Raw genomic sequence first — 568946 nt, forward strand, 5'->3', positions numbered from 1 at the left:
TTTTGCAATTAACATTAATTTTTAAAAGTATTGCATTAGGGGCTTCCCTGGTGGCGCAGTGGTTGGGAGTCTGCCTGCTAATGCAGGGGACACGGGTTAGAGCCCTGGTCTGGGAGGATCCCACATGCCGCGGAGCAACTGGGCCCGTGAGCCACAACTACTGAGCCTGCACGTCTGGAGCCCATGCTCTGCAACGGGAGAGGCCGCGATAGTGAGAGGTCCGCGCAACGCGATGAAGAGTGGCCCCCGCTTGCCATAACTAGAGAAAGTCCTCGCACAGAAACTAAGTCCCAACATAGCAAAGATAAATAAATTAATTAATAAACTCCTACCCCCAACATCTTCTTTAAAAAAAAAAAAAGTATTGCATCAAATGTTATTTTCCTTGATTACTGAAATTTGAGTACCCTCTTAATTTTGCATCCAAGCATCCTAGTCTCAGCCTTTTTGCCATTGTTTACTGTGTTCTCTGGGAAAGCCAACTGCCAGCACCTAGATGAGGGAGCCCGGTTTCCGGTTCCACCGGCAAGGAGTTCAGTTGTAGCCCCGCCCACTAGGAGAAGTAGAGTGGAGGTCAGCTCCAAGTGTGACTGGCTCACTGCCCAGACTACCCAGAAGAAGTGCCTTTGGACAATCCTTGCAGCACAAAGATGTTCACTGAAGCAGTAATCAAATAGAAAAGGGTTGAAAATAAATGACCATCAATAGCAACTAATTAATTTTTAAAAAGGAATTCTATGCATCTGTGAAAAAGAATAAGTAAGATATAAAAGGTGAACAAAAGCAAGATATAGAACAATTCATATAACATGTCTCCATTTGAATTTTTAAGAATGATATATGATATTAATGATTAATAATTATCATAATTGATAACAGATAATTCAGTGCCTTCTATGTGCCAGACTCATTTAACCCCCATTAACACTCTATAAGGCTGATAATATTATTCCCATTTTACAGTTAAGGAAACTAAGATCCAAAGAAACTTAATGCTGGTTATCTCTGCCCAGTGAGATTGAGAATCTAAGTTTTGTTTTGTGTTGCTTTGCTGTGTTTTGTTTTGGCTGTGCTGCGCTGCTTGCAGGATCTTAGTTTTCAGATTGTTTGAACTTTCTTTTTACTGTTAGGGTTGCCAGATAAAATACAGGACACCCACTTAGCACTTGAATTTTAGAAAAAAAATTGATTTTCAGTGTGAGTACATCCTATGCAACATTTGGGAGATACTTGCACACACACACACAAAATCATTTTTGTTTCTCTGAAATTCAAATGTAACTGGGTGTACCATAGTTTTATTTGCTAAATCTGACAACCTACTTATAATGACCCTTCCTTTGGCAAGGGCAGCAATTCCCTCGGTCCTGCCACAGTGAAATATTAGTTCTCCAGGAGCCACATCTGATAAAGCAGAATTTCAACAGGTGGCCTAGTTAAGATATGAAGTTACTTGATTAACTTACGACATATTAATTAGGGATGATTCAGAAACAACTGTGCCTGAAGCTCTGTCTTCCCTTGTTTTTTTGACTGAAAAGGGATGCATTATCCACCAGGAGAAAATGCAGGGGCCCTTAAAGATACAGCTTGGCTCTATCTCTGGAGCGTAGAGGCATTCACCCGGGACCAGACAGAGGCTTTTGTTCTTCAAGCACCTTGCCACTAAAAAGCAGCCATAGATTTTAATGGTCATGTTGGACCCTGGAGACAGACGCCCCACATTTCAGTGTTGTATCAGAATTTGTATGGGGTCTGAACCACACACTGCCTCGGAAGCCTTATAGACAGCTGTACCTGCTGCTCTTCCTCTGGGTCCATATCATCCGTCAGTATAGGAAGTGTGCCTCCTTGGCTAATGGAGGCTAGAGCCTCTTTGGGATTCCTGAGGGAGAGGAAGGAATTGGCCTCAGGCTTCCGGTCCTGAGGATGCCGGACCCCTTTCTCCCTTTGAATGTCAGTTACCAGCTGCTTATTGAATCTAAAACAACAAATGGACATCAAGTATTTCTGCGTCCCAAGCTGTGCAGTGGGAATAGGTCACGTTCAAATAAACGCAAGCTCCATTGTTAAAGAAGAGGAACCCCAGGGATAGGAAAGCCCAGCCCCACCAACGTTCGTCGCTCTTCCCGGTGCTGCAGAGGCCAGCCCTGGGCAAGAGCGCCCCCTGCAGACACCGGCATCATTGCCGAGGAAGCGCTGTCTTCTTAGACCTGCTGCCGGATGTACGGGTGGCTCTGCCACCTCACTTTAAAATCTACACCCAGCCTGGGGGGGGGGGGAGGGGGCCGTTTCGAGAGGAGAATGAGGGGGTCTCATCCCACTGCAAGATTAAAGGCAGTCCCATGACATAAAACTGGGCTCTAGAGACAAAAACAGGAAATTCTCTCAGGTATTCAAGTTCCTGGGCAGTGATTAATGTTTAGACCATTGGCTTGGCTGCTTGATTCAACTGACTGGCAATCCCGACAAAATTAAGCTCCTGGTTCTTCTTGTGGATGCCACCAAATCCTTGGTAAGGAATCCTGTTGGAACAAAGCCGGAGACATTCTGACAAGAGGAGGGAGGCAGGCAAGTGGACACAAGCGTGATCACACAGAGATCACAGGGAAACGGATGCTGCCTTGGCAAGGGCAAGGGTCTGAAGTATTTAACAACCAATGTGCTACATTCAACAGCGCTGTGAGGTTGGCCTTCCCCTACCTACTTCTGAGCCTGGAGGTGACGTCCTGCACATTGCTGAAAGGTAGATCATTTTCCCTGCTGCCCAGCCTATCAAGGCCAAAAGTATGTCCTCAGAAAAATTTATGCTTAACTAGGTAAAAACAGTCATTATGGAATCAACTCTTAGGGAGCTTACTTAGAAAGTTGTGCAGAAATATGACATTCCTGATACCTTATATCTGATGATGCCACCTGTGAAGGAGCCTGATAAATACAAATAAGGAGTTTTAAACTTAGCTTTGATAAAGCACAAGTGAAGGGTTGAGGCACAGTGGGAAAATAATTATGAATTGGGAAAAATAACAACTAAACATAGGAGTCTAAAATGAAAGTTCCCTCTCCCTTTTGGGTTTTACACAATATGGGCGACCAGTCTGACGATAATTCACTGAGTAATCTGGGACAGGAACTTATGATTTCACAATTCACCAGAAATATTAAAGTAAAATTAAAACTCCTTATAACCAAATGGTAGGTAAATTATAAACTTACTATCCGGGAATCAAATCAGGAAGGTGAGAAGTACGGAGGCCCAGGAAACACTGAATATGATCATAATCACAAATTTAGTATCCCCCAAATCATCTGAAAAGTCTTTGATTGAATTTTCCTTTTCTAGTATAGCTCCTCTGATCTTGTATCTTTTCATGATGGCTCCTGCTGGTCAAAGACCAATCCTTGGTATGTGGCATTATTCCCTCCATTGGGAAGAAGCATAACCTTACAGCATGAGGTCGCTTCTTATGCATCAGCTGTGGACAAACTGAACACATAAGAATCTCCCAAACCAGGGTGGGATGTATAATAGAGAACAGCCACTTACTCTAATTAATAATATTCAATTTTACAGTCTTTGCAGACAGAAAGTTATACGGGTGTAAGCTCAGCTATGGAAGAATTCAACTATTGTAACCATTGGCAACAATAAGTAATGGACTGAAACAAATGCCTATAGTAACTGATGTTTACAGACCATAGATGACTGGGTGTGATTTTTAAAAATATATATACACTAGTGCCCTTTTAGCAATAAAAAGTGAACACACCCATCCCTTCTAGTCTACAATGAGTTTAACTGACTCAACTTGGGAGGCTGGGAATTCTGTTCCTGCAAGTTCTGATATTGGATGCCATATTGAACTACTCCCTTGACAGTGGGAAAAGATAGCGCCATTTACCACCCAGGCAAGAGAATAAGTGTCTCCTATGAGAAATCTGGCAAGACTAAGACAAAAGACCTAAAGATATTGACAGCAGAGGTTTCCCAGCAAAACGTCCCAGGCAGATCATCCTACAGCAAGTTTCATGATTGACACACCCTACTCATGCTTTCAGAGCATCTCATCAGATTTTTAGTCTCCCACTCTTAAAAATGAGCCAACAACCACAGATTACAGCCTCTACTATGAGAAATAGAGACCAAAAGTAACAGAAAAGAAGAAACCTGGATAAAACCGAAGCTATACAGGAGGGAAGAAAGCTCCAACAACAAAACAAAACCAAGCCCAAACCATACCTATAATTGATACCCTCAGAGACACACTATTGAAACCATAAAATAAGAACAAGATGTTCTTGTAGAGATGTGGATGGACCTAGAGACTGTCATACAGAGTGAAGTAAGTCAGAAAAACAAATATCGTATATTAATGCATACATGTGGAATCTACAAAAATAGTACAAATAGTACAAAAAAATAGTAAAAATAGACGAACTGGTTTGCAAGGCAGAAATAGAGACACAGACGTAGAGAACAAACATATGGACACCAAGGGAGGGAAGGGGGGGGCGCAGGGGTGGAGGGCCAGTGGTGGGATGAAATGGGAGACTGGGATTGACATATATACACTAATATGTATAAAATAGATAACTAATAAGAACCTGCTGTATAAAAAAATAAAATAAAATTCAAAAAACAAAAAAGAACAGGATGTTCTTTAAAGGAGTCAATGAATAAAACTGAATTCCTGGAAGTGAAAAATTCACTAAAAAGACTGAAGATGGGGCTTCCCTGGTGGCGCAGTGGTTGAGAGTCCGCCTGCCGATGCAGGGGACACTGGTTCGTGTCCCGGTCCAGGAAGATCCCACATGCCGCGGAGCGGCTGGGCCCATGAGCCATGGTCGCTGAGCCTGCGCATCCGGAGACTGCACATCCGGAGCCTGTGCTCCGCAACGGGAGAGCCCACAACAGTGAGAGGCCCGCGTACGGCAAAAAAAAAAAAAAAAAAAAGACTGAAGAGGAAATCTCCCAGAAGGAAAAGCAAAGAGGCAAAGAGATGGAAATAAGAGACAAACGATAAGAGAAATAGAAGACTAGCCCAGGAATTACAGGAGGAAAGAAAAACAGGAGAGAACACTATTTTTAAAAATGAATTCTTTAAAATTTCCCAGATGGTAAGGACATGAGTTTTCATACTGAAAGGGCCCTCTTAGTGCTCAGCATTAAAGAATGGAAATTGACCCACAGTGAGTCACATCGTTGTGAAATTTCAGAACTCTAGGAATAAAAAGAAGCTCCTTTGTACTTCCAGAGATAGAAAAACTCATCATAAATAAAGAATCAGAAATCAGAATGGGGACTTCCCCAGTGGCACAATGGTTAAGAATCCGCCTGCCAATGCAGGCGACACAGGTTCGATCCTGGCCCAGGAAGATCCCACATGCCACGGAGCAACTAAGCCCGTGCGCCACAACTACTAAGCCTGCACTCTAGAGCCCGCGAGCCACAACTACTGAGCCCACGTGCCACAACTACTGAAGCCTGCTCACTGCAACGAAGAGTGCAGCCCCAGCTTGCTGCAACTAGAGAAAGCCCGTGCGCAGCAACGAAGACCCAATGCAGCCAAAAAAAAAAAAGAAATCAGAATACTTTAGATTGCTCAGTAAACATATTGAAAGATAGAGACAACTGGAAACTGCCTTCAAAATTCTGGAGGAAAATTATTTCCAACCTAGAATTCAATACTCAGACAAACTATCAGTCAAGTTGGAGAATAAAATAAAGATAATTTCATAATTGCAAGGTCCCCAAAATGAATTTCTCATGCAACCTTTCTTTGGAAACTACTGGAATACATGGTCCAAAACGGGGGTGGATTCAAGAATGAAGAAAATAAGAAGACATAGGATCCAGTAAACAGGAGCTTCAACACAGGAAGGATGAAGGGAACCTTAAGGATAATGGAGACGAGATTCCAAAGAGAATGTGAAAAGAGATTTCAGAATGTTGGCTGTGTACCAGACGGGGTGGATCCAGGCTTTGTGGAGCTTGAAGCTTATACAATTTGGGGATCCTCTTTAAGAAAATAAAATACAAAGTTAGGTTTGAAAATGAATATGTAGAATGAGAAAATAAATCATAACAAACTATAAATTTTAAAGAGCTGACAAATACCACAAACATCACACAAATCCAGAAAAATAGAATATTATTTTCATGAGTTACCTACTTGATTCATGTCCCTAATACTTTTTACTCTATATTTTTCAGCTGCATAATTTTTCTCCCAATAATTTATTATGAAAAATTTTAAACCTATGGAAAAACTTACAAGAGGGCTTCCCTGGTGGTGCAGTGGTTGAGAGTCCACCTGCCGATGCAGGGGACATGGGTTCGTGCCCCAGTCCGGGAAGATCCCACATGCCGCAGAGCGGCTAGGCCCGTGAGCCATGGCCGCTGAGCCTGCGCGTCCAGAGCCTGTGCTCCGCAGTGGGAGAGGCCACAACAGTGAGAGGCCCACGTACTGCAAAAAAAACAAAAAACAAAAAACTTACAAGAACTTTACAATACCATATACCTACCACTTAAGTTCTACATTTAACATTTTACTATACTTTATCACAAATCTGTCCATCTATCCAGTTCTCTGTCCATCAATTCATCTTATTTTTTTGATGCATATCAGACCGAACAATTTGCAGATGTCAGTACATTTCCCACCAACTACCTCAGGATGCCTATCCTTAATAGGAGATCAATATTTTTTTTTTACAATCCTTGCCTTTTTTCCATTTGAGGTAAAATTTGCATACAATGAAATGTAAAAATCTTAAGTGTACGCTGTATACTTTTTGGTCATCTCTACATATGACAATGATTTTGTGATATTTTTCTCTAGAGAGAATATGGAGATAAGTCAGTCTTTTCTCCACTGTGGTTAATCAAAGTTTGTTTTTATTATCAATAGTAGAGATGTATGAAATAAGCAACTTTTACATATACATAGTACTGTTTGTAATAGTGATACAGGCTTAAGCAGAATTCTGATAAATTCTATTTATGTGTTTCCCACCAAAGAAGAAAAACTGTACAGTGCAATTATAATTGTATGTGTTGCACTAATCAGTATCTTCCTGATAGGAGAAAACTAAATTGCTGGAAACTGAATCCGTCACTTATAATCTCCTACATCTGGTGAATGGAAAAAACTGTTCTACTGACTAGTTTCTGGCTCCTTACATTCAGATCTTGTTTCTCTGCCCCTACACACCTATTTCTGCTGTCCGGCACCATAGGACATGTTCATATCTTGCTATAACCTCTGACCCTGCATTTTCATGTTACAACCCAGGGTGAGTTAGCACAGTAGAAGGTAGGAATATTCCTATAGCAATTCCTACTGGGATGACTGACAATAACTTAACTTTATACAGATGTGACTTCAAACTACATAAATAAATCCAACTCAATCCAAGTTAAATGGATTTCCAACTTACTTCCCCTTGGTTGGATTCCAAAACTGCAATGTGAGGGAAATTGTGACAGAGGGAAAGCTGGATAGGAAACAGACAATGTATTTAACCAAAGTTAAAATATCTTGCTTTGCAAATTATACAGAACTCATCATGTGGACACATTGCTAAGGCAAATGAAAGATCCTGAAGCTTAAGCTTCATAGTGTCATGGGAAATCCACTGCTGGCTCTAGGCTGACAGGGCAGCCAGTCCATTTAGGAGGAGGTCAGAAAACTCCAGCAGAGATTTCTACAAGATAAAATTTATAGACAACTGGATGTGACTCAGTATAATGAGAGACTTAGACAATTGGTGGAGAATTAGGGTTTGAACATTCTGGTGTGCTCAGAGAAAATGATGAAAATGAAAAATAAGGTAATTATTAACTCAGTGGAAAATAAACAGTTGTTCAGGAAAAGAAAAGTCATCAAACTTTACTGGATGGCTCAGCTATAAATAATTTTTATCAGCATAATAATGTAAGCTCTGAAAGTTTGCCTATCTAAATTACAATATAACTGCATTAGGAGGGTGGAGGAATATGAAGGGTATAGGTACATGGTGCAGGCAGGGGATGAAAGAAAGTGAAATCCTCATCTTTCCTAACAGGAAGTGCATAAATGATGCCTAAAATGGAAAAAAAAAATCAAGAAGCAGTACAAGGGGGACTTCCCTGGCGGTCCAGTGGTTAAGACTTTGCCTTCCAATGCAGGGGGTGTGCGTTTGATACCTGGCCGGGGAGCTAAGATCCCACATGCCTCGTGGCCAAAAAACCGAAACATAAAATAGAAGCAATATTGCAACAAATAAAGACTTTAAAAATGGTTCACATTAAAAAAAAAATCTTTAAAACAAACAAAACAACAGAAAAGAAGCAATACAAGGAAGCTATTTTGAGATGTGGAAGCAGTTAAAATAATTCAGTGTTTGCCTCTGAGAAGGCAGAAGTTGGGGGAAAGGGACTAGGGACTGCTCTGCTTTCTTTTCCTTTATCTTTTCTTTTGTTCTTTTTTTTTTTTTTAACAAACTTTGTAGAACTATATAACTGTTGAAATTTGCACATAAATAATTTTGACAAAAATTAAAATACACTCATATCCTGTAATCTAGGGATTCTAGCTCTAAAATTTTATCTAACCCACAGACATACACATGCGCATAATTACATTTTTACCAGGTCATTCATTGCCTATGGTCTATGAGAACAAAAGATGGGAAATGATTTAAACATCATCAATAAGGGATTGTTAAATAAATGAAACATCTCCATTGGAATACTAGGTAGCCTATTTAATAATGAGGCAACTCTATGTATCCTGATATGGAGGAATCTCCTAAATGAAAAGGCGAATGCAGAAAATTTGCATACATGCTACCACTGGTATAAAGACAAAAATAAACACACTTGTGATGTACAGAAACTCTCTAGAAGGACACACAAGGAATGGAAACAGTAGTTGTCTCCAGGAGAGGGAACTTAATGGCTAATGGAAAGGATAGGAAAGTGCCTTACTTTTCCTAACTATACCCTTCTGTACTTTGAAAACTGCAGACCATGTGACATTATCTACTAAAAAAGTAAAATTTAAATTAAAAAACTTTAATACAAAATGGAAAAACACAGAATTAATTAAATGAACCCAAAGACAAGGCAAATGGATATTTGCTAATTAGTAACTGTATCAGTCAGGGTTCTCCTGAGAAACAGAACCAATAGGTACATATCTCCACCACCAAGCTTGATGTCAGTAACAGCCACAGGAAGAGATAGCCTCCAATTCACTTCCAACTTCTAGAGCTCACCAGAGCACATATAATTGATGAAATTTAATTTGTTTCCTGGACTCTAGTTGCAAAGGAGGGTGGGCAGTATTTTTAGCTTACCACACTCTATAGTGAATGAGATGACAATATCAGGAGATGACATTGTCTGGGGAAGCCAATCCACAGCATTTGCTGCAGTAACTAAACTTGTGAAGGTGGTTTCTGAGACTCTGATATAATAGTACCATACCTGGCAGCCTTCAGTCCTTGTCCCTTTTGGGCTCAGTGTCATTAGTTTTCTAATGCCTTTGCAAAGCCAGAAAGGCATCAGAACTTTTCTTTCATTTTGCCTCCCATAATGACCAAGTACAATAATTTACATGCCTTAAAGAATATATTGCACCTGTCAACGAAAAAATAATTATTCCTGACACTTGTTAAAGATGGTAAGGAAGACTTTATTCAAAAGGGGCTACTACAATGGGGTTTTGCAGTTGAGGATAGAAAACGAGCTCAATTCTGAAAACAACAAGGACAAACAGATATTTATAGCCAAGGAGCAGAGTGGGGTCAATGAGTGGAAAATTACTAAGAGGACATCAGGGCTAGGGAGATTCTTGCTAGACCAGCTCAACAGGATTCTTGCTGAAGGCAGGCCAGGGCGATAAGACAGCAAGGATAGGGGATGAGGAATTTGATCGAATATCAACGTGATCAGACCAAGGGCAGGAGTTTCTTGCTAAACTGACTCAGCAGGATTCTTGCTAAAACTGGAAGAAGCAGGCTAAGGACAGAGCCCAATTCGGAGCCAAAAAGAGGACTCAGAGGAACCTGACGAGAGATTGGTCAGGGAGAGAGTCTTTGTCACACTGCTCAGTACCCAATGGACAGAAATAATTGGGGAGGGGATAGAATGTGCTAGTTGGACACCTCTGCCTCAGAACATGCCATGTGACAATCCTTCCCACGTCTAGAAGAAAGATGGCCTTGACAAGCTGACTTTAAGAAGCAGAAAACCACACTTGGAGGAGATCATTTATATCAGTGACAACAGATACAGAAAATATGAAATATTCTTCAAAATCTTTGCCTATATAATGTATTCATTTGTTTACTTTTTTTCATTGCCTGAGGACTTTTTAGAGACCAGTTGCTTTATAACTTTCCTATTAAAGATTAGAGGAAATCTACTCTTAACCCCCAAAGAGAAAAAGAAAGTTGCAATTTACTGTCATCACGGTCAATTATCTCAGTATGAAAGAGGGAAGTGGATAACCTTGTCCCCAAGAAAAGCAGAGCAGGTATCCACAGACTTAACCGTAGATGGACCTACCATGGTGTGACTCTCCTGAGATGGGAAGATCTCAGCTCAGTGTTTTGAAACAATTCAAGAACAAAAGTTCTCAACCTTTTACCCATGGCCTTTAAGAAGGGTCAATTAATTATTTTAGGATCTGTCAAGGAAAAGGGAGACTGGATTTTGACATACTATACTTGAGCTTGGTTAAATATTAAAAATAATAATAAATTAATTTCCCTAGAAGTAGGTCCATGGGGGAGCAAAATGGCATGGAAAAAATATGAGCCTTGGAGACCTTGGAACTCAGGAGAGACGTGAGTTCAAACGCCAGCTCTGCTACTAATCGAACTATGTATCCTGAAATGATTAGATATTTCTGTGTATAAAACCACCTCAAAATTCAGTGGCTTAAAACCACAATCATTTAGTTCACAATTCTGCGGGTCAGTTAATTTAGGCCAGTTCTACTGGTCTCCCGGGAGTCCGTCAGGTGCCTGCAGGTACCCACAGGTCAGCTAGGTGGCTCTGCTTCCAGGAGTTGGCTGGCTGTTAACCTGTGTACTGCTGCTTTCCTTCCTGTGCTCTTATTCTCCAGCAGGTCAGTCCAAATATGTTCTCACAGAGAAAGCAGTGGTCCAAGAGAGAGGGTGGAAGTGTGCAAGACCACATCTAGGGACCTAGGCTTGGAATTGGTATACTGTCACTTTCACCACATTCTGTTCTCTAAAGCAAGTCACAAAGCCAGCCCAGGTTCAAAGGTTGGGAAAATATGCCACTCAAAGACTGGCAGAGTCACACAGCCAAGGCAGTAAGTACAGAAAGGCCATTAATTAGGGCCGTAAAACTGAATCAATACCACAGTGACTTTGGGCAAGTTATCTTATCTTCATGAGCCTCAGTTTCATCACATCTTAACTGAAAATAATAACATGTATCTGAAAGGTTGTTTTTTTAATTTTATGTTATTTTTGGCTGCACTGGGTCTTCGTTGCAGTGAGCAGGGGCTATTCTTCATTGCAGTGCATGGGCTTCTCATTTTGGTGGTTTCTCTTGTTGCGGAGCACAGGCTCTAGGAGCCTGGGTTTCAGTAGTTGTAGCACAGGGGTTCAGTAGTTGCAGTGCATGGGCCCAGTAGTTGCGGCACACGGGCTCTAGGGCATGTGGGCTTCAGTAGTTGTGGTGCGCGGGCTTGGTATTTGTGGCTCGTGGGCTCTAGAGCGCAGGCTCAGTAGTTGTGGTACACGGGCTTAGTTGCTCAGCGGCATTGGGGACCTTCCCAGACCAGGGATCGAACCCATGTCCCTTGAATTGGCAGGCGGATCCTTAACCACCGCGCCACCAGGGAAGTGTCTGAAACGGTTTTAGTAAAGAATAGGAATAGGGCTTCCCTGGTGGCGCAGTGGTTGAGAATCCGCCTGCCAGTGCAGGGGACACGGGTTCGAGCCCTGGTCTGGGAAAATCCCACATGCCACGGAGCAACTAAGCCCGTGCACCACAACTGCTGAGCCTGTGCTCTAGAGCCCACGAGCCACAACTACTGAGGCCTGTGCACCTAGAGCCTGTGCTCTGCAACAAGAGAAGCCACCGTAATGAGAAGCCTGCGCACCGCAACAAAGAGTAGCCCCTGCTCACTGCAACTAGAGAAAAGCCCGTGCGCAGCAACTAAGACCCAACGCAGCCAAAAATAAATAAATTTATTAAAAAAAAAAGAATAGAAATAATATAACAGTTACTATTACTAGTGAGCATAGCATTTATCAGTTTATCCGAAAACTTTTTGCCGTAAAGCCATAGCTTTCTTATTGTTCTTGATTTATTCCAAGTCTGTTTCAGCTTCAGGGCCTTTGCACTTGCTCTTTCCTTTGTTTTCAATACTCTTGTCCCAGATTTTCACATGACTACCTCTTTCTTCTCACTCAGGGCTCAGCACAATTTTCCCTTCCTCAGATATGCCTCCCTGACCAACCTATCTAATAAAATAAATAAAAAATAAATAAAAATGTTTTAAAGTTCTATTTATTGATTGATTTTTGGCTGCATTGGGTCTTTTTTGCTGTGCGTGGGCTTTCTCTAGTTAAGGTGAGTGGGGGCTACTCCTCGTTGCGGTGTGAGGGCTTCTCATTGCAGTGGCTTCTCTTGTTGCAGAGCGCGGGCTCTAGGCTCGCGGACTCAGTAGCTGTGGCACGTGGGCTCAGTAGTTGTGGCTTGCGGGCTCTAGAGTGCAGGCTCAGTAGTTGTAGCGCACCGGCTTAGTTGCTCTGCAGCATGTGGGATCGTCCCAGACCATGGATCAAAACCGTGTCCCCTGCATTGGCAGGCAGATCCTTAAACACTGAGCCACCAGGGAAGTCCCTAACTTCTTGTATACAGACTTTCAAACAATATTCTTCTTCTTAGCATCATCCTCACCCACTTTTGGAGTAACATGGTGCTTCATTTTTCTAAGTTTTTCAGAGTTCTGGATATGAATTAGCTTGAGTCTGTGTTGCTCTACTGCTGTCTTAGGTTTCAGCATTCACTGATTGCTAAGTCAGTTACTTCTAATCCATGGGCTTTCTATCTTCCAAAAGTTTGGTGCTGTCATCTCCATACCTAGTCTACCTTTCTTTTTTTTCACCTTTTACTGTCATGAGGTATTCAATGTGCCATGTCTAACTGAAAGCTCGAGATTAGGGTTTAATGCCCACATGGGAATAGAAGATAAGACTTTGGACCCAAGAAACATGAATTGAAACTGAGATCCCCACATAAAGCCAGAGTTTTCAAAGGAATGGAATATCAGTGAAAGGATAGACTAGGAAAAAACTCATTGACTGGCAGAGGAAAATGACAAAGAAGCTTTTAAACTGGACTCTGAGTAGGAAAAATAACTCTCCCTTAGGAATTTATAAACAGGAACAATGCCACACAATTGAATTAATACTATTAGGGAATCATCAAGCCAAGAAACTGACGTAAAAATTGGTCCTGGGTATATGATACTCCTAGTGTGCCTGGTCCTGAGTATAGGATATTCCTAGAATACCTGGCCTTGTAGAAGCAAAGGGAAAACTTTTTTGAAGATACATGCTCTTAACACAGGCCTCTTAAGATTCCCACAGCTAATGTTAAGTGAAAAGGATCTCAAATTTGAAAAGCACAAAGGAACAATCAATTAAATGAGGATCCACACAGACACAGAAAGTAAGATTCAATTCGCAAGGTCTTTATAAATACAACAATCTACTGAACACTACTGAATAAGCATTTTCTTAAGTATTAAAGATATAAAAGAAAGATTCAGAGCCATAAATAAATAATAAGATATTATGAAAGAACAGGAATCTTTGAAAATGAATTAAATATAATTTCTAGAAATGAGAAATGAAGTCACTGAAAATAAAAATTCAGTAGATAGTTAATATCAGATTAGACACAGTTGAAGAGAGAATTTGTATGCTAGAAGATAAAACTAGAATGCAAAACAGTTAAAAGTATGGGAAAATAAAAAAGAGATTGAAAGTCATGGAAAATATAAAAGGAAGTCAAACAGAATTCCACAAAGAGGGCTTCCCTGGTGGCTCAGTGGTTAAGAATCTGCCTGCCAATGCAAGGGACACAGGTTCAAGCCCTGGCCTGGGAAGACCCCACATGCCACAGAGCAACTAAGCCCGTGCGCCACAACTACTGAGCCTGAGCTCTACAGCCCGCGAGCCACAACTACTGAGCCCACATGCCACAACTACTGAAGCCTGTGTGCCTAGAGCCTGTGCTCCACAACAAGAGAAGCCACTGCAATGAGAAGCCCACGCACTGCAACGAAGAGTAGCCCTCGCTCACAAGTAGAGAAACCTGCGCACAGCAATGAAGGCCCAATAGAGCAAAACATAAAAAATAAAATAAAATAAATAAATTTAAAAAAAGAAAAGAATTCCACAAAGAGGAAATAGAGAGAATGCAAGGAAGGTAATATTTTAAGAAATAATGGCTTTGGAGAGTTACTTGACCATATACCTTAGTCCACAAAGTTAATGTCATCAAATACCAAAGATCTATATCATATAGACCGTGTTCTCTGCCCACAGTACAATACAATGAGAAATCAATAACAAAAGATAACAATGCCAGAGGTGGCCAAGATTGCAAAGAAGGAAAACCCTAAGCTTACCTCCCACACCGAAATTACAAACTCCAGAACTATGATAAAATTAAGCAAATATTGATGAAAAAGTTTGGAAGACTAACAGAAAAGATCTTCTTCAACTAAAGATATAAAGAAGGAACCACAACAGGACAGGTAGGAGGGGTGGAGACGTGATATAGTCAACACCCATACCCCTGGGTGGGTGACCTACAAACAGGAAGATAACTACACTTGCAGAGGTTCTCCTCAAGGAGCAAGAGGTCGAAGCCCCACATCGCTCCCCAGCTCAGGGGTCCTGCATCAGCAAGACGAGCTCCTAGAATGTTTGGCTTTGAAGGCTAGCAGCACTTACTTTTGGGAGAACCAGAGGTCTGTGGGAAATAGAGACTCCAATCCTAAAGGGTGTGCACAAAATCTCACATGCTCTGGGACCCAGGGAAAAAGCAATAATTTGAAAGAAGCCTGGGTCAGACCCACCTGCTGATCTTGGAGAGTCTCCTGGAGAGGCAGGAGGCAACTGGAGCTCACCCTGGAGACACAGACACTGGTGGTAGCCATTTTGGGGAGCTCATTCTACGAGGACACTGGTGCTGGCAAGGGCCATTGTGGAATCCTCCCTCTAGCTTATTAGAACTGGGACCTGGCCCCTCCCACCAGCCTGCTGGGACCAGTACTGGGACACCTCAGGGTGAGAAACTAGCTGGGGGATGGGGAACACAGCCCCACCAACTAGCAGGCTGAGACTAGACCCAGAACCCTCTTCCCTGCAACCAACCAGCCTGGAACCCAGCTCCACCCATCAGTGTGCCAGCACTAACCCTGGGACCCACGGGGTTCCACAGTCAGCTGCCTCATGACCCAGCCCCACCCACCAGCAGCTGGCAGCCTCCACACAATGCAGGACCTCGCAAACAACCAGACAGGGGGACAGCCACACCTATCAGACCACCCACAGTAATCAGCCTGCCACAACAGGAGGACCCATGCAGCCCACATAGGGGGCACATAGCTCTAGTGACCAAAGGGGAGTGCACTGCTGGGACACGTAGGATGCCTCCTAAAAAAGGCCACCTGTCCAAGGTCAGGAAACACAAGCACTTACCAAATATACTGAAATCAAAACAGCAAATTAGGCAAAAATGAGACAACAGAGGAATATGTCTCAAACAAAGTACAAGATAAAACCCCAGAAGAAGAACTAAGTAAAGTGGAAATAGGCAATCTACTCAATAAAGAATTCAATGTAATCATAAAGATGTTCAAAGAACTCAGGAGAAAACTGGATGAAGAGAATGAGAAGTTGGAAGTTTTTCACAAAGAATTAGAAAATATAAAGAAGAACCAGAGATGAAGAATATCGTAACTGAAATGAAAAATACACTAGAAGGAATCAACAGTAGATTAGATGATACAGAGGAACAGATTAGTGAGCTGGACAGCAGAGTAGTGGAAATCACTGAAGATGAACAACAACAATAAAAAGAATAAAAAGAAATGAGGACAGTTTAAGAGACCTCTGGGACAACATCAAGCATACTAACATTTGCATTATAGTGGTCCCAGAATGAAAAGAAAGAGAGAAAGGGGCAGAGAACATATCTGAAGACATAATAGCTGAAAACTTCCCTAACCTGGGAATGGAAACAGATATCCAGGTTCAGGATTCACAGACAGTCTCAAAGGCTATTATCAGCTGATGTTTCAGCAGAAACTCTGCAGGCCAAAAGGGAGTGACATGATATACTTTAAATGATTAAAGAGGAAAACCTAAAACCAATAACATTCTACCCAATAAGACTTTCATTCAGATTTGATGGAGAGATCAAAAGTTTTACAGACAAGCAAAAGCTACGAGTTCACCACCACCAAACTGTTTTTCTGAGAAATGTTAAACAGACTTCTTAAAGTGAAAAATAAAAGGCTACAACCAGAAATATGAAAATTAAAAAAGGAAAAATCTCATTAGTAAAGGCAAATATACAGTAAAGATATTAAATCAACTATGTATAAAGCTAGTAGGAACGTTAAAAGACAAAAGTAGTAAAATCAGCCATATCCATACTAAATAGTTAAGGGATACACAAAACAAAAAGATGTAGAATATGATGTCAAAAACAGTAAACGTGGGTGGGGGACAGTAAAAATGCAGGGTTCTTAAAATGCATTTGAACTTTAGAGATCAACAACTTAAAATAATCACATATATATAGATTTCTGTATGTAAAACTCATGGTAACTGCCAACCAAACATAACACTAAAGATAGTCATCAAATCACAAGGGAAGAGAGCAAAAGAAGAGGAAAGGAACAACAACAAAAAAGAACTACAAAACAACCCCAAAACAAGTACATACCTATAAGTAATTAAATGTAAATGGACTATGTTCCAACCAAAAGACACAAAGTGGCTGAATGGATACGAAAACAAGACCCATCTATACGCTGCTGACAAGACACTACTTCAGATCTAAAGATGCACAGATTGAAAGTGTGAAAATAGAAAAAATTATTCCATGCAAATGGAAATCAAAAGAAAGCTGGGGTAGCAATGCTTATATCAGACAAAATAGACTTTAAAACAAAGATTGTTACAAGAGACCAAGAAGGACATTATTGGGGCTTCCCTGGTGGTGCAGTGGTTGAGAGTCCGCCTGCCGATGCAGGGGACACGGGTTCGTGCCCCAGTCAGGAGGATCCCACATGCCGCAGAGCGGCTGGGCCTGTGACCCATGGCCACTGAGCCTGTGCATCCGGAGCCTGTGCTCCACAATGGGAGAGGCCACAACAGTGAGAGGCCCGCATACCGCAAAAAAAAAAAAGAAAAAAAAAAAGGACATTATTATACATACATAATGATCAAGGGATCAATCCAAGAAAAAGATATAACAATTATAAATATATATGCACCCAACATAGGAGCACATAAAGCAAATATTAATAGACATAAAGGAAATTGATAATAACACAATAATACTAGGGGACTTTAACACCGCACTTACATCAATGGACAGATCATCCAGAAAGAAAATCCATAAGGAAACACTGACCTTAAATGACACATTAAACCAAACAGACTTCACTGATATATATATATAGAGCACTCCATCTGAAAGCAGCAGAATACACATTCTTTTCAAGAGCACATGGAATATTCTCCAGAATAGATCACGTGGTAGTCCACAAAACGAGCCTCTGTAGATTTAAGAAAACTGAAATCATATCAAGCATCTTTTCTCACCACAACGTTATGAGACTAGAAATCAACTGCCAGAAAAAAACTGCAAAAAACACAAACACATGAAGGCTAAAAATTATGTTACTAAACAACTAATGGATCACTGAAGAAATCAAAGAGGAAATTTAAAAATACTTAGAGACAAATAAAAATGAAAACATAACAATCAAAAACCTATGTGACACAGCACAAGCAGTTCTAAGAAGGAAGTGTATAGCGATACAAGCTTACCTCAGGAAACAAAACAAATCTCAAATAAGCAACCTAACCTTACACCTAAAGGAACGATAGAAAGAAGAACAAACAAAACCCAAAGTTAGCAGAAGGAAGGAAATCATAAAGATCAGAGCAGAAATAAATGAAATAGAGACTAAAAAAGCCCAACAGAAAAGATCAACGAAACTAAATGCTGGTTCTTTGAAAAGGTAACCAAAATTGATAAATCTTTAGCCAGACTCATCAAAAGAAAAAGCAAGAGGGACCAAATCAATAAAATCTGAAATGAAAAAGGAGAAATTAAATGACCACCACAAAGAGATATGGGAACATATGTATATGTATAACTGATTCACCTTGTTATAAAGCAGAAACTAACACACCATTGTAAAGCAATTATACTCCAATAAGGATGTAAAATATATTAAAAAAAATGAACACCACAGAAATATAAAGTATCATGAGAGACTACCATGAAAAACTATATGCCAATAAGATGGACAACCTAGAAGAAATGGACAAATTCCTAGAAATGTACAATCTCCCAAGACTGAACCAGGAAGAAATAGAAAATATGAACAGTAATGAAACTGAATGTAATAAAAAAAAACTCCCAACAAAAAGAATTTGAAAAAGACTAGATACACATATATGTGTAAATGAATCACTCTGTTGTACACCTGAAACTAAAACAACATTGTTAATCAACTATACTCCAATATAAAATAAAAATTAAAAAAAAATCTCCCAACAAACAAAGGTCCAGGACTAGACGGCTTTACAGGTGAATTATGCCAAACATTCAGAGAAGAGTTAGCACCTATCTTTCTCAAACTATTCCACAAAACTGCAGAGGAAGGAGGGCTTCCAAACTCATTCTATGAAGCCAGCATCACCCTGATACCAAAACCAGACAAAGATAACACAACAAAAAGAAAATTACATGGGCTTCCCTGGTGGCATAGTGGTTAGGAACCCACCTGCCAATGCAGGGGACATGGGTTCAATCCTTGGTCCAGGAAGATCCCATATATCACGGAGCAACTAAGGCCATGCGCCACAGCTACTAAGCCTGCACTCTGAAGCCCACACACCTAGAGCCCATGCTCCACAACAAGGGAAGTCACTGCAATGAGAAGCCCACGCACTGCAGCGAGGAGTAGCCCCTACTCGCCGCAACTAGAGCCTCAACGAAGACCCAATGCAGCCAAAAATAAATAAATTAAAAAAAATACTCAACAAAATTTTAGCAAACCAAATTCAACAATACATTAAAAGGACCATGATCAAGTGGGATTTATCCCAGGGATGCAAGGGTGGTTCAATACCTGCAAATCAGTGTGATATATCACATTAACAAATTGAAGACTAAAAACCATATGATCATGTCAATAGATGCAGAGGAACCTTTGTCAAAATCCAACATCCATTTATGATTAAAATTATCCAGAAAATGGGTGTATAGGGAACATACTTCAACGTAACAAAGGCCATATATGATAAGCCCATAACTAACATCATACTCAATGGTGAAAAGCTGAAGGAATTTCCTCTAAAATCAGGAACAAGACAAGGATGTCAACTATCGCCACTTTTATTCAACATAGTATTGGAAGTCCTAGCCACAGCAATCAGACAAGAAAAAGAAACAAAAGGAATCCAAACTGGAAAGGAAGAAGTAAAACTGTCACTGTTTGCAGATGACATGATACTATATGTAGAAAATCCCAAAGATACCACAAAAAACTACCAGAACTTATCAATGAATTCAGTAAAGTTGCAGGATACAAAATTAATATACAGAAATCTGTTGCATATCTATACACTAGCAGTGAACTATCAGAAAGAGAAATTAAGAAAACAATCCCAGTTATAATCCTGTCAAAAAGAATAAAATATCTAGGAATAAATCTAACTAAGGAGGTAAAAGACCTGTCCTTGGGAAACTATAAGACACTGACGAGAGAAACTGAAGATGACACAGACGGAAAGATACACTGTGTTCATGGATTGAAAGAATTAATTTTGTTAAAATGACCATACTACCCAAGGCAATCAACAGATTCAATACAATCCCTATCAAAATACCAATGACATTGTTCACAGAACTAGAATACATAATTCTAAAATTTGTATGTAAACACAGAAGATTCCACATAGACAAAACAATCTTGAGAAAGAAGAACAAAGCTGGAGTTATCATGCTCCCTGATTTCAAACTAAACTATCAAACCATTGTGGTACTGGCACAAAAACAGACACACAGATCAATGGAACAGAAAAAATAGCCCAGAAATGAACCCACATTATATGGGCAATTAATCTATGACAAGGAAGGCAAGAATATACAATAGGGAAAAGACAACCTCTTCAGTAAATGGTGTTGGGAAAACTGGACAGCTACATGCAAAAGAACCAAACTGGACTACCCTCTCACATCTTGCATAAAAATAAACTGAGAATGGATTAAAGACTTAAATGTAAGACCTGAAACCATAAAACTTCTAGAAGAAAGCATAGGCAGTAAGTTCCTTGACATTGATCTTAGTAATATTTTTTTGGATATGTCTCCTCAGGCAAGAGAAACAAAAGCAAAAATAAACAAATCGGACTACCTCAAACTAAAAATCTTTTGCTCAGCAGAGGAAACTATCAACGAAGTGAAAAGGCCACTTACTGAATGGGAGAAGACATTTGCAAACAGTATATATGATAAGGGGTTAAAATCTAAAATATAATATACAAAGAATTTATGCAGCTCAACATCTGAAAAACAAACAACTTGATTAAAAAATGGGCAGAGAATCTCAACAGACATTTTTCCAAAGACGACAAATAGATGGCCAACAGGGACATGAAAAGATGTTCAGCATCACTAACCATCAGGGAAATGCAAATCAAAACCACAATGAGTGGGGCTTCCCTGGTGGCGCAGTGGTTGAGAATCCACCTGCCAGTGCGGGGACATGGGTTTGAGCCCTGGTCCGGGAAGATTCCACATGTCGTGGAGCAACTAAGCTCGTGCACCACAACTACTGAGCCTCTAGAACCCGTGAGCCACAACTACTGAAGCCCGCACGCCACAACTACTGAAGCCTGTGCACCTAGAGCCCATGCTCTGCAACAAGAGAAGCCACCACAATGAGAAGCCTGCTCACCATGACGAAGAGGAGCCCTTGCTTGCCGCAACTAGAGGAAGCCCGTGTGCAGCAAAGAAGACCCAGTGCAGCCAAAAATAAAATTAAAAACAAAAACACAATGAGATAACACCTCTCACCTGTCAGAATGTCTATTATCAAAAAGACAATAAATAACAGGAGGTGGAGAAAAGGAAACTCTCATGCACTGTTGGTGGGAAGGTAAATTGGTGCAGTCACTATGGAAAACAGTATGGAGATTCCTCAAAAAATTAAAAATAGAACTACCATATGATCCAGAAATTCCACTCCTCTGTATTTATCTGAAGAAAATGAAAACACTAATTAGAAAATATATATGCCCTCCTATGTTCATTGCAGCATTATTTACAATAGCCAAGATATGGAAGCAACCTAAGCACCTATCGATAACGGATCAAGAAGATGTGGTACACATATACAATGGAATATTACTCAGCCACAAAAAAGAATGGAATCTTGCCATTTGTGACAACATGGGTGGTCCTAGAGGGTTTTATGCTATGAAAAATATGTCAGACAGAATAAAATAAATATTGCATGATTTCACTTATATGTGCATCTAAAAAGCAAAACAAATGAACAAATATAACAAAACAGAAACAATGCTATAGGTACAGAGAAAAAACAGGTGGTTGCCATAGGGGAGCGGGTGGGAGGAGGAAAGAAAAAAGTGAGGGAGATTAAGAGGTATAACCTTCCAGTTGCAAAATAAATGAGTCATGTATATGAAAAAGAAAAGAAAAGAAAAGATCACAATGCCATACACATATGAAAATTTAAGAACATACTAAAGAATGATAATGAAAACACTATATACCCAAATTTGTGTAATGTAATTAAAGCATTATATAATGGAAATGTACTGCGTTAATAAATCTGTGATTCTTGAAGTTGGTCCCCAGGCCCACAGAATGACCAGGAACTTGACAGAAATGCAATTTCCAGTCTCCACTCAAAATCTATTGAATCAGAAATTCTGAGAGTGGGGTCCAGAAACCTGTATTTTATCAAGACCTCGAGGTAATTCTGATACATGCTCAAGTTTGAAAACCACTGCCTTAGATGTACATACTGAAAAAAAAGAGAATGGTTAATAGCAAACATTCAACTCAAGAATTTCGAAAAAAGGACACTAAAATCAATCCAAAAAGAATAAAAAATAATAAAAATTTCTTTACAATGTATTTTAATGGCTTTAATTCTATATTAGGACTCTTAAAGAGGCATTATCTTTGCTTCTGGGTTGTAACAACCCCAGTTTTCCTCCAGGTTGACTCTGACTAGGGAGTGCATCAGTGCAAGGAAGTTGGGCAAAGAAGAAAGTAACATATAGTAGAACATTTCAAGATCTCTCATTCTAGATATCTATGCAGATAGATGCATACTTTTTTTTCTGGATAGAATCATAAGAAAGTATTAAAAAGGCTTTTCTTTGGGGAGAGGGACTTGGGGTAAGAGGCATAGTTTTAATTTTTTTCCTTTAAAAATATTGAATATTTCCATTGAGCTTGAAGTTCTAATCTTATACATATATTAGTTTTTTTTTTTTAAGTGATGACAAGGCTTATTTGGACTGTGGGATGATGGGTAATTTTTATTTCCTTAAAATAAAAACTTGGTTAATATTATAATTTTGTTAACAATAACAACAAAAACATGTCCCAAACCTGGATTGGTTCAGAATTTTTTTTGCCTAATGTAATTCACAATTTCTTTGTGGGAATAAATCAGCATGCCTAATAAAATGTTAAGCAATTTTCTGATAACTCTAAAGGAATTGGAGACTTGTTCTAAGAAATCCACTCACCCAACTATCAGTCAAGAGCCTAATTACCTCTACCCAAACGTAATTTTCTTTTGTATCTAATCTAACAATGATTATTTATTTCTATAAAATGTCCCTATCAAGAGTGAACCTTTGAATTGGCTTGGTAGACTCCTTCTCCTCTGCAGCAAGATTTGTTATAAATTTTAATAAACGGTCATATCTAAATCACTTGGAAACGTTTCCTTTAACACCATTTTAACATGTTTTAAAACCTTTAAAAACCTGAGAAATGTACACCTCGGTTACCAGTCTAAAGAATGAGGGGTTGATGGATGACAGGGCCTTAGAACAATAGGGATAGAACGTAATTCGTTCATTCGACAAGTATTTGAGTTCGTACATATGCCAGGCTTTGAAAAGTACTCGAGTTCTGCCACGTGCCAGGCACTGTTCTAAGCTCTGGGGATACAAAAATGAACAAAGGGTGTTAAGGGAATAAAACTCAGTACCACACATGATCTCGCGCTTCTCGCCTCTTCCCTGGTGGGCGCCTCTCGCCGCTATGATTCTATGATTCTTGCTGGGCACGAAAGCCCCGCCCGCCCGCTTATCTGCCGTTTGCCCAAGGCTCTTAGGAGGAGATGGACTACAACTCCCACAATGCCATCCTGGGGCCTCCTTGTAAGGGCTCCACCTTTTCCCTGGCCGTGCGGAGGACGACTACAGTTCCCAGAGTGCTCTGCTTCGCCTTTTGGGTGTTGTTGCCCCTTTCCCGGAGCGGGACGCGGTAGAAGCGGGCAAGAGTGCCAGGCCCGGGTTCTCTGTGTCCTTCCACGGGGCAGGGACGAGGCAGTGACTTGACTCTGGGCGCAGAGCCCGCGAGGAAGCGCAGGACGCGCCGTCCCTTCTGCCCGGCTCACCTCACGCTACTCTCCGTCTTTTCCACCCGCGGCCGCCTGGGCGGCTCGGGACCGACCGCCCGGGGCAGCGGTGGCGGTCTCGGCCGCCGGGGCTGTGGCGAGGCCGCGGCCCTCGGGGCGGCGGTAGCGGCGCCAGCGCTGGGGAGGCGAAGGAGGGAAGATGGCGTCGGAGCTGGAGCCCGAGGTGCAGGGCCTAGACCGGAGTTTGCTGGAATGTTCGGCTGAGGAGACCGCGGGGGTGAGTGCCGGGACCCAGGCGGGGACGTCCGGCCGTCGCAGGCCGCGCCCCGGGGGAGGAACAGATTACTGGAAATCCCGGAGCGGCCGGGCCCTGACTTGGGGTGACGACCGCGCTGGCCCCGCCGGCCTCGCCTTGTGGGTAACGGCCTGGGGAGGCCCCAGATCTTGCTCCTCTCCTTCCTTCTTTATCCACGAGTAGCCCGCAGCCCTGCTGGGTGCACCAGCCACCCTCACGTACCCTTTCGCTCTTCCATTATTTCTGCTTTCCCCCACACTCCCAGTAAGTCCCCAGCACAGGGCCTTTGCCCTTTATGTCAACTCTTAGAAGAGGGGAGGGAAAGACGCTTCCTGGTTTTTTGGGTACTTTGTCTTCCTGATTCATTTGCCTCCTCCTCTGAAACCTGCTACCTTATTTTGTTTCTGGGACCGCCCTAGGCACCAAAGGATGCCAGCGACACTGTTCACCCTCTTTACCTCTTCAGTGCGTTTTCGCACCGGTTTGGTCAGTCTACAACGTTGATGAATGTACGGAAAGTAGTGTCTTGACACGTTAACTGAGTGTGAGAAAGTGGTAGTGGAGACGGGGAGATTAAAACAATAATTTGTCTAGGAGTTGGGGGTAGTTGGATGGAGAACAAACGTTATATAACTTTGAGAGAGCACCTCTCAGTAAATGGAAGCTAATAATGTGAGGTTTGGTCACAGCATAGTGGGAGCAGTTACGCCCCAAACTTAAAGCATGCAGACCTAGTCTTGTACTTAAACTGTAATACGAATATGCTGTATAAGGAGCAGAGTTGTAAAATAATTAATAAAACTCGATGGTATCTTTCCTCAAGGACAGGGAACACCCCCTAGAACAAATTGTCCATAATGATTCTGAATGGGCCAAAACAGCTGAGGCCCCACCTCTAGGGCCTCCAATTTAAAAAGCTGATAGGAAGGGAGTGACCTTTGAGCACAAGTCAACAATCTGAATGTTAGGAGCAAAATTGTAGTGGGGCGCTGTGGGGCTGTTGGTTAGTGAGGAGTTATTTTGGGTGAATTGATGAAGACACTAAACTCATAGTGGAAATAAATGTCAGGAGTAGAGGTGAAAAGTTTAAAGAAATACATTGTTGAATGATGCATCTTTGTTTGTTTGTTTGTTTTTAAACCAACTTGTTTAGTCTAGTTCTGTTTTCATTTACTTTCCGCTTAGTATTGCAACCCAAGGATTTTCCCCATCTGCCTTTTCATTTATCAAGAGGTTGAAAAAGAAAACGAAAGCAGTGTTCAAAGTAAATAGTAAAATGGTAATGACAGCCATTCCCTATCCATGTGATCTTATCAATATCTAGATTGATAGCTAATCTGTTATTTACCTCAAAAATTTTTCTTTACTCCCACCAAATTTTGTCTGTTGACCCAGTGATACAGGCTATGTACTCTGTTTTTCCAATTCTAAAAGTGCAAGCTGCCGTACACCTGAAACTAACACAACATTGTTAATGGACTATACTCCAATATAGAATAAAAATTAAAATAAACAAATAAAAGTGCAAGCTATCAAGTGATTAGAGCTTCTCCAGTTTGTTGAGGTTCCTGAGGAAACTAGTTATAAAACTGGTGCTAGAGAGCAATGCTCCTAGTCCTTGTGTAGTGAAATTCTCAGATGTAGTGGGGGAAATTAAGGAAAATGCAGTCAAAACTTATAAATTTGGACTTAATTCGAGTTTGTGAAGTTCACAGTCTGAGCTACATTTTAGTTTTGCTCTGTTTACTCTTCTTTTTAAAATTATTTATTTATTTATTAGGCTGCGCTAGGTCTTTAGTTGCGGCATGCTTGATCTAATTCCCTGACCAAGGATCAAACCCAGGCCCCCTGCATTGGGAGCACGGAGTCTTAAAGCGCTGGACCACCAGGGAAGTCCCTTTGCTCTGTTTACTTTTAAATGACTTTCTGAAAAATATGATTAAAAAAAAATTTAGCCTGAAGGCCAACAAAATTTCTTAAAGAAGCGTTCATCTAATATTAAAATACAAGATTCTTGTAGCAATATAATTTGCCCTTACTTTGTGAGGAGTTTATTGTTTGTATTTGATTAAAACAGCATAACACTTTACTGTTCTTTCAGCTTAGGCCCCAGCCCAGCCATTTACCACAAATTAAAATTAATTGGGGGACTTCCCTGGTGGTCCAGTGATTAAGACTCAGCGTTCCCAATGCAGGTGGCCCAGTTTCAATCCCTAGTCAGGGAAGTAGATCCCACATGCTGCAACTAAGAGTTCTCATGCTGCAACTAAATATCCTGCATGCTGCAACAAAGATCCCGTCTACCGCAACAAAGATCCCGTCTACCGCAACTAAGACCCAAAACAGCCAAAAAAATAAATAAATATATATTTTTTAATTAAAATGAATTAATAAAGTTTTCTCCAGTAAAAATAAATTTTAGAGAGGGTAAACAAGCAAAGCAGTTATTAACAGCCTTTAGACCTCTGTTGCTGATAATTTGTTGGGATCACATCCATCTAAAGTTACTTAATAATGACTAGTGGCATTTTTTGCACAATTTATTTACACACTTGCTTTTCTTATTTGTATTATGAGGAGGAAGGACTTTTTGTGATCCCATCTATTCTTACTAGAATGCCTCACAAATAAAAGTATTTAAGTACTCACTTCAATAATTTTAAGTTTAGGATATTAAAGCGGCCCTCTGTTGTAGTTTTTTCTTTTCCTTGATAGAGTTGATTCTACAAGTATGACTTCCCCAACACTTCTTGACTCTATCTACATTTCATGCTCCACAGATTTGATTATATGTTCCAGTGGATGATTATGATTTAAGAGGTACATATATTGTTTTTCCCCAAATCTGAAAGAAATACATATTCATTATAGAAGTCTTATGTAGAGTATTATACCTATATTGGTTACTTTTTGCCTTAAAATTTTCAACAGTTTTATATAAAATTCACGTATCTCACAATTCAAGTCAGTGGTTTTTAGTATATGCAGAGTTGTGCAGCCCTCACCACAATCAATTTTAGTACATTTTCATCACTGCAAAAAAGAAATCCTATATCCATTAGCTATACACTCCCCATTTTCTCCTAACCTCCCAAACTCTAGGCCCACTGCTGACCTATTTCTTTGTCTCCACAGATTTGTCTATTCTGGAAATTTCATGTAAACAGAATCATGTAATATGTTGTCTTTTGTGACTGGCTTCTTTCACTTAGCATAAGTTTTTAAGGTTCATCCATGTTGCAGCATGTATCATCAATACTTCATTCCTTTTTACTGCCAAATGATAGTCCATTACGTGGATATACCATATTTTATTTATCCATTCATCCGTTGATGGATGTTTGGGTTATTTCTACTTTGTGGATATTATGAATTGTGCTATGGTGAACATTTCTGTACAATTTTTTATGGGGACATATGTTTTCATTTCTCTTGGGCATATACCCAGGAGTAGAATTACTGGGTCAGGAATTGCTAGACTAAAATGGCTGCATCATTTTACCTTCCCACTAGCAGATGTGAAGTTTTCAGTGGCTTTTTTCACATCCTTGCCAGCACTAGTTAATTGTCTGTCTTTTTGATTATAGCCATTCTGTTAGGTGTAAAGTGGCATCTCCTTGTAGTTTTGATTTGTATCAGTATTTCCCTCGTGACTCATGATGTTGAACATCTTTTCATAAGCTTATTGGCTATTTGTATATCTTCTTTGGAAGTGTCAATTCAGATCTTTTGCCTATTTTTTCATTTTGTCTTCTGTTTTTTGCCTATTTTTAAATTAGATTCTCTTGTTTTTTATTACTGAGTTTCTGTATTATTTTGATTTGTGAATGTTTTTACTTCATTTCTAGAACTCTTAATATGATTTGTTTTAAATTTTTCTTAGTTCTAATTTTTTCTTAGTATAGTCCCGAAAGCTCCATTTTGGCCCTAGCAATTGTTGTTTTAGATTGTTGTTTTGTAGTTAACTTACATGTTGGTTATCCTTGTTCGAAAGCAAAATCAAATGTGCTTAAATAGAGTACAATTTTAATTTGGCATAGAATTATTAGATACTGTGATAAAAGGCTAACCCCTAGGGATTCTTTGATTTTTGTGTTTATTGTACTTGCTCTCTATCCCAAGGCTGAAATTAGCTTTCAAAAAAAGGCGAGCTCCTGCAAACATTGTCATAACATGTTTACTTTAGTGGAATGAGTTGACAGTTTCTCTACTTCCGTTATTGAGGACTTCTAATAAGATAGTGCTTATTACTCTGGTGTGCACATTAGTGTGACAGCCACAAGTGTCTGAAATAAGGACAGATTAACATGCAACCAAATTAGAAATATCAATAATTCTTCATGTTGAAGAAACAGTTACAGTTAGCTTATATTACTGAGATCTGATATGAAAAGCTATAGGTTTTCTTTCTTTTGAGAAATATGTGAACCATTATTCTTAAAGGCAGCCAGAAATTTTCTGGCAGCCAGAAATTTTCTCTTCACAACTTTTTTTTTTTAATCTATAGTGTCGCTAACCACTAATTCTATATTTCTGGTATAGATTTTTTCATGTAAAGGTGTCTTGCTTTATATATTAAGTGTTTAAATTTAATAAAGTTAAAATCCCAAATCAGGTGGTTTTTTGTTTGATTTTGTTTGTTTTGTTTTGCGAGTGGGCTTTCTCTAGTTGGTGGTGAGCGGGGTCTACTCTTCGTTGTGGTGTGTGGGCTTCTCATTGCGGTGGCTTCTCTTTTTGCAGAGCATGGGCTCTAGACGTGTGGGCTTCAGTAGTTGTGGCACACGGGCTCAGTAGTTGTGGTTCACGGGCTCTAGAGCGCAGGCTCGTTAGCTGTGGTGCACTCTATGTGCTCTGTGGCACGTGGGATCTTCCCAGACCAGGGCTTGAGCCCGTGTCCCCTGCATTGGCAGGCGGATTCTTAACCACTGTACCACCAGGGAAGTCCTGTGAGGTGGTTTTAAATGGAGCATATGCCTGCCTTTCTTGAAACAGACTTTTGTGTCTTGTTAATAATTTATAATAATATATAATAAAAGATATTCAGAGTAAAATGCTTGTTTTACTAATGATATATTTTGTATAAGGCAGCTGATTTTTTTTTCTTAACCAGAAGCTGATATTAGTTTCTGAATTTTTTGTTTAAGAAATCTATGAATAGATTTGACCCATCAGTGTTGTTAGAGCCACAAGACAACATAATTTCTTTTAGAAAGCATCACCCTTTATCCTCCCTGGATTAAAATTCTGCAAAAGTGAAATTTTAAGAGAAATGGGAACATAAAATATAAAACAAAAAATTGCTGTTAAAATAAAACCTTTAAATGTGTTGTAAATTAAAATTGAAGCATAGTTTTCTAGGATTGTGGAGGTGAATTCTTGAATCTGAATGCTTAATTTTTCATCCATAAACAATAAATTGCTTAGGATAATTTGACTGCATTCATATTTTGAATTAGGGTTTGCTGACAGTGGATGAAAACCCCTTTGATGTGGCCAAAAACATGTTTTTTAGCTCAAAGAATTAGATTTTTGTTTGCTTTTTGGTTGACTCTGTCTTTTACTATTGACTATCTTTTTTTTTTTTTCTCGTTTGTTTTATAATTACTGAACTTAATGTGTGTGTGTGTGTATAATTTTGATTTGGAGCCACTTCTCCATTTCTCCTTGTAAGACCTTATACTCTTGTCTTACAGTGTTAGACATCTCTTGAACAATCTTTAAACCTATGGGATTGTCTCACCAGAAGTACTGTTTTAAGAGTAATTTAGTCTCTTTCCTACTTGCATAAAGCAAACACAGCAAAATTAGTAACATTTAGAAAGGATTGTTTCACTTTCGGGGTGAAAAGTTTTTCACTGTTACAAGTTTCCATCCAGCCCCTTAACTTATGAAGAGATTTTTACATTTTTAGGAAAAGTTCTCTAAAATGTGAAATTGACTAGAAAGGTAGTATATATCACCTCATGAATATGTAAAATCTCTCTATATATGTTATTTTTTCAGAGGAAGGAAGTGAGCTGAAGATTGTGCAAGTAACAGTTAAAAAGAAGACCTTATACTCTTGTCTTAACAGTGTTAGACATCACATAAACGTAAACTTTTTTTTTTAATTAATTTTTTTTGGAGTATAGCTGCTTTACAATGTTGTGTTAGTTTCTCCTGTACAGCAAAATGAATCAGCTATATATATACATATATCCCCTCTTTTTTGGATTTCCTTCCCATTTAGGTCAACACAGTGCATTAAGTAGAGTTCCCTGTGCTATACAGTATGTTCTCATTAGTTGTCTGTTTTATACATACTATCAATAGTGTATATGTGTCAATCCCAATCTTAATAAACTCTTTTTTAACAAGGATGTAATTTGAAATTTAGGTTGTAATCTATAGGTAAACATTGGACTAATGAGTTAACAGTTAACTGCATTTTTGTAGAAGTGAGTTGTTTCTTATTTTCTGATTTCAAATTTTCACTTGGTTTAGAGCCAAAATGAGCAGGTCTTAATGACATAATTTGTAACTAAATAAATTATGTTTATTTGGAGGACAAATAAACACAGATGGAATTGGCATGGGAAGCAGGAAGCCTTAGGACTTAAGGAAATAGAAAGGGAAAAGAAAGGAGGTGATTTGAAGGATGCCTATATAGGGCTTATTTGGTTTGGTTTTTAAGAACCTGCAGGCCTGGATCTGCTTTATTTCTGTGTCCATTGAAGCCACGTTCCATTAAAGCCAAACATCTTTCTGTAATGTCAATGTTAAGTGACAGTGAGTAGTATATACATATTTATAGTCATTCAGTTAACGGATTTTACTAACTGCCCACTGGGGCTTGGTTCTGTTTTAGACATGGGGGGTAGGGGAACAGGAGATGGGGGTGAGGAAGAGGCTAAGAAGACGTCTTAGAGAAAGTGAAACATAAACTGAGATCTGAAGAATGAGTAGATAACAGCCCTGTAAAGCAGAGAGAGAGGAGCAATACTGATCAGGAGGAGGAAACTGGAAAGTATGATACAAGGCAAAGGACCTTGTAAACCAGGGGTCCTCAACCCCCCGGGCTGAGGACCGGTAGTGGTCCATAGCTTGTCAGGAGCTGGGCTGCACAGCAGGAGGTGAGCAGCAGGCGAGCCAGCGAAGCTTCATCTGCCGCTCCCCATCGCTAGCATTACCGTCTGAACCACCCCCCCACCCGCCGTCTGTGGAAAAATTGTCTTCCATTAAACCAGTCCATGGTGCCAAAACGTTTGGGGACCGCTGTTGTAAACCATGTCAGTGGACTTGATTTGATCCTAAATAGAAGGGGAAGCTGAATGACATGATCAGACTGGCATTTTGCAAGAAACACTCTGGTAGTGAGGTTGGAAAAATGAACTGTAGAGGGACCAGACTAGTGGGGATTACTAGTTAGGACACAGTTGCATTAATCCTTGCAAAAGACAGGAGTGGGGAGTTTGGACTAGGGTAGTGGAAGTAGTGCCACCGGAGATGGAGAGAAAGAAATGGATGGATTCAACAGATACTTAGGAGGCCTAATAGACAAGACATGATGACTAATTGGATGTTGGGGTGAGGAAAAAAGATTTCTGAGTTTTTCTGATTTGGATACCTGGGTAGATGCTGGTGTCTGAAATAGAGAAATGGAGAAAATAGCAGGGTGTTTTTTGTGGTGTGGGAGATCATGAGTTCAATTTTGGACATATTGAGTTGGTGTCTGAAAGGAAAAACTGTTTCTTCCTTTTCTTTTTATTCTCACATCAATACTTCCGGCCGCCAAACGTGTGTGTGTGGGGGGGGGTGGTGGTGGTTTCCCACACCAGGCAATTCTCTCGTTCTCAGCAGACACCAGTTGGGTGTCCTACAACTCAGTCAGTTCTGACACTGTACACCTGCAGTTAGCATCAGATCCCACAGATTAAGGGCTCAGTCCCACAAGGCTGCCCCGCTTCACTACTGCAGATGCCAATCACAAGCAGTGGGTCCTCAGGTTACCCACAACTTATGTTGCAAATTAGGGGATTCCCATGACCCCCTCTTTGGGTTCGATAATTTTCTAGAATGGCTCACAAAACTCAGGGAAACAGTTTATTTACTAGATTACTTGTTTATTATAAAATGATACAACTCAGGAACAGCCAGATGGAATAGAGCAAGGTATGTGGGAAGGGGTGTGGAGCTTCCATGCCCTCTCTGGGCATGCCAGCACCTCTGTTTGTTCATCAACCAAGGAGATCTCTGAACCCCGACATTTTTGGATTTTTATGGAGGCTTTGTGCCTCCATAGGCATGATGATCAAATGATTGGTCATTAGTGCTTAACTCCACCTCCAGCACCTCTCCCTTCCCTGAAGTTGGTTGGGGTGGAGACTGTAAGTTCCACCCTACTAATCATGTGGCTAGTTCCCCTGGCAACTAGCTTCCCATCTTTAGGGGCTTTCCAAAACTCACCTTAGTAATATCAACTCAGGCCTGATTGAAGGGGGCTTGTTATGAATAGCAAAAGACATTCCTTTCACTTTTATCTCACTTCACTTAGGAAATTGGAAGATTTTTAAGAGCTCTGTGCTAGGAATGAGAAGACCAAATATGTTTTTCTTATCATAATATCACAGTATCTATTAGATATCTAAGTATAATTATCACAGGTAGTAGGACATGAAAGTTTGGGGACAGGGGAAAGTGACTTTTTAAAATGTTTTTAACAGGGAGGGCAAAACAGAAAGGGCTTATAGAGAGGTTGATCAGGGAATAAAGATATAATCGATAGAACAAACTCTCTTATGGACTGACATTCATAAGAGACTGGCGTGTCCTTTATAATCATTGAGAAATAGAATTAGTGTATTGGCTGTTCATGTTCACTGTATGCTCTTCCTGTCAGCAAACCGACAGGAGAATCCAGATCACAATCAGAATATCATTTGAGCAAAGCATTAGAAATTAGAAAGGAAGTCAGATGGGCTCAATGGCTAGTGTCTTATAAGATGATATGTTGTGGTCATTTTCCTGTATTGCCTACAGAAGGTTGCTTCAAGAGTCATTTTGAGGAGATGGGCTCGTTCCACTTTACTTTCACTTTAAGTTGAATTTTAAAATATTGGGCATTTTAGTAAAATTCTAAATTGAGTTTTATCCTTTTTTGGAAAGAAGACATGCAGTGATGAATGTCAATAAAATAATTTATAAAACTCATTATTTTTGCACCTAAAAGAAAATAGAGTATGTTTATTCAAATTAGCAGTTTATTGACCTTGTTTAAAACTATTTTTTCTTTTTTCTTTTTTAAAGAAATGGCTGCAAGCAACTGACCTCACTAGAGAAGTGAACCAGCATTTGGCTCACTATGTACCCAAAATCTACTGCAGGGGTCCCAACCCTTTTCCACAGAAAGAAGACATGTTGGCACACCAAGTTTTGTTGGGACCAATGGAATGGTACCTTTGTGGTGAAGATCCTGAGTTGGGATTTTCAAAACTTGAACAAACAAACAAACCTTCTCATCTTTGTGGTCGTGTTTTTAAAGTGGGAGAACCTACATACTCTTGCAGGTAAGATATTGTCATTTTCTTTCTTTCCTTGTTTTTACTTGACTTTTTTATTCCTGAAACCTTACATTTTTGTTTTCAAATTATGAAATATCAGTATTATATATGTATATATGTGTGTTAGTTTCCACAACAAATATATGTGTCTTAATAAATTATTATAAACAAACATTATATAATTATTTTCCAGGTCAAGATATAGAACATCACCAGCATTCCAGAAACCCATTGTGTACTTTATTCCTCCCCCATAATTAGCTCCTACCTTGACTCTTGTAATAATCACTTCCTTGCTTTTTTTTTTTCCACACGGGCCTCTCACTGTTGTGGTCTCTCCCGTTGCGGAGCACAGGCTCTGGACGCACAGGCTCAGCGGCCATGGCTCACAGGCCCAGCCGCTCCGCGGCATGTGGGATCCTCCCGGACCGGGAAACGAACCCGCGTCCCCTGCATCGACAGGTGGACTCTCAACCACTGCGCCACCAGGGAAGCCCACTTCCTTGCTTTTCTTGATGGTTACAGTGATTCTTTTTGATGTTCGAATTATCCTACATTTGACCTTTGAGAGCCCCGTTACACTAGCTTCTTTGCCCTTTTCACATGCCTTTATTAGTTTTTGAGTGCCTCTGCTTTCTGGCATAAGATGTCCACACCTCACTTTGTACTTACTCTGACCCGTATGTAGAATCAGCCATTTATGCAGGGAATTTCCTTTTAGTTGGGAATGTTAGTTAGAAATCATGATGTGGGTGCTATATGTACTTACTGCTACTAGGCTGAGGTTTTTTTTTTTTTTTTTTTTTTTTTTTGATTTCTTGTTGAGAATTAAGTATACAAGGGTAGAAGATGGAGAGGAAAGTACTCTGTCTCCCTTTATGACTATCTATTCCTGTTTCTCAGAACTAATCATTGTTAACATACTTTTATATGTCCTTCCAGAAATTTTCTATGCATGTACATGCCCACATATGGGGCTATCTTAAACATACACATACGCAGACATACATAGAAAAGGGAATATGTTAGCTATACTGGGCTAAATTTTCCTTTCTCTATTTAACAAAATCTTGACATTGACATCTGTCCATATCAGCTGATATAGCTAGGTAATATTCCATTGTTTGGATATACTATTGATAGAGTCATTTTTTTTCTTAAGACTTTTTCCCTTACAACTTAAATTTAATAAGCTTAATTTTGGTTAAGACCTCCGGGTGTCTATGGTAATCTTTCTTTATCAGCATGGTTAGAATACCGATAGAGATCTTTTTATATACTGAAAGGCTGTTAGATCTAGTTTTTTGTCTATACAGAAACCTCTTTGAGTCCTTTATTGGTGTTTGGAGCAGTAGATCTAGTTCAGCCCCATGATCTACAGATGAGAAAACTGAGATCCAATTGTTGTAGTACCATCCTTTGTAGCAAAAAGATCCAGTTCCAAAGAAGGCATTTGTATGTCATGTCTTTTAATCTTCAATCTGGAATGTTGCCTCGGTTTTTCTTTGACTTTCATGATCTTGACATTTTGAAGATTACAGGCCATTTATTTTGTAAATGTACATCAATTTGGGTTTGTCTGATACTCTTCATGATTAGAGTCAGGTTGCCTCTTTCACAGAAATATTGCAGAAATCACGTGTTCTCATTGTATCCTATCTAGTAGCATATGATTTTGATTTGGTTCAATAACTCTTTAAGTTTGATCGCTTGATTAAGGGGATTTCTGCAAGGCTTCTCCACTGTAAAGTTACTCTTTTTCCCTCTTTAATCAGTAAGTATTTGGTGGGGAGATACTTTGAGACTATTAAATATCCTGTTTCTTATCAATGTTCAGTTTTTTAATTTATTTATATCAGTATATGTTCATGGAGCTCCATTATTCTTGTGGTCAAAATTGTTCTAGATTTGACCAGTGGGAGACCCTTCAAGATGTCTTTGTTGTTTTTCATGTCCCCATCATTCTTTGAGCACTTCCTTTTTCTTTCTGACACAAGATATTTTGGACACATCTTGGGCTTTTCCCTACCGCAGCCCTGAAATGAACCATTTCTCTAAGGAGCCTAGTTCTTTTTTAGTAGAGATTAATGTTCAGAAATAAGATACTAAGTGTGCCTGTTGCCATTGGTATGTCACTAATCCCAGGCCCTGTCAGTGGATCTATGTATCTGTAGGTCTCTCTAGTTCCAGTCCAACACCACAGGATTCTTTCTTGTTTTCTTCCTTTGCATATTTTAACTCCCTTCTCTGCTGATGTCATATGTGTCTATGTGTGGGGTCCATCCCAGGGGAGAACAGGTTGGGTGCAGATTTGAATGCTTTGTAGGAAGGCCTTGATTAAATTGACAGAGTTCTGAGAGCTTCCATTACTAGAAGAAGTAGGAAGAATTGTGTTTTCAACAGTGTTCATGGAATAGGCTTTTGGGAGTTTGGAGGAGTGGAGGTGGGATGACGGGAGGAGGAGTATATCTATTCCCTCAGTGAAAGTGGTGCACTGAAAAGCTGTTTGCCTGTACTTGAAGATTAAGTGTGCCTAAAGGATTTGTGGATGAAACCAAGTCAGGGATGATCTCAGCAGAGTTTTCCTGTATGTGCATGGTGGAGTTTGGACTTGGATGTGTCAGTCTGGAGTTTCTTTGAGATATAAAATCATTTCACTAGAGCATGGAGGTATAGGTTAATCCATTCATACCTGTCCTGGGACTCTAACTGTATATTTAGAGGATGTAAAGAATTAATGAAAAGGAAGGCACCTTGGGTAAGGGGATTGCCTCATGGTTTGAGAAGAGAATTTTCATTTTCATGACATCATCTAAAGGGTCACAAGGATATATTTTTTAAGGATAGACAACACCAAGAACAGCATTGGCCACTGCTTTTTAAAAATTGACTTGAAAAACTAATATAATAGGCAAAACATGTATTTTGTTATGTCTCTCAAGAGGTACAAAAGTATATGCCATGAAAGGTACCCTCTCCCACTCATCCCTTAATTTCCCTGTTCCCTTATCCAGAGGTGACCACTGTTACTACTTTCTTGGGTATTCATCTAGATATCATATGAATATCTAGATCCAAACATTTATACTTTTTTCAATAAATGCTAGCATACCACATAAACTGTTTTCATCTTGCTTATTTCATTTAAAATTTGTCCGTCACATTGTTAAATAACATATATAGAGAGAGCTGACTTTGTCTTATCTTTTTAATGTTTATTATTCTCTTGTATGGATGTTCTGTTCTTTACCTACTTGTCTTCTATTAGTAGACATTTAGGTTGTTTCTGGGACTATAAATAATACTGCATTATTATACTTTGTGTCTTTGTGCACGTGTAGAAGTATATACACAGGATACATTCCTAGAAGTAGAATTTTGGGGTGGAAGGATGCATGCATTTATTTCCTTTTAACAGCCAGTAGCAAAAACTTACAGATGAAAAGGAGATATAATACGCTAGTTGGAGGAGGAAAGGCAGAGTGGAAAACAAACAACAGAAACTGCTATAGTTATGATGGAAGAGATTGGAGAATGTCTTTCAGCCAGCCTTGTGAGGGGAAGAAACCAGGGAGCAGAGGATAGGCTGTGGCAGCCAGAAAGAAGAGGCAGATTGGCCAATTCCCTGAACTACTGAAGAAAGAAAGCAGTATCTGGGGACCTGCACTTGGACAGACAAGTAGCCTGGAATGGGGGAGAGGGATATAATATATGATGGCCCTACTAGGACTCAAGTTTGAACCAGACTCTTAGAGGATATTTCTAAACTTTATTGTGGCTTGAAGTTGGCCGACTCCAGGTTAAGGGCCCAGACTTCCACAAGACTGTCTAAAATACAGCTGCAAGTTTGGGGAACCCCAGAGCCATCCTCAGTTCTCATCAGATGGCTACAAATTTCAGGCATCTCCATAGACTACTTGAGGTTGCATAATTCACTAGAACAACTCACAACTCAGGAAAATGCTGCACTTATGATTAAAGTTTTATCATAGCAAAAAGACACAAATCAGAACCAGCCAAAGGGCAAGATTTGCAAGTGCTAAGTTTTTGTTGTTCTCAGTGACATGTTATTATCCTCCTGGCACATTAATTCTTGACAACACACAGAGTATTGCCAACCAGGGAAGCTCACCCAAGCTTAGGTGTCCAGAGTTTTTATTGGGTTTCATTATATAGGCATGATTAATTGAATCATTGCCCACATGACTCAATATCCAGCTCCACTTCCCTTCCCAGAGGTGGGGCTAATATTATGTGCCTGAAAACCCCAGCCCTTTAATTACGTGGTTGATTTTTCTGATGTGGCCAACCTCCACTCTAAGTTATCTCATTAGTATAAACTTTCAGATATGTGGGGGATGGGTGGGAGCATGACTAGCAAAGACACTGCTATCACATGGGAAATTTCGAGGATTTACAGGTTACCTCCTAGGAACCCTAGACAAAGGTCAGCCAAATTCTTTATCACACAGTTGTTGAGAAGGTAAATGAGGTCCTTTGTGTAGTGCTTTCCACAGTACTTGGTACATAGTAAACTCTTAGTAAATGGCCATGCTGGGGTCCTGAGGATGAATGTCTTATGTTAAAAGTAGGTGTTCCCGTGAAACCCAGGACCCTGATAAAATGACAATGGAGTCTATTACTTGGAAAGATGAAATATGGTTGTTGGAATTCTGGGAGAGTTTGTAAACTAGACCCTTCAGGATAAAGGTGACTTACGTCTATAGGGTGGAGGTCTTCTTTAGCCAGAAAAAATGATATTCAGGAGTCTTTTATGTTTAGTACTTAGAAAAGGAGTCTGTGAAGGGAATTAGGTTAATTTTTCTGTTATTTGTTCATTGTTTCTAAAATTGTGTAGGTCCCAAATTATCTCTCTGAAGCCTCTGTGATGTCAGAAAAAGCTGTGTTTTCAGGCAGTGGGCTAATGTTTATATTTGTCTGTACTTAGTTCTCTATTAGGAAAAATGTAATCAAACCTGTCACTTGTTATTTCTTTGTAAATAGAGGTGGGGTTTTTTTGTGTTTTTTTTAACATCTTTATTGGAGTATAATTGCTTTACAATGGTGTTAGTTTCTGCTTTATAAAAAAAGTGAATCAGCTATACATATACATATATCCCCATATCTCCTCCGTCTTGCCTCTCCCTCCCACCCTCCCTATCCCACCCCTCTAGGTGGTCACAAAGCACTGAGCTGATCTCCCTGTGCTATGCAGCTGCTTCCCACTAGCTATCTGTTTTACATTTGGTAGTGTATATATGTCCATGCCACTCTCTCACTTCGTCCCAGCTTACCCTTGCCTCTCCCCACGTCCTCAAGTCCATTCTCTATGTCTGCGTCTTTATCACCCTGTGAGGTGATTGTTATTAGGGGCAATCATCTTAGTGTTGATGTTGATCATAGCTATGTATATTTTGACATCTCATAACCATTAAGAAAAATAAAATACTAGTAAAATATGAAATCATACTTTGGTGTATGGTTTACATTTTAACTTAAATTAAGCTAGATTTAGTTCCATTGTTTTTGTTGTATAGTTAAATTAAAAACATTCTTTTTTAACATTTAAAAACTTACTGCATGAATGTTATAGATTACCAGATAGATTTGGGGTTGGGAGTTATGCTGCCACCAGTTAGGAATATTCTTAGCATATGTTTCCAGATAGTATTTTATGATGCTTTATTATAAACTTTATTAAACAGTTTTGCTTGTTTAACTTTTTTTAACTCCAATTCTGTCAATAATGATGGATAAGGTTATGCTAAAAATAACAAACAACCCTACAATCTCAGAGACTTTAAATATCCAAAATACATTTATTATTCAGACTGTGTGACCAATTCAGATCAGTGGGGGTGATGAGTGGAGGGTTCTACTCTAGGTAGTTACTTCATACCATGTAACATCTCCATAAACTTAATGTTTTTAGGGTTCACCACAGCAAGGGAAGAGGAGGGTCTTGCACAGCAGATAAATTGCTCTGGCTCAGAAATGATGACCATGCCTACATCCCTTTAGCTAGAACTAGTTAGAAGGCCTCTGTCCAACTGCAAAACAGGGCAGGGAAGTGTAATTCTCCTATGTCTGGAAGAGATGCAAACTTGGAAGTGGATGAACATTAGAAGTGTTTTCAGTGATCTTCAGGGTTTGGGGGTTATTTTTCCTCCCTCACAGAGTTGTTAGGATAAAATGAGATAATGTGTATAAAAGCACTTGGGGAACTATAAGGATTTTTCTTTTTCTTTTTTTTTTTTTTTTTTTTTCCCAGTACGCGGGCCTCTCACTGTTGTGGCCTCTCCCATTGCGGAGCACAGGCTCCGGACGCCCATGGCTCACGGGCCCAGCCGCTCCACGGCATGTGGGATCGTCCCGGACCGGGACACGAACCTGTGTCCCCTGCATCGGCAGGCGAACTCTCAACCACTGCGCCACCAGGGAAGCCCTATAAGGAATTTTTGTATGTAAGATTTTTTAAGCGCAATACTCAGTCTTAAAATACATTACTGAGCCATGAGTAATAAATATCTTAAGCAGAGGGATAGAGATGGTTTCATTCCTTTTCTGTTTGGAAATATAAAGCTCTAATATGGAAGAACCACTTATTTCTAGTAAGAAGAGTTGTTTGTTAGTTTCTTGCTTTTTAGAAAGCTTGAACACTTGATCTCTTTTTAGGAGAATTCTATTTTAAGACTGGTTTTTTTTTTTTTGGCTGCATTGGGTCTTCATTGCTGCATGCGGGCTTTCTCTAGTTGCGGCGAGCAGGGGCTACTCTTCGTTGTGGTGCACGGGCTTCTCATTGAGGTGGCTTCTCGTTGCAGAGCACAGGCTCTAGGTGCGCGGGCTTCAGTAGTTGCAGCATGCGGGCTCAGTAGTTGTGGCTCGCGGCTCTAGAGCGCAGGCTCAGTTGTGGCACACAGGCTTAGCTGCTCTGTGGCATGTGGGATCTTCCCGGACCAGGGCTCGAACCCATGTCCCCTGCATTGGCGGGTGGATTCTTAACCACTGCGCCACCAGGGAAGTTCCTAAGACTGTTTCTTTTTAACATGAATGGTCCAGAGATTGAAATGAATGCTGTGTTAGTTTAAAAAATATTGGTTACCTCTAATTATGGATGTGACACATGAATGAAATTATACTGTATGTATTGTAAATGTGTCTTTTTTTCATGAAACAATTTGTCTTAGAGATCTTTCCCAGTCAGTATATATAAATCTACATCATTCTTTTAACTGCTGTGTTTCCATAGTAAGGACAGGCCATGATTTATTTGATTGCCCTGTTTATTAATGAAATTAGAAATCGGTATATTTTAGGATTTTTTTTTTTCTGTAGCAAACTGCACCACAGAGGACATTGTGTACCTATTTGTATACTTCTCTTTTTATACCCATTTCAGTATTTTCCAAGGGAGATACCTAGAAATAAAATTTCAATGCTGTATATTATCACTGTGGCCTTCAATATATTGGAATTTCCCTTGTCTACCTTGCTGTCTCCAACCTAGGAAAATAACAGGGAGTGGGAAGTTGGTATCTCCTAGATAGGTTGGATTCCTGTGGTTGTCTAAAATGAATCTTGTATTCTTGGTTTGGATATTTCTGATCATTTTTATTTATTTATTTTTTATGCACCAGTTTCGTGCAAGATCGAACATAGGAGTATGTGGGGTATATCAACTTTACACATATGCCTTTGTCCAGATGTTAGGAAATAATAGAGGTATGAATAGATTACTGGTAATCCTTTTGGGTAAGGAGACTTGGATTTATATCAACAAAATTTTCCTATTGATACCCTATTTGAGTTCTTTATTTTTTAGGGGAAAATTTATATATTTCAAAAGGCACAAATCTTAATTGTACATTTTTGACAATAGTTAACCTCATGTAACTCACATCCTCCCAAGATAGAGAACATTTTCATCTAACTAGAGATTTCCTTGTTAACAGCTCCAGCCCTTAGGTAACCACTATTCTGATATTTTCACCTTAGATTAGTTTTGTCCATTCTAGAACTTCATCAAAATGAAATCATACTGTTTGGTGCCTGGCTTCTTTTACTCAGCATAATATATATCTGATTCATTCATGATCCTATGATTATTAGAGATTGTTTCCATTTTTATTGCTGAGTAGTTGTCCATTGTATGAGTGTATTGTAATTGCCCATAATCCATTGTACTACTGATGAGCATTTGAGTTGTTTCAGTTTGAGGGTATCATAAATAAGGCTTCTATGACTTCTTTTTTATCAGCTCATTCTACTTTTTGGTAGATACTTTAAATATTTAGAGCTAAGGAAAATGGTTTATTTCATGAATCATATCAGCTTATGCCAACATTATATTAAATGCAACATATTAAAGTATTAGGCATTATTATTTTGTACTCGGCTATAAATCTGTGTGTTTAAAATACCAAATAAGGGAATTCCCTGGCGGTCCAGTGGTTGGGACTCCTCACTTCCACCTCAGGGGTCATAGGTTTGGTCCCTGGTTGGGGAACTAGATCCCACATGTTCCACGGCGCAGCCAAACAAAAATAAGATAAGATAAAATAAAATACCAGATAATAAATCTTGCACTATTAAAAATCTTCAGCTTTTTATGAAACATTTTAGGAATATTAAGACACCATTAAAATAGGCTTTTCTAAACTGTTATCTAAGAGAAGGCACCCTTAGCTGGCTACAACCATTTGCAAAACAAGTCTTTTTGTGGACATATACTTAAATATTCATGGATAAATCTCCAGGAGTAGAATTGCTGTGTCAAGGGGCAGGTATATTTGAACTTGACAAGAAACTGCCAAAACTTTTTCTAAAATTTTTTTTTGTTCCCACCAGTAATGTTCCACTTGCTCCATATTCTCACCAACATTTGATGTTGTCAGTCTTTTAAATTTTAGCTGTTCTATATAGTGATATCTCAATTTAATTTATCTTATCTTAATTTAAAATATCTCAATTTAATTTTCTCTAATGACTAATGATGTTGGTGCAATTTTGCATGTGTTCATTGCCCATTTAACTAATGAAGTTTTTGTTCAAGTCTTTTGTCTGTTTTTTATTGGCTTCTGTATATTTTTTATTACTGAGTTTTGGAGTTCTTTATATGTTCTGTTTCTTTGTGTTTGTGGTGTTTTTTTTCGGCCGTGCTGTGCAGCTTATGGGATTTAGTTCCCCAACCAGGGATTGAATCCGGGGCTTCGGCAGTGAGAGAGCAGAGCCCTCACCACTGGACTGCCGGGAATTCTCTGGAGTTCTTTATGTGTTCTGGATACGAGTCCTTTGTCAGACATGTTTTGTGAATATTTTCTCCCAGTCTGTGACTTGCCTATATGGTGTCTTTTTTTTGGCTGCACTGTGTCTTCGTTGCTGTTCGCAGGCTTTCTCTAGTTGCGGCAAGTGGGGGTACTCTTTGTTGTGGTGCGGTGGCTTCTCTTGTTGCAGAGCACGGGCTCTAGGCGTGCGGGCTTCAGTAGTTGTGGCACGCGGGCTCAGTAGTTGTGGTGCACGGGCTTAGTTGTTCCATGATATGTGGGAATCTTCCCGAACCAGGGATCGAACCCATGTTCCCTGCATTGGCAGGCGGATTCTTAACTACTGGGCCACCAGGGAAGTCCCTGTACGGTGTCTTCTGATGGCAGGGGTTTTAAATTTTGATGGAGTTTAACTTACCAACTTAAATTTTATGATGATTGTTTCCTGTGTTAAAGAAATGTCTGCCTTCTCCCAGGTGGCAAGGACATTCTCTCGGTTTTCTTCTATAAACTTTGAAATTTTAGATTTTATTTGTGGGTCTGTGATCTGTCTCAAAACTAATTTTTTTTTGTATGGCTTGAGGTGTAGGGGTTGAGTTTCATTTACTTACTACATGTGGGGATCCAGTTGTTCTAGCACTGTTTATTCTTTTGCCCATTGAATTGCTTTGGTACCTTATCAAAAACCATTTGCCCATATGAGTGTGGGTGTATTTCAGAACACTCTAATCAATTCCATTCATTGATATGGCTATTCGTATGCCAATAACCACATTAACTTGATTACTGTAACTTTGTAGTAAACTTTGAGTTGATTCCATTTTTGTTCCTTTAAAGTTTCATTTGTCTGTTTCAGATCCTTTGCATTTTATAAATTTTAGAATTAGCTTGTCAATGTTTATTTTTAAGAAAGACTGCTGAGATTATGATCAGGATTGCATTGAATCTATAGATCAATTTGGGAAGAATTGACGTTTTAACAATATTGAGTTTTCCAATCCATTAACATCTTATGTCTCTCCATTTATTGAGGTCTTCTTTAATCTCTTTTAACCGTGTTTTTTGTTTTTATGTAGAATTTATACATACCTGTAAGTATTTTATAATGGTATTCTTTTTTCTTAGTTTTAGTTTCTTAGTTTTTTTTTTTTTTTTTGGTGGTACGCGGGCCTCTCACTGCTGTGGCCTCTCCCATTGTGGAGCACAGGCTCCAGACGCGCAGGCCCAGCCGCTCCGCGGCATGTGGGATCTTCCCGGACCGGGGCACGAACCCGTGTCCCCTGCATCGGCAGGCGGACTCTCAACCACTGCGCCACCAGGGAAGCCCCTAGTTTCTTAGTTTTAATTTCAGTTTTCTTCTGTGAATATAAAGAAATACAGTTGGGTTCTAATATTGATCTTGTGTCCTGTGACGTTGCTAAATTCGCTTAGTAGTTCTAGTAGTTTTTGTTATCTTCTGGGTTTTGTTCCTTAGGATTTTTGCATAATTGTGTCCTCTCTGAATGGACAGTTTTATTTGTTCCTTTACAGTCTTTCTGCCTTTTATTTTTTTGTGCCTTATTGCACTGGTGAAAATAGGACATCCTTGCCTTGGATGGGAGGTATTCAGTCTTTTACTGTTAAATATGATGTTAGGTATAGTTCTCTGATATACACCCTTTATCTCATTGAGGACTTTCCCTTCTATTTCTAGTTTGCTGAGTGGTGTTTTTGTTTGGTTGTTTTTTGTTTTTTTATAAATGACTGATGTTGTCAGGTGCTTTTATTACATCTATTGAGATTGTCATAATTTTCCTTTTTTATTCCATTAATGATTGCCTTGACTGATATTTTTCCAAATGGTTTTCATTACTGAGATAAACTCTACTTGATTATCATGTATTGTAACTTTTATATATTGCTGGATTCACTTTGCTAGTGTTATATTAAGGTGTTTTTGTGTCTGTACATTTCATGGATTACAGACATAAAAAAACCTTAATATAACACTGTCACTTATAGCATAAACCTGTCAGAACAGCAAGTGCAGAGATGGGGCAAGCTTTCAGGTTGCTTGCTTCAGTGGCTCAATCATATCATTCAGGGCTCAGCTTCCTTCTCCCTGTCCTCTGCCATTCTTTTTTTAAAAAAAATATTTTAGGGGCTTCCCTGGTGGCGCAGTGGTTGAGAGTCCGCCTGCCGATGCAGGGGACACTGGTTCATGCCTCGGTCCGGGAGGATCCCACATGCCGCGGAGCGGCTGGGCCCGTGAGCCATGGCCACTGAGCCTGCGCGTCCAGAGCTTGTGCTCCGCAACGGGAGAGGCCACAGCAGTGAGAGGCCCACGTACCACAAAAAAATATATATATATTTTAATTTCATTGGAGTATAGTTGATTTACAATGATGTGTTAGTTTCAGGTGTACAGCAAAGTGATTCAGTTATACATACACATACATTTTTTAGATTCTTTTTTCATATAGGTTATCACAGAATATTGAGTAGAGTTCCCTGTGCTATATAGTAGGTCCTTGTTGGTTATCTGTCTTTTATATAGTAGTGTGTGTATGTTCATTCCAAGCTCCTGATTTATCACCACCACCCCCACACACGTTTCCCCTTTGGTAACTGTAAGTTTGTTTTGGGTATCTGTAAGTCTGTTTCTGTATTGTAAGTAAGTTCATTTGTATGTTTTTTAAAAATTAAAAAAGAAAATAATAATATAAACCTGCACTTTCTTGTAATGTCTTCATCTGGTTTTGGTAGAGCAGAGTTATGCTGGCCTTATAAAATGAATTGAGAAGTATTCCTTTTTCCTATATTTTTGAAGAATTTGTATAAAATTGGTATGAGTTCTTCCTTCAGCATTTGAAGAATTTTCCAGTAAAACAAACCACTAAGGCCTGGTATTTTCTTCAGAGGAAGTTTTTGATAAATTTCTTTGATGCTTACTAGAGTTATTTAGAGCTTCATTTCATCTTGTGCAATTTTGGGACACTGTACTTTTCAGGAAATATGTTTCATTGTATAATGTCAAATTTATTGACATAGAGCTCTGCATATTTCCTTATGCTGTTGATATCTGTGGTATCTGTAGTGAGGTCCCCTCTTCCATTCTGATATTAGTAATTTGTTTTTTCTGTCTTTGAAAAGAGTAATAAAACTGATTAAAGAATCAGTTTTTGGCTTTGTTAGTTTTCTTTTTTATCTGTTTTGTTTTTTGATTTCTACTTTTATTCTTCTTTCTACTTAACTTTTGATTTAATGTGCTCATATTTTATTCTTTAATCCGTGGGTTATTTAGAAGCGCATTGTTTAATTTTCATATATTTGAGACTTTCCTAGATATATTGTAACTGGTTTCTAACACAATTAAAGTTTTGTAAGTTTGCAATCTTTAAATTTATTGAGACTTGTTTTATGACTTAGCAACATGGTCAGTCTTGTACATTCCATATGCACTTGAAAAGAAGGTGTATTTTGCAGTTGCGGGATGAGTAATCTATAAATGTCAATTAGGACAAGGTGGTTGATTGTGCCATTCAGGTCTTCTATACTTACTGATTTTTATGACTAGTTCTTTCAGTTACTGAGAAAGGGGTATGAAAATCTCCAAATGTGATTGTGGATTTGTTTACTTCTTTTAGTTCTATCAGTTTATGTTTCATGTATCTAAAAGCTCTTTTATTAACCACATACATAGATATTTATAATTGCTATATACTGATATATTTTATCATTATGAAATATCAGTGACCTTTATTAATTCTTGTACTTAGTCCTTGTCTTAAGGTCTATTTTATCAGATGTTGATATAGCCACTCCTTTCATAACATATCAGTGTTATATATACTTTTTACCTTTTTCAGTGGTTGCCCTAGAATTTGTGATATATTACAACTAACCCAAGTCCACTTTGCCTGAGAAAGTTTTCTTTTCACCTTCACTTTTGAAGAATAATTTTGTAGGTACAGAATTCTAGGTTGGTAGGCATTTTTTCTTTCAACACTTGAAATATTTCACTCTGCTTTCCTGTTGCTTGCATGGTTTCTGAGGAAAAGTCAGATGTAATTCTTATCTTTGCTCTTCTGTAGGTAAGTTGTTTTTCTCTTCCGGCTTCTTTCAGGATTTTTTCTTTATCTTTGATTTTCTGTAGTTTGAAAATGATATGCCTAGGTACAAGGTTTTTTGGTGTTTATCCCACTTGATGTTCTTTGAACTTCCTGGATTTATGGTTTGGTGCCTGCTATTCATTTAGGGAAATTCTCAATAAATATTGTTTTCAATATTCTGTTCCTTTCTCTCGTTCCTCTCTTTTTTGTATTCCTATTACACATATGTTAAACCTTCTGTAGGTGTCCCATAGTTCGTGGCCATTCTGTTGTGTTTTCCTTCCAGTCTTTTTTCTCTTTGCTTTTCAGCCTTAGAGCTTTCTTTTTTTCCCCCAAGACGTATATTTAAAGGTTTGGTTTTTTTTAACTTTTTATTTTATACTTGAGTATAGCAGATTAACAATGTTGTGATTGTTTCAGGTGCACAGCAAAGGGAATCAGCCATACATGTACATGTATCCATTCTCCCCCAAACTCCCCTCCCATACATGATGAGCCTTAGAGCTTTCTGTTGAGACATCCTTAAGCTCAGAGATTCTTTCCTCGGCTATATCCAATCTACCAATAAGTCCATCAAAGTCTGTCCTCATTTCTGTTTCAGTGTTTTTTGATCTCTGGCATTTCTTTTTGGTTCTTTCTTAGGATTTCAGTCTCTCTTTATATTGCCCATCTGTTCTTGCAGGCTGTCTACTGTATCCATTAGAGCCGTTAGCATATTAATCATAATTGTTTTTAATTCCAGGTCTGGTAATTCCAATATCTGAGTCTGATTTTGATGCTTGCTCTGCCTCTTCAAACTGTATTTTTTCATCTTTTAGTGTGTCTTAGAATTTTTTCTTGATCGCTAGACATGTGATATACTGGGTAAAAGGGATCTTGTAAATAGTCCTTTAATAATGTGGTGGTACAAACATAGAGAACAGACTTGTGGTTGCCAAGGGAGAGGGGGGTGTGAGGGGGGAAGTGTTGGGAGTTTGGGCTTAGCAGATGCAATCCTATTGTATATAGGATGGATAAACAACAGGGTACTACATTATAGCACAGGGAACTATATTCAATATCCTGTGATAAACCATAATGAAAAAGAATATATATATATGTATAACTGAGTCACTTTGCTGTACAGCAGAAATTAACACAACACTATAAATCAACTATACTTCAATAAAATTTAAAAAAAACAAAAAGCATCTGCTAGAAAATGTGTTACAGGAAAAAAAATAACGTGGTGGTAATGGGTCAGGGAGTAGAAGCATTCCGTAGTCGTGTGATTAAGTCTCAGTCTTTTAGTGTGCCTGTACCTCTGAGCTGTGAACTTCACATGTGTTTCTCAATGCCCCTGCATTCCCCCTTTAGTTGGGATAGGATGGCTAGAGTGGGCTGGAATTGGGTATTTCCCTTCTTTCAGGTCAGTTTGACTGATAATACCCCAGCAGGTTAGGCTCTGATTAAATAGTTTCTTCTGCAGGCAGACTTTGTTAAGAATAGAATGCTCTGGAATATTTCAAAGTGGTTCCTTTTACCCATCTTCTGCTGGAAGCACGAGAGAATTTTTCTCTGATATTCACTGTGAGAACCTAGTAGAACTCCAGGAAATTAAAGTCACTAAAGTATGGGACCCCCAATGACCAGGTCGCTGGAAATTTTTTTTTTTTTTTATGGCTGTGTTGAGTCTTCATTGTGGTGCACAGGCTTCTCATCGCGGTGGCTTCTCTTGTTGCGGAGCGTGGGCTCTAGGCATGCGGGCTTCAGTAGTTGTGGCACGCGGACTTCAGTAGTTGTGGCTCACGGGCTTCAGTAGTTGTGGCTCACGGGCTCTAGAGCTCAGGCTCAGTAGTTGTGGTGCACGGGCTTAGTTGCTCCACGACATGTGGGATCTTCCCCAACCAGGATCGTACCCGTGTCCCCTGCATTGGCAGGCGGATTCTTAACCACTGAGCCACCAGGGAAGTCCCCCTGGAATTTTTAATTTTTCAAACTTGATCACACTGAGCCTTCAACAGTTGGTTAATTACAGTTCATGTTTCCCTACCTCAGCACTGGTTCCTGTGGAGGTTTGTGCTAGTGGCTTTCTGCTCTCATAAGTTGTTATTCTCTGTGTTCACCTGTTGGTCTCTCCAATTTTGGGGTTAGCAATTTGCCCTATGACTTCACTTGTCTTACTTGTCTAAGAAGAGTTGTTGATATTTCAGTTTGTTCAGCTTTTTACTGTTGTTAGGACAGAGTGGCGACCTCCAAACTTCTTACATGCTGGGCTGGAAACTGCAAGTCTGTGCTCATTTTTTTAAAGCATATTTTCCTGAATATAGAATTTTGGGTTGATACTTTCTTTTCCTTTTCAGTGTTTTAAAGATCCTGATCCACTCCTGACCTCTATGGTTTCTGATGATAAGTCAGCTTTTATTAGCATATCTATATTCCCTTATGTGAAATGTGTTGGCTTTCTCTAGCTGCCTTCAAGTGTTTTACTTTATCTTTGAATTTTAACAGTTTGATAATGATACGCCTAGCTATATGTTCTTTGTATTTATCTTCTTGGGGCTCCTTGAGTTTCTTGGATCTGTAAGTTGATGTCTTTAACCAAATTTGGGAAATTTAGGTTACTATATCTTCAGATATATTTTCTGCCTTGTTTTTGCCACTCTTGGGACTCCAGTTACAGTATAATTGAGGGACTGTAATTAGTACAATGTATAACCTATCAATATAAATTTATTAATATAAATATATATGTAATATGAGTATATTTACATATAGATAGATGGTGCGTGCTCTAAACATTCTAATAAAAGGGATCCATGATCAAGAGAGTTTGGAGATGGGTGGTTTCACCAACCCCCAACTTACCTTTTATATAATGGCATTTAACAACTGGTACAGTAACTATGCACATTTGTCTTTTCTGTTAAATGATGGGCTCCTAGAGGACAAGCCACTGGCTTTACTTTTCTTAATAATTATATAAAAATATAAAGACAATGGTTCTCAGATTTTTAAAAATCCAAAAATGTTATCTGTGAGAGGCAAAGTAAAACAGAAAGTCGCTAAAAATAGGAATAGAAACAGTGGAGAAAAATATACCAGGCAAAAAGTATGATACAAAAGAAAGCTAAAGGGCTTCCCTAGTGGCACAGTGGTTGAGGGTCCGCCTGCCAATGCAGGGGGCGCGGGTTCGTGCCCCGGTCCGGGAGGATCCCACGTGCCACGCAGCGGCTGGGCCCGTGAGCCATGGCCGCTGGGCCTGCGCGTCCGGAGCCTGTGCTCCGCAACGGGAGAGGCCACAACAGTGAGAGGCCCGCATACCACAAAAAAAAAAAAAAAGAAAGCTAAAGTAGCAGTTTCCATATTTGACAAATTTAATATTTATGGTAGAAAACATAAGGGACACAGAAAGACAGCCCAATTAAAAAATGGGCAAAGGATTTGAATAGACATTTCTCTAAATGCTCCGGTTGGTTATAGTTGCACAACCTTGTAAATATATTAAGAACCACTAAGTTGTATACTTTAAGAAGGCGAATTTTATAATACGTGAATTATATCTCAATTGTAAATAAGTGATCTGGGGCTTCCCTGGTGGCGCAGTGGTTGAGAGTCCGCCTGCCGACGCAGAGGACATGGGTTTGTGCCCCAGTCCGGGAAGATCCCACATGCCGCGGAGCGGCTGGGCCCGTGAGCCATGGCCGCTGAGCCTGCGTGTCCGGAGCCTGTGCTCCACAACAGGAGAGGCCACAACAGTGAGAGGCCCGCATACCGCAAAAATAAATAAAAAAATAAAATAAAATAAAATAAAATAAAAAAGTGACCTGTATATTTTGTCTTAAAGACCAAACCTCACTTAATTCTCAAGGCTTAGAGCCATGCAGATTGTTCTCCCACTATATTTATTGCAAAAAGAATTAGAAACAAATAACAAAAGAGTAGGTTAAACAAAGTTTGAGAACTAACATTGCTAACATTAAGTAAAAGAAAATCACTGAAATTACTGAGGAAATTTAGAAACAGAACTGAATATAAGATTACATGTTGAAATTTGGGGGGCATAGCTAAAGTAGTATTTAGAAGGAAATGTATAACTTTAAAATGTTTGCCCAAAAAAAGAAAGGTTAAAAATAAACTATACAAACATACATTTCCTGGCTGTGTCTGCTGAAAGGGCCTAGAAACAATGAAACTACCATAGCAGTGAGCATACCTGGTACCCAAATACTGGTTTCTAAATACCATTGTCCAATAAAAAGAATCAGAGTTCCATGGAGGAATGATTGATTCCAGGGCTGGGACAAGGAAGATAAAAAATAAGCCTGGAACATGTTATGTTGCCAGAGGTAAGAAAGTCCTCAAAAAGGAACAGGGCCTGTTGAAAGGGCATGGGGACCAAACTGAAAGAGTTCCCAATGGCCATAGCTAAAACAATTTGGGTAATGAAATAAGTAATGATAGTATTAAATTATAACCCATAGAATAAAATAAATATCCATGAGTCCATACTCTTTGAGTAAATAAGCGGGAGAGAAGGGATGTTTTCAGTAGTTTTCCTGTATTGAAGAGTTACAGTTAATAAATAAAACAGAAAATCATCATTAGGCAAGTAACACAGTAATAATTGTAGTCTAGATCCATTGATAGATGCTAAAGCTAGTGGATGAAATTTTGAGGAGAAATAGGAGGATGTTTGCATAGTCACAGAGTATCTCCCCAAATATATTTAATTACAAAAGGAACAATAACAACTTTACAGTGAAGAAATCTGGCAGACACCATCTTAATGAAGTGAGCAAAGGTAACATCACCAGTAATAAAGCATATCAAATCAACACGTGCCCCATGTTATGATGCACTGAGAAAGACACAGCATCATTCCTCTGGTGTTTTTGCCAAAAATGCATAACTCAGTCTAATCATGAAAACATCACAAACGCAAATTGTGGAACATCTGCAAAATAACTAACCAGTACTCTTCAAAAGGGTTATGGTCTCAAAGTCAAGAAAAGACTGGGGAACTGTCAATCTTTTGGAGATTAGAGGAGATTAAGGAGAAATTACATTTAATGTAATGTGGGAGCCTATGTTGGATCCAGAAAAGAAAAAAAGGACCTTAGTGGGAAAACCAATGATATTTGAATAAGGTCTGTAGTTAATAATATTGTACCAATGTTTTTGGTACAATTTCCTTGTCCAATTTCCTCGTACTATGGTTAACATTAAGGAAAGCTTGGTAAGGGTGTAAAGGAACTCTACTATTTTTGCAATTTTTCTATAAATAAAATTATTTCAAAGATAAAAAAGAAAAATAAGGTAAACATTGAGTTCAGGAAGTTTGTAGAAATAGAACAATTGAGCACACTCAAAGGAAAAAGAAGAAAGGAAATAAAAAGATCAGAAAATGAAGCAAAAGTAAAAAGTTGAGATACTTACTCTCTGGAATTATTAAGGTAGTCTTCTGAGAAGACTGAGTAAGAAAAGAGAAGATACACATATATAAAATTCAGAATGAAGATTGAGACGTACACTCACTGCATTACTTTTAGTGATGTCATTTCTTGCCGAAGCTGGGCCCTCTCCGTTGTTGTGATTAAAAAGCAAATACCTGTGGAATAAGAAATGAGGGTGGCAGTATCCAGTCTGATTCTAAGATTTGAGAAATTGTGCAGTGCCTAACAGGTACTAAGTTCTTTGAGTCTAATTGTTTGATAAATAGAATGATTAGGTGTTTCATTTGGTCTAGTGATACCCTGAAAGAAACTGTTGAGACACTAGAGATGCCATGAACTAAGAAAGTTTGACAACCTCTGAAATATGAGAATTATGAATAAGTAAATGCTAAAAAGAAATTGAAAATGTAGATGAAATGGATAGATTTGTAGGAAAATGATAGGCAACTTGAATATAGTATGAAAACATTGGAATGGTAATCAAAGATCTTCCCTCCCAAAAATCGCATACCTGGATGTCTGTGTATGGGTAAGTTCTATCAAATTTTGAAGGAACAGTTAATTCCTTTCTTAAACAAGTTACTGCAGAAACGAGGGAAAGAGTGAAAACTGCCTAACTCTTTATGCAGCTACTTAATAAGCTTGATTTGAAACCCTGATAAATTCAAGAGGAGATATTATAAAGCCATTTCCCTTATTAATGTAGATGAAAGGGATCCTAAATAAAATATTAGCTATCTGAATCCAAGAATATACTAAAAGAGTCATGCATCATGATCAAATGGAATTTAGTTTAACAATCCAAAGGTAGTTCATCTTTAAAACAATTATTGATGTAATTCACCATTTTAATAGTTGAGAAAAGAAAAATGTTTTTCTGATTTGATTCAGAAAAGCATTTCATGTATTTCAATTATTGTTTGTGATTTAATTCTTAGCAAACAAAGAATATATAAGGGAACTTTATTGAGTATTTGTATATTAGATTTTTAAAGTTTTTTATTATAGACAGTTTCAAACATAATAAAGGTAGGGTGAGTGGTACAATAGACGTGACAGGTAATCATTGCTCAGCTTCAGCAATTATCAATATATGGCAACTCTTTTTAATCTATATACACACATACACTCTCATACACTTTTTTCCTGCCCTGCTAGATTATTTTGAAGCATATTCCAGACAACATGCTCTTTTTAATCAATACTGAGTATGTACCTTTTTTCTCTATAACCATTAATATCCTAAAATAATTAACACTAATTCCTTAATATTATCTGCTGTCTAGCAGAGTTGAAATTGTCCTGATTGACTCATAACTGTGAATTTAGAGTTCACACATTGCATTTGGCTGTTATTCTTCGTTTTTTCTTTTAAACTATAATAGCTCTTTTACCTCTTTCCTTCCTTCTTTTTTCCATTATGTTACTAAGAAACCAGGTCATTTGTTCTATGGAATTTTCCACATTCTAGATTTGGCTGATTGTGGCCCCATGGTGTTGCTTAAATGTTTCTTTTTTCCCTGTCTTTCCTCGAAACAGGTAGTTAGGCTTGATTAACTTCCATTATTGGGGGGGGTGGATAATAATTTCATAATTATTGATGCATAACTTTTTTTTAACGAACTTTATTATTATTTTTATTTTTTTTTGCGGTACGCGGGCCTCTCACTGTTGTGACCTCTCCCGTTGCGGAGCACAGGCTCCAGATGCGCAGGCTCAGCGGCCATGGCTCACGGGCCTAGCCGCTCCGCGGCATGTGGGATCTTCCCAGACCGGGGCACGAACCCGTGTCCCCTGCATCAGCAGGCGGACTCTCAACCACTGCGCCACCAGGGAAGCCCGACTTTATTATTTTTATTTATTTTTGGCTGCATTGGGTCTTCGTTGCTGCGCGGGCTTTTTCTAGTTGCAGGGAACAGGGGCCACTCTTCGTTGTGGTGCACGGGCTTCTCATTACGGTGGCTTCTCTTGTTGTGGAGCACAGGCTCTAGGCACGCGGGCTTCAGTAGTTGTGGCATGTGGGCTCAGTAGTTGTGGCTCAAGGTCTCTAGAGCACAGGCTCAGTAGTTGTGGCGCACGGGCTTAGTTGCTCCACAGCATGTGGGATCTTCCCGGACCAGGGCTCGAACCTGTGTCCCCTGCATTGGCAGGTAGATTCTTAACCACTACGCCACCAAGGAAGCCTGATGCATAACTTCTTAATATCAGGAAGTATATGATGCTTGGCTGCTTTTGTTAAAATTGATCAGTGGGTTTAGGCACCTGGCACAAGTAACCATCGTGAAGGTCTCCAGCAGCCTCTTATTTATTGATGTTTTTTGCCACGCCCTGTGGCATGTGGGATCTTAGTTCCCCAACCAGGGATTTAACCTGTGCCCCCTGCGTTGGAAGCACGGAGTCTTAACCACTGCCAGGGAAGTCCCTCCATCAGCCTTTTTGCCTAATGTTTTAGCAGTCACTGATGCTTGCTGCCTGGATCGTTATTCATTAGGGGGTAGCAAAATGTTGCTACTCTAATTTATCATCTCTTCTTTGTTTATGAGCTAGTCTTTTATGAAAGAAACAGTCCTCATCGATCCTTCGATAACCCTGAGGCACAGTTTATATAGGAAAGACAAGATAAATGCTTGATTCTTTCTAGAAGAGCACTTTCTTAGTAAACCTACAGTGAACATAACACTTAGATGTGTTTACTTTAATACCTAAAGTAAGAAAAGGATGCCTACTATTACTGCTTTTGTTTAACATATTACTAGAAGTCCTTGTCAACAGTATAAGGGAAGAAGAATAACTATTGTAAGGAAAAAGATAAAATTGTCATTATGTACAGACTATACACATTTACTTCAGGGGAATAAAACAGAATCAGCAAACTATTAAAACTGCCTTGAGTTCATCAAGGGTCTTAAAAATCAATACTATTTCTTTTCATCATCCTTAACCAGCTAGAAAATGAAATTTTTAAAAAATGTGTATCATTAAAACAACAAAACCTAGAAAGTACCTAGATATTAGTCTAATCAAGAATACACAGGACTCATTAAGAAAAATTTTAAACTTCAATAAAAGATATAGGAAATAATCATGGACATGATAATTTACTCTTATCAATAAATTCCAAATAATCTCTGTCAAAATTTTAGCTGGGTATTTTCGAGGAACTCTGTAAACTTATTGTGTAGAAGAATAAATAATAATTCATGAATAGTTAAATCAACCTTTAAAAAAGGAGAATAATGGGGAATTTACCCTATCAGATATTAAGATATATCAATACTACAAAAAGCCATAGTAATACCATGTGGAATAGTATAAGAACAAACAAATAGATCACTCTTAGAGAGCTTAGATAATAGACCCAAGGATATATGGGAAACTTAATATGTTATATAGGTGACAGCACAATCAATAGGTAAAAGTTACGTTGTTTAGTAAATGGTTTTAGAAAAAGCAGCTCATTATATATGGAGAAGTAAAACAGTATCTCTATCCTGTGTCATATGCAAAGGTAGATTCCAGATGGATTAAACACCTAAATGGGGAAGATAAAACCAAAAGGTTTAATAGAAGAAAATTATTTTCTTTAAAAACATATATATTTTTGTGACCTAGGGTTGGGGAAGGAACTTCTAAAACCTCAAAGCACAAATGAATTTTTGTGTAAATTTAATTGCATCAAAATAGGGAGCTCTATTTAACAAAGGACCCCATGGGCAAAACTAATATACATGTGACAAATGGGAGACAATATTTGCAATGTTTAAATTGCCAAGTGATTAATGTCCTCTATACTAGATTATATAGGAAACTCCTGCAAATAAACAAGATAAAGAAAGCAATCCCAGCAGAAAAATGGGCAAAGGATATAAACAGGCAGTTTATAGAAAAGGAAATCCTCAAAGCAGTAAGCATATGAAGAGTTGCTCAAATGTATTAGCAGTCAGAGAAATACAAATTAAAACAGTAAGATAGGGGCTTCCCTGGTGGCTCAGTGGTTAAGAATCCTCCTGCCAATGCAGGGGACACGGGTTTGAGCCCTGGCCCAGGAAGATCCCACATGCTACGGAGCAACTAAACCCATGTGCCACAACTGCTGAGCCTGTGCTCTAGAGCCCGCAAGCCACAACTACTGAGCCTGTGTGCCACAACTACTGAAGCCCGCGCACCTAGAGCCTGTGCTCTGCAACAAGAGAAGCCACTGCAATGAGAAGCACATGCACTGCAATGAAGAGTAGCCCCCGCTCGCTGCAACTAGAGAAAGCCCACGTGCAGCAATGAGGACCCAATGCAGCCAAAAAAAAAAACAAAAAAAGACAGTAAGATATTTCATATATGTTAAGCTGGCACATATTAGCAAACGAGATAAAAACCAAATGCTGATGAAGATGCAGGTTATAAAAACTCTTACAAAAAAAAAAAAAAAACTCTTACACACTGCTGGGGCACATGTAGCCACTCTGGACAGTAGCGTGGCACTCAGAATTAAAACTCTATATGTATATGACCCAGCAATTCTGCTCTTGCGTTTATATGCCGAAGAAAATCTCAGTCAGATCCATAAGAAAACATTTACAGGGATATTCATTGCAGCATTATTTGTGGTAGAAAGGCATTAGAGGTAATCCAGGTGTCCGGTGCAGGGATAGTAGAGAGAAAAAATGTTTTGGATACATGCCATGGCATATTATATACCAATCAGAAACAGCAAATCAAATGTACACATACAAAATGAATGAATTATGTTACAGAATTGAAAAAGAACAGAATGAGATATAACACAGTAAGATTTGCACACATCAAAAATACATGCACTCGGGGCTTCCCTGGGGCACAGTGGTTGATAGTCCACCTGCCGATGCAGGGGACACGGGTTCATGCTCCGGTCCGGGAAGATCCCACATGCCGCGGAGCGGCTGGGCCCGTGAGACATGGCCGCTGAGCCTGCGCGTCCAGAGCCTGTGCTCTGCAGTGGGAGAGGCCACAGCGGTGGGAGGCCCGCGTACCACAAAAAAAAAATACATGCACTCAGTAAACAATAAGGATTTACTGTATAGCCCAGGAAACTATATTCAGCATCTTGTAATAACCTATAATGGAAAAGAATCTGAAATATATATATATACACACACACATATATATATCCAAATCACTCTGCTGTACACGTGAAACTAATAAAATATTGTAAATCAACTACAATTTTAAAAATAAATTTTTTTTAAATACATGCATTCAAAACATTTTGCAAGAACACATACAAATTAAAGGGCATACAACAGGCATAGTAGGGTGGTTGCCTATGAGGATACAGAAACAAGGATAAGGGGAAATTTAAAGATTTTCATGACACCCCATCTCATTTCATAGAATCATAGAAATTATTTAAGATATGATCTGTAAATGTATCTAAATGGCAGTATGATAAAAGCAAATGAAATGATCGAAGGCACCACTGTCAACCCATTCACTTTGTGGAACTCCTACTCCCCCATCAGGATGTCTTATGAACCATAGGTTTGTGTGACCATCAGATATACAGACGGAGTGTGGAGACCCATGTCAGCTTGTATATTGAACACTTAATACGTTATTACCATTTAAATTAGTTAAAATATCTTAAGAATTTATAATATTTAAAATCTATTCCATATACATCTGTATGTTTTAATATAAAATAGGATTTCCCCAAATCTTTAGGGAAAATTGCCATTCTAGTAGTATGTGCCTTCTAAGACCCCCTAGTGCACATCCAGTATGAGAAGCAGGTTCTTAAGCTGACTGCATTGATCAAAGATCTGATAGATCTTTGGGAAAAATAATTTCTTTTCTTCTAACACTAAGGCATTTCACTATTCTGGCTCTTCCAAGATGGATTCCAGTTTGAAATATTATGTGGTAAAATATACAGTTATTTTATGACACTCTGATTTTTTTTTTTCTTTAACTTTACAGAGACTGTGCAGTTGATCCAACTTGTGTTTTATGCATGGAGTGCTTTTTGGGAAGTATTCACAGAGACCATCGATATAGGGTTAGTAATATCCAGATAATAACCACACCTAGTATTGAATTTTATACTCAATACCTTTTCTTCTCAAAATTCCAAGATTTAACACTGAAACAGGGGAGAGTGGTTTCAGAAATGTGTTACTCAAATACCATTAAACATACGATGGCAGTGTAGAGATGAATTATGAATCCAGATTTCATGGAACACATGGTTTAAGATTAAAAGACTATAGATAACAGCTCTTTCAGTATTGATTTTCAACTAGTTTGTTTTGTTATTTTTTTAATGTTTATTATCTTTATAATTCTAGGTTTAGAAAGCAAGTTGTCAAAAATTAGAGGATAAAGGTGAGAGTTAAAATGCAAGAGGGAGGTTCTGAAGGGAGATGAGTGAGCAATGAAGTAAAAGTGACAGGATTATACCATTAAGAAATGGTTCTGTCTATTGGTCAGCTTCTACAGAATTGTCATTTCTTAATATTAAAGAGGCATCTACTACAATGTAGAAAAGGGCCAACTTCAGAACATAAGACTAATCAATTTTTTTTTAACTGCTGTAACACAATCAGTACTTTTCCAAAAATCAAGTATGTTTGCTTTTAAGTCAGGGATACAAAATACATAGGCAGATTATTGCTAAGCCTGTCCTGGTTCCTCTGCTGGAAGCTGAAGACAGAGCTATGAACATTCAAAAATTTAGGGAACTGTTAGTAGCTGGAACTTTTCACCCTAATCTCAAATAAAAATAGAGAAGAAATACTACAGTCTTACTAATTCAAGACTTTTGATTCAGGACTTTTCCTCCTGTTTGTTTTTATTTACTCTACCCGAGTATTGTTAACAGTGAACTAAAACAGCTGCAAAATTGAATTCATATTTTTATATGTTCTTTTTTTTTTTGCGGTACACGGGCCTTGCACTGTTGTGGCCTCTCCCACTGCGGAGCACAGGCTCTGGACGCGCAGGCTCAGCGGCCATGGCTCATGGGCCCAGCCGCTCCATGACATGTGGGATCTTCCTGGACCGGGGCACGAACCCGTGTCCCCTGCCGATCGGCAGGCGGACTCAACCACTGCGCCACCAGGGAAGCCCTATATGTTCTTTTTATTTTCATAAATCAGTAAGAGAATCCTAGTTTCCTTTAAACTGTTCTACCTATCTTTGGTTACCAGAACACGCATAAAAGCTATGGGGTGATGTTATCATTTTCCATATGGCTGCCTGCCCATGTTTCTTGGCATATATCTTTGCAGCCCCTAAGAATAACTGTCATTTGTGAGTTTACATTAATTACCTTGTGATATGTAACACACAAATACTTTGGGCAAAATATGAAAGGCTCTTTCTAAAATTTCCTTCTCATACCCATCCATAAACTCTCACAGTATTTTTTAAAAAAGCAAAATTTCCAGTCTACTAATTATTAAATAATAGGTTTTATCTTGCTAGATTCCTTGAATCATTGCTACATCTTAAGGAAGCATGAATAATTTTGAAGCCCACAGGTGGTAAAAGGTTTTACGACTAGGCACTCCATGTTTCCTTTTCAAAGAATGCTATTTAGAGAGTGTTAGAAAAGAAAAATAAACTATTTCTGTAGTTTTTTTGGTCACTTTCTCTAATGCAGATGCACTCTTATTAGACTTTTGTAGAAGACAGCAGCTATAGGAATCTTTGTCACTCTTGAATCTGTTACGTTTATAACCTGGTAGCATAGATACCAACAGTATACCAATTTAGCCAAAACCTAGCAAGAAAGCCCTTGTTATTTTCCTAATTAGGAAGTCATGCAAGTGGACATATTTTACCTCTTTAAAATAGCTGTAGCTTGCTAGACACTACAGAATAGCTTATTTTATTTTGAAATCACTTAAATTAGCCTATAGGCTTATTTAAAATCAGCTTTAAAACATTGAGAGGTTTGGCATTTTATTTAATTTTATCCCTCCAAAGAAATTAACACTTCAGCAACGTTATTTCCTTAGCACTTGATATTCCTATTTATAATCCAGTAGACCTCAGTAAATACTTATTGACAAGATACTTTACAATTTTTTTTCAAGATGACAACATCAGGAGGTGGAGGTTTCTGTGACTGTGGTGATACTGAAGCTTGGAAAGAGGGTCCTTACTGTCAGAAACATGAACTTAACACCTCTGAAATTGAGGAAGAAGAGGTAAAAACATTTTCACAAAATTGTTCCTAAGGAAATACTGTCTTAACCATGTGTTTGAAATATTTTCAGACATAAGAATTAGGTTATAATATAGCAATGGATAAGTAAAATATCAATAGTCCTCTCACTATTAACAGTGACCAAGTATATACTTAGAAAGTTTTTTGCATTTTATGGATGGCATACCAGTACTAGTAGAACACACTTGAAATTCTAGAAATTTAATTTAATTTGGACTTTTGCATTTGTTTGTTTTATTTTAAGCATATATGAGTTTTTTTAAGTCCTCATTTATTATTAAAGGGATTATTTTTCCTATATATGTAGATCAGTTAACTTAGTTGGTTTTTGTTTGTGTTGTGACTAAGACTTTGTAGATCAGATACCTTTCTTTTCTGTAGTCCTATATGGCAGCCAATCCTACTCATCATCTCCTGGTAAATCAATGTCATTGGATATATGATGAGACCAAACACTGGGATGATAGCTCAGTACAAGTTACACTCATTCCAGCTGTAAATATGTGCTTTCTAAAATTGTTGTTGATCCTTTATTATTTTTCTCTAAATGATATTTGTAATGATATAATGGGCTCTCACTAAACAAATACTTGAAACTCTGCTGTTTGTGACAATCTGATGTTTGATTTAAGATCCTTATTTCAGATTTTAATTTTAAATGGCAGAGAGGTGGGTACATTAAAAGAACTTATGCATTGTTAGTAAGTAGGTCTGATACCGATTTGGGGCAAGTGGACATTAATAGTCCTTCCTAGTGCACATGTCTTCCTGGTCTCAGATATTTTAACAGAACGACCAGAGAACTTATGGTGTAGGACAGTATCTTTTAGACTGTGTTTCACTGTGTTTTAGACAGATGAAAATTTGTGCAGAATGATTCAGTGCTATAGAAAACATATATTTGTGTTTCATTTGCTTTGTGCATGTGCTCTAGGATTTGCTACAGAGAGATGCCAAGTGATCAGGGTTTCAGATTTCTCCACTGCAATTGGAGCAGCTCTGTTTTTATCTCTTACATACTGGGTTAGCATTCTGTATATAAAAATATAAGCAAGGCAAACAAAGACATATTTGGAAAAAATGGTTTTGCTTTTGAAAAAAAATTGAAAGCTAGTGTAAAACTTCAGGACTCTGGGAGAAAATATTTGCAAGTCATATCTGATAAGTGTCTGGTATCCAGAATATATATCTTACAACTCAACAACAAAAAACACAATTAAAAGTGGCCAGAGGTACCATTTTTTTTTTTTTTTTAGATTCCATATATATGCATTAGTGTGCGGCATTTGTTTTTCTCTTTCTGACTTACTTCACTCTGTATGACAGTCTCTAGGTCCATGAAGTAAGTCAGAAAGAGAAAAACAAATGCCGCACACTAATGCATATATATGGAATCTAAAAAAAAAAAAAAATGGTACTGATGAACCTAGTGGCAAGGCAGGAATATAGACATAGAGAATAGATCTGAAGACACGGGTGGGGGAAGGGGAAGCTGGGGCAAAGTGAGAGAGTGGCATAGACATATATACACTACCAAATGTAAAATGGATGGCTAGTGGGAAGCAGCTGCATAGCACAGGGAGATTAGCTCGGGGCTTTGCAACGACCTAGAGGGGTGGGATAGGAAAGGTGGGAGGGAGACGCAAGAGGGAGGAGATATGGGGATATATGTATGCATATGGCTGATTCACGTTGTTGTACAACAGAAAATAACACAGTATTGTGAAGCAGTTATACTCCAATAAAGATTTATTTAAAAAAAAAAAAAAAAGTGGCCAGAGGACCTGAATAGACATTTCTCCAAAGAAGATATAATACAAGTGACCAACAAACACATGAAAACATGCTCAAGAGTATTAGTCATTAGGGAAATGTAAATCAAAACCACAGTGAGATACCACTTCACACCCACTAGGATGGCTGTAATCAAAAAAGTGGCAAATAGGTGTTGGCGAGGCTATAGAGAAACTGGAACTCTGTACAGTGCTAGTGGGAATGCAAAATGATTTAGCACTGTGGAAAACAGTTTGGCTATTCCTCAAATGTTAAACATTGCCATGTAAGCCTGTAATTTCACTTCTAGGTATATACCCAAAAGAATTAAAAACAAGTATTCAGATAAGTACATGCACACACATTAGTAACAGCATTATTCATAATAGCCAAAAGGTGGAAACAGTCAAAATGTCTATCACTATGCGAATGGATAAACATACAGTGTAATATTACTTAGCTGTAAAAAGGAATGAAGTACTGATACATGTTGCAACATGGATGAACTTTCAAAACATCAGGATAAGTGAAAGAAGCCAGACACAAAGGGTCACATACTGTATTATTCCATTTATGTGAAATATCCAGAATAAATAAATCTGTAGAGAACACAGACTGGTGGTTGCCAGGGAATAGGGAAGGGAAAAATGGAGAAAAACTGCCTAATGGGTAAGGGGTTTTACTTTGTTGAAGTGATAGAAATGTTTTAGAACTAGATAGAGGTGATATGTGGCTCAACATTATGAATGTACTAGATACCACCAGATTGTTCGCTTTAAATTTTCTAAGAAAACTTATGAATCTGCCTGCAGTTACTCTCTTGGCTTTATCCTCATATATTAGCGGGGTAGCTATCAAATAATGAAGACTTTGGTTAGTTTCCTGAATTTTTAGAAGATACCAGCAAAATAACCTGCCTGGCTGAAATTGTATGGTCCTGCCTGGAGAATATATATTCCAGCAACTTGACAGAAAATCGAACCTCCAGACTTTGCCATTTAATTCCTATTTAAGAATTCAGTTAAGAGAAATGAAGTCTTCGAGAAGACTATAAGATATTAAAAAGATAACAGATAACATTATATTTAGCATACCTGGTCCCCACTCACTAAATCCATACATTATCTAGGGTTTTTCTATTTTATGCTTGAAATGGAAGAAAGCTATATAATATTTGAAATGAACCTCTTTAGCCTGTCATAGGATTGTTTTTATTGAATGTAATTTTTTTTGTTATACATTCAGCCTACATCTTAAGAAAAAGTTGTAAAAAATTTTATTGTATACTTCTGTTGGGGTAGTGTTTAGAAGTTCCACAGGTCTTCTCAACTTGTGGCATTTGGGGTGGGACATTCTTCATTGTACAGGCCAGGGATCAGCAAACCCTGGCCCCACAGGCCGGATCTTGTCTGCAACCTGTTACTGGCACCACCATAATCCAAGAATGGTTTTTATATTTTTAAATAGTTGAAGAAAAATCAATAAGGGTAGTATTTTGTGGCATGTGAAATTCAAATTTCATTATCCATAAATAAAATTTTATTGCAACATAGCCACGCTTAATTGTTCATGTATTGTCTATAGCTGCTTTTCCACTACAACAGCAAAACTGAGTAGCTATGACAGAGACCCTGTAGCCTGCAAAAACTGAAATACTTAGTGACTTTTTATAGAAAAACTTTACTGACCCCAGGTATACACTGTCAGAAGCACTGTGTTTATTATACCTAATTCCCACTCATTAAATGGTAATAGCATCTTCCATCACCGTGACAATAAATGCCCAACTAGTTTTCCAAATGGGCCCTTGAGCATGGGGGGTGAGTACAGAGGCTGGTGGGATGGTACCTTTCCTAGTGTCTCCTTTGTTGATCTTTATAAAAACCGTAAGAAATTTGTCTTAGGTCTCTGCATTAGGAAATGTTACGTTTCTCTTGGTGCGAGTCTCGTAACTGACTGTGTTTCCTTTTGTTGGGGCATCTTGAAAACAGCTTGTCTGTAGTAGCTGTATGGAAATTTATATGATTGGCATTTATAAATAGATGTTATCTTGACTTCAGTTTATTTTCCTTCCTTTATTTTCATTTTACCTGCTTTGTATATCTATTTTTTAATACTGTTTTATTACACTGGATGTATTCTAGTTGCTGAAGGGGAATTCCCTGGAGGTCCAGTGGTTAGGACTCCATGTTTTCACTGCCAATAGTGCAGGTTCAATCCCTGGTCGGGCAACTACGATCCCGCAAGCTGCACTTGGCCAAAAAAAGTTGCTGTAAATCCTTTTTGGAATGAAATTTAATTCAATAACATATATTAACTGAATGAACAACCTCAGTGAAAAATTTTTTATCTGAAATTTTCACGTATCAATGCTGCTTTTATCCCATTTGAATACAGATCAGTGGTAACTAGTAGCTGAATATCATACTAAATACGATTCTTGGTTTATATCATTTAATTCTCAGAATAACCCTGTAAGATAAATACTACTGTTACCCATATTTTATAGCTGCGGAAGCTTGAGTCTTAGATTAAGAAACTTGCCTACAGTGTCCCACACAGTAAGTGCTAGAGCTGGGCTTTAAACCTAGGTAGTATAGACAACTCTGACAGTACAGTATACTGGTTTTTGAAAACATTTTTTGGCAGTGGAATTTTTTTAATTAAGAAATCCCAATAATAAACAGATAAAAGCAGTATTACTAATGAATTTATTTTTTATAAGTTGGAATGTATATTATTTCTTGTTAGAAAGTCGATTCATAACTTTGGTTTCTAGTTTATTTCTAGTTTTAGTTGGGCAGTGTGGAGAAAACCCTCATTCATACCTTATTTGCATATGACAACAGTTAAACTCTATTATAATATGTGCTTACTTTTTTTTCTTTTTTTTAAAGATTGATAGATTTTTTTGGCTGCATTGGGTCTAGTTGCTGCACACGGGACCTTTCGTTGCAGCGCGCAGGCTCTTCATTGTAGTGTGTGGGCTTCTCTCTAGTTGTGATGGCAGGTTTTCTCTTCTCTAGTTGTGGCATGCAGGCTCCAGGGCGCGTGGGCTCTGTAATCATGGCGCGCAGGTTCCGGAGCGCACGGACTCTGTAGTTTGCGGCACGCGGGCTCAGTATTGTGGCGCATGGGCTTAGTTGCCCTGCAGCATGTAGATCTTAGTTCCCTGACCAGGTATCGAACCCGCATCCCCTGCATCATAAGGCGGATTCTTTACCACTGGACCACCAGGGAAGTCCCAACCACAGGTAACCTTTTTAACAGCATGCTATTCTTCTAGTTTGGAAGAAGAATAAATCAAAGTTGACTCACGAAGGCTTGCATTCTCTAACATAAATGTCACGAAAAACAATTATTAGTCTTAGATAATACAACATAGGATAAGATGGTTATTTATTTTCTCATTCCAACTGACTTATGCTGTGATACGAGCACTTGGAACAGAAGTCTATTCAAATAACGTTTAATTTACCGTTGTACATGAGTAGGCTTGCACAGCCTAGCATCTCTTCACTTCAGAAATAATGTTTTTTAATCAGTAACCCATTTTCAAGAAGTTAACCTGTGCATACAAAGATGGCAGAAGAATCTATATCCATAGGCCATTTAAAAATTTGGATAATCATGGGCTTCCCTGGTGGCGCCAGTGGTTGAGAGTCCGCCTGCCGATGCAGGGGACACGGGTTCGTGCCCTGGTCCGGGAAGATCCCACATGCCGCGGAGCTGCTGGGCCCGTGAGCCATGGCCGCTGAGCCTACGCGTCTGGAGCCTGTGCTCTGCAACCAGAGAGGCCACAACAGTGAGAGGCCCGCGTACCGCAAAAAAATAAAAAAATAATTAAAATATGGATAATCATATGTTTTTAAACTGGTGTGTATTTCAAATAGGAAACATCTCTACCAGGCCCTGGGATTTTTAGAACAGAGTTTGGACACTGCTGGCTTGGATTCTCAAGAATTGGCGGTTGTTTCTGTCCCAACACCATTTAATTCTTATATATCCTGTTTATCATAATTCTTCAATCCTCTAAATGTCTTGTATTATGGGATGTAATTGTAAGAAATGGAATGACTGTATAGTGAGATAGTATCACGAAGAAAACTGAGTTTTGGTTCTACTTCCTATTTTAGTACAGTGTGAGGTTCGTATTATGATTAATAGCCACTCTTTTATGAATCGCCAGAAGGTACCAGTTCCAGTACCTTCTTTGTAGCAGGTGGTTTTGCCATGTTAACTTCTAAAGTCTCCATAAGAAATAGTAGCAAACCTTGGTAGCAGTATAAAAAAAATTTTTTTTTGATGGGACATATAAAGCAGTTTATTGAGAAGAGTTGTAGGTAAAAAGTGCTATAAGACTTTGGAAAATCTTTTTCTTACTTCTTACATTCTTTAAGCCCTAGACCCATCTCCTTTAGGAATCTTTGTCTTTTTTCCTTCATCCTTGACATTATTCTCCTTCTCCATTTGTTTTATATCAGTTCCACTAAGCTGATCCTTGGTGAAGATGCACAGAAATGTTCTGTATCCTTATGTATATTTTCAAGAATGTGCTGGTTCCCATTCAATGATGTTGGAATATATTGATTTTCTTATTGAGAGATGAATATAACACTATTTAGCCATTAAGCTAAATAACATGTTTAGATTTGATAAAGCATTAAGATTAGATTGTGTAAAACATTTTGCCAACCTTGACTGAAAGATAACCTTAGAGTATGTTTATAGTAATACTTTTTTACATTAACCTTGAAATTTAGTGACTTACTGTTAAGTCTAATATACAAAGTTCTCTGTTAAATACATACACAACTTGACTCGCTGAGAGAAAGTGAGTAATTCTTAACAACATCGAGGAGCAGTTTTCTGACCTTGTTGACTTCTCCCCTTTAGAATCCTCAAAATCAGGTTCTCCTTTATACCTATAAAACTAAATATTACTTGTCCATCCTTAGATAACATTCCTTTGTTTATTCTGGAAATTGGGGATTAGAGGGATGTGAAGCTGTAACCATGGTTTGATGTTAGGTTTAAAGATCCTAGAATGCCATTCTAAAATTTTTAGATTTATTTATTAGGCATTGGAGTGCCGTGGAATATTGTGGTTCATATGATTCAGTAATGTGGATTATTATGAAGAGAATGTTTTAGGAAGTTTGATTTGCTGAGATGTAACGTATAGGATCAAATTGAAGAGAAGCTGAAGCTGGAAGATGTCAGCTTTTTACAGTAGTGTTTTGAGGAGGGAGGCAGAATGGGAAAAAGGAGAATTAATGTACATTTAACATGGTTGCATTTTTTTTTTTTTCTGTTCTTTCAGGATCCTCTTGTGCATTTATCAGAAGATGTGATTGCAAGAACTTATAACATTTTTGCTATTATGTTTCGGTATGCAGTAGAGATATTAACCTGGGAAAAGGAAAGTGAATTGCCACCAGATTTAGAGATGGTGTAAGTACAGCCCGTTTATTCCTTGTATTTGTATTTGCTCACACTCAATTTTAAGCATTTTGATTCTAATTCCTCAAATTAACTTTAATACAGCTAGGATAGAACATAATCGTTTTTAATAATTAGTTTTCAGCATAATAATAACCTTGGTTTTATAGTTTTTAAATATGTGTGAGCCATTTAATTGGTAGAGGTTTTTCCCTGTTGTTGATTTCGCCGATTTATAGCCATATTTTAGCCACATCAAGGCTCTACTACGGTTTCAAGCACAGACATTTTTCTCTTCTTTGTGTGATAAAGCTGTTAAGTTAACTCTACAGTTCTTTTTGTTTGTGTATGAGATTTGATTAGGGAATGAGCACTTTGATCTAAGTGAGTTTTCTGGTTTGACTAAATACACAAATTCAATTTTAACCATTTTTGATTCTAAATTTGTATAAAATTTATTCTACACTTTGTGCTTCTTTTAGAGTACATCTAACATTTTTACCATTTGTTCTTAGATTATTGAGGAGATTGCAAATTTGTGACCAGAGAGCTGGATTCTGCTATAGCTGTATTTAAGGTTAAGGGCTTACTTTTCTGCATGAATGTGCTTGCCTCAAGCAGCCTTCTCTTCTACTTTTAATTCTAGCCAAGCTTGTTGGAATTGTATTCACAGTTAAGGTTGAATACAAGTGAGAGTCTAAAGGACATTGGTGGTGTTTCTTTTTTGCTTTCTCAACAGTGTTCCAAATAATTAGGTTGTAGGTTGTTTTTTAGTAAAATGAGGAGCTAGTATTCCTTTTTTGGAAATGTTGAAAATGGCTTAGTTACGTCATGACTTTATCTTCATGTATTTTGAGTTGGGGACCAACTAAGATCTAAATCTGAGATCCAAATTTAGACCGTAGAGAATAGAAGAGTTGTGTTTTTATTTTTCTGTTCCATTGTAAGTTTGGGACCACCAGCATAGAAGGGAAAATAATCTAACTTGCGCCTCTTGTAATGTTTTCCCATCTTAGTAAATGGCATTTCATCTACCCAAAAACCTGAGTCACGCATATCCATTTAGATTTCAGGTCCAGCTGATTCTCCCTCTCTCAAGTTGTTTACTTCTGTTCATCTCCATTACTACTATCCTAGTCCAAATTGCGTTAATTTCATCCTTGGACAACATGACATCCCTAACTAGACTGCCATATCCACTCGTGTCTCTCATGATCCATTCTCCACATATAGCCAAAGTGAACTTTAAGACAAATCTGACCATAGCTCCTATTTCACTCTTTCAAATCTTTGATTGCCCTTAGGATGGCAAAATCGAAATCCATTACAAGGTCTTTAAGATTTCTGCCTATCTCCAGACTAATCTCCTCCTTCCTCCCTGTGCTCCAGCTCCCAGTATTTACTTTTGCCACCTCAGGTCCTTAGCTTTCACTTTCTTCTAGCCTATGGTTTCTCAACTTTCGTACTGTTGGCTTTGGGGGCCAGATATTATGGGCTCTAACTGGTGGACTGTAGAATTTTTAGCAGCATCCTTGGCCTTTACCCACTGGATGCCAGTGGCACTCCCACCCCAGTCAGGACAACCAAAAGTTTCCAGACATTGTCCAGTGGTCATCTATGGAGGGTAGAGGAGAATTGCCCCCAATTGAGCACCACTGATAGCCAATTCTGACTTCAGCTCTCAAATTACTTCTTTGGCAGCTCTCTGAACTCCCATACTGGTTTTATCCCACTCTAGCATCCTTTCTTCTTGATAAAAGCCAATTCACATAGATTATATGTATAGTATCTATCTTTCCCACCATCCAGTAGTGTCATAGAGTGTGGGGACCACAGATGGCTTCATTACAGGTATGTGCCTAGTACCTAGCACGTTCCGTAGAACAAACTGTGCTCTTAATAAATCATCCTGGAGCAAGGTGATAATGCAGATAGATAATATATAATTAATGTTTTATCCCACAGAGAGAAGAGTGACACCTACTATTGCATGCTGTTTAATGATGAGGTTCATACCTATGAACAAGTTATTTATACTCTTCAGAAAGCTGTTAACTGTACACAAAAAGAAGCCATTGGCTTTGCAACTACAGTAGATCGAGATGTAAGTAATTTCATTATATTGATGTCACATAATAAACTTTTAATATAGATAAGTTATCCTAGAAAATTGAGTTAGAGGTATATATATCTAGGCTATTTTTCTTTAATTTCATATGAATATTGACCCAAATATATATTGGGTATAACTGTAAGCTGTTGTCAGAAAGTTTAGGAGGAAACATAGATACAGTTGCTCTCATCCTACACAGTGGTTAGAAATATTCAGTTATGAAAATAGAAATGATAGCAGCCTAGAAGAATAAATGTTGTGTTGTTCAAGGATAACAACTTGAACTTATTAATGGCTTGAAAAATGTTAGGATAGCTTTGAAGGAAAATATTTTAATTTACTTTTTAATTAATGAATAGAATAAACATTGTAGATATTAAAAATTGACCAGGGCTTCCCTGGTGGTGCAGTGGTTGAGAGTCCGCCTGCCGATGCGGGGGACACGGGTCCGTGCCCCGGTCCGGGAAGATCCCACATGCCACGGAGCATCTAGGCCCGTGAGACATGGCCGCTGAGCCTACGTGTCCGGAGCCTGTGCTCTGCAACCAGAGAGGCCACAACAGTGAGAGGCCCGTGTACCGCAAAAAAAAAAAAAAAAAAAAAAATTGACCAGAGTTGTTATGTGCTCAGATGACACTGTGTTTGTTTACTGTTTCAAAAGTTATTAATACTGAATATAAATATTTTTACAAGTTAATTTCAAATATCTTTATTTACAGGGACGTAGGTCTGTTCGATATGGAGACTTCCAGTATTGTGAACAAGCAAAATCAGTAATTGTGGTAAGTAATTTAAAAATATGTCTACACTCTTATTTTTTATTAGTATAAAACTAATCCCACATTTTGGTGTGTATGAACACATTTTTCTGCCTTCCTGAATGTAAAGCCACATCAATCAAAAATCATGTTTAGGGGCTTCCCTGGTGGCGCAGTGGTTGAGAGTCCGCCTGCCGATGTAGGGAACACGGGTTTGTGCCCCGGTCCAGGAAGATCCCACATGCCGCAGAGCGGCTAGGCCCGTGAGCCATGGCCGCTGAGCCTGCGCGTCCGGAGCCTGTGCTCCGCAACGGGAGAGGCCACAACAGTGAGAGGCCCGCGTACCGCAAAAAAAAAAAAAAATCATGTTTAAATATATGTTACCTGAGCATTGCTTATTGCTTTATCTAGTTTTTTTTTAAGCTACGTAAGATTGATACAGAAAATGAATGTTTAGATGAGATATATATGTATATATTTCTGTCGTCTTATTTTTTTATCAGAGATGTCTTAGAAAGTTTTTTGCTTTCTGTTTTGTTTTTGATAGGGTTTCACATTACTTTTTAGGAATTAAACTGGCCTTTAGCACCAAGATTAGAATTCAAGGGAAGTTGTTTCTTGGTACCTAATAGCAAGGTATGCTGCATATCCTGATAGCATTTAGTATATAATTTATCTGAAAGAAAACTATTCCCCACATTTAGATTTATTTTTTAAAGTTATAATTTATTGTTTTTAACTATTCCATGTAACTGCATTTTATGTAAATGTCCTTTTAAAATATAATTTTATATATTGTGAAATATTTTAAATATACAGATGAAAATAGATATAACAGTAAATGCCTGTGTGCTACATTATACCTTATTTTCTTCATACGTATTTTAAATAAATAAAATAGTATAGAGGCCCTTGTATTATCCCTTCTAAATCCCATTCCCCTTCCTCCTTCCCTAGAGATAACTACTTTCATTAATTTATCTTTCGTTTTCATACATGCCTTTATATTTCATCTGTTAAATATCTATCCATATTATATGTATTGATTTGGAAGTCTTTAAACATTATATAACAAGATTCATACTGAATATATTATATTGCAATTTGCCTTTTCATTTCAGTGTTGTTTATAGATTTATCTGTGTTGATACATGTATCTGTAAGTATTCCATTGATGACTGTACCATAATATTTCCATTCTCCAGTTGATGGACAATTAGGATATTTCCAATTTTTTCCTATAACTATCAGTCCTGCTGTGGTCATTTTTTTGTCCTCTTGTTGCATAGAAGCAAAAGTTTCTCTAGGGTATATGCCAAGAAATGGAATTTCTGAGTTGTTAGCTTTTGAGCATTTTCAGCTATACTAGATTTTGCCAAGTTAATCTCCAAAATGGTGGTACCAATATACATTCCAGCCAGCATCGAAGTAGAGTTCCCATATCTCTACCGCCTTGTCAAAACTATATATTGTCAGATTTTTAAAATTTTGCCAACCTGATGTGTATGAATGGCATCTCATCAGTTAAATTTGCACTGCCTTGATTACTGAGTATCTTATTTCATATTTATTGTATTGGTCATTTAAGTTTTCTGTGAATTTCTTGTTCATACCCTTTACCCATTTTTTTGTTGTTAGGTTACTTGTCTTTTTCTTACTCATTTGTAGGGGCTCTTTACATAATCTGAATCCTGATCTTTTGTTGCAGTATCTTTTCCTAATATGTGACTTATTTTAAGCTTATTTGTGATGCTTCTCCTTGAGCAAAAGCTTTAATTTTAATGTAGCAAAATATATTTTTCTCTTCATGAGTTTGTGTCTTATTCAAGAAATTCTTTATTGATAACTGGACATACCCAATTTAATAATACATCAGAAACTATACTGTGGTTGTATAAAAAGAACATTCCCATTCTTAGGAAATGTATACTGAAGTTTTTAGGGGTAAAGGGGCATTATGCATATAACTTAACCTTCAGTGGTTTTTTTTTTTTTTTTAATGCTTATGTGTGTGTGGAGAAAGAAAGATAATGTGCAAATGATAAAGCAGTTGGAATAGAATGTTTACAGTAGATGAATCCAGGTAAAGGAGGTGTTTTTTTTCCCTTTACATTTGTTGCTTCACAGTGTTATTACAGGTTTTCCCTAAAAAATCAGTACTTGTAATCTCTGGTAGTGTCTGCATAGATATACTATATGCATAATATAGAATAGAAAGTCCAGAAATAGATACTAGTATGAGGAAAATCTAGGAAACAAGTACATTATAAGGGAGGAGGAGAGCTTCTTAACCAAGACTAGAACCCCAGGAGTTAGAAAAGAACTTATTTTTGGCTACATAAAAAATTTGCATAGCAAAATATTATAAAAAAGGTCAGTTAAAAAAAAATGTCAGTAGACAGTAGATTTGGAAAAATTATTTCTAACACAAAGGATAGACATTTAATGTTTATGATAAACAGAGCACTCATAGATTATCAGGTAAGGAGCAAACAACAAAATAGAAAAATGGACATAGGGTATGAAAAGACAATCACAACAGAGAAGATCTAGGTGGTAAATATATGTAAAAAGAGACTCAAACTACCTAGTTTAGTAAAGTGACAGAGATTTCATACCCAACAAGATGGAGAAATTAGAGTGATAAAGTACCTTGCTGGCAGAGATGCAGAGAACAGAAATACTTGTGTAAAAATAAATTGCTACCACATAATTGGAAAACAATCTAGTAGCATCTATAATCTCTCTTAGGAATTTATCCTGTAAAAATATAAACACCAGTTAGTGTGTGTACAGAGATGTTCAGTACTTCGTTTTTTTATAGTCATAGAAGACTGTAAACAAAGAGACTATGAATGCCCTTCTCTAAAGAATGTCTAAATAAATCCACACCACAGAATATTATTGAGTCATTAACAACAACGACAAAAAAACTGTTAACACAAAGATGCGACAGAATATGTGTAGTATCCCATTTTTTGTAAATCAAATAAAAACCTTTATAAATGAGTACATATATAATACATATAGATGGATAAAGTATGCAAAGGTGTACTGTGTTAATGTGGGTTATGGAGATGGGATGAACTGGTGGGTAGAAAGATGATCCAAGCAAAAAAGGAAAAGGGGAAAACATGTTAAATTAAAAGCTTTGATAGACTTTAATAGACATTTATCCAAAGATGATATGCAGATTGCCAAAGCACAGGAAAACATGCTCAGTATTACTAATCACTAGGGGAATGCAAGTAAAAACCACAGTAAGATACCACCTCATATCCATTTGGATGGCTATTAAAAACAAACAACAACAAAACAATAACAGAAAATCACAGGTATCAGCAAGGATATGGAAAAATTGGAACCCTCGTTCACTATTGGTAGGAATATAAAATGGTGCGACCACTACGGAAAACAGTATGGTGGTTCCTCTAAAAATTAAAAATAGAATTGCCATATGATCCAGCAGTCTTGCTTCTGGGTATATACACAAAAGAATTGAAAGCAGGGTCTCATGTTCATAACAACATTATTCACAGTAGACAAAAGGTAGAAGAAACTTTAGTGTCTATCAATGGATGAATGGATAAACGAAGTCTATATACATACAATAGAATATTATTTAGCCTTAAAAAGGAAGAAAATTCTGATACATGCTACAGTGTGGATGAACCTTGAGGACATTATGCTAAGTGAAATAAGCTAGTCACAAAAAGATATTATAAATAATGTATGATTCTGCTTGTATGAGGTACCTGGAGTGTTTGATGGGTACAGAGTTTTAGTTTTGCAAGACAGAGTTCTGGAGACTGGTTATACAACAATGTGTGCTTTACAGAACTGCACACTTAAAAATGGTTAAGTTGGAAAGTTTTGTGTGTATTTACTACAATCTTTTTAAAGTATTGATAACATCACATTTGTGCAGTGAAGTAACTTATTTAAATTAGTGTGTAATTACATTAAAAATTAGTTTAAAGACATAAAGCCAATTTAAGCATTTAAATAATTTATAATTGGTGGGGCAGATTTTCAAATATAAGACCAAAAATTCAGGTTACTTAAAGCTGTAACTTCTTACTTTTTTGTAAGAATCCTAAGATTCCTTCTAGAAAATTAGAATCTGAGTAAAGCAAGCCACATGGTATTTTTCTTACATACATACATGAAAAACTCCCCTATAATGATGAGAGTGTAGCTATATTAAATAAAAATATTAACTTCTTTCTCTAAAATAGCCTTTTTAAGTTTGTTTTTTCATCCTGCCATTTCTTTTTAAGAGAAATACCAGTAGACAGACAAAGCCACTCAAAGTTCAAGTTATGCATTCGTCTATTGTCGCACATCAGAATTTTGGTTTGAAACTTTTGTCTTGGCTGGGAAGTATTATTGGATATTCAGGTAGGTTCATACTTGTGCTAATTGACTTAAAAATGAGCTCATATGCCTTTGCAAAACTGTTTTGGAAAAAATAGCAAGTGGAATCATTTTTTTGCTTTAGTTTCATGTTTTAAAATACCATCTCATAATATCTTTATATATAGAAAAAAATCTGTTTCCCAATTTTGATCCACGGGATCTTTTTATATGCATACAGAGGAGTCTGTGTTCAAATAAATGTAGGAAACAGTGGGTTAAACAATTGTAAATGACTATAATACGCTAATGAAACCTAAATCTTACTAACTTGATAAAAGAACCTATTTCTTAATGGCGTATCCTGTGGAATTCTCTTCCACAAAGCAAGCTGCATAATGCTGCTGTATATAAAACCTAAATGATTAACTGTTTAAAGGCTGTCTTTGTTTTGACTTCTACGACTTGTGGTTACTAATAATTTGCAACTCTGAAAATTTGCAAATTTGAAGTTACTGTGTGTTTGAGTTTTTGTTTTTCCACAGTCTACAAATTAGATAATCTTTTAAAAGTAGTGATAAACAGAATTAAGAACCTTCACGTCCAATGCCAAAAATACAAGTTTGTTGTAACACTGAAGAGTAAACTAGGAATAGATTTAAGCTGTCATACTGTTCTTCAGGCAAGAGAGGTGGTTTGAATAATGACATTCCAATGTTTGCTATAAAGAAAATTTTAAAACGTTTGTATTAAAAGGCTACTAGAAAGAGTATTGCCACACTGTGAATTGACAGGTGAAAATATGGGGGTGTGGAAATTTAGGAGAATGTGTTTGTTTAATCTAAATGTCTTTCCAATTATTTCACTCATCCTCTTTTTTTTTTTTTTTTTGGCTTTGGTGTTTTCCATTGGATATCTGTATGCCAAGTACTGTGCTACAGCATTAATGAATAGTATCATGGAATCAGTTTTCTGCTGAAAATTTTCTTTGAGAAAATTTATTTACCATCAACAATTTAAAGACCTTATCTATTATTTAATTCATATATAAAGTTTTCTCTTTAGCCTTGTACACAATTTCTAGTTGGTGACTCTTAAATTTTAAAGTTACTCTGTTTTGGGGGGTTTTTTTCGGATTATTTTGCGTGCTTGTAGAAGACTTAAAAACAGTGATTTTAAATATAAAATATGAAACTAGAAGGTATTAAAGTTCTGGTTTTGTTAATGCTTATATATAGTTTTTAAGTTTAGCATTTAGAATATAAAGGAATTTGCATTCCAAAACCCCTCATATAGTAGGTATACATAAGTACATAGTGTATTTTTGTTTAATGAAGAACATTTTGCATAACGTTAATAAAATGGACTGGTATATATTAAAGTACAGAGGTAATGTATTCTTTCTTTTAAATGGTAGTACAATTTTATATTATACGTATCTTCAGTTATCATGGGATATGTAACAATTTTACTGTAACCTGGTTTAATTAGCATAGATGCTTAAAGAACCATATTTATTTCAGTGGCTTTTGGGTTCTTTGTTGTTTATTTAAATTCTTTACAGCATAAGAGGTCATTGCCATTCCGATACACATGTATTTTGGTATTCTGGAATAAGAGTTGGTGTATAATGCAAGATTTGGAATTTTTCTCCATTTTGTGAACATGTTAATAAAATAGTTAATATGTTTACTTTTTCTGAATAAATTTGACCTTTAGTTAGAAAAAAAAGTAAGACTCTATAGTAGATCCATTTGAAAATTTCTACTAATATGTCATTTTATTTTAATATTTGAAGTTACTGTTTCTTGACTACTTTTCTTCTTGTTTTAAGATGGTCTTCGCCGAATTTTATGTCAAGTTGGTTTACAAGAAGGGCCAAATGGTGAAAACTCTTCTCTAGTGGATAGGTTGATGCTTAGTGATTCCAAATTGTGGAAAGGTACGTATCTTAACTACTTTTAAGGTATAGGGGAACTTACACAAGTAATTGGGATGTTAGTTTCTTTTTCATTTGGGAGGTATTTAATAAATATATTTATGGTTTTTAGAATTAACACATGCAGTCTTATTCTTTGGGGAAAAAACAGATTTGGGGATCCATGATCCAAATTAAATCACCTTTATGTTTTGTTTGAAAAATATATTTAGAAAAACTGATTAAGGAACACATGTAGAGTGTTGCTCTTGACACTTAAAATACAGTTGATCATATGAAAACTTTGGAAATGTAATTTTTGGCTTGTTTGATATATCCTTATCTTAACGTCTGCTCTTTTTGTGAAAGGTGCTAGGAGTGTGTATCATCAATTGTTCATGAGCAGTCTACTTATGGATTTGAAATACAAGAAACTGTTTGCTGTTCGATTTGCAAAGGTAAGTAGTTTCTCACTTTTAAAGATTAACAAAATAGGTTATATACAGAGTAACTGTAGTCCATGATTACATCCAGTGTTTGTAAAATTAACAGCTGATAGTAATATGTCAATGTGTTGATTTTAAATTCTAAGAAACTTCATAAATGAACATTTTATCTTTCATCAATAGAATAAAATTCTAGCAGTGAGGTTTTTCTTGTTTATCATCTGCCATGATAATGTGAATATCCATCTCTGCAGTGTGTATGATGTGAAATGATAAATGAAGACTTTAAACCTATGTCATTGAATTATGTTATTCCTGTTAAATTTTGTGTAAGAAAAGATAATTTTAGTTGAAATTACCTGTATATTTGGATGTGATTTAAGAATCATAACTCTAGGTTGTTGATATTATTGAATTATGTTCTTCTCCCTTACAGCAGCATGCGATTAAACTACCTGCTTGGTTTTTTATTCACCTGAATTAGGGGTTATTAACAAAGGAAACATACAAGAATCATTTGGGCAGCTCTTTCAAAATGCATGTGTTTGCGTTCCATTCTCAAACCTACTGAAGCAGATTCACCAAGAATGGGGCCCAAGCATGTATACTTTGAAAGAGCCATCAGGTGACTCTGATAGGCATCCAGAAGTAATGAAAGTGTGGTTTCATCAGAGACAGTGTAAAGCTACTGTGATTTGGCTCCACCCATGTACAGTGACGTCCCAGGATTTTAGTAGCTGTTACTCCTATTTGAGCTCACAAACTGCCATTGTGCTAAAGAAGATTGTATAGTGAATTGATATTTACACAGAGTTTAGTTGGTACATTCCAGTTATCATTCTCATAGAATATCTTATTGACTCCTCCAGCACTGATATTTCATTATAATCCTTAAACATTGGTCATTGTGGATTAGAGGTGAATCTCCCCCTTGTTGTTTAGAATTACCAGCAGTTGCAGAGAGATTTTATGGAGGATGATCACGAGCGAGCAGTGTCCGTGACTGCTCTGTCTGTCCAGTTCTTCACCGCACCTACTCTGGTGAGTAGTGCTTGCCTTTTCTTTGTAACTGATAGTTGGCACTCCTTGCCTTTTTTTGCCTTCTTAATAGAACTATGAGCGTTTGCAGAGTGATTATGTGACAGATGACCACGACAGAGAGTTTTCAATCGCAGACCTCTCGGTTCAGATTTTCACAGTCCCTTCACTTGTAAGTACTAAAAGACTAAGAAGAATTTTCTTGTTTTCCATTAGAAGAAGTAAAGCCTTAAAATAATAGAGAACTGAGATCTGTATATTCCTGAATAGAAAAATATTTTATTAATGGGTGATCAGACTTCAGATGCCTTCAGTCATACTAGAACATGTATCTTTGAATGTGTAATCTGGAGGGGGAAAGTCATTTGAACTTAATCTGTACTTTCTCATAGTACTTCCCCAAGGTTTTGAACTGATGAGTTAAAATTAAATTCATTAGTTTAACAAATTTATCCATTAGAAACAGCATATTGTGGGAATTCCCTGGCCATCCAATGGTTAGGACTCAGTGCTTTCACTGCCTGTAAGTTCAGTCCCTGGTCGGGGAACTAAAATCCTGCAAGCTGCATCGCACGGCCAAAAAAAGAAGAAACAGCGTATTGTGTATAATCTCACATTCTAAGAAGCCTCCTTTTCCCTGCTAAGGGAAGGGGTAACTAAGGCAGTTGAATCATGATGATTGGGTGATCTTGTACTAAGTTTCACTAGTTGTTCCAGGAGGCATCACTATGTTTTAGTTCTATTGAATAATTTATTAATATTTAATTCATTAAAAAATTACTGAGCACCTATTATTTATTGGGCACAATTCTAGGTTTTGGGAATGAACGGTGAACAGATATGGGCCTTGCCATCATGGAACTTACAGTAGGGAGGGAAAGACTCACATAAATGGTAATTAAAATTATAATAAAAACTGAAGAATTCTGTTGTTTTGATAGAGTAGGAGAGATCTGACCTTTTCCCACAGTTCAGAAGAGGATTCTGTAGGGAAGGTAACTTTATGTAGGAGTGTGACGAGAAATCATGCGTAGGAATCAACACTTGAGAAAATCCTGAAGTAGAGAAGGGAAGAAGTACGGTCGAAGATCATTGAACACGGAGTTAAATGAGACCAGAAACATAGGCAAGGGCCTAATTGTATGGAGTTAAGAGTATTCTACAGTTATTTTATTAACAAGGTATTATGTTCCAGCTTCTTTTTTTTAATGACTGTTTTTTCCCCAGATTATCTTTATGTTCAAGGATATATTCTAGGACAGTTGAAGCTGTCTGAAGTCTATTTAGCCACTAATGAGATATTTGGGGCCAAATTAAGGATTTTGGTTTTTCTCTTAAGAACATTGGAAGGCACTGAAGAGTTTTAGGTGACACTTATATCATCACATTTGTGATTTTTAAAAGATGATGCTGCTTGTAATTTGGAGAACAAATTTGCAGGAGCAGTAGTGGATGTGGGAAACCTGTGGGGATTGTGGCAGCGGGTATAGAAGTTGTGAGAGATATGTAAGTAGTGAAATCTACTGATGGGCCACACGTTGGGTTTGAGGAATATTAGGTTTGGTGAGTGATTGGTTGTTGGGTTTGAGGGGAAAATATAAAGGTGATTTCTGGGTTTCTGACTTTTGTAACCAAGTGGAGAATGAGAACTTATAAAAAGGGAAAGTGTTGCTTTCAGTTGAGTCAGGGATGAGTTTGAGAAGCCTCTGAGACAATCCCATGTGTATTCAAATCTGTTTCTCTCCTCCATTGATCCTTTTGTCCATTTCCATGCCAGTACCGAGTTTTAATAATATTAGCTTACTATTCCATTTTGATATTTTATAGAGCTAAATCTTCTTTCATTATTCTTTTCAAAAAAATTCTTAATTATTTTAGGCTTTTTTTCAGAGAAGAACTAAAATCAGTTTGTCAATTTCAGAAACCACATTAGGGTTTTTGACTGAAAAGATGTATTTATAGATAATATGGGAAGAACTGATATCTTTGCAATATTGAGTATCCCCATCCAGGAACATAACTTGTCCTAAAAGTGTTTATGTTTTATATTTTTGACACTATTGTAAATTATTCACATTTTTAATCTCACTATGGCTAATAAGCAAGAAAACTACTGATTTTTGGGCTTCCCTGGTGGCATGGTGGTTGAGAGTCCGCCTGCCGATGCAGGGGACACGGGTTTGTGCCCCAGTCCAGGAAGATCCCACATGCCGCGGAGTGGCTGGGCCCGTGAGCCATGGCCGTTGAGCCTGCGCGTCCGGAGCCTGTGCTCCGCAACGGGAGAGGCCACAACAGTGAGAGGCCCGCGTACCGCAAAAAAAAGAGAAAACTACTGATTTTTATATATCCATCTTGTATGCAGCTGGTTTTCTTATTAACATTTTCTCCAATATTTTGTGTTGATTCCTTGGAATTTCTGGTAATCTACAAATAATAATTTTTGTTTTTTTCTGATATTTCAACCTTTTATGTTTCTTGTCTGACTCCTTTAGTTAGAAGCACTAGAAAAATAACATATGTATTCATTTATTCAGAGCATATTTATTTAGTACCTTTATTAACTAGGCACTGTTTGGGGCTCTGGAGATAAATATAGCAGTAAACAAAAAAGACAAAAGACCCTGTTCCCATGGGATTTATAGTGCAACTGGGGAGAGACAGATGTATATAATATTTACATATTTATAATAAATCAAGTGTTGAGAAGTGCTGTAAAGTAGGAAAGCGGGTTAAGGGGTTAGAGAGTGACAATGGAAGGGTCATACTTTATACAAGGTTATCAAAAAAGGCCTCTCAGAGAAGTAGTGTTTGGACAGAGACGTGAGGGACTAAGTGATGTGACTAACCGGTGAAAGAGCTTCCTAGGCAGAGGGAACAGCAAGTGCAAAGTTCTGAGATGAATGTGCACTTGGCATTTTGGAAGAAAGAACCCAGAACAGGCCCGTGTTGCTAGAGTGAGTGAGGAGGAGAATGATCCATGAGGTCATTGAGTCTGGGGATAAGGGGAACATGGGAGTGGATTAGTGCCAGACCTTGAAGGCCATTGTAATACAAGTACTTATATTTTTTGTCTAAAGAAAGTAGAAAAAGGGAAATAGTAAAGAACAGAAATTAATAAAACAATGTAAATGTACAAAAAACATTTTTCTTTGAAAAAAAAGGGATGGGGGTAGATCTCTAGAAAGTCTAATAAGAAAAACAGAAAAAATTTTATTTAAAAAGGACTACAAAAAACTACAAATCTTACAGATTTTAAATAGAAAATAAGCAATATTAGGATCAAATTAATCAATATAATTGGAAATTTGGATGAAATGAACAAATCCCTAAGAAAAAAACACAGGTCGTTAGAAGAGAAACAAGAAATAGAAAATTTTAATTAATATAAAAATCTTCTCACAAAGAAGTCCCCAGGCCCAAAGGCTATACTGGAGAATTCTTCCAAATATTTAAGAAAAAAATAATACCTGTCTTATATAACTTTTTCTAGAAAATAGAGAAAGAGAATATACTTTCCAATTAAGTCCTCTGTAACCTTGATACCAGAACCCAACAATTACAAGAAAAGAAAATTACCATTTAATTTCTCTCACAAACGAGGTTGCACAGATTGAATCAAGCAATATAGAAAAAGGATAATACATCACAACCAAGTTTGGTTTTATTTCCTTAACGCGAGTAGTATACCATTTGAAAAAAGAATCAACTGGCGTAATTCAACTTATTAACAGACAAAAGGGAGAGAAAAGATCATATTAGATGCTTTTCCTGAATTCATGATTTAAAATGAACGAAAAATACCTCATAGTAAATGAAATAGGAATGAAAGAATTTATTTAATCTGATAAAATACCTGAAGACAAAGCAAAAAGTAAAAACCCAAAGCGAACATTATGCTTGATGGCGAAATAGTAAAAGCTTTTCCCCGAGACCAGAGTTTTTTCTTAGGTCAGTGAAATCACATATAGTCATTTAATTGTCTCAAAATTGACTAATATAGCAAACAAGAAGGAAAATCCTTTTACTTGTCAACACCTCCCCTCCTTCGAACTTGAACTTAGTCTTCACTGTCTAGGAAAATTAACAGAAATTAATCCTATTGACTTTTGAGCTTTTTGGGGCCTAAGTCCTGGCAATGGGATGATGATTTCAGAGTTTTTCAAAGGTATGTTTAACTATATCGATTTTCTCTTTATCTGATGACTTTACAACTTAACCTCTACATTAGAATACAGTTTTACTATATTCTTAGACATCTAACTTGTGCATTCTTTTGTCTTCTTTGAGGGGTTTGGTGATATCAGTCAAAATTTATAATGTATATACACCTTAACCCAGTAATTCCACTTCTAGGAAATTATCCTATAAATATCCTTGCAATTGTACATAGTAGATATTTGTTGAAGTATCTTTTGTGATAAATAGCATAAGACTGGGAAAAACCCAAATATCTCACCAGTAAGGGCCTGGCTAATAAAGTATGATAGAAAAGAGTACTGGGGATAATTACAAAGAATGAGGGAATTTATGTGAACTGGTATGGGACAATCTCCAAAATATATCAAGTGAAAAAACCAAGTGCAGAACCGTATTTATAATATGCTGTCCTTTGGGCAGGGGGGGAGATCATTATACATACCCATACTTACATCTACTTAATAACAGTTATCCATGTATTATAAATGTATATATGTGTGTATATATGCATACACGTATAATATACACACCATCTCTGGAAGTACATGCAAGAAAACTGCTAACAGAAATTGCCTTTGCAAGGGGGACTTTGGGAGCTAGGAGACTTAACTTTTTACCTGTTTTTTGCATCATTTAAGTGTATTTGCTTATTCAAAAATATATTAATATGTATATCTATATATAGAAAGAAAAACAAAAAAAATAAATCTCAACTAAGATTAAGAGGAAATATAGTTTCATACTGAGTTCTACAGAATCTGTGATATAAACCTGTGGCTCCTAGAATAATTATACCATACCATTATAGGTGTCTAAATGTCTCAGTTAAGGAAAATTTGCAGCCTGGTTCAGATCCCCCACCCTGAATTGTCTTTGAATAATGAGCCTTGGATCTGTCTCCTTACATTCTGGCATCTTTCTCCGTGATATAATTGTTGCTTCATACACGTGGCAATTGGAGTAAGTAATTGTTATTTAGAAATACACAAAAATGCATTTATGATATTACATAGCTGTGTTGAAAAAGGTCTAAACTGAAAGAGCTAACCAACGTTGGTGACTTTTTTTTTTAGCTTTATGGTAAATAGTTTTTTATTACCATGTACTCTGATATACTTTGTCCTAGGCTCGGATGCTCATCACAGAAGAAAACCTAATGACCATTATCATTAAGACTTTCATGGATCATTTGAGACATCGAGATGCGCAGGGCAGGTTTCAGTTTGAACGATATACTGCTTTACAAGCCTTCAAGTTTAGGAGAGTTCAGAGCCTTATTTTAGATCTTAAGTAAGTTTTCGCTTAATTATTGAACGAGTTGCAACTTATAAAAGGTCATTGTTTGTCCATATATTCATTGCTGTTTTTGTGTTGTTCAGGTATGTGTTAATTAGCAAACCAACTGAATGGTCAGATGATCTGAGGCAGAAGTTCCTAGAAGGATTTGATGCCTTTTTGGAATTACTCAAATGTATGCAGGTATGTATAAGCTGACACATTTCAAAAGTGAAACATTTACTTTCTCCCTTTTTCAGTTCACTGAACTAAATACCTTTCTGTCTGTGCATTTTTTTCATACTGGGCACATTTTTTTTTTTTGTGGTACGCGGGCCTCTCACTGTGTGGCCTCTCCCATTGTGGCCACTGTGTGGCCTCTCCCATTGCGGAGCACAGGCTCTGGACACGCAGGCTCAGCGGTCATGGCCCACAGGCCCAGCTGCTCCGCGGCATGTGGGATCCTCCCGGACCGGGGCACAAACCTGCGCCCCCTGCATCGGCAGGCGGACTCCCAACCACTGTGCCACCAGGGAAGCCCGATACTGGGCACATTTTTAAAAGAATAATTTGGATAGCTACAATTTGGATCAAGAAGCTCCTCTTAAAAAAAAAAAAAAAAGAAGCTCCTCTTAATTGGAAACTCTTAGAAAGGTGTAGAATGCATGAGATCCCAGCAGAGGTTCTGACATCTGCTGTACTTTTGTATTTGGTTATTTTTTTGGTTACCATTAATGTTCTTTCCTTGGGGGTTTCAGATGGTTTTGTTTTGAATATGCTTACATGGAAGTATTGTCAAATTAGTTATTTAGGAAACTATGTCTTCTTAATGTTTCCATATTTTTCTTTCATTGATACCATATTTATATGATATAGTATAGAACTCCCCCCCCACCCATTTAATTTTCTTTTTGGAAACACTTCTGTATACAAAATAGAATCTAGAAGCAGAAACTGGTATAGTTAACCAGTTTTTTGTTGTTTTGGTTTTGTTTGTTTGTTTGTTTGGGGCCATGCCTCGAGGCTTGTGGGATTTTAGTTCCCCAGCCAGGAATTAAATCTGGCAGTGAGAGCACAGAGTCCTAACCACTGGACTGCCGGGGAATTCTCCTAACTGTAAAATGATAGATGACATTTCAGAAAATCTGAGGAATATCATTATGATTCCTTTAGTAGCTGTCTGGCTTTCTTAAGAAAGGAATAAGCAAAGTTAACCTATCATTTTTAGGATATATTCTAGTTCCCATGTTGGTGGTGGTTTTTGGGTGTTTTATTATAGTACTTCTATTTTTTTCCTTGTACCTATAGAAAGAGTATCTACCTTGGTCATTTTGAATACTTGAAGTGTCCTGTATTTTCTATTATTTTTAATCAGTTCCAGTGCACCAGGGTAGTTAGGCTAGTTTCTAAAAAAGTTATATTCTTTTGTGTTAAAAGCTGTTTATCTTTTTCTTGTTTTGCTTTCTTTCGGTCTCTATGAAAACTTTATTTATTTATTTATTTATTTATTTATTTATTTATTTATGGCTGCATTGGGTCTTCGTTGCTGCGCCCGGGCTTTCTCTAGTTGTGACGAGCAGGGGCTACTCTTTGTTGCGGTGCGCGGGCTTCTCATTGTGGTGGCTTCTCTTGTTGCAGAGCACGGACTCTAGTCACGCAGGCTTCAGTAGTTGTGGCTCGCAGGCTCTAGAGCTCGGGCTCTGGAAGACAGGCTCAGTAGTTGTGGTGCACGGGCTTTGTTGCTCCACAGCACGTGGGATCTTCCCAGGTCAGGGCTCAAACCCGTGTCCCCTGCCTTGGCAGGTGGATTCTTAACCACTGCACCACCAGGGAAGCCCTATGAAAACTTTTAGTTACAGATTACAAATAAATATAAAAATTTTATTTTAGTATATCATAAAACATATTTATAAATTCAGTAGCGTTTTAAAAGTCTGCCAAGTTTCTTCTGACAGTTTTTTCTATGGATGATAGAGCTAAAAAGGGATTTGAAGGATTGTTGCAGTGAAGTATATACATTTTATTGTCTAAAACATATAGAAAATTGCCTCTAAAATAAGTTGTTCTATATTTTACTGGGATTTTTAATTTATAAAATTTTAGAGAATGTTATATAAACGTGTTATTTAAGAAGTTGGACTTCTCATACTACTTGAAACTTCCTGTTAGAACTTTTACTTTATATGTTTTTGTAATCAGTATTTCTTCTGCATTATTTCTTAAGTTTTGATATAAAAGAACGGATGTAATTTTAGTTTATTTAAAAATCTTTTCATTCCTTTTAAGGGAATGGATCCAGTTACACGTCAAGTAGGACAGCATATTGAAATGGAACCAGAGTGGGAAGCAGCCTTCACACTGCAAATGAAATTAACACATGTCATTTCAATGATGCAGGACTGGTGTGCTTTAGATGTGAGTCTCTTCTGGGGTCAGGGATAGGAGATAAATGGAGGAGAGACAGAGATAAACAATTTCCTAAGTAAAATCTGAGGCAGTTTGGAGAGGATAGTTGTGATATGTTCATAAAACAGCATATTTTCTGCTTTCACTTGTATATTCAGTAAAAGTTCAAATTCTGAAACCTTAGAAGATAGATAAAGGAGGATATAATCCACACTCTCTCTTCTTTTATGTTCCTATCTTTTATATATATATATATATATATATATATATATATAAAAAATCCTGTCAAGATTTTGAGCATATAAAAAGAAGTTTATAAATTTATCCAAAAATGAAATTTAACTATTGGTACATTTGTCCTATGTCTTAAAATTATTTTGGCCTTCCTTTGGCTATAAAATCTAGATGAGAGCTTGTGTAAGTTGGGAGGTCAGAGAAGGCTTCTGTGAGATCTGAACTATGTGTCAGAGTTAACTGATCAAAGAGTAAAGAATATTCCTGACTGAGGGACAGCTGCATCATGCTCTCTGATGAGAACGAGTACAGATCCAGGAGCTGTGAGAAGGCTCTGGTCGGAACAGAGGTTGAAAATAGAGAAGTAAACAGGTGCCTCGCTTTGCAGGACCTTGGAAGCCATGGAAAGAAGTTTGAATTTTATTCTAATTAAAGTGGGATGCCATTCGAGACTCCCAAGCAGAAAAGTGACATGATCCAATTTACATGTTTTTAAAAGTTACTCTGTGTGGAGAATGGATGGAGGAGGGTAAGAGTAGAAGCAGGGAGTTCAGTGGAGACATGTTGGCTTTCCTTTGAGTTACTGGAAATAATCAGTGGTCAGGTTTGAGAGAAATTTAGATGAAATTGCCAGCTTGGTAATAGACTGGACAACCGGGAATGAGGAAAACAGAGAGCCCAGAAATAAACCCACACATTATGGTCAATTAATCCACGACAAAGGAGACAAGAATATGCAATGGAAAAAAGATGGTCTCTTCAGTAAGTGTTGCTGGGAATACTGGACAGCTACATGTAAAAGAATGAAATTAGAACATTTCCTCACACTGTATACAAAAATGAACTCAAATTAGATTAAAGACCTAAATGTAAGAGTGAAGCCATAAAGTTTCTAGAAGAAAATATAGGCAGAACACTCTTTGACATAAATCATAGCAACATTTTTTTTTTTTGGATCTGTCCCCTAAGGCAAAGGAAGCAAAAGCAAAAAAGAAACAAATGGGACCTAAATAAACTTAAAATCTTTTGCACGACAAAGGAAAGAGACAGCCTACTGAGTGGGAGAAAATATTTGCAAATGATATGCCCAATAAGGGGTTATTATCCAAAATATATAAATAGCTCAATATCAAAAAAACAAACAGCCCAATTAAAAAATGGGCAGAAGACCTGAATGGACATTTTTCCAAAGGAGACATACAGATGGTCAATAGGCACATGAAAAGATGCTCAACACCACTAATCATTGGAGAAATGCAAGTCACAACCACAGTGAGTTATCACTTCACACCTGTCACAATGGCGGTCGCCAAAAACACCACAAATAATAAATGTTGGCGAGGATGTGGAGAAAAGGAACCCTTGTACACTGTTAGTATGGATGTAAACTGGTGCACTGTGGAAAACAGTATGGAGTTTCTTCAAAAAACTAAAAATAGAACCACCATATAATCCAGTAATTCCACTTCTGGGTATTTCTCTGAAGAAAATGGAAACACTAATTCAAAAAGATACATGTACCCCAATGTTCATAGCAGCATTATTTTCTTTCTGACTCACTTCACTGTGTATGATAGTCTCTAGGTCCATCCATGTCTCTACAAGTGACCCAATTTCCTTTTTATGGCTGAGTAATATTCCATTGTATATATGTACCACATCTTCTTTATCCATTCCTCTGTGTGAAGTAAGTCAGAAAGAGAAAAAAAAATTTCGTGTATTAAAGCATCATTTACAATTGCCGAGATATGGAAGCACCCTAAGTGTCCATCAGTAGATGAGTGGATGAAGATGTGGGAGGGTGTGAGTGTGTAGGTGTGTGTGATGGAATATTACTCAGCCATAAAAAGGAATGAAATTTTGCCATTCACAACAACATGGTGGACCCTGGAGGTATTATGCTTAGTGAAATAAGTCAGAGGAAGACAAATCCTGTATGTTATCACTCATATGTGGAATCTAAAAAAAAAAAAAAACAACTAGTGAATATAACAAAACAGAAACAGACTCAAAGATATAGAGAACAAACTAGTGGTTACCGGTGGGGAGAGGCAAGATAGGGGGGATTAAGAGGTACAAACCACTGTGTATAAAATAAATAAGCTATAAGGATTATGCTATAGCACAAGGAATATAGCTGATATTTTTAAATAGCTGTAAATGGAATATAATCTATAAAAATTTTGAATCACTATCTGTACATCTCTAACTAATGTAATATTGTAAATCAGCTATCCCTCAATTAAAAAAAAATAGGGAATGAGGGAAAGGAGGACTTTGGAATGACTTCTAGATTTCTACAGCTCTATAAAGATGTCATTTACTGAGACAGGGCCCTGGAAGAGGGAGCAAGTTGGGAAGAAAAGACTAAGTTTAATTTTGCCCATATTGATATTTGAAGTACTTATACATCGTTGAATTTGAGGTGCTTGGTTAATGTTGTAGAAACCTTTGAGTAACTTACAGAAAACCATCTTTTTTAGGAAAAGGTATTAATTGAAGCTTACAAGAAATGCCTTGCTGTATTGACGCAGTGTCATGGTGGTTTTACTGATGGTGAACAGCCAGTCACATTAAGCATCTGTGGACATTCAGTGGAAACTATCAGATACTGTGTTTCCAAAGAAAAAGTTAGCATTCACCTCCCAGTTTCTCGCTTACTTGCAGGTAAAGCATTTCTCCCTAAAAGAGAACCCTGAAATTGTCTTTTAAATTGTTGTTTGTGGTTAACATTAATTGAATACCTACAGTGCATTTTTCTGAGAGTTTCACATGCATTAACTTATTTAATAATCACAGCCTATGAGGTGGGTATTGTTGTTAGGTTTATCACAAATGGGAAGACTGAGACATGGAGGTGGCTCGCTTAGCGTCACACCGCAACAAGTCAGAGTAGGGATTTTGAGGTAGTTTGGCACCAGAAACCATGGTTGTAATGACCATACCATAATGCCTCTTCAGACTTCTTAACTACATATACCACATGTTTTATTGTTTATCTCAGCCAAGCTTCAAAGTCTGTGTTGTTAGGATTCAAATTGGTCTATCACTTAAGTGATCACTAATAAATTGAAACCACCCTATACTTCCTCTCTCTCTAAGCTGTTTCTTATTTATTGATAACCTTTTAATCAGCAGGTTGGAGTGAGTCCCAAATTGGGGTAATAAGATTGTAAAAAGCATTCTCTGTTTAGACAACAACATAAACAGGACAATTAATTCTTAGTTAACAATTAACTAAGGTTGAGCTATAAAAGAGCCCTTTGCAGTTAGGGACTAAAGAGGCTTTGATCCTAAACTGGAAGTTCTGGGGAACTGAATTCTGAGGTCAGGATCAGTGCAGACCATGAATTCCATGGCCAGTTTCTCTGTTCAGTTGCCAGGAGGATCTCTCACTACTATACTTTAAATGGAACAAACTCCATGATCCAGTGGAATACGACTCTTAAAATTGGTATACAGATTGCTTTGATAGTTATGTAGCTGCTTTTGCTATGTTTGTATGTCTAACATTTACTTCTGTAAAACGTCATCAGCGTATGTTGGTACCTGTAATTAAGACTCCAGTTCAAGTGTGCCTTTAATTCTGAGGTTCATGAGAATAACAATTGAAAAGCTTCATTTATGGGTGCAATTCATTTTATATCTTAATGTGTAACATGATAGGTTCCCAAAGAGAAACAGAAAAGAAGTTAGCTATAAAGTTGAGTGAATATTTATGTTTTTTTTTAATCTGAATTATTTTCACTTATAGGAATACTTTTTTATTTGTTCTCCATGCAGGTTTGCATGTATTGGTAAGCAAAAGTGAAGTGGCATATAAATTTCCAGAGCTCCTACCTCTAGTAAGTAGTGCTGACATTTAAAAGTAGATATCTATTACAAACCTCCAGTTAGATAATAAGTCATGGGAATATAATATCCAGCATAAGGAATATGGTCAATAATATAACAACTTTGTATGGAGACGGATGGTTACTAGACTTATCACAGTGATCATTTCATAATGTATGCAAATATCAAATCATTATGTAGTACACCTGAAACTAACATAATACTATACATCAACTATATTTCAGCAATCAACAAACAAATAAATAAAAGTAAATATTTACTATGTTCTACATACTTGAAATCACTTTGAAACAAACTACTAGGGTTCTCCAGAGAAACAGAGCCAATAAAGAGTGAGTGAATGAGTGAGTGAGTGAGTGTGTGTGTGTTTGTGTGTGTGTAGAAGGAGAGAGAGATTGATTTACTGTAGGGAATTGACTCACATAGTCATGGGGCTTGGCAAGTTTGAAATAAGCCCGGCAACCTGTCAGGCTAAGAGTTTAAGAGTTGATGTCACAGTCTGAAGTCCAAAGGCAATCTGGAAGCAGAATTTCTTCATCCTTGGGGAAGCCTCAGTCTTTTCTCTTAAGGCCTTCAACTAATTGGATGAGGCCCACCCATATCATGGAGAGTAATCTGCTTTCCTCAAAGTCTACTGATATAAATACTAATCACATCTACAAAATGCTTTCACAGCAACATCTACATTGGTGTTAATCAAAAATTGGGTACCATGGCCCAGCCAAGTTGACACATAAAATTAACTATCACACAAACATACCTTAAAATAATTTTGACTTGTGTTTTATATAAAGCTTCCATCCCTATAAACCAATCTTCTTTATAGAGTTGAGATTTTTGTGGTTTTTTTGTATACACAGAGTGAACTTAGCCCACCCATGTTGATAGAACACCCTCTTAGATGCCTTGTTTTATGTGCCCAAGTACATGCAGGAATGTGGAGAAGAAATGGTTTCTCTCTTGTAAATCAAGTAAGTGTTTTTTAATTCTACGAAGAGTTTTCAGTCCATTCTTTACCTTCTATGAAGGTTATAATTTTCAATGTACTTAGTCAGTGAAAGTCCTCTATATTAAAACTGTTTGTGGCCCCTGGAAACGAACCTTAAAAGAATTTTTTTTAAAAAACTGTTTGACAAAAGAAATGTAACCTTAAACCAAAAGGTTTTTTAGAGCTTTTATTCATATTTTGTTAAGAAACAATATCAAAAGTAGAAATGAGCTTTATTTTCACTTGCAGTCATTTTTAGAACAAAGTTGGATATCTTTAAAACATAAAAAGTCTGGGTTTCACTTACTTAAATTAAACTGGGTTAAAAGATAAAAGTTCTGTTAGTATAGCTCTGAAATTGAGGTTTTAATTTTTAAACCTCACCAAGGCTTGGTATAGAACTTTTCTGTTTTTGATAGGTATAATAAATCTCACTGAAAGAACTTTATTAAGAGACCCAGAAAGTTGGCTGCAAAATGTGAACCATAGAGTGACTACTATAATCTGGAGATTTCTAATTAAATAGTCTCTACTAAGATAGCATTAACTGCTGGGGAAACCACATTACGTGTGCACATTTGCGTGTTCATGCTCACATGCACAAGAGTCATGTGCTCTTTTTTTAAAAAAAATAAATTTATTTATTTATGTATTTTTGGCTGTGTTGGGTCTTCGTTGCTGCACGTGACCTTTCTCTATTCATGGCGAGCAGAGACTACTTTTTGTTGCTGTGCGTGGGCTTCTCACTGCAGTGGCTTCTCTTGTTGCGGAGCACAGGCTCTAGGCGCGCAGGCTTCAGTAGTTGCGGCCCGTGGGCTGAGTAGTTGTGACTCACGGGCTCCAGAGCACAGGCTCAGTAGTTGTGGCGCACGGGCTTAGTTGCTCTGCGCCATGTGGGATCTTCCCGGACCAGGGCTCGAGCCCATGTCCCCTGCATTGGCAGGCGGATTCTTAACCACTGTGCCACCAGGGAAGCCCCCATGTGCTCTTTTGGTGAGTGGGGAGAGGAGGGAACTGCACAAATAAAAACCTGTTTACCCAATATAATTACTTTTTTTTTTTTAGATTTATTACTACCACAATGTGAAATGCAGACGTGAAATGTTTGACAAGGATATAGTAATGCTTCAGGTAAAAAGCATTAAATTTAAAGGTTGTGGGGAGTTTTTCTTATTGTTATTTCCACAGGACCCAGTCATTTATGATCACTCTCAAATCTATAACTGCAGCCTAGCTCTTATCTACTAAGCTCCAAACTCATATGGCTAACAGCTGATAGAACATTTACATCTAGTTTCCTGGACACATCTCACAGTTAACACATTCAAAATAACTCCTCTTGTGTCCTCCATACCTTCTTCCTATCTTTGAGGTTTCCCTACCTTAGTGAATTATTCAACAATCTGTAGTTATTAGAGTCAGAAACCTGAAAGCCATCCTTTCTTCACTGTCGTCTGATTGAAGACCCAAATCCCTCAAACTGATTTTCAAGGGCTTCAGTACTTAGCTATGTTTAAAATTCCATGAATTTGTCATACTCTCCCTTAAGTCTTAAAATCTGCACATTTATTTCTTTTGCTCCCTAGATTGCCCACCCCACCCGCTTCCTTTCCTGTTTACCATGTATAATATTTTCCTGCGTGTCTTTGTGTTTAGAGTCACTTTCTCCAGGAAGCCTTCCCTGACACACTAAAATGTGGCTTTGTGTCCTTTTTGGGAGGGCCCATAGCATGATGCTTATCCCCACCATAGCATTCATAAGTCTGGATTGTAGTTGCCTATTTACTTTTCGTCCTCTACACTAAACTGTGGCAACTCTATCTTGTTCCTTTTTATGTCCATTTTACATAGCACAGTGCTTGTCACAAAGTAGTGTTTCCATATTATTGCTGAATGGATTTAGAAATTATAGAAAAAGTTACAAAATGTAAATTTCAAAAAAAAATTATTGGTTCAAGATAAATTAAAATTCAAGTTGATTGAGAAGCTATACAAGATAATATTTAAACGCTGTCATTTCACTTAGTATAGCATTTATCACTAAAAATTAGTTTGAGTTCTTGATAAGAGTTTAATATGATACATATTTTTTTAAATGCTAGAAGTTTTATTACCATACCACATTTCTGTCCGTACACCTGGCAGTGGTAAGATAGCCCTGACACAAATCTTTGAACTGAATTTATAGGGATTATGACATGTGGGTTTAGCAAGTGTTTTGTTTTGATTTGTTTTACCAGCATAGATCCCTGTCCACACTTGTAGCTACCACAAGTAGAGATTGGGGCTAAATGGGTTTTCATCTTTTATTGGAATTGATGAACGAGTTAGCTGCTTCCTCTTGTGCAAGCCAAAATATCTCTCACTAGTTGTTTAGTAGCCCTTTTGACCTTCCTCTTTTCCTTTATCTCAAACATTTTAAAAAAAGACAGGTGTCTCCATGATGGATCCAAATCATTTCCTGATGATAATGCTTAGCCGCTTTGAACTTCATCAGATTTTCAGTACTCCAGACTATGGAAAAAAAATTAGTTCTGAGACTACTCATAAGGTAAGAGCATGCTTTATGAGACCACAACACACTGTTAGAGAAGCATCTTTCATTCTTTTTGGTTATTTTGATCATCTGAGGTAATACAGTATTCTTATTATCTGTGAACTTTCTCCCACTGTCCCCGATTGTTACAGGATTTAGTTCAGCAGAACAACACTCTAATAGAAGAAATGCTATACCTCATTATAATGCTTGTTGGTAAGTTTGGATCTTTTGGAACATTTATGTATTATATTGACTTTTGTGGTATCAAATAGTTTAGAATCTGAACTGTTTCCTCTATTTGAGCAGTTACTCAGTTTTAGGGGAAGGAGATGAGGGTGTCTGTTTTTATCTCCCCTCTGGTTACTGTAATGATGAGAGAAACAGCACTGTGGTCCTTTGGAAGGAGAGAGGACAACTGCTAAAGCAGGGTAAACTAGAAGACTGTGTTGGGAATAAAACGGGGGACAGGAGAATTCAGCAAACAAGAATAGGATAGTTAGGAGCTATTTACAGTTACTTTATATCTTAGCTATGTTTTTCTCCATGGTTTTGTGGTACAAAAGTGTCCTCTTGACTTCAGATATGAAAATTCCAAGTTAATAGAGACCTATGGCTAATAGACACAGATTTTTTTTTCTTATTACCTAAATTTTCAGTCCTGTTGCCTCCATCTTTCCTATTCTTTTATCCTTTACTTTCTCCCACCTCCCGTACTATTTCAGTCTCTCTACAGTCCATAGAGCAGAGAATCCTGGCTACTGTCAGGAGGTAATACCAATGAAGAAGGTCTCAGAAGGTGATATCTTATTTGCCACTAGATAAAAGGAAGGCTCTCCCTCCTACCTAGGCTGCTAGTACAGCTACTGCTGTACCAGTTCTTGACTACTTCAAATCCTTTCCCACCTTCTGATCCCATTTTTTCAAAACAGCAACCAGAGTTCTCTCTCTGTTGCTGAAGACTACACTCACCTGTTGTGTCAGAGACTCACAAAGATGGTTAAGTGCTGCTCTCACCCTACCTTGTTGCCAGACCAGTCATTGCTTTCCCATTGCACAGAAAGAAAAATACATTGTGTTGCATGAATTATAAATATATATCACTTATAAGTATTATGATTGTTAAGTGTGTGTATATGTACTTATTCACTGTTGACAGGAGAGAGATTTAGTCCTGGAGTTGGACAGGTAAATGCTACAGATGAGATTAAACGAGAGATTATCCATCAGTTGAGCATCAAACCTATGGCTCATAGTGAATTGGTAAAGTCTTTACCTGAAGATGTAAGTACCTGCATTTTAAGAAAAGAAAATTATGGAAATCCTTCCCTACCTACCAATCTAGTATGTATAGATTTACTTCTCTGTACCTTTTCCATAATTGTAAAAACTACAGTTCTAGAATATGTATAACTCTAGTCACTCTCATTAGAAATAATTAGAAAAAGAGAATACTAGGGGCTGGGAGTGGAAAGCAGCCTAGGAATAGAATCATTTACAATGAAGCCTTGAAAGAGGTAAGGATGCTGAATAAAAGAAAACCTGTTCCAGGACTTCCCTGGTTTCATAGTGGTTAAGAATCCACCTGCCAATGCAGGGGACATGGGTTTGAGCCCTGGTCCAGGAAGATCCCACATGCCGTGGAGCAACTAAGCCCCTGCACCACAACTACTGAGCCTGTGCTCTAGAGCCCGTGAGCTACACCTACTGAGCCCACGCACCGCAACTACTGAAGCCTGCGCGCCTAGAGCCTGTGCTCCGCAACAAGAGAAGCCACAGCAATGAGACGCTTGCGCACCACAACGAAGAGTAACCCCCACTCGCCGCAACTAGAGAAAGCCCACGCACAGCAACGAAGACCCAACGCGGCCAAAAATAAAATTAATTAATTAATTATTTTAAAAAAGAGAAAAAAACCTGTTCCTCAGAACGGAATTTATCCATTAAAGAGGGGTTTTTATAGGGTGTTTAAGTACAAAGTTGCCATGGGTAGAGATAACGCTTTATAACCTAGAAATATCTACTCAGCTGTGTTGACTAAAGTCTGCTAGAGTTTTTTCCTTCTAAAGCATCCAAAGACTATGCTAAGCCATCTCTCTCATTTTAGTGAATGTAAGCTAATATTCATATGGGCATTCATAGATTCAGTTGTAACTATTTTTCCTGCCAGGACCTTAAGTTCCTCTGCCGCCTACTTTTCAGCCCTGGGGCTTTTCAGAAACCCAGATTACAGTTGTGAAAGGACTTTATTTTCATCGAGGCTTTTCAAAATGTTTTCCCGAATTTGAAACATAGATCAAAACTCTTAACCTTAATGTTCATTCTTCTGGGATTTAAACCTTTATTTGTTGCATTGTAATACTTCTCTTAAACTTCGTATTATTTCAAACTTGAAAAACTTGAAACATCTATAGAAATAGAAAACATAGTATAGTGAACCATCTCCAGCTTCAACATATGACCAATCTTATTTTATTTATACCCCAGCCACTGATCTCTACACCCTCACTGGGTTATTTTGTAGAGAATACCAGGTTTACCATTTCATCTATAAATAGAATTGTATATATCTAAAACGGTGGTTCTCAACCAGGGATGATTCCCCCCCACCCCCTGGAGGGGGTGGCATTTGGCAATGTCACTACTCAGGGCAGGGTGTGTGATGCTACTGGCATCTATTCAGCAGAGGCCAGTATACTACTAAACATCCTACAATGCACAGGACAGATTCCCACAACAAAGAACTATCTTGTCCAAATGTCAGTAGTGCCAAGGTTGATCCAAAAGATATGAGCTTTTAGAGAAACCTATGCATATGCCAATTATCACAAGTAAAAAAAAATAATGATTTTTTAATATCACTGAATATCTAGTCAGAAAAAAAATCCATGTACTTTTTTTAATAGATCTTTGTTAATGGACTACTTTGCCATTTCTAGTTGTGTATACATGTACTTTTTAATGCAGGAAATGAGGAAACAATTAACAGTTTCATTTAGACCATTGGAATAAGGAAGAAATAAAATTTAAAACAGTATTTTAAAAGTGTAACTGCCTTGTACAAAGTGATGGCATCTATATTTACCAAACATTTTTGACCAGAGAATATTTCACGGAATTCCTATGAACAGCTTGTCGTGAATGGGATATGATTTGGGAAATGATGTTTTAACAAAAATAAATAAGAAATTAGTGTAGCTATTTCTCAAAATACTGCAAATATATAAATTTTAAATATAAAATTTAAACGTTATGTGTACTTTGTGTTTTTACTTTATTCCTTTTGAAAGCTGTCACCTTGATTCCATATGGTAGTAACTTGTTTTTAATTATGTCAATCTGAATGAATGTTAGCTTACCAACTGAATTTCCCCAACTGCCTATTAATCATTATGTTTACTATGGAATCCTCATTTGTAAAAATCAGGAGAATAGTATATCTGCTTTATGCGATTGCTGTATGAAGCTTAATGAGATAAAAGCACAATGCTCAAGAGTGCTAGCAGATATTATTATTAACATGAAACACACTTAATTTGTTTCCTGTACCTTTAGGAGAACAAGGAAACTGGCATGGAGAGTGTAATTGAAGCAGTTGCCCATTTCAAGTGAGTTTATTTTCTGCTTTTTCACATTCAATTTTATTTTATACATTAATTTTTCTTAGAGTGTTTCCCTTGATGGAACTAAGAATAAAACTGTTGTTTTCAGAGAGTGACAACCACTTTCAAACATATAATTCTGAACTAGATTTCTCACTGACATTTCACTTTTATGATCTAGCCCTGCACTTAGCAACTTGAAGTAGCTTTATGAGAGTTTTCAGTTTTCAGGTGTTCCCTAGCTGATAGTTTCAGATAATTGAAACTAACCTGAGCAGGTGATCTGAGTAAATGCATTGTGCTTTCTTTGTTTCCATTTGAATGTGCCACCTAAGTTGTGGGATAGCCTCTGAATAATGCTTTCTTCGGTGTCCAGTGTGTTGCCCAGTCAGTAAACTATAAGTAGTCTATCCCCTTAAGGTTGTTGAGGCAGTTTCTTAATCCTGCTTTTTCTGTGCTCCTCATTCCAATGGCATTGTCTTTATTTTTGCTGATTTTAAAACAGTACATATTTTTAGGGAAAATATAGAAAAAATTATAGAAAAGATTCTCTAAACCCTAAAATTGCATCTGCTTTTTTTCACTTGGTAGAACTTATCACAGACATCTTTACATGTCAAAGTATACAAGTTAACATCAATTTTAATAGTGTTCAGTTGTTTGGAGATGTCATAATGTGTGTAACCTGTCCTCTGTTGTTAGACTTTAAATTGTTGTCACTGCAGTGACCGTCACATTCACTTGTCCAGTTAGAATAAATTCAAGGTGGACATGCTAGATAAAGTGAACGCACATAAAGCTTTGAATGTAGATGATTAAATGAACCCACAGAAAGTAGTTCCAGCTTACATTCACCAACAGTATATGAGATTGAAGAATTTTTTTTTCCCCCAAAGGAAACCTGGATTAACAGGACGAGGCATGTATGAACTGAAACCAGAATGTGCCAAAGAGTTCAATTTGTATTTCTATCACTTTTCGAGGGCAGAGCAGTCCAAGGTAATCGAGAAAATTAAAAGTGTACTGAGAAAGCGTTGCTTGGAGTTTTTTTGTTTTTATTTTGTTTTTTCCTAAACAACTTTTACTGCTTTTCACAGATTGAAAAAGGACACATTTTTATTGTAGGAAATTTGGAAAATATGAAAAGGTATAAAGAAGAAAGTACAGATTACCTATACCACCACGTAGCATTTGGGGTTTTCCCTTATTTCGTGCGTACATAAAAAAGGTCTATATAATTATATACATACCCACACATATCTAATTGTATGTATTTTATTAGCTTTTGAAGACATCATCAACGTGTATTCTAATCAGTTAACCTATTTTACACTCATTTCAGAATTGCTAGTACTTAACATGCTTTTCCATGGTGACTTAAGGAATTTTCCTGATCATTCTTAGCGGGTTAAATTTTGCCTTTTAGCAGTCTACTCTTAAAAATAAGTTTTCAATAAATGGCAGTAAATGAAACTTAAACATGAAGCTTTTGTTTATTAGTTTTCTGGGGTTTGTTTTTGTCTTTGCTTTTTTGAAGTATAGTTGATTTACAATGTTGTGTTAGTTTCTGGTGTACAGCACAGTGAAATCAGTCATATATATATATTCTTTCTCAGATCCTTTTCCCTTACAGGTTATTATAGAATATTGAGTATAGTTCCCTGTGCTATACAGTAGGTCCTTGTTGGTTATCTATTTTATATATAGCAGTGTGTATTAGTGTTTGATGCATGAAATAAAGCTCAAATCAAAAATAAGTTTTTGGTTTTGGTTGGTGCATGTTTCCCCTGCATTTTTTTTTTTTTTTTTTTTGCGGTACGCAGGCCTCTCATTGCTGTGGCCTCTCCCGTTGCGGAGCACAGGCTCCAGACGCACAGGCTCAGCGGCCATGGCTCACGGGCCCAGCCGCTCCGCGACATGTGGGATCTTCCCAGACCAGGGCACAAACCTGTGTGCCCTGCATCGGCAGGCGGACTCTCAACCACTGCACCACCAGGGAAGCCCTTCCCCTGCATTTTAAATCAAGAAAGAATCCCCTTGGGGGGATTCTCTTAGCGGCAGGGGGAAATTAACCTTGATACCAATTTCGGGGGATTTGCAAAACTAAGGATAGAAATCTTCTAAAATGAGAAGTTAGTATGGCAAAGATTAACATATATCAGTAGTTTTGGATATTAAATTGTTTCATGTTACTAATTCCCTGTCCAAATTACATTCATTTTTATTAGGCAGAGGAAGCCCAACGGAAATTGAAAAGGCAAAATAAGGAAGATACAGGTATTTTTAATCTTTCCCAAAATCTCGTTTCAGTCTCTTTTACGTGTTAAACATTGTTTTCTATTGACTATGATGATGATTCTTAATGAAGTGGTAGATTTAAATACAAGCTTTCTGAGTGAGCTTTTTTTTTTTTTTTTTGGCTGATTTGGGTCTTAGTTGCGTCACATGGGATCTTCCTTGCAGCACGCGGGATCTTTCATTGTGGCACACGGGCTTCTCTCTAGTTGTGGCGCACGGGCTCCAGAGCGTGTGGGCTCAGTAGTTGTGGCACGCAGGCCCTCTAGTTGTGGTGCCTGGGCTCTAGAGCATGTGGGCTCAGTAGTTGTGGCGCACAGGCTTAGTTGCCCTGCAACATGTGGGATCTTAGTTCCCCACCCAGGGATCGAACCCACGTCCTCTGCATTGGGAGGCGGATTCTTGACCACTGGACGCCAGGGAAGCCCCATGAGTGAACTTTCAAGGGCTAATAAATATGCTAATGTAGACATAGTCTGTACTGAGTCACCTTTGGGTTAATGGTTTTATCTCGGATCGTAAGACATTTCTAGGGAAAAGAAAGGCCTTCTTTTGTACTACTGCTACTTACACAGCTGTTTTTATGCATTTGACTGACCTGAGAAGGTAAAATATAGCTTTAAGATGTGTGTAAATGAATATTCTTTGAAGACTATCAAAAGTATGTAACAAAGGGATAGTTTTTTGCTGTTTTTGTTGTTTGTTCATTTGTTTTTTAAAGGATGTTCTACAAAAGAAGCCAATTATAACTTTATTTTCAGCACTTCCACCTCCAGTTTTGCCCCCATTCTGCCCTCTGTTTGCAAGTCTGGTTAACATTTTGCAGTCAGATGTCATGTTGTTAATCATGAGAACAGTATTGCAATGGACTGTAGAACATAACGGACATGTCTGGTCTGAGTCCATGCTGCAAAGGGTAAGTTTGAAGACATTTATTATTTATATTTTAGTGGTCTTGTAGTAAAAACCGAAATACAAAATACTCCTGTCAATATCTGTACACAGGAAACTTAGGATAAAATGTAGTGTCAACTTAATTCGAAATACAGTATTTTGTTACTGTTTGTGTCTGACCATAAAAATGAGAGCCTGGCAGATTTTTTTACACCACATGGTTGTGGTTACCTTGGTCTTGTTGGCAGATCTGCTCTCATTGATTGGTCCTGATATGTCTTTGTTTATACAGTACTCTGATATTTGTATTATGTGTTATCTTTGCATTTGTTTTTACTTAATTCTCTTTAAAAACCTCTGAGTTCATTAATACTTATGTTTTGCAGTTGAAGAAATTGAAAGTCAGAGACTTAACGTTCCTATAACTAATTAGTGACAAGTCTAGAACCTTGTTTGTATTTTACTTTATAGATTTAATGTAAGTCATTCATAAATTATCTCATTAAATTCACGTAATACCCCTATGAGTATCAGTAGTTTTTCCACTGTATAGATGAGGAAGGCAAGTTTCAGTGAGATAGACTTGTCCATGTTACCCAACTAGTAAGTAACATAATAATAATAATACTCAGTTATTAGCCTACTCTGTGCCTTATTCTATGCTAGGCACTTGTATGTACCATATTTGTAACCCTCAAAACTCTAGAGGAAAGCTTTTTTTTTTTATTTTGATTTTGAAGATGATGAAGTTAGGCTTAGTGGGACTTGAAAGCAGTGAAGCCAGAATTCAGATGAAGGTGAGCCTTCCTCCAGAGCCTTCCTTCAAAGTTACTGTTCTTTCCATTGTCTCAGCAGGCTCAAGTATCTCATTGACTAAGATTTTTGTATATGTATACCCTCCTCCAGTTTACAAACATACACTTAAAATATAAAAGCATGGAGTTGCAGTATACTGGAGACCATCAGTATTAAATGAGCAAAAGATGTATGGGAAATGATGGAGAAAAGAGGAATGAACATCATTTATCTTATATATACATTTGCTTTATGTCATTCAGGCTAACTTAGTTCTTCCAAGTCTAACAACCACAGTAGCCCTATGTGTAGGGAATGATACAGAGACACCACACACATTATCTCCTTCAAAAATTGGGGAGCAGGATAAAGAACAATAAAAGTGCAAATAGATTAGTGTAGTTATATTCTTAGAAGTCTAGTAAGGAATTTTTCATGAGGTATGCTGAACATCTTTATAAATGATATGGCATTAGAGACAAAAGTGTGTCTCTTAGATGATTAAGATTTTTAGTCCTTAGAGAAATTGAACTAGGAGTATTATAGATTAGATCATTGCATGATAGATGATTTCAGGTCTAATTATTTGGCCACTGATTCTTAGAATCAGTGATTTTTAAGACTGTAGTGTAGGGATGGAATAAAACTGAAAATTATATGGATTGCTGGTCACAGCTGTTAGTAATTTTAACTTACCCTAAGAATTTGCAATTGAATTTTCTTCCTAGCTGAAATAGAAATTTTTGTTTCCTTGCTGAGAATTCTTTATTAGAAAATGAACTTTAGAGTTTGGATTTCATGAAAATTGGTACTTCGAATTATTTTTTACTGCACTTAGTGTTTAATAGTTTATCTTTTTTCAATAGTGAATTTTTTTTATTTCTTATAAAACTATGTACTTGATTTTTGTTTCACTATAAGTTACAAAACATACTGCATTTTAGGTGTTACATTTAATTGGAATGGCACTACAAGAAGAAAAACAGCATTTAGAGAATGTCATGGAGGAGCATGTAGTAACGTTTACCTTCACTCAGAAGATATCGAGTATGTATACAGTTTTTACTAAACTAACTCAACATGTCCATGATTTTTAAATGTAGTATAACCTCTTTTATTTGATCATATAAGTTTTAAGTAGGTTATAATGAATCCAAATTTCTGAGACTGTCTGTATTCACCTGTGTATTATATCAGATCCTGTGTACTGTATCAGATCCTGATACATTTTTATAAAAATACTTAGGGCCTACCCATACTTTAAAAACATAAATTTTAATTCATAAACAGGAAAAAGTAATGAGGATTCCTTAGTTTGAAATCAGTATAGGACATAAATTTAAACTCTAGTATATACTTTTAAAAACACAGAGTTTGCTATTAGGATTTCACTTTTAAATTGTTTCTATTATCTTATAAAAAGTAAAGAAAATAAGAAAATTAGCTATAGAGGATTACATTTTATATAAAGTAATGTGACTTTTTTTGAGAGGACCAAAGAAATATTTTTTCTTGCTTTTTAATATTAAAATTTCAAACATACAGACAAGTTGGAAGAGTTGTACAGTAAACATCTCTATACCTGCCACCTAGATTCAGTAGTTAGTGTTTTGCTATATTTGCTTTATGTTTGAACACTTTTTTGAACCATTTGGTTTTTTGTTTATTTATCTTTTGGCTGTGCTGCACAGCATGCAGGATCTTAGTTCCTCAACCAGGGGTCGAACCCGGGCCCCCTGCAGTAGAAGCACAGAGTCCTAATCACTGGACTGCCAGGGAATTCCCTGAACCATTTGTTTCAGATGTCATAATACTTCATCTCTAAATAAAAACGTTTCCTTTATTAATTTTCAGAATAAGCAGTTCTAATAGGTACCTGAAGTAGTGGCAACTGTGAATCTTTTTGGTTTGCTTACGTTTTTTTGTGGTTCTTTTGTTTTTTAATATTACTCATGGGTTTTTTTTCAGTGTTTTATAGTCAGTTATAATCAATACTCCTTTTGATGCTCAAACTGTGCCACTTCTGGGTAGTGGGAGTCTGTTCAATTGGCTCTGTGTCCTTTTGACCCAACCCCATTAGTATTTGAGCACCACCTTGCTTTCTGGCACAAAAGGTGTCTGAGGCTCATCTTGTACTTTACCTGCTCCAGACCTGCAATCAGTGATTTGCTGAGATGCTTAAATGAATTTGTGGTGGTATAATAGGAGTTTCTGAATTCCTGATTGCAAGGGAGCATTTCTGTAACTTTGTTTAGTATTGTGTTCTCTGCCATTTCTTCCTAAAAGATAATGACTGTGAGAATACTAGGTTCCACTGGGGGATGAGGAGGAGTAGTCCTGGTTGCTGCTAAATCTCTATTTTTCCCATTTTGCCCACATCCAGGTAAGTGGGAGGAAGAAGGGGAGCTGTCTTTCCCCACTGAAGACTATGTTCTTGGGTGCCAGCCTTTCCCAGCTCTTTTCTCTGCCAGTGTTTCTTTCTATCGATTAACATTAACACTGTATCTGTTGTACATTCTTTATCTGCAGTTTTTTTACTTTGGGATAACCACACAGAAAACTCCCTTATTTCGTTTGATCTCAGGTTCTCTTTTGCTTCTTTCTTTTTCTTTCAACAATCATCATTTTCTCTAGACAGTCCTCCTATTTCTCTTTAAACATTTTATATAATTAAAACAAACTATTGGAACTTCTGTGGTGGCACAGTGGTTAAGAATCCGCCTACCAGTGCAGGGGACACGGGTTCAAGCCCTGGGCCAGGAAGATCCCACGTGCCATGGAGCAGCTAAGCCGCGAGCCACAACTACTGAGCCCACGTGCCACAACTACTGAAGCCTGAACGTCTAGAGCCTGTGCTCCGCAACAGGAGAAGCCACCGCAATGAGAAGCCAGCACAGTGCAACGAAAAGTAGCCCCTGCTCGCCGCAACTAGAGAAATCCTGCACACAGAAACAAAGACCTAGTGCAACCATAAATAAATACATGCATACATACATACAAACAAAAGACAAACCATTTAGAGACAGATCCCTAATCCACAGCGACCGAATTTCAGATCTGGAAGAATATTAAAGATTACATAGTTCAGGGAATTCCCTGGCGGTCCAGTTGTTAGGACTCGGAGCTTTCACTGCTGAGGAACTAAGTTCAGTCCCTGATCGGGGAACTGAGATCCCACAAGCCATGTGGCACAGCCAAAAAAATAACAATTAAATTACATTTTTTTAAAAATATCACATAGTTTGGTCTCTTACCCTCTTAGGAAAGAGTAAGATTTTGCCACAAATGTTTCTTAAATCAATAAAATTAATAATTGGATATTTCCAACTATAAAACTAAATTAGCTAATATTGTATTAAATGTACTCCTGAGAGTAATAGACTTTTATGTCTTTTTCTCAAAATAAAGTAATCCATAGAGGAAGAAATTTGTTTTATTTTGAATCTAGGTTTTCATTAAAGAAAAGGTCAAAACAAATAGATACATGTTATATACACATGGACTCCTATAATCCTGATTCATTTTCTTAGACTTGTAAAATCTCAGGTAGACCTTTCAGCTGGGTGTTTTTTTGTTTTTTGGTTTTTTTTGCGGTACGCGGGCCTCTCACTGTTGTGGCCTCTCCCGTTGCGGAGCACAGGCTCCGGACATGCAGGCTCAGTGGCCATGGCCCACAGGCCCAGCCGCTCCGCGGCATGTGGGATCCTCCCAGACCGGGGCACGGAACCCACATCCCCTGCATCGGCAGGCGGACTTTCAACCACTGAGCCACCAGGGAAGCCCTTCAGCTGGGTTTTTATTTAATTTTGCTAGAGGCTATGTTAAAATAATCATTTGGTGTAAGATGTCAGTTTTGAATGATTAAAGCATTCTAGTTGTTAACAACTTGTTTGTAAAATACAAATATGTCACATTTCGAGAGGTATTGAAAATTTCTAAGTTGAGCTGTAATCAAATGATGGGCAAATGCTGGGCAAATGTTATAAGCAACTTCATGTATCTTCTTGTGCACAGTAATAAGCACTATGAAGTCTTAGCTGTTGTTCGTGTGCCCTTTTTTTCTTCTGCCTCAGAACCTGGTGAAGCACCAAACAACTCTCCTAGCATACTAGCTATGCTGGAAACACTACAAAATGCTCCCTACCTAGAAGTCCACAAAGATATGATTAAGTGGATATTAAAGGTAAAATTTCCTGCATCACTCTGCTTTTTGTGAGAAATATTAAATGTTTATCTTTAAATTTTTATAATGTTTCATAGCTTCAGAATAACGATATTTTTTTTCATAGACTTTTAATGCTATTAAGAAGATAAGGGAGAGTTCATCCACCAGTCCTGTGGCAGAGACAGAAGGAACCATAATGGAAGAGGTATAAGATGTAAAGTGTGGTAATGCTGAAAAATTGTGGCAAGCTCACTATAAACAATTAAATTTATCTGCATTAAGTTGGTAGTTGATGTTATTCACAAACATGTAAATCCCAAGAAGTGTGCCACCATTTGTTTATATTTTTGTAGCTGTCTTTTTAGACTGCCTTTTTTTTTTTCTTTTAACATGTTAGGTTGATTAAGAAATCTTTGCTCTTCGTTTATAAAAGTGAGATTATAGAATAGTTTTTAATTAGTATTTACAATAAAGATGTTTCTGCTTTGGGGGAAAAAAATATGCATTTAGCCTCTAATAGTCTAATTAAATGAAGCGTAATTTCAGAGTTCGAGAGACAAAGACAAAGCTGAGAGGAAGAGAAAAGCCGAGATTGCCAGACTGCGCAGAGAAAAGATCATGGCCCAGATGTCTGAGATGCAGCGGCACTTTATTGATGAGAACAAAGAACTCTTTCAGCAGACATTAGAACTGGATGCCTCTATCTCTGCTGTTCTTGATAATAGGTAAAAATTAATCACAATTTTTGAAACTCTTGACCATGGTTCTCAACTGAGGAAGATGTTTGGTTTTTTTTCTTTATAAGTACACTTAATCATAGAATAACTTAGAAGAGTTGATAAATTTTGTGGCCTTGTAGTTAGAGGACTTAATCTTAGAAATCTGAGTTTATTAGCATATGATTATGAGCATGTCTCTTGACTATAGATAAGATAATTCATATGTATGCTTAAAATGTAAGTTATACAGAAGACCCTTGAGATTCATAAAAGAATGAATACACTGGGCTCAGTTAACTTCGTGTCTGGCTTATGTGTTGCATATTGGATTGCTATGAGGATTGAAGGAGATGGTTTTGATACATATGAAAGACTTGGGTCTCTCAAATCAAGTCATCAAAACTGTGTGTTTTAGGGACTTCCCTGGTGGTCCAGTGGCTAAGACTCTGCGCTCCCAATGCAGGGGGCTTGGGTTCGATCCCTGGTCAGGGAACTAGATCCCACATGCTGCAACCAAGACTTTACATGCCGCAACTAAAGATCTGCACGCCTCAACAAAGATCAAAGATCCCACGTGCTGCAACTAAGACCCGGCACAGCCGAATAAATAAATATTTTTTTAAAAAAACAAAAAACTGCGTGTTTTAAATACGTTTCTACTTACCTAGAATCTACTGTTTTATGATTCTATAGAAACTTCTTAGGCTCATTAATTATACTCCTAACCTTTTTATTCCAGCCCTATGGTTTCAGATATGACTCGTACGGCATTGGGCCCAGCACAGACTCCGGTCCCTGAACAAAGACAATTTGTTACCTGTATATTGTGTCAAGAAGAGCAAGAGGTCAAGGTGGAAAGCAGGGCAATGGTCCTGGCAGCATTTGTTCAGAGATCAACTGTATTATCTAAAAACAGAAGTAAATTCATTCAGGATCCAGGTAAGCCATAGCTATATCCTCATCCTCCCTCTTAATAATGACTGCCACATAGTATGGTAGGTGATATACAGAGATTTTATTAACCTGATAGTAACTGTAGGCTTGGTGGTATCTTGAGCAGGTAACTTAGACAGGAATTCCTCACTTGACAGATGTGGAAACACTCCAGAAGGTTAAGTATTATGCCTGAATTACGCAGCTGATAAATAGCAGGGATTCAAAAGAAAGCTGTTCTTTGTTTCATTAACTACTTTGGTACTTAACAGTCTTTCCCATTCTTCACATTTGTAAAGTCCAATAATTAGTTGACACTTAAATAACAATAACTATTTTATCTCCATAATTATTTTATCTCATGGATAGATCCAGGGTGGAATCCCTTGATCTATCAGTGGAATCCCTTGATCTAACAGTGGTGTGAGTCACCCCTGTGAGAAGCTGTCCTTGAGCCAGATTCTCATTTAGATTATTGAGATAGAGATTACCATGCAGTGCAGGATGTTATTCAAGAGAGTCTTGGGATCAACGTGGAATGGAGGGGAAGGAAGCAGGTTTGGGCAAAGGGAGAAGTTGAGCTATGATGCAGTCCCCAAAAGACCTTAACCAACCCCATGGGATCTCTGGAGCTGAATGGCCCTTCAGAGGTGTCCCAACTTGGGGCAAGGGGGCTAGGTCTTTATACCCTGACACTGATCAGTGACTGGTTGTGGCCTACCTCTGGAAAGAAGTGTGACCTTGATCAAAGTAGTGTGACCCTGAGCAAAGTCCCTTAAAGAGGGATAACAGTTGAGTGCTCTCTTCTAACAGCTGAGGGAGTAAGTCATTCATTCCTGCAGGGGCTTCTGGGCTGCACCTTATTGTGTCCACCGCAGATACTTTTATGTTTCTACTCTTACATTTGTTTATGTGTGCATATGCCTCAATGATACCAGTAAACTTCTTGAGAGTAGGAACTGTGTTTTAATTTCCAAAGCACTTAATTTAGCCAGTGCTTTTCATATTGTATGATTGGAAGGAGGTGTGAGAGACCACTGGTAAGTTTGCCTTTTCTCTATAATGAAAGTCTTCACAGTGTGGCTCTCAAGCACCCTAGTTAAGATACATTGGTCAGCTTCACCTTAAGAAATGATCATTTGTACTAGGCAATTTACAAATTTTATTCCAGGCTGAAGATAAAGATAAAATACCAATTGTATTTAGTACTTGGCTATAAGTGGATTTTTTTAATGCTTTCACAATTTATGTCATAAAAGATTTTCTTTATGCTGTGAAATTTGTACTGTTCTATTATATAAAGCAAATTGAAACTTGAGTAATTTAATGTTAGGGAATTTCTAAGATTATACTAATTTATGTAGAGAATTCAAGAATTCCCAAAGAAGCCAGCTACCCACTTTATGTTTGTCTTCATTTTTCATCTCCTTTAAATATAAAAAATTAGTACCAGAGCAGAAGACTGTCTGAATTGCCTGTTTTTCCCTACTCTGGTCTGGGCTGCTGTCCCAGATATTTTGCTGCAGCTTTGACTCTGGTATAGTAATTATTGCTAGTCTCTGCATGATTGTCTTTAGGCAGATTCTCCTCTACTGCCAGGACATCTTTTTTTGTTAGAGATCATTGTGACCCAGCTGCCCTGAAGGTATTAAAGACCTCTCCCTGAAGAATATCCCTTTTACCTCAGGCTCAGGGCATTTTCGGGGAATAGGAGTCTCTCAGTGCCCTGAAAATGTGAAATGTTCAAAAGATTAGATGTACTTAAATATGGGATCCCAGTTTCAGTTAACAATTCAGGGATGTTTCATTAACTTGCTCAGGGTAATGAAAATTAGAGAGTCCTGTATTCTGAATAATCCGGGGTCTTGCATAAATTATTGGTATCTCAAATCAAAGGAATAAACTAGCATATCATTTGAAGTTTACAGGCCCTTAGTAAGGATTTCACAGTTTAAAGTTGTACATTTGTTATAGGAATATTAAATGCTTGGTTTTTTGCTTTGTTTTTTGTTTGTTTTATAATGCAGAAAAATATGATCCATTATTCATGCACCCTGATCTGTCTTGTGGAACACACACTGGTAGCTGTGGGCACATTATGCATGCCCATTGTTGGCAAAGGTAATTTATATTCTTAATATTAGGCAAGAGAAGCTTATCCAAAGGCTCAAAATTAAATTTTTTAATAAAGGAAATTCCATTCTAGAAAAAAAGAGAAAGAACTAAAGATGTTTGAAGAAGAAAACTCCGTATTACTGCCTAATAAATAACAAAATTAATTTGCTTTGTCATTACATTTAAAGGAGTGACTTAGAAACTTCATAGTATATCAAATGTATTTTTTAATGTGGGGATCTAACAGACTAGATGAAGTAAAGGATTTTTACAGTGGTATAAACCCTAGAAATATGTCTTTCTTTGGGTCCAGGGTGAACAACTCTTGATTCTGAAGATGGTAGTGCTTGTCTGGTTAGTTCCTAAGATTGTCATGGCTCCCTGAGCTAAGATGGGATAACTTGAAATTTATTCTACTTTGGTGCTTTCTATGCTTCCGCAAAACCAACAAATCAGTGCTGTTATTCTAGTGCTCTGCTCATTGAGTTGTTATGAACTGCCCCTAGTAAGTGGTCACCAGCACTGGGGGAGTAACCGCAGAGCACTGGGACCAAGAAATATGCTACATTGTGAATGATTGTTTGCAAGGCAGTCTTTTTTTGATTCTCCTGTTTTAGAACTCTTAACCCGTTTTGGTAATTACATCAACTCAAAATTAGAGTATCACTGTTAAAAATAATTCAGGTCATTTCAAGATTTTAATTTTTAGATTTTTTTTGTGGAAACAAATTATTTAAAATGTTGAAGCTTGTGGCTCTCATTTTCAAAAATTACCATTGTTTTTGATACCTCATGTTTTCTAATTGTTAAAGGTATTTTGATTCCGTTCAAGCTAAAGAACAGCGAAGGCAACAGAGATTACGCTTACATACAAGCTATGATGTAGAAAATGGAGAATTCCTTTGTCCCCTTTGTGAATGCTTGAGTAATACTGTTATTCCTCTGCTGCTTCCTCCAAGAAATATTTTTAATAGGTAAGTTTTGGCTCATAAAACCTTTATATCAAAGAACTAGTTTCCTTTGAAGGTAATGAAATAATAAACAACAGCTGGGTGAGGAGATCACTCTAGGTAAATGCATAATGTCTTCCAGGTACTTTCCAAACTTTTTATTTAGTTATTTCTTCTAGCTGACCTATGAAATATGATTTTGGTTTTTAGAAAGGAACAGGCTAAAATTTAACAGTTTCTTGGTCACCTGTAAGCACTATAAAGGATATAAAGTTCCCATGTGTTCATGAAAACTGTCTCCTTTATTTCTAAGACCCCACTTTAAATATCTCCCTCATACGTTTTAAGAGATGCTCAGTAAATTGATAGGGGGAGAAGGGGCAGCTCAAACGGACATTTTTGAACATACTAACAATTAAATATAATTTTTTGCAATTTACTGGCCAATTCAAAAATTGGGCCAAAAAGTGAAAATCTGTTAGTGTATTTAAAATGCAAAGTTTTTGTCATTTCATAATTTTTAGTGCACTTTTAGTTAATAGGAGTATTAGACATACTCATTTCAGATATGAATTTGATAGTGTCTCCTCTTCAAACCTGACCTTTGTTACTCAGTTTATGGTGTCTGTCTTACATTCACAAATACTAATTTGAGTTTTGTGAATATGAATCATCTGTTTATTTCTGTGCTACTATTTGGGTTTAAATAAAGCAGGGTCAGTTTTTTTCTCTTCAATTTTAGGAGTTAAAACCATGGTGTCTTAGTCTATGCTACTACACAGTGTTCTTAAAATACCATTAGATGTGCATGTAAGCTCATGCATTTTAATCAGAAAAGCATATCATGGTGCTGACTTATACCTGCATTTGAACTGGTAAAGAAATTAGTCATTGTTAGATTAAGAATTCTCTGCATGTAAGGAGAAAACAATCACTTTTGTGGTTCAGATTTTGCTTTTTTTCCCAGGAGAGTCAGTTATGGCACATTTGTTAAAAGAACACAGGCTGTGGAGTCTGATATAGCTGGGTTTGAATGCCACATCTGTCCCATATATGGCCTTAGTCAAGTAACATAGCTCTAAACCTCAGTTTCCTCATCTGTAAAATGGGGACAATAATATAACCTATTTCATTAAAGATTCTGAGGATTAAATATAATACTGTAAAATGCTCACAACATAACTAAGGGCTTGCAATATAATAAGCACTCAATAAATAGTGTCCGTGGTGTGGTGATTATGATATTTAAGAAATACTAATAAATTCCAGTACCGAAAAAGTGAAATATTTGACAGATAATTCAATATGGTGCTAATAATTATCAGCATCATATTGACGAATAATGTATTTTCATTTCCATTGGTAAATACCTATTCTGACTTCTTAAAAAGCAACAAATTTTCCCCTAGGTTTTTTGTTTGTTTGTTTGTTTTTTTAATATTTGAAGTGTGTCTAAAATATACCTGTGATCATTTAAGGAGTCTTTTTTGTATCTTAAACTAAGCAGCAACAGAATACTAAACACTCTCTATAATCTTTTCTAGCAGGTTACATTTTTCAGACCAACCAAATCTGACTCAGTGGATTAGAACAATATCTCAGCAAATAAAAGCATTACAGGTTCTTAGGAAAGAAGAAAATACTCCTAGTAAGTTCTGATAACCTGCTTTCATTTTTCCCTAACGTCTGAAACCATTGGGAAATAGTTTCAGAATAAATTGTTTTAAAATATTTTAAAAATGAAGCCTCTCACTTTAAAATTTGACTTTCTCTAATTTTCTTTGTCTTAATGAACTAAATTTGAATCTCTTACATTACTCCTTATTCCTTGAAAACACACAAGCTCATGTGAAGTTTATGATAAATACTTCTCACTTACTCCCCCATTTTATTGAAGAGCTTCTGGGGGTCGGGGAGATGTAACTGAGTATGGAAGAGCTGGCTTTATTCTCTGTGGGCTGACTCACTATATTGTTGGCATTACCAAAGGCTTCCCAAGTTTGATAGACATGCACTGCACTTCCGACCTTGAGGGAAAACAGTCTGAGCAGAATTTATACCATTGGTTTATAAGGAAACAAAACGGCATACTCTTCCTTTTCTTACCTTCCCTAGCTACATTCCAGTGGCTTTACTTTGAGGAGAAGCACAGGTGACTGAAGAAGGTACCTAGGTCATCCAGAGCAATAGTGTTTCTCATGCTTTGAATGTATATTATACTGGTTTTCATTAATGGGAATTTTTCCCATTTTTTAAAATTTCTTTGACCTAAATTTAGAATGAAATTTGTGACTGAAATTTATAGAAATATTGTGGACTAAAGAATAATAGTATAAAATGTTTGTTTCTGTAGATACTGCCTTATCAAAGAATTTAGAAAATGTGGATGAATTGCAGCTCCCTGAAGGATTTAGGCCTGATTTTCATCCTAAGTGAGTATATTATTCCTTTTAAATTTGGTCCACTTGAAATGAAAAATTAAGTCAGCAGTTAGTAAGAATATCGTTTGTCAAGTTAGGGAGCAAAATGTTACAGGACACTGATCTTGAATTCTGAGACTTAAGAATATTTACTGCAGGTGTATTGATAAAAACCTATGAACTACATGGCATGTTTAATTCTCACAAACCTCTCCTAGTCTATGTTCCTGACTCCCTCCTACACCCCTTGATCTGGCTCTCCTTGACAACACCTCATCAGCACATCTAAACCTAAGGTGCTCAGCTCCCCCACCAAAGCCCATGCTTCCTTCTGACTTCTGTTTTCTATTTATGGCCCCATCAACCTCTTAGTAACTCAGGACCAAAACCAGAGTGTTTGCAGCCTAATTTTACCCATAGCCAGTAAGTTACAAGGTATAACCCAGATTCTAGAGCTAGACTGCTTTTGTTCAGTTCCAGCACCACTACTTATAAGCTGTGCAACTTTGTGCAAATTGCTTGACCTCTCTGTACCTCACTCAGTTTCCTCATTTGTAAAGGGAAGATAATAATATCTACCTCATAAGTGTTATAAAGATAAAGTGACAATACATTTAACGTTACCTGGAAGCTGTGCCTGGCAAATACTAAATTACTCAGTAAAAATACTACTGGAGGGCTTAAACAGAAAGAACATCAGTCCTGTGCCTCTCACATTCCTCCTCCCTATCCCCAGTCCTGTCATTTTGTTTCTTCTGCTACGTACTTCCATATTTCTAATTAAAATGCTTAATCAGCTGTGTCTTGATTTATCATTTTTTTAAACAGTATCCTTCTGTTGACTAGTAATTTAGGATTCAACTTTGACCTCTACCCTATTCACTATTCCTCACCAGTCTACCTATAATTTCACAATTTTTGGTTAAATCATTTGTCAGTTTTTATATTATAATTGTTTCTACTGATAAGTTGTGTGGTAAATTTTCCTTTCTTATACATTTTGTTTTCCTGTGGTTAATAATTACCTTATTTTTTTCATATACTTGGTTTTCTTTGTATATAATACTTTTTTTTCCCCTAAACATTGCAGTAGACCTGTCAGATGCCTAGCAGTAGCTATCAGTGCTCAGATTCATCAGATGATCTTCCTTCCTGGAGCCCTCCTCCCACAGCCTTTGCCCTCCCATGCCAATCAGGACAGGGCACAGCTGTCACCCTAAGACTTCCCCTAGCCCTGCTCCTCTTGTTTGCTGGATCTTGTACTTCTCTCTCTCTTTTTTTTTTTGGCCGCACCTGTGGCATGTAGGATTTTAGTTCCCTGACCAGTGATTGAACCCACACCCCCTGCTTTGGGAGTGCGGAATCTTAACCACTGGGGAAGTCCTCTCCTTCCTTTCTTAATTTACTCCCTCATGTTGCATCTCTCAGCAGATTCCTAAGAAAAGGTGCCTGGGTGTTAAATTTTCCATGTCTGAAAATACATTTATTATATCCATATGCTTAATAGATGGTTTGGGTATAGAATTATAGGTTAGAAGTAACTTTACATCTAGATTTTGAAGGCAAAGTTTACTAACTTCTAGCACCCACTGAGAGATTAACACCATTCTGATTCCTGTTCCGTTGTAACTTTATTACTTCTGGAAACTGTTGTGATTGTCTCATTAATTCCCAATGTTCTGAAATTTCTCTGTGATATTCCTTGGTATGTGAGTCTTCATTCATTTCGCCACGTTTTCAACAGGCTCTTTGAAGATTCATATCCTTCAGTTTGGGGAATGTTTTATTTTGTTCCTTAGATAATTTTCTCTTGGTTTTTCCATTCTTTGAGGTAGCCCTACTGTTAGTTCATTCTTGGCCCTCTTGGACTGATCTCCTTATTTATTTATGTAGGTGTGTATGGCTGCATTGGGTCTTCACTGCTGCACACGGGCTTTCTCTAGTTGCGGCAAGCAGGGGCTATTCTTCGTTGCAGTGTGTGGGCCTCTCATTGTGGTGGTTTCTCTTGTTCCGGAGCACAGGCTTTAGGCCCATGGGCTTCAGTAGTTGTGGCACACAGGCTTAGTAGTTGTGGCTCGTGAGCTCTAGAGCACAGGCTCAGTATTTGTGGCACACGGGCTTAGTTGCTCCACGGCATGTGGGATCTTCCTGGACCAGGGATCGAACCCATGTCCCCTGCGTTGGCAGGCAGATTCTTAACCCCTGCACCACCAGGGAAGTCCCCGAACTTTTTTATAAATTGGTTGTTTTCTACCCTGTCTCCGTTTTCCCTGAGTTCCTTTTTCTGCTTGTTTGTTTTGGTGTTTATGTCTTTGATGTTTGATTCTTTTCTTAAATGTTTATTGGTCCTTGGGTGACTTCAAGAACAAGGCACTAAGAAGCTCACTGGATACCTGGTGGGCAGGTTGGAGCTTGCTGACCTATGAGCCTCACGAGGTGATCAGGCCCCGGCCAGTCTTTCACTTGGGACCCCCAAATGTCAATGTGTAAAAACGGCTTTTCCTGAGAATTCTTCACTGGAGAAACTAAAATCTATGGCAGTAGGTACACATTGCTGATGTTCTTGAGATGGGGAAGAGGTCCAGGATCCAATAGTTCAGTGTGTAGACCTTCACCCTAATAGCTTGTTTTCAGGCCTGTGCGTCACTGCTGCCAACCCAAGTAGAGCATAACCCCTCTCAGGCAGGGACCGTTTGCATGTCTTTCATTCCCCCTTTTCATACAACTATCTTTAGGTAGTTTCAGTGGTTCAATTCCAACATAGAAAATAGCTGTTAAGAAACTGAGCCCTTTGATTGATGTGAGCACATTGTTTTGAGCTAATCCTGTACATGTTCACTTCAGGAATCCTTATTCTGAAAGCATAAAAGAAATGCTAACAACATTTGGAACTGCTACTTATAAGGTGGGACTAAAGGTTCATCCCAATGAAGAGGATCCCCGTGTCCCCATAATGTGCTGGGGTAGTTGTGCGTACACCATCCAAAGCATAGGTAAGAGATTCAGAGTTGTGTCTTTAAATCTCAAGCATACATTGACATGAGTTGTGTATAGAATCCTGTATTTAAACAGATGTTTAATGTGGGCAACAATATCAAATAATATAAAGACTTTGAAGCAGGAAATGTAGTGTGCTGACAGAATATTAGATTGACGGTTTATAAATTAACCACAGCAACAGAGAACTCATTTTAATGGTGGTTATAGCTTCTTGTCAGTTAAGGGAATATTTCCTCATTTTTACTTCTTATCCAAAGTTAATTCTTGTGAAATGACTTAAAGATTTCAAAACCTGACAATATTGTGCGTTCGGGAGAAAGAATTTTTTTTTACTTTTTTTTTAAACTTTTAATAAAATGTACAAAACATAAAATTTACCATCTTTACCATTTTAATCCTCAGAAAGAATTTTAAATGATGAAGATAAACCGTTGTTCAGTCCTTTGCCTTGCAGACTGGTAAGTATCAGTTTACTCAATTCATGGAATGGTGGAGTAGAAATTAGGTTGTTCTGCTTTTTTTAATCCAAAAAACCTGAAGTGGTTATTTAAGCATAGGTTCACTCCTTTTGCGGTAAAACCCATTTTCTGTAACAACACTGGAGACGTAATGTTTCTTATTTAATTTTTCATTATTTTTCTTTTAAATAGACTTCATCTCTTTTGGTTAAACATGTGAAAAAATGGGGGGATGGGGAACTAAAAACAAAGTGCTTGTTCTTGAATGTTTAGTGCCGTAGTTGGAAATAGAGATCAGAACATACCCTCTACCACATTTGACTACCCATTATAAGCAACATGTAAATAAGTACAAATTAATTTCAAAACAGTACATTTAATGCCTAGAAAAGTGAAGGAATATACAATTAAAGCTTGCTAATTTTTACAATGTAGCTAGTGTCAGCTGCTTCTACTACTTACCATTCAAACTTATAATCATAAAAGTGCATGTAATTTTATTCACGTAGAATCACCTGGGGAGCTTTTAAAAGTGCCTAGGCCCTACTATGGGTCAGTTAAATCAGAGTCTCTGGAGATAGGCCCCAGGCATTAATATTTTTTAAAAAGCTTCCCCCACCCCCGAGGCCAGGATTGAGAACCACTGATGTAAGAGCCCTAACTCTTTGGAGTTTTTAAAAAATACAGATAGCTGGTCACTTTGACTTATTAAATTGGAATATCTAGGAGTAGACCTGGTATTAAAACTGCCCTGAATTGTATCTTTGTGGTAAATCAGCAGAATAGCAGTACCCTGTATTCTTAACTGTGATATATGATGGATTGACTGTGACATTCTTTTGCTACAGTAAGTAAGAGTTGATAAGTATGCTGATGTTGAAAAGGCAATCACATGTATAGAATAGAGTTTACTTTGGCTTTTAAGGCAGTTCTTACACATTTTCTTGATTTTGTGTACTTCACTCTACCTCTTTGGCACACTGTCAGCTCTTCATCTGTTTTTCTGCTAATATGATTTTGTGTAATCTGTTTATATTGATTGTTAAAGCAATCTTGCATTCCTGAAATAATCCCAACTTGGTCATGTAGAGTATCCTTTTTATATATGATTATATTTGATTTACTAATATTTTATCTAAGTTTTTTTTCTATGTTCATAAGAGAAATTTAATTTTTTTAAGTATATAGCCATTAGGGACGAACTCATTCTATTTTTTTGACTTCTGCTTTTCAAATTTACGTACCTCTCCACTGACCTTTCCCTCCTATATCAGAGGATAAGGGACCTCCGGGTAAAGTAGCTTATCTTTCCATCTATTGTTTGGAATCCATCCCCTCTCCATCAGTTATCCCTTCTTCTACCTCTTTCACTCCTGGCACTTGCCCTGTTCACAAGTGTGCTCCATTATTCCTCTTACTCTTGCCCTCAATATATCTATCACCCTAGCTTTTTCATTCCTTTTTATGACCAAGCAAGCGATTTTAAAGCATATTTCACTTATTTCACCATGCAATGAAAAATGTTTAAATACAGATAAATAGCACCTACAGTTTTTAATTTCACTTCACATCCTAAGAGAAATTTTATACACAGCGAAACGTCTTTAAACAATAATGTATACTCTGGCTCCAATTTCTTCACTTTTCAACTCCCTGCAGTTTGGCTTCACCACCACCACCCCTCGCCAACACTTTCTCACTTTTCGGAAACACCTCTTGCCAAGTTCACCAAATGATCTCATTATCATTGTGAGTGGGCATTTTTCAGCCCTTATTTGACATTCTATTTACTTAATTCTGATAACTACTTCTTTGTGAAACTCATTTTCTCTCTTGATTTCTGTGACATTCATGGTTTTCTCCCTGCCTTTCTGGCGGCTCCTTCTCAGTCTGCTTTCCCTCCTTTGTGCTGTAAATGTTATTTTAAACCCCCAGAGTTTGGCCCATGACTCAATCATCTGATACTCTTCCCTGGTCAGCCCCATCTATGTCTCTGATTCCAGTTATATCCAAATGATTCCCACCTGTTTATCTCTAAACCAGATCTATTATCTCAGTGCCATTTTTTCACCTGGATCTCCTAAAGATACCTCAAACTGAACAATCCAAATTAATTTTTCTTCCTATATTTAGAGTCTTAGTTAATGTCACCACTGTCCATCCAGGTGACCAAGCCTGCCAGAAAGTTGCAAGTCCTTTTGGATGCATCTTTTGGTCTGGATGTTCATATCCAATTGATTAGCAGAGTTTGTGGAATTTCTCTCCTGCATATTTGTCCTAGTTCTTCCATTCCTACTTCTACTGATTTGGTTCAGCCCCTATATCTTTTCTTGCCTAGATTATTGTAACTGTCTCTACCCTGAATCTCACTCTCTCCTAATATATTATCAGAGAGGTTCTCTAAAAAGTAACCCTGATCATATCTCTTAAATGTTACTTCTCCATTGTCACTCACCTCCTGCCAATCCCCACATCCATGGGCCAGGATTGCAGAATCATTACTGGTCCCCAAATGCTAGTCCCAGACTTTTTGCCTCTGCCCAAGTGCCCTAAGCAAATGACTCCTCTTTAAGAAGTTCTTCAAGCTTTGCCTTCCCTGGGAAATTTCTGAGCCATGAAGTGGGGTATACCTCATCTGTGATACTGCCTCCTTTAGCTGTCCCCTCCCCGCTTTTCTTTTCCTTCCCACCCTCAAGGCTGTGAGCTCCTTGAGAGCAGGGGGTGGGGGGGTGAGTTTTCATTTTGAGATCTTCAAAACCAAGACTAATGTATGGTAGGTCCTCAATATCTATTGAACCAAACATTACAAAAAATTTAGAAAATAGAGAATTAAGCAGGAAGAAAAAACTTACATCAATCACCCATCTGTCTTTTTCATTAGCATGTTTATACTTTATTATAATAGATATTTACATGTAGTTTTGTTTCTACTCTATTCTTCACTTTACATTAAGAGTTTTCTCATTGTTCCTACATAGTCTCCATAACAGTTTTTGATGTTTACAGACACCCTGATTTGTATAACCATCTTCTTTCACGTAGTTTCCCCAGTATTTGAAGTGTTTCCCACATTTTAGAATATTTATAGACTAAATATAAAGAAATACTGCATCACATTCCTGGGAGTCTCTTTTGTTTGCTGTCTGTCTTGACACATGTGTCCTTCTTAACTTTTCCATAGAGAACTAGCAGCATGGTAACAGGAGATAGCCTTGTTTTATTCATCATACAATTAGATGTTCTCCATTCCATGCATTCCATGTTAGAGACATGCCATTAAAGATGTCATAGATTCAGTTCCATACCATCTAGAGATTTCATTGTGCATCCAGCTTTACTTCAACTAGCTGTGCTTTGAACTAACATTCCTGAAAGAGGAGAACTACTTCATATGCTGGCTTCTTTGTTAATTTTGTTGTCTCTTTATTTCAGGATGACTGTCTTAGGTCACTAACAAGATTTGCTGCAGCACATTGGACAGTGGCATCACTTTCAGTGGTACAAGGACACTTTTGTAAACTTTTTGCATGTGAGTATTAATACATGTACCATATATGTTATGATAATTTCTCATCTTCTGTAATTTTGTTTTTAGTGGTGAAACTTCCCTCCATTTTGAAAGAAATATTTTGGTAATACTGTTTGTCTTATATACAAGTTCTAGCTCATGAATTCATATATAGCTTGCAAAAAATAAATTTAAAGTAGATTATATGCATTTTAAAAATAATTTAATACTTACGTTGACATATAATATGTGCTTATGTATTTTTCTTTAAACATTAGCATTGGTGCCTGGTGACAACCACGGAGACCTTCCATGCATATTAGATATCGACATGTTTCATTTATTGGTGGGTATCTTGTAATTTGTGTTTGAAATTTTTATCATATTATATAGCTTTATCTTAGACTTGATGAGTAATGCAGAGGCAGACAAGAGGAATTATCACCTATTATTCTTACTACTTCTGAGTATAATTCTTTCCTGAAGATCCTCAAAAAGAAAATGTTAAGGAATCCAGTTGAGAGACTTGACCTGGGTGTCTAATCCGGTCTCTTATTTTTGCCTTGTGGCTGAGGTCAGTAATGTAACCTCTCTATGCTTTTCACTATAGAGAAGTAAAAAACACTAGTAATGTAAGGGCTGCTGCCAACCCATATGGTGCTTTGGGGCAGATACAGCCCTCTGGTAACACTACTTAGCGACAGTCTATTTGTGTGATTTAGGGAAAGTCATGTCTTCTGAACAGGTGCAGGTGGTACCAGGTCAGCACTGGCCAGGCAGTGGGTGGCTGAAGTTCAGCCCCACCTCAACCAGGTCCCCTTACTCAGGACACTGAGTGTACTGCCATGCACAGCAGCCCCAAATGCTGCCCCCTTAATCTCTTTGGGCATCATATTCTGTGCCTGTAAGTTGGTTAATACCTACCTGATATAATTGTGTCAAAACTCAATGGGATAATCAATGTAAAGAGCTTAGAGCAATGTGTCCCTAGTAAATGTCAGCCATTGTTATTGTTCCCATTACCCCTCTGAAAACCACCACCACTGACACCACCATACAGGCAGCAGAGGTTAACAGAGGAGCTAGCATTTATTGTGTACCTGACTGCTTTCACATTCATCTTCATTTAGTCCTTACATCCTTATTACTGAGGTATTAACAACACGTATATTATCGCCAGCTTACCAGCAGGGAAACTGAGACTCAAAGGAATTGTCTAAAAGGTTCATAAGAGGATCTCGGATTCTTACCTAGATCTTTGTGGGTCCAAACCTCATGCTTTTTCCATTGCTCACTACCTAGAAAGAGTTCAAGTTTTATTTTTGTTATTATTAACAATAAACTATATATAGGGGAATCAGTGGATAAATGAAATAATAATGCCCATCAAATGAAATAATAACGCTCTAAATAATTTTCTTTAGTCAATCCTAGTGGAATTTCTAACATGTGTACCCTTTAAGAACAAAGATTTCTTAAGGGGAGGGACTGAGCTCACAAAGAGATCACATTAAGAAAATGGAAACGTGTTCAGCTGTGAAAGGAAAGGTGCTCTGTCTGACCTTCTGTATTTGGTATCCAGGTGGGCTTGGTGCTCGCCTTCCCGGCATTGCAGTGTCAAGATTTTTCAGGGATCAGCCTTGGCACTGGGGACCTTCACATTTTCCATCTGGTTACTATGGCACACATCATACAGATCTTACTTACCTCATGTACAGGTAACTCCTTTTTGTCAGATTCTTGAAGTAAAATCCTGTTTATCCTCATGTGAAAATTTTTGAAACAATTTCCCTTCTGTTAAAAACCTTAGTGATGTGAATGTTTTTACTTATTTTTTTTATTTCATAAGTTTAGTAATATTTGAGTACCACAGGCTGTATATTTAGCAGATTTTACTCACCGCTTGCTGCCTGGCACCCTGAGGCACTTTGGCTTCCTCTCCCTAAGAGGCTCCTTGTTAGGATGGAGATCAATACTGTGTTCCGACCTGAGGGATTAAAGTTCTGTGTGTTTTGTGAGAGTATTTTCATATTACATGTGAGTGTATGAATATATTTGAGTGCTTAAATGGTGTGGTCATCAATCCACTTAGTAGGCAAATACAGAGTACTAATATTGCCTTATCTTTCAGAAGAGAATGGCATGGATCAAGAAAATGCTTCTGGGGAAGAAGAATTAGCAGTTCTTGCTTTGTATAAAACACTTCACCAGTATACAGGAAGGTGAGGTCGTAATCTTTACACGATTGGCAGTTCCCCAAATACTAGGAGGTGGTAGTATGAAAAACGAATTCATTTGTTAAATAAGGGAAGTTGCTGTCTGTTGACATGTTTAAAATAAGAGATGGGGGAGTGACCTGCAGGACTTCTCAACTTTTAATATACTAACATGATTGGAAATCTCTGAGAGAGGAGTAATATACAGCACTTCCCACACATTTTTAAGGTATATCCAGGGCCGGCAAGAGTGACATTCTTAGAACCTCATGTTATTGGAGTCATTGTGATTTGGTTACGACAGTTTCACTTGGCTTTCTTTTTTTTTTTTTAATTTTTGGCTGTGCTGAGTCTTGGTTGCTGCATGCGGACTTTCTTTAGTTGCAACGAGCAGGGGCTGGTCTTCTTGTGGTGCGCGGGCTTCTCATTGCAGTGGCTTCTTTTGTTGTGGTGCACTGGTTCTAGTCACACGGGCTTCAGTAGTTGCAGCACATAGGCTTCAGTAGTTGTGGCACGTGGGCTCAGTAGTTGCAGTGCACGGGCTCTAGGGCATGTGGGCTTCAAAAGTTGTGGCGTGCCAGCTCAGTAGTTGTGGCTCACAGCCTCTAGAGCGCTGGCCCAGTAGCTGTGGCACCTGGGCTTAGTTGCTCTGCGGCATGTGGGATCTTCCCAGACCAGGGCTTGAACCCGTGTCCCCTGCATTGGCAGGCAGATTCTTAACCACTGTGCCACCAGATAAGTCCCTTCACTTGGCTTTCCAACAGTATATGTCAAGAACCATACTGTTTGTTCTTTGACTAAGTTATCCCATTTCTGAGAATCCACACTAGCAAAATAATCCAACATATAGAAAAACCTACAGACATAAAGATGTACACTGATATTATTTATATTAGCAAAGAATTTGAAGCAATCTAAGAGTTTGCTTACAGGGAAGTAATTTAGTGTAGGTTATGATTTATGTTATCCAGAATCTTAAAATTCCAATAAAATTATGGTTTATGATCTGAAAATCATGTTAATTTTAAATTTTATATGTTACAAGTACAACTGTGTAAGACACATTAGTATGAAAATAGTTTTCCAAAGTAATACTTGCTGATATAAGGTTATAGAATAGTGGATAGTTTTTTTATTTTCCAAATTTTCTCTTTATATAGCTGTATAACTTTTACAAATTTTAATAACAGCATTAAAGGGTACATCACCAATTATACCTGATGTCCTGTAATAGTTAGGGCTACCCATACCTTTTAAGCCAATGTGCTATCAATTCCAAATAGTAGTTGTCTGTTTTCACACTGTGCTATAACTAGAATGACCATTTTTTAATTACATTTCCCAGTTATCATTTTTCTCTTTCACAGTGCCTTGAAAGAAATGCACTCTGGTTGGCATCTGTTGAGGAATGTCAGAGCTGGAATCATGCCTTTCCTGAGGTGTTCTGCTTTGTTTTTCCATTACTTAAATGGAGTTCCTTCCCCACCTGAAATTCAAGGTAATTTCTAATTTCTTTCAAAATGTAGGAAATGTATGTAGTCTTTCACTCTAGCAAGTTAAGAATTAAAGTGCATTGCAAAAATGAAAACTTATTAACAATTTAGGTCACAGCTAATTGACTATGGTGATGTACCGACTATATAATTAGGTGCATATTTATGTAAATATCTGATTTTATTTGGATGTCAGTAAATGTACTGATTTTGTACATGTACAAAAATGTACTTGTTTTGCTTTCAGATGTTAAAATTGTTCAATTGTATATTATTCATAGACTGGGTTCTTCAGATTTTAAAAAGTGAAAAGTGACAAATTCAGGTGTGGTTTTTTGTTGCTTTTTTTTTTTTTAACTTTTGATTTTATATTGGAATATAGCCGATTAACAATGTTGTGATAGTTTCAGGTGCACAACAAAGCAACTCAGCCATACATATACATGTATCCAAACTCCCCTTCCATCTAGGCTGCCACATAACATAGAGCAGGGTTCCCTGTGCTATACAGTAGGTCCTTGTTGGTTGTCCATTTTAATTATGGCAGTGTGTACATGTCGATCCCAAACTCCCTGACTATCCCTTCCCTCCACCCTTCCCCCCGGTAACCGTAAGTTTGTTCTCTAAGTCTATGAGCCTGTTTCTGTTTTATAAATAAGTTCCTTTGTGTCATTTCTTTTTAGATTCCACATATAAGAGATATCATATGATATTTCTCTTTCTCTGACTGACTTTGCTCAGTATGGCAATCTCTGGGTCCATCCACGTGGCTACAAATGTCATTATTTCATTCTTTTTAATGGCTGAGCAATATTCCATTGTATATATGTACCACATTCACTTTATCCATTCCTCTGTCGATGGACATTTAGGTTGCTTCCATGTCTTGGCTATCGTAAACAGTGCTGCAATGAACATTGGCATGCGTGTATCCTTTCGGACCATGTTTTTCTCTGGATATATGCCCAGGAGTGGGATTGCAGGATCAAATGGTAGCTCTATTTTTAGTTTTTTAAGGAGCCTCCATACTGTTCTCCGTAGTGGCTGTACCAATTTACATTCCCACCAACAGTGTAGGAGGGTTCCCTTTTCTCCACACTCTCTCCAGCATTTATTGTTTGTGGATTTTTTTGATGATAGCCATTTTGACTGGTGTGAAGTGATATCTCATTGTACTTTTGATTTGCATTTCTCTAATAATTAGCGATGTTGAACATCTTCTCATCTGTCTTCTTTGGAGAAATGTCTATATAGGTCTTCTGCCCATTTTTTGATTGGGTTGTTCACTTTGATGATATTAATCCTCATGAGGTGTTTGTAAATTTTGGAGACTAATCCCTTGTCGGTCACATCATTTGCAAATATTTTCTCCCAATCTGCGGGTTGTCTTTTCGTTTTGTTTATGGTTTCCTTTGCTGTGCAAAAGCTTTTGAGTTTAATTAGGTCCCATTTGTTTATTTTTGTTTTTATTTCCATTATTATGGAAGACAGATAGAAAAGGATATTGCTGCAATTTATGTCAGAGAGTGTTCAGCCCATGTTTTCCTCTCGGGGTTTTATAGTATCTGTTCTCACATTTAGGTCTTTAATCCATTTTGAGCTTATTTTTGTGTATGGTGTTAAAGAACCATCTAATTTCATTTTTTTACATGTAGCTGACCAGTTTTTCCAGCACCATTTGTTGAAGAGACTAGACAGTCTTTCCACCGTTGTGTAGTCTTGCCTCCTTTGTCGTAGATTAATTGACCATAGGTGTGTGGGTTTATTTCTGGGCTTTCTATCCTGTTACATTGATCTGTATATCTGTTTTTGTGCCAGTACCATACTGTTTTGATGACTATAGGTAGTATAGTCTGAAGTCAGGGAGCCTGATTCCTCCAGCTCCGTTTTTCTTTCTCAAGATTGCTTTGGCTCTTCGGGGACTTTTGTGTCTCCATACAAATTTTAAGATTTTTTGTTCTAATTCTGTGAAAAATGCCATTGGTAATTTTATAGGGATTCCATTGAATCCGTAGATTGCCTTGGGTAGTATAGTCATTTTGACAAATATTGATTCTTCCAATCCACTAACATGGTATATCTTTCCATCTGTTTGTGTCGTCTTTGATTTCTTTCATCAGTGTCTTATAGTTTTTGAGTACAGATCTTTTGTCTCCTTAGGTAGGTTTATTCCTAGGTATTTCATTCTTTTTGATGCAGTGGTAAATGGGATTGTTTCTTGAATTTTCTTTCTGATCTTTCATAGTTTATAGAAATGCAACAGATTTCTGTGTATTAATTTTGTAACCTGCAACTTTACCAAATTCATTGATGAACTCTAGTAGTTTTCTGGTAGCATCTTTAGGATTTTCTATGTATATAGTATCATGTCATCTGCAAACAGTTACGGTTTTACTTCTTCTTTTCCAATTTGGATTCCTTTTATTTCTTTTTCTTCTCTAATTGCCATAGGTAGGACTTCCAAAATTATGTTGAATAAAAGTGGTGAGAGTGGACATCCTTGTCTTGTTCCTAATCTTAGAGGAAATGCTTTCAGCTTTTCACCATTGAGTATGATGTTAGCTATAGGTTTGTTGTATATGGCCTTTATTATGTTGAGGTATGTTTCCTCTGTGCCCACTTTCTGGGGAGTTTTTATCATAAATGGGTGCTGAATGTTGTCAAAAGCTTTTTCTGCATCTTTTGAGATGATCATATGGTTTTTATTCTTCAATTTGTTGATGTAGTATATCACACTGATTGATTTGCAGATACTGAAAAATCCTTGTATCCCTGGGATAAATCCCACTTGATTATGGTGTATGATCCTTTTAATGTATTGTTGGATTCGGATTGCTAGTATTTTGTTGAGGCTTTTTGTGTCTATGTTCATCAGTGATATTGGCCTCTTTCTTTTTTTTTTTTAATATTTATTTGGTTGTGCCAGGTCTTAGTTGCAGCAGGTGGGCTCCTTAGTTGCAGCTCATCAGCTCCTTAGTTGCAGCATACGGGCTTTTTAGTTGTGGTATGCAAACTCTCAGTTGCAACATGCATGTGGGATCTAGTTCCCTGACCAGGGATCAAACTCGGGCCCTCTGCGTTGGGAGCACGGAGTCTTAACCACTGCGCCACCAGGGAAGTTCCAGCATGTAATTTTCTTCTTTTTTGTGGTATCTTTGTCTGGTTTTGGTATCAGGGTGATGGTGGCCTCATAGAATGAGTTTGGGAGTTTTCCTTCCTCTGCAATTTTTTGGAACAGTTTCAGAAGGATAGGTGTTAGCTCTTCTCTAAATGTTTGATAAAATTCGCCTGTGAAGTCATCAGGTCCTGGACTTTTGTTTGTCAGAAGATTTACAATCACAGCTTCAATTTCAGTGCTTATGATTGGTCTGCTCATATTTTCTGTTTCTTCCTGGTTCAGTCTTGGGAGACTGTACCTTTCTAAGAATTTGTCCATTTTATTGGCATATAGCCACGTGTAGTGTCTTATGATCCTTTGTATTTCTGTGGTGTCTGTTATAACCTCTCCTTTTTCATTTCGAATTTTATTGATTTGAGTCCTCTCCCTTTTTTTCTTGATGAGTCTGGCTAAAGGTTTATCAGTTTTGTTTATCTTTTCAGAGAACCAGCTTTTAGTTTCATTGATCTTTGCTCTTACTTCCTCTGTCTCTATTTCATTTATTTCTGCTCTGATATTTATGACTTCTTTCCTTCTACTAACTTTGGGTTTTGTTTGTTCTTCTTTCTCTAGTTGCTTTAGGTGTAAGATTGGGTTGTTTATGTGAGATTTTTCTTATTTCCTGAGATAAGATTGTATTGCTATAAACTTCCCTCTTACAACTGCTTTTGCTGCATCCCATAGATTTTGGATTGTTGTGCTTTCATTTGTCTCTAGGTATTTTTTGATTTCCCCTTTTATTTCTTCAGTGATCCATTGGTTCAGTAGCATATTGTTTAGCCTCCATGTGTGTGTTTTTTGTAGTTTTTTTCTTATAGTTTATTTTTAATCTCATAACACTGTTATCGGAAGATGCTTGATATGATTTCAGTTTTCTTAAATTTACTGAGGCTCGCCTTGTGGCCTAGCATGTGGTCAATCCTGGAGAATGTTCTGTGTGCACTTGAGAAGAAAGTGTATTCTGCTGCTTTTGGATGAAATGCTCTATAAATATCAGTTAAGTCCATCTGGTCTAATGTGTCATTTAAGGCCTGTGCTTCTTTACTGATTTTCTGTCTGGATGTTCTGTCCATTGATGACAATGAGGTGTTAAAGTCTCCCAGTATTATTGTGTTACTGTCGATCTCTACCTTTATGGCTGTTAGTATTTGCCTTATATATTGAGGTGCTCCTATGTTGGGTGCATATATATTTACAGTTGTTATATCTTCTTCTCTGATTGATCCCTTGATCATTGTGTAGTGTCCTTCTTTGTCTCTTATAACAGTCTTTATTTTAAAGTTTATTTTGTCTGATATGAGTATTGCTACTCCAGCTTTCTTGTGATTTCCATTTGCGTGGAATACCTTCTTCCATCTCACTTTCAGTCTGCATAGGTCCGTAGGCCTGAGGTGGGTCTCCTGTAGACAGCATGTATATGGGTCTTGTTTTTGTATCCACTCAGCCAGTCTATGTCTTTTGATTGGTGCATTTAATCCATTTACATGTAAGGTAATTATCAATATGTGTATTCCTGTTGTCATTTTCTTAATTGTTTTGGGTTTGTTTTTGTAGGTCTTTTTTCTTCCCTTCTTCTTTTGCTCTCTTCTCTTGTGTTTTGATGACCATCTTTAGTGTTGTGTTTGGGTTGCTTTTTCTTTTTTGTATGTGTATCTATCGTAGGTTTTGGTTTTGCTGTTCCCATGCAGTCTTTTTGTTGTTGTTGTTGTTGTTTTACTTATTTATTTTCAGTTGCATTGGGTCTTCGTTGCTGCATGCAGTCTTTCTCTAGTTGCAGCAAGTGGGGGCTACTCTTCATTGCAGTGTGCAGGCTTCTCATTGTGGTGGCTTCTCTTGTTGCAGAGCATGGGCTCTAGGCGTGCCTGCTTTGGTAGTTGTGGCACATGGGCTCAGTAGTTGTGCCTCGCAGGCTCTAGAACACAGGCTCAGTAGTTGTGGCATACAGGCTTAGTTGCTCCACAGCATGTGGCATCTTCCTGGATCAGGGTTCGAACCCATGTCCTCTGCATTGGCAAGCAGATTCTTAACCACTGCACCACCAGGGAAGCCCTCCCATGCAGTTTTGATACAGCAGTCTATGTATGTACAAGGTTTTTTATTTTTTAAGTTGCTAGTCCCTTTCCCACTTAGAGGAGGAGTTCCTTTAGCATTTGTTGCAAAGCTGGACTGGTAGTGCTGAATTCTCTTAGCTTTTGCTTGTCTGTAAAGCTTTTGATTTCTTTGTCAAATCTGAATGACATCCTTGCTGAGTAAAGTATTCTTGGTTGTAGTTTCTTCCCTTACATCACTTTAAATATATTGTGCCATTCCCTCTGGCTTGCAGAGTTTCTGCTGAGAAATCAGCTGATAACCTTATGGGAGTTCCCTTGTATGTTATTTGTCATATTTCCCTTGTTGATTTTTTTCTTTGTCTTTAAGTTTTGTCGATTTGATTACTGTGTGTCTCGGTGTGCTCCTCCTTGGGTTTATCCTGCCTGGGACTCTGTGCACTTCCTGGACTTCGTTGACTGTTTTCTTTCCTATGTTAGGGAAGTTTTCAGCTATTATCTCTTCAAATATTTTCTTGGGTCCTTTCTCTTCTCCTTCTGGGACCCCTATAATGCAAATGTTGGTGCATTTAATGTTGTCCCAGAGGTCTCTTAGGCTGTCTTCATTTCTTTTCATTCTTTTTTCTTTATTCTGTTCTGCGGTAGTGATTTCCACCATTCTGTCTTCCAGGTCACTTATCCGGTCTACTGCCTCAGTTATTCTGCTATTGATTCCTTCTAGTGTATTTTTCATTTTAATTATTGTATTGTTCATCTCTGTTTGTTTGTTCTTTAGTTCTTCTAGGTCTTTGTTAAACATTTCTTACATCTTCTCAATCTTTGCCTCCATTCTTTTTCCGAGATCTTGGGTCACTTCACTATCATTATTCTGAATTCTTTTTCTGGAAGGTTGCCTGTATCCACTTCATTTAGTTGTTCTTCTGGGGTTTTTATCTTGTTCCTTCATCTGTGACATAATCCTCTGCCTTTTCATTTTGTCTAACTTTGTGATTGTGGTTTTCGTTCTGCAGGCTGTAGGATTGTAGTTCTTCTTGCTTCTCCTGTCTGCCCCCCTCAGGTATTTTTTAATCTGAAACATGAGGCCTTCAAGTTCAAAATAGCCATAATTACACATAAATCTGATTTTAATGTAGGAATTAAAGGTAGACTTAAAGTTTACTGTACCTCATAGTGCCTGGCACAAGTCATGGGGTGCCTGCATGTTATGCTGCTTTCTAAAAGTTTGTTGAATAGCATCTCCATTTAGCTAGTTGTCCAGGCACCATTGAGAAAATAATTTACCCTTCCTAATCATTTTCAGTGATGATTAAGTTAGTGTTTAAATCCATCTTTCGGTGATAAAATCATCTTACGTCTCTGTACTGCCTTATACTTTTCCAGAGCTACCCATGTTATTTTTGTCATTTAATGTTCACAACCCCATGAAGTATATCACACAGGTACCCCACTTTGCAGATGGTAAAACTGAAACATCAAGAAATTGTGACCAGTTTGGTAAAGGAGTCGCCTGACTCCACTTTCAGTTATGTCATTTTCTGTGGATCCCTTCCATGTGCCATCTTATTTACTTCCTACAGGTTATGTACCTAGCAAAATTGAACTATTTCATCTTGTGCCTTTTTTGTTTTAAGCTCTGCTGTTGCTTACTCTCCTATAGGATCTACTCTTAGTTGTTATATGCAAAACTGTTTTCTTCTCTATTTGCAGCTTCTGGAACAAGCCATTTTGAACATTTATGTAACTATCTTTCCCTGCCAAACAACTTCATTTGCCTTTTTCAAGAAAATAAGGAGATAATGAAGTTACTGATTGAAAGGTAACGATTATACACTTTTCTTCTTTATATTGGAATATATATATATGGAAACAAACTTCAGTTTATCACATATTTTACAAAATTCTCAGATAGCCTGGCAGAATTCAATCCATGTGATTCAAAGTATAATTATTAGGCTTCTTAGTTAAGGATTTACCTTTATGGTAAGATTTTTGCCAGGCCTACTGAATAGCATAAGCATATTTGCCTGGAAGGAGAGTAGTGGTGGAAATGTTTATTTCCTCATATTAACTTACTTGTTAAATACTATGTTCTATAGATTTTTGAAACTGAAAGAAACCTTAAGGGTTATCTAGTCTAATATCCTCACTTTATTTTTTTATTTTATTTTATTGCTTGATTGATTGCTGCTTTGGGTCTTCATTGCTGTGTGCGGGCTGTCTCTAGATGCAGTGAGCGGTGGCTACTCTTCATTGCAGTGCACAGGCTTCTCATTGTGATGGCTTCTCTCGTTGCAGAGCACAGGCTCTAGGCGTGCGGGCTTCAGTAGTTGTGGCTTCAGTAGTTGTGGCTCATGGGCTCTAGAGTGCAGGCTTAGTAGTTGTGGTACACGGGCTTAGTTGCTCCATGGCATGTGGGATCTTCCCGGACCAGGGCTCGAACCTGTGTCACCTGCATTGTCAGGCGGATTCTTAACCACTGCACCACCAGGGACACCCTATCCTCAGTTTATATTTGAGAAAACTGAAGTCTAGAGAAATTGACCCGTTAATCATGTCAAGTTAGTGACTAAGTTAAGAATAAAATTTGGCTGATTTACCCACAGAATGGGAGAAAATGTTTGCAAATCATATATCTGATAAGCAGCAATAGCCAGAATATATACATCTAGATTTCCTACATCTCAGCAACAAAAAAGCAAGCAACCCATTATAAAATGAGCAAAGGACTTCTCCAAAGAAGATATACAAATAGTCAATAAGCAAAGCACATGAAAAAATACTAAACATCACTAGTCATCAAGGAAATGCAAATAAAAATCACAATGAGATACCACTTCATACCCATTAGAACTGCTGTAATGAAAAAGGCAGACATTAATAACACATGTTGGTGAGGATGTCAAGAAACTGGAATCCATGTACACTGTCGGTAGGAAGAGAAAATGGTACAGCTGCTCTGGAAAACAGTATGGTGATTCCTCAAAAAGTTAAACAGAATTACTCTATGATCCAGTAGTTTCACTTCTAGGTGTGTATTGCAAAAGAATTGAAAGGAGGAACTCATAGAATTTTGTACACGCATGTTCATAGCAGCGTTATTCACAATAGCCAAGAGGTGGAAACAACCCAAATGTCCATAAACTAATGAATGGATAAACAAAATGTGTTATATACATTCAGTGGAGTATTATTCAGCCTTAAAAAGGTAGGAAATTCTGACACATGCTACAATGTGGATGAAACTTGAAGGCAGCCTAAGTGAAATAAGCCAGTCACAAAAGAACAAACATTACGTTTCTATTTATATGAGGTACCTAGAATAGTGAAATTCATAGAGACAGAAAATAGAATGGTGGTTGCCAGGGGCTGGGGGTAGGGGGAGGAATGGGTTAGTGTTTAACAAGCACAGAATTTCATTTGAGAAAGCTGAAAAAGTTCTGGAGACAGAGGTGGTGATGATTGCCCAACAACGTCAATATACTTAATGCCAAAGAACTGTACACTTAAAAATGGTTAAAATAGTAAATTTTATGTTCTGTGTATTTTACCACAATTAAAAATTTTTTATTTTAATGAGTGTTCTAGCTCTAGATTATAAGAGCTTCTCATTGATTCAGACTGTTTTGGTTTGGGTTTTGGTTTGGTTTTTTTGGCCACACTGCATGGCTTGCGGGATCTTAGTCCCGTGACCAGGGATTGAACCTGTGCCCTTGGCAGTGAGAGCGCAGAGTCCTAACCATTGGACCACCAGGGAATTCCCCAGACTGGTTTTTCAGAGTGTCCAATTAGTGGGGGTAATAGCAAATTTTAATATGTTAAGCATTGTTGCTTTCAGAAAATCAAAGGTCATATTCTTCTGATTTTAAAATATGGTAGGCAAAGTATGTGGTATTCCTCTAAGCTTCTTATGAAGAGATAAATATAATAAGCCAAGAAAACTGTTTCTCTCTTACTGGATTTAGAGAAGAAAATTTTTTAGTTCTAGCCCTTCAAAAGTAAAAAATTTTTTTTTCTCCATTTACATTAAAGTTGGTGTCATAACATTGAAGTTAAGAGATACCTGGAAGGTGAAAGAGACGCTATAAGGTAAGCTGAAGATTGTCAAAGACTTGGTTGGAGGCAAGAAGTAGGAAGGAAGCAGGATATAAGTGTACAGGACAGCCCATTGTCCTGATAATTCATCCTGAGTTCTTCAAGTAAAAATGTGAGCCCTAAGGCCCTACGTTATTTAAGCGTGCATTTTAAAGTTCTTACTGTGGCTTTTTGCTGCTGTGGGTAGTGCCCAGTCACTCAGATTCAGGCTTCCTTTATTTATTTTGACTAAGTTAAGAGTTTCCCTGTCATTGTTACAATATGTCCTCATATTAACTGGGTTTTTTATGTGGTTTTTGTTTTGTTTTGTTTTAGCTATCCAAGAGAATCTAACAAATTAATAGACCTTCCAGAGGATTACAGCAGCCTCATTAATCAAGCATCTAATTTCTCGTAAGTTTTTATATTAGCTTATTGAGCACTTCCTACCACTGGAAACACTCACTTCTCTACACAGAACTTGAAGGATTTTGTCATTGTTTTCTTTTGTTTGGGTAGGGAAATCATAACATCAGTAGTACCACCTAACTTGTACTACCAAACTTATAAAAAGCATGATTCCATGTTTCAGAATAAGGTATGAGAAAGGGGGTGATGAGGGACAAGTTTGATACATTAGATGTTATCTAAACAATTTGCACTTTAAATAACACATTAACTACAAATGGTTATATTCCTAAGCAGTTATTATTATTTTGCATATATTATTATTTTAAGCTTTAGAATAGCATTGTACATTATCCTATAGCTTTTTTCACTCAGCATTGTTTGTAAGATTTATTTATACATTTGACACATATAATTTTTAATCCATCAGTTTTCACTATTGTGTAGTACTTCATTATATGACAGTAGCAGTAATTTTTTTTTAATTTACATATTTTTTTCCTCCTATTGATAATTTTATTTCTCTTTTCTCCACTTGTTGATTGTTTCAGTACATGGTATGTGAGATGTTACCTATTCTAGAAATAAATTTGCCTGGTCCATAGTCTGTATGCATCTTCAGCTCTACTTGATATTGCAGAATTTTTTTCCAGGGCAGTTTTACCACCCTCAGCTCTTTAGCCAGTCTTTTAGAGCCTTGACTTGTGCTTTTTTATTTCATGGAGGTGCCCCAAATCAGGTGGTGACAAGAGCAGAGCCCCAACTCTGTGCCTTGTATGTGGAACTCTGCTGTGCTCCCAGAGCTACTGCTGTCAGACGGAGTTGGAAGGGGAGGACGTGGGAGCTTGCACCGCCCACACCTACTCCTGTGGTTCTGGGGTGGGCATCTTCCTGAGGTAAGGCCCTGGAAGGAGCTTTCTAGCTTTGGACCTGCCACAGTAGACATCTGTTGAGGGGTGGAACAAGAAACTACTACATTGCAAAGATTTGAGGCCACTCTTTTATTCATTTGAGGAAAATGGGGCACCTTGTCTCCACACATCTCATATTTGGCTCATGCTAACTCTGTGCTGTTTTTTCATTATCATTTCCATCCCCATGACAATTCTGTTCTTTCTTTGTGCCTCATTGTAATGTGAAACTTCTAGCTGTGTTTGGTTTTCTACGCAGGCACAGTCAGAATTACTTCTTTTGTTGTATCCTCATGGTTGGATTCATACATATCACAGGCTGATGTATGTAGTTGTGTACATTCGACAACGTGCAGCAAATACTTATCAGTGACTGTGTAATGGATACTGAGAATGCAGTAGTCAACAAAGCATACGAAAATCTCTGCCTTCATGGAGCTCAGTTTCTAGTGAGGGAGATAGAAAATAAAATAAGAATTTAGAAAGCAATCCATGCAGAAGAGAAAAAATAAACTAGGGAGGGGAATATGAAATGGCAGCTGGAGAGTTGAATTTTAGACAGGGAACCAGGGAAGGTTCCCTGGGAAGGTAACTTGAATAAAGACCTAAAGAAGTGGGGAGAACATTCTAGGCAGGGAGCAGCAAGTACAGAATTGCTGGAGAGTGTGCCTGCCGTGTTCAAGAAAGAGCAAGGACAAAATTCATCTCATTGTCCTGTAAAAATGGATAGGTTTTTAAAAAAAAAATTATCCCTCAATAAAATTTATTTTAAAAAAAAAAGGAATTCCCTGGCAGTCCAGTGGTTAGGACTCCGTGCTTTCACTGCTGAGGGTGCAGGTTAAATCCCTGGTCGGGGAACTAAGATCCCACAAGCCGCATGGCATGGCCAAAAAATAAAGAAAGAAAAATAAAAAAAGAAAAGAAACAACAAGGAGGCTGCTGCTACTGCAGTAGTGAGCACAAGGGGGAGAGTCATGGGCCTGGTGTGTCCTAGCGAGGTCTCTGAGTGAGATGGAAGCCATCACAGGGTCTGAAGGCGAGAAGTGACATGAGTTTGAGCTCCTCTGGGGCATAGATTATATCCACATCTTAGTCACCTTAGTACCCCCCCAGTGCCTGACAATTTCTTGTATATGATAGGTTCTCAATAGATATTGAGATGAGCTGAATTGTTAACACCAGAAAAAGTTAAGCAAACCTCTCAAAGGGATCAGGAGACACATTTTTTTAAAAACCCTTAGGAGAAATGTAAAAGTAGCCTTTTACCTTGTGTGGCACATTTCAGAATTCTTTTAGTCGTGTAGAGTGTTGCCTTGTGTTTCAGGTCAACCTAGTTCGTAATATTTGTGTGCCTTTTTTTTTTTTAATTTTTGGCTGCATTGGGTCTTCATTGCTGCACAGTCTTTCTCTAGTTGCGGCATGTGAGCTTTCTCTATTTGCAGCGAGTGGAGGCTACTCTTCATTGCAGTGCACGGGCTTCGCATTGCAGTGGCTTCTCTTGTTGTGGAGCACAGGCTCAGTAGTTGTGGCTCGCGGGCTCTAGAGCGCAGGCTCAGTAGTTGTGGTGCATGGCCTTAGTTGCTCCACAGCACATGGGACCTTCCTAGACCAGGGATCGAACCGTGTCCCCTGCATTGGCAGGCAGATTCTTAACCACTGTGCCACCAGGAAAGCCCTGTGTACAATTTTTTAAATGAATAATTTCCTCATAATAGTGGTTGATACATAAATAACTACCTTATGTTTAGAAGTAGTTAACTTTCTCACACTTAATTTTTTAAATGCCAGTATTATATGAGCTGTCGAATCCTAATCCTAAATGTCCCTCTCCCTCCTTATGTTGGTTACAATACAGTCCTTTTAGTTATTTTTAAACTTAGGCAGGGGTGTTGATACTTTTTCAAGTGTCTCTGCTATAAACGCCATTTCTTCTCTTCCAACAGTGGTTTTGTTTGTTTATATTTATTTATTGATATATAGTTGATTTATAATATTGCACTAGTTTCAGGTGTACATCATAATGATCCAGTGTTTTTTTGTTTTGTTTTTTGCAGGTTATATTCCATTATAGGTTATTACAAGTTATTAGGTATAATTCCCTGTGCTATACAGTAAATCCTTGTTGCTTATCTGTTTTATGTATAATAGTTTGTGTCTGTTAACCCCATATTCCCAATGGTTTTGTTTACTTTTATAAGACTTCAGTCCATTTGGAACTGAATCCAAACCTTGGTTACTAATGTATAAATGGTCTCTCTACAGAGTACGGGAATGTCAAGTGCTATTTTTAGCTGGCAAAACCAAAGGCTGTTTTTATTCTCCACCTTACCTTGATGACTATGGGGAGACTGACCAGGGGCTCAGGTAAGGCCCATCCTGGGGAACTAGGTTGACTGGCTCTGGGCCACCAGAGCCTTCAGCATGGGGTGAACACAATGAACCTTGTGGTCCTGAAGCCTGCCTGCTAACTGCCTGGAGGGTTAGCACAAGTGGCTGTTGTCTGTGGACACTTCCAAGGAGGCTACCCTGGCTGGCTGGTTTGACATTCCCATTCCCAGCCCTCAGAGTGTCACGAAGGCCATCAAGATACATAAGGGGAAAAAATGGGACAGAGTGCAACTTTTTTCCATTTCTTACTCCAGAGAGCTGTTTGAATTGTCCTGTGGCATCCACAGCATCAGAGCACTGCAGGGATAGCTCTTTGTAACTTGTGCAGCTTTGTGGAAAAAATGGGACAGAGTGCAACCTTTTTCCATTTCTTACTCCAGAGAGCTGTTTGAATTGTCCTGCGGCATCCACAGCATCAGAGCACTGCAGGGATAGCTCTTTGTAAATTGTGCGGCTTTGTATGGGAGAACCGGTCCTCTTCGAGTGATATAAAAGAGCAAATCTTGATTGATAAGAGTCGTGCTTATCTTACTACATAAGAATCTGAGAGAACAAAGATTTAGAACATATAGAGCAATACAACAGTATTTGAGGCTTAATCACTTCTACTTTGGTAGCTTCTGTTACATCACAAGCAAAATGCTAACAGCAGTTCCTTCAAGCACTATTAAAGAACTTTCAGACCATTTCTTTTTGCCCAAATGGGATAAAAGTCTTAACCTAGATGTAACTTCCCAGCCTTGGGGAGCAGAAGTTGAAGGCTTGGAAACCAAGGCAAGATAAGTAGATGGGTTCCTCAGGCACTTGACTGCAAGGATACGGGCTTGTGCCTCCTGTTGATGGTTCTTACCATTGCTCTGAGAAATGTGGGCTCTTAGGAGGAAGAGCTCTGGACGGAGAGTGAGAGGACTGGCACTCTGAGTCAGGAGCCAAGGCCCCAGGCGTGAGCTCACCAGTGCCTGTGCTTTGGTTAAATTAGACCCCGAAGTTATTCACATTTGACTGCTTTGCTTAGACTTTGTAGCTGTAAGACAGTACTTAGAAGAACATTTTCACCCCTGCAATTTTTCCATCCTCTTCCCTGCCCCTCCCTGTTTTACGTTTTACCAACAAAATGGATAATAAATGCATAGTTTTAGCCTCTCAGCGTAAACCCTCCTGCTCAACCCCACCCCCAATTCCTCACCCCAGTCTGAGTAGGTGTAGCTTGTGTTCATTTTCCTCTTCTTTTCAGCACTTACTCCCCTTCAGCTGCTCCTAGCAAACCGTCAGAGCTAACACATTAATAGCCGCAGGCACCTGCCAAAGAGAAATTCTGCAGAGGATCTAAAACCAATAACTTGTAACTTTTCCTAAATCAGGAAAGATTGGAGTATAATAGATGAATAAACCAAATGCATCCTGAGTGACATGTGTCTTCTTTCTAGACGGGGAAATCCTTTACATTTGTGCAGAGAGCGATTTAAGAAGATTCAGAAGCTCTGGCACCAGCACAGTATCACAGAGGAAATTGGACATGCACAGGAAGCAAATCAGACACTGGTTGGCATTGACTGGCAACATTTATAATTACTTCACTACCAAATACATAAATTTGGATTTTTGTAACCCAGTTCGCTTTTCAAGAAAGAGAATAGGAAATAGGTTCTACTGAATTTGGAAATAAATTCTTTATTTAAGCTTTTCTTCCCAGTTTTATTTTTATAGTTTCTGGCTCCAGAGACTGATGAAAATCATCTTCGGTCAGCAGATTTTCTTGCATCGTTTGCTGTGTACTTCAAACGTAACTTCTTGAATTTTAGAATCCAGGAAGGAGCTTCTCTTCCTGGGCTGGACTCAACCCCTTTGTGGGCATCTGACTGCATTTGACTGTTCCCAGTAGTCTGAGCCATGTCACATTACTGAACACAGGGAACTCCAGGCCTGAAGCTGATGCAACAGCAGCAGGAAACAAAGTCTCTGGTCTTTTGGGGTCACACTTCCTGATCCCTCTCAGTGACTCTCAACGTTGGGCCTGGGTCAGTGTCCCCACAGCTGATGGGACCCTACCTCTAAGCAAAACAGTGGATTTCAAAAGTGGCATTCCCTTGTCTCTACCGGCTGTGAGGGGGTTGGGGGACTCTCATGCTGGAGGAACCTGTGGGAAGAAGGAGAGAAGGTGGTGTCTTTGTGTGCTGGGTGATTTTCAGGGCTATACAAGATGGGATTCCCCCGCCCCCCCCCCTTTTTTTGGCAAGACTTTTGGCTTTGAGGAATAAACTCATGTTCAAGGGCTTATTGAAAACTTAAGAGTATCCTAATTTTTCAGATGATATAGTCTCTTATTTCTAAGACTAAGTTGAAAGAGTGTATACATCTAGAATCAAACACTAGCAAAAAAATGAGAATTCAGTGTTTTAAAATTCCTTCACCCCCACCCCTTCCAGCATTTCCTGGAGTAGATCAACTGCTGTTTACCTGCTGGCTCACTTAGTACATTTCTGGGACACCTGTGCGCCCAGGCTTTTTATTATTTTTAAACATCATTGTTCTGACTAAGAGGTGCCTTCCTAGAATGATAGCCGCTTAGTAAAATAGTTTATAACCATGACATGCCATGTACCACTCTTGTGTGATGCACATGTGCTGAGAGCTTGGGTACATGGAGAGTGATGGCAGATTTGGTGGAAGAATAGATACAGAGCCTCTCTGAGGTGAGGCTAAGGGATAAATGAATAATTAGAGGCTCTTGGATTTTTTTTAGCCAATGAAAATAACCCTTTCACTCAGTTTTCTTTGAACTCTGCATCTAAAAGTTCCATCCTGCTCAGCCTTGCACACTCCACGGTACACCCAGGAGGAAGGTTGGAAATCCAGACTTTCAGCTAAAGTAAGTGGAGATGTAGAAGCCACACTCAGTGCTTCTCCAGGGTGGTGTGTAAAGAACCCCTTCCTCTGAAAGGATGACCTTGACCCTTCTTGCCTGGGACTGAGTCACCCATCTGAGAGGCGGCACTTCTCACCCAGGAGGAAGAAAATCTGCTTTAGAACACAGCACTCACCCCCCTTTTCTGGCCTTCCTTCCATTCATAAGATCTGGTGGTATGGGCTGTGGATGGCATCGTGATTTTAATGTTTATTTTGGCCTTTGTCACATCCTCATTCCTTTAGCTTTTAAGTTCAGCTTCTTTTGGCTTTTCTCCAGTTAACCAAGCTTAAATTTAGAATAAGACCAGGTTTCTCCCTCTGTAGTTGAATTTATAAACATGTTTACCAAATCATAACAATACTTCAGCTTTCAGAGCTGATTTCATGTAAGCCTGTTGTTAGCAGAGGGTGTCCCTGGGTTCCATTCTCTGAGAATGTCAGGGAGTCTGAGAGAAGATGAGTTTACATGAGAAAGCAACACATGTGCCCCTTTATCTTCTGGTGTGTGTATCATTAATCTAATTGTCTTCCCTAACTAATGAATCATCTTAGTCTTATGATTTGTTCCGCATGTATTATGTTTATTGTAGAAATGTTTATATAACATGCTTTCCATATCAGGGAAAATCATATCTGTTTAAAAAATTGGCTATAACTTTATTATCTGTGGACAACTTGTAAAATTTGGAATGTAGCATATGTAAAAAGTTTAAAGATATCCAAATAAATGCTTTAGGTGTTGACATTACTTTGCATCTGCCTACATTTTCTTCCTGTTTTGTTTCACACAGTTAAATGCAGTGGAGGTGTTCCACATGTCACCTTGCTATAGATAAACTGGGACACATGTATTAGCTTGAAATTTAAGATGCTTATATTATTAGTGTCAGTTATGGCTGTTGGCCAAACGATCTTGACCTTCTGAAGAAAGCTTGATCATCATTTCAGCTGATTAAGTTTCATATTCACTGACTGTGACAGCTTGTGACCTTTCTGAACCACTGTGGACCTCAAATCACTGGGAAAACAGGGCACTCAAAGTCTCTCCCAGCTCCAAGTCATTTCCTCCAAGAAGGGTTAAACTCTTCTTGCTTGAAATTCTTACGTAGTGATCTCCAGGTCCCTGTTCTAACACACTCCCCAGACACTTCCTGCTTAGAAAAGACACATGTACGAAGGAGGCTACATCCTATATTTGCAAGGGAGTCATTGCCTGTGAAAGTTCTGCTGTGCTCTTGAAAATCCTCTTAAAAGGAAAGCATCAAACTAGAAACACTAGGTTTCTCTGTCTCCTGGTCATTAATGCTGCTCCTAGCTAGCTTACTACCTTCCCTGGTCCTAATGTCATCAGCTCCAGGACGCATTAATTCCCTCTGACATGCTCCTTCCTTGCTTTCTCCCTGCTTTTGTTTTTTGAGTCAGGTTTATTGACGTTTATTTTCCAAATAGTAAAATTCACCCTTTCTAGTGGATGGTTTTATGCATTTTGACAAATGCATACAGTTGTTTTAACAAGCCACACTCAAGAATAGAATAATTCCATCACCCAGGAAGTTCTTTCATGCCCTTTTGTGGGCACCTTCTCCCCGCATCTTGACCCTTGACAACCACTAATTTTTTTCTGTCCCTTTGTCTTGCCTCTTCCAGAATGTTATATAAATATGTCATATATGTAGAGTTTTGAGTCTGGCTTCTCTCTAAGAAGACTGATGCATTTGAGAGCCGTCCACGTTCCTTTTGGTTGCTGAATCAGTTGCTGAATCGTGTTCCATTGTGCAGATGTATACCCACTCACCAGGTAAAAGACATGTGGGCAGTTTTGGGTGGTTATGAATAGAACCATGACAAACAATCCTGTTATAGGTTTTTGTATGGACCTGAGTTTTCATTCCCGTCAGGCAAATAGCTAGGAGTTGACTCATATCTTAATCCACTCTACACCATCTCACGCTTTGACTTTGCTGCTTACTTATAGGCATCCTCTGATTTGAAGGACAAGATATAATGCCATCAGGAGTTAAGGGCTGATATTTCCTCCCTTCCAGCCAGTCTCATGTCCTCTGAACACCAAGAGGGCATCCGCTCTCCCCCTGAACCTCCGTGTTATTCCCCCACATTCCTAGTCCTTAACACACGGTGCTGCTGGCTTGCCACACTGACATCGGGAGCCTTTTTTTTTTATGTAGTAGCAGGTCAGAGACCATAATTGTCATAGTGCCCCCCCTTTCCCCCCCTCCGGCCCCTGGCTAAGCTGCAAACCTGCTGACCTAGCATTATAGGTGCCCAGACGAGGGGAGGCGGGGGAGTGTACGGAGCAAGCCCCTAATCTTATTAACCTGAATTGAGGTTACTAAGGGTTTATTGGCTGGTGGCTCAGTCCTGGGCTTGAAAATGTTGCAAGAGGCTGTGGGCTCTTGAGCTGAGGCTGCAGACACTAGGACACTTATCTTCCTAAATGTTGGGAGTAAGTAGCTATTACTACTTCACTATGGAGTAATTGTTTCAGAAATAAAAGTTCTAAGGCACTGTCTTTACCTCTCACCCTTCCCCAAGGCTAGGCTGACAGGACTTGAAAAGCTGGCTGAGTCCCTTGGGAGAAATGAACCTACATTGGCCCAAAGAAAGACTGAGGTTAGACATAAGGAAAAACCTGGTCCCAGTCTTGCTAGGCCCTGGTAGATGACCAAATGAGATGGGCAGCTTCCTCTAGCAACTACCTGGCTACCTGAGAAGACTGTGAGAATGCAGCCCACCCTAAGTCTGTGTAATGAGAAAAGAGCTATTGTGAGTTGCTGCCTGAGCATTTACAGTGTGACAGCCCTGCTCAGGTCATTTAGATAAGAACCTGAGCTTAGGTTTCCCGTCCCTGGAATTCCTGCTTTGCTTTTCCCGAAGCACGTTTCAAAATAACCACTTAGAGTGGAGCCCGTCCCAACCACTTCTTCAGTAATAGGTGCTTGCTACCCTGCTGTCTGTCTCCTGCTCTCAAGACCTGGAATGGAGGACCCCCCCTTCCACTGGCTCATTGCACACACACCGCTCGCTTCTGTTCTGGGACCTGCGAGTAATAGACCTTGTGAATTTACTCCCTTTGTATGAGTGCCTTGAAACTGCCTTCGATCAAAACAACCCTGGGGTTTTCACTTCCCCAGAGTGGGAGCTGGGATGCTGAGGGAGCTACCTGCCAACCCTGTGTGGGTGGCTTAGTGCCCCCTCATTCAGCGGGTCATAATCTGCATGTTCTTAATTCAGTACGCCAGCTCCAGGCCCCCTGCACAGTCTGCTCTGAACCAACTGGTGGTGTTTATTGTGGGATCATTTTCCCCTTGATCCTCCCAACAGCTCTCAGATTCTGACCAGAGCAGGGGGGATAGAAAATGGAATTTTTGCTTAAATCACCAAATTAAGATTCCACATACTAAAATATCGAACTCAGCTCTGGTCCAAATTCTAGCACATGTTGAGATTATTTGGATAACCTAATAGTCCCTGTTCTTGCAGATAAGAGATAGCAAGAGGGAGAGAGGTGACACCCACGCTGTTGAAACAGCTGCCGTGATCATTAGCAGTGCTACCTTTCAGTGTCAGGTTTGGTTTGGTTTTGTTAACAAATGTTAGCAAGAATCAGGGATCCTGTGCTACATACATGTAGCACATACATTTAAGACAGGCACTTAACAAAAGTGATTTTCATACAATATAATTTTTAATGTCTATTGTACAGCTGTCAACAGCATCGTTATACGTGTGGACCTAGAGCAGCATTTTCTTGATGGTTCTCAGCGCTCCTGGGAGGGGAGAGCTCCGGGACCCTCATCAGAGGGGCTGACTCCCTCAGTGTTGTCCATGTGGGTCATCCCTTGGTCTCCACACTCAGAAGTCGAATTGAATTAAACCTGGGACCAAAATCTGACAGAATGTCCAAACATCTTTGATCTGGTCTTAAGCCTGAGAGAATTAGAGCCCCAGAACATACCCCAGGCAGCACCAGAAGTCTTATTTTTTCCACACTGAAAACTCCTAGGACAGCAGTGAAATCATTCCCTCCTTCCCCTGAAAGCTTCCTTTCTCTCTTTTTCCAGAAGGAAGTAAAAACTTCTTTTGCAGTTGCTAGCATGGGAAGATGAGCTGTCTCAAAGAATCTCCTTTAATGCGGAGGCATTCGGGAAATACCGTTTTGCAGGATGGGTATCTGGGGCAAGAAGCAGGACGAAGCTCGCAGAGGACTCTGTCCTCCACTGTAGACAGTGTTGTCCGTGGGGCCTGTCACGGCACCTGTGTGGGCGTCCCAGGAGGTGAGGCCTGGTCTCCAAAGGGTGGACTCTTGTCTGATTGTTGCTCCTCTTCCACAGAAGGGCAGCCGTCTAACCCAGTGCTTCCATAGATGAGCCAAAGGAGGTCACCCGGCAGTTTAGCCGGAACATGCCTACAACCCAACTCCCCCAGCCCGTGGCTCACTCCTGGCCAAGTGACTGAGGGCTTGTGAAGGTGACACAAAAGCTGTATTTTTTTTTTAATTTATTTATTTATTTATTTTTGGCTGTGTTGGGTCTTCGTTGCTGCACGCAGGCTTTCTCTAGTTGCAGCGAGCGGGGGGCTACTCTTTGTTGCAGTGCACAGGCTTCTCATTGCAGTGGCTTCTCTTGTTGAGCACGGGCTCTAGGCGCACGGGCTTCAGTAGTTGTGACACGCGGGCTCAGCAGCTGTGGCATGCGGGCTCAGTAGTTGTGGCTCGCAGGTTCAGTAGTTGTGGCGCACGGGCTTAGTTGCTCCACGGCATGTGGGATCTTCCCAGGCCAGGGCTTGAATCCGTGTCCCTTGCACTGGCAGGCGGATTCTTAATCACTGCGCCACCAGGGAAGCCCAAAAGCTGTATTTTTGCTGAGGGACATAATCCCCTCTCTCTAAGTTCTCTTGCCTCATGATTGAGAATTCCTCTTTTGAGCCCTCAGTCCTCTGGAGAGACCATTACTCTTAGAAAAGTGTAACTGTCCCTCACCTTCTGTAATTACATAAAATGGCTGATGTGTCAATCTTCGCATTTGAAAAACATGACAGCGTGGCCAGTACATCTTTCAGACTCTTAAGCTTATGCATCAAGTGACACTTTGGATATAGAATGAAGCGACTCGGAGCTCAACGTGACAGCCAGCTCATAAAGAGGGAGCAGCCCTCAGGTGTAGCCAGTAGCCTCAGGGTGGAACTGAATTCCTGTGCCATGAGGAGTCATCCACTGAGAGGCCCCCCTGAGTCCACCGTGAGGGTGCGTCCTAGGGCAGTGAGCCTGAGTGGGACTCATTCACTCACACTTTGGACAGTCATTCAACGGAAGTTTTTAGAGACCCTGAATTTTAAATCCCACCATCCAGAAGAGTCTCTGTGAGACGGCCACCCTCCTTGGGAGATTCATATTGGATCAGGGGGTATCCGCGTTTCCTGGAGTCCACTACTTTTCAGTGTTCAGAGGGGAGGGGGTCCCGCGACCGTCAGCCAGCCTCTGGGGCCTGGCCTGCATCCACACCCTCGGCTTCCACCTGGTTACCCTTGCCCAGCTTCTTCAGGCTCTCCAGAAAGGCCTTCCAGGTCTCCGGAATGCTCTTCTCCAGAAGCCAGCCCTCACTCTCGCACTCGGGGTCTTCGGGGTTGGCCACGCCTTCCAGCGCCGTGTGCAAGTAGCGCAGCCCGATGGTGATGGTCACCTGGTGTGGGGAGAGGAGACTTAGAGGAGATCTGGGAGAAGTAGCTGGGGCAGGGGTTACCAGGAAACCATGGCAGCCACCAGCCTGCTCATCCTGGGAGCCCTTCAAACAAGGCACTGTTGGGGCTGGGTTGGCGAGGCCCTGCCCGCCCCAGCCAGGCCTGGGTGCTCACGATCTGCCTGTGCTCCAGCCTCACCTCAGACCCCATTCTCCTCCCTTTCCAGTCACCCTGGGTTTCTTTGGATCCTGCCCACACCCAACCTTTCTCCTCTCCAGTTTTACCATTTGCTGTTTTCTCTACTTAGAACATTATGGGTGCCCCTGCACCTGAATTCTCCCCTCTTTGCCCTCAAGTCTCCCCCTTCCTGGGGGCATTAATCCTGGGCTCCTTCTCTGTGTCCACCCCCACCCCCACCCCGTTCCTGGCACGTTGCTAGGCACGTAGCAGGTGCTCAGCAACTATTTGCTGGACAGAATTAGAAAGTCATCTCCTTTTCTGCAAACAGTAGTGATATACGGTTTCCCTCTACTTGTGTTATTGTGATACTAGAGCATGAGTGGGTGATTTGTTTGGATTTGCTCACTGGAAGTCACTGCAGCAGACTCTGGTGCCAGAATGCCTGGGTTCAAACCTCAGCCCTGGCACTTAGCCAGCCATGTGACCAGGAAACCTCAGTTTACTCATCTGGTTTGCAGATTTTCAGATGAAGTACCGCCTGCTCCATGGGCATGCTGTGATGCTTCCATATGTGTAGAGCATGGTACCTGGTGCACAGCAGGGATGAATAGGAATATCAGCTGTAGTTGGTTATTAGTGAGCATGGTAAGTACTGTTTCCACTTTTCTAACCCTGTATTGTGTTAGCCACTTGTTTCTACACAAATTCCTGGTTTGCTGTCTTACACTCTTCCTTTGATGGTATAGCAAACTCTGTGAGAGGCTTAGGCCCACTGATGGAGAACATCCACCCCCTGAGGGCAGGGGTGGCCCTGATGCATCTTGTTTACCTGCTGTCCCAGCCCCTACAACAGCACCCAGTGGTGGTAGGGCCTCAGTAAACGTCTGTTGAATGAATGCTCTGGGAGCATTTTATAATTACAGCAGTAGATGATAATAGTAACGAATAGTTTTAGGTTATTGTTGACTGAAAGTTTAATAAGATATTTTTACAGTGGAAAGACTCACCTCCAGGAAGTCCTCCTGGTGTGCGTGTACCCACTCTGATTCCTTCCTGCTTTCCTCAAGAACGCCCCCTGTTGCACTATGACTTTTGTGCTAGGTAATGTTCCCTTTGGTTCATGAGTCTGATGTGGACTCATGGATTTTGAGACCCAGGAGGGCAAGGCTGAGGGCAGGATCTTATCAGCCCCCCTTGTGCCCATCACAGAGCTCTGCCCACTAAAAGACTCAGGGGAAAAGTGAAAGGGGATTAAAACTCCCTGTTCCCAGTGAACAGTTCCTCTCCTTAGCGGTCACTAGGTTCCTGGAAAGGTGGGTAAACTGAGAGGCAGCCAATGGAACTCCATTTTCCCACTGACTTCATTTATCCTTTCAGTCTTCTTTTCATGTGTTTTCAAGGGATGCAAACTTCTAACCTTCTAGCAGTAAGCTTCTCTCCTTATTCTACCCACATATTCCCAAGACTCTGCCTCAAGGAGCTGGTGACTAATAAATCATCATGAATATGCTTGCGTTTGCCTTAATGTGAAAAGAAGGCCTTCCTCCCCACCTCACCCCCTCAACAGGCAGTACAGTTCTTCTGGTGTGATGTGGTAAGTTAGAAGTGGTGCGTCTCAGCTGAGAGCCCAGCTATGTGTGAATTTCCATAGCACTAAAGATTGACTTATTTAAGGGAACCTTTCAGTGAATCTTCTCTGATGGGCAGAGTTTCCCCACCTAATGTTTCTGGTTTTGTACATTTAGGTTTTGGAGTTTGGGTTTCTGCTGTCAGCTCAAAGTATGAGCCCATGAGTCACTCTCTCTGTGCCACCTTGGTTTACCCCTCGCTGACAGTGGGCTCTCGTTCAGCACCCAGGACAGCGCCCAGCACTCGTAGGTTTTTGAGAAACTATTTCTTCAGTAAATGAATGAATGAGAGCTTGCTATATCCCAAGACCTGCAGCTACAGAGAGGAATTAAACCTAATAGATGAGATAAGATGAACCTACAAATAATTAGAATACCAGGTAAATTGCTACCAGAATCTCAAGAGAAGCACAAAGCGTTGACTGAACACTTCGATGTGCCTGTATCTCCTGTTGCCTCCCAATAGTTCCAAAGCTAAATGCTGGCAGCCCCCTATAACAGAGATGTTAAATAACTTTCCGAGTCCTTAGACTCAAGAAGTGGAGACACAGGATAAACCTCTGAAACATGCAAAGTGGAAGAAGCCAGACCTAAAAGGTCACATATTATATGATTCCCTTTATATGAAATGTCCAGAATAGATAAATCCACAAGGACAGAACACAGACTGGTGGTTGCCAGGGGCTAAGGGGGAGGGGAGGAGAGGGACTGACTGCTTAATGGGTATGAGGTTTTTTTGAGGGGGCGATGGAAGTATTTTGGAACAAGGTAGAGGTGGTAGTCACACAACATTGTGATTGTACCAAATGCCACCAAATTGTTCACTTTAAAATGGTTAATTTTATGTGCTGTGAATTTCAACTCAACGAATTCTTTTTTTTAAGTGATGGGACAGAAACAAAAAATAGAGGTGCTGGTATTCAAGCCTGGGCCTGCCTGCACGGCGGGCAGAGGGCTGGTTCCCAGGAGGGAGACCCAGGCCCAGCTCCACCCCATCAAATCCCAATGGGGCAGGTGGCTCCCTCTTGCCCTGCCCCCCACCAGCCCAGGGCCTACCTCAAAAAGCCAGACGAGGAGCGTCACAGCGCCCACGGAATTCATGAGGTTGCTGTAGTAGCTCAGCAGGGCGGCCCTGCAGCCGCGCACCCACAGGTTGAGCTCCTCCGTCTGGTGGTCATAGCTGTAGTGTGCAGAGTTGTTGGTGAGCTGGTACTGGATACAGGGCCGTGGCGAGCTGGGGTTGCAGCAGCTGAAGGGGACTCCATCCACCAGGTACCGCCCATCCACGTTGCTCTTGATGCGACTGGAGGAGAAACAGACTGCTTAAGACCAGCTTCTTAAACTTCTCACCAGGGGCCAGCTCCTCCCATCCCCTTCTGAAAATCTGGAATATTCATTCATTCATTTGCTGTCTTGAGAAATAGTTACTGTACACCGACTATGCGCCAGCCACCGTTCTAGGTGCTGAAGATGGAGCAGTGACCCTAGAGAGCCAAAGCCCCAGCCTTCCTGGAGCTTATGTTTAGAGGGTTAAGATAGATGATAAACCAAGAGGCAAGTAAATAAGGAACATACGTATTCTAGCCCTTGTGGAGCAATGGAGATTCGACAAAACCTAACAATGACATTTCGAGAATTCTGTGGACCTGCTGATCCTGAAACTGCCTGGCGTTTACGTCCTGGAAGCCGCTGAGCAATCTTTGGTAAAACTAAGATCCAGAACGCTGTTCACTGTACTGAGTTGCCAGAGGATGGCCTGTTAGAGGCTAAGGATTTCTTCAAGGTCCTGGATAACTAGCGGTATAGATAGTAAAGAAGTCACAAGTTGGGGCATTTAGACAAGAGTGAGTCACACACATGAGAAACATGTTCACTCTTTTATTGCCCCTTGTTTTAACCTGACTGAATACAAGATCGACAAGAGCACTGTACTCCTGGCAATTATTAGGTGTGTTGGAACATGGATGTTGCACTGTAGACAACATTTAACACCAGTCTGTGGAGTATTGCATTGTAAACTGCAAAATAAAGATTTTTTTTTTTTTTAAAGATTTATTTTTTAAAAAAATCAACCACTCTGTGCTGCCAGGCCCTGGCATGCAATGATTTCTTGGGTCCGTGCCAAGCTGATAGGAAGAGTAGCAGGACAGGTGGTGACTGTTGAGACAAGACTGCCTAGCATTCATGACCATCAACTTCAACACCCAGCCCCCTCCCCAACCTCATCTTCTCCTTACAGATCACTGGGGACCAAGGTCCCCTCTGGCCAGATCACTTCTGCTCAACAGATGTTTCCAGAAGGCCTGCTCTGCCCCTGGGCCTTTGCAGGAGCAGAGAATGGGTCTTTGCCCATGGCTTGCTCTCCATACACACTGACCTCTGCCCCCAGCTGGGTGGGAGCTCCGTACTCACCTGAAGGATGCAACTTGCACAACTTTTGCATCTCTCTACTTATACATATATTTGGTTAGAGCACACCATACATTCATGCAGGTTCAAAATTCAAAAGGGGCAGCCATCGTTATAATGAAAATTCACTCCCTCCCCATCAGGCAGGCTGGGTATGTTCCATCTGACCTGTTCGTTGGTTACCCAGGCAACTTTACGTGTCAAAATTAATGGAGGGAATTCCCCGGTGGTCCAGTTGTTAGGACTCCGCACTTTCACTGCCAAGGACACAGGTTCAATCCCTGGTCAGGAAACTAAGATCCCACAGGCACATGGTGCGGCCAAAAATTTAAAAAAAAAATGCATGGAGCTGCACACTTAAGATTTGCACCCTTGACTGTGTACATGTTATCTTGAGTAAAAAAGGTTTTTTTTAAGTTGCACATGAACAATGCATTACATAATAGCAGCAGACTTTTACAGCACAAGGATAGGGAGCATGTAATTGTTCATAATAGAAATTGTTTCCAACAATGTTCATTGACATGGTAATTAATTATACTCTTTAAAAAACAGATGTTCGTGTTCAACTTCTAAATAAAATACCCTCAATACAAAAAAGTCTCCCACTCATTCTTGTCCCTTGGCCCCCAAGTTCCCTCACTGTGGCCAGCTCTGTCTGTCCTTTCACAGAAGCTTCAAGCATGGATAAGCAAGCTCAGATTTTGCAGAGTTCTTATTCTTCCTGTATGTTTGTTTGTTCATCCGAATGGTAGCATTATATAGACACTGTCTTGAATCATTTTTTTTCCCTTAGCAATACCTTAGAGATTTTTTTTTTTTTTTTTTTTTTTTTGGCGGTACGCGGGCCTCTCACTGCTGTGGCCTCTCCTGTTGTGGAGCACAGGCTCCGGACGCACAGGCTCAGCGGCCATGGCTCACGGGCCTAGCCGCTCCACGGCATGTGGGATCTTCCCGGACCGGGGCACAAACCCGCGTCCCCTGCATCAGCAGGTGGACTCTCAACCACTGCGCCACCAGGGAAGCCCCCGCGAGATCTTTTTATATCTGTCAAATGGAGAGTATTCTCCAGGTTTTAATGAGGTGCATGGTGTCCCCCTTGTGCAGATGGCCCATAGGGTACTATCCATTTCCTATTGATGGACATTTGGGATTTTCCCAGTGTCTTGTTATTTTTTTTTCTTTTCTCTTTTTTAACTTATTTATTTAATTTTTGGCTGCATTGGGTCTTCGTTGCTGCGTGTGGGCTTTCTCGAGTTGTGGCGAGTGGGGGCTACTCTTCATTGCGGTGCGTGGGCTTCTCATTGCGGTGGCTTCTCTTGCTGCGGAGCACGGGCTCTAGGCGCGCGGGCTTCAGTAGTTGCGACGTGTGGGCTCAGTAGATGTGGCGGACAGGCTTAGTTGCTCCGTGGCATGTGGGATCTTCCCGGGCCAGGGCTCAAACCCGTGTCCCCTGCATTGGCAGGGGGATTCTTAACCACTGTGCCACCAGGGAAGTCCCCCCAGTGACTTGTTAATACAAACATGGACATGGGTCATTTTGCATATTGGGAATATATCTAGAGGATCAATTCCTAGAAGAGGCATCTCTGAATCAAAGGGTCCACCTGTGATTGCACCCGAGCTCTGCCATATTTCTCCTCTCGGGGGTTGTACAGTCACACCCACACCAGCCACACCCACATAAGTCCTGTTTTTGATCTTTGCCAACCTGACAGATGAAAAATAATATCTCAGAGTTGTTCTGATTTCTGTTTTTCTCATTATAAGTGAAGTATCTTTTGATGTGTTTAAGATCCATTTGTGGTTTCTTTTCAGTGAACTGTCTGCTGATCGGTATGATTAAGACCTGAGGAAGGCTCTGAAAAATGTGGCCTCCTTGGTTCCAGAACAGTCCTCGCCTGGGTTATGGCGACCGTATTTCCACACACCCCGTAGTCCCTGCCCTCTGTTTCATGGTCAGAGCCCACTGCCCGGAGAACAGCTGGCCCTGGATGCACAGGTGGTCCAGGACCAGCACCACAATAAGAGCAGGACAGCCTGAGTTTACTCCTGGTTCATCCCTCTGGAAAAATTCCTTAACCTCGCCAGGCCTCAGCTTACTAATCTGTAAAATGGAGTTGACATAAGAGTTGTATGAAGGGATCCACGTAAAGAGGCTAAGAAGAGTGCTTGGTACGTACTAAGTGTGTAAGACATGTGGACGCCTGGGCTAGGGCTGGGAAGGGTGACAGAGCAAGAGACTTCATGTGAGCTCTGTGTGTCGTCAGGGAGCAGCTGTGACAGTGGAACAGAGCACATGACACCGCTGGGGAATAGTCTCTTGTGCGTGGGTGGTGTGGCCTCTGCCAGCTGTGGAGAAGAGTGCCTTCTGTGACCAAGACTGCAAGGGCAGGGACTTCCCTGGTGGCGCAGTGGTTAAGAATCCACCTGCCAATGCAGGGGACATGGGTTCGAGCCCTGGTCCAGGAAGATCCCACATGCCACGGAGCAACTAAGTCCATGCGCCACAACTACTGAGCCTGTGCTCTAGAGCCCATGAGCCACAACTGCTGAGCCCGCGTGCCACAACTACTGAAGCCTGTGCGCCTAGAGCCCATGATCCTCAACAAAAGAAGCCACCGCAATGAGAAGCCCGCTCGCCACAACTAGAGAAAACCCACGCACAGCAATGAAGACTCAATGCAGCCAAAAATGAATAAATAAAATATTTTTTAAAAATTAAAAAAAAAAAAAGACTGCAAGGGCAGAGCTCAATGCCAGCCTGAGGCAGGGGCTGTGAGACATTTGTCCAATGATGGGAGTGGCTGCTGCTGAAGCTCAACTGCACCGAGCGCCATGGGAGCAGCTCTCCCTGCACAGCCCCGCACGGCACCTGGTTCCGCTGGCTGGGGTGGTCCTGGGTGGTCCCAGTGGGAGGACTGGAGCAGAGGCCCTTCAGCTTGGGGCTCCCACCCGCTTCTGAGGGGCGAGCCAGCCCCACCCAGGACTGAGCAGACGTAGTCTCCTACCCCTAGGACCAACCCCAGCAGGCCTGGTCCCCAAATGCAAACACTGTTCGTCCCTCTTCCTGACCTGCAGGCTGTCCCTGGAGCCCGCTTCCACCTGCACAATGTCCCACCTGGGCCATTCCCAGTGTCCCTATGGAACGGAGTGGGTAGAGCACAGAGAGCTGGCCTTTGAGTCTCAAATATGCATTTGTGAGCTGTGGACCTGTGTGAGGTGCGAGAATCACACCCCCTCTCAGGGGCTGTGGGAGGTTTAAATGAGGCAGTAGGAGGATGCACTTGACACAGGCCCTATGAGAATGCTGGCTCTTCCCCACTCATGGCCATCTGGGGGGGACCCTACAACCCACCAGGCTGTTCTACAGAGGAGGAAGTGGGGCCCAGAGCAGGGCAGGGCCTCACACAAAGTTACACAGTAAGTGGAAGTCCAGCCCACAGCAGTTGCCCACCCCTCCTCAGAGTTTCCTCAGAGCCTCTCAGGTCCTTCCTGCCTGTTGGCTTTTCTAGCTAAACTTCCTGGGAAAGTGTGAGTTCTCTCCCCTGTTCCCTGTCCCAGGAGCCCTTCCTTGTCCAGCATCATCTCTCCTATGCACTCTCCAGGTGTCCCTAAGGTGGGGTGAAGCCTACAGATCTGCCTCATACTCCCTGAGGCAGGGCTGTGTCTTCCCTCAGACTGGGGACCCTGAGGGTATGCCTGGCTTGGTGGACATTGGGGTTCCCCCAGACCCCCAGCCTAGGACCTCTTGGGGTCCCACATCTCTGAAACTAGCCCTCCCTCTCCATCAGAAGCATTGTCATGTTGACTTAGCACTTGCCCTGGTTCCAACCACAGATTAAGGCTCCACTCACCCTCTTAAGACAAAGGCAGAGGAGAGCTGCTTAGGTGGTGAGCTGACTATTTATATCAGAGTATTTCCCAGGCTACAAATCTCTGCTCAGGGCTCACCAAAGCTTGTCAGGGTCTTAATTAAGATAAGGCTTTCTTTTAGCCCACTCTGCCATAGCCAAGCTGCATATGACTTGGGAAAATCGTCATGTTGGAGTTTTCCTGGAAAAAGCAACATAATTTAGTAGGTGAATCAATAAGGAAAGCCATATGGAAATGAGCAGAGGAGGGAGCCAGGAGTGTAACTGATGATGTGTCAATCCCCAACCCGAATGCCAGCTGAGTGACACCTGTGGAATCTTGGCAACTCACTTGACTTCTTTCTGTGAGCCTCAGTTTTCTCACCTGAGAAATGACAATATAAGTCTCTGACGGGTGTGGTGGTGATTAATTGAGATAATACACATAGAGCACCTGGTATACAACAAGTGCAGTATTAGTATTTCTTTGAAATACTAATAGTATTTCTTTTCTTTTTTGAGTAGTCACTGGATATAAAGAACTGCAGGTGGTGATGGAGGACACAAGAAAGAGGGGACCCAGCCCTGCCCTAAAGAAGCCCCAGTCTGAAGGGAGACACAGCACTGCTTTCAGGGAGAACCAATCCGACGGGAGATCTAGACGGCAACAGAGAGTCCTGTCTTATCGGGAGAAATAGACCTGACCTGAGGGAGCCCCAGTCTGAGGAGAGACACAGCCCCGCCCTCAGGGAGCCCCAGTCTGAGGAGAGACACAGCCCCGCCCTCGGGGAGCCCCGGTCTGAGGGGAGACGTGGCCCCGTCCTTGGGGAGCCCCGGTCTGAGGGGAGAGAGAGCCTCGTCCTCAGGGAGCCCCATTCTGAAGGGAGACACAGCCCTGCCCTCAGGAATCTCCTAGGCCAAGGTCCAGAATTCTCTAGGTATCTATTAATTGTTTAGGAAGAGGGAACAGGTGTCATGGCCTGTGGGTTCCGTGGGAAGGACAGTAAAGTGAGAGCTTAGTGCCAGCTTCTTTCTCAGACTGAGGGCCCCAGGCCAGGCTTTCCTGGCTGACAGTTCCTTCAGGCTGACAGTGCCAAGACCCCTGAGCTGCTTCATGCTCTGCCTTTCACCCCAAGACGCTGAAGCTCAGCTCATCCTGAAAACAGGAGGAAACCTTAAAGGAATTGTTATAAACTGGCTGAAGACCTCTGCCTCCTGGTGTGATGCAGTAAGGTACCCATAGCAGCACCCTAGGGGGTGCTTTTGCCAAAACTGAACCTGAATCCAGCCACACCTCAGCCCTGACTACTGGTTTACAGGGAGATACAGAAGAACACGTTAGAAGACAGCAATGGGCTACAATGGCCCAACCCCAGAATGTGGGAAATTCTGCAGGACAAATGGCCGACTTCCTCCAAGACGCACATGGCATGAAAAGGTAACTATTTAGAGTAAGAGACTTAGGAGACCAAACAATCAAATGCAAAGTCTGGTTTAGATCCTGATTTGAATAAACCACCTGTAAAAGACATCTTGAGACAATCAGAGAATATTGAACACAGGCTGGGTATTGGACGATAGTAATGTCAGTAGGCATTATTAACATTGTGCTTCTGTTAAAAACAAAAAGGCAATAAAGCAAACCCTCTTTATCTGTTAGAAATTCCTCCTAAAGTGTTTACAGGTAAGAGGAAACAATGCCCTGGATTTGCTTCTTAATACCCAGAAGGGGGAAAATGTCATGGGGGAGCGAGGGTACGTGGGGATTTGTTATAATCTCTCTACCTTTGTGAATGCATGAAATCTTCCATAATAAAAGTTGAAAATGAAAAAAAAAAAAAGTAGCTCTGGTGGTTAAGAATCACAAATCTATATCCCGATATCGTGCTCTGAAGACTGAGTCACTGAGGGAGGCGGCATTCCTGGACTCCTCCCTCTGAGGGCCTCCCCCAGTTATAACAGAGTGTCCCCACCCACCCCCACCCCAGGACCACCAGGCTGGGGAGGGAGTGAGAAGGGAAACCCAGATGCAGGAGGATGGAGCACAGCATGGCTCCACGTGCCACAGCCCACGGAAAGGCTGGGCGGGGGGAGGGGGCAGTTCTGGCTTGTGTGGGGCCTCATGATGACCTGAGACCCTGGCACAGAAGGACCAGAATCCCGTCACGATCCACAGGTGCTTGTCGAGCTTGTATCTTATCTGCCCACACCTTCCACTGTCCCTCTGGAGGAGGAAGAAGAGGGCAAGACAGAGAGAGGAAGAGGGAAGACCTGAGGCCCCTCCCCACTCCAACACCCCCCAGCTGTCGGAGAACAAGCACTCATCTAACACCGAATCTGTATGAGGCAGAGTGGAAAGAGCAGAATCAAAACCTGGCGCTCCCTACAGTGGGATGCCATCCCAAAAGAAGAAGGAATGAGTGCTGATGCCTGCTGCAACACGGATGAGATTGGAAAACGGTATGCTAAACCAAAGAAGCCAGACCCCAAAGGACAAATAGTATATGATTCCATTCAAATGAAATGTCCAGAACAGGGAAGCCTATAGAGACAGAAAGTAGAGTAGTGATTACTTGGGCCTGGGGGCAGGGGAGGCCGGAGTGAACACTGAAGGCTGCAGGGTTTCTCTGTGAGGTGGTGAACACATTCTAAAATCAACCTCAGTATTGGTTGCACAACTCTGTGAATGTACTAAAAACCGTTGAATTGCACACTTGAAATGGGTGAGTTGTATGGTGTGTGGAATATATCTCCATAAAGCTGGTTGGTTGGTTTTTCCAAAAATTTGCCCCACACCTCCAACCCCAGCTTGCCACTTCCTGCTATGAGATTTTAGGAACATCCCTTAAGCTCTCTGAGGTTCAGATTTCTCATCCACAAAATAGAGATTAACAGTAAAAACAACAAAAATACAAACCCCCCAGGAGAGGTTTTGTGCACACCAAATAAGGGCCTTTTTCCTCCCCAAAGACCCAGCAACTTAGCAACAGGGCAGGCTGGGGTGGGGGTGGGGTGCGGTCAAAGGCTTGTAAATTCTTGTAAAAAAATCTTGAATTGTTCCCACCTGATCTCCATGTTTAGATCAGGAGCCTTCAGGAACCAGCTGTTGACCTTAAATATTACCCTGAGAAATCTCCAGAAACCAGCCATCCCTCCATGCTTGTCCAAGCTCACAAGTGCCAGGCTCAGTTAGGATGCTCAGTTCCTCTTAATGTTGTGACCATATTTGTGTGTGTGTGTGTGTGTGTGTGTGTAGCAGAGAAAATTTTTTCCAAATCAATGGAGTTAAGATTGTTTCACACCAATAAGTTGGTATGGGGCATTGAGGTAATTTTGATCAAGTTTAATGTTTGCCTGAAAATTTGGATATGCCGACCATTGGGAGTGGAGCAGCCTGGAGCATTTCTCCACCCTGGGACAGAAGGGGATTTGGGTATCACAGGGAGATCTTGTAAGTCTCATCAAGGACTGACTCTGTGCAGAAGACGATCAAGGAAAATGACAGAGGAGAAGATGAGAAGCCCCTTCCCGTCCATCACAAAGGCTAGTTCTACCCTCAGCTTCTGCTTCCCCCACTCTCCCCATCCCCAGGAATCCTGCTTGTCCCTCTGGCTTCACACCGTCCTAGGGCAACTCATATAAATCATGCCACTTTGTGCTGTCCCTGCGGATCTGTCCCCTAGGAAGGGCAGAGTGGTTTAAAAGCCTCCTTGACAAGGGATTTGTAGCAGTAATCCCCACCCACAGAGAAAATACAATCCCAAGCAGTGACCTTCAGTCTGACTTCGCTTCCATCTGAGGAGCAGCTAAGCTAGCCATCTGGGGTTCACCGGTGTTGTCTGGGCTTCAACCATGTCCCGATGCCAGTGTGCCCAGCGCCCAGGGTGCATGTCCCCTTGGACTCACCAGCCTCACTCAGAGGATAAACCAGCTGGATGAACAATTGAAGCCCTAGCCTCAGGCAGGGAATGGGTAGAGTTGGACAGAAGGAAGAGGTGAGGGAGAGCCACTGGCTCTGGACAGGCTGACCTTTCCCTGGAAAACGACTCAAGACCCGCAATGGTGGGTCTCTGGGAAGGGGTATGCTGGGATCAGCACAAAGGGTGAGATTCTCTTTCTCACCAACACCTCCCTACATCCGCTGCTCAGGATTTTACTTTTACACATGCCAAGAACACTTTAGAAACACTTTATCGAGTTGCACTATCATGATTTAAGTAGTAAACACCAGCAGGCATTTATTGAGCGCCTGTTGTATGCCAGGCTCTAGACAGAGCTAGGAGGTGACCTCCAAAGTTGTGTATTCTGGTGCCTTCCTTTAAAAGATGGGCAAGCAAAGGCCCAGGGCATCAAATGACTTACCCAAGATCACCATCTAATTAACAACAGAGACAAAACTACAGCCTAGACCCCCTGACTGCCCCATCCTCTGCTCTTTCCACCGTATCCAAGGACAAACACCTTGAGAATGGTTGCTCAGGGTGGAAAGGTTGGAAAACAAGGGAACCAACCCAGAAATTTATGCTTTTAGGACCGAATGCACTCACTTTGAGTGAATGAGACAAGCAGCCAGATGAAGTCTCGGTATATGTGATCCATGAATTCCCTCCTCCCGAATGAAGCAGACACACGGTCCTGGCTGGGTCTCCCCCTGGTGACCCCCATTCAAATAGTTTCTATAACTTGACACTTTCCTCCCATCTTAGCCAAACATTAGGTTGAACCATATGAAGTTGCTATTTTTATCGCTCAAAAATGATAGAATATTAACAATTCCATATGGTCCAACCCAATACACCCTCACACGCAGTAATAAGTTGTGCACACAGAGCACCCAATGGGGAGGAAAAGGCACTGGACAGGGGGAGTCACAGGCTCGTGTCTCCGTGTCCCCATATCATTCTGACCCCAGGACTGGAGGCTACTCACTCTTTGACTTCTTTGGAGGAAAAGTCCAGATAGCGGTTGCTGATCCACTGAATCTCAAACCAGTCCCGAAAGCCGTTGTTGCCACAGCACTTGAACTCAATTTGCAGCGTGTCGATGGTCTTCTTCATGAAACACCTGCCTGGGGTGTCCGTGTCCCGGTAGAACTTCATGCCATTCTTGAGCCCGTGAGCCAGCGTGCTCTCCAGGGAGCCCCGCAGGAGGAAGCAGCAGAGGGCCACCAGGAAGAGGACAATGTTGAAGAGGACACACACGGCCAGGTATGGCTTCAGCCAGGGCTTCCACTTGGCGTACTTGGCAGGGTCCAAGGCGTCATAGCAGATTTTACCCGCCAGAGAATTGAAGACACAGGACAGCACCCCCATCCCTATCAAGGAATTGGGCACAAAATGGCTCTCGGAATTGTCCATCATATCGCTCCGCTTCCTGAGTTCAATCTTTAGGAACAGCCCTAAGCTGAAGATGATGATACCAGCCAACACGGAGAGCCAGTTCATGAGCCAGAGCCCTTGGGCCAACTTGACCCGCTTCTTCTGGTCAAATTTGACTTTCAGCAAAGCCATACTTGCAGAGTGCAGTCCAGGCAGCCTCTCACTCCTGACCTCAGTAAGCCCGGAGCCTGAAGACTCAGGGCCTTGGGAAGGGTGCAGATGGCCCAAGCTGCAGGGAGCTGCTCTGGGGGCTGCCCATGCTGCGTCCCCTAGCCTGGGACCCCTGTAAACTCACTAGTGGGAGCAGGGGCCTCAGAGTCACAGCTCATGAAGGGGCCAGTCCTCCGCGTGTCGTTTCTGCAGCTCCCTTCCCGGCAGAGGAGGGACAGACTGAAGGCTGCAGATTAAAAGTGGGATCCACAAGACATCTTGCTAATCTCTTTAGCCAGGTTCATCCCATTAGATAAAGCCGTGCGAGTTTCAGAACATGGTCAAGAGGAGCCTCCCTGGACACCCTGGAGCAGAGAGCTCTGGGTTCAGCTTGAAGAATCAGGAGTAAAAAAGACAAGACTAAAAAAAAAAAAAAAAAAAGACAAGACTGGGCTTCCCTGGTGGCACAGTGGTTGGGAGTCCGCCTGCCGGTGCGGGGGATGCAGGTTTGTGCCCCGGTCCGGGAGGATCCCACATGCCATGGAGCGGCTGGGCCCGTGAGCCATGGCTGCTGGTCCGGAGCCTGTGCTCCGCAGCGGGGGAGGCCGCAGGGGTGAGAGGCCCGCGTACCGCGAAAACAAAACAAAACAAAAAGACAAGACTGGCCAGAGAAATGGGCTTTATCTGGAGGTCTGGCTCAGATCACATCATGTGTCTCCCCAGAGCATGTTTCTGGGCCAAACTCCTTCAAAATTTAAAACTTTCTAATGGGACAAAAGACATCATTATCCAAGTTGAAAAACAAATGACAGATTGTGAGAAAACATTTGCAACATGTAAAAAAAAGAATGAATAAGCAAAAAAAGAAAAAAAAATTAACTGCCACAGTTCCACATCAAAAAAAAAAAAAATCATCAACTGGAAAAGCAGGCAAAGGAAAGGAACAGGTGATTTATAACAAGCGAACCTGGAAAGTCCAAGGATCTGGAAAACTTGTCAATCTGAGTAGGACAAAGGGCAATGCAATTAAAACAATAATAAAAGACCAAACTTGCACATCTGTCAAAATTCTGTCACCAATATAAACAAAGGTAGTAGAAATGAGATATACATTCTTGATGAGTCTGTAAATTTATTACTATTCTTAATTTATTTCTTGGAGTAGTTTCAGGTTTACAAAAAAAATTGAACAGAAAGTACAGAGCGTTCCTAAATACTGCTTTCCCCCAACCAGTTTCCCTATAATTAACATCTTGCCCTTGTGTGATACATTTATTACAATTGATGAATCAATTTTGATACATTATTAACTAAAGCTCATAGTTTACATTAGGGTTAACTCTTTGTGTTGCATGGTTCTATGGGTTTTGCCAAATGCATAATGTCACGTTTCCACCATTATATCATATAGTATCATACAGAATATTCTCACTGCTCTAGTAACCCCTGTGTTCCACCTGTTCATTCCTCCTCCCCTCCCTGCCCAATCCCAGGCAGCCACTGTCTCTATAGTTTTGTCTTTTCCGTGTCATATTGTTGGAATCGTACAGCATATAACCTTTTCAGGCTGGTTTCTTTCCCTTTGCAATATGCACTTAATGTTTCTCCATGTCTTTTTGTGGCCTGATAGCTCATTTCTATTTATCGCTGAATAACATTCCATTAATGTGAATGTACCATTGTGTGTTTATCAATTCACCTATTAAAGGTCATCCTGATTGCTTCCAATTTAGGGCAATTATAAATGAAGCTGCTACCAAAACTCTACTATGGAGGTTTTTGTGTGAACATAAGTTTTCAACTCATTTGGGTAAACACCTAGGAGTGCAATTGCTGGATCATATGGTGAGATTATGTTTAGCTTTGTAAAAACCTGCCAAACTATCTTCCAAAGTGGCTGTATTATTTTGCATTCCCACTAGCAATGAATGAGAGTTCCTGTTGCTCTACGCCCTAGCCAGCATTTGGTATTGTTAGTGCTCTGGATTTTAGCCATTTTAGTAAGTGTGTAGTGGCATCTCACTTGTTTTAATTTGCATTTCCCTAATGGCATATGTTGCAGAGCATCTTTTCATATGCTTATGTGCCATCTGTATATCTTCTTTGGTGAGATGTCTGTCCAGCACTTTTGCCCACTTTTTAATTGGATTATTTTCTTTCGATTATAAGTTTTTACAGCCTTTTGGGAGAGTAATTTATCTATCTCTATTAAAATTTAAAATGCACATGGCCAGTGATCCAGCAATTCCACTTCTCAGAACAGCCTGTGTATAACCAGAAGCCGTTTTAAGAAGAAACCGATCCTGTCCTCAAATTCATGTCCACCAAATACCAACGAAGTCTTCATGATTAGAATAAGAGGCCCATGAGCTCAAGGCAGTAAGAGGGTCAAATCTCCAACCTGGAATCTCCTTTCTTCCCTATGTGTTTGTTGGGTTCCACTAGATTCACCACCTACACACTCCTCTTTAAGATCTCCAAATCACTAAGTAAAATCGAAGGAGTATTTCTCCACATATAGAGGAGGTGTGAGAACAAAGCAATGGGACCTGATCTTTTTGTCCTCCAGCATAGTCACCTCGGAAAACAAAACACGTATTCCATTGCTGGACCCAAGTCTAAACTCCAATTTGAGAGTGATTTCCAAGGCCAGGTTCTGAGCCATTTGGGGAAATCAGTCTTGTTTTTTTATTGTCAGACCACATTTTGAGTCAAAAACAGTATTACCCAGAATGATCACTCTTCTAACAGCCAAGATTCAGCTTCTAAGTAGCTTTGGACCTTCAAAGGATTTCAACTCTTCATCATCAGAGACATCGAATAGAATGTGCTGCAGTTTCTGAAGTTCCCCCTCCCCCCAAGAGAGGACGTTCAGACAACCAGAAGTACGACCAGATTTGTACCTCATATACACAAAATCTGAGGACAACTGTCCCAAGAGAAAAGGGACATGAATGAGTGTGAAGCTGTCTCAGAGAATCTCTTAGGAGCACACATGCATGTGAGACAATCAGAGGGAAGGAGAAGAAAGATTTGCTGTAGAAAACAGAAACAAAAGTTAAAAATAGTTCTACAGGGATAAACCAATTAGTCAACGACCTCTTTCTCCTCAAATGACCCAGAGGCAGGGTTGAGTCTATGGCAAGTCTGTGGATGCCCCCTGGTGGCCAAAAGTATAATGACTTCAGTGGATGGGAAAGGGAGATTTCACCTCTCAGGCTAGCATCTCTGAGGATGTTGAATTATGTAGAAAGGCAAAAGAGAAAGACCAGACACATCAGAAATGTCCCTGGCCAAACTTTTCAAGTAGGAAGCAAGGCAGGATACGCTGAGGAACGAGCCAAGAAAAACAGACTGCAGAGGAAGGAATAATACATCCCTGCTGGAGGATGGGGAAAGCTGGCTACCTCCCCTGCTGGACCAATGGATGTAAGTCTTGACGCTATAAATCTATTACAAAGATAATAGAATAGGTTAATTGAATTAGGGGTGATTAGTTTTTCTTCCTTAGAATTTCCTTTCATGTTATTATAATAATGGAATGAAAATAATGAAATTGTACATTTAAAACAAAAAAATAAAGGAATCCAAGAGATCATCTCTCTGGACTTCCCACCCAAGGAAGAATGAGGCACAGGTTGGCTCTTTGAATAATTAACTGACTCTTGCTTTCTTAACCTCTATCCCTTGTCATCCTGACTTCTCTTTACTCTTTTTCCTTCTTCCTTCCTCCCTCCCTCCCTCCCTCCTTCCCTCCCTCCCTCTTTCTTTCCTTCTTTCTTTCTTTCTTTTTCTTTCTTTCTTTCTTCCTTTCTTTTTCTTTCTTTCTTTCTTCCTTTCTTTTTCTTTCTTTCTTTCTTTCTTCTTTCTTTCCTTCATTCTTTCTTCCTTTCCTCTTGTTAAATAGATTATACATAAAGAGCATAAAGAATAATGCTCATTAAATAAATAAAGGAAGGAACTGCAAAGCAACAAAAACCTTTTCTCATGAATTTTTGCCCTCCCTCTTTCAGGTATAGTCCTGGTTACTCCTCAGAATGAAGATCAAACAGAGCCATTAGAACCAGTTTAAAATGGAAAATTCCATAATGAACACAAACAAGATCAAGATCAACACATAAGAACAAACAAATCAAGATCATAAGGACTGTTTATGAAAGAATATTTCAGAAAGACGTAAAGAGCAAGAAAATATCCCTCTGAGTGTCCCTCTGCAACAGCCAGCTAACCCAAAAGCTTGACCTGGAGCTGGCTTGCAGGTATAATGTCCCTGAACTTTACAGACAAAATGTAAACATCTCCAAGATAGCAGAGGAGTGCAGTGTTCCTCCCACAGGTGCCAATCTGAGTGGAAGAGTGAGATTACACCACTTGATATCACTTGACACATATTTAATTGTTTGCTGGATTTAGACTAAAGCAGGAAGAAGACAGAAGTGAGAATAGTAACTAAACAGGTTCATTTTTATGTATCTCAAAGGAGAGTATAAGCATTTGGAAAATAGTCATCTTAAGGAACCAATTATATACAATCTTTGACTAATTAAAATTAATATGAGTAAAAAAAAGTATAATGCTCAAATGAACATTCCCCCTCCCCCATATTCCCTCCCCCAGCATAAAAAATAGAATATCACCAGCCCCATGGAGCAACCTGGGTGCCCCTCCTTCTGTACTCCCAGAGGTAACCTAAATTTGGTAATTATTCTTCTCTTGATTTTCTTTAGTACCTATGCGTGTGTGCTTCAACAATATATTGTTTAGTTTTGCATGATTTTGAACTTGCCATAAATAAAATCATATGGTAAGTATTCTTTTTGCTTTTGTATTTTTCACCCAAACATTACTTTTAAATCTTTTGTACATACAGGAAAGCCCACATATCATAAATGTACAATCAGCATTAAAATTTTATTTTGAATTTCACTGATATTAATACACACAGCTATAGTTCATTAATTTTTAATCTTTAAATATAATTTTTATGTAAGTTTCAAGTATACAGCATTATAATTCAACATCTGTATATACTACAAAGAGGTCGCTACAAAGTGGTCTATATAAACTACAAATCTAGTTACCATCTGTCACCATAGAGTTGACCCCCTTTTCCCATTTCACCTACACCCAACCCAGTTCTTTTCTGTTAACCACTAATCTGATCTCTATATCTGTGTTTGTTGGTTTGCTCTTTTTTTTATATATATTCCACATATGAGTCAAATAACACAGTATTTGTCTTTCTCTGACTTATTTCACTTGGCATAATACTGTCAAGGTTCATCCTATTGTCACAAATGGCAGGATTTCATTCTTTTTTATGGCTGAGTAGTGTTCCATTGTGTATATATACCACATCTTCTTTATCCATTCCTCCACTGATGGACACTTAGGTTGTTTCCATATCTCGGCTATTGTAAATAAAGCTGCAATGAACATTGGGGTGCAATATATCTTTTCAAATTAGTGTTTTTGTGTTCTTGGATAAATACCCAGAAGTGGAATAGCTGGGTCATATATGGTGGTTCTATTCTTAGTTTTTTTTGAGGAATCTCCATATGTTTTCCATAGTTGCTGCACCAATTTATAGTCCCACCAACAGTGTATGAGTGTTCCCTTTTCTCCACATCTTCTCCAACATTTGTTATTTCTTATCTTTTCAATAACAGCCATTCTAACAGGTATGGGGTGCTATCTCACTGTGGTTTTGATTTGCACTTCCCTAATAATTAGTAATGTTGAACATCTTTTCATGTGCCTGTTGGCCATCTGTATGTCTTCTTTGGAAAAATGTCTGTTCAGATCCTCTGCCCACTTTTAACTGGCATGTTTGGGGGTTTTGTTGTTGAGATGTATGAGTTCTTTATATATTTTAGATATTAACCCTTTATCAGATATATGGTTTGCAAATATTTTCTCCCATTCAGTAGGTTGCCTTTTTGTTTTGATGATGGGTTCCTTTGCTGTGCAGGAGCTTTTTAGTTTGATGTAGTCCTATGTGTTTACTTTTGCTTTGGTTTCCCTTGCCTTTGGAGTCAGATCCACAAAAACTTCAATAAGACAGATGTTGGTGAGGTTACTGCCTATTTTTTCTTCTGAGAATTTTATGGTTTCAGGTCTTACATTCAAGTCTTTAATCCATTTTGAGTTAATTTTTGTGTATGGTGGAAGATAGGGGTCCAGTTTCATTCTTTTGCATGTGGCTTTACATTTTTCCCAACACCATTTATTGAAGAGACCATTCTTTCTCCATTGTGTTATTTGCTCCTTTGTCATAAATTAATTGTCCATATAAATGTGAGTTTCTTTCTGGTCTCTCAATTCTGTTCCATTGATTTGTGTGTTTGTTTTGGTGCTAGTACCATACTGTTTTTATTACTGTAGCTTTGTAGTATAGTTTAAAATCAGGGAGTGTGATAATTCCAGCTTCATACTTCTTTCTCAATATTGTTTGGCTGCTCAGGATCTTTTGTGGTTCCATACAAATTTTAGAATTATTTGTTCTATTTCTGTGAAATATGCCATTGGAATTTTGATAGGATGCATTGAATCTTAAATATAATTTTTGATATAAACAATATATGTAACATAAGTTATAAATCATAATAATAAATTAAATATTCACTCATCACACAACTCGAATATCACACGTAACTTGTATCAATATATATGATTCTTCTCATCACATTCTCCTCTGTTCTAGACTCATTGAGTCCCTTCCAAATTCATATGTGGAAGCCCAATGTGACTGTATTTAGAGATAGGACCTATAAGGAGGTAATTAAAGTCAAATGAAGTCATAAGGATGGGGCTGTAATCCGAGAGGACTGGTGTCCTTATAAGAAGAGGAGGAGAGGGAATTCCCTGGCAGTCCAGTGGTTAGGACTCTACGCTTTCACTTCTGTGGGCGTGGGTGCTAAGATCCCACAAGCCTCTCAGCCAAAAACAAGGGTGGGGCGGGGGAGAGACCAGGGCTCTCTCTCGGCTCACAGGCACTGAGGAAAGGACATAGCAAGAGGACATGTGAGGGCATAGCAAGAAAGCAGGAAGAGAGTTCTCGCCAGAAAACCAAATCAGCCACTACCTTGATTTTGGACTTGCTGCCTCTAGAACTGTGAGAAAATAAATGTCTGTTGTTTAAGCCACAGTCTGTGGCATTTTGTTATGGCGCCTGAGCTGACTAATACACCTTCCCTCCCACTCAAGATGTAGCCATTATTCTAAATACCTTAGCTTTTCCTTTTCATATAAAAAGCATGTAGTGTTTCCCTACATATATATATATATTTTTTGCTTGTTTTTGAGATTTACAAAATTGTATCATAGATAGTCTCCAATATCTTTTTTATCCAACATTATGTGTTAAGATTCATGCATGTTGCTGCATGCAGCTTCAGTTTATTATCATATGTTGATCATAACACATATGATCTATTCTCCTGTAGGTGGATACAGAGATGATTTCTAATGTTGTTTTGTTTTTGTTTCTTTTTGCGGTACGCGGGCCTCTCACTGTTGTGGCCTCTCCCATTGCGGAGCACAGGCCCCGGACGCGCAGGCCCAGCGGCCATGGCTCACGGGCGCAGCCGCTCCGCGGCACGTGGGATCCTCCCGAACCGGGGCATGAACCCATGTCCCCTGCATCGGCAGGCGGACTCTCAACCACTGCGCCACCAGGGAAGCCCTAATGTTTATTTTTTAATGATTTCTAGTGTTGCTTTTATGAACAGAACTGCTCTCAACATTCTGTACCTGTCTCCCACTGAGCAGAAGTTTCTCTGGGGTGTAGCCAAAAGAGGGGAACTGCTGAGAAGTAGGGTACATGAATCTTCACCTTTATGGAGTGATGCCAAATATTATCTAAAGTGATCAAGCCAACTTCTACTCCCACTTGCAGTGAATATTTATCATCCACAATTTCTCCAACTATTACTATTGAGTCAAGACTTCTTAATTTTTGTTTTCCCTGTTTCGACTGTGGTCTTAATTTGCATTTCCCTGGTTACTAATGAGTTTGTGTACATTGTCATAAATTTACTTGCCATTTGTGTTTCCTCTGCAAAACGTATGTTCTTGTCTTTTGCCCGTTTTTCATATCAGTAGTTAACATTTTTCTGATTGACTTCCTTATATTTTCCATATAATATTTCTTTGGTGTTTATATGTGTTGCAATGATTTTCTCCCAATTTGTGACTTGACTTTTCACTTTCTTTATGGCATCTTTTTTTTTTTTTTTTTTTTTTTTTTTGCGGTACGCGGGCCTCTCACTGTTGTGGCCTCTCCCGTTGTGGAGCACAGGCTCCGGACGCGCAGGCTCAGCGGCCATGGCTCACGGGCCCAGCCGCTCCGCGGCGTGTGGGATCTTCCCGGACCGGGGCACGAACCCGTGTCCCCTGCATCGGCAGGCGGACTCTCAACCACTGCGACACCAGGGAAGCCCCTATGGCATCTTTTGAAGATCAGAAGTGCTTACTGATATAGTAGAATTTTTCAGTCTTTTCCTAGTGCTTGTTTAAGAAATTATTCCTTACCCCATACATAGAAACAAAGGTACTATCCTCCATTGCCTCCTAAAATTTTATACTTCTTCTCTCTTTAAGATTTGAGTGTATCCGGAGTAGATTTGTGTGTATGGTGTGATGAAGGAATATGATTTAATTTTCTTCCATATGCATAACCAGTTGTCCCAGCACACAATTCATTGAATAATCTCTCCTTTTCCCAATAGTCTTAACTGCCCCGTCGTGAACTAGTTTTCCATACGTGCATGGATCTATTTTTCAGTTCCCTATTCTGTCCCATTAGTCACTTTGTATATTCCTGTGCCATCATCATTTTGCTCTAATTAAATAAGTCTTCCGAGTTCCCTGGTGGCCTAGTGGTTAGGATGCCGGGCTTTCACTGTCATAGGCCTGGGTTCGATCCATAGTCAGGGAACTAAGATCTCGCAAGCCTCACGGAGTAGCAAAAAAAAGGTCTTCATATTTGATTAGGCAACACACTCACACATACACACACACCTTTTCCTTTTTCATCAAGAATATCTTGGACGTTTATTGCTGATATATAAAAATGTGATGCTCTTATTAGCACTAATAATTGCTCTATAGATTATTTTGGAATTTTTATGCTTATGATCATATAATACACACGGAGTAAGTTTTGTTACATTCTTTTAAGTCCTTATAACTTTCAAATTTTCTCTCTTTTTAAAAAATTGATTTCTAATTCAGTTGCATTGTAGTAAAATGATGTAACAATACCAAACCTAGAAAAAATTTTTGAGGTTTGCCTTATGGCCTTGTTTGTAGCCAATTGTCATGTGGTCAATATTCCATGTGTGTTTGAAAAGAATGTGTGTCTTATATAATAGTTGGATGCAATGCTCTTGTTAAAAACTGTTAATGTTGTTTAAATCTTTCATGTTATATTTGAATTTTGTGTACTTATCTGTTAATTACTGAGAGAAGGTTAAAATCCTCCCAGTTGACAATGAATTTGTTGTTTGCTCTTTGCTATTTTGCCAAATTTTGCTTTATACATTTTGAAGCTCTGTAATGGGGCATACAAGCTTAGACCTATTATATCTTCCTGTGAATTGAGCCTTTGTCATCTTATAGGGACCTTTTTTATCCCTAGTAAAGTTATTCTTTACAGTCTGTGTTTTCTGATATTAATAGATCTGTACCAGCTTTCTTTAAAAGTATTTGCCTGATAATTTTTAGCCTTTCACTTTCAACACTTCTCAGTCCATATGTTTAAATCTATCTCTTGAAAACAGTATAGAGTTGATTTTTAAAATGCAGACTGACAATCTGTGTTTTAAGTGGAAGCCTTATTCTATTTGCATTTCCTGTGATTACTGATGTATTTGGATTTATTTCTACCAAACTTATTTAGTGTTTTTTCATTGTCCAACTTTTTCTATGCTTCTCTTTTTTCTTCTTCCCTTTATTTTGACTTCTTTAGGATTGGTTAAGGTGTTCTTCCTCATTTAACTTTTCCCTTTTTACCAGTTACAAGTTATACACTTTATTACTATGTTTTAAATAATTATCCTGGAAATTTTTTCATGTGTATTTAATAAAGTCTAAACTTAACAAGTATATTTTCCTTCCTTTAGGATAATACAAGGGTCTTAGAACACTTTTTTAAAGATTAGTGACGCACTGGCAGAATTTTTTTTTTAATACAGTGGTTGTTTTTATTTATTTACTTATTTTTGGCTGCGTCGGATCTTGGTTGCGGCAGGTGGGAACTTTCGTTGGGGTGCGGTCGGGGTCCTCGTTGTGGCGCACAGGCTTAATTGCCCCACGTTCCCGGACCAGGGATCCAACCTGCCTCCCCCGCATTGGAAGTCGGATTCTTTTTTTTTTTTTTTTTTTTTGCAGTACGCGGGCCTCTCACTGTTGTGGCCTCTCCCGTTGCGGAGCACAGGCTCCAGACGCGCAGGCTCAGCGGCCATGGCTCACGGGCCCAGCCGCTCCGCGGCATGTGGGATCTTCCCGGACCAGGGCATGAACTCACGTCCCCTGCATCGGCAGGCGGACTCTCAACCGCTGCGCCACCAGGGAAGCCCGGAAGTCGGATCTTAACCGCTGGACCACCAGGGAAGTCCTTTGTTATACTTCTTAATCCCCTCCCCACCTTCCCTTTCCCCACTGGTAACCACTAGTTTGTTCTCCGTATCTATGAGTCACAAGCAGTACTTTTTATTAAGCCCCCTGGGGACATATCCCAGTCAGTAGGAGCTACTGGGCTTCCCTGGTGGCGCAATGGTTGAGAGGCCGCATGCCGATGCAGGGGACACGGGTTCGTGCCCCGGTCCGGGAAGATCCCACATGCCGCGGAGCGGCTGTGCCCGTGAGCCATGGCCGCTGAGCCTGCGCGTCCGGAGCCTGTTGCTCCGCAACGGGAGAGGCCCCAAGAGTGAGAGGCCCGCGTACAGCAAAAAAACAAAAACAAAAACAAAAAGAATATCAACAACAGCTTTTTGACCTTATACATACTTAGTTTATGTTTGCTGTATATTCATATTTTATTTTTATTTCTTTTCATCTTCAATTTTGGCATTTTTATGGTAGGAAATGTGTTTCCAGCGCTGGAAATATGGGTGAGACCTGAAGTGGCTTGACTTGTAACTGACGATAAGGAACAAATTAACTTGTTCAGTACACAGGCCACAACAGTGAGAGGCCCACATACCAAAAAAAAAAAAAAAAAAAATTGTCTCTACTGGAGAATGCAACAACTTGGCCTCAGAGACTGGCTCATTCACTTTTCTTTCTTGCTCTTATTGTCTCAAAATATCAGGCTTCGTTCTCAAAGAGACTGAGGGAAATCCCAGAAGACTTCCCAGATTGGCTTTTGCAAAATTTTGGCAAGTGCACATGGACTCAAGCTGTGTGGGAACTGCTTGAGAAAAGACCAGAAAGTATGGCAGAAGGTGTTTGTAGGAAATATCTTCCATTTGTTCCTCCAAATCTATTCTTTACTTTTCTCCACCCTGGAGCTGTCCTGGGAGCTGGCCCATATGGACTGCATCAACAGACTTCCTTGCCCTAAAACTGGGAAACAGACGTCCTTGCCCTAAAATTCTAATTGGGTTCAGCCAACGGAAGGCACAATTGAAGAGAGTTTTGAAATTCCTGTTGCTCTTCGGCCCACAGGTCACAACGGATTGGCTACATCCCTCTACTGAAGGCCACAGCTCCTGCCACGTAGCGTGCTCTCTTTCTGGTTTCAGGTAACAGTTTTGTCCCTTCAGCCCTAGGAGTGATAAGAGGTATTGCACTATCTGTTATTGCTTTTCCTAAACTCTGCCCACAGCTTTGTAAATAGCTCCTGTGTTAGGCTTTTCTTAAATTATCCATTTTAAGTGTGCCATCTGTTTCCTGCCAGGTCCCTCACTGATACAGTGTGTTTGATTAATGGGACTTATTTCAGACTAGTTGGAGCATGAAGTGTGTGTGCTGAAACAGCAAAACATCATGTAGGAACAGTAGGCTGAAAGCAGGTGGTGGAGGGACTTGTCTTCCAAGCCAGGGAGTCCAGCAGGCTATGGGAATCTCAGAAGGTTTTAGACCAGGAGTGACATGCTTTAAGAAAACTAATTTGGTAGCTGCATGCAGAACGCTTTAGAAATTGGAGCTGAGGAGACAAGTTAGGAGACAATTACTATTACAGAAAGTTAACATTTTGTAACTCTCAGATTGGCAAAGATCCAAAAATTGGATAGCACAGTATGTCAATAAGGATGTGAAGAAATAGCACTCTCAGTCATTGCTAGTGAGTGTGTAAATTGATAAACCTCCTCAGAAGGCAATTTGATAATATCTATCAACATGATAAATGTTCATAACCTATTGATCCTGCAATTCCACTTCTAGGTACCTAGCCTACCCCTAAGAACCCACTGCACATATGCTAAATAATTTATGTACCAGGATATTCATTGTAGCATTTTCCTACTGGCTAAAGATTGGAAACAACCTAAATGTTCATCAGTTAGAGACTGGTTAAATAAGTATGGCACATTGCATATAACAGAACACTAGGCAGCAGTTAAAGAGAATGAGATGACTCCATACTTATATGGGAAGATCTCCAATATAATGTTAAGGACAAAGGCAAAGTGCCCAAGTGTATACATAGTGTGCTTCTACTGGGGTGGGAGGATAGAAGGATATATTGCACATAAGTTTGTAAATGCATAGACCAGAAGAATACAAAGGGAACAGGTAAAGGGTGGTTGCTCTCCAGAGAAAACTGAATCACTGGGATCAAAGAAAGGAGGGAGATTTTATTTTAATCTTTTTGTACCTGTACATGAATTATGTTTTGAAAATCCATTGCGCTATCATCTCAGAATCAAACGTCTACCTTGTTATCAGTTCTAAAAATTAGTTTATGTATAGCTTTCTTGGTGAAATAAACACAACTAAAAGGTATTCAACTAAAAAATATTTTTCAAAATATAATAAATTACTTAAACGCCTGCACAGAATGCTGAGCTTGGTTACCAGGTGAGTAAATGGCCTTGAATTTTTTGCTTGGTCTTGTCAGTTCTTAAAGTTCCGAGTGTAACAGTATCTGAAAATTTGGAAAGCAGGCGTTTGAATAGTAACTACTTCCTTCTGTGAGTGCCGCTGACCTGAGTTCAGCCAGGGAATTCAAACCCTGGATTGGTGGTTAAAATAGAAGCCTTACTTAAGGTCCCTTCTAACCAGGAGAGGTTATATTGATAATAATAGGGCACTACCCTACCGGAGCTCTCAGGGTTTCTCTCTCATGATTGTTGTTTCATTCATCTGATCTTCAACTAGGCCGTAACCTCCATCAAGGAAGAGCACACGCTTACCTTGTTTACCATTGTGCTCTTGGCACCCAACGTGGAAAAGTTGCATAGTGGATGCTCAGATATTTATTTAGTTGAATTGAACATGGCTTTTGTGTCATATTGTCCCTGCCCTTCTTGAAACTTAAAGCTAGTAAATAACTGACCGTCTAATTGTAATGGCCAACTCATTTATAAGAGAAGAAAATTGTCAAATAGTGCAATTAAGTTTTTGAGTTGGTGGTGAAACTTTTGAATTAAATGTAATTTAGCTGTCCAATTTCTGTGGTACTACAGTAATTGCCATGATGTTTATAAAACGTATTACCATGTAACATTACCCATAGAAAGTTGAATCTTTACATCTTGCTGTTTTTATTTCTGCCTGATTAACACAATTAAAACTAAATTTTTTTTGTTAAATAATGACTCTTGCATTGCAATCAGAAGTTCAGCATTAAAACTTATAATTGACCATTTCTTCTATTCTTATGCAGTTGAGACTAGAGTAACAATTTTTTTTAAATTTTGCATTATATTGTACATAATGGGTTTTTTATTTTTTTGGCTGCATTGGGTCTTCATTGCTGTGCACAGGTTTTCTCTAGTTGCGGTGAGCGGGGGCTACTCTTTGTTGTGGTGCGCAGGCTTCTCATTGCGGTGGCTTCTCTTGTTGCGGAGCATGGGCTCTAGGTGTGTGGGCTTCAGTAGTTGTGGCATGCGGGCTCAGCAGTTGTGGCTTGCGGGCTCTAGAGTGCAGACCCAGTAGTTGTGGCACACGGGCTTAGTTGCTCCGTGGCAATGTGGGATCTTCCCAGACCAGGGCTCGAACCCGTGTCCCCTGCATTGGCAGGCAGATTCTTAACCACTGCGCCACCAGGGAAGCCCTGGAATGACACTTTTATAATACTCATATAATACTGTACTAAGTTGTATTTAACATACCTGATCATAAATGAAGTTTAATAAACTGATTGCTTGACTAATATGCAATTTTATTGCTTTTCCAGAGTTGATCTTAATGAAAATATATGGTCATTACACTTATTGGTGAATATGCCTCACTGCAATGACCATTGTCATTAGATTTGCTTGATAAAAACTTACTAAAGTGACTTTAAGTCAATGCTTTTAATTCAGGGGTGTGACTTTAATATAGATTTGTTTTGTCGTCTTGTTGTCTTTGTAAAAAACAAAAGAAATCCATCCCAGTTTAAGCGTCGGGAAACATATAGGGTCTATCTTCCTGAAACGGCAGAGAGACTTGAGAGGACAGGATGAATAGGCAAGACCTTCAGGGAAGGAGCTGACATGATATGGGCATCACTCATCACTTGGGGCATCACTTATTTTAGTTACAAGTTGGCCAGCTCCAGGACCAGACGCAGACTGCAGAAAAAGCTTTGCTTGTCTTATCCAACGTTTTTTAAATGCCTGAATTTGTCTGCCACGTTATCTGGTCCCCCACTCCCTAGCGACTTACTCTCAGCAGCCTTACTCATGGACTTCACCTGCCTGGCCCTGGTAAGCATTGGGTGCCTGGAGAAGAGTGACATCCTTAAAATAAACATGGAACTTGGGAGGGAAAGAAGTGAAAATGGAGATTTTAAGAATATATGGAGGGACTTCCCCGGTGGCAAAGTGGTTAAGAATCCGCCTGCCAATGCAGGGGACACGGGTTTGAGCCCTGGTCCGAGAAGATCCCACGTGCCGCGGAGCAACTAAACCCGTGTGCCACAACTACTGAGCCCACGCACCTAGAGTCCATGCTCCACAAGAGAAGTCACCGCAACGAGAAGTCCGCACACCGCGACGAAGAGTAGCCCCCGCTCGCGGCAACAAAGACCCAACGCAGCCAAAAATAAACAAATAAATTAAAAAAAAAAAAAAAGGATATATGGAATTTGAGGGAATTCCCTGGCAGTCCAGTGGTTAGGACGTGGTGCTTTCACTGCTGTTTGCCCAGGTTCCATCCCTGCTTAGGAAACTAAGAAGATCCTGCAAGCCGCGAGGCGTGGCCAAAAAAAAAAAAAAAAGAATATATGGAGAGGTGCTGAAGTGCTGGGACCAGTAAGGAAGCCCACGCTGTGACCAGGTGAGGCTGCTATCTGTCAGAAGGGAACTTTTTGTACCATTTGCCTCAGACACGGTCTATCTGCACGTTCTAGAGTTTTATTATTCAAAAAATAAATGTCACTTATTTGTCGGTTCTGGTAACTGACTTCTGAAGAAATATGGAACCAACCAATCCTGTAGAGCAACCAGTCTTCACGTATAAAGGTAGCTGGGATGTTTCCATTTAGACCTTTTTGGATTGAGGGGGTGCCATGCAGCGAGAAGCAGAGAGATGCAGAGTTCGAGTCAGGAGGCCTGACATGGCACTTTATGTACCCAAAGCTCGAAGGGGCATAGTAGTGCACAAATCAGGTGATGAGGGAAAAAGCTGTGGTCCACCTAACTCCGTGGTGAAAGAAGAACAAAAGGAAGATTCTTTCTCTCAAAAGGGGATCATTAGAGACAAGCGTGAGGCTCAAAGACTAAGTATTAATCCAGATAAAAAGGAACACAATCGTAGGGAAGGAAAGAAATCTTCAACAAAATTTAATAAAGATGCGTGGCTTCAAGAAAGAAATAAAGATAGTGTTTGTACTAAGAGGGCAACCACAGAATCCAAAAAAGTATTATCCCAAGGACATCAGCAAAGAGTCCCAAATCCTGGGATTATACCTATCATACCTTTACAAAGACATTTTAAACCAAAGAAGGTAGAGAGTTTGGAGGTTGAAACCAGAGATGTGACGGAACAGGATGGGTTGCTTCAATCTCAGTCTTGTTCAGAAATCAGTAAGGCTCAGGTTCCAAACAAACCATTCCAAAATGTGGAATTCTGTGATTTCAATAGGCATGAACTAAATGGGGAAACATTTGAAGATAGAAATTTGGAAAGCAGAATGAAAACTGATGCCAGGGTTGCAGAGATACTATCCCAATTTCCTGGAGATTTTAGTTCTGTGGTGAAACCTGAGAGTATGATTGCACCAGTAAAACCAAGCTCTGATTCTGGAATTGTACAACAAGGCATGCAGACATCGGGTGGAATGCTGAAGCGCAGCAACGGAGGCATCACCACTGATTCTGTTCCTGGAAGTCCAGTTGGTATCATTGATCAGACTTGCATAGACTTGGATGCTGAGAATGTTGGTGATACAGCCAACAGTACAGATTTCATCTTGGGTCAGAAAGGTATAGATTCCATTCCTGAGACTATGGGTCACATCTCTCATCAGATGACTATAGTCAGCAAATTAGAGAGCATAAATGGCATTTTTGATCCAACAATGATTAGAGAGTGTGAGGAGAATGACAGCACTGCTGATGAGTTATGTGTAAAGTGTGAATCTTCTGATACAGCTGTCCTTGCTCATGAAACATATACAAATAATGGGTCGAAGAGTGTAGGTGACATTACCAATAAGACATGTATGATGGACATTACAGATATCATATCTGATCAAATAACTGTAGTTGCTGTTAGAGTAGCTCATGAGGCCTGTAGCAACACAAGTAGTTTCTCAGACTATTTAGAAATAAGTGCAGATACATCCCCTCTTCATGTAGCTAAAAGGGGGAATGACACTGAACATTTCAGCAACCTGACTGCTTGCTCAGATATTTATGCTGAGAGTGTTTCATCTAGTTTCACAGAGTCAACAGGAAAGTTGATAGAGAGCTTGTCAGATTGTGCTTCCTCCTTACCTGTAAAGAAGATTGCTGGTAGTAATTGTAACACTTTTTTGGACTCTGAACTCAGTATGTTAAGTGGGACAAAAGTATTTTCAGACAGTGCTTTGGGCAGTGATCAAGATTGTACTGGTGATATAACAGAGGCATTGCATGAACTTAAAACTGCTGAAGAGTTCAAAACAAAAGAAGAAGATGGCTCAGAGACTACAGAATTTGGTGTAACCTTTCCTGATATAGAATCAGTATCTGTGGAAACATCCATGGAATCGAAAGCAACTGATATGTCTCACACAGAAGCAAGTGCTGCTACTGAGGAGAGCTGGGAGTCTATGTTTAATGATGATGGTGACTGCCTGGACCCACGTCTTCTACAAGAGTTATCAGGGAATATGAAGAATAGAGAAAGCATCCAAGAACCTATATTTGATTATTACAACCATGAAGTTCCTGATATTGACCTCAGTGATTGTGAATTCCCACATGTCATTGAAATTTATGACTTCCCCCAAGAATTTCGTACTGAAGATCTTCTACGGATTTTCTGCACTTATCAAAAGAAAGGATTTGATATTAAATGGGTGGATGATACACATGCCCTAGGAGTATTCTCCAGTCCGATTACAGCTCGTGATGCTCTGGGTAGTAAACATACCATGGTGAAGATCCGGCCCTTGTCGCAGGCCACGACAGCAGCCAAGGCCAAAGCGAGAGCTTATGCTGAGTTTCTCCAGCCAGCAAAGGAGCGTCCTGAGACTTCAGCAGCCCTAGCCAGAAGGTTAGTCATCAGTGCCCTTGGGGTTCGAAGTAAGCAGAGCAAAACCGAACGGGAAGCAGAACTTAAGAAACTGCAAGAAGCCCGCGAGAGAAAACAATTGGAAGCCAAGCAACGGGAAGACATCTGGGAAGGCAGAGACCAGTCTGCAGTTTGAACATCATTTGATGACAGGGATAATTCCAGGAATTCAGAAAATATTTCCAGTCTTCAGAGGATTTTTCCAGAGCTCTGTGTACATGCAGATGTGCATGTTAACGAAAGAAAGAGATAAGCGAGCAAGACAAGGGCTGATGAGGTATAGGAGGAAGACAGACTCCTGTTTGTCTTCACTCCTAAATGCAGTTCTTTGGAACTGCCTTAACTGTGTTGGACGTGGAAGGAAGCCATCAGCTAGGAAGAAACTTGGAAGATGTGACTTCCAAGAGTCCTCTGGACAGGGCAAGTCACACTTCCAAGATGTTTTAAGCAAATGCAAAACAGAGGATTCAAACCTGTGATGATGGGAGATTAAGGCACCGCAAAGGCAGGGTGTTCCTTAGTACCTCACAAAGCTGAGAACAGCAGTATTGCAGGGGGCAGGTGAGGTGGGCGGTCAGAGGGGAGGGAGCTGTTAGTACAAGGAGATGGAACGGTATCTGGAGTGCTTGGTATTCACAGAATCTGCACTGCCGGTTCCAGAACCCCAAAGTTGGTGAACTGCAGCAGGTGTAGGTATTTGGACTCCAGAGCTTGTACTAAGCTGAGTGCCTGGGGCTGCTCCAGCCGCATGGCAGCCTGGGGCGTGCCCGCTTCATTCCTTACAGGAAGCCAGTCTTGGGAGCTGTGTGCCAGTTCCAGTTTAAGCAGTACTATCACGTTGTAAGAGAAAGACATTAAAGCCCATTTTATGACATTAAAAAAAAAAAAAAAAAGAATATATGGAATTTGAAAGGCAGGTGAGCCCAATAAGGGTGGAGGCTAGGGACAGACACAAGACTATGCATATAGGTTGAGAGCTGAGGCTCTGAGAGAATGAATACGAAGAAGCTAATGGCAAAACTTTGGGCATCACTCATATTTAAGGGCTACAAATCATCAGAATCCCAATGAAGGGAAGGAAGCTGACATAAGAGAAACAGGTTAGAGAAAGGTTATGGCCAAGGGAAGAGAGAACTTCAAGGATGAGTAAACTGTACCTAAAACAAAGAAACAAACAAAAAAGGGTAAACTGTACCAAGAGTAAAAGAGCTGAGGAGGGGGAGGGGAGGGAGCCGGTAGATTTGGCGATTAGGCCACTAATACCATCAAAGAGCAGTTTCAGCAGAGAAGAGTTAAAATTACAAAGACTGAAAGAGTGAAAAATGTAGGTGTATGTGGACACAGCTATTCTTTTAAGATGTCTGACACACAGGGAAGGAGCTGGAAAATCATTCAGTGACATGTAGGGTGGAGGACCTCAGGATCTGGTGTCTTAAAAGAACAAAGCCCAGTGGAAAGGGAGGCCACAGGAGGTTGGAGGGGATGGGCACGAGCGGAAGAGGAATCTCTGGGCAAGAAGAGATATGCCTCTAGTAAGGAAGAAGACCAGCAAAGATGGAAATGTTTTCAAATATTGAGGGACGTCAGTCAGGGGGAGCTAGTTGGATGGCCTACAACTGGTCGGGTGGTCAGCAGAGTTACAGGTGTAAAATTATGAGCTTTAGTAGAAAAAGGTTGGGAATTCCCTGGCGGTCCAGTGGTTACGACTCTGCGCTTCCAATTCAAGGGTCCCAGGTTCGATCCCTGGTCGGGAACTAAGATCCTGCAAGCCAGGTGGGGCAACCAAAAAAAAACCAAGCATGGTTTATTCTTAAGTGCACTTGTGTTAAACTATCAGCCTCTAGGGGCACAGCTTTAGGATACCGGTCAGTTTCTAATGTAAAGATATGGTTGAAAATTTCATTATATGTTGTTTCTTTTTATCATAAGGATTAACTCTCCCAAGTAAACGATTTTCCCTCTTGTTTGTGGATGCTGCGAACTGTGAAATTGATTAGGATCCCTTTTCAAGTTAGCTAATAGTTGAGGGGAAAAAAATCAGGATTCACGTCCAGCTAAGGAATAGGGCTTCGCAGCTTACATTTTTTTTATTGGCTTCATTTCTGCTTCCAATCCGTCATTCTACCCTTGTTCCTCCTTGTCATTTGTTTTTATTATCTTGTTACATTTCACATATCCTAGAAGCCACTTTAAATCCTTTTTCAGAACAAAAGAGAACATATAATATTAAATACATAAATACTTGAGATATTTAAGCACCTTAATACTTGTGGTAATTATTAAATAAAAAGCACATCCATAGTTACAAGGCCACTAGGCCCAGAAAAGCTTTTTGAAAATCTTACAACTTTCCATTTAAGAATAATGAGTGGTAGTATATAGAGCAGAAAGCCAAATTTGTAACAGTAGCGAATAACAGCAAAATGGGTGGAAAAATCAGGACTCAGCCAGATGTTTGCCTCAATTCTTTTTGTATGAGGATAGATACGTAGCGCCATTATGCCTGAGAATTTAAGAAAAGCAATTTTCCCTCTTTACGTTTGGAAGCTTTCTTTCCAACTCAATTAACACTATTCAAAAATCAATATCTAGTAGAGGTTAAGAACGTGGGCTCTGGAGCCAGACTACACGATTTCAAATCCCAGTCCGCCACTTGGGCTGTGTGCCCTTTGGGCAACTTATCTGTGTCCTCACTTGAAAAATGGAGTTAACAGAAACTGCCCTCATAATATTTTGAGGACTTATAATAAGTTTACATGAGTAAGGTGCTTACAATGGTGTCGATAACATTTTAAGTGCACAAAAAATTGGCAGCTGTAACTATTTTGGCTTTACAGGTGATTCAGACTCATGAGGCTCTTGGGGTCCGTGCCAAAAGTTTGGATCCAAATAAGTCGAAGACCAGCTGGATGCCAAAAACCCAAGCTAACATGTAACTGAAGACCAGAGAGGAATATTTCCATTGCCCCACTGAAAAATACGTATGGAAGTCAAACCTGCAATTCAAAAAAGCTCTTGGTTAATGGCAGTTTGAACACGTTTTGATACCTTACTTCAACATTAACTGGCTCCTACTAGCCCTACTGAATTCGTTTATTAAACAAATATTTATTGAAGGCTTACTTTATTCTGCAATAAGTTTTAAACACCACAAAGCATTAAAAAACCACACTCTCTTCCCCTTATGGCTTCAAATTATCACCGTCAAACAAAAGCTCCGGAACATCACCAAAATAGCAAAAATTCTTTAAAGTGCCAGACCTGCCACAAATTTAATGGAAATCGAAAGTAGGAGCCTATCACAATCTAAAGCCTTAAAATAATGAAAACAGACAGCGTGACAAGAAGTAAATTTTGGGGTCCCATTAGCTGGAGTCAGTCCCACAAGGGGATGTATTTGGTAGGAGTGAAGAAAAGAGTGACAACTGCTTAGTCTCACTGGATCCTTCGCTCTTCTTCAGGAAGAATACTCCAGTTTGGGGAGGCTACATCACGGGCCAGCCAGTTGAAATCGTCAACGTCGCTCCAGTTATTTTTGCTCCTGTCTAAACCAGAGCCCTCGAAGTCCTTGTCGATCCCCGGGTAGCTCCAGGTGTACGGGGCGAACTGTATCCCGGTGCAGTCCTCCACGATGGCCCTGCTGGTCACCTGCAGGAAGATGCGGGTGTCTTTCGTGGTGTGTACGCGGAGCTGCTGGCAGGCCACGGCCAGCACGCAGTCACTGCAGTTCTCCAGGAACACGGAGGTGGACACCGGGCCGCAGAGCAGCGTGCAGCCTCGAGCCTTGGTCAGCCGCAGGGTGTTGGGATTGCCATACAGTTTGATCGTGCAGTTAATCAGTTGGGTCAAAAGGACGTCCCGCTGGTGCAGCTCCTCGGCTCTCTTCTCCAAGACTTGGGACTGCAGATTGGAGAAGCCGCAGATCCAGCTGGAGTCGAAGCCTTCCTCCTCCTTCAAGGGCGGCGGGGAGGCCAGGATGCCTTCCGCTGCCGAGGCGCCGGGAGCCGAATCTACTTTGGTGGCTGAAGCAGCATCCTTCCTGCGGGTCTTGAAAGCGAAACGCTTCTTAGGCTGCAGCTCCTGGCGACGTTTGGCCAGGGCCTCCTGCAGCCGCGCCAACACCTCTTGCCCCTGCCGCAAGTCGTAGGCGGCCAGGAACAAAACCGAGTCGTTGACTAGTTTCTGCAGCCCCTGCAGCCGAGCGGCCGCCTCCTCCAGCTGCTCGACGGACTCCCCGCCTTCCAGAAGCTCTTCCACGGCCAATCGCTCCCGAGAGAAGGCGGCGGCGAAAAAGTCGCTCTTCTCCTCCTCCACCTCCTCGTTCTGCCGCTTTTGCTTCCGCCTTTCCACCTCCAGTTGCCGCTCATGTTCTCGACTCTGAAGCCGCTCAGGCACCAGGCTCCGGCCCCTCTGGGATCCCAAGTCCCTGCTCGCCACAGCAGTAGCAGAGCCACTGGCGTTCTCCATCTTGCCTTCAAGCTTCCTTTCTCCTGCCTTCCTTCCTCCCGGCGCGCCCTCCGCGAGGCCTCCCACCAACGCGCCCTGTGATTGGCCGGACATGTGACGTCAGACCCCGGCCTTATTTTCTTCACCCATTGGTTCCTCTGCGTTGGAGGGGGCGGGGACATGGGGCGGGGCCGACTGACAGAGTGGGTGGGGAGACAAAGGTCCTTGTGGATGGGTAGGGTGGAAGGCAGGCGGGGGAAGCTTTTTTTCCTCTTAAAGGGGCAGGACTTATATCCGGGATTGTGGGGTGAGTTGCAGCAGCGGCAGCTGCACATGTGGGTTTGTTTATAAGAACAAGGTTAGAAACTCGCAGGCCTCCCCCTCCCCCCAGCTCCTTCCTACTACCCCCTTACAGGCTGCAGATCCGCTACTGGTGGGGGGAATGTGTGCCTGTGGTGGGTGGGTGGGACAGGTAGTGGTGAGAAAGATGGAGGGGGGGGAATGTTACACCGCCCGGCCCGCGCCGGAGGAAGCGGCAGCTGGAACAGCTACGGAGCCTTTTGCATGCCTCTGTTTTTCTCCTTCTCCCTTCCACCACCCCTTCCTCCCACCCATTCCTGCCGCCCCTAAACCCTCATCCTACCACCCCACCCCACCCCCGTCGCTGCAGTTCCGCGTGGCCTGGGGCTCCAGGATTCCCGCAGTCACTTACGGGGCCGGGAGAAGGCGAGGGGCACCGGAATGGGAGAGACTGGGTTCCTCACTGCAACCAGGTTCAGGGGGCCCTGGGGAAGTCTAAAAACGGCTTATTTTTTTTGCCAATTACTGCAGTCGGAGGGGTGGGGGCGGGGGAGGTGAGATTCCACACCTCCTTCCTCTTCCTCCCACGCCCTCCCCCCACCCCCGACCTTGGCCGTCACTCCCTCCGCAGCTGGGCGCTGCTGGTCTCGCCGGGGTGAGACCCCGGACCCGGACTCGGCTGCTGTCTGAGGGGCAGTCGGTTGTTAGGAAAGTGATGGGGGAAATGTTACATTATTTCTAGAAGTGGTGGGAGGGATTTGTCACCGGAAGTGAATGAACCTAGCCTAAAGTCAGGACCAGCCAGAGGTGTGAGTGGGCACCCCGAACGGCGCAGTCGCTGGCAAAACCCAGGACAGCTGGCCAGGCCAGAACCAGGGCGCGGCCGGCAGCAGGCGCGGGGCGACCTCGCATGCTCGGTGCAACCCGGCAGAGCGCCGGGGCCTCTGACCCGGCCCACCCTTCCAATCTTCGGTTTCACCTTTATCTCCACCCCCTGTTCCCAGACTCCGTCGGGGTATTTAACTGCCCGAGAAACACATTTGAAATTTCAATGATATACCTGCATTTTGATGCAGAGAAGGATGGGAGGAAACAAGAGAATTAAGACTCATTTCCAGTTTTTCACGCCCCACACTCTTCCTTTCCTTCCCATTGAAAGCCAAAACCACAACTAAACATAAATTCCTGTCTTTCTCCGCTGAAAGTCTGCACAAGTCACACTGGCAAATTCCACGGGGGGGTGGGGTGAGGGTTATTGTGTGTTTGTGTGGGTAGACGTGCACCTGATGGAAACGGGGTTGCTAAAAAAATCCTGTGCTTGCGCTTGTAGTATATATTCTAAGTTTTTGTTCTCTTTGTTTCATGGGCGACATAGATGGAGGCTTTTGGTTTTTTATGAGGTATGGTTCCAAGGCTGGTGAATGAAATATAACTGGTTATCTTGTCTTTGGGTAGTCCGGGGGAATGCAGTAGATGCTTTATTTTATAAAGTGTTGATTTACCCAAGGAAGGTTTAGAGAAGATTTATTTTTGCTAGGGAAAAAAATCTGACCTGCCTCCCTTAAATTTTTCAGCAGTTCAATCTGTCCTACTCAAGTTAAGGAAGTCTGTAGCCAAACAAAGTTTATTGGACTTGAGAGTTGCAGCTGGAGTTAGGCAACATTTTTGAATTAGCTATAGTGAACCTATGGGTAGGGGGTAGTGTTGTCTGTATCAGAAGTGGAATGGAAGATCGTTAAACCCTCTCAAGAACTTCATTTCTGCCCAACAAGAGGTTTTGGCATAGAGTCCAGTAGACTTTGGAAGTTTCCGAATATTTTAAGTTGGCCAGTTCAAACTTTTATGGGAAGGGAGCAGTAAAGGACAAGAATGGACAGGCTACCCTGCAGGCCCAGTGTGTGGGAGGCACCTTCATAGACTGATGTGAGACCCCATTGGGAATGGACAGGGCTCAGGCGTATGGTCATCATGAAGCATTGGTTTGACAGTTCTTGACAGACCCCAGCACAACTGCAGGCCAAGGTAGGTGGTCAAGACATGGGTTTAAAGTTGCATTTCAAAAGCAGTAGGAAGGCATTGCCAGACTGTATTTGCCTGTTCTGATGGAAGGAAAGAGGGTGATGCATTACAGTAGAAATGTGGCAAAAGGCAAGCAGCCGGTGAGTGCTGAATCCCACTTTCAAAGATACTTTACAGAGCTTGTGAATCAAAGCACTGCTCTATTGTAGACATCTTGGAAAGTGAAAGAATTCTAAGGTGTTCCAGACTTTAAAAATTATTTAACAAAAATTTAGATACTTTAATGGTTCAGTTTGTTTGTTAGATTTCTTTTTTAACTTTTTGAAAATTTAAAAGTGGAGAGCAGAGTGTTATGTGTACCAACTTCAACAATTCCCCACTGGCAGGCTTGTTCCTTCTACAACCCTAGACCTTCCCCACCCCACCTCACTCTGATTATTTTACAGCAAATCCCAAACCTTATATTATTTCATATTTTACAAACCATAAATATTTCAATATGTATCTCAAAAAGATCAAGACTATCTTTTAAAAACATAGCTGCAATACCATTACCACACTCCAAAAAAGTGCTGATTATTTCCTCATTATCATCAGAGTTTCAGGCTATATTCACATTTCTCTGATTATCCTATAATTTCCTTTTTTATTTATTTATTTTGTGGTACGCGGGCCTCTCACTGTTGTGGCCTCTCCCGTTGCGGAGCACAGGCTCCGGACGCGCAGGCTCAGCGGCCATGGCTCACGGGCCTAGCCGCTCCGCGGCATGTGGGATCTTCCCGGACCGGGGCACGAACCCGCGTCCCCTGCATCGGCAGGCGGACTCTCAACTACTGCGCCACCAGGGAAGCCCTATAATTTCCTTTTTTAAAAGTTACTATATTTGATTAAGGAGCCAAACAAGTTCTATACAACGTGCCTAGTTAATGTGTCTCTTTAATCACTTTTAAATCCTTCCCCCATCTCCCAAGTGTTTTGCTGGAAAAAAAAAACAACGGTCATTTGTTTAATAGAGTTCCCACAGTCTGGATTTTGCTGGTTGCATCTCCGTACTATGTTTCTAATTTTAAATACTTGTCATATTTATTTGGTCTTTTAAAGTCTTTAAGTGAATATTTGTATAGTGATATGCCACAGGAAATCAATAACCAAGTAGTGAAAGCATGTAACACAATAAAATAGTCTTTGGGTGTGGTTAGACAGCAAAGAATGAGGCCTTTTGTGTTCTCTGGAGTTTACAGGAACCCTGTGCAGGTGGGACATGCCAGCCACACCTGGGCAAATGAAAAGATCCAGGTCCTGTTTTTTAGTAGCTCGATGCCAGAAGGAGGTGTCCCCTATTCATCTTTCGGCAAATATTGAACATGTAGTGGTTTAAAAGGATTCATTAAGAGTTCTGCGTGTCAAGTATGAACTATTAAGCAAATTTTCCTACCTGAGTTGCTGACTTTTCTGACACAAAGACAGTGAAACGTGTCAGCCGTGAAGGCATGTGCTGTTCTGCAAAAGGCCCCAGATTGGTCTGGGAAGCAGGACAGGAGCTGCCCCTTATTTCCACCTCTGCCCCTGGCTTTCTCCTCCCGCTCAACACCCTTCACTTTCTGGGACGTTTTTCATCATTTTACACGTAATGCCTGGCACAGGGGCTGGTGCCGATTATTTATCTAACATCAGTTTATTAAGCACTGTGCCCGGCGCTGAGCCCAGGAGGCTCTTGGGCTGCCAAGGGGCATCAAGATAGGCAGAGTCCCCTTCCTCCTTGAGGAGGCCTAATCTGGGCAGATAATTACAAAAACATGTAAAATTGTAACAGCAACAATTGACAACTGTTAGGAAGGACAGAGGAACAGTGAGTGCCCCTAGTGGGAGGTTTGACCTTGTTGGGAGGTCAGTGAAGCCTTCAGGAGGGAGGGGGAGGGGTTGAGCCCAGGCTGGAAGAAAGAGCAGGAATGAACAAGGAGTCATGAACACTGGAAAGTGTCTTCTAGATGTGTGGGCTCAGGGGTCACTGGTGACTTTGCGGAGAGCCGTGTCCCAGGAGTGCTGTGGGCAGGAGGCACACCGAAGGGGTGAGACGAAGGGGTGGGAGCAGGGTATGGAGTTGATGCTGAACCCAGATAACTCTTTGGAGAAGTTTGACTGTGAGGGAGGAAGAGGGAATAAATGGGGGGTATGAGGAGGCCAGTGAGATGTTTTTGTTTTTTACAGAGAAAGAAGACATAAGGTCCATAATATAAGGGTCCTGGAGGGAATGGGGCCCAAAACACAGGTGTGAGGATTAGCCGTAGATGGAGGGAAGGACAGCTTTCTCCATGGCAGTGTTGTTTTAACTTTTTATTGTGAAAGTTTTCAAACATACACAAACTTTTTGACCTCAACTCATAGTAACAGATGCATCATAATTGAAACAGAAGCTTTAAGAAACAGTAAATACTCTTAGGATGTACAATAGATGCTGTTTTCTATTCTTTTTATTGTATTTTTAAATGTTGGTCAAGACCCCCTAAGTTCAACGGCAGTTTTAAAATGGTGTATCAGCAGCAGAGGGTGCAGCTGTAGGTAAATTTGCATGTTTGGTAGTTGGCAGATGAGTCTGATGGTGTCTGTGTGCTCTGTAAAGTAGACAGTGGGTGGGGGCGAAAGGGGTGGGGGTGTCTGCAAAGGTGGGGGGAAGGTTTGGAAACCCTGTGGGAAGAGGGAGAGCGTGTTGCCCGGAGAAAATGGGGCTCGTGGTGTGTATGTTCAGCAAATACTTGGAGAGTGAAGAACCTTCCAGGCGGCAGTCTAGACTGACTCAGGGGAAGGAGCTGGGTTTGGGTCAGGCCAGAGGAGAGAAGCTGGTTTGGAGAGCCTGACCCTCAGGCCAGAGGAGAGAAGCTGGTGTGGAGAGCCTGGCCCTCAGAAGGCAGGAATCCCCATAGAGCAGCTTCTGTCGAAGAGTCTGGAGGCTTGACTTCTGTTGCCCCTCATGCATTCCCTACAAAATCTTCAGAAATTTACATCACTCTTCCAAGACCTGCACTGCCTGTCAGCAGATGACCTTACCTACTCTTCTCTGAGAAAAAAAGGCCATAGATGTGAACCTCACCTTGCCTCCATCTCACTAATGACTTCTCCGTGAAGATCTACCCCTTTGCCTCTTGTCCTTCTTCTTCGAAGCCAAGCCCTCCACCTGAACTGTGTCCCTTCCATTTCCTAGGACCTCGAGCCACTTCCATCCTCTCATTCTTTGTGATCTTTAATGCCTCTTCTTTGGCATCACTTCTGAGCAAGCAAGTTCCCTCAGCTTAAAACAATTTTCCTTTTGTCCTTTCATCTACCCAAGCGAATGCTCTTTTCTCCTTCTCTTGTCAATAGACTTTTTTTTTTAATATTGACATATGTCGTGAATTTTTAAATTTATTTATTTATGGCTGTGTTGGGTCTTTGTTTCTGTGCGAGGACTTTCACCCGTTGTGGCGAGCGGGGGCCACTCTTCATCGTGGTGCATGGGCCTCTCACTGTCGCGGCCTCTCTTGTTGCGGAGCACAGGCTGCAGACGCGCAGGTTCAGTAATTGTGGCTCACGGGCCCAGTTGCTCCGCGGCATGTGGGATCGTCCCATACCAGGGCTCGAACCCGTGTCCCCTGCATTGGCAGGCAGATTCTCAACCACTGCGCCACCAGGGAAGCCCCTTGTCAATAGACTTTTTTTTTTGCGGTACGCGGGCCTCTCACTGTTGTGGCCTCTCCCGTTGCGGCTCCGGACGCGCAGGCTCAGCAGCCATGGCCCACGGGCCCAGCCGCTCCGCGGCATGTGGGATCTTCATGGACCGGGGCACGAACCCGTGTCCCCTGCATCGGCAGGCGGACTCTCAACCACTGCACCACCAGGGAAGCCCTGAATTGTCCTTTGCACATAGTTTCAAATTTCTCTCATGTCAAAAGGCACATAAATCTCTTAAAGCTTTTCTGTATCTGTTCTTTCTCTGATGTCTCTTCCTTCCAGTGGGGTGTGATGGTGGCAATAAGTAGACAGATCTGAGTTTAAATTCTGATTACTAGCTGTGTGACATTGGGCATGATATTTAACCTCTCTGAGCTCAGTCACATCCAACTAAAAAGTGGAGATAAAGAAAAAAATGTATTTCTCATGGGATAGTTGTGATGTTAAAGTAACGTGTGGGAAAGTACCAAGTTTTGGGCCAGACCTGTAGCAGATCCTCAACAAGTATTCCTTTCTGCCTTCCAATCACCAGGACCTTTGTCCCTTTGCACTTCCCAGAGCTCAGGGTCAAGGATGGAGCCAGAATTTGCTGTATATAGTATGACTTTCTCAGAAAGTACCCTGTAATGATTCTCCTAGGAACAGGTCTCTGGCCTTTCTGCAATTCTGGGGGGTATTTGGCCAGAATTTACATGTAAGCAGTACTGCAAAAGAAAACCAAAGAATCCTACAGAGTCAGAGCTGGGCAAGCCCTGAGGGATTCTTAAATTCCAGGACAAAAACTGGCTTATATAGTAAAAGGGAAAAATCAGGCTATGTAATGACTTTTTTTTTTTTTTTTTACTGACAAGTCATTCAGTTTAAAGAATTGTGTTGTGAGATCATATTATTTCTTTTTCTTTTTTTCTCCCCCCCCCTTTTTTTTTCAGTTTCTTTTATGAAATCCTTTTTATCTGTGATAGCTTCAGTTTTGAGAACCATTGATCTAATCTTACCTCCCTTTACAGGTAAGGGAGTGTAAGACACTCGCATGCTATGGAACATTAATGGACTGTGAAGTATTTTCACACACTCTAAGCTGTTACTTGACTGTAGGCTCCGTGAGGGCTGTGGTGTGTCTATTTTTTATACCCCATAATCCCTGCACACAGGCGGAGCATGCCTGGCATGGAAGGCTCACAGTAATTATCTTTTGGAGGAATAAGTGAAATACTCAACCCAGGCACTCTAGAATCCTAGTTTGTGATGATATTTATTCTTATTGATGGAGCCAGTAAACTCCTTGTGGGATCCTCTGTCCTCCGTTGCCCAGCAGGGTAGGTGTTCAGTGAATGAGCCCCCAGGTCACACAGAGTTCAGGCATGTCCAGGAAAAGATAATCCAAGAACCTGAAAGATAGCAGGAGCCACGTGGCCCTTCTCTCACATTATCTCATTTAATCTTCATGGTAACCTTGCCAGGAGAGTAATAATTTGAAGCAACACAATTTTAAGATTCTTTAAAAGATACAGCCAAATTTTAATTCCCAAACAGATGTGCATTTTTAATACACATGGTTGGGGGAATACCTTTTCAACCTCAGTTTTTTTCTTCAGTGTAAGGGGAATAGTGACCCACAAAGTTTTGAGATAGGTTTCTGTAGAAATGGCTCATTTATTGAAATCAAGTGCTTTTAAAATGTCCTGGCAGTTGCAAGTTAGAGAAGAAGCAAAAAAAGTATTCCTCTTCAACTTTTCTGCCTAGAAGTTGAAAGCTTCTCTTCTTTAGATAGGATTTCATTATTTTCTACAAAACACCACTTATCTGTGAAATACTATATGTTTTCAAACCACAGGTTCCAACCCAATAAGGACATGAAATCCATTTAGTGGGTGGAAGTCTGCATTTTTAAAAAAAATGATGAAATAGAATAGAAAATGTCAGAGTGCATTGTACTGCATAAGCAGGTTTATAGTGTACATATACATTTTACATATACATATACATGACTTGCAGGATAAAAATGTATTTGTTTTTATAGGTTATGGTCAAAAAAGTTTGGAAAAAATGGTTTGGTGATTGCTGCCTTGCACATTATGGTGTTCAAACATGCTCATTGACATGGATAACGCGATGTCTTTGTGTCATTATGATGTGATAAGGATAAGGAAATGTGGATGCACAGTGGGAACCCATTTGTGCTGCAGATACTTTCTCCTCCTTCATTTGTCGGGATAATGAACCTTTGCTTGCAAAAAGTGAAAGATGCCAATTTGTTATTTATTTATTTATTTGTAAAAGATGCCAATTTGGTTGTGGGAACAATGGCACATAAAGTTCAGGGATGTGGCTGTGTACGGGAGCTACAGCATAAGGCACGTGTGGCTCTGACAAGTGTGAGTGCCAGTCTCTGAGAGGGATCCAGTGGTCCGTGACCTGTCGTAAGTTGAAATTTGCTGGGGCACAAATCTGAGCACATCCTAGAAAGCCTGTGGCTGGGGAGAGACAGTGATTTAGCTCATGAGTGAGCCACGTCCCCTGCCCTCCATCTGCATTTCAACAGAGCATGAGAGTTTTTCTACTCTTTGTCTTAAGAGCACAATTCTCTTAAAGTAATAAAAAGTTTGTTTCTGTGTGAATGACCACGAAGTGAAAGGTGAAGTTTGAGTGAAACTTGGGATCTGAAGATAAGCTGAGAAAGATAGCCTCTTGACAGAAGTGTGATTCCCCAGAGAGCCAAAGCTGCTGCGGGTATTCCGGTGTTCTACAAGTTGGTGATTCCTGGCGCTTTGTGTAGGTAGCTCTAGAGGCTGTCAGGGGTCTGTGCAATATGCTTTGCTGCGTTTTTAGAACCTGTGGGGTAAGCATTGATTTGAGGCAATATTCATTTAATATATAGCCTCTGGAAGATAGAAATTTAGAATGTAGAAATCTTCACTTTTGTTTAGAAAGAGGAGAAAACATGTGTATGGGTTTTGGGGGGGTTGTTTTTTTGCTTATTAATTCCGATACTTCTTGATCCATCGCTTTGGGAATGACTATGTGACTTTCTCTGCTATTTTCTTTAGGATTCTGGGTTGTCTGTCTCATGTCTTCCCAGAGCTAGTCCTTCCCACAACTCTGGGAGGGAGAGGAAGAATTGGGGACAGGAGAAGGATTATCAGTGGACAAATCAGGACCAGATTCTGCTTCTTCCTTCACATGTCGATGCTGACTCTTTTGAAAGAGGGGCAATGAAGTCACTTGTGGGTTGACCCACGTGCCCTTCTTCTAGAACATGTAAATTATATAACTGTGGAGGTCACCCCCATTCCCATTCTCCAGTAGTTGTTGACCTAAAGCTTCCATTCTGTAATGTGCCTGTGAGTCATAATTGCAACTGTAGAAAGAGGGGGAAAGAGAAGTAAAGGGGAGCAGCATGTTAGTTTATCAGGATATGAGAAATAGCGCCTCGCTTTTTATTCAAAAAAAAAAAGTGAGGCTGAGATTCATTCATTCATTCCTGCACCGTGGGTGTCACGAGGAGTCTGACTCTGCTCTCTCACCTCTGCACATGCAGAGGCTAGGTGGGCACCTCACCTGAACATCATCAGGCCCAGGGGAAACTTGTTCTTGCCACCTAACTGACTGTCATCGATTCAGTGGCCATTTGTTGAGTGCCTGCTACCTCCATCACCTGGATACAGAAAACACTCAATGAATGTTAAAGTGTTGATGCAAGATGCTTTATTTGGCCCTGGGATGAGAAAAAGATAAACATGAAAAAAGCTTAGTCCTCGTCTCCTTGAGGCTCACCATACAGGGATAGACAAGAAGACAACTAATTATAAGTCAGGTCGACTGCAGTGTGTGTTATAAAGGAGAGAGGAAATTCTGTGGAAGTACAAAGGGAAGAGGGAGGAGGGGCACAGAGAGGAGTGAGGGAAAGTGAGCAGGCAGGGGAGGTACCCAGAGGAAAGGGATGCTAGCGATGGGAAGAACAGGAGCAGAGCAGCGTGGGTACCAGTTGCATTTGAGGAACTTGGAATAATGCCACGTGGCAAGAAGGAGTCAGGAGGAGTGTCGAGGGGTGTGGTGGAAGATAGGGCTGTTGCCTGCAGTCATTCCCAAGGCACCGGGGACCATCAGAGGTTTTGAGCAGAGAGCAAGGCATTGGATTCTTTGTGTTTTAGGAAGAGAAGTTGAAGAGGATGGACTGGAGCAGGGCTAGTGCCATGGGAGGCTACTGTAGTGGGTCATTGGATAAATGACAGGGCTTGACCAAGGGCAGTGGAAATGAAATGGAGGTTACTCCAGAATGATTTGTACTTGAAAACCAATCTGTGAATTTATAATGGGCATGAACCTACCCAACCACTCGAATGATTAATTCAGCTGGCCAGAACACAGCTTTCTAAATTGAAGTACATTAATAATCACAGGATTATTTGGTGAAAATGGAGTTAAGGCAAAAGGAGTTGGATGGTCTGAAAGGACCTTTTACTCCATCTATAGCCATTTTTGCATAGCGGTAATAACACAGCTTAGTCTCTGGCCAGTTGTTGCTCTTCTCTGGAGAGATCCTTGGCCTGCCACAGCAGGAGGAGCCACTCCCCTTGCCAGCACTGGGGAGAAGCTGGCCCGAGGCGTATTCGAGGATCTTTTGGTTTCAAGAAAGGGAACTCAGTCATCAATGAGCAAGTAAAATGGGAAATAATTATAAGGAAGGGGAATCTTGCAACCCTAATACCAGAAAGGCAGCCAGACCTCCTGGGACTTAGAATATCTCAGACAGTTTCCCCTCCCCACTTCCCTCTCTCCACGCACTGAGAATCTGCTTTCTTCTTCCAGACACATTGGCCTTTCTGTTCCCATCCGTTTGCATGGGCCCCATTATAACTTCTCCAAAATGGTGGCCTTGACCCCTAGTCTTTCCAGACTTACAGTCTGCTTCTCACAGCTGACCCAGTTTCTGTGTCTCAAGTACTAATACTAGAAGAGAGGATCTCATTTGTCCAAGTTGGGTCAGAGACCTTTTCCTAATCTAGTCAGGCTGAAAACGTGACATGATAGATTCTTAGAGGAAAAAAAAAAAAGGTAGTCAACCCTGGATAAGTCTAGTATACTGGTATTATTGTTCAGCTTTTCTAGACTTCATGAATAATTCACTGTATTTGTTATCTTTTGCTGTATAACAAAGTACTCCAAAACCTAGCAGCTTAAATAATAAGCATTTATTATGTTATATACCCAGTTCTGTGAGTCCAGAACCCAGGAACCGCTTAGCTGGGTGTTTCTGCCTCAGAGTCGCTCGTGAGGTTGTAGTCAAGCTGTCCCTTGGGACTGTAATCATTTGAAGGGTGGGCTGGGGGATGATTTGCTTCCATGACAGGGAGAAAGCCTCCTTTCCTCGTTGGCTCTTGGCTATTGGAGACCTCAGTTCCTCGCCATATGGGTGTCTCCATAGGCTGGGTATCCTTAGGACATGGCAGCTGGCTTCCCCCAGGGCGAGTGTTCCAGAAAGAGCACCTAAAATGGAAGTTGCAGCCTTTTATAACCTCCCCTCAGAAGTGACAGTCACTTCTGCCCTATTCTGTTGATCACACAGACCAACCCCGGTACGCTGTGGGAGGGGGATACACAAAGGTGGAGATGCCAGGAGATGAGGTTCTTTGGGAATCTTCTTGAACATTAGTTACCATACTCAATCAACATTTATTTAGTGCCTTCTTGTGTGCCAGGTGCTAGGAATTGAGAGCTATGTGACCCAGAGTTTCTGTCCTTGAGGAGCTCACTGTCTGGTGGGGGATACCTTTTATTTATTTATTTATTTATTTATTTTTTTGGCGGTATGCGGGCCTCTCACTGTTGTGGCCTCTCCCGTTGCAGAGCACAGGCTCCGGACGCGCAGGCTCAGCGGCCATGGTTCACGGGCCCAGCCGCTCCGCGGCATGTGGGATCTTCCTGGACTGGGGCACGAACCCGTGTCTCCTGCATCGGCAGGCGGACTCTCAACTACTGTGCCACCAGGGAAGCCCGGGGGATACCTTTTAAAAACACCACCATGTGTCTCCTGAGCTATCACACTTATCCTCATGAGATTCACATCTGTTCATAGCAGTCTCTTATTTAATCATCCTCAAATGGATCCCTTTCTTGCCCAGATGTTTTGTTTTTTTAAGTTTAAATCACCACCACAGTAAGAAATAACATTTTATATCACAAACCAGTATATACATAGACACATTTATATTGGGAACAAATTTCACAAAAGAGTTTATACCCTCAGTGCCTGCAATATATTCAAATATTTTCTATTCTAGGCAATTTCATTTTTGTGAAAGCTGGTCACAATCTCATGGATTTCACAACCTATTGCATTGTGACCTGCAAAGTGGAAAGTGGCAGCCTAAAGGGTCATACAGACTCTCTGCCATGAGCAGCAAAGCCCCTCACCATCTACCTGTCTGCAGCTCCCCCCCTCATTCATATTTAATAATGACTCCCCCACATAAAGTTCCTCTACCTGGAGCTCTTTCCTCTCTTTCCGCACATGGTTTGGAGAACTCTTATTCATCCTTTAAAACCCAGCTTTAAAGTGACCCTTCTTCCCCTCTCTCCTTGGAAAGACTTGCCTGCTCCATCCTCTGGCCCCCAGAACATTTCACTGACACTTGGTCCCTCCTCCACTTCCAGCCTGTCTTGGGCCAGCTCCTCCAAGCCCACAATATATTTTCACTGAATCTCAGTACGTTTAGGAGGACATTGAGCAAATTAGCATCACACAAATGACGATGCTGCAAATGAGCGGTGTGCAGAGTTGGGGGGTGTTGCAGGCAGGTTTCCTGTCGATGGAGCCACGTGCTGCAGAAAAAGAATCCCTCCCCCTGCGAGTCCGCTGTCTCCCCCGCGCATCCCTCACAGGTACAGTTCGCACCGGAACTTGCCGCTTAGGTTCATTGCTGTGGTTCATTTTAGCTGGTCTGGTTTCTTTTTGTTTTTTTTGGTTTTTTTCCCCTACTTTTTGCATGTGCTTGGGTCGATGGGGACAGCCTAGTGAGACATGGAGCTTTAGGCAGCACAGGTAGAAAGGCCTCTATATCTGCACCCGCCCTGAGGGAGGGGGGTTTCCTTTCTGAAGTGGTACGGAAGGAGGGTTTTGAGGTTTTTGAATATTTGCTTCTAAGTGTCTTAAGTAAGAGATTTGTTTGCCCACATTTGTACTATCTTAGCAAGCTAGCAACCCGACAGAATATTTTCTGGTTGGTTTTGCCTATACGTGGTTTTTATTTTTGAGGGGAAGAAAAATTTACACCTTGGTTAAATTGTACTGAAGTACAAATGGCTGTTTTTTTAAAATTGCTGTTAACTTAAAGGGTTGAAGCTAATATGATTTCCAGGCTCGTGGGAATCACTGATAGACTATGCTGTGAACCATAACCAGAAATGGAAAAAAAAAAAATTAGACATGAGCAAAAGCAATTAAATTATTCCTTCGTCAATATTCTCATTTCCGCATTTGTCAACGGCTGGGTAACTGCCCAAGGATATGCTGACTTCCTTGTGGTGTGTGCGTGTTGGGGGGAGGGAAGTGGAGGGGGAGACAGACTGTAAACAGATCATTACTGTAGAGTGTGATAAACAGTATAATAGAGTACATATCACATGCATAGGGAAGGGGGTCATTTGTTCACTTTCAGCAGTATTTTTCAAATGAATGTTGCCTCCCTTAGTGGATCATGAAATCCATGATGTATAAGGCGGCCAACAGCATTTTTTAAAATGGGATGATAGGATGAAATAGATCCAGTTACATCCTCCATAGTAAGTTTAGATATTGTTTTCTGAAACCTTCATTTCAGTTATATATCTATTGCATTGGAATGTGAAATCTATTTCTTGAAGTTGAATCTCAGACAATGTTTTGAAGCCACTGATGTAGGGGTGGAGGAAGTCTTCCTAGAGGAGGTAGCATTTGAACTGGACCTTGCAGAACGGTGGGCTTGCCCCAGAAGAAGAAGGACATTCCAGGCAGAGGGAAAAGGATATGCCCAAATGGAGAAGAGTTTTTTCTTGTTCAGGGATAGGTGTTCTCTGTGATTGGACTGCAGGGTACCAGGAGAGGAGCGGCTAGAGATGCTCCTGGGAAGACAGGTGGAGCTAATGAACCACTTGTAAGTACAAATATCAGGGCCTCAGCTCTCCCCAGAAACTCCATTTTTCTGGTGATGGGTTTGGCCTTGAGAATCTGTATTTCTAATAAGCTTCCCCAGGCAGTGAGGTGCTAATGGAGGTGTGACATGAACAACTCTGGGTTTTCAAAAGGTGATTTGGGGTAGTAATTTAGATAGAAGATTAATTGGAGGGACGTAAAATCGGGAGGAAGCAAGAGGTAAGGGCCTGAATTTAGGTGAGGCAGTTAGTGGCGAAAAGGGGCTGGATTTGAGGGAGATTTTGGAGGTGGGTTGCATGGGTTAAGGTAGATGAGAGAATAAGAAGAAATCATGCATGATCCTAAAATATGTTGAGAGTACATGTCCTTTGCTCTGATTGCCCATCTCTGAACAACCTCCTTGCTGTCTTAGACCTGACTCAAGTTAATCTAACTCACAAGGGACTGATCAGTATACCCAAACTGCTGGTTGATTAGTATGATTTACAGTGAGGGAGGTGTCTAAACCTTTTTGGGTACAAAAGTACTTGTACCTTTGTTCAGTATCAGAGTACCTGGAAAATGGCCCTAGTAATTAGAAGATTTAGGAAAGAGAGAATTGTATGGTCTGAGGGGTATTTCATGGGAGCTCTACAATTGCCTTATTAACTTTACTATGCTCACATAATGTGATCGAAGTACTTGTGAAGGTGATACAGTGTCTCTACTCCTTCACTGTTTTTCTTCAGCGTTGAGGATATATCTTGGTGCCTGCTTTGTACCTACTTATTTATTTGTATTCGACTTGTTTTTACAAGTCATCTTTTAGAGGTGGTTCTTTCTTCAGATGTCTTACCTCTTACTTTCATTTTCAGAAAGGACACTGACATTTATTTATTGAGCAAGCCCCTTTGCATGGGTATCCTATCTTGAAGGCTGACTTTCTCACCAAATTCTGAGCTTATGAGACCTCTCTTCCACTGCCTCTACAACCCACCATCCTCCTGGGCGTGGTGGAGTGGAAGGGACGCTCTGTTGAGGCGATGTTGGGAGTTCTGGCATCACAGGGGCCTGGGAGCTGATGAGTGGCACCTCCAAGGCATGTGTGTGGCATCCTCCTAACCTGATGGCTATCCTCCCCCTCACATACTCTGTGGGGAAACAGGCTGGATGTGTAAGACAGCAAGGCCAGTGGGAGTGCCGATGCCTCTATTTTTTTAAACAGTTCTGCTATATTCCTTATCCTTGTACTAGAAGCTTGTAGGAGTTCAGATTTTTTTTTTTAAAGTCTGTCAAGGAAAATAACCAGCTTGAAATGTGTCAGGACTAGAATAGCCTTAGTCTCTACAAAGATGATTTAAAGTGTTTATACTCATGTATCGAATAAAATAATAATGTAGGCAAGTTATTGAAAACATTTGTAATTACTCCAGTAATTTGCTTGTTTACCACTGCTTTGAAAACAGTTCCGCGTTACTTCTTTTATTTTTTTAATTTAATTTATTTTTGGCTGTGTTGGGTCTTCGTTGCTGTGCGTGGGCTTTCTCTGTTTGCGGCAAGTGGGGGCTACTCTTCGTTGCGGTGCACGGGCTTCTCATCGCGGTGGCTTCTCTTGTTGCAGAGCACGGGCTCTAGGCATGCGGGCTTCAGTAGTTGTGGCACACGGACTCAGTAGTTGTGGCTTGTGGGCTCTAGAGTGCAGGCTCAGTATGTGTGGCACACGGGCTTAGTTGCTCCACGGCATGTGGGATCTTCCCAGACCAGGGCTCGAACCTGTGTCCCCTGCACTGGCAGACAGATTCTTAACCACTGAGCCACCAGGGAAGTCCCCACTTACTTCTAATAATACTATTAACAACCACAACAGTAATGGCAACTAATATTGAACGTTTACTGTATACCAGGCACTAAAACAAGGGTTTTGCATCCTAATATCATTGAACTCTCCCTGCTACTGACCCGAGATATACATATTGTCACCTTCACTATACATATGAGTAAACTGAGGTGAGAGAAGTTAAAGAAAAAAAATAGGCCAAGTTTACATGGCTAAAAAGTGGCAATGATAAAGGTCTACTTGATGAGAGAGGAAGAGAGAGAGAGGGAGAGGAAAAACTTCTAAACCGTTAGGCGATACTGCCTGTGATCAACTGGGCAATGGTTTTATGTGGTTCAGGGAGACTTACTGTATTAATATTATATATATATATATATATATATAGGTATCTTAATATATAGGTATCTAGGTAGAAATACACTGATTTCTTGTATTCTTTTTTTTAAATAAATTTATTTATTTGGCTGCGTTGGGTCCTCGTTGCTGCACAAAGGCTTTCTCTAGTTGCGGCGAGCAGGGGCTACTCTTTGTTGCGGTGCACAGGCTTCTCATTGCAGTGGCTTCTCCTGTTGTAGAGCACGGGCTCTAGGCACACGGACTTCAGTAGTTGTGGTATATGGGCTCAGTAGTTGTGGCTCGCAGGCTCTAGAGCGCAGGCTCAGTAGTTGTGGCACACGGGCTTAGTTGCTCTGCAGCATATGGGGTCTTCCAGGACCAGGGCTCGAACCCGTGTCCCCTGCATTGGCAGGCAGATTTTTTTTTTTTTAATAAATTTATTTATTTGTTTTATTTTTGGCTGTGTTGGGTCTTCGTTGCTGCGCGCGGACTTTCTCTAGTTGCAGCGAGTGGGGGCTGCTCTTCGTTGTGGTGCACGGGCTTCTCATTGTCGTGGCTTCTCTTGTTGCAGAGCACAGGCTCTAGGCGCACGGGCTTCAGTAGTTGTGGGGTGTGGGCTCAGTACTTGTGGCTTAGCTGCTCCGAGGCATGTGGGATCTTCCCGGGCCAGGGATCGAACCTGTGTCCCCTGAATTGGCAGGCGGATTCTTAACCACTGAGCCATCAGGGAAGTCCCTGATTTCTTATACTTTTATACATCTTGTGGATTGGGCCTGTTTTTCTTTTATCCCACAAGTACTGATTGAGAGCTAACTGTATACAAAGTACTCTGCTAGGCCCTTAGAAAATAAAAAGCCTTTGCGGAGCTCCCTATCCTGGACAGAACATGAGAGAGATATATTAGGTGGAATCATGTGAGATTGCCATTGGAAATTTACATGGGAAGACTTCACATGGTTCAACTCGACACATAACTAAAATGAGGCGATAGAAGATTAGCTGAATATACTGACCTCTCGTTATGTTTCAGGCACCATGCTAAACATTTTATGTGCGCTAGTTCCCGAATCCTTAAAATAACTCTCAGATGTGAGTACTATAATTATCCCGGTTTTATAGATGAGGAAGTTGAAGCTCTGTGGGGTGAAGTGACTTGCCCAGAGCCACACACCTGGTGTGTGACAAAGGTGGAATTTGAACTGTAGTCAGTCTCAGTACACAGCCAGTGCCCTTAAGTCTCAGAATATAAGTACCTCAAGAGGTACAAATAAAAGTAACTACCTTATTTATGCACGTTGAGAACTTTTAATTTTTTATGTCACAAACACTGTATAGAGCACTTACTAACTTATCAGGTGTATTTCAGATTTCTGTGATCTGGTCACATCTGGACACATCTGGTCATGCATATCACCACTTAATCTCCAGCATTTGCATTCTCCCCCTCTGAGAACAGCCAACCAACCAAGGGGAACATTTGGAGGAAGAACACAGAGAAAGAGGAACATTTCCACTTTTACTTGTTATGTGGACATTGGACCTTTTTATTTAGAGGTCCAAACACATGCTAGAATGTATCAATTATGATTACAACTTTTTTTTTTCTCCTGTGTCCAGTTGCCCTTCTTTCTAGGTCACATACACAGACGAGCATCATAGGAGTGAACATTTAATTGTACATAATTAAATTGTAGGCAATACAATTAAAGTCTTTTGCATATAGTCAAGCCATTTTAAGAACTTTCCTCTTTAGAAGTTTCCTAATCTTACATTCAGATACCAAAATCCTGTCTATATAAACCATAACTTAAAATTTTATGTACAAAGGGATATCCCGTTTTTAAAATGTTACATTTTTTTTTATTTGCAGGCAAAAAAATTTAAGAAGTTGTTTTTTATTATTAAATGATATCGATTTTCATGTTACCTGGTGAATCTGAGATTCTCCCCACTGCTGTCCCAATATTTTTTGACCCCCCCGAAATATTTTAAATTACCTTTGACAACTGGCATTCTCAAAGTAGGCCTTCCCCAATTAGAGGGTGGTCCCCTCTGCCTATACCACACCACTGAACTTGGTTTATATTGAAACATCAAGGACTGCTTGTTCCTAGGATCCTTTTTGGGCCTTGAAGAGAGGGTGAGTTGAGGAGTCAACCATGCCTGGGTTCCCCCAGCCCTTATTAGACTGATGACCTCAGGCAAATTACAGAAACCACTGGGAGACTCATCTGCAAAAATCTGGATAATTAAACATTATTCTATCGGTTTGTGTTAAGGTTCATGCAATAATGTATAAGATAAGAATAAAGTATATAGAATAATGCCTGGCAGCACTCAGTAGGCCCTCAATAAGTATTAGTGCTCTTATATTTGGGCATTCATGAAAAAGCCTGCCATGCCCTATCCTCTTCCTGAATTCACCTCTTTGTTAGGTGATCTCTTAAAAGTCAGATTTGTGTTTCTTAGGGGTCTTGGCCTACTTGGGAGAACAGCTTTCTGAAATCCATTAATATTTCATTGGAGCTGTGGAGCAACAGCTGTAAAACTTGCTTGGTGGGCCCTAATTGCAATGAATAATCTATGGACTCTTTTGAAATGTAATTCTTCAAAATGTGTATTATAATTAAAATCCAGCCAATCCAAAGGCACTTTAAAACAGGTTTTAAAATTTCCCAAGCCAATTAGAAAACTGGTTGGTCCAACTGTCAAGTGTAGAGAAATATGCAAATTTATGCAAAGACTACTGTTCCAGGAAGACCTTGGCTGAATGTGAACACAACACACATCTGAGAAAACACCTCCATGATACTATGTGATACTAAATCACTGACTGTATTTATTGAGGTAGGTCTAAATACAAAGCACACATTGTGAGTGACAGAGTGGCAGTTACTAGAACAAGATATGTTTTGTTTTTTAAAAAGATCTTCTATCTTAAATATGACAACATTGTATGCCAACCTTGACATACTTACCTTGTGCAATAAAATAGCATAGTTACAGTATCCTTCTAAAAGCAAACAAGGTGAGCTACCATTATGTTTTTTAATGCTAAGGGGATATTATTATATTAGAAACTAACGAATTCCACTTAAGTAATTTAAATCTAGGGATAATTGTATTTAGAACTCAACAAATATCTGGGGGATATGGGTTTGAGATTTCCTGTTTATCAGCAGGACCCCATTGCTATATGCATTACAAACTAATTTAAAATAATTTTAGAGGGCTTCCCTGGTGGCGCAGTGGTTGAGGGTCCGCCTGCCGATGCAGGGGACACGGGTTCGTGCCCCGGTCCGGGAAGATCCCACGTGCCACGGAGCTGCTGGGCCCGTGAGCCATGGCCGCTGAGCCTGCGTGTCCGGAGCCTGTGCTCCGCAACGGGAGAGGCCACAACAGTGAGAGGCCCGCGTACCGCAAAATTAATAAATAAATAAATAAAAATTAATAATTTTAGAGTTTTTCGGGGGCTTACATATGTATTTTTTAAAATCTGAATCACATTTTTGTTCACTTTATCTTTTACCTTGAAGTTTATTTAAAATAAAAGGCAACAAAACCCCCACTATATTTTTGTGGGCATTTACAGGAAAAGTAAATGTAATTAACCTAAACCACAAAGGCACCCACTCCCAATCCACAGTCATAATTAACATTTATTTAAATGCTCTGGATGCTGGATGGTTTATGGAAACGTCTCAGTTTGAGATTTGATATTAAAAATGGGTGGTAATTATACTTGGACTACAGAATGTTAAAAGGTTGGGTAGCTCTCTTTCTCTTTTTTAACCTATTCTATTTCACTGGATGTTTGGGAAGCTCTCTTTTTAAGACTGGGGATCACGTCATGAAAATTCTACAAATGTGGCCGTACAATTATCTGCAATAAAGAGAAAGCAGTGGGAACTGGATGTTTTGAGAGTGACTTACTTAGCTCCTCACCTTCATCTTGGCTGCTAAAGTTTTTTTGTTGTTGTTTTTGTTTTAATGTTAATATACAGGTTTACAGATAAGGTTTCACTGCATTTTGGAATGGAAAGAGGGTGTTGCAAAGGAAAGCTTAGACTTAAAAGTTGGAATGAATCAGTTATTTGCCAAATAACTAAGTTAAAAGTTATGTTTTCGTTTTTGTGTGTGTTTTTTTTTTAAAGCATATGCAAAAAGTATGTACTGGGACATGTTCCAGTTAGAGTTCTAAACAAATATTGTTTTTTGTTTTTAAACCCCCCCCATCGGCGTCCCCCCCCCCAGCTAAAACTGGTGTGTGTGTGTGTGTGTGTGTGTGTGCGCGCGCGTAGGGCGCCTGCGGAGAATAGCACGCATCTTGTAGATCTTCAAAAAAAAAAAAAAAAAGCCAATAACCCTGTTTCTTGACTAAACCACGGCATTTCTTGAAGTTAAAAAGAATCCCAAAGGAAACAGGAATTATCAGCTTTGGAGCTTGATTTTTCTAAAAAAAAAAAAAAAAATTTAATTGAAAAAATCCTAATCTTCACATTTTTTGCTAGGCGAGAACCGAAGTTTGGAGGTAGACGAGCAGGCGAGCGGTTTGCCCGGGCGCAGAGCATGAAGGCCGGGCGGGCGCGGGGAGCGGGCGCCCGCCGCCCGGCGCGGGGGTGAGCAAGAGAGAGAGCGGAGCGCGTGTGGCCGGCGCCGCTCGGCCGGGAGCTCCCGCGCCCGCGCCCCGCGCCCCGCGCCCGCCGCCGCCGCCGCCGCCGCCCCTGGTGCGATGGCGCAGAAACCCCGTTGACAAGGCACTGCTTTTTCATGACGGTGAGTTTCCCTTTGAGTGTATTATAATTTTGTGATAAAAATTTCAAGGAGAAAAAAAAAAACACACACAACCTCCTTCCTCTGCCTCTTTCCTTCGGGGAGGGGAAAAGCGAGGGGGGGAGCTGGAGATATATCTCCAGACAGAAAAGAAAGAGGAGCAAATTAAACACCGAGTTGCCAAAACCAGGATATTAGGTTTCAGCCCAGAGAGCTATTGGCTAAGGCTGTGTTTTTTTTTGGGGGGGGGTGGGTTTGTGGGTGGGTGATGGTGGTGGTGGGTGGATGTTTAATGGACACGGAGAAAAGGGGAATCGAGTGTTTATGCCTTTCCCAGCGATGCCCGGGCCCCGGGAAGACCAAGTTCAGTGTCTCGGGCGAGGGCGCGGGCGGGCAGGGGGCGGCGGGGCCGGGATGGGGGCGCCTAGGCGGGGTGGGGGCCCCGGCGCCTTTTTTTTTTTTTTTTTCCTTTTCCGCGGATGCAAATTTCTGGAGCGGGGAGAGGGAGAGCCTGGGAAGGGGGATGGCGTGGCTGTTGGTGGTGGGGAGGAGAGGGGAGGGAAGCCGTTTAATGACTCATTGATTGAGCCGGTTTAAAATTAGTTGTGTGCGCGAGTGCGAGTGTGTTTTCCGCCCCCCCCCCCACCCCCCGGAGCCGCCGGGAGCCGGGAAGGAGGGAGCGGGGCTCGGCGAGGGGAGGACGGCGCGGCGGGGCCGTGAGCAGGGGCAGGGAGGGCCAGGAGTGACGGCGAGCGAGGAAGAAAAATAAGCTTTTCCAATCTCCTCCCCTCGGTTTTCCCCCCCTCGTTTCTTCTCTCTCTCGGAAGCTCTTGGGTGTGAATCGCATTTTCTTTCTTCTCGGCAAAATGGACCCCGCGTCTCGAGAGGGGGAGGGGAGCGGGTGGGAGGGAGGCGGCGGCTGCACGGGGTTTATTTTTCATCCTGGCTTCCTCCTTCCCGCTGCTTGTGCGGGCGGCCGCGGCTGGGAGAGCTCGGGGCCGGTCAGCCTCCCCGGCCCAGTCCGGCCCGGTTCTCGGAGCGCGCCTGCCGGCAGGACTGGCCCTTCCCCGTCGCTTCGCTGCCTGGGTCCAAACCACCGCAGACGACCCGCGGCCTGGCCCGGACGAGCCCTTGTGCCGCGCGGAGGACCTTCGGCCCAGCCAGGCGCTTCCTGCGGGGCCTGTGCGGCCGGTCCGAAGACACGAGAGGCTCGGTGGCACTCTTTTGGCCGAGAGTGCGCGGGCCCGACGCGGCTCGCGCCCCGGATCGTCCCGGACGCAGGATCTTGCGGGGGTTGTGCGGGTCGGGGTGGGGGGGGTGGCAGCTGGAAGGCGCTAAGATGGCGCCGGGCCTGGCCTGTCGCCAGGGCTGGTGGCGCAGTTGCTCCGCGGGCGCCATCTTACCTGGCGGCGCGGGCGGCGCCCTTCGGGGACGCTTTGCCGACCCCAGCGCTGGGCGGTCCGGGGCGTGGGGGCTACGCTGCGGGGGCCGAAATCTGTACTTGGGCCCGGGGCCGAGTAGCCTGGTCCTTCCCAGTGCCCCCAGACCCGAAAGGCGAGGCAGCCGGCTAGGAGCGGGAAGGGGCTGGGGCCGGCGGCATCTTGTTCCTTTTACCACTTGCGTTGAGGAAGGAAGTGGGCTGAGGGTCGGGCCTTGCAGCCGAGGGTCGGGCCTTGCAGCCGAGGGGTTCCCTCCCTGAACCCGCAGCCCCCTCCGCCCCCGCCCCAGTCAAAATTGGAGGTGAGGGCTTCCCGTCGTCTTCCTACGGCTTGAACCTGGACGGCTTTGCTTTCCCTGGCCCGGCTTCGGGCAGGGCATGGAGGCTTTTCGTTCATCCTCTTCCACTTCATTTTGAGAGTAAAGTCGAGCCAGGTTACAAAATTGCAGAAAAAAGAGTCGAGGACAGTGTCTGCCTGCCTTCTAGTAGCGTGGTTCTGTATAGGTACTCTATGTTAGTTTTTTTAGTTGGTTGTCTTATCACAACCCTGGAGAGACTTTCCTCTAGTTGTCAAATTGTGGGAAGCTGATGGGTTCCAGTGACTTGAAACTTCTTTTTGGCTTTCATATCCCCTATTCCAAATGGTAGTAAATTACGATAGTTTCTTAGAACTCTGATCTGAAAAATTAAACTCGCCTTGAAACACCCCGGAGACTTTTTTCCTTTTCCTTTCTAAAAACAAAAACAAAACAAACAAAAAAGCACTGTGTTTTGGTTCATCTCTTTCTGATCATACAAGACTTCTCAGTTCCCCCACTCATTAAAGTGTTTCCTTAGAAGCATTCATATAAGTATTTATCTGTCCTGTAGTAGCTGTTTATCAAAGTGTGTGTGGGTTTTAACTTTGTTTTCAATTGTTACTGAAAAGATTATTGGGAGGAGGAAAAACATCGGTAAAGCTCTGATCTCTCTAGGAGCCCACCGAGATGGAAAGTAAATAGTTAATTTCTGGTGGATAAAAGTAACATAGTGGCACTATTAGGTGTGTGCTTGTGTTTACAAATACTATAGTGGATGTTTTAGGCCCTATAAGACCTACCATGTGTTGAACACTGTTGTATGCCAGGAATTGTATATATTTACCAGGGGAGGAACTAAAAATGTTTGCCAAGATATTCGAATTGTTCAAGGTCTTGGAAGTTTTAAGTGGTAGAATTGACAGTGGATCCCAAAAGCCATATTCCTGGCTCTGTATCTGTGGTTTCCAAATCTGAGCATCAGAATCAACTGGGGAGATGTTTTAAAATACAGATTTGTAACATCCATTTGTCAGGGACAGTTGAGGTTTTTTCAAAAGGTCTAATGTGTTAGGCAGTCTCAGTTTTAAGATTCCTGCTTTCAACTTCTCAATGCCCCTAACTCCCTCCAGTTTTGAAATTCTGGCTCATCCAGGATCCCCTGAATATGTAGGATTCTGTGTTATTCCAAAGCTCTCCAGGTGATTCCATTGTGACACAGATACACATTCAAAACATCGCTGTACTACACTATGGACTGTGCTGCTGGCTCTCTTGAATTGGAACATGAGACGAGGTCTATATCATTTTGAGTTTCAGCACAGTTTTTTTCTGTTTTTTTTGTTTTTGCGGTACGCGGGCCTCTCGCTGTTGTGGCCTCTCCCGTTGCGGAGCACAGGCTCCGGACGCGCAGGCTCAGCGGCCATGGCTCACGGGCTCAGCCGCTCCGCGGCATGTGGGATGTGGGATCTTCCTGGACCGGGGCACGAACCCGTGTCCCCTGCATCGGCAGGCGGACTCTCAACAACTGCGCCACCAGGGAGGCCCTCAGCACAGTTTTATTGCTCACATTATTTTTATTTTTCTCTTCTGCCATTTATCAAATCGTTGAAATGATTTTCTTACAGAAAGAAAACTTAAGTATTGCAAGCCTTTAAAATCTTAGCATATATTTTAAAGTAGATAATTTCATTCTATTACAAGTTACATAACATACTGGCTTCTAGGTCTAGCCGGGCCATCTAGTTTAGTCAAGACAGCTGTGCAACAAAAATATTGATAGAATTGAATCTAGGGTTGATACAGAATTTAGGAATAGGGTAGGAAATATCCTGAAATAAAAACCTAGAGATAAATCCTTGAAAGGAAGGGTTCTTTCTGATTTTGAATTGGGAAGGTATGTTTTTTGGGTTTTGGGAAGTAGGATGGGAAAGTTATTCTAAACATGAGACTTGATAAGAACAGAGTATGCATTAAAGAAACAGAAGGTCAGGAAGAAACATCCAGAGCAGATAATGAATAGCCAACCAGACCAAAATGAGAACCGAGTCAGTGAGGAAATCATTAACTTCTCTGGAGCAAGGACTACGTATTTTAGTTATTTTGTGCTTTTCTTTCCTTATTCTAAAATTCTAAGATTTTCTTTATTCTAAAGTGTTTAATGATTGCTAGGGGGAATGGTTGGAAACTTTGATTTTTGATGCAGATGTCAAAATTATATTATCTTTGTGTATATCCACGTTCCTCTGTCCTACATTTTGAAAAGTTTTATAAGGGGCAAACTGTTGGATACCTGTGTGCAGTCTGTGTCCAGTCTAGACTAGTGAGTGGGTGGAGTCCTAGTATTTGTGTCATGTGGTTTTTCTCCCCTTGTTTTTCATGGTAAATGCCAGAGTAATTATTTTCTTTGACTAAAATCCAATAAAGCTTGAAAGGAGGGGAAATCTAAAATAAACCTGCTCAGAGGGAAAGAGTAGCTTCTTTATTTTAAAGTAGCCTTTAGTGAAATTCAAGACAGACAAGATCTCTGCCCTCATGGACTTTATAGTATAGTGGGAAAAACAGGAAATAAGTAAACACAAGATAATTACAGGTTAAGAAAATTTATAAGAAGTTAATAAGCTGTTGGGTCTAAAAGAGTGTGTTGTAGGGAATGGCTGTTTTGGCTAGTAAGAGTCAAGGAGTGTCCCTTTTGAAAAGGTGACATTTGAGCTGAGACTTGACACATGAGCATGTGCTAGCCATGTGAAAAGCTGGGGAGACATTCTTGACCTGGGAACAAGTGCAAAGACCTTTAGGCCCAGAGGGTGCGGGTGTTGGAAAAGAGAAAAGCAGGAGGAGAATGCAGTGACCTAGAGAGAGAGAGTGCAGGGCCTCTTATATTAGGGCTTGTGGGAGTTTTGAGATTTTAATGAAAATGAGAAGCTATTGTAGGACTTTAATTAGGACAATGATATGTTTTTGTTTTTAAATATCACTGGCTGCTCTGTGGTGCAAGAGAGGAAGCAGAGAGGGCAGTTAGGGGACTATTGCAATGGTCAGCTCAAGGCTGATAGTATCTTAGACAAGTACAGTGGCAGTGGAGATGGAGCAGAGTAGATGGTGGGTTTCAGATATGTTTTGGAGGTTGAATCAGGAGTATTTTCTTCATGGGTTGGCTGTGGAGAGAGAAGGAGGAATCAAGGATGCCTTCAGATTCCTGGCCTAAGCTTTGGTGGCTGGTGGTGCCAATTGCTTGTAGAGAAGACTAGGAGAGGGAGAGGTGTGAGGGGTGGGTTCTATGTGGAACCTTTTAGGTTTTTGAAAAACTTGTGAGACATCCAAGTGGAAAGTCGAGTAGGCAGTGAATATTCAAGTTGAGCTGAGTGGAGTGGACATAAATTTTGGGAGTCACTATCATAGAGATAGTATGTCGTGGAACTAACTGGTTGAGATCATTTGTGATCATGGAAGACTTAAGATCAAGCCCTAAAAGTTCCAGTGTGTAAAGGTCGGGTAAAGTAGACCGAGAAGGTTAAGCATTAAAGCAGGAGAGCGAATTATCCCTTTCAAGAAAAGAAGGACTGGTCTGCTCTGCCAAATACTGTTGAGAAGTTAAACAGTGAGGATAGAGAAATTCCACTTGGATTTGGCTCTCTTGACAAGTAGTTTCAGTGGCACATGAGGATGGAAGCCAGGTTGGAACGCATTGAGAGAATGGGAGTGAAGTGAATGTAAACTGCTTGTTGGGGAAGTTTTCCCGTAAAGCGAGGACAAACTGCGCAGCAGTGGTTGGAGAGGTGTGATCAAGGAAGCGCATTTTAAGAAATGATGGGAAATAGAAGAGCATTTTCAAGTAGGCTAGCGAGAATATCTAATAGGGAGAGACTAATGCAGAAGAGAAATAAGACTACCAAAGGGGCAAAATTCTTTCTTTCTTTCTTTATTTGTTGGCCTCGCTGCGCGGCTTGTGGGATCTTAGTTCCCCAACCAGGGGTTGAACCCAGGCCCCAGCAGTGAAAACGCCGAGTCCTAACCACTGGACCACCAGGGAATTCCTGCCAAAGGAGCAAAATTCTTCAGAAGGAGAAAAGGAATTCAAAACACAAGAAGAGGGTTTGCCTTTGGTGGGAGCAAGATGACTTGCAGTCATCTTGCAGTGTAGCAGGAGAGAAGGCAAAAAATTGGCACAAGTGCAAGGAGGTTTAGGAATTGGAGATAGAATATAGGGCTTTCTGTTCTGGTGGCTTCTGTTTTCTCAGTGAAGTCTGAGGCAGGGCCAGCAACCTAAAGTAAAGGAGGAAAGGGTGTGGATGGTTTGAGATGAGGAGGACACCTCACCTTGGACAGCAGGAAGTGAACTCACTGAGACACCAGATAGGGTGGCTGGGCATTATTGAGTGGCTGGAGGTAGGGGGTAGGTCTGAATTTAAGGTGAAACCAATCGACCCAGTTAGTTGTGTGGTTTTCTGCCACCAACGTTCAGCTATAACAAGGGAAGCAAAAGCAGCCAGGTGATCAGTTCAACCAAGATTGGCATTTGGCCCCCCAGGTGTGATAGGAAGAGAGGAGCTAGGGAATTGAGGGTGGTTGCAAGGGTGTGATTAGTGATGAACCTTGAGATGTTATTTGGGTAGGAAAGCAAGAGAGGATAATGAGGGTGGGGGGCGAAGAATTTAACCATGAAAATCAGTTTTGGTTAATAAAAAGTGACTTAATGGGTAGAAAATTTCAGCCGGGGATGATGAAAAAGTTCTGGAGCTGGATAGTGACAACAGTTGTACAACAATGTGAATGTACTTAAAGCTAATGAACTGTACACTTAAATGGTGAATCTTACGTATGTTTTAACCACAATTTAAAAAAATGCATTCGGGAGTTGCCTGGCAGAGCAGTGGTTAGGACTCTGTGCTCTCGCTGAGGAGGGCCCGGGTTCAATCCCTGGTCGGGGAACTAACATCCCACAAGCCACATGGTGCGGCCAGAAAAAAGAAAGAAAGAAAAAGAATTAACATTTAAAGGTTTGTGGCAGGTACAGATGTTACTTGCACACTGCCTTGGACTATTTGCAAAGTACTATGTTTTCTATGGAAGAAAGGTTTAGAAAGCATATCTCAAATTATTGAGGCTAAAGAGACAGTATCCCCTCTTATCATGGTCCCAAACTTGAGTAGGCATAACAGTCACCTGTAGACACAGAGGTTCTGGCGTAGGACCATGAAATCTTATGTTTCCCTGTTCCCGCACTTATTCTAAGCCTTTAACATAGCATTTAAAACAAGCTGGGCACTTAGTAACCATTTTCTGGCTAAATACTTAGACAACCCAGGTTAGAGTAGAATGGTGGGAACCAAAGAAAAAAACATTTTTGAGATAGGTAGAAATCAGCAAGGCCTTATAGTACATTGTGATCTCTGTGGGTAAGAGGAAAATCAGATTAAAGGGAGAGAAACAGGGAAAGTCATTTTTTTTTTAAATTCAGGTAATACCAAGTGGAACTTTGTAGCACTCTCCCTAACCTCCCTTTCTCTATTCTTTCCTCAGACTGCTGTCATTCTTTTCATAAGGTTCCTCTGTTCCCCAAATGGCCTAGAGAATAAGTAACAGTAAAGTAAAATTAGAGAAGAGGAGAGCAGGGTAGATGATAGGATTCAAAATAGAGGTCTGGGGCTTCCCTGGTGGCGCAGTGGTTGAGAGTCCACCTGCCGATGCAGGAGACTCGGGTTCGTGCCCCGGTCCGAGAGGATCCCACGTGCCGCGGAGCGGCTGGGCCCGTGGGCCATGGCCACTGAGCCTGCGCGTCCAGAGCCTGTGCTCCGCGGCGGGAGAGGCCACAGCGGAGAGAGGCCCGCGTACTGCAAAAAAACAAAACAAAACAAAATAGAGGTCTGTGGTCTTTCCTGGGAAGATAGCAAGGTCATTTGTCAGGGGCAGAGGCAAAAGGTTTTGAGTTTGAGGGGAGTAAATTTGTGGAATGTGTCAGATGTGGGGAAGGTGGATGAAAGGAATGGTACTTAGCTGCAGTGAGGCAACATGAATTAAGCAACATACCAGTTCCATCTGCATGGCATGGTTCTCTCGTGATCAATAATGTTCTAGGGTAGAAGTGGAAAATACAGTGGGTGAGGGGGCTGGCAGAAAGCGAGGGGGGGGGGGTTGGGGGGGATGTTAAATGAATGTGAAGTGGGAGAGCTGACAGAGAAGGAAGGAGGTGTGGACTTGAAAGCCCTAAAAGGGAAACCTTGTAAGTGGTACCTCGCTGAATGGAGATGGGCCCAGGAGGCGGCTCTGCTGGGGTGGCTTGCCCACGTGTAGTGCAGTTCACAAGTGCTCAGGGCTGGCAACATACCCAGTTTGGGAACGTGGAAGAAAGAGGTCTTGGGGAGAGGCAGCTTGATCTTTTTTCCCCCTTACCTCGTATGTGCTTCTGCTCAGGAAAAGATCCTGAGACCTCACTGTACCAGATCTGAAACCCAGGTTCCCCTTCCCTGTAATCCTAATCAACTTTATATAGTTGTTATTTAATTATAAATTTCTTTTTAATAAAGTTGGAAAATTGAACATTTTCTGTTTTTGTGGCTTTCTGTTTTGGCTTATCTTGCAAACATTGAACATTCATATTACCTGAAATAAAAATCCTAAATGTGAGGGAATGAGGTATGAACGGTATTGCCTTTCTAGGAAAGGCTTATTTCAGTTCATCTGAAATCCAGGGTGCTTCCTTGTAGCATCAGAAATTAAACATGTGTCACAGGTGTCCCAACCTGTGACTGTAACATTTTCACAAGAAAGAAGATGGGGGAAAGGAGAAAGAATATTGTTAAACCTTAACATTATTTCGGGCCCTGACGGGTGTTTAGTATTATTAAATTCTGACAACACCCTGTAGGTAGGTTTGTTCCATTTTATAGATAATGAAACTGAGGTTTAGAAATGATAAATAACTTGCCCAAGGTTACATTACTAAGTGGTAGAGCTGGGATTTGAATATATACTGCATGTCCATGCACGATACATTTTGCCCTTAGTATTAAGCCCATGTATAAGATTTTATCTACAAATGACTGCCTACTAGTTAAACATTTTGAGGTTTTAAGATTAAAATTGGATGACCTTTGTTTCAATAGGACGAATAGGGAAAAGTAGTGTTTTATTGATAAATAAAAGTGGTGATCAAAAAACCCAGAATCTTAACCCAGAATCTTATGTCGATAGTCAAATTTTAGGTCAGAGCAGTTATTCTGCTCCTTCTGCAGATAATTCAGTTTTTTATTTGCATAGTGTGGTGAGTCAGACATGCATAGTATTGCTCCCAAGCTCTATACTTGGGAGCAATCAGGGATTATGAATCATCTCTTTCACTTAGCAAAAATCCTAATTGGAAAAAAGAACACTTAGAACCTTAATTAAACATGATATGGTACAGCTCAAGTTGTTCCCTTGCTTGGAATGTTGTCAGTGTAATCAAAGTACAGATTTGGATTTAAAACGTACAAAGTGTGATTTGCTTTAAGGAAACATTCTTTTAAAGAGGCCATACTGTAGGTTGAATATAAGGCCAGTAAAATAACGTGTCAGAAGGATGTTTTCCTTTTCTTTCTGACCCTATGAGAAAGCTGAGCCCTGATGGACAACAGTAATAAAAGATGATGAAACATTCTTACTGTGGATTTTTTAGTTCACTGGGGCTGACCTACAGCTCTTGATCGTTAAGTTGGTCCCTGAACAGTCTGAGGTAGTGCATGAGTTCATGCAAGGCTGCCAGAGCTAACCTGAATTTTCCTTCTTTCCCAGTGAGAACCAGCCCTCTCACTATTACTAGTGGTAAGCCTAATTTGGGGAGATGAAGAATTTCAGAATCTTGTGGTAAATGTCATATGGGAGAGACTTTCAAAATTTGTTATGTAGACTAAATATTTTGAACATAACTAAGGAATGTTAAGACTGCTGTTGTATGTATTAAAATCACCCATCTTTAACAGTTGCTTGCAGTGATTTCAGATTTTTATTGTAATTTTTTAAAAAAGATAATCAGTTTATTTATCCGATTTCTTGGTTTTTATTGTAGAGTTGGTATTCAGCTCTCCTTCGAATAATATTTTACAGTGTTAGGGCCACCACCATCAGTTGATTTTTTTTTTTTTTTTTTTTGAGGTACGCGGGCCCCTCACTGTTGTGGCCTCTCCCGTTGCAGAGCACAGGCTCCGGACGCGCAGGCTCAGCAGCCATGGCTCACAGGCCCAGCCGCTCCGTGTCATGTGGGATCTTCCCGGACCAGGCGGGGCACGAAACTGTGTCCCCTGCATCGGCAGGCGGACTCTCAACCACTGTGCCACCAGGGAAGCCCCATCATTTGATTTTTAGCAATAATTTTTAAAGCCCTAAGCATTTCCCCTGAATTTAAAAAAAAAAATGCCATAGTTGTTGAATGTTTAGCTTTAGTGTAATATACACGAAAGTTTTATGAATATAAAATAACAGAATAGTTTATAATTATTTTCAGTAGTCATTTCTCAATAAGTAGTAGAGCTGGAGAAACCTGGATGCCATATTGAGAGATTAAATTTAAAATCTTTATATCTGTGTTTGGCAAACAAAGGTATTACATACAAAATTTAAATTACTGTCAAAGAAAGTTTTCTAGAGCAAAGTTTAGTTTTTTAAACTGGACCTAACCTGGGAAGTAGAATAATAGATTTTTTTTTTAATGTGGAGAAATGTCTTCAGATTTAGAAATAACTCATTGCATGTGTAGAGACTGTTATCCACACACACCAAAAAAATCAGATTATTTTCTCCTGATTACTGAGAGTAAAAGTTTTCGATTGTGTGGTTTTAACTTGGAAGTATTTCTCCTAGGATTTAAAATAAAAATGAATGCTGCTACATTTAGATTTTTTAACTCTGATACTTCCTAGAAGTGCAAAGAAATATATTTAGGAATAGGAAGTAAGAATAAACTGACCTATTTGTATTCTGATTCTCCAGATCTGTGAGAATCAGGATTGGAAAGATCATGAGAGTCCAGCCCCTTTTCTCTAGGTGTGATCATACTTAAAAGATGCAGATTTACACCTAGAGATGTTTGGAGCTACCTCTATCCATAAACCTCAAGATCGCTTGCTTGCTTATTTATTTATTTTAGTTTCTTTTTTTTCATTTTACTGGTCTAATTTACAAGGTAAAGAATAACTGATTTCTTTGTTTTTGAGCTCACTTCTCCCTCCAGCTACTGCCCTAATTCTTTGCTCCTCTAGCTTTGTTGGGGTTTTTTTTCCCCAAAGTTTTAAAACTATTTTACTTGTTTCTCTTCATTAGTCTGATTTTTATGTCACATGTATACTTAGAATTATTTTCTGTTACAGCATATATTACGTAGGTAAAACAATCTGAAAGTAAATGTCCAAAGAGAATAATCAAAGAAAAATGAAATTTGGGGAACTGTGTTTGCAAAAGAGGAGTGGAGAGGGCCTTAACTTACCTAGAAATGTAAAATGGACATTGTGCCATGTGAAAACCTGTGCATACCAGAGAAGATTTCCTTATCTTTTTAATATATTTTATGAGTACCATATTATTACTGTACATTCTTTTTTCATTTGCACTGTCATGTTAAGGTTCTAAGGTTAAATGAGATAAATAATCAATTAAGAAATCACCATAAGTCTTGCAGGGGTCTGTTTACATGTCTTCCCCACCAATACTCACGAAGAGAATAGTGCATGTGCTACAGTCAAGATGACTGAAAAGATCTGCATCTAATGTTAAAAAGTTGGCTAAACTGTTTTTCAGAAATGTGCACATTGGATATGCAGCACAAAATGAACAATATAGAGAGATGTGTTAAAGTCTTCATGTAAACGAATACTTTAGTTCTATACATACATGTAAACTTAAATTGTTTATAGAACACATTTTCATTACAATTAGATGCTCCCCATCTAAAACTGATATTGTGTCAAAAAATGTGACATAAAACCTATTTGACATAAAACCTATTTTAACCTTTTATTTTTGTCACACATTACATAAATTCTCAACTCATTATTTAAAATATGTTCTATGTTCCAAATTACCTTACTATCCAAATGTTACCTTGAGCTTGACTCTCAAGTATGTCTTCAGGATATAATATACATGAAAGGCACAAAGCAAATAATTTATTTTCAGAACATGACATGGATTTGGTATATGTATATGCGTTGTATGTATATACCTTTAAAATATTTTCCACCCTTTTAAGATTAATTTTTTTTTTTTTTTTTTTTTTTTTTGCGGTGCGCTGGCCTCTCACTGTTGTGGCCTCTCCCGTTGCGGAGCACAGGCTCCGGACGCGCAGGCTCAGCGGCCATGGCTCATGGGTCCAGCCGCTCCGCGGCATGTGGGATCTTCCCGGACCGGGGCACGAACCCGTGTCCCCTGCATCGGCAAGCGGACTCTTAACCACTGCGCCACCAGGGAAGCCCTAAGATTAATTTAAAGTTAAAAATATTCTGGAAATTTTCTGGCAGTCCAGAGGTTAGGACTCGGTGCTCTCACTGCCGAGGGCCTGGGTTCAATTCCTGTTTGGGGAACTAAAATCCCATAAGCCACAGTGGTACAGCCAAAAATAAATAAATAAATAAAAATATTCTGGTGTTTTTCTTCCTTTCCAGAATGTTTCTTTTCTAAATGGAATGTCATGTTTTGAAAAGTTATTACTGTAACTATTTGGAAAGAAAAAGGCACTGCACTGATAATTGATCATCAAATATTTATTAAATGCTAATTTTGTACAGGGCACTTGGAGGGTACAGGAACATGTGATCTAGGTGGGTGGATAATTAGTACATGCAGAAAAGTACACAGCAGCATGTGATAAGTGCCAAATGAGAGAGCAAAGGAGAGAGAGCCTTTGACCGAAGTGTGTGAGCACGTCCATCCATTCACTCATTCAGCAAATATTATTGAGTACCTAATATGTGCCAGGTGCCATTCTAGGCTCCAAGATGCCTCAATGAGCAGGACTCTCATGAGAAGACAGACAGCATACCTAGGTAAACTTGTAAGTTATAGGGAGGAAAATAAAGCAAGACAAGGAAGATGTGGAATGCTGCGGGGATGGGAAGGTGGTCACTGGTAGGTCATGATCCTCGGGGCAGAGAGTTGAAAGAAGTAAGGAGTGAGCCTTATCTTAAAGAATGGCATTCCAGGCAGAGAGCAGCCAGTGCAAAGGGCCTGAGGCATGAGCATGCCTGGTGAGTTCTAGGCCTGGGAAGTCAGGAAGGGCTAGAATCAGAAAGAAGTCAGAGAGGTTTGGGGGTGGGGGTGGGGGCCATTGTTTACTCAATGGTTATTCACAATTGAACATAGAAAAGGAGTTTGGTTTTTACCATGAGAAAAATGGGGATTCATTGGAGGGTTTTGATTTATGTTTTAAAGGTATTGCTCAGGAGGTTGGGGTGAGAACAGATGCAGGGGGTAAAAGAAGGAGAGCAGAGAGGCCAGATGAGAGGTGATGACGGCTTGGACTAGGGAGGTAGCAGTGGAGGTGGTGTGTGGTTGGATTCTGGATCTGTTTTGAAGGTATAGCCGATGGGATTTCTTGATGGATGGGATGTGGGGCATGAGAGAATGAGCAATGAAGGGTCACATATAAAAAATTAAATTTGAACTGGAACCTAAGGAATTTGTTGACCGGGAGAAGACGGCAAAGCAGAGGAATTTAGGTGGGAAAGAAAGAAATTAAGTGAGAAGTATATAAGAGGGGCAAGACAGTGGGGAATCTTCGTTGGATGAAGTGAGAAGTTTCTCAAAGACGAGAGAGAAAAGAAGGAAGGCTGGGATGGGACATTGGGATAACAGTTTGTGAAATGCACTCAATGCAAGGCCAAAGTATTTGAATTTTTCTTTACGTACAAAAAAATCATAAAGTTTTTCAAGCAAGGCAGTTATTTGACTAAGAGAGAAAGAAGCATTGTAGTTAATAATAGCCTTGGAACGAGACAGATCTGTGTTCCAGTCCTGGCTCTTTTCCTTTCTGTGCTGTCTCCAGTAAATTATGTAACCTCTCTGGGGGCATGTGCCTTAGTTTCTCTGGCTTGAGGATTTACCTTGCAGAGGAAGTTTGCCAGGATTAAGTGAGACCATGCATACAAAGAGTTAACAGTGCCTCACTAATTTGGAGCTTAACCATCACTACTTTTTAAAATTATTGTTATAAAAAAATGTTGAAGCAGTGTTTAATTAGACTAGTTTGCTAATAGTGAATGAATGAGTGAATGGCTCCTTTAGAAAATGAAATTGACTTTTTGTCTTAAGTGAATTATTTCTGTCAGTCAGTATTGCTTTCCAAGACTAGGCAATGCCCCTTGAAATTCCTGTTAGTTGTCCAGTGGTATACTTTTATCAGAACAGCAGGGGATGTAATACAGAGCTCTCCCCTCAAACACTTAGAGATCAAATATAACAAATTCCCATCTTGACATTCTCAGTTTAGTATAGAAAAGACTGAGAAATTTAGCAGTAGAAGCCTGATGTCACTCTAAAACCCACTTTCCGAAAATCAGTGTCCTGCTGATCACTGGTCTGCAGAATGGAGGTTTAGAAAATGCTGGGAAAGTGAAAAAAGGCATATGGGCTTTGATTTCGTTTAAATATAAAACATACTTTAAAAATAAAAATATACTAAAGAAAAAGATTGAAAAAGTATGTTCCAAAGTATTAGCTCAGGCTGCCATAACAGAATACAGATGACCCTTGAACAACATGGGTTTGAACTGCATGGGTCCACTTATGCACGGATTTTTTTTTTTCACGGAATACCTACTGCAGTACTCATGATCCACAGTTGATTGAGTCTGCAGATGCAGAGTAACTGCCTGTGTAGAGAACTGACTATAAAGTTATATATGGATTTTCGACTGCACAGATGGTCAGAGCTCCAACCCTTGAGCTGTTCAAGGGTCAACTGTACCATAGACTGTGTGGTTTAAACAGCAGAAACTTATTTTCTCACAGTTCTGGAGGCTGGGCAGTCCAAGATTGGGGTGCCAGGTAGTTCGCTGGCTGGGGAAGGCCCTTTTCCTGGTTTGCAGATTGCCACCTTCTTGCTGTCCTCACAGGAGCTCTGGACTCTCTTCCTCTTCTTATAAGATCGCCAGCCCTATTGGATTAGGGCTCTACCCTTGTGAACTCATCTAACCTTAATTATTTCCTAGAGACCCTGTCTCTAAATCCAGTCACATTAGAGCTTAGGGTTTCAACATGAGTTTTGTGGGGGACACAATTCAGTCCACAGCAGTTACTGCTATAGGCAGTGGAATCATAAGTGATCTCCATTTTCTTCTTTATGCCTTTCTGTACTTTCCAAACTTTCTGCCGTTGAGGCTGTTGGGTGAAATTGGGTTCCACTTATATGAGTTACCTACAGTAGTCAAACTCATAGGGACAGAAAGTAGAATGGTGGTTGCCAAGCGCTGGGGGGAGGGGAAAGGGAGAGTTAGCATATAATGGGTACAGAGTTTCAGTTTTGCAAGATGAAAAGACTTCTGGAGATGGATGGTGGCGATGGTTGCACAACAGTGTGAAGGTACTTAATACCACTGAACTGTACAGTTAAAAATGGTTAAGATGATGAATTTTATGTTATGTGTATTTTACCACACATACACACAAAAATTCTCAGCCCCCTCTCCAAGAAAGGCCCCAAAAAACTTCTAAAAAATATATAGCTTTTGGAGTTAGACAGATTGGGTTTAAATACTAGTTCTGTGTTGATGTAGTGGTTCTCAAACATGAGTGTGTATCAGGATTACCTGGATGGCTTGTTTAACACCCCCTGAGTTCCTGGTCCAGTAGGTCTGGGGTGGGCCTGAGAATTTGGATTTTTAACAAGCTCGCAGGTGATTGAGAGCCTACAGCAAGTTCCCTGTTTGTAAAAGTGGGTCTGTTTGTCAGCTGTGAGGCTTATGTGGGAGTACCTGGTTCAGGAGCTCTCAGCATCAGTTTTAGTTTCTTTTTAGCAGATTGTTTGTTTGCTTTTTCCTCAAATAATTTACTATTGGATCTTTTTCTCGTGTATTTAAGATCATTTTACACAAACATGAAGAAATAACTTATTTTAAAAATTTATTTTATTCAAGTATAGTTGATTTACAATATTGTTAATTTCTGCTGTACAGCAAAGTGATTCGGTTATACATATATATATTCTTTTTCATATTCTTTATCACAGAATATTGAATAGAGTTCCCTGTGCTATAGAAGAAACTTATTTTTAGAAATATATATTAAAGTCTTTAAATATGTAAGAAGCATGTGAAATTAACTTTGCTTCTTAGAGAAGATTAGGATTATTTCAGTCCAATGGCTAGACTAGGGTTGTCTTTGGAACTGATACTTAATATTCAACTTTTTTCCTTTTCCAAATTATATCTGTGTGTGTGTGTGTGTGTGTGTGTGTGTGTGTGTGTGTGTGTGTGTAGGGGGTTGTAATCTGGTGAAAACAAGGGTTATGGCAACTCCCTTCCCTTCATCCCCCCCTTCCATAAAAAAAATCCCACAAACAAAACTTCTTGGAAACCATATGTAAATAATTAGGGTAAATATTATTCATACCTCTTTAACTGTTCTTAAATCTTAAAGATTTCCACCTTGTGGCTGTCCATACAGGCTAACAAGGGGAAATGAGCCTCTAGGCCAGTGTTTTTCCTAAACTAAGTTCTATAAAAGTCTCTAGATGGGAGCTGTCCAGTATGGGGGGCACTAACCACAGACGACTATTAGTGCCTGAAATGCGCCAGTTGTGATGTGCTCTAAGTATAAAGTCCACACCAGATTTTGAAGACTTTGTATGAGAAAAAGGATGTAAAATATCTCATTAATTTTATATTAATTACATGTTGAAATGATTAAATAAATACTAAATAAATTTTTTAAAAAATTTCGTCCAAAATAGCTTTTGGGTATTCTGGACAAAATAAAACTCAGTTGACCCTTGAACAATGTGACGGTTAGGAGCACCAACCCCCTATGCAGTCAAAAATCCACATATAACTTTTTATCCCCCCAAAACTTAAATAATAGCCTACTGTTGAACAGAGCCTCACTGATAACATACAGTCAATTAACGTATATTTGGTGTGTTATACTTATTATATACTGAATTCTTACCAAAAAAAGTAAGCAAGAAGAAAGAAAAGGTTTTTAGGAAAATCATACACAGGGGAATTCTCTGGTGGTCCAGTGATTAGGACTCTGTACTTCTACTGCGGAGGGCTCGGGTTCAATCCCTGATCAGGTAACGCAGAGAAAATACATTATTTAGAGTACTATACTGCATATATCCATACCATTAAGTTTATGACGTCTGTTTACAAGATGAATTGTCTTGTCAGTACCTACATCAATATTGTCTTATATAATACAAAACACTATAGATGTTACATGTATCTCTAACACTAGACATCAAAAATGAAAAGATAATGTGAAAAAGAAATTTATATTTATGTATGGGTATAGTGATTCATGCATTGGTAAAGAAAAAGCAGCAATATGATTGCTTTATGGTGGCCTGTACGATTGCTTCACAGTAGCCCAGCCTCTGTGGGCTGAATGAATCATTATATGAATGAATCATTATAAAATGAATGAATGAATGAATCATTCATTATAAAATGTTTATGGCATATAGTATTACAGTCATATTCATAATACAGTATTGGAAACATTGTTATATTTTTCTAAAAAACCACTTACCTATTATGATAGGCTGATATGCAGGTCTCCGATTACGAGAGAAAGAGGCATACTTTACAGTAATGTAATTCCTTTTCTTTTAAAATTTTTTGGCCTTGCCGCACGGCATGTGGGATCTTAGTTCCCTAACCAGGGATCACACCTGCGCCCTCTGCACTGGCAGCACGGAGCCTTAACCACTGGACCACCAGGGAAGTCCCACAGTAATGTAATTCTTTGAAAGCAAAGTTATAAAACAGTAAGAAAACAAGCACTGTTAATTTTGTATTAAATATCACTCACCTTATGCCTATGTAAGGAGAGGCTATCCACTTCCATACAAGTCTTGCTCATGATGTTCTACATGTATATATTTGTAAATGTATTGGGAAAAAAAAATCTGTGTATAAGTGAACCCTCGCAGTTCAAACCTACATTGTTCAAGGATCAACTGTATATTACAACAAATTACACTTTAAAAAGTTTAGGGCTTCCCTGGTGGCCCAGTGGTTGAGAGTCTGCCTGCCGATGCAGGGGACACGGGTTCGTGCCCCGGTCCGGGAAGATCCCACATGCCGCGGAGCGGCTGGGCCTGTGAGCCATGGCTGCTGAGCCTGCGCGTCCGGAGCCTGTGCTCTGCAACGGGAGAGGCCACAGCAGTAAGAGGCCCGCGTACCGCAAAAAAAAAAAAAAAAAAAAAAAATTTAGCTACTAGAACATTTTGAATCTCATGTGTGGCTCTCACTTGTGACTCACGGTGTTTCTATTGGACAGCTGTGCTGCTCTAGACCCACGGGAGTTAATAGGTGTTGGGAGTGGAGTTGGGAGAGAATGGAGGGTTCTGTGGCAAAGTCAGTGTGGGAAACAGTGACTTTTAAAAAGCAGGAGGTCTGGGGACTTCCCTGGTGGTCCAGTGGTAAAGAATCCGCCTTCCAATGAAGGGGACACGGGTTAAATCCCTGGTCGGGGAACTAAGATCCCACATGACACGGGGCAGCTAAGCCCGCACGCACCACAACTACTGAGCTGACATGCCTCAACGAGAGAGCCTGCCTGCTACAAACTACAGAGCCCACGCGCCCTGGAGCCTGCACGCCGCAACTACAGAGAGAAACCCCCCATGCCACAACTAGAGAGAGGACTGCACACCACAACGAAGAGCCAAGAAAGAAAGAAAGAAAGGAAGGAAGAAAGGAAGGAAGGAAGGACTTTAAAAATAAATAAATAAAAAGCAGGAGGTCTGATGTATATCATGAATTACTGAGACGGGTATGTGATATGTTACGCTTCCCAAAGTTATTTCATTATGGAACCTCTGCCAGCCTTTTTTGTTTAAAGGACTCCTTTCCCTGAAGTCTTACATGGAAAAGACTAAAGTGCTGCTCTCAGCTACGATGCTCCCACAGCTCCTTTTCTCGAAGCCGGTGCCAGTGTATTTCTCCTTACTTACATTTCTCCCTACTTTTTTAATATAATTATTTACTTATTTTATTTATTTATTTTGGCCACACTGGGTCTTAACTGTGGCACCAGGATCTTCGTTGCATTATGTGGACTTCTTAGTTGTGGCATGAGGACTCTTAGTTGCGGCATGCATGCATTCACCAACCAGGGATTGAACCCCGGGCCCCCTGCATTGGGAGTCGGAGTCTTATCCACTGGACCACCAGGGAAATCCCTCCCTACTTTTTATAGTGATAGATTTACAATAATGTGCTTCACTTTTCTCAGCAAAAATACCTTATAATAAGTTGATTTAAAATTTTAGAATTGTAATTGATGGAATAATGAGGTTTTTTGCTGTGGGAGAAAGTGTTTTAAGATTCTCAACTGCTGTTTTTTGGCATGGGAAACATTTACAGAAATCAGACCTTCCAAAAATCCTGTTTCCACCCACAGAGATGAGAAGCATGGGCTTGGGAATTAGAGATTTGAATTCAAACTTCTGTCTCGCTGCTTACAAACTGCAATGTTGGGCAACTGTCTCACATTCTCTCTAAAAATAGGGATAATAATACATACCTGGCAGGATTGTATTAGAAGGATTAGGACTGTGTAAAGTGTGTGGCAGAGGGAAGGCGCTTAGTGAATGTTAGCTGCTACTACAGTTTTTATCATATCATATGCCTTGGTATATTAATAATATTAATTTAATTTATATTTTTAAATAGGTAATAGTAATAATAATAGCAAGAATCATTAATTGTAAAAAGGGCTTAATGTTACTATAAATATCCATGCTAGTATATGTTTATTTTCATGCACATTGATAATGCTTACTACAGTTTGGAAGATTATTTCAGATGTAGCTGTCTTGCCTTTCCAATAAGATTATCAGCTACTTGAGAGCTGGGACATATTATACACTTGTGTGGGGCTTTTTTTGTGTTTCTTTAACCCTCTACCCTGCCCTTCCATCACAGGCTTATTTTAATAAATAAATGATCATTGAATCAAACCCTCATTATCATTAGTATGATAAATTACAGTTCTGCTTAATATATCATGCTTTTTTTTTTTTTTGCGGTTCGCGGGCCTCTCACTGTTGTGGCCTCTCCCGTTGCGGAGCACAGGCTCCAGACGCGCAGGCTCAGTGGCCATGGCTCACGGGTCCAGCCGCTCCGCGGCATGTGGGATCTTCCCAGACCGGGGCACGAACCCGCGTCCCCTGCATCGGCAGGCGGACTCTCAACCACTGCGCCACCAGGGAAGCCCCATGCTATTTTTTTTTTTTTTTTTTTTTTGCCCCATGCTATTTTAATGTAATTTGTTAAAGAAAAATTATGATATTAATGATATGAGACTCATTAACAAAATTTGCAAGCTTTCATTAGAAGTTTAAGAAAAAGTTAAATAATGACAAACCTTCATAGAAAAATAATTTTACTAGGTGAAGCAAAACTGAAGAACTTAAATATTTAGAGAGGTAAATAAGGTGTTCTAAAGGCAAGACTATGAAGACATAATGAAGCAAAAAAAATTTATTCTAATTTGTTCAAAAGAACAATACTGAATAATGGCGGTAATAGAGCTATGGATCTATCCTATTTTAAATGACCCAGAAGTGATAGAAGAGAGTCAAACTAAATGAAAAGTCTTCACCTCTTTCCTAAGGAAAAGGGTTGTGTTGTGGCACAAATCTCTCAGAAGTTGGGACTGTGTTCGAAACCAATTACGCAGTTTCCCGACATCACTTGCTTCTAGCACATGTGACTGCCACTTCAGAATGATGTGGTTTTAAGTCAAAAAAAATTTTTTTTTAATTACACTGAGCTGGCCTTAAAAACGAAACATAGTGTTTTATTCTTAGATCACCAGAGGCTGTTTCTAAGTTACTTGACTCTTATATGAAGGTTCAATAATCTATAGCAGGATAGCCCAGAAGTGAGTATAGAAAAAGGTGTTAATTTACATGTCTATTCAATTCCAAGCATTCATGTAAAAACTAGAAAAGTAAATGATTATGTGGCTATTTTCTACAGTGGACATTTGTGAGAATAAAGATGTGAATTTTGACTAAGCTTTCCAGAAAGGACTGTTGCATGTTTATCAGATGAAACTTACCTTTGTATCTCACTCTGGTCCAAGGTGGAGAATGTTGATGGGCTTTTCCACTGCAGTGTCAGGTTTTTTAAATTGTAAAATGCATTTCTGTTGCCCTCTACTAAGCTTGCAGAAAACTAGGTTATACTTCACCTTCCTCTCTCAGGGCATTCTTTGGTATCTTTGGTGATAGTGAAGAGTATCCTTTCTGCACTGTTGAAATTGACAGCTTGCTGCTACCATCCTGTGCATCTGGCAGCACCTTCAGCATCTTTGCATTGCAAAAATGTACATCCAAACAGCGTGTAGAAATGGCCATTGTGTGCTTAGCAAGTTTAAAAATATATTGTGAATTATATTCAGATGTTCAGAATTCCTTTGTTATTTGTTACTGGATTGAGTTTATTTGTTTCACATGTTGAACAACTGTCCTGGACCCCAACGGTACAAGGGCTCCATGGACTGACCCCTAAAGGATCTGTGGTTAGAATTAGGGAGAACTGGGGAGAGGGAGGCCCGTGAACTTGGATACGAAAAAAATTGCATGTTATTTTCACTAGACTCCAATTGAAATTTATTATTTCCTAAATCTATGAGTGGAGGCCACCAGCCACTGTAGTATTAACAGTGCCTGGGGAATGTTACCAGTAGAAATATTGTTTATCACATTACATTTGCAGGTATCTTGAAAGATTACTATCTCCTAAATGATAGTAGTTACTAGACTCACCACTACATATAGTATATTAATGCATTGATGAAGAACCACATATCTAACTATATTACAATTTTTAAATATTTTTATAACTTTTTAAAAATCTTCCATATACTCTGCATCTTGAAATATTACTCTGAGAAGGGATCCATAAGCCTCACCAGACAGACAGAAGGCACAACAGGGTTAAGAGCCCTCCTCCTTCCTTTGTGGGATGATTTCTTCCTACATCTGTGCCTCTTGCTAGTTGTGGGGTGATCTGCCTCAGCTTCTTTCACCCCACTGTTTGCTGAGGTTAATTTTAACTGATGTGCCATAGGTCCCTCATTTTCCCTCAGTGGGCGTGTGTCCTGAAGCTGCCAGCTTGAGGGAGAGAATACTTTTCCAGAAATAGAAAGATTTTTTGGGGGGGGGGATTTTTTTTTATTCAAACAAAGTCACAAAAATTATAATCATCCTCATCAGTTCACTCAGTCCCATGTAATTAATTTTTTTTTCATCTTGATCTTTTGTTAGCACTATTATGAATTCATCAGTTTTCCATTAGAGTTCTGAAAATGCTTATTCATTCAGTTGAGCAGTTCAGTCAGTTACCAGAAACCTGTACTTGTCAGAGTATTTTCCATGAATTCCTTGAAGATGAAACCCTTTTATAGGAACATTTTTGCGAAAGCATCAGAGTCCAGAACTGTCTGTAAATGACAAAAGACTTAAAGATGACCACGGTTAAAGATTTGATGAAAGTTCATAATAATGCAATTGACAAGGAAATTTAGTTATTTCTGAGTTACACATTTTAAAGTAATAACTACAATTATCACTTATAACATTATACCAGAACATATAAGATTTTTAGAAATTTCATGTAATGTCTGAAACATTTATATTAACATATTTCCATACAAATAACCCAAAGAAAGTTTACTATTAGTTTTTGTGTTTGTTTGTTTTTTTATACTGCAAGTTCTTATTAGTCATCAATTTTATACACATCAGTGTGTACATGTCAATCCCAATCGCCCAATTCAGCACACCACCATCCCCACCCCACCACGGTTTTTTCCCCCCTTGGTGTCCATACGTTTGTTCTCTACATCTGTGTCTCAACTTCTGCCCTGCAAACCAGTTCATCTGTACCATTTTTCTAGGTTCCACATACATGCGTTAATATATGATATTTATTTTTCTCTTTCTGACTTACTTCACTCTGTATGACAGTCTCTAGATCCATCCACGTCTCAAGAAATGACTCAATTTCATTCCTATCTATGGCTGAGTAATATTCCATTATATATATGTACCACATCATCTTTAGCCATTCGTCTGTCGATGGGCATTTAGATTGCTTCCATGACCTGCCTATTGTAAATAGTGCTGCAATGAACATTAGGGTGCATATGTTTTTTTGAATTATGGTTTTCTCTGGGTATATGCCCAGTAGTGGGATTGCTGGATCATATGGTAATTCTATTTTTAGTTTTTTAAGGAACCTCCATACTGTTCTCCATAGTGGCTGTATCAATTTACATTCCCACCAACAGTGTAAGAGGGTTCCCTTTTCTCCACACCCTCTGCAGCATTTGTTTGTAGATTTTCTGATGATGCCCATTCTAACTGGTGTGAGGTGATACTTCATTGTAGTTTTGATTTGCATTTCTCTAATAATTAGTGATGTTGAGCAGCTTTTCATGTGCTTCTTGGCCATCTGTATGTCTTCTTTGGAGAAATGTCTATTTAGGTCTTCTGCCCATTTTTGGATTGGGTTGTTTGTTTCTTTAATATTGAGCTGCATGAGCTGTTTATATATTTTGGAGATTAATCCTTTGTCCATTGATTCGGTTGCGAATATTTTCTCTCATTCTGAGGGTTGTCTTTTTGTCTTGTTTATGGTTTCCTTTGCTGTGCAAAAGCTTTTAAGTTTCATTAGGTCCCATTTGTTTATTTTTGTTTTTATTTCCATTACTCTAGGAGGTGGATCAAAAAAGATCTTGCTGTGATTTATGTCAAAGGGTGTTCCTCCTATGTTTTCCTCTAAGAGTTTTATAATGTCCAGTCCTACATTTAGGTCTTGAATCCATTCTGAGTTTATTTTTGTGTATGGTGTTAGGGAGTGTTCTAATTTCATTCGTTTACATGTAGCTGTCCAGTTTTCCCAGCACCACTTATAAAAGAGACTGTCTTTTCTCCATTGTATATCCTTGCCTCCTTTGTCATAGATTAGTTGACCACAGGTGTGTGGGTTTATCTCTGGGCTTTCTATCTTGTTCCATTGATCTATGTTTCTGTTTGTGCCAGTACCATATTGTCTTGATTACTGTAGCTTTGTAGTATAGTCTGAAGTCAGGGAGTCTGATTCCTCCAGCTCTGTTTTTTTCCCTCAAGACTGCTTTGGCTATTTGGGGCCTTTTGTGTCTTCATACAAATTTTAAGATGATTTGTTCTAGCTCTGTAATAAATGCCACTGGTAATTTAATAGGATTGCATTGAATTTGTAGATTGCTTTGGGTAGTATAGTCATTTTCACAATATTGATTCTTCCAATCCAAGAACATGGTATAGCTCTCCATCTGTTGGTATCATCTTTAATTTCTTTCATCAGTGTCTTATAGTCTTCTGCATACAGGTCTTTTGTCTCCCTAGGTAGGTTTATTCCTAGGTATTTTATTCTTTTTGTTGCAATGGTAAATGGGAGTGTTTCCATAATTTCTCTTTCAGATTTTTCATCATTAGTGTAGAGGAATGCAAGAGATTTCTGTGCATTCATTTTGTATCCTGCAACTTTACCAAATTCATTGATTAGCTCTAGTAGTTTTCTGGTGGCATTTTTAGGATTCTCTATGTATAGTATCATGTCATCTGCAAACAGAGACAGTTTTACTTGTTCTTTTCCAGTTTGTATTCCTTTTATTTCTTTTTCTTCTCTGATTGCTGTGGCTAGGACGTCCAAAACTATGCTGAATAATAGTGGTGAGAGTGGACATCCTTGTCTCATTCCTGATCTTAGAGGAAATGCTTTCAGGTTTTCACCATTGAGAATGATGTTTGCTGTGGGTTTGTCATATATGACCTTTATTATGTTGAAGTAGGTTCCCTCTATGGCCATTTTCTGGAGAGTTTTTATCATAAATGGGTGTTGAATTTTGTCAAAAGCTTTTTCTGCATCTATTGAGATGATCATATGGTTTTTATTCTTCAGTTTGTTAATATGGAGTATCACATTGATTGATTTGCATATATTGAAGAATCCTTGCATCCCTGGGATAAATCCCACTTGATCATGGTGTATGATCCTTTTAATGTGTTGTTGGATTCTGTTTGCTGGTATTTTGTTGAGGATTTTTGTATCTATATTCATCAGTGATATTGGTCTGTAATTTTCTTTTTTTGTGAAATCTTTGTCTGGTTTTGGTATCAGGGTGATGGTGGCCTCATAGAATGAGTTTGGGAATGTTCCTTCCTCTGCAATTTTTTAAGATTTTTAATCATAGATGTACAGCTAGTTATTTTCAAATAAACCCTTTTGGGTATTTTTTTAAGTCGGAATATTCAGAGATGCTTTCTTCTTTTTTTGTGGTAAAATATACATAACATAAAATTTACCATTTTAGCCATTTTATTTATTTGTTTGTTTATTTATTTAAAAATTTTAGCTGTGTTGGGTCATCATTGCTGTGCGAGGGCTTTCTCTAGTTGTGGCGAGCAGGGGCTACTCTTCATTGCGGTGCGTGGGCTTCTCATTGTGGTGGCTTGTCTTGTTGCGGAGCATGGGCTGTAGATGTGTGGGCTTCAGTAGTTGTGGTGCACAGGCTCAGTAGTTGTGGTGTGCGGGCTCAGTAATTGTGGCTCGCGGGCTCTAGAGCACAGATTCAGTAGTTGTGGCACACGGGTTTAGTTGCTCTGCGGTCTGTGGGATCTTCTTGGACCAGGACTTGAACCCATGTCCCCTGCATTGGTGGGCGGATTCTCAACCATTGCACCACCGGGGAAGCCCTTTAGCCATTTTAAGTACAGTTCTGTGGCACTGAGTACATTCACTTTGTTGTATAACCATCACCACCGTTTTTCCCCAGAACTTTTTCATCTTCCTCAACTGAAACGCTGTATCTTATGGTCTTTTGATAGAAAAAACTATCAATTTAAATTCCAGTCCACATGGCATTTCTTAAAGTTTGTAAAAGATTTCACACTAGATAGAAGTTTATATTTCTTAAATGGAGTTTAGAAGAGTGAGATTAATTCAGCTTCTTTAAAATTTTTGTGGAAACTGGGAAATCTTTCTTGGAGTAATATGCTACATATATATTTGCCCATATTCTTTCTTAAATCGTTTTTAAGCTTTAAAAGTTTCCTTTTATTTTCTTCTCCTTAAAAAATTGACTCATGCACACATCTTCCTTTTGAGCCTGCTTTTATAAAAGAGAATCCTCAGCATCTCTTCCTTGGTAACATCATTGACTCTGTAAAATGGAATTTTGTTTAATATTGTTAATTGTTTTTATAGGGCTTGTTTTTCTTGGAACATACCGTAAAACCAAAATATTTTGAATGTTACTCATTGACAGAGAGCAGTGAGAGTCAAGAGTTTGCATGATAACTTTAACCAGATTGCTAATACTAAAGCTCAATAAAAGAAAAAAGATTTTTTATTTATAATTACTGCCATTTCAAAGTATTTTTTAAAGCAGTTCCATACATAGAAACAATAACATGTACAAACTCCACTAACACAGAGCAATGGTGTCCTATTGCATTTGAGGAAATATAGAGAAAGATCAGGCAGTTTTTATTTTTTAATAGCTTAATTATTACCATACTGTACTCTAGTAAATTTTGTGATTGTAAGATGGAAATGCAAACAGCAGTCCTTTTTCTGTTTATGACCGGTATTGTGCAATAATATCCATTGTTTTTAAAAGCAGGAAAAAAACGCATTGGGAGGATTTTTCTTTTGCTTCATTTAAAATGCCTTCTAAAAGAAATCCCTTTCAATTAGAAAAAAAACCACAAATGACTCATTAAATCTCCATTTAATAAAAGATATCTTTTTTCTGAATGAAACTAAAAATTTAAAAAGTGTCAAGAGCCGTTTGTGTTTAATATTTAGGTAGTTTGTTTTTATGGAGAGGATGCAAGTAAGACTTACTTTTGGCTTTCTAGTTTTTAATTCCTATTCCTAAAATTTTGGCTTAATGTGTTTTTGGTTGATGCATGACCAGGTTCATCTTCATGAGTGTTTATTTCAATGTAGGCATTGCTTCCTTTTGCTAAGTCAGCTTGTCATTGGAGCCAATTCTCTGAATGATTGTTTATTTTTAGTGGAAGAAAGTAATAAATATGGCAATCACTGATTAAAACAGAAACTCACCTTTTATTTGGAAGTATAATACAAGAGTTCTTTGAAATTTGGTAGTGTACCTGAAAAGAACTGACTCATCTTTTTAGTACTTATTATTCTATGTAGTGCAGTATTGTGAATTATCACAAAGATAGTTTTAACTTAATTTTATTTAACATTTAATAGCAATCAGGACAGCAGTATTTCTCGGTCATTTCTCAGTCATTTCCTGTTTACTGTTTTCCATAGTCATTAAAATCTTGTCTCTTATAAAACACAGTAAAGAAATTATGAAAACATTTTTGGCAGAGCATCTGTTTTTCCTGTACTGCAGAGTTTTTTTCTTTTCCTTAAAGGTCTAGTGTTGATGCCCTCACAAAGCCATACATGGCTGTGCCAGAGACTTCATCTTAGACTTTTACTTCTGAGTCTTTTGATGAACACAACTTTTTTTTTTTTTGGCTGTGTTGGGTCTTAGTTGCAGCACGTGGGATCTTTTCATTAGGGCGTGCAGGCTCTTCCTTGCCGCGCACAGGCTTCTGTCTAGTTGTGACGGGTGGGCTCAGTAGTTGCAGCGCGCGGGCTTAATTGCCCTGCAGCATGTGGGATCTTAGTTCCCCAACCAGGGATCGAACCCGCGTCCCCCTGCATTGGAAGGCGCATTCTTAACCACTGGACCACCAGGGAAGTCCCTGAACACAACTATTATTAATATAAATTACTGCTCAAGATTTTGGGACTCCAGGAGTTATTTTATGTTTATGTTCAGTGCATAAATCCCTGTTTTAAGGAGGTTTGTTAAATATTAATTAGGTTATTATGGAAGGATACACAATTTTTTTGTCATATGGATCTTAAAAAATGACATTTTCATATGCCTCAGAGAGCTGAACTGTCTGATCAGATGGGGAATCAGTTGACCTTGAAAGCCTTTTTCTCCCTGGCAGGAATGCCTGGCTAAATACATAAGGGCCCAGCATAAGCTGGTGGATCCTGGACAATGGATGACCAGCCAGCATCCGAATCCTGTGTTTTATGATTGTGCTAAAGTGCTCCTGTGTAGCCTAGCTGAATATTCTTGGAAACCAAATGATAAGGAACTGACATCACTCCTGAAAAAGTTAGTTTTAAGACCAAAATTTTACTTAAGTACGGAGTAAAACATGTTTATTGGGCACATTTGTATCAGGCATTGCACTAAACTCTGGTAACATGAAGATGGAACAAAATTGACCCAGCTTTCATGGAACTTGTAAGCTAATGAGGGAGTCAGAAAAGCAAAGTTTTGTCACACACATGTCAGATCTAGTAACATGTCAGACATGCTCTAGGGATACAAATAAATGAGCAATTAATTTTGCTTCAGGATTTTCTTTAAATTAATTAGTTAATTTTATTTTTGGCTGCATTGGGTCTTCATTGCTGCACGTGGGCTTTCTCTAGTTGTGGCGACCGGGGGCTACTCTTTGTTGCGGTGCGTGGGCTTCTCATTGCAGTGGCTTCTCTTGTTGTGGAGCACAGGCTCTAGGCACGCAGGCTCAGTAGTTGTGGCTCGTGGGCTCTAGAGCACAGGCTCAGTAGTTGTGGGCTCTAGAGTGCAGGTTCAGTAGTTGTGGTACACGGGCTTAGTTGCTCTGCCACATGTGGGATCTTCCTGGACTAGGGCTCGAACCTGTGTCCCCTGCATTGGCAGGTGGATTATTAACCACTGTGCCACCAGGGAAGTCCCAGGATTTTTTTTAAAAATGAAAGGCAAAATCATTTTACTCAAAGCCTTAAAAGATAAGGAGGTATTCTCAGTTGACCACTTGGAGATGGGCGGGAAGATCTTTTGTCTTCTAAGTAAAGGGACAAGTGCAAAGCCAAAGAATTGAAAAAGTGGCATGATAAGTTTGGGGGACATCAAATGGTCAAGATGGCGAAGAAACAAGCGTTCCATATAGGGGAGGGTGAGGTGGGTTAAGGTACAAGATGAGGCCAGAGCCTATTGTAATGGGCCAGAATTTTAAGTTCGCTAATGCCGAAATGCCATGCAGTCTAAAAGTTGCTTGGCCTTAGGATGGGAGAATTCATTGTACTCTTGTAGCACTTTATACTGTTTTTGTTTAAATTTGGGTTCTGCTTTAGTTGGGTACAGAAGATAGGTATAATGAAGCTAATCACACAGAACAGTGGCTGATCAATGTCAAAAGACATGGTTGGTGCTTTTAGAATTCTCGGTAGAAAATCCAAAAGACAGCCCAAGGTTGTCAGAGAAAGACTCAGAGAGGTAGATTCAAACTAAGTTTTGAATAACGGATGGAATTTCAGTAGATGTAGGAGAGAAAGAAGAGCATTTCAGATAAAATTGTCACCTGAACCAGGGCGGATGCTGGGAAAGTGTGCATTGCGTTTGGGGGCTAGGAGAGTGGCAGTTTGGCTAGAATAGTGTGCAGGGGAATAGTGGGAAGTAACTTTAGCACCACTGTTTGTTCTAGGTTTAAATATAATTCTTTGTTTTCCACTTTAGATTGCTCTCCCATAGGAATAACCTGGTGTCCAAAGTAAGCATGCTTTCTTGGAAAACTGAAGTAAGTTTCAAGAAAAAGGGAATAAGCACACTTTCCCTGGTATGCCTGATCCTGTTGCAGGTCTTGCCATCATGTGACCAACATATTGGAAAGGGTGATAAGTTCATTTCAAAAAATGTTCATTGACCACAGTGCGATACCGCCTCGCACCTGTTAGAATGGCTATCATCAAAAAGACAAGAGATGACAAGTGTTGGCAAGGATATGGACAAAAGGGAGCCCTTGTGCACTGTTGGTGGGAATGTAAATTGATGCAGCCACTATGGAAAACAGTATGGAGGGTCCTCAAAAAATTAGAAATAGAGCTACCATATGATCCAGTAACCCCACTTCTATATGTATATTTGAAGGAAATTAAATCACTATCTTGAAGAGATATCTGCACCCTCAGATTCATTGCAGCATTATTCACAATAGCCAAGATATGGAAACCACCTAAATGTCTGTTGTTGGATGAATGGATAAAGAAATTGTTATATATAAATACAAATATATAGATAGTTGGATATATACATACGTACAGTGGAATAGTATTCAACCATGAAAAAGAAGGAAATCCTGCTGTTTGTGACTAAATGGATGAAACAGAAGCTAAGTGAAATAAGTTGGACAAAGATAGACAAATACTATATGATCTCATTTATATGTGGAATCTAAAAAAGTTGAACTTGTAGAAGCAGAGTAGATTGGTAGTTGCCAGGGACTGGGGGGTGGGGGAAATGGGGAGATGTTGGTCAAAGGGTACAAACTTTCAGTTATAAGATGAATAATTTCTGGGGATCTAATGTATAACATGGTGACTATAGTTACCAATACTATATTGTATACCTGGAATTTCTTGAGAGAGTAGATTTTAAGTGTACTCACTACACCAAAAAAAAAAAAAATTAACTATATGAGGGGATGGATGTGTTTGTGGTAATCATTTCACAATATAGATATATATCAAATCATCAAATTGTACATCTTAAACTTACACAATCTTATTTGTCAATTATATCTCAATAAAACTGGCGGGCATGTTCATTGAGCTCCTGTCACGTGCCAGACACTATTCTGAGGTTCGTCGGTGAACAGACAAACCTCTGCTCTGGTGGAGCTGACATCGTAATGTAAATATGAGTAAATACAGTACAGAGAGGAAGGGAGAAATAAATTATTTGAGAGGAAGTAGTGGAAAGGGACTGGTACTGAAGGTGGTTGAGAGTGATGAATCCTCAAATAAAGTTTCACCTACAGCATTTCCTTTAGTCAGATTACCAAGAAGCTACCCTTCCCCTGAGTTTGGAAAGTTGGCAGCCTAGATTTGGGTCTCTGAGCTGACCAGAGGCCATTGTTTGCAGGTCCCATCTGCCTGCAGTTGGGGACAGTATCCCCAGTTTGCCTGAAATGTGCCCAACTGTGTGCTGTAACATGGGGGGGAAAAGAGTGACCAACCTCAGGGGGTCAGGGAGAAAACCCCATAGTAACCCCAGATTGCTGGTGAATCAGAATCTCTGGAGGGGGCAGGGGAGATGGATTTCCATGTTTTTAATAACTAACTCCAGTCCATATTATTATTATTATATTTCATTTTATTTATTTATTTGCCATGTCACGCAGCTTGCAGAATCTTAGTTCCCCAACCAGGATTTGAACCCATGCCCTTGGCAGTGAAAGCGTGGAGTCCTAACACTGGACCACCAGGGAATTCCCCAGTCCATATTATTTTGAAGCAAATCCCAGACATCGTATTACTTCATTCATACCTATTTCAGTATGGGATCTCTAAAAGATATTAGTTATTTTTTAAAATGTAACCCAAGTTTCATTGTTACACCTTAAATTTTTTTTTTTTTTTTTTGCGGTACGTGGGCCTCTCACTGCTGTGGCCTCTCCCGTTGCGGAGCACAGGCTCCGGACGCGCAGGCTCAGCGGCCATGGCTCACGGGCCCAGCCGCTCTGCGGCATGTGGGATCCTCCCGGACCAGGGCACGAACCTGCGTCCCTTGCATAGGCAGGTGGACTCTCAACCACTGCGCCACCAGGGAAACCCTTAAAAAAATTTTTAACAGAATGTAATAGCAAATTTTCAATGCTGATGGACTTTGGGAAATTATAAATGTCTTTTTCAGGATTAAACTAGAATTATGTGAGTTTTTAAGGCAAGGCCTTTGGGAACACAATATTTGCATAAAATGCAGCTGCCCTACATTTATTTATTTATTTATTTATTTATTTATTTATTTATTTTGAATAGCAAATAGTTTATTAGCAAGTACATGGTTTTAGTGACAATAATAAATTCACTTGAACAGAAGACAGTAATCAAATCAAAAGAATAAATGCTTGCCAATCAGAAAATCTGTGGCCATTAGGGCTGTCATGTAGAAATCCAAAATCATTGAGTCCAAATCTTAACGAAGATACATCCTCTTATTAGTCCATATGGAACAGGTCCACAGTACCTGGAATCTGTAGAATTCTATAGATTATCACCTTCTAACCAAACATGACCCGTTGGCACATAACTGTGCTTTTAAATAAACCTGATGGACTATTGATAAGAATTTTGTCTCCTTCCAAACCAATTACTCTTTTACAAATATTTGATTTTGGATCACTCGGGCTTTTTGCAATCACAGTGTCACCATAAAAATGTCGACTAAAATTTTCTGCAAAGACAATATCTGAATTTTGAATTTTAAGCTCTATTGATGGTTCAGAACACATGACAACACCACCAAAGTCTTCAAAAACACAATGAGTTATACAGCCAGACTGAATAATATAACCAACAAGCCGAAAGGTTTTTCCTGGAACACCACGAAGCATGGTTCTAGGTAGACTCTGCCACCATTGGCCATATGTCTTTTCAACAATACATTCAATTTTTACGGTAGTTGCAGGGCTTCCAGAAAAAAACATCTAAAGCATGTCTCAAAACATATATAGGTGATCCATGGTTTCAAGATTCCTCTAGCCCCAAAGAACCCTGGAAGGCTCTCGCCCAGCACTCAGGTGGCTCTTTCTCCACAGCTGCCCTACATCTAAACCCGGGATATTTATTAAGTATTTATTATACCTGTTTATGTGCTATTTGCTGGGGATATGAAGATGAATATGACAAGATTCCTACTTTTGATGGTAGCACTGTAATATGTTTTTTACAGTAAGCTTCTAGAAGGTAGTCTGTTAGTAACATTTAGATTTGAAGTCAGTCTTTTAGTCCACTATACTTGAGCCATAACGTAATACCCAGAGTTCTTTACCACCACTAGCTGTGCAGTGGGAGAGAGTAGGCAGTTAAGTGCATCCTCCCACGCTGCAGGGCTTTGTTACTTCCAGAGTTTGGTATCTCTTGATCCACCTCAAAGACTTGAGACCCAACCCACAGTCTCTTTTGATGCCATCCTTTGTTTAGACCTACTCTACCCAGCCTGGCACAGCACTGGCAGTTGAGATTAAAGGAGGATAAAGAGAGACCTGGAAATGTTTTCCCCAGGACCATCTTTGCATCAGTCAGACAATGCATACACAGGTCTTCGGTCAGTAGATTCCCATTAGATCTCAAGATTTTGAGAGGCTTTTAGTAAACATGTTAAGCAGAAATTTTATCAGCCCTGAAAATTTTCAGCATGTGTGTTTCTGGCTGGTTTTAAAATCTGTTGATGTTTCTCCAACTTGAGAACTCAGACCACCCAAGATTACTTCTGCAGATCCCAGTTTGAGAAACACCAATCTGTGTGTGATTAATGGTTCTATAGTCAGTAAACTTAGGATCGTTATCACTATGTTGGAATTTATCTTAAAGAAGTTTGATATATTTATCACTGTTCTCTTGCTAAAATAATCATGAATGTCTTGCTTTCTGTGGATCCTTGTGTTTCCATTTTCAGTTTGACCACCATTAAAGGTCATTCCTTTACAGCACACAACAAATCACTGAGTTCTGGAGTTGGATAAGTTAAATGATTTTCAAATTTTTTCTCCCAGTTAAGAGTTCTATCACTCAGTTAAAGGGGAGAAGTGGAGCACTACAGTGCCTCTACCACCAACCTTTAGGCCTCCAAGACAGCTCCTGGACCCCTCGGAGAATCCTAGTTCCCCGGGGATCAGAGTTTTTAAATCACTGATGTGACTATTAATTTCATTTAAAGATGAGAAAGCAGGCCCTGAGAGATTGGAATTTGTCAGTAATCACAAGCCTAGTCAATGTCAGTATCCAGAACAAGCCCTTTCCAAATTCCGTGTCCCACCCGCCCCGACCTGTACATGTCCCCAGCCCCTGTAAAGCCTGGCCAGACTTCTCCCTGACCCCCCAAGGTTGGTCACTCTTTCCCCCCATGTTATAGTGCATTGTTGAGCCAGCTGGATTGCTTAATATATTAGGTTTGTTTCTATTCCACCTCATTCCAAGTTGGAATTAAAGCAGCTTTAAGGCCTGGAATATTTTTTTTTTTTTGATTCCTAAGTTTTTCTCCTAATAATGTTCTTAGTTTTTTCCACCTTTCTTCCTTGCTGTTAGTATGCTCTAGCTAGTTACAAAAAGAATGAAGGTCTTGGTTGAATAACAAAGGAAAAACTCAGAGCCCACCTTGTTGAGTTTGACAGCTTCTTTTTCTTACAAATGGGCATAATTGTGAAAATATACTAGTGTTTTCTCCTAGTAAAATGTCATATTATTTCACAGAAAAAATGACCAGTGACTTCACCTGAAAAAGCTTGGGAACCCCCGCCAAAAGCTCTAGCACTTCTTACCTTGCGTTGTGATGAATTGTTGCATCTCTCTCCCCAAAGAAAGGGAGTTCCTTACAATCAGGAACTGTGCCAGGAAGTTGGACACAGCCTTGCAATTACAAAATTTAACAGTCCAGGGACTTTCCTGGTGGTCCAGTGGTTAAGACTCTGTGCTTGCACTGCAGGGGGCACAAGTTTGATCCCTGGTTGGTGAACTAAGATTCCGTGTGCTGCACGGTGCAGCCAAAAAATAATAAAAATAAAATTTAACAGTCCATAACAATGACAATATAGTAAAAGGAATAAGATGAAAATACTTTATATCTTAGGTGACGTAAACAGTTACTTGCCCTGGGTAAGTGACTGTTTTATGGTGTAACTGTTTCATCATGACACTTATCAGAATATTGTTTGCTTAAACAGAATAATTTACTTCTTGGCCTTGCTTTTACAGTCCTACAAAAATGTTAAGGGTATTTACATTTATTATTGCATTTTATGTCATACTCATTTGATATTCCCAGTCCTTAACAGAGGACCTGGCACATAGTGGGTGCTAAATGTTGTTTAAATGCTTATTCTTTTCAACCACTGAACAAGTTCATTAAAGGTAGTAGTTAGTGAAGCGGCTTTCCCCATTCCCTAAGCTATTCTTCAGGGTAGAAAACAGAAGGAGGCAGGGGATAAAACTACAATTTACTGTCCTCCCTTTCTCCTTTCCTCCTTTGAGGATGCTCTGATTCTATAATTCATGCTAATGAACTCATATAAGCTGTTCTTACCTTCTAAAGTGATTTCTTCCAAAACCTTAAAAATCGCTATAGGACCAAGATGCACTGACAGGGATTGGATTGACCTTCCTGCATAAAACAGTTAAAAATTAGATTAAATATATTAAACAATGGTTTTTAGACATTGAATATCAGGCAGCACAGGACAGGGATTCATGAGAAATAGAAAACAGATAAGGTAAGCCCTGTAACTGCCCCAGCTTCTGTCTGGGGAGTTTTCAGGCCATAGCGCAGGGAAGGGGAATCCAGATGGAGTCTAGTAATCTTCCTGAGTTGAGCTGATGCAGCTGGGGGGTAAAAGTGGCTAAAACTCATTGGGCAGAGCACCAGAGGAGAGAGCTACATGAAGATAAAACCCTGGAGAGTTGCAGAGAGTCTCTCTTGAGTCTTCAGCTGGTAACCTATCGGTACATGTGTGTGGGGAAACTACCCAAGTCATGGGAAAGAATCAACCAAAAGCATTATAGGAAATAACACTTGGAGCTCACACAGGGCGGAGAAGAGTTTGTGTTCCCACCTGCAAGACTGCAAAAATCCTTGTAATTCATGGGACATCAAGTGAAGTACTCGGAAGGGTATTGCCTCACTGTAGGGCAAAATTAGCCCTAGACTAAAGACTGACAAAGCTTAAAAGCAGACCTCAAGAGAGTCAAACCATTTACACGTAACTTAATTGTGTCCTAGACAAAGTTCAAAAGTATCTATAGGAATACAAAAATATCCAGTACTCAATAATGTAAAATTAGCAATGTCTGGAATCCAGTAAAAAAGTACCAGGCATACAAAGAAGGAGAAAAATACCACCACCCACTATGAGGAGGACAAAAATCAATCAGTAGAAAAAGACCCAGAAATGATATAAATGATAGAATTAGTAGAGAAGGACATTAAAAAGCTGTCACTATTCTGCATAATTTCAAGAAGGTAGAGGAAAGATTGAACATATTAAATAAAGAAATGGAAGATATTAAAAAAACCCCAACTTCTAGAGATGAAAACTACAATGTTTGAAAATAAAAAATACATTGGATGCAATTAACAAGCAGATTAGACACTGCAGAAGAAAAAATTAGTGTGCTTGAAGACATAGCAATAGAAACTATCCTAAATGAAAGCCAGAGAGATAAAAGGACACTTAAAAAAATTTTTTTTAAAGAGCACCAGTGAACTGTGGAACCACTTCAAGCAGCATAATCGTAGGTAATTGGAGTCCCTGAAGGAGGGGTAGGGACACAAAATATATGAAGGAATGGCTGAAATTGTTCTAAATTGGAGGAAAACTATAAACCTACAGATCCTAGAAGTTTAATGAACCCCAAGCACAAGAAGCATGAAGAAAATGATGCCAAGGCATATCAGAATCAGATTGCTTAAAACCAGTGATAAAGAGAAAAAGTTTAAAGCATTGGAGTGGGGGTGGGGTGGGGAGGGGAGACCTATCATGTACAAAGAGACAAAAGTAAGAATGACAGCAGAATTCTATTTGGAAACAATGCAAGCAAGAAACAGTGTAGCAATATCTTTAAAGATCCAAAAGAGAAGAAAAAACTCAGTCTAGAACTATATGTCCCATGAAATACATTTCAAAAATGAAGGCAGAATAAACACTTTTTTTAAAGACATACGAAAACTGAAAGAATTCATCACCAGATCTGTACTACAAAAATATTAAAAGAAATCCTCCAGGGGCTTCCCTCGTGGTACAGTGGTTAAGAATCCGCCTGCCAATGCAGGGGACGAGGGTTTGAGCCCTGGTCTGGGAAGATCCCACATGCTGCGGAGCAGCTAAACCCATGCACCACAACTACTGAGGCTGTGTTCTAGAGCCCACAAGTGACAACTACTGAGCCTGCGTGCTACAACTACTGAAGCCCTCATGCCTAGAGCCCGTGCTCTGCAGCAAAGAGAAGCTACCGCAGTGAGAAGCCCACGCACCACAACGAAGGGTAACTCCCGCTTGCCACAACTAGAGAAAGCCCGCACAACGCAACGAAGACCCAACCCAGCCAAAAATAAATTAATTAATTAATTTTTTTTAAAAAAAGAAATCCTTCAGAAGGGAGAAAATGATACCAGATGAAAATTGGATTTACTCAAAGGAATGAACAGCACTGGAACTGGTAAATATGTGGGTAAAAATAAAAGTGACTACAGCTCGTTATACCTTGAATAGCTCAGGCACAGATCACATGAGAACACTGCAACCATTCCACAGCTCATGATTGCTTAAATAAAGTTTCCCGATGATCCCTCTGCTAGCCTCAGCACCTTTTAAAGGTAAATTTGTTTGTAAATGATTGGGAAATTATGGCATATACTGATGCTATACCAAATTAGTGCAAATAAAGCAAATGTCAGTAATTTTTTGTATGTTGGTAAGATAGCCTATTATATTGACTCTTGGTGATCTTTTAAAGTTTTAGCTTCCTAGTCATTTTCACTATGTAATGTTTTTGGAAGAAGAAAAAGAACAGAGAGGCATATAAGGAAGAGAAGAGAATCATTTGTTATAGCAGTCACATACCAAATTTCATTTTGTGAAGTATTTGAAATCCTGTGTATGACTTTAAAAATTTTCTTCTACGGCTGCTAGGTTATAATATCTTAAATCAGTAGAATTGATTTGCTTAGCTAGCTTTCCTGAAATAACTGTTCTTGAAACCAATACATTTTTTGATATGAGAGCTCAGACTGTTCCCACTGTATGAAAAAAATTTTAAATAGCCTGTCATCTTCCTTTTTATCCCTGTCTTAGAGGTCTTTAAAATCTTTCTGTGATCTTAATGAAAATCAGACTGTCTGGAAGATATTTCTTACAGATAGCTGATGTAGATTATTCTTGAGGCCATTAGGCTGCTTGAAAATTTTCCAGGTATTTGATCTCTGGTATGCTTACCTAGAGTGAGACTGATTTGAGATTCTTGTGTTTCATGGGTCTCCCCCATCCTCTTTGTTTTATTAATTGTATTTGGTGTGGGGGGCACCGTGTGGCTTGCAGGACCTTAGTTCTCCAACCAGGAATCAAACCCTGGGCCTCAAGCAGTGAAAACCCAGAATCCTAACCACTGGACTGCCAGGAAATTCCCATATTAATTGTATTTATTTCTTAAAATAGGCCTTTCATGCATGTGGCATAACATTCAAGAGGTACAAAAGGACATATAAGTGAAGTGTATACCTTCCTCTGTGTTTCCAGCCACCCAGATTCCCTCACAGAAGCAGCTGGTGTTGCTGGTTATTTGTGCCTCATTTCAGGGTCTGAATATTTACAAACACATGTATATATTCTGCCTCCACCCAGCACTTGGGAGCATAAATCATGATTCATGCACACTGGAATATTACACAGCCACTAAAAATAATGAGACAGACAGTTCTGCAGCCTGTGGAATGAAAAGCACATTCACAGAAAGATAGACAAAATGAAAAGGCAGAGGACTATGTACCAGATGAAGGAAAAAGATAAAACCCCAGAAAAACAGCTAACTGAAGTGGAGATAGGCAACCTTCCAGGAAAAGAATTCAGGATAATGACAGTGAAGATGATGCAGGACCTCAAAAGAATAGAGGCAAAGATCGAGAAGATGCAATAAATGTTTAACAAAGACCTAGAAGAATTAAAGAACAAACACCTAGAAGAATTAAAGAACAAACAAACAGAGATGAACAATAAAATAACTGAAATGAAAAATACACTAGAAGGAATCAATAGCAGAATAACTGAGGCAGAAGAACGGATAGGTGACATGGAAGACAGAGTGGTGGAATTCACTGCCACAGAACAGAATAAAGAAAAAAAGAATTAAAAGAAATGAAGACAGCCTAAGAGACCTCTGGGACAACATTAAACACAACAACATTCGCATTATAGGGGTCCCAGAAGGAGAAGAGAGAGAGAAAGGACCCAAGAAAATATTTGAAGAGATTATAGTCGAAGACTTCCCTAACATGGGAAAGCAAATAGCCACCCAAGTCCAGGAAGCGCAGAGTCCCAGGCAGAATAAACCCAAGGAGAAACACGCCGAGACACATAGTAATCAAACTGACAAAAATTACAAGACAAAGAAAAGTTATTCAAAGCAACAAGGGAAAAATGACAAATAACGTACAAGGGAACTCCCATAAGGTTAACAGCTGATTTCTCAGCAGAAACTCTACAAGCCAGAAGGGAGTGGCACGATATATTTAAAGTGATGAAAGGGAAGAACTTACAACCAAGATTACTCTACCTGACAAGGATCTCATTCAGATTTGATGGAGAAATTAAAAGCTTTACAGACAAGCAAAAGCCGAGAGAATTCAGCACCACCAAACCAGCTGTACAACAAATGCTAAAGGAACTTCTCTAAGTGGGAAACACAAGAGGAGAAAAGGACCTACAAAAACAAACCCATAACAATTAAAAAAATGGTCATAGGAACATACATATCAATAATTACCTTAAACGTGAATAGATTAAATGCTCCAACCAAAAGACACAGGCTCTCTGAATGGATACAAAAACAAGGCCCGTATATATGCTGTCTACAAGAGACCCACTTCAGACCTAGGGACACATACAGACTGAAAGTGAGGGGATGGAAAAAGATATTCCATGCAAATGGAAATCAAAAGAAAGCTGGAGTAGCAATACTCATATCAGAGAAAATAGACTTTAAAATAAAGAATGTCACAAGAGACAAGGAAGGACACTACATAATGATCAAGGGATCAATCCAAGAAGAAGATACAGCAATTATAAATATATACACACCCAACATAGGAGCACCTCAATACATAAGGCAACTGCTAACAACTAAAAAGAGGAAATTGACCGTAACACAATAATAGCGGGGGAATTTAACACCTCACTTACACCAATGGACAGATCATCCAGACAGAAAATTAATAAGGAAACACAAGCTTTAAATGACACCATAGACCAGTTAGATTTTATTGATATTTATAGGACATTCCATCCAAAAACAACAGATTATACTTTCTTCTCAAGTGCGCACGGAACATTCTCCAGGATAGATCACATCTTGGGTCCCAAATCAAGCCTCAGTAAATTTAAGAAATATGAAATCATATCAAGCATCTTTTCTGACCACAACACTATGAGATTAGAAATAAATTACAGGGGAAAAAATGTAAAAAAACACAAACACATGGAGGCTAAACAATACATTACTAAATAACCAAGAGATCACTGAAGAAATCAAAGAGGAAATCAAAAAATACTTAGAGACAAATGACAATGAAAACACTACGATCCAAAACCTATGGGATGCAGCAAAAGCAGTTCTAAGAGGGAAGTTTATAGCTATACAAGCCTACCTCAAGAAACCAAAAAAATCTCAAATAAACAATCTAACCTTACACCTAAACAAACTAGAGAAAGAAGAACAAACAAAACCCAAAGTTAGTAGAAGGAAAGAAATCATAAAGATCAGAGCAGAAATAAATGAAATAGAAACAAAGAAAACAATAGCAAAGATCAATAAAACTAAAAGCTGGTTCTTTGAGAAGATAAACAAAATTGATAAACCATTAGGCAGGCTCATCAAGAAAAAGAGGGAGAGGACTCAAATCAATACAATTAGAAATGAAAAAGGAGAAGTTACAACAGACACCGTAGAAGTACAAAGCATCCTAAGAGACTACTACAAGCAACTCTATGCCAATAAAACATAGAGAAGAAATGGAAGAAATGGACAAATTCTTAGAAAGGTATAACCTTCCAGGACTGAACCAGGAAGAAATAGAAAATATGAACAGACCAATCACGAGTAATGAAATTGAAACTGTGATAAAAAATCTTCCAACAAACAAAGTCCAGGACCAGATGACTTCACAGGTGAATTCTAGCAAACATTTATAGAAGAGCTAACACCCATCCTTCTCAAACTCTTCCCGAAAATTGCAGAGGAAGGAACACTCCCAAACTCATTCTATGAGGCCACCATCACCCTGATACCAAAACCAGACAAAGATACTACAAAAAAAGAAAATTACAGACCAATATCACTGATGAATATAGATGCAAAAATCCTCAACAAAATACTAGCAAACAGAATCCAACAACACATTAAAAGGATCATACACCATGATCAAGTGGGATTTATCCCAGGGATGCAAGGATTCTTCAATATACGCAAATCAATCAATGTGATATTCCATATTAACAAATTGAAGGATAAAAACCATATGATCATCTCAATAGATGCAGAAAAAGCTTTTGACAAAATTCAACACCGATTTATGATAAAAACTCTCCAGATAATGGGCATAGAGGGAACCTACCTCAACATAATAAAGGCCATATATGACAAACCCACAGCAAACATCATTCTCAATGGTGGAAAACTGAAAGCATTTCCTCTAAGATCAGGAATGAGACAAGGATGTCCACTCTCACCACTATTATTCAGCATAGTTTTGGACGCCTAGCCACAGCAATCAGAGAAGAAAAAGAAATAAAAGGAATACAAACTGGAAAAGAACAAGTAAAACTGTCTCTGTTTGCAGATGACATGATACTATACATAGAGAATCCTAAAAATGCCACCAGAAAACTACTAGAGCTAATCAATGAATTTGGTAAAGTTGCAGGATACAAAATTAATGCACAGAAATCTCTTATATCCCTCTACACTAATGATGAAAAATCTGAAAGAGAAATTAAGGAAACATTCCCATTTACCATTGCAATAAAAAGAATAAAATACCTAGGAATAAACCTACCTAGGGAAACAAAAGACCTGTATGCAGAAAACTGTAAGACACCGATGAAAGAAATTAAAGATGATACCAACAGATGGAGAGCTATACCATGTTCTTGGATTGGAAGAATCAATATTGTGAAAATGACTATACAACCCAAAGCAATCTACAGATTCAATGCAATCCCTATCAAACTACCAATGGCATTTTTTACAGAGCTAGAACAAAAAATCTTAAAATTTGTATGGAGACACAAAAGACCCCAAATAGCCAAAGCAGTCTTGAGGGTAAAAAACAGAGCTGGAGGAATCAGACTCCCTGACTTCAGACTATACTACAAAGCTACAGTAATCAAGGCAATATGGTACTGGCACAAAAACAGAAACATAGATCAATAGAACAAGATAGAAAGCCCAGAGATAAACCCACACACCTGTGGTCAACTAATCTACGACAAAGGAGGCAAGGATATACAATGGAGAAAAGACAGTCTCTTTAATAAGTGATGCTGGGAAAACTGGACGGCTACATGTAAAAGAATGAAATTAGAACACTCCCTAACACCATACACAAAAATAAACTCAGAATGGATTCAAGACCTAAATGTAAGACTGGACACTATAAAACTCTTAAAGGAAAACATAGGAGGAACACCCTTTGACATAAATCACAGCAAGATCTTTTTTGATCCACCTCCTAGAGTAATGGAAATAAAAACAAAAATAAACAAATGGGACCTAATGAAACTTAAAAGCTTTTGCAAAGCAAAGGAAACCATAAACAAGACAAAAAGACAACCCTCAGAATGAGAGAAAATATTCGCAACCGAATCAACGGACAAAGGATTAATCTCCAAAATATATAAACAGCTCATGCAGCTCAATATTAAAGAAACAAACAACCCAATCCAAAAATGGGCAGAAGACCTAAACAGACATTTCTCCAAAGAAGACATACAGATGGCCAAGAAGCACATGAAAAGCTGCTCAACATCACTAATTATTAGAGAAATGCAAATCAAAACTACAATGAGGTATCACCTCACACCAGTTAGAATGGGCATCATCAGAAAATCTAAAAACAACAAATGCTGCAGAGGGTGTGGAGAAAAGAGAACCCTCTTGCACTGTTGGTGGGAATGTAAATTGATATAGCCACTGTGGAGAACAGTATGGAGGTTCCTTTAAAAAACTAAAAATAGAATTACCATATGATCCAGCAATCCCACTACTGGGCGTATACCCAGAGAAAACCATAGTTCAAAAAGGCACATGCGGGCTTCCCTGGTGGCGCAGTGGTGGAGAGTCCGCCTGCCGATGCAGGGGACACGGGTTCGTGCCCCGGTCTGGGAAGATCCCACATGCCGCGGAGCGGCTGGGCCCGTGAGCCATGGCCACTGAGCCTGTGCTCCGCAACGGGAGAGGCCACAGCAGTGAGAGGCCCGCGTACCGAATAAAAAAAAAAAAAAAAAAAAGGCACATGCACCCCAGTGTTCATTGCAGCACTATTTACAATAGCCAGGTCGTGGAAGCAACCGAAATGCCTCTCGACAGACACATGGATAAAGAAGTTGTGGTACATATATACAGTTATATACAGTGGAATATTACTCAGCCATAAAAAGGAATGAAATTGGGTCATTTGTAGAGATGTGGATGGATCTAGAGACTGTCATACAGAGTGAAGTAAGTCAGAAGGAGAAAAACAAATATCGTATATTAATGCATATATGTGGAACCTAGAAAAGTGGTACAGATGAACTGGTTTGCAGGGCAGAAATAGAGACACAGATGTAGAGAACAAACATGGACACCAAGGGGGGAAAGTGGCGGGGGTGGAGGGTGGTGGTGGGATGAATTGGGAGATTGGGATTGACATGTATACACTAATATGTATAAAACAGATAACTAATAAGAACCTGCAGTGTAAAAAATAAAATTCAAAAATACAAAGAAAAATGAGGCATATTTATACAGACTGACTTAGAAAGATATATGATCAAAGGAACAAGAAAGGTACACACCTCTTTCATTATGGACATAGAGTTTTTAAAAATGCTTTAAATAGAATTTAAATACCATAAAATGTACCCTGTAAAGTGTACAATTCAGTGGTTTAATTACACAACATTTCCATCACCTTAAGAAGAAACCCCCTACCCCTGACATCGAGGTTTTTAGTCTTTTGCTAAAACCAGTCATGCTACACTGGATATTCTTATACACATATCATTTCACACGTGTAGAAGAATATCTGCGGGACGAGTACCTGGAAATATTTGCTAGGTGAAGGGATTTGTGCCCTTAAAACTTTGAAAGCGACTGCTAAATTGTCCTCTCCAGAGGTCACATGAGTTTACACTCTCACTACCAGGGTATAAAAGTCCCTATTTCCCATTTCCTGACTAGCATAGTCCTTAACCAAACTTTTTTATCTTTGCCAATCTGACAAATAATAGTATCTCATTGTAACTTTAATTTCATTTCTCTTATTCTAAGTGAGGGTGATTACTTTTACATGTTTAGGAGCTACTTGTCTTTCCTTTTTTTATGAACTGATTTTTCATACCCTTTGATTTTCTGCAGGGTAGCTGACTTTTTAAAAATAGGAATTATGTATTAAGGAGAAAAGCTGTTTGCGATATGAATTGAAAATATTTTCCCGTCGTATGTTTTTTGGGGGTTTTTTAGTCTTTGACTTTATTCATGTTTTTTTTTCTTTTATCATGCAGAATTTAAAAATGTTTTGTCATCACATTTGGCAATCTTCTTTTATGACTTCTGCGTCTTGTGACATACTTAGCCTTTCCCTACTCCAAGATTATAAAAACAAAATTCTCCCATATGTTATTCTAGTACTTTAAGCTCTCCTCCTCCCTCCCATTTAACTCTTAGATCCACCTGGAATTTACTTTTGTGTAAGATGTGAGGTACGGCTCCACCTTCTTTTCTCTAGAAGGCTAACATCTTTCCCCCACGGATTGGAAATGTCACTTTCATAGTGCCTCTTGACTAAGAATAGTAAGAGCCATTTTAAATATTAGCTTTAACTTTTTGAGAGTGGTAGTCAGGTGTCTGGGGCAGTGATTTCTGATCTCTTGGGGTGCCTATGAGGATTCTGTAAGAACTGCATCCCCTTCTCTCCCTGACACATTCTACTGCTGTAAACTGCTATTACTTAGGGGATGTGTCTTGCTCAAGTGTGCTGAACCAAGAAGTAGTTTTTAACCCCTTAGAGGGGGGACTTATCTTTCACACAGCCTCATAGGTTTCACCTGTGGCCAGAGGCCCATCTAGTGAATCCAGGGTTGTTACTTTAATGAGAAAAGAGCCTCAACAAAAGAGTCCAGAAGTAATGGGCGAATCTTTTCCAAAAAAACTTAAGCTCTTCACTTTTGAGTCAGTTTCTGATCCTCAGGTTGTCTTCCCACTTTAGAATCGTAGTCAATTTCTACAGTTTTACTTTGGTAGATTTGCTTTGGTAGGCCGTGTGTCCTCCTGGGAAAGGACTACTGGCTCGGGCTGTAATATGACTGTGTTTTGGCACCATGTAGAGCTGGGCATGTAGGGATAAGAGTCATCTCTTCTAATTTGAAACTGTTTATAGTCAGAAAAGAGTGCGGCCCTTTAAAAAGTAGCATTCTCGGGGTACCCCTGACGATAAAGGCTCGTAGAGTTCTACCCAAGGAGGCCTGGAGGAGGAGGTCTGTCTGTTAGGACTGATGCCCCCGAGTAGGGCGGATGTCCCCAAGGAGCGTTTCGTCAAGTATTTGAGCGGTCTGCTTGGTTTGCTGTGGGGGATGTGCAATGGCTTTTAATTTCATTCAGTATTGTAAAATTGTTCTTTTATTTGGGCTACTCAAGGAGTAGCTTGTCACTTTGAGCTTTGGGGTAACAAATGTTCTCTGTGCTTGAAAGTCCCAGTGGCAGTGACACCTCCTCGGAGGAGTGACTGACGCTGCCTCCCTCCCTCAGTGTGTGTTAACCCTTGGGCATCTCATCCACTGGAGGAGCCGGGTACAGGTGTAAAGTAGTGAGGGAAGCTGGGAGAGGCATGAAAGTGTTCTGCTTTGGTGTAAGCTATTTTTCACGTACGTTTTTATTAATTAGTTTGTTCCAGAGACTGTTAGACACTTTAAAAAAATAAATTTACAAAGGATACAGTGGAGCTCCATTTAAATGGTCACGTTGAAGTAAAGAAATAATATCCACTTTATAGGCTTAATTATACCTCATATTTGGCTAATTTAGTCCATGCGAGTGTGCAGTCTGGGAGATAAGCCCAGGATACGGTAATGAGCAACAGCTAGTGCAGTTCTACATATTAACTACCATGGTTTAAGGGAAGCTCTTCACACTGATGTCTACATATCTACTTAATGATAGTTTTCCTGTTTCTCTTTCCTGTCCCTTTTCACTCCTCAAAGTCGTATTAGTAGAGTCGTCCTCGCATGCCCCTGAGCACCTGGACATCTGAGTGCTAGATGCAGACTTCACTTAGCCTGCTGTGCCTTTCACAGTTTTGGCCATGGATGTTACCTTTTGACAGGCTTTCCCCGCTCTGACCTCCTCCTGTCTCACCCATCACCTCTCCTCTCCACTGATGATCCACTCAAATGGATTGTAATCGTCCGGATCATTCAGCAGCTGAACCAATTCTCCCATCAACGGGAAGGTCCCACATGGGGGGATACTTACCCCTTCCAGACCCTTCCTGAAGAGAGCAAGTTTCCTTCCATGTGGCAGGAGTACATTTTATATTTGTTTGGCCTTGTGACTGATAGGATGGGAAGCTGAGGGGAAGTGGAGAGGAGATGGCAGTTTTAACGGAGAAAAAAAACTTAGTAGAAACTCTGCCTCTGCCTTCTTCGGGCGTGTCCCTCTTCTGGGCATCTCTTCAGGATTTCATTCCTCCGTCCAACTGCCGTTCACAACTGCCCTTTCCAACGGCTCCAGAACTCTTGGCCTTGGCATTCCGTGATGTAAATTATTCCACTGCATGGCTCGAAATGGGTGCGAAGCAGTGTTGCCAGGTGTCGGATCACTAGTGTAAGTTTGCTGGATCTCGGGGGGGGGGGGGGGGGGGGGGGAGGGAGGAGAAAGAAAGGGGGAGAGCTGCTCTTGGAATTTATACAGTTGTTATTGTTTCAGCCAGAGCACAGTGATTGCGCTGGTTAAGCTGGATGCCGTCGATGGCTGGGGAGAGAGAGAGATTTGGGCTTGGAGCTGGGGTGAATTTGGGGTTGAGGGTTTCAACTTTAAAGATTCCAGTGTTGGGATGCAGATTGTTTGGAATTGAACAGTTGGCGTTACTGCTGCAGAGGGAGGAACTTGGGACCTTCAGGGCAGAGCCTGTTGCAGTACTGCCTGGGGCGATGGTGCCTCTTCTGTCTCAAAAAGTAGGGACAACTGACTTTTCTGTTTTCCTAAAGATAGCCAAAATATGGCTAGAAATCCAGATTGCTCACCAGGTTTGGAAATATCCAGTCTCAAAATTCAAAGACCTCTGTATGCATGAGATTTTTTTCTAAAACAAAAATACGATTTCTCCTCTTGTTCACTGTGTACATTTTGAGGAAGTTACTGTTCATGGTTTACCGCCCCTTTGAGGAATCTGTGTGTGAGTGGTTGCTGCCAACTCTCCTTGATTTGTCTAGATTGCTTTTTGACTTGTAAGTTAAGGATTTGTGTTCAATAAAAACAACGTAAATTGAATACTTCATCTCTTGAATGACCACAAAAATTTAAAAGTCACATTCATAATAAGCAATTAGAGGGAAAACTCACATGAATTAGTTATTTATCTAGGAAAGTATAAGGTATATTTTTGTGTTGCATTGATGCTACTGGCTTTAATCTGCTTTGCTGAAACAGTGCTTTCTTATTCCTTTTCTTTATAGTTGTCATGGATGATGATGATGACTCGTGTCTCCTTGATCTTATTGGGTAAGATGCTCATTCCAAAATAAGGGTAAATCAAATGTGTGAGGTTTGCTGTACTAAAAGAACCTAATAAGCATATTAAAACCAAGTGGGTTTTTAAAATAAAGATTAAATAATCATCATAGATATAGAAGGGAGACAAAGTGACATGGATTAACATAGGGTCATAATTAGGTAATCCTTTATTAAATTTATTTTATAAAAAATCCTAGGAGGCAGAAATGAGTGATGATAGGAAATGGAACATCAAAATGAAACAAAACAAAAGCAAAAAAAAAAAACTACTAATAGTTTTAAAACAGGGAGAGGATTTTACTCAAACTAATACATCATTTTCTTTTTCCCCTGTAAAAATGAACCCTAAATATAAGTAATGTATTTATTTGCTGTTTTCTCTTTTTGGCTGTTGTTTTCTAGAGACCCACAGGCATTGAACTATTTTCTACATGGACCTAGTAATAAATCGGTAAGTAATACTCAGACCATCATAGGCATACATTTTGTTTCTTCTTGAGAGTCAAAGTGATCACTTTTTTGAATTTGTACTTTTGCAGAGCAATGAGGACTTGACTAATGCAGGATATTCTGCAGCCAATTCAAATTCAATTTTCGCCAACTCTAGTGTGAGTATTGGAAACTGAATGCAATGATCAGATGTTTCTGTCTCATTGATGCCTAGTGAATTGAAGCTTTAATTGCCTTTGTATCATGATGGGAATCCCTACTTTGTCTTTTGTAATTGACACAAGAGGAAAATCTATTGAATTTTGTTGACATTTTCTACTTTCAACTTAGTCTATTAAGATTTTTACTTTGCCATTTTCCTAAGGTTTCAACTTTCTTTCTAAAATGCCTCAGAAACGTTATAGCCTGTTATATTAGAGTCTTTTGAATGTTGTTACATAAGCTTTAAAAAAAATCATTCTGTATTGTGGTTACTTTCTAATCATTTTCATCTTAAACAAGGAGAAAGATCATAGTAGCTGACACCTACTGAGCGCTCGGTATGTTCTTGGCACTCAGAGCTTAACATATATTAACCTCGTTAACCTTACAATAATTCCGTGAAGTAGGTTCTATTATTATCCATATTTAAAGATGAGAGAACTAAAGGTTGGTATTTACCCAGTATTACACAGCCAGGAGTCGCAAGCTAGGAATCGAACCCAGGCCACCAGGTTCCAGGGTGCAGGTTCTTAAACTCTAGGAACATCTAGACAAGAAATCTGACCTGAGGGCAGGGAAGTCCTGCCTGGAAACTATATCAGGATTGTTGCGTTTAAGCCTATGTTACTTTAATCTTTTCAACTGTTTTGTTCTGCCATGGATGGTAGTCCAGAGTCCGACCACCCAAGTTTGAATCCTTGCTCTGCCACTTACTAGCTTTATAACCTTGCATCTATCACTAAATCTCTAAGGCTCAGTTTCCTTATTTGTGAATCCAGGAGAATGATAAATCTACCTCATAGGGTGGTTAAGATGAATGGACTAGTCCATGGAAATCAGTTGACACAGTGCTCAGTTAATGTCAACTTATCGTCATCGTCAGGGTCTTTATTTTCTTCATCCATAAAATGGAATAGTATTCAGAAAGTCCTTGGGAATGCACAATTCTTTAAAGTATTTGAGTATGTGTAAAGTATGTCAGATCATAACATGCAAGACTCCTCCACATGCTAGGGGTGGCTTTAAAGTCACAACACTGATTTCCTGTAAGGCTTATGAATTAGTAGCAATGCTGAAATTCATTCTGAGTGGGCAATAACTGCATGTGATGCCATTAAACCCATAAAGTAGATATTGAGCCTGTTTGCCAACACTAATGATTTTTACTTACCAGCTCTCCCACTTCCACGTAAGTATTAATTCTAACTCTCCAGGCCGCTTCATTCAGGGTGTATTTATTGTAAACTTGAGTTGCATCATGTCAGTAAAACATTTTAAAAGCTTTTAAAAATATGGAATTTTAAACCTATGGTCTGTTAATTTGTGCATTGTAAAAACATTAAACTGTGTACCACCACTCAGGAGATAATCCACTGTTGCCTTGATATTTCTCTGCAAAAACAAACAAACCTCCTTGCTTTCAGTTGCTTTTTCCCACTTCCTTTCAAATGACTGTTCAAGTCCTAAGGTGGTGTCCACCTAACTGAGGCCACATTAGTCCCGTTTCAACTGTTGATTGGGTGTCAAGTGAACTAGTCTTGGCTTTTCTACCTGGGTCTTCCCATCATCTAGCCCCCAGCACACCTTATTAGCCTAGGGCTGAGAATCTGTATAGTTTTGAAAGTTGGACTCTTCATTCTTTTCTTTTTTTTTTTTTTTTTGGCTGCGCCATGCAGCTTGTGGGATCTTAGTTCCCCAACCAGGGATTGAACCCAGGCCCTGGCAGCTAAAGCGCCAAGTTCTAACCACTGGACCCCCAAGGAATTCCCTGGACTGTTTTCTTTTTTTTTTTTTTTTAATTTTTATTTATTTATTACTTTTGGCTGCGCTGGATCTTTGTTGCTGCGCACAGGCTTTCTCTAGTTGCGGCAAGCGGGGGCTACTCTTCGTTGCGGTGCACGGGCTTCTCGTTGCAGTGGCTTCTCTTTTCGCGGAGCACGAGCTCTAGGTGCGTGGGCTTCAGTAGTTGCGGCGCGTGGGCTCAGTAGTTGTGGCGCACGGGCTTAGTTGCTCTGCAGCATGTGGGATCTTCCCAGACCAGGGATCAAACCTGTGTCCCCTGCATTGGCAGGCAAATTCTTAACCACTGCACCACCAGGGAAGTCCTGGACTGTTTATACTTGATTGATCTATTTTTGATTTTTTTTCTTCATCTTTTTAAAATTTTTAATTGTGTTAAAAATATATATAACAACAAATGTACCATCTTAACCATTTTAAGTGTACAGTTCAGTAGTGTTAAGGATATTCACATTGTCTTCACCTTATGTTAAATAACGACTGATTCCATTTTTTTTTTCTTTTATAATTTTGACGTATCCCATGATAAACTGCTGGCCAGCAGCGTGTCTCTTATTTGTCAGTGACTGTGTTCAGTTCCCTTCATTTGCCTGTGTTGTTGTCTCTAGTTGGAATGCGCAGTCCTTAAGGACTCGTTACGGACAGACACAAACGCAGAAGTGAGCGCTTGACAAATGTTGACCAACTTTTACTCTTGAATAGGACATTGAAATGGTTTTTAAAGCATCATAATAAGCTGATAACTTCTAAGAAATCAAATAACTATTCACTCATTTCATATGGAAGCTTGTTTTTATCCAGGCCGATTTTGCCTGGAGTGGGGCAGGTTAGAACTAGGGGAGTTCCGAGAAACCTTTAAAGTCAAGCCTGGATCTGGGATACCTTCTGGACCTCTAGTAGAACCACACTCGGAACTCTCAAAACTCACATCTACTCCTGTGGTACAAAAAACTAGACACCGCTGTGTCCTGGATACGCACATACCCTAGGCTGAGTCCCACTCAAGCTTTGGACTTGGGAGCAATCCTGAAAAAATTAAGCCATGCCACTATCTAAAAAATAAAGTTAAACTCCAGGTAGCCATGAGTATGTTGGCATTATTGATCTGTTTCCTATAATAATTTTATCAGAGCAGTGAATGCATATACTTACAAAAACAACATTAAACATCATTCCTAAGGAAATCAAGTATCAGAATAAGGTGAGCAGGGCTTCCCTGGTGGCGCAGTGGTTGAGAATCCGCCTGCCAATGCAGGGGACACAGGTTCGGGCCCTGGTCCAGGAAGATCCCACATGCCGCGGGGCAGCTGGGCCCACGAGCCGCAGCTGCGGAGCCTGCGCGTCTGGAGCCTGTGCTCCGCGACGAGAGAGGCCGCGGCAGTGAGAGGCCCACGCACAGCGATGAGGAGTGGCCCCTGCTCGCCGCAACTAGAGAAAGCCCGTGTGCAGCAACGAAGACCCAACGCAGCCAAAAGTAATAAATAAATAAAAATAAATTTATTTTAAAAAAAGAGAATGAGGTGAGCAGTTTGGAGAGTTGTGCCTGAAAAGCAGACTGTTATGCTTTATTCATATTCAAAAGTGAGATGAGTTTTTTGTTTAAGAATCTCTTTCCAAGGTTAGATATGCCATGTAACATCCTGCTTATTTTTTTAGAATGCTGATCCTAAGTCATCCCTCAAAGCTGTAAGCAGCCAGCTTGGAGAAGGGCCCAGTGATGGACTGCCACTTTCAAGTAGCCTTCAGTTTCTTGAAGATGAACTTGAGTCTTCTCCTCTTCCTGATCTCAGTGAGGACCAACCTTTCGACATTCTTCAGAAATCCTTGCAGGAGGCCAATATCACTGAACAGACATTGGCAGAAGAGGCATATCTGGACGCCAGTATAGGTTCAAGCCAACAGTTTGCACAAGCTCAGCTTCATCCCTCTTCATCAGCATCCTTTACTCAGGCTTCTAATATTTCTAATTACTCAGGTCAGACGCTGCAGCCTATAGGGGTGACTCATGTGCCTGTTGGCACATCGTTTGCAAGCAATACAGTGGGTGTGCACCATGGCTTTATGCACCACGTGGGGATCAGTGTGCCCAGCCAGCATTTGTCTAATAACAGTCAGATTAGTGGTTCTGGTCAAATACAGTTAATTGGGTCATTTGGTAGTCAACCTTCCATGATGACTATTAATAACCTAGATGGATCTCAAATCATATTAAAGGGCAGTGGGCAACAAGCCCCATCAGATGTGAGTGGAGGGCTTCTGGTCCACAGACAGACTCCTAATGGCAGCTCCTTGTTTGGGAGCTCCAGTTCCAGCCCAGCAGCACAGCCTGTTACCGTTCCATTTAATAGCACAAATTTCCAAACATCTTTACCCGTGCATAACATCATCATACAAAGGGGTCTTGCACCAAATTCAAATAAAGTCCCAATTAATATCCAGCCAAAGCCTATCCAAATGGGTCAGCAAAACACATACAATGTGAACAATTTGGGAATACAGCAGCACCACGTTCAGCCAGGGATCTCGTTCGCCTCTGCGAGCTCACCCCAGGGCTCAGTGGTTGGTCCGCACATGTCGGTGAACATTGTAAACCAACAGAACACAAGGAAGCCAGTCACCTCGCAGGCCGTGAGCAGCGCTGGGGGCAGTATCGTTATTCATTCTCCCATGGGCCAGCCTCACACACCCCAGAGTCAGTTCCTCATACCTACAAGCCTTTCCGTCAGTTCCAACTCGGTACACCACGTCCAGACCATAAATGGGCAACTTCTTCAGACTCAACCCTCTCAGCTCATTTCTGGCCAAGTGACCTCAGAGCATGTCATGTTGAACAGAAACTCTTCCAGCATGCTCAGGACCAACCAACCATATTCTGGACAGATGCTGAACAACCAGAATACTGCCGTCCAGTTAGTGTCTGGGCAGACGTTCGCCGCCTCTGGAAGTCCGGTGATAGTCAATCATGCCTCTCCTCAGATCGTTGGTGGGCAGATGCCCTTGCAGCAGGCATCGCCAACCGTCTTGCACCTGTCCCCTGGGCAGAGCAGCGTCTCCCAAGGAAGACCTGGCTTCGCCGCCATGCCCTCAGTGACAAGCATGTCAGGACCTAGTCGGTTCCCTGTTGTCAGCTCATCCAGCACTGCCCATCCTAGTCTTGGGGCTGCAGTTCAGTCTGGTGCATCAGGATCAAACTTTACGGGAGATCAGCTGACCCAGCCAAACAGGACTCCAGTACCGGTCAGTGTGTCTCATCGTCTTCCAGTTCCTTCTTCCAAATCTACTAGCACCTTCAATAACACACCTGGAGCAGGAAGCCAGCAACAATTCTTCTGTCAGGTAATATTATCAAACAAATGATAATATCAAACAAATGTTTGGTTGATTACGGAATGGAAGAGTGGAGTGAGTATCTGATAGAATATAATTTTCATCCTAGGCTCCCAATTTATTATCTTAAGATGTTCAACTTACTATTGATTGCCTTTTTTCTTCTTAACTAAAATGTTTTATCCAGGATAGTGTTGTGGTTTAGAGTGGAGACTCATGGATTTGAATCTAAGCTTAATGACGTGGAGCAAGTCTTACCTTAACTAACCTCTCTAGAGGTTAAGTTTTTTCATCAGTAAAGTGGACATAGTAATACTACTATCCCATGGAATTATTGGGAGAATTAAATGAGATAATCTATATAAAGCACTTAGCAAAGTCCCTGGCAAATGATAAATACTTAATAAGAGCCAATATTAAGACATATACTTGATGGAATGTATTATAGGCATTTAAAAGGAAAGCTTGTTTTGGATGGACTGGGTAGGGAAGTCGCAGCTGTTTCTTGGGTGCCAACTGGAAAGGCTCCGGGACTCAGTGAGACTCAGCAGTGGGTAACTGGCCTGCACAGAGGGATGCATATGGAGGGAGGGATCCAGGGCAATGGATTTGACCAAGTACCTGAGCCTACTCTTACCAGAGCATTGTGCCGGTAAATGACTGCGGGCAATCTGTTAAGGATTATGTTTCTGAAAAGCATTTCAAAGGGTCATCAGCTTTGGTCCTTCACCCCATCTGCCGATCTTTGAACTCCTCTGGCTTTTGGTTCTCACTCATTCTTAGCATGTTCTGTAGTTCCAGCTCCATACCCAATTCCCCACCAACCCCCTGCCGGTGGTCTACCCTCCTTACTCCTCCATTTTCCCTGCCTTTCTTCTCCACATTTAGAAGAATTCAGAAACTTCTCTCTACCATGTATATCAATATTTTTAAAACTGTATACCTTTGACTTAGTAATTCCACTAAGAATCCTAAGGAAACAAAGATTATTTATGATCAAGGCTGTTCATTGTATTACTTTTGGTGTTAAAGGTGTGTGTGTGTCTTTGTGTTTTGAAATAACGTCAGGCTTATAGAAAAGTTAAAGTTTCGAGACTAGTGTAAAGAATTCTCATATATCCTTCACCAAGATTCCCCAGATGTTAACTTTTTACCCCATTTGTTTTATCCTTCTCTCTCTTTCACACACACACACATACACACACAAACACACACACATAGTTTTGAGAGTAAATTGCAGGCATGATGCCTCTTGACCCCTACATACTTCAGACTTCAGTGTGTATCTCTTAAGAACAGGGACATTCCCCTACATAACCACAGTACAGTCATCAAAACCAAGAAAAACAGCATTATTACAGTATTATCATCTAATCTACAGACCTTATTCTGATTTAGTCCATTTTCCCAATAATGTCCCTTACAGCAAGAGAGAATAAATTATATTTTGTTTTGTTTTTATGGTCTAGGATCCAACCCAGGATCACTGCCTAATTCTGTTGTCATGTCTTTAAATTGGAAACAGGTTTTTTTTTCTTTCTTTCTTTTTTTTAAATTTTTGGCCACACCGCGCAGCATGCAGGATCTTATTTCCCCAACTAGGGATCGAACCCACGCCCCCTGCAGTGGAAGCATGGAGTCTTAACCACTGGACCACCAGGGAAGTCCTGGAAACAGTTTCTTCATCTTGCTGTCTTTCATGACCTTGATTATTTATTTATTTATTTATTTATTTTTGGCTGTGTTGGGTCTTCGTTGCTGCGCGCAGGCTTTCTCTAGTTGCAGCAAGTGGGGGCTACTCTTCATTGCGGTGCACAGGCTTCTTATTACAGTGGCTTCTCTTGCTGCGGAGCACAGGCTCTAGGCTCATGGGCTTCAGTAGTTGTGGCATGTGGGCTCAGTAGTTGTGGCTCTCGGGCTCTAGAGCACAGGCTCAGTAGTTGTGGCACACGGGCTTAGTTGCTCCATGGCATGTGGGATCTTCCCGGACCAGGGCTCGAACCCGAGACCCCTGCCTTGGCAGGCAGATTCTTAAGCACTGTACCACCAGGGAAGCCCGACCTTGATTTTTTTTGAAGAGTCAAACCAACTTTTTTGTGGAGTATCCCTCAATTTGGGTTTCTCTGTTGTTTCCTCATGATTAGATTCAGATTATACATTTTTGGTAGGATTGCCACAGAGGTGATGGATGTGTCCTCACGATGTGAACTTGTCGCATTCCTGGTGATGTTAACTTTGAACACTTGCTTAAGATGGTGTCTGCTTCATGTGGTGTCTGATGCATAGTTAATAAGTTTCTTCGGGGAGTTACATTGAGATTATGTAGATATCCAATTTCTTGTCAAACTTGAACACACTAGTTTAAGCTTTCATTGATAATTCCTGACTGAATCAGTTATTACTAAATCAGCTGTTACTGTGACAGTCACCAAATAGAGACTTTCTAATTCCATTGTTTATTCTACATTAATTGTTGGCATTCTACTCTAAGGAAGAGTTTTTCTGTCTCCCCCTTTTACTTATGCCCGTATGGACACATAGATTCTTATTTTATTTAATGTGTTAAAAATTGTTACAATCATTTATTTTGATGCTCAAATTGCTTTGATGCCATTGGGCACCCCTCCATATTGGCTGCTGGTCCTTCTGACATGTTTCCATCGTGCTTTGAGCACTTCCTTTAATTTCTGGCAAAACATGATGTTCCACGTTTGTCTTTCACTTTCCCTGCCCCTGCCCTGGAATCAACCACTTGAGGGACCTTGTTCCTTCTGGTGGAGAACAATATTTAGAAGCCAAGATCTGAGCACTACATATTCATTGCTACTGAGGTTGTCTCAGCTGGGACTTATATGTATTTACACATACACAACATCTATAGCTGTCTATCTATTTATATTAAAAACCATGGGTTCATACTGATACTTTCAATTCTAATCCAGTACCACCAGGTTCATTATTCAAGTCTCCTTTTCCATATTTGCAGCTCTCTTTTCTAACAGTGAGAAAGCCTGCCCCACAATATATTTGCTTATTTGCCCAATCCTAGAAAACAAAGAAAATAGTTTTAGAATTGCTAATTCATAGCACTGTGAAAAACAAACCTACTTCAGACTCCAGTATTGGTTTACATTCTGTCTTTAACCTAAAGGTGTATAGTCAAAATACTGTGTTCAACACCTGAAAATACCACAACATTATAAATCAACTATACTCCAATAAAAATTTTTTTTAAAATACTGTATTCAAAAGTTACTAGAGTTAGTACTTTTTTTTTTCCTCCCTTGGTATGGTTATGCTATTCTTTTGAACTATACTTTTGCTTGTTTCTGTTTGTGTTTCATTTTAGAATTCTTTTCCCACTACCCTTGTTGATTTTATCTATTTAATTTCTTTTGAATGAATGAACCATTAGCATGGTCCCAAAAGTCAGGGCTATGCAGAAAGTGTGCCAGGCAGTCTCCCTCCTCCCTGGCTTTTCTCCCTGCTCCCACCCCTCCCTCCATCCTTTCCTGCCAGTTCTCATCCATCCCCTATTTTCAGCAATATCATTAGTTTCTCCTTTTTTTTTTTTTTTTTTTTTTTGCGGTACGCGGGCCTTTCACTGTTGTGGCCTCTCCCGTTGCGGAGCACAGGCTCCGGACGCGCAGGCTCAGCGGCCATGGCTCACGGGCCCAGCTGCTCCGCGGCATGTGGGATCTTCCCAGACTGGGGCACGAACCTGTGTCCCCTGCATCGGCAGGCGGACTCTCAACCACTGAGCCACCAGGGAAGCCCGAGTTTCTCCTTTATTTATCCTCTGTTTTTTTTTCACACAGATAAGCAGATACATGTATATTTTTTTATTTCCTTACATATATATTTTCTTATTTCCCCTCCTTTCTTACTCAAATATAGCATACTATAGATAGATATTCTTCTATACTTTGGGTGCAAAAAAGTGTTCTAAACCCAATATAATAATTCTCCAATAGTAGGAGGATTATTGGATATAATGAAGTATTATGTAGCCATTTTAAATGTTTCTGAAAAATAATTAAAGATTTGGGAGAAGGCTTACAAAGTCATTTTAAGTGACATTTTAAATGTGAAATATTTAAAATGCACATTTAACTGTAAAATATTTAATAAGCAATTTGTTTTCTCTTTTAGAAAAATGTTAAAAGACAATATGGTGAACTAGAAAATAGAAAACCCTCTTGCTTACAAAACAACCAGAAACTTGATTAGGAGGAAATGTACTGCTCCCTTAACAGCAGTTCTCTGGGTGGTGGAATTACAGATACTCTTGTTTTCTTCTAGTTTTAAAAACTTACCCCAGGTAGAGGAGGTGATACCTGGACAGCATTTATCAAATATTGATGCATTTTTCAAAAATAAGTAAAACATGCCATTGGTAATCACTAGAAACAGTTCAAAAATAGTTCGGAATGAAAAGTAAGCCTTCCTCTTCCAGAGGCCACCACTGTTTCTGGGTTCTTTCTCTTGCCCCAGATATGTCCTCTGCATATACAGCACAAACGTCACATATATACTTATCTCTGCAACACACCATACCTGTTTTTACTTAATTATAGAACTTGAGGATTACTTTATATCTATATATATTGATCTGCTTTATGTTTATTTTAATCAGTTATACATAATCAGCCACAGCATGGTCATTTCCTTTCTTTTTCCTTTTTTTTTTTCAATGAGGGGGAAAAAAAAAAATTTGTCTTTCTGACTCCCCAAAGTTTCAACTATCCAAAGGTAACAAGAAGCCTACACTGGCAGCTCCAAAGTAGTTTTTGTGACTTTTAATGCCAAAGAGTATTGGGAACTAGATCAGTTCCATTATGTCCTGTGTGTTCTGCTGCAGGTTTTCCAGAACAATTAAAGCATCAGGTGTTTTGGAGTAAGGAAGACACAGCCTTGGAGGCAACACAAGTTGGAAAAATAGTGCTGAGGTGTCATCTAACATTTAAACTCCTAGGACATCCAGAGACATTTGCAGTGACTCTTTTTATAATTTCTGTATAAGTTACTTTATAGAACATTGTAATGAACAAAAATACCATTATCAGGGGCCTACAGTGTTTATCTATTTGGAGAAATTTAATATGTCAAGTTTTGATACTATAAAGCATTAATATTAGAGAACAATGAGTTTTTAAATATAAACTTTATTTTTGATATAGATAATACACTTATTTGGTTCAGAATTCAAAAGGTGCAGAAAGGTATATACTACAGTGAAAAATTTCCTTCCTCCTGCTCCCCAGGCACGCAGTTGCCTGCAGGCAACCAGTGTAACCAGCTTCTTGAAGAGCGAACTTAAGTCCCCACCCCACATTTTCCATTATGAAAACTTTCAGAACCACAGAAAAGTTGGAAGAGTACCGTGAACCTATTCACCTAGATTCACCAGTTGTTTATGTTTTGCAACATTTGCTCTGTGTGTGTCTCTGTGTGTCTCTCTCTACACACACACACACACACACACACACACACACACACACACACACACACACATATACACACACTCTCTTTTCTCTGAACCTTTTGAAAGTAACTTGCAAATGGTATGACCCTTGACCCCTAAATTCTTCAGCAGGTATCTCCCAAGAACAAAGACCTTCTTCAACACAATCTCAGTATTACTATCACCCCCAAGAAATTTAACATTAACATAATAACATTATATCACATTTCTTCCAGTTGACCCAATAATGTCCTTTATGACAATGCCTCACTCTAGAAAGCAGAGAACGCTGATTTCATTTATCGTCACATCTCTTTAGGCTACAGCAGCCTGATCAGTTGTCTGGTAGGGTGGCCAGTGTGTCGTCTGATTGTTTCCTCGTGATTAGATTCTGGCTGAATGGTTGGCACATAATGTCGATTTTTCCCATTATGGGTGATTCCGATGTGAGCACTTGGTTACGGTGGCCCCCTGCCAGGTTTCTCCTCAAGGTGTTCAAAGGTATCTTGTTCCCATATAAGGAAGAAATGATCTCTAGGATGGTGCTTTGGGACCACGTGACTCTCCTGTTTCCCGGCCTCTCACCCAGTGATTTGACTCCATTGGTATATATTGCATTAGTGGTTGCAAAATGACTTTCTAGTTATATTATCCTATCTACTGTTATTGACTGGGATTTTTCCATAAAAAAGAGGTTTTTCTTCTCACATTGTGTGTGTGTTTAACACTATGAAATCATAGTTGTTTTTTTGCATTAATTTAAAAACTTTATTACAGGGAATTTTAAACACGAACAAAGACAAGTTAGTGTAATGAGCCCCCATGCTCAATCAGCTCCAGTGCTTACCAGCTCATGGCTATTCCTGTTTCATCCATACACCACTCAGTCTCCCCTCCCCAGTATTACTCTGAAGCTAAACCAGACATATAAGTTCATCTGTAATTTTTTAGTGTATATCTCCAAAAGGCCATGTATTCTCTTTAAAGTTAACATTGCAATTTATTGCTTTCATTATTCTTTTTGATGCTTATATTGTCCCAAGTTTGGTCAGTGGAGGCCTACTTAAGCTGACTTCTACACTTCTGACACATCCCCACCTCCTTTGAGCACTTTGAAGCACAAGATATTGTAGGCATGTCTTGTGATTACCTCGCCACAGACCTAGAATCAGCCGTGTCTCTAAGGAGCCCTGTGAATTTAAACCTCTTAATGCAGAGAGTCATTTCCAGGATTTAAACTTTGTTTTAAATGGATTAATATTTCAAAAGTTAGTGACAAAGAAGGCAGTTTGCAAGAGTTTAGCCTATCAAACAAAAGTAAACAAATTATTTTAAGTCCAAATCTCTTTAGATCACTAAAAGTTTTAGATTTTAAATTCCTTGAGAGCAGCACCTACTGGTGCTTTGCAGCGTTTTGCCGTGCCGTGTGAGATTTCCAAAGCGATTACCACTGAAGCTCCAGCCTGCCCTGCCCCTCCCTAATTCCTTTCCCCATCCAGCTCAGCCTGCCTACCTTACTGTGGAGGCACTGTATTTTCAGACACTCAGACTTCATCATCTAGATGTTCTTGTTTTTTCCTCTTCCTCTGTACCTTTAATAAGTTACAAATCCTACAAATTCTTCTTTGAACGTTTTATATCCATTCTTCCCAATAATAATGAAAATAATGATCATATTATTAACAACTGGTACATGCAGGGGCTATCTGTATTATTTCTAATCCTTTCTTTGGGGCTACAAGTAGCATTACTGTTCCCATTTCACAGTCAAGGAGATGGAGGTTCAGAGCATGGGCAAATTGCTGTAACGGCAGACTCCACCAGCTAGCTGTCTCTACCACACTGCTTCCCATTTCTCTCTTTTCTACATCTATACCCTGAGCTAGACTTTAAGAGGGACAGCAGTATAATGGGGAAAACAGAGTTGGAATAGGAGTCAGAGCTCACTTGCAGGTCCTCCTCTGCCAGTGACTGGTTTTGTGATCTAAGTTCCTATCTTACGTTCTGAGCCCTAGTTTCCTCTTGAAAGTGAGGAACCCTAGCAACGCAATAGAATCATCTGGGGAGCTTTGTAAAAATGTGGATGCTTGGGCCTCACCTTCATAAATTCTGATTTACATGGTCTAGGTTAAAGGCTCTAGGCAGCAGCATTTTTCCAAAGCTCCCCAAGTGATTCTGAAGTGCAAACGAGGAAGAATGGACTGCTGGGTAGATGTTTTCCAAGGCCCATTTGTACTGTAATTAGACAGCTGTAACAATTGTCGGGGTGATTAATCTGCCTTCAGACTCTCCCTAAAGTCTGGCTTCCACCACATTTATCTTCCTAAAACATTTGCTTGGGGACCTGAACCAAATCATCTGGGAACTTCCCATTGCACGGGAGAAAGTACCAACCCCCAGCCTGGCCGCTAAGGTTCTCAAGCTGAACTGCTCCAGGTTAGCCAGGCAGGACCCCTCATGGCTCCCTGAACAGGCCAGACTCATCGTGAGCCTCAAGCCTTTGCTGATGGGCATTCCCTGAATGTCCTTTCCCATCTGGCCTAGATGCTTCTCCTCCCTCAGGGCACCCAAAGCCCCTAAAAGAATGAAGCCTTTTTCGGACCCTCCACCGATCTCCCCTCTGCACTTTTTATTATACTGCCCACCAGGTACAATATTTCCTTCACTGATTCATTCATTCAACAGTGTATCAGTAGCCGCCGGGGCCAGCCCTGGGCCAAGTCCCAGGGATGCAACAGTCTTTTGCAGAGCAGGAGGCAGCAGATAAGCCGACAGCCACAAGACAGTATTCTAAGTGCTCTGGTGGAAGCAGCCCAGGGCACCAGGCTCCGAAAAGGAGCCTCTCACCAAGATGGGATGGTTTGAGCAGGTTTCCACGAAATAGTGGTTTCTGACTGAGCCCTACTATGGGAGAAGGGAGTTATCCAGCAAGAGAGGGTCTGAGTAAAGAATGTTCAGGCAGTGGAATCAGCAAGTGCAGAGCCTTGCAGAGAGAAGAGAACATGGTTCTGCAGGAGAAGGAAAACAAGTTCAAGTGAGATGTGAAGATTTAGGTGGGAAAGGTAAGCGAGCCCTAAACGCTACAGGACGCTGATGCCGGGCTCAGGAGCCAGTGTCGTAACGTAAGCATGAAATAGTGCAGACCCACTTGAGCCTAGTGGCAGAAGAAATGGAGAGAAGTGAATGGATTTGAGGCAGGTTAGATAGAACTTCTGATTGATTGGCTATAGTGGAGGAATAAGGGTGACACAGAAGTTTCTGGCAGTGACACCCAGGTTCACCGAAATAGAGAACATGGGAAGAAATCATGATTTGAAGGGAAGTTCTGAGTTCAATTTAGGTTGTTTGTCAAGGGTGAGGTACCTTTGGGACAACCAAGCTGTATGGGCAACAGCTACATGTGCTGAAGCAGAGAGTGAATTGTGAGCTGAAGTGGGATTGACCAGCATATATATCGTGATGGAAGCGGTGGGAGTGGATGAAACGGATCAGGAAGAGTGTGTCAGTAGAGGAGGAGCAGCCAGGAGAGAGCCCCAAAGCACCAACACACTTAGGGGGTGGACACAGAAAGAGGGGTCCACAGGTAAGACTCAGAGTATTCCAGAGAGGAGGCGTAAAACCCTTAGCTTTGGAAGCTAAGAAAGGAAAATGAGGCAGACGGGAGGGATGGTGTCCACAGAGTGGAGTGTTGCTGGGAAGTGGGTGGAAGTCAGGATGGGAATGTTTCTGACACATGTAGCAACAATGAGGCAGTTGTTGACCTTGGTAAGATTTGTCTCCATGGAGTGATATGTGCAGAAGCCAGCTGCAATAGATTAAGGGGAGTAGGGGAGTGTGGTGATAAGCACAGACAACTTCCAGAAAAATGACAGTAACTGACACTGCAGTAGCTCCACGGATGTGTGGAGTCAGGGTGTGGTTTTTATAAGATACGGGAAAGGCTTGAGCTCTTTTCCAAGCTCATGGGAAGGAGAGAAGGATATGAATTCCAGAACGTTGGTGGGATTCTTTTTATAAAAGCATTGGGGGATGCTTCTTCCACTGTAACAGAGAAGCGGGAAGGGATGAATGGGGTTGCAGGTGATGTCGTAGCTTTGGTGGTAGAAAGTTGAATGAATTCTCACCTGGCTTACACGTTTGAAGATAATGAAATAGGCTTCAGTGGAAAATAAGCAAGGAGCTGGCCAGGGGAAAAAGAGGATTGCTGGTCATGCGTGAGGGCCTGAGGTCGGACACCATAATATGGTACACTGTGTTTGGGTGGGCCTGGTTGTTTTCTGGATGGTAAACTTTCAGAGGGCAAAGACTGTGTGTGGTATCCTTCAGCTGCCTTCTCTGTGATTACCATGGTGCTGTGCATACAGTGAACACCCAAATGTCTTAGTCAAGGTACTTCGGGCTGCAACTCTCTAGAAACTCACCCTAACACATTTAGCAAAAAGGAGAACGTCTCGTGTAGTGGCGCTTCTTTATAAGAGTCAGAACCAGGCTCTCTGCTCTTCCCTTGGCCTCTTCAAGATAGCATGGCCTCACCTCTCTCCTTCATGGTCCTCTCTCACTCTTCCAAGTGTTTAACAGAAACTGGCAAAAACAAAACAAACAAAAAAACAAAAACAGACTGGCAAGTGCAGTGGTTTCCAAAACTTAGCAATGTATCAGAATTAACTGGAGAGCTTCTGAAATTTATAGATTCCTAAGCCCCACATTGGATTTCTGAATCGATCTTTGTGGATGGAACCCAGAAACTTTGTCTTTCAGATGCTCCCCCAGGTGATCTTGATGCAATTAGGCTATAAACCTGCATTTGAGAACCGCGGCCCTTAGGTATCCCTCCCCCTCCCCCAATTCTCAGTTCCAAGGAGAGAGAGTCTGATTGGCCCACCCGTGGTTCAGTCACCCTTGACCAGAGGAGCCAGTCGTGGGCAACATGAGGAAGTGGCCACGCAGGGCCTCTATACGGAGCTCTATACGTATAGAGCTGATGCTCTATATGGAGCCTTTGTTCAAATTAGGAAAAAGTGCCCCTCTGAGCCGAAATAGAAAAAAGCACCCCTCTGGGTAGAGAAGCTGCTCACTGACAGGCTTGGCACTTTCCATGGGAAGAAAAGGTGTTCGTTCCCTGGATTCTAGCTCTTAATGCCCTCTAGCAGGTAACAGACCTTTGTGTGTCCAACTGTGCTGGCTCCAACCCATTTCTATGGCAATGGGGCAATTCCCAGAGGAGACTGTGGGCTGGGAAGATCCCAGATGGCCTCCCTCACCCAGCAAATGCCTGTCGGTTGACGAATATCATCTTGCTAGTTTGTCGTTGGCTTCTTACAAAGTGTACCACAGAGGGGGATAGGGATATATTGAGTATTCTGATTCATTGGTGGATTTCTGTATATTCACGTGGTATCAAGATAATACAGGGTCTAAAGAGTTAAAATTGTACATTGATATGAGCAGAGTTCTTGGAGCCAAGTTCTCAACAAAATATCCTTAAATAGCTTCTCTATTTGTGAAGAAAATATATTTCAAGAGCAAGTCTTCTCTAAGAGGGACTTCCCTGGTGGCACAGTGGATAGGACTCCATGCTCCCAAAGCAGGGGGCCCAGGTTCGATCCCTGTTCAGGGAACTAGATCCCACATGCATGCCGCAACCAAGAGTTCAAATGCCGCAACTAAGGAGCCTGCCTGCCTCAACTAAGACCCGGCGCAATAAATAAATAAAATTTTTAAAAAGTCTTCTCTAAGAGTTCAGAAAAAAAAAAACCTGAATGATATATTTTCTTTCTGGAAAAGATTGTCAGTTCGGGGGCAACCTAAATTTGGGGGGAATGAGAGAAAGTTGCTGGCTCCTGGGCAGGGGCATTGGACTAGGAGGAAGTACAGACCCCTATGACTTAATGCCGCAGTGGAATTCACTCCCTTATTTTCATTTAACAATGATTTACTGTGTGCTCACTATGGTGTCAGGCCCACTTCTGGTGCTGGGGATAGAGCAGTGAACCAGACACACAAAAGCCCTGCTCTGAAATCAGGGGACTGGGAGTGACCAGTGACCAGTGAACATCTGGGAACAGAGCAGATCCCTCGGGCAGCAGAGCTTTCCAAACATACAGACCTAGTGAATGGAGGAGATTCCAGTGGGGACACCAAACCAAGTTCCCAGTGGATTACAATTCTACCACCATCCTGGCCCTACCCGCCCTGCCCAACCTGTGTTACCCTCATAGCATAAGAGGTGGGGAGATCATTCCAGTCCCAAGGGGAGGGACACAGTGAGGGGTACTGGCAGTAGCTGAAAGATGAAAATGCACTGATGCCAGTGTTCAACCCCCACATGGGTGTGGGCAAGGGGACTGTAAAACACTTACACCAAAACCTGCTCAGGACTTCCCTGGTGGCGCAGTGGTTAAGAATCCTCCTGCCAATGCAGGGGACACAGGTTCAAGCCCTGGTCCGGGAAGATCCCACGTGCCTCGGAGCAGCTAAGCGTGTGCACCACAACTACTGAGCCTGCACTCTAGAGCCCACGAGCCACAACTACTGAGCCCGCGTGCCGCAGCTACTGAAGCCCACGTGCCTAGAGCCCGTGCTTCGCAATAAGAGAAGCCACCACAATGAGAAGCCCGTGCACCGCAACAAAGAGTAGCCCCCCGCTCGCTGCAACTAGAGAAAGACCACCTTGCAGCCAAAAAAAACAAAAAACAAAAACCCTGCTCAAACAAGAGGTGTCCCTACAGTTAGTAACCTTGTTTTCAGACGCAACAGTACTTTATACCCTTAAATGATGGCAATTTTTCAAGCTTTGACATTCGATTACACTGTTCAGAGTATTTTTTTTCTCTTTATTCTTCTGTATTATGAAGAAACACATAGAAAAATACAGAAAACATAAATGTACAGTTAACAAATAATTGTAAAGCAAATACCCATGCAGGTAACCACTCAAGAAATAGATTATCGGTACCCCAGAATGTACCCCCTTCCATGTACCTTCCTAACCTAGCCCCTCTCCTGACTTTTATGGTGATTTCTTCCTTGCTGTTCTTACAGTTTTACAACTTCTGTATGCATGGGTTTTGTTTTATCTGTCTGTTCAATAGCTAGGAATCATTCAAGGTGATATCTGATAAATAAGGTGGGAGATCAGGCTGGGTAATGACATTTATTTATTTAAAAAGAAAAAAACTTGTGTGCTCTTAAGCAATTAGGATGATACTCTTCTGTTTCATGTGAACTAGGCATATTGAAAGAAATTCCAAAAATGTTGTGTCCCGGCAACACTGCTATGAGGATTTTGGTCATTTGAACATATTCATTCTGGTTCATCTATTCATCTGTTGATCTCGTTATTTCAGAGTCCCAGCTAGAATATAGCCTTGCCCTGTTAGACCACGTTTTTCCAACTTTTACCTGTTTGTTTTTTTATTCAAGGTGGCCCTTAGTTTTGTTTTTATTTATTTACTTTTTGGCTGCACCGAGCGGCTTGCGGGATCTCAGTTCCCCGACCAAGGATTGAACCCGGGCCATGGCAGTGAAAGCCCGGAATGCTAACCACTAGGTCAAGGTGGCCCTTAGTGTTCGTCCCTTGGAAATATTTGTGAGGAAGGCCTGTGCTCACTGTTCACCCCAGGCCTCCTCACAACACGGGTGTCCTTCTTGTGAAGAGCTTCCCTACAGTAGGAAAGTATGGAGTTATCTTCTAGGGCAAATGCTGTGAAGACCGGGAGATTTTCCCCCATGGTGTTCTCACTAAGAGATGCAGGTCCGACCTTCCCTGCTAATGGAAGGATGAGCAAAGTGACTGTTTCCAACTTTGTAAAGACCTCCTCCAGTCTTTCTTGGTTGATGTCAAATCCATCTCCATTTCTGTATTAGAAAAAAGGACCAAATAGATAATTCATTGTTTAGAATAATTCATTGTTTAGAACAGAAATATTAACATGAGTTTAGTTGGCCAATGGCCAGGTATTGCCAAGGTCTGTGTGAGCGGCCACATGTGAATGGTTGGTGGGAACATTTTGCTTAGGCCAAGGTCACAGGAGATGGTTAAACTAAACTCTAAATCACCTGCTGGTATACAAAATATAAAACTGAAGGAAAAACTGAAAACTTACTGCACTGTGAAGTAGTAATGACATAAAGGATTAAAATTTGGGAGTAGTTTAGAAACCCTTTATCATCTTACTTTAAATGCATTATAGAGATAACAGATTTTTTTAGAGCTAAAAGGAATTTGTTAGTCCTTAAACATCATCCAGTTCATCTTCCTTATTTATAGAAAGGAAGCACACAACAGTTTAAACATTAGATTAATTTTTCTAATAATATTTTGCTCAGACTAATATTCAGTTGAATTTACATTTCCCAATTACATGGCACCTGAGGTTATCATGACATGAACTAGAGACATCCCAGACGGCAGGGGTGAGATTTCCTTTAGATCATCCACACAGTGGACAGCGAATGTTGACAGTAGATTTGGGGTTGGTGCTTGGGCCCTGACCGGGTGCTCAGCATCCCTGCAGACCCCACATAGGAACTGATACTCAGGGTCATAATCCTTGCAGGCGTGACACTGCATTACTGAGGATAGAAACTGTTGGGGGTAGAGACTTGTTTCAGGCTCATCTTTGCATCTGAGCACCATGAACACAGGAGTTCCAGGAGTGAGAAGACAGCGGCTATCAATCAGCTCAGCTGGGATCAGTCATCCCTCCTGAATGGCGTCAAGAAAATTCAGCAGGCTTGTAGACTTTAAAGGGTACTCTTTGCAGTTCTCCCGATGTGATAGGAGAATAATGTTTTTAAACTTTTGTAAGTTAAACCGAAGGTGATGCGGGAGACTCATTAACAGACTTGGTTGGCACTTTAAGTGATCTATTAAAGCTTTTATCATGATATTAATTTTTCCATCTTGGCAATGTTTTTTCACAGGCTCAAAAAAAAAGTTTGAATCAGACTTCCCCCATTTCTGCTTCCAAGACTGCAGATGGCCTGAGACAAGCGCCCATCCCAGGCCTCTTGAGCACAGCACTGCCAGGTCAGGAGCCCCTGTTGTGAGCTCTCCTTAGTCTGTCCCCGTCCTCCCAGCACCAGGGCACACTCTTCACGCATCCCTCATCCTGCATCTCTTCCACTCAGCCTCACCTCCGCTCTGATCCTTCCTTCTTTCCGTATCCTTTCCACCCAAATAATGTACCATGTTGCATCTGTAGTATCTTATATACTAATGAGGAAAAGAAAAGCACTTCTGTTTAAATTACAACACATTAAATTATGTGAAAAAAGTGTGCTGCTTAGAAACAATGAAACCTAGTATCATATGGCACATGCGACTCTGTGACTATCCTGTATTTGTATATTTAGAATCTCCCCCCCACACTCCCCCACCCCAGCCAAAAACAAAAAATATGGTGGGCCGTGTCTTCCATTTCTTCTAAAGCTTTGAACACCCGCACTGCTCAATAAGTACTAGAAAAGATGACGGCATGAACACTCCTAGCCAGTCCTCTATTTGGGCCTCCCTTTCTTAAGTTGTGAGTATTCGGGGGTTCTGTAATACTGACAGATCACTGCTTTGAGGCCTATTCCTTAGACCTTAGGTAATTTGAAACTGTAGCATTGACAGCTTTTATTTATTACCATTTATTTATGTGTTTATTTCTATTTATTACCTAAATAAGCTTTAATAATCCTTACCTCTGTCTTTAGAGCTTTGGTAGATAAGTGTACTTCCTGCTCTCCTTCCTCACAGCCAGCACCCATGATAAACAAATCCCTTTCAGAATGTTCAGTAATCTGTGTACATTGGACTCTAGGGGTTACACAATGGGCCTGATTTACTGTTTCTGTTGAACGTCGTCTCATGTGTTCATTCTAATAGGACAGGATTCTGGAAGCAAAGCTATACCGGTGTCCTTAGGAACCACACAACCACAGCAGGAAAAAGTCGTTGGATCATCTCCTGGCCAGCCAGTTGTGCAGGTAGAAAACAGTTTGCACAGCTTCTTCTCAATGTTCAGCACGATTGACAGAAAATGTGGTCGCATCGCCTTCTGTTTGCTAGTGGCTGTCTGGCATCATCTGCACAGTCAGCCTTGTCACCCTGTGTGCCCACAAAAGTGCTCACTGAAGACCTTCCCCGAGAGCCATGCCTTTTAATGTTAATGTTTATAGGATGAATGTGTCTGTTCTATTTCTCACATGTTTACAGTTCTTTCATTTCCTCATGAATTAATAGTATACCAGCAGCCAACACATCATAGGCACTCAAAAAATGTAGTTTACTGTTGAATGATAATGATTGTTATCCTATCAAAAGTGAATCTGTTCCTCTTAGTTATACTAGAGATTTTTTTTTTTCCTGCAGGAGTGTATGAAGTAGTCAGTCCCTATGGTCTTTTAACCCATACTTGTCTGAAAAAGAAGAAAAAAAAATTTTGTTTTCAGTTTTCTAAGGCCTTAGTCTCTTCTCCATCAAACTTATAATAGCTTAATGAAATCTGTGGTAGTCTGGGCCTGCCTGGAATACTCAGTGAAGGATCTGGTTCAGTTCTCAGGTTCTGATGTAAGGCGTATTTGTTCCTTACCGTGATCCAAGAAATGCCCTCTGCTAGGTCACACACCTGGACTGTATGTGACAGGAGCTCAGACGTGTTTGCTCCCTTATTTACCACTGAGAGGATGAATTAAGGACCGTCTACTGAATTTTCAGATGTTGATGGAGTTGTTACTTAAAATATATTTCTTCAAAAATATAATGAAGCTTTGTAGAGGGAGTTGGGAATTCAGGCTTTAGGGTACAGCTAAGTCCTTCCAAGGAGCTGATAGTACAGCTTTCTGTAATCTTGACACAGTGCAACTTCGCTACATGGGTCTGTGGGTTTCTTTGTTTCATTTTTCAACACTGGCAAATTATAGCAAATGCTACATGCTTAGAGTCTGCTCTTGATAAGGATTTGAAAATATTGGAAACATAGTGACCTTTATGTATAACTGTGTTTTGCTTATTCTACAAAAGGGAATAATAAGAGGTGTGTTTTGTCTTTAGGTGGACAGTCATTCGGGAGGACAAAAGAGGCCTGCTGCAAAACAGCTAACTAAAGGAGCTTTGTGAGTTACCTTCGGAAATGACCCATTTTGAACATTTTTCTAGGTTCCTAACCTTCAACAAATATACAAAACAGTCAGGTTATGATACTACATATTTTTTAAAGTATACTTTGGAAATCTTTCCCTATAGTTTATTTCTGTTAGGAGATATCTATATCTATATCTATATATCTCTCAAATGTAGTTTGAGCCTACTGTTCACCCTTTTGTTCTTAAGGAGAATAGTTCTTTGTCTTTTTAGCAACCACATACCCTTTGATTGGCCTGAGGGTCTCTGAGGAGAAGCAAGGTTTAATAAAGTCCTATGTCCAACCAAGCCACGCAGTTGGTCCTCACACTGCTGAAGTGAACTGCCTTTCTTTCAGTCCTTCTAGTGAGTTCCTTCTTGCCACAGGATCAGCTGACAAGACTGTTGCCTTGTGGGATCTGAGAAATCCGAAACTTAAGTTGCATTCCTTTGAATCACATAAGGATGAAATATTCCAGGTTCAGTGGTTGCCTCACAATGAGACCATTTTGGCTTGCAGTTATACTGATCACAGGCTGAATGTCTGGGATTTAAGTAAAATTGGAGAGGAACAATCCCTGGACGATGCAGAAGATGGGCCAGCAGAGTTGTTGTTTATTCATGGTGGTCACACTGCCAAGCTATCTGATTTCTCCTGAAATCCCAATGAACCTTGGAAGATTTTTGCTGTATCAGAAGACAATATCATGCAAGCTTGTCCAATGGCAGAGAACATGAAGACCCTGAAGGGAGCGTGGATCCAGAAGGACAGGGATCCTAGGGGATGTCTGCACTTCTTGTGATTTTAGACTCCCCTTTTCTTCCTCTCAACGCTGAGATTGATTTAACACTGGTTTTGAGACACAGACTTTGTTTGGCTATTCGTCTATAATAAGTTCTATCAATGATGTTTATTAGTCCAAAAAATAAAAAAAATAAACTTCTATGTTCAGAACAGAAATATTACCATAAGCTTAGCTGGCCAATGGTCAGGCATTGTCAAGGTCTGTGTGAGCGCCCACACTTGAATGGCTGGGGGAACACCATGCTTTTGAGGCCAGGGTCATAGTTTGAGTCCCCTGTGTTGATGGTTAGACTAAACTCTAAACCCACCATGATGTAGGAAGTATAAAACTGAGGGGAGGGCTTCCCTGGTGGCGCAGCGGTTGAGAGTCCTCCTGCCGATGCAGGGGACACGGGTTCGTACCCCGGTCCGGGAAGATCCCACATGCCGCGGAGCAGCTGGGCCCGTGAGCCATGGCCACTGAGCCTGCACGTCCGGAGCCTGTGCTCCGCAACGGGAGAGGCCACAACAGTGAGAGGCCCACGTACCGCAGAAAAAAACGAAAAAACTGAGGGGAAAAAAGACCTGCTATACTATGGATAATAACATTCCTGTGTCTCTCATTGTCTTTGCATGCAAATAACCATCGTGATTAGATTTCTTCACATGACTCAACACTGCCATTGGTAATTTCTCTTTAACAGCATTCTCCAGCAGTTACAGAGGGACCAAACCCACACGGTGACACCTGATAAAAGTCAGTTCCGATCACTCAGTGACGCAGTGCAAAGGCTGCTCTCCTACCATGTGTGCCAGGGCTCCATGCCCACGGAGGAAGACCTGAAGAAAGGTAAGCAGGCTGGACCCCCAGAGTGCCACCTTGACACCAGACACCCTCCTAGGGACGCCCTCCTGGGGACTCACCCCACAGGAGAACCAGAGCCTCGTCACCCCCAGATGGTAGCCAGGTTACTGTTTTTCATTGCAGACCTACCTTCTTCCCAATTTACTTGATTTCCCAGTCCACGTTGAGGGTTGTGACTTATTTTTCTCAGCATTCTTTGGAGGGATACCCAAATGTCCGAATATTTTATGGACGCATTTGAGGGCAGTGAATCCAGAGCACTGTGTGGACGCTGGCTGCAGACAGGACGGCCCTGGACGAGGTGCTGTGCACGGTGATTCAAGCACAGTCCTTGCGTTTAGATAGAATGCGTACATACCCTGAGCTGCTACTGTCACTTTTATGAATTAGATAGATCCTGTAGCTCCCAAAAGGCATTCTTTGAGGTTCCAAAGTGAATCCAGAGCAGGGTCTCTGAGGGGAGTGCAGCAGTCAATCCACTGTGAGCTTCCCTGGGAGGACCAGGGAAGAGCGTCCACATCCAACATTAAACAGGGATGTGGAGGTTCTGTGAAGAGTGAAGTGGAAAACGTGAGACCTTTGGAGACAGACAGACAAAGGACAGAGCCACAGGACCATGACCTGCGAGATGCCATGGACGAGTTGGTGTCATTACGTGAAACTGGTCTGCCCAGGCCCGGACAGTAGGACTTCATTGTCTCAGCGGTTTCAGTTTTTCATGCTGTTGGAAGGAAGTGGAGGCTTAGGTCACCTACTAGTAGATCATTCTCTGTTCATTGATATTTGCTGCTGGTCTGTGTTAACGTGGTTTTCTTTTATAAATGATCTTAATTAAAGGCATTATGTTTTTAGTTTCCTAATTAGAGTGAAAATAAGCTAGTATTAAAATGAGTTTCTGTGATCACATTCCAGTGAATAGTGAGGGACAGGAGTGCAGAAGGATGATGTTTAACCAAGGGAGAACTAAACTAAGAAGAGAAAATGGAGGAATAATTCATTTCAGTCCTAAGGAAAAAAGGACCTAGTGAGTGATTTGCACTCTCTTACTTTTTTTTTCTCTCTCTCTCTCTCTTTTTAAAGTTGACAATGAATTTGAAACAGTTGCCACTCAGCTCCTAAAAAGGACCCAAGCTATGCTTAACAAGTACAGATGCCTGCTCCTGGAAGATGCCATGGTAAAGTTCCACTACCAAGCATGTTTGTTTCTTAAACTCCACAGGTCACAGCTACTAATTCAGAGAGAAAAACTTCAAGAAATTACATTTTCCCAACATAGTTTAAAAGGCACAGATACTTAAAGTTGTAGAAAAACTTACCTTTGATGAATCTTCTACTAACAGCAGCTATATCTGCTATGCTTTCCACGGTTGATCGCACTGAGTCAGTGCTATTGTTTTCCTGGTTCCAAATGAGGAACTAGGGCTTTGGTTACGTAATTTGCCCAACATCATACAGCCAGTAAGTTTGCAGTGTAATTAGCAGAGCTAGAATACAGACCAGGACCACCTGACCCCCATCCGCACTCCGATGCTGTCCACTGCCTCTCACCAACCAGAAGACGTGGGAGAGGACCAGCAACACTTCTGCTGAATATTGTTCAGAATAATATCTGAAAAGACGAGGTGGTGACAGGTGTTAAAATTAGTTTTGTCTTGGGAATTCCCTGGCTGTCCAGTGGTTAGGACTCTGTGCTCTCACTGACGAGGACTCGGGTTTTCACCCCGGTCTGGGAACTAAGACCCTGCAAGCCACGTGGTGCAGCCAAAAAAAAAAAAAAAGTTAGTTTTGTCTTGTTTTCAATTGAGAGATCACTAGCATGTCATAAAAATCATGCTTAACAGGGAGATCAGCTTGATGCTTTGTGACCACCTAGAGGGGTGGGACAGGGAGGGTGGGAGGGAGGCTCAAGAGGGAGGGGTTATGGGGATATATGTATACATATAGCTGATTCACTTCGTAGTACAGCAGAAACTAACACAACAAGCAATTATACTCCAATAAATGTAAAATAAAAAAATAAATAAATATGAATCTTTTGTCATATATTACAATAATAATTTCCCCCCAAAAAAATCACGCTTAATTTTAAAACGTACAACCTGATGGATTTTAGTATATTCACAAGGCTGTGCAAGCATCACCACTCGTTAATTCCAGAGCATTTTCAGCACCCCAAATAGACACGAAAATTAGTTGTTGTTTTTGCCTTTGGCCGCACCGCATGGCTTGCAGGGTCTTAGTTCCCCGACCAGGGATTGAACCCCAGCCCACAGCAGTGAAAGTGCTGAGTCCTAACCACTGGACCGCTGAGGAACTCCCCTAAAATTAATTTTAAAACACCAGATAATTAGAGAAAGGAGTAAGGTATCTCAGAAAATGATGGAAAGACCAAACCTATCTGAGATTTTAGAAGCAGTTCTAAAATCATACAGACTTTAATAAATTGGTCTCTTACCAGTGGCTTTTAATTTGAGATCAGCTTTGAAAATGTACCTTGAGAGATTAGCTGAACTACATTATACACGTATGCAATATAGTATAAATATGTATGTGTGTGTGTTTGTGTTTAACTAAAGCGTATATATTTACAGGCATACCTCAGAAACATTGGGGTTCAGTTCTAGACCACTCAATAAAGTGAATATCGCAATAAATCAATTCACATGAACTTTTTCGTTTTCTGGTGCAAATAAAAGTTATGTTTACAGTATACTGCAGTCTATTAAGTGTGCAGTAGCGTTGTGTCTAAAACAACAATGTGCATAGCTTAATTTTAAAATACTTTATTGCTAAAAAACGCTAACCATCATCTGGGCCTCCAGTGAGTTGTAGTCTTTTTGCTGGTGGAGGGTTTGAAATATTGGGAGAATTACCAAAACGTGACACAGAGACATGAAGTGAGCAAATGTTGTTGGAAAAGTGGTGCCAATAGACTTTCTCGATGCAGGGTTGCTACAGCCTTCAATGTGTAAAATAAAATGCAATACCTGCAAAGCGCAATGAAATGAGATATGCCTATACTTATGTATATTAAAACTGTGCCACCAAAGTCTGAAATAGTTGTTTTTATATTGACAGTCATTTCTGAAACTAAACTCTGTGATATCAAAAAGACTAACTCTATCATTTGTGAGAAAAGGACCATTTGGACAGACTTGGACAAATGGACTAATTACTTGGACAAATTATATCTGCCATGAATTTTTATGTTAAATAAGACCCAGAAATATAATTTAAGATTTGATTCTGTACAGCAAAAAATAATTCTAAGGAAAGCCTTAATACAAAACATAATTATAGGGAATTCCCTGGAGGTCCAATGGTTAGGACTCTTGTGCTTTCACTGCTGAGGACACGGGCTCAGCCACTGGTTGGGGAACTAAGATCCCACAAGCCATGCAGCATGGCCAAAACACAACACAATTATAGCATAGCAGAATATAAAGTAAAAGGTTATCCTAATGAAAAGATTTCCCACATATTAAGCAGAGGAGGAAATAAGAAAAGTACAGAAGAGTGTGTATAGTTGCTGCCATTTGTGTGCACAAATAAAGAACGAAGAACGTAAATTTGTGTGTGTGCATAAACCATCTCTGGAAGAGTTTATTAAACTGCTTGGCACGAGGGTTCCTGCAGGGAGGGCCCTGGGTGGGTGAGGAAGGCAGTGCACAGGGGAGGCGAAGAAGGAAGGCTGACTTTCCACATCCCCTTTAGTACCTTCTGAAGTTTGTACCAATGCGGTAAATTACCTTTCCCCAAAAAACACGATGCAAAAAAGTATGTCAAGGATAAACATATTCTCCTTTCTGATTGCTTCCTTTGTCCCCAAAACACAGCGAGCTGTTTGCACTTGTTAAAGGGCATCTGAAATGACTAGGCTCTCTCATTTTCAGCGGATCAATCCCTCCGCTGAGATGGTGATGATCGACAGAATGTTCAACCAAGAGGAAAGAGCTTCTCTGTCCCGGGACAAGCGTCTGGCACTTGTAGACCCCGGTAAGAAACGCCAGAGTAAAAGCAGAGGAGAGCTACCGCCAGGGTTCAGGGACTATGGCTTTGCGGAGACTGTCTGAAGTGACCTTGGAGTTTGAAACCTGAAGGTAGATCCTGAATTCTGGGGAGAAAAAAATCCAGAGTTGAGAGCAGGATATGAATACTCTGAAAAGGTTGCTCTGCAAAATCCAAACTGGAATTTTACATTCAGTTAAGTGATTCTTCTTCCCCATTGTAAACTCAAACTTATCTATCTTTCCCTAGTTTTTGAGAACTAAAGTAAGTCAGAAGCCTTCCCAGAAGCAACTAAACCTCAGCAAATGATTGAGTTTTCTCACTATGTGCAATGCATTGTTGGGGGGGAATCAGTGAAACATGGTCCCTGCCCACAGGCTCTAGTAGATTGTAGCGCTCCTTGTTGGTACTCTTCCCGCACCCCATCAGCTTCCTGCCATTTGCATCTGTGCTAGATTCAACCCACATTCTGCCTTTTAAAAATGAATTCTCTGTCCTTCTTTCTAGCGTCTAAACTTTCTTAAATCGAATAACATAACAATTTGTGGAACATCAATTTTTACCCAGACTTCTACCATCCTAGAAAAGGAATGTTTTTATTTCTCCAAGTTTTCTTCCAGTTATGGTTCCCATTTGCATACATCACTTATAATATAATTATAATCATATGTCATGTGCTAGATGTGATTTTGTTATTCTAATTTTCTTCCATTTAACACGTCTGAAGTTTTTATCCTGTTGCTATAGTCTTCAAAATAATATTTAATAAATTTTTAATATACTAATTTGATAATTTGGCTAATCCATTCCCCTCCTATTGGAATATTATTTTCCTCTGGCTTTACTTCTATTTTTCTAACATCTTTTCTGATACTTAAATATTAAGGTTCAGCCTTGTGTTTGATGTGGCTTAAGAAATTTTCAAAGAGAATACATGATCCTTATACTCAGTGTAAAGGGAGAGTCCTAAAGAATTGCTGTATACCTGGGAGAATCCTCAAATCTTTCCAAAAAACAAGAGAATAATGTGAGATATATTTCTGCCCCTCTTTCTTAGAACCTGAAATCCCCTATTGCCACTGGGTGAATTGGGCTTTGGGGATAAACCCTCCTCCTCTTTTGTCACAGCCCCTCAGTCCTGGTGTCACGCGGGCAGGGGCATGCTCCGTCCTCCTCTGTATTGTACCTGCACAGTGTTTGTTGGGTGGAATCGCCTTTTTTGATTTCAAGGCTGTATCCCCTAGATCTCATATTTTGGGATTTAGTGAACAAATCCACGTTTGTGGCTTTATAGGTATCATCAAAGCTCTATTTCACTTTCATTACTTCCAGAGTGAACACTTTCTTTGCCCTTGCATAACAGCAACCTGCTTCCCTTCCTCCGTACCCCCCACCCCCTAAATCCTCACTAACACTTCTCTCGCCATCCTTGGCTCTTCAAGCCTGGCACAGGTCAGCACTCACCCTCAGACCCGGTTCCTCCATACCCCACCGTCCTTCCAAGCAGATGCCATTTAAGGTGCATGTTGATCGTTCGTTTTGTGTTCCTGGCAAAGTGCCACCAGTTATGCCAGGTCCCCTGCCACGCGTTTAGAGGGACTGAAGTGCGATCACCCACAGACAAGTAGTTGTATCCTCCCCGGCCCCCCGCCAGAGCCTCTGTTCAGGGCCTTCTGCTCCAAGGAAGAAACGAGGCTGATACTAACATCTGATTGCTGTTTGCAGACTGTTTCAAAGCAGTCGTTAATAAAAAACTGATCCAAAACTACAGTGAGAGACCAAGACAAAGTGGAGCTTTTTGCCCATTGGGTTTTCCCATTTGTCATCCAGCAGCTCCTTTTTCAAAGAGGTTTAAGGTCCTCTGGAAGCTGCAGCCCCGCAGCCTCAGTTCCTTTTCAAGGACGGCCCTCAAGTACTGTGCTTCTGCACATTCCTGGCCATGAACAGCTGACTCGGTGTGGTGGGGTAGGGTGGGCTGGGTTTGCACCTGACCCACTGAGGGGCCACTGTCTAGTCCTGTCTCATTCTTTCATTAATGTTCTTTTTGTTCCCATTTCCAGAGGGCTTTCAGGCTGATTTCTGTTGTTCCTTCAAACTTGATAAAGCTGCTCATGAGACGCAGTTTGGCAGGAGTGACCAGCACGGCAGTAAAACAGCCAGTTCTGTGCATCTGACGGCCAAGGCCCAGAGCAGAGACAGAGCCAAAGCAGGCGCGGCAGAACCCACGAATCATGACCAGTTTCATCTAGTGCCTAATCACATCGTGGTCTCCGCAGAAGGAAACATTGCTAAAAAAACCGAATGCCTCGGCAGAGCACTGAAATTTGACAAAATGGGCTCAGTTCAGTACCGGAGTGCGTCCGAAGAGAAAACCAGCCGGAAAGACTCCGTGAAAGGCAGTGAGTGCTCTCCCGGCCCTGAAGGGCACCGGAAGAACTCGTCCAGACCAGATCACGGTCCTGAGAGCAAACTCTCAAGCCTCCTAGTAGATTCGCACCTGGAGATGACGTGTAATAGCTCCTTCCAGGACAAGACTCTGCGGAATTCTCCAAAGAATGAAGTTTTACACACAGACATCATGAAAGGGTCAGCCGAGCCCCAGCCTGATCTCCAGCTCACTAAGAGTTTAGAAACAACGTTTAAGAACATCTTGGAACTCAAAAAGGCGGGGCGGCAGCCCCAGAGTGACCCCACGGTTAGCGGCTCTGTTGAGTTAGATTTCCCCAACTTTTCTCCAATGGCTTCGCAGGAAAACTGCCTGGAAAAGTTCATCCCGGACCACAGTGAAGGCATTGTAGAAACTGACTCCATTTTAGAAGCAGCTGTAAATAGTATCCTAGAGTGTTAATAGCCGCAGTCCTCCCCCACCTGCCCCTGAGACCCTGCCCCGGACAAGTTACATTCTTTCCTGGCAAAAGCAATGGAAATGGTCTCCTGTCTCCAGCCTGCTTGATCTTTCATCACAGCTTATTCTTTCTAATCTCAATGCCATTCTTTGTTTAAGAGCAATACTCGTCGTGGTTACAGGGAGATCCTTCAGTAAAACTGATCCTTGTTAGAAAGCAGTCTGATGGGCCCTACACATTTCAAGTGTTTTGGAAGTGCTTATAGTCATTTTTTTGTTTGTTTTTGTTTATCTGTTTTATTTTTTTTAAACACTGTAACTCAATGAGATCACAGTACACTAGGCCCTGGGTAAAATTCTGACAATCATAAGTCATTTGAAAAGAACAGACTTATTAAAGAAAATCAAACAGGACTGATAGAAGATACTTTCTAAAGAAATCCCACTGCATCTCCAAATTTTGGCTTTGGGGGGGGTCTTGGGGTGTCATGGGCCGGGAGACCACATGGCTCTCCCCTTGGCCACCTCCGAGCAGTTAGTCCTGGCTGCTCTGCCAGGACCCACGGCCCTGGCGTGAGCACCTGTAGCGCACAAGCAGGGCTTCCTGTTCATCGTTCAAGTGCTTTTCTGATGCTCCCGGAGCAAAACCTCACCTCTTCAGCATATCCGCGTTGAGTTTCATCTAGGGAATACTTTGTTTTGAGTTGCGACAGCACGACTTGAGATAATCTCACCAGGCGAAATAAAAGAAAATGGAAACCAGTTAAGTGGCACAGTGTACAGGGGAGGCCGGGATAGAGCCATGAGGATTATAATATGTATATATGTAAAAGCATATATATGTTAACTATTGAGAAAAAACAAGGGTTTTGCGTTCTATAATTGGATCTAGGCAGCATACAATGTATGTTTTTGTTGGTTGCTGGGTTTTGTTGCATTTAACCTCTCGTTGCACCCCTCCCACAACAAATAGGCAAGCGTCAAAAGTATTTTCATTTGAAAACTATGTTGTAATTTTTCAGTTTAAACGTTAAGGGGACTTTGGCCTTGTTTCTGCTTCTTGTTGTCTGAGAACAGTAGTCACCCCTGGCAGCAATCATTACCAAAACACAGACAAACCAAAGGTAACCAGCCAGCCCACCACTGAGAGGAAAGATCTGAGACCCGGGATTCCCACTTGAGAGCCAAAGGACATTCCCTGCCATAGTTTGTGTTTGGCCCACGTTCGTGTTCGTGAACGTGATTTATTGCTTTATTTATTTATATTTCTTTTCAGGGAGCTTTCCCCAGTTTCCTTTCTTGTATACCTGCCCCAGGTCATCCCGCTTCTGTTGACACTTTCATTCTCAATGTCATTGTAACCATCAGTATCTCCTAGCATTGGGAAAGCTACATATGGTATTTTGTATGTACCCTCTTACATACATGTGTGCGTGCGTGTGTCTGGGCTGTTCAGATCCAGAGGTCATTTTGGCGACAGTGTGTACACGCTCACCCTCCCTGTTATGTGCACGGGCTCTCATTTATTCTGTCCATCTCTCTGGCTTTAGAGGCGCAACCCATGTTGCGCCACTCTAACATGTTGCCAAGATCCGCTTCTGGCCATCCCCAGAATGGGGATGACCCCCCTGTCGTCATGTTGGGCATTTCTCTTCCAGGTTGGCCTGCAATGGAAAGGAAGGCTTCTGATTACTAGAAAACACAGTAACAGAAGACCTAGACTCTCCCTGCTCCTTAGTCCCCCAAACAAAGAAACCCTGTGAGACAGCCAGTCTTCACAAAAGCAAAATACCTTCTCCCCACTCCCACCCCTGAGCCAATAGAAATTGGAAAATCTGGGCCATTTTACGGTGACCATGTTTTCCTTATTTGTGCCAATGTCCAAGTTGCAGATTTCCCCTTCTTCCTGTATTGTAACATATTAGAAAGATAAGTTGGTATTGCCAGTTGGAACTTTCTGTTTGGGTAGCCCTGGGGTAACACCCTGCCCTGAACCCCATGATTTCATAGGCTCTTCTCTTAGGGCTCATGCTCCCCTAATTCCTAGCAAGACTTAAAGATGGTCCCTCCTGATCAAATTCTTCTCATTGTGGAAATTTATACTTAGAAGCCTTCACGGAGGCTACTAATGAGTTACACTAATTACTGAATCAGTGGAATGCTTAAGAGACAAGCTCCATGTACGTTTGTCACCTCTCTTTCTTCCCTACCCTGCCCTGCTACCCCAGTCCCAACTTTTCGATATACCATCTTAAAGGGTTTTTTAAGCCTTGACACTTGTCTAGAAAACGGAGAGCCTAATTTACCAAAATGAAACTTGTAAATTTTTGTGTCCTTGTATGTAAGTTTACTTTTTATGGAGGAAAGATTCTAGATAATGACAAATGACGATTATGAAATGTATTTTACTCCTGTGATTAGGTCATAACTCGCATGTCGAGGCCCCTCTGGTGGAGGGTGAGAGCTCAGCCTCGGATGGCCAACATTCAGTTGTTCAGATTCATTAGTCAAAGTTAAGTTTTAGAGCTACTCATACTCAGTAACAAAAATCATTTTCTTTTCTTTTTTTTTTTTTTTCCTGTTGTGGAAAAGTGTGAATTTATTATTAAGCATTTGATTTTCTGTGTCCTTAAGTACTGCCTAAAGATAAAGCAAATTTTAAACTGGCAATTACGAAAAAGAACTATTTTAGCGCTGAAGAATTTAGCAGACTTTGTTAGATTAGGGAGGCCTTACAGACTGACTTGACTTAAAGAGGACGCGTCACTCACTGTCAGTGTGGTGTGGGCTTTATTTGCTTAAATACCTTCATTTGTATAGTATGTCTCACTTGAAATTGCTTTGTATACATTTTGTAAAAATATTTATAAAATGTTTTGTAAAAAAAAAGTATAACAAATTGCAGTTTATTTTGTTATGTTGGATAAATACTGTTAAAAGAAACCAGTCAGTAACTATATTGTTAATCCATGGTTAGGAAATGTTTAGTTGGAGATTACAAAATGAAACAACCATTGCAATACAGCCAAAGATTTGGGAAAATGTGCAACTGTGATTGTCTTGATTTTGCAAAGAGGAATGGCTGCTTTTCCCAGAAGAAAAGGGTAAGTAAATGTCCAGTGGGAGTTCTGTTATTAAATACCATTACCAAAGAATACCCCTGCCAGTGAGGGGGTAGGATTTTAACTGATCAGCCTTTCTGAATTACAAGTTAAACAAAATTGGTCAAGGAGAAAGTTTAGTCATGAACATCTCCGCCCTCCCTCCCTGCTCCCCTCACATGGGCCCTTAACTGAGGAAGGAAAAATGAGGTCATTTAAAAGTTAGATAAATGTGCCTCAATCTGCAGGAATTTTTCTTTAATCGTTACATTTCTTTTGTTTCTGCAGGAACGAGAAGGCTAAGGGATAGGTAAGAAATGAAAAAAATAAAAAACTATTTTACATAAAACTTATTCCAGAATTAACATGTTTCTCTTTAGATTCACACGTTTGACCAAATTGTAACCTTATCTGTAAAATCAGCCCCACTGAGCCCGTTTGAGTTCCTGCCCTCACCAGTGTGACTCTACCCAAATTGTTAGGGAAACTAACAGAGGGGTAACTTCCTGGCGTAAGGGTATAAGACTCCTTAAATTTTCCTTCGGGGCCTAGAATTTATACTTAGACTCCCTACTTTATTTTATTTTATTTTTATTTTTTATTTTTTTATTTTTTATTTTTTTAGACTCCCTACTTCATGGTTTAATTGCTCTCCACTACCACCAATAAGGTAGTAGCAGTCAGGATATCAAGATTCTTCAGTAATCGATACATAAAGTGGAAGTTGTCCTCATATAACTAACAGAAGTTAGAATAATTATGGCTAGAATAATTACATCAGTGGATGGATCCCTTAATGTCTTTTACAGTGGTGTCCTGCTGTCAAGCTTCTCTCCTTGCTAAGGACAAATGTGTGTCCAACATGACACACATTTGTCTTGCCCCTCTTCAGGCCATTGCAATGGGTGTGCCCCATGAACAAAGAGTTAGAAGGATCATCTGACTGCTCGATCAGGATCAGAGTCTGTGTGTTCCGCAGAGGCACACCCAGAGGAAAGACCAGGCACCTTCTCCTAGGATGGTTAAAGCCCTCAGGCCTGTGTACAGGAGGCCATGTCCCAGGAGAGGGGCCCTAGCACTGCCTGGTGTGGAGAGAGTAGCCAGGGTTTTACTGGGGGGAAAGGAATGGGAAAAGAAAGAAACTCCAGTGTCTGGGGGCACTGAAACAGCATTGCTCAGGCAGGACTCGAGCTCTGCTGTCCTCAGGAGGGCTGAGCCCTGGATCTGGGCTCTGGCTCTGCTTCAGCCTTTGTGCTCTGAGACGGAGGATTCCTGGGTGTTTGGCATTAAGCACTGAACTATTGAGCAGTTTACAGGCGCTGTGCTAGACACTAGGAGTCTACAGATCATTCAGGTATGATTTCTACTCTCAGCTCAGTCTAGAGAGGAAACAAGCACACAACTAACTACATTTCAAGAGAGAAGAAACTGGGGCTAAAATTCTTCCAGATCGCCAGTTGGTAGAGAGCTGTGGCCTCTATTCCCGTGCCCCGCTTAGTTCCATGGTTCTTAGTGAAATTTCCTGAGGTATGTTTGAGAAAAAAAAGTATGACACTTTTCACAGGAATGAAGATAGAGGAATTTTATAGTGTTAACTACGTGGAGAAAACTGGTTCAGCGGACACACAAATTGTAGAAGCACATTTGCAGTATAAAGTGGATTCTGTAATGTAAACAGCCTGTATGTACACCGCTGCAGGTAAAAGGCCTGTATGAGTCCCTCATCTATATTCCTTTTAGGCATGTGCTGGAGCCTGGCCTTTGAAAACACTTTCAAAGGTGAGATCCTTAGGGAAAAATCGTGTCTGTGAAGGTCAAGGAAAGCAGTACAATGGGGGGTGGGAGGCGGGCGGGTGCAGAAGGTGCCTTTGGCAGCAGAATCTGGAAACAGGTCCCAGGACTTCACCTAACCCATCATCAGACACCTTTGTGCAAGTTACTCTCAGCCTCAGCTTCCTTGCAGATAAACTAGGAAGACTTGTCCCGACCCTCTTACTTCTTAGGGTGTAAAATGAAGCCTTACTGAAGAAGTGTGGAAGGTAGGAAAAGCTAATGTTCCATTATCCCCGAAATAATTGAGAAGAGGTTTGGGTTTTTTCCGTTTTGCATTTATTCTTACCTACTGCACACTGTCTCCTTCCTACCCTAGCTCTCCTGTGTCTACCCTCGACCCTCGGAAGGCTGCTGCCCTCCAGCTGTTCTCTCCTTTTCCTTCTCACTTTTGCTCCCTTTGCTCGTTTTGCATCAGGATCAAAAGCTGTTGTCCATGTTGTCTTCCCTGACTCCAGGCTCATCTGGCTGCTCTTCCCACTTGCCTCCTGGTAACCCACATCACTCTCTGAGGAAGCAACAAGGAAAACTTGAAGCAAAACGACGTCAACTGCAAGAAGGGTCATAATCCAAGAAAGAGGTTTGGGGCAGATGGGAAATTGCAAATTGAGCCCCCTTTTCGGTGTGTGGGGTGTGGTGGTTTTGCCTTACCGAGAAGGCATGGATTCCAAATAATCCCCAAATGCAGACAATACTGAAATAACTTATTGTGGGATATGTTAGGAAAGGGATCCTGGAGTCAATTCAAAGAACCACAAAATGTTGGTCCTGAAAGGAGTCTTTAAAAAAAAAGTATAGTCAAGTGGTTTCTAAAACAGGCAAATCACAAGAACCTAATTACCCAGAGAGCGCTTTCTTAAACTAATATGTAAGTGATAAACAAAGGCAAAGCACAACTGTAAGTCTTCCTCCCATTCCAGGCCCCACTCCCATTTCCCAAAAATAACCCCCATCAACTCTTTCTTGTACATCCTTCCAAAACTGTTATATACAAGTACATCTATAGCCAAGAAACAAAAACAACAAAACAACTGGGAACCACTCTCTTAACACCCTATTCTCTTCTGTATCTTGCGTTTTCAAATGTAACCAAATATCTGCAGCTTTATAGTCAGGATTCTTTGGTTTTAAGCATCAGAAACCAGTCTGCTTGGTTAACCAGCATAAAGGAGTTTTATAGGAAGGATAAAAATTAAAGGGAAGATTGAAGAACTTAAAGGCTTGAGAGGGACTTCCCTGGTGGTCCAGTGGGTAAGAGTCCAAGCTCCCAATGCAGGGTACCCGGGTTTGATCCCTGGTTGGGGAACTAGATCCTGCATGCATGCTGCAACTAAAGATCCCACATGCCACAACAAAGATCCTGCGTGCCGCATCTAAGACCCAGCACAGCCTAAATAAATAAATAAATATTAAAAAAAAAAAAAGGGCTTGAGAAAGATAGGAATAAGAAAACTCCAAGAGGTCTTAGTAGGTGGAAATCCTTAAAAGTCTCCTCCTTTGGGCTTCCCTGGTGGCGCAGTAGTTGAGGGTCCGCCTGCCGATGCAGGGGACACGGGTTCGTGCCCCAGTCCGGGAAGATCCCACGTGCCACGGAGCTGCTGGGCCCGCTGAGCCTGCGCGTCCGGAGCCTGTGCTCTGCAACGGAAGAGGCCACAACAGTGAGAGGCCCACGTACCGCAAAAAAAAAAACAAAACCGAAGTCTCCTCCTCTTCTTCCAACATCACTCTGCTGAAGATTCAAAACCTGGAAGAGAGGGTCTTATGGAGAAGTGGGAGGAGTTGAAAAGATTTTCCAAAGACCCCTTCAGTTTATGTATTGGGAGGGCAAGTGTGTTTGGATTAGATACCCCACCCTCCGAAGACTATTCAATGAGGGAGCGATCAGTCCAAAAGAGAAATGGATGGATGTCGGTGGGCAAAAAAATAAAAAATACTCCCCATCGAGATTTCGGGACACAAAGACCTACCTCACTCCATATAATTGCATGGTCTTCCATACATTTTTTAACTATTCCCTAATGATGGACAACTGAAATGGTCAAGAAAGAAGAGAACAGAGGCCTATGAGGACAGGCTAAAAAGAATAAGATTCTTGAGGCTGTAAATGGCCCTGCCCCATTCTCATTCAGGAATGTCAGTTAAAAATCTCATGTCTTGCCCAGGGCCCAGGGCATATGCTCAATGGTCAGTAAGCATGTTTACAGTTAGTGAACATGTTTGGGTTCAGGAGGACTCCGTCTCTTTTTTCTTTGGATCAGTCTGGTGGAACGATGGCTTTCACACTGAGAATAAGTGGTCTTCTAGCACCATCTGCTGGCATTGGAAAGCCTTTCCTGAATCCCCGCCTCCGAGTCTTTCAGCCAGGAGTATTGTATTGTTAATACCTCTGAAATACCTTCAGTAGCACAGAACCTACCTTTTATCTGTAGACAGGGAAGTTACAAAATGTTTACTTTTTTTGCTTCTTGTTTACTATTTAATGGACACTTTACAGTTTGCCAACCTTTCTGTTTTTGCCTTTCCACAAAATAAGACACATGGTGAGGTGCTGAAAGAGCGAGTAAAAATGAGGCTCACGCCATAGCCTGTGACTCTGAAGACTATGTAGACCTTTGACATTTATTCATCAGCTACTGAGCTCTGCGCAAGGTACTGTCTTTCTGGTTGAACTAATTACATAGCACATACCAATACGATGCCTTGAGCTTAAGATGGTTAACAAGCCCCTGCAGGTGCCCATTGTTGTCAGAGGTGCTGTAGAAGATTCAGAGAAGTATGTGACAACTTCTCAGCCTCCAGAGAAGCCAGTCTAATCAGGAAAAACAAGCCAAACAATACAGGATAAAGTCTGTGGATATGCCTGTAAGCACTGTCAAAATATGACATTGCCTTAGACCTTAAGAGAAATATACATACTGTGCTAGACATTTGGCAATGCCTGGAAACAGTTTTGTTGTCACCACTGGGGTGGGGATGCTACTGGCATGCAGTGGGTAGAAGCCTGGGATGCTGCTAAACATCCTACAATGCACAGGACAGCCTCTGTTACAAAGAATTGTCTCGCCCCAAATGCCAATAGTGCCGAGACTGAAAAACCTGTGCTAGACTCTTAGGATCAGTGATGAGCAAGGCAGGCATGATCTCTGCTCTCCTAGTATCATGGCGAAGAAATGTTAAAAATATAACAACTTGCCGAAGGAATTCAGAAGGATAGAGCCTACTCAAGAACTCTGCTGGTCACAGACGTGAAGTATCCCCATCACTTTGAAGCATGTTTAAAGTGCAGAATAGCGACCCCCGCCCCCTCCTGAATAAAAAATGTCCGTTTTAACAAGATCCTCAGGTTACTCCTATGCACATTAATGCTTGAGACGCGCCTGCTCTAGAGGTTTCAGAAAAACACAGGACGGGACTTTTCATTGTTTTATGAAGACCGGGAAAGAAGGAAGCATATGGCAGGTGGTTAAGAACTATATGAGGGAAGGTCCTGACTTGGTAAGTTGGAATTTCTAGTTTTCGGTTCAGCACCAATAATAATTAACAAAGTGTTAACTGCTTACTGCCAGACCTTGTGCTAAACGCTTTATATGGAGTAGCTCATATAACTCGCCTAAGGCTATAGCAAGATCCATCATTATGTCAATTTAATGGGTAAAGGAAACTAAGGGACAGAGGGATTAAAGAACTTGCTCAGGGACCCACTGACGGAGCCAGGCCGACAGAATCAGAGTTGCCTTTTTTCACCGTCCTAGGTAGTCCATACACAGCTCCACCCACACGTGAGAGCCAAAACCATAGCCCCAGCTCTCCCCACCCAGAAAAGGAAACGTGCAGCCCAGCGAGCGGAAATTGGAGGAGCAGCTCCCACCCCCACCGGAAGTCGGTGCATTGTAGGAAGCGTTTCGTTGTTTGTTTACACCGCGGCCTCCAGCGTTATGAGAGTACAGCTGGAATAAAAAAGGCTGTGTTTTGAAGATAACACGGCTCTAAAAAGCTTCGAAGCGGTGCGAAGGAAGCTTTGTGCAACTTTTGGCGGGAATCGGGATTAGCAAAACCTCAGCTGTTCACTGCCGCTAAAACGTCCCGGACCGCCCCTCCATGGGCTAGAGTAGACGTCTCTATGGTCGAGTAAACAGAGAAGTTTCTCTCTTCCCCACGCGGTGGGGCTGCGCATGAGCAGTAGCCGCAGAGTTGGAAAGATGGCGGAGGAAGAGTAAGTTTTGGGGGCTGTGAGCCGCTGGCTTGGCGTCTCGAGCATCCGGTGCCATCCACAGTGTTTATTTCTCGGTGGCGGAAAATAAGGATAATTGTGGACTGAAGGGAGAGAATAGGAAAGGTTCCAGATTACAGAGGGAGGAGTAAGGAGCCGTAGGGGTTGGGTGGGTGGGTGGGCGGGCGGAGGGGGCTGCAGTCGAGTTCGGGTTACCTCAAGGGGAGAGGATTGACTTTTAGGCAGCGGGGCTGGAGAGTGGGTTACTCCAGCCTGGCTTAAGTGTTACCCCTACAGATGGGTCTGCACCCGTCCCAGCCCCACGGGGCCGAATCTCATCGCTGATGGTGTCTGTAAAGCTGTGGCACTAAAAGCTCTGTTGACGTATATGAGGACCAGCGGTTAAGGGGTTCATGACTTTTTAAAAGGTTTTGGAGACGAGGGAATGTGAGAGGTCTATTTTGAAGACTGGAGCCAGAAACCACAGATTTCAGAGGCGCCTCAGTCCTTAGTAATTTGAAGACAGTAATGTTTCCCGAAGCCTCGGAAATCCATTGAAGATTTGTTTACTTAATACTATCGTTTGTCTCCATTTTCTGTGTCAGGCCAAGAAAAAAGATCCCTTTGGTTCCAGAAAATCTCCTGAAAAAGAGGAAGGCTTATCAGGCCCTGAAAGCCACCCAGGCAAAGCAGGCGCTTTTGCAAAGGAAGGAGGTAATGGTGGAGAACCAGGTGGAGGGCATTAGAATTTGTATTTGATGAGTTTTATCCAGCATGTGTTGAACTAGATTTGGTACTGACAGTCTCTTCTCCTATCGGTTGGATTATGCAAGGTATAGGGTTCTTGTCTTTGCTTAGCAAATACGTATCACTTTCAGCGAACCAAATACTGGCATAAAGTTGTTAAGGAAAAAGTGAATGGAGAGTTCCAGGTTCATACCAAGTGACTTGAGAGACCAAACATGCTTGTGTACCTGAAAGAAAACTTTTTTAATATACCAAACGATTTTTGCTATTTGCTGAATGTTTTTGGAGAAATACGTATTTTGGAGGCAGGTAACAAAAGAAGTGTGAGCTTTATGATGCCTAACAGTGTTAGGTTCCATAAACACTTGCTGGTAAACATTGGCTGACAGCACGTAAATTAATTGGGTTTTTGTTTATTTAGCAGGGACTTTTCCCAATAAGTTCCCAAGTTTTCTCAACAACACCTTCACTCGGGTACTTTGGTTTTCCCACTATATAGGAATAGAGAATGTTTGTCTGCGCCCCTTTCCAGAACATAGGGGGAAATAAGCTTTATCAGTAGTGACTAATGAATTACTGTTGTGGAAGTAAAGATGACTAGAGGCATAAAACGGTGATGGTTTGCCTTCTCTGTAGCAGAGGAAAGGAAAAGAGATCAAGTTTAAGCGACTAGAATGGTTCCTACATGATTCCTGGCGGCAACTACGTGACAAGGTGCGACTCAGACGACTAGAAGTGAAACCTCATGGCTTGGAAGTGCCAGATAAACATTCCTTGGCCTTTGTTTTACGCATCGAAAGGTAGGGAACTTGCTGGATTTCATGAGGCTGGGGCAAACTATTGGTTCAGCTTTAGACCCTTTTCAGGGACATGAGATAGTAGGCCTTAAGCCATTAATGCAAGCTATGCTAGGAATTCAGGGTTGAGCAAAACATAGATTTTGTCTTCAAGATTAGGGAGACTGAGCTTAAGCAAACAGACATGAGAATACACTGACTGCTTTGAGGATAAAGTGCTGGATGTGGGGACAAGGGGCCCTCGGTGTGGTGTGTCATGGTTTGGGACACTGGGAAGCAGGAACTTGAAGGTGAGACCTACAAACATGAAAGGGTTGGGAGGCGGCTTTCCAGGCACAGATGGAAAAAGTCCTGAAGTGGGGGATCAAGGCATCTTCTAGGAACTGAACCAGGGTCGAGTGGATGGAGCATGTTCAGTGCTGGGGAGAGTACAGAAAGCTTTTTCCACGTTTAGTGATACCTTACCTATTCCTATCAGCACATACAGCTCTGCCTCTGTTTCCCTACCCAGTCACCTGTGGGTTTTAAATATGTACGAGTCTCCTACCACTGACATAATCTCTTTCCTGGACTATCACATCAGCTTTCTAGCTGGGTTTCCCGGACTCTGGTGTCATGCGCCATTTTGTTTTATATGCTCCCTCAGTGATGGCCAAACAAATCTGATCATGTCTCCTTTATTTAAAATCTTCCATAGTTTGGTTTTTTCTGGGGTTTTTTTTTTTTTTTTTTTTTTTTTTTTGGCCCTGCTGTGTGGTTTGTAGGATCTTAGTTCCCTGACCAGGACTGAACCCAGACCCTCGGCAGTGAGAGCTTGGAGTCCTAACCACTGGACCACCAGGGAAGTCCTTAAAATCTTCCATAGCTTTTAATGCTCACAGAAGCAAGCCTGGCTTCCTTAGCTTGATGTGTTCAACCCCACACACACACAAATTCAGGGATCATTTCTGTTCCCTTAGCACCTCAGGTATTGCTCCACATAGCATGGAAATGACCTGTTTACATAGCTGCTTCCCATTCAGTTGCACTTTGTAAGTCACGGTCTGTGTCCTACCCTCTGGGTGCCCAGTAGTGGCAGACATTTCATGGGTGCTTGCTGGACAGAGCCTGACTTGCTCTGGTGTTCATTTCAGGATTAATGGGGTGAGTTTACTGGTGCAGAGGACCATTGCAAGACTTCGCCTGAGTAAGATTTTCAGTGGTGTCTTTATGCAAGTAACTCCTCGGACCATAAAAACGCTTCGTATAGTGGAACCTTATGTGACCTGGGGGTGAGTATGGATTTTTGTGTGAATTCACATGTTTGAGAAGGTTGAGAACATTGGGAGGCACAGGGTACTGTCCTCCATTGCTCATGTTGCCGTGTCCAGGGGACGTTTTGCTGCGACCACAGTCACCAGGAATCAGCTGCCAGCCTTGAGAGTCTCAGAACACGGGGCGGGTAGAGCGGGGGTTCCCAGAGCGGCTGACAATGGTCTGAACAGGGCTGTGGCAGGGCTTGGTCAGCGTAGGCTAAGGCTGAGTAAGACGAGTAGAGGACAGATTAATTCTTGGAATCTTGAAGCAGAGCTAGGTAGTATTCCTTCAAACAGTAAAACCCAAAAAAGCCTTGGATTTCATTTCAAACTCTTGAATAGGGTCACTTAAGGCCAAAGTCCTAGACGATAAGCCAGGACGTATTTTTGCCTGGAAAATGAATCTTTATTTGGTGAGCGTTTGTATGCATAAATTTTAATTTCTAATTACATAGGGCCGCTTGGGTTTTTCACCTGAAGGAGGTGAATTTCCGAGCATCCCAGCTGCAGCATGTTGCAGGACACGTTGGGGAGGGGGGTTGGTAGAATCCTTAGCCAGGCTGCTGGACTGTGTGGCCAGTTAATACAGTGTGCCTGGTGGCCGTGGGGAGGTGGCTGAGGTTGTATTTTACTCTGCCACACATAGATTTCCAAATCTGAAGTCAGTTCGGGAACTCATCTTGAAACGTGGACAAGCCAAGGTCAAGAATAAAATTATCCCTTTGACAGACAACACGGTGATTGAGGAGCACCTGGGTAAGTGAACACCTTAGGAGTCGGAGCAGAAAGAGTCCCAAGAACCTGCCAGAGTGCTGAGCTCTGGCATATAAGAGCCTCACTGTGTGTGCTGGGAAAATGAATAAAGGAATCTGAACCTTATGTTTCTTAGGGAAGTTTGGTGTCATTTGCTTGGAAGACCTCATTCACGAAATTGCGTTTCCGGGGAAGAATTTTCAGGTGATCTCAGGATTCTTGCGCCCTTTCCAGCTCTCAGTAGCCCGTCACGCTACCAAGAATAGAGTGGGCTTCCTCAAGGAAGTGGGCTCACCTGGCTATCGAGGTGAACGCATCAATCAGCTCATCCGGCAGCTGAACTAAACCCAGGTAAGGCAGGGCTGAAAACTGCCCTTGGGCTGACTTTGGATGGGCTATGCCTTGCCTCTTAAAAGATCTTTTTGCATTTACGAATGTATGAGAATAACTCGGGGTAGGGGAGCTGGTATTCCCAAGTCTAATGGATGGAGATACTTGGAACAGTGAATGCCTGGCTAGGGCATGGGGTTTTGTGTACCCCAAGAGTTACAGGATAGAAAACACTGACTAACCAGAAAACCTTCTGTTGCTGTGGTCATTTACCTGGAGGTGGAGAGAGAATAATATTGAAAACTAATTTCAAAAAGGACCTGAAGATCTAAATCATCACTTGTTGAAGGAAAGTTAATTCTTTGAAATTGCTCTTTATTGTGATTACTCTTAGGTGCCAAGTTGCATTTGAATTAATGAAATTGTGTTTTTCTTTCTCAGCATATCTGAAAGCACAGTGCATTGGAAGCATGTGTTTTTGTTTTATGGAATTGTTACCCAGTATCTTCAAGCAAGATTATTTTCTGCTGTATCTTCAGAAACTGGAGGGGGAGGGTCAGAGAAAAGATGGTGATGTTCAGGGCAGGCACTTTTCATCCCACTTCAGTTCCAAGAAAAAGTTCCTGTGTGTTTTCTGCAAAGACCGCCGTCCACCTCAAACCAGCAAAGGACTTGTGCCATGGAGGAGGGAGTCCTGTTTTATCACACCTATCCTGGGATTTAATGTTGGTGAACGAACAAATACCCACATATGAATACAAGACAGCAGTGGACCAGGCCCAGGGGCATATCGAACCTGGGGTATCCAAGGGCCTTGTTTTAGAAAGAACTTGAAATACAATTAGAAAGAAGCGCACAAAAACAATGCCCTGTTGTCTGCTGTGAGTCTGTGTTCTAACTTCCCTGACGGCTTAGTGAGCTCTCCGACTGGCTGGCTCTGGGTGTATCTGGTAGCTTCCTTATTATCATCTTTGCAGCTGGCTTAGTGCTTTTCTCTAGCTCAGGATTTTAACCGACTCTTGGATCTATGCGAAGGGAAGGACCCTTTCCCCAGGAAAACATGCATACACTCCAGTTTTTTTCTTGGAAGTTTAGGGTGTTGGTAGATCTTTCTCAGGGACCCAGTCATCTTATGTGAAGAAGTCCTGCACTACCAGGATTGGTCACATGGGCTCGGACCTTGCTAGTGTCCTCTGGTTCTGTGCCCTGTGGAAGACCAAGGCTTACCAAGGTGGCTTTTTTCCCTTCAAGCCAGTGGGTGTTTCCTATTAAGAACATGGTGGTACATTGCTGAGCCCCTGTGCCTTTAATCAGTTGATCTAAAAAAGAAACAAAATTTTATTCGAGCCAAATTTGAGGATTATAACCCAGGAGGAGCATCTGACAAAGCCCTGAGAACTGTTCTGCCCATTAGAAGTCAAGACACAGTTGTATAAGCTTTTTGAGACAGAGGAGGGTTGTACATCAAATGACGTATAATTGACAATTTACATAATCCAGACTTGAGCACCACGTGACCCCTTATCAAGAAGGAATTTTACCCTTAAGGAATTGTTGTCTTAGGAGAATGTTTCTCTTTATGGTTGAGTGGAAATTTCTGCTGATGGGGAAGGTTTGGTCAATGCATAACGCAGATAACACAGCACACAGTGGTGGGAGAGAAGAGGCCAAAGGGCACAGATTTTTGGTTTAAATTTTTCTTGTCTTGCCATAAAATGTGTATCTTACAGTTTGCCCCTGTTGATCATTAATCTTTTGACAGAAAGCATTAGGTGACCAAATGTTTGGTCCCTCAAAGCTAGGGGGCTGCTTGCCCACCTCAGTGTCTATCATGTCCCTTGATGCCGGGTCCCAGTAGCCCGGTTCTCTCTTTTAGAGGGTTATACTGGCAGAATATTTGTCAAGGATTGACAGCCAATTCCAAGTTGTCCAAAAAGGTACTTAAGCCAGTTTTCCTTGCATGTACATTGTGTATGTCCATAATTTTATAGAAAACTATAGATGTGACCTATAGTTCCAAGTCATTCAAACATCATTATCTTAGTAGGAGCAAATGACACAGTGTGAAAGGCAAGAAACTATCACCTTGTAAGTTCCACAAACTCATTTAAATTGGTAGGAGGAGGAACAATGTTATTAGCAAAAGTTCAAGCCAAAATTCTGGACCAAACCATTTTCATAGTATCAATACTTCCTCTAAACTGGGAGAGAGGGTTGTTCCCAGCAAAAGTTTGACTCCTCATGGGTCATGAGGTGAATTAATTATCACGGCCAAATGGTAGTACCATTGGAAAACTGATAGAAACCAGTGTGCCTGCACTAAAGGCAGACTGACAGCTTGGCAGGAACTATTTCCAAGGCTGCCTGTAAGTAAGTGACCAAGGGAAACCAATTGTGAATCTCCCTACTGGGGAGAGCCAAGGTCATAAACCTGTTCCATAAATCCACTGGTTCCCGTTAGGAGCTACCTGATACTCAACATCTAATATAAAGGATTATTTATGGCCAGAACAGGCAGCATTAATTAGCTGGTTAAAGGGGATCTCACTGGGCTTCCTGGTAATGAAATGGTTAAGAATCTACCTGCCAGGGCTTCTCTGGTGGCGCAGTGGTTAAGAATCCGCCTGCCAATACTGGGGACTCTGGCTCGAGCCCTGGTCCAGGAAGATCCCACATGCCATGGAGCAACTAAGCCCATGCATCACAACTACTGAGCCTGTGCTCTAGAGCCCGTGCTCTGCAACAAGAGAAGCCATCGCAATGAGAAGGCGGCGCACCGCAACAAAGAGTAGCCCCTGCTCGCCACAGCTAGAGAACGCCCGCGCGTAGCAACGAAGACCCAACGCAGCCAAAAATAAATAAGTAAATGTATTAAAAAGAACAAAAGCGAGTTTCAGTTCATTCAGGAGAGGCCTGATACGGTCCCTTCCAACACGGCTGCAAGGAGTCTTTTTTTTTTTTTTTTTTGTGGTACGTGGGCCTCTCACTTTTGTGGCCTCTCCCGTTGCGGAGCACAGGCTCCCGACAAGCAGGCTCAGCTCAGCGGCCACGGTTCACGGGCCCAGCCGCTGCGCGGCATGTGGGATCCTCCCGGACCAGGGCACGAACCCATGTCCCCTGCATTGGCAGGCGGACTCTCAACCACTGCGCCACCAGGGAAGCCCAAGGAGTCCTTTATCTGATGTCTTTTCCAATATGAATAATGTCCTGGTTGCAGCTCACGGTGGATCTGATCTTCATCCAAAGTTAGAGTACTGTGATAGCCTTCAGAAACAGTGTCCTTTTAATTAAACTTTGCAAGGAGCTATCTGAGAAGTGAGTCTTAGCCAGTAAATGCCTGAATTAACAAAACTAGAATATTCACTGAAACAATCTTTTTCTTTCTAAAGTTAACCTCATTTCTACCAAATATCTGGTTAACTGACCATATAGCTAGCTATAAATGACAAAAGACTTTAAGAGTCAAGGTTAAAGAACTTGATTACAATGCAATTGAAAAGAAACTTGGTTACTGCTGTGACATACACTAAAATTATGACTGATATCACTTACCAGGACATACCAGAATTTTGGGAGTTCCACTTAATTTCTAGAATGTATATATTAATAATGTTTACACATATGACATAAACTAAAGTTTTATCACCATCTATTTAACTGCTCCCCATTTAACATACCAAATATTCCTCTCTCTGAGATGGAGAGAAAACAAATATTTTGAGGTGCTCCAGGGACCCTTTGGAAAACCTCAAAGTTAGAGGTCAAATGACCTTCATTTAGTATTTGATCTTTGGAAAGTTTGTCAAAAATATCAAAAAGTTATGGGCTTCCCTGGTGGCGCAGTGGTTGAGAGTCCGCCTGCCGATGCAGGGGACACAGGTTCGTGCCCCGGTCCGGGAAGATCCCACGTGCCGCGGAGTGGCTGGGCCCGTGAGCCATGGCCACTGAGCCTGCGCGTCCGGAGCCTGTGCTCCGCAACGGGAGAGGCCACAACAGTGAGAGGCCCGCATACCGAAAAAAAAAAAACAAAAAAAAAACCAAAGTTTTAAAACACTTGGTCAAATAGAATCACAGGTCACTGTGAAACAATATCAATTCACTTAACCAGCGTGACGATAAAAGTTCTCAATAGCAGGGAATTTCCTGGTGGTTCAGTGGTTAAGACTCGGTGCGCACACTGCCAGGGCCCCAGGTTCGATCCCTGGTCGGGGAACTAAAATCCCATGAGCCAAAAGCATGGCCAAAAAAATTAAAAACTTAAAAAAAAAATCTCAATGGCAAATACAGATCACTTAAACACAAAGAAACTCACAATCTATTACCAAAAGCAGTTCAATATTTTAAGAAAACTTTGTCCTCTTAGAGGACCAAATTCAGGTTTTATACTACTTTACCTTTAAAACATTTCCTTGGGCTTCCCTGGTGGCGCAGTGGTTGAGAGTCCGCCTGCCGATGCAGGGGACACAGGTTCGTGCCCCGGTCCGGGAAGATCCCACGTGCCGCGGAGTGGCTGGGCCCGTGAGCCATGGCCACTGAGCCTGTGCGTCCGGAGCCTGTGCTCCGCAACGGGAGAGGCCGCAACAGTGAGAGGCCCGCGTACCACAAAAAAAAAAAAAAAAAACATTTCCTTAATTAAGTTCAATCTTATCTCAGCCAATTTTGACCACGCACAAAACTCTCAGTGTTCCTTTTCCACAAACTTTCCACAACTTTCTGTGTCTATTCAGAAACAACCAGCTCTAGGACAAAACCTTTTTTCCTTTAACAAAATGCATTTTCAATCCTCATACCTTCTTTGCTGAAAACACACATCCTACTTCCTTGCATACTAAAATGTTTCCCTTATAATTCTTAACCTTAAAACCTTAATTTTTCTCTGGAATTCCCTGGTGGTCCAGTGGTTAGGACTCCGAGCTTCCACTACAGGGGGCACAAGTTCGATCCCTGGTCAGGGAACTAGATCCTGCATGCCGCACATGGCGCAGCCAAAATAAATAAAAATGGTGTTTGTCATATCAGCACTTCCTGATTGACAAACTTATGCTTATGCTTTAGTTTTCCTCTTCTAAGAACGTAGACCTCCCCAGCAATTAATGTTCCAGAATTTTATCCTGTTTGAAATGACCCAGATAGTGAATGAATTCTCATAATTTACCTTGGTTTAGTTTCAAGTTACCAAAATCTGCAGATACTAACCTTTTTTTTCTGGCTGCACCATGTGGCTTGCTGGATCTTAGTTCCCTGACCAGGGATTGAACCTGGGCCTCTGGCAGTGAAAGCACAGAGTCCTAACCACTGGACCACCAGGGAATTCCCTGGTTCGACTTCTTTTAGGTGGCTCAGTTTCTCCCAGTGACAGCCTAAAACCATCTTGGGTGCTCGGAACACTAGGTGATCAGCCTCTGTCACGCCGCCTGGACGAGCAGTACTTACTTAATGACTATAATGGGGTTTCCCTATGGGACCGCTACACATCATGAAAATTGATCCTCAGACACTTCCCAAAGATCCTCAGTCATCTGAGGATGGCTTGTGGCTGGAAGGAGCAAAATGTCCCTTTATTCTTTGGCGCTGAATAATTCAGTCTCTGATTTCACTAGCAAAAGTTTTGTTCAGACCATATATCAACTCTTTTTTTTTAAGCCAAATTTAACAAAACCCCAGCCACATGTTTCCCTGGGCCTCTTGCCCAGACGCCCTAGGTGCCTAGGAAATGCACCGGTGCCCCTTAAGACTCTAAGTCTTAAGTGAAAACCAGCTCAAATAAAATTTTTAGGATCAACACCCAAACAATGAGATCCAAATATCAGGAGAACCCACCAAAAACACCTGGGGAGTGCTGAGAAGCAGGTGGGGCTCAATGGGCCCACACTGGCACCAAGCACTTGTTCTGCATAGACTCCCGGTGGCCTCTGGCAGGAGTCTCTGATATCCTGCTGACTATCCTGCTGACTATATCCTGCTGCATATGTCGATGAAAAATTTTAATCAGTCGATCTAAAAAAGAAATGGAAAATTTTACTCGAGCCAAATTTGAGGATTATAACCCAGGAAGAGCATCTCACAAAGCCCTGAGAATTGTTCCGCCCATTAGAAGTCAAGATACAGTTATATATGCTGTTTGAGACAGAGGAGGGCTGTACATCAAATGACATATTATTGACAATTTACATAATCCACATCTGAGCACCATGTGACCCCTCATCAAGAAGGAATGTTACCTTTAAGGAACTGTCTTAGGAGAATGTTGCTCTTTATGGTTGAGTAGCAATTTCCGCTGATGGTAAAGGTTTGGTCAACGCATAATACAAGATACACAATGCACAGTGGTGGGAGAGAGGAGGCCAAAAGGCAGAGAAGATTTTTTGTTTCAATTTTTCTTCTCTTTCCATAAAATATGAATTTTATTTCACAGTTAACTGGCTCAAGAGTGAACCTGCCAGGATGAAATGTTATAGATATTACTCTTATACTGTAAAGCATTGTGAAGTCAGAGTACTTTAAAATGATGTATCAAAAAGTCACGGGAGGGCTTCCCTGGTGGCGCAGTGGTTGAGAGTCCGCCTGCCGATGCAGGGGACATGGGTTCGTGCCCCGGTCCGGGAAGATCCCACATGCCGCGGAGCAGCTGGGCCCGTGAGCCATGGCCGCTGAGCCTGCGCGTCCGGAGCCTGTGCTCCGCAACGGGAGAGGCCACAACAGTGAGAGGCCTGCAAACCGCAAAAAAAAAAAAAAAAGTCACGGGAAAAGAGCAGTTGAGTGTGGAAGCCCCAGGGTTTATATCCCAGATCTGTCGTATACTAAATATGGAAATGTTTCCACTCTTGCCTATAAAATGGGGCTAATATAGTCTAGCCTGACTGCCTCCCATGGTTAAGAGTATTAAGCAAAACAACAGTTTTTAACTTAGAAATCTATGTAAAGGAAGTTTTAAAAATTATGCTCTTCTGTATTGTGTACCATGTTATATACCATTCCCTGAACAAGTTATGGGACTATCCTTTTTTCTGGGGAAAATTAGTCCTATTAGTGTGTGCTAATGTGGGATCACGACAGTCAACGTAAATACCTGATATGTTCTAGGTGTAGGGAGAAAAGACCTAGTTTCAGGAAACAATAGTAGGTGCAGTGAGTCATGCGGCTGATTTAAAGAGACTGACTTTACAAGGTAGTTAAAACTTCTCCTTGAAAAAAAAAAAAAAAAAAAAAAACTTCTCCTTGGCTCTAGAGCCTCTAGCCCCTTGCCTGACCCAGCTGGTTCTTAGAGCCTAAGGTTCTAGGGGTTGTTGTTGACTGGCTCTTTTTTATGCTTTGAGATTTCATTCGTTGTCATTCTGGGGCCAAGTTTTTTCATCAAGCCTTGTTTTTCACTGCCTATCTGGAGAATGGCTGTCTGAAATAAAAATGCCACTTGGATCCCAAATTCACTTCCACAACCACCAGAATAAGCTGAATCGGGAGATAAACACTAACTTCTACACTCCTAAGAAATCGTTCCCAGTTGGTCAGAACCGTTTAGTGTGTCCTAAGTAGCATTTTAAAAATAAAAACACATCTATGCACTGCAAGTAGTAAAGTATGAGATTTGTTTCAATTACATATAAGGACTGAAACAGGATTACATTTTTTTTTCTTTTTTTTAATTGAGGCTCACTGTCTAGAGATACAAATACAAAACAACCACAGTGGGGCTTCCCTGATGGCGCAGTGGTTAAGAATCCACCTGCCAATGCAGGGGAAACAGGTTCGAGCCCTTGCCTGGGAAGATCCCACATACCGCGGAGCAACTAAGCCCGTGCCCACAACGGAGCCTGTGCTCTAGAGCCCGCGAGCCACACCTACTGAGCCCACGTGCCACACCTACTGAAGCCCTCGTGCCTAGAGCCCGTGCTCTACAACAAGAGAAGCCACTGCAATGAGAAGCCCGCGCACGACAACAAAGAGAAGCCCCCGCTCACCGCAACTACAGAAAGCCCACACGCAGCAATGAAGACCCAATGCAGCCAAAAATAATAAATTAATTAATTAAAAAACAACCACCACCACCACAGCGATGCTCCAAGGAGGCTTAAGTCCAGCTGACAGGTGGTGGTGAATGCACAAAAGAGAAACAGCAGTGGCCAGTATCCAGGGTCCTAGTCTATGCAGGACACAGTCACACCCTCCAGATCTCAGAGTTATATCGACTGAAAGATGCACAACCTAAAAGTTGAGAATTAAGTTTTATTTGGTGGACTTTCTGAGCACTCAAGCCTGGGAGGCAGCTTCTCAAGACAGTTCTGAGAGGCCGCTCCAAAGAAGTAAGGGAGCAGCCTTTACAGGATACACAGGAGTGCTGCAGCAAAAACCAGGTAGTCAGAACATCAAAAGATGACTGTTAACTAAAGAAAACCAAACATCTCAAGTTAACGAATTTAACACTTTTCTATGTATGAGAAGATGCAAGAGTATGAGCTTACTGAAATCATTTCTTTGCTATGTACCTTAGCGGTCCAGGGCCAGGATCCTGTTCTTTCCCTTCCTGAGTCCCCTCAGGGTGCGCCCTTCGGGTGGCTGCAGTGGCTGAGGGCTTGGCAGTGGCAGCCCGTTTGTCTCTCCTCGAGTTCCCTCAGGGCTCACCGTCAGGGGCGTTTGTAGTGGCTGATGGCGTGATGGCTGCAGCATCCTTTGTTGATATGGCAGGCAACATTTTTCACCCACAGTGCTTCCCCTTAGTAATAAAATTCGACCAATATTTGGGAGACATTTCATGACCAATTTTGTCCCATGGTGCTAGGAAGGCTCATTCCTAGATCAGGCAAAGATTCTGCTGATAGCCTACTCGATGTGTTAACTTTTCTTGGATTAGGCCCTGTTGATAATGTAAAATCCTCTGGATCACCTGTCTTACTAGTCTATTATGATCCAGGAAATGTTTTCCCTTGTTGCTTCTTCTCATATCTAGAATCACACTGTTACAATTATTGATCTATTTCCTCAAGATGTTTAGCCATCATTAATTTTGTTGGAGACCTGGTTACACATTGGGTAATGCAAGAGACAATCTTATAAACTAGATGGGATACGTAATAAAGCTAGTAACATTAATAAGGTCATAGTACAGCAGAGAGAAACACAAAGCATAAACAATCTGGAAACAAAGAGAACAAATTAAAACAATGATTAGTATAACTAGTTGTAATTTGGTTGTAATAAACCATCAAGTCCACAGGAGACCCAGCTGGAGAAGCCAAATTCTGTAAGGACTAGGTAGAGTGAAGAAGATAAATGATTCATCTTTGTTTATAAAGGTATACTTTATCAACTTTTTGTAGGTCATAGCATAAGAGGAAAGGTTTTTCTAGAAAACAAAGATTAGAAGCCAGGATATTACAGAAAAAGTCATAAAATTATAAATCATGTTTATCAGTTCATTCAGTCCCATGTAATTAATTTCTGATGATCTGGATGAAGTGTTCAGGTTTTCCATTAGAGTTTTGCAATTTGTTACCTAGTTCAGTGGTATGATCCAAAATTATCAGAAACTTATATTTGTCAGAAACCCTTTTTATGAATTTTCTTGAAGATTTCCATTTTATAAAAGCTTCAGAGTAAAACAATGATTGTCTATAAATGACAAGACTTAAATGGCATGGTTAAAGATCTGATTACAAGGCAACTGGCAAGAAACTTGGATATTTCTAAGACATGTAACATTTTAAGATAATAACTAGAATTATGACTGATAACACTATACCAGAGCATATCAGAATTTTAGGAATTTCACATAAATTTTGGAATATCTATAACATTTATCCATGCCATATAACTAAGGCTCATCTCCAATCATTTGACAATGTTTCTCAAGTAATTTAACATACCAAATAGGCCTAATTAGTTTAATAATCCTCTCTGAGATGTCTTAGGGTTCCTTTGAAGCATCCCAGAGGTAACCAGAGGTCAAAAGAACTTTTGTTAGAATTTGATATTTGGGATATTTGTCAGAAATATTAACACTTGGTCAAATAGGATCACAGGTCACTGTGAAACAACACTCACTTAACCAAAGTGACAAAAAATTTCAAAAAAAAAAAAAAGATCACTTAAAGGCAAAAAAGCTCACAAAATCTGTTACCAAAAGCAGTATTTCAAGAAAACTTTATTCTCTTAAAAGAGAGAACCAAATCCAGTCTTGCACCAGTCTACTTTTTTTTTTAATTTTCTTTTTTTTTTTTTTGCAGTACGCGGGCGTCTCACTGTTGTGACGTCTCCCGTTGCGGAGCGCAGGCTCAGTGGCCATGGCTCACGGGTCCAGCCGCTCCATGGCATGTGGGATCCTCCCTGACCGGGGCACGAACCCGTGTCCCCTGCATTGGCAGGCGGACTCTCAACCACTGCACCACCAGGGAAGCCCCAGTCTACTTTTAATAACAAAATCCATTTACAAAATTAAATTGAATCTAATATGAGCCTGACCATGTATAAAACTCCTTTTTCAGGGCTCCCTTTTTACAAATCTTCTACAAGTTTCTGTATTCATATTAATTTGTCCCTTTTTTTTTTAATACAGAAATAACCAGCTCTAGGACAAAATCATTCTTTCCCCTTAACAAAATGTACTTCCATTCCTCATACCTTGTTTTGCTGAAAGAAGGGTCCTAGTCTATGCAGGACACAGTCACACCCTCCAGATCTCAGAGTTATATCGACTGAAAGATTCACAACCTAAAAGTTGAGAATTATGTTTTATTTTGCTATTTACTACCTTCTTTTGCTACTTTCCTTGCATACTGAAATATTTCCCTTATTATCTTTAGTAGTTCTAATTACATACTACAATTTTAACTGTTAAAAACCTTAATCTCTGGGCTTCCCTGGTGGTGCAGTGGTTGAGAGTCCGCCTGCCGATGCAGGGGACACGGGTTCATGCCCCAGTCCAGGAAGATCCCACATGCCACAGAGTGGCTGGGCCTGTAAGCCATGGCCGCTGAGCCTGAGCGTCCGGAGCCTGTGCTCCGCAACGGGAGAGGCCACGACAGTGAGAGGCCCGCGTACCGCAAAAAAAAGAAACATAAAAAAACCTAATCTCTAGCACAAACCAACAAGCAGCAAGTAATTATAAGCTGTTTGTCATACCAGCATTCCCTGATTGGAGTATCCCATAACCTCTAGAAACATATAAAATAATTTCTTTCCTCAATGTGGTACAAGGTATGTTTGTAATAAACCCAGACATCTTTAGTTTTTCCTTTCCTAAGAAGAATAAAGTGATTAACTTTAGACCTGTTTAGCAATTAATGTTTCAGCATTTTATCTCATTTGAAACGACCTGGACATTCAATAAATTCCCATCATTTAACTTAACTTAGCAAAACTCAAGTTACCAAAAATCTAGAGAAACTATTTTAGACAGACATACCCAAGATATAATTATTTCTAAAAGAGTTCACCTGAAAACTCCTATCTCATTTACCTTCATTTTATAACTTATGAAAATATTATCCTACCACATTAATTTGTTGCTGTTGACAAAGTCTGTAACAGAAATAACATGAATGCTGGGCTTCCCTGGTGGCACAGTGGTTAAGAATCCACCTGCCAATGCAGAGGACACAGGTTCAAGTCCTGGTCCGGGAAGATCCCACATGCCGTGGAGCAACTAAGCCCGTGCGCCACAACTACTGAGCCTGCACTCTAGAGCCCACGAGCCACAACTACTAAGCCTGTGCTCTAGAGCCCACGAGTCACAACTACCAAACACCGTGCGCCTAGAGCCCGTGCTCCACAACAAGAGAAGCCACCACAATGAGAAGACCGCACACCACCAAGAAGAGTAGCCCCCACTCACCGCAACTAGAGAAGGCCCGCACACAGCAACGAAGACCCAACACAGTCAAAAAAAAAAAAAAAAAAAGACATGAATGTATTAACCTTTAGTAAACCTAGGTACAATACAGTAAGACATGTCTATATTAATTAAGTCAGTGAGCTTAAGCTAGCTTTAATACCAGATGTTATACTATATATAAAACAGTTAACCAACAAGGACCTACGTATGGCACAGAGAACTATACTCAATATTTTGTTTTCCTTTATAGGAAAAGAATCTGAAAAAGAAAAAAAGTATATATATAAAACTGAACCACTTTGCTGTACACCTGACACTAATACATTGTAAATCAACTATACATCAATAAAAACATTTTTAAAAATGAAATGTTAATATTGAATATTTCTTAGATCACATAAACCTGAAATTCATTCTGACCACTTTCTTTTATATTTAGAAATATTTAGTTTGTAACACCTTACTTTTAAGTTAATTATATAGAGCTTTCTAAGTTTTAATTTTGATATTTCTAGAGGTATATACTTCTCATAATATCTCATAATAATGTACACACAGACACATAAACAGACAAAACTAGAAATCTCATAGCTTCACTTTAAAACTTAGTTATTGGGAGGAACTGCGCAGAAGGGGAGAGGCAACATGTGGAAAGGAGGGCCTCTGGATTGTGGAGTTCAGCAGTTTGGGGCCCAATTATTGAAGACAGCTGTGAAGCCACACACTCCTCTGGGTTCTCCGGATCTTCTGCCTCAGTTGCAAGCACCTCCTCCATCAAATGTCTTCAAATTCCTGAGAAACTGGAGCTCACTAGTGAGACTACAGACAGCCCTACTCAGTCACCCTGGTGTTCACAGTACCACAGACAACTGCTAAAATCCCAACCAGAGCTGAGTACCTCTGCAGAGTTTTTCGTAGAAGATAGACCAATGCCTAATTTGGAAATAGACAAGGAAATTGAATTAGACAATGAGGATTACTGCATTAAACAAGAATACCTGTTATGCAAAGACCATAAATTATTCTGGGTGACGCCGAGAAACTCTGCAGAGTTAGCCATAATAAAGGTATCTTCTCAACCTGTCCCATGGGATTTTTATATCAACTTCAAGTTAAAGGAATGTTTAAATAAGGAGTGTGATAATTTGTGTCGCTGGTATCAATACCAAGATGGCTGTATCGTTTGGCACCAATATATAAACTGCTTCACCCTTCAGGATCTTCTTCAATACAGTGACTTTATGACCCATGAAATGACAGTGTTGATTATTTATAACCTCTTGACAATGGTGGAGAAACTACACAAAGCAGAAATAGTCCATGGTGACTTGAGTCCAAGGAGTCTGATTCTTAGAAACAGAATCCACGATCCCTATGATTGTAGTAAGAACAATCAAGCTCTGAAGATAGTGGACTTTTCCTACAGTGTTGACCTTAGAGCACAGCTAGACGTTTTTAACCTCAGCGGCTTTCAGACTGTACAGATCCTGGAAGGACAAAAGATCCTGGCTAACTGTTCTTCTCCCTATCTGTTTGGTATAGCAGATTTAGCACATTTACTATTGTTCAAGGAACACCTGCAGGTCTTCTGGGATGGGTCCCTCTGGAAACTTAGCCAAAATATTTATGAGCTAAAAGGTGGTGAACTGTGGAATAAATTCTTTGTGCAGATTCTGAATGCCAGGGATGAGTCCACAGTGTCTGTTCTGCGGGAACTTGCGGCAGAAATGAATAGGGTGTTTGACACCACATTCCAAAGTCACCTGAACAAAGCTTTATGGAAGGTAGGGAAGTTAATCAGTCCTGAGGCTTTCCTCTTCCAGCAAGATATGCAGTCAAGATTCTCACAGATTCCTGCCTAAAACCAATGGTTGTACTGTGGAACACTGGACCTGTATACGCTATGATTTAATATAGGTACACTACTAACACTTTTCTACTTTTTGATAGAAGTATATTTCTAGGTAACTGGCATTTTCTACTCAGCAAGGTACCTCCTCTTGGCCTTGTCTAACAAAGAACTGTTTTATTCTAAATGGATTCCGTATTAATGGGTACCTTGTTGTCATTTTTTAAACATCTTTATTGGAGTATAATTGCTTTACAATGGTGTGTTAGTTTCTGCTGTATAACAAAGTGAATCAGCTATACATACACACACATCCCCATATCTCCTCCCTCTTGCATCTCCCTCCCACTCTCCCTATCCCACCCCTCTAGGTGAACACAACCTTGTTGTCATTTAACGCATTTGTCTCAACTTTTCCCTGTGCTTTTCCCGTTTGTAATTTGTGACCTGTACCCTTAAGCCCACTATGTATTTTGTAAAGAATAAAATAGTATTTGTTAAAAAAAAAATTTAGTTATTGGGAGTTCCCTGTTGGTCCAGTGGTTTAAGACTCCAAGCTTCCACTGCAAGGGACGCAGGTTTGATCCCTGGTTGCGGAATTAAGGTCCCACATGCTGTGTGGGACAGCCAAAAAAAAAAAAAAAAACCTTAGTTATGAATCAGTTATTACAATATAAACTTACTAGTTTATAAATAACACTTGGAATGAATTAAATTTGCTTGCTCAGATTACTAAGCCTTTACTATTTATGGAAAAGACTTAAGATTTGTATTTGTCCTTGATAAACCTTTAAGGAGGCTATGAATTAGATTTTGGCTGAGGGAGACTTTCCAGCTGCTTGAGTTTAAAAAGGCCACTTTTTCCTTTTTTTCTTCCTTAGTTTCAGGTTCTTTCTGATTGAGTTAATTAGGCTCAGTCTCAGGTTTCTGTGGGCTGTATTTACATTTCTGTTGTCAAGATTTGCAAGACAGGGACTCCCCTGGTGGTCCAGTGGGCTCCAAGGAATTCAGGCGTTTTTGTCAATCTTTTAAGCTGATTAATTGGCCTGTTGCCCCAAGTAACTGTTGGTCAAGTATCTCAGTGTAATTCTTTCCAGCCCTTTAAATATATATTTTTAAACTGGGGTAAATACAGCAGACTTGTTTGGGGCCCTTTAATGCTGGTAACCAATAGTGCGTCCCTTTGGCCCATCCAACCTTAGGTAGTTTTGTATCAAACCTTTAATTTAATCCCATTAACATCTGTTTTATTTATTCCATTTTTAAGTAACCACCTTAAAATTTCCAACTTGTTGGGAAAAAGTCCCTAGACTTTCCCTTCACTTTTTTCTTGTTTTCCTGTTAATCAACCTAATTAAAATTAATTATTCTGTTTTTATTGTTATCCATAAGACCCATTGAGGGGAAGGAGAGACCACAATAAGGCTTCCCAAACCATTTTTTTGGGGGTGGGGGGTTGTTTTAAACTAAGGGAGTTCTTAGGTTAACCATTACATATATTTTTCCCACCTTTTTTTTTCCTCATAGGTACTAATAAAACAGCTAGTTATAATGAGAACTCCCTAAAACTTTACCAATTCAGAGTTTTCCCAATTTAAAGGCTTCATCATCTGGCCATTAATAAGATGTATCTTAATAGTGACTCAAACCAATAAGACGCAAGAGGCATTCCCCACAAGAGAGTGTGAAGGCTGCTGCCTAAACAAGATCCAGAAAGTTTATTCCCAAAAATAGTCTAAGAAAGTAAAGGCCTTTGTTGTACAGGCTGACGCAATGAAGGTTAAGATGGCAAAAAATCCCCGAGAGTTGGTACAGCTAGACAAAAGACTGCTCAGAATCCCAGTCTATTCGATTGGCTGCCAAATGTACACCATATGTGCACCTTTTGGATGGCAGAGACCAAGTTCTCAAAAGCCATACACGCAAAAGGCTGGAAGAAGGTCAAGTAGAACATTTACATCTCAAAGACACAGGAAGAGAAATGAAACTTCTCCCGGAAGGGCTTTTATTTGTTTTTGTTTTTGTTTTTTTTAAGGTCAGAATTTTGAAAAGATGTTTTTATCAAGCCGGCTTTTTCTAACTTAACTGCGTATTCAATAAATGAGCCCAATCTGAGTCATTTTCAGGGTGAGATTTCCTCTGACTTCCAATTAAGTAGGTACTTGCAAGTATGAGCTCAGTACATTCATGAATCTGGCTGGAGTGTTAATCGGAGGTTGGTTTTCTGATGCCCTTCGTTTTTGTTTGAGAGAATCTATTTCCCGTTTTAAAGCTGAATTCGTCGGGGATAAAATTTACTATTGCACTTTTATCCTGACAAATTCTTATTAAGGTAGCCCATTTGAGGAAAACATCGGGTCACCCTCTTATCTAAACATTCAGCCCAGACTGCTCAGTACTTTTTTTTTTTTTATTTGGCCGCGCGGTGTGGCATCTTAGTTCCCTGACCAGGGATGGAACCCGTGCCCCCTGCAGCGGAAACGCAGAGGCTTAACCACCGGACCACCAGGGAAGTCCCCAAATATCTTTTCAACTGAGCAAATCCAAGTGTCTTTCAACCAGGTTCCCCCAGTATCTTTCAGCTGGGGGGCATTTTCTTCCAGTGTCTTTCACAACTGGGCTCCCCTAGTATCTTTCAACTAGGGAGGTCACTCCCCAATGTCTTTCAACTGGGGAGCCAGGCATCTGCTAGACACTGCCAAATAAAACTCAGGATAATCAACCAATAATCAGGAGATCCAAGAACCAGGAGAGACTCACCCAAGTTCGTATGAACTCTCCAAGGAGGCGGATGGGCACAAGAGGCCTCTGCCAGTACCAAGGGTCCGGTTCCTCGTAGAGTTCAGGCGAAGAGAAGTCTGCTCTGGTTCCCTCCATGGTCACCAAAACTGTAGACTGAAAAAGAAAAAAAAAAAAGCAAAACCTCAAAGTTGAGAATTATTTTATTTGGCAGACTTTCTGAGGACGCAAGCTCAGATAGCTCTGAGGGACTGCTCTGAAAGATAGATAGGAGTTCTGCGACAAAATCAGGTAGTCAGAACATCAAAAGATTACTGTTAATTAAAGAAAACCCGACGTCTCACGTTAGTGACTTGAGCTTTTTTCTGTGAACAGGTAGATGCAAGAGTCTGGGCTCACTGACACCTTTGCCTTTGATATGCGCCTTAGCTATCCAAGGCCAGTATCCTGTTCTTTCCCATCTTGAGCCCCCTCAGGGTGCGCCGCTGGTAGTGTCTGCAGTGGCTGAGGGCCTGGCAGCCGGCGGCCCATCTGTCTCCATCCTCGGTTCCCTAGGGCTCGCCGACGGGGCCGCAGCACTGGCTGACGGCTAGATGGCTGCAGCGTCCTTTGCGGATAGGGCAGCAACATTTTTCATTCACAGCTGCAAAGGACCTCGAGCCTCAGGAACCCACTATGTGCCATCTAGGAAGGCGCTGTCGCAGTCTCCCCGGAGCCAGGTTCTTCCAGGAGGGTCCTCTGCCCATAGGGAGGGTCGTCGGGCCTGTGGCCCCGGGTCTGGAAGGGCGGCGCGAGGGCGTCGGCGGAGCCCGAGGCCTCCCAGGGCTTGGGCCTCCGCGGGAGCCGGGACGCCGTGGGTTCGCCGAGGGTCGCCACGACGTGGCGTCTCTCCAGGCCGGGGAGTCCCCGGCCCTCCTGGACCAGCTGAAGGAGCTGAGCCAGGGTCACCGAAGCTGAGGCTGAGTCCGCGGGTTCAGGAGCCGCGCCAGCCCCGCTCTGACTGCCGGACGGCTCCATGGCTGACGTGAAGCCTGAGCGCTTCCGGGAGGGATGGGTGCAACCACCGTCGGAGGAAGTGAAGGGGGGCGTAGACCGTACCAAGCGGCCCAGAGAGCGGGGAGCACTGGAAAACATGTTCTGCGCGGAAACGCTTCACCTACTCATACACCACTTAGCCCGCCCCAGAGCCTCCAACATGGAATGCTTTAGAACACGGGAAGGTTTGCACAGAATGGAACGTGCCTGCCGACACGCCGATGCAGGCAAAAAGACCTGAGTTTGCACACTCGCCCGGGCACCGCGCACACACCTGCGTTCATGCATGCGCTGAGACTACCGCATAGCCATGTGGTGGGGGGAGGGCGGGGGAGATAACCTCCATCCCAGGCTCCAGAGCACCAGACAGAAAATAATGGAGGAAACATCTCCAGTGGTCTCAGGAAAACTGGAACAAAGGACACCACTGCAGAGCCTCGCCACTCTCTCCCCATTTCCTGCCGTCAGGACTATTCCAGACTTTCCCAGAGGGGAGAAGAGAAGATGAAGGCGGGCCAGGAGTGCTGCATTCCCTCCAGCTGCTTGGGAAGCCAATGCCAATAAAACCCAGGTTTCTAAGTTTATCGAAAGCTAGCCTGATCTGGCACAGGCCGCCTTAATCAAGTAAGCAAAGCTTAATTATGACTAATCGGACAAACTGGCAGCATCTGCCTCCTGAAGTGATGCACTGCAGGGACACTACAGGTGCAGGGACACTGCATCTCCTCTGTAGTGTTCCTGCCAAAAGTGTTCACTCGGAATCTAAACTGGAAGAAATGAGCAGACAAACCAAAGTTAGAGACATTCTGCAAAATGACTGGCCTGGATGCTTTATAGATGTTGATACCATAAAAGACAAAGACAGAAAGAAAAAGACAAGATTGAGGAACTATGTCAGACTAAAGGAGATGTGAAAAATGCAAACTGTGATCCTGTATTGGAGCAAAATGAGGGGAAAATCAGTTACAAAGGACATTTTACCCTTGGGAAATTTTGCATATACTCTGTATATTAGATGACAGTGTTACATCAATGTTAAATTAGGTGCACTAACTGTGCTTTGGTTATGTGGGAGAATGACCTTGTTCATAGGAGATACATGCTGAAGTATTTATGGGTGAAATGTCATGAGGGAGAGAGAGAGAGCGAGCAAATGTGGCAAAATTGCTAAGAGCTGGTGAATCTAAATGGTTTGAAATTTCTCAAGATACTTCAAAAACAAACGTATGGTTACCAAAGGGTGGGGGGGAGAGATAAATTAGGAGTTTGGGATTAACATATACACACTACTATATATAAAATAATCAGCAGGACCTACTGTATAGCGCAGGGAACTATAGTCAATATTCTGTAATAACCTATATGGGAAAAGAACCTGAAAAAGAACGGATATATGTATAACTGAATCACTTAGCTGTACACCTGAAACTAATACAACATTGTAAATCAACTATACTCCAATATAAAAGAAAACTAAAAAATAACTTAAAAAAATTTGTCAAGATGAAAAGTTGGAAGGGGTGAGCTTGAGAAGCCAGTCTGGAGGAAACTGACCAAATTAAGTGTTGTACATAACAAAGAATTTGACTGGCCTTTGTCCCTGGTTCCTTATGGGGAGACTAAATCCTTGGAATTTCCCAAGTATTAGAAGTGATATTCATGGTGGGCCTTGATAATTTATGCCAAGGAGGTGACTCATGGTGGCCCCTAAATGGTTTCAGGACTGGGGCTGGCCAGTTATGGGAAGAGGGTTGGGGCTTTGAGCCATGGGGAGGGAGGTCCAGGAAGGGGGCCTGGAGATTGAGTTCAGCCTCCAGCCAATGATTTAATCACCCATGCCGACATAATGAAACCCCTACAACAACTCTGGACACAAAGCTCAAGGACACAAAGCTCAATGGAGCTTCCCGGTTGGTGAACTCATCAATGTGTCAGGAGGGTGATGTACCATGGTTCCACGAGGAGATAACACAGAAGCCCTGCGTGCCGGACCTTCTCAGACCTTGCCCTATGTGCCTCTTCGTTTGTCTGGTCCTGCTGATTTGCATCTTCTCTATAAAACTGTAATCCTAAGAATAGCACTTTCCTGAGCTGTGTGTTCTGTGAGTAGTTCTAGTGAATTATTGAAACTGAAGGGGGTTGTGGGATCCCCCAAACTGTACCCAGTGAATCAGAAGTGCCTGTGGCCTGGGACCCCTCTGAACTTGCAGCTGGCACCTGAACTAAGAGCAGTCTTGTTGGGGATTGTGCTCTTGAGCTTGTGGGATCTGCGCTAACTACGGGTGCTTAGCACTAGAGCTGAATGGCAGCACTCCGTTTGGGGTTTTTAACCGAACACTGAATGAAGGAAGAACTCACCTTTCTCTCTGTAGCCTGCATCAGTTTCTGGACTCCCTCCTTAATCACCAGGTTCCCATTCTCAGATGTCCTTGGCCCCAGTTCCACTCCCAACATCCTACCTGGGGGACTCTGGCTTTCTGCTCCACCATTCCGACCAGCCAAGGGCAAGATGAAGACATCTTTATGAGATTAAGACCAACCTTGGGTGTCCTCCCAGGCTCAGTAAGGACCAAATTTCCTCAGAATTAGGGACAGTAATATGTATGTGTTTGGGAGGGCTTCCCTGGTGATGCAGTGGTTGAGAGTCCGCCTGCCGATGCAGGGGACACGGGTTCGGGCCCCGGTCCGGGAAGATCCCACATGCCACGGAGCAGCTGGGCCCGTGAGCCACGGCCGCTGAGGCTGCGCGTCCGGAGCCTGTGCTCCGCAACGGGAGAGGCCACAACAGTGAGAGGCCCACGTACCGCAAAAAAAAAAACAAAAAAATACGTATGTGTTTGGGAAGTGGGGAGTTGTCTCAGTGTCATCTTTTTTCTTCCCTCGCATTCTTTCATCTCCTGAGCACAAGTCTGTAGTATGGACAGGACAAGTCTAGGAATCAGGGGCTGTCAGGAGGGACCTCACACATCACTGAGCATAACCCTCTTATATACAGAGAGGTAAACCGAGCCTGTGAAAAGGAGTAACAGGGCTGGGGTGGGAACCTGAGCCCGCCGACTCGTAACCCAGGCTGCCTCCCCTTGATGGGGCACAGAGGCCCCTGCCCCTGTGGGCAGCCATTCTGAGTCTGTGCTCTGCCACAGATGAGCATGCAGAAGGCAGGGAGGCAAAAGAAGGAAAATCGAGTAAACCCACAGGCCGGGGAAGACACTTCCCATCCAGGCCCGTCCACAGCCTTCATCAGCGAGGACCTCAGAAGCCAAGAGGTCACGTCGGCAGGGGGTGGCAAGGCCAGATGTCAACCTCTAGGTGTAGAGACAGGCCCCAAACACCCCTGAGCTCATTTATAACCCATTAGACATCTTTCACCCATGATTTTCAACATTGCATCTCAATAGGAAACACACCCCCCTCATTTATTGGAGCCCAATTCATCCTTCAAAGGCTTCTCAGTGGGCCCACCCCTCCCATCGTTGCCATCAGAATGAACCGATCCTTATTCTACGCTCCCACAGTCCCTTGCTCATCCACATACTCTTAGGCCATGAGTCCTACACATCTAGTATCCCTATGTGCCCAGACCAGCACCTGCAGAGACCTAGTGCTCAGAAAATGTTAACTAGGGACTTCCCTGGTGGCGCAGTGGTTAAGAGTCTGCCCGCCAACTCAGGGGACACGGGTCCGGGAAGATCCCACGTGCCGTGGAGCAACTAGGCCCGTGCGCCACAACTACTGAGCCTGCACTCTAGAGCCCACGAGCCACAACTACCGAAGCCCACGTGCCTAGAGCCCGTGCTCTGCAACAAGAGAAGCCTGCGCACCGCAACAAAGAGTAGCCCCCTCTTGCTGCAACTAGAGAAAGCCCAAGCGCAGCAACGAAGACCCAACACCTCCAAAAATAAATAAACAAATAAATAAATTTATTTTAAAAAAAATTTGACTACCCTCAAGGAATGTACACTGTTACAATTATAAATTAATGTACAATAGTATGTTAAAGATTTATATTAGTATTACTGGGATGGGGCTGGAAAAAAAAAAAGAAAGAAAATGTTAACTAAATGCCTGCCTGACTGAATCTATTATTATAAACTCAAGGAGAAAAGACTGAATTCAACTCAATGCAAGCATTGGCTGAGAGCCTGCCAAGTGCTTAGTATACAGACCCCTGTCGTCAAGGGGCTCACAGCCTACTGAAAAGTCACAAAAGTAAATTATTATGATAATTATGATATACATGTATCACAGAATTTATTATATAAGTAATGCAGTATGGTGCCTGGTGTGGTAACAATGTCATGTGCCAACTGAAATAAGCAGTCCAGGACTTCCCTGGTGGCGCAGTGGTTAAGAATCCGCCTACCATTGCAGGAGACATGAGCCCTGGTCTGGGAAGATCCCACATGCTGTGGAGCAACTAAGCCCGTGCGCCACAACTACTGAGCCTGCGCTCTGGAGTCCACAAGCCAGAACTACTGAAGCACGCACGCCTAGAGCCTGTGCTCCGCAACGAGAAGCTACCGCAATGAGAAGCCTGTGCACTGCAATGAAGAGTAGCCCCCGCTCGCCACAACTAAAGAAAGCCTGTACACAGCAACGAAGACCCAATGCAACCAAAAATAATAAATAAGTAAATTTTTTAAAAAAATTCAGGGAGTAAAGGAAACCTCCCTGCAGTGGGGGAAATGCACCCAGGTAATGTACTGCGTGCAGAGGTATCACTATTACTTAAATTTTCATTGGAAAAAAAAAATGAAAAACAAAAATTATCATTGGGGGTGGCATGGGATGAAGTGTAGGGTACTGCATTGCTGGGGTGGGGAGATGGGAGATGGAATGGCTGTGGCCCTTCTTCACTATGGTGGGGAGTCATTTGGCTTCTGAGGCCTCTGGGAACATGTGCAGGGGAATGGAGAACTGGGAGTTCCCAGTGCCTGATGAGGAATGTGAGTGAGCAATTAGGACTCCTTGATGGGACCCTAAAGGAGTCCCTCACCTCCTACAGAGAGGGTTCATATGGCTGACTCAATACTCAGCCCTCTAGGGAATTCCTGGTGGTCCAGTGGTTGGGACTCCGAGCCTTCTCTGTCCATCAGGGAACTAAGACCCCATAAGCCACAGAGCCTGGCCAAACAGAACAAAGCAAAACAAAAAAACCTCAGCCCTCTAGGTCTCCTATGTTAAGGCGAAGGCATTGATGGGGAAGGGGTGGGACCCTGAGATGGGGACATTTGTACAGACATGGATAAGGCTAATTCTGAACTCCTAAATTCTTTTGAAGTGTCTTGTCTGTAGAGACAATCTCCTCTTGTCGTGATCCTATCTCCTGGGACATCAGCCTCAGAACCCTTCCTGCCTCCATCCCTCCTGGCCCCAGGCCCTTCATGAGTTAGATCCCAGTACAGCCTGGGTGGAGAAGCACAAGACCCACGCTAAGAGGAGAATGGCCCCAGACGGAAAGAGTCACAGGCCCTAGCAAACTGCCTTGGCAGGAGCCACAGGAGCATGTGTGGAAGAGGGTTTGAAGGGAAACACACCCAGGAGCGTGGAATGTAAGATCCAGTTTGGCCAAACTCATGGCCACGGATGCTCATCCAGGATTTGGGACTTCATGTATTGGCTTGAGCACCTGGGAGAGGAATTCATAGCCTGCTAGCTTGCTTAACTAAAGCCTGGACTTAATGGTAACCTAGAGTTCATAAACTTGAAATGCCAGAATTTCCCTGGCATACTATAGAGGAAGGAATCCAAAATCTCAGAGAGATGGGAATGCTGGATTGGATTTATTAGGTGCAATCTGCTTAGCCACCCCAGCCATGTATTTTAAGGGAGTCTGGAAAACACTCCCTTCACCAACGCATTAAGAAATGCATTGGTAAGGGCCACCAGAATCCTTGGCTAGCTCTGACGGCTGTCCTCTGTAGGCTGGAGATGTTAATGGGGGACTGGATACTGAAACTTAATTCCTTGATCTTGATGAGAATAAGGGTATCCTGGTGCGGTAAAGAGCAGATGGTAGTACTTAACAGCCAAAGGCAAGGTAACTACAATGACCCAGAATAAAGCATGGGAAAGAATGCTCATCAGGTGGACAAAGTGACAGGCGCTGGACCGCAGTCAGCCGTTTCCCCCAGGCACTCCAGGGCTTGTTCAGTGGACCCATGATGGCAGGGATGGAAGCTATGCTTTGGCTTAATAACATGGTCTTCCCCTCTCTGAGGCTAATCTGGCTGTAGCCAGTGCTGATTGACCATCCTACTTACAGCCTGATTGGGTACCATTCTCACCTGGTGTAGACTGATTTGACTGCCCCCCCCCCCCAGTGTGGATGGACTGTGCTTTATCCTCAAGAGAACAGACACAGGGGACTTCCCTGGTGGTCCACTGGTTAAGACTCCACGCTTCCAATGCACAGGGCATGGGACTGGTTCCTGGTCAGGGAACTAAGATCCCACATGCCGCTAGGTGCAGCCAATAAATAAATAAATACATACATACATACATATATAAAATAACGTATATAAAAAAAGAGAGAACAGACACATATTCTAGGTATGAATTCACTGCTGCCTACAGTACTTCTGTCAGTGCCACCATTTATGGACGTACAGAATACCTTATCCATCACCATGGCATGCCACATAACATGGCCTCCAATGTGGGCACACATTTTATAGCCAAGCAAATGTACAAATGAGCTCACACCCAAGGCATCCACTGGTCTTACCATGTACCCCATGACCCAGGAGCAGCTGGCTTGACAGAATGGAGGATTGGCCAGCTGAAGGCACAGTTAGAGCAGAGCTAAGAAACTACACCCTACAAGGTGGAAGCGCTATCCTACAGGATGCGGTGTATTCTTTAAACCAAAACCAGAATCGTATTATATGTAACTGAGAGGTGGGGGTAGCAGCAGCCTTTTCGCTATTATAGCTAAAGTCTGTAAACTACTGGAAGAACTTTTTTTTTTTTTTTTTTTGCAGTACGCGGGCCTCTCACTGTTGTGGCCTCTCCTGTTGCGGAGCACAGGCTCCGGACGCGCAGGCTCAGTGGCCATGGCTCATGGGCCCATCTGCTCCGCGGCATGTGGGATCTTCCCGGACAGGGGCGCAAACCCGTGTCCCCTACATCAGCAGGCGGACTCTCAACCACTGTGCCACCAGGGAAGCCCCTGGAAGAACTTTTGCTACCCATCCCCAGAACCTTGTCCTCAGGGAGTTTGGCGATCCTTAGCATTCGGGGGAGAAACATTTGCACTGTGGAATGATCACAGTATTGATGACTTGGAAGCTGAGATGGCCCTGGCCATTTTGGTTTCTCATGCTACTGAACCAACAGGCAGAGAAAGGGGTTACTGTAATGCCTGGGTTGACTAATCCCAATTACCAGAGAAAATAAGCTTGCTACCACGTAACAGAGGTAGGCACTAGAACTGGAACCCAGGGGATTCACAAAGTGCCTCTTAATAATCCTCTGCTCGGTTGTCCTGGTTAGCAGAAAACTTCAGCAACCCACAGTGTCAAGACTACCAAGGACTCAGACCCCACAGGAATAAAGGTTTGAGTCACCACCAGGTAAAGAACCCAGTCCCTGGTGGTGCAATGGTTGAGAATCCACTCACCAATGCAGGGGACACAGGTTCGAGCTCTCTTCTGGGAAGATACCATGTGCTGCGGAGCAACTAAGCCCGTGGGCCACAACTACTGAGCCTGCGCTCTAGAGTGCGTGAGCCACAACTACTGAAGCCCGCACGCCTAGAGCCCGTGCTCTGCAACAAGAGAAGCCACCACAATGAGAAGCCCTCGCACCCACTCACTGCAACTAGAGAAAGCTCGCATGCAGCAACAAAGGCCCAACGCAGCCAAAAATTTAATCAATTAATTGATCGATTAAAAAAAAAAACTGCCCAGCCAAGGTGCTGGTAAAGGATAAGAAGAATACATCATTGGAGGAAAAAGTAGGCAGCTCTGAATATGAACTTAGGCCTCATAACCCCCACTGTCCCCTGCTAACTTATGGGAGCTAATATTTTAGGTTTCAGTGGACATATGACATCACCTCCCGATGATATAGTAGCCAATGTGACCCAGTGTGTCCTCTGTGCTGGGGACATGGGTTTTTCTTCTGGAAAAGGCTAAGAGGAGCTTCCTGCGGATGCTCCAGATTCCCCCTCCCCCCTCCCCCCACAGCCCTGGGCCCCGGAAAGCTGAGTGGCATCAGAGGACTCCCACACCCCGCCACTTGGATTCAGCCAGTGAGGGACCAGTCGGGGGTCTGAAGATGGGAGGTTAGTGAAGACAGGGAATTTATTCTCGGCTTCCTTCCCTGCAGAATCAACACTACCTACAATGATGGAAGGTCACAGCTATTGTCAGGCACCCTCTCCACACAGCTCTCTCTGGCTCGGGGTTCCTGTCATCTGCTCCCTCCCCTCTTCAGACCTCAGGTGCTGACACCCCACTATTACTAACTATGAGATACTGCAGCAGCCCCAGCGATTTCTCCATACCCCACCCACACTTTTATAAACAATCACTTTATTAAACTCTCTTCAAAATTACCCATCAGTGTTCCTGCTAGGACCCTGGCACGTAGAGCATGTATTTTAATTAGGATTAGTTTTGGCAATGAGCAACAGAAAACCTAAAATAACAATAGTGTATGCAAGATAAAAGTTTGTCTTTCTTATATAAATTAAACTTGGTGTTAAGCAACCCAAAGCTGGTATGGTAGCTCCATGAAGATCAGATCATACTATTTTTTGTATCCTTTAAAAATTAACATCATAACAAAAGCTTTCCAATAGCATTACAAACTCTTTAGAAAGAATCAAGACTTGGCTCAAGTACCATCTTCTAAAGCACTTGTCCTGATGCTCATTCCAGCTCTAGAAGAATAATCTCCCTCTCTCAGAACCCCAGTTTCTACGCCTAAACACACACACACACACACACGCACGCACGCACGCACGCACGCACGCACGCGCTTCAGTCACGGCATCTGTCACACCAGAGTCCCTTATCTGTTTATGAGTCTGTCTCCTTCTTCGACTGAAGGGAGCTTCTCTTTTTGTCTTATTATCTCCAACCCCAATCTGTGGCATAAACACAGACCAATAAATGGGTCTGAATGAAAGGACATTTTAAGGCCTACAAAATATTTCATCATGTAAACTCACCCTAGATTGTTCCTTTATTACTTTAACATTGAACATTTAGGTGATTGTAGTTTTTCATTTTAAATATTACTGTAGGATTTTCATTTGATCAATGGAATAGGTGCCCCTGGAAGAGTCTTATACTTGCTATTTCATCAGACACAGGCATGCTGACCCCGTTTGCCCCTCTGGCTACAGTCTAATCAGATAGGTCAGATTTACACTCAGTAATTATCTGGTAATATCAGCAATCTTCTCTAAGAAGCCCTGCTACTTTTCCTTAATTTTCTTTTTCACATTCTATGTGGCTCATCTCAGTTTAACCACAGCCCTGGTTTTCTACCTGTGCATGTGAAAAAAGAGAGGAGAGGGATAATCTGCTGTGTACCAGGTACTCAGGTGTGCCCTCATATTTAATTGAATTCTCCCCAAAAGCTTGTGAAAAGAGTTTTGGAGAGACAGACCTGTAAACACAACCCTATAATGAACGCACAGTTCCACCACTTGCCTGCTAGAGAATCTTCCTCGAAGTAACTTCGTTTTTCAGAGCCTCCGTTTCCTCGACTGCAAAACCGGGATGAAAATACCTGATGTGTGGTTGTGAGGATTAAATGAGATGTCTGTGAACATGGCCTGGCTCTAGGTAGCGGGTCTGCAAATGACAGGTTCCGTCCCAAGTGAGGAGCTCAGAGCAGGGTTTCAGCTCGGGGATCTAAAGCCAGCATGTCGGGGCATCCTCACCGCCCTGGGGGAGGGCATCTTTAGGACCAGCAAGACTGTGGGGTCGGGGGAGATTCCTGGGGCTCCTGGAAGGAGGGAATTGTTTTAAGAGAGGGCAAAGAAAGCTTCCAGGCCGACCTGTGTCCAGGGAGCTGGGAGTGGGCCAGGGGAAGGGTAGCTGTCTCAGCGCGAGGGGGCCCAAGCGGGCAGCCGGCGAGGCAGGCGGCTGGCTGCGCGGGGTGGGGGTCTTCGGCTTTCTCGTCCTGGGAAGATCTTGAAACTCAAAAAAACGAAGCAAGCCGGAGAGCTCTTCCCCATCTGTATTGTGGTAACTGAGCCCGAGCTAGCACCTCCCCAGGCTGGAAGGCGGGAGAGTCGTTAGGGACACCTGCCTCTCTCCCTCCCCCGCCCGGCGGGAACCCACCGAGACTGCGCGCACCTGGGCACTCGCTGCGCCTGGGAACACTTGGCGCCGGAGGCCGCCAGGCTACCCCGCGGGAAAAGGGGCGGGAGCACAGCCCTGGCTGCAGGGAGTCCCTTAGGACACCGGAGAGTGCTATTGACATGATTATTAAAATAACCATCCAGAAGGAAACGGAGTGAGGCTGGCACCAAAATAAAGAAATCCGGGAGCCAGGAAGAAGTAAATCCGCCAATGTAAAAGACATTAACACGTAATAGAGAATGTTTTGCAAATAGTGGGGACAGAAAGGATTATTTATGAATAATCCTGGGATAACTGATTAGCTCTTCGGGGAAAAAAAAGAAATTTAGATGCACATCTTCTATAATACACGAAAATTAATTCAATTCCTGATGGAGTTAAATTGGGGGCGGGAGATTAAACTACAAGTGCACAAAAAGACAATAGAAGTAGGAATGTATCCATCCTTTGGAGGAGAGAGGACTTTCTAGGCTTGAAGGAATGAGATAAATCCCAATAGGGAAGATGGACATGTTGGTTCATACAAAACAAAACAAAAACAAAAAAACTGTGGGCTTAAAAAAAAAGTGAAATTAGAAGTAGTCAGTGAGGAGCTTCCCTCGTGGCGCAGTGGTTAAGAATCCGCCTGCCAAAGCAGGGGACGGGTTCGAGCCCTGGTCCAGGAAGACCTTACATGCTGCGGAGCAACTAAGCCCATGCATCACAACTACTGAGCCCTGTCGCCTAGAGCCGGTGCTCCACAACAAGAGAAGCCACCGCAATGAGAAGCCTGGCACCACAGCGAATACCCAGCGCAGCCAAAAATCAAATTAAATTTTTAAAAATACATTAAAAAAAAAAGGCTGGGGCTTCCCTGGTGGCACAGTGGTTAAGAATCTGCCTGCCAATGCAGGGGACACGGGTTCGAGCCCTGGTCCGGGAAGATCCCACATGCTGTGGAGCAACTAAGCCCGTGCGCCACAACTACTGAGCCTGTGCTCTAGAGCCCGCGACCCACAACTACTGAGCCCGCGTGTCACAACTACTGAAGCCCATGCACCTAGAGGCCGTGCTCCACAACAAGAGAAGCCACCGCAATGAGAAGCCCGCGCACCGCAAGGAAGAGTAGCCCCCTCCTCCCCACCTTGCTGCAACTAGAGAAAGCCAGTGCGCAGCAACGAAGACCCAACACAGCCAAAAATAAGTAAATAAATTAATTAAAAAAAAAAAAACTAGTAAGACACTAAGACTACAAGCAGACAACAGACAATACAGTGAAGGAAACAAGTAAGATGGGAAAATAATGTTATCAGAGAAATGAATACCATTTTAACCGAAGAAATTAAGATTTTTAATTTAATTTTATTTTTTAAAGAAATGTTAAATGCTGATGGGGATGAAGTGGACCTTTCATACACTGTGGTGGTTTTATACTAACATAAATTAGTACAACAGGTGTATCAGGGAAACTTAAAACACAGAGGCTCTGATGCTCAATCATTAGGGAAATGCAAATTGAAACCACCATGAGATAACACTTCACACTATCAATTATGATGGCCACTATCAAAATTAAAATTAAATTACCATATGATCCAGCAATTCCACTTTTGGGTATACACACAAAAGAACTGAAAGTACGATCTTTTTGTTTATTTCTTTGTTTTTGGCCATGCCACGTGGCTTGCTGGGATCGTAGTTTCCTGACCACGGATTGAACCTGGGTCCAGTGAGTGAAAGCACGGAGTCCTAACCACTGCACTGCCAGTGAATTCCCTGAAAGTAGGATCTTTTTTGCGGTAGGCGGGTCTCTCACTGTTGTGGCCTCTCCCGTTGCGGAGCACAGGCTCCGGACGCGCAGGCTCAGCAGCCATGGCTCACGGACCTAGCCGCTCCGCGGCATGAGGGATCTTCCCCGACCGGGGCACGAACCCGTGTCCCCTGCATCGGCAGGCGGACTCTCAACCACTGCGCCGCCAGGGAAGCCCTGAAAGTAGGATCTTGAAGAGAGTTTTGTATGCCCATGTTCACAACAGTTAAAACGGAAACAAACGTTGAGGGATGTCCACTGAGAGATGAATGGATAAGAAGCAAAATGTAGAATGTACATACAGTGGACTATTATTCAGCCTTTTAAAAAAATTTTTTTTTAATTTTTAATTTATTTTATTTATTTATTTTTGGCTGCATTAGGTCTTCGTTGATGTGCGCGGACTTTAGTTGCCGTGAGCTGGGGCTACCCTTCGTTGCAGTGCGCGGGCTTCTCATTGCGGTGGCTTCTCTTGTGGACCACGGGCTCTAGAGCACAGGCTCAGTAGTTGTGGTGCACGGCCTTAGTTGCTCCGCGGCACGTACGGTCTTCTCGGACCAGGGCTCAAACCCGTGTCCCCTGCATTGGCAGGCGGATTCTTAACCACTGCGCCACCAGGCAAGCCCCAGCCTTTTTTTTTTTAATGTATTTTAATTTGGCTGCGTTGGGTCTTCGCTGCGGTGCGCAGGCTTCTCATTGTGGTGGCTTTTCTTGTTGTAGAGCACCGGCTCTAGGTGACAGGGAGCAGTAGTTGTGGTGCATGGGCTTAATTGCTCCGCAGCATGTGAGATCTTCCCGGACCAGAGCTCAAACCCGTGTGCCGTGCATTGGCAGAGGAATTCTTAGCCACTTTGCCATCAGGGAGGTCCCTATTCAGCCTTTAAAAAGGAAGGAGGTTCTCACAAGTTACAACATGGATGATGAACTTTGAGGATATAGTGCTAAATGAAATAAGCCAAGCGCAAAAGACAAATACTGTATGATTCCACTTTAATGATGTAGTCAAAATTATGGAAACAGAAAGTAGAATTGTGGTTGCCTGGGGCTGAAGGGAGGAGAAATGGAGTGTTTAGTTTTGCAAGAATTCTGGAGATGGATGGTGGTGGTGGTTGCACAAGAATGTGGATGTACTTAATGCCACTGAACTTGAAATGGTTAAGATGGTAAATTTTGTTATATGTGCTTTACTACAATTTAAAAATTTTTAAGTTAAACAAATCCCCCCCGCAAATCACAGAGGCCTTTAAGCCAATTTTAAGGAAATAAGTATGAATTTGGAAAATACTTTATGACCAAAGATATTTATTGCCCCAAACTGGAAAACCCAAATATCTGAAAGTAAAGGAATAGCTAAATAAACTATAGTATATCTGTAGTTCTATGTTTTAATAATGTTTATTTTCCTGATTTTAAAAATAATACAGATTCATCATAGAAAATTTAATAAATGAACAATTATAAAGATGAAAATAAAAACTATCCAAAAGCCTAACATGCAGAGATAACCATTGTTAACATCTGGTCTGCATCCTTCTAGGAACAGTTATATATTTCTTATACAAAATTGGGTATATATTATCCATTTAAATTTGCATCCTGTTTGTTTAGACTTTCTGTATATGTAATTATGTATACACATATATAAAGAAGGGAGAACATTTATTGACTTCTTACTATGTATAGAGAATAATGCTAGAGCTGCTTCATGGATGATCTTGTTAAATATCACAGAACCCCTTTGAGGTATTATCATTCCCATTGTACAGATGAGGAAATGGAGGATTAGGGAAGTAAGTAATTTGTTGAAAGTCACACAACTCCTGAATGATAGAGTCAGGATTGAAAGCCAGGTATTCTGGCTTCACAGCCCACACTCTGAACCAAACTCTATTCTATATCCCAAGTCATTAAACATTCTTTTGAAAACATGTCTTTAAAAGCTGCTGCATAGGGACTTCCCTGGTGATCCAGTGGTTAAGACTGTGCTCCCAATACAAGGGGCCCAGGTTTGATCCCTGGGCAAGGAGCTAGATCCCGCATGCCGCAACTAAGAGCCCATGCAGCCAAATAAATATTTTTTTAAAAAGCTGCTGCATGGGGACTTCCCTGGTGGTGCAGGGGTTAAGAATCCGCCTGCCAATGCATGGGACACGGGTTCGAGCCCTGGTCCGAAAAGATCGCACATGCCGTGGAGCAACTAAGCCTGTGTGCCACAACTACTGAAGCCCACGCACCTAGAGCCAGTGCTCTGCAACAAGAGAAGCCACTGCAATGAGAAGCATTCGCACCACAACAAAGAGTAGGCCCCACTCACCGCAACAAAAGAAAGCCAGCGTACCGCAAGGTAGACCAACACAGCCCAAAATAAATAAATAAATAAATTAATTAATTTTAAAAAAAGCTGCTGCGTAATATTCACTAATATAAATACACCAAACATCATTGAACCGTCTCCTAGCATTGAACAATTAGGTTGTTTCCAATTTCTCTTGGTTTTTTAATATAATACTTCAAAGAATATTTTTGTGCATAAATCTTTGTCTTATAATGACTGAATCTCTTATTATTCCCTTAGGGTATATACTTAGATGTAAAGTTTCAGGGTCAAAATAACAGCTACAGATAAAGTTTAGTGGAGTCACTGAAAATAGAATTTATAAAGTTTTTTGCGGGGAGGGGGCCATACCCTGCGGGAACTTAGTTTCCCAACCAGGGACTAAACCCAGGCCCATGGCAGTGAAAGTGCCAAGTCCTAACCACTGGACCACCAGGGAATGCCCTAAAAAGTTTATTTTTAAGAAGAGGTTTGATATGACAGGGCAGGGAGTATGTGGGAAATCTCTGAAATTTCTGGTTACTTTTGCTATAAACCTGAAATGGCGCTAAAAAATAAATTCTATTTAAAAGGGTTGTAACTACATGGAAGTAAGTTTATTGGGCTTTTTGGCTATAGTAAGGCCAGCCATCAGAAAACAGTTCAAGCCCTGGCTCTGCCACCTGCCAGCTGTGTGGCCTTGGGAAGGTCACTCAATCTCTCTGAGCCTCAGTTGCCTCACCTGTGAAATGGAACTCACAGTTGTTGGCTGGATGGAATGAAGTGCTGTATGTTAAGCCCCTGACCTACCGTGAAGTGCTCTGGATCCTGTAGATGGCAGGGGCAGTGACTGGGAAAAGGCTTTGCACACTGTGAAGTGCTCTTCAGATGGGAGGGGGTGTGGCATCTGACTCCTGGTGTGGTAGTGGCACTCTGAGTTCCCTGGACCCGTGAGAGAGTGAGAGAATGCTGGGTTTGGGGGCCAGGGTGAAGGTGGGAGGGGCCCTTCACCTGGGGAAACGGCTCCGCGGTGGAGCAGCTGAGATGCAGCTGGGCCTGTGGCCTGCGAGGCAGTCCTGTGGCCGCCTCCTCCCCCAGCCCACAGCCCAGGTCTGCAGCTGGGTCCTGCCTCCTCTCAGGTGGGCCATGCCTGGGAATTGCCTGTTGCTTCTCCTGGCCCTCGGGTGTCCAGCCCTGCCCACAGGTGAGCGCCCTCCCTGCATCCCTCTCTGTGCCCCGTTAGTCTGCCCAAGCCTACTCCCTCACTCTGGGCGTCCCTAGGTGTGGGAGGGATGCAGGCAGGCAGGACAGAGGTACCTGGGTCCCCTGGGGAGGGTCTCACCAGAAGCCCATCATCCCCTTCCCCATTGTATTATACCTCCCAGCTATCTTGCTCTGGGGCCCCCAAGTCCTGCTCCCCTGGAGCCCACAGTGTTGGGAAGAAGGGTACTCACCTCTCAGAGCAAGCTGGACAGGTGTGTATGATGGGGGGGGTAGCCTGGCTGTGTTGTGTTATATGGGGTGATGGGGCACAGGCAACATGGTGAGGTCCCACCCTCCTTACTGTCCAGTCTCCTACCCTCAGGGCTCAGGGTGTCTCACGTTCACTCCCAGCTCCCCCTAAAAATGGGCTCTCAGAAGTCTCAAGCCCTCAGTGACTTCCCAGTGTATTGACCCCCGACCCCGATCCCGGTCCTCCAAAGATCAAGGCTGGAGACAAAGAAGTCAAATTCTGAGAATTCCAGCTTCATCTAGAAGCTTGTGCATGTTTGCATGTGTGTGGTGGGGATAGGTCCTTGACTTTGAGTTGGGGCATCTCCTTGTTCTAAAGCTGGCCCCCAGTATGTCACCACCTCGCCCTCGCTAGGGAGATAAACCACACCCATGTGGATGGGGAGAGCCCATGTCGGGAGGCCTGAGCTCTGGGAAAGAAGCAGCTAGGGTGAGGAGGAGCAATCCTGGGAGGTTTCATGGAGGAGGGAGATGCTGAACTCAGCTAGGGGAGTGTGTCTCTCTGTACAGCTGAGAAGGCTCAGGAGGTTGAGGGTCCTGGAGCTCATTGCCAGCCTTCTCTCCTCCCTTTGTTTGTGATGCCTTATCAATATTAGTATTGATACTTATCTGCCAAGGTGTTTTATATTCCTGATTTTTATTCTTCACAGCAATTTTACTGGGCTGGTGTTATTAACCCCATTATATCAATGGGACAATTAAGACTCTAAATTAAGTGGACAAGTCAAGAGTCAAATCAACTCTGACTGAGGACATGTCCCAGCCTTGGTCCACTGTGTCATGTAGCAAATCTTAGTCATCCTTCCAAGTGGGGTAGTCTGTGGGATTTGGAGTCACCGAGGTCTGAATTCAAATCCTGAGCGGGCTACTTACCATACTCCTGCTTCTAGGTCAGTTATTTGACCTTCAAGAAATCTTTTGTGAGGGAATTCCCTGGCAGTCCAGTGGTTAGGATTCTTCTGCAGGGGGCACAGTTTTGATCCCTGGTCGGGGAACTAAGATCCCACATGCCACGTGATGCAGCCAAAAAAAAGAAATATTTTGTGAGCACCCCCCCCCCCACCTCTAAGTTCCCACGAAATTCTATGGCCTCCCTTCCCGGCACCCTGGGGCATTTCTTTAGCCTGGCTGCACCTAACTCATGGTGTGAATTTGTTTGTAGGTTTTTTTGTTTGTTTGTTTGTTTGATTTATTTTATTTATTTTTGGCTGTGTTGGGTCTTCGTTGTGGCACGCGGGTTTTTCATTAGGGTGGCTTCTCTTGTTGCAGAGCACGGGCTCTAGGCACGCAGGCTTCAGTAGTTGTGGCACGCGGGCTCAGTAGTTGTGGCTCGAGGGCTCTAGAGCACAGGCTCAGTAGTTGTGGTGCACGGGCTTAGTTGCTCCGCGGCATGTGGGATCTTCCCAGACCAGGGCTCGAACCTGTGTCCCCTGCATTGGCAGGTGGATTCTTAACCACTGTGCCACCAGGGAAGTCCCTTGTTTGTAGGTTTTAACCTTTGAGATTTTATTTATATGAAAAGGTATCCAACTGTTCTTTTTTTTTTGGCTGCACCAAGTGGCTTGTGGTATCTTAGTTCCCCTACCAGGAAGTGAACCCAAGCCATGTCAGTGAAAGCACTGAGTCCTAACCACTAGCCCGCCAGGGAATTCCTGATGTCCAACTATTCAAAGCTAAGATTTTGTCACATATTAAATGAGTCATCTTTACCAAAAAGAATAAGTTTTTGGAAAATCAGGACTATTCTGAAAGATATAGGACAAATGTTTGCAGTACCCACATGACTTATTTTTGTTTTTTTAATTATAAAATAATACAGATGTACACTTTATTTAATTTATTTATTTATTTGGCTGTGTCGGGTCTTAGTTGCGGCACTCAGGATCTCCACTGTGGCATGCGGGATCTTTAGTTGCCGCACGTGAACTCTTAGTTGCAGCATGTGGGATCTAGTTCCCTGACCAGGGATCAAATCTGGGCCCCCTGCATTGGGAGCGCAGACTCTTAGCCACTGGACCACCAGGGAAGTCCCCGGACATACACTTTAAATGGGTGAATTGTATGGTACTTGAATTATATCTAAACAAAGCTGTTAAAAAATACTACAAACTTACAGAAAAGAACGGGGAATAATACAAGAAACAACCATGCATACTCCACTCAGATTAGCAAATAGTTAAAATGTTGCCATATTTGAATCAAATATTATTTAAAAGAAACAAAAAGTTACAGATACATCTGAGGCCCCTTTTGATCTCATTCCAGATTCTATTTCCTTCCCTTCCTCCTCAGAGGTAACCACTCTCTTGAGGCTGGCACAAGGTACTATAAGTATTTGTTTGCATCTGCTGTCTTTCTCATGGGACTGAGATCATTGAGAGCAGGGACAATATTTTAATTAATGTGTATCCCCAGTGCCTGGCACAGAGAGATTCACGTATGATAGATAAGTGACAGAAGGATGGAAGGATGGATGGATGAATGGAAGGAAGGAAAGATGGATAAATGGATGGATGGATGGATGGATGGAAAAACATATAGATGGAAAGTAGAAAGAAGAGATGTAGAGGAGATGGATGATGGAAGAAAGGATGGATGAGGGACTTCCCTGGTGGCGCAGTGGCTAAGAATCCACCTGCCAATGCAGGGGACACAGGTTCGAGCCCTGGTCCAGGAAGATCCCACATGCCGCGGAACTACTAAGTCCGTGTGCCACAGCTACTGATCGTGTGCCCTAGAGCCCGCGAGCCACAGCTACTGAGCCCGCGTGCCACAACTACTGCAGCCCACATGCCTAGAGCCTGTGCTCCACAACAAAGAGAAGCCACTGCAATGAGAAGCCCGCACACCGCAACAAAGAGCAGCCCCTGCTCGCCGCAACTAGAGAAAGCCCGCGCACAGCAACGAAGACCCAACGCAGACAAAAATAAATAAATAAATATTTTAAAAAAAGAAAGGATGGATGAATAGATGGGAGATTGAAAGGATAGAGGGAAGGAAGGTGGTTAGATAGGTAAATGCAAGGAGAGAGGGATGGATGAGTGGGTAGAAGGATAGATTGATGGTTTGTGGAAGGATAGATGGAAGGAGAGAAATCCAGAGGGAAGGATGTGAGATCCTGACCTGGGAGGGCAAGGACAGGCCTGGCCCCCTACAAGTGCGTGCTCTCTTGCAGGTGTGGGCAGCACACCCTTCCCCTCTCTGGCCCCACCAATCACACTGCTGGTGGATGGGAAGCAGCAGACTCTGGTGGTTTGCCTGGTCTTCGACGTTGCACCCCCTGGCCTTGAGAGTCCCATCTGGTTCTCAGCTGGGAATGGCAGCTCACTAGATGCCTTCACCTACGGCCCTTCCCCAGCAGCTGATGGCACCTGGACTAGCTTGGCTCAGCTTTCCCTGCCCTCTGAGGACCTGGCAGCCTGGGAGACCTTGGTCTGCCACACTGGACCTGGGACTGGGGACCACAGCCAGAGCACACAGCCTCTACAGCTGTCAGGTGGGGACAGAGCCTGGGCCCCTGTGGTTGCTCCCTGCCCCTTTCACACACCCTGAAACCAGGATATGGTGGCAGGGAGGGCAGAATCCAGGCCACGGGGGCATGAAGGGCATCTAAGTGCCAACCATCTAGGTGATGTGATGTCTGGGGTCAAAGGAGGGTGGCTTCAGGGCCCTGAGTTCTGGGATTTGAAACAGTGATATCTCATTCAAATCCAGGCTCTGATGCATGACTTGCAAGAGGTAATAATGTCTCCTCCCTCCTAGGTTAATATCTTTCTATGTATACCCAGGGTTAATATCTATATCTATATCACCCTAAATATGACACCCTGTTAGAATCAAACAATAATTAAATATTAAGTTGCTATCACTTACTTATTGTTTATTCTGTGCCAGGCACTGTTGTAAACACTTTACACTTATGAAGTAGGTCATATTATTCTCATTTTATAGGCAAAGAAAGGTTAAGTAACATGTCCAAAGCCAGCTGTTATTATTATTGACCAGATGACTTACTTTCTCTTTTTGAATTACGTTTGTTTTCTCAACCTCCAAATAGGAATGTTTGTTGAATAAATGTACTGCCTTCCAAAGAAGGCTGCTAAGAAAATTGATTCCTTGTCTAAAAGTGCTGAGGCATCTCTAGGGGCAGGAGGACAGCCAGGAGAGAGGGAGATCTGGGCCCCTCGGAGGACTTGCTGCAGATGGGCTCAGGATTCCCACTACGGGTTCATTTGTCCATTTATCCAGTGCTCCAAGAAGAGCTGCCCTGAGCAGGGCCAGGGCATAGCACTGGGGTGGAGGGCACAGCCCATCCCAATGACTTACTCCTTTCTCCTTGACTCGCAGGAGAGGCTTCCTCAGCCAGGACCTGCCTCTGGGAGCCTCTCAGGGGTGAGTACCAGGAACCAGGACCTCAGGCCCTGTTGGGCTCTGGGCCTGATGGGTCCCCTCAAGAGGCTGCCTTGCCGGGTTGGGGCACTGGCTAGCCTGGGCCTCTGTCTACCCCTGGGTCAGGTGGGGATAGATCCTCTGACCTCAGCATAATTCCTGGACGCCAGTTGAGAAGCACAGGTGAGAGCTAGCAGAAGGGTCCTTGAAGCTCTCCTTGGGCAGCTCAGAGGGATGGCCTCAGCATCCAAGCCTTGGGAGACTCTTAGGAGTCTAGGGCGCCTCGGAAGACAGAGCGGAGGAAAGTCCCACCCCCCGCTGGATGCAGTCATGAGCCAGGTTCTACTTCCCTACCAAACAGAAATCTGAGCTGGTGTCTCTCCTCTGCAACCCAATGCTAATTCCTGCCTGGCTTGCATCGCCTTGGTTGCTGGGGAATCAAATTAAATGAAGGCTAGGAAGGTGTGTGTTATTATCACCAGTCAGAGCTGAGGTTAGACACCAGGAAGGACGTCCCCTGGGTTCCCTCTCCTCTGGTGAACCTTCTCGCATGCGTGGGGCTGAGCGCCAGCCTCTAGGCCTCTGACCGGCTCCTTTTCTCCCGCAGGGACCCGGGGCCAGGCGCTGCGGCTCGCGGCGCTGCGGCTGCTGCTCTTCAAGCTGCTGCTGTTGGATGTGCTTCTGACCTGCAGCCGCTTCCGCGCCCCGCCCGCCGCACGGGGGGACCCGGCCCGGGCGCCTCGCCCTGGGGACCCCGGGCTCCCCGCGGCCCCGCGGGCGGACCACCTTCTCCTCCCGCAGCCTCCGCCACCGGGAGGATCGTCCGCAGACCCCACCGACTGGATTCGCCGCAATGATGGGTGGACCACAGGCCGAGGGCTCAGCCTGTCCACCCCGCCGGCGCTGCAGCCCCGGGACGGCCGCTGGGTTCACACCCGCCCTCCGGGTCGGGATCCCAGGAGCCCTGTCTGGGAGGAGGGGGCCGCCGGTGCTCAGGGCGTGGCGATCGGGACCCGCCCTCAGTATTCCTGCCTCCAGCCTTGGAGCATTTCTCTGCGATCTGCCTCCTCCAGCTGACCCGAGCTTCCCCTGGGGCTAGGCTCCGTCTCCCCACCTCAGACTGACGGCTTTCTGAGGGAAAAGGCTTTGTCTCTCCCATCAGATTGGAAGTCCCTGGAGAGTGGTGATTGACCCAGACACTGGGACATTTGAGGTGCTGATAACTGAGAACAATTAAAGGAGAACTTATATGACACAAGCAAATGAAAAATATTTTAACTCCTGTCTGCTCTGGGAGGAGGAAATTTGGCAGATTTACAGGAGGCAGAAATCTGGGAAGGCTTCCTGAGGGTGAGAGCCTGGAAACTGCAGAGTGGGGCTGGGGGTTGGGGTGGATGTGGTCCCAACTCTGTCTCCTTTCCTCATCACCAGGCATGGGGCAAGGCCCCCTCCCCCTCTCTGTCTCCTCACCCTCGCCCTGACCTCTCTGAGAGGTCAGGGTGAGGAGCCCATGAACCCAGGAAGATGGGGCGCTGGGCCTGATGTGAAGTCTTGTACAGACTTGACAGAAAAGAATAGGGCCAGGGGCTTCCCTGGTGGCGCAGTGGTTGAGAGTCCACCTGCCGATGCAGGGGACACGGGTTCGTGCCCCGGTCCGTGAAGATCCCACATGCCGCGAAGCGGCTGGGCCCGTGGGTCATGGCTGCTGAGCCTGCGCGTCCGGAGCCGCAACGGGAGAGGCCACAACAGTGAGAGGCCCGCGTACCGCAAAAAAAAAAGAATAGGGCCAGGATTCCAGAGTAATAGGATCATAACCACTGCCAAGAGCACAGATAGTAATTCTAAACTTATACATTATTAATCAATTAAGGGTCATTATTCATTTGACAAATATTCACTGAGCTTGGACTCTGAGCCAGGCACTAAAGAGGTTTTAGTTTCGTTTTGTTTTGTTTCCTAAAGAGGGTTCTTGCACTGATAGAATATGAGGCTCCCACAGTGGGGTGTAACCTGTGTGACCTCCGTTAGTCCAGCTCTTGCAGGAAACCCTGCCTTTTCCAGAGTTTCCTCTCCAGTAATCACCCCAAGAATCTCTGGGTGCATTCATGTGAATCCAGATGTCCCCTGGGGCAGTGCAGGACAGTTCCCTGGATCAATGGCCCTACTTCAGTCTTCCTTCCCCCAACGTGGCGGTGAGGAACTGTACTCTTAACACTCCCCACACACATGGTGTCAGTGACTCCCAGCTTGCCAGAGCCCCTTTGCCCTTTTAGCTACTCTTCCACGAAAACCCTCACCTCTCCTCCACTGTTCATCTCTCACCAGCCTGTAAGGAGACTCTCCCAGCTCTTTTCTGGATCCTTCAAGGAGGGACAGGGCACAACTTCTGGGGAATCAACCTGTCCACCATCCCCACAGAGCCGGCTCCTTCCCTAACACACAGAATGAGGGAGGGGTAGGCTGGGTGGGGGTGGGGGCGTATCCAGCCATAATCTCAGAATTTCTCCAGCCACTGTCCCTTCCCAGCTCTCAGCCCAGATGTTGAGCCCAGGGCTCCTGCCAAACTAATCTGTGTCTCCGTAAATGTCCTCTCAGAGGCCCTTTTGTTTATCCTGGAAGCAGGTTTCCCTTAGCTTCAGCGCTCCTACCCATATTGCCCCCCTTCCCCCAATCCCCAGACTCTGAATCCCCACTGTGGCTGCATTAATGTTATTTCCCAAGAGGGTTCCTGGCCAGACTCTTGAGCCTCCTCAAGTCGTTTAAAGCCTAGAGAGCATGGAGGACCTCAGGACAATGTCCTGGCCCTCTACACTGTGGAATTCTACCTACCACAGCTCCTGCCTATCCAAAGTGCCTTGTCACCCACACAACTCTTTTAAGCTAAGAAACTAAGATCAGGGGCTTCCCTGGTGGCACAGTGGTTAAGAATCCGCCTGCCAATGCAGGGCACAGGGGTTCGAGCCCTGGTCCGGGAAGATCCCACATGCCTGGAAGCAACTAAGCCCGTGTGCCACAACTACTGAGCCTGTGCTCTAGAGCCCGCGAGCCACAACTACTGAAGCCCGCTCGCCGAGAGCCTGTGCTCTGCAACAAGAAAAGCCACCGCAATGAGAAGCCCGTGCACCACAAGAAAGAGTAGCCCCCACTCGCCGCAACTAGAGAAAGCCCACACGCAACCAAAAATAAATAAATTAATTAATTAATTAAAAAAAAAAGAAACTAAGATCAGGAAATGACAAGTCAATGGACTGAGCATCAGTCCTTGAAAGTCTTTATAAAATAGCATAAATATCCAACCTCTAGAAAGGAAACAAGAGGCACTGGAAAACACGGATTTATGAACAAAAATGGAATTTGCAGACAACCTCCCAGAGAAGCAGCCTTGGTCTGTGTGTGTCCATAGAACACTGAGCTCAGGGCCAGCCTGAAGCAGCCCCAAAGACCCAGAGAGTCCTCCTCTTGATGACACAGCACAAGGGGGTTTCACTGAGCAACTCCTTGTGCTAGGCACCCTGTTGCTGGGGAAGCGGAAGGGAAATCAATCATTCATTAGCCAAGTCCCTGTCTTGTGGGAGCTCAGAATCCAAAGAAAAAAACAATAGGCCAGAAAAGGGAGCCAGATTACACACTAAAAAGAAAATTATTGCATGAACTTTTTACAATCTGCTCAGTAAGTCTTAATTCTATTAACCCGTTTGAGCGTCGCAGGAACAGGCAAGTCTTGAACAGCAGCTAGGAGGATCACTTTGTCATCATACAGATTAAAACTGAGGCTCAGAGAGGAAATGATTTGTTCTAGTTCTCACTGGGACAAATCTAGGGTTACTGGGCCCTAAGAAAGCTGCTTGAAGGCTGGGGACTCTTGGAATCGTCCAGGTCTCATCCACAGCGCCTACTAGAGTGACCGGCAATTAGAACAATAACAACAGCAGCAATAATAATAATAAAATTTTAAAACTGGTGCTCAGTTAGTACTAGCTTCATAATGACCCCAGGGGAGAAGCGACGTGCAAGGAGGCGGAGAAGGCAGTGAAGACTCTCTTTCCCATACCTTTCAGAACCAGGGCGCTGCTTCCTCTTCCCTAGCCCTGGTCCTCCAGCCCCTCCCAGAGCCTCCGTTATGGGATGGGCAAAGATGTTGCCATAGGTCATTGAGGGCACCATCCGCTCTCTCATTGGCCGAGGCCGAAAAAAGATCGTTCTCCGTTTCGCTAGAAGGCAAACCCCGAAAAGCCCATTGGCTGCCTAGTCCGCGGGCCTTCGTCGGCTCTGGGGGCCGGACGAGGCGGCCTAAAGCGGGAGTAGGCAGGAGGGGCTCCTCGTTGCCCTGGTTACGCTGAGGCACGTGTGCAGTCCCGGAAGCGGCTCCGGGAAGCTGCCTAGCTCGCGCAGCCGGAGGAAGCGCAGCCGGGTCCGCTCGGGTCGGGTCCGGCTGGGCCATGGAGCCGTTACCTGAGCCCGCGTCCCGGCCCCGGCCCGGGCCCAGGGCCCGCTGTCTTCTGCTTCTCCCCTTGCTATTGCTGCTGCTGCTACTTCTGGCGGCCCCGGAACTGGGCCCGAGGCAGGCCCGAGCAGAGGAGACCGACTGGGTTCGACTGCCCAGCAAATGCGAAGGTGAGGGGGCGGGGCTTGAGGAGGAGCGTCGGGGGATCGAAGGCCCTGGGCTCTCCAGCGGGTCTCCACTCCCTGAACCTGCTATGTGCCTGGCCCTGTGCTGGACGTTGGGGACACAGGGGCGGGCGAGAGTTCAGGTCTCAGTGCACTTGGAGCTCAGAAATCGGTGAAAACAAGCACTTATAATCGGGGTAGTAGATGCCGTGGTAGGGAAGGCACAGAACTTTGGGGGCTGGGTGAGGAGCATCTAAATCTAGCCCAGAGATGGGGGGAAAGGCTTCGTCCAGGAAGCCCTGAACGATTAGGAGTTAGCCGGGTGAAGAGAAGTGAAGCCACAGATGGAGAGGCCTACAAGCAAAGGACAAGTTTGAGGAACTGAAAAGATCCACATGACTGGTCTTGGGGGAAGAAGAGCTTGAAACGCTCCCTTTGTGCCCTCACGGCAACCTACTTTGTGTCATTGGAAGTCTTCCCCACTAGCTGTGAGCTGCGGGCAGCGACCTTGACTCAGATAGCGATTCACACAGTGCCTAGTAAGCAGCCAGTAGTTGTATTTGGAATAAGTATGAGTGAAGGGGGTGGGGGCTCTGTGGGTGTGTGTGGAGGGGGGAGGAGGGTCTGAGGCCGAAAGGGTCACTTTAGGAGAAGAAGAGAGCCTGGGGGAACTTCCTGAGGGAGGGAGATTTTAGGAATATGGGAAAAGAGTGAATCCCAAAGGCCTCCCAAGGTGTGGCACTGGAGGGAGAGAGAAGGAGAGGGAGTGGGAAAGAGAGAAAAGAGCGCCAGCACGCAAACCAGCGATTCAGGACTGGGAAGGGCCTACCTTTTATTTCCTCCCCTCCATTTCTCAGTTTCCTCCTCAGGCCTTTACACCCACTCCTTCCTTCTCCCCTCCCTAACCCCAGCCCCCCACGAAAGTTGGCTATAAATCTGTTGCATCCTAACACAAAGCATACAGTCGGCCAGAGGTTCCCCAAGCACTGGGGAGTGGGGGTAGTTTGGAAAGCATAATCTTTTTGTTTGAGAGATTAAAGGTGAGATGCTTCAGAGATGAGCTGACCTCACTGGTCGGCCTCCCAATGTGGATTCTAGCCTCTACTTTCTCCCTCACTGTCTTGAATAGACAGAGGGTTATGATGCCTTCCTTTCCTTCACTCTTCTTTTAGTCATAGCCAACATCTTTTGGGGGTTTCAGTTCCCCTTCTCATTTCCTATCTTATTCTAATACCAAAGAGCCCTTACTGTTTCTCTTATTATTCTCATAGCCTAAGAAGTTCACATTTCTTTTCCTTAGACTCATAATAGCACAGAGCTTGGCAAAGATCTTTAGATCATTCTAGTCCAACCTGATTTTGTAGGTAATTAATAAAAATAATTTTAAAGGGATTTTCAGTCGTAGGAAGGCTTGGCAAACTCCAACCCTTAGGCTCCTCTTAATCATGTATATTTACTTTTACTTATCACTGTGACATCTTTGGTATTAAATGCTGACTATCTGGCCAACAAATCCTGCCTCCTGGCTCAGTAGCCTGAGTGGAAGCGGCCTTGGCACAGAGGAAGGAGAACCTGCCCAGAAAAAAGTGGGTGGATGTGCATGAGGATCTGGGGTCTGTGCCATGAGTCTCCTCCAAGTCTGGCTCTGGGTGGGACCCCCAGAGGGGGTCTTGAAGAGGTAAGGTTTGGAAGAGTTGGGCAGCAAGGTTCTGGTTGATGGGTATAAGAGAGATGAGTTGATGGGTTCCAACCTCCGGGGCCTGGCATACTGCATGTTGAGGGTGTGGAAGTGGGGGGGCACAGGAGCCAGAAAATGATGAGCTTGTACACAGTACAGGACAGAAGAGGGGAGGGAGCCCAGATGGTCCTGGATGGAGAGCCAGGGAGGTGAGACACCCACAATTCATTGCAGACTCTGAGGTCACTGGCTTACATTTTGGAATTTTCATGTGTTCCAAGTTCTCCAAGCCATCTATTAATGCATATGTTATAAAATTTCACCAAACAAGCCTGCTGGGGATTTATTTGTTTCAGTAGTAAGTTGGTTTTCTACCCAACTCTGCTGTTGGTGTTATAACAACGCTGATGGCATTTAGCCTGCAGACCACGTTCCACTCGGAGACGTCAGAAGCTGCTCGAGCACCAGCACAGTCTCTCTGAGCAATATTTATCAAGTATCCAACTGATAAAGTCCAAGACTAGAGGAATAAAGAAAAAAATCCAGTACATGATCCTCATCTTGAGTGCCCTTGTAGTCGAATCAGAGAGACACGTGAGATGACGGAGGCCCTTAGTGAGAGCATGGATCCTGCAGAGTCTCAGAATGAAATCAAGAGCAGGTGGAATTCATCCAGAAGGGCTTCCTGGGGGAGGGGGTTTTTAAGGTGAGGATAGGAGAATGGACAGACACCCCCTGAAGGGGGACATCATGCACTTTCCTGAAGCCCCAGGCACTGCCCACTTTCATTGGTAGCACTCCTTATGCAATGTAATTATTTGTTTACCCTTCTCTCTGCTCCATTAGACTGAGTATCTAGAAGGGAGGGACCTTCTTTCTGTCTGTGTATCCCCAGGCAGTGCCTGACACAGGAGTTGCTTAATAACTGTTCAAGGAAGCGTAAGAGGAAATGAGAAAATAAATGAACAAAAACAGTAGAAACAGGCCTGTGGGGGGAGTGGAGCAAATTAATTTGGTAGGAACAGAGAGCTGGTGTTGGAACAACATATGAAATCAAGAAATAAAACAGTCATGAAAGACATTTGGGGGAGCTTCCCTGGTGGCGCAGTGGTTAAGAATCCGCCTGCCAATGCAGGGGACACGGGTTCAACCCCTGGCCCAGGAAGATCCCACATACCATGGAGCAACTAAACCTGTGCACCGCAACTACTGAGCCTGTGCTCTAGAGCCTGCAAGCCACAACTACTGAGCCCGCATGCCACAACTACTGAAGCCTGTGAGCCTAGAGCCCGTGCTCTGCAACAAGAGAAGCCGCAGCAATGAGAAGCCCGCGCACTGCAACGAAGAGTAGCCCCCGCTCACCGCAACGAGAGAAAGCCGGCGCAAAGCAAAGACCCAACACAGCCAAAAATAAATTAATTAATTTAAAATTTTTTTAAATAAATAAAAAATTAAAAAAAGACATTTGGGGAACAACTGGGGAAATTTGAATATGGACTGAGTATTAGATGATATTGGAATTGTTGTTAATCTTCCGAGTATGGTGATTTTTATGGTTAGGTAGGAGAAGGTCCTTGTTCTCAAGAGATGCGTGATGACTTGTTTAGGAGTGATGTAAGTCTACTTACTTTCAAAATGGTTTAGCAAAAACAATGTGTACATTGTTGACATCTATTATTATCATATTGCTTTATATTATATATTGGGGAGAGAGTGTGATAAATCACTAACGACTGTTTTTTTGTTTGTTTTTACTAACAACTGTTGACTGTGAGTGGAAGGTATATAGTTATTCGTTGTACTCTTTCAGCATTTCAGCTTTTCTATATGTTTGAAAAATTTTTAAGTAAAATAAATGATTGTGGGGGTGGGGAGCAGGAAGGAGCTGGGAGGAATGAAGCCAGTAGGAATAAGGGCCAGGAGTGGACAGGGGGCAGTGGGATCTTGGAGCCCGCTTTCACCTACTGAGCTCCATTTGGTGGTCTGGTGCTAACTCCTTTCTCTGCCCCAAGCATTGACTCAACCCAGTCCCGGAGAGGCGCCCACTCGGGTCTGTTTTGCTGGGAGCCAGCTCCCGTCAAAGGCTCAGATGCACTCAGTAGGGTGTGCTGTGTCTCCTTCCCCCAGTGTGTAAGTACGTCGCAGTAGAGCTGAAGTCAGCCTTTGAGGAAACTGGCAAGACCAAGGAAGTGATTGACATGGGCTATGGCATCCTGGACCGGAAGACCTCAGGAGTCAAATACACCAAGTCGTAAGTGAAGTGGTAGGGAGGGGGCCACTGGCCTGGTCTGCTTTGTCCCTCGAGGCATCAGCAGCTCGAAGTTCCCTTCTCCCTTCTGGCTAGGCAGACCCACCAAAGGGAGGCAGCTCTAACTGAGCCCTAAGTTTGCCCACTGGTTCTATCCCCAACTAACTGTGTGGCCTTCATAAGTCCCTGAATGCCTCTGGGCTTCACATTCCTCATCTGTAAAAGCAAGGCTGTTGGACCTTATCAGTGATTCCCAGGCTCTTGGATTTTATGGATTAATTTTTTTAAATATAGGATTACTGGGGAATTCCCTGGTGGTCCAGTAGTTAGGACTGGGCGCATTCACTGCCGTGGCCCGGGTTCAATCCCTGGTCAGGGAACTAAGATCCCGCAAGCCTCGCAGCGTGGCCTAAGAAAAAAAGAAAAGATTACCAACTTTTAACTTTGCCAGGTATAAATATTAAAAACAAACCAAAAAACACTTCCATCAACTATGATCATCCTTTCAAAATGAAGTGATATCTTAACATCAAACTTTCATACATTTTACTTTATTTTTAAAAAATCTACTGAATCATTTAGCTTTATTTAAAAAAACAAAAACAAAACTTCCTTCCCGTAGAGCTGTTAAAATTGTGTCTCTCTGGTCTGTGTTCCAGCATTTCAGAGCCCCCCCAGATGACCTATCTTCCTTCCAGCTCTGCCTTCCCGTTGGTGAGATGTGCAGGTGTTGGGGTAGCAGGGCTGGAGGGACGGACCACTAATCCACAGGGGTGAGGAGGGGAACTCAGGCCCTCTCGTGCTGCTGTCTCGGCAGGGACTTACGGTTAATCGAAGTCACTGAGACCATTTGCAAGCGGCTCCTGGACTACAGCCTACACAAGGAGAGGACCGGCAGCAACCGATTTGCCAAGGTTGGGTTTGTGCTGGCCCTTCATCCCCACCGGGGCCAGGCTGCATGTTTAAGTGTGTCTGCTGGTCTGGGTGCCACTGGAAGATCGTGCCCTGGGAGCATCCCTCCTCGGTCTCTCCCCGTTCTTCATCCATTGCTGTTGGCACCCCTCCCCTCCTGAGCGACCTGACTTTTCAGTGGCAGTGGGCACATCCCTGATGGTCTGGGCCTGCCCACTGGGGTCCTGCCTCAGCCCCAGATAGAAATGTTCCCGGGTGGCAGCCCCGTCGGAGGCCTAAGCACTCGTGCAGGGAGAACTCAGGCTGTGCCGAATTGGGAGGGTTTAGAGGAGATGTCAGAAGACTCTTGGGGGGCGGTGACTGCCACGTCCCTCCTCTGGGCCCACAGGGCCCCTACCTGGACCTCCATCATGGTGCCTTTGTGACATTTATTGTGCTTACTGTGTACACGAATGCTTCTCTCCCTGGAGAATGAGCTTTCTTGCAACAAGGCCCATGTTTCTTTGTCTCTGCTTCTTCCATGTTTGGTAGGAGAGTTGTCTCCCACATTTCTCCACCTAAGTACCCTTATAGCAAAGGAGATCCATCAGAAACCCCTGGGAAACCTAGATGAATAGTATCAAACCACAGAAGTCTTAGGTTTTATCTTTATAATGAGTGTTAATGTTGTACTTGGTAATAAATCCATGTTTAATTTAAAAATGTTTAACATTGTTTTCCATAGCAAAAAAATTAGAACCAACCTAACCATTCACCAGTAGGGAAGTGGTTAAATAAATCAGTGTGGCCATTCAGTAGACCATTTTGCAAAGTGTAAAACGAAGAATGAGATAGCTTTTTATGAACTGAACTAAGATCATCTCCAAAGTATATTATTATTATTATTATTATTATTTTTTGCGGTACGCGGGCCTCCCACTGTTGTGGCCTCTCCCGCTGTGGAGCACAGGCTCCGGACGCGCAGGCTCAGCGGCCATGGCTCACGGGCCCAGCCGCTCCACGGCATGTGGGATCTCCCCGGACCAGGGCAGGAACCTGTGTCCCCTGCATCGGCAGGCGGACTCTCAACCACTGCGCCACCAGGGAAGCCCCAAAGTATATTATTAAGTGAAAAAGGCAAGGTGCCGAATGGTGTGTATGATACATACTGCTGCTTGTGTAAAATGTGGGGGTGGAAGAGAGGATATATTTGTGTGTATATTTGCTTCTAGTCGCGTGCATGATCTCTGGAAAGATAGAGGAGAAATAGAAATAGGAGAAAATTGTCTCTGTGGAGAAGAATATTTTTTATGCAACCAAGAGTCCTCCCTGCTTCGCCTGTGCCTCTTCCCCTCAAGGAAAGACACAAGCCATAGGAAGAACCCGAAGCAGGGAGTGGGCCTGGATATGGGGGAGGTCACAGCGAGGGGAAAGAGCCAAGACCAACTTACTTCCTGGAAAAGGAGTATTTGTCCAAAGGGCCTGAGGGCAACAGCAGGCTTTTTTGGTTTTTGGGTTTTTTAATAAATTTATTTATTTTTGTCTGTGTTGGGTCTTCGTTGATGTGCACAGCCTTTCTCTAGTTGCAGCGAGCAGGGGCTACTCTTCGTTGCAGTGCGCCGGCTTCTCATTGCAGTGGCTTCTCTTGTTGGGGAGCACGGGCTCTAGAGCGCAGGCTCAGTAGTTGTGGCACATGGGCTTAGTTGCTCCATGGCATGTGGGATCTTCCCAGACCAGGGCTCGAACCCGTGTCCCCTGCATTGGCAGGCAGATTCCCAACCACTGCACCACCAGGGAAGCCCCAGCAGACCTTTTGGAAAGAAGGAGTGAGGGGAGGCAGGACAGGGCGTGTGTGTGGAGGGGTTGTGGGATACAGGTCTCAAAGAGGGGAGGGGAAGGTCAGGACAAGTGTGAGAAGCTATAGGGGGTCTTGACTTCCAGCTGGGTCCTTGGGCCTCCAGCTCCACTGGGAGAGGAGGAGGCAGGGAGAGGAAGGGTCTCTGCCTCTCATGTCTGGTCGCCTCTTCCAGGGCATGTCGGAGACCTTTGAGACGCTACACAACCTGGTGCACAAAGGGGTCAAGGTGGTGATGGACATCCCCTACGAGCTGTGGAACGAGACCTCTGCAGAGGTGGCTGACCTCAAGAAGCAGGTACGGACCCCTCGGCCCTCAGAGGCCAGCTGTGCCCCACAGAGCTGGGTGGTGGGGGGTCCTCGGCTGAGGAAGGCCACCAGGAGCCAGGGGACCGTGGTCAAGTCGTTTCACCCCTCTGGCTGCAGCCTCCTCGGGAATCAGCCACCAGCCTGGTGGGCGGCGGGGCTCAGCTGGGCTCCTCTGGGAGAAGTCGGCGCCGGGCTTTGCCAACGCGAGGCGTTGTGGTTAACAGTGCGACGTGCTGGTGGAGGAGTTTGAGGAGGTGATCGAGGACTGGTACAGGAACCACCAGGAAGAGGACCTGACTCAGTTCCTCTGTGCCAATCACGTGCTGAAGGGCAAGGATACCAGTGAGTCTGAGGGCACGTCAGCCCTCGATTGTGTTGTTTGCCTCCCCCTGGGTAGGGGGAGGACAGAAAAGAAATAAGAAATGGGGGCATCGTAGCATCTGTCCTCAGGGAGCTGGATGGGACAGGGTGGGGTCAAGGCCTGACGCGCCGGTGCAGAGTAACGTGTGGATGCCTCAGATGCCCCAAAATGGGCCTGGGGCCACAGCGAGGCAGAGCTGGGACGCGTTCCAGTCGCCGCCCCCAGTGGCTCCGCAGCCAGTGCTCCTCACCCAGCAAAGCAGTCTGTTGACGGTGTCTCTCCTCCTTGCCCCAGGCTGCCTGGCAGAGCGGTGGTCTGGCAAGAAGGGGGACACAGCCGCCCTGGGGGGGAAGAAATCCAAGAAGAAGAGCGGCAGGGCCAAGGCCTCGGGTGGCGGCAGCGGTGGCAGCAAACAGAGGAAGGAGCTGGGTGGCCTCGAGGGAGACCCCAGCCCCGAGGAGGACGAGGGCATCCAGAAGGCTTCCCCCCTCACCCGCGGCGCCCCCGAGGAGCTCTGAGCCTAACTCCGCTCTCCTGCTGACCCAGAGCCCTGACCTGGGAGCTGGAGGATCTGGGCCCCGGCTCTGGCAGACAGAGCGGCACCGGGCTTCAGCTGTGCCTGCCTGGGCTGCGCCTCTTCTGCCGCAGACAGACTCCAGCCCTGGAAGAACTCAGATCAGCTGCGGGCAGCCCAGGCCGGCCTTTTCCCTCTGCCCAGCGTTCCTCTCCTGACCCAGACTTCAGGTGGGCTCTGCGCTCTGAGGACTGCCCAGGACTCCAGTGTGAACTCGGACAGGCAGGTGTCGAGCTGGGCCCCGGGACTGGGGCTCCAGAGCCCCGCACCCCCTCGCTTCTCCGGCACTGACAGCGGGAAGCAAGACTGAGGCCCCAGCTCCTCCTCTCTGCACCCACCCCTCCTGTGGACACCTTGCACTCTGCCCAGCCCTCCCCAGGGCTCACAGAGTAAAAACCTTTCGGCCTTTTTCGTTTGGATTTCTGAGTCCTTTTCAGCCCCTCAGAGGGGCCTGGAGCCCCCTGTGGCTCTTTCCTGTCCCTCACCTTCCAGCCTTGGGGGCTGAGGATGGGAGGCTGTTCCCATCCTCCCATCACTGAGGCCGAACCTGCTGACTGTGGGGAAAGCAAGTGCAGGGAGGGCCCGGGGGCGCTGGGGCGAGGGGTGGGCCTTGGGTATGCGGTGGGGCCCCTCAGCTGCTCTTGGTCTCCCCAAGCCCCCCAGGCCAGGAGGGGCCTCACTTGTGCCCTGGCACCTGGCTGCCCTCATTCCTTCCCTCCCTCCCGCCTCTCCTGTCCCCGCCACCAAGGCCTTCCCGTTGGTTGTGTAAAGTGTACGCCAGTGACCCCACCAGCTCCCGCCCCTCGTCTCCACCTCCGCCTGGCCCTGCCTGTTGGTCTTGAACCTTGTTCCCTGATGACCACACATGACCACTCCATGCTTCCTAGCTGTTGTGCCCGGAGCCCGCAGGGGAGGGAGGACACCCCAGTCCCCCCAAAACAGCTGGTTGCACCATGTTCTCTGGGAGTAAGGGAGAAACAGGAAGGCTGGCCTCTGGGGAGAAGGGATGGGAGGCTCCGGCACCTCCTTGTCTGTCCTGAAGGCAGAGATCTGTGGTGGGTCAGAAGCAATAGTGGTGACAGCTGCGAGTAGTCAGTGCTATAACCCTGCAGTGCACTCGGGTGGGCGCTGTTAGCCCCATTTTGTAGAAGAGGGAACTGAGGCTCAAGTCACAGGACGCGCCCGAAGTCCTGTTGGCAGTGGCACAGCTGCACGCGGACCCTGGCTTTGAGACCCCAGCCCACTGCATTCCCGCAGCCTCAGGGCCCCTCTCCCAACACCTGGCACTGGCCATGTGATTCGCATTGAACTGGTTTGGTTTCTTGCCCGTAACCCATGCCCACCAACAAGTCTCTTTTAGAAGGAAAATAGGACGCAGCCCCTGATTCTAGAAAGGAGAGAAGAGTGGAAGGTCCCGCCAGCACTGCGCCCACACCACATCCCCTGAGCACCCGCACCCAGGCTCCCTCACACTCCAGGCTGGGCCCAGCAGGTAGGAGGGGTCACTGCTGAGGTGCCCCAGGAGGATTTTCCCAACTTCTGGCAAAAAGGCTCTGGGGTCCCCCCAACTCGGGCTCAGCCCCTCCCCGCTCCCCAGGGCTGGGAACACCAAGGCCATAGAGAGTGGAGCAAATTGGAAGCTGCTTCTCTGGCCCATGAGGCTTAGAACAGGCCCTTGGAGGATGATACTTTTTGGTCTAGTGCCCCCCGCCCCATCTCCAGTGCTGATACTGGTGCCTATTGAAGGGGCTGTGGGCAGAGATTCTAGCCTAGACTGTGGTCCCATCCTGGACTCTGGTCTGAGCATAGGAGGTGACTGCGGGGGTCTGGGATTGGAACCCAGAGCTGGGGAACCATTTGCAGGTCCCTGGACTGTCTAGGATTTGGTGGACAGTCTCTGACCACCCCCATCCTGTCACTAACCCACAGCACTTCAGTACTTGGCTTAGGTCTGTCCCCAGAGCTTCATTGTCCTTAGAATAGGATGAGACAAAGACCTATCCCCTTACTGGGGTGTTGGCCCAGGGGCCCAATCCCAGGCCTAGGCCCAGACCAGAGGGAGGGCAGCGCTGCGACTGCTTTGCTCTTTGACCTGTGGCTGCTGCAGGATGAGTGCCCTCACTTGCCCCCCATTCCCCACAAGGCCAGGCGTGTTGCACACTCACTGGCTCTCCACGCACCCACCCCAGCAGGCAGCTTCTCCCTGGCCCAGCCTAGAAAAGAAAGAAGGCAGGATCTGGCTTCCCAGGTTTTTCTTTTCCTCTCCCCACCACACACACAAGCCTTTCTGAACTGGAGTACTGCCTCCCACTTTCCCATAAGGTGAGGGGTCTGGCTGAGTTCGAGTGAACCTGATTTCAGTCCCTTTGTTAGAAACCCAATTAGAACGGGGTCTCCTACCCTCACCTGGACATGAGAGTCACTTGGATGCTTGTTTAACATACAGATGGACCCCCCCCTCATACTTGCTGGATTGGGGAGTCTGTGTGGGTCCTAAGATGAGGCCAGCTGCAACCCACTCCACCAGGAGAAATTCAGGTGTTGTGCTAAGAGGGGCCAAGACCTCAATGAAGCCACACTGGAAGGAAGTCTTGTCCTCAGAGACAGGAATTATCAGAACCCCAGAGAGGATCTGTCTCTCTGTTGGAGACTTTCGTCATCCAGAACCACAAAGGCTGATGGACAAACCACAAGGCCAGTTTGTTCCAGTTCAATGACAGTCAAGCCTCAGGGGTTGGGGTTCTGTAGTCTTAGAAGTGGCTGCATCGGGGGCCTCTGTGTATTCGTTTTAAGGAACAGCTCCTAGGAGGCAGGCTCCTCTCTTTATTTCCAAGTTCCTGGGTGGTATTTTCATGCAACATCTTTTCGCAAGTTAGAAAGTGGTGCTTTTCACACCTTTGACTCCCCATCTGTCAGAAAGTTGTTTTAATAAAAGTTTTGTTAGAATAAGACACTTGACTGCCAGAATTCGTGCCAGAAAATGATAATAAATATACAAGCCCATGAGGTTTGCAGTTTGAATGGAAGCCCTTTAAATAAGGACACCTTGTGCAGTTCACAACTTGTCCACATGTGCACAGCAGCCCTAAATCACTTTAGTTCACAAGTATGAACAAAATTCTTCATATCTTTGATCTTGAAAGAAAAACACATTTTTTTCGTGACAGATGCATGGTCCATGCCTAACTGGTTTGTGGAAGGACTCTGTGTACTAATCCTAGCAGCAGAGCCAGCTGAATCCCTCTTGAACATCCACTGATGGCCTGGTTTGCACTATTAAGAAATTTCACTGGAATAATAATAGTAGCCACTGTTTTTTGAGTGCATATTACTATGTGGCAAGCACAGCTCTACGTGCTTTAATTAACTCATTTAATACAGCTGTGATCCACACAAGGCCATGGATTTTTAAACACGTTATCGAAGTAAAATACACCTACAGAAAAGTACACATAAGTGTAAGCTCAATGAATTTTTACAAACTGAACACCAAAGTCACCAGCATGCAGATTGTGAAACATTATTACCATCACTCCAGAAACATCCCACACACACCCTACAAAAAGAACAGGGATTTTTGTCTACTTTGTTCACTGCTATATTCCCAGTGCTTAGTAGAGCAGTGCCCGGCACAGAGTAGCTGCTTTCCCCCCCACCGCCGGCCGTACCACAGGGCTTGTGGGATCTTAGTTCCCAGACCAGGGATTGAACCTGGGCCCTCGGCAGTGAAAGCTCAGAGTCCTAACCCCTGGGCTGCCAGGGAATTCCAAGAGTAGCTGCTTAATAAATATCTGTTGAATGAACGGAGCACAGAAAGTTTACATAACTTGTCCAGGCCACACATTTAGGAAGTGGCCCAGCCAGGTTTTGAACCCAGATGGAATGGCTTCAGTGCCCCGGGGCATAGGCTCCATGCCATAGAATCTTGCAGCCATAGCTGGTTGGCTCGTCCACCATCCTCCCCTTAGACATGGCTCTCTCTTCTAGAAAGCAGACCAGCTGCTGTCCACTAGTCTATGTCTTCAGAGTTTAAGGTTGGACATGCAGTTAGGAGTGAATTAACCAAGTTTTTCTCCCTTTTCAAAGTTTACAGTTTTGTATAGCTTAAAGGAAGCTTGACCTTTAACGATGCCCTCAAGACCTGGCTTCTCTACAATGTCTTTAAGAGGAATCCAATTTTACTCATTCTTTCTTTAAAAGTGTACTCTCCATCTATCAAGTTTATCCAGGCCAACAGAGCTTAAACTTCCGCTAAAATGGGTGTGATTCTCTACAGGAGATGTAGCTGCACATTGAGACGGGAGAAGTGGGCCAACCCCATCACCAGCTCCAGGGGTGGCAACATCTCCTACCACCATCACTTTTCTAAAATAGAAAAGGTTCTCTGTCCAAAAAACAAAACAAAACAGGACACTCAAAAAGCCAGGTGTGGGAATTCCCTGGCGGTCCAGTGGTTAAGACTCTGCGCTTCCACCACAGGGGGCACGGGTTCCATCCCTGGTCCAGGAACTAAGATCCCACATGCCACGTGGCCAAAAATGTAAAAAAAAAAAAAAGAAAGTAATGTAGCCACCATTAATTAGTGTTATAACCCACCAATATAGGGACCAATTTTATACTCATTTGACGGGGCTTTATTAAAGCAGAGTGAGTCATATCATATATTGAAAAGGCTAAAAAAGGATCCATTGTAATAAATCTGCTAGCAGAGTTCATGTGGGTGGGTGGCATCCCAATGGTCAATCTGGACAGATAGTCAGCAGAGAAGAGTTTTTTCCAGCGGCTTGGACTAGAGTTTGGAAATTGGCATCCCTCCTCTGAGCAATGTATTTCTACCTGTTCTGAATCAAAACAAAACCAGCCAGAATGTCTTCCATTTGTAGTTACTGTTATATACATAATTCACAATTCTAAGATTTTCATGTGTCCTCAAATAGGTATAGCCTTGGAGTTTGTCCAGTTGCAGCCATGTTCCCAACCTAAAATCTCTTTGCAAACATATTATACATTTGGGGATGAAGAATTTAGTCTTTTCAGCCAGTTGCAAATAATAAGCATTGCATATTAAAAATATCACCTTATTTTCAGCTAAGTCAAACTGTAAATTGATTTATATTCTGTGACCTTCTCTTCCATGGCCCAGGGTTATCTAAATTTGGGTTTGGGTTATCTAAAATTCACACAGAGTAACCAAGTAAAACAAAAGGCGGTTTTGATATATTTCAGTGGGTAGAAGACATGGACAAACAATTTAGCAATGAAGGACTGCCATTACTTGGTACATTTTGGTGGTAATTAAAGACGATTACAACGATTAAATACAATTTTCTACCCAATGAAATACCAATGAATAATATCTTCATGTAGAGAAGGTTGAAACAAACATGTGTTTTGGGTGACAGCATCAATTAATAGAAAATTTTCATTTGGAAAATAATTTCATCATAACCATCCACATGTTCACTCTTTTGAGAAACTGTGGGAGCACTTTAAATGTTCAGAGCTTGGGGAGTGAGTAAACAAGTTGCGGCACATCCTCTCAGTGTAGCCAAAAAATGCTTAAGGCCAAGTAATTTATGGTCAAGAGAAGAAAATATGCTTTTGATAGTTAAAAGCAAAAACAAAAAAAAAAAAAAGAAAGAAAAAAGGCCCATGCAATTCCATGTGAACTGTGATCTCGACTTTTTATTTAAATGCCTCTGGATGAGAAAGAAATCAAATAATTACTAACTTCAGGACAAAAATCTTGTCTTTGAAATGAAAAGTACGTTTAGAAGCTATTCACAACCTATATATATATTTTTAAAAGCCAAGTTTACCATCAGCATTCATATTATTTAAAAAAATCATATTATAGACTCCCTAGTACAGTGTCTTTCTAAGCCTGTAGCCAAAGACCTTTCTAAGCCTGTAGCAGTGAGCACAGACTCCACTGCTTGGGCATGGGCAGGCCCATTTGAGGTCGTCTGTGTGCTAAAAATAGAAAGGTAAGAATGATTACGTATCTCTGGGGTTCCTCCAGCTCCCGGATTCTATAGATGGTAAAAGGGGGAGGGGATGGGGAGGCTCCTTTGTTCTAAATTCCATACCTCCGCTTTTTCTGAAGCCAGAAGAACAAAGACAGGTGGGGAAGGCTGTTCTTGCTGTCTTGGGCTTCCCTGGGTGGCATCATTTTCCTGAATCCACCTCAGTCCAGGGTCTTGTCCCAGGAAGAAACCTTCTGCTTTGGGGAGGAAGGATGGATGTACAGTAACCAAACAAAACGACTAATTTATGAAGTGACAGTGAGCAATATGATAGCAAGAGCACCAAGCACTCCCAGCCCTGACCCTGGACTTCACACTTGTGGGCACCTCCATGAATAGCAGTTGGTCTTTAGAAGGGCGCTTGGTTGGAGAGGAATTGGAACCAGACTTCACCTTAGGCAGCTCAAAAAAAAGCTTGATGCCTCACCTACAGGACAGAGGAACACCTGCCCCCAGGTGGGTGGAATGATTCCTTGGGCCAGAACTGCTCCTGGACTTGAATGGCCAAGCCAGCATTTACCCAGATACTCCCCATTCCTTCCTTCCCTGGCTGACCAGGCCCTCCTTCAGCTGGAAAGGTTTTTTTTTTAAGATTTATTTATTTATTTTTTTGTCTGCTTCTGGTCTTAGTTGCAGCACGCAGGATCTTTGTTGAGGCATGCGGGGTCTTTCATTGTGGCGTGCAGGCTTCTCTCTGGTTGTGGCGTGCGGGTTTTCTCTTCTCTAGTTGTGGCGTGCGGGTTCCAGAACGTGTGGGCTCTGTAGTTTGCAGCAAGTGGTCTCTAGTTGAGGCCCGCGAGCTCAGTAGTGGTGGGCTTAGTTGCCCTGCAGCATGTGGGATCTTATTTCCCTGACCAGGGATCGAACCCGCGTCCCCTGAATTGTAAGGGGGATTCTGTACCACTGGGCCACCAGGGAAGTCCCTGGACAGTCCTTCTTTAGATACTCGAATACATTTTTTTCCCTGCTAGGGAAGGTCCAGCCCTGGGCGCCCATCTCTGTGGACTTAAAGTTTCTTTCCAGCTTGGGGCTGGGGTGGAGCGGGCACTCTCACTTCTCCCCTTTCTCCTGGCCCTTCCTGGGCCCTCCTGCGACCTGGGTTAAGTGGGCAGGGGTCTGGGAGGGTCCCTTCCCGCCGAGGGATCGGCCAGAGGGCCGGATCTTCAGGCGGGCGAGAAGGGCTTGTCCAGGATTGCCAGGCAGCGCCCTCCCCGCGGCCCGAGCAGCCGCGGCCCCGGGCCCGGAGCCCAGCAGGGGCGTGTCCCCGTGCTCACCTGCCATTGGGCAGGTGGGGCAGCCGGAGCTTTGGCAGGGGCCGTATTATAAATGCGGAGCCGGTGGCAGCGGAGCAAGGGACGTCGCAGAATGGTGGACAGCGTGTACCGGACCCGCTCCCTAGGGGTGGCGGCTGAAGGGCTCCCGGACCAGTACGCGGACGGAGAGGCGGCGCGCGTGTGGCAGCTCTACATCGGGGACACCCGCAGCCGCACCGACGAGTACAAGGCCTGGCTGCTCGGGCTGCTGCGCCAGCACGGCTGCCAGCGGGTGCTCGACGTGGCCTGTGGCACTGGGTGAGCCCGGGCAGGGGCCAGGGGACCGGAGTGAGCGGGAGCGGGTAGCGGGTGGTGGGGGACCGGGGTGAGTGGGGACCCGGGGCATTGGGGCGACGGAGTTGGCTCGGCCCGGGCAGCTTGATCGCAGGACCATGGCCGGGCACGTCAGGGCAGCCTCCTCCGCCGACCCTGAGCCGGGCGGGGGCGCGACGCCAGGGCCAGGAATGAGTGTTTGCCCAGGCAGAACAGGCAGGGCGAGGCCGACGATGGCAGGACGGGGCCCAGGAGACCCAGGGTGAGAGCGAGGGTGTGGGCACATCGGGTGGGGAAGGCGGGTTCGGGAGGGCGGCGCAAAGGCCAGGCTTTGGGGCCACACTGACGGAAGCTCTGTTCGGGCTCCAGCGCTGCAGCGTTAACACTTGTTCGACACGTGCCTCGGCCGAAGTACTGTGCCAGGTGCTTTTGATACATCAGTTTTTAAAATCCTCACAAAACCCCATGAGGTAAGAAGTGATAATCCATTTACAGCTGTAGAAATTTGGCCTCAGAGAGGTAAAGGTGGAGAGAAGATGCGGACCCAGGTTGTTTAGGGTCTGACCTGTGCTCTGAACCACCATGCTGGGAGTTCCCTGGTGGCCTAGTGGTTAGGATTTCCCACTTTCACTGCCGAGGGCCCGGGGTTCAACCCCTGTTGGGGGAACTGAGATCTCACGAGCCTTGTGGCGCAGCCAAAAGCAAAAACAAAAAAAATCATGCTATACTACCTCCTGTGCTCAAGTTACCTAACTTCCAGGAGCCTCAGTTTGCCCCATCTCTCAAATGGGGATAACACCATCTACCTTACTGGATTACCATAAGGATTAATGCACATTTGTAGAATACCTGACTCGGTGCTAAAACAAAAAAGAAAAGTTGCTACTGGGTTCTCAGTAACAGATTTGCCAGGTCAATTGAGGTCAGTGGAGAGAGGCTGGGGACAGGATATAGAGGAGACAGAAGTGTCCAGCACAGGGTCTCCTCCTTGCCTTCCCAGGCCCCCCTGACTGCCCCTCTCTGCCTGTCATCCCTGGTCCTGCCCAGGGTGGACTCCATCATGCTGGTGGAAGAGGGCTTCAGTGTGACAAGCGTGGATGCCAGTGACAAGATGCTGAAGTATGCGCTTAAAGAGCGCTGGAACCGGCGGCACGAGCCTGCCTTTGACAAGTGGGGTACGTGGGTCCAGCCAGGCGCCCTCAGCCCAGCCACCAAGGACACGGTTCTCTCTGCCCTGGGCTCCTTTAGCTCCTGTGGTGGGTGTTTTGTTTTCCTCAAGGGAGACAGTAAAACCACTGTCATTTCCCTGAAAAGGGAGGCTTAGGCACCAGAATGAGGTATTGAGTACGAGGGGCTAGTTTTAATTATGTTTATAGTGTCTTGTCTTTCCCCCAAATAAAAACCCGTAAGCACAGAGCCTTCCTTCCCAACCATGGCTTCCTCCTCCCTGGGCCCCTCTTCCCCTTCACCCTCCATGTCCATAATGATCCCCTCCCCCTGACTGGATGGGGAGTCCCTGTGTGTGTCTTAAAGGGGAAACTGAGGCAGGACTCCACTTGGTGGAGGTGGGTACTGCTGGTACCATGGTGCCACCCTGATCCCTCTTCCCCTTCCTGGCCCTCAGTCATTGAAGAAGCCAACTGGATGACTCTGGACAAAGATGTGCCCCAGCCACCACGGGGTGGCTTCGATGCTGTCATCTGCCTTGGAAACAGTTTTGCCCACTTGCCAGACTGCAAAGGTGAGAGAGGATGTGGCCTTGGGCATGGACACTGCTTTGAACTATATCCTTTCCATGCCCCTGGGGAGGAGAAAGATGGGAGGGAGACTGGTGCTGGGGGCCCTGATCAGACGCAGCCTCTCTGTCCCTGGCCGGCGGACTTCAGGGGACCAGAGTGAGCACCGGCTGGCCCTGAAGAACATCGCAAGCATGGTGAGGTCAGGGGGTGTGCTGGTCATCGATCATCGCAACTATGACCACATCCTCAGCACAGGCTGCGCACCGCCAGGAAAGAACATCTACTATAAGGTGGGGCCCCTGGGGGAGGGGCTGCCCAGAGAGGGAGGTGTGGTACTGGGGTCCAGGTCCCATTGGTAGTTGCAGAGGCTAACGCAGCTAACCACCACCTGCAGAGTGACCTGACCAAGGACATCACAACATCAGTGCTGACGGTGAACAACAAGGCCCACATGGTGACCCTGGATTACACGGTGCAGGTGCCAGGGACTGGCCAGAGCGGTTCTCCTGACCTGAGGTACCCACCTGGCAAGGCAGGGGAGGTGGGGGTGGGGCGGGGTGAGGGTGCTGAGACCACCAGTCCTCATGGTTGGTCGGGGGCTCTGTTGCAGTAAGTTCCGGCTCTCCTACTACCCTCACTGTCTGGCATCCTTTACGGAGCTGCTTCAAACAGCCTTCGGGGGCAAGTGCCAGCACAGCGTCCTGGGTGACTTCAAGCCTTACAAGACGGGCCAGGCCTACATCCCCTGCTACTTCATCCACGTGCTCAAGAAGACAGACTGAACAAGCCCTCAGCTCCCACAGCCCTCTGCCCAGGCGCTGTCAGGCTCTGGGGAGGAGGGACCAGTAGCCCCACACCAAGCCCAGCCCCCTCCAGTGCAGATCTTGGGGGTGTGGGGAGGGCAGACTGCAGCTGGGGGACAGGGATTTGGGTTCAGGCAGATGGAAGGCTGAACAATATAGTTTATGCCTTTTTCAGGTCCTGTATACCTTGTGTTTGTATCAGAAGGATCAGGCTCCTGCGGTGCCCACCCTGCCCTCCCCTGAGTTCACTCCGCCACCGGCTTCTCCACGCCAACCTTTTAGACCACGACACCAGCAGGGGGCGGCATATGCTTTATTTTCAGCCACAGATGGGGCTCCCTCAGGACCTGATCCTTCCTCCTGAGCAGAGGGGCCTTAGTCTTGGAGCTGGCCTGGAGGGCGGACAGGTGGGAAGAGGATGCCTCCTGAGCTCTCTCGGGGCTCCTGATGCCACTCGGCACTCAAGGGAGTGCCTGGAGGTAGGCAGCGTTCAGGTGGGTCGGTGGCACTGGCCTGAGAAAGAGCCTTTGCTCTCTCAGGTCTCTGTGGAGATACCTTTAGCCCCTGCGGGCAGGGTCCCGGGCTGCAGGAGGCTCCTAGCAGGCAGCAAACTTGCGCTGGATGCTCTTGTACCGGAGCAGCTCGTGCTCGCTGACCGAGGGCTGTAGCCGGGCTGCAGCCTGCAGCAGGTCCTCCGTGGTGAGCAGCAGTGCCGAGCTCCTGGGCTCCAGGCCTGGGGGTGACAAGGGGAGGTGAGGCCAGCTGGGGCACGGAGGCTGTGGTCTCTGCCCAAGCAGGGGAGCACCCTGGTAGGCACCTTCTTGCCCAGAGTCCCCCAGGGGTCAACAGTCCCTCCTCTGAAATCCAGAACCAGGCCTGGTGCCCACTAGGTCCTTGGCTGACCTCTGGGGCTGGTGAGTGGCTCACCTTCCTCCAGGTCCCGAACCCTGCGTTTGAGGGCAGCTGTCATGGCATCGGAGCATAGGGAGTAGAGGTCTGCGCCCGTCAGCTGGGGTGGGCAGTGGTCCAGCACGTCCACCAGGCTCACAGAGGGCTCGAGCCTGAATCTGTTGTGGGGATACAGGAAACAAAGAGACTTACCTGGCACCCCCTACTCTGTCAGAAGGCATCCCTGACCAGCTTACTGTGCACTCTGCACTTATCCCCTAACCATCCCAAGGCCCAAGCCCTGTGGGGGTCTCCCTCTAACAGGGCATACTTGCGCGTGATGGCGCTCAGAACACGCAGCTGGGAGGCGCGGTCCTCGCTCACTCCCACAAACACCAACTTGTCAAACCTTTAGGGAGACAGCTGGGCGTGAGTGCCAGGGTGCCTGGCATGAGGGTGGAGAGGCACCGAATGGGGGTCAAGGGACAGGCCCAAATGGGCCTGGCGGAGGTGAAAGGTACAGGGTGCACACCTGCCAGGCCTCAGAAGGGCAGGGTCCAGGAGGTCTGGTCTGTTGGTGGCTCCAATCACAAACACATCCTGAGTGCTGTGAAGCCCGTCCAGCTCGGCCAGGAGCTGAGACACCACCCTGTGAAGGAGGAAGTGAAGGTGAGAGAGTGCCTGGTGCATCCCCAGCCTCTGCCCTGCTTGTGGTGTTCCTTGCAGGCTGTCTCCACAGGGCCCCCTGCCCGGTTGTGCTTTGTGACCCCTCCACACAGGCCCCCATCTCCTCAATGCCCCACACCCAATTCCACAGCCCCTTTTAGCTTCTGTTATACTATCGCAGAACCAGTAGGGCAGGAACTCTTTGGGCTCCAAAGACTAGTGCAGCCTGTCTCACATCCCTCTGTCCTGGACCCCAGATTCCATTCTGGCTCAGACCCCCACCTGTCCATCACACCTCCAGAGTCTCCACTTCGCCCCCGGCTTGGGGCCAAGGAGTCCAGTTCATCAAAGAAGATGATGCATGGAGCTGCGGCCCTGGCCCTGGCAAACACTTAGGAGAGAGAAGGGCCCACAGGACAGGGAAGCCCAGGGGGGTTTGAAGTCAGGAGATGGGGAGGGAAACCCATGTTGACAACTCATCACTAGCACTTCAGGTAAGAGGCCCCACCCAGCAGGAACCTGACCTGGGGAGAGGAAGACTAGCAGTGACCTCGAGCAGCCTGAGGGTAGGGGCGGCTCGGGGGCCAGAAGCCCTGCCCCCACCCCCCACTCACCTTGCCGAACATTCTCCTCGCTTTGGCCCACGTACATGTTGATCAGCTCGGGCCCCTTCACGCTGAGGGAGGGGATGGGAGAGGGTGAGACTCCTCAGATGCAGAAAACACACAACACACCTCCTGCCCCCTGCCGCTGCCCCCAATCCACCCACCCTCCCTGCCAGGCCCCCTCGCCACCTGAGGAAGGTAAGGCTGCACTCAGTGGCTACTGCCTTGGCCAGGAGGGTCTTGCCCGTGCCAGGGGGCCCGTGGAGCAGAAGGCCGGAGCGCCTCAGGCCCAGGCTCAGCAGCTCAGGGTGCTCTAGAGGGAGCTGAATAGTCTCCAGAATCTCCTTCTTCACCTCCTGCAGCCCACCCACATCGTGCCAGGACACCAGGGGGATCTAGGAGATGGAAAGGGCACAGTTGGACACGTGCTGGTGGAGGGAGCTCCGGTCCCACCTCCAAGGACCTGGAGTGTCTACCTTGGGGGCTCCGACGGCTTGGGAGTGAGCTGACTGCAGCTGCTCCAGCGCCTGCCCAAAGTCCTCAGCCAGGAGAGGAAAGCCAGCAGCACACAGCTCCCCCTCATCCTCCGCACTCAAGCCACCTGCCCAGCTGCAAAGGAAAATCCAGGGAGGCCTCTGGAGGACCTAACCTGAGGTCTCCTCCCCATAAGGGCCCTCACCCTCCTCCCTTCCTCACCAGCCCCTACCCACCCATACCGCCTCTTGCCGCCTTGCCCCTCCTGTGCCCAATTTCTTTACCCCGAGTTCTTGATCCTGGTGCAGGCTGCCCGGCTGCTGTGGGTCAAAAGGGCATAGAGATCCCCTACCACAAAGCCCTGGGGAACCACAGGAGAGGACACGTGAGCAGGTCACAGTAGGCAGGAACCCATGCGGGGCTGGACCCCTGGCTGCAGCAGAGGCCCATCACTGATGCCTCGGGTTTTCTACCCTCACTTGCACACTTGCATGGCAGCAGGACTGAGTACCCCCGGCAAAGAGTGCAGGGCGGCCCGTATCCTGCCTGGGTACTCACTGCACACCGCCGTGCCAGCTGCGCCAGGTTCACCTCTTGGCCCAGTGGGAGGTGGGCAGTGAGGGCCCGCAGGATGCTGAGCCGCTGCCCCTCTGACAGCACAGGCACCTCTAGCTCGTGAGGAAACGCTGTCTGCACATCCACAGGCAGGTCCTGGGCCCGGCTTGTGGTGGCCACGACCATCAGGGGAGGGCAGCTGCAGACAGGGAGTGGGCAGCACTCAGGGCAAGAAGGTGGCCGGCAGCCCCTGAGCACTGCCTCGTCCTGAGGCTGGTGCAGGAGGGCAGGGAGGAGGGTAGGGCTGGGATGGGACAGGGAGATGGGCGCCCCAAAGCTTCCTGGATGGTGCATCCCCCCTACACAGGGCGCTCAGTGAGGGCAGAGGCTGTGCTTTAGTGTCCCCCAAGAAATACCAGGGACTGCGTCCTCCTCCCTCTGGGTACCCCCATGCCCCTCAGCTCAGGGCTGCCTGGAGAGCAGCCAGATGGGCAGCAGACGTCTAAGAAGCCACTGAGGGGGTGGTAAAGAGAGGGCTGGACCCTACCCCCTTCCAGACCCAGCGCTGGATGATACCTGGTGAGGGGGTCTTCATCCAGGAGGAGGCGACGCAGTGTGGCCACCACACGGGCATCCTCGCCTAGCCCATCACGGTCCCGGCCCAGCAGGTCCACAGCTGTCAGCAACAGAACCACAGGCCGGCAGCGCCCAGCCCGAGAGAAAGTGGCCTGCAGTTTTGTCTCCACAGCCCCGCTACTGTCTGCACAGAGGCTGGAGCAGGGCACCTGGGGAGGGGGTCCCGATGGGCCTGTGAGCAAGGGGGCAGGGGTGACTGGGGCAGGAGAATGGAGGGAGGAGTCACTAGAAGGTACAGGCCATCTCTTTTTGGAGGGCAGGGATGGGGGAGGAAGGTAACACTGGCCGAGCCCTAACTCTTCTTTACCCTAACCTCACTTCCTGGACTGTCCACCAAAACCTTGGAGCATCCTCCCTCTTGAAAGCATCTCTCAGTAGCTCAGCATCATGGGACTATGCCTGACCCACTGCCCACTAGGCTGAGGTGGCAGGGTCAGGCTTGTAGCCAGGGGGAGAGGGAGAATCTGGGCTGGGGAGGAGACGTGGTTGGGATCTATTCTCCAGGGACCCTCACCTTCAATAAGTGGAGCCCGAGGCAGCTGCAGGCGGCAGCGACTGCAGTGGTCTTCCCACTGCCCGGGGGGCCCCGTAGAAGGACACTGCCTGTTCCTGTCAGCAGGGCACCCCTGCAACCAAAGAAGAGACGTTTGTTTCCTCCATTCTGCCCAAATGTGAGAGTCCCCAGTGACACAGGGCCCCTTGGATCCAGAAAGCAGACACCATCCTTGAAGCAAACCCCCTCCCCAACCCTCGGGGCTGTCGCCACACGGTGAGGCCATATTTCCCACACCACCTTGGTACTCTGGCAGGGGCATGGAGCATATCCAGCAGCTGAGACTAATTCTCTTTTGTCATCAAGAAAGTCTTGGCTATTCTGTCTGGTTTGGATTGTACTGGGTGGAATTAGGGAGGCATGTGTGGCTATACTTAGGCCAGTGGTATGAGGACCTGTGTCTTTCAGGTACAGGATGGTGAAGGTCAGGATGGCTAGTGGGCTCCCCAAGGGGAATGGCAGTCTCAGAGACAGTTGTCCCTGGTGGAGATTCTTCCTCCATAGCTGACCCTGGAGGACCGTGGTTATCCCAGGAAAGGAGCCTGGGAATTTGCTTACAGAAAGGACACGGGCTAGTGGCGTGGGCCTAACAGTTGGAGGGAGGTCCACCTAATTCTTCCACTCTGAACAGGGCATTAGGAACTACTTGTCTGGCCTGCCGCTCCTCCAGGGACGTTCTCAGCAGGTTTTTCTCACACAGGGGCCTCACTCACCCTGGCTGGAGGCGAGGCTTCAGGGCAGCACAGAGCTCAGTCACCAAGCCCTCCAGGCCTGGAGGAGACAAGCTGCTCCAGGGAGTGGATTCACCTGAAGGGAGCCTTGGAACAAGGCTCAGGGTAGAACCCACCTGTGAAAGGTGGGAGGAAGCTTTAGTTTCTGGAAGTTTTTTTTTTTTAATTTATTTTATGGTTAATTTACAATGTTGTGTTAATTTCTACTGTACAGCAAAGTGATTCAGTTATATAAACATACACATTATTTTTCATATTCTTTTCTATTATGGTTTATCCCAGGACACTGAATATAGTTCCCTATGCTATATAGTAGGACTTTGTTGTTTATTCATTCTATATATAATAGTTTGCATCTGCTAATCCCAAACTCCCAGTCCATCCCTCCCCCACCCTCCTTCCCCCTTGGCAACCACAAGTCTGTTCTCTAGAAGTTCTTTCTGCTCCTTTCCCCAAGTCTACCCCCACCGCTAGGGCCTCACCAAGTACAAGGAGGTATGGGTGGTGTCAGCTACGTAGGCCCTGGTTGGCCCATCCGGAGCTTCCCCAACTGTTTTCTTCACTTTAAAGAACATCTCCCGCCACCTGCAGGAAAGAGGCCCAATGAACCCCAGATGCAGAGCACACACACCCCTCCCCAAGGGCAAGGTGGCTGTCTCAGTCAGAGGTCCACTGCAGGGACAAACTCAAGAGCAGCATAAATACATGTCCCTAGACATGGCGGAGGTGGGGAGGAAGTGGGGGACGTGGAGGAAAAGGAAAGCAGATGGTCTTTCTTATCTCCCTGACTGGATCACATGCATTTTGAGCGCAGGAACTGTGCCTGTCCTCCGCATCCCTCATGACAACATCACCTGAGGGTGTGTTTCTTCAGGTAAATGGCCTGCCCATCCACTCCAATGGGAGAAGCCACCCCTGCACCAAGCAGTGACCATCTGACTGTTTTCACTGGCTTCAGAACAGTCCCACCCTCAAATACGTACCCACCAAGGCCACCCAAAACCTCAGAGGAAAGAGTCCCTTGGCTCTTATTCAAGCATCCACAAAATCTAATTGCAGGCAGATTCCTTCATAATGACATTTAATGATTAATGATTCTCTATTTTGGCTGCACATTAGAATTATCTGTGAAACTTAAAAAAAAAAAATCAACATCTGTCAAATACTGTATGATTCCATGCAGTAGATTAGTGGCTGCCAGGAGCTGAGGGGAGGAGGGAACAGGGAGTGACTGCTAACGGGGAGGGCTCTCCTTCTGGGGTGATGAACATGTTCTGGAATTAGTGACGCTGATGGCACAACCTTGAGAATATACTAAAAGCCACCGAATTGTACACTTTAAAAGCATGAATTTTATGGTATGTGAATTATATCTCAATTTAAAAATTAACATTTTCCTTCCTTTGGGAAAAAAATAAAGACTGCACAGGTCCCAGCCTCACCCTGCTGCTCCAATAGGTCTGGGGTGGGACTCACACATTTGTATTTTTCGAAAGCTCCCGGCCATAACCAGGGCTGTGCAGTCACTGGCTAGTGTCAGAGTGAGTTAGGGTAACTCAGCCTACTAAGGGGGTGGGTAGCAGATAGCAGTCGCTAGTCCAATTTTCCAGATAAAGAAATGAACTACTCCCATCTTTAATCCTCAGGCAGAACAGCAATGACAGAACCTGGGCCTCTTTAAGGTCCAATCAGGGTGCAAATTCCTTTGCTCAGTGTCTCACAGTCACAGAACTGCTCCCTCTGGTAGCACAGGAGGGTGGGGGTGGGAATGCTTTCAGGTGGAGGGGGAAGCACACCAGGTTAGTATTATGAAACTCACGTAACCATAGGCAGTGATTGTGGTAAAAACTAGAACATAAGGAAAACTGTCCTACTGTTATTCATTATAAATAAATGATGGAAATAAATAAATAAATGATGGGTGGGTCCATAACCTAGACACTCGGTCAGGCTGAACATCCTGAGTCAGAGTGCATATGGCAGGCAGTGGGATCCAAGGAGGAACAGCACTGGGGCGGGGAGGGGGAGGGAGACATGCCCACCCCCTTCCACGGAGAGTGGAGGGACCACCTCAGTGAGCACACGGGCCAGACCTCTGGAACATATCTGGATACTGCTGAGGAACACCGGGTTGCGTTCCCGAGAGCCAGACGGGAAACAGTGGAGCTGGAACCCATAGGCCTGGCGTGGGAAAGCGGAACGCTGGGGAGTCTGAAGGGGCTTTAGTGGACTTCCTTGCCAGGGATCACAAAAGCCTCCCTGCAGGGCTTCCCTTACCAAGTCCAAGAAGTGGGGCTAAAGCACTCATCTCTGTCCTTGGACCCACCTGTCCACCCCAACCCTGCTTTCCAGGACCTGCTCAGGGGGGAAGAACCATGTGCTCAGCACCCAGAGGAGGGAGACAGGTCTCCAGGGGGCTGGAATGGCAGAGGTCCAGGAAAAGGATGGGCTTCCCAGTCTGCCTCAGGAGGGCCTAGTGCCTGTTTTCCTTTCAAAGTACAAAGGGTGGGTATTCTGCAGTTTTCCTACAGAAAGCTAGCTCATAGACATTTGCTATATTTAAGATGGGATACAGAGTAGGAAGTGACGGATAGCAGCCTGGCATTCTCCACCAGGCCCCAGTTGTAGATTTGAACTGGGAAAGCTCAAATTCCCAGTTGTAGATTTGAACCTGCAGCGCCAAGTGGGATTACATGGGGCACTACCAGCCCCTTCCTCTGGGTACCATAGCCCTGAGACTGGGGAGACAGAGTGCTGGCCAGAACCCAGCTCTGAATACCGACCAAGGACGAATCAGGAGCTCCAGACAAGGCGTCCCTCTCTTGGCAGAGGGCCCAGGCTGGCTCGGCCCGGAACCTTGGGCACTATGGCTCTTATGCCCAAGTTCCTGCAGGCGGGTCCCACCACCTCAATGAGATTTCCTGGAAGGCTGGGTTAGTGTACCTACCAGCTGTCTTCTCCTTCTAGTAAATCCCTACAGGAAATCAGTCCTGGGGTGTGGAGCTACACATTCTTCCCCCTTCACATAAGGCCAAGTGGTCTCTGAATTCTTCGCCTCACCATTTTACATGCAACTTCTGTAGTCAGAGTCAACAGGAGGAGGAGAAAGGTTGGACTCCTTGTTTTGGGTCCCTAGCTCAGTTATGCTCTATTTCTCATTCTGTTGAGGATAAGGAAAGAGGGGAGGCATCCCAAGGACAGCAGAAATCCCTCCCTCCCCTGCCTTGGGAGACAGGATTGAAAGCAGCATGTGCACATTCCATCCATTAGGGTAGAAATCAGGGCCTGGGTCTCCTCCTGCTGAGTGTATGGGAGGTGTGGCCTAAACAACACTGGTTAAGAATGGAAAGCAAGGAATCTCACGTTGGTCTAGGCCATTAAACTGTTTTAAATGCTTTACTTTGTCTAGGACCACCAATCGATTTGAGGATAAACACTCCCAAAAGCTAGCAGGCTGTGGTTCTTAATTCTTTTTTCAGTCACACGCCTATTTGAGAACCTGAAGAAGGTATGTGCCTTCTGTCCAGAAATATGTGTGACAACAACAAAATGTTCTTATGCACAAAATTATTCCATTCAACTTGAGGACTCCTGCACCCAGGTTAAGAATCCCAGCTGTGGGAAAGGAGGCAGCTGCGTACCTGGGCAGTTTCTCTGGGCTTCCTTCCAGGATCTCTACTTGTCCGACTGTTGGCACACACAGAACATCCCCTTCCTGGACTGCCCTGTAACACAGCAGTGGCCCTGGTCAGCTCACGATGGGAGTCAAGAGCATGGGCCTGACACGTGCCCGCACAGCCAACCCCAACATGCAGACTATTTCTTAGGGGCCTCCTGCCCACCCAGAGATCCCAAGCAGTTTTACAGAGAACAAGTCTGACCTAGAAAGAGCTGCAGGAAATGGCAGAGAGGCTAGAGAGGGGATCAGAGACCAGAGGGAGGCAAAGCAGTATCCCGGCTGCTTTGGGGTCTTCCCAAATCAAAGTGGTTTCTCAGTTTAGGATGGCTGGATTCACCTCCTGGTCCAGATTACTCTTCTATTGTCCGTCTGACACAGCAAGAGGCTTCTAGCCACAATATTGCCTTAAACTGTGGCTTTTTAAAATCAGATGCTCTGTGGTACCTGAATCTAGGGCATGGGATGGGAGGAGAGCAATGAGGGTAAGATGCTATCCTCCTGAAAGGGGGACGCAGCTAACCTGGGTGTCTGAAAGTGCCGGTAAAGAACATGGTCATAAGTTCCATTAGTGCTGTAGTGAGGAGAGGACACAATTTCGATGTGTAACTCTTTGGCAAACGGAGGCCCAGGCAGCACTGAGCAGCTTCCTTTGTCTTCATGGGTGCTGGAGCCCTCCAAGTATCTCTATTAGAGAAACAACCACCACCTTATAACCTTCTCCCAAGGAGTCAGGCTCTACCCAATCCCTTAGCAATCAATATTTCTGCTTCCATCCTTTATCCTTTCCATAACCATAAGGCTTGTGGGAGAGGAGACCTAAGGTAGCAGAGCTGAATACCTATATCTTCCTGAGAAAACAGAAACCTCTCCTTCTAATGGGCACCAGGAAGAGATTTCTGACTCTGACTTTTCTGACTCTCCCTCCAAAAAGTTCACCAGGAAAGATAACCATTCCGTAATACCTTTATACTGGCCCAGAGCCAGTGAAACAGTAAAGACATTTAATGCCCACAAGTCATTTGAGTGACACCAGGCAGCCACTGGGAATATTAATTGGACATTAGTGGGGACACTCTGAATTCAGGCTGTAGTTAAAGGATATGATCACAATGAAGCTGAAAGGGCTGCGTTAGCTGAATGAGCTCCAGTCTGAGTAATCCAGTATTTTCCCTCCATTCAGAAAGAAATCCACACCTAACTCCCATTCGTGCGTATCTTATATCTCTTTTTGACATCCCATAGCACTAACTGGCTATGCCAGCATTATCTAATATAACTTTCTAAAGTGATAGAAATGTGCTATATTAACATGTGGATGTTGAACACTCAACATATGCCTAAAGCAATTAACGAACTGAATTTTTTACTGCATTACTTTCAGTTGATTTAAAGCGCCACCAAGGGGCTAGTGGCTTCCACACTGGACAGCGCAGGCCTAACCCACACATCCAGGTGCTTAATTAAACAGTAGACTATATTTGTACCCCCAAAATAATTACCTTCTTGAAGTAAGCTTCTTAAAGGCAGAAACCAAAAACTCCTCCTGGATATATTTAATAAAATATTAAACTTAAACACCAAGCACTAAAGAAACCAAGAGCCCTTCCCTTCAAAGAATTTACAATGTACAGTTGAGCATTAGACAGATTACATGAGCATAACAACACAATAAAATAAATGCTCTCTGAAAGGTACAATACAAAATGCTATAGTAAGAAGAAGTAATGTTAAATTTGTGGTGGTGAGATTATATAAGGCTTTGAGAAGACAGTGCCACCTTTAGATGGGCCTTCAAGGAAAGCATGGTAGGATTTTAACCGAGGAGGCTAAAAGAATAGGAAGGAACTTGAAGTCAAGGATAGCATGAGCAAAACCTGGACGTATCATCCTCCATACTACCCAGTACAATACTGGATACACTGCAGCAATTCAACAAACAACTGATTAGATTTAGTAGATTAATATATACAAGTGGTAATTTGACCGTAATTTTCACCTTTCACCCAAATCGTGAAAGCCCTTCCCATGCACCACCACCATGTTTTTAATTGTAGAGAATGGGTAAACAAGGCTAAGAGGCATTAAGTGAAAAGTCCAAGATCTAAAGGAGTAAGGGACCTAAATTCTACAGCTCTGATCTTCTAATTCAGTTAAGACAAAGAAGAGGGGATAAAGACGAGAAAGCATTCCTGACCTCAGTCTGGTATCCTACCTGAATTTTAAGCTCTCCCACCTCCAGGGGATCACAGCCGAGATTAAAAGCCAGAGTAGCAGGCACGAGGGCCAGTCCGTCAGCGAGGGGCTCTCCCAGCTGCCCAGAGCCGGGTCCCAGCCTTTCACAGAGGTCCCAGCGAGGCTCTAGGACCTGCACCGTGGCCAAGTGTGGCTGGGAAGTGTTCGATGACTCTCCAGCCCGGGTCACCCACACCCATTCGCCCTGGAAGAGGCTGAGGCTACGGAGACAGCTCCGGCTCACCCCCAATGCATCTCCAGTCCCTCCCAGAACTCCCCGGAGTCGCCGGACTGTGCCAGAGGCCGCGAAGGAGGACACCACCGGCGGGGGTGGGGGCCGGCTGCTGTCCTCAGTCTCCGGACCCAGTTTGGCCCGCCCACGGAGCTCAGTTACAGCTAGTCGCGTCCCTGGGCCCAGTAGCCCTTGTAACGCCGGCCGCGTCTCCAGCACCCGCGGTCCGGGTACTGGCAGGGTCTCTCCGCGCCTCACCAGCAACGGCCCGACTCTCGGTCCGAGCCCGGGCCCAGACGAGGTGCCGAGCAGCGCCCAGCCCAGCGCCGGGGGCCGCCGCACCGGCCGCGCCCGCACCCATGCCCCGGAGCCCAGGGCCAGGAGCCGCAACAGCGCGCGGCTCACCAGCAGCTGCGGAGGCCCCGGCCCCTGCTCTTCGGTGCCCGCGCCCGGTCCCTCCAGGGCGGCCACTAGCAGCGCCGGCCCTGCCGGGCTCTCCCCGGCAGGCCGCAGCGCCAGCACCAGGCCCAGCCCCGCCGCAGGCCACGGGCCCCCGGGCGGCAGCAGCACCGCCAACGGGGGTGTCTCCGTCGGGAAGGGCTCCAGGACCCGCAAGACTGCCAGCGCCATGGTGACAGGAAACCAACAAGCACAGAGCACAGCCAAGGAAGGCGCCTTCGGGAGCCGGAGAGCCAGACGTCCAAGCGGCTCACACGCCGCTTCCGCTTCCGTCAGGGGAGGTGCGAGGGAAGTGGGCGGGGCGTCGGGTGCAAGAGCTTGCTCCAGGAAGGTGAGCTGAGCCTTGGATCGATCCGGGTGGTGCCATGGTGGCAGTAACGCAGTCACTGTGGTCGGGTAGTCTACGCAAGCACCCTTTGAGAAGTGTTTACAGGGATTTACCTTCCGCGCCTGCTTGGGGAGTAACGTCCTGTCAACTACCCTCCCCATAACATGTACTTAACAGTTTACTGAATGATCAATGAACGGTCATTATGTTCTGCACTAAACTAGGCCCACTACTGGGAGCTGTGGGTGGAGTGTTTAGGAAGGAGTCCACTCTGTGGAACTGTAGGCACTGAGGTTTGAGGGTTGTGGGGAAGGTTGCAGGAGGGAGTGATAGGATTATAAAACTGGCTCAGACGGGCTTATGGGGATATGTAGTGGCTGCTGGCTGAATTACTACATGTGATTCATGTAGCCCTGGAGTGTTTGGTGCTGCCACACCTGTTCCAACACATCCTACACAAAACCCACGTTCCAGTGTTTTTTGTCCTGTTTGTTCTACTCCCACCAAGCTTGAAGCAACGACAAAGTAGCCTCACTTTTTCATCTCTCCAAAACCAGATGCTCTCCCCCCACCAATTCTTGCAGACTGGAGATCCATTCCTAACTTTCACCCTACAGAGGAGTGGGCAGCAGAGCAGACAGAAGAGAGAGGTTCAAGGTTTCAGTCACGAGTACCAAACCAACAGCTTGCTTGCTTCCCATCTGTGCTGTTACTTAGAGTTCATCCTTGTCTCCACCTCCACTGCCCTGTATAAAACACTCGGACACTGGCTTGCCGCACTTTCAGTTATTAACAATATTCTTGCATTTAGAATCAATGGATTGGGGAATTTGCTGGTGGTCCAGTGGTTAGGACTCCGTGCTTCCACTGGAGGGGGCACAGGTTTGATCCCTGGTTGGGGAACTAAGATCCCACATGCCGTGTGGTGTGGCCAAAAAGAAAAAAAGAAAAAAGAAAAGAATCAGTAAATTGGTTGGTGGCAATCTCCTCTTTCCGGACCTTGCATTCTCTTCCTTGCATTCCCTGCCTAACTTTCTCCTTTCCTTCATCTTGAGGCAGTCTTCTACTTTGTACATTCTACTTTCCTGAAAATCTGAGAGGTGAATATTAGATTTACATGTTATAAGGTATTTTTTTGATATGGACCATTGTTTTTAAATTAATTAATTAATTTATTTATGTTTGGCTGCGTTGGGTCTTCGTTGCTGTGCACAGGCTTTCTTTAGCTGTGGCGAGCAGAGGCTGCTCTCATTGCGGTGTGCGGGCTTCTCATTGTGGTGGCTTCTCTTGTTTCAGAGAACGGGCTCTAGGCATGCGGGCTTCAGTAGTTGTGGCACGTGGGCTCACTTGTTGTGGCTCACAGGCTCTAGAGCGCGGGCTCAGTAGTTGTGGTGCACGGGCTTAGTTGCTCCGCGGCATGTGGGATCTTCCTGGACCAGGGCTCGAACCCATGTCCCCTGCATTGGCAGGCGGATTCTTAACCAGTGAGCCACTAGGGAAGTCTGATGTGGACCATTTTTAAAGTCTTTATTGAATTTTTTACAATATTGCTCCTGTTTTATGCTTCGGTTTTTTGGCCGTGAGGCATGTGGGATCCTAGCTCCCCGATCAGGGATCGAACCCACACCCCTGCACTGGAAAGTGAAGTCTTAACCACTGGACCGCCAAGGAAGTCCCTATAAGGTATTTCTATTCCCTAGAGAGACAAGAAAATATTTTTTAAATGTTTGATTATATTTCCTAGTCCTAAACCTGAAATTGCCCAGTTCTACATCTTTAAAACAGCTTGCAAGAGTGTACTAGGGGAACTTCCCTGGTGGTCCAGTGGCTAAGACTCCACGCTGCCAATGCAGGGGGCCCAGGTTCGATCCCTGGCTGGGGAAATATATCCCACATGCTGCAACTAAGAGTTCACATGCTAGTTCGCATGCCACAACTAGAGATCCTGCACACAGCAATGAAGATCCCGTGTGCCGCAGCTAAGACCTGGCACAGCCAAATAAATAAATATTAAAAAAAAAAAAAAAGACGGACTTCCCTGGTGGTGCAGTGGTTAAGAATCCACCTGCCAATACAGGGGACACAGGTTTGAGCCCTGGTCCAGGAAGTTCCCACATGCCGCAGAGCAACTAAGCCCGTGCACCATAACTCCTGAGACTGCGCTCTAGAACCCCTGCTCTGCAGCAAGAGAAGCCACTGCAATGAGAAGTCCGAGCACCGCAATGAAGGTAGTTCCCCACTCGCTGCAACTAGAGAAGGCCTGCGCACAGCAGTGAAGACCCAACACAACCAGAAAAAAAAAAAAAAAAAAAGAATGTACTAGGTACCTGAATTCACAAGGATGGAAGTTCCCATTTGATAGTTCTAAATTATTATGTGGCTCTGTCCCCTGCCTCTCAGAGGAACCAAGGACTGGGAGGATGGTGGGGTGAGTCCAAACAGGATATGCCTCCTTTACACAGTAGCAGGCAAGCTCCAGGCCTCATGGCTATCGTGCTCCTTGAGGTCTTGGGAATGGGTAAATACATCTGGTATCCTGCCTGGGTCAGCATCCATACAGACACAAATATCCATCCACAAATAAACGTGCTTTCCTTCTAGGCTTTTCCCCCAGCAAATAATGGTTGGCATGCCTTCCACTCTGCATTACCTTGAAATCGTCATTTGTCATTGAATGCCAAATATTACTTCTGTAAGATAGCCAGGAGCCTAGATTTTGTTGCCTTTACTTCCATACCTCTTGCTCTTCAACCTGCTATAACGTTCCTTCCATTCTTCTGAAACTTTCCTGCAAAGATCATCTGTAAACTCTTAACTGCAGAATATAGGTGAGGTTGTTTGATCTTTTGGTTTTTTTGACAAAAAATGCATTTGTTTATTTAAAATTTAAATTTCACTGGTTTTCCTATATTTTATCTGGCTGCCATGCCAGGAGCATCCTATTTTACAATGAAATCATGCCTAAAAGGAAGACAATCAGCAGCAGCCTAGGTTTCATGATGAAGTATTTAAAACCACTACGACATGCATTGTTGAAAGAAGAACACAAACAAAAACTTATTTTAAAAAACATAGGCTATACTAAAGTAGAAAACAAAATCCAAAGGGAAAGATAAGTCATCACTCAAAGATCCTTTTTTTTTTTTTTCTTGCAGTACGCGGGCCTCTCACTGTTGTGGCCTCTCCCATTGCGGAGCACAGGCTCCAGACGCACACACTCAGTGGCCATGGCTCACGGGCCTAGCCGCTCCGCGGCACGTGGGATCTTCCCAGATCGGGGCACAAACCCGTGTCCCCTGCAATGGCAGGTGGACTCTCAACCACTGCGCCACCAGGGAAGCCCTCAAAGATCCTTTTAATACACGTGGATGGAACCCCATTGGGTTCCAGTATCCTCCTAAGTTCTTCACATGTCATCCATCCTTTGTATCACGGAGGTGACAAATCATCCTGAATTCCCTTCTTGGAGCAGAAGGGACTTGGACCTGCGTGCGGGGTCCTGGGAAAGTCATTTGGAATGTGTTTTCTGGTGGCATTTGAAAGTCCCCAGCTGACGGAAGGCACTGTGACACTCGGGACACAAGTAGGGTTTGAGCACAGAGTGAGTGTGTCAGTGAATGTTGCGGTTCTCGCTGTGGCTAAAGACTTTGTCACAGTGCTCACATCGGAAAGGCTTCTCCTTGGTGTGGATCCTCTTGTGAGCGTGCAGCGTGGAGTCGTGGGTGAACTTCTTGGGGCAGAGATCACAGCAGTATGGCTTCTCTCCTGTGTGGATTCGCTGGTGAACCTGCAGGTCCGAAGGCTGCATAAACCCTTTGGAACAGATATTTCATTTAAAGGGTGTCTCTCCCATGTGTGTCCTCTGGTGAAGGGTAAGCTGAGATGGATAAGGAAATCTCTTCTTGCATACCATATTCATAAGGTGCCCATCCCCAGGCTTCTTTTCCCTCAGGAAGACTGGTTGGTCCCACTGTGCTAGGTGTGCCAACAGAATGGGACCCAAGTTGTCCTGAGAATTCTCCTTTGTCCAAAGACGTGGCTTCTTCCTGACGCACTTCTTGGGAAGTGGGACTGTTGGCCTGTTTCCATTTGAAACATCTTAGACTCCTCGGAGAACCTCTTCTGTATCCACTCTTAGTGGAAACTTCTCCCTCAGGGCCCTTGAGAATTTCAGGCTCTTGAGATGCTGTTTGATCTTGATCTTACTCAACCTTTCTCTGGGATCTGACACTATTGACCAATCCTCTTACACTTCCTTTGCCATTATGACACCAGTTTACCTCCTACATCTCTGATGGCTTCCAGAATTCATCCTCAACTCCTCCCTTTCCCTTACCATCCTCCCCACAATCCTGTGAATCAACAAATCCTGAGCAACCACAGGCTTATTCTTAAGCCTTCTCCAGTAATCGACCTGCTACTGGAGTTGACTTTCTGAAACATATTCCTCCAGCCACCTCTAGGTTTGTGTAATTTAGTACATTGTATCTTTTTAAAAATAAATTTATTTTATTTATTTTTGTTTGCGTTGGGTCTTTGTTGCTGCTGGCGGGTTTTCGGAGAAGGGGGTCTACTCTTCGTTGCAGTGCGCGGGCTTCTCATTGCCGTGGCTTCTCTTTCTGCAGAGCATGGGCTCTAGAGCGCAGCCTCAGTAGTTGTGGCCCATGGGCTTAGCTGCTCCACAGCACGTGAAATCTTCCTGGACCAGAGCTCTAACCCGTGTCCCCTGCATTGGCGGGTGGATTCTTAACCACTGCGCCACCAGGGAAGCCCTACTACATTGTTTCTTAATCATCTATTTATACACGGCTGTTAACTTCACCAGACTCTTAACTCCTTGAGGGCAGGAACTGATCTTATGCATTAGGACACTGGCTTTGGCAGGGTGGGGAGTAAGGGATGTATTTCCGAGACACTCAACAATGAGGTAGCATTTCCACTGCGTTCCCAAGTGCTCAGGTCTAGCCGGTTCCCCAACCCTAGAGCATATGCAGTAGGAACGGGGATCCTCTTCCCAAAGTTGCAACAAACCCTAGATTCTCATCTCATTTCACCCCGGTCCCGGCCTGCCAGGCTTCCCCTTTGATCCTCCTCAAGCCTTGTCTTGGAAAGGATGCCCTCGAGGGCTCCTGGTAGCTCTCTCCACCGATTTTGCGTAGGCAATTAGTGTTACGTTACCCTGACGAAGAAAGGCACCCTTCATTTTAGGGCTTCTTTCCTTCAATTCGGAGTGGGCGGAATCGCAGTGGGGAAAGATTGAGAACCACTTTAGAATTGAACGGGCCGCGAAGGACGGCCGAAGTTGAGGCACACCAGATGCCGAAGTGCAGCACTGGGTGCAAAGCCCGGGCATCCCCTGACCCGCGCCTCTCACGCTAAGCTCGACCCCCTTTAGGGCGGGACCTCCCACTTCAGCCAATTCTGGGAGCCGAACCCTGGCGGTTTGTACTCTTCCTTTCCAATGAGAAAAAAAGGAAGCTGCTTGGTTCCAATGACCAATCGGAGAAGGCGGCGCCTGGTTGTCAGGCAGGTTTGTAAGAGTTCGGGCCAATTGGAGACACAGACACCGCTCGACCCGGGGCGCAGCGCGCAGGCGGTGGCGAAGAGAAGCCGAGCGGGCCGAGCGCGGCCGAGCAAAGCCGGAGCCGGAGCGGGGCCGCAAGAGCCGGACCGGGTCCGGACGGGCCGAGATGCCCTATAAACTGAAGAAGGAGAAGGTAAGCGTGGCCCTTTTCCCCGCGCCTCCGCCTCGGGGCCTGTGCGGAGCTCTGGGAGGGGCCCGAGCCAGGCCCGGGACAGCCCCGGACTGACCCTCCCGTCCGGCCCCCGCAGGACTCCCGGGGGCGGCCCTCCGCCCCGGCTGCTGGTCGCACCCCCAGCCTGTGCCGCAGCTGAGAAAGCTCCCTCCCTTGTCCGGGGTAGAGTCCCCCGACATGCACCTCCCTCCACCGACCCCCGGCCCAGGGTAACCTCCTCCCTCCAGATCCTGCCCCACTCCCAGGTTACTCCCTTGCCTTTTCTGCCCCCATCCCCTCCGCATCACCTCCCCATCCCCCACCCGTTTGCCGTTTGGGACAGCCGCTTATCTGAGATTGCACCTCCCTCCAGAACTAAGCCCCCTCTCCAACCTCGCGCAGCCCCTTCTCTTCCCTCCTCTTCCCACCCGCCTGGGCCTGGGCCTGGGCCTGCCTTCTCCACCGTCCCCTACAGCCCCTTCTCCCTCCTTGCCAGGCTCCTTGACCTAGAACGGCTCTGCTTTCTCTCTCCTCCACCGAATCTGGCCTAGGCCCCTCCCTCTAGTTCTTCCTTCACACACAAACTTGTAAACCAGGACTGAGCCCTTCCTTCTGCCGATGGAACCTCGGAACGTCAGGGTGTCTGAGCGCATTCAGTGCAATCCCTAGTGATACAGATGAGGAGACTGAAGCCCCGACAGGGGGACAGGGGAAGGGACTTGGCCAAGGTCACACAGCCTGCTGGAGGCCCAGCTGTAATATCAGGTCTCCTGACTTAAAGGCCTCCTCTGTTCCAAAGCCCCTCTAACAGGCATCAACCCACTCCCAGGTTCATCCTCAACCAGTCACCTTTCCTAATCTGGACAGGCTACTCCCCTTATTCCTAATTGAAGATAACCTTTGCATTTTTCCTTTTTTGTACCAGTGCTGGGTTTCTGCCTTTCCTGGGCCACACTGTCCTCAAATTGGGAATCTGCCCTCACTATCAGATTAGCTATCCTTCTTACTCCACAGGGCAGCCACCCCTGGACACCCTTGCCTTTGTCTTGTTGTCTTGACACAGACTGTTTCTTCATGCTGCCTTCTTTCGCCTTCCTCTTCTACCTCCGAACTGCCTTCTCCTCTTCTTCATCCCTGTCTTTCCCTACCCTCTGTTTCCTGCTGTTGCTGATGTCTGACTCAGAGGTGTGGTTCCTTTGAGGTACAGACTCACACAGAGGATGCTAGGATACCAGTTCCAGCCTCCCCCAGCTTCTTCTTTCCTGGGGCTGGTCCTTCATGATGGGCGCTAGCTCTGGCCTGGTGTTCTGCTCACCCACTTTATGACCCCAGAGGTGTCTTGCTTTCATTTGCCCTCTGTTTGGCTGGGTTGCTGGGCTGCCATCTCTGACCTTATCAGTTAAACTCCCTATCCTGGGGCTGTTGGAGATTTGCCAGGCAGCTCTGATTCTGGATTGTCCCCATAACCTCTCAGGGCCTGAGATTCTGAGTGTTGAGTTGGTGGTGGTATAGCAGGCACTGAACCTCCTTGGGTGCTGAGCTGGGCAGGTTTGGGTGCCCCACCCAGGCCCTGTGTCTTTGGGGAGCAGGCATGCTGAGGTGGTTTGGGCAGCTAGCGATAGGTGATGCACACAAAAGTCAGCCACACCAGGGGCTGAAGGGCTCCTACAAAGAGTGTGGAGAGCAAGGCAATTCAGGGGAAGCTGGTGAGGTCCTCACTGATCTGTAATTGTTAGTCTGATGGAACAGATACTGTCCCATCCACAGAAAGCCTTAATCTACTAGAGGACTGAGAAGAAGAAGAAAAATTCTTAAGACTTGCTAGGACCACAGGTGTTAAGTGTTTGGTTGGGAAGGAGTATGGGAAGGATTGGTTTGCATGGGGCCAGGCATCTCTGATCCCCTTTAAGGTTTAACTTTCCACTTTTGATTTCTAGTTGCATTTGGCCTCCTTCAGTGGTGGACAAGTCCTGACGATGTCACTGGGGTTTGCCTAAAAGGGGTGGGGGCAGAGAGGAGGTGGGGATGGAGGGTCTGTATTGCTCATCCGTCACCTCTCCCCTTTCTCCTTCATCTCTGATGGTCCCATGCCTGGCCTAACCTCATGGCCTCCTCCCTGAAGCCCATCCTGAACCCTTAGTTGGGGGTGAGCTCTCCTTCCTCCCCTGGATTTGCTGAGTACTCGGTAGGTCACTTATGGCCCTTTTGTGTTCCCTTGGACTGGAATTAATTGTAGACAAGTCTTTTCTTCCCCCTTGAGATAATAACTAAGTTCCATTTTGGTTTGGCATCTCCTTGTACACAGTAGGTGCTCAATGGATGAGTGCTGAGTCAATCCTTGGGGAGATTTTCATCCTTCCTCTTCCCTCATGTTCTGATCTAAGACTTGAGATTCTCTTTTAGGTTCCTGGGTGATGGCGTGCCTCTGCTCCCTCCCACACTCTTCTTGTTCATAATAATAGTAATAACATTGACTAACATTTCATTTTTCATGTGCCAGACACTGTGCTAAAGGGGATTAGGGGTACTTCCCTGGCGGTCCAGTCGTCCCGTGCTTCCACTGCAGGGGGCACAGGTTCGATCCCTGGTCGGGGAACTAAGATCCTGCATGCTGTGCGGCACAGACAAAAAAGAAAAAAATTTAAAATTTAAAAATTTAAAAAAAAAATAAAGGGAATTAGGTACTTTGATTGTCAGCACTTAATAGGTGAGGAAACAGGCTCAGCGAGGCTAGTTAACTTGCCCATGATTGTATAGCCAGTAAGAGCTGGGCCAGGAACACAGAGCTGGCTCTTAACCACATTGCCATGCAACACTGGACAGCTGGGCTGGGCTGAAGTGTGTGCATTTCACCTGCTCTGCGGGAGCCAGGGAGCAAGGGTGGTGGCCTGGTTCCCATGCCCACCCCCCAACACCACCCCCCAGGCAGCCGGGATCTTTCTTCTGCACATTGCCTGAGAGATATGTCTGAGTGCTGCAGGGTGGGTGGAGGGGTACAAAAAGGAACAAGGAGCTCACGATCAAGGAGAGAGGTGAGACATGGGTGCAGATGGGCCAGCTTTGTCCGAGAGGCCCACGTCTGGGGTGTGTGCAGACGGTCACCTCAGTGTTGCGTCCTGCCTGCACCCCCCCTCATCCTTTTCCTCTCCACCCCACACTCTGCACCACTCGCTGGCCCCTCGGCAAGGGGTGAGTGTGCCCCGCCTGGTCAGTGGGCCCTGGGAGAGTGCCTAGCCACCCAGAGCACAGGGCTCCTTCCCACTGCTATGACTGCCTGGAGCTGCTCCACACCTGGGAACGGCTTCCTGCCTCCCCACCCCCACGAAGCCTTCCCCCTGCTCCAGCCTACGCAGAGCTCTCTTCTCCCTGAAATCCTTTTGCCCCCATGGGTATAATCACTGGATTTAACACTTCTCACTGAAGGGGCTCAGGTGCTATCAAGTGGCAGAATCTCAGAGCTAGAAGTGATTTCCAAGGTCCTCCGATCCGATCTGCATTTAAGGCTCGGGACCCTTTTGCATCATGCCTTGGAGGAGGCATGAATGCACCTCTGCTTGAATGCTCTTGGGTTGGGGAGCTTACAGCCTCACTAGGCAGCTGGTTTCTGTGCAGCTGCTCCAGGAGAAAAGTCTTCCTTTGGAGCCTCAGCCTGTCTTCCTGCCACTTCTGCCCGTGGCTCTTGGGCCTCTGGATCCACATAGAACAAGTTGCGTCTTTAGTCCACATGGCAGCCCTTCATTTATTCGTAAAGATCCCTCTTGCTCCCCCACTCGCCATGACTCCTCCCTTCCATTGTTAACTATCCCAGTTCCTGCAGCTGTGGCTCTCAGGACCTGCTTTTGAATCTACTCCCTCTATGGGTTGTATATTCCCCGAAGAAAACCTAGCATTTGTCTTTGTCCCTCCCAAAGTGTGATGCTCTCGACTGAACCAGATCCTCCAGAATGGCCCTATCAGTGCCAAGGACGGGGCGCTTCCACGTCCCCTGGTGCCAGGCACTCTGCACAGGTCTGTTAACTAGATGGCAGGTCACATGAGCTGCCGTGGCAGCCACAGCACATGGATGATTTGTGTTGAGCTTGCAGTCAGACCTAAATCCCCAAGTCTTTTTCACATTTTCCTCATCCTGTCCCTGGGCAGTTGCTTTTTTTTGGCCCAAAGCATAGGAAGAGATGCTGGGCAGGCCAGGGCTCTGAGCCAGCAGCTAGGTTCCCAAGGGAGACTTTGGACTAGTGCTCATTCTTTATAGCGATTCTGGGCCTTATTGCCATCCCTGTCCTTGTGCTTGTCAACCGAGGCGTTCTTGGGACGATTCCTATACCTGTTAGCATCCCTGGGCCCCACTGATTATGCCAGTAGCAGTTTCTAGTCTGGGTGCTGTTTGTGATATCCTAAAAAGGCTTCCAGGTCTTTCCAGATGGCCTCGAGGGTAGAGTGGTGACTCCCTTCCCTCCAGCATGAGAGCCTCAGGCCCCCTCTGCCCGCTTTAGCCAGAAGCCAGTCTGAGCAGCTTCTTCCATGCTGCTTCTCCCTTGAGCCTCGTCACCCTGGTTCTTACTTGACCGAGGCCCTAACGCATACAACAGCCTTGTGAGGTGAAGGAGCATGGTCATGCTGGATTATTGTGTGTTAGAGTTGTCTTCCTAACCAGATTCTGAACTCGTTGGTGCCTTTGAGGGACTGAATCTCCCTTTGTGTACCCCAACCTGCCACCCCACCGCCCCAGGTTTAAGGTAGGTGCTCAGTGGTGCTGATTGACTGATTGATTCAATTGGACGGAGGAGAATTACAACAGAGACCTGAGGGATGAGGATGAGGCCTCTCCCTTCCTTGGCATCTGTTAACTCTACCTCCATCTTCTCCCTTCAGGAGCCCCCCAAGCTTGCCAAAGGCGCGGCCAAGCCCAGCAGCTCGAGCAAGGATGGTGGCGGCGAGAGCGCTGAGGAGGTAATGAACGTGGGCATAGCCCTAGTTACGGTGCAGGCGCCAGTTCCACCTGCTTGATGGCCAGTGGGGTGGGGGATCTCAGGGGGCCGGAGATTATTGGGGCAGAAGGGAAGGATACTTTCATAGCCAGGGAGGGGCCTGGACAGCCCATCCAGGCTGCCCTCAGGCAGGCTTTCCCTTTGGCGGCTATGAACCAAATAAGCCCTCCAGTTTTTCCGATTCCGCTGGGATTCCTGTGAAAGTCAATTCTCTGTCTACCAAAGTGTTGAGAATTCCTTTTCTCTTAGGGCAAAAGGCTAGGGGCACTGAGTCCTGGGGAGGAGGGAAAAGTACACGGGTGCACATGGGTGCTCAGTGGGGTGACTTCAGTGTAGCTCTGGGTGGGGCAGGGGTGGGAAGTGGCTGTTGCCCTTGAGTCGGGCAGGGCTGGGCGCACCTCTCTTGGTCCCGATCAGACGGGAGCTGCTGAAGGACAGGCATGAGCAGAGGTCAGCACAGCTTGGCAATCTAGGGCTGTAAAGCAATAAATGGCAAGCAGAGAGCACACGGCGGGGTGGAGGGACTTAAGGAAGTCCAGAGTGTGTCCATGGAAGCTTGGGTGTGTGCTCAGTGGGATGCTTGGATGCTGAACGGTCCTGGGAGCACGCTGAGCGAGCGCCTGTGTTACCCGGAAGCTGGTGATCCTTGCTTTCTGCGCTTCCTCCCTCCTGTGCTAAACTGTTCAGAGGGATGGAGGTGAACAGGAAATGGAGCTGTCTAATTCTGAGCAGGTCTTGTGGATCGGGGGCAGGTCATGGAGAGGAGATCGATTGAAAAGTGTTTGGTTGGGGTTAACTCTGGATTTGGATTTTTCTGGATACTTCTGGTCCCTGTCACCTCCAAAGAGAGCCAAGCACTTTTCACACCTGCGACCATCATTTTACCCTCACTTGAGTGATGGGAGGAAGCAGGGTAGGTTTTCTCCATCTTATAGACGTGAGAGTTGAGGACCACAGAAGAGAAATTCCTCCTTCCTCTGCACATACACTGGCATCTGAACATGTCTCTAGGCCAGTCCTTGTCACTCAGTGCTGGCACTGTTGGTTCCCGGATGTGTTTCTCTCCCCCGGACTGTGAACTCTGAGGGAAGGCGCTTGCTTCTTCCCCACACCTGTGTGCTGACGCCCTTGGCTCACAGGAGATCACCAGGAGATGCTTCTGGAGGGCACACCCTCTGGGCTCAGTCTCCCCTTCAGGAGCCGTGACATGTGTGGGACCCACAGGGAAGGTGGCGGGAGCCGGCAACTAATACTCAAAGCAGCAAGAGACTTGGAAACAGGATTTAAAGGCACAGAAAGGAATAGCTTGGGGGGCCACTCCTGCCTTCTGCCTGACTCCCTCCTGCTCATTCAGTTACTAGACAGATTGGCTGTCATTTCCTGGAAGTAGCCCTCCTTGACCACCTGCCCCCATCCCCATGCCCAGGACGCGGTCAGGGCCCCTGGTACCCAGCATCACTCCACGGCAGTGCTTAACCACAGCTGTGATGAAACAATTCCGTGGGAATTCATTGTGTGTCAGTTGTCTCCTGTGTTAACACTTAGCTCCTGAGAGGCTCTCGCTCACACCGAAGGGCCTGGCCCACCAGAAGCACCAGCATTTGAATGCATTAGTGAATGGATGAGCAAACAAACCAACTTCAAATTAGACCTGGAAGGAACCTCTCCTTTCATAGGTAGGAAAACGAAGGCTCAAGCAGCTTAAGAAATAAGCTGAGACCAGCTGCTGTGATTTCTCCACCGCCCTCTGGAAGAGGAGAGTGTCGTGTTCACCTTGGACTCTGTTTTATGAAATGCCGCTCAGGGCTCACCTGTCTGAGGCAGCTGCAGGAATTCTCCATGATTTTGCAGAAATGCACCCAGGTGGCCCCAGGCAGTGGGACATGGAATAGTTGGGGGCCAGGCTGTGAGGCCCAGGTCATCAAAAGCTGTTTGTCACAGTCCTTCTCTTGCCCTTTTTCTTTCTTTTTCTTTTTTTTTTTTTGATGTGGACCATTTTTAAAGTCTTTATTGAATTTGTTACAATATTGCTTCTGTTTTATGTTTTGTTTTTTTTTTGGCTGCAAAGCATGTGGGATCTTAGCTCCCGACCAGGGATCGAACTTGCACCCCCTGCATTGGAAGGCAAAGTCTTAAGCACTGGACCGCCAAGGAAATCCCTCCCTTGCCCTTTTTCTAGTCCAGAATTTTGGGTTCTTACAGCCAAACTTACCCCGTGTCAAGCATTTGCCAGTCTTTCCAACTGATCTTAATAATTTATAGCAGCCAACATTTATTTTATTGAGCAGTTACTTGTGTATTAGTTTCCTAGGACAGCCATAAGCAATTACCATGAATTGGGTGGCTTAAAATACCAGAAATTTATTCTCTCATAACTGTGGAGGTCAGAAGTCTGAAATCAAGGTGTCAGCAGGCCATGTTCCTCTGAGGTTCTAGGGAAGAATCTCTTCCACGCCTCTCTCCCAGCTTCGGTGGCTTTCTGCGATCTGCTCCTTGGCTTGTAGAACCATCGTTCCAATCTCTGCCTCCGTCTTCGCTCAGCGTTCTCCCCTGTGCCTCTGTCTCTGTGTCCAAATTTCCCTCTTCTTATAAGAACACCAGTCATGTTGGATTTAGGGCCCACCCTAATCCAGTATGACCTCATTTTAACTTGATTACATCTGCAAAGACCCTGTTTCCAAATACGATCACATTCATAGATGTTGGGTTGATGTGAATTTTGGGGGGACACTGTTCAACCCAGTACAGTCTGTCCCAGGCACTGTGCTAAGTACGCATGCATTTAATCTTATAATCTTCTCATTTAATCTCTACAGCAGTCCCTGAGGTCATCTGTTATCATCATCAGCCCCATTTTACAGAGGAAACTGAGGCTTAGTGATGTTAAGTAGCTTTTACTCAGCAGTAAAACAGCAGAGCTGGAATTCAGCCCAGGTCTGTGGCCAGTCCTCCCGTGTTCTTAATGACCTAATAGACTGGTTCTAAGATTCTAGAAGAGTCTTAGAATGGAAAGGAGCCTTGAGAGATTAGGTCAGACTCTGCTACAAGGCAGGGGTCTTTCCTGGCCTGTCTTTGGAAAAAGCATTTCAGTGCTGTGGACTTTCCTGTGTGCTGTGCCCTGTCCTGAGTTCTGGGAACAGGGACAGAGGGAGGAAGAAACGATCCTGGTCTCTCCCACTTCAGCCTGACATCACTGTAGCCAGAGTTGTTACCCTAAAAACATTTTTGGTCCTATCAGTCCTTTACTTAAAAGCCCCTCTTGGCATCTCATTGCTCACAAATTCAAATACGCAGCCTCAGGCCTCCTGGGCTGGCCCTGCCCTGTTCTTCCAGCCCCTCTGGACTTTCCATCTTCCAACCCGACCAGCCTTTTGTGGCTCAGGGCTCTTATTGGTGTCATCCCATTGGCCTGGACTGCTTTATCTCTCTCTTTTCATTCTTTGCCTAAACCCGTGTTTATCCTTTAAGAGACAAATCAAAAGTCACCTCTTCAGGGAGGGCTTCCCTGATTCTTCAGGCAGAGTTTGTCACTCAGCCCTCTGAGTTCCTGAATCTTTTGCGGCGCTCTGGTTTTGCATTGCCCTGTACTAATGGCCGCTTTCGTGTCTTGCCCACTGGACTTTGAGCTCTTCGAGGGCAAGGGCCATGTCTTATTCCCTTTTTAATCTCTAATGCGTAGCATGATGTTTATTGAATAAATGAATTAAGAATGGGTATGGGGGGCTTCCCTGGTGGCGCAGTGGTTGAGAGTCTGCCTGCTGATGCAGGGGACATGGGTTCGTGCCCCGGTCCGGGAAGATCCCACATGCCGCAGAGCGGCTGGGCCCGTGAGCCATGGCCGCTGAGCCAGCGCGTCCGGAGCCTGTGCTCCGCAACGGGAGAGGCCACAACAGTGAGAGGCCCGTGTACTGAAAAAAACAAAACAAACAAACAACAACAAAAAAAGAATGGGTATGGGGTTGGCCAAAAAGTTCATTTGGTTTTTTTGTAAGCTGTTACGAAAAACCCAAACGAACTCTTTGGCCAACCCAACAGTGCTCTAGGTGTCAATATAGGAGAGAATGCCTCTCTGATTTTCAGGGTTTGAAACTAAAATGATCTTCACTCAGCTAGTTAATTCATTATGCAAAAGCTATAACATTAATCTTTGCGTTTTTCACTGATAATTTTATCTTTCGTCTTTCTACTACAGTACCTTCTATAGTGCTTAACTTATATTTCTACGTCCTACTTTATGTTTAAATATATGGGTTTAATGATTACCGGTGTCTGTGTTAGGGTCAGGTTGGAATGGAATTGGTTCAGAGTGGGCAAGTATAGTTGCAGTCTCCTGAGTGTGAGGGTGGTGTATAAATTCAAAGCCCCACTGGAGGGGCCTCCCTGGTGGCGCAGTGGTTGAGAATCCGCCCGCCAGTGCAGGGGACACGGGTTCGAGCCCTGGTTCTGGGGAGATCCCACATGTGGCGGAGCAACTAAGCCCGTGCGCCACAATTACAGAGTTTGCGCTCTAGAGCCCACGAGCCACAACGAAGAGCAGCCCCCACTCACCGCAACTAGAGAAAAGCCTGCGTGCAGCAACTAAGACCCAATGCAGCCAAAAATAAATAAATAAATTTATATTTTAAAAAAAAAGCCCCACTGGATTGCAGGAGGCCTGAATCTAGGAAGGCTTCTTGGAGTTTGGATCCTGTTGCAAGTTTAGAAGTGGGAGGAGACGGTTGTTCAGGCAGAGGAGACAGCCACTGTGGAGTCTCAGAAGTGGGAGCAGGCAGGTCACCAGCTTGCCTTTGGGCCGTGTCCACCCACGCTCTGATGGCTGCAGAAGGTTCTCCTGGGGATGCAGCTGCCTCTCATCTCCAGCCCAGGTCAATAAACGAGAAGTTGGAAGCTAGAGCTTTTAGGAGAAAGGGTTGAACGTGAAGTGAGTTGCTGGCACACACCTATACTCCCTTCTGACAAGTATGTTTCCAGGGCTCTGCTGGCCAGCCCAGCTGTCTCTCAGCTGCTCCTTGTATCTGGGGCCTGGGAGCCAATGGTCCTTATAAAACCAGGGTGGCCCAGTGGGCTGGGGGCGGGGCAGACTAAGCCGGCTCAGCTGCTCTCCGGCCACCCCAGCCTTCAATAATGCCATCCTGAAGGGGAAGGGACCTTAGGCATCAACTCATTGGGTGGCTTTTTAAACTATGATTTTCAGCCATGCAATCTCTGTTTTCTTAAAACCTTACTTGGGGGCTTCCCTAGTGGCACAGTGGTTGAGAGTCCGCCTGCCGGTGCAGGGGACACGGGTTTGTGCCTCGGTCCAGGAAGATCCCACATGCCACAGAGCGGCTGGGCCCGTGAGCCATGGCCGCTGCACGTCCGGAGCCTGTGCTCCGCAACGGGAGAGGCCACAACGGTGAGAAGCCCGCGTACTGCAAAAAACAAAAACAAAAACAAAAACACCTTACTTGGAGAGTGTTTGGACTACTGATCTAGTCCAACCCTCTGCTCGTTAGCAGAGAAAATTGAGGTCTTGCTTTTCCCTTTTTGGGAAGAAGGCCTCCTTTTTCTGGATGTCCCCTAAGTGTGAGATTCATGGAGATGCAGGGTTTCTGCATCTTATCTGGGAGGATGGAGAGAGACATATTTTTCCCGAGCCTTGTTCCTCAGTTGCCACTGAGCCCCTCAGCCTAGTAATTCTGATGTTTCTCCTTCCCACTCTGCTCCCACCACTGTGCAGGGCTTTGTTCTGAAGGTCCCCGGTCAGGACAGGAGGGACCTATGGAGATGGGCCTGGGCTTGGTGTCCCCCGCCCGCCCTGTCCCCCCATCAATCAAATAACCAGTCATTCACTGAATGCCTGTTAGGTGTCAGTGCCAGTGCTGAGGAGACCCAGAGGGGCACAAACCAGGGTCCTGGCTTTAAAGGGACTTGCTTTCTAGTGGGGAGATGACACATGAGCAAAGTGATCAAGAGGTGTCACTGGGGATGATCCCAGAGCCAATGGAATAGATAAGCAGTGTCAGAAGGTTGAGGGTGGAAGGTGGACATGCAAGTCCTGGAGTGATTGGAGAAGGCTTTTTCGAAGAAGGTGGGTCTTGAAAGATGCAATGCCTTCTTGGGTTCTCCCATTTTATTTTATTATGTTTTTGGCCACGCCATGTGGCTTGTGAGATCTTAGTTCCCCACCCAGGGATTGAACCTGGGCCCACAGCAGTGAAAGCATGGAGTCCTAACCACTGGACTGCCAGGGAATTCCCTTGGTCCCCCCATTTTAAAACAAGAAGGATAATGAACTCTAAGGAACATTTGAGGTGTGCTACTTTCAGGAATTTCCAGGCTGTATTCCTAAAATCCAGGGATGGGAAATAATAATAACAACAACAATAGTAGAAGATACTGCTTATAAGACACTTCTGTGTGCCATATACTGTTCATTTAAATCCTTATTACAACCCTGTGAGGTAGTACTATTGCCATCCCCACTTTACAGATGAGGCACAGAGAGGCTATATGACCTCCTGGAGGTTACTCGGCTAATAAATGGCAGAGCCAGTAGTCAAACCCAGGCAGTCAGGCTCAAGTCTGTGCCCTTGACTGTTGAGCTCCACTGATAAGGATTGGGTTGTTCCTGCGACAGGGAAATGGGGAGAGTCTGATGCACACCAGGCTCTGGCCCCCTGGCCTTTTGCCCCTCTCCTTCATCCTCTACCAAGGTGTGATCCATCCTCCGTATACAGGAAGAGAGACCCCAGACTTCAGGGTGCCTTGCACTGTCTAACCAGAAAAATCACACTGGTTGCGTGTAGTCATGGCAAGGGAGGTGTGTGATGACTGCTCTTGTCCCACTTCTTTGCATTCCCCTAGTCAAATTGGTGTCTGGGGCTCATTTCAGGAGGAGGAGAGGGCCAGATGGCCAAAGCGGTAATGAGCTACACTGAACCCAAGGCCTGCCCTGGGCTGGATCCAGCACTCCTCTCCTGCCTCTGACCCCCAGATAGGTCACAAGCTTGACGTAATTGTTTCTATAAAAAATTCAAGAGCATACAAAGCATAACATTTGTCTTCCTCCTTGCCCCTTATCCCAGAGAGTTTCGTATTCTCCCATTCTTATTTTATGAAGTAAGAGTTTACGGAGCGGGCTGGAGAGGAGGCGGGGATGGCAGGTGTGAGCACAGGAGGGCAGTTTTCCTGTGGTGTGGGGACCCGGCTGGACGTGACCTCACTCCTCTGGTCCTGTCGCAGTCTCTTCTCTGGTTGGGGGGAAGGGCTGTCCTGTGGCTCAGCCTCTCCCCTCCCCCAGCAGGGGATTACCTGGACAGTACCTATGAGTGGACAGCCCTGCAAACACCTGTTTGTATGCTTCTGAAAATGGGCTTCGTGGAGCTCTGACACCCGTGTCTGGGAGGAAGTAAAGAAGTAACTTTTGGAAATTAGCTGTATCTCTCCCATTATATTGTCTTTTTTTTTTTTTTTTTTTTTTTTTTGGCTGTGCTGTGTGGCTTGCAGGATCTTAGTTCCCTGACCAGGGATCAAACCCAGGCCCCGTGCAGTGGAAGCATAGAGTCCTAACCACTGGACTGCCAGGGCATTCCCTATTTCTCCATTATAAAAGCAGTGTCAGCTTGTAAAAAATTTAGGAAAATAGGAAAAAGTCATGTCTCATTCTGTCATTACAGGAGATAGTCATGAACACAATGCACTTGTTCTTTCTTTTTCTTAACTGGATTTTGGGTTCTGTGCATGTTTTAATATGGGTGAGCTCATTTTGATATACAGATTTGTATTATCCTTATTTAACTTAGCATATAGGAAGCAATTTTCTCTCATTCCATAGTTTTACTCTTTTTGTTTTGTTTTTAATTTTTATCAGTGTGGTGATAGGTGCATTGTTCAGAAGGTCAGATAATACTCTCAGGCTTGTAATGAGCGGGGCAGCCCCTGTCGCCGGCCCCTCTTCTCCTATTGTTTCGTGGCAACCACATTCACCTCCTAACTCTTTCCTTGCAGATTGACTTTTATACCTCCAAACAAGATCCTTTTACTGATTTTTTTTCCCCCTTTAATTTGTGAGCTTTAGATATCTCTTGACTTCCTAACGTGGAAAATTAAGGCCCGAGTGTCTTATACCTCCGTGCAGACTTTTCCCCTCCTCACAATACTTATCACCCGTTTTGGGTAAATTACTCTGACTGTGTAAACGTTTTTCACAGCTGAATCACGTATCATTACATTTAGTACATAGTTTTCATAAACATAATTTTAACTCCATGATTTCCATGTATTTATATACTTGCCATTATAAATAAGACCATAAAAAGTGTTTTTGCACAAAGCCTTTTTTAAATTTAGGATTTTGCTTAATCTATATTTCTAGTAGTTAAACTGCTGAGATATGGGGAGGAGTTTCTTTAACTGAAGACTATCACACGTTCAGTAAATGATAAAATAGAGTAATCGTGGCTGTACTGCTCGATGCATTTTTACATATGTTTATGCTATGAACCACCTCCCAGACTCAGTCAAGATACGGAATGTTTCCATTAGTCAGAAAGGTCCTCGTGCCCCTTCTCGGTCACCACCCGCATCTCCCCGACCCACACCGCTGCCACCCCCTCCCCGGCAGGAGAGCCACTTGTCTGACTTCTGTCACTGTCAGTCCATCAATCAGCTTTGCCTGTCCAGGAACGGGAGTGAGCATTTTGAAGGCGCTTGATGCACAGGCAGTGGGCGTCACTTTGGGAGACACGCCTTCTAGACCGCCCCCTTCCAGGGCCACATCCCGCAGTTATGTCTGACCCTGGTCTTGGCTCCTTCGGGGCGGGAGGCAGCTGCTTGCTGCCCAGGCCCACAGAGGCATAAACGGACCCTGGGCTGGGCGGTGGGCCAGGCCTGGGCTGGGAAGCGTAGCTTGGCGAGTGCACTCCAGTGACTCGCTCGTTTGACCAGGCCCAGCCCCAGCCGCAGCCGCCACCGCAGCCACCACCGCAGCCGCCATCATCCAACAAGCGTCCTAGCAACAGCACGCCGCCCCCCACACAGCTCAGCAAAATCAAGTACTCAGGGGGGCCCCAGATTGTCAAGAAGGAGCGACGGCAAAGCTCCTCCCGCTTCAACCTCAGCAAGAACCGGGAGCTGCAGAAGCTTCCTGCCCTGAAAGGTACTTGGGAAAGGTCAAGAGCGCTGCGGCATCAGACCTAGGGGACAGTGGGTGTTGGCAGAATGGAGGTTTGGGGGTGTTTGGGGGAGGGTGGAAGCTCTAGAGAATGTGAGGGGGAGTTGCGCTGGGGCTGGGGGTGGGCGTCAGGGGAGCAGGATGGTGGCAGGAAGGGATCGGGGAACGCCCTGCGAGGTGAGCAGGGCATAGCAGTGAAGGACCACAGAGGAGACCTGACCATGGCCCATCCGCCCCTAGACTCACCAACCCAGGAGCGGGAGGAGCTGTTTATCCAGAAGCTACGCCAGTGCTGCGTCCTCTTTGACTTTGTGTCAGACCCACTCAGTGACCTCAAATTCAAGGAGGTGAAGCGGGCGGGGCTCAACGAAATGGTGGAGTACATCACCCACAGCCGCGATGTTGTCACCGAGGCCATTTACCCTGAGGCCGTCACTATGGTAGGCACAGGGAAAGGGGAAAGCGGGCAGGGACGGGGGCCCCGGAAAAGCCCAGACCTGCCCAGAGAGCTCTCACCTGGGCCCTCCCTACCCCTCAGTTTTCAGTGAACCTCTTCCGGACGCTGCCACCTTCCTCAAATCCCACTGGGGCCGAGTTTGACCCTGAGGAAGATGAGCCCACCCTGGAGGCTGCCTGGCCGCATCTCCAGGTACCAGAGCAAAGAGGGCAGGGGCCTGGCTGTGGGCAGTGGGGCACTCTGAGCCCTGCAGCAAGGGGGCTCTCCCAGTCCTTGGGGAATGCCCCTAAGTGATGCTCCTTTCCCCCCGCAGCTCGTGTACGAGTTTTTCTTACGTTTCCTTGAGTCTCCCGATTTCCAGCCAAACATAGCCAAGAAGTACATTGACCAGAAGTTTGTCCTTGCTGTGAGTCCCTGAAGTTCCTGCCTTCCCCTCCTTCCAGTCCATGAACTCTAGCCCCACGTCCCCTGACTCCAGTCCAAGCTGCTCTTTTTGCTTCTGCTGAATATAGGTACTGTATTGGGTTTCAGCTGTGTCTGGTGCAAATTGACCATGGGGGTTAAACAAACCTACTCTGTCCATAAGAAGCTTCCAGCATAATGGAAGGAAACAAAAAGCAACACTGTTACCCCCCGCCCCACCCAATGGGGAATGCAGCACGTATTCCCAGACATCACCTGGGGTAGAGCAGTGCAACAGAATCACTCTTCCCAGAGACTTGTCTCCACGCACCCTCTTCAGAGGGCTTCCTCTGGCCAGGACCCAAGTCACCCCAGCCCTGGCTTTCCCCGGCTCCTGCCTCACTGCCGCCTCTCCTCCCGCTTGCTCCCAGCTCCTGGACCTGTTTGACAGTGAGGACCCTCGAGAGCGGGACTTCCTCAAGACCATCTTGCATCGCATCTATGGCAAGTTTTTGGGGCTCCGGGCTTATATCCGTAGGCAGATCAACCACATCTTCTACAGGTGAGGCCAGGAGCCTGGGCTCAGGAGCAAAGCAAGCCCCTCACTAAGATGGGGTGGGAGAAGGGTGGTAGGCGGGACTCCACAGAATGCTGGAGGGGCATCAGGGGTTATCAAGAGAGTCTTTGTTCTTCCCTCAGGTTCATCTATGAGACGGAGCATCACAATGGGATTGCCGAGCTCCTGGAGATCCTGGGCAGGTGAGAGGTGGGGCGGGGGCACACATGCCTAAGAAAAGGTCGGGAGGATTGATGCATTGAGCTTGGATCTGGCCCTTTGGTCCTGACAACCCTCCCTTAACTCCCAGCATCATCAATGGCTTTGCCTTGCCCCTGAAAGAAGAGCACAAGATGTTCCTCATCCGTGTCCTGCTTCCCCTTCACAAGGTCAAGTCTCTGAGTGTCTACCACCCTCAGGTGAGCTGCCTTCCTCCTGCTGATCCCCGGCCCTGGCTGCAGAGAAAAGAGGGAAGGGGAAGCATTCCAGCCGTGATGGGGCAGCAGAGGGAGCAGGGGGCAGAATTCCTCTCCACGCCTCCCCTTCTGTTCTGGGGTCTGGTTTCTGTCACCGACCTCTCTGTGACCTTCTGAGCCCTGCACCTCACCTCCTTTCTGTCTCAACCTTCTGCAGCTGGCGTACTGCGTGGTACAGTTCCTGGAGAAGGAAAGCAGCCTCACTGAGCCGGTAACTTCCCTGCTGGGCCCCAGGGTCCACCTCTCCCTGTCAGCAGCACTTGCCAGCAGCAGCTATCGAGCGGTGCCGTAAGCACGCACGGGCGATGTAACCCGACAGGTGGCATGGTTTCCTCTCTAAAGGAGAAGTAAAACCTTTGTGCACCTAGGAAGCATCCAAGCCGGAGAAACACGAGCACTTAGCTGAGGCCACCCAAGCTGTGCCCACCGGGGTTGGGGGGAGAGGGCAGGGTGGCTTCCTGGAGACCCAGACAGGTGTTGAGTGAGAATTTTATTCCTGTGTCCTCCTCTTCTCGCAGGTGATCGTGGGCCTTCTCAAGTTCTGGCCCAAGACCCACAGCCCCAAGGAGGTGATGTTCCTGAATGAGCTAGAGGAGATTCTGGATGTCATTGAACCTTCAGAGTTCAGCAAAGTGATGGAACCACTCTTCCGCCAGCTTGCCAAGTGTGTCTCCAGCCCCCATTTCCAGGTGAGACCCAGACCCAGAACATCCCAGCCCCTGCCTCCCAGAAAACTGAGGAGGGTCTTCAGCATAGCGAGCCATGTCCCCACCGAGTCTCGCCTGTCCCCACCAGGTGGCAGAGCGTGCCCTCTATTACTGGAACAATGAGTACATCATGAGCCTGATAAGTGACAATGCTGCCCGAGTCCTTCCCATCATGTTCCCTGCACTCTACAGGAACTCCAAGAGCCACTGGAACAAGTAGGGAACTGGGGTGGCACTGGGCACTGAGGATCTGGTCTTGGAATGTGGGAGGGTGTGGATGGACTCAAGAGCCAGTGGTCTCATCTGGTCCCTCAGCAAGCGGGGCTGGTGCCCACTGCATATTAATAGGGCCTTGAGGGACTGACCGGGGAGAAAAGATACCCACGTGAGAGATCTGTGCTACCCAGCAGCAGAGCAGTGGCCTCTGTCGCATCTCTTCTTGAGGTCAGATATTCTGCAGCTTTGGAGATGTAATTCCATGTTGTGAGAAGCTGATGTGATCCTCTTAGTATGTATTAAATCCCAGCATTGTTAAAAGGCTTTCCTGTTTAAAGCTGTGCGCTGGGAGGCCATTCGTGTGGGCTAGAAGAGTAGGAAGTAGTGGGGAAAGGGGAGCTCTTGGAGCACGGGGTGCAGGAAGGATGGGCAGGCAGACTCATTTATAAAGGGCCTGAACTGCCAATCTCAAGTCACGTGATTTGGCCAGAGCGATGAGCTTACACTGTACAGAGGCTGGTGGGATGGGAGTAGTACATGAGAAAGCTCTTAGCACAGACACCTTGTGGGAGAGAGCAAACTGAGGTCCCGGCACTGAGGGCAGGCTTTGGCCTCTTATACCTCGTCTGTCTTCCTGGTGGCAGGACAATCCACGGCCTGATCTACAATGCCCTGAAGCTGTTCATGGAGATGAATCAGAAGCTGTTTGATGACTGTACACAACAGTACAAGGCAGAGAAGCAGAAGTGAGTCTCTCTCCTTGGGGGTGTTCCTCTTCCACACCAGCCCCCTGTGCTTCTCTCTCAATCCCACCCCAATCCTGTCTTTGTTCCCTCAGGGGCCGGTTCCGAATGAAGGAGAGAGAAGAGATGTGGCAAAGGATTGAGGAGCTGGCTCGCCTTAACCCCCAGGTGAGGTGCTTCTGCCCTTGCCCTGAACTGAGGGGTCCAGCCTGGGTTGGGGGAGGGTTTGTCTGAGGAGGGGCAGGAAGCAAACAGGGTCCCCATACTTCCCAAGTGGCTCTCGCCACTTGTCTGCCTCCTTTCCTCTCAGTATCCCATGTTCCGAGCGCCTCCACCACTGCCTCCTGTGTACTCGATGGAGACGGAGACCCCCACGGCAGAGGACATCCAGCTTCTGAAGAGAACGGTGGAGACAGAGGCCGTGCAGGTGGGAGGGCACGGGGAGCAGAAAGACAAGACAGCGCGGGGAGGGAGAGGAGACAAGAGCCGCAGAGCCAAGGAATCAGGGCAGGAAACAGTGGGATTTCTCGGGACTTGGTCACCATTCCTCACCTCCTGCACATCCCCACACAGATGCTAAAGGACATCAAGAAGGAGAAAGTGCTGCTTCGGCGGAAGTCAGAGCTGCCTCAGGACGTGTACACCATCAAGGCACTGGAGGCGCACAAGCGGGCGGAAGAGTTTCTAACTGCCAGCCAGGAGGCGCTCTGACCTCCTCACCCTCCCACCACAGGGCCACAGCCCACTCAGCCCTGGGACACTGCCCCAGCCCTCCACCTTCTGCTCCCCACTGGCTGACTTGGGGCAAGGCAGGGCCTCTCTGCTCTAGGGAGGGGGATGAGGCACTTGAAGCGGGGACACCCGCAGAGCGGTCCCTCTTCTCCCCCGAAACGTGTTCATGCCTCCCTGCGGCTAGTACAGACAGGCTGAGCGCGGCAATGCTCAGCGCTCAGACAACTTGGGGATGCCTGGCCCCCTCCTGCTCCTTATCCCACAGCTGCCTGCGGCTGCTCTGAGAAATACACACGGGAATAACGTGCTCCTCTCCTCTCCCCTGCAGCCCCAGTTGAACTCCAGGTGTCTCCTCCTTGTCTCCCTCCCCTGCAGGCATATAGGGAGCAGCAGGAGATGATTCTCACCAAAGTTATGTCAAACCCCATTGGCCCCTGGAGTGAATTAGCTGGAGGGGAGCCAACCCCCAGCAGCACAAATAGGCCGCCAGCCCCAGCAGTGTGCAGGCTGATGGGGCTGCATTATGTCCTCTTACCCCTGCCTGATCAAGACAACACAGGAGAGCAAAAGGAGAAAAGCATAGGCTTTGGACAGTAGGTGATGAATATAGGGCCCAGCCCAGATGGACCAAGAGAAGGGGATGAACAAACACCCTACCCTGTACCCCCTCTTTGGTGAGCAGCAGCCCTGGGATCACTGACACGGAAGGGACCATCCTGGGGCTGACTGCTTTCCTGTGCTGTTGGTCCCCAAAGCTAGGAAGAAGGAAGCAGGGGGCAGTGCCCTAAGCATGGCTCCCCCCAACACCTATTTATTTCCCTGTTTGTGCTGATGCTGGGCAGGCTCTCACTTGTCCCTTTCAGGAACCTTGGAGGGGCGAGGGGCTGGGGGGGGGCCGGACCCGGGTTCCAGGGGCACAGGCAGTGCAGCTTTTGGCTGTGTACATAGGGTGCTTTATTCCCCACAGAGTGATACATGCTAAGGTGGGTTGGGCTTGGACCGTTGTCCCCATATGTACAGAACTGAATAAAGTGGGTCTCTGAGAAGAAGTCTGATTTGCCTTGACGTGGAAGGGAGATGGGGAGGATGGAGATGGACATTACAACCAGGATGTGTTCAGTCCTGTGCTGGTTCTGGCCTGGAATGCAGGGAGATAAGGCACCTCTCAGGGTGATCACTTCCAGGAAGGGGCAGCCTGCCGGGCTTGGAGGGCCTTCTGTACCACATCTTCCCACTGGGCATCTGATATCTCCCGAGCCCAGGCAGGAACCCCTGGCGCAGGTAGGCTTACACCAGCCATCGTCCTTTTCACCAGCTCCACGTGTTCTGAAATCACAGGCAGACCAGTTAGGGGGTAGAAACAGTAAGACCAGCTCCTCTCCCCGTTCGTTGAATTAACCCAGAGCTTTTGGGCTAGTGAGGTCACTGAATCTGTCCTGTTATTCCTAGGCAAGCCTGCCCATCCTCCCCCAGCCTAGAAGAATAGCATTTCACCTGGATTCTGAAGTCTGCAAAACCTTAGATTACAAACTTGTTTTAGGAACAGGGTGTTCCTGTGACTTCCCTCTACTGGCACTAACCAGTTCCCTTCCTCCATTATTATTCCAGAATAAAAGAATGATCTCTTTTACCTGGGTCCATAGGAATAGAGCTGTGGTTGCTCGATGCTATAGCTCCTTCCTCATCTTCATCCTCGCTTTCTAATGGTGGGTCTGGCAAATGAAGCCCCAGGGCCTGCAGAGCCAGAGACGACAGTTCAGGGCCAGTCCAAGGACTCCAGCTTCACCTGCTCAGGAACAATGCCTCCTCCACCATACCTGGATCCGATCCTGGATATCAGCAACTACATCTTCTCCATCCCCCACTGGTGCCAGCTCCACCTCCTCTTGTTCAGGATCTTGGTTCAGGGGCTGGTAGGAGTAGCCAGCTGGTCCTGCCCCCGTTTCCTCTTGCTCTTCCTCTGGTTCCTCACTGCTCCAATCCCCAGTGCCTTCTGTAGGGCCCTGGTGTGGCCCGAGTTCCTCAGTCTGATTGGGGAAGATACGTTCAGGACCCATGGTGTCTCCCCCTAGAACTACTGCTGCCATCGGGCAGGGGCTGCAAGAACAGGGCGGCAGGAGAATAGTGATCAGATGAAATTAAGTCCACCTTCAGCCTCTCATCCAGCTCCTTGTGGTCTCCTACGTCACGAAACATTTAAACGCCCCAAGTCTCCTGCCCCCCTCCCCACCATCCAAGCCTCTCCTGGGCCCTTCACCTCTTAAGCCGACTTATCTTCAACGGAGGCCCACCCGCCTTACTCCGCCAATTCTTAACAGCCCAGCCAGAGGCCATGCCACCTCCCAAAAGACATCCCTTCGAGGACGCCCCTCCCCCCCAGTCCACTTAGGAACTCCGGGTCGCCAAATAAGCTCCCCTAGACAAGGCGTACCCGCCCCCTTCTCTCCTCTCCAAGGGGTTCCCCTCTGTACCGCCTGACGAACGCCCTTCGGGTCCCAGCGGCTTCCTTCAAACGGCCGCAGTTGCGGCGGCCCCAGCCGCCCCACCGATTCCCGGCGCTGGCGTTTCCGCGCGCCTTACCCGCTCAGAGCCCGCTGCCAAACTCTCACCTTCACTTCCGGCGCGGCAGGACGTGCCGGGGTGCCTAGTCCTCCAACCCTGCCGCGCGCTCATGATTGACGCGAGCGAGGACGAAGAGTCCGCCCCTTGCCCCGCCTCCACCGTCTTCTTCCCGGACAACCAAGGACTACATTACCCAGTAAACCCCGCGATTTTTTTTAATTTTTTAATTTTTATTTTTAATTTTTATTTTTTTATTTTTTTTGCGGTACGCGGGCCTCTCACTGTTGTGGCCTCTCCCGTTGCGGAGCACAGGTTCCGGACGCGCAGGCTCAGCGGCCATGGCTCACGGGCCCAGCCGCTCCGCGGCATGTGGGATCTTCCCAGACCGGGGCACGAACCCGTGTGCCCCGCATCGGCAGGCGGACTCTCAACCACTGCGCCACCAGGGAAGCCCAACCCCGCGATTTTTGACACGTATCTGCACATGCCCAGAATCTCCTCAGGCTCCTGCCCACTCTTCAGCCCCTGACGTCCCTCCGGAACCCCATGAACTACAAGTCCCGGTAGGCTTCGGGCACTTAGCTCTGACTGCATGTTCGCAGACAGCTGCCCGCCGGAAGGATAGAGCCTGGTTGTGTTTATCTCGTTGGGGATCGAGTCGTCGGTTGGCGTGCAACGGGTTCTAGGCTGCAGGCAGCGCGAGGACCCGCGGCCCCGCCCCGGCCCGGCCTGGCAGGTAGTCCGGGGTGGGTTGAGGGACAAGGAGAACTATAGGGGCTGGGGATGCCCATGGTTAGCGCTGGAGTCGTGGGGGACGGGCCTGAGAGTGAAGGTGGGGGTGGGGAGGGAGCTAGGGGAATGATGGGAAAGGAAAGTGTTAATGGGGAAAGAAGAGCTCCGGGAGGATGGTGAGGAAACCAGTGGGAGAGGCCTGGTAGCCGGAGGAGGCACTAAAGGAAATTGGAAAGAAGATCGGGTTATGAGGAGAACAGGGAAGCTGAGGATAATGGAAGAAAAGGGCGGGGGTGTCTGGAGTTGTGCGGGAGGGGAGGTTGGGATGACTGTGAGACGACAGGGATAGCGTCATATACAGGGAGGAATATCTCTGGCGGAAAGGGGTCAATGGATATTAGCTTTTTTCCCCTTAGTGGAAGAGGGAAAATGGAGGGCTGTCGGGGTGGAGCTTGGAGTTGTGGGAGAAGGAAGAAGGAGAAAACGGCAAAGCTCTCAGGAGATCAAGAAGGGCCAGAAACGGGGAATGAAAATTGCAAGAGAATAGCAAGGGGGATAGGTACATGAAGGGAATTGAAGAAGCTTGAGGATGCGGCAGTGATGGAGGATGGGAGAGACCCAGGGATAAGAGGAGCCCCTGAGACCCTGGGGGCTTGTTCTTCACGAGCTTGAGTTTTTTTTTTTTTTTTTTTTTTTTTTTGGAGGAGAAGCTAAGGTTTTTTTCTCCACCTTTGGATGGAATTGCTTCTCTCTTGTCCTCTGAATTCTTTGCTTTACCTTGATATAGCTGAAGTGGGGAGTGGAAGCTATGAGGGAAGATGGACTCCGGTTCTTAAGCTCTTCAACCTCCTTCCTATCTGTCTTTACAAGCCCAGATCCAAGAGCTTTTGGATTGAGGACAGGAGTAATGAAGTGAGAGTGGTTTCCTGAGGGGCTATTTCAGGTTTGGCAGAGTGGCTATTTAAAGCATGGGGTTGGGGGTTGAGGGAGGCTGGGCAGGGGCAGGAGGGCTGGCAAAAGCCAGCTGAAACCAGTGTGTCTTTCTTGCGAGGGGCCTCCCTTACTTGAGCTTTTTCTTTGCTTGAGATTCTGCCTGGCTCTTCCTTCTGCCAGGGCTTCTTTTTTTTTTTTTTTTTCCCTTCTGCCAGGGCTTCTTGAACAGGGAGCAGATGATCTACCCAAACCCAGCAGGTGCCTGCCAGAGCAGGCAGTGCCAGCTGCAGGATTTGCCTGACAGAGCCTTCAGATGTACCCATTATCACTAGGTTAGCGGGTTGTCTTTAAGAGACCATGATCTCTCATGCCTGGGTCTTTTTCTTGTCCTGCCCAAGGGCATTTTGCTTTCCTTTCCCTTTCCAGTGCACACCCCCACCCCTGTCCCCTTTCAGAGACCCAAGTGGGAGAAGAGCTGCTGGAAATAGCTCGTTCTCTACCACAATGGCTAGGTTGGGCAAGTGGCAAGAGGAGAAAACCCTACCCCCTCAATCCCCAGCACACACATACCTTTCTGGCTTAAGTTCTTGGCAGCATGCCAGGCACAGCTGTCAAAGGAACTCCTCCTGCCTGTGAGGGGCCCTGGGTGACCCCGATGACAACAGCTCTGCTTGACAAGAGCCCCCTATGAGGGGCTAATCATCCATGAAGGTCCCTGTCAGGGATCAATCCCACCCCATCCTGGATAGAGGAACTGTTCCACTCTAAAAGCCTGAAAGCTTTTCTGCTTGGAGGCACTCATGCCAGCTTTCAGTGGACTGTCTGGGGTTGGCTGGGCTATTAATAGCTCTGAGTATTTTGAGATCCCTCTCCCCACCTCAAAGAGCACAGAGATTCTTAGAGAGGTGGCAGTAAGCAGAGCAGAGGCAGAAAGACAAGAGAACTCACTGACCTTTGAAGGGGGCTTGGAGCTTGGGCCAAGCCAGTGACAGGGTGCAGCCGCCATGAGTAGGGGACGACCACGTTGAGCCCTTGATCAGCAGTCTGAGCTGGCAGTCAGGTCAGAGTGGCCCCACCCTTTGCTGTTGGAGAACACAGGGCCAGGGCTAGCTTCCTGACCTCAGCAGCTCCCCTGGAGCAGAGCCAGCCACCTGAGCTGTAGAGGGGTGGTGTGGGAGGGCCACCAGGGTGACACTTAGAGGCAAGGCTAGTCCTGGGCAGAGTCTCGGTGAACCAGGCAAAGGCTTTGCCTGAGGAGCCCCTGGCCCTAACTTGTGTGCAGGTATCAGAGGCAGCAGGCCGTGCCGGGGGGGCATGTTGCTGTAACCAGTGGCCCAGGGGATGTTACGGTGGACGGTGCACCTGGAGGGCGGGCCCCGCAGGGTGAACCATGCTGCAGTGGCTGTCGGACACCGGGTGTACTCCTTCGGGGGTTACTGCTCTGGTGAAGACTATGAGACGCTGCGTCAGATTGATGTGCACATTTTCAATGCAGGTAAGCTAACTCAGGGATCATCCCTGGGTGCTCACATCAGGGAGGACAGTGGGTGGCTGAGTGAGGTTTGATGGTGGCCCCCACGGCCAGAGGGGGTGGGGGAAACTAACATGTGGTTTGGGAAAATGTGGACGGCCTGAAGAGAGGTTCCCAGGGCTGAGCAGAGCTGTGCCCACAGTGTCCTTGCGTTGGACAAAGCTGCCCCCAGTGAGGCCCGCCACCCGCGGGCAGGCTCCCGTGGTACCCTACATGCGGTATGGACACTCCACCGTCCTCATCGACGACACAGTCTTCCTTTGGGGTGGGCGGAATGACACCGAAGGGGCCTGCAATGTGCTCTATGCCTTTGACGTCAGTGAGTATGAGTCTCTGGAGGCTGTGTTCTGCCAAATGGTGCCTCGCGGGGCTGGGGGAGGTGTGGGCTGAGGGGGGCTGGGAATAAGGCGCCCCAGAGTCAAGGAGGGAGCACCAGCTTGCTTACTGGGCCCACCCTCTCCCCTCCTTCAGATACTCACAAATGGTCCACACCCCGAGTGGCAGGAACAGTTCCTGGGGCCCGGGATGGACATTCGGCTTGTGTCCTGGGCAAGACCATGTACATTTTCGGGGGCTACGAGCAGCTGGTAGGTCTGGGAAGAAACTAGAGGTTTCCCTAGGGTGGGAATGAGAAGGAGGAAGGGGAATTGAAAGTAGTGGAATGGGAGGCTTTGGTTTGCTTGCAGGTTCTGAGGTGGGAGGGACGGAGGGTCGGAGAGTGACCCCTGCTCCTCTCTTTTATTCCTTCCTTCACTTCCTTTCTCTTCCTTGTCAGGCGGACTGCTTTTCCAATGACATTCACAAGCTGGATACCAGCACCATGACATGGACCTTGATCTGTACAAAGGTTGGCCCTTCTTGCTCTCTCCCAGATCCCCACCCTCAATTTAAGGAACCATAGGGAGCTCAAACAGTGAACGCTGACCCCTCCCCCTCCCATCTCTGCTCCTGCCCAGGGCAACCCTGCACGCTGGAGGGACTTCCACTCGGCCACAATGCTGGGCAGTCACATGTATGTCTTTGGGGGCCGTGCAGACCGTTTTGGGCCATTCCATTCCAACAATGAGATTTACTGCAACCGCATCCGTGTCTTTGACACGAGGACTGAGGCCTGGCTGGACTGTCCACCCACCCCAGTGCTGCCTGAGGGGCGCCGGAGCCACTCAGCCTGTGAGTGTCTGTTAGGTCCCTGCCGAGTCCCCGTCCCCCCATTGCCCCTACATTCTTGACATTCCTCTCTCCTTCCAGTTGGCTACAATGGGGAGCTGTACATTTTTGGTGGCTATAATGCAAGGCTGAACCGGCACTTCCATGACCTCTGGAAGTTTAACCCTGGTAAAGAGCACTGCCTTTAAGGGAGGAACAGGGAGCAATTGAGGGGGCGTGGAAAAGAAAAGAATAATCCTGAGTGGGCGAGGGGCAGGAGTGGAGAGGATATCTGGGCTAGCAGGTGTTGAACCTCCATTTAAACTTCTCTTTAGTGTCGTTTACCTGGAAAAAGATTGAACCGAAGGGGAAGGGGCCATGTCCCCGCCGGCGCCAGTGCTGCTGTATTGTTGGTGACAAGATTGTCCTCTTTGGGGGTACCAGGTTAGGAGGAGAGAGGGGAGGGCTCCAGGAAGGGCCTAAGCCTGTGACTAACATGGGAGACATTTGAGCAAGAGGGTCTCGTGGGTAGTCTTCGCTCCTTCCTTCATCTCTCTTTTGATCCCTATAGTCCGTCTCCTGAGGAAGGCCTGGGAGATGAATTTGACCTCATAGATCATTCTGACTTACACATTTTGGACTTTAGTAAGTACACTTATTCCCTAAATGCATTTGCCCTCAGGGTCCCTGTCTTTGGGTGGTGATATCCAGGACTGGACCCTTTCCTCGGCTTTGACCATCTCCCTCTCCCTCACTTCTCCTTTAAAGGCCCTAGTCTGAAGACTCTGTGCAAACTGGCTGTGATTCAGTATAACCTGGACCAGTCCTGTTTGCCCCATGACATCAGGTACAGTGAATGGTTGGAAAGGAGGGACTGGTTGAGGGTGAGTGGGCAGCACAGGCGCGTGACCTGATTGGCTTGGTCTCAGTGTGCAGGAGAGAGAAGATTTTGTTCTGTAGTGTACTTGTGGTGAGGGAGCTAGAAGGAAATATAAAACTGTCAGCTGGGTAAGTTTTATGGAAAAAATGTCCAGTTTTCAAACCAAGCTCTCAGGCATCACTTCCTAATTCCTGAGCTTATACAGTTATTTTTGTTAATATGCTAAGAAAGTTTGATTAAATCTTAGAACCTAGCTGTGGAGGAAAAAACAAGTTTAGGAGCCTCTGGATCACATTAATTCCAGAAGTAAGGGAGGTCCTTCCTAGCTCCTTCCCTTATGAATTCCATTCTTAGGTCTAAATCAAGCACTGAAAGTTATCTTGTGTATAATTGTGCCCTTCTGGGTCATTCTGCGACACTTTCCTTTCCTTGATTCAGTTCAGCTTAATTCTTACTTGCTGAGGGTCTGTGTGTTCAGTATTTGGTGATAGAGTATACAAGGCTGAACAGATGGATCCCAGGCTGGCCCAAGATGAACACATGTGCAAGTGCCTAGTACCAAGTAGAGTAGAGCCTTGGCATAAGGAGGTACTTTGTAGAATGACAGTTGTCAAAAAGAGAGGAATTTAATTTTAATATGGTGGGATGGCTGGGGAAGGCCTCAGGGAGGATAGGAGAGCTGAATCAGGGCCTTACAAGGATGGGAGTTGAGAGCAAAAACCGACATTCCTGGTGGGGGGAAGGGGCATCCTGGTTGGATCTGAGCAGAGGAGGAAAGGTAGGTTGGGAAGTTTATTGAGATGTATACACAAATGTTTTTCTCCAGGTGTTGGGCACAAGAATATCAATATGTAAACATAAACAGGAAGTCCACATGAGCTTGCAGGTGGACTAGTGGGTGGTAGTGGATTTGGTGGTGGGTGGAGACCTGATTGTTAACCCTCATAGGGCTGTAAGGAAGAGGTGGCCGTGGGTGGTTGAGCTTTAGGAAGTTGAAGGCACTGGTGTGTTCATTGCTTTGTTTGAGCAATTCTGGACTTGGGGGTGGAGGCTTCCCCTTCTGTCCTTTCTGCCTGTCATTTTTGGCCTTCCAGGTGGGAGCTGAATGCCATGACCACCAACAGCAATATCAGTCGCCCCATTGTCTCCTCCCATGGGTAGGAGGAAGTTTCTGCCGCCTCCCTTCCTGAGCCTGCTGGTGTCTTCACTGCCCTTGCCCATCTCTCCCCCGCCTGCCCCTTTGGACCCTGGACTTGGTATACCTCCACATGGAGTTGTTGGACTAGAGGTGTTTTCTGTGCTGTGAACTTAGTGGGGAGCTGCAGGGGGGAGGGCTAGGTCCCTTCCTCCTTGGGCCGAGGGCCCCTTCCCCTTGGTGCTCTGTCCCATTCACCTCCCTCCAACTGCTCCTGGGCCTCTGCTCTGCCCCAGGTCAGCCATGCTCTGCTGGGAAGCGAAGGGAATGGGGAGGAGGGAGAAGCAAGCAGTGTCAGCCTCAGGAGCTTCCCCTCCCCACCCCTCTTTCCACCTCTTCCCGCTGCTTGAGCCCTGAGCATTGATTGGGAGCTGAGAGGAGTTGCAGCTGTTGGCATGAAATCTCCTTCTCCCTGACCTGGGGAGGGGAGGACCAGCAGATAATCCTACCGTTCCTTGAGCTGTTGCTGTACCCTGACGCTCTCAGCCAGCTCACATTTTATAAAAATGAATTGAAAGTCTCCAAACGTGTGCTCTCTTTTGTGTGGAATAGGCAAGGGACGGCAGGAGTTTGCAGTGGGGCCAGGGTGCTGAGGTTCTGGCTTCTCAGCCAAGAGCATTAGGAAACCAAATACCGCCACGGACTGGCCGGAGTTTCTCTTCGGCGCGGAGTGCAGCGCCAAGCGACAAAAGGGAGGGGGCAACGTTATTTACGGTGGGCGCCCTTTTCCGCCCAGAGAGGGCTCCCCGGCCGCCCAGCAGCGGCCCGCCCGGCGCTGGACCAGATCTGCTCTATTGTCACCAAGCTTCGCGGACTCGGCCTGCCGGAGATGCCGGAAGGAGTGGGGCGGGGCGGCCGCCGCCGGAGCGGAAGTAGCGCCATTAGTCGTCGGCGCCCTGCGCGAGCGGATGCTGACTGCAAACTCCCGGGAATGGGCGGCCTCTGGGTCTCCTCGCGGGTCTCGGGACGGCGGGGGCCTGGGGCCCGGGGACCTGCAGAAGGGTGAGGGGACGGCGCCGGGCCGAGGGGCAGCCGTGGAGGCGGGGTGAGGGGCCAGTGGCACCGCGTGTGGTGCCGGCTCGGAGCCTGGACACGCCGTGACCGTGAGACTAAGTTCTCTGAAAGATGCGAACACCGGGAGCGCCCCCCCAACGCACTGGAAAGTGGGGAGTGAGAGAGGATGCTTCCTGGATTAGGACATCCTGAGCAGTTTTTTAAAGGGCGAAGAGGGTTTTTCGCAGGGGAGGAAACGTTATGTTCAAAAGCAGAGTCAGGAAGGGGGATGGATTGTTGGAGAAGGCTTAGTAGGTGAGGATTCAACAAATTTTGCCAACATTGTTGAGCATCTGTTGTGTGCAGGCACAGTTCTAGATGCTGGAGATACAGTAGTAAATAAAGCAGCACAACACTGTCCTCATGAAGGTTACCTTTTAGGGGTTAAAAAAAACCAAGCAAATTAATAAAAGACAATAAAACACGGAATTGCAGATTTTTAAAGGGTAAATTTTTTGAAAAAGGTGATAAGAGCTTTGACGAGAACGCAGGGGAGGGGTTACAGTTTTATGTAATCACAGAAGGCCTCACTGGGTAGGTGACATTTGAGAAACCGTTTGAAGGAGGTGAGGGAGCAAGCAGTACAGCTGGAGGAAGTGTTCCAAGCAAAGTCCGGTGCAAAGGAACTGAGGTGGGAGCATACCTTCCTGCTTAGGAACTGCTTGGAGGCCAGTTGACTGGAGAGGGGTAGGAAGGAGGAGATGGTAGGAGATGAGATTAGAGCCGAAACCCGGGCTAGGTCACATGGGGTCTTCAGGCTATTACAAAGCCTAGAGCTTTTCCTCTGAGCAAGATGGAAGCCATTGGGGAGTTTTGAGTTCTGGAGTGACATAACGTGTAGGATATGTATGTGGAAATGAGGTGGGAGTGATAAGATCAGATTTGCCTTTTTCTCTTTTTTTTTTTGGAAAGAGAAAGTTATTTTATTAAAGAACTTAAAGTGAAAACTTAAGGTCTGAAGTAGTTTCCTTTTTTAAAAAAATTTTTATTGGAGTATGGTTGATTTACAACGTGTTAGTTTCAGGTGTACAGCAAAGTGAATCAGTTATACATATATCCACTCTTATTTTTTTATTTTATATTATTTTTGGCTGTGTTGGGTCTTCGTTGCTGTACGTGGGCTTTTCTCTAGTTGAGTGGTGAGTGGGGGCTACTCTTCGTTGTGGTGCGCGGGCTTCTCATTGCGGTGGCTTCTGTTGTCGCGGAGCACGGGCTCCAGGCGCGGGCTTCAGTAGTTACGGCACACGGACTTAGTTGCTCCGCAGCATGTGGGATCTTCCCAGACCAGGATCAAACCCGTGTTCCCTGCATTGGCAGGCGGATTCTTAACCACTGTGCCACCAGGGAAGTCCTATCCACTTTTTTAGATTCTTTTCCCGTATAGGTCATTATAGAGTATTGAGTAGAGTTCCCTGTGCTACAGTAGGTCCTTATTAGTTGTCTGTTTTATATATATCAATAGTAGTGTGTATATGTCAATCCCAATCTCCCAATTTACCCCCTCCCCAGGTTTTGCTTTTCAGATGCCTCTCCCAGGCTGAAGCGGGGAGCATAGCTTTGAGAGGAGTGAGACTGGAGGTTGGGAGAGCAGTGAGGAGGCTAGAGTACTGATTGAGGTGAGAGGTGCTGAGCGTATCCTGAACCGGAATAATGGCGATGGTAGCTGAGCAAGGGAGACAGCGGTCCTTATGGGGAAACCTGTAAAGGAGTGATTTAAAAGAGCCTTACATATACACCTTCTTTAGCAAGGTGAGGCCCCAGGTACCTGGAACCGATGGGGAGTTAGGTGTCAGTGTAGCGCAGTTACAAGCTGTGCTGCCCAGGACCTGCAGTGGTTGGTCTGAAGGGGATGTTGGAAAGGATCAGTTACCTATGAAGAATGAAGATGGGGTGGCACCTTTGCAGCAGTGGCAGATGCTGAGCTGAGTTGCGGTTCCCTCCCACCCCCACCTACCTTTCACAGGCACATCTCACATGTCATTTGAGGAGCTGTTAGAATTGCAGAGCCAAGTGGGCACTAAGACGTACAAACAATTGGTAACTGGAAACAGCACTAAGAAGCAAAGTTCCAGACCACCTGTCCAAAAAGCATGTGTTGCAGATAAACACAGGTGAGGAGCAAGGCCTGCCCCAGGAGTTGGAGGATAGCTGGGACCTTGAGTAGGTGTCTGCTTTCTTGGGTGGCAGGTGGGAGGCCTTTGACAAGAGTGGAGTTCCCTTGACCTGTTTAATTTCTCCATAGGCCTCTGGAAATGTCAGCCAAAGTCCGGGTGCCATTTTTGCGTCAAGTTGTTCCCGTCAGTAAGAAGGTGAGGAGGAGCCAGTAAGCTCTTTCTCAGTGAAAGGAGACTGAACAGTTCTTTTATATTCTCTCTGTTCGCTCCAAAGGTAGCCCGGGACCCCCGCTTTGACGATCTGTCAGGGGAATATAATCCTGAGGTGTTTGATAAAACGTATCAATTCCTAAATGACATCCGAGCCAGAGAGAAAGATGTGAGTAACGTGAGATGGGTCTGTGGGGATTCCGAGTGGTGAGACTAGAGCACAGGTCAGAGAGTCGGGCAGAGGGGAGCAGGGCGCGTCAGTTTACTAGCTGTGTGATCATTGACAAGTTAGTTAACCTCTTTTTGCTTCAGTTTCCTTATCACAGAAAGATAATTCCTATCTCGTAGTGTTTATGTGAGTTAACAACATATGCGAACTTCTTAGAATAATGCTTGGCACAGAGTTTCACCTAACATTTACAGAATGCTAACTGTCATACTCATTTTCCAACGTGGAGCTTGTGAAAAAGCAGCTGAAGAAGCGCCGTTCAGGGGAGGAGCGTGAGAAACTGCAGCAGCTGCTTCAGCAAATGGTGAGTAAGTCATACGGGGGAGGAGGGTGAGAGCAGGTCGAGGCAGGAGGTGATTCACAGTCCCCGCTATTCACCTGTCTCACCGATCTCATCTTTGCTCCTCAGGAGCAGCAAGAAATGGCACAGCAGGAACGGAAGCGGCAGCAGGAGCTGCACCTGGCCCTGAAGCAGGAGCGGCGGGCTCAGGCCCAGCAGGGCCATCGGCCATACTTCCTGAAGAAATGTGAGTGGGACACAGCTATGACAGGCTAGTTACAGGAACAGGGGTTGGGTGGCCATAGAGGCAGGATACTGCGTTAGGGGTCCATGAGCTCCCTAAGGGAGGCATGAAGGGTGGATCCCATGGTAAGTTGGAGGAAAGTAGAAATAGTAGGGAGTTGTTGTTTGTAACCATTCTTGTATCCCTAATGACCATGGGCAGGGAGTATTGTTTTTATCTCTGTCCCACCCCCACATATGTGGGTAGGGCGCAGAGAAGGAGCTCGTAGTTGGTTGAATTGAGAAGGAGCAGATTCATAGAAGTCAGCTTGCTTACACACACCGGTGAACTCCAGATGAGTCACATATCACTGCATAGTGGTTGAGAATTACTGACCTGGGGAAAGGGAAAGAAGCGAGCTTCCTCCTTTGCTTACCGGCTTTCTTTCTCCTTGTCCTCTAGCTGAGCAGCGCCAGTTGGTCCTAGCTGAGAAGTTCAAGGAGCTGAAACGAAGCAAGAAGCTAGAGAGCTTCTTGAGTCGAAAGAGGCGCCGAAATGCAGGCAAGGACAGAAGACATCTCCCTTTGAGCAAAGAGTAGTAAGGAGCTGTCCTCAGCTCTGCCACTGTCCCAGTGAGAAATGCATCTGTGGGGACACATTTGGGCTTGGCCCGTTCTACTCTTTCCCATTCAAGGGCAAGGGTCACAGCTGCCTGGGAGCCCAACTGGCTCAGATGACTAGAAGGCTCTTGGACTGCCTGAGGGCTGGACAAGAAGAGCAGCTCAGCCTTCTGCCATTCCACACTTCTGCTTGGATCTGGGTCATCATGTCCTCAAGTCCTCCCATTCTTGCCTTAAAATAATGATTCTGGTATAGAAGGAAAAGGACTGGTGAGTGACATTGAGGCCAGTTGAAGGCCATAGAGTCTGTGAGTGGCTCCCGGGACTGGGACTTTATATGTAGGAGCCAGTTCATAAACACTCGTGTCACTCATCTTTTTATTCTGCTTCTTTTGTGGGTGGCCTAGAATTACCATTTCAGGGGCCACGTGTTGGGTGGGCAATAAATCTAATGCTCCTACAAAGTGGGAAGTCAGATCAGAGACCCTTCCTATTTAAAGTGAACAGATGACACGATCATTCAAAGACGGAACCAATCCCACAACTCATCTACTTAGCTTTGGTCTTGGATGCAGGGGAGGTAGAAGGTGGGGACAAAAATATGATAATATGTAAGCACAGCTGGCTCTCAGTACTGTTTGGGTGGAGAATTCATATTGCCTGTGTGGACTGGAAAATCCTCGAGCTGACAATTCAGTTTAAAGTGATCTCAGGTTGATAGTGCCTTCAGGCACCTGGCAGAAGCAAATGCATTCCTCTCTTGAGGATTGTACTTTAAACCCAGGCCTCAAGGAATTCCTTCAGATAAAATTTCAAGGAATCTAAGCTTACAGTGAAAACAAAGCAAACAAGGAAAAAAAAAAACCCATAAGCAAGAGTCATTAGGAACAACAGGCAAGAGAATCAGACCAGCAAAGACTGAGATGTTAGAAGTATAAAATACAAAATATAAAATGTCTTACTTACATTTAAAGAAAAGCTATGACTGATGAAAAAAATATCAAAAAGGACCAGATTGATAAAAAAAATTTTTTTAATGAAAAATATACTATTTGAAGTTAGAAACTTTATGGTTAAGCTGCAGATTAGACACACCTAGAAGGAGAATGAACTGGAAGTAGATGTGAAGTTACACAGATGGAGCCCAGGGATAGAGAGAAATGGAAACTGAGGAAAAGAGGTTAAACAACACGGAGGATAGAGTGAGGAGATGTGAGACAAATCAGAGTTCCAGAAGCAGAGAGTATGTTAAAGGGGATGAGAATTATAATTGATAATTTATAAACCCTAAGAATCAGGAACACCAGTTAATCACAGACGGTGGGGTTGGGGACCTAGATAAATCACAAAAACTACAGAACATTAGAAAGATTAACATCTAAAAAGCAGCTATAGGGAATTCCCTGGCAGTCCAATGTTTAGGACCCAGCTTCCACTGCAGGGGGCCCCCTGGTCGGGGAACTAAAATTCTGTGTGCTGTGTGGCACAGCCAAGAAAATAATAATTTAAAAAATAAAAAGCAGCTGTAAGGGAAAGGAAGAGGTAGAATTAGAAGCTAAGACATCTGTTATTGCTTGATGCTTCTGGGATGGGGGAAAAGATGTAGTTCGGATGACAGAAATGCATAAAGTGCGCTTCTCCCAACGATTGTTAGATGAGGGCTCTAGCTACCAGGATAGTTCGCCTGTCCCAGGGGGAGTGAGGGAGCCAGTGCTACAGGGTCCCCAGTGTCACGTGTGTCAATCCTAGTTTAAAGCCAAAAGACCGATTCTGGCTGATAAAAGCAGAAATAGACTATTGAACTACTGGGCTCACAGAAACACTAAGAAGGCTGGAGAGAAGCTCCAAAAAAGGAGTGGGGGATAAAGTCAGAGCAGTTAAAAGCACTGTAAGCCCTACCTGGGAACCAGTGTCGACGTGAAGATGTCAGTGCCGACACCAGAGGTGCCACTTCCCCCTGCTCTGCGCTAGACTGAGGCATTCCTGGCAGAGGCATCGAGTCACCTGGCTGCAAAGGCGATGCTGGGAAAGCCAAGTGTCTGGTCTTTCATATGGTGGGAGGTGGGCTCTACCTTCTCCCTAGGTTTGTGGTAGGGAGTTTCTAAGCACAAGAAGGGGGTTCAGGTGAAGGGCAGTCAAGAAACCGTAATGTATGTCCACCACACGGCTGTATTGGTCCCCAAGCCTCCAAACTGCTACTTTTCCCCTTCAACGAGGAGCCAGAGGAGATGGAGAGCTCTGAGCTGCAGCTGTGGGTTGGTCTGGTTGATTTTGGTTTTTATTGTTAACAGCTTTGTTGAGATATCATTCACATACCATACAGTGTATCCATTTAAAGTGTACAATTCAGTGGTTTTTAGTATATTCACAGAATTGTGTGACCATCACCACAATTTTGTAACATTTGTGACACCCCAGAAAGAAACCCTGTACCTTCTAGCAGTCACTCCTCAGTTCTTCCCAATCCCCCCAACTCTAGGCAACCACTAAACCACATTCCGTCTCTAGATTTGCCGATTTGGGGACATTTCACATAAATGGGATCATTATGTGGTCCTTGGTGTGCAAACCAGCTAAAGGGATATAAGGAATTGAGGCTGTGAGGATGGTCTCACAAGGGGATCAGGGAAGCAAACTTTCATCCCGAGTCAGCCAGGAAGTGTTTGCCCTGTAGAGATGGAAAGTCCTGAGGGCAGGGAAGGAGGCTCAGATCTTTACTGGTGCGGGTGAGAGAAGGGCAATCAGGACTGCTCACCTGGGTGGCTGGATTTGGGTACCAGATCAGGCAGATCAGAGTCAAAGTGGGGTTAGACTGTGTGGAGGACAGTGGGCAATGTAGGAGCAGGACTGCGGACAGGAATGTGCAGGGTTTTGGCGTCATGGCTGGTGGGCTCTTCCTTTAAGGACTGTTGGAGGTTTGTCCATTGCAGATGAGCAGGTGGGTACCCTGTGGGAGACTTTGTGACTGAGCGGGACGAATAAGGGGTTGAGCAAACGCCGTGGATGAGACTAGTGGCCTGGAGCTCAGCCCACACCAGAGCCCGTGGGACAGCAGCAGTACAGGAGGTGGCAGTGGGAGAAAGTCCCACCTGGTCCCCACATGTGGTGCATGCTGGCCTGGCTACTAGAGCCCGGGGGCTCTCTGGGTTTCTGTGGGAAAGGATAGGCTCATAAAGAGCATAAGAACCCAGAGAAGCAAAAGGCGCTGGCCCCACAGAGCTGGCTCAAAAAGGAGGACATGGCCTGGGCCAGTGAAAGAGAGACAGGCCATGATCTCTGGCACAAAGGTGGAGGAGCAACCCAAGTGACAAAGTGCAGCAACTGCAGTGTGCCCACTGCTGCCCCAGCCTGCTGCTGTCTGTCTGCTGCCTCAGAATAGCACGGACCCACAGGGCGGCTCTGCTGTGAGAACCACCAGTGGCACCACAGGGCCACCACACTGCAAAGCAAGCAGGGGCCCTCTGTGTCCACACTTTGCTTTGTTGCCTCATCCTGGGCATCCTGACTCCCAAGCCCTGGCTGTTTTTTCCCTTACAGATTTTATTCCAAATGTCAGTCCTGGGTGGCACCCAGTTCCCTCCGGCCGATGTGCCCTCTCCCACCACCTGACTCTTCTGTAGCTTTCTCCTAGTCACCTAGTCATGGATTCAGGACGCCTGGGTCACTCCTTCCCTCCTGCGCTAAGGGCCCTGCCCAGACACAGAGCTCCACCCCTGGCACCCGGTCCCCTAGCCCGACCTACTCTGCCTCAGTGTGGGTGGGGCCAGGGGGGCCAATCAGCAGCACAGAGCAACAGGCCTGCCTCTGGAGCTAGCTGGGGTGTAGCTCTGCACAGCCAGAGGGGGGCAGAGGCAGGGGAGTAGAGAGGGGCAAAGAGGAGGAGCCCGTGGGAGCTGCAGATCCTTCTAGGTCAGCTTCTAACCCAGACCCTAGAGCGTCCGTGGGGAACACGTTAGGGTCCTGGGTGCTTGTAGTGGCCGCAAGGGTCCTTTACCTCACCGTCCCCTTGTCAGCCTTACCTCGGGACGGCGCTGTGCACCACACTGCTGAGCGTGGTGGCCAGAAGAGGGACTTGGTGGCAAAGCCTTCACCATGTCAAAGGCTTCCACACATGAGTCCCACAGTGAGTGTCCAATTCCACAAACAAGTGAAATGGAGCCCTGCTGGATGATCTGCCGAAGTTGCAAGCCATCCAGCGCGTGGCAAGGTGGGCTTGAATCTCCACCCTGCCAAGGTGAAAGCACTTCTGACCACATACCCTCTGAGAAGACCCATCCCCGGAGTCCACTTTATCCCCCGGCCAGGAGGGGGATGCTCAGTCACACCCGACTCTCTCTACCCTCCTCCCCAGCCTGCCATCCTCACCCGAAGAGAGACTCCTCGTGAGTCTCTCCTCATGAGACTGCCTCAGAGCGGAGGGCTCTTCCCCCCTTCCAGCCAGGAAAGCCCCTGTCCCTGTCAGCTCCCTCGCAGTCACCACACAGGCCAAGTAATCAAACTGCTGCATTTTATTCTGTAGAAAGCGCCGCCCTACATAACCCTGAGCCCGTCTCCAGGGCTACCGGAAGGTAGAGAAGCTCTGGGTGCTTGTGCAGGAGGCATAGGGCACGCCCCGGGAGCGAATCTGCAGGGTGTGGAAGGTGAGGGGTGGGTTTGGGCCCGAGGAGCCGGGGTTCAGGGACTCGGTGTGAGGCTCCATCACAGTCACGGGGACTGCGTAGGACAGCATCTGGGGCCGGTCATCCTGGCGTCTCACTGTGCCCTTGCCCAGGAGGTGCAAGACACAGGAGAGGACATCAGCACTGCTGCAGGTGGACCCCCTGCCAAGGCTGCTAACCAAGCCCCTGGGAGGACACGGGCCCTTCTGCCAAGCTTCCAGCACCTGGTATGGAGCGGGGAGGAGAAACGGTACATCAGACGCCCAGCTTACCGTACCTCTAGCTCCCAGCCCCGGGACAGCGAGGCCATGAGGGGCACCCCAGCCCCACTCCTCACCCACTAGAGGCTCTACAGTGAGCCAGGGATTTCAGATGTGGATCCATCTCCTCCTGTGGACTGCCCCCTGCCCCCGGCAAAGCCTCCTCACCCAACGCCCACCCCCGCCTACCCGGCAGACAAGCTGGTCGACGTGCAGGCCCTCGTCCCCGTGGGCCTTGAGGATTCGGACAATGAGGCAGTTGAGAAGGTTCCGTCTCTTCTCCAAGTTCCGGCCCTCTTCGTCCTCAGCTTTCAGGTATGTCTGAGCTGGGATGAGCCATACGTTGCCCCTCCGAGGCCTGGGTTCCTCGCTACCATCTCGAATCTTGAGCACCCCTGAAATAAGCGCTGGTCACTTGGTGGGGGGGGCCTCGAGGACGCTGGCCCCAGCTCAGGGCGGAGGCCCCGGGGCCCTAAGTACAGACCTCCTGGGGCATCTTTTGTCTCGTGAAGGTCCAGGGGGCCCCTTGAAGAGGTAAGAGGCCCAACTGCCTGATTCAGCATGTCTGGAGACAGCCCTGAGAGCGCCAGCAGACTCTCCACGGAGACGGCCTTAGGAAGAGAAGGGAAGCGTCAGGGCCTCCCCAGGAGGTGGAGCAGAGAGGGTGGAGGGAAAGAAAAGGAAGGACAGGTGGGAGAGAGCAGGGAGGCGTGAGGGGCTGGGCCACCTTCAGCTCATTGAGATGCAGCAGCAGCCACATCTGCACGGTGGACACATGCAGCGTCTGGTCCCCAAACTGCAGTTCAGCCCGGCCCAGCCATGTCCACTGCAGTCGCCTCTGCGGGGCCTGCTCTAGGGCAGGGTAGCTCTGACCTGAGTGTCAGGGAGGAGGAGGGAGTCAGGGGGGCTGGTGAGGACGCACCATCGGTGGAGCTTTGTCCCCGTTAATCTCTGCAGAGTCTGGGGCCCAGTGTTTCTGGACACTGTGGTTCCTGGTCTGAGCTTCCAGAGCTCAGCCCTCTCTGTGTCTGCCTCCTGGGTAAGGGGAGCCCACCCTGTGCCAGGCAGGCTGTGATCAGTGCCTTCGAGGAGTTCCCCAATTTTTAAGGGAGACAAAACCGTGAAGTGAGGAAGGACTGGGGCTCTCATCAAACTGGAAACGTCTCCCCCAGGAGTGTAGGAGCTCCCTGAGGGCAGGGTCTAAGTCTCACCCGCTTTCCTTTGTCGCTGCCCAGCCCAGGATCAGCCCCCACTGGGGAGCTTAGGTTACGATGACTGACCAGGAACGAGACACCCACCACTCTCTGGTGGTCTCAGGTGCCTCCTGCCTCCATCCTCCCCACCACCCACAAAGGGAGTCCTGGCTCTTATTTTAAAGACAGAAAAGACAACAGGCTGGGGATCTGGCGCCTGTAGCCCCACCCCAAACCTAAGCTCCTGCCCTTTTCCTCAAATCTACCCCGTGCAGGCTTCCAGCCCCAGGGGTCACCCCCAAGCCCAGGTTCTTTCCCGGTGTCCCAGCCCCCAGTTCTCTCGGCCCGCTGCTCACTCTTGTTGTAGAAGTTGGAGTATCGGTTCAAGGTGCCCCTCAGGTAGGCAGGCAGGCAGGTTCTGGGGTTGAGCGTGTGGCAGATGGAGGCAGTGGGCCAGCAGCGTGGTGACAGGACGAGCACAGACACTTCTGGCATCGCCCCTTCATAGTAAAGGTCCTCGTTCTCATCCTCCTCCTCCGCCGCCTCCTCTCCCGCCCCGCCGGCCGCCGATGCTGCCCCAGCTTCCAGCTCAGCTTCCTCTCCGGTCCCTCTCTCGTGCCCCCTGCCGCTGGCCTCGTGGCTCACCTGAAGACGACGGAACACAGGGCGCCCCAAAGCCAGCGGCTCCTCTGGTCTGCCCCGTGCCTCTCTCTGTGCCTCCCACCCTCCCACTTGCTAATTCCCTTCCCCAGCGCCCACCTGTATTTTCTTCTCTGTGTCCTCCAGCTTCAGGAGCTCCTGATCAAGCCGCTGGAGCTGGTACACGTGGAACTGGCGCTGCAGCTCCTCCGAGGTGCTCAGGCTCCGCAACATCTGCTGGGGGAGGCGGTTGGGGAAGCAGGGGCCGATCTGCTCCAGCACGGCCCCCTCCAGCCAGCTCGAGCCCACGCTCAGGAGACGGTCCGCCATGTAGTGCCTGCAGCGCGCACAGCCCAGGCCGAGCCTCAGTGTGGGGGCTCGGCATGGCCCCCTGGCTCCAGGACTCCAGCCTGCCAGGAACCCGGCCTCCCGGCCCCAAGGGCTGGCCCTGCCCGTCATCCTGCGTCCCCCCACCTCCCACTCCCTTGGTCCACACTCACTGGTAGTAATGCTCGAAAGTGGTGGCTATCTCCAGGCCAGAGAAGATCAGGACAGTTTCCAGGCATCGCTGCAGTTGGGCCAGCATCTCCATCCCCCGGGCCCCACCGATCCGGCTGCCCTGGATCCGCTGGTCGATGTGCCGTGCAAACTGCTCGCTTACCTGGGCAGTGGGGAGAGCACAGGAAAACTATGAAGGAGAGAACGGAGGAGGTGAGTGGGAACAGGGGGAGGGTCTGAGGAAGGAGATATGAATGGCCAGCAGGTTCATCAACTGGTCAGCGATTTTATAAAACTCTTATAAAATCATTAACAACTGCGTACATTAACAATACTAAAATGATGAAAACTGTTTTTTGTTTGTTTTTTAAAGAAGATGTTGGGGGTAGGAGTTTATTAATTTATTTTTGCTGTGTTGGGTCTTCGTTTCTGTGCGAGGGCTTTCTCTAGTTGTGGCAAGTGGGGGCCACTCTTCATCGCGGTGCGCGGGCCTCTCACTATTGTGGCCTCTCTTGTTGCGGAGCACAGGCTCCAGACACGCAGGCTCAATAGTTGTGGCTCACGGGCCTAGTTGCTCTGCGGCATGTGGGATCCTCCCAGACCAGGGCTCGAACCCGTGTCCCCTGCATTAGCAGGCAGATTCTCAACCACTGCGCCACCAGGGAAGCCCTGAAAACTGTTTTTTTCACATTTAGCATGTCTAAAATCAAACTAACAATAGTAACTCAATGCAAGGAGACACAAGCACACCTCAGAGATATGGCGGGTTTGCCACCGCAATAAAGCAAGTCACGCAAATTTTCTGGTTTCCCAGCGCATACAAAAGGATGTTTACATTATACCATAGTGTATTAAGTGTGCAATAGCATTATGCCTAAAAAACAGCGTACATACCTTAATTAAACAATACTTTATTGCTAAGAAATGCTGACCATCACCTGACAACACAGGGTTGCCACAAACCTTCAATTTGCCAAAAAATGCATTATTTGCAAAGCACAATAAAGCGAAGAGCAACAAAAGGAGGTATTCCTGTAAGTTATGTGCACAAAGGTGGTCACACCACGTTGTTACAGCCATGCTTCTGGCTCCCACTTCGCTGTTCTCTGCTTACCAGGGCACTCTGCTTAACTGTGCATCTTCTCTAGGAGACTGTAAACTTTGAGGGAAGGGATTTCGTCTATCTTCAGCTCTTATCTCAGTGCCTGACACATTGTAAGTGCCTATTAAATATTTGTGGAATGACAGGAATGGTGGAGTAAATTATAGTATTGATACATCTATTGGATGGAATTTATACCAAAATTTGAAGACAAACAGCAACACTGAAAATGGCTTTTCATGTAAGGGTCAAAAGAAAACAGGATAAAGCATTTTAGCTACTAGTGAATAAACTATGTGAAATCAAGCACACAAGTAGAAGAAAGTATGCCGAGATGTATTAGGATGGTACAAAGCGGGTCATTTCTTTCTTTTACCTTCCTTTTTTTTTTGCGGGGGGTGGGGGGTGGCTGTGGGCATGGCTTATGGGAACTTAGTTCCCCGACCAGGGGTGGAACCTGGGCCCACAGCAGTGAAAGCGCAGAGTCCTAACCACGGGACCACCAGGGTATTCCTGTTTTTTTGAATTTTTGATAACATGGTTCTATATTAGTATTGTACATGCTCCTTGTTGTGTGGGAATGGAAGGGTGGGCCATTCTGAGAAGGGGAAGGGAGAGTTTCGGGGGAGAGGCCCCAGGGGAGGGGCGGATGGGAGGCTTACGTGGGCAGCTCTGAGGAAAGGGAGCTTCAGCAGGGCACCAGCACAGCCGTTCTGCAGCGCCAGCAAGAAGGCTGCCCGTGGCCCAAACAGCTCGGAGCTTGACTTCTGCAGATTACTGAAGTGTTCGCAGTAGCGGGGCACAAAGTCATCATCCCGCCAGTGTGAGGTCAGAAAACTGCTGACCTGGAGGGTGGGAAGGGGCGGCAGTGTGAAGGGCAACCCAACAAACCAACGGCACGGTTCCGCCCTCCCGCCCCGCCCCCCCTCCGCAGCTCCTGCCCACCTGCTCCTCCACCACTGCCCGCCAGCAGCGGGTCAGGTTTCTCATGATGCTGCCAGGAAGCCCCCGGGTGGCCAGGGAGCTCCAGTCATGGCTTCTGTTTCTGCCCTCTGTGGAGACAGGGGAAGGGGCAGAGGCAAGGCTGTGGCAGCCCTCAGCTCCTGGGTCCCCATTCGAGGGTGAGCCTGGGGTTCTTTCCTGACATTCTGCCACCCAAAATGGTGCTCCCAGGTGGGGGTGACACAAACCAGAAGATGAACAGGTTGAGCATGCAGGGAGCGGGGGGGTGAGGAGGGACAGACACCTGTAGTATGTAAGTTGGGGGAGGGAAGGCCCCCAACCGAGCTCCCGCCTGAGCCCCCAGCACTCACTGGGCCGAGGAGCGGCCACCACCGGAGGGGCTGCCTCGCAGGGCTCCACATGCACCAGCAGGTGGGTGAGGCGGCGCACTCGTGAGGAGAAAGCTGCTGCGCGGCTCTGCGGGTTGTGGGCAGCCTCCCGACACTCCAGGTACTGGTCCAGCAACCAGCCCAGGGGGCTGACACCATCCTCATCTGGAGGCGGGGGAAAAACAAGCCAAGGCAGGGCATGTCTCCAGGGCAGTGGGGAAGCTGGGCTGGACAGCAGTGCCAAGAAAGAGCAGCAGGACAGAGCGATATGGCAAGGGAGGAAGCAAGGTCCCTCCTGACCATGTGGTGTCAGCTGGCAGCCGGGAGACACGGGAAAGGAAGCGGCCCCTGGGCTGTGAAGAGGGGGCTTGGGGGTACTGAATGAACGCAGGTATCCATAGGGCCAAGAGCATAACCCAGGTGGCTCTAGGCCAGAGCAAGAAGGGGCTGATGAGCAGGGCCGAGCAACGGGATAGTAAAGGGGCCAGGGGCAGGGACAGTTACCGGGGGAGGTGATGTTCTGCACCAGGGGGCTGACCAGGGCCTCCCAGCAGGTCTTGCCCAGTGCTCGGGCAGCTTCACTGTCTGGGAGGAAGCGATCGGCAAAATTCTGCTCCTGACGTAGAGCCCCGTTGAGTCTGGGGAGAAGAGTGGGGAGGAAGGTGTTGGAGGCTGGAGGCCTAAGTGACTCCTTAGGCCTAAGAGTCCACCAGCCTAAGATCGCCAGCTACCCCTCTCACGCACACAGGTACACACGCACTCACACACACCTAGAGCTCAGGTGCAGGAGGCTCCTGCGGTCCTCCGCGATGTCCTGGCTCCAAGCCTGCGCCCTGACCATGTAGAAGAGGCGTGTGTGGCGACACAGCTGCTCCCGGAACACCGGCCAGAACGTGGGCTTGGGGCCCAGGACCTCTAATCCCCGAATGCGCGTGTCGATGCCGCCCTGCAATGTGCAAAGGCCCATTTCCGCCGGCCCCATACTCTCCTCAGGAGGGGCTGGAGAGGTGGCCCAAGATCTGCAACGGTTACAGGCCGCAGAGCCTCCTGCCCACGGCTGCCCCCCTCCCCCGGCCCCACCTGCTGGCAGCGCTTTATGCGGATCTGGATGACTGGCCAGAAGCGGTTCAGGTTCTCCAGGAGGACCACCCGGCTGGCAGACGGCATCACGTTCACCTGGTGGCAAGGGGGTGGCAGGCAGAGAGCGCCGTCACACGTGTGGATGGGAGTGCTGAAAGAACCCTAGTCTGCTCCTGTTGCCTGCTGTGTCTCTCCCTCCCCCAGCCCTGGGGGGTCCTGACCGAGGGGTCCTAATGCCACCCTCACTGCTCAGGGCCTGATGCTGCCACACGGGCACAGGGATGGACTTCATCTACTATGGGGCTCAAAGCAGGGAGGAATATAGGCATTTTGGGGTCTGGGCAGGAGGGTGGATCCCTTGAGGGGTGGCCTAATGGCACAGGGGTCCCTACCGAGTTGAGTTCCGTGTTAAGGGAGGTGGCGCTGTCGCCCCCGAACACCACCACCCTGGCCGGCATGTAGCTTGAGTCTTCGCCAGCCACCAGCAGAGCCAGCTGCCTGGGAGCAGGGCAGAGGGACCAATCGGAACCGGATCCAGTCGTGTTCTCACAGACACAGCCAAGGGGACTCTGGTCACCTTCAGGGGGGTGTGGGTGCTTCCCCAAGACAAACGGCAGGGAAGTCACAGGACAGCGTGGGTGTGTGTCTAGGCACAGGCGTGGAGCACGTTACCTGACGAGGACGCCCTGTTGCATGTGTAGGGTGATGTAGTGGGAGCCGGTGCTGCCGCTGGACTCCCAGTAGGTCTTGGGGTTGCGGTCCGTCAGCTTGCTGGCCCGGTGCGGGTTGGAGGACACCTCCACCTTCTCCCAGCACTTGTCCTCCTTCACCTCCACGCTGGAGCCTGCGGGCAGGTGGGAAGGGGTGGCGGTCACAGCCCTGACAGGTGTGGAGGGAAAACACACGGAGGTGTGGGGACGCGGGGTGACGGGGGGACAGGCACGAACCCTGGCACAGGTATCTGAGGAACACGTCAAAGAAGGGGATGTTGATGGGGCGGTGCGTTCGTCTGTGGTCTTCGATCTGGCCCAGCACCATCTGCAGCCCGGATATCGGAGAGAAGGGGTGCGGGGAGGGGGCAGGAACATGGAAACGCACGTGGAGGAAAAACCCCAGCAGCAGCGGGACTAACTCCGTAACACTGGCAGAGCAGGAGCAGCTGGGAAAGCGGGGCCAGGAACCAACGCCCCCAGGTTCACTAGATTCACCTGCCTTCCAACTTCAGGAACACAGCCCCTTCCCCTGCCACTGCTTGGGTGTCACACTCTTACCCAGCTGTGAACCCAAAGGCTTCCCCCTGCCCTCCCTCCTGACCTGGATACAGCCTCCCAGGATGTTGGTGGTGAGTTTCCGGTACAGGTGCGCATGCTTCTCACACTTGAACACCATGTCTCGCAGCTCCTGAGCCAGCTCTAGCTTTCCCAGGTGCTTTTCCAGGGCTTTGGAGATGGCATCTCGGGCTCCCAGCTGATTCAGCACCACAGCATAGTCCCTGCTCACCGAGGCCAGGTGGTGCAGGAAGAGGATCAGCTCCTGGAGCACCTGGGAAGGAGGCAGGGGGAGGTGAATAAAGGGGACAGACCACAAGCGTCTTCAGTAGTACTGACTACACACCTACTGTGTGCTGGGTGCCAGGGCTACTGCAGTTCACAGAGTGAGGAAGTAAAAAGACAAGGATGAGGAGACATGAGGGCTCGGTGGAATTAGAGAACCAAACAAACTGCAATGGAAAAGCCAAGAGGTGCCCTGGACCCTGGGGGTCTTGACTACTGATTACGCTGGCAATAGGTGCAGGGGGCATTCCCGGTTGTTTCTTTTCAGGCCCAGCTGTCCCAAGAACCAGCTGTGGGGCTGTGTTATGAGATGCTCAGCCCCCAAGCACAGACACGTGACAGCAAAGAGGGGGCCGAGAGGGACCAGATGTATGTGTGGACACTCAGTAAGCCCACCACAGAGCTAAAATCTGGGTAGCCGCCAAAGGTGTGTGCTGCAGACACCCGCTGCCTCCATGACCCTAGTTCTCTGACCGCTTCCCAAGCCTTCTGTGCTCAGGAGCGCTCTGTGGCAGGGGACCCTGGGATGTGATGGTCCCCTCTGCCTCCTTCACCCCCCTTTCCTTCACAGGCCCAGCCAAACAGGAGCCACTGAGGCTCTTAATGTAATATAGATATCATCCTTTATGTAACAAAGGATATGGCAAATAAGATCCCCCATTTGGGTTATATCTGCAAAATAAAATACAGGAAAGATACATAAATTAATACAAATGGTTACCGTTTGTAAGGGGCATGTGGGTGGCATTGGGAGGACAGGGACTCAGGTGGGAGTGAGAATTTTGTTTCTACCTTGTTATATTGTTTTGATTTGTGAACTGTGTGAACATACGACCTATTTTTAAAACTACAATTCAATTTTAAAAATGAAACCCAAACCAAGAGCACAAAGGCTCCATGGTGCCCTCTTGAGCCCTGCCCAGGGGGTCTGCCTTGCCAGAAGCTGCCTGGTGTCCTCCCCCCTCAGCATCTCCTCAGGGCAGGACAGGGGTACCTCTCGGTCAGTGTCTGCGGACCGCAGGCAGGCCATGCAGGCGTCCATGGCCTCATGCCAGGGGAGCAGCAATGCCTCGGGAAAGTCCACCAGCCGCATCAGGATTCTGGGGAGCAGGGGGCAGTAGGAGAGAGATGTGCAGCCTGCCTCAGAGACCCCTCTGCCCAGCAGCGCCCCTCACCACCCCCTCACCTCAGAACGGCCAGGTGCAGGGCCTTGTTGGCCACGGGAGTGTCAAGGCTCCGCATCAGCGCGAGGAAGGGCTGGGGCTGCCGCTGCAGTTGCAGCAGGAGTGGCTTGACCTCACTCTCCCGGGGCCCCTCTGAGCTGAGAGCTTGCTCCAGATCCAGGAAGATTTTCCCAGCCAGACCGTAACCCTCCACCAGATGCTGCAGGGGAGTGTTGGGGCACTGAGTCGGGGCTTCTTTTGCTACAGGAAAGGGGAAGTCACAAGAGTTGGCCATTGTTAGTGACGTGAAAGATCATAAAAGGAGAGACATTCATAACTCTCAACTCTTGTTTCCTCATTTCTCCCCAAAATATTTTACATTTCTTCCCCCTAAACGCCAGGTTTTGGGGATCTCATAGCATCTCTTAATGTACTTTTTTTTTTTTTTTTTGCGGTACGCAGGCCTCTCACTGTTGTGGCCTCTCCTGTCGCGGAGCACAGGCTCCGGACGCGCAGGCTCAGTGGCCATGGCTCACGGGTCTAGCCGCTTCACGGCATGTGGGATCTTCCCAGACCAGGGCACGAACCCGTGTCCCCTGCATCAGCAGGCGGACTCTCAACCAGTGCGCCACCAGGGAAGCCCTCTTAATGTACTTTTAAGACAGCTTCATGACAAACTTTTGATTTTGTATTCTTAAAATAGCGAAGGAGCTTCCTATCTGCAAATAGCAGAGCATTTCCCTATATCTGGAAGCATGCAATAATCTGTTTTTCTCTACAATAGAAAAAATTCAATGTGAGGGCTTTCAAGGCTTCAAATTTCTTGCAATGTTCTAACTTGACACTCTCCTTCATACTTTGGAGGGAGGACAATGTCTGCTTCTCCATTCACTGCTTATCTCGAAATTTCAGATTCTTCCTAAAGTGCCATCTCTTCCAGACAGGATTTGCACAAAAACCAGCACAGACGTCTCTCCCGGGCTAATGCCCTCCCAGAGGTCAGTGTGCAGAGCTGCTGTCTGTTTGGCACCCCACCTTCCACTCTGGCTGCATCTGCTGATTCCTGAGGCTGGGCCTGGGCTTCCAGCAGGGATGGGTAGGCCAGCTGCCCTGCCAGGGCCTCGAGCCCGTATTTCCTGTAGACGTGGCAGTTGAGCAGGTCCCTGAGAGTGCTGTCATCGAGTCGCTGTGGCAGAGCCAGCAGCAGGTCCTGGGCCAACTCCATGGGCACGGCCAGCTCGGCCAGGATCTCGTCATCCAGAATCTGTCATCGGGGAGAAGCTCTCACTGCAGGCGGCTCTGCCGGCGCAGAGGCTCCAGAGGCACTTGCCAGGGGAAAGGAGTTCTGCATACACCTTCTCCATCCCCAGTCTCTCATGGGGGCTCCTCCCAAACAGCTCGCCAACATCTCCGAACATCCTAGACCCCTCCCCTGCAGCCTTTATGCTATCACCCTCCACTTCCCATCCCGAGTCTTCCAAATGCTCTGTCACAGTCCAGCCCTCCAACCTCTGTGTGTCTCTGGGCAGCTCTACCTCCCCATCAAGGTTCTCCTGGAGGATCTGGAGAACCTCCTGATGGTCGGGTCCATCCAGCTTCTTGATGAAGAAGAGGAGCTCCCACCACTCGGCCTGGCTCAGGTGTTCACTCTCCTCAGCGTCCTCATCCTCAGGCAGCACGCAGGGCACGGCGTAGAGCTCTGCCATGGGCTTCCACCGCCAGGAGGGCAGGGCTGTGGAAATGAGAGGGGCACAGGGACGTCACTGCCCGCCCAGCCAGACCGCCGCTCCTCTGCACAGAGCTGATCCCTGCTTCCCCTCTGGGCTCACCTACACCCACAGCTCCACTGACTGCTGCCCCCTGGTACTCATCAGCCTCAACCACGTCTTCGATGTCTTCTTCAAAGCCCAGAATCTCCAGCATGTGCCAGTGTACCCAATAGGTGCGGCCTGTTGACTCCCACAACACCTGGGGTATATGGGAAAAAAGAGAGGGAAGGGGAAGAGAGCTCACCTAATGACCGGCTGTGGCCCGATGATGAGGACACACAGCCCTCACAGCCCTCAGGGTGACCACCTGGCCAGGTGTGGAAAAACCTCTAAAGAGCAAAACCTGTGGTATATGCAGAACACGTACACGCACACAAAGGATGCCTTCCCCAAACGGGAACAGGCTCTCTCCCCTCACCTATCCTTGGTGGCTTATGCCCCACACTTCCTCCTGGCCTTAACCACACTGTCTTCCTGAACTTGACCTTTGGGATGGTCTTGCTGTATCAGTCTTCTTCCTGCGAGTGAGTCCTCCTGACCTCAGAGTCTCCTAAAGGCAGATTTTCTCAGCCCTCCAAACGGCTCCCCTCTCAATGGCTGACCCCCTTTTACCATATCCAGCTTACTGAGGGTTTTCGCTTTGAGTGGCCTGCCAGAGGCCCCAGCTTGAAGCCCCAGCTATGCCCCACCCAAGACAGACCCCCAACGGTGGCCCGCCACCGCGCTCTGCTCACCTGCACAGGGGGCACGCCACTGTTGCTCTGCCGGAACTCGCCCTCGTCCCCAGCACTGATCTCCTCGTAATCGTCCAGCATCCGCACTCGCATGCCCGGCTGCAGTGCGTCCCGCACGTACAAGGCATAGGTATTGCCACTTGCGAACTCAGAGCGAGGGCGAAACCGCCTTGACCTCCTAACGGAGGGCAGGGCCTGGGCGGGTGGGTGCCCCGGGCCTGCATCTGCCAGCTGGGGCTGGAAGATGGAACAGGAGGGCCGTGCCGAGGGCCCCTGTCTGCTCGAGGCCCAGTCCCAGCGCATGGCCTGTACCAGCTCCGAGATCAGGGTGCCCATGGCCATGCTGAACTCCAGCTCCAGCCGACCCCTCTCCCCACTCAACTCCTCGGGAGTGGAGCTCTGGGCTCCTGGTTCCACAGCACTGTCATTCAACTGATCCAGGAGGGAGGTGACGTGCAAATAGCGCTTCACCAGGGAGAAGAGCAGCCTTCCTGGGACCTGTAGGACACAATCTTTGGCCTATGTCCCCCTTGCTCCAGCTTTAGTGCCTCTTTCCACACTGTCCTCTGTGGACAGGTGCAAAGGCCTGATCCCTAGATTTTGTCCACAGCCACCTCCCAACACTCCGCACAGAATACCTGTGGCAGCTGAATGCCCTCGAAAGACATGGGATGTTCAGAGAGCGTGGCCTGTGCAAACAGTGCCAGCAGAGCACAGCGGCTGTCAAAATCCAGGTGTTTCTCAATGGCCTCCTGCTGGCTCAGTGACAGAAGGATCTGGGTCCGGGTCCCTGTAACCCACAACCCAATCAGTAACAGCTCCCTAACCTTGCCCTTCCCAGGCATCTCTCTTAGACGCTCTCCTCTCTCACCCCTTCTGCTGCCACACACTAAGAATGACATGATTTGCTGATTTGCTTCAAAAGCCAAAACTTACTATCTTATCCTATCCTGTTACTGTCTCATATGCAATAGTCTAATAGTCTAAACTCTTCCTCTGCATAGAAAGACAGTTAATAGGAAGTTCTTGAGGATTCAGTCTCCCCTTTCTGCCGAGATGCCCACACTCACCTTCCCACCTCCTTTTCTTCCAATCCTAAGACAAGGGCAACAGAATCATTTACGTACTGATGAGATCAGAGGCTTCTGTCACAGGGACCTGTGAGACGCTAAGCTGACCCAGTCCCTCTCCTGCTCCCCTTTCCTCCCCACACTGCCCCTCACCAGCATCATGGGAGGCCAGGGCTTGTATCATCCGGCCTGCGCTCCAGCGAATTTGATAGTCGGGACTACTGAGCATGTGCATGAGCAAGTCCAGGACCCTTGGGTCTTTGAAGACCCCTGTGAGGGGCTCAATGCTGGCGTAGGCGCTGAGCACATGGACAGTGTGAAGCAGAGGGGCGGGAGGAATGGTGCCCTCACATTCCTCCAGCTGCCGAAGGGCCCTCTGAATCAGAGACTTCACATCGGTTTCCATCTCCCCCAGCACAGATTTGTCCAGGGCTCCAGCCTCCCCTGCTGTCTCCTGGGAGGGCCCGATGACCTGGCCATCTTCGCCCAGCATCTTGTGGCAGTTGGCATAGATCTCGTCATTGGACATCCATAGCAGGATGTGCTCAGCCTTGCAGTCCACTTGGTTAGAACCCCCTTCCCCCTCATCCCCACGCCGGAGGATGAGCCAGCGGATCTGGTACTCAGGATGCCCATCATGGCCCACTCGCTGGCGTATCAGCTCATCAGGATAGGCGTGCAAGCCGGGCCCCAAGGGCACCCTGAATTCCCTGTAGCGGAGTTCCCCCACCATCTTGGCACCTGGCAACACAAGGAAAAGAGAATAGGCAAGCTAGAGTGAGAGGGGAGGTCAGAAAATCAAGGACACCCAGAAGTTGGGACAGCAAATGTGGCAACAGCTGTCGGGCTGGGTGGGGTAAAGCAGGGCCCAGGAGTTGCCTGCTGCATGTTGGGTGGGGCCAGGCCTACGCAGAGGAACACTGGGGTGTTTGTTCTGAAAGAACTCAAAATTTGGGGGCTAAAAGGAGGCTCCAAGGCCCTGCATGCAGCATGGAGCGAGTTGGTTTGGAGCAGAGGAAAGGGGACAGTGGAGGCAGGGCAGCCTTAGAATTAAAGTGAATCCCAGGGCCCTGGGACAGGAGCCAGCAGACCTGAGAAGGGGGTATGCGAAGCCCAGAGGGGTGGGTGTGTTTGGGGGAGTTGGGGATCGAGACCCCGAGTGAGTATGGGAAGGGGTGCTAGCTCCAATGATTGAAGCATCGGAGAGTGAGTCTGCAGGGGCAAAAGACCCAGAGACCTGGTGGTGGAGTGAGGGTGCAGGGCGCGACGGGCTGGGAGAAGGGGCTGCTGGTAGGCTGGAGGCGCCCAAGATTGGAGGCGCTTAAGCAGCAAGGCCAGTGGGGGCGACGTGAGGCCCCGAACAGGGTGCACAGGAGACCCGATGGGTGAGGGGCGCGAGGCTTGTAGGACCGGGTCGAAGACAGCAGAAGCCAGGGGCGCGCGGCAAGGTGCGGGGGAGGGGGCTAGGCCAGATAAACAAGAATCCCGAGGCGCGGCGGAATCGGGGGCGCGAGGCCCGGTGGGCGAGTGGGCGGAGGAAAACCCGGACTCGGGGCGGGGGGCCGCGGCGGGGCTGTGGCCACCTCAGAAGTCGATGGGGGTCCCGGCGTGAGGCCTGTCCTTCGCCGAGCTAAGGACGCGGCGCAGACTATGGCGGCAGCGCTGGCGGAGATTTGGGCCCCGCCTGGGCCCCCCGAAGGGGTCGAGGCGTAGAGGCGGGAGGGGGCGTGTTTCCGCAGGCCAGGCGGCCGCAGGGGGCGTGGCGCGCGGGATCGAACGCCCTGGGGGCGTGGCGCTGTCAGCTCCTGGCCTCCGCGCAGGTCTGCGGCCTCCGGGGCCTTGCAGGGCGGGGCCTGTCCCCAACTAGCGGCGCCGCCCGCCTAGCTCTGGGGGCCCGTCGCCCGCCCGCCCGGAGCCGCCGCTCATTTCCGCCAGGCCCAGCGGAAAGCTAGGGGCCCTGGGAGAACGCCGGGGCGGAGCCGCCGGTGCCACCTCGGCGACGCGCGGCACCTCCTCCTCCGCCCTTTCCGTCTCCCTCCTCCTGGCACCGGAAGCGCCTTCCCCGCTTCCCAAAGTCAGAATTGGAAAAGACTTTGGAGGTCATTTATTCCCCCCTCCTCCATTACATATAAAGGCACGGAGCAAGGTGGGGCGGGGGCACTGGAAATGAGAGGGGAACGGCCCGTTTTTGCCCCATACTTTCCTTTCCTTTCTCCTTCCGCCAACGGTTGTTTGCTTCTGTCCCCGCGGCCCACCCCACCCCCCATCCAGTATGTACCTCCTCCCTCCCACAAAAACCAGAAACAGATAAAAATGGGGGCCATTTTATTAGAGTCCAGGGATATCAGCTTTGGGCAGCAGCTGAGGGCAGCTTCACGTAACTCTTCATGGGGGGCAGTGGCCGGATCTTTCGGCCAGCCCAGCCCCCCTTGCGGTGCCATCGCCCACTGTTGGGCCTCTTTCCCAGCCAGCGGTTCCGCCCAGCTTTGCCGATGACCCGTTTGTTATGATCAACGTTGGATACTCGGCCCACTGTTGCTATGCACGTTTCCAGCACCTGACAGAGAAAGCAGATGGAGGGGAATGCACCGTGGGGGGAAAGAGCCTGACATTGTTGAGGGCATGGACTCTTGGGAGACTTCTTACACTCAAGGAGAGAAAGGAGAGGAGAGGGGGAAAGCACAACATAATTGAACCTGAGTGCAGGTCCTACAGTAGTTGAAAACAGAAGGCACTGTTCCTTACTCCATCATGGTGCCAGCCTGACAAGGCACGCCTAGTCACATGGCAGAAAAGGACAGACCCAGCTCGAGGCAGTTCTCAACATAAAACACCTGGGAGCTATCCTGGACAGGTTAGGTACATTCCAAAAATTCCTCCCTCGCTGATCCCTCCCACCTGCACCCCACACACACCTGCATCTGCCTTTTAGAGGGCAGCTGGATGATGGCTGTCCCATTCACCTTCCGTAGCAGCACACCACAGGTCCCTGGGAAAGGGAGAAACAGCTTTGCAACCCTCCACAGAGCAGGAGGTGGGGGGCAGATTTCCAAGGGGCCACACCCCACACACTCTGAGGAGGAGAAACACTGAAGCAGGATGCATGTAAGATTTTAGGTCAAAACACAAGCACCTCTTCAGCCTTGTTTTTCCTTCTTTTTCTCTGCCATTGGACCAGATGTGGGCCCATGGGTTCAGAGAGTTGCAACCTCAGGTACCCCTTGGCCTTCCAAACTGTAAGATCCCAAGCAGCTCCTTTCTTCTTACCTGCGGCTCGGATATACTGGGCCCCCCGGCCTGGCTCACTCTCCACATTGTTGATGAGGGTCCCCACTGGCAAGGCCCCAAGAGGGTGTGCATCCCCTTCCTGAGCAGCAACTAAAAGACAGAATTTCATCAGCACCAGAACCCTTGCAGCCTCCCAGGCCACACACATCTGGCAGCCATCTCTCACCTGCCATTCGGCCTATGTGGTCAGAGTTCAGGATTGTATCTCCGGCTTGCATGTTTTCTGTGGCAATGATCCAGCGTTTCCGGTTGCCCCCAGCAACCAGAGCTATGTCTGCTGACCTGTTCAGAGTGAGGCACAGGTAAGCAGACCATCTAGGCAGCCTCACATCTCCTGAAAAGCCACAGAGCAGTCATTCAGCCATACCACCACCTCACATCCCAAACTTGCCTACAGGGATCATAGCGGACAGTGATGACCTTCTCCTCAAAGGGTCCTGGCTTGGATTGCTGCTCAGGCCGGAACCGCAGAAAGTCAATCATTCGATAACGTTGCTTGTGGCCCCCACCAATACCGTGCACTTGGATTCGGCCTGTGGTCAGGACAGTGCAGGGACATGACCCCGGTCAGACGAGTCAGTTCCCAGCATTGGGAACAGACCCATCCTAGGCAGAGAGCAGCGCTCCCCAACATTATGACACAAGCAGAAAATGATAAAAATTTGCACAGCACAATGGGGTCAGGGTGAACACCTACATGGAGCTTGGTAAAAACATAATTATGATATTGAAATTGTATAAAACATCCAGATAAAATCTCTACAAATTACTGAATTCAGTAAGTTTACTGAGAGCCATGTAACTCGTGTTCAATTTCAACTATTGTCAATTTTTGAAGGGTGTGAAGAGAAATGTCATATAACTTCCTGAGTATGTCCAGTTTTCTTCAACTACCTACATTATCTTTAGAAGCACAGACCACTTGTTTATTGCTTTGTATTCTACTCTCTCACTCTTAAACACATACTACATGCAGAAGGAGTCCAATAAATGCTTTTTAATTACATTCCTCTGCCTGTATCAAAATACAGGCCTAGGATCCTACCATGTTTTTGCCCTTTACTGCTGAAATCTTCTTGTCCTTGCTCCCACCTGTGTGGTTTCGGCCCCCAGACTTCCTCATCTTCACTGGCATAACGGTATACTTGGTACGACTCTTCCAGGACACAAACTTAGCACTAAGGGCCACAGAGGTAAGGACTGGGCGGCAGGGAAGCAACATCGAGGGAGAGGGCAGCGGAAGGAGGACATTGTTTGTCACCTAGAGATAAACAGAAATCTCTTTCACTTGAAAGCTAATTGAAGGAAAAGCTTCAGAGAACCAAGGGAGAGGGCACAAAGTTTAGCTTGTAGCCTCCTTCCTCCTGGAAGTCCCAGACCAGCTATCCAAAAACTCCACCCATCACAGCTTGCACAAATACCAGTTCGAATGTTCATCTAGGTGTATGTGTGTTGATTACCTCTCCTCATCTGATCCTCTCACCTCTCAAGTATTTCTTCAATGGAATGTTCTCCCCTTGGTGCATCTTCTTCCAAATTTGGCTCAAAACTCTTCTTCTCTAAGAAACTTTTCCTTCCCTAAACAACTCCCTTCTCCAGGGCTGGTAACTTCCATACACCCATGTACCACCATTGGCATCAATACCTTCTGCCCATTTTGCTGCATGTTTCTGAGAGTTTTTCAGATATGAATGGAGGGGAGAGATCATTTATGTCTTGTTCCCTGCTGAATTCCCAGGCTGGTTTGGTTTTGAATTTTAAGTATGCATCTGCCAAACTCTACCATAAGTCTGAAAGGTCCGGGGAGGTAAGACTTAACTTCTCTTTTCTGTAACTCACCAGTCGCCCGCTAGGAACCTTGAGATATCTTCATGTTAGGCTCCTATTCTTGGTATCTTGCCCTGAATTCTCTAATCTCAGTAGTAACTCATCCTTAATGGTTATAATAATGGTTAAGAGCCTAGGCTTTGAAGCCAGATTACCTAGCTCCAATGGTTGGTGTATGACCTTCGACTACTTATGTTTTCTCATATGTAAAATGGGAATATAATAACTAATTTGTAAAGTGATTGAAAGGAATTCATTTATTTAAAACGTCTATTACTTATGCTTGGCTTATGAGAGACAATAAATGTTAATTATTATTGAAACCTGTACATTTGTCTGTAAAGCACTTTCACCTCCAGTATCTTGTCTGAGGAATCCAGGGACCCTGTGAGATAGCAACACTTACAGAGGAGAAAGCTTTGGTTGAGAGTGTCTTATCCAAGGTCACAGGCCGGCGTGACTCCTAACCAGACTCGCATCCCCCACCTCGCTTCTCCTGGAGCCCCCTCTCCGGCTGCCCGAACGGAAACAGCCACATTCCCGGGTAAGGTGGATTACCTGGGTGGCCAGGAGCAGGCTTGGGCCGGGGACGGCGGCAATCCGGGGCGTCAGGCTCAGAGAGCCAAGAGCGCGGGTCAGTGCCCGCAGGGCCATGAGTTGGGCCAAGCTCGGCTGGTCTCAGCACGCCACCATTACCTGTAGCCAGGCCGTCTGGTGATACTGGATGACTCTAACAGGTCCCCGTTCTGTCGCTCCTTAATGACGTAAAAAGAGGCAGTCAGAGAACCCGAGACAAAGCTGGACACACACCTCTTACGCTCCCTGCTCGCGGTAGAGCCAATCCCCGGGTGGCTCTTAGGTCGCGTGACTGTGGAACAGGCCCCGCCCCTTGGAGCCGTCAAAACAATTGCCTCGAGCGGCAGCCATGATGGATTTAAAGGCGCAGTACCGGCAAGAGCGGCAGCCAGACCGACGGACTGCGGGTGAGTCTTTGAGGGTACATCTGGGGCTGAGAGTTGAAGTCCCGCTACCTCCTTCCTGCACTCCCAGACAAATGAACAAATAAGCCCCTCCGACCGAACTTACACAACTCCAGTCAGCCTTAAAAACTCCGCCCCCCCCCCGCGATTCTTCCCGCCCCTCGGCGTCTAGACAGAGGGACAGACGGCCTGCCCCGCCCCCTGCGCTACAGACTGACTCAGTGACCTCGGGATTGACAGTCCCGTGTCCTCGTCCGTGACGCGGACCTCGGCCGTCCATCCGCACCACCTCCCGTCACCTCTGCCCATCTCACTCTATCCCCACCCTGGGCCTCAGGGCAGGTCGACAGCCTGGGACACTTCTCCACCGCATTCCCAGGCCCGGGAGACCAGCTCCCAGCGCCGCGTTTCCCTGTGATCCCGCAGCCGCTCAGCAGACTTGCCGTTCTTCCCTGCATCATCGGGCGTCTGGGAGGTACCCTAAGGTGACTCCTCTCAGAGCCTGTTAGTATGTGATCATGATAGACACAAAACCATAGAAATGACTGGGCTAGGAGTGACCAGGTCTTCCTCCTCACCCTTTCCCAGACACGCCCCTTGCCGCAGGTCTCAGATCAAATCTCACTCCCTTCTTGGGAGAAAATAGCTCCCCAGGCTTGGGGTGGGAGGTTGGCTTGGGGAAGGAGGAGGGACATTGGTAGTCTTTGAAGACCTGTAGGCAGGGGAGGGAGGGCGTTTGTCCTGGGTGGGGCTCCATGCCAGGTCCTCTGGGTGGCTGTGAAGTGGTGAGAGAAGGGGTGGGAACTCTGGGCTTCTGGACTTTGGGCAGGGCAGATCCTTCTGAGTTCCTGGCTGTTTGAACAGAGTTTCCTCTGAGCTCCTGCCTGAACACCACAACCAAGGGCTATATACAGGTAAGAAAACTTCAAAGATGAGAAACAAGGCCCTTTTGAGGGAGTAGGAAGACTGCCTGAGACCTGGGGTTTCAGGCTAGTGGGGAAAGAGGCAGAGCTGACCAGGTTTGGAGATGCTGGGCTTAGCCCCATGGGTGTTGCAACCTGAAGACTTTGAGCCTCTAGGCCCCTCTCATCTGGGTCTTGTGATGAAGGCTCCTCTCCTTTTCTTCTCCCTCTCTTTCTTGGTTTAACTTTGAAAACTATTCCTTCCCCTTTTTTGAAAACTCTGCACTATTTTCTGCATACCTCTGGTCTGCTTTAACTCCATTCCCTTTGCAGCTCTCTCAGACACCCTCTGTGTTCCCTATAGTGCTGTCTCTCCTCTCTTGATTCCTTTTCCTAACCCAAGCTCTCTCTCCAGCTCCTCTTCTATTGTGTTCCTTAGTTCTAAATCCCTCTGCTACTTCTCAGCACCTTTGTTCTTTCTACAGTTTTTCGTTCAAGTCAATTTGTCTCCCTCTCTCTTTCCCACGACCTTAGTTTGTGTCTAGTGTCATCGCAGGCTGCCTCCCCACTGGTCACTCTCTCTCTCCAATTAAACCACAGGGTCCCCCCCTACTGGTTCTCGTCCCTTCATTTGGATCCCTCCCGCCCAAGGCGCTCAGCCACTCTTTCCAATCTTTACCCCGCCTGAGCTCTGTTGTTTCTCTGTAGCCCGGGCAAGGTCCCCCAGCCAGGATGTCGGGCCTGGTATTGGGACAGCGGGATGAGCCTGCAGGGCACCGGCTCAGCCAGGAGGAGATCCTGGGGAGCACTCGTCTGGTGAGCCAAGGGCTGGAGGCCCTCCACAGTGAACACCAGGCTGTGCTGCAAAGCCTCTCCCAAACCATCGAGTGTCTGCAGCAGGGAGGCCATGAAGAAGGGCTGGTGCATGAGAAGGCCCGGCAGCTGCGCCGTTCCATGGAAAACATCGAGCTGGGGCTGAGTGAGGCCCAGGTGAGGGGGAGGAGGTGGTGCCACGTGGCCCAGGGTAGATGGAGGAGCAGTTGTCTGATTAGGGCTTTGAGGTCACTCGGGATCCCCTTGTCCTAGTAATTGCTTGCATTCATTCACCCAGTAAATATGTATTAAGCTTCTACCATGTGCTAGGCACTACTCTCCTGGACACTAGAGACACATCACTGAACAAGAACAGCCATAAACCTTTGCCATCTTGGAGCTTACATTCTAGCTGGGGGAGGCAGACAATACATGAATAACTAAGTGATTCAGTATGCCACAATGATAACTGTTAAGAGTAAAAGGATAAAAATAAAGCAAGGAAGGGGACTGGGGCGTATGGGGAGAGGATACAGTTTGAGATAGGGTGGGTCAATAAAAGCCTCATTGAAAAGGCACCATTTGAGCAAAGATTTGAAGATGAGGGAATGAGTCATACAGTAAATGGGGGAAGAGCATCCTAAACAGAGTGGACAGCAAGTGCAAAGGCCCCGACCTGGAGCCTTCCCGATGAGTTCACTGAGAGGCCAGTGTGGCTGCAGGACAGTGAACGAGGGCAAGCAAAATAGAAAATGAAGTTGGAGAGGTGGTGGAGGCAGGGGACAGATCCTGTGGAACTGTAGGCCATTGTAAGGACCTGGCTTCCACTTTGAGTGAGACGGAAGCTATTGGAATGTTTTGAGTGGAGAAGTGATGTGGTTTAACATTTTAAAAGGATCATTTGGCTGCAGGGTTGAGACCAGACTCTAGGGGAACAAGGGCAGAAACAGGGAGGCCAGTGAGGAGGCAATTCTCATAATCCAGGTGGGACTTGATGGTGGCTTGGCCCAGGGCGGTAGCTCTGGAGGTGGTGAGAAATTGGATTCAGGGTATGTTTTGAAGGTAGAGTCATCACTACCCACCCCTTCCTCCTGGCCCCTGCCAGTCTTGCCGGCTTCTCTCCCGCCTATCCCTCAACACTCCTATCCAGAGCCCGGCGCTCACAGGATTGCCCACCTAGGTGATGCTGGCTTTGGCCAACCACCTGAGCACAGTGGAGTCGGAGAAACAGAAGCTGCGGGCTCAGGTCCGGCGGCTGTGCCAGGAGAACCAGTGGCTCCGGGACGAGCTGGCGGGCACCCAGCAGCGGCTGCAGCGCAGCGAACAGGCCGTGGCTCAGCTGGAGGAGGAAAAGAAGCACCTAGAGTTCCTGGGACAGCTGCGTCAGTATGACGAGGATGGGCACACCGCGGTGAGCATGTGCAGGCGAGGCTGGCTGGGGGGCGGACAGCTGGGAGTCACCACAGACATGTGGGCAATTGCTCCATCACCCATAAGGGCCAGCAGCCCTGCCCAGCCTGCCCCCACCTGGCAGAATTCAGGTCCTGACACCAACTCCAGATGACAGCAAGGGAGAAACAAGAGTCACTCATTCAGTCAACATTTGATCAAATGACTACTCTATGTCAGGCGCAGTGCACTCTGTTGGGGATGAAAAGTAAACAAGGCAGGGTTCCTGCTCTGACAATAATAGGTTTTTTTGAGGGGGACAGATAGGCATTTGGACAATTCCAGTTCAGAATCCTGAGCTCTGCAATTAGGGAAAGCACAGCCCAGTTGAGCAAGTCCTAAAATTTGCTCTCAAAACGTGTGGAATTTAACCCTCACTCAACAGGCATTTGTATATCTCTGTGCCTTAGGCAATGCAAGAAAATGTGTGGCAGGTAGATGTAAGGAACTACAAAAGAGAGTTTCTGCCTTCTTGAGCTTATAGAGTAGCTGTAGGAACAAGGCTTACATGTGAGAACACGTATGTGACAACACAAACAGGAAGTGCCCAGTGCTGGAGGAGTGGTTCAGTCAGTGTGGGAGGGTCCCAAGGAGGTAGGTTCCTGGGGGCTGGAATGGTCTGAAAGATTCACAGAAGAGGCGGGGAACAGGGATGGGCAAGATTTAGGTTGGATTTTTAAAATTTTATTTTATTTATTTATTTATTTGGTTTAGGAATTGGGATGGATGTTGGTAATCTATGAGGGAGAGGGAGGAACTTTCTAGACCTGTGTGTGTGTGTGTCTGTGTGTGTGTGAGATAGATTCATAGATAAGGCGCCAGGGCTGGAAAGGTGGTCTGACTCAGGGAAAGTGGGATGATTTGTATGGGACACACTGGTGAATCTGGGCAGGAGAGTTGAAAGTGTTTGTACAAGGCTGCAGTGCCTGGTGGGGTGAAGCATTTTTGCCTGGTGTGAAAGGTTATTCAGTGAGGATTGGGCACTACATACAGAGTTAGTGGTGGCAGATAAGGGTGTCAGGCTGAGCTAGACACTTTGGGTACGTGTCAATAAGATAGGACACACTCCTGCCCTCAGGAGAGACAGGACAGACATGTAATCAGTGTAAACACACAGGGATCAACACGGGACTATAATTACAAGAGTTGAGGGGGAGAGAGGTGGAGGGTGAGGGTGCTTAGGAAGGAAGGAAGCTCTCTGGATGTGAAGGAAGGGAAAGTCATGACATTTTGGCCGAAGCATCTCTTGTTTTTGTTTCGTTGTTATTTTTTGTTTTTTGGGCTGTGCCATGCGGCATGCGGCATCTTAGTTCCTGGACCAGGGATCGTACCCGTGCCCCCTGCAGTGGAAGCACGGCGTCTTAAACGCTGGACCGCCAGGGAAGTCCCCATCTCTCATTTGTTATGAACAAGAGAGGCCTAAGCTTGGCGGGACAGATGCTGGCCTTCCCAGGGGCAGGGATATGAACAAGGGACTAGGCCCCACCTGTCAATGATTTCATGGTTTAGAGGGGGCTTGAAGAGGCTGCTGAGGCTATCTTGGCCCAGACATGCTGCTTCTTCCCTTCCAGGAGGAGAAGGAAGGTGATACCTCCAAGGATTCCCTGGATGACCTCTTCCCCAATGAGGAGGAAGAGGACCCCAGCAATGGCTGTGAGTTGGAGGGTGAAGGAGGGGCGTCAGGAGGCTGGTCGCAGCTGTGGCCTACCCTGAACACAGGATGCTCACCATCTAGGAATAGGTTTTCCACTTCCTCTGGAGATGGGCCAGGGACAAGTACTTTGATTTCCTCAGCTTCCCCCTTATTCATCAACATGTATTAAGCACTTAGCCTGTGTCAGGCACTGTGCTGGGCACCAGGGAGACGAAGATGAGCATGACACAGGTCTTGCCAGTAAGGAGCTCACAGTCGAGTGGAAGAGTGACCCTGGAGGGGAAGAGTATGAGCTCCTCAAGGGAAAGGACCAGGTCTTTCTTAACTTTGTATCCCTGGCAGCCCATCCCTCCTGCTTATTGAGTAGTTTGTTGAATGAATGGGTGAACAAATGGGATTGTGATGGGCACGGGGCAAGGGAATGGTCAAAAGAGTAGCAGCTGAGGCAGGTCTATGCAGGGAGCCTGGTGGGGGGTAGGCACAGGCACGGGACAAGTCTTGGAGTGGGGTGGGGAGGGCAGACAGCAAAGGGAGAGGCAGCGTCATCTGAGGAAGTCTCCTGTCTTTTTCTGCGACGGTGTAGTGTCCCGTGGCCCGGGTGCCCAGCACAGTGGCTATGAGATCCCGGCAAGGTTGCGGACACTGCACAACTTGGTGATCCAGTATGCAGCCCAGGGTCGCTATGAGGTAGCTGTGCCACTCTGCAAGCAGGCACTGGAGGACCTGGAGCGCACGTCCGGCCGCGGCCACCCCGACGTGGCCACTATGCTCAACATCCTGGCTCTGGTGTATCGGTGAGTACGGCGTCCTCCTCGCACGAACCTGCCTCCACGTTCCCGCCTTGATCCGCCTTTGGCTCTCATTCCTCCTCTCCACAGGGAACCTCTTCTCCCTCCCACCTGGGGGCTTTCTTCTATACCAGACTCTTATTCTTTCATACCTGAGCCCTTGACCTCAGAGAATACTCATCCCTCAGGTTTTTTGCTTCTCTCATCTCTCCTCTGGGGAGGGTCTCCTTCTCTGTTTCTGTCTCTTGCATCTTACGCCTTATGGCCTTCTCTGGGCATGGCAACTCTCAGCGTGTGTCAGTGAACCCCTCTCACTGCTCCCACCAGGCTTCCTGTCTCCTCATGGGGGGGGCCCCAATCCCTAAATGTACCTCAATTGTCCCAAAGGGAAGGAAGTAAGGAGATGGCTTAGGGCCAGAGTTCGGGCTAACCCCTTGCCACTTTTGTCCTCTTACAGGGACCAGAATAAGTATAAGGAAGCTGCCCTCCTGCTGAATGATGCCCTCAGCATCCGGGAGAGCACCTTGGGCCGGGACCACCCTGCTGTCAGTATTCCTTGCCCTCCTTCCCCTGTGCTCTCTCAGCTTGTTCATCTGCTTCCCTCAGCCCACTCCCTGGGGCTTCTCAGGAGGGAGGCATGAAGACTCATTTTTCCCAGGCACTGTCTGCTGATCCCAGTGGTCTCAACTCTCTGAGACCCAATGACTCCTTCTTATAATGAATATTTTCCTAAAACTTAACTCATAGATAATGTAACCAACCTACCCGTATAATTTCCTCAAAAGTTGAATGATACCCTATTAATATAAAAGAGAAACAAGGAAGGTAATTTATAATAAAATGTATAATACATTACAGTAAGATGAAAATGCAAAACAATAACAGTTGTGTTGAGTACAACAATGCTAGAAGACATAATGTAGTAGTCTGATATATAATGACTGAATAACTTTAGATTTAGAAGAAGTAAAACCAGTAAGTCATTCTACGTAGAGGTACGTATTAGAAAAATGACAGAGAAGAACTGGCGCATGCAAGATTAAAATCCAGTGTTAGAATAAGTAATAATGGACCAGATTTATTTGTCTGTGATAAGAGAGAGAGAGAGAAATAACCTTAAGTAGGGATAGCATGCCAAGACAAATGCTAGATTTGTCAAAGTGGAGACAATGAGAAATAAGATATTTTTGAAAATGAGCTGACTGTGGAAAAAGAATTCCCTGTGTTATGACGCATGATAGGCAGGGATGATGTATCTCAGAAAACATAACTCCTGTCTTGATATCCCACCAAGCATCAAAGCTTACATTCAGCGTTTGAAAGTCTGGCAGGACATTCAAAAGATGCCTGAGCTGACTTTGGGAAAAGAATTCCCTGTGTTATGACGTGTGATAGGCAGGGATGATGTATCTCAGAAAACATAACTCCTGTCTTGATATCCCGCCAAGCATCAAAGCTTATATTCAGTGTTTGAAAGTCTGGCAGGACATTCAAAAGTTGCCTGAGCTGTCCCACACAGGCAGTACATCCGTAGCATCCTTGCCTCCCCAAAGGCCCCCAATATTTATGGCAACCAAAAATACCCTGCCTCCAGAAATGTCTAAAAGTCTATTTAGAGGGTGATACCACCCCCATGGAGAACCTCAGAGCCACGGGGGTCAGTACTTTCCCCTCCGCCGCCTCTGGTTCGGGTGGCAGAGTCCACTTGTCTGGGCGTTGCGCAGTGCGGGGCCCTGCTGTTCAAGGTCCTTTGCATCCAGTTTCTGATGGGGGCAGGCCTGTCTTCCTAGGTGGCTGCCACACTCAACAATCTGGCTGTGCTCTATGGCAAGAGGGGCAAATACAAGGAGGCAGAGCCGCTGTGCCAGCGGGCCCTGGAGATTCGAGAAAAGGTGCCTGTGCCCTCTGCCTGTTCTTCCCTGTTGCGGTGACCCCTCGTCCACCATCTCTCTTCTGATCTACCCTTGCCCCTCACTTCTTTTCGTCTCACCCCCCATCTCTGCCTTATTCCCTGTTCCATCATTCCCTTCCCCCTGCTCCCTGCATGGGCACATGCACACACACACACATGCACACGCACACACACACAAGCACACACGTAGTCACAGCCATCTGTCTGTCCTTTGTACTCCTCCAGGTCCTGGGCACCAACCACCCAGATGTGGCAAAGCAGCTGAACAACCTGGCCCTGTTGTGCCAAAACCAGGGCAAGTATGAGGCTGTGGAGCGCTATTACCGGCGGGCACTGGCCATCTACGAGGGGCAGCTGGGGCCGGACAACCCTAATGTAGCCCGGACCAAGAACAACCTGGTGAGGGCAAAGGCGGTGGGAGGAGGGAAGGGGAAGCATCATAGGCTGGTACACTGACCTCATCGCCTTTGTGCCCAGCTCTGGGGCTGCCTTTGGGGCTGAGGGGTCTGCTTCCTTCCCATGGGAAGGCAGAAGTTCCGTAGCCTCTTGGGAGTGGAGTGGAGTGGGAACGCCCTGGACCCTGCAGCTAGACAAAGAGGTGTGAGGTGGATCTCTGGGGAAAGTCATAAAGAGACCAAGAAGTGGAAATCCCAGGCCTGGCCGAGACCTTATCTCTACCTCTTGCTCCTGTGTTTTTGCCTTCCCGCCCCCAGGCTTCCTGTTACCTGAAACAAGGGAAGTATGCTGAGGCTGAGACACTCTACAAAGAGATCCTGACCCGTGCCCATGTGCAGGAGTTTGGGTCTGTGGATGGTGAGTGGTGAGGGCCTGGGCAGGGAGCTGCAGGGAGGAAAGGAAATGCAGACCAAAGGTTGGGGGGTTGACCACAGTGGTTCCCAAGGGGGAGCCAGACCCCTTTAGTCCAGCCCTGTCGGCCTCTGGGTCCTGGCTCCCCTGTACTGTCCAGCTCCATTCTCTAACCGCGCCACCCCATCCCATGTATCACCCCCAGACGACCACAAGCCCATCTGGATGCATGCAGAGGAGCGGGAGGAAATGAGCAAAGTGAGTGGGGGGCCCAGCCTGGGGAGCCCGAGGCTACCAGGGCCTCTGACTTACTCCTGACCCAGCCCAGCTCCTCATTTCCCATCCAAGCACCAGCCCCAGGTGCATGGTGCCTTCCCCAGCCCAGCTTGCACCCCGGCCCTGTGCCAGCTTGTACCCAAGCGTCTCGGTACTCTCATCTCTGGCTTCACCTCCCCCTCTGTCCTCCTGCAGAGCCGGCACCGTGAGGGCAGTACGCCCTACACCGAGTATGGAGGCTGGTACAAGGCCTGCAAAGTGAGCAGGTGAGCTGCGGGTGAGCAGCCGGCTTGGCCTCCGATGCCCTCCATCCAAGCCCGGCTTCCGGCTTCCTGGACCTTCCCCTTCTTCCCTTGGACCTTCCCTCGGCCTTAGCTCTGCTCCCTCTCTCTCCTGCTTGTTTTCTGAGTCCATCTTCTTTTCCTTCCCTGGTCTCCCCTGTCACAGCCCCACAGTAAACACGACCCTGAGAAACCTCGGAGCTCTGTACAGGCGCCAGGGAAAGCTGGAGGCAGCTGAGACCCTGGAGGAATGTGCCCTGCGTTCCCGGAAACAGGTCAGAGACCAAGAGGGGAAGGAGGTCTGTAAGATAGGGCCCTGGGGACAGGATGGAGGACCACTGAGGCTGCTTGTGACTCTCTGAAGGGTAAGAGGAGAGGCTGAGGAGGAAGACAGGACAGGCAGGTGAGACTCTTTTGTGACCGTGGTTGTTTTTTAAGTGTGTTCTTACCCCCTACCTGCCCTTTGTGGTCAGGACTCCAAGTTCAAGGTTCACTTCATTAAATGGGACTATTATGGGAAGCCCTGCCTTTTGATAATGTGAAGAATCTTCTGAAGCGGGGCACGGGCAGTGTGGGTGAGAGGGTTGTGGTTGAGGGGAGCCCTGAATCGGAGTTTCTCAAATTGAGGGTCTTGACTCAGTGGGTCCTGAAATCAGTTCAGTGTGGGCCTCGGCTAAAGACGGATGTGTATCTTTATGTAGGAACGCATTGCAAATAGAAAAGGTGAGTGTCTCCTTTCCAGTATGTGTGTACTGGGAAGTCTCAAAGAAAAATGTTTTCTTTGTTGCGGCTGATGGTGAGAAAAAGTTTGGAAGCCCCATCCTGAGGAGTTCAGAAGTGGGAAGTCCCAGCTCCTTCCTTTTCCTTCCAGGGCACTGACCCTATCAGCCAGACCAAGGTGGCTGAGCTGCTTGGGGAGGGTGACAGTGGAAGGACCTCCCAGGAGGGCCTTGGTGGCAGTGTGAAATTCGAGGGAGGTGAAGATGCCTCAGTGGCTGTGGAGTGGTCAGGGGTAAGTCTGATCGTCGCCCCTTGATCTCTCCTGCCTCTCCTGCTGGTGGTGGTGAGAGGCTCTGAGCCTGTAGGATGCGTGTAGGATGTGCGTGTCGGAGGGGATATTGTCCCCATCCCAGTTCAGTTACCCCATCCCTCTCAGGGGTCTCTCTGCAAGCCAGCTGTTGACCAGGCTCTTGTTTTCAGTCGCTGGGCTTTTGGGGGAAGGGGGAGGTTGCAGAATAAACGGCAGGAGTAGACTCAGAGGCCAGTCTGCCTGGGACCCCTTTAGCTTCTGTTCCCCGTCCCTCTCTGCCAGGATGGCAGTGGGGCCCTGCAGAGGAGCGGCTCTCTGGGCAAGATCCGAGATGTGCTTCGTAGAAGCAGCGAACTCCTGGTGAGGAAGCTCCAGGGGACCGAGCCCCGGCCCTCCAGGTACACACTGAGACTGAGATATGGCAGAGTGGGCAGGGGAGCCCTGGCCTCCAACTCCGCTTGGCCCCTCACCTCTGGAGGAGAAGAATCTTGGAGAGAAACATGGAGGAGGTCACTGGGGTGGCTGTGGAGAGAGAGTGTGGGAAAAATGGGTGCCCCAGTGTGGGGACAACAGTACCTGAGAAGATGCTGGTGACTGATGAAGACGAGAGTGCGTGTATGTGTGCGGGGGTGGGGGGGGGCGGGGTCAGATGGTGGGGAGGCAATGATCTGAGTGTGTGTGGTGGTGCCCAAGAGTCCCAAGCGTTAGGGCCACCCATGGGAAGAGAAGAGGCCTCGATTCTTTCTTTTCCATTGTAGCGGCAACATGAAGCGGGCAGCCTCCTTGAACTATCTGAACCAACCAAGTGCAGCACCTCTCCAGGTGAGAGCAGTGCTCGTGTGAGTGTATTGGTGGGTGAGAAAGAAAGGATAAGCCCAGTGGGGAGAGGGGAGAGTCGAGAGTCATCTGGGATGAAGGCTTTGCCAGGGAATTGGAGGTGGGCAGACAGGAATCAAGCAGCTTGTTGGGGGTGGTGACCGCCAAGGGACAGTTTCGGGCCAGAGATAGTAGCAGATAAATTAATCAGGAGGGGAACAGGAATGAATGTTCTCTAAATGGGTACTTTGGAATTATGAATAATTCAGGAATGATTTGGGGATACTAATTGCTCTCCTCCTATAGCCACCATACTCCTCACCTTGGGGACTCAGCAGTAGATGAGAAGGGAAAAAGAAAGAAAAAGCATTAACTCATCTCCATTTGAGAAAACAGCAATGACATTTTTTTTTTTTTGGAGAAGAGTTCTCTGCTTTATTTCATTAGCGATGTCAGTGAGAAATTATGCAAAGGATGTATTGATGAGAATTAGTCTCTATAAGGTTACCCCGAAGCACTTTTACATCATGATATTGTAGAGATCGTATAAAGACTGTACAAGTTATATAACAAGAAATGAGTCTCTGTTAAAGAAGTAGCAATGACATTTTAATGGGAAATGACCACCTGTATCAACACATTCAAAGTATATGCCAATATTCATGTGGTTCTTCCAGGTATTTTCTCCACCAGATTGTGGCCTTCTGGGGAATCATAGCAAAGACTAAATAAACAAAGCCCAGAGCTTGGGGTTGAGGTTACAGGCTCCATCCTAGGTCCAGAGAGAGACTGCAGCCGTGAGATGGATAAGACTCCAGGGGACAGTCTTTGGGAGGCTGAGGTCCCTGGGCTGATGGCATGCTATTGTCTATTTCAGGTCTCCCGAGGCCTCAGTGCCAGCAGTATGGACCTCTCTTCAAGCAGCTGACATTCATCCCACCCCCCCCCAGGTCTGCTGGGTCCCCCACACAGTCCTCACAGCATTCCCTATTGCTCCTGGCTCTTCCAGCCCCAAGGTGGGACAGTGAAGGGGGAGCAGTTAACCAGAAGATTGCTGCTGCCCTTAGGGTCTCAGCTCCCTCCTCAGGAATCCCCCTCAGGAAGGACCCTCAGGACATCCTCTCCCCACCCTGTGGTCCTCTAGAGTAGCTAGGTCTACTACTAGGGGCCCCAGAGTGGGTAAGGAGCAGGTCTGCACCTCAGAGATGCAGCCTGCAGCTGGCTTTTCTGTCAGAGGGTTTGGGGCTGGCCAGCCAACCTGCCTTGCCCTGGCCTCTCTTGTTCCCTCTGCTGCCTCACTTCAGGTCCGTGTATTTCACTTTACCTAAATAAAAGAATCAGGTAACCATTCAGCCACTTGAGTCCTAACTGAAGAGGGTAGGAAGCAAGGGTGGTGTTGGGGCCCCTCACAGAAGGGTGAGGGGCAGTGATGGATGGGGCAATAGGAGGAATGTTGCTTCTTGGATCTCTCCTCTCTTCCTTCCCCTGTTTGTATCCTCTCCAGCAGGGCCTGCAGGCAGGCGTCTGGGGGATGGGGGGAGGCCCACAACCCAAGGAGAAGGTGCTGTGGACTGCGTTGTCAGGGACATGTGGCGGCCATGTGGCAGGACCCTGGAGTCCTGGCGCCACTGCTCCTGGCCTGTGAGGCCCTCTGTGGTGGCCCCTCCTCCTCCCAGCTGCTTGGGGGAAGGGAGGTCTAAGCAGGCCTGGGGGGCCCTCTGGAGCCAGAGGGGGATGAGGCACTTACTATCCATACCCCCTCGGCATATCCTGGAGGCCCAGCAGCAGCTGGGGCCCATCTTCCAAAGCTTGACTCCTCCTGACCCGCCTCCTACACCCCTTGCTGCTTTCACAACAAAGAAAGAATGTGGGGGTGGTGGCGCTGGGGGTGGGGGGCGCCTGGAACAAGGGCTGTACTGGGCCTCCCCACAGCTGGAGACTTGGCCATGCCCTGACACAGCCCAGACTGCCTGGAGATGGACTTGGGATGAATCTGTCAGTTTAACAGCCTTCAGCCTGGTGTTCAGAGAGCCCAGTCTCTCTCTACCTTTGGGTTCAGATTGGTCCAGAGCCAAACCAGACCCTAGCCATGCACTGGTCCTCCTCTTCTCCAGGCTACTTCTCTCCTGGGGCGCCAGAGTATCTCCAGTTTACCTTGCCTGGGGACACCAAGGACAGCCTTCTGTTCTGGATCTCTCTCCGGATTTCAGGTTGCTGAGAAGTGAGCCAGAACCCACCCTTTCCCCTCCCACCCGGAGAATTTGGGGGAACTGTTGGTCACAGCCCTCAGGAAAGCCCAGAAACCACGATCTTCCCCAGGAGCCACGGAATCACAAAAGTCACTTTAGGTCCCCTGAGTCCCTGCACACTAGGTGGTAGGCACAGCATCCGCTCCCCTATCTCTCTCAGGTCCCCACACTCCCCCGGGGCCTCCTTCTCTCTGTCCCCCATCCGTCTCCAGACCCCTCCCCCAAGTAGGAGCTCCTCCCCACAACGGCGGGGAGGGGGGCGTCGAGGGGGCGTCGCGGGGCGGGGCTTGGCGGCGGCGACGGCGGCGGCGCGCGACGGCTCGGACGGAGGTACCGGGCGCGCGCGGCTCCAGCTCGGGACGCCTCGGGCTCTGACTCTGGTTGCGGCTGCTGCAGCGGTACCCGCGCTCCGGTGCGCTCGGCCTCCTGGGCCCGCCGGGGAGCGCTGACCGCTAGCCCGCCGTGTGCCCGCCCGCCCCCTTTCCCGGGCCCGCCGGGATGGGAGCCGCGCGCGGAACCCCGAGCAGCCCTCGCCGGCTGCCTCTGCTCAGTGTCCTGCTGCTGCCGCTGCTGGGCGGTGAGTCCCGGCGAGCTGGGGGAGCGCGGGAGCCCCTAGGGCCAAAGGGGGCGCCGTGGAGGTGGGCTTGGACAACTGGAGCAGGGGAGACACACGGGCTTAGGGCAGGGGCTCGCTGGGCGGGGGACGAGGTCCCGGCGGCCGGGAGATGGCGAAGCCCCCGCTTACTCGGCCGGGCCCCTCTCGTCCCCGCGCCCGCGAGGACGCGTTTCCAGCCTCCCCGGAGTTTTCCCTGCCCGAGCCGAGAGTTTGCTCGGGAACTGCCGGGAGTTGCCGGCTCCCGGGCTCCAGTGGGGCGTTTCTTTGCGGGGGAAAAACGGCGCCGCCCCCCCACTTAGGGGGTGCAGCGCGGTGGCTGAGGGTGGGGGAGATGGAGTCCCCCCGGCAGGCTCAGCCTAGGTGAGGGAGGCCGGCCTGTGGCCGGATGCGGGACCGACCGGCGCGCGGAGCGCGGAGCTTTGTTACCTATGCCGGCCCGACGCTCCCGGCTTCCCTCCTCCAAGTTCCTGGGCCAGGCTGGGACCCAGACGGCCCTGCTGGTGAGGGCGGAAGAAGGGAAAGAAGGGTGAGGGTCCGTCCCATCTCCTCCAGCTCCCGGCCCCAGCCCTGAGCCCACTCCCTCCCAGGGTCGGATCTAGGAGCTGAGAGTCCCAGGCTGTCTCGGTGACTCATGTGTGAAGGCCGCTGCCAAAATCGGGCATGGCCGGCCTGCAAAGGTGCGGACGGGGTTGGTTCTGCTCCTTCCTGGATTTCCATCCTCTCTCTCCCCAGCAAGGAAAGAAAATCTCTCTTTCTACCGGCAGAAAGGCAAAAAGAGTTCATTCCGTCTTCTTGGAGGGCCTCAGCATTTTGATGAGGGTGTGGCCCCTATCTCTAGGGCAGACTGGACCCGAACCCTCCCTTCGCTTTATTTCCTGGCTTGGTCACACCTGAGAGTCACCACCGAGGTGTTGAAGTGCTTTAGAGGAAAGCCCCAAGCTACCCGCACACCCCAAACACTCTGGACTGGAAGTATGCCCCCCGCACCCCGTGCCCCCTTCCAAAACCCACGATCTTTGGTGATGATCCTAGCAGCAGCCCTCTCTGGGGCAACTCTGCCCAAGAGACCTGGTCCAAGCTTATCACTTTCCTCCTCTTTTGAAGAGTGGCCATGGGAAGGGTGGGGGTAGAGAATTGCCTTTTCTGACATCTCCCTGGCCTGCCAGCTGTTGAGGGGTTTGGTGCTGATGGAATGGAACATCTCCCACACCCCTAGTTGTAAAAGGAGAGGTAATTGTAACCCAGGACCGAGAGGTAAGAACAAGTTCCTGGGATTCGGAGGAGATGTTTCTGGAGCTGCCCCGTGTTCCTTCTGATGTGTGGGGTGGTAATGCTCACGGCAGAACCCACATCTGCTCCGGGAGGAAGTATGGAAGTTTTTTGCACAGCCAGCATAGGGGGCCCAGCCATATGGGCCGGTAGCCCAAGCTCACAGACTTCCTAGGTCTGCAGGCTGTTTGGGTTTTGGTGTGTGGGGTGCCAGCTATGGCTGCCCTCGCTGCTGATGTTTAGAGTTCTGGGGAAGATTCTGGTGGAGACGGGGCTCTTGTTCAACAAATGCTAAATTCCTAAATTCCTTCCGTGAGAAGACGACTCTGATGTTCAGCGATGTTAATCCGGTGACTGGCGTTTAGCGAAGGGGTGGGTTCTGGTGGGGGGAGTTTGGGCAGGCTGAGGGCTGGGGACTGGAGGTCTGGAATCTCCTCTGGGGGTGGGGAGATGTCTTGTGCTCAACAAAGGAACATTTTAATGAGAGCCTTAAATCAGTCCCATCAGATGTGTCTTAGTGTGGAACCTGCCCATGCGCTGTAAACTGTTTCAGTTGAGGCTGAGGCACTTGCTGTCTGTCTTCTGGTGAAATCCGGGGGCTCAACCCACCCCTGGATGGCATGACTTCAGCGGGCGATGATTTTTCAATAGAAAACGGTAGATTTTTCCATCTCATTGTGTAATTAGCTGGATTTGTAGTGAGACCCCTGCTATTAAGGCAGGAGTCGGGGACCTAGGCCGGCTAGGTTTGTGGATTAGGCCATTTTGAAGTTTGGGGAATTATGCTGTAAACGGCTGAGGAACTTTCCGAACTTTGAGATCCCCGTTGTGATAAACATGGTGGAGGAGGAGGAGGGGGCTTGACGTTTGAACCCTGGGATTCTTCGTCTCACCGCTGGAGTGGCTGGTTGGGGCCACCACCCATCCCTCTTCCCACCCCCGACACTGGGTTCTTTCCTCCAGGATCTTGTTTCTTTGGGGAAATGGAATTGTCACGTCCTGAGATGGCTTCCGCAGCCTGTAATTCAGCCCTTTTATCAGTGATGGGCTTTCTCAGATGTTGGGAAGTATGGCGGGAGGGCTAGAGTAATTTCTGCTCATCCCTTGCCAAAGGATCTAGTCAGACTCCTGGCGTTCAGAGCAGGGCTGAGTGGTGGAGAGAGCCCAGGCCATCGGGACGAAGCGTTTGCCCAAACAGCAACTCGAGGTTCTTTGACAGGCCCTGGCAGATTTCTTCACCTCACAGTTTGCCTCCTCTGTAAAGGGACTTACTTCCTGGAGTTGTGCTCAGGATCAAATGTAATGAAGTATATAAAGGGCCCCTTTCTTGTTCTTGCCTCTCTGGTGGTGTGCTGCCAGCATACCTTTCCAGCTTGACAGTCACCCCCAACAATAAATGTGTTCCACTCACTGGAACCCTCCATTCCAGCCCAGCTAGTCTCTTTCCCATCCGCTAAAACATACGGGGTTTCGCAGACCTTTCTTTTCTCTCTGGCCGGTCTCCTGGTATATGCCGCCTTCCCCATCTCTTTTGCCCAGCCCCACCTCCACTTCCTTCCTGAAGCTGTCCCATCTCTCCTACCAGAAGGTGGTTGCCTGGAGAACCTCTGGACTCTTAGGCCATCTTCCATATTTTTGCCCCACTTGGATTTTAACTTACTGAAGGGATTTAACTTACTGTAGAATTTATTATGGTGGTATCTTATTTATAGTAGATCCTTATCTAGGTTTATTAAAAAGTGAATGAAGCATTTGGGTACAGGGCAGAGTGACCAATGGCAAAGGTAAACAGCCCCTTTGCCTGCTAGGCAGTGGGGGGGTCTTTTGTGCCCTTTCCCACTTCTCTGGGTTGGGGTTGCCTGTCCCCTCTCCTTGTGCCTGTTCTACTGTGACCCAGTCAAGGGACCAGATCTTCCTTCCCCGTCTCTGGGCTGTCTGTCCTCTGCGGCGGTTTTATGAGTTTTGATGTGGCAGGGCTTCTGGCTTTCTCTAAGAGTGCGAGCTATGGGCATCCACCTCTGCATATGGAGCTGACCTGCCTGGAAAGGCCACAGCTTAACCACCATGAGCTATATAGGGGCCTAGATTATCTACAACTTTGCCACTCAGAACGAGGGCCAGGGACTTCCCTGGTGGCGCAGTGGTTAAGAATCGGCCTGCCAATGCAGGAGACACAAGTTTGAGCCCTGCTCCGGGAAGATCCCACATGCCGCGGAGCAACTAAGCCCGTGCACCACAACTACTGAGCCTGTGCTCTAGAGCCCGCAGCCACAACTACTGAACCCGCGTGCTTAGAGCCCGTGCTCGGCAACAAGAGAAGCCACTGCAATGAGAAGCCCGTGCACCGCAACGAAGAGTAGCCCCCGCTCACCGCAACGAGAGAAAAGCCCGCGCAGCAACGAAGACCCAACGCAGCCAAAAATAAATATAAAATAAATAAATAAAATTATTAAAAAAAAAACAAAAAAAAAACCAAGGGCCAAAGACCAGCATCATCAGCATTCCCTGAGAACATGAATCGGAGTTCCAGACTGCATTTTAACAAGCTCCCCAGGTGACTGCACCCAAGGTTCCAGAAGTCCTGCTCTAAGCATCCTTCCTTATATAGAAACTCGAGGTACAGAGCTTTCCCGTTGCAACAGTACGAATCAGGAGCCCTAGCTCTTGCACAGTATTTGAAGACTTAGCTTAAATAACTTTTAGTTCATGTGAACTCTCCGGTGTGATATTATACACTTAAAAATGACCTCACTTTGGGTTGAATTTGAATTAGATTTTGTCAGGAAACTTGTCCATTAAAGGTGTGACTCCAGAGGATTTGCAACACTAAGGGTGGAGCTCTGTTCCTCTGGGAGCTTTTCCTAGAGGAGCGTGTGTCTCAATTTATAAAGAGAGCCAGTGGAGAAATTGGATTTGTTAGGAAGAAGTTTGGTCTGTGGACGACTTTTCAGGAATATGTTTGGTTCATAAAGGGAGGCAGTGTCTCCACTGGGCTGCAACAGTTGTAGTTGTTAAAGTTTTGGAGGATTTCATATTTTGGAGTGGGGCGGGTTTGGGTGAGTTGTGTGTTTTTAAGCCAGTAGTTTCTGTGAGACTCATCTGGGAGGGAGGGTGGCCAGTTCAGACTCTAATATTTGAGCCAAGAGCAGTGTGGGACCAGGGATTCAGTCTTTGGTGTGTTCCTGATGGAGGAAAGGGTCATTAAACCCGGCTGGGTATCCTTGGCCTGTGTCCCTTAGCCTCCCTCGGCTCTCCCTAACCTCAGTACATGCCTCTCTGCTCTGTTGCCCGGCAGAGCCACGTGGTGGGACCACGGTTGCTGGCGCGGGCTCTGGCCTTGCCCTCGGGCTGCCAGCCTGCCTCTCTCCTTGAGTCCTGCGCTGCCCCCCACCCCCCAGCTGTCTGGTCCTTTGTCCCGAGGGTATGGGGGTTCTGCCATGTGGCTGAGGTAGAGTCCCGCCTTGGGGTTCTTGGCGTTCACTGCTCAGTGCACGTTCAGCCCCGCCGAGCCCCCTAGCGCTTTGGTGGAGCTGGCGCAGGAGCTGCTACAGCTAATCAGTGGTTTGAGGAAGCCCTCTGTAGTCTGTCACTTTTTCCATCCTCTTTTCTTCTCTGAGTTCAGGCCACTTCCCTCCCAGTAATGCTACACAGCGGCAGTGGGGCAGGGAGGAAGCTGTGCTGGAAGGGCTGACCTATGCGGGCGCCTTCCCCGTCTCGCAGCTTGGTTTGGGGTCCCGGAGCGCTTGTGTCCCTGGGTGCATTAACTGAGTGAACGCACAGGTGAGTGGAATGCAATCTACCGGCTGTCCTGCAGATCCTACGTTCCCTGCCAGAAACTTAGACCCTGATGTGCAGGACATGAACTGGCTGGCTCTGGTGTGTATGTAACTTTTGATAACTGGGTCCTGAGTCTTTGGGGTAGGGTTTGTGAGTCACACATTAAGAAGACGTGGGTTTGTGTTTCTCAAATACGTGGTCCAGAGACCATTGGGGAATATAGTGGGAGGGCAGGTAGCCAGAGGTACTGGTTAAAATTTGAGTCGCCTGAACCTTAACTGCAGGTCTGCCCATCAGAATCGTTGGGGGAGGAGCCAGAACGTGTAGTTTATTTTCCCATTTGTTAGATTACATTGTATTGTTTGAATAGCCAGTCCTCTCACATAGTTCAAGTCTCAAAAGGAAACTGCATTTTAAAAGAGCTTCCCAGTAGATTCTTATCTACTCTCAAGTTTGAGAACCACTGTGTAGCCATAAGGAGAATTTGTCTAAAGTGGCGGTGTGGTGATGAGAAAGAGGTATTAATGCTGAGAGGGGTTGAGGATGGGCTCAATTCAAAGCTTTTGGGTGTCTTCTTTGGGTGAAGCTGTTTCAGGTGGCGCAGGAGGCAGGAAGGAGACAAGATGATGAGAATCAGATGAAATATAATGGGAAGCAACACTTGGTAAAGTGCTAAATAGATGGAATAACATTCCAGAATGTGTAGGGAGGTGAGTCCATGATGCAGGAGCAACTGGGGGCAGTGGGAGGGCTTCAGAGAGGAGAAAGGATTCACTTTGCTAGTAGCTGTAGTCTGGTGATTGATCAGAATGACGGAAAGGCATTGGATCAAGACTGAAAACTTGGGTGGCTCTCTGCTGATACCACACACGATAAAGGAAGAGAAGTGACACCTATTGGCTCGCTGCTGCTGGTCACACGACCCTGAACTGTTTAATTAACCTTTCCGAGCCTCAGTTTTCTCCTCTGCAAAATGCAAATGATGCTGACCCCTGCCTTGCCCGCCTCCGGGAAGTTAGGGTGTAGCAGTCACAGCTGTGAAGGTGGTTGACCCGGGGAAGCAGCCCCTCTGGCCAGCCCTGCTGTCTCTTCCCAGAGACGGTCCTGACCTTCTGTCTCCCTTTAAGGTGTCAGACTTTCGTTCCACTCCCGTCTGTCTAGAATGGTTTGCGAGGGCTCAACCTGGTCACTCTTGACCGATAGCTTTAGAAAAGGTTTTCTCATTCTAAAGCACAGATTTTCTAAACGGGTCTCAGTATTCCAACGGCAGCTCGGAAATGTGGGCACAGCCACTTCGCGTTTCCTGGTAGGAACTCTTCCTCCCTCTATCCCGGTGGCAGATTCTCCCCGGGGTGATGAATGCTGGTTCAGGGCCACCTCCCTCGGCCTGCTGAGGTTCTTCCAGGGAGTGAGTAGGAAAGTGTGCTTCTTGCAGCCGAGGCGGACTTTTATAATACCCAAGGGAGGGTGTTTATCATCACAGGATGGCTGTGGGGGTCTCCCCCATCAGTTACTCTGTATAACTTGCAGGAACTCCTCCTACGGGAACCATGGGGAGGTTCCCGAGGTGCGGTGTGGTCTCCCTATGAGGGGGTTAAGGTGGCCAGAGTGGGCGCTGGCATGCACCGCTTCTCCTCCAGGAGACACTGACTCTTTTGTCCCCTTCTTGGATTGGTGGTGGTGGTGGTGGTGGTGGTGGGGCAACGAGGAGAATGCTTGTCTGCTCTTGGGACTTCTGGGATGTCCTAGCAGCTAGCTCATAAGGTACCTTTGCGCAAATTAGAAATAGGCACCCTTCCTCCAAGTGACTGCAGCCCTGCACCAGGACACAGGGCTTTGGCTAGTGGAGCACAGGCAGTATTTCAGTATTACCCCCTTGGCCGGGCATTTGAGCAGTGCACAACCTGTACGGTCGTACATGGCTGTGCCATTGGAATGAGAGCCTTGCAACTAGTTGCTCTTTGCTTCCTAGTTGGTAGGCCAAGATGATTTTGGCGACCTCTATTCTAATAATATGTTTCATAGGAGCCCTTTTCCCTACTGTTCTCCTGTCTCCTGTGGTGGGGGCGTGGGGCACTACTGCTCATAACATACACTAGGAGAAGCCTGGGAGGCTGGGCCCCCAGTGCTGTACCCATTCCATAGTATATGTCTGTGGCTGCTGAGGTCTTGGCCTGTTTCTGGGCTCCTTTCCCCGCCAGAGGATTTTGCTGCCTTGCAGATTCAGGCATCTAGCCTGATGTGATCACTGATGTAGAAGACTGGCTGTCTTCAGGGAAGAAATGCTGCTCACAGTTTATTTCCCATTTCATTAAGGAGCTTCATGCTCACCTCTGTCCTGTATCCTCTCTCTCTTGGTACCCCGGGGCCTCCCACAGCCCCAGGTAAAGTGTGTGGGCATTCCTGATTCCGAGGAATTCCTGCAGTAGAAGTGATGTCACTTCAGTGGAAAGGATGGGTCCTAGGTCTTGCTGGACTTTAGTTCTGGGTACCCTACGGGTGTTCCTCCCTCTTAGCCTGAGGAGACATTGTGAGGGGCACCGGGTTGGGATTTGGGAGATGTGGACCCTGCTTCCACATTTGCCCCAGATTGCTCGTGTGACCTTGGGCAAATCCCACCTACCTCTCGGGCCTCAACTTGAGAAGCCCTTGGAGGAGGACCTTGCCTGTGGTGACCGTTGAGGCCAGCGCAGCCTTACCATCCACAACCCCCAGCTGTGCTTCTGCCACACCTTGTAAGGTTGTCCTCCTCGCCCTCAGTGCTGGGAGAGCATTTGCGTCTGAGGACTGCGTTTTATCCTGGAGTGTCTAGTGCATGGGCACAGATGCGTCTGGACTCGATCAGCTGGAATTAGGGTGTCATTCCCTGGGTGCCGAAGGGAATGAAAGGTTTGGAGAGTTTGGGGAGGGAGTTCTTACGAGAAAAAAAAAACACGAGAGTTTTTATCTGAGTATGGGAAAGCAGCAATCTTTACCTGGTTCGTTTCAGTCTCAGTATTTGAGGAACCAGTGTCCGGGTGGGGAACCCCTTTTCTTCTTTTGCACAGAAGGGAGGACAACTGGAGGGAGGCTTGGAGTTGGGAAGAGGGGTTGGGTGTGCTTTGGGAGAGCCTCGTCCGTGATAACCGACAGCTGTACTCAGCTTTGCAGTTTACAGAATGCTTTCACTCGCACTGACTTTCCATCCTATCAAGCCACACAGGCAGGATGAGGGTGGTTGGGTTTTGTTTGTTTGTTTGTTTCCGGAGGAGTGGGGGTGGGAGGCATTTGAGAGGTAAAGAAGCTGAGGCACAAAATACGATCCGCTCAGGACTGCAGAGATGGTAAGTAATAGAGCTGTTTCCGTGCTCTCATATGTCCTTGTATGTATGTCATCACTAGAGGCTATGAAATGTTGCACATACGCCTTGGAACCAGGTAAATATTGGGGAGTGGATTTTGCAGCCGAGATAACTCTCTGGGTGGGCTTAGAGGCAACCCTGCTAGAGTCAGAGGGAGTGTGTCCATAACTTAAACCTGGAGAGATCTTTTGGGACACAGCATTCAGGATTGCTCATTTTTCTCCCCCACCCCCCGCCTTTTTGGTTGCAACAGTCAGGTTAAAGTTTTCGATGGCCCATTCAGAGGTTTGTGTACGTCTTAAAGTTTTTAGTGTTATGATCAGACTATATGTAATCTAGAAGTCCAGAACTCTATGCCTGCATCCCCAAGATTTGAGCTTTTCTCATGAACCCACGAGTCCTGAGTCTCCTCCGCCTGGTGCTTCTGGAAGGTCATGGGCAGTTACAGGCCCGGGCTTGCAGGTGTGCTGCCACATTCCAGACTGGTGTGCCTGCTGAGAGTTGCATACTGGGTTATGCTGCGGTGGAGACTACGTAGGTGGTAACAGAATCATCTCTGCTCTCAGTTTACTGCCTCTAACGTCTTTTGTATAGAGAGATGTGCCCGTGCCCTGGCACATAGTAGGGGTATGATGGATGCAGGTTTCCTTCCATTTCTGACTTTGGAGGCAAGTCTTAATTCTCAAGAGGTTTCGGAAGAGGTTGAACAATGACCTCGACATCCTGAGAGACGTAAGTTCTTTGGTGCCAGGTGTATCTCCCTTTGGCTCAGCCGTTGACCGTGCTTGGCAATCCTGCTGTTTGTTCTTCCGCTTCTGAAGTTCTCAGGTTGCAACACGGGAACTTACGCTCTATCATGGAGGGTGCAAAGTGACACTTCAGTGTTCTGATTCTTTTGTAGCTCATCTATTAAAAAAACCCACAAAGATGAGCTGTTTCCCAGCTGGGAGAAGAAAGAGTAGGCTCCTTCAGGCTGGCAGTTCCATTGAGAGGTGGTGTGCTAGGATGGCATTTGTGATCCCAAGTTCACGTCCAGCCACCTGAATAACAAAACAAATCACAGACAAAGAAAACGGTTGTCTTACAGTCTTATGGGGGGTGGGGGGGGGGTGGGGAAAGGAAATGCTGTTGGTCTTGGAGCTGCAGCTACTAAGAGCAAATCATTCTGTTTGGTTAATTTAGCAGATTAAACCAATTGTTAAACTGACCAATTTAAAAAATGCCCAACTTGCCAGCAGTTTTGTAGCCTGTGATCTGGGCTCCTCCTCTACCGTAGGGGTTCGGGCCTCCTGCAGGAGGAGCTTGGAGGGGAGGGGGGAATGCTGTGCCTTGGAACAGCCCTGGGGGCCTGGAGGAGGATCTCTGTCTTTTCTTTACCCCCCCCACCAAAAAAAAACCCTCCTTAAAACAAAAGGCTTTTATTTAGTAAACACCCGCTTGGCACCCAGCCCAATGCAGTGTCCTGAGTTGCTTGGTGCCGCAAGGGGGATGGGTGGGGAGTTTGCCTCTTTATTTCTGTGTAAGAGGTTGGGGTGGCGTCAGCTGCTTCTCAGCCTCTGTGCCTTCCCTTACTCTCTTTGCCTTTGTTTCGAGGGCCTTTTGAAGATGGTCCGAGAGATGCGCTGAGCTGGCCTGCTCTGTCTCCGGTGAGTCTCTACTTTGAGCCTCCCCATGAGACTCACTTTCCCAGGCCCCCCAAATTTGCCACTGGCGACCCAGAAAGGGGGCAGGAGAGCCTGGGCCCAGCCGGGCCTGGGCTTGGGTGGCACCTCCCTCTGTCCCCTTCCCACCCGGCCGGGATCAAAGCAGCCTCCTCAGGGAGCAGGGAAATGCCTCTCCCAATAGCCCCACCAGTGAGTAAACAGCCAGGGCCTCTTGCAGCTTTTGAAGCGCGGAGCTTCGGCCCAGAGGAATGCAGAACATTTCATTTTAGGAGTGGACTTAGGTTTCCAGCGCTCTTGGTATTTGCAAATTTGAAACAAATGCCCTCATTTAGCAGCAGGCAGGCTGGGCAGTAAACGGGGGCTGTTTAAGGGCGTTTATGACGGTCACAGGTATTTGTGGGAAGAGGAACCCCGGCAAGTTTGGGAGAGGACAGAGGGTTTATGGTTAGGTGGGTTGTACAAAGGCCCCAGCCAGGTCTCCGGTGGAGGGTTGTTGTTAGGTGGGCTTTGCCATAAAAAGCATTGCTGCCTCCTGCCCCCCAGGAAGTGTCTCCTTCTGGCAGACAAAGGGGTTTGGGATGGTGTTTAATCCCCAGGGTTGATGCTCAGGGCCTTGCCCCTCTCACTTGGCTGCCAAAGTATCAGATTTCCAATGAACCCTTCCTTCTCCCACTCCCAGAGCTTGAAAGGCTCATTAAATGTGCTTTATGTACAACAAGTTGGCTGAGAGCTTCCCCCCTTCATTTCCAGCCAGTTTTGTGAGGAAGGAGCTAGGAAAACCTGTTTTCCTTTTGTTGTTTTTGGAGGTAGGATGTGTGAAGGTGCAATTGCAAAAAGACCCTAATTTCAGGAATCCGCAAGCAAGTGTTGTTTGCCTTGAAGGGGCGGGGCAGCTTAACCAAGGCTGGGCTGTCTGAGGCCTGGCTGCCCCTCCCCAGCCCCCATGCCCCCCGCCCCCGCCCCGACCCCGGAAATTCAGAAATCTGTTCAGGAACTGAGTTCTGGCTTCGCAGCTTGCTCCCCGAGAGACCTTCGTTCACTTCGCCTCTCTGAGCCTCAGTTTCTTCTTTTGTAAGATGCGGGTGGTAATACCCATCCCTTTAGCGGTCTTGTGAGAATTAAATGAGCTAGTACTGTATTTCACGAACTCTAAGATGCTCTCTCTCCCCCTCCCCAGTTTCACTTCTTTGGTTGTGAGATAATTATGTAATGTTGTGTCTTAGTTTAACTGGTACCATTTCCTTTTGCTGGAACATAAATAATGGTGCATCTTAAAATCAGTGACATCTTTGAAATTCAGTGTATGCAAAGGACTTGTCTGTCCTATTGTGAATACTTGATAAAAGGTAGTTAGAATGTGATTTCGTTACAGACCTGTTTTTGCTTCCTGTCTATTAGTAACTTCCAATTGAAGCTGTCTTCCTTTTAGTCTGGCACATAAATAACAAAGGATGTTTAAGACAGAAGGCCTCATGCTAGGTAATGTGGGAGGGGAGGTCGGGGAACTTCTAAATCCTTAAAAAGCAAGCTATACCCAGAAGATGAGGTAGCTGTCCCTAAGAGGGCAAACAGTATCTTGTGGAAAGAAAATACCTCTCTTATGGTAGAGTCTCTAGTTATTTATTTATTTATTTAGCCACACCACCTGGCATACGAGATCCCATTTCCCCAACCAGGGATTGAACCTGGGCCTGGGCGGGGAATTCCCCTAGAGTCTCCATTTAAAAAGGCTAAGTTGAGGGACTTCCCTGGTGGTCCAGTGGGTAAGACTCCATGCTCCCAGTGCAGGGGGCCCGGGTTCCATCCCTGGTCGAGGAATAGATCCCGCATGCATGCTGCAACTAAAAAAAAAAAAAAAAAAAAAATCCCGCATGCTGCAGCTAAGACCCAGCACAGCCAAATAAATAAAATATTAAAAAAAATTAAAAAGGCTGAGCGGGGAATTCCCTGGCGGTCCAGTGGTTAGGACTTGCCGCTTTTACTGCTGGCGCCAGGGTTTGATCCCTGGTCAGGGAACTAAGATCCCACAAGCCATGCAGCCAAAAAAAAAAAAAAAAAAAAAGACATAAAAAGGCTGAGCTATTCCATGGGGGAGACTGGAGACTCACTCCAGGAATGGATTGTCTGGTAGGCAAACTGAGACAGAACCAGAAGAGGGTAATGAACAAGGCGAGGACACAGAGAAGCACCAAAGAGGGGGGGACACAGTAAATGCCAGGTGCTCAGAGGATGAAGACCTGAGGGGGGCATGCGGGAGACGCACAGGGGGTGGTAGCATGGGCTTCCGCTCAGAGCCGCACAGTTGCATGGGGTTGATATAAGCTTTGTGGAGACAGCTGGTGCTAATCATTCTGCTTGGTGCTACCCGAGCATTGGCTGGGTGGTGCCGTTCCCCCTCAGGACACAAGTGGCCCAAAGGCTGGGGAGTTCTTCCTTTGCTTGAGTTTTGGTTCATCTGATGGTGGGATGGATTGGCTGTCAGGTTGGGATTTGGATGGCACATGAAAAGACAAAAATATGTCCCTTTTGTATGTGTTAGTGGATATCGAGAGCAAAGCTTCTTTTCTTTTTTAGTAGATTGCTGTGTCGATATGTGTTTTAGGCACCTCACCTTACAGGAGTTTCAGAATGCATTCTTTCTGTGTGGTTGCCCAAAACTTTAACCCTTGGTAGGTGTGCCCAGCTAGGAAAGGGGCTGATTAAGGGCTCGCCTGGAGGGCAAGAACTCAGAAGTCCCAGGGTCTAGAGACTCAGCCCCTCCATGGAGTCAGTGCTCTTCTTTACTTCCTTTGGGAATGTTTTGAAGGAGAATAAAGTGTTGCAGATGATGTGCCTTGAACAATCAGGAAGAAGGGCATTGAGGTTAAGAAAATTCCAGTGCTCTTTTCAGGGCATTTTTGATGATATAAAAATGTATTTTGATAAAACTCTGAAACTTCTGGGGAAGCTGATCTTCCCATCGTCTGTCCTGGGAGGCAGGGGTTCTTTTTAAACCAGGTCAACAAATTCTTTGAAGCCCTTTTTGTATCTCAAGCGCCCAGAGCACTACCTGCGGGGCCCTCCATTGTCCTAAGTGTAACTAGTTGTCCAGTTTGAGAAGCCTTGAGAGGACTTGCCTGGACCTCTCTGGGGCTCCTGCCAGCTGCTGGCCTTGAGGGTGACGGCTGTGGCAGCTGCGTTAACAGCCGTCTGTTCTGGGCCAGGCCGCTGCCTCAGCCTTGGGGAGAGGTGTTGATCAGGCTGATGGGGCAGCAAATCCCCCTGAGCCCCAGGTTGGAAGTACATTAGTTAAACGTTGCTCTCAGACTCCTGACAAATTGTTTTCAGTTTTTGCTGCCAAAAGAGAACTCTGAAAACGCGGTGTAAATTGGGTTATTGACACTGTCTCTGTTATTGTGGCTTCCATGAGGTTGGTGGAGGAGGGCGCCAGTCCAAGGGAGCTTTTCAGGTTCCTCTGGTACCTGACATCAGGTGAAGAGGAGGAGGGGGTGGGCATGTGGGGTGAAGTGCCCTTGAATGCAGGAAGTGTGGTGACTGGACAGGCCTTTGAGGTGCCTGGGACCAGCCTCTTTCATTAGATCAAAGAAATACCTTTTGTTTTTCTGCTCACACTTTCCTCTGCCCTGGAGCCAGAGTCGTAAAGAGGTGGAGTTGTGAGGGTCTGCATCTGGTAGTTGGGGTGGTAGGTGGAGGCGGGGCGGTGGGGGGGGTGTCTTCCCTCCCGCTGTGCGCTTCCTGCATCCTGCTCCCACTGTCCTGGTGTGCAGGGGTCTGCCTGGGCTAGCCTGGGCACCCCGGGCTGTGCTGGGCTGCCCTCCCGGTAGGGCCCCACCTGAGCTGGGCTATAAGCTGGAGAAACCAGGCGCACGGAGATGGATTTCACTGCAGGCTAAGTGTTTTGTTGCTGAATCATTTGCATTCATTAAAAGTAGCGAAGGGTGGGCTTTCCTGGTGGCGCAGTGGTTGAGAGTCTGCCTGCCGATGCAGGGGACACGGGTTCGTGCCCCGGTCCGGGAAGAGCCCACATGCCGCGGAGCGGCTGGGCCCGTGAGCCATGGCCGCTGAGCCTGCGCGTCCGGAGCCTGTGCTCCACAACGGGAGAGGCCACAACAGTGAGAGGCCCGCGTACCGCAAAAAAAAAAAAAAAAGTAGCGAAGGGTGAGTGATAGTGGAGGCTGCTGCCTTAGAGCCTCATTAAGAATTCTTGGGGCCGGGGAGAAGATGGGCGTAGCTCATTCAGAGCTTACTTAACTTCTGACTGCCTTGGGCATAGGCCAGCTGCTAAAATATGAAAAATGGCTGCCCAGAAGCCCCCAGAGCTTGGCCAGACTGCCCTGGCCAAAGAAAACATACACTTACAATTCATTATTTAGCCTCCTCCTGCGAGTTTGCTCGTGTCTCTTCCTCCCCTGGGACCTTGCTGAGTTGGGGGCACAGGCGGGGGCAGGAAGGCTCCTATGTATTTTAAGGGGAAGCTTAGCCGAAAGCAAGTGCTGCCTCCATTCACCCCACCCACCCCCTGTTCCCTACTGACGGACTTTAGGCTGTCTCTGAGGGTTTGCTCTTGTAAACAGTGCCACCACAAATATCCTTGTATCTATCTGTACCCTTGTGCTTGTGTACCTGAAGGGTAAATTCCCAGAAGTGGAGCTGCTCTGTCAACGAATAGGAATATATCACAACTGGGTACAGCATTCTGTATTTATGTTATTTTTCTGGGGAGGGTGTTTATAGCTTTCATCAAATTTCTGAATCCCTGCTGTACAGTGGGCCTGTGAAAATCGCACGGATTAAAGTGTGAAAACTAGTAAGCATGGTTCAGATGTGAGACATTGCTGGGGTGACTGGAGAATTTATCATCCAACCTGGGGCATTGTTAATAATTATGCGAAGACAACCAGCATAAGCCAGGGTTGTTCCAGGTAACTTGGGAGGATGGCAGCCCAGTGCCCATCAAGATCTCTTCCCCTGATCTCTGGGACCATGTATGTTCTCTCTTCTACACCATGGAGCTCTGAATTACCTGCTCCATTTTCTTTTCCATTCTAGCAGCTGTGTTCTTTTTGTTGCTCCCAACTTGATGATGAGCTTAGTAGGGTGGGTCCAGTTCCTGACCTTTGTTTTCCCAGATGCTCAGTGGTTGTTCAAGTTGTTCTTGGATTGCCAAGACCAGAATTTGAGTCCTGGAAGCACTGTAACTTCTGAATTCCATTTCTCTTCTTTTCTTTTTTAAAAAAATATTTATTTATTTGGTTGCACAGGGTCTTAGTTGCAGCAGGCAGGCTCCTTAGTTGTGGCATGCATGTGGGATCTAGTTCCCTGACCAGGGATCGAACCCGGGGCCCCTGCATTGGGAGCGTGGAGTCTTAGCCACTGTGCCACCAGGGAAGTCCCTGAATTCCATTTCTTAATCTGCAGGATGACAATGATAATATCCACCTCATAGAGCTATGGTGAGGGTCTAATGAAGGAACGTTTGTGCAGGGGTGTTGCGGCATGGCCTTTGTTTGTGGGAGGCAGGCTTCAGGGACACACATATTGACATGTGTTGTCACTCCTTATTGACATAGACTTGGGAGCCCTTGAGCATTGCTGGCTGTAGATTTGTGTTTTCCACTTCTCCAGTTATTACCATCCCTTTAATTGCTCTCGTATCTATTCCCTCCCCTTTTATCCTATTGTCTGTGGCTTTGCCATTTCTCCCTTGGAATACTGCTGGAAAAAAGAAGTGAGTTTTTGAAGGCAGCATCTTTTTTTCCCTCTCAAAAATGTCAAGAAGTTATGCACTTCATGAAACCTAAGATAAAAACATCTGGTGAGTCTCAACAGACTGAGATAAAAAGCAAGCTGACCGAGAAGGATGAAGAAGTAATAAGAGGACTGGCTGAGATAATGAAGGAGTATGAGGAGACAAAAAATGCAATAGCAGAATTCAGTTTCCAGTATCCACTTTAAGGAGCTGAATCAGCACTGCAGTTAATCTAATCAATGTCATGCAGTTGAGGAGCTCTCAGATTCCAGAGGAAAATGTACAGTGAGATGAAAACGATGAAAAAATGTGATAATTAGAGAAATAGATTCAAGATTTTAAAAAGGAATAAACAAAGGATATACAAGTAGAATTAAAAAGCAGATCCTAAGAGGCAAATAAAACACAATACATATAACAAAGGAAGAATTGTAGTATTAAAACATAAACCAGATAAAAGCAGAGGTAAATATAGCAGTTAGTATGATAAACTTCAGTGGAATATGTCTCCCACAGAGGTAAGACAAAATTAAGGTTGAGGTAGAAAAGTTTCATGTTCTTTACATGAGACAAACCTAAAATACAGACAGAGTTCATTTTATTCTTTTTTTTAACTTTAGACCAATAGCTTAATTTATTTCACTTATTATTTAGGAAAGAATTTTAGGGTTGTTAATGTTCTTCTGAGTACAGCTTGGAAATTAATAAATTTGAAATGAAAAAATATAGAATTGGTAAGTTCCATTGCTTCAGAAAAAACAGAAGAAACAAAACTTTGGCCCATGCAGTCCAGAAAAGGAGAGACATGGTCAATAAGCAAAGCAAGAAAGGAAAAAGAAGCTTTAACCTCACTCCTGGCCTCACAACAATTTCTTGAGGCCAATTTCAACATACTAGGTACCTGGTAGATTCTGGGGACTTAGAGCAGGGAATGAGATAGAACTTACCATTTAGTGGGGAGGGCTTATGAAAATGTGTACTAATAATTACAGTTGTGGTAATTGCCATGGAGAAGATTTTTTAAGTTACAAAGGGTTACCATGTTCAATGCTGTGCTGAGAAGTCGATGCTAGGAGAGTATAAATTATTGAAATGTAATGAGCCATTAGGATGACTAACTAGACCAGTAACTATTAAAAGCAATTGAAAGATAGAAAATAAACAAAACACCCCCCACCAAACTGTTGTATCAGAGGGCCTTGAGGGGAAATTTTGAAAAATGTAGAAAATCGAGCCTTGTAGTGCTTTATAGGCAGTCACAGAGCCAAGGAACAGATGGATGGCCACCCCGTGCATGTCACAAAGTTGATACGACCTTGATCCCAAATGCTGACTGACAGTGCAGAAGAGGAAAATACACTACTTAGAAATATTGGTATGAAAGTCTAAAGAAAATATTGGCAAATACTACGTTAAAGATAATGTACCATAAATAATTAGGATTTACTCCAAAAATGGCATGGATGGTTTATTTTAATGTAATTCATCAAAATAAGAAGTCAAAGGAGTCACACAGTTATCTCAGTAGATGTGAAAATGACATTAGATACAAATTAACATCCATTCCTGTTTTTTTTTAATCTTAAACAACAGCTAACGTATTTTAAAATGAAATTATAGGGACTTCCCTGATGGCACAGTGGTTAAGAATCCGCCTGCCAATGCAGGGGACACGGGTTCGAGCCCTGGTCCGGGAAGATCCCACATGCGGCGGAGCGACTAAGCCCGTGTGCCACAGCTGTTGAGCCTGCGCTCAAGAGCCCGCAAGCCACAACTACTGAGCCCGCGTGCTGCAACTACTGAAGCCCATGTGCCTAGAGCCTGTACTCCGAAACAAGAGAAGTCACGGCGATGAGAAGCCCGCGCACCGAAACGAAGAGTAGCCCCCGCTCGCCGCACCTAGGGAAAGCCCGCGCGCAGCAGCAAAGACCCAACGCAGCCAAAAAATAATAAATAAATTTTAAAAAATGAAATTTTAATGCTATTCTCTTTAAAGAAGTCACTACATTAAAATAATAAAGTCTCTACTATTTAACATTATTCTGGAAATTGTAGCTGAGATAATACTGTAAGAAAACGAAAGTCAAAGTTAATGCTCTTTGCAGGTGGTGCCATTATTTTTACATGTGAAACCCAAGTATCCACTGAAAACCATTAGAATCAGTAAGAGAGTTGAGTCACTTGGCCAAATACAAAACTACACAAAACCCAGAAGTTTCACTAGTTATCAGCAAGTAACCTTTTCGAAAATACAATGGAAACGTTTATCCCATTCACAAAATCACAACAATAAGAAAACCCATAAAATACGCAGGCGTAAAGCAATAGAATGGAAACTGTAAGTTGAAGGAGTCAGTAAATAACACACTTCTTTCCTCTGAATTTTAAACCAGTGGATGTAGGGAGGAAAGAAAGACAGACAGGAACTAGACAGATGGAAATTAATGTATCACCTTTTTACAGATAAAGGCTAGGTTGAGGAACAAGGCTGTAATCTGAACAGGATAAGCTTGTCTGATTCATCCCTGAATTAGGGTGTGTGTGTGTGTGTCTGCAGGGGGTATATTCCCCCTCCCCCAAGTGGGCAGGAGAGGAAGGATCAGAGCCAAACATACTCGGGGAGACATCACGCCTCCCTGGAACTTCTGGGAGGAGGTGGAGTGAGACTCCAGTGGTACCCCCTCCACTGAAATGGAGAAGAGTTATTCCTCCTTAAAACTTCCTTTGCTCTCTGAGCTCACCAGGGCTTAATTGTTGAAGGCCCTGGACTTCTAGGAGGTGTGGGTGCCTGGGGTGTGGCTCTTCCTTTCAAGGAAAGGGCACAGCTCTCAGCTGTTCCTGCTTCCACCTTCACTAACCACACTGCTCCTTTGTGGGTGCTTCCAGAACACCTGGAGAACAGAGTAGATTTCCCCTTAAAAGACTCTCGAAGCAAAACAGGACAGTATTTAAATGAATTCCAAGACAGCTTTGCACCCAAGGGTGAAAATTCACTTCCTATCTATTTCCAAGCCCAAATTATGTGCAAACACATTTTCTTCTGAGTAGTTAAGTAACATTTGAGAACAGGAAGCGTCACTGCCCTGTTCACTGCTGTATTCCCAACACTTAGAACAATGCCTGGCACTTAGTAGGCATTCAGTAACTTAATGACCATTCTCGGGGGGAAAAGTGTAACATGAAATGCAGAAAAGGCCTTATATTAGTGATCTTATTGATTATAAATTAATAAGAAAAAGATAACAGTAAAAATAAACAAGGAAAAAAGTAGACAAGGAAGTTGAATAGAAAATTCAGCTAACCAGTGAACATACAAAAGATGGCTTTATGTTGTTAAGAACAGACTAAATGTCTTAAATGAGTTGCAGAATAAAACAAAGTATTATTTTACGTCTCTCAAATTGGCAAAGATTAATAAGTATCAGTGTTGGTAAGGAAGCATAAATTGGTACAGCCTTTTTAAAGAGCAATTTGTCATTTATCAAAGCCCTGAAATTGTGTTCTCTTTGGTCCAGGGGGAGTCCTGTTTCTAGGAAGTCATACTACAAGAAACATTCCCATTACCAATGTGCATAGGTGCCTGTACAGAGAGATTCAGTTGGGGCATTGTTTGTAATGGCAAAAAATTGAAAACCATCAGAATGTCCATGATTAGGGTGTTAGACAAATAGATTTTGGGTCACCGATACAGTGAAATAACATACGGTGGTTGAAATGAATGGGCCAGAACCATGTGAACAGACACGGAAAAATACCTGTGGCTAGCTGTAGGGCAAAAAAAGCAGTTTGCAGAATAGCAGGTGTTCATAGGTTGAATGGTGTCTCCTAAAAGGGTATGTTCAAGTCCTAAGCCCTGTGACCTGTGACCATGACTTTATTTGGAAATAGGGCCTTTGTAGATGTAATCAAGTAAAGAGATGTCATTAAGGTGGGCTCTAATCCTATGTGACTGGTGATACCCTTACAAGAAGAGAAGAGACACAGATGCGCACAGAGGGAAGAAGGTCCCATGATGACGGAGGCAGAGCTTGGAGTGATGCAGCCACAAGCCAAGGAGTGCCAGGGATTGCCTGCAACCACCAGAAGCTGGAAGAGAGGCGTGGAACAGACTCTTCCTAGAGCCTCCAGAGGGAACCAGCCCTGCCGACACCTTGATTTGGCACCTCTGGCCTCCAGAACTGTGAGAGAATAAGCTTCTGTTGTTTTAAGCCACCCAGCTGTGGTGATTTGTTACAGCAGGCCTAGGAAACTAATAGACCAGGTATGACGTTATCCCATGATCATGCCTTCTGTGAATGTACCGTGACAAAGAGCTTCTTCAGTCCATTTTCTAACCTAACAGCCACCTCCTTGGAAACGGGGACTCACTGTATTGGTGATTTTTTTTGGTCCGGGGACAGCCTAAGCAGGGTAAACTTGGATTTCACCTCCTTTGCCTTCTCCACCCCTCACAAACCAGTGTCCTAGTGGCCTTTTGCTGTGTTCCCCCTCATCATCCCTTAAACTCTGAGCATCCGGAATTACCCTGAGTTCGTGTTTTGTTTTTGTGCTTCTTGTTCTATTTGCCAAGCCCTGTTCCTTCTTTCTTTGTGTTTTTAATTTTTTTATTTTTTGGCCACTCTGTGTGGCATGTGGGATATTAGTTCCTTGACCAGGGATTGAACCCATGCCCCCTGCATTGTAATTGCAGAATCTTAACCACTGGACCGCCAGGGAAGTCCCCAAGCCCCGTTCCTTCTTAAAATCTTGTTTTGAAGAGCCTTCTTCCAGGATGCTTCTCTGCCCCCTTATACCCTCACTCTGAGTTAAAAGCCTGCCTTGTGCACCCACCCATCGTGCACCCACCCATCATGCTGTGTGATAATGTGGTAAAGCCTAGTGATTATGATAGGTTTTCCTTTGGAGCCAGATGACCGGAGATTTGAATCCTGCATTTGTCACTTACTAGCTATGTTACCTTGAGCAAGTGGCTTCACCTTTCTGTGCCTCAGTTTCCTCATCTGCATAACGGGGGTCGTAGTACCTACCTCACTGGGTGGTTTTAAGCATTAACGATGGGGTTAAAGCTCTCGCAATAGTGGCTGCCACGTAATAAGCGGTCAGTAAGCCTTCGCTGTTGTAATTATATGTTTACTTGTCTGACTCCCCCACTAAACAGAGATACTTAAAGGCAGTAATTATATTTTTCTCTCTCCATCCCCAGTGTCTTGCAGAGTACTTGGCACATGGTAGGCATTAAATAAATGTTTGTTGAATTAATAATGATAATTAATGTAATTGCCGACCAGGATCCCATATTGGGCTCAACTCTGTTTGGATTCACATCGTGCAGGGGCCAGTGAACCCACCACAGATCAGCTGGTATTTCCCAAGCTCCTCCAATGGGCAAGGCGTCCACAGTGGAGGGGATGGAAGAGTGGACGTCCAGCCCCTGACCTCAGGGAGCTGAGAATCTGGTGGAGAAGATGGTGGAAGCGCACGAAACATTAACAACAACAATATTAGGTCTTAACCGTTTGTGGGAGCAACAGAAGAATGTGCATTCACAGTTAACTATTTCAGCCCTTGTTTTCCAAATTCTTTCTAGAGAGCTTCTTTTTTTAAAATAAATTTATTTATTTATTTTTGGCTACTTTGGGTCTTCGTTGCTGTGTGTGGGCTTTCTCCAGTTGGGGCGAGCGGGGGCTACTCTTCGTCGTGGTGCGTGGGCTTCTCATTGTGGTGGCGTCCCTTGTTGCGGAGCGTGGGCTCTAGCCGCGCGGGCTTCAGTAGTTGTGACACACGGGCTCAGTAGTTGTGACACACGGGCTCAGTAGTTGTGGCTCACGGACTCTAGAGCGCAGGCTCGGTAGTTGTGGTGCACGGGCTTAGTTGCTCCGTGACATGTGGGATCTTCCCGGAGCAGGGCTTGAACCCTTGTCCCCTGCATTAGCAGGCAGATTCTTAACCACTGCGCCACCAGGGAAATCCCATAGAGAGCTTCTTTTTAATAATGAAACATAGATCTGGAGGCTTCGTCAGGGTCAGATTTGATTTTTTTTTTTTCCGGGTATACTTTCTCAGTAGGCACATAACATCTGGTTGTCTCTCTGGAATTAGCAGCCGTCAATAATCATTGCTAGATCCAGTATTTCATTAGGGACTATAAAATGGTGATATTCTGTGTATCAGCTGGAGACTTCTATAAAGATAAACCGCCCCTTATTAACTGTTTGGTTACCCTGAGGTATAGCTGTTCACGAAAGGGAGAGTAAATGCTTCTTGACCAGTTTTTAAAATAATGAGCCTCTTGCCAGGTGTCCTCGAGTGAGTGACATCGTCTTTAAACCCTGCATGGCAATCCCTGACGCACCGCCGTGATGCCCAGGGAAGACAGGGCAACCTGGAAGTCCAACTACTTCCTTAAGATCATCCAACTTCTGAATGATTATCCGAAATGCTTCACTGTGGGAGCAGACAATGTGGGCTTCAGGCAGATGCAGCAGATCCGCGTGTCCCTCCGCAGGAAGGCTGTGCTGCTGATGGGCAAGAACACGATGATGGACAAGGTGATCCGAGGGCATCTGGGAAACAACCCAGCTTTGGAGAAACCGTTGCCTCACATCCAGGGGAACGTGGGCTTTGTGTTCACCAAGGAGGACCTCACTGAGATCAGGGACATGCTGCTGGCCAATGACATGCCGCCTGCCGCCCTGCAAAGTCACTGTGCTGGTCCAGAACACTGGTCTGGGCCCTGAGAAGACCTCCTTCTTCCAGGCTTTAGGCAATACACTAAAATCTCCAGGGGCACCATCGAAATCCTGAGTGATGTGCAGCTGATTAAGATTGGAGACAAATTGGGAGCCAGTGAAGCCCCGTTGCTGAACATCTCCCCCTTCTCCTTTGGGCCGGTCATCCAGCAGGTGTTTGACAATGGCAGCATCTGTAACCTTGAAGGGCTCGACATCACAGAGGAAACTCTGCATTCTCGCTTCCTGGAGGGTGTCCGCGATGTTGCCAGCGTATGTCTGCAGATTGGTTACCCAGCTGTTGCATCTGTGCCCCCTTCTATCATCAGTGGGTACAGGTGGGTTCTGGCTTTGTCTGTGGAGACTGATTACACCTTCCCACTTGCTGAAAAGGTCAAGGCCTTCCTGGCTGATCCGTCTGCATTTGTGGCTGCTGCCACCACTGTTGCTGCTGCTGCTGCTGCTGCAGCCCCAGCCAAGGTTGAAGCAAAGGAAGAGTCGGAGGAGTCGGACGAGTATATGGGATTTGGTCTCTTTGACTAATCGCCAAAAAGCGGCCAACTCAGCCGGCTTTATCTGTGAAACAAGGAAATAAATGCTTACGTCTCTTACCAAAAAATAAAATAAAATAAAATAATGAGTTGGTTTTCTAGCATCCTTCAAAGGTGACCAATGGAGGACTTTGGGCTCTTTTTTTTTTTAATTTTAAAAACATTTTTTTAATTTTTAAAATCTTATGATTTGGCATTACCGGTGTCTTTTTAAAAACTTTTTATTGGAGTATAGTTGATTTACAATGTTGTGTTAGTTTTAGGAGTACAGCAAAGTGAATCAGTTATACATATACATATATCCACTCTTTTTTTAGATTCTTTGCCCATGTAGGCTATTACACAGTACTGAGTAGACTTCTCTGTGCTATACAGTAGGTTCTCATTAGTTATCTATTTTATATATAGTAGTGTGTATATGTCAATACCAATCTCCCAATTTATCCCTCCCTTCTGGGCTCTTTTTTTTAAACATCATTATGAACTCACAGATTTTAAACTTACCAGTGTGTTAAGGCCATGTAGTTCTTACCCTTATGAAGCTTAAAAGGTCCCTTCTTGGCCTCGCAGGAGCCTCTTCAAGCTGGCCCTGAACCTTTTGATGCGGCCCTGCTTGTCTTTGCTCATTTCCTCGTATGATAAGATGTTCCAGGTTCATTTGGCACATTTCCTGCCCAGACCTGGAATCAGGTACTTCTCCAAGGAAGAAGGGCATGAATTTTTTAGGATACTGGTACAATATTACCAAACCACTTTCCAGAAGGACATTATTATCATTTACACTCCCACCTTCAAGGCATGAGGACCGTTTTCTCCATATACTCAACCAGTGTTGAGTGTTATTTTAAAAACTTGGCATTCATTTGATAGGGCAGAATGATTTGCATTTCTTATTTGCATTTATGTTCCAATTTGCATTCATTAGGTTACTGGTGCATTGGAATGTTTTCTTATCTTTATTAATCATTTATATTTGTTTTGAGAAGACATGCTGTTTTGACCATGTTACTGTTAGAATTTTAGTAGTTATTATGATTGATTTGTAACTGTGTATCAAGGCCAGCAGCCCCTTTTCTGTCGATTGCTAGAAACCATTCTCCTAATCGGTCGTTTGCCATTGACAGTTGATTACAACTTCTATTTTATGTAGTCAGATATTTTCCTTTATAAAGCATTTTCCAGTCCTCTCTCATTGGGGACTTCCAGGATCAGAAAGCTGAACCCTAAGAGTTATCTCCAGGCATTAGTTCACTGTGCTGTCCTCACCTAACTACCGTTGGGTCCCTTGAGGCCAGAGTCCTGCCTCCTTCCAACATGGTCTGGATCCATATTTTCACCCAGACAGACTCGCTCTGACTCTTCTTCATATTGAAGGTGGGGGAGTGACTGAAACGATGAGCAACTGCTAATCCGGGCACTGCCTGGAGGTTCCCGGGGCAGTGGGCCAGAGAGCGCAGAGGTCCCAGCAGTCAGCTGTTTCCCTGTGGAGACCCGCTTAAGTGACCCGCCAGCTCCAAGGCTCCATGGGGCAGCTGTGGGACAAAGTTTTGGACCCCAGGGTCTGTTCAGAACCTATACACCCACATGGCAGAGATTGAGTGGGTGGCGAGTCAAACAGGGCAGCTGGCAGCTGCAGACGGTCTGCGTGAGAGGGATGCCGACCAAGGCCTGCACTGGGTGAGAGGTGGTTGTCATGGGACGGAGGCCCTTAAAAGATTAACAAAAAAAAATCTTGAACATAATAATGACGAGCAAGAATGGCTAAGAGCCCAAACTCATATGATACTTAATACGTGCCAGGCACTGTTCCAAACACGCTACATTGGTTAACATGTGAATTTACTTTTCGCAAGCCTAGGAGGTAGATACTGTTATTAGCACCATTTTATAGCTACAGAAACGGAGACACCGAGAGGATAAACAGCTTGCCCAAGGTCATATGCTCGGTAAGTGGGAGAGGAGAATTGAAGTGCAGACAGTCTGACTCCAGACTCTGAGCTCTTGTCGCACCTCGGTCCTGCCTGTACACTGTGAGCCAGGGCCTTAAAGTGGTGCAGCTCTTCAGACTTCCCAGGGGGCATTTCGTCCCTGCAGATTAAGGAGCAGCTGGCTTTACAGATGGGGAAACTGAGGCCTGAAGGACAGAGTGATTTGCTCAGAGCCGTCTGTGCAAGTCAGATGCAGGTCTTTCTGTAGGTGACACTCGTTTGGCATCAGAGTCAAACTCTTTGAACCTCCTAGGAACAGAATTGCTCTTAGACAGGTACAGACAGTGGTTGCCTTTTCCCTTTGAGAGGGCTGACCCCTCCGGGGTCTGGTGAACAGGGGGCGTCTTACTTAGGACTTTGCTGGGCTCCTGAGGGCTGTGGAGGCAGGCCTGCTCTCGGGATCTCATGGTCTGAGCCCAGGCTGTGGCCGTTTCTGGAAGTTGACGTCTTTGCCCTTGTGTGAGGAGCAACAGAGTGTGTTCCAAGAGCGCCAGGACTGCTGGGTCAGGGGTTCTGGAAGAGTTGGGTAGAAAGTGCCCTGCTGTCTTCTTTCTCCTGGCCTAATGGCTCAGACCATTTTTAGATGTCAGGAAGTGTAACAATATGGTACATTTATCTTGGTGAATAATGGATGAGCGCAGGGAAGGTACTGTATTTTTCCTGGTGAATTATTTACCAGGAGCCTCTAATTTGAGGCTCTCCACTAGGAGTGGTCTGAATCGGGTGTATCTAGAGTCCCTCCTGACTCCTCTCACTCCCCCGGTCTCCCAGCTACAGGTTTGCTGTAACCTTCCGTGTCTAGTGTTACACTGGGCAGCCCCGTGGCTGCCAAACTCTCTTGAGTTTGGAGTCCCTGTGGCCACTGGGTTGGGTGGCAGGAGGGAGTGGGGAGGACCCTCCCTACTAGAGATGCAGGGAAAGCCCTGTGGGGGGTTTACTTGGCCGGGGGTGGGGGGGAAGCTGGGGTCAATGTGGGGCTGGGGGCTACTCTACAGGCATGGGGAGCCTTTTGTGTGCCTACGTGTGTGTGTGCACATGTGTGTGCTCTGGGTCTTTGTTTTTCTTGTCCCTTTCTCTGGGTCTCTCTAGGACTGTATGTTACTCTCTGTCTCTCAGTTTGTCCGTGTCTCTCTGCTGATCTGGGTCTCTCTGTGTCTCTCTGTCCCCGTCCCTCCCCCCTCCCTCCCTTCCTCTGCTCCTCCCTCCCTTCCCCCGCCCACACCATCAATCTCCCTCCAGCCCCCTTTTTCTCATCTTCCTGTCTCCCTCTGTCTTTCACCATCAGTGTCTGCTTCTCTCTCTCTCTCTCTCTCTCTCTCTCTCTCTCTCTCTCTCTCTCTCTCTCTGCATGACTTTAGAGGCCTGTAAGAGGCACCTCCTGGGATGGAGGGGCAGCCGGTTCCAGACTTAAGTGAAGCCAGATCTTGGTACCTTCCAGACCCTGACTTCAAGATCGACAGAGTAGGCATAAAATAAACTTTAGGTCTTTGTCATTTTTTTGGCTATTCAGTTATTGCATCAGCCACTCCTAGGGGCTTTTTTTTTCTTTAGCTATTTGTGTGTGCTTTATGTTTTATAACACCACCCCGCCCCCCGGCCCCCAAAAATCAGTTATCCCTAGGCTTTAAGCATCTGGTAATGTGTTGCAAGTTTTTGGTGCTTTTAAAAATAACTTACAAGGAATTGTTTCTGTCTGTTATTCATCAGATTGTATTTTTTTCATCTGTTGTTACTGATTTGGAGATACATATTTTGCCATCTTTAGCCAGAATGCTTTTTCAGAACAGCTGATTTTTCAAAAACGACTCTTTTTTGGTTATGTTCTTTTAAACAATAAAGGAGCAAATCATCAGTGATGCAGTTAAGAAATAAAAGAATAAAATTGGTTTTGTCTTACTAGAGAGTTTATATTTTAAGCTGTAAAGTGAAGTTTATAAGGAGTCTGATGCTTTGACTCTAATTAAGCAGCTGGCCTGCCTTCCCCTCCCCCTCTCTGTCCCCTGACCACGCCCTCCCCCAACTGGGCAAGCATCAGTTACATCTGAGTGATGTCGGAGCAGTGACCATGGCCACAGTAGTCGATCCCCACCTCCAGATAGCTTCCCCCTCCGACATTTTTCCAGCCACACGTGGTAGCAGAGGTGGCTGAGGGGAGGGCCTTTGATGGCAGCAGCAGGTCTACCTTCAGAAGAAGGCAGTGGACACTGTGCAAAATCCTGCCCCCCCCCCCCCCCCCAGCAGCCTAGAGACGAGGAGGGCACCCTTGCCTCTTGAAGACACTGGCTCTTCCATACCGCCTCCTTCAGTCGGGATCTTCTCTTTGTGTTTCAGATTGAGGCTTAAAGCCTGGAGCAACCTTTTCCCTGGAGAGAAGGGTTGGTTTCCAGAAGCAGCTGTTGGTCAGACAGGTGGAGAAGGAAAGAAAGGAAGGCTGGGAGAGGGGCACTTGGAGGACTGTATCCGGCTCCGACTCCTGGGCCCTGCCTTGTGCCCTGGCCCCGAGGGGGTGGCCAGGCTGCCGAGGGCCACGTTCATCTCCTGCACATGTGTTCGGCATCGCTGCATGTCATCGGGTGTGTGGTACACGCAGCCCATTGCTGCAGGCCCTGGGTGGCTCGTGCTTTCCACATCACACATAGCAAAGCGATGTCCTCACATTCCCCACTCTTGTCTGCTCCAGGAAGTGGTTTGCAGAGCACTTCTAAATATAAAAGTATGAGACTGCCTCTTTCTCTTATCCCTTTGGAACCAGCTGAGGACCAACCTCTTTAGTCACTTTTGGGGTTTGGTGGGAGGAGGAAGGGGCACGGGAGAAGCTGGGGGGGGGGTGCGCCTGCATGTGTGTTTCCCCAGGCTCTGCTGATACCCGTATGCGTGCCGGGGCACAGCGTGAGGCTAGGTGCAGTGCTGGAGGCCCGGGCAGAGAGGAGGGTGTAGGCTCAAAGACTGATTTTCAAACTTTGGGCAGCTATGTTCAGCCACTTAACTTGTTTTCAAAAATTTCATTTGCTTCTTGCTTCCCCAGACCCAACAGTATGTTCTTCTACTGGGAAAAACAGCAGGATGTAGGTGATGGCCCCAGGGAAGGCGCTTCAAAACATAGTGCCGAATGGAATAAAGTGAGAGGCAGAATGAGAGATAATGCAAGATCATTTATATGGGTTAAAAATAGCTGCGCACGAAACAACATCACATTTGACCAGAGCACATACAAAGAGAGGACCTACCTGAAACAGGACAGAATGGTTGTTGGGGGGACTTGGATAAAAGGGAGTAAAGTGAAAGAAATGAAGAGCAGCTAGCGTGGCAGCGTGGAAAGAACACAGACGTGGGAGCCAGACAGATCCAGGGGCAGTTCCCGACCCTGCCATTACTGGGATAGCCTTGACCCCAGTTTCCTCCTCTGTGAAATGAGGCTGGTCCGTGTGGAGGGTTCTTTGGATGAGAAGTAATGCGTCCATGTAATAAGGGCCGACAAGAAGCAGACGGTCAGAGTAGCTAAGGCAGCGCTGACTGATGGAACTTTTTGTGGGGACAGAACTGTTCTGCATCAGCGCTGTTCAGTACGGTGGCCACTAGCCACGTGCGGCTCCCGAGCACTAAAAATATGGCTAGTGGAACAGAGGCAATGAGTTTTCAGTTTTGTTTCATTTTAATTAAGTTACATTTGAATAGCTCCATGTGGCTAGTGGCTGCCATATTGGACAGAACAGGCCGAAGGGATGTTTTACTGTCTTTAGGAGCCAGGGAGGATTTTCCCTCATTGAGTGCAGTTGAGGCCACTCCACCTAAAGGGCAGGGAATCATGTTCTCCTTGCATAGGGAGTTTAGGGTGTGTGCCTCAGAGATGAGTAAAAAGAGCTCAGAAAACAGAGTCTCCCAGAGTTTTCTGAGCCTGTCTTGAAAATTAATAGATGAAGTCAGGTCCAACCAGTCCCCAGACTGTCATTTAGTTTGCCCTCTGCTTGCACAAGAAGGACCGTGGGAGGCTCACCCCCGGGCTCACCCTGGCACTGTTCTTGCTGTGGTGTCCCTGGGCCCCTCCCCATTGCACCTGGGAGGAAGACCTGGTTGGGGCCTGGGTCTGGGCCCACCTAATGAATGGCTGTGGAACCTGCAGCGAGTCCCTTTCCATCTTTGGATGATGAGGGCGGACTCTTTGAGCACACCATCTGAGCATCCCAAAAGTCTTCCTGGGCCTGAGCTCCTGGATCATTTCCCAGTCTCGTGGTCCAGCAGCCCCATTGCCTTCCCGCAATGTAGATTATTTCTGCAGGCCGCTCACTGGCGTCTTCAGGAGACAGCTGGCTGCTGTCTCCCTCTCTCCTTGGAGCTGAGAATGGGCATAGAAGGTGCCCATTCAAGCTCACCTTGAGCTTGCAGTCTAGCTTGGAAGATATGGCTCTTGGTCACAGCACAGGCGGGCATATCAGGGGTGTCATGGGCAGTGAGCTGGCAGTGCAAATGTGTGCCCGAGGCAGAGGCGGGATCTCCTGGGGAGGCAGGATGCAAGCTGAGCCGCAGGAATGGGAGTAGCTCATCAGCAGTGATGCTGGGTCCTGGTTTGCGACTCCCAGCTGCCTCTAACTGCACACCTGCCATTTATAGCATCACTTTTAATCCCTCCCGGGGCTGGCCCTACATGTGGTGTGTGGGCTTTAGGGGCCGGCTGTGCAGCTGGAGGCTGGGGGGCAGGAAGGGGACTCTGGGGAGTGAGCCCTTTGTTTCTGTAACTGCCTCTCAGGCTCAGTGCCGGCGAATCCAGGACTAGGCCTTGGTGACTGTCCAGTCACATCCTTTCAGTTCTCTAATGTTACATATAATAAAACTACCTGGTGGCGGGTGGTGGTAGGTCAGGGTCACCCTACTTGTGAGGAATTGTATCGAGACTAGAACCCAGGTCTCTCTACCCCATGTTCCGTCTGCCTGATCACACCACGTCACTCTGGCTGAGCTTTTCATTTATTGCCGCTTCCTTGGAGACCTTGCAGCCATCTGAGGGTTACTAAGGGCGAGAGATGTGTCCTAGGTGTGGCCCTCTGAGCCCCAGCAGAAGACAGGCTGGTTCGAGGATCAGGTGGTGTGGCTGCTGGCTGAGGAACTTCTTAAAGCACGTCTCCCAGCCGGTGTATCTGCCCCTCTGGGCTCGGATGCCGCCTGATACTGGACACGAGGACCCGCTTCTGCCGTCAGAGGTTGATCTTCCCCCTCCAGGGCCTCCCAGGAGTGGGCAGGGCAAGGCTGAGCTGTGGTTTTCATCTAAGGTAGAAGAGCTGGCCCGCTAGGTTGTTTCTGTGCTAATCCCTGGTGATTTTGTTCTGTTTCTCTAATCCAGACGTGGGAGCCTCTCCAGATATTTACAGTTAAATCCCAGGACAGGAAAACTCAGCTGGGTCCCTGGCTCTGCTCCCTCCCGCATGGCTCCAAGCGAGGGCTGTGATGGCTTGTGGAGGGCTGCGGGGCTGCTGTCAGCGAACCTGGGGCCTTCTGCAGACACTCGGGAGAGGGGGCCGAGGTGGGGGGGCAGCTAGAACTTTGTGCTCTGCCTCTGGGTCTCTGAGTCAGCTGTGGTGGATTTTCAGCGACCCTCTGAACCCTGATTTTCTGGGGCTTATCATCATACAGGGTTGTTGGTGCTAAAACCACCTGTGGTATATTGGTGGTGGACTGGTGGTGGTGGAGGGGGACATTCCAGATCCCCAGATTCACAAACCCCACTGCAGCATTTTGTGTTCCCGCCGGCCCAGGTGAACTGGGGAGGGCTTGCTGTTCATGCAAACGACGTGTTCTTACAGAGACTCAGATTTGTCCCTCAAAAAAATGACGCAGGCCTGTGAGCCGTGGACCCTTGGAGTGTCCCAGAGCCGCTGAAAGTGCACCAGTTAGACCCTGAAGGCCAAAGTCCAGTGGTGCCTTGGCCCCTTGGGGAGGAGAAGTGGGGCAGGGACGCTGGTACCCCTGGGGCCTCTCATTTGGTGTCCTTAGAGTTTCCACATGGAGGGGACCTGTGAGCAGGGCCATCCTCGTGTGGGTGAGGAGGCCTGGGGCTGTTCTCTTTCCTGGAACAGAGCATTTGTGCCTCTTGGGTTGAGGGCTGTCTCTCCTGGCCTGTGTCCTGATGCTGTCACCCCACATGGGACACAGGAAGTTGGCAAACCTCTCCCTCAGGGGACCATATGCCCAATAGGAGCTGTCTTGGCCGGTGCTCTCGAGGTCATCCGGGAGGCAGGATGTCCCCACAGGGACGTGGGCCCTAGAACCAAGGACTGAGTCTCGGGGATGGAGGAGTCAGCTTCCTGCCTGTGGCTCATTGGCCTCGTGCGTGAGAAAGGTCACAGTCACTCGTGATTACACACATCCGTGCAGAATGCCCATGCCCGGGCCACCCAGGGTCATCTTGGTACCTCTGCCTGGTCCCAAGGCAGCTGTCCGAAGGATGGAATTTCTTTAGTAGGAGGGAGAGAAGGTAGATGGAATCAACTGGTCAGGTTTGGCAGGTTCTGGGACCTGTACAGATTCAGGGGTTGTCTTTCCAAGACCAAGAGGACTGGTCTCTGGGAGACAGGTAGTTGAGTGGCCCAGATGGTTACTTGGACCGAAGTAGCTGAAATTATCAGAGCAGAAAAACTTCCTGCTGCTCTCTGCTCTCCACAAAATCATGTTTACACATGTGTGTGCGCAGATGCACACGTATATACACGTGGGTCGACTGGGCCTGGAGCCCAGAGAGCATCAAGGAAGGTGGGCACCAGATCAGCCGCTTGCTGGTGAGTGGGGGGCGGGAGTTGGGCTGCTGCCCACACAGGCCTTTCTCAGGGGGCTGGGGCCAGGGCGCAGGCAGAGTGAGTGTCTGCATGTAGATGGCTGTCGAGGAGCCAAGGAAATGGCTTGGAAAATGTCCTTATTGGGTATTTGCAGCGCCAGCTCTGCTGGGGTCGTGCCTGATGTGGGCAGATGACTCTGCCTGCCGGTCACGGTGCCAGTGCTTCCTGAGCCCACCATGCCCTCTCTGTGCTTCGGGCTTTGCGTTTATGAACCCACTTAGCCTCACACAGCTCCTGAGTGGTAGGCTTGGGGTCCTCATTTCATGTCAAGGGAGAGGCCAGCGGAGGTGGCATTGCTAGGGAGCGGCAGGGCCACTGGCTGCTGCTATGCTGAGCGGCTTCCTTGAGGAGCACGTGGGCCAGGTGTTCCGTGAGGGTGCAGAAGGTGTCATGCACGGAGGACCGGACTCTGAAAGGGGGGAGGCTTTGGGAAGCCCAGGACCGGTGTGCTTCCAGAGCGGGCCTTCCCTGGACCACAGCCCTGGGGGCATCCTCAAGTCAGGTGGTGCAGGGACAGGGATGTGCTGGGGACTGTGCCACCTCGAGGCAGGTACCACCTCGATCCCCAGAGCCTTCCTCCTTCTCTGTCATTCAGCCGAAGCTTCTGAAGAGTCCCTCGCTTCCCAGCCCCTCCCTGTCTGGAGTCTGGCATATCTGCCAGGGGCTCCTCGGCCTGCCCGTTTCCCCTCAAACAAAACAACAAACCAGCCTGTCCTGCAGACCATGCAGATGGCCAGACTGGGCGCAGTAAACGTGGGTGCCACAGCACTGGGCCAGGCTCCTGCGTGAGAAGCCTGGTGGCCAGGGGTGTGTGCTCAGAGCAGGGGCCGGGGTCTTAGAGGAGGCCTGGTGGCTGCCCTCCCTGCCTTTTGTTACATCTAAAGTCTGCCCCAGCCAGGCACTAACCAGGACCTGCTGTGAGCTGACGTCAGGACAGAGGGCCCCGCGGGGCCGGCTTTGATGTTTCCCAGGCCCTGTCTTGGGGGTGCGGCGGGGGCTCTGAGTGGCAGTCTGGGAATGCAACGTCTCACCACAGCTCCTGCAGCTCCAGCCCCGGGACAGGACGGGATGCTGGAGGCTGAGCTGGGGTCCCTCTGAGTCATGCCATCTCTTCTCCCAGCTCAGGTTTCTGTGCCTAGTGCTCTGTGGTTCCTGCAACCCCACAGCCCCTTTCCCTCCATCCTACCCCCCACCTGATTATCCCTTTCCCATCTGGGGTCTGAGATGGTGCTGGGCCTTGCCTGGGGGGAGCTTCCTAGTATCCCTAAAACTCGAGTCCTTGGGCAGGATGGGTGACAGTGGTAAGGATCACGGTAGCCGCCCGCCGAGCGAGCTTATCCAAGACACTTCATGCGTGTTACTGCGTTTTTGAGTCACGACGGCCTCATGGGAGAGGCAGAGGAAGCTGGGGCACGGTCTGTGTTCCTTACCCAAGGTCAGGCAGACCGAGTGTGATGGTCAGGATCGAGTCGGACCTGACTGCAGACGCTTAACTAACGCTCCTGTGTATGGACGAGACTCCTGGCCCCCACTGTGTCTGGAGAAGCTGAGCTGGGAAGTGGGGAGTCACCTACACTTTGAGGCAGATGATCTCTCTCTGGTCTTTGATGAGCATCTTTAGTTCTGGGTCGAGGGCCCCAAGATTTGGGTGAGTCACGTTTGCAGAGGCCTGCTGAGGCCTCGGTGCGAGGCTGCCCATCTGTGTCAGGAGTGGTGGTCGGGAAGTGTTCCGGATGCCCCTGTGTCCGCCAGCTCTTGCCCCACGCTTCCTCTGAGGTCACCCCAGTTCAGCTAGTGTTCGCTGAGTGCCTCTGTGAGCCTGGCGTTGTCTGCAGGAGGTGTGTCTATCTTTCTACCTGGCTGCGGGGAGTGAGACCCATTCTGAGATCAGATACTTCCAGGATTGGTTTTGAGTTCCTGGACGGGGCTGGGAAGAGCGTGGGGTCTGGAGTTGGCCTCGTTGGATCATGGTCCTGGCTCTGCCACCAATTAGCTGTTTGATCTCGGGCAAATCCCTTCATCTCTCTGGACCTCAGTTGACCCACCCATCTGTACTACACAGGGTTGTACCACGTTGCTCAGCGGGGGCAGGACCGCACTCCTGTGCAGAGATTGGAACTGAGCGGCGTTGTTTGGGCTGTTAGGGTGACTGGGTGAAGATTTGCTAACTTGCACAGTGGGTGGGGTAGCCCAGCGTGGTGGAGAATTGTCCCATCCAGAGAGCCAGCAGGAACCCAATGAGAAGTAATGCGGGAGCTCCCAGCCCCTTTCAGCTCTGTGTGTCTTGCGGGCCGGCCCCTCTGGAACGCTGGGAAGCGGACCAACATCGGGTCAGCCCCTCCTCTGGCCCCAGCCCTGGGGGATCCTGAACTTGTCTTGAAACTGACTTTATGAGGAGACAGGTTCTTGTGCCCTAAAGAACCAACCCCCCCCCTCCCCCAGCTCCGCCCAGGGACTGGGAAGGGTGCTCTTTGGGCCAAGATCAGTCTCTAGTGGTTTGGGATGGGATGGGCAGAACCCCATTAGCCTCTTCCTTCCTGCCCTTGCTGGGCCCAGTTTGGCCAGAGGCAGAGCCTGCTTCTTCACGTAGCAGCCCCAGGTGGCCTGTTCCTTCTTCCTGGAGGGGTAACACATCCTCCTCTGTGCCATTACCGCCCCCCCCCCACCTGCCAAACTCCCCAGGCGGCTGGTGTCCCGGGCTCTGCAGCTCTGGGCCTCTGCAGGGCGCCCACACGGACCAGGAACAAAGCCCGGTGTATTATTCCTGGCTTGGTAACTATGCCACCTGCGTGGCCTTGCCCTCCGCCTCCCCAGCCCATCTGCCACTCTGCACAGGCTCTTCACTCTCCCCTTTGTTTGGCTACAGTTCCACCTTTGATTGCAGGGCCCCTTCCTCCGAGGGTGCCCCCCTGACCCCTGCCAGAGCTGAACTGTAGCCATGCAGGAGGAGGAGTGGATTCAGGTGAAAACCTGGGACCACTTAACTCACCTCTCACCTAGCACAGAAGAGCCAGCCTTGGCCACAGACGGATCCTTAAGGATGGAGAGAAGGACGTGGGGGTGGCCCTGGCATGTCTTTGGGAATAATGCCAGTTCAAGAGAATATTGGCTTCTCCTGTGATGGGATGGGTTCTCCCAAAGACGCCCCTGGGGAATGCTGGGCTGCAGAGTGGTCTGTGGATGGGATTCAGAGCCGCCTCCCTGACCTGTGGCCAGCTCTGATGCTGGACCCTCAGCGGGTATGTGAGTGCCAGTAATCCTTCCAAGAAGCTCTTTGGATCATGATTTAACTTTGCTCAGTGTCCTGCATTCTGAAGATGGTGGGAGGGTTGCTTGCTGATGTTCCCCGCTCCTTGGTCTGGCATTTCCTATGATCTGGTCCCATAGCTCCAAGGCCCTCTTCCTCTAGGGAGTGTCCCATGTGGCATTAATCCCCTCCTTCCCCTAGCCCTTGGGGCTCCCTCCCTCTTCGGTGTTCTAGAGGCACCGACTGCCCACATCATTCATTTGGCACGAGCTTTGCCTTATCCTGGGTCCGCCTCCAGACTAGCGTCTGGAGGGTACTGCATCTTTGTATCCTGCGGAGCGCCCAGCACAGTGTAAACGTTCCTCAGTGGACACTTGGCAATTGTGGTCTAATGATCCTTCTCACTTGCACTTACTGGACGTCTCCTGTGCACAGGACAGTGGGTGACCTGTGTTAGAACAGTGGCTGCAGCTCCCCCTGACCCTGCCTCTCCCGTGTTCCCCACCTGCAGGTGCCCAGGCAGCCATTGTCTTCATCAAGGAGCCATCCTCCCAGGATGCGCTGCAGGGGCGCCGGGCGCTGCTCCGCTGTGAGGTCGAGGCCCCAGGCCCAGTGCACGTGTACTGGCTGCTGGATGGGACCCCTGTCCAGGACACCGAGCGGCGCTTCGCCCAGGGCAGCAGCCTGAGCTTCGCAGCTGTGGACCGGCTGCAGGACTCGGGAGCCTTCCAGTGCGTGGCTCGGGATGATGCCACCGGAGAGGAGGCCCACAGTGCCAACGCCTCCTTCAACATCAAATGTGAGAGCCGGGAGCTGTGCCCGCCCCCTCCCTCTAGACCCTCAACTCCTGAGCCCTGCGGGACTCCTCCTTTGCCTCAGCTTCTCCCATTTCCAGTTGAATGGGGCAGGAAGAATGCAGTTGGGGTCAGCTCTCTGCTTGTGTGGATAAGAGGAAGTTAAAAAGTTTAAATTTTTCCAGAATTTATTTTTTTTCCCCTTCAAGTCTTGAACCCATTGATCTGCCAGATACTTTTGCAAATGGCAGGAGCGGTGAGGCAGTGTGCCCCAGTGTCTCTTGGCTCCAGAGCCTCCAGGTTCCATCGTTTCCTGCTTGTCCTCCTCCTCTGCTCTCTCACCCTTGCTCTGCCCCGCCCCTCACTCTGCAACCGCGGCCTCTGCTCCAGGGATTGAGTCCGGTCCCGTGGTCCTGAAGCATCCAGCCTCGGAAGCCGAGATCCAGCCACAGACCCAGGTCATGTTGCGTTGTCACATTGACGGGCACCCTCGGTAAGGAGACATGGAGGGTGGGGAGGGAAAGGGTTATTCTGGACTGACAGAGCTGTCTCCCCAAACTGTGGACTCTGCCACCGCCCCTGCCCCATGCTGCTCCACACTGGGCCCTGGTCACCAGAGAAGGGGCAGCCTTGTGCTGTGGAGTGATCCTGGATTCTGGGAGCTGAGAAATCTAGAATCTCAGCCAGATTCTGCCCCTGAATTGTGTGCCTCTGTGCAAGTCACGGTCCCTCTCCAGGCCTCAGTTTCCCCATTTGTAAACTGAGGGGTCTAGCCCTGACCCTCTGATTCTGGTCCTCCCTGCCGGCCACCTGAGACCCCCCTGCCCCCCTGCTACTGACCCCCTCGGCCCCTCAGGCCCACGTACCAGTGGTTCCAAGATGGGAGCGCCCTGTCTGATGGTCAGAGCAACCACACGGTCAGCAGTAAGGAGAAGAACCTGACCCTCCGGCCAGCCGGCCCTGAGCACAGTGGCATCTACTCCTGCTGTGCCCATAATGCCTTTGGCCAGGCCTGCAGCAGTCAGAACTTCACCTTGAGCATTGCTGGTGAGCCTGGGGCAGGGATGGAGAAGGTGAGTTGGGGATGGGGGAGGGGCCTCCCCACCTTGCTTGCTCATGTGTCTGTGCCTCCCTCACCCCAGATGAGAGCTTTGCCAGGGTGGTACTGGCCCCCCAGGACGTGGTAGTGGCAAGGAATGAGGAGGCCATGTTCCACTGTCAGTTCTCAGCCCACCCGCCCCCGAGCCTGCAGTGGGTCTTTGAGGATGAGACTCCCATCACTAACCGCAGCCGGTAAGGCATCGGGCAGCAGCTTTCCAGTATGGTGATAGAAGTTGTGTATGGTTCTCTAAAAGGGAATGAAGTTCTTATCACAGACATCATAGATCTATACATGTATTACTTCGACTTTCCAGCAGATGGCAGTAGAATGTCTTCCCGTTACAAAATGATTCCAACAAAGGGAAGGGTCTCCAGGAAGGGCATCTTTTTCCAGTTCCCGCAGACACACTGTGTGAGCCAGCGATGGCTCTGCTACTTTCTCTCCTCCCCTTCTGCCCACATGGGTCCTCTGGGATGGGGGGTAGAGACCCAAGGGTGGAGGGACACAGGGGACCTGGGGAATCACAGTCTGCACAGGAAGGTCCTGGAGGGCAAGGATACCTTACTCACACACATGCACGCACACGCACATGTTTTGGAAGAAGCAGACATTACTAGAAGGTGCCGGGAGGTGTCAGGCCCTCTATAGGGACTTCTGTCCTCATCCAGGCCCTATGAGAGCAGAGACCACACCACCTGTGTGGTGTCAGGTGTGGCCATGGTCCTTTGGAGGTGTGGCTCCCTAGGCTGTGGGCTGGGATCCCGCCTGGCTGCAGCCCTGAGGACATCATCAGTAGTCCGTCTGGTGCGTCTGAGGGACTTCTGGTGCTGGAGTTGCTGCTTTACCAGCAGGCATATCTTGACTCTGTCTCCACATTGATTGCTTGCTGCCTCCCACTTGCACTGCTGCTCGCCTGGCTGCCCCAAAGCTGTGTCTCTTGTAATTAGAATACACACCTCCACATACACGCGAACAAGCGCACGCACACACGTGCACACACAGGCACACACGCACACACCAGAGTGGCGTGTTGGCTTCCTTCTCTCTGCCCTGTTCCTGGTTGATTCCTTCCTGCATATCTGACCTGTGCAGGATGGGGTTCCCCTGGCTGCCCTCCAGAAGGAGGCCTGTGGGCCACTCCTTTCAAAGAGCACTCTCTCCCCTCCACAGCCCCCCGCACGTCCGCAGAGCCACGGTGTTTGCCAACGGGTCCCTGCTGCTGACCCAGGTCCGGCCGCGCAATGCAGGGGTCTACCGCTGCGTAGGCCAGGGCCAGAGGGGCCCTCCTGTCATCCTGGAGGCCACTCTCCACCTGGCAGGTGGGTCCCTGGGTCTGGGGTGCTGAGGTGGGAGCCGCCTTCAACGTTGTGGGCACGTAGAGATTTAGGCTCCTGTTTCCACTCAGAGCAGCTTGGAGGGCAGAGGGAGGAAGAGGATGCTGGGCTTGGAAGAGGAAATGCTGAAGGTCACGGGGAGGGCTCGTGCTGGAAAGGGCAAGGCTTGCTGCGGGAGAACGTCAGGTACCCTGGGCCCCACAGTAACCAGGCTGTCTGCTCCCATCCCTGCAGAGATTGAAGATATGCCACCATTTGAGCCACGGGTGTTCACGGCTGGCAGCGAGGAGCGTGTGGCCTGCCCGCCCCCCCAGGGTCTGCCGGAGCCCAGTGTGTGGTGGGAGCACGCGGGAGCCCGTCTGCCTGCCCACGGCAGAGTCTACCAGCAGGGCCACGAGCTGGTATTTGCCAGCACTGCCGAGAGCGATGCTGGTGTCTATACCTGCCATGCAGCCAACCTGGCTGGTTGGCGGAGACAGGATGTCAACATCACCGTGGCCAGTGAGCACCTTTGCCCTGAAGGGCTAGGCGAGGAGGGGAGCCCAGGTCCCAGGAGGTCTTGGGCTCTGGGTGTGATGGATAGAGGCTTCCCTGGTGCTCACCTGAGGCCCTGCCTCAGCTCTGAGCCCTGCCGGCTTGGGAACCAGTCAGCCGTTGGGAGGTGATATTGGAGTGGACAGTGGCGAGTCAGGCACAGAGGTTGTGGTGCCAGAAAAGTGGTCCTCTGGCTGCAGAGGACAAAGCAACAGAGTGGGAGTCTTGAGACCCAGGTCCCACTCCGTCCCCAGTGCATGGAATGACCACGGGTAGAAAGTCACCTGCCTTGCCAGGCGTCAGTTTCCTCATCCATAAAATAGGGCTTAATAACTCACTACCTTCCCTACTAGATGGCCAGAAAGATCAGTGAAGTAGATAAAAAAGATCTTTCCTTTTCTTTTTGGGGAAGGTGATGTGTCAGAGTTATAGGTAGTAATTATTTTATTCGTTGTTATACTTTCCAAATTTCTACAGTGAACATATGACTTGTGAAATAAATGATAAAGACCTATATACCCTTGCTACAGGCATAGAGATTTATTTCTTTACACCATGCCTGTGTCAAACGTTTATGATAATTTAAAAGGATATCCGAGACAAATTCATACACACACACATACCATTTTGCAACCTGCTTCTTCCATTTACCTCTACATCTTTCCAAGTAGGTAAATTGCAAAAATTCAAAAAGATTTCAAACATGAAAAGAGCTTTGTACACTTGGAAGTTGTGATGGTATTATTCCCATTAAGATACTAAAACCTAGGAGACATGCACTTTCGTGCTCAGGTACCTGGTTCGGGTGGGAAGCTGCAGCATCCAGGTAACATGCGCTCAGGACACTTCCACAGCGACGTGCAGACAAATGCAAGCAGCCATGATCAGCCTTTCTCCAGTCGGGGTCTGTTGTTCACCTGTTTCATTGGGGACGCTTTTATTTTTTTATTATTATTTTTTAATTTTGCATTTTATATATTTATTTATTTTTAATTATTTTTGGCTGCGTTGGATCTTTGTTACTTTGTTACTGTTTGCGGGCTTTCTCTAGTTGCAGTGAGCAGGGGCTACTCTTCATTGTGGTGTGCAGGCTTCTCATTGTGGTGACTTCTCTTGTTGCAGAGCACGGGCTCTAGGCATGCGGGCTTCAGTAGTGTGGCACGTGGGCTCAGTAGTTGTGGCTCATGGGCTTAGTTGTTCCGCGGCATGTGGCATCTTCCTGGACCAGGATCGAACCCATGTCCCCTGCATTGGCAGGCGGATTCTTAAGCACTGCGCCACCAGGGAAGTCCCGGGGATGCTTTTAAAAATACAGAATCTGGGACCACACTCCACATCTCCTGCCCCCGGCCTCTCTGGGGGTGGGCCCAGACAAAGAGTGTTCAGCATATGCTCCAAGTGAGGCATATGCGTGCTGGAGGTGGGAGTGCTGGCTTTGATCAGTCTTTTGACAGGCACCAACAGTGCCCTGTGCCTGCACTGCTCCCTGAAAAGACCTGTGGAATTAGAGAGAGTGCGTGACGCACGCAGGGCTGGACTGGTGCGAAGGGGTAGTGGGTACAGTTCAGAGGAGGAAGGACTCCATCCCTGCATTCCATCAACAGCTTTATCGAGTGCCTTCTTTGTGCTGGGCACTGCTCCCAGTACTGGGAATGCAGCAATGAACAAAGCAGACAAAAATCCTTCCCCTTGTGGAGCTCGTAGTCTAATAGCAACAAAGCAAGCAAGGAAAACAATTGAATGAACAAATATATGATTTTAGGTGGCAGCAGAGCCATGAAGAAAAATCAAATAGGGTAAGTGACAGAGAGATGGCATGAGGGCCAGGGGGAGTTTAGAGAAGGCTTCTTTAGAAGGTGGTATTTGAGCTGATGCTTAAATTAAAGAGGGAACCACGTGGACGGGCCCTGAGCAAGAAATGGGCTTGTAAATTGAAGGGACAGCAGTAGCCTGTGTGGCTTGTGTTGAATAAGTGATGGTGAGTGTGGTTGAGGTTGTCTGAGAGGCAGAGATTAGATCATATGAAGCTTTGTAAGAACATGGTAAGGACTTTGGTTTGTAATACAAGTGTACCAGTTAGCTACTGCTGTGTAACAAACCAGTCCAAAACTTGAAACAATAGCCACTGATTTGCTCATGATTGATTCTGTGGGTATGGTTCAGCTCCATGTGCTGTTGGCGGCAGCTGATACGTCAGCTGGTGGCTGGCTGTTCCCTAATGTCCTCCCTCAGGTGCCTCGCTCAGTCTGGCAGTTGAGGGAGGATATCGACCAGGGTGCCTTGGTTCCCTTCCACACAGCCACTCCAACAGACTAGCTCAGGCATCTCACGTGGAGGCTGGGTTCCAAGAGTGCAAAAGTGGATGCTGCAAGCCTTCTCAAGGCATTAGCTTAGACATTGTCCACTATATTCTATGGGACAGGGCAAGTCACAGGCCACCCAGATTCCAGGCAGTAGAGAAATAGACCCTGCCTCTTGATGGGAAAGTGGCAACGCCACATTACAAAGAGAAGCAAGAGATGGGAGGACTGTTTAAAGCCATCTTTGCAAAGTCTGCCCCACCAAGTCAGAGGATGAGAAGTCCTTGCAGGGACTGAGTGTGAGAGTGACATTTTCAAAAGGTGACTCTGGCTATTCTGAGAAGACTAGACTGTTAGGGGCAAGAGTCTAAACAGGAAACCAGTTAATAGATGACTGTAATCATCTAGGGGAGGTGTTTAAGGGGCTTGAACAGAGGTGGTAGCGGTGGAGGTGGGAGGTGGTGAAATTGAGGATACGTTTTAGAGCTGAGGTAGATGAGGTTTGTATAGAATGAATGTGATGGCGGGGGGAGCCGTAGAGAGAGAAGTCAACTAAGTTTTTGGCTTATACAGTCGGCTGGATAGTGGTGCTATTTACTGAGATAGAGAAAACTGTGATGAGCAGGTTTGGGGAGAAATTGAGCGTTCTCTTTTGCACGTATAAAGCCTGAAGTGCCTATTAGATATCCAGTTGGAAATGCCGGTAGGATTTGCAGGTCTTAAGTTCATTGGGGGGAGGCCAGGAGCCAGGCTGTGTATTTGGGACTCATCCACTTGGATAGTACTGAAGGCCGTGCACTGGATGAGATCATTCAGGGGATGAGCATGGCTAAAACGGAACAGAGGTTCAGGGACCGAGCCTCGGAACGTTATGGTGTAATAAAGAAAGCAAGGATTTTGGAGTCATGCAGACCAGAGTTTTCAATTCTCTCTCTATCATGGATTAATAAATCACCATTACTTCTTTGAACCTCTGTTGTCTTATCTATAAAATGGGTATAAAAATAAATACCTTGGGGGTATATTGTGATCATTAGCTAGGATAATGTTCAAAAGGTACCGGCACATGGGCCTTCACTAAGGGGTCATGGCTGCAGTGATTGCCGGAGCAGACAAGGGTTTCTAAACTCAGGGCCGGGGTTGGGGGGGAGGGTATTAGAATTTCTTGGGATTGGATCTGTTGGTTTTGTGGATGTGTTGGTCAGCCTTCTGTTTCCTCCCTGTCCCTCTAAGCTGTGCCCACGTGGCTGGAGAAACCCCAAGACAGCCAGCTGGAGGAGGGCAAGCCAGGCTACTTGCATTGCCTGACCCAGGCCACACCCAAACCCACAGTCTCCTGGTACAGAAACCAGATGCTCATCTCGGAGGTGAGAACGGGGATCACTGCTGGGGGGGGGGGGGTGGGGACACGGAGTCCTCTGTGCTCACCTCCAAGGCTCGCTTCCCCCCACCCCGAGGCTGTCCCCCAGGGAGATGATGGTGGGGGGTAGGCCGAGACCTGCTCTCAGGCACATCTTCTGTGCTGCAGGACTCGCGGTTCGAGGTCTTCAAGAATGGGACCTTGCGCATCAACAGCGTGGAGGTGTACGACGGGACGTGGTACCGCTGCGTGAGCAGCACCCCCGCTGGCAGCATCGAGGCCCAGGCCCGCGTCCAAGTGCTGGGTGAGCTGGCGCCTGGCCTCCTGGGCAGGAGAGGACCAGGGAGGGAGCAGCAGCGTCCAGAATCTTCAGGCCTGCCGCCTCAATTCCTCCCCTTTTCTGCTACTGAAACAGAAAAGCTCAAGTTCACACCACCGCCCCGGCCGCAGCAGTGCATGGAGTTTGACAAGGAGGCCACGGTTCCCTGCTCAGCCACAGGCCGAGAGAAGCCCACTATTAAGTGGGTCCGGGCAGGTGGGTACTGTGTGAGCATGGGGTGGGGGCAGCAGGCAGTCCACTGGTCAGATGTATGCCTGTCTGAGGACCAGCTGAGTGCCCAAAACTTTGGGATAGACAAGAAATGTAGGGGCCGATTTATGGTCCAGTTAGAAAAAAAAAAGCCAGACACAAAAGAGGTCAGGTTACAGCATTAGACAACATACAAGACGACTCAAGGCAACAAATGATTGGATTGGTCCAGACAGGGCCGTAAAGTCCTTTCCGTCTTTTCAAAATAGTCATCCTTTCCAATGTAAAAGTAATCCTTTAGAAAATTTTGGCAGAAAATAATGCATAATCCCACCATCAGTCATCTCTGGGTGTGTACCTTTTTGTGTGTACATCTTTTTGTTTTTACATAGCAGTTTTACTGTACATATAATTTTTACTTATTATACTTCCATGAGTTGAGTCATGCTTACTATAGAAATGGAAGATGCAGATAACTGTATGTAATTTTATCTTTTTTTACTTAACATTATCAAGCATTTCCCCGTGGTTTTGTACATAAACATTGGTTTTGATGATTGAAATAATATTCCAATGATTGGATTCACTGTAATTTACTTAAATATCCCCTAAATGTTGGACATTTGGGTTGTTAACCACCCTCCCTTCCTCCCTCCCTTTCTCTGCCTCTTTCTGTCTCTCTCTCTCTCTCTCTCTCTGTCTTTTTATTGCTGCAGTAAACATCTTGAGGCAGAGTTTTTTCTGGACTTGGGTTTATTTCGTTTGGGAAAGATTCCCAGAAATGGAATAATTATGTATAAAAGGGTATGCACATTTTTACAACCCTTGATGCGAATGGCCAAATTGTTTTTTAAAAGGTTTTTACATTCCCATTAACCGTGAGAGAGGGGGGGGTGTAGATTCTGAGCAGCAAGTGGGCGGTCTCTGCTCAGGTGTCTGGGGGAGCTGTCTGTGGGGGGTGGGACTCAGAATGGGTGGGACGATAGCAAAGAGCAAGAATGGGTTCTAGGAGTGGAGAGTGACAGGCAGTGAGGGTGAAAGCAAGGCAAATTCCAAGCCCAACCAGAAGTCCAGTTTGGTGGAAGTGGAACGTTATACAGGGCAGTAGAAGGACGTGAGACTGAAAAATTAGAAAAGGAGTAAGTAATAGGGACTCCCAATGCCTGGCTCAGGCGTTTGGATCTTGTCTGTGAATAGCCAGGAGCGATGCCATGTTTTTCAGTAGAGGTGAGTGACTGAGGGCTTTGCTGGCCACTCATGGGACTCTGGTCCATCCCATCATTCCCCAATGTTGCCCCTGTAGATGGGAGCAGCCTTCCAGAGTGGGTGACGGACAACGCTGGGACCTTGCACTTCTCCAGGGTGACCCGCAATGATGCCGGCAACTACACTTGCATCGCCTCCAATGGGCTGCAGGGCCAGATCCGTGCCCACGTCCAGCTCACCGTGGCAGGTGCGACCGTGCAGGGGGCTGGGGCTGGGGCTGGCGGGCCCTGTGGGGCAGCTGCCTGCACCCCGCCAGCCCCTTTGCTCAGTGCTCCCTGCCCCTCACCGGGCTCTTCCCATCCAGTGTTCATCACCTTCAAGGTGGAGCCGGAGCGCACGACCGTGTACCAGGGCCACACGGCCCTGCTGCGGTGCGAGGCCCAGGGGGACCCCAAGCCACTCATTCAGTGGAAGGGCAAAGACCGTATCCTGGACCCCACCAAGCTGGGACCCAGGTAGCCTGTCTCCTTCCCACACCCACCCTGCCTCTCCTGCAGCCCAGTCTCCCTGGAGCTGGCCTGGTGGGCAACGCTGTGACTTCTCTCCTGGCAGGATGCACATCTTCCAGAACGGCTCCCTGGTAATCCACGATGTTGCCCCCGAGGACTCGGGCCGCTACACCTGCATCGCGGGCAACAGCTGCAACATCAAGCACACGGAGGCCCCCCTCTATGTCGTGGGTATGGGACCCGGAGGGTGTCCTGCACAGGAAGTGGGGGCACCTCACTTCTTTCTCATCCTTGTGCTCATCGGCCCCTGTACACAGAAGGCACGAAACCATTTTTGCGGTGGGCGCGGGCATTCAGCTGTGTCCCCTCCACCAGGCCACCTCACCGTCAGTCTCAGCTTCCTTGCCTGGACCTGGGCTCTCTCTTAAACATTCCACGGCTAGTGGGTGTGTGCCTGTTCCGGGGAAGTCAGGGGATGGTGCCCTTGTCCTAAAATGCTTCCTCCCAGGTCTCCCTACAGGTCCCTGGGTGGGCAGGGAGGGGATCAGGCCAGGAAGCAGCAGCACAAGTTTCCTTTACCCTGGAGGCCCAGAGAGGATGGTGTGTCAGGTGAAACACCCTGACTAGGGTCAGGGACTTGGGGTTTGGGTCTGGCCTCTCTTGTTCACCACCTCTGTGCCCTTGCAGGTGTTATTTCCTCCCCAGGGGCTTTTTTCTCTGTCTGTAAGGTGGGCGTGGTTTAAATGAGAGGTTTCAAACTTTTTTTGGTTTAGCAGCAGAACTGGTTTTCTAGACAAAGTTTTATGTGGAACTTCAAATGAGTAAGGTGAAGTGACAGCCTCCTTGGTTGAAGCCACTGGGTGTGTGTGAGGGTTGGGGAATCCTGCATGGCCTCCCCCTTGGGCCTCTCTCCCTCCAGGCACCTCTTTCTCCATGGGACCCGAGGCCACTGAAAGCCCCTAGACTAGAAGATCCCTTCTGCAAATATGTTTCTCTTTTTTTAATTTTTTTTTTTTTTTTTTGGCCATGCCGCACATGAAAGATCTTAGTTCCCTGACCAGGGATTGAACCCATGCCCCCTGCAGTGGAAGTGCAGAGCCCTAACCACTGGACCGCCAGGAAAGTCCCTACCAATACTTTTCTTGAAGAACCACTCTGTGCTGGGCAATGGCTGGGATTCTAAACCAAAAGTTCCCAGATGCAGCTCTTCAGAGCCTGACTCATGATGTTAAGTCATTAAGGAAGCTTGTTAGCAAACAGTGTGGGTTTGTGGTGGGGCTGACAGATGTGCCTCTTAGGTGTGTCCCCGGCCGGCCTCGTGTCCAGATGCAGAGCCAGCTTGGGAATCACTGGCCTCAACTCCTGCAGAGCTCCCTCTGGCCTTGGTGGGGCCCTGAGGACCTGGCCCTTGTTGATGCCATTGCTGGTGGTGACCCTCCCTGGGTCGCTCTGGCTTGGTCAGGCCAAGTGTCTGGGAGGTTGTCTTATGTGTGCAGTAGGGAGCAGCCAGTAGAGAAGTAGGGCTGGGCTTGCTTCAGCGGCCCCTGCTCACACCTATCTGTATGTCTCTCAGACAAGCCGGTGCTGGAGGAGTCGGAGGGCCTGGGCAGCCCTCCACCTTACAAGATGATCCAGACTATTGGGCTGTCGGTGGGCGCCGCCGTGGCCTACATCATTGCCGTGCTGGGCCTCATGTTCTACTGCAAGAAGCGCTGCAAGGCCAAGCGGCTTCAGAAGCAGCCGGAGGGCGAGGAGCCAGAGATGGAGTGCCTCAACGGTGAGGGGCCCTGGAGGAGGGAGGCCCAGGAAGAGGGAGGCGGTGCTGTGCGCAGGTGCTGAGCGCCCTCCCGTGGCCACGGAGGACAGCGCTGTGGCGCTGGAGGGAACTGCTGGAGCCAGAGCAGAGCCGCTCCGCACCGACCCCCTCCCCTTCCCCCGCCGCCCCCCAGCCCCCCAGGCTGGAAGCCTGGAGTTGGCCGATTCCCTGGGCCTTGGCTTCTGCGCGACCTGGCTTACATCTTGCTCATTGGAGCCTCTTGGGCCAGCCTCCTACGTTTCCCTGCCTTCTCCCTGCAGTTCGAAACCACAGACATAATTTAAGTATATGTGTTCATGTTTCTTTGCACACCTTGTCTCCCACCATTAGTCTTTGAGTTTCCCCAGGGGCGATCTGTCTGCCTGTTTCCCTCCTCCTGCCATTCTCTCCTCCAACTGGGAGCCTCCTGGGGACATTGCTGGGTCTCCCCTCTCAGTTTAGGAGTTCAGGAGCAGGGCCTGGGTTTCCCTTGTTGTGATTTTCCCTTTGTGCCTGTAGGAGACCCTATGAAAGCAAAAGCCCTTATGTCACCATGCTGTCCAGGGACCATTGACTCAGCTAAGACTTGTGCAGTTTTTTCCATTTCAAAAGTTGTAATCGGCTGTGTCAATAAGTGGTCATACCCTAAGGGATGCCTGTCTCCCTCGCCCCAGCCCCATCAGTTCATCGGTTGGATTGTGTGTGGATTTTGTGTGGGACCCCAGGATTGGACCCCTTTGGTGGAAGTGGGAGATTGTGGAAAAGAACTGCAGTCCCCGCCATGGTGGCCAGAGTGTCAGGTCTTATCCCGACACCCTCCCTGCCCCTTCTTCCCAGGCGGCCCTCTGCAGAACGGACAGCCCTCAGCAGAGATCCAAGAGGAAGTGGCCTTGACCAGCTTGGGCTCCAGCTCCGCGGCCACCAACAAACGCCACAGCACAAGTGACAAGATGCACTTCCCTCGGGCCAGCCTGCAGCCCATCACCACACTGGGTGTGTTGCCTTGGCCATCATCACCCCTGCTTAACTACAGGCTCTGGTCTGTCTTGGGGCTGTGCTAGGGCTGGTGGCTCTGGAGTCCCTGAGGCCCAGAACATCAGAAATGTAGGGAGCTTTGGAGACGCCCGGTCCAGTGTGTCCCCCACCTGTTGTCCACACCCCACCTCCACAGATTTTGTCATTCCTGTGTATTATTCACTTGATGTTTTATTTAGATTGACTCTCCCTCACCTTTAAAAAGAAATCAACTAAAGTTAGCTTTGTTTTAGGCATAACTCTGAAAGTTACGGATCTGTGCTAGTTAAATGTTTTCTGAGCATAGCTTAGAATGCAGAACTAAGATCTATTTATGGTGAATGACCTAAAATTCTCATACAGACCACCCTCTAGAAAGTACTATTAATCTGACCCCTTTATTTCACTGTTAGCAACTGCCAGGCCCAGGGCAGGAGGGGAAGTGGTTTGCTCAGGGTCGCCCACACAGCTGGGGCCACCGCCCGGTCCAGGTGGGTGGAGCAGAGAGACTCCCTGCTGTGTGACACAGGCCAGGTGCCTCCCAAGTCAGGGGCTTTCTCTGCTCGGGGGGAAGGCTGCTGGCCGACTCAGACGTGTGCCCGCAGGGAGGAGCGAGTTTGGGGAGGTGTTCCTGGCAAAGGCGCAGGGCTTGGAGGAGGGGGTGCCAGAGACCCTGGTGCTTGTGAAGAGCCTGCAGAGCCGGGACGAGCAGCAGCAGCTGGACTTCCGGAGGGAGTTCGAGATGTTTGGGAAGCTGAACCACGCCAACGTGGTGAGGCTGCTGGGACTGTGCCGGGAGGCCGAGCCCCACTACATGGTGCTGGAGTATGTGGACCTGGTATGCTGCTGGCCGGGGCCCTGCTTGTCTCGGGCTGGGCAGTGCTCTGACCTGGGGGGCGGGGGGCACCGTGGGAACCTGCTGTCATCACCTTGAGATGCTCAGCCTCCTGTCCCCCCAGCTCTCCGACACCCACCTTTCGTTGACCCGCACCCCGTCTGCCAGCCCCAGGTCTGGGGGTGGGGCCCAGGTTCTTCCGGCTTCTCCCTCTGCCCGCTGCTCAGAAACTGGCTTTCCTTCTTTCCCTGCAGCCCGCACCACTTGAGGGACAGTGTTAACCCAGCCACTAGCCTTCTCTTTCCACCCTGCTTGGCACGCCCAGCTCCACCCCTCACCCTTCATTCCCTTGCCCATCTAGGCCTAATCCCCTTGGTCTTCGAGCTGCTGCTTGTCAAACTCCCCAGCTCGGGTCAGGAAGGGGGCGGAGTGACCCTCGTCTTTCCGTTAGCGAGTGCTCGTGAGCACTTTGTGCATGTTTTTGCCGCTGGTGTCCCCTCTTCGTTATGTCTGGAGGACACAGCCTTCCTGTCGGGGGTCCGTGAAGACCCCGTGAGGACGGAGGGTTGGGGGCTGTGGGGTTTTCCTCTCCTGGCTTCCTCAGGGCGGGGGCTTCCTCACCTGCCCATCTGGGGCCTCCCCTGAGGGTCGCAATGACCGTCCTCCTCCCTTTCCGACGTGAGAGCTTCTAGGAGGCACTTCCTATAGTTTTTAATTCCCACTGGACACTCCCTATGGGAGGGGGTCTGGGCTGGGGATTGGGCATTCAGGTCAGAGCTCCTCAACCCCCCCACCCACCCACCATCCCCCCGGGGCGGGTACCTTGTGAGCACCTGCTGGGTTGGATGCTTTGGAGACACCGGCTGGACTCTGACTTGACAGGGACGCTTGGCTTTTCCTCAGGGAGACCTCAAACAGTTCCTGAGGATTTCCAAGAGCAAGGATGAAAAGTTGAAGTCGCAGCCCCTCAGCACAAAGCAGAAGGTGAGGACGGGGGCGGGTCGAGGCCCCCAAGGTGGGCCAGGACCCGGGGCAGTTACCTAACAGCAGTGCACTGGTTGAAGGCATCCTGTGGGCCAGGCCCCGTGTAAGTACTTACCTCAGCGATCACGGTGATCCTCTGCGATACATGTCGCTGTCCAAGTTGTGGGTGAAGACGCCAAGGTTTAGAGAGATTAGGTGACTTGTCCCAGTCATGGAGCCTGTGAGTGCCTTTGTGTGGCCATGTTGCTTTCGGAGAGAAGAGCTGCCCTTCACCTTGGCCGCTGGAGCAGGCCTTCTGTCGCCTGCCTTGGACGCTGAGCTGGAGGAGCAGCAGGCAGCCTGGGCGTCTAGGGACCTTCGGGGCTGGGCGTGGCCCTGAGCATGTTTCTTCATCCTCCGCGTGTGAACTGGCCTCCTGACATGGTGCCCCTGCCTCCATCTCCGAGAATCCACAGGATTGTCTGCTGTGGCTGTATATGGAAAGCCACAGGACAGGACGTGCTTCTCCAGCTGGGTGGGATGTCAGGACCCCAGAGCTCACAAATCAGGGCACGCGTGGAGCCAGTGAATCTGGCATGATGGGCCCTTGGGGATGCAGAATTGAGACTGTGCATGTCCTTGGGGCACTTAGGATCTAGTGGGAGAGCTTGGGTAAGTGAGTATGGCGTGTGCCTTACAGACTTCAGGTAAGACACAGAAAGCAAGTGAGAGACATAAAATAAGAGACGTTGAAGACGTCCATGTCCTTTAGGTGGACAGAGAGTGTGGTTAACAAAGGTCTCCTGGTAGAGAAAGGCATTCGAGTTCAAGTCTCAAGGACAAGAAGTAGGTGAATGGTGGCTAGAAGAGGAGTTTAGGTATGTTGCTTTGGCTGGGACAGGGGCGTAGGCAGGTGACGGGAAGTTATTTCCATCACGTGATCCGAGGGACTCTCTTTGGCTGAGTCGTCACCACTGTTGCTGAAGATCTCTCCACACTTTTTTGTCCAAGTGTCTTGAACTTGATGGGGAAAATTTAGTAAGTTGGGTTTCATACTCTCCAAGGACAATATTCTGCATTGGATGGTGGGGGAAGGGCATTGCTTTAAAAAAAAATTGGAGATTTATGGACCGTACCTCAGACTTGCAGAATCTGTGAGAGTGGGGTCTGAGGATCTGCTTTTTTTTTTTTTTTTTTTTTTTTTTGCAGTATGCGGGCCTCTCACTGTTGTGGCCTCTCCCGTTGGGGAACACAGGCTCCGGATGTGCAGGCTCACGGGCCCAGCCGCTCCGCGGCATGTGGGCTCTTCCCGGACCGGGGCACGAACCCGTGTCCGCTGCATCGGCAGGCAGACTCTCAACCACTGCGCCACCAGGGAAGCCCGGATCTGCATTTTTTAAACAAGCTCTCCAGCTGATTCTTAAGCTCATTAAGGTTCAAGGAGCCCAGGAGAAGGATAGTGCCTTTGTAATGGTTTTGGTTAAAGTCCCCTATAAGAAATGCATTTTAGGGCTTCCCTGGTGTCGCAGTGGTTAAGAATCCTCCTGCCAATGCAGGAGACATGGGTTTGTGCCCTGGTCCAGGAAGATCCCACATGCCACAGAGCAACTAAGCCCGTATACCACAACTACTGAGCCTGCGCTCTAGAGCCCGCGAGCCACAACTACTGAAGCCCTTGTGCCTAGAGCCTGTGCTCTGCAGCCAGAGAAGCCACCACAATGAGAAGCCCGCGCACCGCAACAAAGAGTTGCCCCTGCTCGCCGCAACTAGAGAAAGCCCGCACGCAGCAACGAAGATTCCAACGCAGCCAAAAATAATAAATAAAATAAATAAATTTATTTAAAAAAATGCATTTTACATCATGGCCCAGCAAACACACACATACACACACACGCAACTAAATCTTTCACAACCCTGTATTTGATGCACTTAATATTTCGTATCCTATCCTTTTTTTTTTTTAACCCACTAAATTGGTTTTAAGACCCATATGGGTCTCAATCAGTAGTTTGAAAAACACTTCTTTTGGGGGATTCCATGAAAATGAAAATTCTTAGGAAAGCTATATTAAAATTTGTAGATGCTTTCTGGCGCTAATAATTTAGTGAGCTGCTGTGCCACTTTATATTCCTAGAGTTCTGGGGGAATAGAAGGAGAAAACGTTCAGGTTGTTTTCTTTTTTTTTTTTTTTTTGCGGTACGCGGGCCTCTCACTGGCGTGGCCTCTCCCGTTGTGGAGCACAGGCTCCGGACACACAGGGTCAGCGGCCATGGCTCATGGGCCCAGGATCTTCCCGGACCGGGGCACGAACCCTTGTCCCCTGTATCGGCAGGCGGTCTCTCAACCACTGCGCCACCAGGGAAGCCCAACGTTCAGTTTTTAAAGGGAGGTGGAGTGGTAAGCAGGGTGCTCCCTGGCCAGCTAGAGCTGGAATGAGGGTGCTGTGCCTGGACGGGGAGGAGCCTCAGGAGGATTCCAGGATAGCTGTGGGATCGTGATAGCAATCAAAGACACAGGCCCTGGGTGGTGGCATAATTGTAGGTGATGCTTGTTAGAGTAGCTGATAAGATAATGGAGATGTTGAAGTTGGAGCGCTGTAACCTGTGATTTCTCCGTGGATCACCTGCAAGCTAATGATGGGACCAGGAGCAGGGGCAGCTTAGCACACCTGGTGGACAACGCTTTGCTTTAAGCGGTCAGATGCCGGATAGGAAGCAGCAGCCTGTTTGGGAAGAGCAGGGAAGCGTCACGGTGGCTTAGCCAGAACTCGGGCGAGCCCCCAGGGTGTTAAAGTTGGAAAGGAGGGGTGGATCTGGTCTTTACCAAAGTGCAGGTGTTTATAACAGCATTTGAAAATTAATCCCGTGGCCATCTGATGGCGGCTTGCCCAGCAGTAAGGAAACACTTAACTGGCTTGGGTTAACAGAATTCCCTTTTACTGTCCTCGCTTAGCCAGTATTTCCAGAAGCACTGCTTCTCTGGAAAGATAGCAAGTTAGTCACTGGGCCAAGACCTCTGTCTTCTGTTCCCATGACTAGCAGCAGATTGTTTAGCTTGTGAGCCAGAGCAGAGAGGGCAGGCTGAGGGGAAAGCCAAGTCTGATGAGGGCTTGTTACAAAAGCCTTTGTCTGCCCCTTACAGACAACGGGGCAAGGCTGGACAATGCCCTGGCGTTTCGTTTTTTTTTTTTTTTGCGGTAGGCGGGCCTCTCACTGTTGTGGCCTCTCCCGTTGCGGAGCACAGGCTCCGGACGCGCAGGCTCAGCGGCCATGGCTCACGGGCCCAGCTGCTCCGCGGCATGTGGGATCTTCCCAGACCGGGGCACGAACCCACGTCCCCTGCATCGGCAGGCGGACTCCCAACCACTGCGCCACCAGGGAAGCCCGTGGCTTCACTTTTGATAAAGAAAATGCACCAAAAAGATGAGATTTCCCCTAACTCTTGGTAGTGGCCCGCGTTCAGCCCGTCTGCATATGCAGTGTCAGTCGCTATATTGGATATGTAATGGGTCCAGACTGGTTGTGGTTGGGATCAGTGCTGCCTAATAGAACTTCCCGAGGTGGTGGAAACATTCCATACCTGTGCTGTCCAGTGCAGTGGTCACCAGCCCCACGTGGCTACTGAGTACTTAGCATGTGGCTAGAAAGACGGAGGAGCTGAATTTTTTATTTTATTAAGTTTTAATTAACTGAAATAGCCACATTGGTCTAGGGGGCTACTGTTTTGGACAGCACAGGTGTAGACCATTGTTTTTAAACTTTTTTTGACTCAGACCCACAGTAGCAAAAAAAAAAAAAAAAAGAAAAGAGAGCACATTTTACATCACAATGCAACACAGACGTGCATATTTATTTATTTTAAATATTCTAAAGTATCACTCTTTTAAAATTAATTAATTAATTTATTTTTGGTTGCGTTGGGTCTTTGTTGCTGCGTGCGGGCTTTTCTCTAGTTGTGACGAGTGGTGGCTGCTCTTCATTGTGGTGCACGGGCTTCTCATTGCGGTGGCTTCTCTAGTTGCAGAGCACAGGCTCTAGGCGCACGGGCTCCAGTAGTTGTGGCACGTGGGCTCAGTAGTTGTGGCTCGCGGGCTCTAGAGCACAGGCTCAGTAGTTGTGGCACACGGACTTAGTTGCTCCTCGGCATGTGGGATCTTCCCGGAGCAGGGCTTGAACCGTTGTCCCCTGCATTAGCAGGTGGATTCTTAACCACTGCGCCACCAGGGAAGTCCCAGACGTGTATATTTAAAAAATGTAAAAAGTTCCATGAATGATAGTTATCCTTACCACGTGTGATACACTCTGATATTTTCTATTCCTTTAAAAAAAAAATGCTGGTTAAGATTCACTAAATGGGTTTTATGCCATACTAGTAGGTTGTGACCACAATTAGCAACTCTCCAGTGGAGGCAGGGGGGCCTGCAGGGATCTCACTGGTCAGAGCACACAGACTGAGAAGATCTGTTTTTGGAGTGACCCCTCTCCCAGTGTTTGGACTCAGCTCCTCTCCTGGCCTTTCCGTGACCCTGGGAACCAGGCCGGTGGAGCTGCTCGGAGCCAGCCAGGGATGCCGAAGGGCCAGTCCACAGCCAGCACCCCACCCCTGGGGTCACTGATGGCAGACAGCCCTTCCTGTGCCCCCATCCACAGTGAGGTGACCCAGGAAAGGCGGCTGCAGTGTTGAGGAAAGAGCCAGGCTTTGGCATTCGGCTGGGACTGTGGGCAAAGCTGAGGAGGAGCCCACCTCACAGAGAGCAAGAAGGGGAGCGGCTAGCTTGGCTCAGGGCCCGGGCACACAGTAGGTGCACAACAAGTGTTCCCACCCCCTTCTCTCTGACTGCTTGGTCTCCTCCTTGCCCTGGGTAATGTGGGAGCAGCCCTTCTACCACTCACATTCACCTTTGTTCCTTTTTGAACTTCAGGGACATAGAATCAGATAAACCATAATCTTGGTTAATCGGTGACATACTGTCATTGGTCCACACACAGGCTGCTTTTACTTACTTATTGTTATTTTTTAATGTGTTTATTGACGTGTGTATGTATGTGTGTATGTTTGTTTCATTTTGATATTTCAAACTTAAAAGACCGTAAGAATGGTTCAAGGAGCTCCTACAAACCCTTTAGCCAGATTCAGTTGTTTACATTTTGCCCCATTTGCTTTATTATTCTCTGTGTCTGTATATTATTATTATTATGCATTTTTCTGAACCATTGGAGGTAGGTTAGAGGCCGACTTTTGACCTTTTGCAATCAGATGTGTGGCAAATGATACCTTGTCAGGTCTTGATTAGTATTTTCTTGGTCACCCATGATACTGGTCCTTAGCCACGTTTGTCTCTCTGTGATTTAGTATGTGGTGGGTGGCTTCTCCCTTATGGATCCTGAAAGTGAGTCCGTGTGCTGGAAGAAATACACAGCTGGCCAGTAACTTGTTAAATAACCTTCCACGCGGACCTCTTTGCATTTCTGTTTGCCTTGTTTTTATACACAAGGAAATGCTACATGTCCTGTGTCCCTTGGTGTTGCTCCCAAGGATTGGATAAGGTGACAGAGGCATAGGGACCATTGGTCTTTACAGGCACTCTCCTGGTGCTCCGATTTTACCTCTGTTTGGCATGGCTCACCTTCCCCCAATTGGTGACACCCTTCTGCAGGTGCAATTCTTACCTCCCTTCTAGACTGCCCTCTCACCAGGAGCCCAGTCTTGCCATCCCTGTTATATTCCATCAGCACCCAATTGTATGTGGTGTATAGTAGATGCTCAGTTAATAGTCGTTCAGTGCATTGGTGTATATTTTTTAAATGTTAATATTTCTTAATTATAATTACACTTAATATGTTATATAATGTATTATATGTAATACATTCACGTGGCTCAAAAACTTTTAAAAGGTATCAGTGAAAAATCTCCCCAACTCTCTTACACTTTGGAAAATAGTATTGCATTATTTTGTAATGCTAGAGCTACTCAGAGTCCATGACCCCCCACGAGGTATCTTAGAGAAACTCATGCATATATACACTCATAAGAACATTCATAACAGCACTGTTTTTTTTTTTTTAAAGAGGGAGGGAGGGAGGAAGGGAGGGAGGAAGAGAGAGGTCATGCTCTTATTTATTTATTTATTTATTTATTTAGTTGTGCCGGGTCTTAGTTGTGGCCGGTGGGCTCCTTAATTGTGGCTTGTGGGCTCCTTAGTTGAGGCTTGCCAGCTCCTTAGTTGTGGCACGTGGGCTCCTTAGTTGTGGCATGCATGTAGGATCTAGTTCCCTGATCAGGAATCGAACCCGGGCCCCCTGCATTGGGAGCTCAGAGTCTAACCACTGTGCCACCAGGGAAGTACCCAGCACTGTTCTTTTTTTTTTTTTAATTTTATTTTTGGCTGCGTTGGGTCTTCGTTGCCGCACGCGGGCTTTTCTCTGGTTGTGGCGAGCGGGGGCTACTCTTCGTTGCGGTGCGTGGGCTTCTCATTGTGGTGGGTTCTCTTGTTGTGGAGCACGGGCTCTAGGCGCTTCAGTAGTTGTGGCACGTGGGCTCAGTAGTTGCCCAGCACTGTTCTTAATAGTGAAAATCTGGTGGGGGGCGGGGGAAACAAATTTCCACTGACATTAGAAGGAATAAATTATGATGTGTTTATGATGAGAAAGAACTCAGTACAATGATATCCCAAAAAAAGGATGAACCTTGCAATGTTAAGTGACAGAATCAAGGCACAAAGGAATATACGTATTTGTATGATTGCAGCTTTATCTGGCTCTAAAACAGGCAAAATGGAATTGTATTGTTTGTTTAGGAACATACACATCAGCGGTAAAACTGTAAAGAACAGACAAGACATTATTTTCATACAAGTCAGGATAGTGATTACCTCTTGAGGAGAGAGGAGAATTTGTGATGGGGAAGGAGCCAGTGAGGAGCTTCTGGGGGCCTATCATTGGTTTCTTTTTTTAACTTGGTGACTGTTACCTGGGTGTGGGCGTTATAGTTATTCGTGAAAGTAGACATATTTTATGAACTTTTCTATATGTAGTTTACACCAAAATATAAACCAAAAGTTTCCCTACCTTTTCTCTCTGGCCTCCAGCTACCCTTCTCAGAGGCAACCAGTGTGTGTGTGTGTGTGTGTGTGTGTGTGTGTGTGTGTCTCCGCTCACACATATATTTTATATATAGATATATATGATTGTTTATTTTGTTTTTTATGAAATGCAACTAGTAGAAAATATGTAACTTTGAAGTAAAAAAAAAAAAAAGAGGAGCAGCCCATAAAGATGTGAGCTATACTTACTGCCCAGTTATTTTTCACTCAGCAGGTGGTCACTATGTGGTCTCCCCACCCCACCTGCCACTCACTTAATCTAGCACCTGCTGTGCATGGGCGTGGGGCCGAAAACTTTATTTCATTCAATTCAGTTCTCCAACAACCCAGGAGGCGCAGGTCCTGTTATTCCCATTTCACAGAGAAGGGAACAGGCTGTTGTGCCTTTGTTTTGGGGCTTCCTTCAGCATCACATTAATGGTGCTGAGACCCCACCAAGAGCTGTGTCAAGGGCGGTCTGCCAGTACCCCAGTCCTGATGTGCTCTGACAGCCCCCTTTCTCGTTCCAGGTGGCTCTGTGTACCCAAGTGGCCCTGGGAATGGAGCACCTGTCCAACAACCGCTTTGTGCACAAGGACCTGGCCGCTCGAAACTGCCTGGTCAGCGCTCAGAGACAGGTGAAGGTGTCGGCCCTGGGGCTCAGCAAGGACGTGTACAACAGGTAGGGGGCACAGGTGGAGTGGGCGAGGGGCAGAGTGCAGACACAGCTGGTGGGGGGGTGGGAAAGGGCTTAGTCCAAAGCTGGAGGCCCCTGGAGGGGCAGAACCTTCCCACCCTCTCCCAAGGGTGCAGTAGGCATCCCAGCCAGTGGACCACAGCTCCCTCATCTTACACATTTTCTCTAGTGATAAAAAAATTATAAACCTTTTTCAAAAGTAACTAGTCACACTTTATGTAGTTTTCTATAGAATTTAACTATTCATATGGTTCTCTCTGTAACTTCCTGAACTCAGTAGTTATTTTTAAGGCTAAGACTTAAAGCTCAGCACCCGTAGCCAGAGATCGCGCTGGAATGTACATTACCTGGTGCCTCCGGGAGCTTCCCCTCGAGTCATCCCAGTTTTGACTCACCCTGGTTTGTCTGACTGTTGCTTTAGTCATGATTGGGTTATCACTAGTAAAGCTCTTTAAGATTTCTTTCCAGTTAACGTGTTCATTTTTCACACTTTTAAACTAATATAGAAAGTATGTACGATTATTAGCTTTTAAATATTGACATTAGGCGAAGTCTGATTCTTAAGGGAATTTTTTAACCGTCAGACCCCATGTGGATGCCTCCAGATTTCATCCAGTATACAACCCCCCCCCCCACCCCTTGCTAAGCAAAAATGTTTCCAATTTCCCTGAATGCCTTGATACAGAAAATCTGGGCTGTAGCTTGGGTATGAGACCCAGACCTGGGATAAGGTGGGGATCCCAGGCTGTGCCCCTCACCCCGCCACCCCCATGCCTGTGTGTCCTCTTGTCCCACAGTGAGTACTACCACTTCCGCCAGGCCTGGGTGCCGCTGCGCTGGATGTCCCCTGAGGCCATCCTGGAGGGCGACTTCTCCACCAAGTCTGATGTCTGGGCCTTCGGCGTGCTGATGTGGGAAGTGTTCACTCACGGGGAAATGCCCCACGGAGGGCAGGCAGACGACGAAGTGCTGGCAGGTAGGCAGCTCTGTTTCCGAGAGACAGTTCCAGATGTTCTCTAGGTGGAGAGCTTGCTCAGGGTCCCGGGGCCAGTTCAGCCCCCGCCCTCCTCTCTCAGGGCTGGTATCAGCACGTACGTGGATATGGCCACTCCACTTGTTAGATTACCGAAATACCTTCATACTGGTTGGTAAATAGCCCTTGTCCCCAGCGTTCACTCCAGCTACTCTGGTGCCTGCCTATTGACCCCACTTCAGCCCCTGTGTGTTGGCTGCTTCTTGTGCTGCTTGGACCCTGCCCCCGCCAGCCAGAGAGAGCTGGGATCAGGGGAGTCTTCCCCTTTGCTTGCAAGATGCTTTCTATAAACTCCCTGAATCCTTGCTCATCCACACTGGCCAGCGTCCCTCAGAGTCTCCCTCACGTGGCTGCCTGTGGGAACTGCAGGCTCCACAGAGTATTGGACAGGTGGTTAAATATTTTGACTAACCCTCTTCCCACCGTCTTTCTGCAGACTTGCAGGCTGGGAAGGCCAGACTCCCGCAGCCTGAGGGCTGCCCTTCCAAGCTCTACCGGCTGATGCAGCGCTGCTGGGCCCTCAGCCCCAAGGACCGGCCCTCCTTCAGCGAGATCGCCAACACCCTGGGAGACAACCCCGCGGATAACAAGCCGTGAGGAGGGAGCCCAGGCAGGCTGTGCCTCAGGATGGCGTGGGCAGGGGAGGACCTCCTGAGGGGTGCCCACAGCATGATGGGCAAGATCCTGGTCCTCTCGGGCCCTAGGGGCCCCGCCCGGGCACCACAGGCACTGCTGAGGTCAGGCAGGGCCTGGGCTTTCTTCCTCTTCCTCACTCTCAGCCCTTGGGGAGGCTGATTTGGACCCAGACTGGGTGACTGGGGCTTTGGGCTGGGCAGCTTTCTCTACCACCCCTTCCCCCGTCAGGGGCAGTGTGGGTGCCTCAGGTAAACCCAATTTCTGGCCTGGGTCTCCTCCCCTCCACCAGGTCCAGTTCTGCCACTCACCTGCCAACTTCATCGGGGGAGGGCTAGGCTGGAGGTGAGCTAGCTTCAAGGGGATTTCCTTAATATACTCAAGTCCTGGATTGTTCTGGTCTCTGGGGACCACTGTGGGGTCTGCACTAGGATCATGGAGGACCCAGCCAGTGAGTCCCCCCCCACCCCCACCCCCGCCATGGACATGTGCACGCTGACCCAGACCTGCGCCTCCTACCCACCCTTCTCTCCTTTTCTCATCCTAAGTGCCTGGCAGATGAAGGAGTTTTCAGGAGCTTTTGACACTATATAACCCGCCCTTTTTGTATGCACCGTGGGCGGCTTTTGTATGTAATTGCAGTGTGGGGTGGGAGGGCATGGGATGTAAGGGTGGGTCCTGGAGGAGATGGGACAGTGGGCCACCCCTGCCTCACACCTTTATTGTTGTTGTTGTTGTTTGTTTGTTTGTTTTGGTTTTTTTTTTTTACACTCGCTGCTCTCAATAAAGAAGCCTTTTTTACAACCTGCTTCTGATGCTCATTCCCTACTTTTTGCCCATAAATGATGTGCCTTCTTCCCTCGCTTATCGGAAGGAGCCATGTGCCTTCCCGGAGTCTTGGGGGGTGCTTGGGCAGGGATAACTGGCAGACACTGGTCCTTCTCTCTGGTTTGTGGAGCAGTTGAATACTTTTTTTTTTTTTTTTTTTGGCCACACTGCGTGGCTTGCGGGGTCTTAGTTCCCCAACCAGGGATTGAATCCGGGCCACAGCAGTGAAAACACGGAGTCCTAACCACTGGACTGCCAGGGAGTTTCCTCCTGGGGAAGTTGAGAATGTGGGCTCAGAGGAGGTGAGGCCACCTCTTGTTCATGTGACCCTGTGTTGCTCTTTGATGCCAACTAATTATTCTCTGCTGGCTGGCCTGGTACTCACACTCAGGTATTGAGCGTAGAAGTGTGAGGAGGGAACTAGTTAGAGTGGGATTGGAGAAGGAGTTAGTGACAGATTCAGGTCTCTGAATCCCTTTTAAGACTCTAGGAAGGTGATGGAGGAGATAAGACTGAGCAGAGATGCGCTTAATGCCTCACTGCTCCAGGGCTTTCAGCCCTCAGCTGGTTTGATTCCTGCCTCTTCATTACCTAGACCTTGTGTCATCAGTTACACTCTACCATATCGTAACTTCAGCATGGTTCCCCATCCTAAAGAGATAAGTCCTGACCTCTGGAATTGCCCTAGTTCCTTCTTTTCCTCACCAAATTTCTCAGTAATGAAAAGAACAGCTTTTATTAAATACTTGCTCTGTACCAGTCACTTTGCTAAGCACTTAGCATGCATTATCTTATTGAACTTCTGTGACCACTCTTGTTAGCCAGATATTATTGTTCCCATTTCACAGATTAGGAAACCAAGGCTCAGGGAGGTCAGGTAGTTTCCCTAAGGTTAAATGGTAAGTGAGCCACTGTTGTAGATATACAGTGTGGTACATCCCTCAGGTGTGTTGGAGTGTAAAAAAAACAAAAACAAAACCAAGAAAAACCCATAAGAACAATTTCTCTAGAGCAGTGCTTTTCAAATTGTGGGTTGTAACCATCATTTTAAAAATATGAAACAATAAAAAACTATCTGAATACATTGTATACCTTATGGGTAAGTATTGTTTTACAAAATTTTGTTTATTATATTTGATATGTGTTTGGGTATGTTAGCTTATGTCAACTATGGGGGTGGTGCTGCAGCATAAAAACCCCAAATCTCACAACAACAAGTTATTTTTCTCACAGATCTGCAAGTTGGTGAGGTTTGGCTGATCTTGGCTGGACTTAGCTGAGTTCAGGCGGGCTTGGCACCAGGTGGTAGGTCTGGTTTGGGTCTACTCTGCTGGCCCCCAGAGCATGCTCTCATGCAGTAGCAGGAGCACAAGAAGTCCCGCCAGATCATGCCAGCACATTTAAAAGCGTCGGTCTATTAACATTTTATCAGCCAAAGCAAGTCACATGTCAAAACCCAACATCAGCACTAGTGGGATGTGACTGCAAAGGATGTGGATATCTTATTCCAACATAGGGTGTAAAAATGGGATACAATAATTGAATTCACTCGATGTTGTGATGTAAAAATTATTTCCTCCTGTGGGATGCACTCAGAAGTACTGGGAAAGCAGTACTGTAGAAGGTCATTTATCACTAAGCCTCTTCTTAGAGGCATCAAGGAAGATGCCTGGTCTTCCTTGACCGCTCTGCAGTGACTAACACTGCTGGCCACATCTGCCTTTTCAAATTCTCCTCTCTTGCCTTTGGTGATGGTACGCCGTATCCACCTTCTCTGACCAGGCCTTCTCCATCCCTGGTTGTGGCTTCCTTCTTCTGCCTGCCCCAGAGATGGCTGTTCCACTGGCTTCTGTCCTTGGCCTTCCTCTCTCGACATTCTCACCCTCAGGAATCTCATCTTACCTCATGTGACTCTAACTGGCCCTTCAGTGTGGACAGTTCCCAAAGCATTAGCTCCAGTTCCAGCCTCTACCTCAAGCTTCAGACTCACACTCCCCTTTTTCTACAGGACATTTCTCTCTACCTGTTTCCCTGGGCCCAAACTGAACTTACCTCTCTCCCAAACCTGTTCTTTAAGCCAAGTTCCCTGTTCCCATTATTGGTGGAGAATAGTCACCCTTACTTAGAATCTCAACCCATCATGAGCCCTCTTCTCTGTGCACCCCCTTCCCATGCAGGCCATCACCAAGATCCATTTATTCTACCTCTGCCCTGTTTCTATCTTTGGTTAATTAATTAATTAATTAATTTTGGCTGTGTTGGGTCTTCGTTTCTGTGCGAGGGCTTTCTCTAGTTGTGGCAAGCGGGGGCCACTCTTCATCGCAGTGTGTGGGCCTCTCACTGTCGCGGCCTCTCTTGTTGCGGAGCACAAGCTCCAGACGCACAGGCTCAGTAGTTGTGGCTCACGGGCCTAGTTGCTCCGCAGCACGTGGGATCCTCCCAGACCAGGGCCCGAACCCGTGTTCCCTGCATTGGCAGGCAGATTCTCAACCACTGCGCCACCAGGGAAGCCCTTTGCTTAATTTTAAGAGAAAAATTTTCGCATAGAAGTAATACTGATCATGGAAGAAGTCAAGTGGTATAGACTTGCATAAAGCAAAAAATACATTCCTCTAGAAGGAACACACCCAAGCTCATTCTACAAGACCACTATCACCCTGATACCAAAACCAGACAAAGATTTCACAAAAAAAGAAAATTACAGGCCAACATCACTGATGAACATAGACACAAAAATCCTCAACAAAATACTAGCAAACAGAATCCAGCAACACATTAAAAGGATCATATACCATGATCAAGTGGGATTTATCCAAGGGATGCAAGGATTCTTCAATATACGCAAATCAATCAATGTGATACACCATATTAACAAATTGAAGAATAAAAACCATGTGATCATCTCAATAGATGCAGAAAAAGCTTTTGACAAAATTTAACACCGTTTTATGATTAAAAACTCTCCAGATAGTGGACACAGAGGGAAACTACCTCAACATAATAAAGGCCATATATGACAAACCCACAGCAAACATCATTCTCAAAGGTGAAAAACTGAAAGCATTTCCTCTAAGATCAGGAACAAGACAAGAATGTCCACTCTCGCCACTATTATTCCACATAGTTCTGGAAGTCCTAGCCATGGCAATCAGAGAAGAAAAAGAAATAAAAGGAATCCAAAAAATGAACTTATTTGCAAAGCAGAAATAGAGACACAGATGTAGAGAACAAACTCATGGATACTAAGGGCAGAAGAGGGGGGTGGGATGAATTTGGAGATTGGGATTGACATATATACACTACTATGTATAAAATAGATAACTAATAAGAACCTACTGTATAGCACAGGGAATTCTACTCAATGCTCTCTGGTAACCTAAATGGGAAAGAATTCTTAAAAAAGAAGGGATAGGTCTTCCCTGGTGGCGCAGTGGTTGAGGGTCCGCCTGCCGATGCAGGGAACGCGGGTTCGTGCCCCGGTCCGGGAGGATCCCGCGTGCTGCGGAGTGGCTGGGCCCGTGGGCCATGGCCGCTGGGCCTGCGCGTCCGGAGCCTGTGCTCTGCAACGGGAGAGGCCACAACAGTGAGAGGCCGGAGTACCGCAAAAAAAAAAAAAAGAAGGGATATATTTTTACGTATAACTGATTCACATTACTGTACAGCAGAAATTAACATGACATCGTAAAGCAACTATACGCCAGTAAAAATTAAACACATTCCTCTTGTCTGATGGAAAGCACGATGAGTGTTTGCAGTGTGGCTTTTCCTGAAATTTCCTGGGCACACTGACTCATGACCTTTCCATTCCCCCTAATGCTGCCATCACCATTGAGACCTCTTTTCTTCTATGTGAAGTTAAGAATCCCTGTGTAGAATTCTGCTCAATCTTATGTGGCAGCCTGGATGGGAGGGGAGTCTGGGGGAGAATGGATATGTGTATATGTACGGCTGAGTCGTTTTGCTGTGCACCTGAAACTATCACAACGTTGTTAATTGGTTATTTCCCAATGAAAACAGTTTTAGAGTGTTACAAATTTTTTTTTTTTTTTTTTTTTGGTGATAGCAATTTTTTAAAAAGCAATCTTGGACTTTCCTGGTGTCACAGTGGTTAAGAATCCACCTGCCAATGCAGGGGACAAGGGTTCGAGCCCTGGTCTGGGAAGATCCCACATGCCGCAGAGCACCTAAGCCCGTGCACCACAGCTACTGAGTCTGCACTCTAGAGCCCGAGAGCCACAACTACGGAAGCCCATGTGCCACAACTACTGAAGCCCGCGGCCTAGAGCCCGTGCTCCACAACAAAAGAAGCCACCGCAATGAGAGGCCTGCTCACCGCAACGAAGATTAGCCCCCGCTCGCTGCAACTAGAGAAAGCCCGCATGCAGCCACAAGACCCAACACAGCCAAAAAATAAATTAATTTTTTTAAAAAGTAATAAATTTTTGTTCCAATTTTATTTGGGTGATAAAAATCAGGAGAAAGAAAGTTCAGGGTGGGAATGGTGTAGAATGAGGAGATCTGGCTGAAATTCTGATGCCCTTCTGGAGGTCCTTCATGGTCTGGATGGACAGGGGGCTACTGCGATTGAGGCCTTATCGGAGAAGCACCAAACTCACATTCCAGGGAGGCCAGGCAGGGGACTTATCTGAGTTCAGTGGGCTGTGCAGAGTCTATAGTGAACCTGGGAGCAGATGCCTCTTCTCTGGCCACCATTCAACTCTGCTCCATAATATTGGGCTCCTGCAGGCACGTAGGCCCGGGGTTGCTAAAAATTCCAATTTTTTGAGAGAGGCCAGATAATCAGATTTCTATGTAAAATCTCCTGATTTTAAAATATTCTATGGTCCAAAGAAGACACACCTATGAGCCAGTTCATGATTGTAACTATCCACGTCAGCAGTTTTGTTTCCTGAACCTGCAGTAATGTGGTGTGGGTGGAGTGGTGCCCCCCTTCCCCCGCCGGTGATAAAGGGCTGTGAAGGAGCTGTGGCACTAATGCTGCTGTGCAATTGCCCTGGGGTTCGGTGAACTGGGAGAGACGGCAGCCTCTGTGAAGGGAAGCTGAGTACTTTTGTCATCCTGGACCCGCTTCCCTGCGGACGTGGCAGACGGCTGTCGGCCTCTGCTGAGTGGAGTGCCACCGCTTAGGGCTGTCCACCCTGCGTGTCTAAAGTAGGTTTTTCAAATGGAAAAGTCTTTAGAAGCCAGGCAAGAATGATCCCCAACGGCTGTGATTTTGACTGTGCGGCTTAGACAAATCCCAAGCAAATGTTTGTGGCCCCTGAAGCCCGTCTGGAACCTATTTATTTATTTGACCTGTTCTTCCTCTTGAGCTAACACATTCCATATGTTTAACTACCTGTTGTGCAGAGTAAATTAGGAAAAGAAAAAAAAAAACCTCTTTAGAAAACTATTGGGAAAGGGGGGAGAGGAGGGCTCTTAATTCCTGTATTTAGGGGTGTGATGAACAAGCCATGTTTTTAGTATGTATGTGTATATGCATGTATATATACACACATGATATCTCACAAATCACTTGAACATACTTTATTTCAGTATTTTTCAGTCTTTGGATTGCGATTCACAGTAAGAAATGCATTTGACGTTGTCATCCCATATACACACATTGAATCATATGAGACTGACAGTATCCTACCCTCTTGACCTATAAAATGGCAATTTTTTATGGTTCAAACTAAAAATAATGCAAAGAAAAGTTTTATGCAACAATATTTACTCTTGTCTCTTTTTTTTGTGAGACCCATTACTTTATTAATTTAAAAGCTGGTTGCAGTATACTAAATTGATTTCACTATCACTACCACTTTATTCACAACTGACTGCTTTATTTAATCTTCATAACAATTTTTAAGGCGGGAATCATCACCCTATGCCATCCCCTTAAACACAAGAGGCTGTTTATCCTAGGGACAAGGTGATTAACTCCCTAACCGCTTACTTAGACCACCACTGCACTTTAATCTATATCTCATCTAAGCTTTTTAAGGACCTCATACCGACAATGAGTAATGTGGAGTTTGGAGAGGTCAAAAACTTGTTTCCAGGCACAGGGCTGGGAAAAGGCAGCTTCCAGATTTTAATAATTTCTGTAATAGTAAAGCTCAAGCTATTTTCACTGCCTTGGAGCTAAGAACCAGACCCAGACCCTGAACCTGGGTTTTGCAGCACTCCACTCTTTTTTTTTTTCCTCCTATGGGCTTTGCTTGGCTTTCAAAAGAAGGGCGTGTGTGTGTGCGTGTGTGTGCGTGTGTGTGTGTGTGTGTGTGTGTGACGCATGCACTTGCTTGCTTGCTTAAACTTTCTGTCCGGCTACACTTTTTCCCAGGCCTTTGCACTGGTTGAGGGGTGGGCTTTATCCCCGCGACCACCCCCTCCCCCAGCCCAGGCCGCAGCTGGAAATCTTTACAGATCATCATCTCTCCTCCCTGCCCCCATTGGGGACCGGGAGGCCGACTGTCTCCCCCGGTCTTTTCCAGATGTACGTCTGCCAAAGATCCCCGCCCCCCCCCCCAAACCAGTACAGAGAATGATGAATGAGGACCGGGGAGCTGGCCTGGTGGGAAAGTGTCGTCGCCTTGAAAAGAGAGGGAAAGGGAAAGGAAGTGGTGGGGGGGAGGGGAAGCGGTGGAGCAGAGAGGCCGCAGGGCGAAGAATGTAGACAGCGGGGACACAAGCCCCCTTTGCTCCGCCAGTAACGTTGACTCCCTCGGGAAGGCGTGGGGAAATGCTCTAATCCCTGCAGTCCCTGGGAATTTGGGCTGCATATCATTTACTGCAATCCGCACAATCCACTCAGGGACTATCCCAGTGTTAGCTTCCAGCCCTTCCAGCTCCGGGTTCCCAGTACCGCTCCCTCTCCTCCGCAAGACTGCGCTCCAGTGCTCTGCCAGGCTTCCTCTACCGCAGGTTCCTCCCAATTCTCTACCATTCTCTGGTCAGGGGGGCGGAGTCGTATCGCCTCTCCTGTTCCTTTAAGAGGCGTCGGCTCCTCCCCTTTCGGAGTAGCCGTCTGACGCGTGATGACAGCAGCGAGTTCGGTATGTCTATGCAAATAAGCGCTCCCTGTGGGCCAATGGGGAGCGGAGGTGCTGGAACCGCGGACCAATGGGGCGGGGGTGCAGGGGCTCACCATATAAGGAGCGGCCTCGCCATAAAAGGAAACATTGTATCTCTTTATATGGGGGGAAGGGTCGGGGGATCCCTCGCCACCAGCGCGTGGTCCCGGCCCCCTCCACCCGCCGTCTCGGCCGCGGCCAGCAGCCCCTGCCCCCCGGGGGACGCTGACGGCCGCCGGGCGCGCCGCCCTAGAGTACGGACAGGGGGCGCTCCGCGCGGCCTGGGGCAACCCGGGCCACAGGGGCAGGAAAGTGAGGGCCCAGGTCGGCCCGGGCGTGCAGGGGCCCCGGGTTCGCAGCGGCAGCGGCGGCAGCGATAGCGGCACTAAGCAGCAGCAGGAGCGCCGGGTTGAGCCGGGAAGCCGATGGCGGCGGCGGCGGCGGCTCCGATTCCTCGCTGACTGCCCGTCCGCCCTCCTACTTTGAGCGCCATGTTACCGAGCCAAGCTGGGGCCGCGGCGGCGCTGGGCCGGGGCTCGGCCCTGGGGGGCAGCCTGAACCGGACCCCGACGGGGCGGCCAGGCGGTGGAGGCGGCGGCGGGACTCGCGGGGCTAACGGGGGCCGGGTCCCCGGGAACGGCGCGGGGCTCGGCCCGGGCCGCCTTGAGCGGGAGGCTGCAGCAGCAGCGACAACCACCCCGGCGCCCACCGCGGGGGCCCTCTACAGCGGCAGCGAGGGTGACTCGGAGTCGGGCGAGGAGGAGGAGCTGGGCGCGGAGCGGCGCGGCCTGAAGCGGAGCCTGAGCGAGATGGAGCTCGGCGTGGTGGTCGGTGGGCCCGAGGCGGCGGCGGCGGCCACTGGGGGCTACGGGCCGGTGAGCGGCGCAGTGAGCGGCGCCAAGCCGGGTAAGAAGACTCGGGGCCGCGTGAAGATCAAGATGGAGTTCATCGACAACAAGCTGCGGCGCTACACGACCTTCAGCAAGAGGAAGACGGGCATCATGAAGAAGGTACCGGGCCGGGAGGCTGGCTGGCCACGGGAGACCGGGAGGGTGGGGACGCGCAAGGGGAGCCCGGGAAGGAGGCAGAGCCGAGGCGGAGGTGAGAGGCGGCGAGTCCGCAGGAGGTGTGTGGGAGGGGATGGCTGTTGCCCCAGGAGGGTGAAAGGGGAGGGGCCGCCAGGGAAATGTGGGGAGAGGGGAGATGCCGGGAACGTCCGGAAAAGAGAGGAAAGGCGCCGAGGTGGGAGTGACGGGCGCCAGAGAGGAACGGGGCCCTCGTAGAGCGGAGGAGTGAGGAGTGGTAATGGGAGGCTGCGGGGCTGCCCGGGAGGTGGTTAATGAGACCCGGGGGTCAGTAGGTCCAGTGCGCTCTGGTGTTGGGGGGAAGGCGCCGGAAAAGCAGGGAGAAGAGAAGGTATGGGGGTGAGGAGGTTGGAGCTGCATAACAACAATGAGCGAACATGTGTGGGAGGAAGGTGGGAATCACTAGAGTAGTGCAGGCTGGAAGGATGGGCAGGGCTGATGACCGAATGGGGCTTAAGAGCCCCAGGTAAGGGAGCAGGGCAGGAGAACTGATGCTGCCCTGAACATCAGAAACCAAGTCCTGAGATGGCCATGTGTCTTCCGTGCATCCACTGGAAGCTGGCACACTCCCTGCAGGACAGGCTTCAGAACCATTTGCCCTTGGAACAAGTGGGATTTCCAGCCCTAGGGAAAAATCTGTGCACGGAGTTTGGGGAGAAGGTTTGCAGAGGTACCTAGAAATGCCTCCTCTTCTAGCTGATTATCCAGTGAAAAGGATGAGGAAAGGAGTTGTCCTGGGGTATAGAAGACATGGGAAGGGATGAAAGCAGAGGAACTGGGAAACAAGAATCTAGAACTCTGGGAACATTGGCCGGTGTTTATATTTATCCCATATAGAAACCAAGGCTGCTTCCAGTGGGTTGTGGAACTTTGTTGGGAGTGAGGATGCTACCTATGGGGCCATCCTTGAAGGTCTGTGAAGGTCCCTTTCCTGGGTTTATGGCAGGGTAGTAGCTGCTAATCTAGCTGCCACTCCCCTCATTCCAGACACTGTTGAATCATGACAAAGAAAGAGAAAAGGGGGAGCAGAGTATTATAGAGCAGGACAAAATGGCAACAGGTTAGTGCCTGTGCAGTTTCTGGGAAGAAACATGGGACATTTTAGAGCTTAGGTGGCCCCTTATCCCTAATATCTATGTGACTTCCAGTGTAGTAGCGACTTCATCCTGGTCCCTGTGACAGTGAAGAGGTAGTGGGAGCCATCTCTTTGTGAGGCTCTGGGCACCAAGCTGTAATGAGGAGCGGCTACCTGGGCCCCTCCATATCTGCTGAGGTGTTATATGTTCTGTCACCGGGAGCTGTGGCTATTTGCTTGGGGTATCTGCAGGTCAGTGAGGCTGTTCCTCAAAAGAGAAGCATGGGGTTTTTCTACTCTTCAGCTCACCTTCAGATATCCTTCAGATAAGACCCCTATAGAGTCACTGGAGAGGAAGGTAATTATGGGAGTGGGGGCTTGAGATCACTGTGTACTTCCCTCTCTTTCCCACTACCCAAGGAAGGTAGAGATCAAAAGTTTTGCTGACCTACCCATCTCCCCCCCCTACCCCCAGGCCTATGAGCTGTCCACGCTGACAGGGACACAGGTGCTGTTGCTGGTGGCCAGTGAGACAGGCCATGTGTATACCTTTGCCACCCGCAAACTGCAGCCCATGATCACCAGTGAGACTGGCAAGGCACTGATTCAGACCTGCCTCAACTCGCCAGACTCTCCACCCCGCTCAGACCCCACCACAGACCAGAGAATGAGTGCCACGGGCTTTGAAGAAACAGATCTCACCTACCAGGTGTCGGAGTCCGACAGCAGTGGGGAGACCAAGGTGTGTTTGGGTCCCCTGTCTGAGGGGAAGGAAGGGGAGGGACTTGACCGGCAGAGAGGGGAAGGGGTCTCTCTCCCTCGCCCAGGACAGGTGGATAGGTGCCTACTGATGTGGAGTGGAGCCGGGTTAGTGCCCCGCATCTTAGGGTACAGGTGTCCATCCTCTCTATTCTGACAGGAGGCTGGCCCCCTAGATAAGCGCGCGGCCTCCGTGCCCATATAAGGCCGGCTCCGGCTCCACGCCGGCCTCCCGCCTGCAGCCCGCCTGCCTGGCAGGGCCCTTGCATTCCTCCCGCCAGCTGTCTCCCTGCTGGGGGCGGGGGCGTCGCTTAGCCCTGCCCTCCTGGCCGGCTGGGTGGCCGGGGAGTAGGAAGGGAGTGCTCATGGGTTCCAGGGTCCTGGGAAGCCAGCACTGTCAGCAGGCAGGCTGGCTGACTAGGCTGGAGACTACCTTGCTAGCCAGCCGCCTGCCTCTTCAGGATGTCCGGGTCTGCGCACGTTAGGGAGTGTATTCGCCCGGCTGCTAGGGATGCCAGCCGTGGTTACGCCTCCCCCTTCCTTTTCCCGGTAAGGAGAGGGGGCGGAGCTTCCTCCCTTGCTGCTCTGGGGAGCTCCACCTTCTGTGTGGCCCTTCACTAACTGGCCAATCGGAGGAAGCAGCACTGTTTGCCTTAGCAACGCCTCCGCCAATCAGGGGCTTCAAGCTCCACTGCTTAGCAAACATCCCGCGCTGACCCAGCTCCAGTATCGGAGCCCCCTCAGTTCTCTGGGCCTGGTTCTCAGCTCGTGGCTTCCTCCTTCCCCTTCTAAGAACAAAGCCTCCCTGAGGGGCGAGTCAGTGCTCTAGGCTCCCCACTCTTTTAGCAGTAGGGCTAATATATTCGCATGAAATTTTGCTGAATGAATAAATCCTTTTGGTGCTTCCTTGCCAAACCCCCAAGATCGCTCTCAAACCCTAAATTCCCTGAAAAACTGTCGGTCCCTATCTCAGAAGCCTGGCAATTCAGATCTGGAAGGACCCTTTTAAGGATGACATAGTAGCCCAGCCCCCTCATGTTTACAGAAGAAGAAAACTGAGGCTCAGAAAGAAGAGGTTTTCCAAGGGTCACACAGGATATCATTGCCAGAGCTGGGAACAGACCTCAGGTGACATTATCATTGTCATCATTATAAGAGCAGCAAATACTGCTTTTTTTTATAAGCCAGGCACTATTCTAAGTGTTTTACATATGTTAACCTCTTTAATCTTCACAACACCTATGGGGTAGGTATTATCCTTCTTTTACAGACAGAAGACTAAAGAAAAAAGCTCAGCAGCTCAATAACTTGTCTAAGAGTCAGGCTGCAGGTAAATGGTGGACTTGGGATTTGAACGCAAGCACACTGGTTCCATTCTGGGCTGTCAATCCACACAGTTTCTTGAAGGGGCAGGGTCTGGTAGAGGCTCACCACTCCATCTTTACTCTGGGTGTAGGATACACTGAAACCGGCCTTTACTGTCACCAACCTGCCGGGTACCACCTCCACCATCCAGACAGCACCCAGCACCTCTACCACCATGCAAGTCAGCAGCGGCCCCTCCTTTCCCATCACCAACTACCTGGCACCAGTGTCTGCTAGCGTCAGCCCCAGCGCTGTCAGCAGTGCCAACGGGACTGTGCTGAAGAGTACAGGCAGTGGCCCTGTTTCCTCTGGGGGCCTCATGCAGCTGCCTACCAGCTTCACCCTGATGCCTGGTGAGTCACAAGGGGCAAACTGAGCATGCTAAGAGTGGGTTTAGGGCTGGCACAAGGAGAATGACTTTCCTCACTCAGAAGGAGGGTGAACAGGGGCCAGAGCCTGAGAGAAGCCTCTTATGTCCCATTGGTAGGCACTGGGTCCCTCCCCACTGGGACTTGAACTATCCTTGTCAGTAAGTTTCAGCCATATGCTCTGGCCTTGTCTAGCAAGCCAGCCCTGTGCCTCCATTGCCACAAGGACAGCAGACATTCTACCACTTCCTTACCTTGACTGGAAGGCAGGTCATGTCCTTGATGGGTCAGTGCCTGCTCCTGTGTCAACTGAAGAGGGTAGAGTCAGGGCCTAGGGCAGGAGGAGGAGGGAAGGGCAAGAGCAGAGTGTGGAAGCCCCTGGAGACAAGATTCTGGTCATGAAGGGCCTCTTTGGCTCCCAGGAAAGATAGTGATGGGAGTCGGGGATAGAATGCCAGACCTTGGGCCTGGGGGTGTTTGAGGGTGCTTGGTGCAGGTGGTGGCTGGGTAGGACAGAGCACGAGTAAGTCTCTGTGTCTCATAGGTGGGGCAGTGGCCCAGCAGGTCCCAGTGCAGGCCATTCAGGTGCACCAGGCCCCACAGCAAGCGTCTCCCTCTCGCGACAGCAGCACAGACCTCACGCAGACCTCCTCCAGCGGGACAGGTATAGCTCGAAGCTCTGTCACCTCCCTGCTCTGCCTCCTTCATGAGGCCTAGCAGCAGGTGCCCAGCAGTATCCATCCCATAACTAAGGTCAGAGAATTTCTTCACGTGGAGACTGAGGCTTTGGGGTTAACCCTTACCCTAATCCTTATGAGAAAGTCAGGTGAGGATGGTTGGGTTTTGACTCCTGCCCTGCAGTAGGGCTGTGGATTTCAGGAAGAAATTAGGGACCATTGAAGCTACACTCCTTACTTAGGTGAGAAGCCTGAAGCCCAGAAAGGAGAAGTTACTTGCCCAAAGACACACATTTGCTCAATTACCAGGAAGGACTTCTAGAGTAGTTATTTCCTTGTGGGAGGGTGTTCTAGGTTTTGAGTAACCATAATTCCCCTCTGTGTCTCTAGTCATTTCAGAAATGACGAGACACTTTAAAAATAAAAGTACTTTTAAGTACTTTAAGTTATTTGCAACCTTGTTACACGAAGTTTGGTCTGTGGAAAGAGGACCAGTATCACAGCATCACCTGGGAGCTTGACAGAAATGCAGACTCTTTAGCCTCACCCCAAACCTACTGAATCAGAATCCACACTTTTAACAAGTTCCCCCGGTGACTGTATGCACGTTAACATTGGAGAAGTGCTTATTTAAAAGCTGAATCTGTTAGCCACATGTTGAAGAAGAGGGAAGAGGAGTGAGAACAAGTGAAAAACGGGATGAGGGAGCTCTCTAAAAGAAGAGTATCTGAGTTTCCTTGGGTTGGGTCAGTCATTGTAATTTTTGCTTTTCCCAGGGCCTTGGGGTCTTGGAACAGAGCAGATAGATAATGGAATAGAACGATGTGATAGGATACACTTAAAGGTTGGTGTGGTTGTGTTCAAGAAAAAATAAGGATATTCTTAGTTGATGACAGGGAACCGAGGAATAAGTTTTATCTAGCTTTTCACCTGGGAAATGGCAAGAGGGCTCCGGAGGTCTGGGGTTCCCGGGGGTGGGATGGGGGATGTTAATATGGACCAGTGCCGACCTCCCTGACGGGTGTTTGTGTTTGCCAGTGACGTTGCCCGCCACCATCATGACGTCATCTGTGCCCACAACTGTGGGAGGCCACATGATGTACCCCAGCCCCCATGCAGTGATGTATGCACCCACCTCGGGCCTGGCTGATGGCAGCCTCACCGTGCTCAATGCCTTCTCCCAGGCACCATCCACCATGCAGGTGTCCCACAGCCAGGTCCAGGAGCAAGGTGAGTTTTGGGGGGGCAGGGCTGCCGAAAGGAGGGCCATTTCCTCCCTTACACACACACACACACACACACACACATTCACACACTCACACTCAAATGCCTCCCCCAACTCAGATGCACACACTCACACGTAACCCAAACCAGGTGCTCACACATATACCTACACATGTACACACACAGATGCTTGCACACATACTCCAGCACCCAGGCTGTCCACTTGGACACTCATGCACACTTGAACACCCACACCCACATACATACTTAGACACATTTGGACACTTACCTTTGGGCACTTACATCTGAGACTCACCCAGTCACTTGTGCATTTATCACCACACCTCCAAGATCTGGAAGCTTCTCTTGAGCAAGTGATTTGAGTTTCTCCTGTGGCTTTTTAATGCAGGTGGCGTCCCCCAGGTGTTCCTGACAGCGCCATCTGGGACAGTGCAGATCCCTGTTTCTGCAGTTCAGCTTCACCAGGTAGGTGGGGGCACCTTTCACCCCAGTCAGCCAGCCCCTTCTTTATCTTGACCTCAGGGGTTCCATTACTGGGTGGTCCAAGCCAAGATCCTTAGCCGAGAGGCCTCTCCATTTTCCTGGTCAGGCCTGTGTGTTGGGCAGGCAGGCAGGTGAGCAGGGGGCAGCCTGAGCTGGCTGGTCAGGTCCAGCCCCCTACGTCCTCCTCACACATCCCCTTCCCTCCAGATGGCTGTGATAGGGCAGCAGGCCGGGAGCAGCAGCAACCTCACCGAATTACAGGTGGTGAACCTGGATGCCGCCCACAGCACCAAGAGTGACTGATCCGCCCTGCCGCCCTGGACAGATGGCCCAAGGGACGGCACCACTTATTTATTGTTGCCTTTTCACGTTTTCTTTACACACATGTTGACGGGCCGCAGGAGGGAGGCGGGGAGGAGCAGTGGGCAGCCACAGGACTGAGCCCTCTCACTCCAGCCAAAGAAATGGGCCAGCCTGCCCTCCACCCCATCCTCCCTCACCCTCCCCTCCTTCTAGCTCCACCTCCCATCTCTGTTGATGGTGGGGCTGTCCTGCCTCCTCAGACTCCCCTTGCCAGCTTGGCTCCGTGTTTGCCATGAGTATTAGCTTACCCAATGGGACCGTGCTCCCCCTCCCACACACAGGTCTCTGTGGGACGAGGCACTGTGTCCCCCTGAGGAAGCAGTCGGGGTCCTCTCCCCAGCCTCCTTGCTGACCCCATGTCAGCTCTGCGTCTGCCACAGGCTGGGTCAAAAGAGCCCTAACCCTGCCCCTCAGGGAGCCAGCTGGGGAGATGGGGCTTCTTCCCTCAAGATTTGCCCGTGCCTGTGGCCCCTGCAGCTCCTGAGTAGCGGGGCCTGTGTGCGGAGCAGATTCCTGGGGTGACCTGCCCTGCCCAGCCGCTCCCCTCGGAACTCCGGGGGCTACTGGGTTGGAGGGAACGACCGGTGTTCCCTCTCCCCGTCTTCCCCCCCCCGTCCTCCCAGCTGCTTTACTTAAAGTTGATTTTGAACTTTTTATTTGAGGAGACGAAGTGAAAACAAATCTATAAATATATATTTTTAAAATATTTAACTTTTTTTTATGGCGTTTTTCTCGTCCCCCTCCCTGCCCAAGCTCCCCTTCCCTGGGGAGCCCTGGGGCTCCCTGGAGCTGGCTGGGCTTCTGTGGACAGAGCTGCCCCATGAGCTTGGGGCCCGCCAGTGTATGGGGGAGATGCTGGGATCACCCGGTCCTGGGTTGTTTCCAGGAGAAAACCGGGGGAGGGGCCCTCAGGCCATGCCCCAACGGGGTGGGGAGGGTGACCCACAGCTCTGGGCCTCTTTTTGTCCTTCAGGGCTGTTGCTAGGGAGAGGGAAAAGGGAGACCAAATGTGGGGATGGGGGTGGGAGGGTGTCAGAGGCAACCAACTTCATTTGTGCCACACGCATGGGCATTGCAGCCTTGTGTGCCCCCAGGCCTGCAGCTGCCTGGGGCCCAAGTTGCAGTGAGCAGGGTGGGGTCTGGGAGGGGGCGGAAGGCAGGAATGGGGGGGCAGAAGAAATGGGAGCAGCTCTTGGGCTGAGTGTGGGGATAGGGGAGCCAGAAATGGCAGCTCTCCCAGGGAGTGAGCAGCTACTGTAACTTTTTAAAATTAAGACAAAAAGCCTTGAAGAAAATGACTTTATTTTTCTAAGTGTAACCTCAGTATTTATGTAATTTGTACAGGGGCCGTGCCCCACCCCCTCTACCTGCTTCGGGGTAGACCTTGAGGGTGGGCCAACATGGGGGAGGGTCTTTTACCCTGTGTCAGAGCCTACCTTTACCACCTGTATCCAGAGAGGGAGCTTTTTCAGAACAGGGCAGCTGTGGAGTGGAGTTTTATTAACCCCTTAGGACTGCCTTCAGTAGGAACAAGCCTGCTTCTGTGATTAGGTGAAGGGGTGGGGGAAATTTTTACGCACAGCCTAGTTATCAAGGGGGTGATTTGCCGATATGTTTGAGAACCTCCGAACCTCTAACCCCCGTTGCTGTCTTGCCCCAGTTTGGGGTGCCAAGATGGAAGTCATCTTTCTGGCTTTCTCCTGGAGGTAGCTGGGGGCTTATGAGTGGCTTACAAGATTGGGGCATGGCAAATCAGGGGCTAGAGAGTGGGGGAGCTTGGGACTCAGGTCTGTAACTGCCCAGCCCCTTTTCTCTGCTCTTGTTTTCACTCCACCATCACTCACTCACTCCCCCCTCTCACCCAGGGGAGGAGACCTTGATGAATTCCTCCTCTCCTTCCCACAAAAGACAGACCCAGTGAGTGAATCAGGCAAAGTGCTTATAATGTGTGTTGTGTGAGCGTGGCCTTGGGAGAACATGTGTGCGTCAGGGATGAGGTGGCATTTATATGTGCAGCGACCCTTGGTGTTTCCCTTCCTTGGTGGCTCTGGGGGGTGTGTGTGTGCCTGAGTGAATGTGTGTGTGTGAATGTGGGGTGTGTATGTTAGTGGTTTCTACTTCCCTGGGATGCTGACCCAGGAATAGTGGACATGGTCACAGTCCTATGTACAGAGCTTTCTTTTGTATTAAGAAAAAATACTCTTTCAATAAATGTATCATTTTTGTGCACAGACTGTGGGGTCTTTGCCTTTGTTTTCCCATATTGGAGGGAGGGAGGTGTGAACATGAATCAAACCCCAAAAGTTGCTGCTCTGAGAAGCAAGCCTGTCTGTTTGATGAAATGCTAAGGGGTGCTTTGGGCTGTTGAAATTCTAGGATTATGCTTGAGGAACATTTCCGGGGGGGCTCGGGCATTTATCTTTGGCCCCAGCTGTGCTAGGTGCTTAGGTCAACACAGAGAGGAGCAATTTTAATTAATAGGAAAAGTGACGCCACCAATCCAAAGCATCGGGTTTGGGAAACTCAGGGCCACGTGACCTAGAGCAAAATAAGAGGAAAGCCCTAGGGTGGGAGTGTGAGTTTCAGTGGGGGATGAGGAAGGCAGACCTAGTGAAGGGGAGGGAGGGCTTCAAAGTTGATTTTGGATGGAAAGGGCTGCCTACGGCTGCTGAGAAAGGAGCAATGTGACCACTACCCCGGGCTCCGCGGGCAACCGCCCACTCACACCGCCCCCCCCCCCCCCACCCCGGCCGCTCGCCCCAGCGCAGCAGCCCCCGAGTACTACGCATGCTCCGCTTGCGCGCTGCGCTGCTGCCGCGCTTGGCTGTGGGCCGCGGTGGGACCCGTAGCCACCCGGCAGTGCGTGCACTCGCGACGTGACCCGGAAGGGAGCTGCTGAGGAGGCGGGGCCAGGACGGCGGGGCCAGGACGGAGGGACCAGGACGGCGGGGCCGGGACGGCAGGACCAGCGCTGTGTCCCAGCAGGGCCGAGCCGGGCGGTGGGAGGTGAGAGGAGAGTTCTGCGACGACCCGGTCCCTGCCTCGTTCCCTCCCCGGTCCCTTGCCCACTCTCCGTGGGGCTGACGACAGGAGCCAGGTCTTGCTGAGATTCGTTCGGACCAGTCAGCCTCCTGCGACCGCGCCTCTCCATCCTCACTCGGCCCCCCAAGCCCGTTCCTGTGGCGATACGGGCCTCCTCTACGGCCCCTGGGCCTGCAAGCTCGGGCCTGATCTTGCCACCTACGCCTACCTGCTGTCTCATCCCCGCATCTAGACCTCGACTCCACACCTCAGTTTATTGCTCCTGTTCTAAGCCCTCCCTCTCCCCCCATTTAGGCCTTTCCGATGGTGTTACTTCACCCTGCTCATCAGTTGTCCATCGCACATCTCTGGTTACCTCCCTGTCCTGCCCCCCATGCTAACTGGACCCCTACCCCCATCGAGGTCCACATCCCATGTTTCCCCTCCTCTTCACGCCTTCTGTTCTCATCTTCTATCCCTGTACCCCAACATGACCCCTGCCCTGATCGCCATTTCTTCATCTTGGTTTATCCTCCGTTCTTATCCTCATCATTCCCTGTTGTCCCCCACTGCTTCATAGTGTTCCCTGACCACTAGCATAGCCATCACCCCACACGTATTTATAATCCTTTCTGGCTTAACAGCGTTCCGTTTATCTGGGGACTGAGCCTACCTTCTCCTTCTCTAAGAATAATAATATTAGATTCTGTTTACTAAGCGCTCACTGTATGTTAGAGGCTGTTCTAAATGCTTTATGTAGCGATTTTAGTTTTTACAACAACTTCGTGAGTTGGGTATGAATATTATTACCATCTTTCAGAGGAGGGAACTGTGGCGTAGAAGTTAAGTAACTTGTCCAAAAGCATGCACACAGTAAGTGAAAGAGCCAGAATTCAGAGTCCCATTTATCTGACTCTGAATCTGTACTGTTGATATATTGCCTCTCTAGAATCTCTGCTGTCTCCTGACCTCATTCCCTAGCCTTCAACTCCACGATTACCATCTCTGTCTATAACTACCTGACTTAGAGCCTCACCGTACCTATTGCATAAGTGCAGGGTGGGACCTGGTTTTTTTCTCCCATGATTTTACTTGGCCCCCTAGTCCCCTCCCCCTTTCACAATATTTTCATACCCCTTTCCCATTCAGCCATCTGCACCTGGGGGCCTCCTTTCATCTCTGTTCTCTGTGTCTGCTGTGGCCCACCCTTTTATATCCACAGTCCAGTTTTACCCTGTCATTTATACTCCTTGTCCTGCCACTTCCCCATCCTGACTTTCCTGGCTTGTTCTGGCCCCACTGTCTCACAGGCTGCTGTCCTACCTGCTCACCCGTGTCATCCTTCTAAGTCCTGATCTGTACCCCTCAGCCACCCTGCTGTTCTGCCCAAATTGTCCTGATTAACTGTCAACTCTTCTTGTTACCTTGCCTTTTATTCTTCTCATCCTCTTTTGTAATTTCTTGTATTTCTTAAATCTTTTCATTTCCTTCTATCGCCGTTTTTCACTCCATTCTCCTTCTCTTATAAATCCCAAAGTGTGTTCAAGTGATTCATTCCATCCTATTCTTGGCCTTTTCTCTTTGGCCTCTAAATTCCATGCAACCTACCAATCACCACCCACCCTGTCTATGCCTCAAGATTCCACCCCCTTCATGTAGCCTTTTCCCTTTCCAACACAGCCTCTGTCTTTCTCCTTATGTGTCCCAGGAAGTCAGGATGGTGGGGGAACGGCGCCCTGGGGACCTCATGGTGCCCTTGGGGCCCCGGCTGCAAGCATATCCTGAAGAACTTCTTCGACAGCGGCCTGGGCATGATGGGCGTCCTGAATACCTGATCCGATGGAGTGTCCTGAAGTGTGAGGAAGTGGGAAGAGTGGGTGTGGAAGAGGGCAAGGCAGAGCACATCCTCATGTGGCTGTCAGCCCCCGAGGTCTACGCCAACTGCCCCATGTTGTTAGGTGAGCGGGCATTACCTAAGGGACCTCAGCATGAAACAGCTGGGGGTTCCGGAAGCTTTCCCCGAGATCCGGGAGGCCTGGATGATGTCGCAATGGGAGAGATGGAGGCTGATGTGCGGGCGCTGGTGCGCAGGGCTGCCAGGCAGCTGGCAGAAGGTGGGACCTCGAGCCTCACGGCCGCTGTGCTCCACACCATCCACGTGCTCAGCGCCTACGCCAGCATCGGGCCCCTCACTGGTGTCTTCAGGGAGACAGGCGCCCTAGACCTGCTCATGCACATGTTGTGCAACCCTGAGCCTCAGATCCGTCGGAGTGCGGGCAAGATGCTGCAGGCGCTGGCAGCCCATGATGCTGGTAAGAGACAGCCAGGGGAAGAAGGTAAACACTGGGGAGAATGAGGCTACAGGAGAAAGAACAGGAAGAGGAGGGATTTCCCAGCTCTGTAAGAATACCTAGTATTTGGTGGACATCAGTTTCATTGCAAAGGGAAAAATATAAATTAAGCTATCACAGGTGTGTAAACAGGATAAAATGATAGCACCTGGTTTATCTGTCCATTCTCAGTGCAGTGGCAGAGAAGAGAAGGGAATAAGTTTATATTTTTAAACTGGTTTGAGATTTGTTAGTTGGTTATGAAATCAGTTTGGTGGGTTATAACCAACATTTTTTTAAATGTAACATATCAGTACATGGCACTTGGTAGTGTAGGTTTTGTAACCTGAAGTATATGTTTCAGTTTCATATGTGTACACTTGCATTAGGTTACCATGTAAAATGCGTGTGTTCCTGTGAGTCTCAGTCACAGAGAAGTTTGAAGCCTCTGGGGGTAGGGGATAGAGTCTGGGGGAAGGCAGTGGGTAAGGAGTGGGGATGGAGGAGAAGATACAGATTGGGTGTGGATTACAGGGAGTCGGGCTCACGTCCTTCTGTCACTGAGCCAGCAAGATGGCATCGAGCAGCACATGGATTTTGACAGCCGCTATACTTTGCTGGAGCTGTTTGCAGAGACCACGTCTTCTGAGGAGCACTGCATGGCCTTTGAGGGCATTCATCTGCCTCAGGTACCCTGGCAGCTGTGGGGGAAATGCTGTGTACAAGGCCTATGGCATCATTTCTGAAAATGTGGTTCAGGACTGCGTCAGCCTGGGGAGCTTATTAAAATGAAGGTTCGTGCTACCCTCCCCACTCAGAATCTCTGAGATGAGAATCAGGAATCTCTGTTTTAGGGCACTCCTTGTGTGTTTCTTCTATAAATCACAGTTTGAGAACTACAGGTATGGGGATGAGGCCTTTATCTTTTTCTGGAGAGGGTGATATTGAGGGGAAAGGAGAGGGGCTAAAGCCGGGAGAAGAGGAGCCTACACCATGGACTGTGTCCTCCAGATCCCAGGAAAGCTGCTCTTCTCCCTGGTGAAACGATACCTATGTGTCACTTCCCTGCTGGATCAGCTGAATAACAGTCCAGAGCCAGGGACTGGAGACCGAGGCTCCCGACCCTCAAGGGAGGATTTTGGCCGGGAGAAAAGCCGGGGGCAGCGGGAGCTGGAGTTCAGTATGGCTGTGGGCAACCTCATCTCAGAGCTCGTGCGGAACATGGGCTGGGCCCGGAACCTCAGTGAACAGGCCGCATCGCCACCCCGGCCAACCCGGTCCATTTTTCAGCCCGGCATTTCAGGCCCCAGCCTTTTACTCCCCACCAACGTCGCCACCCCCAGGAGGCAAGGGCGGGCCTTCCGCCAGCGCGCTGAATTCTCTAGCCGTAGTGGCTACGGCGAGTACGTGCAGCAGACCCTGCAGCCGGGCATGCGAGTGCGGATGCTGGACGATTACGAGGAGATCAGTGCCGGGGACGAGGGCGAGTTCCGGCAGAGCAACAATGGCGTGCCCCCTGTGCAGGTGAGCAGAGCGCGGTGGCGGGCCACCGTTGGGGGTCTGTGTTGGGTGGGGCATAGCTGGGGCATCCACACAGGGGACTCCTGCAGGCCACCCAAGGAGAAAACCCCAAGAAAATTGGAATGGTTTAAAGGGGGTCAGTGATGGAGAGGGGGGCTGTTTGGAGGGCTGAGAAAATCTGGCAGGAGTGGGTGGGCTGTGAGGTCAAGGAAACAGTTCTTCCTTCCCACCCAGGAAGCAGAGCTGACATGTTCACACACCCTGACCCCCACCAGTGGAGCTGGCTAGGAGGGAGTGTGGGCGTGGAGGCCATCCAGATTAGGAAGAGATGAGAGGCAGGGCCTGCCTGGTATGGGAAGGGAGCCTTTTGCTGAACGGAGGTTTCCCAAGCCTAGCCAGGTGTGCCCCTGAGGACTGTGTGCCCAGGTCTGGGTCCAGCCGTGTCTTCTCCAGCCTGCACAGCTCAGGGTTCACAGGGCTGAGCCCTCTTGTCTTCTCTCTTTCTTTCTCCCTCCACGGTAGGTCTTTTGGCAGTCAACGGGCCGTACCTACTGGGTGCACTGGCACATGCTGGAGATCCTGGGCCCCGAGGAAACTGCTGAGGATATGGCTTCAGCAGCTGTGGCCAAGGGGGCGGGGACCGCTGTGTTGGGCACAGGTGAGCCATGGAGGGAGGGGACATGGACGTCGTGTCTCTGAACAGAGGAGGAGTGGCTGGAATGAAGCCCTTCCCGACCAGGAACTGCCCCACAGATTCAGAAATTCAGTCTGTTCCTGGCGGAGCTGAGGCCCCTCATGCCTGTCTCCTCAGCACTTCCCTCCTGGGACTGGAAGCCGGTGGATGGCCTCTACTCTTTGCCCTACCTCCAGCCCGAGCCTCAGAAGAACGAGGAACTGGGATACCTGACCCAGGCTGAGTGGTGGGAGCTCCTCTTCTTCATCAAGAAGTTGGATGTATGTGAGCAGCAGCCAATTTTCCAGAATCTTCGGGAGAACCTGGATGAGGTATTACAGGCCTGCGATACCTGGGGGGTTTGCAATGGCATTGGAGGCGGGATCCTCTAAGGTAGTTTGCCATATGGGACTGCCTAGGGGAAGGCTGAAGCGAGAGGTTAGAGAGCCCGGCGGGGGGTGGGGGGGGTCCCGCTGGAGGAGGAGGCAAATGCTGGGAGGGTCTAGTATGTAGCAGGTGTGCAAGGCACGGTGGGAGGTGGCCGCCCTTCTGTTCCTGTCCCCAAGGCCTTTGCGTCTGCTCCTTCCTAAAAAATACATACCATTCTGTTGCCAGACCCTGGGTGAGAAGGCCCTAGGTGAAATCTCCGTGCCCATAGCGATGGCTGAGGGTCTGCTGCAGGTTCTCAGTAATCGGTTTGAGGGCAGCGCCCTCAGCGACCTGCTCAACTCTCAGATCTACACCAAGTACGGGCTGCCACCCAAGGCACTGAGCAGCTCGTCATCTTCACGAAGTCACTCCAGTTCTCCAGTTCTGGAAGAGGAGTCCAAGTCAGAGGCCAACTTCTCAGAGGAAGAGGCTGAGTCCCCCAAAGCAAAGCCCCTTAAGTTAGAGGCAGAGCCTGCCAGGGGAAAAACTGAGCCCCCCATGGCACAGAGTGATTCGCAGCTGTTTAACCAGCTTCTGGTGACTGAGGGGATGGCTCTGCCCGCCGAGATGAAGGAGGCAGCCAGTGGTGAGTCAGGTGCTGGGAGGTGAGGGCAAAGAGGTTGGAGCAAGTCCCGGGTGGTCCCCAGAGAAGTAGGTAGTCAGGGCAGAGGGCAAGCCGTGGAGGGAGGTCACTTTTGTATGGGAAAATGCTTTGGAAGCGTGCATCCATTTTCCTTCCTTTGACCTTGATTATCGGTAATTGATCACTGCTCCCTTTCTTCAGTATCCCTGGAAAAGGAGGGTCCATATTCCAGAGTACTGTCATCTTCATTGCTTGACTATTAAATCCCTCACACAGAATTGGGAAAGTTCTAGGTGCAAGCTACAGTAGTGAACAGTGTGTTAAAATGTCAGTAGGATAACTGGACTCGACCTTTAAAGACTTCCAACGTGAAGGTGTCACAGTTTTTTGAAGGCACTGCCTTTCCCTCACCGCTTTCAGAAATGGCTAGAGCCTTGCGGGGTCCTGGGCCACGCAGTTCCCTGGATCAGCATGTGGCAGCGGTCGTGGCCACTGTGCAGATATCCAGCTTGGACACAAATCTGCAGCTTTCGGGACTCTATGCCCTCTCTCAGGCCGTGGAGGAAGTCACTGAACGGGACCACCCTCTGGTCAGTCCCGACAGATCCCTAAGGTTAGAACCGTGGAGAGGTGGAGGGGGTTATGGTTTAAGCTGTCAGTGGGGGAGGATGGTTGGGGAGGGAAGGAGCTATGAGATCAAGAGTTAGAAAGGCTAGGAGGAAAGAAGGGTCAGCCTGAGGGGTAGCTGAGCAGGAGGGTGGAATATTAACGATGGTTAATATTCTTGGAGCATTTGTTCAGTGCCAGGCCTTGTGCTTAAAATTTTATAAGCATTCTCTCATTAAATCCTTCTATCTCCAGAGGAGAACTTGATGCTGTTCTTATCCATTGTGTGGGTCAGGAACTGAGACTTAGAGAATTTAAGTAACTTGCCCAGTTTCACAGATAACAGAGCCAGGATTCAAATCTAGGTCCTTTTGGCTTTTGAGCTTGAGTTTTCTTTTCTTTTTTCTCCCCTCTTTTTCCCCCCTCCCTACTTTCTATCTATTAGAAAAATTTTAAATACTTCTTAGTTATACGAATAATATACAACTGTATTCTTATTTTAAAAGATCTAAAGCGTATGAAAGAACAGAATGAAAAGGCAAGGTCCGTTTTTACCACTGTTGTCATGTCCCAGCACATATCCTTCAGACCTTATAGAGATTGACATTTGTTAGTGTGTTTTCTGAGTTTGTGTTTTCGTATATGTGATCTCACTCTTCCTGTTTCTGCAGCTTTCCCCCTGCACGCAGTAGGTCTACACTCAGTATGTCAGTCTGCATGGTGCTACCTCGTTCTTCACTACTGCCTCGGACTCTGCAGTATGATTATACCCAAGTTCAAATATAGCGTTCTTTTTAAAAATTTTATTTTACTGAAGTATAGTTGATTTACAATGTTGTGTTAATTTCTGCTGTACAGCAAAATGATTCAGTTATGCATATATATGTTCTTTTTCATATTCTTTTCTATTATGTTTTATTACAGGATATTGAATATAGTTCCTGTGCTATACAGTAGGACCTTGTTGTTTATCCATTCTATATATAATAGTTTGCCTCTGTTAATCCCAAACTCCCAATCCTTCCCCCCCCATTCTCCTCCTCCACTTGGCAACCACAAGTCTGTTCTCTCAAATAGTGTTCTGTTCGATCTGTTTTTCCTCACATCTGCCAGTACTGGATATTAATCATTTTTTAAATCTATCAGGTTGGGAAAATTTGAAGTGATTGGTACCTCCTTGTTTTAATTTCTTAGTTCTAGAGAAGTTAGTCATATTTGCATGTATTGTATTTCTTCTGCTATAAATATTCTTATCCTTTGCCCACTTTCTTATTGGGTCTTAGTCTTTTTTTTTTAACGTATTTTTCTTAATTAGTTAATTTATTTTTGGCTGCGTTATGTCTTTGTTGCTGCTTGTGGGCTTTCTCTAGTTGCGGCGAGCGGGGGCTAGTCTTTGTTGCAGTGCGTGGGCTTCTCATTGCCGTGGCTTCTCTTGTTGCGGAGCACGGGCTCTAGGTGCACGGGCCTCAGTAGTTGTGGCGTGCAGGCTCAGTAGTTGTGGTGCACGGGCTTGCTCCTCGGTATTTGGGACCTTCCTGGACCAGGGATCAAACCTGTGTCCCCTGCACTGGCAGGCGGATTCTATTTTTTCTTTTCTTTTTTTTTTTGTGGTACGCGGGCCTCTCACTGTTGTGGCCTCTCCCGTTGCGGAGCACAGGCTCTGGACTCGCAGGCTCAGCGGCCATGGCTCACAGGCCTAGCCTCTCCGCGGCATGTGGGATCTTCCCGGACCAGGGCACAAACCTGTGTCCCCTGCATCGGCAGGCGGATTCTTAACCACTGTGACACCAGGGAAGTCCCTGGCCTTAACCTTTTTTTTAATTTACAGACATGCTGGATATTAATCCATTACTTCTGTTTCAAATATTTTGCTTGTCTTTTTCTTTCAAAATCATATTAACTTAATTTTCTGAATATAAAATACATGCTCACTGTAAGAAAAATAGAAAATTGTGAGGATAACAATATCTGAAAACCCTTTATGCAGGGATAGTCACCGTTAACTGTTTAGTAAACATCCTTACTCATATTTATTTATTCGTGTTCAGATGCATTCATATGTATGTTAACTTGTTTATAGTAAATCATGGCTACAGAGAGGGATATATATCTAAAGCACTTTTCGATTCACGTTGTAGTCATCATAAAGCTCATGAGAGAAGACAGAAAGCATCTCTACATGGGGAGGGGCTGTTAGCACTCTGGCCGCTGGTCCCCATCGGCACCTGGTCGAGTTAGGGCTCTATGGACCCCAGGACCTCTGGACCTCGAGACCCCAGTACAATGACAACAAAAAAGACAGAGCTAAACACAGAACTTTCTCAGTGCTTTTATTTGCCTTATTTCCCAGAATTTCTCTTTTTGTCCTCCTTTCCTTCCTATTTCCCAGGCCACCTCCTCAATATACATCTCTGTCACTGTGGAGAAAAATGTCAGTCCCGGCTTTTTTCCTCTTGTGATGCTCACTGTGATCTAGGAACTCTGGAGACACTTCTTCCTTCCCTTCAGATCAGCATTTCCACTGGACCCTTTCTCTAGCTTATATGGCTGGGCTCTTAATTTTGTGGGTAGTATCTTTAATTATGCTGAAGTTTCAGATTTTCATGTTGCTATATTTTCAACTTTTAAAAAATGGCTTCTGGGTTTTAAGAAGGTCTATTCCATTCTAGGATTATAAAAATATTTCCTTTTACTTTCTAAAAATATTTATGATTTTACTTTTCATGTTTATTTTAAAATCTGTTTGCAGTTTATTTTTGCAAATGGAGTGAAGCACAGCTCCAGCCTTCGTTTTTTCAGATAGATAGCCACATGTCTCTGCCTCACGTTTTGTATGGTCCTTCCTGTCCTCACTGTCTGAGATGCTACCCTTATCTCTCTTCTCATCTATTCATCTGTTTGGCTACCCTGTGTTGTTTCCAGAGTTTTAATTATTGTAAGTTTATATTTTGATAAGTAGTAGGCAAGTCTACAATTATTTCTTTCCAAACATTTCTTGACAATTCTTGCATTTTCTCTTCCTATACCTAAACCTGCCTGTCATTTTTTTTTTAAACCTTTTGGGCATTTTGATTAGCATTATACTAAATTTATAGATTTATTTGAAAAGATGAACCAGAGTTCATAACCTTTTTGCAGTACTCCCTACTTGATGAGGTGAAGAGCCTGAGACAGACTGCAGAGGAGAGGGCAGCAGGACTGGGACTGAGGCAGGGAGAGTAGGATGGAGGGGGGTGGGGGGTGATGGACTGGATCTTGGTGGACAGGGTTGGGCGGGCAGTCAGACCTGACTCTTGGGATGGGGGACCCCAATGTCTCTTCTCTCTCAGAGAGAAGCTAGTGAAGACGCTGGTGGAGCTGCTGACCAACCAGGTGGGAGAGAAGATGGTGGTGGTGCTGGCCCTGCGCCTCCTCTACCTGCTCATGACCAAGCACGAGTGGCGTCCACTCTTCGCCAGGGAGGGTGGCATCTACGCTGTGCTGGTTTGCATGCAAGAATATAAGACTTCTGTCTTGGTGCAGCAGGCAGGGCTGGCGGTGAGTGGACCGGGCCTGGGGGTAGAGAGTGATGGGCAGGGTGGGCAGGTTGGGGGCGTGGCTGATCTCAAGGAGGTTCTCTGGTGATTCGGACAAGGAGGAGACATTGGGATGGAAAGATGCAGGTGGATGGAAGAGATCCAGCTGGACAGTCTTGGAGGTTGAATGCGTATTTGGAGCAAGGGAGAAGGATGTTTTTGAGAATGACTCCCAGGTTGAAAATTGAGCAGCAGGGATGGATGAGGTGGTCACTTGCCAAGGGGGAGAATGTTGGAGGGGGAAGAGGTGTGGAGAGAAGGTCAGGTTGAGTTTCTAGGTATGCTGACTTTCCCATGGCTTTTTAGTTACAACTAGGTGTCTGATTAAAGACTATATTTCTAGATGTGACAGTATTTTTTAACCCTTTTGTCTGAGTGGTACCGGTACACAGAAATTACCTCCTCACCAGATGTGGGTAAAGCCCAGCCAGCATTGCCATTGCCTTGCCCCGCCCCCCACCCCCATCCCCCGCCCCCTCCCCGGGCCCAGAGAATGGTGAAAGGAGGCCCTCGTTCAGGGAGGAAGAATTGGCTTCCTGAGTACTCCAGACAGAAGGGCTGGCTGGTAGGGAGGTATGGGCAGGGGACAGGTAGACCTCGTCCAGAGCAGTTCTGAGAATGGATTCCAGCAGTGTAACGGCAGCAGCATGGACTGGAACACAGGTGCTCTTAGGGCAGGCTTCCCAGGGAGAGGCCAGGAGGCTCGTCCTTTATGGGGCCAGCCTGGTGCTGCTCCTCCCAAGAGCAGCCAAGCTTTCCTAGTTGAGGCCGTGTCTGCTCAAAAAATTCCCTGATCCTTTCAAACCGCATGACCAAAATACGACATTTGCCTCTAAATTTGAACGCTTGCCCTATAACAGAATTGCATCTTTTTGTATATAACTTACGGTCTACAGAATTCAGCTTGGGGGAGGGGGAGGTAGCTAAAGGGAAAAAGCCTCATTATGAGGTAGCATTTGCTTGAAGGGTCCAGCCCTCACAAGGGGGATCGTCCTGAGAATTATTTCTAATTTACTTCATCCTTAGAAGGTTTCTTCTCAAGAGTCAACCCTTTCACCAGCCAAGACATTCTCCACCCTGATGGTTTAGTGTTCATCCTAATTTAAGATTCTCTTTAGTACCAGCAAACAAGCTGGCATATTACCAGTATTTTTTCCTATAATTCCAGTTGCTCTGCCTGTGAGTCAACACAAGTAGCCTCGTCCAGGCAGGCTGGATACTGCCTTTGGAGGCCAAGGGACATAGGGGTGGGAGTGTTGGCACACAGGTGCTAGCGGCAGTTGTGGGAATGGCCGAGGTTGCGTGGGGAGGGGGTGCGGGGATCGAGGAGAAGGGGGACAAGGAACTTCCGTATTTGGGACCTGGCAGCAGAGAAACTCCAGAGAGGTAGGACGACCAGGAGGACAAGAAGTTATGGAACTCAAGGGAAGAGAGGTTTTTCAAAGGGAGGAGTGGCCAAGCGAGATGGAAGACAGCTTAAAGGAAAGCCTTGAAGGCAAGTAGAGGCTGTGAGAGGGCTCCGTCCTGAGGGGAAGGTGCGGAGGGGTGGCCACCCCAGCACTCGGCGAGCCTCGGTGCTGGCAGAGAGAAGTTACAGGCTCACATTACTGTGGAGCCTTAGGTGTTTTGGTTGGCTTTCTTTTCTTTCCTTTCTTTTTGATGTCCCATCACTACCTCTTTCATTTCTATTTGCAAACAGCTCAGCTGCCCCAAAGTTTGAGGCCTAGAATGATGGCCCGGCTCTCCCCTCCTTTGCATGATGGCTTTGCCCACTCCTGACTCTGCCTTCACATCCCCTCGCAGGCGCTGAAGATGCTGGCCGTTGCCAGCTCCTCGGAGATCCCCACTCTTGTTGCTGGCCGAGATTCCATCCACCCTTTGTTTGATGCCCAGATGACCAGGGAGATCTTTGCCAGCATTGACTCGGCCACACGCCCGGGCTCTGAGAGCCTGCTCCTCGCCGTCCCTGCTGCCGTGATCCTGATGCTGAACACGGAGGGGTCAGGACCTCCCCTTCCAAACTCCAAACTCCTGCTAAGCCCCAAGCCCTGCTGCTCCCCTGCCCAGGTCTCATGCATTCCACAGAAATTCCCCTCACGTCGTTGCCTCTGGATGAAATGTGGTGGCCCTCTCTGGCTGTTGTTAGAAGAGAGGCCAGTGGTTGAGGGTAGGGAGATTCCAGAGAGATCAGAGACACCTGATCTTCCTTCCTGGAGGTGGGAGGAGTGACCTGAGGTCAAGAGGCCAGATGTCTGGCCTCAGGGGGACCCCCAGAGCCCCTCCTTTCCCAGCTGCAGGGCTCCTCCCTCCAGGAGGCTGGCTTCCTGCTTCCATTGCATTCACTCTCTTTCAACTTCTTTCTGGGTCACCTCCCTCCTCCCAGGTGCTCCTCCGCGGTGAGAAACGGCCTGCTCCTCCTCAACCTGCTTTTGTGTAACCACCACACTCTGGGAGACCAGATCATAACCAGAGAGCTGAGAGACACCTTGTTTAGACACTCAGGGATAGCACCGGGGACAGAAGCCATGCCCACCACACGCACCATCCTCATGATGCTTCTCAATCGCTACTCGGAGCCACCGGGCAGTCCCGAGCGTGCAGGTACCATCGGGGAGGCGGTGGTTGTGCTGAGGAATCGGTCCCCGCCCGCGGCCAGGAGGGCTCAGGTTTACATCCTAGTACCGTGCTGGAAAGACACGATGAACCTTCAGGAAATGAGTGAGGGTTTTGGTGCTCAAGTTAGGTCTCAAGTAGAACTTCCTGACCAAGGGGAGAGGGGGACTGTAGAATAGGTACAAGGAAATTGCCTTCTCTAAATGGCTTTAAACGTAAAAGGGTGCCATTTCTCTGGGCTGGGTTTGGTCCGCTCTTATTGGACACTGGAAGGTTGGTTGAAATAACTTCTAGAGGGGCCTTCTGTAGAGGAATTGTAGCTTATGGTACAGAAAGTTGGTGACTAGAATGTGAACCTACTGATGCCATAGGGAAGAAACCTTTTGTATTTAACAAACAAGTGAAACCTGGAAGTATGGGGGCAAATCATAATAAGCACTGTGTGTCTTTTAGTCTGTACATCTGAAGCCACCATGCCAGGTAGTATAGGGATGTGACTGTAGTAGCTAATAGTTATTAACTTGTGTAATAACAAAGCTGACAGTTAATAATAAAAGGTAGTTGTGTGACTGTATGAGATTAAAACTGTGCTGTTTGACTTGACAGTTTTTGCCATACTAATTTTTTTTACAGATGTAGTTAGGTATATATTTGGTGCCAGAAAAGAAAATCCCCCACAGTTGAGTAGAAACTTCAGACATCCTCACAACGGGAGGAAAAGTGGGGGGCGGCGGTTATTTTCTGCACCTGCCAGTTTCTCAGTTTGACCAATTTGTATGACTCTCCTTCCTTCCCATTTTTGCCTCCTGTGTGTCTGAGCAGCAGCACTGGAAACGCCTGGCGCCCAGGGCCAGGATGGGTCCCCTGAGCTGCTGATCCGATCCCTGGTGGGGGGCCCGTCTGCAGAGCTCCTCCTGGACTTGGAGCGTGTGCTGTGCCGAGAGGGCAGCCCAGGGGGTGCCGTGAGACCTCTCCTCAGGCGCCTCCAGCAGGAGAGCCAGCCCTTCCTCCTGTTTCTGCGGACTCTGGACGCCCCCGGGCCCAACAAAACTCTGCTGCTGACGGCGCTGAGGTGAGAGGCCAGCTCGGGGGCACCTGTGCGTCGGGGGCAAGGGCAGCTGGCAGACTGCAGGGACTTCACTTGTTTCCATCCCTCGCCAGGGTCATGACCCGGCTGCTGGATCACCCGGAGGCCATGGTCCTTCCCTGGCACGAGGTCTTGGAGCCCTGCCTCAACTGTCTGAGTGGCCCTAGCAGTGACTTTGAGGTACCAGAGCCCTGGCAAGGGTGGGGGAGGGAAAGGCAGCTTCTGGACACCAGCTACCTAGTGAGGTTCTGGAGGGCACAGCACAGCCTTCCTGGATGAGTCTGGAAACTGGGAGGGGTGTGTAGGAAGGAGACCAGCGTCATCTGAGCGTCTCCAGAACTGAGGCCTTCTGGCTGCACCTGAATTTTAAGATTCTGGGTTTAGGAGAAGCCCACGTTCACCAGTCCACGCAGTCCTTGCGCTCCGCCTTTGGGGTTTGTGCCTTGTGGAACAAGGCTCAGACACCGAGGTTGGCTCCTGAGATAGCTTGGTCCTGGCAGGAAGAAGCCTGGGGAGCTGCGCCTGAGCTCTGCCCCTGCCACCTCACTCTGGAGACCTGGCACCCCAGTGTTCTGTGCCAGCCTGGCTTTGGTACTCTGCTTTCAAGTTCTCCAAAATCTCAGCCACCACATCCCCATTTCTAAACCCACCCCTCAGCCTGTACAGCCTGCCCTTTGTTTCCCTACGTTAATCTCTGTGGCTCTGGGCCAGATTGTTCAGGAGCTGCTCTGCTTCCTGTATCGCCTGGCCTCCATGCACAAAGACTATGCAGTGGTGCTCTGCTGCCTGGGAGCCAAAGAGGCCCTGGCCAAAGTCCTGGTCAAACACCCGGCTCAGCTGCTGCTGGCCTGTGAGCTGCGGGACCTGGTGACAGAGTGTGAGAAACACGCCCAGCTCTATAGTAACCTCACCTCCAGCATCCTGGCTGGCTGCATTCAGGTGAGGAGGTGTGTGGGTCCGGAGCTGAGAAGTAAGCCAGAAGCAGGGGAAGGTGGTTCAGTGCTTGTCCCTGTTTGGCATAAGTAGTAGCAAATCTAGGGCACTTGTTCCCCAACCTTTACCCCACATGGTTCTGTTCTGCCAAACTTTGGGAAGAAAGGGATTGAGTGTTCTGTTGCCCCTTGATTCTTCCTCCACATGTGTTTCCGTGTCTCTGCCCCCCTCCCCGCACCCCTTCTCTCTGATGTCCGGGCTGCAGATGGTGCTGGGCCAGATCGAAGACCACAGACGAACCTACCGCCCCATCAACATCCCCTTCTTTGACGTGTTCCTTAGGCATCTCTGCCAGGGTTCGTGCCCCCATCTACTTTCTCCTGCTGCCACCCCAGCATCTGTTCCCCCCTTCCCTTCTTGCTCCCTAGTCCCCTTCCTTTCTTCTCTCTCAACTAACCAGGCTTCCCGCCTGCCCGCAGGCTCCAGCGTGGAGGTGAAGGAGGACAAGTGCTGGGAGAAGGTGGAGGTGTCCTCCAACCCTCACCGGGCCAGCAAGCTGACGGACCGCAACCCCAAGACCTACTGGGAGTCCAACGGCAGCACCGGCTCCCACTACATCACCCTACACATGCACCGCGGTGTTCTTGTTAGGTGTGAGCGTGCCCATGTCCATGTGTGCATGTGTGCCCTCACGCGAATGTGCACACACACGAATATTCTGATATGCCCCAGTACACATCCTCAGAGGATTGCCCACATACACACAACCCCGACTGAACCTCTATGCCTGAGGGACACGCTGAAACCCATTTTGTGCAGTGAACATAGACACGTTGGCCTCATCTCCCTGAGCTAAGTGTAGACCTCCCCTCACTCCCCAAGCCTCTGCCGTACTCCCCCCTACAGGTCACATGTCACTGCCCTGTGGTTTTGGTTGAGGGAGAGCAATGACTCACTTATCCACTCCTCCCATGGGCATTTGTTTATTGTGTACTCTGTGCCAGGCACCCTGCAAGGGTCTGGAGCTGCGCGGACAGTAAGATAAGGGACCTGTCTTCAGGGAACTTACAGTCTTGTTGGGGAGCCAGGCTGGAAAATCAGTAAGAAATAGAGTAAGAAAAAAGTTACGGTTGATGTGTGCACTGGATCCTGATGCCAGCTGAGAGCTCAGAGGAGGCTGCCGGAAGGAGGGGCTGACTGGGTTAAGTTTGCAGTAGAAATTGATGTAGTAAAGAGAGGGCGACAGATACTCCAGGTCGAGGGACAACGTATGTGCAAAATGGAAGCAAGAAACAATGATGTATTGGGGGAACCTTAAGTAATTGTGTCTGGCTGGAACGAAGGGTATGTGTAGTGAAGTGGCAGGAGAGGAAGCCAGAAACGGAGGCAGAGCCGGACCACAGAGTTCTGATCTAACAACTCTGAGCTTTATTCTGAAACTTGAGGAGCCACTGAAGGATTTTAAGAGGGAAAGAGACAAAAGTAGGCTTTTTAATTTAGAGAACTCTGGCAACTGTGCGAGTTCGGGTGGCAGGCTGGGAGAGAGTTGGAAGGCATACTGAGTGATGAACGTTCAGTGAGGCAGAGGGGACGGGAATAGATGGCGAGGGGGCGGTGGACTGGGGGAGCTTGAGAGGTGGCATCTACAGCGCCTGCCACTGACTGGATGAGGGCGGCCGCGAGGGAGAAGCCATGTGTTCTAGTTGGAGAACTAGGTGGATGGCAGTTTTCTTTCCCAGGAGAGAGAAATAGGAAGAGGAGCAGGTTTCTACAGACAGATGACCAGTCTGTTTGGGCATGTAGGCTTGGAGGTGCCTGTGGGCGTGACATAGAAACGTCTGTTGGAGGCATGGCGTGAAAGCTCAGGTCTAGGGTAGAGATGTGGATTTGGAGTCATTAGGGTGTGAACTTTCAGCTGAAACTATGGGTTTAAATGAAGCCACTTGGGGAGAGGATAAATGTAAGAGCAGGGGTCTGGGGAAAACTGACGCTTAAGCAGAGGACAGGAGTCTGAAGAAGAAGTGGTGGGCTGAAGTTCTGAACCAAGACCAGGGCCCTGGTTCTGACTGATTCCTTTCTCCCCTGCCAGGCAGCTGACTCTTCTGGTGGCCAGCGAGGACTCAAGTTACATGCCGGCCAGGGTGGTGGTGTTTGGGGGTGACGGTGTCAGCTGCATCAGCACGGAGCTCAACACGGTGGGGACCCTGTGCCCCGCTTCCCCTTACTCTCCATCCTTCTGTTGGTCCCGGGGCCTTATCAGAAGGACCCAGTCCGTGGGGAGCTCCCACATCCCTTCCTCCCAGGCAGGCAACTGTCTCGTAAGCAGCGAGAATAGAATTAGGACTGTGGAGGCGTGTGGATCCATGGGCGCAGGGCGGGAGAGGTGAAGGGCACACGCTGTCACAGACTGGGTTGCTGTCAACAGTCCTTCCCGTTCCACTTCTGCAGGTGACAGCTCTCTCTACCTCTTCTCCCCTTGCCACCAGGTGAACGTGATGCCGTCTGCCAGCCGGGTGGTCCTCCTGGAGAACCTGAACCGCTTCTGGCCTGTCATCCAGATCCGCATAAAGCGCTGCCAGCAGGTGGGGCGAGGGCAAAGGCTGGGGGCTGGGGACCAGGAGGAAGCGCAGGGTCTCCGCGGTGCCTGGACTCTCCAGCATTCAGGCCAGGCTTAGGCCGAGGGTCCTCCTTGGTCTGCTCGTGGATGGCCCAGGAACCTGTTGAGTTCCAGAGATGCGGGAATGTCTCCAGGGAGCCGAGGGTATGAGACATGTGCACATTGCAGGGCGGCATCGACACCCGGGTTCGGGGCGTGGAGGTCCTGGGCCCCAAGCCCACTTTCTGGCCACTATTCCGAGAGCAGCTGTGTCGCCGTACATGTCTCTTCTACACAATTCGGGCGCAAGCCTGGAGCCGGGACATTGCAGAGGACCGCAAGCGCCTCCTCCAGCTCTGCCCCAGGTGAGTGGGCGGGAGGCAGGCAGGGAGGAGAGGGGATGGTTAAGGGAGCAGGAGATGTGCTTCAGGGGAGTCTGAAGGGTAAAGCAGCAGCCGGGATCGGGGACAGAGCAGAGGTGAGAAGTGTGTGCTGAGGCGGGGAGCAGGGTGAGGGACTGGCTCAGCTCGGGGGGACTGGGAGTTGAGCGTGCTTGAGTGGAGGCCTCGGGAAGTCTTTAATCCTTGACCAGACACTCTTTGTTCCCAGACTCAACAGGGTTTTGCGTCACGAGCAGAATTTTGCCAATCGATTCCTCCCTGACGACGAGGCCGCCCAAGCACTGGGCAAGACCTGCTGGGAGGCCCTGGTCAGCCCCCTGGTGCAGAACATCACCTCCCCGGGTAACCGTCCCCACCCCTGGCCCAACTAACCCGCTCCTTGTAATTATTCCCAGGGCTGACCTGAGTTAATGCTCTTGGTTCTTTTGGTTCCTGTCTTTATCCCTGAAGGCTTGTCACCTCAGTGTTCCTCTCCTTCCTGCCCCAGGGACTGCTCCCTGAAACTCTGGTATTTGAATTCTCACCCCCACCCCCACCCCCACCCCCACCCTGTTCCCATGTCCCCAGACTCCAGCTGAAGCAAAGCTTGGTGAGGGGAGGACGAAGGCCCTGCTGCCCCCAAATCCTTTTTGTACAATCACTCCTTCTCTGTCCTTCTCCTGGGCTGTCCCTTCCCCATCACCCATGGAGACCTGTTCCTGACCCACCTCCTTTTAGATGTGGAAGGTGTGAGCTCCCTGGGGTGGCTGCTGGATCAGTACTTAGAGCAAAGAGAGAGCTCTCGGAACCCCCTGAGTCGAGCAGCAGCCTTTGCCTCTCGAGTCCGTCGCCTTTGCCACTTGCTGGTGCACGTGGAACCTCCTCCTGGGCCTTCTCCTGAACCGTCCACTCGGCCCTGTGAGTCCGTCTGGCCAGTTGAACTAAGAATCTGGGCAGCGGTGATATCTGACTCCTCTCTCCTGGGTTTTACTCATCCTTTCTGCTTTGCCATGGGCCTTCCAAGGGGTCAGTTCCCAGGATGCTGGGACTCGCCCAGGGACTGAGATGAACCCCGTTCTTTGACCTCTGTGTCCACAGTCAGCAAGAACAGTAAGGGTCAGGACCGGAGCCCTGGGCCTTCACCAGTTCTTCCAAGCAGCAGCCTGAGGAACATAACCCAGTGCTGGCTGAGTGTGGTGCAGGAGCAGGTGGGCAGAGGGAGCTGAGGTCTGGGCGGGACCGAGGCTGCTGGGCTGCCCCTTGGATGCAGTTTCCCCTTTCTCCTCAGGTCAGCAGGTTCCTGGCTGCGGCCTGGAGGGCGCCAGACTTCGTGCCCCGCTACTGTAAACTCTACGGGCGCTTGCAGAGAGCAGGCTCGGAGCTCTTCGGGCCCCGAGCAGCCTTCATGCTGGCCCTGCGCAGCGGCTTCTCGGGCGCCTTGCTACAGCAATCCTTCCTCACCGCTGCCCATGTGAGTGCTGGGGACCGCCGGCTTCCCAGTCCATTTCTGCTCTGCCTTTTCACCTCCTTCCACCCACCACCCTTCTACTCCACTCCCTCTTCATGGTTTGCTGCTGCCCTTCCTGTTGCCCCCAGATGAGTGAGCAGTTCGCCAGGCACATCGACCAGCAGATCCAAGGTGGCCTGATGGGTGGAACTCCTGGAGTGGAAATGCTGGGACGGCTCCAGTGGCACCTGGAGCCCATCATGGTCCTCTCTGGCCTGGAGCTGGCCACGACTTTTGAGCACTTCTACCAGTGAGTGCAGGGCTGGAGAAGTAGGGCATGGGAGGCATAGAGTCTAGAGAAGGGGGAGACTTGAGTCTTAGAGGGAAGGTGAGGGAGGAGCAGTAGGGAGGAGAGATTAAGATGCAGAGATGGCCATGGCACCGGTGGGAAGGACAAGGTGAGGGATGGCCTGTGACCCAGGCAGGCTACAACAGAGGTAGTACCTACGTTCTGGAGTGGGGGGGCCATGCCGAGCCCCCACACTGAGGCTCGGCCTGGGCTGTGCGCGCTGCAGGCACTACATGGCGGACCGTCTCCTGAGCGTGGGCTCGAGCTGGCTGGAGGGGGCCGTGCTGGAGCAGATCGGCCCCTGCTTCCCCAACCGCCTCCCCCAGCAGATGTTGCGGAGCCTGAGCACCTCGGAGGAGCTGCAGCGCCAGTTCCACGTGTACCAGCTCCAGCAGCTGGACAAGCTGCTCTTGGAGCAGGAGGATGAGGAGGAACAGGGCCTGGAAGAAGAGGAGGTGAGAGCAAGGGAAAGAGTGGGAGAGCAGGGGAAGACTAGACCAAAGAAGGGGGCCCAAGAGCCCTTGAAATCCTTCTGTCTCTCAGGAGGAAGAGGAGGAAGAGAAGGCTGAGAAAGAACTATTTATCGAAGATCCAAGTCCAACAGTTTCTGTACTGGTCCTGTCACCACGCTGCTGGCCGGTCTCTCCACTCTGCTACCTGTACCATCCCAGAAAGTGCCTTCCCACAGAATTCTGTGATGCCCTTGACCGCTTCTCCAATTTCTACAACCAGAGTGAGGAGATAGGGGCAGGCATTTGAAGACTGGGGTGAGATTTGGGGTGGCATCTCAGAGAGGAAGAGGAGAGGATCTTTGGACAGGAATGTGTAGATATGAAGAAAAATAGTCTCTAGAGAGAACCATCTCCTAAGGAAGGGTGGAAAAGCGTGGATTAGATCTTCATTAATTTCTCTCTTATTTTCTTCACCTTCGTATGAATTTGTTCTATTTTTCTTTTTTTAACTTCAAGTTGCATGCTTACTTAATTTTTAGTCCTTTCAGCCTTCTGATTTTCAAATGAAACTATTTAAGGCTATTCATTTCCCTCGCAACATTACTTTAGCTGCATTCAGTAAGTTTTTTGGTTTTATTTTCTTTTAGAGTTTTTTTTTTGATGTATAATTAATATTCAGTGAAGTGCACAAATCTTAATTATAGCTTAATGAATTTAATGTCCATATGCCCTCTCATAACCACTCCCCAGATCAAGATACAGAACATTTCCAGCACCCCAAAAGGCTTCCTCCTTCATGTCCCCTTTCTAGTCAGCATCTTCTTCCAAGAGAAATTACTCTTTTTCCCTTTATCATCATAGATTTTTGCCTTTAAGCATCAGGTAAGTGGAATCATAGAGTATGTATTCTGCTGTGTCTGATATCTTTCACTCAACATAACGTCTGTGGGAGTTATTCAGGTTGTCAGTTATGTCATTACGTTGTTCTTTTGTATTGCTTAGTCATATTCCACTGCATGAATGATGGACATTTGGGATGTTGCATAAGTTTTTATCATGTAGTACTTTATTATTGTTTAGTTCTAAGAATTTTCTAATTTCCATTTTTATTTCTTTGATTTATTAGTTTCTTTGAAGTATATTTTAAAATATTTATTTATTTATTTATTTATTTGGCTGTGTTGGGTCTTAGTTGCGGCATGCGGGATCTTTCCTTGAGGCACGTGGGCTTTAGTTGTGGCGCACGGGCTCAGTAGTTGCAGCGTGTGGCATCTCTGGTTGTGGCATGCAGGCTCCAGTGTGTGTGGACTTCGTAGTTGCGGCACGTGGGCTCTTTAGTTGTGGTGCGTGGGTTTAGTTGCCCCGTGGCATGTGGGATCTTAGTTCCCCGACCAGGGATCGAACCTGCGTCCCCTGCATTGGAAGGTGGATTCTCAACCACTGGACCACCAGGGAAGTCCCGGAAGTATATTTTTAAGTTTCCAAACTTTAATTTTGCTTAGTTATCTATCTGGTTTAGATTTTAACCTTCATTCCCTTGTGGCCAAAGAACACGATTTCTCTGATTCTGAATCTTTGCAATTTATTGAGACTTCCTTTACGGCCTAGTAGATGGTCAGATTTTATAAGTGTTCTATGTGTGATTAAGAAGAATGTGTATTCTTCAACTGTTGGATATAGATTTCGGTATATTCCACTAAATTGACCTTATGTTGTTCAAATCTGTAACCTTATTTTTGTCTGTTTGCTCTGTTACTTAGAGAAGTATGCTAAAATATACCATTATAATAGTGAATTTTTAAACTTCTAATCATGTCAGTTTTGCTTTATATATTTTTTGACTGTATTCTCAGATACAAACTTAAAATCATTTAACAGTGCTGTCCAATAGAGCTTTCTGCAATGATGGAAAAGTTCTTTTCTGTGCTGTTCAGTATGACAGCCAGTTGTGTCTGTTGAGCACTTGAAATGGGACTAGTGTGACTGAGGAGCTCGATATTTAATTTTATGTACTTTAACCAGTTTAAAGTTAAAGAGCCACCTATGGCTAGTGGCTACCGTAATGGACTGTGCAGGTTTAGAATCTTCATGATCAGTTAAGCCTCATTATTGTGAAATGACCATCTTTCTTTCTAGTAAAATTTTTTCTCTTAAGATCTACTTTTATCTGGTACTAATAGTATACCAGCTTTCTTTTTCTTTTTAATTTTTTTGGGCATGCCACATGGCATGCAGGATCTTAGTTCACCGACCAGGGATGGAACCCGTGCCCCCTGCAGTGGAAACGCGGAGTCTTAACCCCTGGACCGCCAGGGAAGTCCCTATACCAGCTTTCTTTGATTAGTATCTTTCTAGTATATCTTTTTCTATCCTTTTACTTTTTTTTTTGAATTCATCATTCTTTTAGGTGTCTTTTATTGTGGTAAAATATGAATAGCAAAGTTTGCCATTTTAACCATTTTAAGTATAAAATTCAGTTGTTCCTTTACTTGAAAATTTTATTTGGAAATTCAGATTTACAGAAAAATTGTAAGAATAATACAAAGAGCACTCATATATTCTTTATCCAAGTTTACTTTTCGTTAAGTTTTCACTCATTTGCTTTTATCGTTTGCTCTTTGTGTACATATACGTATCTATAAATGTGTATATGTATGTATATGTGGTATGTGTGTGTGTATACTTTTTTCTCATGAACTGCTGCATATATGCTGGCTCTTTGCCCCTAAATAATACACATTTCCTCAGAATAAAATATTCTCTTATAAAACCGCAGTACATTTATTACTTTCAAATATTTAACATTCATATAATACTTTTAATCTACTTTCCATATTCCAATTTTGTCAATTACTCCAAAATCTTTTTTTTTTTTTTCCAGTCCAGGAGAGGATCCAGTCTAGGATCACCCGTTTTGTTTAGTTGTCATGTCTCTAGTCTCCTTTAGTCTGGAACAATTCCTTGGCCGTTCTTTGTCTTTTGTGACGTTGACATTTTGGGAGAATATAGTCCTTTAAAATTTTCTAAGTAGTTCCTATCTTAAGGTGGTATATTTCCTCATGATTAGATTCAAGTTATGTATTCCTGGCCAGAGTACTAACTGATATTATATACTTCTTAGGGTATTACATCTGGAAGCACAGGATTACCATCTGCCCCTTGTTTGTGATGTTAATTTTGACAACCTGGTCAAGAGGTTGTTTGATTTCTCCACTGTATAGTTAATATTTTTTCCCTTGCTACTATTAATAAGCAATCTGAAGGTCCTGCTGTATAGCACAGGGAACTCAATGTTATGTGGCAGCCTGGATGGGAGAGGAGTTTGGCGGAGAATGGATACATGTGTATGTATGGCTGAATCCCTTTGCTGTGCACCTGAAACTATTCACAACATTGTTAATCGGCTCTACTCCAATATAAAATAAAAAGGTAAAAAAAAATAAGCAATCTGTTGGCAGTATACTTTAAAACATGCCAATATTCTACTGTCATCAGAATTTCCCCCAGTAGCATTTTACTTTTTTTTTTGGCTGCCTCTGTGGCTTGCAGATCTTAGTTCCCCAACCAGGGATTGAGTCCGGACCCCCGCACTGAGAGCATGGAGTCCTAACTGGACTGCCAGGGAATTCCCTCATTTAACTTTTAACTTTACCATACTCTTATATTTTAGGAATGTGCCTTATAAATACCTAGAATTTGTTTTTATAATCAACCTAATAATCTCTTTTTGAATTGTCAATTTTTGCCTATTTATAATTATTATGAGTAATGACGTATTTGGCTTTTATTTTTAACCTCTTAGTTCACTCTTCTTATTAATTTTAAATTTTAGTTATTTCATATACACAAGAGTATATAAAATGTACAGGTAAAGCAAAAAAAAAAAAAAAAAAGGAACACCTTTATTGATGTGATTCTGCCCTGAGGTTTTATGCATTTTATTATTTTGGATTTTAAAAATTCCTTTTTTGTCTCTATCAGTTTTGGAAGTTATGCATTCTATTTCTATAGTTGATTGCCCTTATATTTTTAATGTAAACTTGTTACTATCACTTTGCATCTTCCTGAACAATAAAAGGACCATAGAAAATCTTAATTCCAGCTCTAACTCCCATCTTGTATCTTTTTTTACCTTCCAGCTGGTCATCATTATTATTGTTTTATTCAGTTTGGATTTGCCATCATAACAATTGCTTTAGTCACCATTCCTCTTGCATTTTTGAAAAATATTTTATTTATTTTTTTGGCTACATCAGGTCTTAGTTGCGGCATGCAGGATTTTTTTGTTGTGGCACGCAGGCTCTTCGTTGCAGTGCACGGGCTTTTCTGTAGTCGTGGCGTGAGGGCTCCGTAGTTGTGGCACATGGGCTCTGTAGTTGTGGTGCGTGGACTTTCTCATTGAGGCGTGCGAGCTCAGTAGTTGTGGCGCACTGGCTTAGTTGCCTTGTGGCGTGTGGGATCTTAGTTCCCCAACCAGGGATTGAACCCATGTTCCCTGTGTTGGAAAGCAGGTTCTGTACCACTGCACCACCAGGGAAGTCCCTCCTTTTGCATCTTGATCCTTCTTTCTGAGTTCAATTTTATTCCTAAAGTACATCCTTTAGAAGTTGTTTTTTTGTTTTTTTGTGGTACGCGGGCCTCTCACTGTTGTGGCCTCTCCCGTTGCAGAGCACAGGCTCCGGATGTGCAGGCTCAGCGGCCACGGCTCACGGGCCCAGCCGCTCCGCGGCATGTGGGATCTTCCCAGACCGGGGCACGAACCCGTGTCCCCTGCATTGGCAGGCGGACTCTCAACCACTGCGCCACCAGGGAAACCCAAGGTTTTTTTTCTTTTTAAATTTTTATTGGAGTATAGTTGATTTACAGTGTCATGTTACTTTCTGCTGTACAGCACATGAATCAGTTATACATACACATATATCCACTCTTTTTTAGACTTTTTTCCCATATAGGTCATAACAGAGTATTGAGTAGAGTTCTCTGTGCTGTATAGTAGGTCCTTGTTAGTTATCTATTTTATATATAAGGAGTATGTAAATGTCAATCCCAATCACCCAATTTATCCCTACCCCCTTTCCCTCCTGGTAACCATAAGTTTGTTTTCTACATCTGTGACTCTATTTCTGTTTTGTAAGTAAGTTCATTTGTACCAGTTTTTTAGATTCCGCATATAAGTGATATTATACGGTATTTGTCCTTCTCTGTCTGACTTAATTCACTCAGTAAGACAATCTGTAGGTCTATTCATGTTGCTGCAAATGGCATTATTTCGTTCTTGTTTATGGCTGAGTAATATTCCATTGTATATATGTACCACATCTTTATCCATTCCTCTGTCAGTGGACATTTAGGTTGCTTCCAGGTCCTGGCTGTTGTAAATAGTGCTGCAGTGAACACTGGGGTGCATGTATCTTTTCGAATTATGGTTTTCTCTGGGTATATACCCAGGAGTGGGATTGCTGGATCATATGGTAGCTCTGTTTTTAGTTTTTTAAGGAACCTTCGTGCTCTTCTTCATAGTGGCAGTACCAATTTACATTCCCACCAACACTGTAGAGGGGTTCCCTTTTCTCCACACCCTCTCCAGCATTTATTGTTTGTAGATTTAAAAAAAAAATTATTTATTTTATTTTATTTTATTTTTGGCTGCATTGGGTCTTCATTGCCACGTGTGGGCTTTCTCTAGTTGCAGCAGACGGGGGCTACTCTTCGTTGCGATTTGCAGGCTTCTAATTGCGGTGGCTTTTCTTGTTGCAGAGCACAGGCTCTAGGCACGCGGGCTTCAGTAGTTGTGGCTTGCGGGCTCTAGAGCACAGACTCGGTAGTTGTGGTGCACAGGCTTAGTTGCTCCATGGTATGTGGGATCTTCCCGAACCAGGTCTTGAACCTGTGACCCCTGCATTGGTAGGCGGACTCTTAAACACTGTGCCACCAGGGAAGCCCTGTTTGTAGATTTTTTGATGATGGCCATTCTGACCGGTGTGAGGTGATACCTCATTGTAGTTTTGATTTGCATTTCTGTAATAATTAGTGATGTTGAGCATCTTTTCATGTGCTTTTTGACCATCTGTATGTCTTCTTTGGAGAAAGGTCTATTTAGATCTTCCACTCCTTTTTTAAAATGTAATAATTATTTATTATTTACAGTTATAGGAAACAAATTTTAAACAAATTTGCATACATGTTTTGTTGCTGTGATATATGAGACACTGATCAGTAAAAGACTGACAAGCATAAAAATATCAATGTATTACATCAGGATAAAATTCTGTGGGGGAAGTGAAATGGAAATATAATTTCAAGGAGTAAAAGGAATGATGTAAAATGTCTGATTGTTAAAGAGCTTGTCTTGTACTTTTTAAATGGATGATGGTGGCTGTCACAGCATAGTGATTTTTTTTTCAACATCTTTATTGGAGTATAATTGCTCTACAATGGTGCATTAGCTTCTGCCATATAACAAAGTGAATCAGCCATACATATACACATATCCCCATATCCCCTCCCTCTTACGCCCCCCTCCCACCCTCCCTATCACACCCTTCTAGGTGGTCACAAAGCATCGTTCTGCTCATTTTTTGTATATTTTGGAGATTAATCCTTTGTCGCTTCGTTTATGAAGAAGTCTCTTAATTGATGGAATATTGTTGGAAGACTTTTATCAGTTTTTATTTCAGAATGGCTTATTTTTACCGTCATTTAAAAAATCATTTTATTATGAGAACTTTTATTTAATTAATTTCTTTTTGGCTGCATTGGGTCTTCGTTGCTGCACGTGGACTTTCTCTAGTTGCGGCGAGAGGGGGCTACTCTTCGTGGTGGTACGTGGGCTTCTCATTCTGGTGGCTTCTCTTGTTGCGGAGCACGGGCTCTAGGCACGAGGGCCTCAGTAGTTGTGGCTCGCGGGCCCTAGAGCGCAAGCTCAGTAGTTGTGGTACACGGGCTCAGTTCTTCCGCGGCATGTAGGATCTTCCCGGACCAGGGCTTGAACCCGTGACCCCTGCCTTGGCAGGTGGATGCTTTTTTTTTTTTTTTTTTTTTTTTTTTTTGTGGTACATGGGCCTCTCACTGCCGCCGCCCCTCCCGTTGCGGAGCACAGGCTCCGGACGCGCGGGCCCAGCGGCCATGGCTCACGGGCCCAGCCGCTCCGCGGCATGTGGGATCCTCCCGGACTGGGGCACGAACCCGCGTCCCCTGCATCGGCAGGCGGACCCTCAACCACTGCGCCACCAGGGAAGCCCGGCAGGTGGATTCTTAACCACTGCACCACCAGGGAAGCCCTATGAGAAACTTTAGACATACACAAAAGTAGACAGAATAGATAAACTTCGGTATACCAACATCTATCAATTCATGGCCGATTTTGCTTCATTTGTACCCCACCCGCTTTCCCTAGCCCTCAAATTTAAGGTAAGAACTCTCTTTTTAAAAGCAAGGACACTACAATTATCAAACTTACAGAAATTAGTAACAGTTCCTAATATTATCAGATATACAGTCAATATTCATATTTCCCAAATTATCTCGAGCTTTTAAAATTAGGTTGTTTTTTTTTTTGCCTGTTGAGGATCCAAGCAAAGCCCACGCATTACATTTGATGAGTTCTATCTCCTGCCGCCCTTAATGTATAGGTTCCTGCCTCTGTTTTCTTCCCCCTGCAATTGTTTGTAGAATAAACTGGGTGGTTGTCCACTGGCTGAATTTTGCTGATTGTGTCTACACGGTGTCCTCTAGGCACCGTATTCTGTCTGCTTTCCCGAAGACCGATATTTAGACGTAGGAGCTTATTCAGATTCAGAGTTGATTTCTCGGGCAAGGGCACTTCATAGGTAGTATCGTGTACTTCCTCCTGGAGGCTGTCTCTCTCTGTGATGTTAAAGTGGATCAGTGGATTTCACTGTTGTCTGTCCAATTTATACCTTATATATAATTTCCCATTAGCCGTTTGCTAAGACGCTCATTCATTCTCATTGCCATTAGGGTTTGGAACTAGTGGCATTCTGCTTTTGTCATTCCCTCTCCATGTGTTAGCCAGAATGCTTCCTCTATAAAGAGAAACTTCCTCTCATCAGCTTTTTGGTTGCCCTGAAGTACCGTTTATACAGGAAAGGCTTGATTCTCTTCTCCTCCCCCTTATTTTTAACCAGTTTTCAAAATAATGTGTTGGTTCTCTAGCTTCCTCCAAAGATGACTGGTGAGGTCTTTTTAAAAAAATATATCATTTTGAACTCATGGCTTTTAAAACATTTCATGTGTTTCAGTTCATTGCAGGTGTTATTTTTTTTTGATCTTCACATTGTCCCATCTTTGGCCAGAGAGCACCTCTCAGGCTGGCTCCTTTTGATACCCTCTCCCTTTGACAGCATCCTTGTTTTCTGGTCTGAGCAGACAGCCCAGGCTCACAGGAGAAGGAAGAGACCCAGCCCAGCGGGTCTTTAAAACTGTCAGCTCCCTGGGAGCAAAACCCAGCTCTCCTCTCTGGTGTTTCTGCTGTGGAGCTCGCCTGGCGCAGGGCTAGGCTCAGGGTGGGCTCCCAGGTCCCTGTGGCAGACACAGAGGAGGCTGAGCCCTGGATGCTGGAGGAGGCACCTCTGTGTCTGTGAATGCTGAGCCCTGCTCCCCACAGAGACTAGCAAAGTTTGGTAAATGGTGCACCCTCACCTCAACGCTGACCCCTTGTTTCCCCTACTCTGTCTCCACATTTTCTCTCAACACTTTCCCAGGTCAGAACCATCCAGTCCTGGATATGGGACCACATCGGCGACTGCAGTGGACATGGCTGGGCCGGGCTGAGCTGCAGTTTGGGGACCAGACCCTCCATGTGTCCACCGTGCAGATGTGGCTGCTGCTGAATTTCAATCAGACGGAGGTGCCTCAGCTCCTTGGCCTCTCGCTATCTTCTTCTCTTCTTTGTCTGTCACTGTTCTTCTCAAGTGTCTCCCTCCTTCTTTCTGTCCTCCCTCTTATTTTCCTTTCCCTCGACTGTCTTCTCCTGACTAGCCCTGTTTCTCCTGACCAGGAGGTGTCAGTAGAGGCTTTGCTGAAGAATTCTGACCTCAGCCCCAAGCTGCTGCTCCAGGCACTCCTGCCCCTCACCGCTGATAGCGGCCCTTTGACCCTGCAGGAGGGTCAGGACTTCCCACGTGGGGGTAGGTCTGGGGGGGGGCTGGGCTGAGCCTCTGCTCCGAGGGGGCGGGGCTCTCCGGGTGGGGGTGGTGTAGGGAATGAGAATGGGGTCCCCTCTGCCCCCACTTCTCTGTCCCTTCCCCTCCTCGGGCACTGACTGGGAGCGGGTTCCAGGTGTGCTGCAGCTCCGTGAGCCTGGGCTCTGGCCCCACGGGGAGGCCCTGTGGCTGCTACCTCCCCAGACGTACCTGAACGTAGAGGAGGATGAGGGCCAAACCCTGGAGCAGAAGAGGAACCTCTTGAGCTGTCTTCTTGTCCGTATTCTCAAAGCCCACGGAGAGAAGGGCCTCCACATCGACCAGCTGGTTTGTCTGGTAGGCAGACCATGATGGTGGTGGGAGAGGGAGGGAGTCGTGCTTGGGGGTGGGGTTGGAGGTGGGGGTCATCACAGGGAAGGTGAACTGTCTCAGCCCGAGACCTGGTAGGGTGACATTTCCATTTGGGTTTTCTATTCCCGACAGGCAGTTAGACAGAAGGTAGAGACCAGACATGAGTGCTGACCATGTGCCAGGCTGTATTCTAAGAGTTTACGTGATTAAGTCATTTAATCCACACAAAAATACTATGAGACAGGTGGTGGTGGAGTTATTATTATTATTACTATTATTATTACTATTCTCATTTGACAGATAAGAAAAATGAGGCATGAATTAGGCACTGATCCATAGTCACCCAGCTGGTAAGGGCAGAGCCGGGCCTTGAACCCAGGCAAGCTGGCTCCCCTGGGTAAAAGCGTCCCGCCTGTTTCCTCTCCTCCCGTCCAGGTGCTGGAGGCCTGGCAGAAGGGTCCAAATCCCCCTGGAAGCCTGGGCCGTGCTGTTGCCGGGGGCGTGGCCTGTACCAGCACCGATGTCCTCTCTTGCATCCTGCACCTCCTGGGCCAGGGCTACGTGGAACGGCGGGATGACCGCCCCCAGATCCTGATGTATGCCAGCCCAGAGCCCATGGGGCCCTGCCGAGGTCAGGCAGAGGTCCCCTTATGTGGCAGCCAGACCTCCGAGACCTCCAAGCCTAGGTAGCCACCCCTAGCTCTGTCCCCTTACTGCCACGCAGGACGGACGGCACTGCAGTGACATGGGAGGGGTCGTAGTGCCAAAGTCAGGCTCCCAGTGGAAAAATATTTCATTTCTTTCTTTGTCTAACCCCATTTTCCCTGTCCCTGTTATCTCCCCCATTTTGCTAGTCTTCATTCCCCCTCCCAGCACTGTCATCCCCTTCTTCGCCTCCTTCCCAAGCAGGGGCCTTGCTCTCCTCAGCCTCCTAAAGCCAGCCCTTAGGCAAGGGACCCAGACATGTAAACTCCTTTCTGGTGGCTTTCATTCTAAGCAAAATCGAAATATTGCGCAGATATGTAGTGAGTCCTAACCATGCACGTTGCTCAGTGAAATACACAAATTCTAGCTTTCAGGAAGTCTGTTCTACAGAGGAATTTGCCGTAGGATTCCCCCAAGTAGCTGGCACCCCTAAAGCTTTTTACATCAACTCCAGTTCACCAGGAGTTGTTACGGCTCTATTTTTATGCCTTTTGTTCACACTGTGTGTAAAACAAGTTCTCTAGAGTAATCTTTCTCCAACTTTCACATGCACACACGTTCAAATTCAGTTGAGCTCCCAGTGACACTTAGGCTGCTGGTCCGCAGACCGCACTTGGAGGCATAAAGCTGTAGATTGTTTCTCACCAGACACCCTGGTAGTATTTTGGGCGGGACCTGCAGTAGGATTGTCCCATCCACTCTAGGTCAATTAGCATCGTGACCCCTGCCCACTAGATTCCTGTAGTGCCCCCAGTCATTGCAACTGCCAGCCCCCCCTCTTACAAATGCTCCTGTGGAGGCTGTGCTCTGACGGTTGGATGGTTATCCTCAGGTTGGTTAAGCAAGTGTGGATGGAGATGAGCAAGCGGGGACTGGGGGACCAGGGTGGGGTTCAGCTAGCAGGTTGGTTAAGCAGGGCAGCGAGACTGACCGCTGACTCTTCTGTCCCTCAAGCCCGGAAGTTGTGGCTGCCCTGGCATCCCTACAGCTGCCTGCGGGCCGCACCATGAGCCCCCAGGAGGTGGAAGGGTTGATGGAGCACACGGTGAGGCAGGTGCAGGAGACGCTGAACCTAGAGCCAGACGTGGCTCAGCACCTTCTGGCTCATTCCCATTGGGGCGCCGAACAGCTGCTGCAGCGCTACAGTGATGACCCCGAGCCACTGCTGCTGGCGGCCGGGCTGTGCGTCCCCCAGGCCCAGGCTGCCCCTGCACGCCCGGACCACTGCCCTGTGTGTGTCAGCCCCCTGGAGCCCGACGACGACTTGCCCTCTCTGTGCTGCATGCACTACTGCTGTAAGGTAAGGCCCTGCCAGCTGCTCTCCTGCCCCGGCTCTCGCCCGACAACACAACTCCTTGGGAACTTCTGGGCTTCAGCCCCAGCACTGCCATTTCCCATCCTGGGCAATGTTGAATGAGTCTCTTAGTCTCCCTTAAACTGGTTTTGTCATCGTAAGTGGCGCCTTGACACCCTGCAGGTTGTTAGGATCTGGCGGTACGTGTCAGTGGTTCTCTCTTTGCTGCATATTGTAATCACTGGGAGCTTTGAAAAATCCCGATGCTCAAACTATGGCCCAGACCAATTAGAATCTCTGAAGGTGAAACCCAGGCATCTGGAGTTTTAAGAGCTCCTCAGGTGATTCCAGTGTTCGGCCAAATTTGAGAACTATAGGTAGGTAGGTAGGTAGGTAGGTAGATAAACACACACATATACAGAATCAAGGTACTTTCTAAATGAAAAGTGTTGTGAAATTGGTGATGACTGTAGTTTATGGTTTCCTTATCACCATTCAAGGCTCTTTATCCCAGAACATCATCACTTATTTTTACCATATATACTCTCATTTAATATAAAAATAAGAAGGAATGGTTTAAACCAAAAAATAGCACAAAAGCAGAGGGCAGCATGAGAAGTCAGGCTGCTGGAAAGCTGAGGCAGAGAAGGCTGTAGATGGAGAGGGAGTAGTCCTCAGAGGGGGAGGGGCTGAGGCAGGAAGCCGGGTACTGAGTGCCTTATCTTCCCTGCCTCACAGCTTGTGGGACCGGTGTCCAAACCCATCTACTTAGCAGGATGAGCTCCCTTGTTGCCCTGAATTCTAGTTGCCTCTCTCAGCAGCGCTGCCCCAGTGGTGGGTGACCGGGGCTGTGTGTGTTTGCATGTGTGTGTACTTGTACTTTTTTCTCCTTCCCTTTTGCTCGGCTTCAGGTTACTCTTCTCACATAGTTGCCTCTGCTCCCTTTTTCCAGGTTCTTAATTATTTCCTTTACGCTTTCACTTTTTCATTCAACTAATACTTGTCATGGACTTACTACGTGCACAGCTCTGGGTGCTGCGTGAGGGAGTGGGGAAACCCCAACTGGCAAGGACCCGAGAGCTAATACTAACCACAGCTAATATTTATGGGGGACTCACTCTGGGCCATTGTGCTGTTTTACACACATCATCTTGCTTAATTCCCAAAATAGTTCTGTGAGGTAGGTGAGCAAACTGGTGGGACAGCGGAAGGAGAGGCGATTTGGGAGATGGACAGGGTCCCAGATGGGTTGGGTTGGTGGACAGTGGCCTTTAATTTATGGGAAGCCCTGGTGGGTTTTAAGCAGGGAGATGATATGATCTGATTTCCATTTTTGAAAAGATCACTTTTTGTGGAGAAAAGACTTGGATGGAACAAGAGTGGAAGTAGGGACACTGGTTTGGAGACTGTTGTACAAAGAGGCAAGAGTTGGTGGCAGCTGGGCCTAGGGACAGTGAAGAGGGGAGTGGACGGATTGGGACGCATGTGGAGATGGAGCTGACAGGTTTTGTGGCTTAGGACAAGGGAATCAAGGCAGTTCCTGGGTTTTTTACCTGAGCATCTGGGAGGAGGGGATGTGTCATCTTTTACTGAGCTGGGGAAGATGTCTGGGCTGAAGGGCAGGTTTTTGAGGGGAAATTCCACCTGTTTGGGCCAAGTGAAGTCTGAGCTGCTTTTGCTTTGTTGGACACCTGAGTGGGACTGGGAAGCAGACAGTGGATCTTTGGATTTGGAATTAAGTGGAGAGGCCTGGCTGGCAACACCCAGGGAGAGAAGAGCAGGCCCAAGCTGTACCCCGACCCTGTAGAGGTGAAGAGACGGGGAGCCGGAAAATGGGACTGAGGAAAAGCAGGCTGATGGCAGAGGTCCCAGCCAAAGGGGAGCCAGTGGCAGTGCAGGAGCGATCAGACGGGAAATCCTGGGGTCTGGAGCAGTCGGAGGTGGCTCCCAGGGTGAGGCTTGAGTGGCAGAGGGCGGGAGGGGGAGTCCAGTCCACCCCTTGTGGGAGTGGAGTGGGCTCTGAACTGAGATGCTGGCCTTCGTCCTACAGGGCAGGGCTCCCACCCCATGGTGGTGAGGGGCCCTCATGGCCTGTGTGCTTGCAAGCGTGGGGGTCTGAACTTGGAGAAATTTCCCCTGTATGATCTCAAAAATGCAAGAATTTTGCATTCAACTTCCCAGTTTATCTGGGCTTGTTTCACTGTAGAAGGGGTTGGTTTTGTTTAGTACTTTGAGTGAAAATAGTCCGGTGAAGTGTTTCTTACTTATCCTGGAGCTTTGAAACCACCTGGGGGACTCTCCAGGGGTTGGACGCGTCATTTGGGGAAGCTCGGCCATTGGCAGTGTGAGGGAAAGGGTCGTTAATGGAGTCTTTTGGAGGCTTGGGCGCTCATGGTGTCAGGAGCGATGGGGGAAGGAAGCGCACTGATGGGACGGGCTCCCGCGGCAGTTGAGGGGTGAGGGGATGATGGCCTGGGCGGGGGCAGTGACGTGGAAGCAAGAAAAAGATTCAGGAGTTGTGACAGTTCCAGTGCTGGGGACTGGGGGAGCGGTGGGGTGGCTGATTAGGATTTGGGGGTGCAGCTGGCAAGGCTGCTTTGTGGAGGAGGCTGAGTCTGGGGAAGCGGGAGCATCGAGACAGGCGCTGAGGTGAGCAGTGGAGCCGGGAGGCGAGGCTGCAGCTGCGGCGCAGTGACCCTGGCCAGCCCCCCAGGCCTCCTTTCTCTCTGACCTTCTTGCTGTCTCCAAATCTTTCTTAGAACTTGAATCTTCTCCTTTTTCCTGATTCTCTTTTCCCATTCCCTTCACATCCATCCCAACAATAATTATAATTACATTACCATGGCCTGCACATCCTCAAAGTGAACTGTAATTTGGGCCAATCTCAGGAAGACTCATGGAGGCCGGAAAGCTTAGGGTCAGTTTCCGGGTTGACGTAGAAGCAGGCTTGTCTCTGGCCTCGTGCGCCGTCGGGGAGGGGTGCTCGGTGAGTCACGCTTGTGCTGCTCCCACGCTGCCCCTGAGCGGCTGCTCCTGTGTCCCTCCCAGTCTTGCTGGAAGGAGTACCTGACAACTCGAATTGAGCAGAACCTTGTGCTGAACTGCACCTGCCCCATTGCCGACTGCCCCGCCCAGCCCACGGGGGCCTTCATCCGCACCATCATCTCCTCGCCAGAGGTCATCTCCAAGGTACCGCCTCCTCGGAGAGGCTCCAGTGCACAGCCCCAGGGAGTGGGCTGACATGCAGTGTGAGGGGGGGTGGGGGGGGCCTGGAGGTGTGGCATCCGGAGAGCCAGGCCCTCACCTCGTGGCACCTGCGTCCCCACAGTACGAGAAGGCCCTCCTGCGTGGCTACGTGGAGAGCTGTGCCAACCTGACCTGGTGCACCAACCCCCAGGGCTGCGACCGCATCCTGTGCCGCCAGGGCCTGGGCTGTGGGACCAGCTGCTCCAAGTGTGGCTGGGCCTCCTGCTTCAACTGTAGCTTCCCTGAGGTGGGTGCCCACCCTGGCTCTGCCCTGGAGCCGGGATCCGCACCTCTCCCTGCCACCCACAAGGACTCTTCCCTGTCCTCCCCACACTGCCGTCCTTCAGACCTGACCTCCCCCTCCCTCCCCGCAGTAAGGGGTGGGCTGCGTCCTCACTGCCCCTCCTGCTCTAGGCACATTACCCTGCCAGCTGTGGCCACATGTCTCAGTGGGTGGACGATGGTGGCTACTACGATGGCATGAGCGTGGAGGCCCAGAGCAAGCATCTGGCCAAGCTCATCTCCAAGCGCTGTCCCAGCTGTCAGGCTCCCATCGAGAAGAACGAGGGGTGTCTGCAGTAAGAAGGGGGTACTGTGGGCACCGGCAGGGTCGGGGGGCGTGGGAGAGGGTGGGAGGCCTGGCGGAAGGAAGGGGCAGTGGGCCTACCCGAAAGCTCAGCAAACAAGGGCAGTTACTCAGCCACCTTCGCTGCACCCTCCAGAGTGTTCCCTGGATCTGAGTGTTCCTTCCCCCACTTTGAAGCCCACGCTGTATAGGGGAATTCAGAAGCCAGGGTGTGGTCAGTAAGGATTGGTAAGGTTAAGGAGACTAAGAGGGCATGAGAGGGACCAGGGCATCTTCAGTGGTGAGTCCAGGCCCTGGGCATTCCTGGTGTGGCCCTGGCCAGAGGCAGGAGCCCTCTGACCAGCTAGCTTCCTCCACAGCATGACTTGTGCCAAATGCAACCATGGATTCTGCTGGCGCTGCCTCAAGTCCTGGAAGCCAAATCACAAAGACTATTACAACTGCTCTGCCATGGTAAGGGGCCGGCGCCGGAAGGAGGGGCAGAGGCCCAAGGGCAGTGAGGATGAGATGCTGCTGCAGGGCCTGGGCACAGACGTCTCTGTGTCCCAAGCAGCCGAACAGCTGTTGGGGCGAAGGCTCAGTGGGGAGAAGACAGAAGCCACCTGGGCCTGCGGGTGCTGAGAGTTCTATCTTGGGAGGTCTGTGCATGAAGACCTTCAGCTCCGGAGTCAGACGTCTCACACCGAGGTGGCTACAGAGAGGCCGGGGCGGGCTGGGCGCTCCCAGGAAGCACCAGCCCAGAGCAGAGCAAGGGCTCTGTCAGAGCCTGGCTCCACTGTGTACTCAGTTAACCTGTCCAGGCCTCAGCGCCCTTATCTGTAAAAGAGGATGGTAGTCTGACCTACGTCACAGTTATGAGAATTGAGTGAGAAAACCTGGGTAAAGCATCAGAAGGCCTCCATGAATGGCAGTTGGTCTGATTATTAACCCCATCCTGTCCTGCCAAGCACCCGACAGCCCTCTCGGCCTGTCTTTACCAGGTGAGCAAAGCAGCTCGCCAGGAGAAGCGGTTCCAGGACTATAATGAGAGGTGTACTTTCCATCACCAGGCCCGGGTGAGCAGCGGGGGAGACGGCTGGGTCGGTGAGGAGGTCAGAGGGCTGGCCCAGACGGCCGGGCAGAGGCTAGAGGTCCCAACGGGACGGGTGCTCTCCTGACTGGGTGGGGCTGCGCGTGCTGGCACTGACCGCCTTCCCTGCGCAGGACTTTGCTGTGAACTTGCAGAACCGCGTGTCTGCCATCCACGAGGTGCCCCCGCCCAGATCCTTCACCTTCCTCAGCGACGCCTGCCGGGGTCTTGAGCAGGCTCGAAAGGTGTGGGGCGGGGCGGGGTGGGGGGGGCGATGTGCCCAGGGGTCTGGTGGGCTGGGAGAGGGAGGGAGGGAGGGAGGAAGAAGCTGGCGGGAGGCGGCCTCAGCGGGATCGGCGGCCTGGGCTCCGCAGGTGCTGGCCTACGCCTGCGTGTACAGCTTCTACAACCAGGACACGGAGCACATGGACGTGGTGGAACAGCAGACCGAGGCCCTGGAGCTGCACACCAACGCCCTGCAGATCCTCCTGGGTGAGGCCCCTGCCCACTCAGTGCTCTCTCCTGCCTCCTCCCCCAGCACCCACCCCCGACACACAAACGGGTGGGTGACCAGAGCCAGCTGCCCACCTTTATTCTGTCCCCTTCCTGTCCTTCATAGCCTTATCACCGTTACAAAGTTCCAGTCCTCAGGTACACAGTACACAGCCCTTCACCCGACCTTTGCTTTGGTTACGACCTGTCCCCACCTCTAGGCGCTAGGCCCCAGTAGATGTGGGTGGCACATGGTGGGCGTCCAGTATGCCTCTGTGGAAGGACGGGAAGAAGGGAGGGAGCCCCCGTGCCCTGCCCCCTCTGCAGAAGAGACCCTGCTGCGCTGCAGAGACCTGGGCTCCTCGCTGCGCCTCCTGCGGGCGGAGCACCTCAGCACGGGCCTGGAGCTGCTGCGGCGGATCCAGGAGCGGCTGCTGGCCATCCTGCAGCACTCCACCCAGGTAGCCGCCCACCCGGCCCGGCCGCCCTGAGGGATCCTGAAGGAAAGGCGTCAAGGGCAAATGGACCTGGCGTTCATCCCAGCTCCCAGGCCTGCCCCTTAGCCACCTGGCGTTTCCTGGAAAATGGAGTTGGTTATCCCAGATCAAGAGTATTTGGCCAGTTGCTTGCTCCCCAGAATCACTTGGGAGCTTCTTCAGAAGATTCTTCGCAGATGGGGATTTAGAATCCTGGGACTTGGGGCAGGGGACTGGCATCCACTAGAATAGGGGATCTGAGGTTCTTTCTGCTCTAACACTCTGCTGTCGAGTCTAAACTAGGAATCCCACCCTCAGGGAGCTTGCGGACTGGTAGTAACTTGGCAGAAAAGGCATGAACATACATGGGAGGTGGGGGTGGTGCCTCACCGCAGTATCCTGGGTCCCTGGAGACCACCTCTGAGTCACATTACACAGAGGCAGTGGCTTGTGGAGGGCGGTGCTGAGCGGGGGGCATTCCTGGCAGGGGCCGGGCCCCCCTTGGCCCTCAGAGGATGCTGGGTGAAGCGAGCCTGGGCACAGAGGCCCTGTGTCCTCTACTCTCCTGCTCCCCGCATCCTCCCGTTTCCTTTCCAGGATTTCCGGGTTGGTCTCCAGAGCCCATCATCAGAGGCCCGGGAGGCGAAAGGATCCAACGTGCCCGGCAGTCAGTGAGTGGAGGGGGCAGAGCCACGGAGGGGGCGTGGGAGGCGCTAGGATTCCTCGGGGGCTGAGCGTGGTGCTCTCCCAGGCCCCAGGGCTCCTCGGGGCTGCAGGTGGAGGAGGAGGAGGACGACGACGACGAGGACGATGTGCCTGAGTGGCAGCAGGATGAGTTTGAAGAGGAGCTGGACAATGACAGCTTCTCCTATGACGAGGAGTCTGAGAACCTGGACCGAGAGACTTTCTTCTTTGGCGACGAGGAGGAAGACGACGAGGGCTACGATTGAGGGGTAGGATGCAGGGAGCGCTGGAGCCGCCAGAGTCCTGGGGCCACGGGCTCAGGAGTGCACCCTTCCCCCTGTCGTGAGGGTAGGCGGTTACCAGTGTCTGCGGCACCGTCTTCTGTTCACTGAATAAACTTCTTTTTTTTCATATACTTCTCTGGAAGCAGACCAGACAGCTTCCTCAATGGGCCACTTCAACTTCCCCCTCCATCGCACACACCCAGCCCTCCTCCTCCTTTACTGTTTTCTTTAGGCGTCCAGACTTCCATCCTCAGAGAAAGCCCGCGGCGGACCTGTGTGACTTACACCGATAAAGGGAAATAAAGGTCCACGTGATAACAGGGCCAGGTACAGGCTGGCCCACTTGCCCCAGACCCAGCCCTGCATCAGAGACAGAGAGGAATGGCCACTCCCATGATCGATCAGCTTCCTCCACACTCCTGAGTGTTCCTGGGGGGAGCTTGAGGGCGTTAGGAAGTATCCTCGTCTTGGGGGCCTGTGGATCTTTAAAGGGTCTCTACATCTTGAAGTGAAGTGGGGTGTTAAGAGGATATTATGGGGGACCTGCCCCCACCCCACTCTCAACACAGACGGAAAGTTAGAATTGTAAACGTGCCATGAATCTAGTACTGGGGCTAAGGGGTAGGAATGGTACTAGAGCAAGTCTGGGGTCAGGAGAATGTAATAAGCTGGGGTGAAGTCAAGTGGTGGGGTCAGGGGAGCAGCCACCACTCAGGAGGATCCGCCGCCTCTGCCGCCTCGTAGCCCCACACCTGGACCTGCGAGCCTTCGGCTGCTCCCCGGATCGTGGCCGAGAGCACTGGGAAGGAGGAGGGAGGTGAAGGTGGCTGCCTCCCACAATCCCCCCTCCCCTCCCTTTCCTGTCCCTTTTTGGGTGGGCACTGTGCTCAGACCCCCCCCCCCCGCAAGGAAGGAGCGGAGGGTGGGGTCCTCAGAGAGCTGGGGAGGGAGGCAGGGGCGGCCACCCAGGGCTGGGGGTGCTCACTTCGGTCAGACTGCGGGCGGAACAGGCACAGGACTGGTTTACTGCGGGCTACGGCCCGGTCCAGCTCGTAGCCTATACCCAGAGAGGGCTGTGCCACTTCTACACAACCACTAGGAAGAAAGAGGAGACCAAGGCTCACTTGGGTTTGTAAGGGAGACATGAGAGTCTGGCTGTAGTGGGGAGGGAGCTCTAGAAAGTCCCTTCTAGGTGGGGAGACCAGGCGTGTCCAGGGGATCTAAGACCCCAGGGGAGTTTGCAGGCAGAGGGGGGCGCCACTCACCCTCTGCCTGCTGCAGCCAGGCCGGGTCCTGCTCGTGGATGAGCCTGTCGCCCCCAGCAGCCTCTTCTCCTGTGGTTGAGGGAAAGCTGGTCAAGGGCCCGCCCTGGTCCCCAGTTCCTCTCCTCTGATGTCGACCCCCCGCCCAGCCCCACCCTGCTCATGGAAGCGGGGAGACAGAAGAGATGAGCTCCAAGGGCCCACCCAACACTAAGATTCCATGAAAATGAGTGAGGAAATGAAACAGCCCAAAAGAAAAATTTACTCCTGTGCAGGGGGATGTGTGATTAGGGCCAGGGGAGTGATACAGATGAGATGAAGGGAAGGAAGGACTAATTCACCATGGGTCCGTGATTGGGGTGGAGAGAAGGAGGAATCGCATCCCAGGTGGGGGAAAGGCAGGCAGTAGCAAGAGGCTGGCCCCATGCAGGGAAACTAGGGCCTCATAGGCTCTCAAACTGTGCTGGGTATGAGAACCACCCGAGAACCTGACCAAACTACAAAGACCCAGGTGTCGATGAGCCCAGGCCGATCTCCAGGTGATTCTCATAGCCAGGTAAGTTTGAGAACCAGTGCTGGAATGCAGAGTGTAACCAGTAGGGGTGTTGGCAAGGAAGGCAGGAGAGGCGCTGGGGTCACAGGGCAAGGAGCCCAGCTTTCCAGCTTGATTAAAATCCACTAGGAGCACGAGGCTCATAGCCCCCCAGATCAGAGCAGAATAACTGGAGAACTTCAAAATAGACTCTAAGGCTTTATCCCAGAATCTGCATTTTCACCATGCTCCCGCAGATGATTGTTGAGCACAGTAAAGTTGGAGAGCCACCAGGCAGGGGGGCACAGACCCTGAAACCAAAAAGACTTAAGCTTCAGGGTCCCTGGCTTGCACAGGCTCTTCCAAAAGCCCCAGCAATTGTGATTTGTGATTTCGTCTCTTTAAAGAGGTTGCCCAGAATTGCATTGGGTCCCTCAGATCCTAGATCTGCCCCTGGTGGGGAAAGGGGAAAACACGTAAGGTTTTCTGAGAAGTACAAGAGTTCTGGCACCATTTCTAGAAAGTCAGCCAGATTCCGGGCCAATCACGCCGCAGGAGCAGCACATACTGGTAACAGTCTGATCAGAGGGCCTGAGAGAGACGGTGGTCGCAGGAGCTGGGGTCTGTCGGGTCTGAGGGAGGGCTGATACCTCGGCCCAGAGAGGGGTAGCAGGAGGGAAAGCTTTAGTCCTAGGTGGGAGAGATGCCAGCGGGTGAGGCATCTCGCTGAAGCAGCCCGGCCCACTCCCGTTCTGCTCCTCTCTACAAACGCCTCCGGAAAGAGCCCGACAAAGTTTTCCAAAGACCCAAAGGTCAAGATAGTAACTGAATGCGGAGAGTGGACTCACAGGTCGGACGCACGCGGGCAGCCTTTCCTTATCGGGCAGCGGAGGGGCCCTGCCGGGAGCTTCCCCGCAAGAGAGCGGGCCTGGGCCGAGGAGGCGGACCTGCCCTCGCCCTCCCGGCCGTCCGCGCCCCGCTCCCCGCGCCCCGGCAGCCTCACCGCCCGCGCCCTGATCGGCGGCCGCCAAGTGCTCGGTGAGCTCCGCCCCAAAGCGCCGCAGCCGCGACACGATCCGCCCGTACAGCTCCCGGTCCTCGCGTCCGCCGGGGATGCTCCCGCCGACGTACAAGGAGGGGCGGCCCGGCTCCCCGCGCTCCGGCCGCAGCCGCCGCACTTCCCTCCCCGCGCCAGGGGGCGCCCGCCTACGGCACGTGATGCGGCCAGCCCGCGGGGCTCCGGTGCAGGAGTGTCCACACTTGTGAAATGGAGACGTCAACTGTACCCACGTGTGTGAAGCCACCGCCTCCCGGACTTCTTTAACTCGTCCAGGCAGAAGGCGGGGTCCTCCCGATCTTATACACTGCTCCCCGCCGCCCCCAGGCCACCGCGTCTCTGCCAAAGGCAACTTCATCCTCCCAGCTCCTCAGCTCCCAAAGCTTGGAATCAGTTTTGACTCTTCTCTTTCCACCAAACCCTACCTCCAATCTATCGGCAACCCCTATGGGTGGCTTCTCCTTTCCAAATAAATACAGACTCTGATGCCCACCTGTTGGGGAACCAACCTTGGGTCGCCCCCCCCGGCCCCCCCCCCCCCCCCCCCAGTAAAGCCTCTCTGCAGACACCTGGTTGTGGTGAAGGAAAGGGCAGCGATTACTGCAGGGCTCCAAGCAAGGAGTTCAGGACAGGAGCGTTCAAAAAACCCAAACTCCCCTTTGGCGTTCAGGAAAGCATTTTTAAAGGCCAGGCGAGGGAGGGGAGTCCCAGGGTAGGAGATTAACTCGAGCACAATTCTCTGATTGGTTGATGGTGAGGTAACGGGCTGTGTCACGGGGGTGAACATTATCAATCCTCAGGTTCCCTCAGGTCTGGGGGCTACGAGCTCATGGTCATCAGGTAGTTAATTTCTTCCATTTGGTGGTGGTTTGAGCATCTGCCAAACAACTCAGAAAATGTGCAGATACCGTTACCTATAGGCACTTCAGAGAGCAGCTAGAGCAGAGGATATGGGAGCGGGGTCTGTCCCGGGAAGACCCCATAAGGTCCTGCGTGGTTACACCTCCACCACCTCTCTCAACAGCCTCCTCAGGGTCACCTCACTTCCCTGCTACACAGTCTGGTCTCCAGCGGGGGAACCCTGTGAACATATTCGTTAGGTCATGTCCTCCTCAGCCAAACCCTCCAATGGCTCCCGCCTCACTTGGGGTAAAACCCCAACCCCCTGCAGTGGCCCACCAGCCCCACGGGATCTGGGGACCGCTTACCTCTCTCATCCCAGCTCCATTACTCTCACTGGGTGTTTTGCAGCCACGTTGCCTTTCTGGCTCTTCCTCAAGCAAGCTGGACATGCTCTTGTCTCCGATCCTCTGCATTTGCTGTTCTCTGGAGCCCTTTTCTCCCAGAGAGCTCCCTGGTCACTCCCTTACCTCCTCCAAGTCTGTTCAGGTCACCTTCCCTGACCACCCTCTTCAATATGGCAGCCTCCCATCCCTATCACCCTCCTGTGCCTTGTCTTTTCTCCTCTCATTACCATATAACTGATTAATTTTGTTGTATGTCTTTCTACACTCAGTAGAATGTAAGTCCCCAGAAGGGCAGGCATTTTTCTCTGTTTTTTTATCCCTAGCTTCTAAAACTGTGCCTGGCACATAGGAAACACTTACCAAATATTTGTTGAATGAAAGAGTGGATTAAATGAGCAGCTGCATTTGATAGCACTTTGTAATCTGCTCAGCCCTAGACTAAGCTAATAGAAGCAGAGTCTGCAGGGAGCCAGGCAAACACACCATGGCTCACTGGTAATAACAATGATTTCTCCCTCATTTTATTTTGAAAATTACACAAATATAGGACAAAAACTTCAAGTGGAATGAGAGAGTACACAGTGGAAAGGGAGACCTGAGACCCCAATCCCATTCCCCAGAGGAGCGCATCATCGGAGGTTTCTTCTGAATTCTTCCTGATTAACTATAAAATATCAAAGCATGGGGTGACAGAGCAGACACAATAACCATTTTTTTTAAATGCAAAGACACAAAGAGAAGGCAAAGACATCTTAGGCTATCTCTGTCCTCTGATGGGCCCAGCTCCGAAGATACATGAACCATGGGGCAAACGTGTGTGCAGTGCTCTCAGCACCTTCGCACACACAGCCACAGGTGCATACTTAGGAGGCTGGCCTTAGGTGCCAGAGGCCTTGGGGGACAACTTCCTTCACTCTCCCTACCCTCGGTCATGCCATCCTCTGGTTCTCGCCACAGGTGAGGAACACACGTGCATGTATAGACACAGAGCACCTTGTTTCTGCCTCGGTGTCTTCAAGAAAATAAGCCGGCCTCCGTCTCCTTAGCTCCCACACTTCTGATGTGCCTAGCATCCCACCTCAGGCTGAAGGAGAAAGAGGAGAAAGATATTTTGTCTGTTTCTCTAAATGCGATATAAAGCCCTGCGATTGGTTCTGTGTCCACAGTTGAGCTGGGTGAGGATGCAGAGCCAGCCATGGCTGGCAGCTCAGATCCTTGCCTCAATGCAGAGAGGCCTGAGTCGGAGGGACAGGGCACTAAGTGATGGGTTGGGGGAGCAACGGTGGTGGGCAGGTCAGTGTATCCAACTTGTATAACAGTAAAGGGAGCAGCAGAAGACTATCTATTGCATGATTGTACTTAAGTGAAATGTCCAGAAAGGGCATATTTAGAGATACAGAAAGCAGAGCAGTGGAGGGCTGGGGTGGGAGTGGGAACTGACTGCAGGGTAGGGCCCAAGGAAATCTTTTGGGGTAATGGAGATATTCGAAAACTGGACTGTAGTGAAGATTGCACAACTCTATAAATTTACAAAATATTAAATTGTACACTTACAAACAGCAGATTTTATTGACATGTAAGTTATTCCTCATAAAGCTGTTTTAATTAATTATTTTTATAAATTTATTTTATTTTATTTATTTTATTTTTGGCTGTGTTGTGTCTTCATTGCTGCACGTGGGCTTTTCTCTGGTTGTGGCGAGTGGGGGCTACTCTTCATTGCGGTGCCTGGGCTTCTCATTGCGGTGGCTTCTCTTGTTGCGGAGCATGGGCTCTAGGCGTGCGGGCTTCCGTAGTTGTGGCACATGGGCTCAGTAGTGGCTCACAGGCTCTAAAGCGCAGGCTCAGTAGTTGTGGCGCACAGGCTTAGTTGCTCCGCGGCATGTGGGATCTTCCCGGATCGGGGCTCGAACCTGTGTCCCCTGCATTGGCAGGCGGATTCCCAACTACTGCACCACCAGGGAAGCCCTAACGCTGTTTTTAAAAAGGCAAAGATAAAGTACTGAAAATAGTAAGTAGTATCAATATAATGAGATTCAACAATTATCAATTTATGACCAATTTATGATCTTCTTTCACCTACATGCATATTCAACTTCCTCGCTGTCCTATTGTGATGCAAATTGGCTACGTGTTCAACACTGTCTTCATTCCCTCTGATAATATGTTTTCAAGTATTTTTTTGTTACATTTAAAAATCTGTATGGCTTGACAACTACTTAAGGGGAAGAGAAGATTTCTTTCTACTAAGTGTGATACTGTGATACTTTAGGCATTAAAGCACAGCTAGTTCTTCTTTTCTAGTTTCATATTGGCATTTTAACAGATGGAATTTTATTTTAACAGACGGAAGTAGCGTTTGTTGTAAGGTGTATGTAACCTATGTTAACTTCGTGGTCTGAAGTGTCTAGCTATCAAGCGGGTTCTTTAGTAGACCAAATCTTTTGTCACTGAAATGTTCTGAAGCATATACCTTGATGTTTAAAAGAAAAATATTAGTTAAAGCAACTTTTCATCTTCTGGGATCTACTTTTTAAAACTTCTATCCCCTGTAGTTATCAACTGCATGTGCCAGGCCTCTAGAAATTAGTATGTTAAACTGAAGCAACTTGATGGGGGTCACTATCCATACATAGGGTTTGTTTTCCAAAGAAAAGTATTGTTTAGAGTAGCAAGATTATAAGCCTACCTAGGCAGGTTGTAAAGCTGTTTGAAAAGTAACTGAGAGTAAGTTTTGTGAATGGAAATGTAGTGCTCAAGTCACATCCTCCTTTAAAAGTTGTAACAAATACAGATGAATTAAAAAGAAGTTATGTGAGAAAAAGCAAATTGAAGATCATATTAATTCATTTGTAATTTTTTTTTTGCTGCGTTGGGTCCTCGTTGCTGCGTGCGGGCTTTTTTCTCTAGTTGCAGCGAGCAGGAGCTACTCTTCCTTGCAGTGTGCAGGCTTCTCACCATGGTGGCTTCTCTTGTTTCGGAGCACAGGCTCTAGGCACGCAGGCTTCAGTAGTTGTGGCACATGGGCTCAGTAGTTGTAGCTCGTGGGCTCTAGAGCGCAGGCTCAGTATGAGTGGCGCACGGGCTTAGTTGCTCCGCAGCATGTGGGATCTTCCCGGGCCAGGGTTCGAACCCATGTCCCCTGCACTGGCAGGCGGATTCTTAACCACTGCGCCACCAGGGAAGCCCTGTAAATATTTTAATGTGTCTCTAAAAGATACTCTTTTTTCTTTAAAAAATATAACGATAATACTATTATCAGAGCTGAAAAATTTAGTAAGATTTTCTTACTTGTCATCAAATATTTTATCCATGTTCAAATTTGAATTGTTTTTATTGGTATATCCAATTATGTTATAAATGTTATGAATGTTTGTTTACAAGTTATCTGTTTAAAATCAGGAGCCACGGGACCTCCCTGGTGGCGCAGTGGTTAAGAATCCGCCTGCCAGTGCAGGGGACATGGGTTCGAACCCTGGTCCGGGAAGATCCCACATGTCGCAGAGCAACTAAGCCCGTGCGCCACACATACTGAGCCTGCGCTCTAGAGCCTGCGAGCCACAACTACTGAAGCCCACGCTTCTAGACCCTGTGCTCTGCAACAAGAAAAGCCACCACACCTAGAAGCTCACGCACCACAAAAAAAAGAAACCCCCGCTCTCCGCAACTAGAGAAAGACCACGCGCAGCAATGAAGACCCAACACAGTCAAATAAATAAATAAATAACTTGATTACAACCTATGAGAGACACACCTTGATTCCGGACTCACAGAAACACAACAAATATTAAAAATAAATAAATAAATAATAATAATAAAATCAGGAGCCACATCAAGTCCACACATTGTGATTGGCTGACATGCCTTTTAAGTCTATTTTAATCAACACGTTCCCCTTGCATATCTTCTCTCCTCCCCTCATCTGTCCTGCAGAGGTTCTTACAGTCTGGAGTTGACTGATGATATACCTGTAGTGCCATTTAAAGTGTTCCTTTGTGCTATAAATTGGAGTTGGATCTAGAGGCGTGACCAGATTCAGGTTCAATCTGGGGTTAGACTACGTCACAGGTGGTGGTGTGTGCTCCCATCACGGGGCACAGAATGTCTGGATGTCTCTCTTGTTTGATGTTAGCAACCATGGATGGTCAATGCCCAGAGCCATTCATTCATTCATTCATTGGATACACCAATAAAGATGTCTTAATATTAAAATAAAACTCACCAGCAGAAAGCCACCTTAAGGCAAATGAAGTATAATAAAATACTCTTATAACCACCACTCATGCATGTCAAGAAATAGAGCTTCTCCCACTCAGAAGTTTCCATGTGCCCAATCCCAATCTCAGCCTCCTCATTCCCTCCAAAAGTAACCACTGCCCATACTTTTACGGTAAGGACAAAAATAAACGTCCTTATGTTTCTTTATGGTTTTATCACCCAATGTGCATCCCTCGTCATATACTTTAACCTTCTTCATTGTTTTATAGGCCTTTTAAATCTCTTTTAAGCTATAGCTTTGGGGATACATGTTTTTAAGCATGTGTTTTGTGTGAGACACTCAGTGGGCACTCAAAGAACTAAAAAAAAAAGGAGTGAAGAGGAGTCTGAGACTTGAGACTCTGTTTGGCTTGGAGAAGGGCCAGAGTTAGCTCAAGAGTAGAAATCAAATCAATGTCATGCAGGGATGTGCGATGAGTGGAGAGATTCAAAGAAAGTAGAAATCAAGCATGGGGGGTATCCCTTCCCGTTTATCCTTGCACTCCAGCCGTTAACTCCCAGATCAAATATCACTTCCAGCCAAGAAGGAGTGGCAGGCAGCAGATTTACCCTCCCTCATATTTTGTTTTTTTGTTTTTCAAATGTGACTTTCCCTTCTCAGAATGTTGTAGAGAGAGCAGCGCTGAGATTTTCTGCCCCAATATGTACTATACCTAATATATACTATACCCACCTACTCAGGTACATTCTTAGTTTGATTTCCTCCCCATCCCAGTGTCTAGGCTGTTTTCTTGCTGGTGACGTCATTTATGAGGACAATTTTGTCAAAGTGGGGAACATCTGGGGTCCTAGTCCTTGTCTTTCCTGGGTCTGGAATCTATAAAGGCCTAAACAGGAGACTCAGCCTTAGTGCTCAGTTTTGTATTTTCTTGTGAATAATTATGAATTTTAAAATTTATCAGAAAATTTAGCAAGTATGAGAAAAGAATGAAGAATAGTTTATCAAATATCCTTGTATCCACTACCCAGTTTCATCAAATCTTAAAATTTTGTTATATCTATTTCAGATCCATATATATTATATTATATTATAAATACACATATATTACACTATGTATTGTGTATATAATATATGTATGTATATAGTATTGATATCTATGTATAAAAATAACCTAATACCTAAATATATAATATAGTAGATAATATATTACTTATATATATGATAGTCTATACACACATACACCTTAGATCATGCTTGTTATAGTTTTGTTTTTGTTTTTGTTTTTTTTTTTTTTTGCCGTACGCGGGCCTCTCACTGTCGTAGCCTCTCCCATTGCGGAGCACAGGCTCCGGACGCGCAGGCTCAGCGGCCATGGCTCACGGGCCCAGCCGCTCCGCGGCATGTGGGATTTTCGCGGACCGGGGCACGAACCCGTGTCCCCTGCATCGGCAGGCGGACTCTCAACCACTGCGCCACCAGAGAAGCCCGTTAGTTATAGTTTTATTTTCAAATCTTCTATATCCTTACAATTTTTTTTTACTTATTTTATTTATCAATTACTGAGGTAATTTTGTTAAAATCTCCCTTTGACGGTGGATTTAAAAATTTTTTTCTTGTAATTTTAACTATTTTTACTTTGTATTCTGAGACTAGTAGGTGAGTACAAGTTCAGAATTGTTATATGTTCTTGGTGGCATGCATTTTGTCCTTATGAAGTGACCCACTTTTTTCCTAATAAATTCTTTTGGACTCATATATTTTTACACCTTTTGTTTCAACCTTTTTGTATTCCAAGTGTGTCTTTAGTAAGCAGCTTATATCTGCATTTTAAAAAAGCCGATATTCTATTAATCAGTGAACTTCGTCAATTTATATTTATTGTGATTACTTATATGTTTGGAAGTTTTTCCTATTTTCCTGTTTCATCCTTTATATTACTATGCTTTTTCCTCACTTCTTTTTGTTTGTTTGTCATGCTTTCTCCTATGTGGATTTTTTAAAGTTTGAGATATAATTGACCTATAGCATCATATTAGTTTCAAGTATACAATATAATAATATGATACATGTATGTATTTTGAAATGATCACCACATCCATCACCACACATAGTCACAGATTGTTTTCTTGTGTTGAGAACTTTAAGATCTACTCTTTTAGCAACTTTCAAATATACAATACAGTATTGTTAACTACTGTCACCATCCCCTGGACTTTATTATCTTATTACTGGAAGTCTGTACTTTTTGACCACGTCAACCTATTTCACCTACCCCCACACTCCACTTCTGGCAGCTATCAGTCTGTTCTCTGTATCTATGAGGTCATTTTTTTTCAGATTTCACATATAAGTGATATGATATAGTATCTGTGTTTTTCTGTCTGACTTATTTCACTTAGCTTAATGCCCTCAGGGTCCATCCATGTTGTTGTGACTGGCTAGATTTCCTTTCTTTATGGCTGAATAATACTCCATTGCATATATATATATATATATATATATATATATATATATATATATATATATATACACACACACACACACACACACACACATCTCCACTGACCGGGCACAAGTGTTCCCTTTTCTCCACATTCTCACCAACACTTGTTATTTGTCGTTTATTTATTTATTTATTTATTTTTTGGGCCACACTGTGCGGCCTGATGGATCTTAGTTCCCTGTCCAGGGATTGAACCTGGGTCCACGGCAGTGAAAGTGCAGAGTCCTAACCACTGGACCACCAGGGCACTCCCTCTTGTCTTTTTGATAATACCCATCCTGACAAGTGTGAGGTGGTATCTCCTCATGTTTTTTTTTAATTAATTAATTTATTTATTTTTGGCTTCATTGGGTCTTCATTGCTGCGCACGGGCTTTCTCTAGTTGCGGCGAGTGGGGGCTACTCTTCGTTTCAGTGCGCGGGCCTCTCATTGCGGTGGCTTATCTTGTTGCAGAGCATGGGCTCTAGGTGCGCTGGCTTCAGTAGTTGTGGCATGCAGGCTCAGTAGTTATGGGTCTCGGGCTCTAGAGCGCAGGCTCAGTAGTTGCGGTGCGCGGGCTTAGTTGCCCCTCGGCACGTGGGATCTTCCCGGACCAGGGCTTGAACCCGTGTCCCCTGCATTGGCAGGTGGATTCTTAACCACTGCACCACCAGGGGAGTCCTCATTGTGGTTTTGATTTACATTTTCCTGATGATTAATGATGTTAGGCACCTTCTCACGTATCTGTTGGTCATTTGTTCATCTTCTTTGGAAAAATGTCTATTCAGATCCTCTACCCATTTTTAAATCAGATTTTTTCGAGTTGTATGAATTCTTCTTATATTTTAGATATTAGCTGCTCATCAGATATATGATTTGTAATATTTTCTCCCACTTCGTAGGCTGCCTTTTCATCTTGTTGATGGTTTCCTTTGCTGTATACCTTCCCATGTTTAACAACCAAAAAACTGGGAGGATACATGAAACAATGACGTTTGAACATTGGCCATCAGGCGGCCTAAGACAGTGACTCCTGAAAGACGAAACAAGCCAGGTGAGAGTATTGTCTGCAGGGTTTCTAGGCTGCAGGCAGGAGGGATCCAGGCTGAGCCTGGCTGTCTCCTTGAGCTGAGGAGATGGAAGGGGAGGCCAAGGCAGCTAGCTTGCGGGACAGAGCACAGGATAGGAGAGAGAGCTCTGAAATCTTCAGAGGGTTCCCTGGGACAGTCAGCTGAGGACTGATCAGCACATATGTGTGAGGAAAGTATCTGAGGTGGGAAAAGAACCATCTGAAATGAACAGAGAGAACAATCTTTGGAGCCTACACAAGGTGGAAATCATGCCTTTCCCTCCAGATGAAGGGGTAAAAACTCATAATTCTTGGGGCATTGGGTAGATGATACCAAAGCGATTGCCTCAATGGTGGGGAAAATTAGGCCCAGACTAGATGCTTCTCAGTTCCCTCCTAACGAAGACTTAAAAAGTAAGCTTTGAAAGGATCAAACTGTTTCTAAGTAAATTAATTGCATCCCAGAACAAAGCTCAAGAGAATTTTTTTTTTTTTTTTGGCGGTACGCGGGCCTCTCACTGTTGTGGCCTCTCCCGTTGCGGAGCACAGGCTCCGGACGCGCAGGCTCAGCGGCCATGGCTCACGGGCCCAGCCGCTCCGCGGCATGTGGGATCTTCCCGGACTGGGGCATGAACCCGTGTCCCCCGCATCGGCAGGCAGACTCTCAACCACTGCGCCACCAGGGAAGCCCAGCTCAAGAGTATTTACTGAAGCACAAAAATATCCAGGACACCACAAGGTAAAATTAACAATATTTGGCATGCAATTTAAAAAATGACACTATGGAAAGGAGCAGAAATGTATGACCTACAGTGCAAAGATGAACCGACTGAAATGGTTTCAGAAATGATTCCGATAATAAAATTAGTAGACAGTTCATTAAAAGAGTTATTACTATTCCATGTGTTTAAGAAGTTAGAAGGAAAATTAAATA

General features: G+C 45.7%; 21 protein-coding genes, 1 long non-coding RNA gene and 2 pseudogenes across 47 annotated transcripts; 15 read left to right on the top strand and 9 right to left on the bottom strand.

The window, feature by feature from the left end:
- The first annotated feature begins 23812 nt into the window (after nt 1–23812).
- Nucleotides 23813–138312, top strand: UBR2 (ubiquitin protein ligase E3 component n-recognin 2). Of its 4 annotated transcripts, none has more exons than XM_082847299.1 (47): nt 23813–24201; nt 33505–33764; nt 58497–58575; nt 60617–60730; nt 67847–67977; nt 69931–70069; nt 70798–70860; nt 75117–75237; nt 77027–77134; nt 77480–77568; nt 78499–78597; nt 83918–84081; nt 84171–84270; nt 86353–86481; nt 89190–89373; nt 90490–90551; nt 91422–91532; nt 92615–92680; nt 93978–94100; nt 94238–94301; nt 95245–95369; nt 97641–97693; nt 98584–98686; nt 99916–99964; nt 100744–100898; nt 102616–102718; nt 105745–105854; nt 105961–106041; nt 106383–106561; nt 107295–107494; nt 109516–109609; nt 110416–110577; nt 112098–112201; nt 112907–112985; nt 115818–115966; nt 116376–116431; nt 119864–119960; nt 120218–120285; nt 121522–121657; nt 122071–122161; nt 123523–123653; nt 130561–130669; nt 132883–132939; nt 133261–133338; nt 134058–134228; nt 136506–136607; nt 138059–138312. In XM_082847299.1, the coding sequence occupies exons 1-47, from the start codon at nt 24124–24126 to the stop codon at nt 138198–138200; spliced, it is 5268 nt and encodes a 1755-aa protein (XP_082703425.1). In that variant the 5' UTR covers nt 23813–24123; the 3' UTR covers nt 138201–138312. The 4 variants fall into 4 exon arrangements, with proteins under 4 accessions (XP_082703425.1, XP_082703427.1, XP_082703424.1 ...); XM_082847301.1 differs by having other exon boundaries at nt 112101–112201; XM_082847298.1 differs by lacking the exon at nt 78499–78597 and adding an exon at nt 78668–78766.
- A 6712-nt stretch (nt 138313–145024) lies between these two features.
- On the bottom strand, nt 145025–158816 carry PRPH2 (peripherin 2; the record flags this gene model as incomplete). Its single annotated transcript, XM_082849169.1, has 3 exons — nt 145025–145237; nt 148100–148346; nt 158236–158816. The coding sequence occupies 3 exons, from the start codon at nt 158814–158816 to the stop codon at nt 145025–145027; spliced, it is 1041 nt and encodes a 346-aa protein (XP_082705295.1).
- A 15454-nt stretch (nt 158817–174270) lies between these two features.
- LOC309967186 (coiled-coil domain-containing protein R3HCC1L-like) lies at nt 174271–177566 on the top strand. Its single transcript, XM_082847725.1, has one exon. The coding sequence runs from the start codon at nt 174499–174501 to the stop codon at nt 176842–176844; it is 2346 nt and encodes a 781-aa protein (XP_082703851.1). The 5' UTR covers nt 174271–174498; the 3' UTR covers nt 176845–177566.
- A 1283-nt stretch (nt 177567–178849) lies between these two features.
- Nucleotides 178850–181191, bottom strand: TBCC (tubulin folding cofactor C). Its single transcript, XM_082847824.1, has one exon. The coding sequence runs from the start codon at nt 181173–181175 to the stop codon at nt 180144–180146; it is 1032 nt and encodes a 343-aa protein (XP_082703950.1). The 5' UTR covers nt 181176–181191; the 3' UTR covers nt 178850–180143.
- A 254-nt stretch (nt 181192–181445) lies between these two features.
- BICRAL (BICRA like chromatin remodeling complex associated protein) lies at nt 181446–283874 on the top strand. Of its 3 annotated transcripts, none has more exons than XM_082849167.1 (12): nt 181446–181461; nt 249942–249987; nt 250402–250450; nt 250539–250607; nt 254107–255786; nt 270167–270272; nt 271116–271216; nt 272283–272344; nt 273840–273985; nt 275081–275175; nt 277894–277996; nt 280069–283874. In XM_082849167.1, the coding sequence occupies exons 2-12, from the start codon at nt 249947–249949 to the stop codon at nt 280854–280856; spliced, it is 3240 nt and encodes a 1079-aa protein (XP_082705293.1). In that variant the 5' UTR covers nt 181446–181461; nt 249942–249946; the 3' UTR covers nt 280857–283874. The 3 variants fall into 3 exon arrangements, with proteins under 3 accessions (XP_082705293.1, XP_082705294.1, XP_082705292.1); XM_082849168.1 differs by lacking the exon at nt 181446–181461 and adding an exon at nt 202003–202237; XM_082849166.1 differs by lacking the exon at nt 181446–181461 and having other exon boundaries at nt 249922–250450.
- Nucleotides 233794–234699, bottom strand: LOC309968057 (mitochondrial inner membrane protease subunit 1-like; annotated as a pseudogene). The gene has a single exon. The product of its transcript is annotated as a mitochondrial inner membrane protease subunit 1-like (transcript).
- A 5868-nt stretch (nt 283875–289742) lies between the features above and the next one.
- RPL7L1 (ribosomal protein L7 like 1) lies at nt 289743–294791 on the top strand. Its single transcript, XM_082849114.1, has 7 exons — nt 289743–289997; nt 290600–290708; nt 291378–291541; nt 292672–292809; nt 293480–293589; nt 293723–293937; nt 294358–294791. Exons 1-6 carry the CDS (start codon nt 289957–289959, stop codon nt 293929–293931), a joined length of 771 nt encoding a protein of 256 aa, XP_082705240.1. The 5' UTR covers nt 289743–289956; the 3' UTR covers nt 293932–293937; nt 294358–294791.
- Nucleotides 294792–298662: 3871 nt separating this feature from the next.
- Nucleotides 298663–311014, bottom strand: LOC309968025. 2 transcript variants are annotated; one of them, XR_014326555.1, is made up of 3 exons: nt 310743–311014; nt 310353–310487; nt 298663–299913 (listed from the first exon to the last, which is right to left on the bottom strand). It is a non-coding gene; the product is annotated as an uncharacterized lncRNA (long non-coding RNA). The 2 variants fall into 2 exon arrangements; XR_014326556.1 differs by lacking the exon at nt 298663–299913 and adding an exon at nt 304296–304558 and having other exon boundaries at nt 304674–310487.
- A 15923-nt stretch (nt 311015–326937) lies between these two features.
- On the top strand, nt 326938–332791 carry PTCRA (pre T cell antigen receptor alpha; the record flags this gene model as incomplete). The annotated part of the gene is given in 6 exon segments (XM_082848409.1): nt 326938–326995; nt 329596–329625; nt 330479–330799; nt 331651–331695; nt 332300–332670; nt 332672–332791. Coding segments are annotated over 6 exon segments (945 nt in total).
- Nucleotides 332792–336072: 3281 nt separating this feature from the next.
- CNPY3 (canopy FGF signaling regulator 3) lies at nt 336073–344666 on the top strand. Of its 4 annotated transcripts, XM_082848587.1 has the most exons (7): nt 336073–336306; nt 340106–340229; nt 340886–340940; nt 341018–341140; nt 343148–343270; nt 343506–343623; nt 343937–344666. In XM_082848587.1, the coding sequence occupies exons 1-7, from the start codon at nt 336132–336134 to the stop codon at nt 344158–344160; spliced, it is 942 nt and encodes a 313-aa protein (XP_082704713.1). In that variant the 5' UTR covers nt 336073–336131; the 3' UTR covers nt 344161–344666. The 4 variants fall into 4 exon arrangements, 3 of the variants coding, with proteins under 3 accessions (XP_082704713.1, XP_082704711.1, XP_082704712.1); XM_082848585.1 differs by lacking the exon at nt 340886–340940 and having other exon boundaries at nt 341044–341140; nt 343937–344662; XR_014326531.1 differs by lacking the exons at nt 343506–343623; nt 343937–344666 and having other exon boundaries at nt 341044–341140; nt 343148–343249.
- Nucleotides 344667–351568: 6902 nt separating this feature from the next.
- GNMT (glycine N-methyltransferase) lies at nt 351569–354516 on the top strand (the record flags this gene model as incomplete). The annotated part of the gene is made up of 6 exons (XM_082848584.1): nt 351569–351813; nt 352876–353003; nt 353453–353569; nt 353715–353857; nt 353962–354083; nt 354178–354516. 6 exons carry the CDS (start codon nt 351569–351571, stop codon nt 354347–354349), a joined length of 927 nt encoding a protein of 308 aa, XP_082704710.1. The 3' UTR covers nt 354350–354516.
- Nucleotides 354517–354671: 155 nt separating this feature from the next.
- Nucleotides 354672–366289, bottom strand: PEX6 (peroxisomal biogenesis factor 6). 2 transcript variants are annotated; one of them, XM_082848841.1, is made up of 18 exons: nt 365370–366289; nt 363678–363841; nt 363120–363203; nt 359961–360063; nt 359461–359594; nt 358709–358820; nt 358135–358343; nt 357562–357757; nt 357288–357364; nt 357006–357138; nt 356719–356924; nt 356539–356600; nt 356207–356315; nt 355791–355907; nt 355590–355667; nt 355298–355437; nt 354926–355103; nt 354672–354762 (listed from the first exon to the last, which is right to left on the bottom strand). In XM_082848841.1, the coding sequence occupies exons 1-17, from the start codon at nt 366249–366251 to the stop codon at nt 354967–354969; spliced, it is 2943 nt and encodes a 980-aa protein (XP_082704967.1). In that variant the 5' UTR covers nt 366252–366289; the 3' UTR covers nt 354672–354762; nt 354926–354966. The 2 variants fall into 2 exon arrangements, with proteins under 2 accessions (XP_082704967.1, XP_082704966.1); XM_082848840.1 differs by having other exon boundaries at nt 354672–355103.
- Nucleotides 366290–371998: 5709 nt separating this feature from the next.
- PPP2R5D (protein phosphatase 2 regulatory subunit B'delta) lies at nt 371999–391433 on the top strand. Its single transcript, XM_082847163.1, has 16 exons — nt 371999–372125; nt 377013–377090; nt 386057–386267; nt 386523–386722; nt 386821–386931; nt 387053–387145; nt 387573–387703; nt 387841–387900; nt 388008–388116; nt 388331–388384; nt 388692–388862; nt 388969–389096; nt 389741–389842; nt 389935–390007; nt 390150–390266; nt 390413–391433. Exons 1-16 carry the CDS (start codon nt 372099–372101, stop codon nt 390548–390550), a joined length of 1803 nt encoding a protein of 600 aa, XP_082703289.1. The 5' UTR covers nt 371999–372098; the 3' UTR covers nt 390551–391433.
- A 78-nt stretch (nt 391434–391511) lies between these two features.
- Nucleotides 391512–393216, bottom strand: MEA1 (male-enhanced antigen 1). 2 transcript variants are annotated; one of them, XM_082848478.1, is made up of 4 exons: nt 393152–393216; nt 392389–392668; nt 392203–392305; nt 391512–391897 (listed from the first exon to the last, which is right to left on the bottom strand). In XM_082848478.1, the coding sequence occupies exons 2-4, from the start codon at nt 392656–392658 to the stop codon at nt 391746–391748; spliced, it is 525 nt and encodes a 174-aa protein (XP_082704604.1). In that variant the 5' UTR covers nt 392659–392668; nt 393152–393216; the 3' UTR covers nt 391512–391745. The 2 variants fall into 2 exon arrangements, with proteins under 2 accessions (XP_082704604.1, XP_082704603.1); XM_082848477.1 differs by lacking the exon at nt 393152–393216 and adding an exon at nt 393043–393150.
- A 4-nt stretch (nt 393217–393220) lies between these two features.
- On the top strand, nt 393221–400062 carry KLHDC3 (kelch domain containing 3). 2 transcript variants are annotated; one of them, XM_082848475.1, is made up of 11 exons: nt 393221–393869; nt 396081–396293; nt 396472–396648; nt 396801–396916; nt 397105–397176; nt 397286–397499; nt 397578–397664; nt 397811–397919; nt 398047–398120; nt 398244–398322; nt 399450–400062. In XM_082848475.1, exons 2-11 carry the CDS (start codon nt 396140–396142, stop codon nt 399514–399516), a joined length of 1149 nt encoding a protein of 382 aa, XP_082704601.1. In that variant the 5' UTR covers nt 393221–393869; nt 396081–396139; the 3' UTR covers nt 399517–400062. The 2 variants fall into 2 exon arrangements, with proteins under 2 accessions (XP_082704601.1, XP_082704602.1); XM_082848476.1 differs by lacking the exon at nt 393221–393869 and adding an exon at nt 394160–395130.
- A 386-nt stretch (nt 400063–400448) lies between these two features.
- On the top strand, nt 400449–405301 carry RRP36 (ribosomal RNA processing 36). 3 transcript variants are annotated; one of them, XM_082847931.1, is made up of 8 exons: nt 400533–400552; nt 402113–402219; nt 402567–402714; nt 402846–402912; nt 402992–403096; nt 403386–403460; nt 403566–403683; nt 404122–405301. In XM_082847931.1, the coding sequence occupies exons 3-8, from the start codon at nt 402578–402580 to the stop codon at nt 404256–404258; spliced, it is 639 nt and encodes a 212-aa protein (XP_082704057.1). In that variant the 5' UTR covers nt 400533–400552; nt 402113–402219; nt 402567–402577; the 3' UTR covers nt 404259–405301. The 3 variants fall into 3 exon arrangements, with proteins under 3 accessions (XP_082704056.1, XP_082704058.1, XP_082704057.1); XM_082847930.1 differs by lacking the exon at nt 402113–402219 and having other exon boundaries at nt 400449–400552; XM_082847932.1 differs by lacking the exons at nt 400533–400552; nt 402113–402219 and adding an exon at nt 400478–400496.
- Nucleotides 405302–408786: 3485 nt separating this feature from the next.
- Nucleotides 408787–422062, bottom strand: CUL7 (cullin 7; the record flags this gene model as incomplete). Of its 6 annotated transcripts, none has more annotated exons than XM_082847111.1 (25): nt 408787–409161; nt 409387–409592; nt 409682–409808; nt 409925–410070; nt 410747–411035; nt 411150–411366; nt 411530–411690; nt 413292–413474; nt 413575–413681; nt 413943–414125; nt 414465–414598; nt 414731–414906; nt 415041–415136; nt 415433–415538; nt 415713–415884; nt 415988–416078; nt 416355–416582; nt 417588–417693; nt 417780–418011; nt 418792–419020; nt 419292–419488; nt 419586–419724; nt 420260–420757; nt 420898–421049; nt 421483–422062. In XM_082847111.1, the coding sequence occupies 25 exons, from the start codon at nt 422060–422062 to the stop codon at nt 408838–408840; spliced, it is 5079 nt and encodes a 1692-aa protein (XP_082703237.1). In that variant the 3' UTR covers nt 408787–408837. The 6 variants fall into 6 exon arrangements, with proteins under 6 accessions (XP_082703237.1, XP_082703235.1, XP_082703234.1 ...); XM_082847109.1 differs by having other exon boundaries at nt 417780–418017; XM_082847108.1 differs by having other exon boundaries at nt 409387–409604; nt 417780–418017.
- A 1588-nt stretch (nt 422063–423650) lies between these two features.
- On the bottom strand, nt 423651–427185 carry MRPL2 (mitochondrial ribosomal protein L2). Its single transcript, XM_082848643.1, has 7 exons — nt 427003–427185; nt 425710–425878; nt 425009–425150; nt 424784–424899; nt 424597–424707; nt 424245–424318; nt 423651–423886 (listed from the first exon to the last, which is right to left on the bottom strand). Exons 1-7 carry the CDS (start codon nt 427096–427098, stop codon nt 423674–423676), a joined length of 921 nt encoding a protein of 306 aa, XP_082704769.1. The 5' UTR covers nt 427099–427185; the 3' UTR covers nt 423651–423673.
- A 203-nt stretch (nt 427186–427388) lies between these two features.
- Nucleotides 427389–439456, top strand: KLC4 (kinesin light chain 4). Of its 2 annotated transcripts, XM_082849191.1 has the most exons (17): nt 427744–427909; nt 428259–428338; nt 429035–429316; nt 430320–430550; nt 432160–432241; nt 432826–433036; nt 433488–433575; nt 434821–434922; nt 435168–435341; nt 435656–435755; nt 435955–436007; nt 436221–436291; nt 436473–436581; nt 437178–437318; nt 437619–437734; nt 438095–438158; nt 439030–439456. In XM_082849191.1, exons 3-17 carry the CDS (start codon nt 429059–429061, stop codon nt 439078–439080), a joined length of 1851 nt encoding a protein of 616 aa, XP_082705317.1. In that variant the 5' UTR covers nt 427744–427909; nt 428259–428338; nt 429035–429058; the 3' UTR covers nt 439081–439456. The 2 variants fall into 2 exon arrangements, with proteins under 2 accessions (XP_082705318.1, XP_082705317.1); XM_082849192.1 differs by lacking the exons at nt 427744–427909; nt 428259–428338 and adding an exon at nt 427389–427427.
- Nucleotides 439457–440899: 1443 nt separating this feature from the next.
- PTK7 (protein tyrosine kinase 7 (inactive)) lies at nt 440900–499838 on the top strand (the record flags this gene model as incomplete). Of its 4 annotated transcripts, XM_082849193.1 has the most annotated exons (20): nt 440900–440978; nt 476667–476954; nt 477340–477442; nt 477806–477996; nt 478092–478242; nt 479222–479370; nt 479620–479886; nt 483453–483586; nt 483748–483883; nt 483995–484114; nt 485412–485561; nt 485679–485829; nt 485927–486054; nt 487397–487600; nt 488456–488611; nt 489238–489470; nt 490371–490451; nt 498042–498193; nt 499006–499184; nt 499678–499838. In XM_082849193.1, the coding sequence occupies 20 exons, from the start codon at nt 440900–440902 to the stop codon at nt 499836–499838; spliced, it is 3213 nt and encodes a 1070-aa protein (XP_082705319.1). The 4 variants fall into 4 exon arrangements, with proteins under 4 accessions (XP_082705319.1, XP_082705321.1, XP_082705320.1 ...); XM_082849195.1 differs by lacking the exon at nt 485927–486054 and having other exon boundaries at nt 485679–485798; XM_082849194.1 differs by lacking the exon at nt 483995–484114.
- Nucleotides 463122–464447, top strand: LOC309967346 (putative ribosomal protein uL10-like; annotated as a pseudogene). The gene has a single exon. The product of its transcript is annotated as a putative ribosomal protein uL10-like (transcript).
- Nucleotides 499839–507967: 8129 nt separating the features above from the next.
- On the top strand, nt 507968–516042 carry SRF (serum response factor). Its single transcript, XM_082847726.1, has 7 exons — nt 507968–508788; nt 510414–510680; nt 512154–512415; nt 512975–513094; nt 514146–514337; nt 514741–514817; nt 515043–516042. The coding sequence occupies exons 1-7, from the start codon at nt 508270–508272 to the stop codon at nt 515136–515138; spliced, it is 1533 nt and encodes a 510-aa protein (XP_082703852.1). The 5' UTR covers nt 507968–508269; the 3' UTR covers nt 515139–516042.
- A 2112-nt stretch (nt 516043–518154) lies between these two features.
- On the top strand, nt 518155–556268 carry CUL9 (cullin 9). The gene is made up of 41 exons (XM_082849063.1): nt 518155–518204; nt 519928–520531; nt 521084–521238; nt 521561–522073; nt 522593–522728; nt 522882–523075; nt 523359–523758; nt 524176–524368; nt 527691–527898; nt 529740–529936; nt 530320–530537; nt 531372–531621; nt 531711–531816; nt 532348–532575; nt 532835–532925; nt 533049–533220; nt 534659–534764; nt 535056–535151; nt 535355–535530; nt 535775–535908; nt 536284–536463; nt 536644–536753; nt 536834–537016; nt 537142–537302; nt 537568–537796; nt 537885–538074; nt 546517–546662; nt 546813–546942; nt 547094–547293; nt 547744–547994; nt 548968–549313; nt 552356–552496; nt 552636–552800; nt 552968–553131; nt 553499–553592; nt 554120–554194; nt 554343–554453; nt 554583–554700; nt 555028–555161; nt 555774–555847; nt 555928–556268. Exons 2-41 carry the CDS (start codon nt 519937–519939, stop codon nt 556124–556126), a joined length of 7569 nt encoding a protein of 2522 aa, XP_082705189.1. The 5' UTR covers nt 518155–518204; nt 519928–519936; the 3' UTR covers nt 556127–556268.
- A 568-nt stretch (nt 556269–556836) lies between these two features.
- On the bottom strand, nt 556837–559353 carry DNPH1 (2'-deoxynucleoside 5'-phosphate N-hydrolase 1; the record flags this gene model as incomplete). Its single annotated transcript, XM_082848410.1, is given in 5 exon segments — nt 556837–556943; nt 557130–557231; nt 557234–557239; nt 557410–557478; nt 558942–559353. Coding segments are annotated over 5 exon segments (696 nt in total).
- Nucleotides 559354–568946: the final 9593 nt, after the last annotated feature.

The sequence above is a fragment of the Leucopleurus acutus genome (assembly GCF_964270905.1).
Source record: "Leucopleurus acutus genome assembly, chromosome: 10".
In the NCBI taxonomy this organism is placed as follows: domain Eukaryota; kingdom Metazoa; phylum Chordata; class Mammalia; order Artiodactyla; family Delphinidae; genus Leucopleurus; species Leucopleurus acutus.

Coding starts and splice junctions, on each gene's coding strand:
- PPP2R5D (XM_082847163.1), top strand. CDS start 372,099: ATGCCCTATAAACTGAAGAAGGAGAAG. Junction 377,091..386,056: donor GCGGCGAGAGCGCTGAGGAG/GTAATGAACGTG, acceptor TCGTTTGACCAG/GCCCAGCCCCAGCCGCAGCC. Junction 388,117..388,330: donor TGAGTGTCTACCACCCTCAG/GTGAGCTGCCTT, acceptor AACCTTCTGCAG/CTGGCGTACTGCGTGGTACA.
- UBR2 (XM_082847299.1), top strand. CDS start 24,124: ATGGCGTCGGAGCTGGAGCCCGAGGTGCAGGGCCTAGACCGGAGTTTG. Junction 94,101..94,237: donor GTTCTGAGACTACTCATAAG/GTAAGAGCATGC, acceptor CGATTGTTACAG/GATTTAGTTCAGCAGAACAA. Junction 102,719..105,744: donor CTTCACTCAGAAGATATCGA/GTATGTATACAG, acceptor CTTCTGCCTCAG/AACCTGGTGAAGCACCAAAC.
- LOC309967186 (XM_082847725.1), top strand. CDS start 174,499: ATGCAGCGAGAAGCAGAGAGATGCAGAGTTCGAGTCAGGAGGCCTGAC.
- TBCC (XM_082847824.1), bottom strand. CDS start 181,175: ATGGAGAACGCCAGTGGCTCTGCTACTGCTGTGGCGAGCAGGGACTTG.
- SRF (XM_082847726.1), top strand. CDS start 508,270: ATGTTACCGAGCCAAGCTGGGGCCGCGGCGGCGCTGGGCCGGGGCTCG. Junction 508,789..510,413: donor AGACGGGCATCATGAAGAAG/GTACCGGGCCGG, acceptor CCCTACCCCCAG/GCCTATGAGCTGTCCACGCT. Junction 512,416..512,974: donor CAGCTTCACCCTGATGCCTG/GTGAGTCACAAG, acceptor TGTGTCTCATAG/GTGGGGCAGTGGCCCAGCAG.
- CUL9 (XM_082849063.1), top strand. CDS start 519,937: ATGGTGGGGGAACGGCGCCCTGGGGACCTCATGGTGCCCTTGGGGCCC. Junction 535,909..536,283: donor GCAGAACATCACCTCCCCGG/GTAACCGTCCCC, acceptor ACCTCCTTTTAG/ATGTGGAAGGTGTGAGCTCC. Junction 555,848..555,927: donor TCCAACGTGCCCGGCAGTCA/GTGAGTGGAGGG, acceptor GTGCTCTCCCAG/GCCCCAGGGCTCCTCGGGGC.
- RPL7L1 (XM_082849114.1), top strand. CDS start 289,957: ATGAGCAGTAGCCGCAGAGTTGGAAAGATGGCGGAGGAAGA. Junction 291,542..292,671: donor TTTGTTTTACGCATCGAAAG/GTAGGGAACTTG, acceptor TGTTCATTTCAG/GATTAATGGGGTGAGTTTAC. Junction 292,810..293,479: donor GAACCTTATGTGACCTGGGG/GTGAGTATGGAT, acceptor TGCCACACATAG/ATTTCCAAATCTGAAGTCAG.
- BICRAL (XM_082849166.1), top strand. CDS start 250,358: ATGTATTTATTTGCTGTTTTCTCTTTTTGGCTGTTGTTTTCTAGAGAC. Junction 255,787..270,166: donor AGCAACAATTCTTCTGTCAG/GTAATATTATCA, acceptor GTTTTTTCACAG/GCTCAAAAAAAAAGTTTGAA. Junction 277,997..280,068: donor TCTGGCACTTGTAGACCCCG/GTAAGAAACGCC, acceptor TCCCATTTCCAG/AGGGCTTTCAGGCTGATTTC.
- KLC4 (XM_082849192.1), top strand. CDS start 429,059: ATGTCGGGCCTGGTATTGGGACAGCGGGATGAGCCTGCAGGGCACCGG. Junction 435,756..435,954: donor GGAGTTTGGGTCTGTGGATG/GTGAGTGGTGAG, acceptor TATCACCCCCAG/ACGACCACAAGCCCATCTGG. Junction 436,292..436,472: donor AAGGCCTGCAAAGTGAGCAG/GTGAGCTGCGGG, acceptor CCCCTGTCACAG/CCCCACAGTAAACACGACCC.
- CNPY3 (XM_082848587.1), top strand. CDS start 336,132: ATGGAGCCGTTACCTGAGCCCGCGTCCCGGCCCCGGCCCGGGCCCAGG. Junction 336,307..340,105: donor ACTGCCCAGCAAATGCGAAG/GTGAGGGGGCGG, acceptor TCCTTCCCCCAG/TGTGTAAGTACGTCGCAGTA. Junction 341,141..343,147: donor GCAGCAACCGATTTGCCAAG/GTTGGGTTTGTG, acceptor CGCCTCTTCCAG/GGCATGTCGGAGACCTTTGA.
- KLHDC3 (XM_082848475.1), top strand. CDS start 396,140: ATGTTACGGTGGACGGTGCACCTGGAGGGCGGGCCCCGCAGGGTGAAC. Junction 396,649..396,800: donor GCTCTATGCCTTTGACGTCA/GTGAGTATGAGT, acceptor CCCCTCCTTCAG/ATACTCACAAATGGTCCACA. Junction 398,323..399,449: donor TGTTTGCCCCATGACATCAG/GTACAGTGAATG, acceptor TTGGCCTTCCAG/GTGGGAGCTGAATGCCATGA.
- MRPL2 (XM_082848643.1), bottom strand. CDS start 427,098: ATGGCCCTGCGGGCACTGACCCGCGCTCTTGGCTCTCTGAGCCTGACG. Junction 425,151..425,709: donor TGGGGGCCGAAACCACACAG/GTGGGAGCAAGG, acceptor TCCTGACCACAG/GCCGAATCCAAGTGCACGGT. Junction 424,900..425,008: donor GTCCGCTATGATCCCTGTAG/GCAAGTTTGGGA, acceptor CACTCTGAACAG/GTCAGCAGACATAGCTCTGG.
- RRP36 (XM_082847930.1), top strand. CDS start 400,459: ATGCTGACTGCAAACTCCCGGGAATGGGCGGCCTCTGGGTCTCCTCGC. Junction 400,553..402,566: donor GCCCGGGGACCTGCAGAAGG/GTGAGGGGACGG, acceptor TACCTTTCACAG/GCACATCTCACATGTCATTT. Junction 402,913..402,991: donor TTGTTCCCGTCAGTAAGAAG/GTGAGGAGGAGC, acceptor TTCGCTCCAAAG/GTAGCCCGGGACCCCCGCTT.
- PEX6 (XM_082848841.1), bottom strand. CDS start 366,251: ATGGCGCTGGCAGTCTTGCGGGTCCTGGAGCCCTTCCCGACGGAGACA. Junction 356,316..356,538: donor CGAGGAGAATGTTCGGCAAG/GTGAGTGGGGGG, acceptor CTCTCTCCTAAG/TGTTTGCCAGGGCCAGGGCC. Junction 355,438..355,589: donor CTGAGCGCCATCACGCGCAA/GTATGCCCTGTT, acceptor TCCCCACAACAG/ATTCAGGCTCGAGCCCTCTG.
- MEA1 (XM_082848478.1), bottom strand. CDS start 392,658: ATGGCAGCAGTAGTTCTAGGGGGAGACACCATGGGTCCTGAACGTATC. Junction 392,306..392,388: donor ATATCCAGGATCGGATCCAG/GTATGGTGGAGG, acceptor CTGGCTCTGCAG/GCCCTGGGGCTTCATTTGCC. Junction 391,898..392,202: donor CTCTATTCCTATGGACCCAG/GTAAAAGAGATC, acceptor CTGTGATTTCAG/AACACGTGGAGCTGGTGAAA.